At 37.4% G+C, this 487,587-nt stretch overlaps 12 protein-coding genes and 1 long non-coding RNA gene across 36 annotated transcripts; 9 read left to right on the top strand and 4 right to left on the bottom strand.

The window, feature by feature from the left end:
• Window positions 1–21,715: 21,715 nt before the first annotated feature.
• LOC309879355 (uncharacterized protein) lies at window positions 21,716–54,614 on the top strand (the record flags this gene model as incomplete). Its single annotated transcript, XM_082762956.1, has 36 exons — window positions 21,716–21,872; window positions 22,645–23,213; window positions 24,827–24,847; window positions 26,331–26,390; window positions 26,689–26,742; window positions 26,878–26,922; window positions 27,731–27,757; window positions 28,052–28,096; window positions 28,737–28,781; window positions 29,387–29,440; window positions 30,848–30,916; window positions 31,613–31,681; window positions 33,683–33,751; window positions 36,259–36,327; window positions 36,757–36,825; window positions 36,917–36,985; window positions 37,924–37,992; window positions 39,221–39,292; window positions 39,896–39,964; window positions 40,444–40,515; window positions 41,374–41,442; window positions 41,958–42,026; window positions 43,587–43,655; window positions 44,572–44,640; window positions 45,312–45,380; window positions 46,763–46,831; window positions 47,539–47,607; window positions 48,339–48,419; window positions 49,047–49,082; window positions 50,198–50,234; window positions 50,351–50,908; window positions 51,565–51,806; window positions 52,393–52,483; window positions 52,572–52,640; window positions 53,914–54,102; window positions 54,532–54,614. 36 exons carry the CDS (start codon window positions 21,716–21,718, stop codon window positions 54,540–54,542), a joined length of 3,570 nt encoding a protein of 1,189 aa, XP_082619082.1. The 3' UTR covers window positions 54,543–54,614.
• Window positions 54,615–56,057: 1,443 nt separating this feature from the next.
• Window positions 56,058–67,154, top strand: BBS5 (Bardet-Biedl syndrome 5). Its single transcript, XM_082763312.1, has 12 exons — window positions 56,058–56,174; window positions 57,147–57,229; window positions 58,126–58,191; window positions 58,952–59,001; window positions 59,747–59,874; window positions 60,742–60,877; window positions 61,879–61,974; window positions 62,489–62,551; window positions 63,362–63,496; window positions 63,614–63,697; window positions 65,420–65,443; window positions 65,554–67,154. The coding sequence occupies exons 1-12, from the start codon at window positions 56,113–56,115 to the stop codon at window positions 65,653–65,655; spliced, it is 1,029 nt and encodes a 342-aa protein (XP_082619438.1). The 5' UTR covers window positions 56,058–56,112; the 3' UTR covers window positions 65,656–67,154.
• An 807-nt stretch (window positions 67,155–67,961) lies between these two features.
• Window positions 67,962–76,104, top strand: KLHL41 (kelch like family member 41). 2 transcript variants are annotated; one of them, XM_082763310.1, is made up of 6 exons: window positions 67,965–69,152; window positions 71,005–71,162; window positions 71,255–71,362; window positions 72,804–72,989; window positions 74,106–74,252; window positions 75,091–76,104. In XM_082763310.1, the coding sequence occupies exons 1-6, from the start codon at window positions 68,043–68,045 to the stop codon at window positions 75,200–75,202; spliced, it is 1,821 nt and encodes a 606-aa protein (XP_082619436.1). In that variant the 5' UTR covers window positions 67,965–68,042; the 3' UTR covers window positions 75,203–76,104. The 2 variants fall into 2 exon arrangements, with proteins under 2 accessions (XP_082619437.1, XP_082619436.1); XM_082763311.1 differs by lacking the exons at window positions 74,106–74,252; window positions 75,091–76,104 and adding an exon at window positions 73,435–73,615 and having other exon boundaries at window positions 67,962–69,152.
• Window positions 76,105–78,004: 1,900 nt separating this feature from the next.
• On the bottom strand, window positions 78,005–98,142 carry FASTKD1 (FAST kinase domains 1). 8 transcript variants are annotated; one of them, XM_082763662.1, is made up of 17 exons: window positions 95,917–95,975; window positions 94,483–94,582; window positions 93,095–93,596; window positions 92,659–92,727; window positions 91,545–91,670; window positions 89,957–90,355; window positions 88,713–88,823; window positions 87,416–87,547; window positions 85,924–86,410; window positions 84,295–84,409; window positions 83,502–83,630; window positions 82,614–82,745; window positions 81,402–81,515; window positions 80,965–81,106; window positions 79,804–79,918; window positions 78,725–78,767; window positions 78,005–78,129 (listed from the first exon to the last, which is right to left on the bottom strand). In XM_082763662.1, the coding sequence occupies exons 3-17, from the start codon at window positions 93,427–93,429 to the stop codon at window positions 78,110–78,112; spliced, it is 2,469 nt and encodes an 822-aa protein (XP_082619788.1). In that variant the 5' UTR covers window positions 93,430–93,596; window positions 94,483–94,582; window positions 95,917–95,975; the 3' UTR covers window positions 78,005–78,109. The 8 variants fall into 8 exon arrangements, with proteins under 8 accessions (XP_082619788.1, XP_082619785.1, XP_082619786.1 ...); XM_082763659.1 differs by lacking the exons at window positions 78,005–78,129; window positions 95,917–95,975 and adding exons at window positions 97,276–97,335; window positions 98,033–98,142 and having other exon boundaries at window positions 78,670–78,767; XM_082763660.1 differs by lacking the exon at window positions 78,005–78,129 and having other exon boundaries at window positions 78,670–78,767; window positions 94,483–94,579; window positions 95,917–96,003.
• Window positions 98,143–98,371: 229 nt separating this feature from the next.
• On the top strand, window positions 98,372–125,830 carry PPIG (peptidylprolyl isomerase G). The gene is made up of 13 exons (XM_082763664.1): window positions 98,372–98,543; window positions 106,977–107,056; window positions 107,164–107,238; window positions 109,587–109,694; window positions 110,184–110,228; window positions 112,132–112,219; window positions 113,322–113,351; window positions 113,442–113,581; window positions 120,467–120,671; window positions 121,657–121,824; window positions 123,297–123,381; window positions 124,124–124,260; window positions 124,542–125,830. Exons 2-13 carry the CDS (start codon window positions 106,996–106,998, stop codon window positions 125,656–125,658), a joined length of 2,259 nt encoding a protein of 752 aa, XP_082619790.1. The 5' UTR covers window positions 98,372–98,543; window positions 106,977–106,995; the 3' UTR covers window positions 125,659–125,830.
• Window positions 125,831–131,411: 5,581 nt separating this feature from the next.
• LOC309879746 (cilia- and flagella- associated protein 210-like) lies at window positions 131,412–139,656 on the bottom strand. 4 transcript variants are annotated; one of them, XR_014317838.1, is made up of 9 exons: window positions 139,397–139,656; window positions 138,660–138,816; window positions 137,848–137,987; window positions 136,986–137,178; window positions 136,346–136,510; window positions 135,683–135,789; window positions 134,459–134,654; window positions 133,829–133,968; window positions 131,412–131,822 (listed from the first exon to the last, which is right to left on the bottom strand). XR_014317838.1 is itself a non-coding variant. In XM_082763915.1 (7 exons), exons 1-6 carry the CDS (start codon window positions 139,492–139,494, stop codon window positions 135,688–135,690), a joined length of 855 nt encoding a protein of 284 aa, XP_082620041.1. In that variant the 5' UTR covers window positions 139,495–139,655; the 3' UTR covers window positions 131,412–131,822; window positions 135,683–135,687. The 4 variants fall into 4 exon arrangements, 1 of the variants encoding a protein (XP_082620041.1); XR_014317839.1 differs by lacking the exon at window positions 133,829–133,968; XR_014317840.1 differs by lacking the exon at window positions 134,459–134,654.
• A 974-nt stretch (window positions 139,657–140,630) lies between these two features.
• Window positions 140,631–146,319, bottom strand: CFAP210 (cilia and flagella associated protein 210). Its single transcript, XM_082762940.1, has 9 exons — window positions 146,262–146,319; window positions 145,239–145,465; window positions 144,793–144,966; window positions 144,506–144,699; window positions 144,096–144,252; window positions 142,959–143,098; window positions 142,420–142,612; window positions 141,776–141,940; window positions 140,631–141,049 (listed from the first exon to the last, which is right to left on the bottom strand). The coding sequence occupies exons 1-9, from the start codon at window positions 146,308–146,310 to the stop codon at window positions 140,735–140,737; spliced, it is 1,614 nt and encodes a 537-aa protein (XP_082619066.1). The 5' UTR covers window positions 146,311–146,319; the 3' UTR covers window positions 140,631–140,734.
• Window positions 146,320–146,416: 97 nt separating this feature from the next.
• On the top strand, window positions 146,417–148,140 carry PHOSPHO2 (phosphatase, orphan 2). 2 transcript variants are annotated; one of them, XM_082762942.1, is made up of 2 exons: window positions 146,417–146,650; window positions 146,813–148,140. In XM_082762942.1, exon 2 carries the CDS (start codon window positions 146,815–146,817, stop codon window positions 147,538–147,540), a length of 726 nt encoding a protein of 241 aa, XP_082619068.1. In that variant the 5' UTR covers window positions 146,417–146,650; window positions 146,813–146,814; the 3' UTR covers window positions 147,541–148,140. The 2 variants fall into 2 exon arrangements, with proteins under 2 accessions (XP_082619068.1, XP_082619067.1); XM_082762941.1 differs by having other exon boundaries at window positions 146,417–146,713.
• Window positions 148,141–151,104: 2,964 nt separating this feature from the next.
• On the top strand, window positions 151,105–163,994 carry SSB (small RNA binding exonuclease protection factor La). 2 transcript variants are annotated; one of them, XM_082763149.1, is made up of 14 exons: window positions 151,105–151,977; window positions 153,455–153,607; window positions 154,175–154,425; window positions 158,481–158,555; window positions 159,885–159,988; window positions 160,155–160,329; window positions 160,496–160,603; window positions 160,702–160,802; window positions 161,020–161,091; window positions 161,177–161,219; window positions 161,852–161,992; window positions 162,386–162,569; window positions 162,729–162,851; window positions 163,536–163,994. In XM_082763149.1, exons 1-14 carry the CDS (start codon window positions 151,188–151,190, stop codon window positions 163,631–163,633), a joined length of 2,418 nt encoding a protein of 805 aa, XP_082619275.1. In that variant the 5' UTR covers window positions 151,105–151,187; the 3' UTR covers window positions 163,634–163,994. The 2 variants fall into 2 exon arrangements, with proteins under 2 accessions (XP_082619275.1, XP_082619276.1); XM_082763150.1 differs by lacking the exons at window positions 151,105–151,977; window positions 153,455–153,607; window positions 154,175–154,425 and adding an exon at window positions 156,320–156,450.
• Window positions 163,634–167,358, bottom strand: METTL5 (methyltransferase 5, N6-adenosine). Its single transcript, XM_082763151.1, is given in 9 exon segments — window positions 163,634–163,718; window positions 163,721–163,748; window positions 164,190–164,239; window positions 164,774–164,825; window positions 165,115–165,197; window positions 165,590–165,771; window positions 166,247–166,361; window positions 166,829–166,991; window positions 167,288–167,358. Coding segments are annotated over 8 exon segments (642 nt in total). The 5' UTR covers window positions 166,938–166,991; window positions 167,288–167,358; the 3' UTR covers window positions 163,634–163,695.
• A 1,210-nt stretch (window positions 167,359–168,568) lies between these two features.
• Window positions 168,569–272,721, top strand: UBR3 (ubiquitin protein ligase E3 component n-recognin 3). 11 transcript variants are annotated; one of them, XM_082763888.1, is made up of 40 exons: window positions 168,569–169,088; window positions 181,050–181,189; window positions 181,569–181,727; window positions 183,365–183,508; window positions 184,106–184,155; window positions 188,324–188,390; window positions 192,322–192,452; window positions 197,323–197,551; window positions 201,707–201,886; window positions 202,576–202,709; window positions 204,357–204,443; window positions 205,042–205,107; window positions 205,197–205,286; window positions 206,160–206,288; window positions 206,368–206,420; window positions 207,113–207,246; window positions 207,764–207,851; window positions 209,307–209,446; window positions 211,554–211,650; window positions 212,957–213,098; window positions 213,746–213,850; window positions 214,565–214,738; window positions 214,958–214,987; window positions 216,415–216,875; window positions 219,745–219,833; window positions 225,742–225,891; window positions 226,360–226,493; window positions 228,653–228,763; window positions 230,926–231,126; window positions 231,894–232,030; window positions 237,568–237,653; window positions 247,911–248,016; window positions 254,496–254,596; window positions 261,215–261,339; window positions 264,490–264,597; window positions 265,126–265,236; window positions 266,037–266,213; window positions 267,335–267,544; window positions 269,174–269,313; window positions 269,900–272,721. In XM_082763888.1, exons 1-40 carry the CDS (start codon window positions 168,625–168,627, stop codon window positions 270,015–270,017), a joined length of 5,598 nt encoding a protein of 1,865 aa, XP_082620014.1. In that variant the 5' UTR covers window positions 168,569–168,624; the 3' UTR covers window positions 270,018–272,721. The 11 variants fall into 11 exon arrangements, 10 of the variants coding, with proteins under 10 accessions (XP_082620014.1, XP_082620011.1, XP_082620016.1 ...); XM_082763885.1 differs by having other exon boundaries at window positions 230,926–231,138; XM_082763890.1 differs by lacking the exon at window positions 214,958–214,987 and having other exon boundaries at window positions 269,900–272,720.
• LOC309879739 lies at window positions 192,470–194,899 on the top strand. The gene is made up of 2 exons (XR_014317835.1): window positions 192,470–193,586; window positions 194,495–194,899. It is a non-coding gene; the product is annotated as an uncharacterized lncRNA (long non-coding RNA).
• A 12,039-nt stretch (window positions 272,722–284,760) lies between the features above and the next one.
• On the top strand, window positions 284,761–475,530 carry MYO3B (myosin IIIB; the record flags this gene model as incomplete). Its single annotated transcript, XM_082763227.1, has 36 exons — window positions 284,761–284,767; window positions 284,976–285,015; window positions 304,574–304,757; window positions 306,301–306,435; window positions 308,722–308,826; window positions 309,089–309,188; window positions 312,499–312,575; window positions 324,922–325,067; window positions 347,902–347,967; window positions 360,212–360,367; window positions 370,481–370,577; window positions 371,445–371,561; window positions 372,431–372,535; window positions 375,189–375,272; window positions 375,994–376,196; window positions 376,603–376,701; window positions 377,285–377,399; window positions 377,790–377,916; window positions 378,057–378,267; window positions 379,559–379,706; window positions 379,951–380,104; window positions 382,023–382,111; window positions 383,738–383,867; window positions 398,993–399,072; window positions 402,169–402,189; window positions 403,350–403,427; window positions 405,271–405,476; window positions 414,814–414,925; window positions 415,856–416,018; window positions 416,769–416,849; window positions 426,834–426,954; window positions 434,650–434,713; window positions 435,601–435,739; window positions 473,556–473,662; window positions 474,037–474,083; window positions 475,395–475,530. The coding sequence occupies 36 exons, from the start codon at window positions 284,761–284,763 to the stop codon at window positions 475,528–475,530; spliced, it is 4,050 nt and encodes a 1,349-aa protein (XP_082619353.1).
• Between the last annotated feature and the right edge of the window lie 12,057 nt (window positions 475,531–487,587).

Genomic DNA, 487,587 nt, shown 5'->3' with positions numbered 1-487,587 from the left:
GTATTTCCAATTTCATCACCAAATCCTAAGCCTTTAGCATGGCAAGCTCTTTTATTATTTTTGTTTAGTCATACTAAAGCGAGGCTTCCTGCAGCCATTTTTTTTTTTTTTTTTTTTTTTTTTTTTTGAGAGCACTGGTATGACAAGTCATACAAATATAAACTAAAAATGACTCGGTCTCTACCTGTGTAACAATCCAACAGCAGCAAGTTCATTGTTCAGATTTCATCCATCTCCACTGTTCTACAATTTAAAGTGTCATGTTAATTTAACAGAAAAGCACAAAACAGCACTTGAACTCAAGTTCCTGATATAAGCCATATCACATTTCACAATACCTAAAATAATGGCAGTTATTTTCCAGGCAGATATTTTCCAGAAAAACAAGCAAACAAAAACAACAACAAACCAATTTAACAGTAACAAAAAGATGACCTCGCTTGATGTTGTTCTCAAGCATCTAATGAGTACTTATCAGTAGAGCACAGATTTCCAGAAGACAGACATGTTGGATCAAAGGTGGATCCCTAGCCCACATGAACACAAGAAACATTAAACCCAGGAGATGTGAATCAGCCAAAACAGAACCCATAAAGTAAGGATTGCACAATGCAGGTGGCGCCATGGCAAGAAGTTTCCTCAAGGTGTCCTGGTAAGTAACATATTACAACTTCTTTTTCAACCTGGAATTATATTACTGCAACCTGGAACAAAAAGCAGTGCATGGGAACTGTGAGTCTTTTTGGTAACTGCCACTGAACAAGTGAGACTAGCAAAGACCATGACAAAATAAACTTCCCAACACCCTCATTTTTATCCCTGCAGCATTGGGCCTGTGATTGATTTTAACAATAACAGTATGGAGTTGAGGCTTCTTTATGTGAAAGGTGGAAGGAAATGGAGAAGGACTAAACAAGTCCCAATCCTCTTCTCCCCCCTTCATTTGGGACTGTCTGGTTCAGCCTCCAAGTCCCTGTGCCCCATCCTGGAAACAATTACAAAAGAAAGGCAAGTATGCTTTGTCCCTGGCTGTACCCCTAATTAGAAAAGTTCTTGGTACCTGCCTTACTGCAAGTAGACTTCTTTGGCTCTTCATCTCTGAGGAACAGAACTCTTTATTTTTGTTCAAGCTCAACTGCTCAGCACCCGGTCTGAACCCTGCAAGAAAGTAACACAGGAAATTGTACTTGAGAAGGACTAGAAGTAAAGAGGCATTTCCAAATAACTTATGCTCTAAAAACCTGTTGGGATGCTCTCAAGGGAAATAGGGTAGGATGGAGTAACTCTGAAGATCCTTTACAAGAGCAGATTGAGCTATGCTGAGAAAAATCAAGACTGGAATCCTTGTCTTCTTGATGATTTCCCTAGAGCGTTCATATGGTAGAAAATAATTACTCAGTGAATATATATCCTGCGTTTCACTGTAGTTGTGTATAAGACACAAACAATGCAAATATTATATTTTCCCACATTTAAGTGTTCTGTATGATAATACAAGGTTATACATCTCAGCACGGTATTCCATAAAGGAGAAAAATGCCTAGAAAAATTTCGTGGCTCAAAATAAAAGCCAAAGTATCATCATTTCTGAAGCCTGGACATGCTGTTTTCCTTAGGATGCTACCTCATTTGACATTCCAGCAGGTGTGGTAATCGATAAGGACAAAGTACCAAAGGAGATATTCTGACTCATTTATTGCAGAAATGTAAGTACATACAGGAAATGCAACAAAAAAGAAGGAAGGACATTTAGCACAGCGGAGAATAATACTCTAGCTCTACCTAGGCAATAGTCCTTCTATATAAGTCACTTAAAACTTCTGAAGCATTCATTTTCCGATTTGAGACACCTGGGCCTGTTTAAGAAAACTTCCAAGTGCTCATTGCTGTGAACAAAGTTCATGGGAGCTGTACTTTTAATCCGTAGTACCAAGTTTTCCAAAACTGAGTCCTGGATGTCTTAATTTAGGTACCCAAAAAATCAAAGGATTTTTTTAACCAAAATTCTTCTGTGCATTAGTTTCCTACATATAAAACTAGATGAATCTCTCAACCACTTTATAGATGAGAACTACAAAAATCCAAAAGGAAATTAGTATTCTTCTCCAAAAAAAAAATACATAGTATGGAAGGCAGGAAGAGAAAACAGTATACCATCCACCACAGCAATTTTTACAAGTAAATGCAGATGTGATATTATAAGAGATGACAGAGTGAACCTAGTAAGAGGTAAGATTACTATTTCTTAATATACCATTCAAGCTAGACTGTCCTACAAATTACTTTTATTTTCACTTCCCAGAGTTGGATCAAAAACTTAATTATCAAATAGGCAACAGTATCAACTGTGAAATGGTGTGTCAATATCTTATGTTATTGATTTTCTTTGCCATACATCCCTATTAATAGCAGATCTCAGGAGTGTTCAGGATGAAGTTCTTCTAAGGTGGAATTATCACATGTTAAGAATTGTTATGTGCTGTTTCTCCAACAGCCAGGATCAAATGCTCCACAGATCACAAGGGCAGTCCATCAAAAGCATCTGAGAAAAGGTAAATAATACTCCTTCAGATTAGTAGTATATTAATTAGAATTTCAGGCCAGAATGACAGAAAGAACACTAAGTAAAAGAGAACATGGTTTAGCAGTACAGGGGGTGCAGGTGATAGATTCTCACAGTTTTGGTGTTTATTTCAGAGAGCCAGAGATTAACCATTGCCAGTTTAATAGAAAAGCTGAAAATATAGTTTACCCCATGAATTTTGTGAACAAGTTTTGTGTTCATTGAAAAAGACAGCAATAGGCTTATGAAAATCTGAGAACAAAGTTATTTAGTGTATGACCAAAACACAGCTACCATGAAACACTCTGTGCATACCAACCACTGAGTTGTATACTTATGTACTTACAGTACAAGTATTTTTTGTTCTATTAAATGGAAAAATATGAAGAAAACAATAGCTTAAGATAATAGATACATTTTTAGCAATTCTTAGCTGATTGCAGAGGAACAATACTCAAATCACTTGCTTTGAAAATACTACCTGATTCAGCCAACCTGCAAAACCACTTTGACAAGAAGAGACCGAACTCATGAATGCATAAGGTCAAAAGGATTACAATAATTTAAAAAAACACCTCTCTCCTCCTTGGGGGACTTGTTCACAGGAACGAGATATAGGACAGTTCAGTGAACACAGACTTTGGCAAGCAAGGTAACTGGCTTGAGAAGTCCACCCTTCCCCCTTTATCCATCTTCCCTCTGAGCTTCAGCATTGCAATTCACTCTCCCTTTTGTCCCCTCAGTTATTCAGGTCCTCAAGAGAGAGGCAACTGCTGTGCCTGCCTTACAGCACAGTTCCACAGATGCAGGAGTGAGCTGCAAATGGCAGGAGACAACAGTCAAACCAATTTCACCGTTTATGCCAACATCTCATCAGACTACCTTATAATCCACAAGGAACTAGCAAACTCTGTGTCTGGAGAAGCTACAGCCACTTAAACTACCAGCAAGCAAGCATGCAATGTCATTTTTTTATAACCACTTAACAGAAGAGAGAATTGAGGTGAAAGTTGACCATCAAAACCAGCTTAATGGTGTGTTTTGTATTTTGCAAGATATCTAACTGAATTCCTCCTTCTTGGTGCTTGTTCTGGCATACTGAATTTATTATTGTATAATCCACAGTTGCAGAATTTAAGTTTTTTTCCTGATTAGGAGACAGTAAAAGATACCTCCTACTGTTTTACTGTTTTGACAACTGGGGATCCACATTATTCAGGATAAGATCTTAAATTAAAAATACTTCTCTGGTGCTTAGCTTAAGAAGTTTTGGATCTGTAACACTTGGAGTTTCTAGGGCAGCTGCACTATACCATAAGGTGAAGGGCACAGTCAAGAAATTGAATTTTCATAGAATTATTGAAACACATTCTTTACACTGTGCTTACATTTCCACTGGAACAGTAGTTTACAAGTTGGAAATAGTTTGAGGTTGAAAAAAAATGTATACCAACAGAGCTATGCAACATACCTGTGTCATATTGGTATCTTAAATGGCTTTAGAGGTAGGGAGAGGTGGATTCATTATTTATTTTTGATTTATTTATTTTTGAAGATAAACAATTGTCAACAATTGATACAACATTATTGTATATCAGAGTCACGAGCCATTACAAGCAGATAGGAGGTTAGATACCACATTCTCCTAGATATTAAAAACTTTTTGCTCCATGTGAAAGACTGCTTTAGGTTTAACTTTTCCAGAAAAACTGGAGCTGTATTACTTTCTGTCAAGACACTTTAAGAGATACTAATGAAAATGCCCTAGGTCCCCATAATCCTTTGTGGCTGATTAGGTACAGCAGAAGCATTGTTTCATTAATTTGAAGGCTATGTGCTTGAACCCTCATATTGACCTGAAAGTAATGTTTTATTCATATTGTAGTGTTGTAGTCAAAACTCCAGAAATAATTAAGAGGACAAGCCTCAAACCTTAGACCTTTGAATTATGAAGCTGGATAACCAGTTAATTATTGAACAATGAAGAAAAAAAAGCAGAGGGGTTTCATTAGTCCTGATATATTACTATTGCCACCTACCTGTGAAAAGCTGATGGGTGATCAAGTAGGTACCACCATCTATGTTTTCAATTCCCAAAATGTTCAGATTATTTCCACAGGTCACAGTTATTTTTTCTTTCTTCTGGATTGAAAAATAAATAAATAAATTGGGGACATAAGGTTAAACTGTGGCTCCATTTTACTAATAAGGGAAAGCTTCAAAGTTCAGTAGTCTCAGCTAAGATTCATCAGCAGTCAGTGACCCTGATACAGAATCCCTGAAGGCATTATTCAAATGAAACATCAGATGACTGGATCAACTGCAAGAAGAAAATATGGTATCTTTAAAGAAAAGATGACAAAAGAGTATGTATAGTTTTAGAAACTTGTTATCTAGCTGTCCTTTATGGAAGCAAGACATTGTAATCAATAGTTTTTCCAGTCAAACTTTCAGTCTCCTAAATTTTTATTCGCTTTTGTTTCTGAGGGGTCTTCAAGACTTCCTACCTATTGAGCATAATAAAAGGATTCAATCTGAAGAGCAAAGACATGTATGTGAATTGTAAAGTTCTCATTTTAAAAGCTATCATCATCCTAATGGAAACAGAAGATGATAAGGAAAGGTAAAGTAAAGACCAAGGAAGAGAAACTCTGCTGAGTCATGTTTACTTTTTCCAGCGAAATAGAGATCTCTCTCTTTATACACAGCAAAGAGACCTAGTAAAGATTTGAGACAAATATTTACATGCTCAATCAACATAGGCTTCCCATGCCATCCGCGTAATATGAGTTTGTCCTAGCTGCTCCTTTATGCACCTTATTGCCAATAATCACTGCTGATTCCATCTTGCACAGGTTTTGACCAGTCTCGTGAATCTAGTAATACAAGAGCATTAGAGAAGCTTTTTCATCTATTAAATTAATTCAGGTAAGTGAGCTTCAATAAAACTTAGACCACATATTTGAGATACATGAAACTGCTCCAAAGTTTTACTATCACCCAACTTGACCAATTATCATCAGATTACAATAATTTCAAATACTGAAATATTTACTACAATCAGCAGAGATTTCAAAAGAAATTATATAACGTGTTACTGCCAGCCTTCTTCTGTTTTTGCACCAAGGTCTTTTTTTGATGAACGAGAACATTAGAGCCAAATCTTACTTGTAGACCTACAGTACCAAGAGCCATTTACTGTTTTCTTAATGGACATCCCGCTCTTCTTAATTCTATTGCTATTCCCTCCATTATCCCAGTATGGATCACGTTCTTTTAAACTGTCATTTCCTTTTCATTCCTTCCCTATACCTTCTTGTTTTCCTAATGTCTCCTTTCAGACATGAATTTGCTTCTTTAAAGATGAGGTTAGAAAAGACAGAAAACAGTACTGCAAACAAAAAGAGTGTAGTCAATAAGTGCAGTAGTTCTTATTACTCTTAAGATAGTACAACACACTTTTTATGTAAGCTCACATATCGATCAAGTTGCAGTACAGGATAACAAAAAAAAAAAAAAAAAAAAAAAAAATCAGACTAACAACGATGAAGCTGCTGGTTTGAACTAACTTACCACAACAAAACCTCATAGAAACTGAATATGGGTTAAGGTCACCAGAGCAGATCCTGCTCCCAACAACAACTAGAGTGCATACCAGAAGGAGACGAAGGTAAAACACTACAGTCCTACAGTCTCTTTATTTTCATAGTTCCCAGTGATCCCTGGGCAACTATGTATGAGATAGAGCAGTTTGCTGACTACTTACTATATCTGTGATGTTTAAATCCCCATAAACCAGGATTAGGAAAGGGCAAAAGGTACTTTAAAGCCACCTGTCATCATCTCACATGCATCCTGAGTTTGAGACAGTGAAAGACTAGGGATCTGGAGGCAGCTTTCCATTCAAGTTTGACCTTTAGGTTTTAAACAGTATAATAATTGGGTCAAATTAGAAGAAAGCTATTCAAAGTACCATTCTCTCTGGAATTCTGCTAATGGTTAAAAATATAAGAATAAGGGCTTTCCCACGTACTAGAATACCAAATAGAAGTGTTATTTTTAGATTTAAAAAACTTGTCTCATCTGACCATTTTCCAAAGGGATACAATTGAATTTTGTGTTCTCAGACATTTCAGGAATGGAGATGAATGCTTTTCTTCCCCCTGTAACAAAAGGTAGTTTTCCATGAGTCATTTGCAAATTCAGGCAAAAGAATCTGCTACTATCCCTGTTCACATTGCACTTTTTCTAAGTACAGAGGACATAAGGATATTTCAAGCAATGCTTTACATTAAAACTTATTATCTTAGTGCCTAATCATATTTTTACACTGTTCCATCCAATTAACTCTTAATCCTCATTAGTCTTTTGGGTGCCACTATCAAATAAGCATGTAACATTACTCCCATAGTAATTTTATCACTAAAACCTGAATAATAAAAATACTGGAAATACTGGTGTCCAGTGCAGTTAAGAAGTCTAGACATTAATATGTACTTGGATTTTTATGTATGGACTTGCACAGATTCTAGACACAACATTTAAACACTATCTCCAGCTCCGGAAAACACAGTAATATATTAACTGATGTTTGCATCCTACTTACACAGAGTTGTGATAAACCCAGTCTGCTATCACAGCAATTGGTAGCTACTTAAATTCCATCTATTGCTTTCAAAATTTTAAAAGCCAATACTACATTTTAAAGAAATATTAACAGTGTCTAAAAAAAGCACATAAATATTAATAGGAAAATTAACAGGAAAATCCAAGTCAGTATGCTGGTATTTCATTCTGATTTCAAATCTCTAGTAGAAAAGTAGCCTCAGAAACACACGGTATTAGAAAAACATACACGGCCCACAGGACAATGGAGTCAGAGTCCTTCCACTCCACTCCCTGCCCCCCCACCCCTTTCCTTGCTGCCTCTCTTCTACAGCATCCCCCCACCCAGCTGTAGGGCAAGACACACTCATAAGCAGCCCTTACCATCACATCATGGCTACAGACAACCCAGGAATACAGGTATATCTTATGTAATTTTATTGAAGATACCTTAATTGGATTTGATCCATTCTGTGTTTGTGAAGAACAGAAGTAGTTAAACGCAATGTTGACTCAGCGTACAAGTTTAATTATACCAGTAAATCACACTGAAAAGAGCACAGAACTAATACGGTGTTATTTCAGGTGATTTGTGAAGAGTAGTAAGGGAAGAAAAAAAAAATCTGTATCTTCCAGCCTCTCATGCACTGTGGATACTCCCAACTGTGTTCAGTTTAAAAACATTGTAACATAGAAACTCTCATATCAGATTCATAAAAGGAATCTTTGGCCTTGGTCTCAACACCTACAGGAATACTCCCTTCGTTGCATTTTTTGATACCTTACTTGCATGTCTGCCTGTTGAAGCACAATGTAAGTTTACAGTAGGCTTTATTCAGTCCTCTGTGCAAAGCAGTTCAGTATTCTGGGGACTTCATCACACACTATCACTCTTGCAGCACCTATATAACTCACTGCATGGTCTCAGAATGGAGAGCTCAAAAAAATAAATGCAAACCATTATAAACAAATTGATTACACTAAATACTTGGTTTGGTGGCTTTACCTTACAATATTATCAAATATGCCTTTTTAATGTCATTTTTGTCCTTGTGTCTGCATTTCCTCATCTACCAGTGAAACAAGCAAAGGTCTTTGTTACTGGCACCTGTTTCTCTAAGATTAAAAAAAAAAAAAAAAAATACACTTGAAGAAGGTTAAGAGTTAAAGTTTTTGGGCAACATTAGCATTTACATTTTCACACTACCTAACTTTGCAGCTCAAATTGTTTGTCGAACTTGGGTTATTTAAACTGCCTGGCAGAATCCTTTCAGATTGTTGTTTGGAGTTGCTATTTGTTTTAAATAATTTTCCACTGGAAATTAATGACAAAGAGGAGTCAACAGAACCTTTTCTATCAACTTAACTGCAACCTCAAAAAAAGCACCTTCTCATGCACATTTGCAGAAATGAGCCCTATTTTCTTTGAATTCAACATGCATTGCGACATGCTGGCAGCTGACTCTGCTCCTTTCTCAGCAAATTTCTTCAGGTGAAAAAGCAGAGATGTTTGGAAGGAAGCCTGGTTCTTTTAATCTTATCTAAGCACTCCTGAAAGGAATTAGCTGAAGATAAGGGATATTGAGTCACATGTCTTTTCTGCCTCAGAGTTCTTAATGTGCATGGGGAATTATTCCATTTTCTACTACACCAGTTTTAAGCTACTGCAATTCCAGCATCTTTACAAGAGATATTCCTGATATGTACAAATATGACATGTACAAGGCATGGCTGTAACATTTAACTGTAAGAGGAAAATTAGGGCTACTGCCAGGGCAATGCCCAGTAAGAACAGAAAAACCATGCCTGGCCTTTGAAGTAATCTTTACTTCAGCTGCCCCTGGCTAAAAGGGTTTAAGGGGAGGAGGAGAAATTTTTCCTGATCTCTGAGGTGACATTTAACAGACCCGGGAAACAGACGTGGACTGCAAGAGTCTCCTCAGAAAGGCCTATGGCATGAATGACTAAGCAAATAAAATAGTAATGCATTCAGTACACTTAACATCTCAATCTTGGACAAAGGACTTCTTCCATCATGGCTTTATCTTCTTTTTGATAGCAACCATTATCAATGGGGCTGAGATGGACCAAATACCTGACATGGCAAAGACTATAGGAAAGAAATGCTCAATACTTAAAAGAATCTTTTATCAAAATCCTTATGAACTTTGCAAATTCCTCCTGCTTTAATTTGGCAGAGTAACTGTCCTAACTATGCAATAGAATGCTTTGTAATACATAATGATCAGAACCAGCTACTCAGGCAACTTCCCTTTTATTTAAATCCTCCCAGTAGAACTTCAAATACATATATGTGCTAAGAACTTCTACTCGAGGCCAATAAAACAGACCAGCAGCATAACAAAAGGAATACAGGGGACCTATGGCAAGAGCCACTGAACCAAGCTACTGGTTGCTTCTCAGACGCTTACAATTATGGTTGAATGAAAGAGTGATTTAGCTGGCACTTCACCCACAGTAACAGCCACATGGTCAGCAGTTTTAACTACAGCTTTAACTCCATCCGCAGCCTGTTTTCCTAGCTAAAGCTTTCACACCAATGTTCTCTGCCCAAGACATACACCAGCTACATATTTTTCTTTGTCACATCTGACTCCATGTTAAGGAGCTTCCAAAAAGAGCAAGCCAATTTCGAAACCAATACGTAAGAGGTTCTTGGGGTAACAAAGTCCAGGTTTCACTTCTTTATGCTACACCACAAACACCAGGCACTAAAAGCTTAACTGCCTGGTGCTTAGTCTAGGTCACGCTTCATGAGCATGCTGAAAAGAATAACCTTAGGTATCATGAAACTTCTCCCAGTCCCCTCCAGAACAGAAAGGAAGATCACCTCAGAACAGAACCACCTTCACAGGCACGTGGCAGTTGTCATTACATAATTTATGGAGGTGTGTTTTGAGACATTTGGGGCAGTTCTGTCCCACAGCCCTCTAGCAATAACGTGAAGCAGTCAAGTATGCTCTACAACATAATCATTTATTTCTAATACATGTATCTGTAACTGACATGTCTACATAATTAACTGCTTTAGATAGAACATAAAAGATGCAACGAAGATGCTTCAGGATTCTGCCCACAGGAAGTACTTGGACATTCTAATATTCAGCTAGCATATACCTCAAGTTATCTCAGTTCAATGTACAGCATCAAGAATATAAGAATCCAGCACTTGGAATTTTCTCAGTTTTTAGAAACATTCCTTCCCACTTATATCACCTTTGTCAGTATTACCACATCACCCTTAAGAAGCAGTTTGATCAGGATGAGAAAACTTCTTGAAAGTGTAAGCAATTAATGCAGACAATTAAAAAAGTGGGGGAAGGAGCAAACTGCTAGACTATGTTTGGATCTCCAGAAAACCAAAAAATATGACCTTGTAATTTAATTTCAGAAACTTTCCAAAATGAACAATTTTTCTTAACTAGTATTACATCTGTTTGTTTTCCCTTGAATTTCACTATACTTTTCCTGAAAGTCTTCATACTTTGAGATGATTCGGAACAGAATCTATTCTAACCATGAAAACATTATGGAGTATTTTGAATCAGCATTTTAATTTCAGCTGAATAGTAGTAGTCTAACCCCATTCACAAACAGAGATGGGCACAAAGCTCATTTACTAATTTTTGTGGTCCCCTGAAGTAATTTTATCTTCTTGTTTGTCAGGTGGATATATAAGTATAAATAAATGTAATATAGCCTTAGACATTTATTGCATACACAATATCCAAAGCTCAATTAAAAATATGTTTGGGAAGAGAGTGTAGAAATGCTATCATGAAACAAACAAACAAAAAACACTTCATTTTTTTCTGTGCAACAGAACAATAGAATCTTTTCAAGTAGTTTGTATAGGAGAAGGTTGAAAGTCCATCATTATCATAATGATAAAGTCCATCATAATGTCATCACATGACATTAACCATAAAAAAGACCAAATTCTTATATAAAGAAAAAGTGCAAGCATAGCACAGTAAATATACTAATCAGGCCAGGCCAACTCAAAAAGCCTGTATCTCATTCATTCTAGCAGGAAATGCTGTTCATAACAGATCTTACTCTGTACTGCAAGGACACTTCCAGTAGCCCACTCTCCATTACAGAATAAGTGTAAGCCCACTCTTATTTCAGACCAGCACTTGCTCAGCCCTGATTTATGACAGCATTCCTCAAGTCAGGGAGGAGGAAAGAGGAACTATTTCTGATTCTTTCTGATCCACAGGTAAAGCGCAATGCCCAAACACAGCATTCAATCTGACAACAAAGCAATAAAGCCACCTCATTATATGTTTGGATTGCTTTCTGGAACTAGAGTGGCTATAGTCACAGCACTTTTACTTGTATATGACAGATCAATTTCCTAGAGTTTTCGAAACAAGTATGTAAGTCTTGGTATTGCTCAGTCAGCCATCTCAAACCAAGCATCTGCAATCAGCACGGCCCACAACCTTTCATTCTTTCATGCTCAAGTCAAGACTGACACCCAGTGGCCATATCTTTTAACTGATTTTCTTCTCGCATAGCTAACTGATTTTTAAAACGAGAGATTCCATACTGAGATTCCATTCCAGACCTTCAACCTTTTCTTCTGTAAACCACTTGAAAATCTTCAATTGTTTTATCTACAAAGTATAAAGTAAATCAGCTGAAAACTTGTTTTCTTAAAAACATCTAAGAAGTCAAACATTAAGTGCATATGTGTAGTATTGCATAACACCATATAGGCTTAAAAAAAATCTAGAGAATCTAGTCACACCTCTCTACTTAGCATGGTAAATATATAATAATACTTGTAACAGAAAGAGAGATGTTTTGATGTTAAAGCACTGCAGTAGGTTAACTACTTCAGAAATGGACGTTTATTTTCTATCATTTCCAAGCAATCCTTTTTATAAGGATTATAAAAAAAATTGTAAACATGGTATTAGATTCATGTATTAGTGACTGATTTCACTTGATGCAGCATTAACTGACAGGTTCTAGCTATTGAATTTTGATCCAACACCAAGGCAAGTAATTTTTTTGTGGAAACAGAATATAGAACACAGGTAGCACAATCACCATACAGGGAAAAAAATGAGTTTACTTTCTACATCACTTGCTTCATCTATTTCACAATCATCAATACTGTAATAGACAAGTCTGTTTTGACTGTAGGAATATCATTCAATTTGAAGATCAGTAAGATACAGCAATTTCAGAGATACTTCTAATATAAAAAGACAACTTATTTTCCCTCAAAGACACCAGCTATTATGATTTTGTTCAAGCATGGCGTCTTGATATATATAACTACATAAAATTAAGGTTTCTGCTCATCCAATGATGATATGGCTGGGTTTTTGAAATACCAGTAGTAAGTGCCTTCCTTAGCATACACCCTATCTTTGGTAAATCCTTAGCAGCATAACCTTTCAATATGGTCAATTAAATATGGCAGAGTGATGCAAATATCACTAGGCTATTGTGAGAAGTAGTTCTCATTTCACTAACACTATTAGTAGAGTAGCAAATGCATTCTAGCCCTAAGGTAGCATGTACCAGACTAACAGAATAAGGTTCTTAACTGAAATGCAAGACAGTAGCCTCAGTCCAAAGACATGCTTTATCCAGCACAACATGACTGGTGGATTGTTTCATCAGCTAAAATACTGAGAATCATTTATTTCTGAGGCACTGTGTTTACCATCATAACCAGTAAAAACTTAAAGACTGAAAAATCTGAGACCAAAGCCTGTCAATTTTGAGTCTCTTCCACAGTATATCCATTTCAAGAATAGCAACAATGTCTTGAAACAATTTGTAATCTTATTTGGAGGAGATAATACAAATTAAATCCTCTCTCAAAACCATATATATAAAAAAAATGAGATGGTGTATCAGTGCTGCACATGGGGCAGATTACAAAATGTCAGCTACTTGATCTATTTTAGCTTTAGTAACAGGGGAATGTAGAAAGGGCACAAACAGCAGGTTACCAAGAGAAATATCTTTATAGCACAAGCCACGTGATATTATTCTGAGCTTATAGTATTAGGGCCCATGATTTATAATGCAAGATCTATCGTTGAGCTATCATTGAAAAGATGCCTTGTTCACCAGTAGCACAGGATAATATTGCAGTAGCACCTATCTGTTTGCATAATAGCTGCGGCCAAGTCTGTCAGATCATCTACTGAAACACAGACCACTTCAAAGCAAGTCTTTCAGAGTACCAGTAATTCTTGACAGAATTTTTTTCTATTGTTCCTTAAAAGGAGCAAAGAAGCACCTAATGCACAGATCTATAAAATACTAGCAATCACAGCAGACAGGAATCTACAGCTCAGTGTCCATACCACCTGCATCTGGGGCAAAACATTACTTTTGCTTTACATAAACTGAATAAGAAGCTTGCTACTACTACCAGCAGAGGTTTAACAGATCCTTTATACATAGAAGCTGTTCTTTCCTGCACTGAGCACATGTCTGTAGCCATCCGTGACTGATAAGCTACAGGAGAGGGGCTATTAGCCAGAAGCACATACACCTGGAAAGGTGCAAGGCCACGTAACTATGAGCTCATTAAAGCAGAAGTGTTCTCAAAGGTGTTTCTTTTGTCCTTCCTATTCTTGGATTAACACGCACAGCTGAAAGCTTCTTACCACTATTCCACATTCATTTAGTGATTACATGCAAACATATCCAAGATAATTTTGAACCTCCAGACCATTTTACTCAGTAGCCAAACATTCCCAATCTTCCATAAGAATACAAATGATTGATATTTTCAAGGTACCTTGTAACTGCTCTCCTACTAATCCCTAAACAGCTTTGGAAAACAGAAACATCCTACTCTCCTCTTTCAGTATTCAACAAGACCTCCCACAGCCTGAATTGGGGCAAAATTCCTCTCAGAGTGATGCTCTACATATTTGCACAAAGAATGTCTAAGAAAGTACTTAGAAAAAATGAGAAGTTTTTTTTTTTTTCCCCTACCTCTACACTTCAAAGATAAAGCAGCAGAGTTTCACTATGAGGCAAGGCAATGAGTTTTGTAAATACTGTTCAGACTACAGTTGACCTTAACTATTTATGGTTCACATCGCAAGTAGAGTATCTGAAGCCATACTAACCTTCACACATCTTAGTATCTTGTATTTCTAATCATGAAACAGAAGATGAATATAAGATTTCTTTTTCTTGCAGTTGTGTTTGCATACAACACAGATTTGGCTTAAGTACTGGTAAAATCACAATACCCCATTATTAAATTTCACTTAAACCAATGTTTTCATGTTTTTATGTATTGTTAGACAAAGAGGATATATTGTTTTACCACAAGGAAGAGCCTTACCAATATTTTCTTAAGTGTATGGTACTAACAAATTTACAACTTGCTCAATACATTTATTCAAATTCAAGAGCTTTAGCATTGATAACTGCAAACCTAACAAATATAAATTAAAAAAAAAATCTTACTGAAAATAAGAATATCTTTAACACAAACCCCATCATCATTAATATATTGGTACCTACAATAGTCCTCAGATCCAGAAACAGAGGTCTACTCAGGTTTTTGCTAGGCTAGATTCCAAAGATTACAGCATAAATACATGTAAGCTGGTAGCTGTTTAAAGAGATCTATTTGCATTTTCCAGTAGGTCTAGTCTTATTCAAAAAAAAAAAAAAAAAAAATCTTTCTTCACTTCAAAAATCATTGCTACACTTGCATACACAGTATTACAGCTCTTTTGTTAATATTTTAAAACATTTACTTACTTGTCTGCCAGCCTCCCTCAGTTTCACATTGCTGATTGTATTCCTTCACTCCTGCTGAGGATCTTATAGCCCTGTCAGTTACTTACACAACTTATCAAGTTAACTCTGCAGTAATAACCAAATCCCAACTACAAAAAGCCATTTTGTCCCCCACACAGTTTATCTCTCCTCCTAAGAACACCTTCCCCTCAGGTTACAGGGCCTTCTGCCTCCTGAGCCTGAGAGAACCTCACAGCTGAGAGGAGCCCTCACTAGATGAACCATGGGTATGCACAGGTGCTTCAGCAGTTCCAGATGTGCTTAGACTCTGCTTGGTCAGCAGCAGGCAATCAGGCTTTGATTTTAAAACTCGTTGCCACTTGGGTCTAGCTACCAGCATGGAAGTAGCAGGGTAGGCCCTAGCCTCTAGCAATCCATGGGTAGGACTGCAAATGATACTTCCCAGCATACTGATACAGGTTAACACGTAGTCTGGGGCTTCTACTGCTAGCTGGGGACCCCAACAGACAGCAGAAATGGGTCAATACCTCATGAAGGGTAACAAGGGGATGTGCAAGCAGGTAGGGCTGGTGGAGAGTGGGACCACAAAGCACACTGGTGGCTGAGAGGGCTGCTGGGCCCACAAGACTGCTGCAAGGGGTGCAGAGGGTCTGATACATATGTTTGTAAATACCTTTAAATAAAAGCCATAGGTCCAAAGATGCAAATTCTGGCATTTATGCAAGTTTAGGGTTATATTGGCAATAAGGGCAGTAAGATAAATATTTGTCTTCTTGTAACACTATAGATAATCACCTATCTGAAAGATGAAACCTATTCCCAATGCTAAAAGGATTCCAGCTTTGGAAGTGTACAGAACTTGCCTTTTTCTGCCAACTCTTTATCACTTTCATTTGCAACATACTCTATGTACAGCAACATGCTTTAACTTGCTAAGCATTTTTCCAGTGGAGTAATTATTTTTCCAATTGCCATACTATGTGTTCTCTAAATGTGGTAAGTGTGATTAAAACAGTTGCTTTTTTACTGCAACTCTATGAAAACAGAGAGTGTTCCACACCCCCCCAAAAAATGTAATTACTGCATTAAAAAAGGAATAGTGTAAAAGACTTTATTATTGCTAGCTACAGGTATCATGCTGTTGAATATAAGGCAGGTGGAAGAAAATATTTGTGCAAAGTGTATTTTAAAAGTAACAAATGCAACAGCAAATCCAGCATAATTACTTGTTTAAGTACTTTTTCATTGGTACTGACATAGAAAATCAAATATTTTAAGATTTCATTTAGTTTCCATTTTAAGAGTATTTAATATTCAGTATGTTAAAAATCTATTGATACTGTTTTATGTATATTCTTTCATTGCTTTGTTAGGCTGAATGCCACAAATTTTGAAAATAACTTGCTTACATATATGTGTATTTACTTAGTCAGGCTGTAAGGTGGAAAATATCTCTTAGAAAATTTCAAAACAATGATAACGTTAATATTACACACAGGTTATGCTCATAGTAAGCTTTTGACAATAATATACAAAGACCAAATGGGAAAGTACTGAAGACCCTCCCTCCTTTTATGCCTCATTACAATTGTACACTTCCCGGTTGCACCTCCTGAAAAACTGCAGAACAGATATATTAAAAGAAAGAAGAAATGGGGAGAGAAATTCATACCATGTAAAAGAAAAGGCCGTGTTTACCAGACTGGTCCCAAAGAGTCGTTAGAATTTGTTGTGAGCTACACAGAGAGTAACTCCTTGACATCAAAAAACATTGCTTACAGCATTTTCTATGATGAGTTTAGATGAAAACACAATACAGCCTACTTGCTCAGCTCTTTCATGCTTGATGTTCGATATTTGTACCAAAAAGCAAAGATAAATCCTGGATTCACTGGAATCAATAGTTCTGCCACTACCTTCACATATGCCAGGATTTCATAATAGGTTTTTATACAGCTCTGCCATGAAGACATAATTTTTCATAGAGAAAAAACAGCTTTTGTCACAAATATATGTCCAAATTATTTTTCTTAAACTGCAGCCACAACAGTTGGCAACTTCAACTCAATTTGTCATGACATAATGTACTCAACCCGAATGTTGAGCTGTCAAATTCACTAAAACACATTTTGCAATTAGAAGGAAAAACAGCGGCATCCATTTTATCTTTCTTCAGATACAACCTTCAGTGAAGTTAGTTTTGATTTTTTTTTCTAATTTTCTTTTTCAATTATTCTGAATATTTGAACTTTTGAACTATTTTTCTTAAAATTCATGCTTGTGATACAACTTACAGGACTGTGAACTACATTTTTTATAACCTTGATATTTAATAACAATTCAAAATATTGTAAATATTTTTATATTTTTTACAAAAATATTCACAATAAAATGTTTTGTAAATGATATCCTTTTGTTATTTTACTAGTTCAAGTCAGGTACGTTTCTGTGGTTTTTTGTTGTGTTTTTTTTTCCTCAACACAGTGGTCATGTACTTACATGTCAAATACAATGAAATAAATACTCTTGGAATTCCACTACAGCATGATACAGAGGTTAAATGGTCAAGACTATCTTGAGGCCATGAAACACTAGAAGAAGACTGTGTGAAATGTGCATATTTTTAACAGGTCACAGCAGACAAGACGTGTATTATTCACACTGAAGTGGCAAAAAGGTGGAAATACATTTCAGAAGCATGGTGTCAAGCTCTTGACAAAAAACTACTATCAGAGCAGAGGAAAAAAGGGAACATTCTGTCTGCTTAGTGTTGCTCTCAAAAAGTAGCCTTCCTGTTGGTTGAATATTCTGTTAGTGTACGGAAATACTCAGATGGTATTTTGCTAACTATGTTGGCTCATGAGTACTTCTGTCTCCAGTGCTGTTGCAGGCCTGTTGACAGCTGAAGAAGGATGAGTCAGGGCAATGTCACAATGTCACATTTTAGTGATGTGACACCATGGTAGAAGACATTAGCTAGTCTAGCTTAACAGAAATGACACAGGCTTTCTCAAAAATGTTCTGGATTTTGCTGACCAGTGGATTAATTGGTCACAGTAGAGCTAGACAAGGCTGTAAGAGCCATACCTGCTTACAGGGAGGAGGAACAGATGGAGGAGATAGAGCCAGGTAAGAAGTCTGGAAGAGTCAAGCTTGCTGCTACTTCTGTCCATTGGAAGTGACAGTGAGGACTGTTGCTGGTGCAAGAGGCCACGCTATACACATCAACTGGCATCTCTTAGCCCCAGCTCTTCATTCAGTGTCCCTTCAAAATGACCACGCAATCTCATGGAGCCCTGAAGCTGTCACCACAATGGTAATGGCAGACAAAAGTAGGCATAATATCACTTTGGTTTCCCTTCTTGATAGTGTTTAAATATACTCACTTGCGGAAAGAGTGTATCTTTCCTCATTATGTCTTTTATCGTGGCTCTAAAATTATAAGGAATTTCTTTTGATTTAATATAGCCTATTTAGCTGTTTTTAAATAGCTCTTCTATACTTCTCTATTCTTTGAAAAAATGGTTATGCTTCATTTCCCAGATTGAAATACTAAGATCAAAGAGGTGACTAGTCTTGGATTTCAAACAGTTATGGAAAAAATCCAAAGATCTGAATATGCAGCAAAAATATATGTGAGTTCAGCTTCAGTTGATGCAACTGTAAAGTAGCCTTTATATTCATTTATTTTGAGTCCTGAAAAGATTAACAATCCTAGTGCCAGCTACTGTCATTTTGCTGGAAGTTTTTGTGAGCTGAGGTAGCTAGGCCCAATTCAGTCAACTAAGTATGCAAACCTATAATGCCATCTCAAAAAAAAAAAAAAAAAAGAGGTCAAATCATGTTGGTGAATAGAAATATAATTAATTGCATGCTGAAGCATCTAATGTCTAAGTTCTTCAAGATAAAATATGTAACTTTCATCTTTCCAAAAATACTGAACTGTATGCTCATAAAATTCTAGCAATAAATTTATAACATCGAAATGACAGCATGAATGTTCCTAATCATAGCTTTTAAGACAATTATCTTATTTTGAAAATATTTTTGGTGTCATGCCATGAAAATGTCAAATTGGTAAATGTTAAACCTGTTAGAATTTGTAGTATATGATGCAAAAAAGCTTACTGTTCATTTTTGGTTCTAACAGTTATCTCACGTGCATCAATGCCCACATAGTTTACATTGGCATTATTTAAGTTTTGATAGAACATCACCACAAGAATAGCGCAGGTATTGAGAATATATAACTTCAAAAGACAAGTCAAGAAGTGTACTATATAGTAAATTACATACCTAGAATTCTGGACAGGATAATGCCATGTATCCTATACAACTAGTTATAAAATATGGAGGCCCCACTAAGCTTTTAAAGTTGCACCTGGCCAAAAATAAAAAGAAAAAAAGAAAAAGAAAAAATTGTCCTCAGGGTGAACATCATTCATAAATAAAAGGAAATATCCTGAAGCCAAGAACTTGCTACAAAACATACAAGCAGAATAGTTATTTAATTAAGAAGTTATTTGCCAGCTACGATTTAAGGTAGGAATTAGCAGTGAAAATGAAAGAATGACAATGTTTTGCTTGTGAGAGGCACACAATCCCAACCATAGTTAACATGCTTTTTCTTGCTAGAATTAGATTTTTTTTTTCTCAGTAAGATTTAAGGGCTATGTGACATTTATTATATCTATTTCAGTTAAACACCATATTATTTGTATTCCCTAAAGGGCATAAAATTGTTGTTTTAATTTCTTACTTAAACCAAAATCAAAATGTGTGAGTAGAAGCAAGGGAAATCCCCTTAGCCTCTGCTTGTGACTGTCAGAATGTCGGCTGAGCTGGTGAACTCTTAAAAAGGAAAGGAAGACTCTGGTTAGTGCTGGGTCCTCTTTGTGTGCATGAAGGTGGAAAATTATGCATCCACAAGACACACAAAAAAAGTATTTCTGTGGAGAATTACTTGTTTAGTACACTTATTTGTAACAAAAGCTTTCTGATGATATTTGAAGAATTGGGTGACAAGCTGCAATCACTGGTAGAAGTCTTCAGGATCCACAGCCACCTAGCTTAGTTTTACAGAGGACCATACTGTGTGTCACAGTCCTTGGTCTCTATTAGACTTTTTGGAAGGACAGGTGTGGCATACAAGCCTGGAGAAACTGTACAGCTTTCTAACTGGTCTGTCTTTTTGGTTTTGTCATGCTGGGTAATCTCACTCACATTTCACTTGGCCCAGCCCATGGGACATTACAAATCTTTCTATTACAGCAGTGACAGGAATCCCTCTTTATAAGGAGATTCACATAGGTCTGAAGGTGGCATGGACCACTGTGATGATGCTGAAAACACAACACCTGGTATCAAAAGCTGCTTTGCCAAAGCATGACAGATGCACAGAAGTATGGGAGGGAAAGGTGTGCGGCGGTGGTGGGAGAAAAGAGTGAATGTCAGTAGGCTAGTGGGTAGGGAAGCATGTTGGGGTGCGAACAGTCCTCGTCCATACATGTGCAGGTATGCATGAAAACCTGTATGAGGAAATGGCGGGGGGGAGGAAGAAGGAGAAGGAGGGGTGTGGGGTGTAAACCAGGGATACATATGCATAGCCTGGAGAGGTGTGGGTGGGTGCCTAGAAGGGGGAGTGAGAATTCCTGTGACTCCCCTTTCTCCTTGCCTTTACTGGCCCCTCCTTACAAATGACACCAGTTCTCACAGGAGCTTCCAACCCTACTTCTCCCTCCTTTCCTCACAGAGCACCCAGCACAGGCAGGACAGCGCTGCTGCCAGCAAGCTGAGGGCAGCATCCTGCATCTCTGCAGAGCCTCTTGGTAAGGAGCATCAAGGTAAGGACCCCTGTGTTCTCTGTGTCCATGGGCACCACAAATCCTGCCCTAACCAGAAGGAAACGAAAAGCCCTGCAGACCGAGCTGTGCTAGGGACTTTTCTTAGGTGCTCAGGTCCTGGCAGGTTTATTCTTGACACTGAGCTGCCTTTTTGCTATGTGCTGCACCGACCTGGAAGAGCTTGCAGGGAGATGTCAGTGAGGCAGCACTGACTTAGCAGCCCTGAGCAGTCTGTGAGCTCTGGGTATGCTGGAGAGCCCAGGACAAACAGCTCAGTCCCTGCAGAAGAAAGAAGTCCTGTTTATAGGTAGCTCTTAATCCTGGGCTTAGCACGCTGTGGCCCCAGGGTTGCACAGTAGTACGTTCATGTCTGGACAGCAACCTCAGACCATCACTGTTCCTCTGTAGGACAGCTGAGACCCTCAGTGGTAGAGGGTTCTTGAGTAGAGAGAATGGAAAAACTTGAGTCTGCTTCTGTTCTTCCTTCTCCTTTCTGTGCCAACCCTGGGCACAGCAAGTTCAAAAAACACCCCTGTGAAGTTCACTTGGGATTCACTCGGCATGCACAGGGGCACAGCCAAAGCTATGGTTTTTGAGAAATGCTAGTTTTATAAATGCTACTGGGCAGCACGAGAGAAAAGAACTGAAGCATGTATGTGAAATGTCTGTCTCTCAAGTGCTCTAACTATATGCACTATGCCTGAAAATCACTTCAACATGTCTCTGCTTATTATTTATGACATATTTTGGAGAAGCTCTTACCTAAAGAAAATAAAACCCAGCTCATTCTTAGGGAATATTGGAAAAAAGAGCCTATTAAGCAACTTGTCAAAGCAAAACTGAACTTTTTATTGTCTGTGTACTGCTGAACTACTACTGTATTATTATTTATGTTGTTTAGGAAACAGAAACCAAACAAATGATGTTCTTCGGACTCTGGTGGCTTTTGTGGGTACTTGAACAACATCAATTTTTAGCAGAAAATCTCAGGGAAGAAAAAAGTTATGGACTGAGAAGACCCAAACCTAAACACATTCTGTCAAATACTGTAGAAAGATATCCCAGCCCAAGTGATCAAGGTGAGTATTATCATTTTAAAATAGGTATTGTTCTTTTCCATGATTCATTTACTCAGGACTATGTGGCTAACTCGCCCTCTAGGATACTAGTTATAATCAGCCAGACTCACCTCATTGTAGGTTTTCACTTGATTTTTGCACTTCGATCTTTTTGCTCTTTTCCTCTCCCTCCCCTTTTGTGTATTTTATAAGAGGAGATTACTTGGTTTTGCTTTGTTTTGTTTTTTAATATGGCTGGTAGCATGTTATTTTAACTGTTTCTTTTGCAACTGCATTTCTATCAGAGTAATACATCAGTAGTTCAGAAAATTATTATTCTCCGACGTACACTGGTGCAGATCCTGCTCTTGGAATTTTTTATGTCACTGTATGTGAGTGTCAGGGACAGAAACCTATCTCTGTAAATCACATTCCAGTGTCTCATTCAATAAGACTTGTTTTTGTGAGTAAGATCACTCCCACCTTTCCAGTCCCAATCCTGCTACCCAGCACAAGGACAGAATGAATGCATAAACACCACTGCAACATTCCACATTCCATGACATTACCTCACCTTTAGATTCTTATTCCCTTGGGCATCTGCTCTGGAGCAAATTCCTCAGCCTCTATATGCTCTACCTTCACAAGGGTCTCACTCCTGGAATCACAGATGTTTTCTTAAATTTCCACAGCTGAACTCCTACTTTTGAAGCCTAAAATACACAGAAAGGTAAGGGTAGAAGGAGATTTAGTATGAAAACACTCCATTCACCTTCCTACCTATTTATTCTAGATGAAGACTGCATTCTGGAAATTGCTTTTTTACTGGACAGCTCCGAGAGTGCTAAGGATTATAATCACGAACAGCAGAAAAAATTTGTCCTGGAAACAGTAGACAGAATGAAAGGTCTGCAGCTTAGTTCTGGACGGACCCTTAGCTGGAGGATGGCCTTACTCCAGTACAGCAGCACTGTTCTCATAGAACAAACTTTCCGTAACTGGAAAGGTCCTGAAGCGTTCAAATCTCACATTGCTCCCATCACCTACATAGGTCATGGTACCTACACAACTTATGCTATTACTAACCTCACACAACTCTACATGACTGAAGGGACTCCAGGTAGTGTGAAACTAGCCGTGCTCTTCACCGATGGAGTCGACCATCCAAGAAACCCAGATATTTTTGCAGCTACAGCTGACGCTAAACACCAAGGAATTGTATTGTTCACAATGGGAATGACCAGAGTGGCTGAGGAGGTTAGCAACGCTGCCAAGCTCCGGCTCCTGGCCAGTATCCCAGCATCCAGGTTCGTCTTCAACCTTCAGGACAAAGGAACTGTGGAGAAAGTTCTCAAAGAAATGGTATGTACAGAGAAATATTTACAAATGGCTAGTGGAACATGTGAAAAAAACTCTTACTCCCAATATATTGAAATGCTTATGCTATTAAAGCATTATAAATTATTTTTACATACTGAAGTAGCCCACTAATAGACACTTATTAACAAAACCATTATGTCAAAGTGTAGTTTTCCTTTCTCTCCTCTTTGTTCAGGTTGTCATCCAAAATACTGAACCTGGAACTGAATTAGACTCATGGAGACCTGTTGTGAAGTTATTTTTATCATTTTTTTCTCCTCTTAAGAAAGGTATTCTAAAGCTCCTTTCTTAAAACAATTAATTTTGACATCCTAATGCTTTCTTCTGTGACAAGCAGGAATGTGACGTTGTATCAAAAAAGATGCAGCTCTTGCAGAAGTGAAAATAAATTTGTAGACCTTATATCAATTCAGATCAAATCTGAACTTGATCACAGACATGAATTTCCATGGAAAATCTACCCCATATTCAAGAGGAAATGTGTAAATTGAGCTTTAAGTTTTGCTTGGGTGCCTCTTTTCTGTGTGTAAGCTTGATTTACAAAAACCATTCCTTGCCAAGTGTGGAGAACAGTGCCATGCTCTAGCCTAGACTACTATAAATCTGGTGACACAAGCTGGGGATAAAGTCCTGATTTGACCATACATAGAGAAAATATGAATAACAACCAGGAGACTTCAGCAGTGAACCCTTGAGCTGAGGGGTCTCATACAGGCCTAGAGCTTGCATAAGATCTGGCCTTCTTGTCTGTCCTTCACTTTGATAGCCTGCCATTCTGCACTGGATTCCCTGCATATCACCTTTCCTAGCTTCTCTGCTATTACCATTGCTTTTCTGTAACACAGCAACCACCCCTCAAGTGACTAAGCACACTTTATCAAATCTTTTTTAATGACGTCTGTTTTAAATAATTGTTTTGGCATAATTGTATGTGCATAGATGTGGATTTTGGAGATTTGTATTGCATTGCCATTCCTCACCATGATTATGTCCTCTTGAGGGACTATATCTGTTGTGAAAGGCTGGAGGAACACATGACGTCTGGGTGTTTCAGCTGTACAGATTTTATAAAAAAACAACAGTTAATTGATGATGACTGTCAAAGAGAAACATGCTCTAAGTCACATCTTTTCTAAGCTACTACTGTTCACATTTTGTACACACACTGTTAGGCACAATCAGAAGAGCATCTGATGTTTTCTCAAGGGAATATGTACCATTCACTCATTCTAGGGGGCTGCTGCTATTCAGCACTTTGGAAACAGCACAGTCCCTGAGTGTGCTGTTCCCATATACCTAGCTAACTGTTGTTTCAGGTCTGTTTACCACTGTAATTGTAGCAAGCTATGGCTGGACAAGGAGTCACTGATTTGTGCAGTCAACAATCTATAATAGGAAATGAAATTATTGAAATTATTTTTTAAAATAGAGATTGTTAACATTTTTCTCATTAATTAAAACTTAATGTTATTTAATATGTTATTTGCTTAATTTAATTAACTGCTGAAAGAATTATTTTTTACATCTATCGTTCTTCCTGTAGAACTGGATTATGACATTGTTTCTAATGTTGTTTCCAATATCTGTCCTCATAGAAAGATCTGTCTGAGGAAGAGGTAAGTATTTTTTCCCATACAGCACCCCTGCTTAATATATTCCCATAGACATTTACTATTACATGGAAACATAAAATTTAAGAAAGCTGTTAGTATGGTGGGTTAGTAACATATGGACTCCAATGGAATTGTCCTCAAGTAAAACTACATGCTTTTGTATTTGCACAACAGAGCTTTAATTTGTTATCCTAAATTCATTTACTTTTTCTCTTTATTCTCAAAGCTGAGAAAGAACAACATGTGAGTATTAAGTTAACAAGAATTTGCTGATATATCTTAGAAAGTCATTCAACAGACTCCGTGGATAAGTAAACATGACATTGAGTTGAATGTGGTGCAGTTCTAGCCCTTAATGACCTTCCTATGATAAAGAGTTAAACAAAAGGAAGAAATTGGAATAAAGTTTCACACTGTACTTTTTCAGTTTTTCCACACTGTGTCACCCTGTCTGTAGGCACCAGTAGGTCTGGCTGCCACTTTGTGGTATAATAAAATTAACTTTTCTTTTAAAGATTTTAGTCCTACTTAAGTTACAGTCACATCAGGGAAAGACCATTCTGACAAGCAGCGCAAGGAAACTTTTATATATTATAAGCGTTTGCCAACTTGAAGCATTTTAATTCTCACTGTTGTGTTGATTTTTTCTCCTTCAAAATAAATCCTGAAGTAGCATGCCATTCAGTGTTACCCTTGGAAGACACATTACTAAGCACTGGGATATTCAGACAAGAATGGTGTTTAAGCCCTTCACTACCAGATGTCTCCAAACTGAGTGGATGTTTAAGAAATAATACAACCAAAAATAAAAATACCGTTCTCTATTCCTCTGCCAAAAACAACCCCAGAAGCTGTACATATTCTGTATTATATAACAGTTCAAAAAAAAATCACAGATAAAAATCATGTAACTATGTACCGCAATGATATCTGATTGGAGCACATGACCATATAGATTAAAGAAAAAGAAAAAAATAAAACAGAACTATTACAATGAACAGCATTAACTAAAAAAAAAAAAAGTATCCATCCATTACATCTTTTGTTTATAAATCAATCTGGAGATAGACTATGATTTGTCCTACATGCAGTGGAATAAAGGTAAAAAGGGTGATAGATGTTTTCTTATTCCATTGTCTTGGCTATCTCTACACAGACTACTAATCTAAACAGATCAATAATCACAAACACTAATCATACTAATAAACTGACCTTGTGAGGAGGTTGAAGATAAAGCCATTATCAAGATGACTGAAATTTCAGGAGTAGGAATAATATGGAATTTTGGCTGGAGTACAGAGGCCACATTCTTCATGAGTGGTAAACAGAAGGCTAAAAACTTTCTGTAAAACATGTAAATATAACAGGTTTCTGATCATTTCTGGTTCATTCATAATAGTTACTCAGGAATTTATAAGTAATGTTCAAGTGCTTTCTCTCTCTTTATTAAACTGTACTGATTTGGATTTACTATTTTCATTCAAAGTGTCCACAGGTTGCCATATGTAACTGTGAAAAGGGGGAAAAAGGCCTTCCTGGCCCTGCTGTAAGTAGCTGTTATTTCTCATTTTCTTTTTGTTGAATAATTGATACACTGTACAAAACAAGATTTATTTCATTGTTGGTAGTTTTTAGGAAAGTAACTGAACCCAATTTTTGTTTTGAGAAAAACTGTTGTCCATTGAGTCAGTCATGCTGTTCCCAGAAATCTAATTTCAAGGCTATGGTAAATACAGAGATGCTTTAAAAATAAATCTATAGGAAGCAACATAAATATATAGTCTATATATTGTAAAATAAAATTATGTGACTAACATATAAGAGTTTTATTTTGTTTCTTTCAGGGTAAAAAGGGTCGCACTGGGGACGACGGAGCTCCAGGCTTGAAAGGAGCAAAGGTGATGTGAGTTTTCAGATTTGGGCAAAAGATTTGGTAACTCTGTTAATATAGAAATACTAAGACAATATTCAGCTCATCCAGAAAATATTATTTTTTCCTAATTTCACTGATCTTGATGTTGGATTACCCACAGGGAGAGCCGGGTCTTAATGGAATCCCAGGGCAAGATGGAATAGAGGTAAAAAAAATTTCTTTTCCCCTTTTTCTCCAATGAGCTGTGTTGATGTTGGTCTACTTCAAGATTAAAAAAAAAAAAAAAAAAAAAAAAAAAGACACGTTTAAAAAAAAAAAAGCAAAAAGCAAAACATTTTTGTTTCAATTCTGGTTTACCAGCTAATAATTCATAATTCATTAACACTAAAAGAGCTGAAAACACTATGATTGCTTAACAAGAGGGAATAACTCCCACCTGTAAGAGTGATCTAGAAATACTCTCTAATAATACATAATACATCCAAAAATGAGATGAATGCTTTAATATAATAATCTAAGAACATTACAGAAATTGACACTCTGCCTGAATCTTCGTGGGTCTGTATCAGTTTTGTATTTGGCAAATACAGGTTCTAAAGTGTAATAGTAATGAAAAAGTTTAAAGGAATACATATAGGAGCAAGTACAGGACCACATTCTTAGTGCCTGACTGAATTCATTCACTTACTAATCGCTCTGCTTTGTTCATATTTATTCAATACATTCTTATTATTTAGTGACTTTTTTCTTGCTTTCTTATTTTAGAATGCTTCTCACTATGATGGAAATATTAATGCTAGTTGATCTGCTATTACATAATCAAAATCCCAGACAAATGGCACTTCCTAAGATTTGTACACACATATAAAAACATCTATCATGACCAGTAGAAGTAGTATTCACACATATTGCAATGTTTATCAGAGATCCCATGACTGTTCATTAGATCCTGAAATGCTGTTCATTTGGGTTATATATCCTTACAAACTGCTTTGCTTTTTTCTTTTTCCTAGGGGAAATCTGGGTATAAAGGAGAGAAGGTACCGCTTTTAGTCAAAACTGCTTGTATCAAAATTTGATTAGTATTTATTATGTATATTGCTATATTTCTCGTGAATACTAGTGAACAATGACATCTCTTTACCAAGTGCTGCACAAGCTCTAATAGAACGTTTTCCTTCACCAATGAACTTACAGCATGATTGCTATATGTCATGAAAATAATCACATTTAGGTCATGAGTTTTAATGAAAGCACCCAATGAATAAGGACGATGTGCTCTTTATACTCTGTATTCTATAAAGGAATAAATATTTATTCGTTTTCCTTTTAAGGGTGAAAGAGGTGAATGTGGAATCCCAGGGATAAAAGGAGACAGAGTAAGTAGCCACAAAATTGTTAGGCTTTCAGGAAATACAAGTAAAATACAGAAAAAAAAATATAACTCCCTGAATAACAACTATGATGATAGATTTAAGGCAAATATCAATTTTAAAGCTGAGCGAGATAACAATGTACAGTTTGAAAAAAATTAAAGCGAGCAAGGATAGCACCTTCAGTAATTTGCTCAGCTCCATCTGTATTTTAATATGGTACTTCTTAAGGCCCAAGCCTAAACCTGCTTGTAACAATGGTAAAACTCTACTTGACTTTAACAGAGACAGAAGTCTTGAAGTAGTAGTCAGAGGGAAAAAGAGATAAAAATGAAACAAAGGCTTTTTAACTCCAACACGAACCTTTAATATTTGGTGTATAATCACTGTGAATATTTTAAATGAAACAAACAGAATTTAATCCTGGACTATGAATCCTTGATAATTAACTCTGTTCATTCTTACTCTGCATTCTGATTACCACAGTCCACTTAAAGGGAGCTGGTGGTGAGCTCTTCTTGACTTTTTTTTTTTTTTTTAGTATTAAATTATCTAAATCAGATACCTTACTAAAAAGTTACACAAATGATTTTGACCAAATTTAAATATACAGAAAATTGTCTTTTTTTTTTTGCTTGCCTTTTAGGGTCCTGAAGGTCCAGTTGGCCCCAGAGGAACAAGAGGGCTCCAGGTAAATAAATAAATAAAGAAGAAATGATAAGAACAGAAAAAATAGTTCCTGGTATTCAAAGATCTGAAATTATACCAGGCCACAACTTAGAATTCTTGAGCCACTGAACTCAAGGCACCCAAAATCTATCTTCTTAAACAGCAACGTTAAAAATTTGGAGGAGCACTCTAGACAACTAAATCACTCTCATAATTTATTTAGTCTCAAATATCACAGCAAAAGCAGTTCCATAAAAAAATAAAATAACTTATTTCCCATTCAGTGTCTAACTATTCCATTTTCTCACAGAAGTACATGGGAATACTTTATTCTCTTTTCATCCCAATATTCTGGCTGAAAGCCAAGAAGCTTAGCCCATAATACATGCTTCAGTAAATCTTCACAGTAGATTGCCTTTTATTATATTGAAGTAGAGGTAGAGCCAAATTATCTCTCCCAAGGACCAGAGTAACTGAACCTACACGTGCACCAGAAAGCATAGCTTCAGTTCTGGAATGTTTGTAACTTGTATTTTCATATAGGCTATAGCAAAAGAGAGATTGTTTTCCAAACTGCCATTGTTCTGAAACCTTGAAAAATCTCATTAACTACACCTGTTTTAATAGGGTCCACAAGGACAAGCTGGAGATCAAGGGCCTGAAGGCCTGCAAGGATCAAAGGCAAGAATTGCATTATTTCTTCTCTTTCTTAATATTAAGAGGCATCTTAACACATCCTCACAACAATAATGCTTTTAATTTTATAGCCCATATCCTTTTTGTAGGGGATGCATCTGAATATGATATTGCTAGTAAATCATATACTCTTCGTATTCTAAGAAGTTCCTAAGAAAGGTATTAATTTGCTCTTTATGTTGGATTCAGGTCCAAATCAAACTGTTCCTCTCTCACAAACAGTTAAAATATGGCTGCATCACAGAATATTATTTAGCAGCAGTGTAGTATTACATTTGTTCAGTTTTCAGTGTAAAACTGTATTTCTGTAAGTGCCAAGCAGGAATTTTGTTAGGGATCTTAAATATAAAGCCCCCTCTTGGAACTACATTCTCAAGAATTCTATAGTTGAAAATTAGTAATCCCATTGTTTACTGATGCTAAGCAAAACATATCTGAAAGTCACCAGGATGAGTGCAACTCAGGACACAGTCTTGCAGCAGGCCCTCTGAAGGTGGGCCCCAGAAGTCACACAATGTTTCACTGCAAGATCCAGTCCCCTCTGTAAATGTGTTTTTTTGTTTTTGTTTTTTTTCATTTGTTTCACAAACATAGGATTTACATCTATTAAATCATTAAGATTTGCTGGGGGTACTTCTTACTTTCCCCTTTGTAAATTCTGGGTATACCAATAGCAATGACTTCATTCTGTGGTTCTGTAATAATCTGGTATCTTTGTCTTCTGTTAAGCTAGTATGATACAAATATCCCTGAATATTACACACAATTACAGGGACTGTTTTAACTTCATTAAGAGAGGTAACAGTTACACTTTGCTTCTCAGACAAACCTTAAACTGAATACTTCAGCCAAGGCTAAGGGGTTCTCCAGCTACTAAAAAGGAGTGTTTCAGGAAAAACTCGAAAATGAATGCTATTACTTGTTTTGAAATCAAATATCACATTAAGGTAATGTGATATACAAATATCACAGTAATGCAAAATATACCAGTTTTATATGCTACTTTGCTTTCTCTCTACTTTAGAAAGGACATTATCTCTTTTGATATCTCTTTTGGTATTTCCTTTTGCACCATATTTAGAGTGCCTACTGGCCAACAGTGAGTCATACAGCAGTTGGGTGGGAAAAACTCGTATCTCACATGAAGCAAATCATTCTTCCATTTTTGCCTGGTATCACTTTGTACAGGAAAATCTATGCTCTTAATAAAGGGAATTTTGAAGCACTGAAAGAGAGATGAAGTAATGTGTAAGACAATTCCAATGGTCTGAAATTCAGGATATACAAAAAATAAACTTCAAAATCTGTTCTTTTACAACAAACTGAGTTAAACTGATTTCATCAGACACCAATTTATGTGCAGAATTGTTTCTTTTTCCATTCTTTTAAAAGGGTGAAAGAGGTCTCCCGGGGCCACCAGGCTTACCTGGAGAGACTGGAATAGGACTGCCAGGCCCAAAGGTACAAGCACTTGTCATCTTCTGTATTATGCGTATTGTAGGACAAGAATAAAGACTGAGACAGCTGAGATAATACACTTCAAGGTATATGAGACTTCAAGCCCCCAGATGGTTATTTTTTTGTGGTACTGGAGATGTATTTTGTATGTTGATCAAAACTGTTTGGGAGGAAAAAAAAAAAAAGAAAAAAAAAAGAACATTTGAAGTATGTACTTTAAAGTATTTTTTTACAATAGTTTTATGGTTTATATAAGCCAAACTAAGGAGTGTATTGCGGAATAAAAATGCATATGTAGCCTTAAACAAAAATTATTCTGTGAAAAACAGGCTTCTCGGTTAGGGTGAGCATAAGGAAAAAAGAAACACTAAGATAGAAGTATGGACTTCTTGGAAAAGTACTGTAACTTACATAATGTACAACGAATATGATGAGAATAATTAATCCTTTAGATTCAACATTATTTTCTCCTAAATGCAGAAATGAGGCTGTCCCCTAATGGCTGTGAAAATGCACCAGTTCAATGTCTGTTGCTTCCTGCATGTTGCATTAGTTTGAGGTTTTGAGGTGACAGTCAGGTTTTCTCTGCCATTCCTGTATTCTCCTACATTAAATATTTCAGAGTGTCTGATGAGTTGTTATACGCTACACATATAAATATCTAAATAAAGTAATTTAAAAATACATCTTTGTTTGAAGGGTGACATTGGTTTGACAGGAAGACCAGGCCCTGTTGGCCCACCTGGAGTTGGTGAGCCAGGACTTCTGGTATGTCTGTTTTTTACTTGGTGAGGGGGAAGTGGGACTTCACCCTACTAGAAGATAGTGCTTCCCTATTAAAAGAGATATGTGTATGTTAAATGATGCTCTTTTTTTCATCCACTAGTTCTCACCATCATACATACTACATTGTCTGACTTTCAGTTCCCTTAATAAACTGAAAATGTGTCCAATTCCTTAACTTTTCTAACTATCTTAGTCTCATACTAGCTATGAAAAATTGACATCTTGTGCAAAGCCAAATAAATATTTACATAAATCTGTTCCCAATAGATTCAAATCTAAATATGATGACTTTGAAGTTGAATGCTTTTCAATATCATTAGAACATTAGTATAAGCTTTGGGAGAGAGATTCATTTCAACCACTGACGCGTTAGAAACTGTCATGAAACAGCCTACATCAAGACATTCCTGTTGTACAAATGGTACCAGATAACATAATCTGCCCATTATTGCATTTACTAAAGATAACAGAGGAAGAAATTAAAAAAAATTTGACTTCCAGAATTTATAGCAGTTTTGGACCTGAAGGCTTTTCCCTTCCTCCTTCCGATTAAAAAAAAAAATAAATAAAAATAAAAAGTCAATCTCTACGTGATAATTCAGAAAATCAGTATGCCAGTTTTATAGTCCCTTTTTTCAAAGTGTCAGACAGCACCTTTTGCTGAGCTACTTACAATACAGCAGACTCAATTGCTTAGGGACATGGTTTAGTGGGTGACATTGGTAGTAGGGTGATGGTTGGACCAGATATCTTGAAGTTCTTTTCCAACCTTGACTCTATGATTCTTGTCACCTGGATGAAAGAGCTCTGGTACAACCACAATGGGGAATGTTGTCCATTTTTTTTCAGAAGTAGCTTTTGCCCATTGACAAGGGAAAGATTTGTAACAATTATTTCAAAAGAGGTGCTTCCAAAACAAACAGAAAGATGGTTTCATCACTGAACTAACCGAACTCAAGCCTGCTTGAAAATACACTTAGAAGCAAGTTCTTGTTAAAGAGCTCACAACAACAGAGTAGTACTAATAAGACCAGTGGTGACAGTCAGTCAGACTTGTGCAGTGGTGCTTCCTTGGTCTTTTCAATAACAGCTTACAGAAAGAGCTGCTTTGTGGATGAACAGGGGATGTACATCTTTGTTAGCCATGATATCTGTATTGATATGACATGAGAAATTGATTTTTTAAAAGTTTGTGTGTGTTTTGTTTTGTTTTGTTTTAAATTTATTTGCCACAAAAAAACTTTCCTAAAAAGCTGAATGCAGTGCAGTTAGCTTTACCTAGGAAATAGACTTAGTTCTAAAGCCACATACAGAACCATTTTAAATCACACTTAGATTAAGCAGAGCTTAATCCACTGCCATTCTCTGATGTATGTGCAATCTCAAAAAATAGAGGGAAAAAAAAAAAGAAAAAAAAAGAGCAGATGCAGGAAAACATTGTGAAACAGGCTCAAAATGGAGAGGTTTTGGACCTGCATTTAATGAAAGTTTTTTGTTGTTTTACTTGCCCTTCATGCTCCTATCAGATCTGCTTTCAAAAAGAAGAAATGTGCTATTATTCTCTTCATCAATTGCCATCATAACTTTGTATAGCTAGATTTTCTTCAGTACCATTGTGCATGGTCTTTACTCTGGTTTTCCCTCTCTCTCATAATTACAGTGAAATATTAATAATGATTAGTAACTATCTGTGAACCAAACTGAAGTTTAGGGAGTGAAGATGTCAGAAGTGTAAGGAAAATCAATTTCAGCTACATAATCTGTGATTTGTAAGCAACCAGAAAAGTAATACTGGCTGCCTTGTTATTGCTGCAGGCCAGAATGCTTGTCACTGATTCACTGTGAATATCATATTACTGTATTATTTTTAACAGGTTATAGTTACACGTCAACATCCAAAGACATGCTTATAACCTATAATGACACTGATCATGCTGGCTTTGATTTGAATAATTCTGGACCATTTTAAACTTACATTAACAGGGGCCTCAAGGACCACAAGGTATTCAAGGAGAACGAGGTTCACCAGGAGAAGGGCTTCCAGGAGCAAAGGTACAGCAATCAAAGGGTTCTAAGAGCAGAGCAGTGCCATTGAATGAGTGCATGCCAAAACAAGTCCATATCAGACAAGGGAATCTCAGAAATTAGCTTGTAATTTAATAATAAAATTTGGTATCAATTAATCTACTATACTGTCAGAGAATTTAGTTGGTTTAAATACAACTTCTAGGCAGAGGTCGGCTTTTTGGCCTGTAAAGTTGATATTTAATTGTCCTGACACCCTGACACTTAATTTGCAGGATCTAAGCCTGGAAAGAATTCCAGCTGTAATTTTAAAACAGCCCCTAGCATCTGGCTTTACATAAACTATTACAAAAGTGATTCCTTAGACAAAAAAAAAAAAAAAAAAAAAAAAAAGTCTTTTTATTGTTGTTTATTTCTAAATCCTTATATATGCGTATCTTTTCTCTCATGAAAGACAGGTTTCTAAGGTTTATAATACCTCAGCTTACGCATTTTAGCAAAAGGCTGGATTCAGTTTGTGGGAAAAGGAAACTGCTGTTACTGTTTTGCAGATACAGTGGGAAGTAATGACAAGCAGTAGCTTTGCTTACAAGGATGGACTCACTAAACCTCTCCCAATAGCTCCTGTTGCTGTATGCTGAAAACCAACTCAGCATGGGCTGTCACTTTGACCTTTGGTTACAGCAACAAGTGGCACAGCTTGCACAGGAGCGAAATGGCTTTAGTGAAACAATACTGTAGATGCTGAGATTCCCTGAGAGTCTCCTAATTCCCAGTGTCTGTCCTGAGACAAATACTCTCTGTGGCCTTCTGTGTGACTTTTACCTGATTATTACTGTTTCAAATGGAACATAATTCTTAACTGTCTCCCTGGGAGTTGCACTGGATGAATAGTTATTATATAAAAAATGATCCTGAACTAGTAAGATTCACTAGACTGCACAAAAGCCTCCTAGAGGGCTTCTTGACACTCTAAGTATAGGTGGTGAATTCTTCCCTATTAGCATAGTTCTAGCAATGTTATCAGATACAGCCTCAAACCTGGAAACCAATGAGTTCCTCTCTCCCACACATCTGTGCAATAGGTCCACCCATTTTTATTCATCCACCAAGGCAATTTTGCTTGAGAAAACAATAACAAAAGTATTTCACAGATGCAGGCCCCAATTGTCCCTTTACTAAAAATCAGTTTTATAATTTTTGCTTAGCACAATACTGCAGTCAGGTGGATTTAAATTTGACTGCTGCTAGCAACGTTCTCTCTTCAAATACCTAGTATATATTTTATGATTAATTATCTAGTCTCACTTTTGATGGCTTGTATTTGTTTAGCAGATCTTATCCATGAAAATAAAAAAGAATTTGAAGAAAGTATATTTAGCAATCACTGCATTGATGCTGAAATACCAATACATGTGGGAAGAAACATGACAACTAATAAGTTCTGCACAGGAGCAATGCACAAATATGGAATAATGCATAATTAATTCAATTAACTAGTTGAAACTGTTGAGCAATTGAGATAGGCAGAATCAAAGGGGAGTTCTGTCTGCATTATTGTACCACTTGATTCTTAAAAAAAAAGCCCAACTTTTTACTGCCAAATCTGACCCGAAGCCACACATGTATAAACAAAGTCTACAGGTATCTCTAATCCTAGTTATGGCTGCCAAGTATGTCAGCTGTACAGTTTTAAATGCCTTTTTAGCAGGTGATTTGTTAATCTAAGACAAATTGTACAGTTGCTTTCTTTCAGCAGAACAGTTTTGCTAGAAGCTCACGATTCAGTAAAATGCAAACTGCAAGCAAGTGTTCTAAACTTTCAGGAGTAAGGAATGTTCTTTTTAAGAGAAAACCACATGATAGTTTTCAGTCAAAGGTAAAGTGATGGAACTGGTTAGTAGGGAGAGGAAAAGCCTGTTGAGGGCATATAACTTCATTGCCCTGGGTGATTCTGTTACAATTTGCATAAACTAGCTACCAGTCTTTGCTTGTTTTACTAACTGAAATACAAGAAAGCACAATATGCATTTTCCCCAAGACCACTGGATTGTAAATAAACATTTAGGGCAATGACATTTACAAATACACTTCTACAAACAGGACAGTTTGGCCTGGTCTTTATTCTGGCAAAACTCTTAGTGAGAGCCAGATTCTCATTACAACACTTTAACCCATGAGACAAATAAGCAGAATTCAGCCTTCAGTTACTCTCAGAACTCAGCCCTACTGACATTTAAATCAGTTATTGTTCTGTCATTGAATTGATGGGAAGCTGGACAGGACCCAATACAATCGAAGTGGGCAGAAAGATAAAAAGAAGTTTGTTCAGCATTTTCATCAGCAATTTCAAATTGCAGAGCAAGCCCATCTGTGAAGACCTCTTTGGTATCCTGGAAAGCAGAACCAGGTGCTGCTTTCTGGTTCTTCTCATTTTGGTTTTCATGATGACAGAGCAAACAGTGTCTCTAGTTACTTCAGAGAGAACAGCTGTGTGTTTATATAATTAACGCTGTATTATTTTTTTCTTGTAGGGAGACCGTGGTTTTGATGGACCAAAAGGCCCTCGTGGACTTCCAGGCATCAGTATAAAAGGTGAAAAGGTGAGCAGTAAATACACCAGGGGATTAGCAAAGTGATAATAAATCTACGTAGTAGAGGGTTGTTCACTATAAAAGGTGTAATGAGGCAAGACACCCACAAAAGACCCCACACAGTAAGGTATTTTGTAGACATTTATGCCCAAGAAATTCTATGAACTTATTTGAACATCTCTTTATATTAAGATAGGAAATTTTACAAAAATCACCTGATTCTGTGCAAAAATCAAGGTTTAGAACTGGAAAAACAGACTAGCACTTGTTTGCAATAATGGAACCAGCAGGGAACAGATGCATATATGAAAGACACAGGGTCAGATCCCCAGCTTCCTTGACTTATGAAGTGGTTAAGTCAACATGTACTAGCACAAGAGATATGCAGGATTGTTTCTGTATTTTTATACAGCTGTTTAACTGCACTTCATTTGCCAGGGTGAATTTGGTCCTCCTGGTTTACCTGGGCCAATAGGATTACCTGGAATTGGAATTCAAGGAGAGAAGGTGTGGTTTTCACTTTCCCCTCACCCCACAGTTAAATGTATAGTAACAGAATATACTTTATTTTTAACAATTAATTATATAATCTTTTCAGGGAGTGGAGGGCCCAAAAGGACCACCTGGCTCCAGAGGGCTACCAGGACAGGGACTACCTGGACCAAAGGTTAGAGAATTTTCTGAAGTACAAGTTCCTGTGCTGTTTTTACTGTTATGTTTTCTGATTAAGAAGTGGTCTGTCTCTATCCTTATGCTTCTTAAAGTGCTGAACACCAATCTAAAAAATGACTTATTGCAGGAAATTATTTTCCATTTCAAGAGCATCTTTTATTCTCAGTGCAGTTTCTTATTCCAGAAACATACATATATACCTTACAGATCGGCTGCCTTCCATGTTAATTCTGCTCCCTGTTGCCTCATTTGACTTTGTGAATTTACTGTATCTAGCAGTTAAGAATGGTCCAAGGTATGATGAAGATTACCACTGCTGAAGGAAAACTGTCACAATAATTTAGCCTTGACTGGTTAGCACAATCCAGAACTGTTAATAAAAGAAGTCAACCTTCAAGTGTTTGGAATGCAGATTTAAAGTGATTTTCTGAAAAGAGGTGTCAGATGAAGTTCTGAATGCCTGAAGGCTATTAAAGAATGGTCTAAAGGAACTAGAGGTGTAAGTGGGTCAAAGGTCCACACCAGGTAAAGTATTTTGGAGCATGAGAGATCACCTCTTACATTTGATGTGATTACAGGACACGCTTTACTACTGGTACAAAGAAAGAGAAGGGCAAGCTGTTTATGGAGGTTAGCTTTCTGTTGAAATTTTGGTGGGAAACATTCACAGAGGCATGAAATTATAGATTTACCGCATTAATCATTTCCACCAACAACTTTCCGGTGACAGCCCAAAATGTACTTAGGGACCTGGAGATTATCAATCTTTGTGATTTAAGATTGAGAGGTTTTAAGGATTTTTAGGATTGATAGGGTGAAAGACATTATACTAAAGGTAGCATCTTTATTTAATTTTTCCTTAAATATAACCAACCAAACATTTGCTTTACTATTTCTTCGTGACAAAGCTCTTGCTAATAATTTCTATTTAAGGGTGAACAAGGCTTGCCAGGAGAAACTGGAGTGCCAGGAGAAAGAGGTGCTGGAGAACCTGGTTCTAAGGTACATTGTTAATAGAGGAATTGTTCTATTTATTTATTTGAATTTGAAAAATTGTGGGTTTTGAGTGTTCTTTCTGTAGGCACTTTAAAACAGGTTTAGAGATAAACCTTAGGCTTTTAGTCTTTTTAATTTTCAACACAGACTTTCCGTAACCTCCAGAAAATGAAACATTTAATATATACCAGTTCTGTACAAAAGTAGGAATATTTATTGTGACTGAAACTTTTGATGTACCTACCCATGTTCAGATCAGTGTAGCACACACCTCACCTACAGGTTTGCCCAGACAATGATCCAAAATATTAAACACCTGTCAGAAATGGCAGTCCCCAGCATAAACTAAACTACAACCTGAGCTGTTGAAAAAAGCACAGAATGGCGGTTATTGTACTGTTCCTTCCCTCTTCACACAAAATGATATGGTGTAAACAGAGCCACAGCTACACCCTCACACATTTGTACAGTAAGCAAGCTGTGCTACTAGACAAAAGAAGCATTTGGTTGGAACACAGAGGAAGTTGTAACCAGATTATCTCAGTGCTGAAGTGACTGAGATATTAACAAGTCCCTATGTTACCAACAGCCAGATTAACATAAAATAGGAGAGTAGATGAAAATGCACTTCCATGGCAGTAGAAAGGCAAAGGTGTCTCCTGAGTTTGCTTTTTTGTTTGTTGCATAGGAATTTGGGATGGGGGTTGGAAAAGGAAATAAACTGCTTCATTACTTGATTACATTTCTCAAATTATGGTAACGCTGAGTGAATCCATTTGATCCCAAATGACCCCATTTCATCTACAACTAGGTCAGGATTTTGAACCTTATATAAATAGGCCAATGCCATTAATAGATTAACATTGATATGCACCATCAAAATGCCCATCATCAAATCACAGTCGAGTCTTCCTATTACTTTTAAAGCTACCACTTAATGAAATTATGGTATTATTATTTTTTAAGAATTAACTGGAGCATTAACAGCTAATAACGTTATTTGTCTAGATAAAATGCACAGTTAGAACAATCAGACATATTTCTTCCCTTGTTAGTAATAAATGGCAGTTGTCATTATTTTGAAAAATACAAGATTTTTGGTTCATATGCATAAGTGTTTGCTGTAAATACACATACAGTTTAGTAGCCTTTTTAAAATAAATTTCCTTGATTCAGCAAAAGAATAGTACCAAGTCCGTATTTAACAGAAAGACTTACTTTTTATTGATGTTAGGGTGAGCCAGGCCTTTCAGGACTTGCAGGTCTGCCTGGCCTTCCAGGAGAAGATGGAGCGCCTGGACAAAAGGTTGGTTCATCTCTCTGCAGCCTTCTTGCTTCCCTTCAAACATTCCTACTGTTTACCCTGTACTGATATCCAAACCTAGAAGAGAAAAGAGAAGTGGTGTTCATGGACAAGTGGAAATGTAACACATTTTTGGTGAAAAAATTCTCTTTCAAACATATGATTTTAAGGAAACCTTTTCTTCTTTTTTCAGGGGTGGTGGTGGTGGTGATCTATTATCTTGTTTACAGTTGTCGGCTTTTTTAATCCCCTAAATTCCCTTCAATTCAAAAGGAAGGTCACTACAAAGGCTACAGGCAACCCTTTGTAGCCTTATGATCATCGTATTTTCCCAGAATGAGATACCCATATATTTAAAAAATCTGTATTCAGAGTGTTCAATCATTACTTAGAAAACATGCTACTTCATGAATTCCACCTGGAGTTTTACAGTGGTTGCTTCTGAATATGGGAAGAAAATCCTGGGCCCACTGACATCAGTGGGAATTTTGCCATTGACTTTTAAAAGTCTTTGACTTTAATGAGCTTATTCAAGTGAATATAAAGTTAATTCCGCACCATGTGTATTTAGTTCTCTGAAACAGTGCTTTAATTTTTTCATTCCAGGGTGAACCAGGATTACCTGGTCTTAGAGGCCCTGAAGGTGCTCCAGGAGTTGGAATACAGGGGGAGAAGGTGAGAATGTCTTACTACAGGTGCCATTCAGAATTGTAAGGCTCCAGGAATAGCTTTGTCAAAATCTTCTTTTTTTTTAGTCTAACACAAGTAATGAAAATATACATCTCAAAAAATAGGTTAACAAGTGTTTCTAGAAGTGGTTAGCTGCACAATTTGTTCCAGCCTCAGCGTAAACCAACTTTTTAAATAATGAAGCTGATAATAGACCATCCAGGACATCTTCTTCAAAAAAAAAAAAAAAAAAAGAAAAAAAGAAAGAAACAAACAAACAAATAAAACACTCTTGTACTGGTCCTCTATACTAATTCGCTGATGGAAAAGTAATTATGGTTTCTCATGTCACTATCTTTATCCTGTAATCTTTATCCTATAAAATAAAGACACTGGAAGTTGCTGGAGTCATTGTCCAAGACATTACACCAATTACATGTTCTTAATATTTTGCTACATGTGACATGTCCTCTCCATTTCTGTAGGGAGATCAAGGTCAGAGAGGAATACGTGGATTAACAGGACCAACAGGAGTGCCTGGGCCTGCAGGAGCTAAAGTATGTTCATTATCATGTTATGTGTGTAAAACAGCCCCACAGAACTGTGCTTTGTTGTAGATCGCAGGAACAACTTGCTTCTTAAGAACTACCAAAAAAACACAAATTTCAGCTAAGGTTTCCCTTAGCAAGACACACTATGAACACTATAAACATCTAGAAGCATTTTTAAAAAACTTTACTTTCACCTGCTGTTTCCCCAGTGACTTGGAAAAAAGTTATGGGGCACTAATACTGGCATTTTATGCTGAAATATTTGGGAAGACAATATGGTGTCTAGCATATACACATGTAACAGGATTTTATTTTCCCTTACACTGATCAGACTCATTCATGGCTGATACTCTTTTAGGGATGTGGAATTTGAATTCTCACTACTCACTGAAGGTGAGAAGTTCCTCCTCCAGTTTCTTCTGAAGTCTTTTATTATTAATTCACACAATAGTATTTCCACATAAGAAGAAAAATAAAAAGAGGTAATAAAGTACACTAAAAGGACAATTTAAAAAAATCTATTCTGACAGAAAAAATAAATGTTTTCTTGTACACCTACACAGCTCGGCAGGAAGCCCTGAGTGCTGAAACAAGTCTAGAATACCCTAAGAAAAGGAATTCTAATAATATACATTTATTCAGTGACTGAGAGGAATCTCATTTCCATTGAGAAACCAGAACTATACTGTTTATCAGTTCTGCAATGGCTAGATTTCATTTAACATACAGTATCAACAAAATATTGAGACTTCTAATAGAATTTTATTGGAATATGATAAACTGGCACACAGATGTTTTCTCTGAGATATGCTCATGGTACTTGCAGAAAAATCCATTGTTTTCACTCTCCTTCCTTCACTGCAGGGAGAGCCTGGAATGCCAGGACGTCTTGGAATGCCAGGCCCTCCTGGAAGAGCTGTGCCTGGACCAAAGGTAACATCTGCACTCCAACTCCTAGTGCTTTCAAATACAGTATGAAAACAATGAAGTAGACATGCTTATTGTGTAAATAATTTCAGCCTTAGAAGGTTACCTAAAATGTCTTATTTCCTATCGACAATTACATATTGTGTGCATTCTAGTTACCATCATGACCTGGTATTATTTGCCAGCTTGAGGTGTAGTCTACCTGTGTTCAGTTCATTTCTTTGTCTTTGATATCTTTGGTATCAAAATATTTTTCTTTCGTCTGTTCTTGGTGTTTATCTTAAATGCCCGTGAAACAAATATATGTGTGTATATATATATATGTATATATAAATATAATAATATTTTATTTATTTATTTATTTATTATATTTATTTATATATTATATTTATATAAATATAAATAATATATAAAAATATTAAATTTGATATGTATCTGTTTGTGTGGCATATAATAAAAAACAGTCTATGATTGATGTTTAATGAAATAACTAACTAGGGTACATGTTTTCATCATTGCAGGGTGACATTGGGTTACCTGGTCTTGCTGGACCAATTGGAGAACCAGGTTTTGGGCTTCCTGGGGCAAAGGTAGCTCCTAAATTGATAAATTAATCACCATGGACAGTCAGTCTTCCAGACTCCATGAACCATAAGCTTCCACATGGCAGAGGACCAGGGAAAATTTGACTGTTTTTAATTTATAATGAGTGAATACGGAGAGGACACCTGATTTATGTGCTTACAGCAGCATACATGCCAAACAGTTAATTATTCTCAGCCAGGGTCCTTCTTAGGTACATGGCTTCATTCCTAGGTATGGCACAGAGTAATCTGTAGACTCCAACAAGATCTCAGGACATGGGCCAAACTGGCCATGTGAGAAGAGATTCCTTAGGCAGTGAAAGAAGAACATGAAAGAGCAGCTAACCTCTAAGGACTTCTCTCTAGCACTTCTCTCATCTTGTCTCAGTGTTAGCTAGATTCAACTTTTCTTCAGGCTTTGACCTAGTGAATTTGACAATACTCGAGTACAGCCCCTGTCCCTTGTTCTCTGACTCATCTTAAGCTGTCAAAGCTCTTTTATTTAGATCATGCTCAGCATGTTTCTGTGACTACATTCTTCACTTTTTGCTATCAATATTAGTGCGTTTGCTGTTGCTTCTCTCTTAGATAAATGTCTGCACTAAGCTGTGTAGTAAGGTAAAACTTTACAAGGTAAAACTTTCTATAGCTTAATTTTTTAAAATAATTTATGCCTTTTCTTGGCACTGTTACGCATACCCGTATTTTGTGTAGCTGGAGGGACAAACACAGACATCCATCCAGATCATCCATTCAGCTGTAATTCAGAGCAATTCACTGCACCATCCAGTGCTGCTGGCAGGGTTTAATCCTCTTAATTTTTCTGGTAAATCTGTGTATCTGAGATACTCCAGCTATCTGGATCCATGAAAGGAGCTCAATAATGCATCTCTGCTAACAAGATCCTGTTATACTCAATTGCTTTAATGAGGTTCCACAGCAGTATAGGAAAATACAATTCTGGAACAACAAAATCAGGCAGGAACCTTGTGACAGAAAACATTTTCAAACTGACCACACAAATTGCTGGTGTCCCCAGCCCTGAGTCCTTTTTCTCACCACAAAGAACAAAAAGCACGTGCAGAAGCAATACAGAACTTTCACAGTGCTCTACATGTATAGTAGTTTATCTATCTTCAGTTAGCATTATCTAAAACAGCTACTCAGTAATTCAGTTCCCATGCTAGACTTATGGCTGTCTGTCAAGATGGGCTTGTGCCCCAAAAATTGGAGCAATAATAATCATGATAAAAATAAATAAAAATATGGGGAATGCAACTGAAGCCATTCCCTCTTACATGGTGTCATAATAACAGCAGACTGAGCTCTCAAAAGAGATCCAATTAGTGACTTAAAATTGGAAGGTCCAGTATATCCTCAGAGCTATTAAATATCCCACTTTTAGCCCAGGATTAATAACCTCCAATAACCATTTACATAGTAAAATATGTGAGCAGATAGATAAAATCAACTTACTGCCTGCCAAAGAAGTTTCACTTTCATGGAGCATTTCCTGCTAGCAATTGCACTGGCAGTCATCTCATCTGTTTTTCCTGCCTTCATCAGGGTGACCGAGGCCTTCCAGGACCCCCTGGGCCCTTTGGGCCAAAAGGAGACGGTTATCCTGGTCCACCTGTAAGTTTACAGACAATTTTTTTAAGGTGAATTGGGAACAAATAGGTACACCAAAGTGATTAACTTCCACAGCTGACATGCCAAGAAAGATTTGCTTGTCTTTTATGCTCCTCAACTGTGGAAATGCATTTCAGCATGGAAGGAAAAAGAAATCTGAAGTAGTCCAAGACCGTGCAAGTCCCACACTTCTCTTGATTACGCAATGCAACACTTTCCAAGCAGGGATTTTTTTTAAAGTATCACCAACGTCTCAATCAATTCCCTCAATATCTTAATGTAAGATACTGTCTTCTGCACAGTCATCTAGAATTTTAACTCCCAAACAGGAGATCATAGCCCAGCTGAACGGCTGTGTCCATATACATGGGTGTGTGCTCTGGGCAGCACTATCTTCCAGAACCACTGAAAAAGCAACTGTGTCCAGAGTCAGAAGACCGAACAGTCCTCAGTTCTATTCAACAGGCTGCTGAGGATGTGGCAAAGAATGGGTTGATCAGCTTTACAGGCCTTTACAGAAGCCTGGACTGGTACATACGACTAATGCCTGCAAAGAGGATACAAAGAGAAAAGGCCTTCTGTTCCTCTCCCTTGCTTGCATGTGTATGGAGCACTGAAGGAGGATTACTGCCTACAGTCAGGGAGTTTGGTGATATGCTAGCTATGTATTGTGAGCAGATAGGTAAAATCAACTTATTGGGATAATCAGCTTCTTTAGCATATTGGTGATATGCAGATGCACACTGACACAACTTCTGGCTTACCAGAGTGGAATTTAAGCAGTTACAGACCTCAGTGACCCCACTAAGAGACAATGTATTCAAGATACTAGCTATATTAATAAAAATGCAGTCAACATAGCCTTAAGTTAAATTCATATTAAGTTAAATTCATATTCTGTCTGTGCGTACAATTTCAGGGCTTGCCAGGCCTTCCTGGGATTCCTGGTGAACAAGGCCCTGATGGAATTGGACTACCAGGACCTAAGGTACAGACCTTAACTTCTAGAAAAGTAAATGCATACATACACTGCATGCAGATATACTTCCTACCCATAGGTCACAGTCGGAATATCTTTTTCATACAGCTTTAACTTACTTGTCAGTATATAAAAGGTAGCTTCCATTGCAGATCTTCACGCTTCAGTTCAGAACTCAACTTGGTGCTGAATGTAGGATTACTTGAATTATACAGGCAATTGACAGATTGAGTGCAGCTATTTAAACATACCTCCTTTCTCTTAAAAGGAGAAATGTCTTTTTTCCATTCTCCTCAAACTGCTAGCTGTCTGGAGGCACTCACAGGAAAAGTATGTTAGAGCAGTGCCAATGTGCACATCAAGTATGATCCAACTCTGACAAGCAAGAAAGCAAAAAGATTTTTGTTGGCTTGGAGGAACTGTAGTTCATTTTATGATATGGGAATTGTAATTTATCTGTAACTTGCCTGACTGTACATGTCTTGGGTATGTTTAGACCATTGTTAAAACCCATTATCTTTCTCATCTTGTCTGCGGTATTCATGGTTTAGCTCTGTTTAGACTTACACTGTGCTGTTCAGCAAATCTCCTCTCTTTGTCCTGTTTAAGCACAAGAGATGCTGAGAATTCTAGAAATCAAACTTTGATATTCACTAATTTTTTAAAGTATCAATTTTCAGGGTGATCCCGGTAGTAGAGGACCAATTGGTCTCCCAGGACCCCCAGGAGAAGGCCTGCCAGGACCAAAAGTAAGCCATTTAAACAATTACATCTCCCATAATCTATTGGGAAAAAAAAAAAAGTATAGAATGTGATCATGCATACACATCTTTATGTTTTCTGTCTTCACACTTCACTAGAAATAAATAATCCAACAGATAACTAAGGAATACAGTCTTTAATTTGTAGAAAATCACAAATGTTTCCGTTAACCTGACATAAACCATGGCCTCTTCCCTATTGCAGAGGATAAATAAATGATAAGCTTGCATGAAGAAAACATGCAGCTCCTACAAAGAGTACCTCCAATTTAGTAGCAAAAATTTCTTCAGATCTAGCATTTTTCCAGACCTAGGATTAATGGACTAGTAAGCACTTAGCAGTGTCTTGCCTTTCTTCGTCTTAAAGCTGCAGGCAAACTGCTGAGCTCTTCCAGAATTCTTTTTTTTTTTTTAGTTTACTTTATGAATTAAATCAATAATAATCTAATGTAATGTATAATTATAATATACATCCTGAAAAAATGCCAGGAAATAATAAGAAGCCATTTTCCTTATGAAACCTCACAAAATGGAAAATTCTTGCTCTTACAGCTTGACTTCAGAAGTCTATTAATACAAAAAGCTGTTTCAGGATGTGAATGTGAATATAAGAGAAATGAACTGGGACAAAAGGAAGGATTTCACAACATCAGGATGTATCACCTGTACAATGTGTCTTGCTGGTCCTGGACTGTACACATTGGCCTGCAGGCTAGGTTTATGGCTAAGTGGTGGTAAAGCACCAATCCCACCTGAGCTAGGCATGAATACAGGATCCTTACAAATGAGAAAACTGAGAATTTCATGCAAGGCCACTGGATTTGCAATACAGGTACAAAATTAATATTATACTGCATGCATTCTGATTACTTCCTATGGAAAACATATGGAAATGGAACATTTTCTCTAGAGTTCTTTAAAAAATGAGCTTATAAATTAGCAACAAGAGAGTATTTGTAATGCCACATTAGTGTGTATGTTTGCAGGTCTGACGCTGTAAGCTTAGTGGTGATGAAAGATACCACATCATTTAGGAAATAATAATCCTCTCTTAAATCATAATTCAGTCCTCAGTGTCCCACCAATACAAACCATCCTTCAGTGCAACGCTCATCTCAAACAGCAAGGTGATTCATGTTCTCTGACCATAAGGTCTTGAGTGACTCCTTTGAAGTATCAACTGGATTTAAATAATCTGATAAAAGATAAAAAAAATATATATTTATCAGCCAGAGCAATTTTATCCTCACTACTTATAAAAAGATATTAATGTGGCAGAGGACTGACAGGAAATTACATGGTGGTACAACAAATTATTGTGTGATTTTATTATGAATATTGTACTTAACACATGCAGGGTTTCTCTCTAGGGAGCCATAGGACGCCCAGGGCCACCTGGCTCATTGGGACCTCCTGGTGAAGGCATTCAAGGAATTAAGGTAAGATGACTCCCTTATACTGTGTCTTCAGTATTTAACCTGTGCTGAGTTTTCAGTCTGACCATCACAGTATTAAGGAATCAACAGAGTGCACATTATTATTGCTTATATGGCAACAGAACCTGAGGTTGGACAGTGAGAAAGATAATTTAAGCACCTACAAAGTATGTTCTGTCTCTACTGCTGCAAACAAGCCCAAAGGTGTGTGGACCGTGGGAAGAGAAAGCAGGGACATCTTTTAAGAGGGAACGATAGACTCACAAAATGAACCAGAATGAAAAATATTATTTATCCTCTTCCCAGGTCTTTCATACCCACAGAGACAGCTTGAAGTAGTTATATGAATTACCACCTGTGGTAGAGAAACATTCTCCATCCTGAATCTGTGTGTAATGTTTCATTTCCCCTGTACTTTGCACTTTTATGTGAAACATGTATCAGATGAGACGGATTCAAAAGGCAAAAAGAAAGAAAAGGGAAACAAGAAGGTATAAAGTGGGACAGAAAGAGAGAACAGGACAATTAGAACAGATAATGATCATGCAGTTTTCAAATATTGTATGTTATACACATTATATAGTAGGGTAGACACACTGCTGAACACACTTGTTAAAATGCAGTTGAAACACTTCCTCTTTGAACATTTAAAAATAATGCATGATGAGTGACTATGTAGTGTTAATATCATTAACCTGGATTATCATTAGGGGGAACAAGGAATTCATGGAATGCCAGGACCACGAGGCCCTCCTGGAGAAGGGCTTTTGGGACAGAAGGTATGGTACCTAAATCACAGATAATGTCTGAGACCCAAACCAACATACTGAAAATGCTCAGTACAGTCAGCTCTCACTAAAGGCATGTGAATTCTGTGAAAAGGGAAAACACCAGCCATTCACGTGACCCTTTTAATATTTTATATTAATTTCCATGTTGCATATGTTAATATCATGTGAGGCTTATCTGCTAATGCAGCTAAAAGAAATACAGATATTGGTTTTAATATTGTTGACTTTCATTTGCCCACAGAGTTATGCAATATTTGGGGACTACATTAGTGCTAAGATAAATGTGTGTTGAAATCAGTTTTTGGATGTGATCACATCAGTTTATAAAAAATATACAAACTCCCATAGCCTAGCAAAAATCAAACCCGAAGGCACTAATTCCTTTGTTTGCTAACCTAAACACCTTTTCTGGGCCAAAAGGTTTCTCAGAATATTTCCATTACTCATTCCAAACACATTCCCCACCTTTCTTCTCAATTTCCCTATGGTTATCTTAGTTTTCTCAGACACTTACTCATGTTCATCATTCAGTATCCTATGAGACCCTTCTGTCTACATAGACTTGTTTGGGATGGTTCATTTTTCAAACTGCTTCAGCTATTATCCCCATGAAAATGCTTACCCAATAGTACAACTTCTTCACAAAATTCAAAAACTGTGAAAAATGTAACAAAAAAATGACTTACACTTTCTATCTGGTTACCTACATGGCTTCAAAGGGAGATCGAGGAGCTACAGGTGAAAAGGGGAAAAAAGGAGACAAGGGCAATGTGGGTGACCCTGGTTTAGCTGGAGAACCTGTGAGTAATTCAGTTTTATCATGTCTGTTTTCTTAACTGCTCAAAACTAAAGCTGGGTTATGCATTTTTCTTGCTGTTTAACTACTCATAATCTAAAATACTAAGAAACTGAAAATATGAAAACATATAAAAGCACAAAGAAGACATTTATATTCTGAGTACCTCAATCACAAAACACGGGTTCCTTCTTCAGGCAGTGAAAGCCAACAGGTGTGTTTTAAGAAGAAAACTGTGGTTCTATTCTATGGCAACCAAGCAACTGTAGATTGAAGCTGATGTACTGATGAAAGAAGGCAAAATGGTAACTTCTGCTGATGGAATGGCCCCCAAAAGCTGGAAAACAAAACATGGTACCCTTCTATTCTGGCATTTGCATACTGTTAAGTATACATAACCCAAAATTCAGTGACTCAGTGAGAGCCTTGAGGTCATCCACTATGCATAAAGACCTCACCACCTTTCCAGTGGTGCAGATATGGTAGGTACAAGCTAGTACAAGAACACTTTTTTCTAGCAGAAGTTCTTATTGACTACATATTATTTCAATAATGGTACTGATGAAGTAATATTCTGAATTGCAGTCTTACTAACTAATTGTAGTAGCTTAATTAATGATCACTGTTACAGGGCAAAACTGGACCAAAAGGAGACCAAGGCCTCACAGTAAGCAAATTCGTTTCTTTAAATTCCATCAGAGCAAGATTATAAACAAAACACAAGGTACGATCAATTAAAATGCAACCTACATAAATTATTATAGGAAGGGTTTTCTGACTAGGTGTAGTTCAATAATAATATAGAAAGAAACCCCTCAAAGGCTTCTGATTTTTTTTTTATCTGCCTCATGCTGATATGGAATTTAAAATTCCTGATGATTTTACTTCTCTCTCTTCTTTATGTTCTTTTGCAGTTAGTGTTAGATGAGCCAGGTGTGTACCTGCTGCAAGGAAGCTTTTTAAAACAGTAATCAAGAGTCTAAAGAGCAAAGATCTTCAAACCTGTCATGGTCTGTCATGCGTTGGGCCTTAATTATACTCCTGCTAAACATCAACTGCACAAGGCCCAAATTCAGCATGTCAGTGAGGTTTGTGGCGGGAGCTATTTGCAGTGGCAAAAGGCTGTATTTGAAAGACTGACTCAGTGCCAAATGAGTCCTACCACTTCAAAACATATAATAAATGATTGCTCTAGTAATAAAGAAAATGTTGTTTGCATGTCACTGAGCCTATCACTTCTCTGAACAGACAGCTCTGAAGGAAACAGCTGGTTTTAGTGCTGAAAGCTGGGTAATACAGTGGGCCAGGTACACTAGTGTTCACAAATCCCAATTCCATTCTGACTTGGCACTCTCACATGCCAGCTCACTAAAAGCAGAATGTTTCCTGAAGCTGCATCTACTTCTCCACTCCCTATTGTTTGTAAGAGCAAAGGAATATCCAATTTATTTAGATTCTGAAATTTGAATGGGTTTTGACTTCAAGTTTTAATGAGAACCACATCATCAAACATTCTTTACAATAATAGCAGTTAATTGTTTTACATAGAGGTGTTTCTGTTTTGTCACGTTTATGATTCTTATATGCCATACAAAATATCTCATTGTAAAATGTGGAACTTATTCCAGTTTTGGGAGGATCGGATTTGAAAGTTAAACACTAAGGTTCTTTGTGGACACAGATACTCAACAAAAACAAAATCTTTGGTAGCATCAATGCTATGCATTATTTGAAAGAGGCAAATGGTACAATATTTTTATATGTATTTTTTTTCATATCCAGAGAGAAGATATAATTAAATTAATTAAAGAGATATGTGGTAAGTTTTTTATTTCAGATTCTGTTTTTCTTTGTAAAACTTGCATTCTTCTCCTTTCCAAAAGGATACCAAGTCATTGTGATCTGTTATTTTTTACTATTATTTTTCCTTTGCAGGTTGTGGTATTAAGTGTAAGGAAATTCCTATGGAGCTTGTATTTGTGATTGACAGCTCTGAGAGTGTCGGACCAGAAAATTTTGAGATTATCAAAGACTTTGTAACTGCTTTAGTAGAAAGAGTAACTGTAGGCAGAAACGCTACCAGAATTGGCCTTGTACTATACAGTTTAGAAGTTCGGCTAGAATTTGATCTCAACAAGTACACAACTCAACAGGATGTCAAACAAGCAATTAGAAAAATGCAATACATGGGAGAAGGCACTTACACAGGAACTGCTATCCGTAAAGCAACCCAGGAAGGATTTTTAGGTGCTCGAACAGGAGTGCGAAAAGTAGCTATTGTGCTAACAGATGGGCAAGCAGACAAGAGAGAAGCAGTGAAACTAGACATTGTTGTTCGAGAGGCTCACGCAGCAAACATCGAAATGTATGCGATAGGAATTGTAAATACTTCAGATCCAACACAGGCTGAGTTTGTGCATGAATTGAATCTGATTGCTTCCGATCCAGACAGAGAACATATGTATCTCATCGATGACTTTAATACCCTGCCAGGTGCGTTCACTGAAGCTTTATTCTGCATTATATCCAATGCTTCTCAGAACAGAGGAAAAAAAATATGTTATCTTTGTGGAAATCATGTTTTGATGCTGATCAGGATTAGTTCCAAGGTGCAAAATAACAGGATCTTGGAGATAAAAATTTCCTTCTTTTAAGTCGTCATGGTGAAGTCAATGACATATCATGCCAACAGGGGATGTTGCCTACAGGCTAGGAAAGCAGTCATTTAAACTAGCTTTCTAAGCTGAGTAAGTGCTCATGCACGAGATCTGCTGGAGTGGAAACCAGTATCTAATGCTGGGGTAAATTCTAATTATTTACTTTCACTTCAATACCCCATTCTCATTGGGTTATTCATGTGAGTAAAGTAAGCAGTTACTTTCCCACTACCAACTAGTAGTTGGTACTAAGCTTAAATGAACAGCCCTAGTGAGTTCACCATATTTTGGATTATGTAGAGGACTTAAAAACTGGCAATTTTGTGATAATAAAATACAGTTTAGAGAGCCTGGAGTAATCTTCTTAGATGCATATAAATAATCCAAAGGAGTACTAGATTGTATGCGCATTATTTACATGTATAAATAATCCAAATTCAAAAATCCAATTAATTTCTGTGTATGATGGGGTTTTCTACTTCTTTTAAACAGCTCTGGAGTCCAAATTAGTCAACCAGTTCTGTGAAGATGAACATGGTACCTTAATATACAATCATAATGGAAATGGTGCAAGCCTAAGTGGACCATCTTTACATTTAGTATCTTCAAGTTCTTCGTATTACATGCTTCAGAACAACAATGTTAATGGGCAATCACTTTCAGCACAGACACCTGGAGGAGCCACTGCAGAAAGTCCTCTGGGACTTGGTGATCTTCCTCAACCATTAGTCCCGGTATGAAAATTCAGCAAGTTTAATGAGCAAAAGTTTTTGATGTATTTCTTACTCTGTTGCCTGATGCAATATACAACTTTTCCCTTACTTTTCTCCAAGACAGGTACTGTAGTAGGTCCTTTCATTTGCTCTACTTGGAGCTGGCTGTTCTGAATACATGTTCAGATATTGCAGGCAGACAGTTATCTAATGGCCACAATTTATTCCTGAACCTGTTACAAATATTATTATTGCTGTGTTTAATACAGCTATATTTGTGTCCCAGTGGGAAAAATAACCTTATTAAAGTGAAATTGCAGTAATAATTAACTTTAAAAATAGTCATTAAACTCAACTGAAACCTGCATGCTAAAGTTTCTAATAAAATTCTGAAAAAAATTAACTGGAAACAGAAACAAAAAACATGTTTAGGATTGACAGCTGTCCCGGTAAACCAATCCGCTGAGGTTAAAATCCTGATTCTTAACATTGCAGTCTGGGCAAATGGGAAGGAAAAACATTTAAAAACCTAAACAATGCAGGGCCTGTTCATTTTGAGACACTGCACAATATCTCTAAAGGAAAGAAAATCAAATGCTTATTTCAGACCAAAGTACCTCCTGTGGTAGTTCATGAAGCTTATGAAGAGGAATTAGAGGAAGAGGAACAATCATCTTTGCTAACAGTGGACACTAGAGGTATTATCAATGTTAATATCTCCAACTTCTAGTTACTTTTGGCTGATGAAAAAAAAAAAAGCCTCATGTTGTTTCTTTTTACTTGCAGCCATATCATCATTGCCACCATCAGATGAAGTGCTGACTCATTCAACTGCAGGGCTCACACCAAGGCCAGGTTATAGATCCTAACTAATTTTTCATTTTATTCTCTCTTATCACGATACTAACTTTATAAGGCTTTAAATCAGAGTCTCTCTGTTGGGCCTATCCACTCTGAAGATTTCATGAGCCCGTGCTGTGGAAAAGAAGCCATTTCAGGATTTTATTGCAGATGTAGCTGTAATTCTTCACCAGCCTGTTGGCCAGTTCTCATCTTCCCAAGTGCCAAACCTCACTGCTCATTGTATAGCAAAAGCAGACTGAGCTGATAAATGGCACCAGCACCAAAGAGAGACATAGCACTAGCTGAGGTGGGCCAGTAAGCATGAATTCTTCGACCAGAAATGGTCAGTCTGTAGAGATAGGAGGCTTCATTAAAGAGAGAGAAGATGTAGCACAATGATTTCAGAATTGGACAGATTTCTCTTTCAGAAGAGAAATAAGGAAAGAATTTGAAGCCATTTGAAGGAAAATACAGTAATTAGCTAACCGCTCAAAGGGTTCATTCTTTTCGGATGAAATATCTTAATGTATTTTGTTCATCACTTTGGGGGTTCAGATGTTTGAGTTCCAGTAAGAATGTATTATGATTAAACAACATCATAATAGACTGTATGCTTCCTGGGAACATGGGCACGACTAACCCGGAGGCTTTATATTCTAATATTTTATTTTATTTAAGTTTCCAGATACTGGATGCAAATGACACATACAGAACACTGATATCACAATATTAAACTTGAAGGGAGAATGTTTTTCTCATGGTATTATAGTGAGTGAGACTGGCAAGTCACAATTCTCTAATGTGTATCTGTAGGTTGCCACTATTTTAATGCCTCTGCTCCCACACCACAAAAAGAATTACTGTCAAAACCAAAGCAATGTACTGCAGAAAGTTGATGGTCACACTTGTGGTCTGAAAATACTTGATGCAAGTCTTTGGACGGCACTTTTGTTTTGCTCACAAGATTTGTTGCTGATTATTAGATTTTAAAATTTAGATGTCAAAATAATCAGATAAATACTGTTTGCTCATTTTGTATGTGGAGACGTAACACTATTATTTCTTAAGTTATTAGAACCATGTCAGAAAAGAGGCAGTTTAGTTAATGACCTATTAAGATGCGCTAACATCATTAGAAGTGAATCTTAAATGGTTACATAATATTAGCAGGGAAAAAAAAAAAGAAAAAAAAAACAGTTCAAAAGTTAAAAATTAGGAAAATTAGGCAGTGCAATTGATTTTTACACACTCAGCTGTGTTTGTTCCTTTTTCTTTCTTTTTTTAGAAAGCGTTCTGAACCTCCGATGCAAGTTAAGGCTGGATCAAGGGCCATGCCGTGTTTATATCATAAAATGGTATTATGATAAACAAGCCAATGCTTGTGCTCAGTTTTGGTATGGTGGCTGTCATGGAAATGCAAATCGTTTTGAGAGTGAAGAGGAATGTAGAGATGCTTGTGTATTTTCTTCTGGGGGTAAGAATTTATATCTGTCTCTACATTAATAGCTAGCAAGTTATTAATTTGCTACTTGCTATAAATCAATAAATTATTGTTCAGGTTTAGTTATGGAGTATCAAGTATGGCATGTAAAATTAAGCCCACTAATTCAAAGAATGTTAAGATTGTGAAGTCATATACTCACTAACTAGAAAAACATCTAGCTATGCATGTTGTCTGATGTGGTATAACGAAATACCAAATTTTCATCACTATCAAAAGTACTTATTTCCTTTTTACCAAGATTCAGTAACATCAGTATAGCACTTGTGATACTAATTGTCCTGCCTTCTAAATACTACCGTTATACAATCACCAACTATATTCCATTTTAATTTATCAATATGGCTTCAGGAAGCAATCTTTGGTCATTAAAAATCACATAATTTCTCTTCTTCATTACAGAAACCCAATAGTTGGTATGAATTCTACAGATTCTTCACTTTCTTTAAGGAAAAGTATTCCCACAAACCCAATTTTAGTATTTCAAGCACAAAATATCTGTCTCTAAGTGACATTCACGTTACTACTCAGAGGTTACTAGATAAACGCAGTAAATGCATCAGCTTGTACCCTACGCACTCTCCAGGTTACAAGACAAGGAGGTAGCTGAGCTATTCACCTCTCCCAACCACGTGCTTGTTAGATTTTGCCCCACGTGCTTGTTAGATTTTGCCCTTTTATCTGTAAGCTCTCCTCTGTTACCTTTAACTAGAAAGATACATGAAAAATGCAGTTACAATACTTCCACAAATTTATGAGTGACTGCACCAGTAGCTGACATCAGTAAGTTAGGTTAGTTCATGTCCAAAGTGGTTCTTGGCATGTTGTTCCTCTACTAAAAGCCCTAATTTTTAAATGCATTTTAGTATTTTATTTCTTAAAAACTCTTAACTTATGTTGAAATCTTCAAATGCAGCATAGTTTATTCTTTATTGCTTGTCACTACCGTATTGCTTTTTACATTTATGTCTGCCTTTATATAATGTATTATTACTTGTATTATGTGCTTAGAAGCTTGTTTCTAATAAAACATTTCTGTTTTTACTGCCAGGACAGTGTGTTTAATAGTACTCTTACAGAACTAGAAACTTACCTCACTCTACACTCACACTCAATCATGCTCCTGATGATGTAACAGGATTTCTGCCTCAATCTGTAACGAGACCAAACAGCACAGATTGGGCACTCCTGTGTAGGAAGCCAGAATTTTTTTCCCTGACTATTTTTCCCCTCAGCCGTGCCCTGCTCACCCCGGCCAGGTGGGGCAGTGGGTGCGAGGAGCAGGATAGGCGGGCCTTTGTGCACCTTGTCATGACTTGACGCTTGTCACAACTTGAGGGAGCTTGCTGCAACTTCCAGGCTGGCTGTGGCAGACTCAGCACAAATCGAAGGGCTGCTCTGAGAAAAAACCTGTCAACAGCCAAGTTTATTCCCCTGATTCGTGCTTTAGTTGGATTTTTTTGGGGGAGCGGGTAAGCGCTCACTGAAGAACACTGGGCTGGATACACTTTTGGAGTTACTCTGAAGCAGTAGTTTCACACACCCTAGCTTAAAACGACAAAAAGCAAACTTAGGGCTGTAACACAAAGGGGGTTTCACAGAGCCTAGGCCCCCCGGCTGCACGGGCTGTGTCTGGGGCTGGCTCCAGCAGCTCCCTTTTATCTGGCTCCAGTGCTCCCTCAGCACACGGCCGTTACCAAGCACCAGCCGCTGCGTGTCCAGCGGCCCGAGGCGCTCTGCCTTCCCGCACAGAGCGCCCACAGGCGGTTTCCTGAGGCCGGGCAGTAACATCGGGGAGCGGGGCTGGCAAACGGTCCTCGAACCCCCTCACGGCCCGTTCCCGCCCGGCCCCTCACAGCCCAGGCAGGCGGCCGAGCAGGCCCCGCCCCCGCCATCACCCATCTCGAGCGCTGCGGGAGCGCGAAGCACCGCCCCTGCTGCCGCGGCGCCGCGCCGGAGGGAGATCGACAGCCGGCAGCAGCCATGAGCGCGGTGCTGGACGTGCTGTGGGAGGACCGGGATGTCCGCTTCGACATCTCCCCGCAGTGAGTGGCGCCGCCCTGCCGCGGGGCGCGGCCCGGCAGGGGCTGAGGGCGGCCGCCGATAACGGCTCCGTGCCCGCCGGCAGCGCCGCCCGCTGTGATGGCGGCCGGGCGTCTCGTCACGTGACGCAACGCAGGCGGGAAGAGGCGGTTGCTAAGGGGGGGTGCTGAGGCGCGGCCCGGATGGGCGGCGTAAAAATATTTTAAAAGGGTGGATGGAGGGAGTTGGGCATGGGGATCGGTCCCTGTCCCGCTTCCACTTGGCCATGGGAAGTAAAAGTAGCTGTCATGGGCGTTTCGGGGTGCTGAGGGGAGGTCTCGCCCTGGAAACGCCTTTGGTTTCTGTTTGCCTGCAGGCTGCGGAGTTTGGGCTGCCACACGGTGCTATTAAAATGCAGCCCAATTACACGCTAAGTCTGATACATAATTCAGTAGTTAGGCCAATTAAATCGAACAAAATACAAATAAATGGTTCAAAATTCAGCAGAGCATTTCCCTTACCAGTGTACACCTGACGTTTCCATTGGGGCACTTGTTCTCTCTGAGTCCAGTTGCGTTCCCTCTGACCTAAAAGTACAAAAACAGGCAACAAGCTCTATCTGTCAAAATTTACATGAGCGAATGCAACTTTGCACTCTTGTCTCCCACTTTCACACACATTGTCCCTCTTTTGGGGTGCAGTTAGGTTGTCATACTTCCTATATAATTATCTATCTATTATTATGATGGTTTTAAAAATGAAGGTATTAATGAAGGTATTAGTATTTTTCATAAGCTGTGTGTGGTGATAACAATTTCAGGTATATAATGTTGATTTGTGTGTATGAACGTATGGGAATTTTCAGTAGTGTGATGCACTAAGCAAAAAAAAAAAGGAAGGGAAGAAATATAGATAGTCCTTTTTTGGAGGATAAATCTGTTTCTCGCTAGTTGTTGTTTTTGTTGTTGTTGTTTGTTTTGTTTTTTCTTTTTTAGACAAATGAAAATGAGACCTGGAGAGGTCCTTATAGACTGTTTAGAGTCTATTGAAGATACCAAAGGAAACAATGGAGACAGAGGTAACCATTTACCTAGGGAAACTGTAACGTTCCTACTACTTAACCAGCGTCTGTTTGCAGAAAATATATCTTTCCTTTTCACAGATCGTTCTCTTCTGGGAGTATTTTCAAATAGTTTATCTAGTTCATAGTTAGAGGAAGCTGATAATCTTGATTCAAAATGTGTTTAGAATTGAAAGCCTTGTAAGAATAACGTATTTATAAAAATAATTATGATCTTTTGATGTAGTCCTGTTTAATCCTTACATAGACCAATCACTGCATAAAATTTTGCATTTAAGATTGCAGGTTGTTTCATTTCTATAACATTAAAGGATTTCTCTTTTCAGGTGTATGTCATTCTCCAGTTATTTTGATAGTTTTTCCTAACCTGGTTTAAACTGAATCAGTAAGGAGTAACACCTGCATGCGCACACTCATTCACTCTCCTTACTGATTCAGAAGGTGTGTGAAGCTGCCAGCATACATGATACAGAATCTAAGAAATATGCATATGACGTAAAGAGGTTATTCATGAATTCGATTGGGATAGTTAACAGTCTTTCCTATCTCTTCTCAGAACAGTTCTGCACAATCATGTGCCTCTGCATTTTTACCATGGGCAGGTAGATGCGAATGCAGTTTATGTCTTTGGTTCTTTTTTGAGGAATGATGGTATATATTAGAGATTTTTTCATTTGTTCCCTCTTGCTGGTTTTTCTCTCCTGATGTTCGGAAAAAAAGGAGGGGGAGGCTAGCGATTGTTCTGCAGGGGTGTCCTGTGATTTTCTTCTTTCTATCAAGAGGAAGGAGTATTCTGGTTTTGCAAAACTAGAGATACATATGTACCACAGAATGGAATGTTTAAGTTAATGGCAGTTATTCAGATGAAAACTATTTATACTTTTTATTTCCAGGCAGACTGCTTGTGACAAATTTGCGGATTATTTGGCGCTCATTGTCATTGCCCAGAGTCAATCTCTGTAAGTGTCATCTCCTGTTAAATGACTGCAAATATATTTTGATTCCTTTGTGGTGGTATGCTTTACTTTCCCAATACTACAGTTTATAGTACAGAATAGTAAAGTCTTGTTCTGTTTCTATAAAGTCTGAAATAAATTGTTATGAATTAATCTATTTGTAATGTAGGAACTTTTACAATAATTCAAAGTAAAATATTAATATTCAATGTTAATTTCTTAGAAAATAAGTTGAAGAGTATTTCAGATGTATTATTTTTCTAGAAAGAAGCATCAATTTCAGTTTCTTCATACTTTGCTATACTTGTACTTCTTGTTGCCACCTGTGTATTCACATACAGTTTTTATTCTCCAGAATTACCTGCCTTTCCAAATTCCCTACTGAAAGCTCTAAATTAGCTTTTGATTTTAACTATGTGAATAGTCAGCTAGTTTACTCACACTTAACTTAATTTGCTGAAGTAGGGTTGGGAGGCACTTACTCAGTACCCAATTTATTTCCAGTGCTTAGGTCCCAATAGCCAGTCAGTAATGAAAATCTATTCCACTCATAAGCTGTGTAAACTTAGGTTCTCTAACTGCTTGCTCTTCTGCATTTGCTTTCTCATATGGCTGCACACACACAAACTATGCTACTTTTATATGTATTTACAAAATAAATAAAATTGTCTGCTAAAAAAAATCAGTATTATACTTTCTAGTTCTGTGTATTATTTTTTCTTGTTCTCAGAGCTGTTCTTTGTGTTTTTTTTTCCCCTTTTAGCTGTTGGTTACAACTGCATTATAAACATAACTACAAGAACTGCCAACTCAGTAAGTTACTTATAAAAATAAAAAGCTGCAATTCATTATTTATACTTAGTGCACTGTATAAATAATACTCTGAAAGTTTACTTGCAAGAACTGTAACAGAGTAATAATGATAGTTCAGTTTTAAAGAATGGAGAGTTTTACTTTTTTATAGGAGCATTATTTTATTCAGTTTCCTAAGGCAGTAAAACACATGTAGTCACACTGGTGATTTTTCTCTGTTCTTGAGAGGTCATGTGCTTATTGGCTTGGTCTACATTTAACGAAGACTTGTAGAGAGAATAATTTTGTGCAAGAAAGCTCTCAAATACATAGCCTGAGGTACAGGCAACACTGAAGCCGTTTGTTTGGTTAGCAGCAAAGAAGTAGCAGGGAGATGACCCATCCAGCCACATGGTAGCTGCTAGTTGGCCAAGTGGCCTGTGTATGGCCTGGCTGCTCAGCCAGTACATTGCAGGAAAAGGGATGTGACATAGAGCCAGGGTATTTGGGGAGCATGAACAGAAGGATGATGCCTCTGGATGGTAAGAGGCAAATTCAAAAATACTGTCGTGATACTGCATATGTATAGCAGGCAGACTTCATTAGTTCTGCTGCTGATGGAACTGCTAGTTCCTGGAGAAAAAAAAAGAGTGAAATCCCTGTTTAGTTGAAGACAACAGTAGATCAGTAGTAGAATCAGGATTACACCTTTGGATAGGCAAGCTGCTATATTGTCAAAATGTTAAATTTCAAATTTTTCTTGCAGAAATTACGGGGACAAACAGAAGCTCTGTATATATTGACTAAATGTAACAATACACGCTTTGAGTTCATATTTACCAATGTTGTTCCTGGAAGTCCCAGGCTCTTCACTTCAGTTATTGCTGTGCACAGGTATCCTACTTAAAATAGTGTTTGTTCATTCATGAAATTCAGTGGATCAGATATCTGGAATTACTGTGGTAGGTGGACTGCCCAGATTTAACATTCACAAAACCTTTTTGAAAGAAGAGAACACAATCTCTAGAAAGAGGGGAAAGAACACTTACAAATTCTAGTAGATAACTGTACATAATGAAAATTAATGTGTATAAATACCAGTCATTAATCAAAGCATTCATCTTGTGTGTATGAACTGTCTAAATAAATAAAAATACCAAAGAGCTGATAATCTAAGTGTACATTTTCTATTTATGCTTTCTGCCTATAATAATTTTCCCTAATTGTGGACCATGTAATGGAAATGAGTTAAATAGTGGTCAAAACTCCCACTGAAATAAAAAGCAGTGGATGTTTCCCACCTGAAAGTTAAGTCATCTGAATGAATGTGGGTATAATACATTACCATTGGTTTCTATTTAAGAGCTATGGAATACTGATGTACATATAATAAGATATTTGTGACCTAATTGATAGTGAAAAATAAATTATTCTTGATGTCTATACTACGTGTAACATAGGAGCTAGATTTATGTTTCCCAGTGGAGGCTGGGAGATGACAATCTTAAGGAACAGAAAGAAATAGCATATGCACATGTTTTAAGAGATTAAAATGTATCAAAAAAAGTTTAAAAGTAATTTCGGTAAGAACTGAAATATAAAGGTTTTAATTGATGAAAATTTAATAGTACTCTCATTTTTGTACAACATGATAATAAGAAAAGTTGAAAATATATAGCATTTCATGTTGGTGCTAAAACAAGCACTGAAAGATGATAGAAGACACTGAAATCATAACCTGGTGATTTTTTTCTTTTTCAGAGCTTATGAAACTTCTAAAATGTATCGTGATCTGAAGCTGAGAAGTGCATTGATTCAGAACAAGCAACTGAGATTATTACCACAAGAACAAATATATGATAAAATCAATGGAGTTTGGAATTTATCAAGTGACCAGGTATAGTGAAAAATGAGACTATGTTGACTACAGTAAAGTGTTTTGGCAATTAAAAAACAAAAAAAAAACCACTAGCAATTACAGTTTTGTAACCTCAGAGGTATTACCCTTAGTTCAGTTCATTAGCTGTTGCATGCAGCTGATTTCATCTATTTGCTATTCAGTACAATAAAGTTCTCGGCAACCTCAGGTCTACATGACTCAGCTAACATGCATGGAACTAGATACACAGGTCATGTAAGTAAGAGATACTTATAAGTCTAAAGCTCTGTATTATCCTGAAAGACAGTCATGCCATTTCCAAAATGCTCTGCTACATGTTTGTGTTTACTTGCAGCCTTGACTACTTAGTAAGACTATATTCTCCTTTGATTACTGGAAACTGAAAATACTTGAATGGGAATCTATGTCTTAAAATGTGGTAAAATAAATACTTTCAGGAGAAAATAGAAAACAGTTCTGTTATTACACAGGGAATTAGTTACGAGTATTTCCCAGAGCCATGAAACAAAATGGCAGCTGTTATTTTTATCTACATAGTTTTAGTCCAGAATGGAAACAAGATCCATCCTGACAAGCTAAAAAGTTCTTTCCTCTGTGTTCCCTTGGCACACATCTCTACAATTGCCTAAGTTTAACCCACATGCCATTATACTTACTCTATATGCCAATTCCAGATCTGTACAGTTAAGAACACTCTCAGACACTTCACGTACTCCCATTAGGTTTGCCATGCTGTGATTTGATCTTGCTTTGCTACAGTAATAGGAACTCCCAAGTGATTTTCACCACTTGGGTGCTGTATCCTTTAAAGACTGGATCTTGCTTCTTAGCGATCAATAGTAGCATTTCCACTGGTTTTGGTGGGAAAGGATCAGACCTTTACAGAATTAAATGTGAAGTTGTATCCTGCTAATGGTAAACAGGTATCAGTAATCATCATGTTTGGGGAAAAAAGGCTCTATATTTCAAAGTAGTTCTAACATACTTTTCTTTAATAGGGAAACTTGGGAACATTTTTTATTACTAATGTGAGAATAGTTTGGCATGCAAATATGAATGACAGCTTTAACGTCAGCATACCCTATCTACAAATTGTAAGTACCTTGAAACAGCCATTTACAAAACAAAATGGGCTAAGTTCTAGTCTACAAGTAATGCTCCCGTTTCGCACTGAATTAGTATTTTATGTCCCAAAGTCAGGGAAGAATTTGGTCTTACCAGCATTAACTGCAGGGTGGATTTTCTCTGTCCAGGTTAATTGGAGGCTTTCATGAGCATGTCAAGATGTTGAAGAATGGCTTGTATTTCTAATTTCCAAACTATTTGCTGTTGGGCTTCCTGTCAACTGCATACTATGAGACTAATGATCTGTGAACCCAATGTCCAGAAATTAACTATTATCACTTATTATAAAAAACATTTTTCCTTGTGGTTTCAGTGGTTCAGATTTGTAATGGTAAATGGGAGGGAATGCTGCTAGCCAAGCTTCCAGGAACAGTAATGGTAATTAGTACTGTGCAAAATAATAATAATTGAAAATAAACAAAACAAACTTATATCAAGTAATTCCAAAACAGTTTTTAACAGTTTTTACCTCTTTACTGTTAGCGTTCAATAAAAATAAGAGACTCCAAGTTTGGCTTGGCACTTGTGATAGAGAGTTCTCAGCAGGTAAGAAGCTTTAATAGCCTTTTTCAGCTGGTTAAATTTTTATACGTACAGTTATTTAATGCTGAAATGTGATAGTGCTGCTCTTAAGCTACTTAGTGTTCCTTCTATGTGGCCTTCAGAACACAACTTTTAAAAAACATACTCTTTACACTGCTTAAAAATCTCAGTACGTTCAGGTCAATATGGCTGCTGTGAGTTAGGAATTCTCTAAGCAAAACAATGCCAGCATGACCAGTTTAAAATAATTTAACTGTTAAAGACAGTGTTTTCTGACAGATTATCTTTGGTAACTCATTACTTCTGTACTTAAGACCGCTATTTTTAATCTTTCTCACCTGTGTATTCTTTGTTCTAAGTGACAGTGATTTTGCTTCAATTTGACCTTTATTAGAAATGCTTTTAATAGTCATTTTTAAAAAAAGTTAACTTTACATACAAACTTCTTTAATAATGATATCAAGATCCAACAGACTAAACTTTCATTAAGTAGCTGGAAATTAATCATTAGCATCACTTTGTAACTTCTCCTTCCCTTGTTTGATCTTGTTTTTCTTTGTAATAAGTTTGTTTCCCATTTATCTAATGGACTGACAGTTAAAAGCTTATTTATCCCATGGAGAAACATTGTCATTGTTTTTATTCCACCCATGGTTTAAGTGGCCGACTGAAAATAAGATACCAAAATACAGATAATGTTTTCATCATCAACCTGAAATTTGTTAAACTACAAATCCCCATTGGGGGAAAAAGTTGTTTAAATAACAAGCAACGATAGTTTCTTAATGAAGTCTTCTTTCCTCTATTACACAGAGCGGAGGATATGTACTTGGTTTTAAGATAGACCCTGTGGAGAAACTACAGGAGGCAGTGAAAGAAATTAATTCACTTCACAGAGTTTATTCAGTTAACCCAATATTTGGAGTGGATTATGAAATGGAAGAAAAGGTAGTCGATTCATTTATTTTAAAACAGATGCAATATTGTGTTAACAAGCACTAATAAAAGTACTTTCAACATGTATTGTATATATGGATTTATTTACTTCAGTGTTTTAACTTGCAGCCCCAGCCTCTTGAAGACTTAACAGTGGAGCAAGTTCAAGATGATGTGGAAATAGAATCTGATGAGCAGACAGATGCTTTTGTGGTAAGCTTATCCACAGAAAAATTAAAAAAAAAAAAAAAAAAATCTTGTTTGGTTATTCAAATATAGGCAGTGTATAGCTCCATTCTTCTATGAAAGTTAAGCTACAAATGAACTTTCTATATTTAAACCTATATTGCCTACATGCCTTTTTTATAATCATGATTACTCATGAATTTATGTTGTGTTTTTTGTGTTTTTTTTTAGCACAAACTATTACTCAAAATAAATTGTAGTCGATATTTAAAGTAGTAGTTGCAAGTTGTTTATCAACACATTGAGGTCAGGAATAGCTCAAGAACCAGCAGTACAGAATAATCAAATATATCATATTAAAAAGTCTTCCTTCTTTTGGAGCAGATTAATAGGAGGTGATGTCTATATGCTCAGTATTCATCTAAGATACAAACTTGAAAGATTTTTAGAAAGGCAACGATAATTTTGAGTCACTCTTGACGACCTTTGCACTCCTGCCAATACCAGTTTAGAAAACTGTATTCGTACCCATCTCCCTGTATTTCAGAAAAAAATATTTTTAAACGCATTATACTGTTCAGGAGCTTGATGATCTTCCTTCTGGGAATTTCTCAATTTACTTGCACGCACATCTCAGTAAGACCTGACTGATCATAATTGATTGCACAGGTACATTTTAAGATGCTAGCCTTGACACATTGCCATTTGACAAGTCTTCATAATCCATCTTTTAAATTTGGTGAATTAGCAGTACTAGCACCAATTTTCTTTCTACCTTCTTTTCTTTTGTTGTCATTTATTAAGGCAGATAAGCATTGATGACATTACCTTTTCCTTACCCCTTCTCTCTTATTCTCTGTTTCTTGCCTTTTTTTTCCCTTTTTTCCTTTTTTTTTTTTTTTTCTTCACTGTTTATTCTGTCTTCAGCATGGTTGAAGACCTTTTACTTAAAGGAGTTTTTTGTTTTACTTTTTGATAGCTTTTTTACCTGGATTAAAGCTCAGGCTCTTTCACGAGTATGATGATGTAGAGCCTGCTGATCCAGAGGCTTACAAAGCTGCTATATTTTCAGAGATTGCTCTTCCTAAGGAGTTTGAGTCTTGATTTCTCCACACAAAGAATGGGAAAGATTGTATCTTTTTCACAGACCTCTGTCCAAGAGTATAAAACTTTGGTTAACTGTGCAGTTAATCTGTGATCATTTCTTATATTGAGTATGATATTAGCTGAATTTTGGTATTACTTAACTGAATTTTGGTATTACTTACGCATTTCAAGTCACTTTTTTTGAAACTGATTAATAAATACTGCTGCACCTGAAGAAAAAAATATTAGGATTCTGTTAGCTTGTCTGCAGTTTATCATTTTACTCCCTACTAAGCACTTGTTAGTGTAGCAAATGCAATGTATAAACTTTACAGTTTTAAAGTCTTTATTATGATGAAAAGTTCAGAGATTGGTATTATTTAATGAAAACATGTTCACCAACTTTAGTAAAGCCCTTAGTAAATTAGTTCAACATAGGAATTACTTTGATCTTGTTTAAACATATATATATCTATATACTGTTTAAATATATATAAATATATATATATATAATATATATAAATATATATATTTATATATTTAAACTGGTTTGTTGAAGAAAATTTGACAAATACAATTTTTATCCCAAGGAATTGCTTGCAAACTTGTATTTAAACTATGATGTTTTTCTCGAGGTTGAGTTGCTTTTTCTTTCTTTTGCAGGCTTACTTTGCTGATGAAAACAAGGTAAGAACACCTTTTTTATGATGTTGAATTCATGTTGTTAAAAATTGGATAATTAAGTTTAAAAGTATCTTCTCTTCTATTTTATCTCATGTCTTGTGCATCCCAAAAAGCAACATGATCGGGAGCCTGTTTTTTCAGAAGAACTAGGACTTGCAATAGAGAAGCTAAAGGATGGATTCACACTCCAGGGACTCTGGGAAGTAATGACCTGATTGAGATCGTTATGTATTTGTTTCCCAACCAATGAAACATTTAGCTCTTATTGATTCTATGAGATCTATAGGTTATTGAACAATACAAGAGTAGCAGATAAAGAACAGGCAAATACTATATAATGTGTACTCAGGATATGCCAGAATGATTATTCAAAAGCTGCATACACATAAAAGCTTTCTATTTATTGCATTGTTCCTGTAAGTAGTAGAAAGAGGACCAGCATCCGCCAGAGCAAGGGATAGGAGTGTGGCCCCAGCTTCTGGTGGGAGTCCCACCCCCTGCAGGCAGACATGCTCTACAACCCCCCTGCAGTCCCACTCCACTGAACCTGAAAGTCCTTCTCCTCTACATGAATGGTGGCTGCTGTTTGTTTCAGCTGCCATTCTAACCAGCATTATATGAAAATGTCTCCCATCGTGTGTTTTAATATAGCTTCGTGATTGGCTGACTGCCATTCTTGACACCTTGGTACCCCAGGTGTACTTAAAAACTTAAAGTATTCATGTATTTTCATACAGCAATGTACTCTCCTGTAATAATTATATCTAAATCAAATTTCCATAACTTGTTTCATGTTGTGCTACATAGAAATACAATTAAATGTGCAACATTTTGTATCTAGATGTATTGGTTGTGTCACTGTAGCAGTGTTATGTTACTGACTTCTTTTTTTTTTTTTTTTTTTTGACAAAAAGCAATACCATTCCAAATACTAGTTTTCATATCTCATCATTTATGAAGAGTTCATTATGTATCATTCCAGGTACTCAATTGTAATCCAGGTATCTTCATATATTTTTTTCCTGTTTGTTTTTTTTTGTTTGTTTGTTTTATGGGATGACAAAGTACACACATAAATAGATCCTGTGTCTGAGTCATTAGACCTGTATGGTGTTATGTGTTAGAAATGAGTCATTTATTGTTTAAGGGAAGATGCAGCTGTTACGTTTTCTAGGGAGATAAGACCTCTGTACTATTTTCTGTAAGTGGAAAAAGTCAAATGAGCTGTCTATTCAGCTGTTGTTTTAGCAGCTGACTGTTATAGTAAACTAATTGTGGTGCAGATATGTTTGTAGAAAATCTTTAAAGGTATATATTTTAATGAAACACTACTTATGGTTGAAAAGCAATTAAGATTTCAATAAACTCAAGTAATGTTATACCTCTTTATAGGTCTTGCATTCCACGAGTTGTCTTTTTGTCCTGTTTCCATTATATTAAAAGCAAAAAAAAAATACTATCTGGGTAAAAAGCATTCCCTGTATGGACAAAATACAATCCTTTATCAAGGTATATTGTACAACTTTCTACAACTTTACTATACAACTTTCTCTATTACCACCTTTAATAAAAATCGGAATGTTCTTAGTCTAAATTGTGAAACCATCATATGCATAATTTTTCTAAATTCACACTTGTTAAACTGCTTGGGTCTCTTAGATTATTTTTTTAGTTTTGTTAAATAACACATCCATTAAATACTTTTCATGTGTTGTATTACGTGTTTTTTTGTTGTCCTGCTTCTTCTAGGTACTGTTTTTAGCGTTAAACACCAGTTAACACCATTTCTAAAACAGCTGAATTTAAAAAGATTGATTGTGCTTACCGATTATCTGAACCGAAGAGTGACTGCTTATTGAGGGGGTAGAGATTTAAATGATTTTTGAGAACTACTTTACCTGAATAATACATATTTTAAACATTTTTTTGTTTGTTTCCAAATAAATACAATCAAAACTATGCTAAGAAGCAGCTCAAAGTAAAGGTTGGTTTTCAATATCTGAAAAAATGCTGATGCGAGATATGTAAAAATTGTTTTTTGAGCAGAGATAGTTGATGCAGAGTTCAAGGTTTTTTAATATCTCTGTGACTGATACCTCCTTAAAAGCTGTAGCAACGAGAGGTGTATTAAGCAACTTCCTGAAAAAGTGAACGGTAATTGCAGCTGACAATTTGATTCATAATCCTTGCATTTCAGAGTATTTGATAACATGTATATTTATGATCTTGCTCATAGCTGTCTCACGGAGGGTCAGATTCTGCTGTCCTTACTCATATCAAGTAATTTCTTACATTGCAAGTAATGTCATTGATTAAATGTGGAGAATGATGGCAAAACCTGACCAAAGTAACTAAAAGCAGCAGTTGCTTCTTTCAGTCTTTGACAGCTGTGAGAGCAACTCTTTTTTTTTTTTTTTTTTTCCAAACCATCCATGCTAAATTCCGACCTGTAAGAGTATGTACCTATATTTAGCTAGTGAGATTAAGTTGCAGGGGCTTCAGGCAGGGCAAAGCACATTGGTCTGCCTTTTTTACAGACAGACCTTTGGGCAGTCAACAGCTAAAGCTTTCTGCTCCCCCCCCTTTCACGAGCATTCACAAAATGGATTCCCAAAGGGAACTCACTGAAGAACTGAGACTTTACCAATCAACCCTTCTTCAAGATGGCCTCAAGGAACTCCTGGAAGAGAAAAAGTTTATAGATTGCTCCCTAAAAGCTGGTGACAGAAGCCTGCCCTGCCACAGATTGATTCTATCAGCATGTAGCCCTTATTTTCGTGAGTATTTCTTATCTGAGCAAAATGAAGAGAAAAAGAAGGAGGTAGTTCTGGATAATGTTGACCCCAACATCCTGGATATGATTGTCAAATACCTTTATTCAGCAAGTATTGATCTTAATGATTCTAATGTGCAAGATATTTTTGCTTTAGCCAGTCGTTTTCAGATCCCTTCTGTATTCACCGTGTGCGTCTCCTATCTTCAAAAGAGGCTTGCTGTTGGTAATTGTCTGGCCATCCTTCGATTAGGTGTTCTGCTTGATTGCCCAAGACTTGCATTTTCTGCCCGTGATTTTGTCTCAGATCACTTTGTGCAGATCTGCAAAGAAGACGAATTCCTGCAGCTTGCCCCACATGAACTTATCTCAGTTATTTCACCTGACAGCTTAAATGTAGAAAAGGAAGAACTGGTATTTGAAGCGGTAATGAAATGGGTCCGAAAAGACAAGGAGAACAGAGTAAAGAACCTGGGAGAAGTTTTTGACTGTATACGTTTTCGTCTTATGCCAGAAAAATATTTCAAAGAACATGTTGAGAAGGATGATATAATTAAAAGCAACTCAGATCTTCAGAAAAAAATAAAGATTATTAAGGATGCTTTTGCTGGAAAACTGCCTGACTCTAGCAAAAATAAAGACAAGTCAAACAAAGGGGAAGTAAATGGTGATGTAGGAGATGAAGATTTACTTCCTGGCTATCTAAATGACCTTCCCAGGCATGGTATGTTTGTCAAAGACCTAATTCTTCTGGTTAATGACACTGCCGCAGTAGCTTATGATCCTCTAGAAAATGAATGCTACCTAGCAGCCCTGGCGGAACAGATTCCCAGAAATCATTCCAGTATAGTCACCAAACAAAATCAGGTCTACGTTGTTGGAGGACTGTATGTAGAAGAGGAGAACAAGGATCAGCCTTTCCAATCATATTTCTTCCAGGTATAAGCTTTATAATTATTGGTGCAGTAACAGGTGCTTGTAAGAGTCACTGAAAAGTACTTGGAGTCTATGCAAGTGAATTGTCTAGTCTCTGGTCAGTGGAGAAAAATTCCTATAGAAAGCTTTTCCTGTCTCATAAAGGTAAGTGAAACCAAGGGACCTGCATCTTCTCTTTCAAGATTAAGTCCATGGTGAGATCTCAGAAAAGATTAACTAGCACTTTATATCCAGGCACTAGCTTTCATTAAAGTCCTGTTTTTTTTTCTGTACAGGTGCCTACACTTTAGACTAAAAATATTATTGTTGAATGTCTTCTGTGAATTTAAGTTCCATGAATGTTGATTACTTAGCTTCTTTAGATACAAATTCTTTTTTTTGTATCTGAAATATTTTTATGACTGTAATAATGTCTGTATTTTAAATGTCACTTTTTTCACTAAAATTCCAAATTTGTTACATTTATGTTTGAAAACATAAATTTGAGGGCATTCCAAAATATGTTATTTATAGGTAGAAGGTTGTTCTCACAAACTGTTGGTGCCAGTAGACTAAATACAAAGTTCCAACTATGAATTCATTTTTTTTCTTGACTTTGTAAATCTGTATAAATTGTAAGTCCCATGACATATTTCAGAAAAGTAGCAGAATTACCATTTGGCACGCTTACATCATAAACTAATTCTATTGTTTTTTTAGCTATCTGGCTATATGTTCTTTGATATTTAAATGATCTTCTAATGAATCATGCAGTATGCTGCTGGCCACAGCTTGTCTTTAGGCACACTGCCCTAAGAGAGTTAAAGTAGGTCCTTTGCCAATATGAAATAAAACAGAGGGATAGGTAGTGACAGAATTTTAAAGCCTTCAGGTATCTAAAAATGCAAATATTAAGTATTTATAGCACTAAGGCTCACGGTGATTTCACACACAGTGAAAGAGCTGGTTTCAGGAATCTCTTATACCTGTGAGAGGGAAGTCAGTTTGCTAGAGAGGACAGTGTTCATGTCCCTTTGTAGGTGTAAAACATTACTCAGTGAAGTGCAGAACTTGTTACAGATATATTCTTCCAATAGAAATACCACAATGATGTCAATAATGTACATGTATGTAATTTAGAACTGAATAACCAGTCTTAGGCTACTAGAAAGGGGCCCCTGAAAAACTAAACCTCAACATTGACACTAGAAATTGCTGAAATTTTCAAAATCCTACTTCATACGTCTAAAACTATTTCCCCGAATCCTTCTTTCTCACTTGTTGTCTTTAAAACTGCTTGCTGCTGTTACTATGTATAGTTAAAATACTTTTCTGCATTACCCGTGAAGCTGTTGTTCCCTCTAAAATATCAATGTGGACCATACCAACATTCACTTACTATTGTCCCTTTCTCTACCAGTGATGCACCTGTTACTCTGTTACTATAACCTATTGACATTTTGTTTGGTAGCTAGCAGCCAAAGACAAAACCAGGCTGCCAATAGCTCAAAAATGCATGACTAATTTAGTGCCTATCAACAGTACAGATGTCATCTTCGAGACTGATACAATGAACAGGCTGTGACCCGTGATGCGTACATTTTGTCCTCTGAACGCTACCCAGATCTAGCTACAGGGGCAATCCATGGCCATGATCTACATTTTACCATTGCAATAAAATGTCTTGTCTGACAGATTTGTCAGTGGTCTGACAAATCTGGGAGATGCAGTTTACCATGCAGACCTTGACTGTGGAACACACTTCTGGAAAAAGAATTATCTGATCTATGATTAGATTTATTCTGTGGAACAGTTGTTGTTGCATGAATTTCTACTACTTGCCTTTTCTAAATCTTCTGTTGTGATGCTCTTTCAGCTGGACAGCATTGCTGGTGAGTGGGTTGCCCTTCCTCCACTGCCATCAGCCAGGTGTCTCTTTGGGCTGGGAGAGTCAGACAACAAGATCTACGTAATTGCAGGCAAAGACCTTCGCACTGAGGAGTCACTGGATTCAGTCCTGTGCTATGATCCTGTGTATGTTTACAATTTAATTATGCCCACTGAGGACATGTCAATAGCCCATTGTTAATTTAAAGAGCCTAACAGTGATATTCTTCTTGTTCCAGGGCAATAAAATGGGGTGAGATCAAAAAACTACCTATCAAAGTTTACGGCCATGCTACTATCTCAAACAATGGATTGATATATTGTCTTGGTGGAAAAACTGATGATAAGTAAGTCTTTTCGTAATTATTTAGAACATTGTTTGGTTCTTTATAGATTCTGTGTCCTCACTCAGAAAGCAGGGTATCCCTTTCTTGCATCTCTGGGTTAAGGTTGCTTACAATTTGGCAGAAGGCAACACGTTATAGTATACAGAGTATATTTTTCATTATAAGGTAAAATTATGTTTACCTTGTAGTCCCTAACAGTTGTTTTAATCACTTTACTTATTTCCAAGGCAAATTCTGAACTGAACGCACACACAGTCATCACAGTTAGTTGTGAGGATATTCTTTAGAAGTATTATTTCTTAACAGACAGAAATGCTTAGGTACCATGGAACTACTTTGTCAGATCTTCAATTTTTTTCACTTGTAAGGCCTGTTATACCTTACTGGGTATAACGTTAAGAAAAATCAAAGTTTTTGCTGCTATTGAGTGTGTGGTGGTAATTTTCCAAGCAAGTGAGTGCTTTACTAAAGCATAGTGACAAGAAGTTGCAGTGGTTATAAAGCTGCAGTACAGATTAAGTTACTGGTTCATTTGCTTTAATTAGAATAAGCTTAGCCGGGCTAAGAGTCCATGTAAAACAATAAAATTTTGAGAAATGATATGAGGCATACCTAGCATAAACTAAAATAAGCTATACCTAGCATAAACTAAAATAATTATTGTTTAAAGGAGTGTTCATGTGTTGGCTTTTGGTATGCCTTGAACTTCAACTTGGTGTTGTTCTGGAGTGAAAGTGACTTTTCCAAGCCCAAGTCTTCATGTACAGTATGAAAATCTAGGGTCTAAGCAAATCTGCCTACATTCTCTTTGAATCATTGGGAAGATGGAAAGACCTCTCTTGGTGCTTGATGGAGTTATTTTTCAATGCATTTTTTCTTCTGGAAGAGAGCAATAGTTAGCGTTTGGTCATCTTAGCTCCTCCCAGTATGAGTCTTGTTAATTTATACAGGTTCAAACTGTCTAATGCACAGCCACTGCTCCTTTTTTCTTCATGTGTTTCAGTATTAGAGCTGTAAAACAACTGAATGTATTTCATAAAGGTGCATAGATCCACGTACATGCATACTTATCTTGAACTACCAAATAAACCTATTCTGATCTTCTCCATCATTAAATTTAGTTAATTCCTGTTGACCCTAACCTTTGGTGTACATTCCGTAAGAGTCCACCTGAGCAGAACGCTCTCAGAAAGGATATTGACTTTGTCCTGTAAGGTACAGTGAAATTACTGCCCTATGGAAGCAGCATTTAACATTTGGTTTAGTTCTGTGGATGATTAGTGCTTTACAGACTTGTAAAAAGTCCATCACTAAATCAGAGAGAAGATCTTATGGAAGAGATATTACATACAAACCCACAAAACCCACCTCAACTAGGTCTCACTTGGAACAAAACAGAAGTTCATTAGAAATGATTTCAGTTTTTCTTTTTTCTCTGCAGGAAATGTACTAATAGAGTATTTGTATACAATCCAAAGAAAGGAGACTGGAGAGACCTGGCTCCAATGAAAGTGGCTCGCTCAATGTTTGGAACAGCTATCCATAAGGGCAAGATTTTCATTGCAGGTGGTGTCACTGAAGAAGGCCTGACTGAATCTGTTGAAGCTTTTGATCTGACCACAAATAAGTAAGTGCAAGCTATTTTTAAGATCAAACTATTTTTAAGCAAATATTCTATCACCTTGGCTTTTAAGATCTTGAGATAGCCACAAAAATATCTGGTGCTGATATTATTCTAACATCAGCACAGCTTTACTATGATAGCTTAAACTTTTAAGTGGTCCTCAATGTACCTTTATTTTAAAGTACTTCAATCATACGTAAACCCATTTGGCTGTGCTGCCTTCACCGTTAAGGTGGAATTGCAGCCATCACCCTCACAACAGAAACTTTAACTTAAACATATACAATCCTAAAGAGACCTACTTAAAGAATTTAACAATATAAAAAATGAATTATGCAAGAAGAAATTCTACAGTTTTGGACTCTACACATTCTATTCAAAGCAAATGAAAGTTAAGGTCATTTTGTCACCATTATGTTTAGCACATTCTTTCTCTTCCATTGTTCAGACACGCAACCTATGGTCAGAAAACATCTGCAGGTTCTTGTCTCAGTTTACTCTGTTTTGTTACTGTCAAGTCATGCGAGTGTAAGAAGAAAAGTAGCCTATTGGTTTTGATGTTGACATTGACAGGCGGTGAGATATCTCTATGTTTTATACATTCATGGGTGTGACTTGGCAGAATATTTGAAATTAAGCCAATGAGCTCTACTTTTTTTTTAATTATTATTTTTTATTCTCAAATTATTATGTCTGTGCCACTTGAAATGAAAACTTATGTTGGAAACAATAGGGAAAAAATGAGGCATTAGAGGAGACAGATATATTTGTATAAAGCATATTAGTGATGATGAGACCAGGAGACCTGTAAGACTTGGTCTCTAGAAAGAGATGTCATCAGTGTAATTCTGTGGCATTAAGACATGCATTTCTGCATGAAGTTCCTGTGTGGATGAGAAACAAACTCAGTACTGATTGATTCATTTTTTTCTTTTAGTAAACCATTTCACCAAAGTGGAATGGTTTCACTAAGAGGTCCCTTCCAACCCCTACAGTTCTGTGATTCTGTGAAAGTGGTCCACAGTCGCTGCATTTACATTGCCCAGAACTGTATTTTAAGTACATTCAGTTTAGAATATTTGACCTGTATTTGACTTAGGTTTTTCTTTTCATTTCCAGGTGGGAGGTTCTGCCTGAATTTCCCCAAGAGAGAAGTTCCATCAGTTTAGTCACCTTAAGTGGATCTTTGTATGCTATTGGAGGCTTTGCAATGATTCAGCTCGAATCTAAAGAATTTGCACCTAGCGAAGTCACTGACATATGGAAGTAAGTTTAATGTTGATCATACTTTCCTGGTGGAAAGCCCTATTAGCAGTTAGGTTTGTAGACACCGAAGGATAAAATTAATATTATGTTTAACTCTAGAAGTGAACCGTATCACAGGTTGTGAAGCACTTACGAACAGTCTGAGTCATGACATTTAGATTCTTTTTTACCATATAGCAAGGATATATGGAAAAAAATAAATTCTGTTGGCAGGTTTAGCCTTTTAAGTGTGCTGTACAAACATTCTCTGTTTTGTGACATTCTTATGCAGGAAGCATGTATACACAGAGAGGTTCATATATATGTATTATTATTAGTCAAATAAGTAATTGTTCTGAGAAATCAGAAATCTGTATCTCCTAGATTTATTTACCTAAATCACGGTAGCAGTAATGAAACATTGTGCCTCTACTGTGGCTTCAGTTGCTGAGGTGGATACAGGAGTTTTAACTGGCAGAAAGAGAGAAAGGATTACCAGAAAAAAAAAAAAAAAAGAAAAAAAAAAGAAAAACAAAAACTAAAAAACTTTATATGTAAGAATTTAAAGAAATTCAGCTGGAATGTTTAAGATGAGGAGGCTTTTATAGGAGTAATGAAATATGACACAGGGAAGCAGTGAGCTTCAGGGACCAGGAAAAGGACAACTAACATGCACAAGAACATACTTCTCTTCTAAAAGGACAAAAGCACTTCTCTGTAGCACTGTTCAGCACAAAGCTGCTACAAGCCTTTGCAATGCATGGACTATCCTTTTTTTCACTCATATATAAAAAAAAAATAAAAATGTCAAACTCAAATTTTAAGAAGCTATGTTCTGACCTTATTTTGTTAAATGCAGGTATGATGATGAAAAGAAGGAATGGATTGGCATACTCAAAGAGATTCGATATGCTACTGGAGCTTCCTGTCTGGCTACACGCTTAAATCTCTTCAAGCTATCAAAACTGTAAACAAAGTGATGGAAAATGGGATATGGCGAGGGAGTTTAGATAGGCTCTTCTGGTTTTGTTGCATGAAAATATCCCCAAATTGTTCAGAGTTTTGTAGCAGCATACTCGTTATTCTCCTAACTGTTAAACAGTTAATCTGTCTATCCAAGTCTTAAGATATATACTAGCTAATCAACAAGAGGTGAATATTTGTTAACCTTTAAAATCCTGAAGAATTAAAATTGATTAGAATAAATGAAGATTTCTAAGAGAACTCTGTTTTTCCACTCAGTGGAAAATAAAACTAGTTGCATATCCTTACACTCAGTCCAGGATAGTGACGACTTAGTCCCCAGACAATGCTCAAGAATGAATTAACTGTTAAATTAAGAATAAAATTAGCTACGTTGTACTAACTGGCTGTTTGCACAGCCTGATTTCTCTCTTTAGCAGTATATGTAAATCCTGCATTCTTCAGCCATATTTTGAGAATATTTTCATTAGAGCCTTCTAAAAATAATTAATTTACCCTGAAATTAAAACACATATTGAAAACAAAAGTATATTATGTGGCTCAAGAAATACCGACCTCAGCCAACGCTGTACTAGTAGCCAGCCGTGAGGAAAGAGAGAAAAGTTTACAAGGTTAATAGCTTTGCAGTTTCACGTATTATATTTTGGCTTCTGGTAACAGGGATTTTCCACTTTTTTATGCTTTTGTATTTATTTCTAAAGCAAGTATTTTATGGAAGGTTTCCTCAGAGATCTGAGGCCATTAACAAGCATTCATGAAAAGTCCCAGAACAACTGATCATCTGCAAGCACTTATGACATGGAGGACTTTTCCACCTAATAAAGAATTGATGTATTTTGATGTTTAAGCATTTAACTAGTAACAATTAAATTTTAAGACTCTAAAAATATCAGTGGTGCCTCTTTTAATAATCAGCTCATCATTACTATCATATTGACCGGATACCGGTTATAGCCTTTGCCCTGATCAGAGCACTCAGTTTTGCTGAAGTAGAACATGCCTGCCATTTTTAAAAAATCTCTTCAAAAGATATCTCCATTGAGTAAAGCGGATATCATAACACTCAAGCAATGTAATTTCAACTGATGTAGGAGGAAAACTGGAAATGAGGCCCACTACACCTGACTGAATGGTAATTGTAACTATTGCCTTCCTAGGAGAGAGGGGTAAACACATGGGAAAGGCACAGCCATCACAGCTCATTTCAGCATGTTACTGTACATGGGTACATAATCTGTGGGACATCTTTTCTGTTTTTCCTTTAAGTCCTCAGCTTTTCAGCTGCTCTTAAAATCTTCTCCTCGACTCCAGTTAAATCACCAGTTTAGAGCAGCCTATCTGATCTAAAACTCGCAGATTTATTTTAGAAAGAAAATGACTGCAAAGGATCAAAAGCAGCACATTTTATCAAAATACTTGTTTTATATTTTACTTCTTCTAAATGCACTTTCTGAATCCGCTGATCGCGAGTTTCAATCATCTCCCCATTGTGAATAGTACTAAATTTATCTATACATAACTCAAACATACCTGAAATGCAGGGTCCAGCCTAAGCACATGACTATCCATGACTGATCACTCCAGCTACAGCCACTTCTACCTTTTTACACTGCATAGTTGCTACTTGAAGACCACCTGTATGGAAGCAGGGTATAAGACAGCCCTCTGACTTGAAGCCCACCTTCTGAGATCCTAACATATATTGATGATTATTTTCTCAGTTTTACACAAAATAGAATATACAGATAGTCTGTATGCTGTGCCTTCAATGACATTTCCTTAAAGCACTTTTACAGAACAGACCCTTGGAGCCTTTTTCAGTTCGATCAGAAGCACCATCACCAACCACAAGCAGACAATTTACTAGTATTTTCAGTCATCCCACACATGAGGACTGCCTCAGGTGGAGAACACCTTGCAACTTATATCAATTCTGTCCCTTTTTCCTGGATTTTCATCAGCACATTGATTTGGATTGAGTCAATTAAAACATATTCCTCTCCTGCTACTGAGGTTTAAAAAAAAGTGACTGCCAGGTGCACAGTGGTCAATTCAGAAATGTAGTTGCTTACCTCTGCCAGCCTTCAAACAATGTGGTAAAAAGACTGCTTGTACAAAAAATGCAAGAAAACATACAAATATTGTGTGTGTCTGTGAAAGAGGCAGGGCACAACTTGCTGTCCTTGTGAGGTAGCAGGAAGTGTAGTCACAACAGCTGCTTCTGAAAATGGGCCCATTTGCCATAGTGTAACCAGTCTACAGTTTATTACTTTACAATGAACACTCTCCTGGCTATTCTACTTTTTTCCTTCTACGTTTCAGTATCTTATGCCACCTGACAAAACCCAGGCTCGGTGTGATCACAGGAAGCCTGATAACTGGCAGATGGTTTTGAAACACCAGAAATAAAACAGTGTTTTTCACCACCAATAACCAAGGTAGTATTTATGACTCTCTAAAGACTTTTCTTGGTCTTGATTCTTGGTTTCATTTTCAGCCTAATTTTGCTCTTTTATGCATTGCATTATTTCCAGAATATGTTTAGACAGTTTAATTTTGTTATCATTAGTGAGGGCTAGTCCAATGAACAAGGCCATAAAAATTTTCATGAATTATCCAGTCACTAGTAAGTACCTATGTCTGGAAAAAAAGCATTATTTCCTCCTGATCTTGTGTAAATATCTCAGTTATCCCTTTCAAGTTACACTGAACTGCAGTGCAGATGTTTCCAGAGTCTAGGTGGCTGCCAGATCTCTAGAACTACTTTACCTTTCAGGTATGTGAAGGTGTTCCAGAAGGCTTAAGCCGTTACTTCTTGTGCGCACACCACATCACAGGGTAGAAAAAGCAAGCAGCTGGGAGGTTCCTCACCACACAACACCCTCCCCTGACAGTCACCCATGTTCTCTCTGTTCTAGAAGATGAAAACAGAATGGCTGTAATTGCAGTCCTATTGCTGTAATAGCAGTCCTATTCTTAGTAAATCTGCATTTCAGTTTCTTGGTTTCACAGTACAGAGAATCTCTGTTTGATCTCTATTGCTCATCCTGTCACAAGCTGGAGGACAGACATAGTTTCCACTATGTCTGCTGCCTCCTCTCTTACATTCACAATACTTCCAGCTTTTTCTTTAGACAGTTTCATATCTGACCAATCTCTGTGCTATTTATTTAGGAGGCAATAACGAATTTTTATGGCAAAACTGTCACAGACCCATGTACTTGATACAGCTTCCACCAAGGGGAGATTTTAAGCATCCTTATCATATCTTTGTGGCACATTGTGACCTGCCTTTTATACTGTAACAAATTTTGGATTTGGTCTCATTATACCCAATACCCAATGGGAAGCCTTGGTCCAGCTACCTCACAGTTTTTGGAAAGTAAGTATTCCAATGTTATGAGAAGTTGAATAGAATATAAAGTGTTTGTACAAAAAATACTTTTTATTATGTCTTCGACATCACTGTGTTTCATATAGACACCTTCTCAGATACTCTAGCTGTTCACCTTTTGTAGACAAAACCATAGAATTCCATTCAAAGTGAGGAATCTGTAGAACAAAGTCACAAAAACTTAATGTTAATGTTGCCTGATACAAATCACACACCACAAACCACATACCATCTTACAGCAAAGATAAGGCTCTCTGATGCCTGTTGTTCTCCACCTTAACATATTTTATCATCTGTGTCCTAAGAGCTAGGTTTATTCTAGATACTGAAAAAAAAAAATTCTTCTTTATGCAAGTAGAGTCAGTTTGCTTTCAAAAAGCAGCAACAGTTGCAGAGATATGAAGCAGGTACCCACATAATACAGGCTATGACTACTCCATTACACCATCTCCCACTTTCCATATTTTGAAACCCAAACTGAGAGAAAAATCCCAGGTCATCATAGTTTGCAACGTTAACGCATCAACCTGGGTGGTATGTCAGCAGGCTAACATATACTGTCAGGCAATAGGAGAAAGGATGTTTGTCATGTTGACAGAAAGAAGAAAACCTTAAGCTTACACGAGGGTTCTAATTAAAGTTAGAGTAGGTAACACAGTAATTATATATACTGGAGAATCTGCATTCATGAACCTCCATTACCTAAATGTATCTATGCTTATGAGTGAGAATAAACTCTGGTCACTAGTCTTTGTAGTCACAGTACTACCACTCCACCAGACAGCCAACATCCATGACCCACATGTGAGTTGCCATAACTGATTCTGTGTGGGTCTATGAGCGTATGTTCAACTTTTTCTCATGCAAAAATCTTTGGTGTATTGAACTGAAATTTCCATTTTAACTTTTTTTCTTTACTCAGGCTACGTTGAGATTGCTAGTTTGCCTGCAGTAAGGTAAGGCTAAGACTTTTTAACTTCATCCTTGCTTCAGGTGCTTTCAGAGAAGGTGCAAGTTCTATAAAGTCTATAAACAGCTCAAAATTTCACCCCTAAATTAAAGAATGGTTCTCACCCAGTAGGTGTTTTTAACTATTAGAGGAAAACTACCTTTAAATCTGTTGTAAGGAAAATGTATCAATCTGCACTACAGGTACAATTCAATAGAAGACACAGAATATTATTGACTGCTCACCTGAATGACCCGGTACCCCAGCATTTCCAGGTGTCGTTTTTTCACTGCAGCTTCTCCTTTCAGGTGATGTGAACCTTTGATAAAAGCTTTTGAATCAAGAAGTTCCAAAGCAATTCTGCAAACAACAAAATTGTGGATTTACTTTCAGGTTCCACCTGAATACCAAGACGTGGTATTTCTAGCTCAGTTGATATTTGCAGTAAGACCATTACTAGATAAACCTAGCAATTCACAGAAAAAGAAAATTAAACAACTTCCTGGAACTAGACAAAACATTTTCCTTACATTTATCTAGCCATACTGGAACTTCACATCACTTTGAAAAAGCATTTCTTTCTTGCATCTGTTTTGTTCAAATGGCAAAACCAGCACCCAACATGTTCAAGTCTTACATTCAAAGAGGTGGGAGGAAATCAGTATTCTAATCTCATAAAATACAAAGGTCAAGAATGTACCTGAGTAATCAAAAATCTAAAATGTCAAAAATCTACCCAAGTGTACTGGGTTTGGCTGAGACAGAATTAATATTCTTCATAACATCCTCTATGTTGCCATATTTTTGACTAGTGATCAAAACAGTGTTGATAAATCTACACCCATTTTTTTGCTGTTGCTAAACAGTCCTTGCATAGCATCAAGGCCTTCTGTTTCTCACTCTGCCCCCACAGGGTGTAGGCTGGGGTTGGCAAGAGGCTGGGAGGGGGCCCACCTGGGACAGCTGACTTCAACTGGCCAAAGTGATATTCCACACCACATAACTTCATGCCCACAATAAGATGAGGAGTTTTTCCAAAGTAGTCAAAGCTTGATCTGCTGGTGGTGAGTGACTGCATTTGCAATGCTTGATTTCTGTTCCTTTTTTTTTCCCCTTCAGTTCTTAATCTATATTTATATTGACTGAATATATATTTTTTTTCTCACTTTCATCCTCCAGATTCTGTTCCCCATCCCACCTGAGGGGCAGTGAGCAAGCAAGTGGGTAGAAACTTACCTGCTGGCTGGGGCCAACCCACCACACCTAGGAAGGGTAAAGCTTTGGGAAAAGGAACAGAAAAATAAACAGCCCAGGGATTCCACCAACTATTTAGGACAAAACCATCAGAAACCTGGACTAAACTTGACCTAAGCTGGGAAGAACTCATAAGAATTCCAGGCACTAACCTCTGAGCCCCTGGTGGCAGAGCCTTTCTCTCTTCAACCTTGATGTCACATCTCCAGTGTATTCCCTCCAAAGCACCCAGAAGTATATTCTGAGCCATATAGGAAAGAGGCTTTTTATTTTTATCCAGAATGCACTCAAAATCTGTGAGAAAACACAACTCTGTTTAGGAGTCTGAAAAAAGAAACATAATTTGATCAGTATAGTGTTTACATTCAGAAAAACTAAGTGACAATCATAATTCGCAGTATCCAACGTTTGTATCTGTATTACATAACATTTTTTAAAAGTGTGTTTTGTACTAACTGCCAAAACAGCAGTTTCTTCTTTGCAGTATCTTGTGGCCTTAGAATCCACAGCCCCAGGGGCTTCCTAACTTTGGTGATAATAGTGGTATCAGCAGTCTCCATAGCAATCCTTAAAGGAGTAAAATTCTCACCTATTTCATAGTAGTATGGTGTGAGAACAGACACTCTTGTATAATGGCTCCCTCCTAAGATCTCTGCCAGCATTTTGTGAATGTGCTGTCGCAGTGGATTTATTCGGCTCCTACCTGTAATGACAAAATAAAGAATTCACATATCAAAATGCACAACAACCAACATTTTGAAATAGAATTTTGTGAAACTGCATTTTTAACAGTCAGCCCACTGAATTGAAGAAGCTTTTACACTGTTCCCTGGTGTTATTCCATCATAACTCAGAGATCATATCACCACATTTTGGGAGGAAAGTGACAGGTGCCTACTAATGTACTAGGTGCACAAATTGCAAATCCAGACTTTCCATCCTGAGTTTTCCCACTCACATTCAACAAACACTTTGGCTTCTGGTTTGAGCGGTTCTCAGGTTTCGCTTTTACTTGTTTTTAATCTTGCTTAGACCATTAAATAAGCATTTAGAGCTTATTATAGACTATATATGTACTCTATATATTATAGAGTTAGACCATTAAATAAACATTTACTGATTTTGCATCTCTTATGGGGATACCCCACTATCTGTCACTGCTCTACCTATTTCAGATTGTTTAATGCCTTGCTCCATTAAATATCTTCAGTCTCATAGGTAACGCAGACAAGTTTGCAAAGTAGATCTCTCCTTAAGAATTAATAGAGGAGATACTGGATTTACATTGGCTAGACTTTCCGAAATGGTCACTGTTCTTGAAGATCTCAGCTCCTACATCTGTGAAGCTGAACACTTAACATCTCTCAGCCTTGATGGACCTCGATTCTTCTGAGGAAGATGAAAGCAGTGAGTTTAAAAAGAAGTAGCAAAAATGCTCACCCTAAGAGATCTAAGTCAAATGTTCATCCTCCTAAGTGAAGTAGGGATCAGTGATGCATTCTGAAAACACAGCATCTCCTCTAGTAGACAATCCTGATGATCCTGTTCCTGCTTCATTCCCTATGTCATATATACCAACTCTGTGTATATAAATTGTATTTCTTAGGTATAAATATCCCCTCTTAAGTACATTAATATGCTCACACTTTTCAAGAACACACCCTTGGTGGATAATGGGAGTGTGCCTTTCTGAGCTTCTATTGTGTGCTAATGTCAGCAGGAAAGTTTTAGAACAAGTGCCTAGCAGACTGTTGAAAACAGATTATTACAAGGGCAGTTTTTCCCCTCCTAAATTTCTTACCTGTATAAAAGATGTGGTGGCAATAGTGCTCATGAAACCAAGGGATGTGAAACTCCGGGCATTCCAGACAGACTGCTCTGTTCAGTTTCATAAGGCGTGAGCGGACCCTCTGCTTTAAGGTATCAGACAGGACTAAATTAAAGTTAAAAAAAAGCTGTGAACTGAAGAGTGAAAAACCCATTACATTTTACTAGCTGGCTACCTCTGAATTATTTACTAAATAAATATCCATGCACTATATCCATGCACTGTAGTATTTATAATATTCGTGCCACAAAATTTTAAAAGCTTCTCAAAAATCCTTTAAAGAAAAACGAAAAGTAAATGTTGTTTGATATTAAGAAGAATAGCATAATAGAAAGTAGCAATTTAAACTCTCTCATCATTTAACTTTTAGTTAGGTGGTGGATGACAAAATGTCAGTAGTGCATCTATAGCAAACAATGACAGGAAACAGTCAAACAAACACTCAGTCTCTTACTAAGGGAGAAGAAACCAATGCGACTCATTTCTTACAGGTAAGAATTCCACATTATTTCTTGACCTTTGGACTCTGGCTCTTTCTTGCAATACTACTACATTCAGGTAATTTTATTCCCAATAAAATTGAATATACTGATTGCAATAAATTGACTATAAAATTTGTTTGGATTAACCCTCATCTGGCAGCAGCATCTGTAATATATATCAGTATTTTAAAACAAAGCACAGATTTTTGTTCATTCCTTCCCTTCTAGCCTTCAAATACTGACTAGATTACATAGAGGGTTTTCTCCAGTACACCAAATGATTTAAAGAATAAGTCTACTTCTGAAGTCATATATATGTCCACAATTTCATTTTATGTCAAACACTACACAACCAAATTCATCAGAGTTAGATATTTACCTTCAAGTTGAGCATCCAATTTGCTTAGGAAAGAAACATTAAATATTGTCTTTATCAGAGCTGGAGGAAAATAACCAGCCACTGCCAAAACATGACCAAGCAGCACCAAGTGGTGAGTTTCAAAACAACCTTTAAAAGCCAAACGGAAATCCATGTTAACACAACATACCATAGAAAGGACTTGCAATGTTCTCCTGCATCTCAACTCATCCAAGTTTCTGTCTTAACATATTAAATGAACACATATCCAGATGAAGGGGTGGGTACCTCTGCTAACTGCACCAAAGTGTAAGGTAACACTTGCCATTTCTTTGCAGGAGGAAACAACTCCGTCTTAAAAAGGCAACTCCACAACATTTCAGTAGCTAACAATTTTTTGCACTTCCATTAGGCTGTATTATCAAACAAAAAAGAAAAAAATTGAGTGGCCATACATTTTCCCCTACAACTTAATCACCTCTTTGTGATGAACTATAAACATGTCCTGTCCTCATCTAATGTTTCCTTGGGGAGTGCCAAAACAATTAATTCCAAGTACATTAATCAGACTTTTCATTTGTTTTACACTATGCTCAGGATACTTCGCTATTCCCTTATTAACAGCATTTTTTAAAGGATGAAATGAAGCTAGAAAACCCCATAAAACATACATTCAATCTTGCAGAATATTGGTAGTAACATACAGGCACAGTTTTTCCCGTGGCTTAAAAAAATGCCATCTTAATCCCATTCTTGTCCAGTATAAATAAAATGTCGATGTGTTACTCAGCATATGTTTTTCTAATGCACTTACTCAAGTTAGAAGTAAGATGTTGGATACAACTCTCAAAGAACTCTTCATTGCCAGGTGGATCATAGTTCAGAACAGAGAAAAGGCAGAGAATAAAATACATTTCAAAGGGATGGATCTGGGGAAGAGAGGAAAAAGACATTGTAAAGCCAGTGTAAAATATTCTAATATTGCTTTATAATAAAAAAGGTTTCATAATTCGTTCAGAACAGGAAGACTAAGACTTTTTTTTTGTGGGGGGGGGTCCTTAGCTTTTACTGGAGAAAAATGAATAAAATAATAAAATGTGAAAGTCATTAAAATTGCAACTATGGCTAAAAATCAAAATCTATTTTATGTAGATAATCCAACTGTTACTGTATGCTTAGACTTTAACCTCTTAAAAAGGTTTCCCATCCAACGCTCTTAAAGAGAGTATGCTCTCACAAGAAAAAATTGAAAATTTTCAAAAAATTGAAAAAAGACAGCAGGAAAACATAGTAATTTTGACCAAAAAGACAGGGTACTGAGGAGATCCACACAAGAAGGGGTAATGAAAAAACATACACCATCTGATGTGGCTATACTGTAAGAAGATAAAAGAAATATTTAATTATAGTGTACACCTGAATGCAAAGATGAGCTCCAAAGAGAGTTACACTGAAGAAAACGCTTAAGCTGTGGTTTGTTCTCTGAAACACATCAATTCAATGCTCAGGAGAAATCCCTAGCACTGTGCTGTTCTAGTCCACCACCTCCATCCTTCAAGAAAGATGTAGAAATAGAAAAGGTACTGGGAGTGTATGTTTCCATGTACAGCCACACTACATCGTTTATAACACGCAGCTGTGGAGAAGCTGAATGCTTCTCTTAATATAATGTACTGAAACTTTCAGATTTCATGTTTAAGGAATGGAAGGAAATGCTTTTAAACAATCATGAATAACTTAAAATAAAAAATAAAAAAATCACTATCAGTGTGCCATTTTGTAAAGGCTTAAAAAATAAGTAGATTCAAATCCAGAAAAAAGAAAGTGTAGGACAGATCCATTAACAGCTATTAGAGAGGATTATTCATAGGCCATCTTTAGCCTACAAAATCTTGGCATTTGTGGAAGACTGTTCCAGGGAAAGGATCTCAAAACCTTTATTTGTCCTTGCTACCAAACTGTTTTCACATTTGTCAAAGCCTGGATCCTAAGCTAGAATGACTTCTGGCCCAATGCAAAAATACTGTTAAAAAGCTGCAAGTATCATGGAAAATAAGAGACAGCTACAGCAATCTAAGTATCTACTTAGAAAACAGTAGCCAAGTCCAAATCTGTATTTGAAGTCTGTATTAATTGAATGAAATTACAAACTGCTTCATATAAAACTCCTGCAAGTGAGCTAAAAAGATTACTTGAGTACACTACCTAAGAACATCCCTTTTATTTTTATTTTTATTTTTATGTTTACTCAAAATCCTCACTCACTTGAAATGGTAGATTCAAGAAAAAAACAAAACAAAACACAACCTTCAGGCAAAACCTGAAAACTTCAGGTAAAACCAGCCAATGGATTTTTAGGGCTTTAAACCTGTTCCATTTACTACTAATCTGTCCTTTCTTACTGAGTAACTTACACAGTAGATGGAAAGAAAAACGGTAATACCTTGTCTGTATTTTCAACAGTTACAGATGCTATTCTGTCAAGTAATGAAGGACAGCGGTGGTTTGTCTTTATGAGAAAAAAAGACAACTGTAATAAATTTGCCCATGTTACTTGGTCTATCAAGTGCTGACACGTGGCCACAGTTTGCTCCCTGATGACCTCCTGAAACCACTCTCCATTCACATGTGTGAGTTCTTCCAACAGAAGATTTAAATTCCCAGCTTTGCGAAGCCTCTGAAATCCACAGTCATTTATTTTCTGCAGAAGCTTTACACATAGCTCTGAAGTGTTTTGCCAGTGCAACTGGTCATAGTGATTCCATTTGATAAGAGCTGTAGCAATATAATTCAAATGCTGGAGATTGCACTGAGGTAGAATTGCTGTTGCTTTGTTTACAATGATTTCTTCTACTTGAGAGGAAGGAAGCATGGCCAGAACACGAATTATTGCAGCAGTATCAGCAGGTATGACACTAGATTTTAAAAAACTGGAAGAGATGCAAAAGAAAAATAGGCCATCAGTACTGACATAGGGCAAATGTTAAAATAAATCAGTAAATTACATGCATGAAAATTCTATTCAAAAAGTCAAGAGCAGCACATTGTTTCAAGCATAAGTACAAAATGAATGACATTGTAGAAGTTCACATAGAGAATGACTACCAGCTTTTTTCATTCCAAGATTAGCTTCTTTCTTCTGATTTATTCAAAATTGAAAAAAAGAAGGTGACAGGGGGCATCTAAGCCAGTGAGGCTTCACGTGTTACTGAGAACACAAAAGTCCTTAATACGGATAGATCTGTCCTTGTTAGCCGAGTCTGTGGGTTTCTAGGGCCTGGATAATTTCTGTGACTGCCAAATTAACTCCTTAGCAGGCGTCATGGGGAGCACCAAGTTCTGAGATGCCTGAGGAACAAAGGTATCATCCACAAAAAAAACACGTTCAGCCAGGGCACTTCATTCCTAGAGGCTGAGAAGTGAAAGTGATGGTGGCAGATCTCTTTTCCCACAATTCCAGAATTTCCCATTCTATGTGGCAGCTTCATAACCACGAGAACTAGGAAGTTCTTCAATCAATAGAAGACTACTTCTGCATCATAATTTCACTTGTTCCCACCAGGACACCCTTACTATATACTTTTCATTACTTGTTCCTTCAAGTATCAGAGAAGACAGTAATGCATAGCCTTCCTGTAAAGTACCAGTAAAAATTTCCTGTTCAATGTCTTTATTTTGCAGTGGCCAATGGAGGGAAGAGAAAATCTATTTTAAAAAGATATCAAATTTACTAGCAGATACTGCTAGGTCTACAGTTGAGACAATATCAATTTCCTGTCCTTTCACGTACGTGTTCACAGAATCAAATTGTTTTGAGTTTGTTACTTCTTCATATTTCATGAAAACAATTTAACGTTTTAGCTTGTTATTTAAAATATTTAGACATCTGTGTAATACTTCAATAGGCCATTACTTTTTCAGGAATACATACTTACCCAAATAGCGATGTTTTTAGTTTGGCAAACAGCTCCTGATCGCGGCAACGCAATAACATCAAATACTGCGTTAACTTTATCAACTGTAATACATGATAGCTATCCAAGTGTTTGTGCAGAACAGAAACCATTCTGAATACAAACAGAAAAAGATGGCATGGTATTATGTTAATGCAAAAGATACTGCAAAACACAACATGCCATATGAAAAAGGGGTGTCCCACATTGCACAGTACCTAAGTGGAGGGTTGTATACACCTGTACTCCTCTCCACCTCAGTTTTGATGGTGCTCCACTTAGATGCAACAGCCTCTCTCCAGCTGAGGGCTTTAGTTATTTAATCTACTATCACAGCAAAACAGCTACTCCTCTCTAATTACTTCTGATACAGAATTTACAACCAGTTAAATTTAGATCATTGGAACGAGTGAATCAAGAATGGGAAAAAACAGAACACCACCGCCAGGTTCAACACAACTATACTCATTTAAACTGTAACTGTAGTGTCGCTACATCTATGTTGGTCTAAAACTGCCAGAGAGGTCTAGATTTGTATAGTGTGGTAATGACTTCTATTAAGACCTTTTTTAAGACAGTGAGATTCAAGGAGAAAAAGCATGAATTCACCTGGTCTTCCCATCAATACCACAGTTACATTTGTCTATTTTCTTACAAGGATCTATTTGGTTCATACAACTACGTTCAATCTGGGGTGCTCATAACCTGCTTTTAACTCTGTTCCATATCACATATCTGATGATAGTCTCATACACCTAAAACCTCAATTGCTTGCACCCTAACTGTATCAAAGATAGTACCTCTCCTATAAACCAGGTTCAATTTACAATTGCAGAAAATCTAGGCTTGGCTCTTAACAATACAACTTAGTTCAAATTAGAGCACAATAACTTTTGAAGAAACAACTCGCATCAGTAACGTGTCCCTAAGATAGGACGCGTTCTCTACAACTTCATGTATGCTCATTTCTCTCATAAAATTACAGTAATTGTTAGAGAATAAGTTTATTCAGAAAAGATATAGTAAAGAAGATAAAAGTTGTATTATATTATCTCAATAAGATTCAAATGCCCTTCTACGAAATTCCTGAACTGTCTCAACTACTTCTGGGTCAAGGTGTGATATTCTGAAGTCTGTAATAGCTAATTATATAGAGTGTATGCATTTGTATGTAAGTGACACACTCTCCACTCCCAGTGGGATATTACATAGTTTTTCATACTACATGGAAATAATTTGCCTATAGAAGAAAACCATTTAATAGTATTAAAAAAATTACTTTTTGAGTAGATGAGAATTTCTACATTTCATTTTCTGCATTGTCTTTAGTATCCCCAACACCTGATGACTGCTAAATCCTTCTGCCATGTGCGCTGCAGTCACTAGCAACCTGAAGAGGAAAAGAAAAGATTTATTCTCCTAAGCAAAATTTTTGAAAAGATGGAGCAAAGATTGTAGCAATGTTCTTTGTCTGGGAGGAAAAAGAACCAACATACTACTTTAGGAAATACAGGAAAACCAAGGGCCTTTATTTTGTGAACCCTTCTTCTGAACAGTATGGCAAAGATCTATGGCACAGATAGAGACGCAAACGTACTACATCAGGTCAGCAAGTCCAATACTTCTGAAAGTAGTACAAAAATAAGGAAGATACTCTAAAGCACTGAACAATTCACCATCAATCAGCAAACTACAGATAACAGAATCAAACATGAGTTGTTCTGAGACAAGTAAGACTAATAACTTTCTGCTTCACTTTGACCTTCAATAAGAAGTACAGAAAGATCTAGGAAAAGGTTTTGGCCACCTGTGGCAAAACCAGTACAGGCTTTCATAACTGATTGTACAGTATATCCAGAGCTCTGAATAGAAGTAAGTGCTCATGAAGAAAAGCCTGATAATATGACTAATCATAATTAACATAGCAAATTCTGCCTAAAACCGAAGACTTTGAGAGATCCATGACTACCACCACCCCCAAAGAAGATTTTGTGGTGCAAGACAAACAGGCAGAGCAAGATCTGCCACACAACACTATGCTCTAATTGCTAAATTAATGCTGGAGGGTTCCCTGCTGCCATCCCTTCATATAGAATAGGATGTACAGCAAACTGAGATAGGACAAGACTCAGACTGTTTCAGCTACTGCACATCTTAAAAGGAAAAAGCAACACATGCTAATGCATGTATTTCTCAGGGGAAAGTCAGTAAGTTTGTTAACACCATCCCCTGTGAAAGGAAATGATTCAGTTTAAGAGACAGAGCTGCAGGATGGCCTTGAATAACAGTATTCCCACTCCCCTTTGTTTATTAGATCCAGCTTTTGATGCAACTGCCACAAGACAAACTGCTATGACAGTGTTTCCAAAAAGAAATAATTCATTGCTATAAAGTTACAACTAGAAAACCTAATGCTCAGCTCATGGAGAGACTCAGAAATTCCCTGAGACACTAAATCATTTTCAATTTGTGTGTAAGATTACGTGTAAGTCATAAATAAGACAAAATTGTTAATAAACTTACCTTTCTCTCACCTTGGATCCGGCCATAGGCCCAAGAATAAAAAATAATTTTGAAAAGGTTTCAGGATCATGATAATCATCTATCGATTCAGACAGCAGCTGTTTAGCAACCAAGCGGAATTCAGCACTGTCAAAACCCAGCTGCTCATACAGTCCGAAAATAATACTAATATTGTGTAAATCAAGCTGGGAGGCACTTTTAAGGAAAATCTTATTACATTTTTCTAGCAATGGATAGTATGTCAGTTTAACATTTTGAAGAAATTGTGTTATTCTTTTGGCGTAATTGAAGTAGACCTCATCCTCTTCTCCTAAGAGCTGGTCAGCCTTCTTTAGTAATCGATCTCGAAAACTCTGTGAGATAACATCAGATATGCTGATCATCAAAACTGACAAAATCCTAAAAAGATTCAAAAGATTTTATGCTTACAGATTGAACATAGTAAGTAACACATTTCAGACTTCTTAAATAAACTAGCCAAAGAAAGGAATGTTAGTTAGAATGTTGCTGACTTCTGTGTCATGGAGAATTTTAAATCTAATGTACAAAAAATAGCTAAGCAAAAATCACTTGTCTAAATAATTTCAAAATTCTGCTTCCAGTGAATTACTGAAATGACCGTGATTTTTGAACCACCTCCGACAAAGTTGTGTATGATAAAAATGTTTGCCTAATGCACACCCCTGACTTGCCTAATTCAAATATGCAAAAAGATCTTTGATGTTCAATGAAAACTAAAGAAACCCAATCAATCCTCAAGAGACAGACTGGGGAAACTAGTCACTACCATTCCTAAAGAAAAAATCCCTTCCTAAGGGGATAACTAAAACCAAAGGTGAATCAATCCTTTAAAGAAATGCTGTCTCATTCAGTTAGATTCATAAACTGGCTGCCCATATCTGTAAAAAATAATAATAATAATAGTAAAGAAGTAAAGAAGTTGAGACTGGTGGTGGTGCTGTAAAAAGAAATAAAAAAAGAGCAGCCTAGAGAGCAGCCTTTACTAAAATGACCCAGACAGAACAGAGGCAAGAAAAAGAAGCTCAGACTCTTTTGACAAGGAAGACAGGTTTTAAGTCGTTTTAATATTAAGGTAATCCGATAAATATCTTAGTGAGAGAATTGATTCATTTAACTTGTCAAAAAACAGTCTAAAAGTGATACTGCTTTAAGATTCCATATTACTACTCACAATAATAAACTATACTAATGTCATAAAAGAGAAACTATTCATCTCATAGTAGACAGACAAGTTCTAGTGAATCACTAGCCTCTAAATTCTCAGAAAACTCCATGTAAAATTTAGAATCTGGTTAAAGAAATACCTGCTGTTTTTCCACTGTAAGTGGAACATCAGTTTTAATTCAGCACTTAGACTGGTTATAGAGAAACTCTTCACAAAGTAATTGGGAAAATAGAGTCACCTGAGCAAACCTGTCCATGAAAAGCCCAAATTGGGAAGAAAAAAAACAAACAAACAAAAAAAAAAAAACTTCAGTTAAGAAAAACGGAAAGTGTTTAACAAAGAAACCCCAGCAGTTGTGACATACTGCTTCTCATGCTACTCAATTTCACTCTTGACGCTTACCTTATATCCTCTATAGAATCCAGTTTCATGTCCACAATATGAGCTATTTTGCCAATTACGGGACTAAACTGTCTGCGCTGCTTGTATAAACACAGTGCAAATTTCGACAGAGCTGGTAAACTAAGCCTGTTAAGACATCAAAGAAAGAAAAGATTATTTGCCTTTTATTTCTAGTAAATAGCAAGGCAAAAAACTAATTCAGCAACTGTATAAAAGGTTACACTCACATTACAAAACAAAGAAATGATATTTACACATTTCCTATTTGGTCACCTACAGTGATACCTTGAACTCTGTCAAAATACCTCCGTACTTTATATGAAAACATACTGTGCACACACAGCTCTCCAAAAAATTGAAGTTCTTCAGTTTAATCAGATCAGTTTAAGAGATCTATGAAGATTACATCCTGAAGCAATAAATTCTGAAATAGCTAAAATTGATGTAAATTATTACCTAAATGTCATTTTGTGTTCATGCTACACTGAATTTATTTACTTTTCAAGATGCCCCAGGTGTTAAGCTGGGAAAGGCAATTCTGTGATGTTGGTGCCCAGACTGACACTCCTGCCATTAAGCTGAGATGAAAAAATTAAAATTACAATACTAAAAATTAGTATTACAATACTAAAAAAAAAAAAAATCACAATGGGAAAATACTGGTGTTTTAAAATAATAATTAAAAAAATATTACTAGTATTAAGATGAGCTGGTACTCATCATTACTAGTATTAAGATGAGCTCGTAGCTGGTTTCAAACTACCGTTTCGAAGTTGGACAGCAAGCACGAAGTTATCATTGTAAACATCAAAACTTGCAATTTGCTTCAGACATAAATCACAGGCAATATATTTCAAAATCCATGTTAGACATCCATTGTTGCAGTATCTGAATCTCTTCAGCATCCAAGTACCAAACTCCATCAACTCAAAGCCTCAACATTATATAAAAATAATTTCCAAAACCTTCAAAAGGCAACTGACACTTAAAATACTCACATAATGTTTGAAACATTATCTTGTAAATACTCTTTGAGAACTCTGAATAGCATTGTGTGAGGCAAACCATGCCTACACCTTACACCCTTCACAAAGCACACAATTACAGTACTTGCCTTTCTAATCTTTTCCATGCTTCTGTAACAAGCACTCCTGCTAGAGAATCATGGTCTTCAACATTGAGCCTTCAGAACGAAAACGTAACAGTTTGAAAGTTTGCTTCAGAAATTGAAAGGAAATCACGCAAGAGACATATCTTCACATTATGTATCACATCTTATGTTTCTACCACTCCCTCCAAACGTATCTAAGAACACATTATAAACATTTGTGCACTAATCATAACCCCATTTACTGGGAGTGCAAAACATATCAATCCTGCTTGGAGCTGGCAAATAGAGGCACAGAAAGTTGTCACACAGTAAGAGTACAGAAGCTCAGGCAGAACAGCGTCCCCATTTCCTCATAGTTGGAATTTGGACTCACAGCGACACTCTTTTTATTACCAGATACAGAATGTATAGATGTGGAATTCAACATAATGCTGCCTACCTCTGAATACTGTACAGGGTGTCCACTATCAACTCATTTTCCATGTGTTCTACCTTGTTTTCTGCTAACACGCAAAGAGCAAGAAACTGGGAGTGATTTCTTACATAGTCACTAGTCCTTAAGAGAAGGGGCCTCTTCTTTTGCAATTGCCACAGCACATTCAGTGCAATTCCCACGTGTTTTTCAGAAAGCCTGGCCTTGTTCCTTCCAACAAGACTGAACACTTCATCTTCATGGGTGCAGTTATTTATCTGGCTCAAAAGCAGATCACTACTCAGAGTTCGAGCTTGGTAACGTCTCAGTGCAAACAAATAAACCTTCCTCAAACAAAGCATTTTGCTAAGTCCACCAGCTATCTTTAAAGTGTCCAGAAAGGTCCTTTCATTTTTCACAGTAAAACATGTTCTTGCAAAGAACAAACTCGGGCATTTGGAAGACAGACGATTATTTTCCTTTCATCCAGTAGGGCCACTGTATTAAGAATAATTCATTTCTGAGGTACCTGGAGTAAGATAGAATTAAAGCAGTCACGTACAGTCATCATTACCAACTAAAAATCAATGTCTCTGCCTTTTAATCTTCTAAGTTAACATAAGCTTAAGAAAAACATACATCCTGAATTCTTCTCAGAGAACCTCCTAACAACGTACACCAAAACACTCAAAAGCGCTAAGAAAACCTGTCTGCGTGGTAAATTTTCAGATTTAGAAACCTACCTCTAAAACGCATGTGCTGTCATGCTAAAATTGAGAAGGCAAAGATGGGCTCTATAACGTGCCGGCAGCATGTTCCCAAACTGGGGTCTGGGAACTGAAAGGAAACAACTGTTGGTAGTAAAAGGAAGTGACCCAGCAAGAGCTCCTGAGCTGGCATCGCTGGGTGACTCCAGACCTATACCTCTGCCCAGCCCACACTAACAGCAACTGTTCCCGGCCTATGAGTCTCTCCCAGCGTTTTCTTTTCACTCTGCTCTCTCTAGTCCATGTTTTGTAAACAATGAAGACTTTGCTATTTGACTTCTAGTCACAAAGGTTCACCACATCTGTAACACAGAACGATGATCAGTCCCATCAGCTAAAATCACTGTACAAAATAAAAACAAGCTAATTCCCCAAATGACAGTGGAAACTACAGTTTTATCTAAAAAAAAAAAATTGGCAAATAGTGATTTGTTTTCTTAATATATCCCCCAATTTATATAGTGCCAACAATTACATATTCTACAAGCTACAGAATTGGTTCTGAGCTGCAGAACATAGACCAGATGTGGTAAATACTGTGGTACACCAAAAAGACCCATTAAATTCCCTTAAATCAGAGACCATGGAAAAGTCCAGAAGTCTTGCTTTAGGGGATATAACCACTACCAACAAAAATTATCAACATACCTTATTCCCATCAACAAAAACGAACGATCTTCAGCTGGAGGCATGATTCCATCAGTCTAACATTATCAAGACCAGAGCAGCAACAGGTACTAGGTCTCTACTGAGAAAGAAAAAAAAACTTCTCATATGAGATTTTAAAATGTAGATTCAGTAAGCTGAAATACAGAACGAAGATTGGTCGAGCCACTGCTAAATCACAATCTAGCAACTTTAACAAAAATCACAAGTACTAAATTGACCGCTTTTACAAGACCATTCAGCAATTTTTTTATCCCACATATTTTCCAAGCTTTTTTAAAAATACTTCCTCTGTTCCCTTTTGCTGGGTAGATGCATATATATGAAGAAAATCATACAGAGCAACCATAGCCAAAAGCAGAAACTGTTGACTGTTCCACCAACAGCTTGTAAGTAGAAGCTGCTATCAGAATTACTGAGCTACACAAACAACCTATTTTCTCCTCTTTGTAAACTAATGTGTTTCCTCTCTAATGATGTGATAGCAAAATACAGCTTGAAAACTAGCACAGTTTTAACCTTTTTGCAAGACCACATCTGGAGTCCTAGCTGTAAATGAGTATTTTTGTATTATTATTATTATCCTTTTGGAGAACTAAGACAGCATCAGAGGAATCCCTTTAAAAGAATGCTCATATATTTAAACTTGTTTTTAAGAATTTATACAATGTATTACAAAACATTAATTTTTATTAGGATATTTTTGCCATGTTTACTGTTCCTCTATTTTCATATGTCCATGTGGTTGCAAAAAAAATTACCTTATCAATTAACCTTTACTCTCCACCACACCGGCAACCTACTCAGCTATAAAGAAAAGACAAAAACTTCACACGCAGAATTTCCCCATAAGCCCAGGTAATGCATCCACTCCCCCTCTTGCGCTGCAATGGACCGTGCATCCCCTGTGCTAGTGACTGGGATCTCTGTAGAAAAAAAACTGCAGGAAGTTTTCAAGGATTTGCCTTTCTGGAAGGTATTTAGCAGATGCAAGGGATTTATCACAAGCTTTTATGTGGCTTAAGTTGTAATTAATTTTAATATCTTATAAAAAGAAACCCAAGAGGAAACATCGTATGTTTTTAAACTTAGGAATACATGGATTAAGAGTAGGAAACGATTACCCACCTAAGTAACTATCCTCTTCTATCTACCATACAAACTTAAAGCACAACAAATTATTTTAATTATTTAATAATTTAATAAAGTATCTTAAAACAGCTAAAAGCGGACGAAACTTAGTAAGTATTATCAAGACCGCATTATAAACTGGGGTAAGGCAGGAAATTCTCCGCACAGGACACGCGTACACCCTCTGCGCGCCGAGGACGACAGGCGCAGAGCGTTAAGAGGCTCAGGCATTAAGAGAACCGCTTATGCCACACGGGACGCTTTCCACCCGCCTCTGAGCGCTACCTCCCCTCCTGCGAGCCGAGCCGCGGCCACGCGTGTGGCTGGCAGAGCTCCTGGCGCGGCCTTCCTCCCTTCCTCCCCTTCCTCCTCTACCTCCCCTTCCGAGGCCGCCTCCCACTTCCCCGCCGAGCGGTGGTGACTCGGAAGCGCTTCAGAGGCGGCGGGAACGGCAGGGCGCTCCGCCGGCGGCCCGGGCCTTCCACCCTTGCCCTGTCCGGCGCTGCCTGCCCTCACCGCTGCCCTGAGAGGCCCCGGCCCGGTCCCGCCGCCCCTACCGGGCCAGGCCGTCGGCGCCCGCCGGTTGGCGGAGGGGTGGAGGCCGCCCGGGGGGCACAGCCTCGGCCGTGGGGTGCGAGGTGTGTCCTTGGTGCTGGCTTAAAGATTAAATAAGGAAACGCAGGAATCAGTGTTGTGTGCGACCTTTAAGGCATCCCGACGCCCGCAGAGCAAAATCTGACAAGTCCTTAACTCGCGTTTTCGCAAGACTTCTGCCATGCAAGCCATGGAAGGAGGCTGCTCGCTTAAAACAAGCACATCGCCTCACCTCCGTGCTGTGTGGTGCGTCTCTGCGCTGCCTTGGTGTGTGCCCCAACACAGCATCCCCATGAGCTGCCAGATGTACGGAAAAAGGGGAAAAAAATAGGCCTTCCAAAACAAATAAAAGAATATTTTTAAAGTTCCAAGGCCATATTATTATCTGTAGGTTCGTGCCTGGTGCACCCCACCAATATCAATTATTAAGGTCCCATTAACAAAACCAACTTTTATATAACATATTTGGAGGGGAGAAACACCATCTCTGTCCAGAAAAATCACACTGGGACTGAAGTTCAACAAGAGTGAAGTTCATGTGTTTGGCTTCGCTGTACTGGAATTAACATTACCTTATTTGTACATTATATTTTTCTATGCTTTACCAAAAAAAAAGTTTAAAAATATGAGTTCTAGTACACACATCTGACATGTTGTAACATGTCTGTTGTTTACATTGTATATGTATAGCTCCAGATCATCTTTCTGGACCTTCTCTATCATCATCTAAAATAACAAAAACCATCTAACAGCTAATGATGTGGTCAGTCACATCGTTCGATTTAAGGCAACGATAAAGTCATACTCATCGTGCTCATTTATTCTTCTAGCTTCTGCGGTGCAGTCTGAGATCATTATCATTCTATCTAAAATCACAACCAGTATTATTACCATGACCAACTTTTGGGTTAAGTGACTGCCTGTTTTATAGCTGGTTTGGTTTTGTCTTTTTTCTATTGTTGACTGCATTTATATCTCAAATAGTGGATGCTTATGAATATAGAAATCTCACAAAGTAGTAAAATATGCCCTATTTTGGGTAGCACATACCTTTTAAGAGAATCTCAGGCCTTGTGCAAACTAGCAAGGAACTCCAGGAATCTAATTTCCCTGTATAAAAGTAAACTTTTCAATATTTGTATGTAAGGACTTCTGCAAATTATGTGCATTTTTCAATTACAAAATGCTGAATATTTTAATTTTGACTCGTCAAGTGCATTTGGGTGAAATCAATTAGCTAATCAATTAAAAATGCAAATTAAAAATGTTAAATTGCCTTAAATTTTAAGTTGGGAAGAAAACAAGATTTACCGAAGTATGTTGTGCTGAAACAGGTATTGATTCGCTAAACAGTACTCTGATCACCAACTTTTACAGGATTTCATAACTCACAGGGGCCAGTCTCTATTTTCCTTTTTTTTTTTTTTTTTTTTTTTTTTTCTGGCAGAAATTTGGAAGGAGGAAATTAATTTTCCAACAGGAACAGAAGCCTGTTGAACATAGCACTTTCATTATTTCCTGTTATGTACAATTACCAGCTCGCTGGTCTGAGTAGTATGTGTGTGCTTCGGGGTGAGTCTGACTAAATTTTGAAGGGGCTCACAACTTTATGTTGTGTCATAAAATGTCATGTCCCTACGTCTATTACAAATTGATATAAACTTTGAATAGGACTAGAGATGCGCGATAAGATCAGGAACTTTGTTCCACATGAACTTCTGCAGGAAATTTCCCGTTTCAGCTCCTTACGAGCCCTAATGACGCGCGCCGAGCCCCCATAGCAGGCGGTGTGGGACGCCTCCTTTACCTATGTCCCGGTCACTCCGGACGCCGAGACGTGGCTGGGGAGGGGGGTTGAAGCCCAGCAGCAGCAGCAGTCCGGGGCGCTTCGGGCGGCCGAGCCCCGCTGTGCCGGCAGGGGGAGGCCCGGCCCCCCGCCACACGGGCACCCTCCCGGCCCCGCTGGGGGCGGCGGGCAGCAGGGGTGGCGGGAGCGGGCGGCGGGGCGGAGCGGCGCTGACGAGCTGGAGGGGGCGGGCGCCCCCCTTCCCCCAACCGCTTCGGCTCCTCGCGGGCGGCCCTCGCCGCCTCCCCGAGCCGAGCTGAGCCGTGCCCGGGGCCCCCCACACGTAGCCCGCGCCCCTACCGGCCCGGGGCGCCGCCGCTCCCGCCGCACCGCCCCCGGGGTCGCCCCCTCCCGCCCTTCTCCTCTCGTCTCCCTCCCGCCGCTGCCTGGCGCTGACGCAGTCCGTGCCGCACCAGCTCTAACATGGCGGCCAGGCGCTGAGCGGCGCGGGGCGACGCGGGCCGCGAGCGGGGTGAGTGCGGGAGCCGAGGGGCCATGTGGCCGGGGCGAGGGCGAGGGCCGCGGCCCCAGGCCTGGGCTGGCGGGCAGCGGGGGCTCGGGGGACGGAGGTCGCAGCGCCCAGGGGCCTCGTCACGGGGAGAGCGGAGCCTCGGCCCCTCCCCGGCCACCGCGGGGACCGTGCGGGGCCGGGCGCGGGGCGGCCGCGGCGGTCGGCGTGTGAGGGGCCCCGGCGCCTCCCGTGAGGGGGCTCGGGGGAGAGCGGCCGCCGCGGGGAGGCTGGGGGCGAACCGCGGTGTGGGGGGGGTCGGCGGGCAGGGCCCGGCGGTGGGGCCGCGAGGCCGGGCCCGGCTTCTCCGCAGGCCGACGTGCGGCCGGGCACGGCGCGGGGCCGCCTCCCCGCTGCGGGGCCTGCTCGGCGGTTTGAATGAACGCCGGGCCTCCTCCCCCTCAGCCACAGCCAGCGGCCGCCTGCCTGCCTGCCACATGGCTTCTTCCCCTCCGCAGGCCTCTCCGCGCCGAGCCGAGCCCCCGGCAGCTGCCGTGGCCGGCTGGAGGGTCCCTGCCTCTCCCGCAGGGATTTCTCAAGGCGCCTCGCGGGTTTCTGTCGGTAACGAATTTCAGGCGCGTTTGGTGCAGGGCCACGGCCAAGCTGTGCGCGTTGTGTGTGTCCGGTCATCCTCTGAGTCGTTAGCAGGCTTTGAAGGAGGGAGGCTTAAGAGGAAAAAAAAAAGCTTTAGCAGAACTCGCTGGAATTCCTGTTACGTTGCCTTACAGTTTATTCACAGGAGGTGTCTTCCATGATGGTGATTAGAAAAAAGTAATTTTTGTTGGTAGTTACTTAGTGCTCAATGATTTAAGTGCATCATATTCTACTATTTTACCGTCTGCTACCTGTCTTAAGAGGAACACGAGGCTCATTTATATGGAGTCAGTTTCCTAAGAAGAATCTGATCTGAGAAAGAATATTCAGTTTTTCATGTTTTTGTTCTATATTACCTGCAGAAGAAGTTGCTTTTGGGTAGGAGTTTTTTTTTTTTTTTTTTTTGAGTTAAATCTTTTGCCCCATTTTGTTTCACCATTCCTGCTCATTAATGCATTGGGATCCTGTATGACAAGTTTTTAGATGCTACCATGGTAAAATCGTGATTAAAATGTGACAGCTAGACATGATTTATGAAGCATTAGTCTATCTCAATTTGAAGAGTATATAATCTTGACTTACCAGTTTTGTATTATTTTAAAGATCTGAAAGAAACAGCTTTCCGTATGAAGTAAATCTGAAGGGGGCCATACAAAGAATAGTATAGTTGATAATAGTCTGAGAGTGTCCTTTGGGACTATATTTTTTACTGATACTATCCGTTTTTCTAGTCCTCCTCTGTGAAACAGAAATTGTTCTGGAGTTAGCTAGTCAGTCATCAAGAGGTTAAAAAAAAAACAGTATTTTTTTTTCCTCTTAGTCCACAGATTTTCTGAAATCCTATGAGAGTATTTGGAGTGAAGAATACGTACTGCAGTGGAGAATATTGTAGTGCAGCATGGTATCTCCAATACAGGTTTGCTCCTCTGGGCCACGTCCATTTCCATTCAATAACCATCTTCCATTTGGAAGCAGTCAGTGAGTGCCAGAGAGCAAACCTGGCCATCATTTAATGGAGTGAGGATTTGGTCAGAGGCTGGGGAGGGGAGTAGAGCTGAAGTAGTTGAGAAAAGAGGAGAAAAAGAGATCACAGAACAAGATTGGTTATGGTTGGCAAACATGGGTGGGCATTAGAACTACATGTCCTGCTGTTACACGGTCTTGCTTAATTCTGATCTTCAGTAACTGAAGAGAAGAAGGGATTCCACTTCTGAATTTTGTTTTATTGGTTCAAACAGGTGAATTACTTGGAGATTACACTATACCCTTTAAACACTTTTTCTTTTATGTTCTACAAATGGTTGTGTTGCTTTTTGTTTTTGTTTTTGTTTTTTTTTGTATTTTTGTAGTTTTAAAATACTGTGTTATTAGTTAGTGGCTGCTGTTGGACTTAATGCTGCTCCAGTTTCCAGTCCTGAGTAGTAGAATTGAAACAGACATGTTCTTTGCTGCTTCTGGGTGAGCAGTGAGCTCCAACAAAGGCACTTACTCGTGCACAGACCTGGGAAAATATATGTGCTTTTTCACAACTCCAACAGCAAAAAAACACCCAAACACCTTTTTGCATAAATCAGGTGATAGAAAACCATGACTTACTCAGTGACCAAGTTTTTTTTCTTGCTATTTGTAAGAGTGAGTAGATATTGTAACATCCTTTTCACTTCAGGTTTCTCTATATTAGGAAAATAATGAGAACTTGTTCACCTGTTTAAATAGTTTTAAGGGAATGGTACCACCTTCTCAGCTGAGTGTTCTCCCAGATGAGATGCTATAACTAAGCAGGCATTCATTGTATGCTTCAGTAAAAGACAACTAAGTTAATGTTAATTGCAAAAATTCATACTAAAAGGGACATAAATTTAACTCTACAGTGCAATAATGTAGGATTATGTACTGCATATTTAGTCAGTACCTATCTGATGCTGCTGCTTTCTTACACCTCTCTAAGAGGTTAGAAGGCTCTTGCCTCATGTCCTTGGAAGACAACGGCTGGTCTTGTGAGGTACCTCTTGATTCTTGGGGAGGGGGAAGGAGATGTTTTATAAGTAGTCCAAAAAAGACTTTGAAAGTTACTGGAGAAAGGAGTTGCAGAGGCCTGTGTACAATGCTATTTATTTTTCCTTCTAAACATTTTTGAGTTCACATGATTGCAAAGACAGCATCTCAAACCTAAAATGTGTTGAAGTGTAGTACATTTTTCTGAAATCTGCTGACAAGGTAAAAAAATCCTGTGCTGCTGGTTAGTAAAATAAAAGTGAATTATTTTTCTTAGTTGTCATTGGTGCAGTTCAGAGTTTTTTGATTGTGAAACACAGAGGAAGAGTCACTCTGTTTGGGAAAATGTTGAGGAAGTGATTGAGGATAGAGCTGGTTGGATTTTTGTTCACGCTCTCGGTATCATCCTAACAGCTAGAAGCTCTGACACAGGAATGGCACTGATAATAATATTTTGTATCCCTCATTTAGCAATCATAAAATCATTTGCAATTTAATCCACACTAAAACAAACATACAAACAACATACAAACAACATTCATAGGCTCTGGCTGCACTGTCATTTTAAGCTGATGCCAGAATCCTTTTCTTGGAAGGAGGCAGAAGTGACCATGTGATGAAGTGACCGCCTACCTGTATGAGAGCTCACAACACTGATGTACAAGCCCTGCATTCTGGTAGAGGCCCCCACTTATACTGGCTTCAAGTGACTGTGGAACAACAGCCTTAGTGAACTTGATGTATGCTTAGTGTTCACTCTGTGTATTTGCTTTCTCTAGACTCCAAGTTTTGCTTTAAAATATTTCTGAAGGTTTTGGATGGTTTTCTTTGTAACATAAACCAATATGGTTTTGTCTTCCTGCATTTGTAGATGGCCTGGAACAAAATGGTAGGAAAGTGAATTCACGCATTTCCTTGTTCCATTCATTTGGACATTAAATGAAGACCACTGCAGAAGATAACTATACATTGATGCAAAGAAACAAACACAAAGTTAAGGAGATATTGAAAGTAGGGGAGAGGAGAGTAGATTTGGACAGGTGGAATGAATTGAAGGAGGAGGACACAATAATATTTTTCTCTAAACACATTCCACCATGTGCAGGGTCTGACACAGATAGCCAGTCCCATAAACCGTTCAGCATAGTTAAAAATGAAGGATTTATTTCCCTCATAAAACTGGGAAGTACTGTGTTGCTGCTTGCCGTCAGCTTTTGTGAGATGCATGACATGCTGGTATTTTACTTGATGAGCATCTGTGCGTGCACGTCAGTCTAACCCATTTTGACTAACCCATTTCAGTGAAAAGGAGCTAGGTTATATTAAGCAGCATTATTGCTAGATCCTTGCTAGCACAAGTAATTTTGACTGAAAACAAAAACAACACAGGATGCGTATTTTAGCATATCAGCTAATATGGGTGACAATCTCTGTGGGAGGAATGCTTGAGAACAGCGTGTGACAGTTCTTTCAATTGACAAAGCTCATTCTGAAAGGTAACAGCTGTCTGCAGCTTGGCTGTGAGCTGGCCAACTTTATCCTACAAATATTTGAACAAAATAATTACGCTAATGCAGGTGTGAAGAGAGTGAACCCTGACAGCCGCAGCTGGTGATGCACTGGCTGTAGGTACAGCTGTTCCAGTGAAACTAAATTGTTGGTGTATTTTTTTTTTTTTGTTTCTGGAAATGGAATTACAGTTCAGCTTAGTGTGCATTTTGTGTTTATGGACAAACAGACCAGTTTAGGTGTGCTGAAGTTGGTTGTTCTTGGTTATTTTTGATGTTGTTTTTAATTACTCTAAGAGGCTCCTCTAGCAGGAGGTAGTTGAAAATGCTGAATGGCTTGAACATTTCACAGTAGTACTTGAGTTGTTTTATTGTCCTTTCTTACAGAGTTTTGGAAGGAAGAAGTGAGCTGACTTTTCAAGCTTGCCCTTCTGCATAGCGTATTTGCATATGTAGGTATAGCGGGTGCCTCTTGGTTGACTAAATCATGTTCCCTTCAGATTCTATCAAGTCTCATAAGTTAAGAGTATCCTACGTTTTAGTTGAAAATAAACTTAAGGAGAAAAATATGCAAGTCGTGTAAGCCCTGTTGTTGCTAGATGTGTAGTAGCATTGAGCATTACTTGCAGTTTTCTCCATTTTTATTTTTATTATTCTCAAATTGCTATTCTTCATTCTTTAACATGCATCCCCATGTGCTTGCTTTTAATGCAGGCAAATTTTAAGTAATCAGCATGTATAGGACTGTGTTTGGTATGAAATAAGACATGGGTAAAAATAATAGTTCATGGATAATTTTTAAGTTCCCCTGTAACACTTCAGGAGAAGGGCTGTCTGAAGTGCTGGCTGTACAAAGGGTATTCAAGTATGTTGGTGAGCAAATGCTCCTTTGGCTTGTAGGTAGCTAGGGTAAATGTCACTGATATCTTAGCCTGGCTTACGAAGAATGTGATAAAGTTTATCCAGTGTGGGTTTTTTGTCATCTCTCTCCTGTGTGTACATCTAGCTTTCTTCCTACCTCAGCCTTTCCAGTAAGTTTTTGTTTTCCAAATGGTTTTAAAAATGAGACAGCCCTGTGTAATTTAGAGAAGTCAATAGCTGCATACAAAAAAAGCTGTCAGTGTTTTCCCCGAGAGAGGCATTTGCAATATCTTCTCAGGAGGAGGTGTATTTACTTGGCCTGATGTTTGTTAACATAATTGCTATTATGAACCAAATGCAGCCAGTGTTCATTTTGGGGGGATGCTGTTGGAGCATTTGGGGAAAGTGTGTGGCCCTCTGGAGATCATGGGAGAAGCCGTGTTGGAAGGTGCAAGCAGCCTGGAGACAGTGTGGGCAGTAGGGGTCTGGAACATCCCAACCTTCACTTGTTCTGCTGTTCACAGTACGTAGAGAAACAGCAAACTGAGCAGGAGTTGGTAGGTGGGGATGCATGTAGAAATCTCTTGTCTGTCCTTCCCTCTTCCATCCTTTCCTTTACAGAACCTAATTACAAATTGAGGTAAAATACGTGTCAACGTGCCATAAAGGCATGTATTTTACAGGTCAGCTTTAGTTGTTACCAGTGTTATCAATCAAAAATATAGTGCATATTAAAATAGCTTGCATTTGTTTTGGCTAAAATACTGTATATAAATGTACATGCGTACCTCCTCATTTCTCAAGCAAATCACCTGTAAAGCAAGTTTGAACCCCTCCTTGCTCAAGCGCTGAAGACATACACGCTTAAAGTTCAAGTACAGTTGTCTCACTGTTGGTCCTTACATGTCTGAGATCATTTAAAACTATCAGCTTTATCATCAAACAACAAATAGGATAGCATTTCTTCTGAGAGGCATCTTAGAAGAATCCCCCTCTCGTCTCCCGGTGCAGCTGTACAGCCCCTGCTGCTGTTACCACTGTGCGAGTTGGTGGCTGGCCTGGCTGGTGCCTGTCGGAAGGGAAGGCAGTGTGTGTCTCCTCCCGCCTCTCTTATCTCTCCCTTCCCTAGCCTGTGTTGCTGCCTCCCTCCTGCTTCCCAGGAGTTCGTGCAGCTGCGTGATGGTCAGCGATCTGCTGACCCGACAGCCTCCAGCTTCTCAGTGATGTGCACTTTTTTTTTTTTCGATTTCTCTGCCTGGCTACAGAACTTGCTGTTTCTCCTCTGTCAATACAACAGTTGAGAGAGAGGAGCAAGCAGGATGAGGCAGGGTTGCTGCTGCTTTGGTTAAATCTCTGGCTTCTGTGAACTAATGCGTTTGTTACGAAGCCAAGCAGGTATGTGCATGGCTGCAGAGTCTGGCCATGATACTGTTCACACGAATGATCAATTGTTGAGTGGTATTTCATTTAAATCTGTCCTGCATTGTTCTTGTGATTTTTCACTGTGCAATCTTGGTAAAATGTTAGGAGTGATACTGAGCACAAGGAGAGGGAAAATGGGCTAACATGGTTCCAGTAGGTTTTGATTTCTTGTAGCCTCCTGATGTAGATACTCTGGGAGTGACAGATGGCAACAAATGAATTTTTGAGGCTGTTCCGTGGCACAGCTACAGAGCTCTAGAAGAGATGTGTGCAGTATGTCAATTCAATCTGAGTAGTGTTTTCTGGCAATAAAATTTCATGTAGCAGTAATTGTGGAACAGCTACATCTTTTTTTGTTGTTGTTCATGTAGGATGGTTTGGATGCTAGTTGGAGCAGCTGCTAACACTGCAGTGACAGGAATCCCAGAAATATGCCTAAGAAAAGGAATGTTTAATCCCAACATGACAACATGTTAGCGATTTGTCAAGTTTTAATCATCAAACGTTGTCTTGGACTCTTTGACCAGTCACTTTATTTGTGGCAAAAATTTTGGTTACTTCTGAAAGTGTGCATGCTTGACTGGCGAAATTATTAGGAGGACCTCAGTGAAAATCCTTTAATGGTACATCACTTCCTTCCTTCCATTCCCAATGCAGCGTACAACACCAGGAGCAGCCAGTCACCTCCATGGGCAGGAGGTCTGGCACCTTGCCTCATGTCTGTGCTTACTGCTGAGGCTTTTCTCCTCTGAAGGATGGGCAGTAAGCAGGCTGTGGGTGGTACTGGCCACAGCCATGTGTTCCACAGCCATAGCCTGTGTGAACACCTGTAGTTTGATGTTGAAGAAACCTTAGTGTTTAAAGTAGCAGAGGGTGTGAGTATTTATTGTGCAGAATCTTGTTTTTGTTGGGTGTGCATCTAGTGGTCTCAATGTGTCTGTCAGCTTTTCAGAGCTGTCTAGTTGCCTCACCTTGCATCCAGTCAGGCTTTGGAATGTGCCCAATGGGTTATTCCTGTGAGTGTTTCTTCTTACGTGGAAGAGCTGGCTGTTGGTGTGGCTGCTCCAGTTTGCAGCCCTGCTTATGGCACGGTGCTGTGGCTGCTGAGCCTGGCCTGCAGCGGTGCTGCTCGTGGCATGCGTGGCTTCATGCTACTGGCTGCTGCGGGTGCCGGAGGGGCAGCAGGCTGCCTGGGGATTTTTTGTGAACACGCAGTGAAAGCAGGTGGACGCGTGTGTCAGCAAGGACAGGAGTGAAGGGAAAGTAGGAGACCATCAGCAGGACTGCGTTCATTTGACCCTCTCACAGAGCAATGGCGCTTGAGGAAGTTGGGCACCCTGTGCTGTCTGCTTTCCTGTGCTCCAAAACATTACAAGCAGTATGTACTTTATTGAGCAGCTGTAGTTCACGGTCCAGGTGTATTAATAGAAAAATTCTTCAGGAGAATGGGCCCGACCTGAGGCTCGCACCCATGGCCAGAGGGGTGAGCAGCCTTCTCAGCCACTGACACTGAACCTGACAGACCGCAGAAATCAATCTGGTTAAACATTTTGAAACGCAGTTGTAAAAAGTTGTTTGAGTGTGCTTTCTGGTCTCAAAGCTGACTTTTTTTTTTATTTTCCTCTGATACTTATTTTACCTTGAAGATCCAAGCATTCTAGGAGTTGAAAATTTAAGTGATTACCTGGAAAGCAAGAAGACTTAAAGCTTTTTTTTATCCTCTATACAATACAATATCTTCTTGTATTTTCTCATCTGAAGTATGTTACTGAAATTTAAATTCAATACTGTTGCAACAAACCCAAATGAAATGACTCATTTGGGTCTACAAAATACAAAAATAGCCTAAAATGCATAGCGCTTCCTTAATCTTTTTAACTACTGGTTTGCTAGCTGCTTCTAAGGTTTTCTTTTATCTTCTCAGCAGTTTTTATTGTCTTCATAAAATCTTTGACATTGAATTATTCGGTTTCACTATGGGAAAAGATAAACTCAATTTTATTTTTATTATTTACAGTATTTAAATTTTTGAAGCCATGGGAGTGAAGGTCCAGAGACCTCGTTGCTTTTTTGACATAGCCATCAACAATGTACCTGGTAAGAAAATGAAAAAAAAAAAATCAATAAGATACTGTTCTTAAATATTTTATAGGAATATCATAAATGCCAGTCAACTTAATAACAAATACGGCTTTTTTTTCTAGCTGGAAGAGTGGTCTTTGAACTGTTTTCAGATGTGTGTCCAAAGACATGTGAGAATTTTCGCTGCCTTTGCACAGGTTTGTAGATTTTTTAAAATGTATTTATAGCTTCTGATGTAATACCATGTTTGACATCTATGTTACTTTTTCCTGACATTTTCTTACGTATAAACTAAATGTGAGTACTGAGTTCTTGGTATCTCTGGAGGTTTAGCAAATGGCTCATACACATCTGATGCAGAAACCAAGTGGTGGTAGTTCTTTGGCTTAGGATGTTGCAGAAGGCATGTACTAATCAACTTCAAATGATGATATAATAAGTTGACTTTCTTTTACTAGCATGGTGGTTACTGCTCATGTTGTATATCATCTAAAGGCAGCCAATAAGTCAAGCATGCAGGCTTGCTTTTCATTCTTACGATACCTGGAGATATTTGAAAGGTGTTGCTGGTATTCATTAGTATTTTTGCTTTTGCTGTAACTTATTTGTTGATGGAGAGTGGTGATAACCATTCCTAGTGAAATTCAGGTTTTTTATTGAACAAAGTACTTAGAAGATTCTCTCCAAGAAGCATTTCCAAGTAGAGTTATTTCCCAGTGCGATACCTGCTTTTGTTGAAAATGCTGACAGCTTAGCAAAACTTACACATTATCACAAGAATGATTCTGTGAATACATAAATCTGTGTTCTGTGTCTTCAGCATTTCCTGCTTTCTTTCTTTCCAGCTCTGTTGTTTGTCAGGACAAGATTTGTAGCTGTTAATACCAAATCAGTCAAGAGTACTAATATGATCTGAATCAGGTGTGGGTGCGTAATTGCATTCATATTAAGTTAGCTAGAACAGTTTGCAGTCAGCATGAATGCTGCACTATGAGTGTAGGCATTATCTGATTCAGGTGTGCTGACTCAGAATCAGGTTATCAAAATTAGGTACCAAATTTAAACCCTAGAATTACTCTTTTTAGTGAATGTGTGATTTCTTATGACCATGGCATTCTTGATGTGCTATCAAAAGATAGATTTACTGTGGAAAGGTGTTCTTTCTCACTACTGCTTTAACTTTTTGACTTGAAGTCTTTGAACAACATTTCAGGTTAGAAGCAAGTACTGATAAGAATATACTGCTTATGTTCAAAATCACATTGAGGCTGAACAACTTTTCTGCTTTACCATATTTAAGAATTGACCATATTTTACCATGTTTAAGAAAGTAGATTGACAAAGCATTTATGATATTGATCATAAGCAACTTAATTCAAAATTGTGGGGTTTTACATTTCTTTCTCTTTTTTTGGTAGTTTTGAAGAGGGTATGCTGTTGTCTTAAAACAGTGGTCAGCACCTCTGCTTTTTACTGGCAATACCTTTTTCAGGCATGTGCCAAGCCAGTGGAATATATAGCTGTACATGTCCAAGTTTCTATTGGAAGTGTTTTTTCTACTTAGATCTGTATGGAAGTACCACTCTGTTACAGGTAAATTCAGAGGCAACTGCCCTTGACAAAAACTGTCAGTTTCACGGCTCAGGAGCTTGTCTAATGGTTTGCCAAAATGGAAAGGAAGAATCCTTTTCCTTCCAGTATAGTCCTGCTCCATACTGTTACCTTGAGGTTGGTTGTGCCATTCATGGGACCATGCCATGAGCCATTCATCTTGCTAACTCAGAGACCTTATTTATTTGAAGCTAGAGGTGAAAGTGGGTAGTGTTTTAGCTGAGGCAGAGAGCCTGGTTGTGAGTCTGAAGAGCACCAGAGCTGATGCGAAGGAGGATGGCACAAGACTCTTTCAAAACTATTTCTCATTCCCCTCTACTCTTTCTTTTTCCTTATGATGTTGTTTGTTTAATTTTTATTTTTGAATATCAACTTTTATGCTGCTTCTAGTCCTGCAGTGTTGTAACTGAAGATCTGAGTTCCTTACCTGATTTTGGGCAAACATGTTTAAGTTAAACTAAACAGTTTAATTTCAGTCAGTCCACGTAGAAGAGGCCTAGAATGGATGACTCAATGAAAGCAATTTGAGTTATGTGCATAGGTTTAATGTCCTCTCAGCAGTAATAGTAATATATTGCCCCCCTTAGTTGTTTAAGCTTGTCCAGGTAGGTGGCTCAGGTGACTTTTCCATTATCCGAGTTCTTAGTTTACCTTTCTGTGAATTAATTGTAACTGTCCTGACAAAAACAGAAAAGGTGATTATGTTGTTGTATACTAGTGTCAGTATGGAGTTCTTTTTGTTATGACTGTAGAGGTAGTTTCTGTGCTTTCTTACACGTGAGTTTCTTACTGGTATTACAAGTATGTGCCTGCCTCACAAATTAATTTTTCAGAGTTTGGTAGATGATTTTGATTAAATACTTACGTAACGCTTTGTGCCTGTAGAATCTCCACAGTAAAGAGAGTCACTTTGTTTTTTCTCCCCCTCCTTTAGGTGAAAAGGGTACAGGAAAATCCACCCAAAAGCCATTGCATTACAAAAGTTGTCTGTTTCACAGGGTAGTGAAAGATTTTATGATCCAAGGAGGTGACTTCAGTGAAGGTACGATGTGAATCTTTGAAGAAAAATGTAATGCTTATGCAATGGAATGTTGCAGGAGTCCTGTGTAAGATCATTCACTTCAATTATGTGATTTAACTTTGCTTATGCTGAAAATGGGTAAAAAGCTTTACATGGAAACTTGCGTAATAAAATTACATCAATTTATACACGCTTTCTGCTCTGTAACCTCACAACTAGAGTACTAAGTATTTATGGAAAGTTGTAAATGTAAGGGTAAAATATATCTGCTGCTGAGAAATAAAGAAAAAAGGGAGGGTAGCAGAACACGTGGGAAAACTTTCTTGTTCACCAAGTTTGCTTCTGCTTAATGGGACTATGAAGATGTGTCCTAGTCTTTTTTGCATATCTTGAAGAATAATGTTACTGACTTGGATGCAGTTAAATCAGTATTTCCTGTTATGAAGCATTGCTCATGTAATGAGACTTTTTGATCACTACTTTAAGTTGTAACTCATTTCTTCTTTCAAGGAAATGGCAGAGGAGGAGAATCCATTTATGGTGGCTTTTTCGAAGGTAAGAGTTTTATCAGGCTGTTCTATTTTGGTGTTACTATAAACCATTACCTATACATCCTGTAGTTTTAATTGGTAAACCTGAATTCCATTGTTTTTTTTTTTTTTTTTAAGGTTTTGTCTGGTCTTCCAGGCCTTTGACTTAACAGTTTAGGTAATATTTCATTTTAAAATAACCTTTTTAATTACTGAAAAATGAATACCAAACACTTTCATATTTGTTAGCTTTACAATTTGGTAACTTGCTAAACATGGCAGTCTGATTCTGAACCTACTATTTGGCTTCAGCAGCAAGCTTTAAGTTGGAGAATACCTTTTCTAGTCAAAAGGAGCAAGTAGTAATGGATTCAAGTCTTCTTGCAAATCTTTATTTATAAGGAAGTATAAAGCTCTGCTTTCTTGAACAAAGGAGGAGTTAAGTATAAAGAGACCATCAGCTTTCTCACACTGCTGGTTCTATCTACTTCAGTCAGTGTTGCATAAGTACTTCTCTCTCCAATGTGCTTCTCATCCTGTTTGTCCAGAATGTACTGGAGCATCTCTGTGTTACTTGGAGCAGTTTCACATTACACCTAAACCCATGTGATGGCTAGCCGCCCTTGGCAAAGGTGGTTATACTTCTTCCCCTTCACTGACATTTTTAACGTTTGCTCTTGTCTGAACTTGTAGCAAACTATCAAAAGAATTATTCACTATTTTACTAGGGTCAATTTGCAACTGCCAAAGGGGAGGTCATACCTTGCACTGGCTGTTACTCAGATCACACTGTAAGCTGATTCAATTTGCTAAAATGCCTAAAGACTGTTAGGGCAAAAAGTTCATTAGTAAATGTATCTAAGTCAGTAGTTAGGCGAGCATCATTACCAGCAAAAATGAGTAGCTGAGGGTATGTATGGATGGGTGAGGTGGGAGAAGCAGCAAAACTTCTGCCTACCTTCTGTCAGTTGCAAGGTGTTTTTTCAGCTCAGCGACAGCATGAAACGATCCACAGGAATTTTTCCTTGTACTGGCACCCTTAGCCAACTAACTTAGTCTAGGATTAGGTAGGATTCTCAGTCCTGTGCAACACAGCAGTGGGCTCTCCATAGCACTGCCATACACAGTGTAATGTGAAACCATAGCTTTACAGATTGTGTACTTTCTTAATTTGTTAATGCTTGCTCCTGCTATTTATATCTGAAAAATATTAATCAAACTTCCTCTGAGCAGTTTGGCTCCCCCTACAGCTGTGATGCTGTTTTGTGGAGGGAGGAAGATAGAATGGTCTCTTACAGGTGTCTTAAATGAAGAATGGTGATTACTTTTCATGGTTTCATTGAGATTTAACCTGAACTGTCAAAATTATTTACTTACCAGAAGTGAGATTCACTCAAGTTCAATTTATTTTCTTAGTGACACTTTAGGTAAGTTCATTTGTGTAGGTGACCGACACAGAGAAGTATTTTGGATTTGTCATCAAAATGGGTATCCGTGTATATTAAAAAAGAACAACAACAAAAAAAAATCCTGGAGGTGACAAGGTTTATTAATAGTTAGTGCACAGCTGAAAACTTTTTTTTTTGCTTTAAAGAGGTAGTGATTGGCATGTGCAGAATAAAAAAAAGAGCAACAGCTGAAAAGAATGAGGCCTCTGTTAATCCTGGTAGGAAAAAAATCTCTTGAATAAGATCCCATTTTTTTTTGTTTTTCTCTGGATATAAGCCATTAATTCTTACATTGCATTATTGAGAATGAAAAGAACAATGTATTTGAAAAAAATACCTATTTTTAATCTAATTCTAATGCAACTTTTTACAGACGTGTCTAATAGATTTACTTAACATGGGTGAATTTGCTTAGAGCATTTATCTAAGCATATGTGGTGTATTTAAAGTAATTGAAAACACTTTTTTTTTTTTTTTTAGATGAAAGCTTTGCTGTAAAACACAACAAAGAATTTCTCCTTTCAATGGCCAACCGAGGGAAAGATACAAATGGTTCACAGTTCTTTATGTAAGTATTGTTCTGCAATGCGCATGTGGTTTACTGTTTGTAAGCTGTAAAGGTAATCCTTTTAAATATTGTACGCTACCTCCTGTGCAACCTCAATGCTTTTTTTTCACAGAGCTCATAGAAATAGCCATTTTCCTAATAAGCTGTTCAGGGAAACTGTTGTTATCACTTCTGTGTATCTAGTGCTTATTGTCTGTGCAAAAGAGTTTTTGGTAGTTTTCAGTATCTGTATTCTAGCTAAGGCAGTAACATAAACCTGTTTGCTCCCTGTAGAGCTGTATCACTTTCTTCTAATATGTGTTGTCTGGAAGGAAGCAAAACAGCTCTAGAGGTTCTCTACCTCAAAGCAGTTCAGAAATTTTCTGTCAAAAGGTAACTTCCCAATGCAGTCTCATTTACAGCTATGTCTAAAGCTTTCTATCTTAGAAGGTAACTGCAGTAGACCTTTCTTTAATTTATTTGTAGAAAACATTCTTGAAATCATGAATCTTAGTTAACATGGTAAGTTATACTTGTCACCATTAGACCTTTATTTTGGGATTTCTGGAAAATCATTACTGTATTTATCTCAACTTTTGATTTCTGCCATGGTTGACATCTGTACGCATTAGTAATCCTACTGTAGGGGAAGGCTGCTGCAAACTTCTTAATTGTCTACAGATATAAAGAGAAAGTCCTGATGTCAAATATTCTGTATATTCAGGTATTTTTTCTTCCTTTGATTGCTCTTTATTTTCTAATGAGGTTATTTTCAGTTTTGCTTCTTTGACCAGTTGCCTTTATTTTTTTAATCTGTTCTTGGTTCCTATTACTTCAATACATAAAATTCTTACATTCTCTGAGAGGATGCTGTCTACAAATTTCTGTACTTTTTCTTGTTTAGTAAAATGTGGTAAAAGATTGAATAGGTAGTTTGCATAAAACAGGAAATATCTTTAACTGTACACAAATTTACAATAATATATATTGGTTGTATTCCATGTTATTAATTCACTTAAAATAACTTTTATCTTCATATGTATGTATGCTTCAAATGTTGACTGCCTTCCACTAAAATTGACTTCTGTTTTTCTCTTGAAATCAAATCATCTGGAAACAACAGAACAACTAAACCTACACCTCACTTAGATGGGTAAGTGTCCCATATCTTCTGATGTTTATTGTTTGGGAACTACTTTAAATATAAGTACTAAGAATTCTTATTTTTGCTTAAATTCTCCAGACATCATGTTGTTTTTGGACAAGTCATCTCAGGGCAGGAAGTTGTGAGAGAAATAGAAAACCAGAAAACAGATGCATCTAGTAAACCGTATGCTGAAGTACGCATACTGAGCTGTGGAGAGCTAATTCCAAAATCCAAAGGTAAAGTTTCTGTCCATCTACATATACGTGAACCATGAGGTCATTTTGCTAATTTGCTCAAGCAGGCAAGCACTTGTTCCAAAGAAGGTGCTGTGTTAAGTGCATTGATGGCATTGATGACATTGATGACTTTATTCATTAATTGCTGCTTTTTTGAGCTTATTTCAAGTTTCAGGTAAGTCTTAAGGGCAAGCATTTATAGTAGCCTGAAATTTCCCTTAAGCAGAAATCCTTTTAAAGTTGCTATAAAGTACATTCATGAACAGGAATGTGACAGAATTTGCCTTGGCTTCTGGGAAGGGAGCTCTTGCTCTGCCATTCCAGAGCTGTATGTGGTCTTCCAGATTGGATCCTGCTTCTCTTAGCAAAGAAAGGGTCAGTCAAAGATGCTGCTTTCCTACAGAAAATCTTAGTGGAGGACACCGATGATTCATGTTTGGTTGGAACTCTGATAGAGATTGTTATGCTCTTTCAGTCATAGTGCCTTCAGTGGATAAGTACTGTGAAGGGTTGAACCAAGGATTTTGAGGCACAAGTCAAGGATAATTGTTTCTTTGGCCTAAGGAAAATGCAGGCATTCAAACTTGAGCTTCTTGGTTGTTGTTTTTTTTTTTTTTGTTGCAGTTCTCTGTTTACCTGTTGTGATGCCTAGGAGAATGACCTTGAAGTCTGAAGTGATCTTTTCAGTCCCTCAAAATTCCAAGTAAAGTTATCTTATGGCTCATGACTTCTCTACAACTTCTTAGATTAATTCACGAGTCATCCTGCATGTTACAACATAATTTTATCTCAGGACAAAATACACTAGTGCTGTTAGTGTTAGAAAATGAAGGGGTTGGTACATCAGATTATATAATATGTGTATAGTATGGATGAAGCTAATGGGGGAGATGCCTATCCTGCGTGTTTTCCTTGGTTTGCCATGCTCCATTTTAAGCCACTCGAGGAGGTTTGAAATTGAATGACTAAATTAAAGTTTTAGTTTGAATCACATAGTTGGAGGACTTAAAGCTGCTGGTTAGGGGCTTGATGTCCTCATCAAAGGACTGAGGAAAACAAAATACAAAAAAACATTTTTTTTTCCTTTAACTCTTCCTCAAAGAGAAGAGACTTCTGGGGATATCTGACTGTCTGGTCTTACTCGTTTGTCTGTGTAGTCCTACCTCTTTGCTTCAGTACTGCTAGGATGGTCTGGTGTGCCGGGGAGAGAGGTTGCTGCCAGCGCGTTGGGGAAGGCCGCTCAACTGACTGCAAGGCACAGTACTAAATACTAGGAGTGTTTGGAAAACAGCAAGTGTTACCCACCAGGGTGGGCAGACAGAGAAAACTGAGTGCAGGGAGGAATATTGGCCCTAATGGGCACTAATGCAGTGCCAACCTGATGAAGGTGCTGCCTTGTAGACCATGATGGAGATCCTGATGAGCAGAGAATTCTGCTTTTGAAAGAGAAGGGTTTTCTGTAAGATTTGCAGAGGGAAGTTCACTGCTATGATGAGAGATGATGGCATGGCTGGGATTGGTTGGTACATGTGTAACATGGAACCACTGAGCGGTGTTAGCCTGAGGTAGTGGAGTTGGAAGGAAGACTTTGTCATCACGTCAGCAGAAGGAAATTGGCCAAGCTGCTGTCCAAAGCTGAGAAGTGGAGAAGGAGAGGCCCTTTGACCTGTTAGTATAAGGAAGAGGCCAGGGAGTCCAGATGGGAGGAGCAATTTCTGGGAGCTGAGCAGCATCACAGAAAGTCATCAACAGAGAATCATCAAATGGTGAAACTGTTTGTAGCACTTGAAAACAGTAGAAAGCAAAAGAGAACTGATAATGTGAAATGTGAGGCAGTTACCAGAGTAGACTGCTTCTGGGAATTTGTTGTTTAAGACAAAGGGATAAGAAGTTTGCCAGGGATGGCAGGAGAACGTTGGTGAATTTTTGTGGGAGAGTATATAATGATAGTAAGGGAGGCTTAAACTAAAATCTTCATTGTATAGGCTTGTTAGGTAGGCAGCACAAAGGAATTGGGCAAATCTTTATAGATTTAAATTGAGCTAATAATTCTTGGGCTTGACTGGAAAGCCAAAGATGGTATTACCAGAAGGAATCACAGTAGAAGTTAAGTGTGTAGTTTGAATGTTTGGGTTGAACTTGAATAAGGATTGGATTTTAGAGTATTGGCATGAGTATCCAGATGAAGTGCTTTATGAAGGAAGCAAATCTGTGTTCATAGAGAAGAACTTGATTTGTATAGGGATGAAAAGATGATCACCTGACTAAGTTAACTTAATGGATCATATGTAAATTGAAGGATTCAAAGATCCAAGTTTAAGTACAATATTGTAGAGGCCTAGAGCAGAAGCTTTGCCTTGGGGTTAGAGAGGATGATCATGTAGAAAAGTGCAATATTTGTCTTTTCCTTGTTTTTTTTTCTCTTTTTTTCCTTTAAAATGGAAAAGTGACTTAGTAAAAATGAATGAGAGAAGACAAGCTTTTAAGGAAGAATCCCTGGCCAAGTAGTGTTATTTTTAGAAAATCTTAAAGTGTGTGGGAAATTTCTGGAAGCTGTTCTAAAAATAAAAATCCACCACAACTATAGGAACCCACTAATATTATGCCAGTGTTTAGAAAGGACATTATGAACTAGCTAAGCTACTGTCATTCTCAAGAAAACTTATGGAATGAGTAACACACCTGATTTTCTTCAAGATAAGTGGGAATTTGATACCAGTTCATGAAATTTTGTATCAGGCAAACCTGGTTATGTTTTTCTTGGTCATACCTTTGATTAACCAAAGGCATATCTAAGACTCTTTTAAAGAATAAAGAAGCTTATTTTAAAATGACATTCTGATTCAAAACCAACCAAACAAAAAGAAACCTATGGCAAATAACTGAAGCAAGATGTGCAAAACCAAAAAAAAAAAAATAAAAAAAAATTCTGAACAGCAAGGTGATTAAACACTGGAAAAAATAATCAAGGGAAAAAGGGAAATACCTGTCTTAATGTCTCGAAGTAGACATGTCCTCTTCTTGGAGAGCATGCTGTAGTCCCGCACAAGTTATTGGACTTCATATAAGGTAACTGTATTGATATTGCTGTGACTTGCAAGATGAGATCTTCTGTTCTGACTTACATGCCCGAACCTGACTGTTTCTGGCCAGGTCATTTTTTCATTTCAAGTCCATGAGCCTGATACCATGGCACTAACGAGTTGCTACATTTCAGAGCAAGCCGAGATGTGGAGATTGCTCGTTCAGCTGTGCCATGCAATACAATCATGTAATTCACAAAACCTGGCAAATACTGTACATCACAGTGAATGGAGTAGGAAGCGAGGCATCTATTTCAGATGTGACCATAAGCTGAAATCTAATCCTGAAGTTAATGAGCTGGAACAGTTGAACTGTAAATAGAAGTCTATTTCCTTCTCACTGACCTTCATGGTACAGGAGTGGTTTTGTTTATTTTGATCTTTAATTGGCCAGAACCACATTGGTTCAGTATTCAAAATAATATCTGCTGCCTGACAGAGCTAGTGAGTTGTCACTACTAAGTATATCCAAAGGCTTTTGCCCAATATTCTGTCTTTGCTGAGTGAACAGTTTTTCCCTTGTTGCCCTCTCCACCCTAACGGGATTTCCTCAATACATAAATCTGATACTGAAGCTGCTTTCTATCAGTGGAGAATCACATTGTTAGTTCTCGTAATTGCACACTAACTCACTTCCACTTGTAGTTACTATTTACCCAGTTTAAGGTAGTAATATACCTAAACTTGTTGCAATGATGCAAGTAAAAATGTGACAGGTGGCCTTTGGCACATTTAAAATGGATGCTGGAAGGCAAAAATACATGAAATAACTACATTTATCAACTTCTTATTCAGACATTTTGGAAGTTGAGCTTGGAGACACCTTATTTTTGCCTGAAGACTTACAGGAAGCAACGTAGTGCAGTATAGTGTGTGGTTTTTTTTTTTAATGGGCCAAAACCAGAAGTGTAGCGTAGATGATAAACACATAAGTGTTTGGAGACATAGAAACTAGTTAATTTCTTTAGTACTTCTTGTGTTTGTGGTGTTTTAGACCTCAAGGGAGCTTATTTTTGTTTGTCACCTGTATGACAGCAGGCTCCTTTGATTGAAATGTGTTTGGAAACAGTTTAGTTTTCTTTATAGAGATTTATTTGTTACACTCTGACCAAGTATATATGTTTAGACAATCTAAGGCTGATACAAAATGTTAACAGCAGACTTTTTATTAAATATAGTGCTTTAATAAGGATATTGAGCAGAAGTTTGAGAAAATAGACCAGGTATCTTTGTCTGGACCAATATGGCAAGTTAACAGTGTAGTAAGGGACCCATCTGTTGGGTGCAATTTTGCCAGAAGCTCTTTTCAGATGGTTTTTACATCTGATGGTAACCTCAGCTAATTTCAGTTGATAGGCTGCTTTAAATGGTTAGACAGCATACTAGTTTATACTGCACACAGAAGTGACCAGAAGAGTAGTTTAACTTACGAAGTACAGGGGTTATATTTCAGTTGGCTCTCTGGCTTTTGTTAGTCTGTCTCAAATGAGTATTGTGAATAAAAACACCATGAAGAAAGTTGCTCCGGAAATCATACAGCTATGACATGCCTGCCATGCTTATCTGAAAAGTTAATGCAATTTAGTGCAATGGGATTACGCTTCAGCTGCTGTTCCAATGTGGAGATTCAGGAACATTAGAAGGAGAAAAAGAAAATCTGTTTTAAAAAAGTATGACCGAAAAAAAGGAGGCCAAGATGCCATACTTAGTTGTTTCTGCAGAGATTTTTCTGCACTGTGTATCTAGTCCATTGTGAATTAACCCTCGGCTAACTTGCTGTTACCCAGATCTTTCATCTCAGCCAAGTCTTCCGGAAGCAAGTTCTCTGCACCACTGTGAAGAGGAAATCTTTTTGCCTTGGTATATATCACTGATATATAGAAACTTGACCAGCGTTCTGAATGAGATACCTGACAGAATAGGGTATTAGGTTCCAACAGAAGAGGTGTTGACTTCTGCAGGTGATATAATACTACTACCTGTTACTTTGCTGAAGATTTAAAAAATAAAAAAATTCTAATGGCAGAAATGTATTACAACTCCTTTAAAAAATGTTTTGAAGTACTTGTTTTCATTATTTTACAAAAAACGACTGATATGACATAAGTAGTATTAGCTATTACATCTTGTTTGGCACAAGTGGAAGTCAACAAAATAAATGGCTAGACTAAACAGTTGAATTTCTCTATCTGTAATAGAAAATATATCCTGCTCTATTGAGGGAGACACTTCTATGTTTTCTGTTATGTGGAATCTGAATAGTTTTCAGAGGCAGACAGGCTGCGTAGTCATAATGCTGTCTTTGGTGCCTGGTGTTTGCCTTTTCACTTTGCTGCTTTGCGCAGAAAGCGGTTTGGGGTTGGGGGGTTGCCTTTAACTGCTTCTGCGTTGGTGTAGGTTAGATAAAAATCTGTAAACCTTGAATTCTTTGGCTACAGTGACTTACTGTAACTTGTAAAATAGGCTAATGCTTTCGGTTAAGATTGGTGTGCTACGTTAAAAATCATTCCTGTCTCTGACCTGCAGCCTATTCTAAGGCCTTGAAAGTTGTTCTAAAATATACATTGTTTCCTTGCCAAAGAAAACAGACTGTTCAGACATTAATGGTTATTTTGGTATAGTTTTCTTCTGTTTAATGTTGAAGGTTCAGTTTCTTCTGTCTGCAGCTGTACTGTTAGTGTAGTTTGATAAGATGTCTTTGCAGTTTGCAATGGATATATAAAAAAAGACTTGATGCTAATTAGAAAACTCTATTGTAGTAGTCCATAAACAGCCAGTGTGCCCTCCTGGAATTCTGGCTAGAACTTCTGATTTTGTGGATTAAGAGTTTATGGAAATTTCTTAACACATTGGAGAATGTTCATGCCATTTAATTAATTTACCTAAAGTGTGTTGACTCAGAAGCCCAGACTTCCTGTAGTGAAGTTCTTAAAGTACTTTTTTATGTTTTTTTTTTTTTTTTTATTCAAATTATCATGACTGACATACTTGCATCGCTTTTAATAGTCTCAGATCAGTTAGAGGGTGTAAAAAGCTGTGTGTGTCCCCGTATTATTTCCTGCTGGACTATTATAAGATTGCTAGTAAATTGCTGATTTGGAGCTCCAGTTGACAAACCAAGAACTGGTGACTTGTGTAATTAAGGAATAGCCTGCTCTTTAGCTGGGTTCCTTTTCAAACCGGATGGCTTAGTAAGCAATTTCTATCTTTCTGCAGAAAAACGTGTAAAACATGCTGAGCTGGGGGATTAGAGTTGTTCTCTGAGCATCATTTCACATAGTAGTATAAGGTTGGTTATCTGAGTCTTCCCTGTGTTGGGCTGACTTTAATGGGTAATCAGTTCAGTGTATGCTGAACTAGTATCTATTTTCTGTTTTAAAATTTCCCTTGTTGGTGGTTTGAGTAGCTTTTATATCAATTCAGATTACACCTGAAGTAATTTATTTTTATAAAGAAAAGTTATAAACATTTAAATTCTTAATTATTCTTCATACATAGGTGATGTTATGTAAAACATCATCTGAAAACATATGCAGCTATACAAATTTTTGACAGTACAAATTTAGTACTTCAGATCTTCTTCGTAGGCATAAAATGATTGAAACTTTTCTACCTATTTCTAGACACATGCTGTGTTTTGCTTGGGAGAAAGGATTTTTCCAAAAACTTTGTTTGCAAGTATTGTGACGAAGTACTCTCAGACACAGTTGCAAGCAGCATAGGGAGTTACTAGATAAGTTGATTTTTCTGAGATTTATTTATAACTGTTTGATATCTAAATCTTTGTTGTTCTGACTTATAGCCAAGAAAGAAGAAAAGAAAAGACACAAGTCGTCTTCCTCATCCAGTGACTCGGAAAGTTCAACTGATTCAGAATCGTCTTCGGATTCATCATCGGATTCTGAGAGTGCTTCAGAAGAGAAATCGAAAAAACGAAAAAAGAAACACAAGAAAAATTCTAAGAAACACAAGAAGGAAAAGAAAAAGAGAAAGAAAAGCAAGAAAAGGTCGGTATTGAGATCTTTGTGTATGGTGTGTGGTGTCATTTTCTCTTGTAGCTACACAAAATTGTGTTCTGTATCTAGTGAAGTAGACAAGTTTAGTTGTGTTTTTTTTTTTTTTTCCTGATTTGATGGTAAAGGACAGTGTCTGTGCGCAAACATGCTGCAGCTTGTAAAGGAGTGAAAGAATGGACCAAGAATTTTGCGTACTTTCCAAATCCAGTTGTGGGAATGCTTGGACTGAAGTGGTGGTTGTGGTGATAGCTTTTTTACCTAAATTAATTTCTGTACAACTCAATGTACATATATCCAGTGGGACTTAGGAGAATATAGTTTTGCTTTTATTCCCGAATACTAAACAAAATACTACAGATAAACATACCACTAGTTCTGTGTAATATACTGAAAGTCTTGCCATTTCACTGGAAGATGATAAAACTCAGTCTTTTGCTTCTGCAAGTGGTATTTCTAATCTAATAGTTTGTCTTTCAACATGAGATAAAGCTGTGTCAGTCCAAGTTAGATTTTTCCAAGCTGGCAGTAAAATATAAGAAATACTCATTTAGTGCTGTCAGGCATTATTTCTGTGGGAGTAAGCCACTTTCACACAATTTTGTTGTTTTTACCAACTACTTGGAGCTACAGTAGTTTTTAGTCAGTTATATGCAAGTGTAAAATCTGAATTTGACTTCGATATATATATTTCAAGAAAGCTGTATCTAACCATAGAATACATGTATGTTCAGTGTTGCATCGTTGGAACCAGAAAAATATTGGGTAAGAATCTACTGTAGTTGCATGTTTTGGAGTAAAGATATGGGGGTGAAATGTTTCTGAAATGGTTGGTTGTTCCCCACATTTCTTATTTTATTACTGTGTACTGAATTAAGAGAATTTTTTTGAATTTTATTTAAATAGATTGAAAGGGTTTTTTTCTCATCCAGATAACTCATCTCAAGTGTAAATATTTATTTTTATACAAAATAAAAAGCTCATCCAGTGAAAGCGAAGATGAAAACCCTGAAGCACAGCCATTATCTACTGTCCGTCCTGAAGAAATTCCTCCTGTACCTGAAAACCGGTTCCTGATGAGGAAAAGTCCTCCTAAAGCAGATGAGAAAGAAAAAGAGAGGAAAAGCAGAGAGAAGGAAAGAGAAAGGTAATATACCTGCTTGATAAGACACTGACAGTCATATGGTCATATTGCTGTTTTAAGACCGAGTCCTTTCCCTGTTAAACAATTGCATATTTCTGAGCACAGGTGGATGATTTATTTTTTTTTGCAGTTGACAAGTCTTTTTGTTCCTAGAACAAAAGGTTAATGTTTGGAAATAATTTTAGTGAATGAAAAATGTAGAATGAATGATTCGAGAAAAAGCAAGTTAAATGGAGTGTAGTTTAATTTAGAATTCATTACATACAACTGTCTGATATGAATTTAAAACTTTTTTTTTTTTTTTTTTTTTTTTTAAACAAAATACCTGGAAGTCGTGAAGTGTTCTCTGGTCATGAAGTCTGAAGCATTCATGGGGAGTGTTAGAGGGGGGACAGGGAAGGGAACTACTTGATCAGTACCAGTTCGGGTTTTGTCTCGCACTTGTTTAAGAGATTTAACCTAAAGGTAGTTAAGGCGAGATTGCCTACTCCCTTTATTATAAAGACTTGATTGAAAAAAAAATTAAAAGGAGAAAGAAAGGTAAGGAGGAAATGTGACAACTAATTTTTAGGTACAGTTCTCATTGGAAATTGAGAGGGATGGCTGCTTTTGGGAGCTACCTAGAGATTATCAATATTATTTTGTCCATTAGTTACTAACCCAAAGTGGAAGTTTCATATGGAAAGCTAGTGCTGTGTAACAATTACTAAATGTGCCCTTGTGACATTTTATAGGTTCTGTGCACATCTCTTAAGCCTGTTTTATAAAACCTAAACTTGAGATGGCACAGGTGTTGTAATTATTCCATGTAGGATTTTGTGATTGTCCACTGATGTTTCTATCTGTACTAGAGAGGTTGAAATGCAATTAAATTTAAACTTTACTGCTTGGGTTTCTTCTCTTACAGTAACAGTTTAAATGGACCTCGCAAATGAACCTCAGCTGTACTCATGAAATGAACTGATAATGAAGGGTGGCTTTGTATTGTCACTACCAGAACACAACAGTGCCTTTCAGAGCTGTGTGAGGATATTCAGTTTTCACATCTGTGAATGAAACCTCGCACAGGCAATCAGTGCGTTGCAGCTTTTCTCCCATACGTGTACAGATCTTCTGTACAAAAAAAAAAAAGTTAAGCTAGCCACTCCTGAAAAAGTGCAGTATCAGTTGAAATTTATGGTGTATAATTACTTTGTCCTGGCATGTGTGGTCATCAGGCTCCAAAATGTAAAATAGTTAACAACAAATTTGAAGGAAAAGGTGGACCTTTTCTGATATTGACAGATTATTTTTTTGTTCTGTTAATGCTGCATACAAAAGCAAAAGGCATGTGGTGTGGTTGTTACTGTGCCAATAATAAAGGATAACATTTAATGTTTGTTTTCTTTTGATGGTATTTAATTTCCGAAGAAGATATGAAACTGTTTTTATCTTCTTTTCATTCAGTGTTACAAACAATATCACTTTACTTTTAGTAATCTATCGAATTCCCAGTCAACATACCAGAGAAGATTGTTGGTGACCAGATCTGGAAGGAAAATAAAAGGAAGAGGACCACGGGTAAATGTTTGCAATCCTTTCCCCAAAAGAAACAGGGTGGCAGCATGCTCTTACTGAGCCTTTTCATTAGGATGGTCAATTTGGGGGGTGGGAGGATGCACGTGTAATTTATGGTGCATTATAATTGATCTGGGGGCTAAAGCTTGAAGTAAGACAAGGAAAATTAGTTTACTGTTTGCATACTGAGTTTATTGGAAAGAAGGAGGATGCAAAACAACAAATGCTTTCATTGTGTTACTATAGTAGTTTGTGAATCAGTGAATCTAGCTCAGAAAGTGTTCTAGTGAAAACCAGAACCTGTACAATGTCACTAGAAGGAATATGGGGGAAGACTGCTCTTATTTGCAGAGGTGAGCTTAAGGGAAAAAAAAAAAAAAAAAAAAAGTGTTGTTTTGGTGTTGCTTGTCAAAGCTAAGAATTTTTGTTGTCAGAAAAGTAACTTGTATTTGTACTAATTAAAAATGGACAGAAGACTTCCACATCAGGATGTTGTACCAAAAAATTGCTGAGAAGTTACCTTAAATAGTTACGTGATCAGACATTTTGTATTCCTGCTGTAGCTGAACATCAAATATGGTTTTTTGGTGAATTACTAACTTAGAAGCGTAAACCTGATATATACATCTAAATGTAATGTTAGGTGCTGTGGAGAATCACCCACTGGGGATAAAATACTGCTTTGAATTTCACATGCAGTTGATGGCTAACTTATACCCATTTTTTTTCTTCTTTTCCTGTCAAGCGTTACCGGACGCCTTCCAGATCCAGGTCAAGAGATCGATTTCGACGCAGTGAAACTCCTCCACATTGGAGGCAAGAAATGCAAAGAGCTCAAAGAATGAGAGTGTCTAGTGGAGAAAGATGGATAAAAGGGGACAAGTAAGATTATTTCTTTTTGGACTATGTGCATTTAAATTTTTGTATATATCAAAGTAATAGGCACTTTAGCTATAGTTACTTCGAAGAAAAAAGGACACTGACGTGGTTATTCCAGTGCTTAACTGTCAGAATTCAATCATGCTAATTTGTGGTTACCATAAATATATGGGTTTTAATACAGATGGCCTGGTGTGACTTCGTTTCAGTCTCACTTCTGACTATGTTTCAGATTGGAGGGGATTCACAATATTTTTAAAATGTATTTTTTCTCTCTCTCCAAGGAGTGAAATAAATGAAATAAAGAAAGATAATCAAAAAAGCCCAGGAAGAGGAAGAGAGAGAAAAATATCAGACCACAGACAAGCTTCTGAAAGCCCAAGCAGAAGAGGGGAAAAGGAGAAGAAAAAAGATCACAAATCCAGCAGTAAAGACAGGGAGACGAGAAGGAATTCAGAAAAAGATGACAAGCATAACAAGAGCAAGACCAGGAAAAGAGGTAAATCTAGAAGCCATAGTAAAAGCAGAGAGAAATCAAGAAGTAAAGAAAGAGACTCCAAACACAGCAGACATGATGAAAAGAGAGTAAGATCAAGAAGCAAAGAGAGGGACCATGAGAAAGGTAGGGAAAAAGAAAAGCGCTATGATTCTAGAGGGAGAGAGAAAGAAAGAAGTAGGAGTAAAGAGAGAAGTAGAAGGGCAGGTTCAAGAAGTAACGACCATGACCATAGGAAGAGTAAAGACAGGGAGAAACATAAGTCAAGAAGCAGAGAGCGTGATCATGGTAGAGGAAAACATAGTTCCAGTAGTAGAACAAGGGAACGAAGCAAAAGCAGAGATAGGGGTAGGAGAGCAAGATCAAGAAGCAGAGACAGAGATCGCAGTAGAAGTAAAGACTATTCAAGGAATAGAGACAGAGAAACAAGAAGAAGAAGATCAAGAAGCAGAGAAAGGAGAGGTACGCCAGATAGATACAGAGGAAGAGAAAATAGGAGGAGGAGAGACTCAAGAAGCTCAGAGAGAGAGGAAAGTCAAAGCAGAAACAGAGAGAGGTATTCAAACAGAGAAAGTAGAAGCTCATATAAGAGGAATGATTCTGAAAGCCAAAGGAAGAGGCGTTCAAAAAGCCGTGACAGTAGCAGTCCTGAATCCAGTAAAGATAAGAAGTCTAGTAGAGATCAAGATAGAAGTCCAGACTCAAAAAAGAGACCAAGTAGCAAAGAGAGAGATTCAAAAAAATCATACTCACACAGGAGTAATGAGAAGGAAAAGACCAGATCTTCAACAGAGAAAGAAATTAACCAAAAATCAGAGAGTCAGGAAAGAGATCATGCCCCTAGTAAGGATAAAAAGTCCGATCATGAAACAAGTCCTGGAACAGATGACGACAGGCATGGATGAGTTTGTGGACTTAATGTTTCCATTGTCTCAAAGTTTTAGAGACATTTTGGGGAACGCCTTTTTATAAGATGTGGACTCCAGTTTGGTCTTTTGATAATCTAAAACCTGGATCATTTGTACTGCTAAAGTTTTAATAAACTTGAAATGAAAAAAACAAATTCTATGTGTAATACAGTGTGCTGTGTTTTAAATACTTCATTGTTTTATGTATCCTTCTTGTGTGTTGGCAGCTAGGGAAGGTACCTTCAATGCCATATTTAGTTTCTACCTGATGAACTTAGTCTGATACAAACAATGGGTGCCTGTGAGGAAGCTTTCTTCATGTGTGAAGAAAGCTGCATGTATACTATGTCATCTTAAAGCTAGGAGGTTTTTGCAAGGGGTCCATCATTCCAGTGTTGGTACATCTGTAATTCAGTAAGTACAAATCCTAAAGAAATTACTTATTTTGGGAGGAAAATGACTTTTTTTGATCACCAAGTGAGACAATTTATTTAAATCTTCACTATTAGTACTTTTCTCACTATCAACAGTAGAATTCATTCATGTTTTAAGGCAGCCATCTATGCTTGGGAGTTTTTTCTTTGCCCTAAATATTTCTGTAGAAAAATTATTTTTTGAAGTGCTCATCTACATAATTTTCTGTAACCTCCCTTTCTCTGTTCCACGCTTTCATCTTTGTTTACTGTGGAAAACTGAGTCTGGATGCTCTGACTGCCCTGCTTCAGTCACTAGTTAGTGGATGCGCAGAGATGAAACAGTGACGAGAATTCATAAGGGGTGTCTTCATCTCTTGGAAGTGGTGGTCACTGATCAGAACAAGGAACCAGCAAATCATTCCTATTTTTGTTGCTTAACAGTTAATGGGGAAACAATTGCAGCTAAGACAGTCCCTTAAATTTTTTAAACCAAGATTTGCTTTCTTCCTTAAATCCCCACATTATAAAGACTATATTGTGAATTCCTCCATGTCTTCTGCATGTGTGTCTTCCTCAAACTAATTCCCTCCCTTTTCTGCTTTCCTGTTATGCCTATAGGACCTTACTCTGTGTTTTTTTTTCTTGCCATCATACCTTCATATACAAGAGAAGGAAGTTGGTTTGTGTTGCTACAGTACTGCCCACATGTGTGATACCCAAGAGCAGCTGGTATAACTATAGTGGGCTGAAAGGGCAGATTTGGTACAAACCCCAACACTTCTTTAAGCCCTTGGAACTACTTGCACTTAAGGCTGGCAAATCTTAATTTCTAAAGTGATGGGCATTAATGTAAAGCTGTGTCCAAGCACAACAACGTTTCAGTTGATTTTACAGCAGTATTTTTGATTGTTTAGTTATAACTTGTTTTTACCGTCCTTGCCAGTATTTTTGTAATATAATAACCCACTTTATGGTTTTTGTGTGTCCACAGCAGATTAGCAGAATTGCTGAACTTGGCTTGGTATTGTGATCCAACAGTTGTTCTGAAGGAAAATAACAGATATTTCTGTTTTGAAAGCAAAAGGGAATATAGAACTGTGAGTAATGTTGAGGAACCCTTTAACAGAACGAAAAAACTAGAAGTTAATGTTACTTTTCAGTAGAAGAGCTTGTGGCACTATCAAATACGGGCTATAAACTTTTTTTCCGGTTTTTGTATGTATTCTGTATTGCAGTTCCAATTCTGTACAGAACATGCAAAAATATTTCACAAGCATTTCTTGGGTAGATGACGTGGCTGTTACTTAACAGGGCTTACATGAGTGAATGGAAGACTTGTAGTGGACCTGTTCTGTGTGTAGCAACTCTGGACTCAGTATGACTTTGGAGAAGCTCTAGCGCAATCTTGAGGGCTGTGTTAAAAAGTTACATGTAAGAGAATTGTATGGCAGGTCAAAGGCTTCCTCAGTGCATTTACACTGCAGTATGCATGCAGTGTGCTTCAGAGTCTCATTTAAAAACTGCAGTAGTATTTCATCTTTTTTTGTGGAGCTGCTACACACAAAAAGCCAACTTTATATTGCTTGAGAGGTATGTTTGCACTACTGAGACTATTCTTGCCAATACCACTGAAGGCCATATAAGTCTGTAAACAACAACCCTCAACTAACTATATCAACTCCTGCTGTAGAAAAGGGTAAAAATAAAACCAGTCAGCAATAAGGAAATCCATATGAGATAATTTACAAAACTGTAATGGTTTACAAAGTCTTGAATGTACTTAATTAAAATTTTGAAATGGAGACTATTCAGGTGTAGTTTGCAGCTGTCTGTAACTAGTTGTTTCAAAAAATGCACTTGTATATCTTCAATATGGATTAGTTTCCTCATTATAGTTCAGTAAACTACTTGTACAGATCAAGTGAGCACTAATTCTTTCATAGCAGGTTAAAATTCATCTGAGTAAGTCGCGCAAAGCTCGTTTTATTTTTAATGCAGCGTGTAAGAAGTTGGGCACTTTTAATTGCACATGGTGGGATACAGTTAAACTCCTGATGTATGCATGCCTTGTCTGTATTGTATTTGGCGAGTTGTTTTAGTGCTGATCGCTTCCATTTGCTAAAATTGAAATACAACAGTTGTGGTCTTGTAAGAGGGAGGATGTGCCAGATTTGTGCTTTTCTTTATCCAGAAAATGAGTGTGCTGGTACAAATTCAGTGGGACTAAAACACGGTCCTTTGGACAGAAAGATGTCCCCAAGCACCGCTGAGCTCTTTCCGCCTTGTGAGCATGTGGCTCTTGCTTTGCCGGAACCACTTCTTCCTTCAGTGGCAGAGTTATCCTGTTCTCAGCCTCATGCTAACTGCATTCGGTCAGCATGGAGCTCAGTGCCATCTTTGTCACAGGTTATTGGCCTTTGGCTTGGAGAACAGGGAGCGTATTTCAAAGCAATACTTACGTTTACTGGAGGTGATGAAAACAATGCTTGTGGTTATCATCTCTTGTGGGTGGTGGTGGCGCTGTATCTGGAAGGCAGTTTTTTCTGTCAGCACCCTAAAACCGACCTTTTAATGCATAATGCATTTTAATGCACTGTGAACTTTGCAAGCATATGGTTAAAGTGAATGTACTAACATGAAATAATCTCCAAGGGTTAGACACACATTCTCTGTCATACTGGCAACAGAAACTAACACTTTACTAATACTATACAGCCTATATGTATGTAAAATGCTGAAGAATATTGTATTGGTAAGAGCCTTGCAAACTTAACCAGAAACAGACCATATTTGATGGATTTTGTGGCTACTACCATCAGCTCTGAAGCACAAATTCTTGGTGGTTGGTGATAACAAGGTTGTGTAGACACTACTGCCTGTTAAAGATGTACTGCTGTCTGATAATTCTTTGGGTGGCACATCAAACTTCAGTTGATGTTTGTTTTTTTTCTTTTGGTTTTCAAAGGCTAACAGTTAAATTTTACCTCTCTGTTCTATTTGGTTGATAAAACTTTATCCTGAAACTTTTCACTTGCTGCTGAAATCCCACACTATAGACTTCTCTTGCCGTGATCTTTGTCAGATGCCTGGAAGAATTTGCTGTGTTCCACTGAACAATGTCTGATTTGTAATAGTGTTAGCCTGGCAAATGAATTTTAGATTCATGTAAACATAAAAGAAGCAGTCCTTCATCTTTCTTTCCTGGAATTGTTGATTTCTTTGTTGCTTTACTGAAGCAAATAAAGTATTTTTGGGCATAGTAGACTCATCGCTTCACTGATTGGCAAAAACGTGTATCCCTGCTTTTGGGACTTAAAATAGGAAGCCTCAAAGTAATTATACTTTATCAAAAACCCTTCTTTTAAATCATTTTTTCCCTTTTATACCTGAATAACTTCATGAGAAAAGGCTCAAGTATTTTTCAGTGGTACCCATAAGTTAATTTTTGGTCAACCCACTTGGAGTGACACAGTTGATCTTCATTTTTCTAGAGCTGATGTGAAGCAAATGTTAAGAACTCATACCTGCTGCTTTCCTTCTTTTACTGGAAATAGTAACTTTCCTTACGCAGCATTTAACCGAATTATTCAAGAAAGTGCATTATCACAATCCCTGTGAACTCTGCACTTTGCAAAATTTGAATTTGGTATAATTCTGCAGTTTCCTAGCATAAAACTTAAGCTTTCCATTTTGTTGCATGTGTACTTTTAGTGTAGTACTTATTATTACCTTTGAATTACTTACATTAGGAACATTGCTCTAACAAAACTTGTAATCCATAATAGAAGCATAAAGTAATATCCACTTAAAAAACCTATGCTATCAAAGTAAGTTTTCTTTCAGTAATCAAATGGAGAGTTTGGATAGTAAAACTATGCTAAGGTAAAGGTACATCCTTTCATAATCAAAGTAATTGTTCATGTGAAACGAGTAAGGCAGTTAACAGGAACAAGTTCAGAGGACAGATGTTAGGTAGCTTAAATACACATCTATACCTGATCAATTTTAAACATTTTTGTATTCATAAAAGCTCTAACAACATAATCAAATAGGCTAAACTGAATTAATACAGCACCCTGACTTTGATTAGAAACTTTGCAACAAGTAAACTTCCTTAAGTAAACTTCCTATTTTTGGCAGTTAGTCATTTCTGCCTGTCTTGTATATATGCCTGTAACTGTATATAAAAACATACTGTGTCACTTTAGTCAAGAACTGGTAATTAAAAGGATGGGTGGAAGGATTTGAAGGAATTGAGGCCTATTTATAATCTCTTGTAAGATCAACTCGGTAGTAACTGATTTCCTTCACCAGCTAAAAGAATTATGGTCAATTATTTAAGTAGTGATGTGCACATAGTACTTCATGAAGTATATGGAAATCTGTCCCTTGAACATTTTGTAAGCTGTAGTTCTCAGCTGGGAGAATGAACCCTTACAATTTAATCCACAAATTGTGCATTTCATTACTTTCCTGTAATATATTTTTGCATATGTTAATATAGTCAATATATCTGCAAAGTGTGCCTCTTACAGTATTACTTAGCTTCTGTACATGTATGTAACTAAGAGTATTGTTCATTTCTACTTCATGTGGTTTAACTGGTGCATTTAAATGTGCTTGAGCATTTTGAAGTGGTTTTAGTATTTTTACACTTCACAGGCTGTTGTGATTTAGCATCAGAACACTATCCAGTTGAGCCAAGATTTATACAGTCTTACTGAAGATGTGAATACTCAGGTTTTTGTTCCATGCTAAACTGGATGAGTTATAGAAAACTGCAATTCCACTACAGACTGACAAATGACAGGCTATTCACAGTCTCTAACATAAATGCAGCTGTGTAATGAAACTGATCTACTGTCTTACTATCATGTTTTTCCTACTTTCACACTTCTGATCTTGTACTTCAATACGTTCTTTTGGGAATGGGTCTGTGAGGCAGAATAGTTCTCACCAGTTACAGGAGATGTACCTGTCTGATGTTATGAAATTAAATACAGCATTAGGACAGCTGACAGACATCTTAAAACCAAGCACAGGGATGAGCTTTGATCACAAGGGCCCCTACACCAGTATCCCCTCCTAGTAACCTGGCTGTGCCAGCAGCACTGTTTAGGAAACTGCAGAAAAGCATACTCTATCTTTCTTGCATTTCCTACAGTCAATTAAGAAACTTGAGTGCTAGACAGACAATGGTCTTTCTGCAGGCACCTCCTTCCTAGAGAGGAGTAGAGATTCAGCCACTTTTAATGTAGACTTCCTGTTTTCCATTGCATTCTCCACAGTAAAATTAAGTAGAAAACTTAAGAAGAAACAGACTCAGTATTGGTATTACTGCTACTATTTTAAACAATTTACTTAATTTTATTATTTGCTCATTTTTTAAAGCCAAAATGTAAAGTTTTAATTAAGCTTTGAGGTTTAGTAACACTTAAGGAGTACAGCACATCCAACAACACAAGTGTTCAGATATATGTGTAGGTTGTTACCTCTTGACTTCCTAGAAAGTGAATCTACTGCTTTGTTTCATAACAAAAATACTGTATTTGCTGTATAGCTGTAGCTATGGTACTTGAGCTGAATATGGGCAGATCCTGGCCAACTGCATGCCTTCCACCATATTCCAGAGTTAGTTTCAGCTATTAGGCACTGATAGATTTTCTGCAGGCACGTGGGTTTTTAGAAGACTGTGGCTAGCTTCTTATTCTGTAGTGGATGCTTCTGTACTTGTCTGATGGATTTCTGAAGAAGAAAGAAACAGAGTTAAGTCCTCCTTTGTCATTAGTAATCCTTATTCAATGAAAAATTAAGTGAGGGGCTGTAATTGAAACAACAATCGTCCTACAACACTAATGGCTTCATTTTCCCCCTTTCACTGTATTAGTTGCAGGATGTGTAGTTTTTAGATCTTGGTAGCCTGATCCTGTCTCTGGTCAGCACAGTAACTATTGCTTACTTCCAGTAAATGTTGCCATGGGCGAGGCTTTACCTCTTTTAGAAGGAAAAAAAAATATATGACCAAAACAGGCCAAATCAAGTGCTACTAATTTGGAAGGGGAAAAAATTACTAACTTATCTAGTATTGAATTTAATTGGGCCTGCAGTTATGATGCATGAGGCCTTCAGTATATAAAGGAATTGTATATTTCTCTGGATAATGTATTGGAGATAAGAAACTGAGACAAAAACAACACTACCATTCTGGCTTATACAAGATAGTATCAAGCAGCTATGAACAACTACGCTTTAAGGCTGTTTTTGATCTTTTTAAAGATTGGTTTAACAGATTAAATGGTGGGTTTGAATCACATATCCCCTTAGGTATCTAGCACATATTTCCTTTGTGGGCTCTCATTCTTAATTGTGAAGGCCACAATAGACCAAACCTAAAAGCTTAGATTGTACTGATGGTGCTGCAAGAATGCCAAGGGAATGACTAGATAGATGGCACTGCCAGAACAAGGAGAATTCATCAGAGACAAGACTGCATTGCCAAGAACAAGGAGGAAAAAATGCATATTATTTATAGCTTTCTTCTACTTCAAGAGATATCAACAGGACTCCGGGGAAAAAAACATTAAAACAGGATGAGTTCTTTGGCCTAAAACCACCAGAGATATAGAAAATGGTTTCAGGAGTAACAGCCAGTCTCTGTTGGCACCTGAAAATGTCAGTCATTAATCACCCCATGGTGTCAACTCTACTCTTCAGCAGTAGAATATTTCCAGTTGTGTCCTCTTCAATCTTCCTCTGAGCTGAGCAGTAGCAGAGTGTAACATTCAAGAACTTGAATGGAACTAGTAACTCTACCCTATGGAATGGTACCTGACAGTGAAGAACTGCACTGTGAGTGAAGTCACACCAACCTAGGACGAGACATTTTTCAAAACTTCTCTTCCATTTCCTATGTCAGAATTGCATTAAATCTTTAGAGTCAATACTGCTAATAGCTATGCAGTGATCAGAGTTGTAGTACTGTTGAGAACATCATGCTTGACCCTGGAAGCTCATGTCTTCACACATAATTTGCCAGTTTATTTCCACAGAGCTGAGTGACAGATTTGGAAAAAAGGCAGTGGGATTTAAGGTATCTGGTTCAGTCCCCTGAGGAGACTTGCATTTCTAAGGTCCTAGCCTTCTTATAAGACCACTACCTATGAAATTACACATGCTATAACCCGAAGCAAGCCAGCACACCACCAGAGAGGGTAAGATATTAACCAAATTCAAGTTTAATAGTCACTTCTCAGAGCATATTCTGATTTGCTAGCTGTTAGTTAAAACTTCAGCTAATAGCCCCTACCAGTAATGACACTAGGTAGTAGAGTATCTCCTGCTTAGCAAATTCTCTCTTATCAGCTGTATTTGAACTTCCTGCATTTTGTTACCATCTTCAAATAGTGGCTGAAAAGTACCCCGGTGGTCAGCCTCCTGCCTTACATGCTACATCTTCACAGCCTTCCCAGGTGAGGACTACCACCTTTCTGGCCAGGCTGAGCCAGTGACGATGTTCCTGGCCAAAGGGGAATTTTCATGACATTATCTGATCTCCCACATCCCTGTGCTGTATCAATCACCTGATGCTACTGAGATGAGTTTGGCTCTGCTGTATTTATACTACCCTTCAACCAGCTGCAGGCTGTTCTAGATCCTTAGCTGCCTCCTCAGCAGACTGAACAAGCCCAGTTTTCTCAGTTTCATTTATTTCTTATCTCAGGCTGTTCAATAGCTTTCATGTTTCTACTTGCACAAAGAGCTGTTCTCTCAGCTTCTTCCCAGTCCTTTTTTCTTCCTTTGTGTTCTTCAACACATCAAACATAAAACTGACTTAAGTCTTCTGTATTACTCTTGCAAGAGGCTTTCCATTCTTGCTTTTCAGGAAGGAAAACTGTGAAGAACAATGAAACATTACCAAAATGTTTTGTCACTAAAAATTCTCGAACCTCAAGTTAAGTCCATGATCTAAAAACACTTCTTTGCAGTTTTACAGGGATCACCAACTAGAGTTAGTCATTTAAAGCAAGCACACAAAGCATGTATCTTTGGAAGTCAGTAGTATGTGATCAATTCATGCTGTTTTTTTCGTGCTGAATGTGATCAAATGAATCAACACTTACTCAGTGCATTTCAAAAATACACAGGATTCCTACTTCACTTTATGTATAGTGAAAGGAAGAATTGTTTCCTGGTGGCTGAGTTTGGTATTTCTGTAGATGCTCAAAGTGAAAGGGGTATAAGGCCTGTGGAAGCAGGCTGTAGATTTAGAATGCAATCTACAGAACAGGGCTTTTTTCTTTAAAAAGCTGAGCAGGAAGTGAGGCTGCAATCCACCTTGCTTCTTGCTGCTGTGGAAGTAGACTAAGACCCATTTAACTCACCAATTACACAGTGGTCAGCACATGCAAATGTTCACTTAGCGATGCATTTGGAGCATTATCAAGCTCTGCAGACTTCCAGAATAACTCTTACTGTAGTCAATGATTCTTCTTAAGGCTTCAGCTTTGCCATCCAAAAGCTTTAATAAAAGTTTGCATTGTTTGCTTGCTGGAAAGAGTTTGAAGTAATAAAAGAGCACTGGCTCAGAAAGAAGGGAAATAAATTTTTCATTAGTGAAAAAAGAAAAGAATTTAGAGAATATTTCAGAAACTAATTGCCATGCCCTCTTAAAAAATAATTTCCACTCAAGTCAATTACCCAAAGATAATTGGAAAGAACCCTGCATGACTTTTAGCTAATAGTGCAGCTGTGCTAGCATTTGTTCAGATCAGAAGAGAGTTTGAGATAGGTCTTGATTGTTCCTACTTACTGTGCTTTTGTTCACATTCTGGAGTGATCACAAACTAGATCCTTTTGGATAAAACTTCAAGATGTGCTCCTACCAGGTACTGAGCCGCAACACCAGCTGAGCACTATTCTGGGCAAGCTGCCCCAGCCATGAATGCGCGTCCAGTTCTCAGTAGCAGCATCCTCACTCCACAAACAGGGCCTGTTTGGGCCACGCTAATTGAAGTGGGTACAGAGCATCAGCTGCACCTAGCCAGGCCCTGCTGTCCAGAAATGGCTCAGCAGCCCACACCACACCAGGTCTGAGCAATGGAGACAGCACTTGGGTCTGTGCCAGCTCTGAGGAGGTCTTGGCCCTGTTCTCAGGCAGGGCTTTGAGGGCCATGCAAGCTGCAGCACTCCCACACAGTTCCAAGTATTCACTCAGCCTGAGTGAGATGAGAGCTCATATACATTTGTAAGAAGGAATGGGGATGGTGTTATACCAACCAACCTTCCCCTCATACACTTTTTATTTTAATGTATACTGTATGTAGATTTACTTCTCCACTTCTACAGGTGTCTATTTAACTGAAACTAAATTTATAAGTCACTAGCTGATATTTCACAACATCCCTACTGCATAGCTTCCATGTTCTTTCAGAATTTTCTGAAGCAGTAGTTCAGCTGAGTCCTGACTGTATCCTGTACTATCTTAGAGAGAAAAAAAGGAGAACTAAAAATCTGCTTAGAAAGCCCACATCCATATTGTTTTCCCTCCTTGGACATTTGGACAGAACAATAGAAGTTGTGTGTGTTCATGGCACTCAGTTACTTACTGTCTTTATCTCCGAAGTTTTTGCTCTTTACAAAAAGCAGCCTCTCTCTGAGCATCATAATCCAAATCCGCTTGTTTTTCCTGCTCTTTTTTTGCCTTCTTTTCTGCCTGAGAAAGAAGACAGAATAACAAAGCTTTTTGTTTTACTTTGCTTTTTAAAACACATTTTGTAACATGCATTGGGAATTCATATCACTTTCAGCCCTAGAGGACATGGAAAAATGCAAACAAATTTCCACAGAAAGTGTTACCTTATACAATACCCCTTGAGAAGAAAGGCTTTGTATGATCAGCTCCCACACTGGGACAGTGACACCACAAGGACTTGAAAAATGCGGTCACGAGCTCAGGGGAAATTCAAATGTAGAAGGGGGATCTGCATTCCTAAGTGGGGTCTCCTGAAGCCATAGCTGCTAAGGGCCGATCTCTTATTGCCTGCCCTTCCAGGTCATCCTCCCTGACCAACAAGGGTTGAGAAAGCCCAGAAGAGACTTCTGTGCCACTGCTGAGATGTGGCTGGTCCCAATGCCAACATCTGCAGAGCATACAAGATTAACAAAAACCACAGCATGCTTCCTCTCCCAGCCCCTCAGCGTCTCGTACTGTTGCTTTAGATGCATGCTACTTTCTGAAGGGGCTGACAGGGTGCAGCACTTCTATTTACCATCTGCTGGAGCTGAATCTTCTGTACTTCCATACTTGCATCACGTTGTCTTTGTTTCTTGGCTTCTTCCCCTTCCAGGTAGATGCGGTTCTTCTCCATGAATGCATGGCATTCTTTTTCATTTTCTGCTTTATCCTCTATCTCCTTCTCCAGTTTCATCTTCACCTGAATTTTACACAAGAGAGGAGGTTAGCCAAGTAGCTACCCTGCCAGTTTGGAGAGTCATGTATTGCCACCAGCCATTCTGCAGGCCAGATACAAAAGCAATGATGATGCAGCCCTGTATCAGCACTCGCTGGTAAGCACAATCATCGTAGCTGGCCAGTGTCCAAGCCCCGAGTTTCCAGCAGCACCAACAGATGCGTGCCCAGCATGAGGTGGGAGAGGGAGAGAGGACCCTAGGATGATGTCAGCAGACCTGATGCAGCATGCTGATGTCTTGCAAGAGGATCTTCCTATGTGCCACTTGCAACTTGCTTAAGGAGTTGGGTGTAAGTAAGAGGCAGCTGCTAAGTGAGAACATGCACAAGTATCCCACTAAGAATTGCTATGCTAAAACCCACAATGTATCTAAAAGGTATTTGGAAGGATAGGAGAGAAAGAGGAATAAGAATGATTTATTTATTATTATTTTTTTTACCACGGTGGCTCTGTGTTCAGCAATAGATTCAATGGCAGCCTTATTTTTTGCTTCTCTCTCTTTGGTTTTCATTTGGTATTCGTCTTCTACCTCTGCAGCTCCTCGAGCAAAACGTTCGGCTTCCATCCTCAATGTCTGATTCATCTGTCCAGCTAGTTGTTTAAAAGCTTTGTCCTGATGCTCTTGAACTAGCCTGCAGTAGAACATGAGCTACCATAACATACCAGCATATCCAATATATGCTCAGCTTATCTGAGGCACTGCCCCAACTAAAGCCAGCAATCCTGCTTCCACCCTTCTATCTTCTCTTGCCACAGAGGCCCACCCATTCAGCTCTTTGACATCCTTTTACTGACGTGGCAAGTAAGCACTCCCTATTTTTTTGGCATGCTTGCTTTTTGTTGCTATAGTGAAATGGATCACACAGGGAGGAGTCCACCTAACCCACTGTCGCTGCAGGCAAATGCTGGGAGCATTGGCTGGAAGCAGAAAGCAAAGGGTGCTTGTTGCATTGGCTCTCTCAGCTACACAAGTAAACAGTATTTCTTCTATTACTGTAAGAATATTAATACTGTTGCCTAGTTAAGTCAAACATGTTCTTTCTCAGAGAAAGATAGGCAACACACTAATACAGAGATATGCATTTCAGCATCTAGGCAACTTGAAGGCTTGAGTTTACCTACCCCCCACAGCACCAATTTCTACTAAAACATAGGGTTTCAGCTGAATTGTCTACTTTTTGTCAAGTTCTACTCACAGAAAAACTTCTTGCATCAGTTTGGATTTTGCTGATGTAAAAATTCAGAGTAACATTTGTCACAGCATTAAGTTGAATCTTAACACTGAAAATACCTCAACCTACCTACTGGTCTCTGCATCTTCTTCTCTTCTCAGATCAGCCATCATTTCTTTTCCTCTAATGTAAGCCCTAATCCGATCATCATCTTGGTCTTCTCTTTGTTTCTCTTCATCTTTAATTACTTTCTGTTCAGCTACATGCTCCTGTTTAAATAAAAAATAACTACTATTGTCACACAGAATGAGATTTTAGAAATATTGAATGGGTAAGAAAAATCTATCAGAGACTTCACGCCTAACCTATCGTAACAGTTCTTTGATTGTACTAGTGGAGAAGATACTGAACAGAAACACATGGAAGAGAATACTCAGGACCCAATTATCTCAAGCAGCTGTTGGGGGAAGGAGGTACAGAGAAGGGAAAGATAGGTGTGGTGAGTAGGTCTTCACAAGTTTTCTAAGCATCTCTAATCAGAAAGACATGGAAAAAAAAAAAAAAAGTCATGTTCACAGACTCAGACTACTCCCTCCTCCTGACCAGGAAAAATGGGCTTAAAACAGAGTAGGTACATGGAATCAAAATCCAGGTATCAAACCAAGAATACTCCCTGATGTCTACAGCAGACTTTTTCATTGTAGTCCAGTTAAAGTTCAGGTGTCACATCAGGACTTTCAAGAGGCCCTTCCCAAAAACAGACAAAAGAAAGGCCTATCCTGCAGCTCTCAACATCGGTATGCAACTTAACACTGCTACTGAAGCTACCAACAAAACCTCCTGTTGCCATCAGGCCCGTTTATCCATCACCCTAATACAATTGTTTCATTCTAGACACCTACAGTGAAGCAAGCACCGAACTCTGACTTCCTGTTACTTACGTGATGCTGCCTCTGGCGTTCAAGTTTTTCCTCCTGTTCATTTTCCCTTCCTCTCTGAATTTCCAATTGGTACAACTGGTTGAGCCTTTGTATTTCTTCCCCTTCTCTTCTGGTTTCCAGCTTGGCCAGGTCTGCCTGATGCTTGTGTTCCTGTATTCTGAAACAGGCAAGGAATGGAGTAAGTGGGCTGGGGATTCCGCGACGTGAGCAGGTCGGGATCCTGCATGTCTGCAGGTACCTGAGCACGGAACAGCCCGGTATTTTGAAGTGAAAGTAGCACATCGGACCAAAATACAACCACGAGTTTTTAAGCGGTGGCTGCAAATCCTTCCGTCACAGTTGACTTCTGGCATAAAGAAGCACTTAGAAGTTTCCCAATTAAATCAGTACTAGCAAAAGCAAACACGACCAGCAGATGGGTTTGAGTAAGCGATCCCATTTGAGTATCTCAATTGTCAGCCCCCTGCATGCACGAGTCCGGCCTTTCCCGGCTAGCAGCGAGCTGCCACCTCCGCGCAGTGCCAGCGCTAAGACAAAGCGCGGCCCTCAGCCCACGCCGGCCGCACGGATGACTTATTATGGGCTGGCAGGAGCGGCGAGCACGCGGTGTTTTGCCACAGGGAGCCCACGGCGCGGGGAGGGCCCGACGGGAGCCGCGCCCGGAGCCCCACTCCCCGCTCCCCGCCGCCCGCCCCGGGCCGGGCTCGGTCCCGTTCCCGGTGCCGGCCCCGACTCACTGCGCCAGCTGCTCCCTGGCCACGGCCCGGCGCTCCGCGTAGCGCCCGCGCTCCCTCTCCGCCTCCCGCTCGGCGGCGCCCGGCTGCTGGTGCTCCATCGGCGGCTGCCTCCGCTACCGCCCGGCCCGGCCCGTCAGGGAAGCGGCGCTGCCCGGCGAGAAGCGCCCAGAGCGCGGCGGGAGGCCGGGACTGGGGCTGAGGCGGACACGGCTCCTGGCAGGGCGGGAAGAGAAAGGAAGAGCAGGGCGGCGGCTCTGGCAGCGGCCTTATAGCGGCACCGCCCCGGCCCGGCCCGACGGCTGCTGACGGCCCCGGGCGGCCCGGCCCTGGGGAGGAGCGCTGCGGAGGGTGAGGGGATCGCTGCCCCCGGCCGGCTCCGCGCCCCCGCCCCGTCCGAAGCCTGCCTCGGTCAGAAGCCGGGCTCAGAGTCTCGAAGGCACCCACGAGGCCCGTTTTCCACAGTAAAATATTATCAGGCACCCTTTTTAGGAAACTCTCCTAACTTCTTAGTGCTTGCGGCATTCCCCGGTTTGGCCCGGAGAGCTGGGCGGCTCGGGGCGAGAAACCAGGCTGGGCGGCAAAGGCCGGCTGGATCACAGCTTGCACCACTGTCAGTCTGTTTGAAAGGCTGGCCAAACCGCGCTGTTTCTTGTTGCCACAGTATTTTTGTAGTAGCTACTTACAGCTATATTGGGGTGTATATTGCCTTTTAGATGACCTTTAAGGGCTGTGACCAAACCACGTTCATATTTTCACATAACTAATTTACAGCAAGGCATTAATGTTATGGAGGTGGTTGCAAAACACTATAAAAACTGCAGTACTGTAAGTATTCTAGCTTCTGCATGTATTTGGCTGCTCTTTCTTGTCCTGCAGGTTCTGTAAATGTTTTATTTATTTTTTCTTCTTTCATGATGGGGAATACTGAACTGGAAATAGGCTAGTGAATAGTGTGACTTTTTGCACCTGTGTAAGGAATTTGTATTGCATTAGTAGCCCATAGGGCTGAAAAACCTGGGACAGTGAATTTTTAGAAAAATCATAAAAACGTAGCAGCAATAGTGAGCCTTTGGCGGGAATGGGTTCTGTTGACCGTCAGTTCTATGTAACACACTGCTGTCTCTAGTTAAATAAGCCGACTTTCATGAAATACAAGCTAGTGACTTTTGAGAATACACTCAATTCTCTGGTATTTATTTTTTCAAATGTCTTCCAGATTCATAAGATATATTTAATATAGATCTGTTTGCAGTCTTGACTCTGCCCATAACGTTCAAAAAGGTATCTTTTTAACCACATGAAAACTATTCTGTCTTTCCTTGCTGTATAGTCTCAGTGTTATTTCATATTTTTATCTTCCTGTGCAGTAGTACAGCTACAAGCAGGTAACTGGGTCTCAGCAACATCCTGTTCGTGAAAACTAAGATTTATTCCTTTGCTTCCTCTGGAAAATGGCCCACATCCAAGTCCTGTTATATCTCTGGATGCTTTGAGGAGAGGATAGAGATTGTGTGTAGTCTTGGACTCTGATTCAATAACTTGCTTGGCATAGTTCTGAAATTCACGCTCCCTACAAAGTGCAATAAGCTGTTTCTGAGCATCGTAGTCCAAGTCTGCTTGCTTCTCCTGCTGTTTTCTTGCTTGCTTTTCTGCCTGAAGAAGAAAAGGGAATGACAGCTTGGTATTTCTTTCACAACATAAAAAGCTGTGGAGTCTTCAAGAGGGTAAATTTACAAGACATTTGAGGTAATACTAAGTAGTTGATATTTGTCAAATACCATCCCTCCCAAGTTCTGTTCCCCACTCACCACAAAAAAGAAGGGGTACATTGAATAGCTGAGTGAACATCAGCATTTGCTGCTGCTCTTTGGTAGTCTGCCCAGAAGATACAAGAGACCAGCAGCAATACATAATAACACAGGACAAGAAGTGATGTGTCATTGCAAAACAGCCTTGACATGCACAACACCCCTTGAGAAGAAAGGCTTTGTATGATCAGCTCCCACACTGGGACAGTGACACCACAAGGACTTGAAAAATGCGGTCACAAGCTCAGGGGAAATTCAAATGCAGAAGGGGGATCTGCATTCCTGAGTGGGGTCTCCTGAAGCCATAGCTGCTATGTGCAGCTTAGTGATCTTTCTCATCGCCTGCCCTTCCAGGTCATCCTCCCTGACCAACAAGGGTTGAGAAAGCCCAGAAGAGACTTCTGTGCCACTGCTGAGATGTGGCTGGTCCCAATGCCAACATCTGCAGAGCATACAAGATTAACAAAAACCACAGCATGCTTCCTCTCCCAGCCCCTCAGCGTCTCGTACTGTTGCTTTAGATGCATGCTACTTTCTGAAGGGGCTGACAGGGTGCAGCACTTCTATTTACCATCTGCTGGAGCTGAATCTTCTGTACTTCCATACTTGCATCACGTTGTCTTTGTTTCTTGGCTTCTTCCCCTTCCAGGTAGATGCGGTTCTTTTCCATTAATTCATGACGTTCTTTTACACTTTCTGCTTTATCCTCTATCTCCTTCTCCAGTTTCATCTTCACCTGAATTTTACACAAGAGAGGAGGTTAGCCAAGTAGCTACCCTGCCAGTTTGGAGAGTCATGTATTGCCACCAGCCATTCTGCAGGCCAGATACAAAAGCAATGATGATGCACTCCTGTATCAGCACTCGCTGGTAAGCACAATCATCGTAGCTGGCCAGTGTCCAAGCCCCGAGCTTCCAGCAGCACCAACAGATGCGTGCCCAGCATGAGGTGGGAGAGGGAGAGAGGACCCTAGGATGATGTCAGCAGACCTGATGCAGCATGCTGATCTCTTGCAAGAGGATCTTCCCATGTGCCACTTGCAACTTGCTTTAGGAGTTGGGTGTAAGTAAGAGGCAGCTGCTAAGTGAGAACATGCACAAGCATCCCACTAAGAATTGCTATGCTAAAACCCACAATGTATCTAAAAGGTATTTGGAAGGATAGGAGAGAAAGAGGAATAAGAATGATTTATTTATTATTATTTTTTTTTTTTACCACGGTGGCTCTGTGTTCAGCAATAGATTCAATGGCAGCCTTTGTTTTTGCTTCTTTCTCTTTGTTCTTTTTTTCTTCTTCGGCTTCTTTTTTTGCAATGTCTCTAGCAATACGATCATCTTCCATCTTCAATGCTTCACTCATTTGGGCAGCCAATTGGGTAACAATTTTGTCCTGACGTTCCTGTGTTAGTCTGCAGAAGAACATGAGGTATTGTAACATACGCACCTGGTCTACCTGAAGCATTGCTGCTTCCAAACCCAGCAGTCTTCTCTTCCTGCCACACAGCTTGCACTTCTGTAAATCTTTGTACTTTGAAGAGGGGAGAGATGACACACACACATAGACCTATAACTAATGAACCTGTGAAAGAACTTCCTTTTTGTCCTGAATTCTCCTCTTCCCTATGAGTAGAATTTAATTATACAATAACTGTGATTTTTTTTTTTTTTGGTTATATCATCAGCTTGAAGAACTTGAATGTGACAACTGTATAATACTTAAGTTTGATACATTTGATACACAAACTTTGTACCTACCTACGCATTTCAGCTTCCTTCTCTTTCATCAGCGTGGCAATCCTTTGCTTTGCTTTGAAATGAGCTCTAATCCGATCATCTTCTTCCATTTCTTTTTGTTCCTCTGCTGCCTTGATTATTTTCTGGTCAGCTACATGCTTCTGCATAGGCAAAACAGTCTTGATATAACAGGTGAAGTTCAGAAAATCTAGGCCTTTGGCTGCAACTTGAAAGAATCACTTCCTCTTCTGTTCTCTCTTCGTGTTTTTCTAAGAGAGCAGAAAGGAAGGGGATTCTTCTTCTTATGGCTCAAACATGCATGAAGGAGATGGTGGATAGGAGAAAGGAGAAGGGGAAATGAGCATTAAACAGCTGCTCCTCCAACCCATTATGCAGGTCAGCATGCAATGCAGGGAGCATTATCCCTCGCTGCCATCCAGACACGTGGGAGAGGGGGATGTAGAGAGGAATGGAACTGCGTAACCCCACCAATACTTACACAGACTGTGCTACTCCTGGCCCACCTCATCCAAAACTATCCCAGTTTGAGCTTAATCCAAATCCTAGCTGACGAGGAGTTTTCTAGAGTCCTATGTAAAAAAATTTACTGTCTTTTGCATGCTGGCCAAAAGCGTTGTGAGGCGTGTCTGGTTTGCATTTAGCAAGGTGCCTTTGAAGGTGAAGAGGGAGGGCAGCAGATCTTGACAAATTTTCTAAACATATCTAATCATAAAGGGAAAGACAAGTTAAAGAGATATTTTCATGTTCATAGACTCAGACTACTCCCTCTTCCTAACAAATGAAAATGGGCTTGAAACAGGGCAGGTACATGGTACCCAAATGCAGTTTTTAAGTCAAGTAGACTGTTCCTTAATGTCTACAGCAGACCTTTTCATCGTACACCAGTCAGAGCATCAGGTGCTGATGTTACCCCTTCAGACAAGAGAAGGGACTTCCACCCAAGGGGCCTTCTCAAGAGCAGACAGGGAAGACATGGCCTGCAACCAGCAATGTAGGGATATGACCTAACATTGGTAAAGTTGTCAGCAAACCTCCTGTTGCCAGCAGGCCCACTTAGATAGTATTAACGCTATTGCTTCACTCTGAGAAGACAAGGTAAAACAAGCATTTTGAACTCTCTGCTTTCCTGTCACTTACACGATACAGCTTCTGGCGTTCAAGTTTTTCCTCATGTTCCTTTTCCATTTTTTTCTGCATTTCCAACTCATACAGTCGACTTAATCTCTGTATTTCTTCTCCTTCTCTTTTGTCCTCTAGCCTGGCCAGATCTGCCTGACGCTTGTGCTCCTCTATTCTGAAACAAACAAACAAACAAAAAGTTAAAAAAATGGGTTAGGGACCAAGTGAAATAAATGAAGTAAAGATTCTGCTTGCCTATAAAATTTAAAAAAAAATCTGTCATTTTGAAGTGAAGTTGGGTATATTGTCAGATGTAAAGAACAGCAACATTGTGTGCAACTTTCTGTAAAACCTTACAGGATGTATTTGTGAGAAGAGAGTTTAAATACATAATTAATCACAAGTAACCCTATTTTACTACTACTTACTGTTCCAACTGATCTCTGCATATTGCCCGTCGATCCATATAACGCTGATGTGCCTTTTCTTGCTCTCTGAGAATAGCTTCTTTACGCTCACGTTCTGCTTCTTCTTCCTTCTTTTTGTTAACACTTGGCTTGAACTTTTTAAATTCAATTTGAGCATCTCTTTCCTTTAGGACCTCAGTAAGTAGCAGTGCACTCTACAAAAGAACGTTTCAATTAATTTGCATGTTCAGAGTGTTTAAAGAAATTCAATACAATTTGAATTTAAATATTTTAAGTTGTCAACAAACATGCAACCCTTTCACTCTTTCGTTCTGATAGTATAGGTAAGTTTTTGCTTGATCAATAGCTTCCTTCCGTTTTGCTGCTTGGAACTGTGCTTCTTCCAAATCAACTTTCTTTCTTTCTTCCTCTTCCTTTTCTTCACGTAATTTTTTGGCTTTAAGTTTCCTTTGTGCCTGGCCCTATAATGCAGATAAAAATTCACTTTTTTAGAAGTCACATTCAAAACTATGGAATAAAAAATGTATAAACCATTCTGACGGTGATGAATCACCGAGTGATTTTTTTTTTAATTTTGCATTTTAGGTTTAATTTGACAATTAAACCATTTATACGTAGCTTAGTTAAAATACATATTTAAAAGCAGATGTTAAACTAAGGGAATACACCTAGAAATATTGTTGTGTTTTTGCCTACATGCATCACCTAGTTGACAGATGTGTCTTGTATTTACCATAATGGTATTGGGCCAGTCTTTTACAGCCGCTTTGGAGCGTCGGTGCATTTCCTCACGTTCTTTCTTCTCAGCAAGGATGCGTGCTGCTTCTCTACTAATGCTGCCAAGATTGTCCTGCATCCTTTCCCATTCCGCTTTTGGCAATATAATTACTTGATGGAGATCTACTCCATTTGGAGTAAAACATCCAGCTAGAACACTGTTTTGTACAGAACTGTGCAATGCTAGGTAGAGGGAAGAAAAGATACTGAGGTTACTTGGAATCACAAAATCCTAATTCAAACCTGCAGCAGGATTTCAGTCCCTGCATATTATCAGTACTGAGTCGTCCTGACAGTAACTCTCCCTGTCCCAGCACCCCAGAGCTGTGATGGCCGATCTGTGCCTGTGTTCCGAGTGTGGGCAGTGTGTGTAGTTGGGCCGTGGCGCTGAGCAGCGTAACTGTGCGCATCCCTGTACCCGTGTGTGCGTGCAGGGTCGGCCTGTGGTAGCTGATGCCTCGCAGACGGTATTTGGCCATGGGGGCCAGGAAGCATTCCCGGCAGGGAACGACTGGGGAACGGCGCTGAAGGTGGTGCTGGGGGTGGGTGCGGCAGCAGCAGGGGCGCAGGCCGTGCCTCGCCGCCCTTCTCAGTGCGCGCCCTGCACCTCCTGCAACACAGCGGGCGTGGCAGGGCAGTGCCTCGAGCCGCTGGCAGGACGCGCAGTGCCTTGCGTTGGGCACACACACACACGCGGGCACTCCCACAGCCCTCAGGTCACCGCTGCGCTTCGAGCAGCGCCCTTTGTGTCCCCAGCGGCATTCCCGAGGGAAACGGCGCAGAGCTGCGCGCTGCCGGCGGGGGGTGCCCAGCCACGGGCGGCCGGGGCGTTCACCGCGGGTCGCGCTGCTGCTGCTGCTGCTGCTGCTGCTGCCGCCGACCTCAGCCCGTTTCCAGCCGCGCTGCCTGGGGGACCCCACCTCGCTCCCCCTGCCCCCGGGCAGGGCCCAGGGACGCCCCAAGGGCCCCGCGCACTCACGGGGCAGCCGCCCCCTCCCGCTGGGCCGCCCGTGCCGCGCCGCCGCCATGTCCCGGCGCTGCCGCTGTTGCCGCGCAACCCGGCGGCGGGCGGGGCTGGCGCGGGGCGCGACGGGAGCGGCGGGGCCGGGCCCGGGCCTGGGCCTGTCCCCTGCGGGCCTGGCTGCGCCAGCGCGGCGTTGAGGCGGCCCGGCCGCCCCGCTCCGCGGCGGCAGCGCTGCCTGGCGGCGGGAGCCCCGCTCGGTCGCGGTGGCGGTGGCGGCGCGGGGCCCGGCCGGTGCCGCAGCACGGCTCTGGGATGCGCCGCCGGGCCCGGAGCTGCCGCGGGCTGCCCGCCTCGGCCTCAGCTTCGCGTCCCGCAGCCGGAGCGGCCGCAGGCAGTGCCCCCAGGTTGTGTGCTTGGCTTAGCGCCCTTCCCTCGCGTCGTGTTTGTCACCTGAGCACAAGATCGGGGTAGGAGCTGAGTAGTTTCTTTTATATAAGTATTTCTCTTTTTTTTATTATTATTATTTTTTTTTTCTCTTGTTTGTTCTGTAAACCGACCCTGGGCAGCCATGAAATTCCTGCTGGTTTTTGACTTTGACCACACGATCGTAGATGAAAATAGCGACACCTGGATCGTGAAGTGTGCTCCTGGGAAGAGGCTTCCTCACGGACTGAGAAACTCCTACCAGCCTGGGCACTGGACCGAATACATGGGCAGAGTGTTTGTCTACCTGGGAGACAGCGGTGTCAAAGAGGAGGAGATGAGAAGGACTATGACAACGATCCCTTTCACTGCGGGAATGGGAGATCTTCTGCGTTTTATTGGCGAGAACAAGGAGCTTTTTGACTGCATAATTGTTTCAGATTCTAATACTGTATTTATTGACTGGATTCTAAAAGCCGCTGACTTCCATAAGGTGTTTGATGAAGTGTTTACAAACCCTGCAGCATTCAGCAGTACCGGCTATCTAACTGTGCAGAACTTTCACGCTCACCATTGTCCGAAGTGCCCTAAAAACCTTTGCAAAAGGAAAGTTTTAAAAGAATTCCTAGATAAACAGTTGGAGCGAGGAGTAAGTTATACACAAGTTGTATATATAGGTGATGGTGGGAATGACCTATGTCCGGTAATGTCTCTGAAGAAGAATGATATTGCTATGCCCAGGCATGGGTATACCTTAGAGAAAAGGATTTCTCAGCTTTCCCAAGATCACAGTCCTGTAGAGTGTTCTGTTCTGGTTTGGTCAACTGCTGTTGAAATAGCGTCTTATCTGAAGCTGCTTATAAAGGAATAATTCAGATGATAAAAGGAAACCAATATAGTTATGCCTTTTTCTTCCCAGGAGAGAAACACTACGTGTGCATAAAAGCACAAAATTAGAACTGCGATGTGCTCTGAACCCATGTTTTTTAAACACGATACAAAACTGTATGTTCAATTTTGGCAATAGTGGGAAAGTGATGTTAAAACAGCTTTCTAGCATATTACATGTTCCAAAATCAGTGGAAAAGGGGGTGAGAGGGTTGCAGGAGGAATCGTCGTTAATCTTCTCCCGACCCCGAAGGTTTACTGACTGCATGTGAGGTCTGTTCCATGTGCTCAGGGAAAGGAGTGGGATTAGTGCACAAAAGAAAGAAATAATTCTTTACTTAAAAAGAACTTAAATTCTTAACATACCAGGAGCATGGTTCTGGAACCATTGGCTTTGAATACTATTTAATCAGGGTAAATGTTTAATTTGTAAATGATTTGGTATGCCTCTAATCTTGTTTGATCTGAAGATGCATTTATATTTTTAATACACTGAATGTTTACCAAACAAAACTCCTTTTTAAGAGTTTTAATTAAAGACAATAAAAGTTACTGTCAGTGACAAAAGCAACATACAAGATTTGCATAACGTGTTCTGCTGGCCTCTGTGTTGTTAGTTAGGCACCTGTTTTTGTCAGGGCCTGGGGAGAGCGAACACAAGCCTGGGTGTCAGTCTTTGGGTACCACCGTTTACATTGTCAGTCAGACCCCTTCTCTTCTGGAGAGCAGTAAGAATGGTGCAGTGCTGTTGACAGGAGAGCCATTCTCCTATTCCCTTGACTATCACCCTGACCGTGTGCGTAGGGCTGCCGCTGGTTAGATCTTCCCTGCTGACCCCTTGGAGCCAGCCGGGTGCTGTTTCCTCAATGGGTTTCTGCTGCAGTGTGTGGGCCCACAGAACGGTGTTTATGTGCATGTGTTTGCACGGTTCTGCCCGTTCACTCTTGTCTATGTGCACCACATAGCCCTCTCATGGGCTGTAAGGGAGCATCTGTGTCCATTCTAACTTTTTAACAGAATTCACCTGCCTTTCAGTAGTTTCAGGAACCGTATGTGACCAGGGAGTCTTTCGCACTCACAGCAAGATGAGCCCTAAGACTTCGTGCTATGCATACTGAAGTATGTCTCATTAAAGTCACGCTTTTCCATGCCAAATGTTTTCTTAGTCTCCCAAAATAGGTTATAATCTGCTATTGAACTGATGTCTGTTCTCTACCTCTTCTCTAACTCTTGCAGTAGTTCAGTTGCAGATGTCCAAGTTGTAGCTCAGCAACCTGCAATTGCTGTAGCTGTTGTCTTCTGTGTTGTCTGGGCAGCGCTCTTCTCATTTTCTTATGGACACTTGATGTTGTCACTACCTTCTTTCTCTAAGTTGAAGGTTTATTAGGGGTGGTCTTCCCCATTTTGAGTGGAAATCTTGAATATTTCCTTTGAGTACTGCCTTGTACTGGGGTTTAGCCCTTCACCTATTTTAACTAATTACAGCAGGTTGCTTTAGCAGTTTGTTACCTAAGGTGTCTCAAATAATATACTTGACTTATTAGGGGCACAGCTGACAGATAGTTGATAGCTGTCTGAGGTGTTTATACTAGAGATCTTAACTTGTCTTGTGCAAGGGCACATAGATGGCATCTTGCTAACTGGTGGGCCTCAACAGTTTTGAGTCTTCTGATCTGCGGGTTGTACAAAAGTGCTAATGGCTGTAGCATTGCACAATATTGTGTGGTTACTTCTTAAAGTTGTGTATGTCCTGCATTCTGGATGTGCTGCTGTACTGGTACTGTGCCAATCTCTTCTGTGCTCCTCATAACCTACCTGCAAAACAGTTTGCCTTCTGTTTGTCCAGTTATTGTCCAGATCTCAGTTATTGCTTATTTAAAAAGCAAAGAAACAAACAAAAAAGCCCTAGCCACCTAGTATATGAATATTCTTTTTTTTTTTTTCTTCCACTTAAATTAGGTTTCCTAATATTCTTTAGCCATAGGAATCTTATTTTGTAATTTGCTATATTGCTGAATCATTAAGACATTAACCTCCATAATCAAAAAGGGATTGTTTTTATTTTTTTGTGATAGAGTATGGAAGCAGGAGATGAGAATAGATTAAGCAAAGAAAACTAATTGAAAGATTAGCTATTATGATTCAATCACTTCAAGTACAGGGTAGAGCTGATGCTATTTGCTGGACAAATTGTGTGTTAGAGACAGAAGGAGCTTTTCCATTCCAGTAGGTAAGCCATTAAGCAATTAATGAGGTCTCGTGTTATTTTTTTCTCCTCTTCTGAAGATAAAAAAGAAATCCGTTTTCTGAAGCACCACAATTACCACATTTTTCCACATTTGGGTATAAGGGAGGGGAGATGTGTACCTCCAGACTGTGAAGTCAGCTTCAGCTGGTAACACAGCCAAAAGAGAAAAGGAGAAGACAGAGGACATCCTTGAAAGGGTACATGTTCTGTACTTAGTGTTGCTGACCTAACTTGCTGGGTGGCTAAAACAGCATGCCCTCTGGTGGGGGGGGAGATGCCCAGCTTCTGGGGAAATGTGGTAACTTAGGTAAAGATATTAAGGAATGCATAATGCGAGGCTGCTGAGCATATGGGAATTTTTCTGTATGGTAACAGATCTGGTATTACACACAGGCTACTGTAAGGAGTATGTAGCTGTAATACTATGCCCTGACCTGATGTGCTAGTAGAGTGGCCAAGGGCTGAAAGAAGTTCATGCATATCCAAAGGAAGCTGATGAAATGAAAGGTGAAAAACAGCAGCAAAACGAAGCTGTTGGCTTGGGGGCATACAAACAGACTTGGGGCCCTACAAGGGAATGCTCCAGAGAAAAAATAAAAGTGGAGTAATGTAGCTGTGGGACAGGCCCTGGTGAGGCTACTGCTAATGAGGGGAGCCCTGTACAATTTTGGGGCGCCCCTGACCTCGCTCCCCTCACGCCTGAGACAGGGGCAGCCCCGGGGCGGCGGGAGGCGCTCCGGCTGTGCGCTGCGGCCGGGAGGCGCTGCCCGCGCAGCTGCCGCCGTCCCTCAGGGCGGAGGAGCCGCCTCAGCCCGCGGCGGCCTCGGGCGCCCACCTGGGCGCTGCCCGCGCGGCTCCGCCTCCCGCGGGCCCCGGCGGCCCCGGGCGTAAGGAGCGGGCGGGGCCGGGGCCGGGCGGGCGCCACAAAGCCGCCGGGCTCTGCGGCCATGGCCGTGTGCGGGCAGGGGGCGGAGGCGGAGGGGTTCGCGTACGAGTACGAGGACCCCGCGCACCCCGCGCGGCTGCTGGGGGCGTTCCGCGGCTTCTACCTGGACGGGCTGTTCACCGACATCGCGCTCCAGGGCGCCTCGGGGGTCTGCCTCCGCTGCCACAGAGCCGTCCTGGCGGCTTGCAGCGGTTACTTCAAAGCCATGTTCACGGCCGACATGAAGGAGAAGGCTAAAAGCCAGATCAGGCTTCCCGAGCTCAGCCACGCCGTGCTGGAAGCCCTCGTGAATTACGCCTACACCTCCCAGATCCAGATAACAAAGAGAAACGTCCAAAGCTTGCTGCAGGCGGCCGACCTCCTCCAATTCGCCTCGGTAAAGAAAGCCTGCGAGCAGTTTCTGGTCAGGCACTTGGACACCGACAACTGCATAGGGATGCACGCCTTTGCCGAGTACCACAGCTGCTCGGAGCTGGAGAAGGAGGCGCGCAGGATGCTGCTGTGGCAGTTTGAAGACGTGTGGAAGCAGGAGGAGTTCCTGGACATCGGCAAGGAGAAGCTCGCGTTCATCCTCTCCAGAGAGAACCTGAATGTCTGGAAGGAGGAGGCAGCCATTGAAGCGGTGGTGAAGTGGGTAGCACACAACGTGGAAGAGAGGATCGAGGACATCTACGAACTGCTGAGTTGCATCCAAATAGACCTAGATAACGTGTACTTGAGGTCAGCTTTAAGCCTACAAAAAAAATGCCGACTTAACGATAATAAAATACGGTCACTCGTATACAACGCCCTGAACCCAAGCCCCAAAGGCCTTTCCAAAAGACCTACGGCCACCATGTATGTGATTGGAGGGTATTATTGGCATCCCTTATCAGAGGTCCACGTTTGGGATCCCTTAACTGACACATGGGTCCAGGGAACAGACATGCCAGATCATACCCGGGAGAGCTATGGGGTCACGAATTTGGGACCTGACATATATGTGACAGGAGGTTATAGAACGGAGAGCATCGAAGCCCTTGATACTGTGTGGATATATAACAGTGAGAGAGACGAGTGGACTGAAGGCTGCCCCATGCTCGACGCGAGGTATTACCACTGTGCAGTTTCCCTGAGTGGCTGCATCTATGCGTTGGGTGGTTACCGGCAGGGAGCTCCGGTGCAAGAAGCTGAGTTCTATGATCCGTTAAAAAAGAAATGGGTTCCTATTGCAAACATGATCAAAGGTATGTAAGGTTTTGTGTGGTGTCTGCTTCAATGTCAGTCCTTCCACTTTTGCCACACAGAAGTGCCACTGACACGTTTAGGGGTTGATCCAAGTTCTAGTGAAGTGCATGGGAAGCATCCTGGTGGTTGTGGTGGGCTTTGGTTCAGGTCTTCACTAGCCAAACTGCTGCAAGCATCCAAACGCTGGGCTGGGCTGAGCCATGGAACACAGGATGAACGAGCAGGTGGTGGGGTGGTGGTATCTTTTTAATCTTGTCTTCCCTTCAGGAGCTCAATTTATGTTCAGCTTGGAAAGAAATTAGAAACCTACCTGGGATTAAAGTCTATTCAGCGTATCCTCAAAGAGTGAATAAAGGGATCATATTAGAAATAATTGTACAGAAGTAATCTGAATTTATACCAAAATAAGTGTCTTCACTTGAACTTTCTTGCATGCAGCTTGCTCATATTTCAGTGTATCATCTGTTCAGGTTCCTTAGTTTAATCTTTAGTGTGAGGGTTAGGAAAAGCATTCATACCTATTTTTAGCAGCCGAAATAGTGATCTACTAAAAATCTATGAATTTGGATCACAACCTCACTCAATTATATTATTTGGTTGTAAAAATTATAAATAATCACACATAATATTTTTTATAACTTAATGTAATTATTTGCAATTAGAAATAAAATCTTTTGTGAGATTTTATTGTAAGGTAATGCAACATGGTATTTTTTCAGTTTTTTTAAGGTATCTAACAGGAAAAACGCTAATCATGCTTATGCAACTGTTTCTTTAATGTTTAAATCTTTCCCACAATCACTGCTATTATTCTCTTAATTTAAATCCAGGAAAGCTGTGTTAATGCTGTGAGCAGTTACATGTTCTGTGCAGGCATTTTGTCACATTTTCTGCCTGAAGCTTTTTAGATACTTAAATCACACTAATTTGCTAGGTTTTGCCTGTTTTATCTTGCAGTTCCCTTGTTTTATTTTTGTTTTGTTCTCCTGGAGACAGAGTTAACATGGCTACATTCTATTTGTGTCCTTGTTTGTACAGCAGTGTTGTTAATAATATGAGAAAGGCTAAAAATACCCTGAGACACTGAATAATCTCAGCTCCCATTGAATTTGTTCTTTCCATGTAAGTGAGGCATAAAAAATCACTGAAACTTAGTGAAATATTGAAAGTAATTCCCTATTTCAAAACCAGCATGACCGTGTCCCTAATGACTATAAGGATTATGTGAATTTTTCTATGGCCATATTACATGCAATACCTGCTGGTTACTGCATGTTTATTTAATTGCTCATGACTTACATTGCTAAAATAAGGTGTCTTGACAGTTTATTTAATTTCACATTCACTTAAATACTTGCAAATATAATTTCATCCTAGGTTAATTAACAAGCCATTTAACTTGGGGTTATCAGTGGAAGTGCCAGCAGGTGTTGCGTGCAGTCTGAAGGTGTGTTGTGACTTTCACACTGTGTACAGGTGTTGGAAACGCCACCGCCTGTGTCCTGCATGAAGTCATCTACGTAACCGGAGGTCACTATGGCTACAGAGGAAGCTGCACCTATGATAAAATCCAGAGATACCATTCAGGTAGCAATGAGTGGAGTATAGTCACCACAAGTCCGCATCCAGGTAAACAATAATTTCTGTAATGAGCATAGAGTTTGATTTGTTTAATCCTAACTAGGAGTCTTTAAGCCCACTTAAGAGTTTCTGACCAGGTCCTAGTAAGATGAGGAAAACTTCTAGGGCAGCAAGGTTCAGAGTGGATACTTGTCCCTGTGGGGTGATCTACTATTCCTAGGCTTGGAGAAGGGAGGGAAAGGCCCCCCTCAAGTGTCTGCTGTATACTAATCACTTTATAATACTCAACTAAGGAACAGCTGTACTTTAGTAAATAACATAGTAAGCTAACTTCCCATAAAATCTGTCTATTCATAATTGTTTGGCAAAGGTCTTCTATACGAATTTTCAAAAGGCTTTCTCTACTTTCTACATTTGGTAACAATAAGTTTCTAAAGAGATTGTCACTAAATACTGGTGCTCGTCTATGTATGCCTGGCAGAAATTCCTGAGGGTGTTTACCAAGTTCAGTGAAGAAACTCAGCTGGCATCAGTGGTGCCCAATGTTTGTCGTGTAGCTGCAGTTTAAGATAACGTTATCATGCTGAGTTGAATTGTATTCCTTTCTTCCCAAAGAATATGGATTGTGTTCAATTACGTTACAAAACAAGATCTATTTTGTGGGTGGACAGACCACGATCACGGACTGCTATGACCCAGAGCAGAATGAGTGGAAGCAGATGGCTCACATGATGGAGAGAAGAATGGAGTGTGGTGCAGTGGTCATGAACGGATGCATCTATGTAACAGGAGGATATTCCTATTCAAAAGGAACATATCTGCAGAGTATTGAGAAATACAACCCTGAACTGAACAAATGGGAAGCAGTAGGTAATCTTCCCAGTGCTATGCGTTCACACGGCTGTGTCTGTGTGTATAATGTATAAACACTTGATTTTCATATTGCTGCTATAGAAAACAGCAGATGCAGTATTCCTAGTAGTACTGCTTACCTCGAGTGAAATGTCAGGTGCAGTCTCTTAGCAGACATTCATTAAAAGCTATATAGTTTATCTTCATTTTTAAACAATTCAGAAGCATAAATGTGGGAAAAATATTTCCATATATTTTCAGTTCATTCACTGTCTGACATGAAATTTTTCATATGACTTTCTTATAATACTTTGCACAGCTATACAGGAACTACTGTGAAAAACCTGTTTTCATTAGCCACCAGGTGGAACTCTAACTTGGTGCTAAGTTGAGTAAAACCAAAGTACTCTGCATTGTTGTGGACTACTGGGTTTATGATAAAATCTCTGATACACTGAATATAGCTGTAGAAATGGTTCATTGCCACTAGCTAGGTGTGTGGTATGTATAGAGCTATAGTATTAGGAGAACTAGGTTACACATCCAGAAACTGTGGGCAGTTGCATGGTGCCTCTAAATCCACCTTCAACTGCCAGAGTGAAGAAGAGCACAGGCTGGGAAAAGGGGAAGAAATGTGACCTGGTAGCCCAGGATTGCTAACAGAACGTGCACTAGTTTTCCAGAACTCTGCATGGCTTTGCAGTGGGCTTTTTGGCTGATTTGTGGTTGGTGTTTTTCTTTTTTCTTTTTTTTTTTTTTTTTTTTTTCAGAGAAAAGCCTTACTATGATAACTGTTTTTGAAATAAAATTTGATATATGTCTTCCTGAAATACAAGGAGAGAGACTGGACAGTCCAGAATCCCTCCACCCTGTTTCTTGAGCTGTGGCACTGCAGCTGCTGTGGAGCTGCATGCAGCCTGACAGAAGTGATCCAAATAAAGAATTAGGCTGGGGGAGCAGAGGGACTCTTTTAGCCCCCTTTGGTTCTTCAATCCAGCTTATAAAATGACAGCAGAGACGGCTGTTAGATGTTGGTGCAAAAGGGAGGGACAGCAGGGGGCTGTGATAAGTTGTGGTGGGAACTTCTTGCAGCAGCAGTGCCACCTGACATGAAATACTGATTTTATTGGATTTACCAGGTACCATCCAAGGAACTCTGCAAGAAGGTGAACTCATGAGTTCACAGTATTTCTTCTTAATCAAAAGCACTGTCAACATATTTTTGTTATTTCACACTGTTGTACTAATTTCTCAGTTGCATTTGGTAGTAACAGTGTTCACTCAACTCTTGAGGTTTGCTGTAAAGTTCTGTGCTGTGTGTGTAGCTCACGTTCTGATGTTTGACTGTCACTGAGTGTGGGTTGTGCCCTCGTTGGTTATCTGGCCCGCTGAGACCTGTGTGGGGATGCAGCCAAATTTGTTTAGATTCTTAAATGCAGAGAGGTCTGAGGAACCGAACCCCGTGGTGCTGTTTGGAACACACGGGCCAAGCGAGTTAGCGAAAGAGCTAATTTATTTATCCTGGAAATCTCTATGGCAGAGAACGATTTAAAAGCCAGGTGGCGATCTGAAACGCTCTTGCGAGTCGGGAGAGGCCTTCGGTTCTGTGGGGGGAGAGCAGCACCCGCACAGCACAACCCCAACCCAGAGCCATCCTCGTTTGGGGGAGATTTTGGGATGCTGGAGAGCCAGGGGAGTGCTTTCACTGGTGCTATTTTCACATTACAATTTCTACACGACCACCACAGGGCTGTCCCCGCCGCGGGCAGGGCGCACCGCGCTCCCCAGGGCCGGGGCTGTTCGTTGGCGCCTGTATTCGCGCTATTGCAGCGCCGCGCGGCCCTGAGGCGGCCGCCCCCAGCACACCGAGTGTCGGGGCTTTGCCTCACAGCCGCGGCCCCGCCCCACGCCCCGGAAGCGGCCCCCACGCGAGGGGCGGGCGGCGGCGCGGAGGCTGCTGGGCCGGGCCGGAGCGGAGCCGAGCGGAGCCGTGCGGGGCGCGCCGCCTGCGGAGCGGGGCCGGTGCGGGGCCGCCGCAGGTTTGTGCGCGGGGCCGCCGCGCGCTGGGCTGGGGCTGGGGCCGGCGGGCGGGAAGGGGCCGGAGCGGGGGCGGCGGCGGCGGCGGCGGCGGCGGGAAGCGCTTCCTGCGGCGCCCCGCGTGGAGCAGCGCTGCAGCACGCGGAGCTGTGCGCGCGCCTCCCGCCGCCTGGCGCAGCGCCGCTCCCGCCGCCCGGCTCCCTGCCCCCGGGGCGCACGGGGCCCGCCCGCCGGGGCCCTGCTCCCGCTGCTCGCGCCGCGCTGCTGCTGCTGGGGGCTGGGGGCTGGGGCCCAGGTGCCCGCGCCGAGGGGCTGGCAGAGTGTGCGCAGCGCGCGGAGCGCCCCCGTGCTAGGAGGCGGCGGCTGCCTCGGTGCATGGGGCTCAGGGCGCCGTCAGCGCCCGAACCGTGAAAAGGGCCCGAGGCTGCCATGCGGGGAGCGATGGGGCCTGCGGAGCGGTGCTGGTGTTCGGGTGGGCGCTTTCTAGCAAAACTGCTCTACTCACGAGACTCAGCCTCACTGGTTTGCTCGAGGTCTCGCGTTGCTCTAACCTTCTGCACAGTGTTTCTGCTTGCACAGGAGGATTTGCAAGACTATAGGAAGGTGGAGGAGTTGAGGCAGCAGAAGCCAGGCAGCGACAAGAATGTCTCATTTTTTCCATGGCACGTAGTAGCCCTATCGCCTTGGCTTTTAAGGGCTCCTTGGGTACCCAGCGGTAAAACAAGGGCATCCTGCGCGCTGCAGAGCGGGTTTGGGGGCAGGCTAGGAGAAGCTGGTTACCCTAGGCAGGCTGAAGGGGAGGTCGCTCCAAATGACAAAGCCAAAGCCCAGGCAGTGGCCGTGCTGCACTGATTCGCGTGTATCCATTATCTCAGATGAGCTGCATCTCCTTAGTCCTTGCCTGTAACAGAGCTGCGGGTAGTTTGGCAGCATGCAGCCACAAGGTCTTGGGTTTTATTTTAACAAAAACCTGTACGAAGAGACAGCTTGCTCCCACAAACCTGTGAACCATTCAGTGTGATGTGTGAAACAGCAAGGCCAGCTGAGGGGCGAGCAGCTGCAGCCTGCCTCAAGGCTCGGCCTGGGGCAACTGAGGAGACATCGGCCTGCTTTATTTTCTGCAGCTGGATTTGACGAGTGTGGTAGTGCCAGAAGGGAGAAAGTAGAAATCTGTGGTTCACAGTTGAACACTGAATTCAGACTGATTTCTGACAGGTTAATAAAGCTGCTTTTTTCCTCGAGAATAACTCTACTCCATCTGTCCCAAGAGCAATTAGATGAGCAGCATCTGATCTCCATTTATTTGTTGTCCAGTAAACACTTCCTTATCGATCTCCTACTGCATGTAGCAACTGTATTTGATATACAGGAACCATAAGCTTAATACTAGTTAGGAGAATAAATTGCTTTCAACTTCAAAACAGCATGTCCTCTCAAAGGTGGTTGATGCCATATTCAGGCAGAACTGCAGTGAAGGCAAATCCATAAAAGCGAGAACTGGACATCTTTAGGATGTACTAGTAAAGGCAGATGTCTTTGTTCTTTCCTCTAGTAAGTTCCTTGAACTCTCAAGGGTTAAGTACGAGGTAGAAATGTCAGAAAATTTCTAATTATACTTACTAAGAATATCAAACAATTTTTGTTACTCATGTTTTGCTTAGTGATGAGGGATTGGGTTCGACCTGACAAATGTTGGCTATAGTTGGCTCAGATTTGTTGCTGTTAGGTACTGAGGATCTGTGACTAGAAAAAGGTAAATAACAAATGCTTTAAAATGACAACATTTATTTACTTACCTCAAATGTTAGAATGACAAATGCTGGTTTAACAGCTAAGTAGTTGTTTCTTAGTTTCAGTTTCCACTTGGAATTCTGCAGTCACGTTTAGAGCTGACTCATAAGCATAAACGTGTGGCTGAAGAACTTGCCTGTTACCTTGTTTAAATGTAGTTAAATGTGGTGCTATATGAATATGTCTGTAGAAGTTGGTATTCAATACTTAGTGCCTTTGCTCTAAATTCTCTTCACCGCAGCTAATGAAAATGGCTGAAAATGGAGATGGTGAAAACATGTCTATCTTGGAAAGCAAGATCTGTCAGCAAATTGAGGTAAGTTCAATTTATAGTTTTCAATCTAGGCTCATGTAGTTTTTGGAGACTAATTGCTAAGAATTTGGCTAATGAGAAATTAACATTATAGAGTTAACTTAAATATTCAGCTCTGTTAAAAAAAAAAAACAGTCATAGACTTGTGACAGACTTTAATATGTTATAATCATTCATAGTGGTAGTCTAAGCTGGAAGTTAGGTTTGTCAAAGGTTGCTTGTAAGACTACTGCTTAAATACAAAACATTTAACTTGATAACATTTTAGGTATTACAGCAAGCGAATGTATCATTGAACAATTTATTAGTGTGTTCATTGGGGTTATTCTTTGTATGCAATTGGGGAAAAAATCCTATTTGGGAATCTGTGCTGTTGAAAATATTAGCCTGCTGCATAACTTGCTATTGTGATTTACTGCTCTGTAATTTATTGCTACAAATTACGACTAAATTTTAATGCCCTACTTTACATTCATTATTTCTTACTTGAGAGGCTTGGAGGGTTACCCTGCAATGGATAACTGAACACACCACTTAAAATAATATCCAGAACAAAACCTTCTTTCTGAAGGACAAAATTATGTGAATCTGTATGTGAATCTGTCAGCATATGAAGCCATAGTCATTATTTATGAAAATAACTGAGACTGGGGATAAATAGTTGACAGAGCTAGCCATGTGGTAATGTGAACTTGAGGTATGCTAGAGGGAGAAGTACTATTGTAAAACTTGAGCTGGCTCTTCCTAAAGCATAGTGATCCTGGTGGAAACACTTCCACTTACCCTATGGCTTCATGTATTTGACCCTTGCTAGGTGACTGCTAGCAAGCAAAAGAATCTGATGAACTTGTCTACTTTGTGCTCAGTTAAACAATTTGTCACCTGTGTGACACTGCTCTTTCCAAGCCAGGCACAATCCAAATGAGCACACGGTAAATGAACACTTAAATACGCATGTGTAAAGATACTATTCTTGCCTCGTACATCACTTAAATAAGGACTAAAATCTAAATCTGTTGGTGATAAATTTCATTGGTGACCCTGCAGATCTTTATCACCTTGAAGAATTATGTTAGATGAATACACAATGTTAGGAATGTTAACAGAGTGAGCCTCATGCCTTTCCTAAACAAATCTGCAGCCTCCTAGTTTTGCCTGATTATGATCCCATTGGATGAAGCAGGGTTTTTTAACTGTTTGCTTGTTGCAGCTAACTTTTGGAAGTGTCCTGTTAAAGCAGGAAGTAGTAATTTGAGAACTTCGTTGATCTGGTAAAAATAACAATTAGAATTTCAAGTATTTCCAAGACATTTTTTTCTTCTTTTTTTGCAGTACTATTTTGGAAATCACAATCTACCAAGAGACAAGTTCTTAAAGGAACAGATCAAATTAGATGATGGCTGGGTGCCTTTAGAAGTTATGATCAAATTCAACAGGTAAAACATAGTACAGCTAATATGGATGGAAGGGTAATTTTTAGCTACTTAAATCTGTTTGGGCCAAATGTCCCTGGTCTGCACGTAAAATTCTTGTTGGGATCTTAACAGTTGGCTTCAGCTGTGCCTGGATAGTTGTAATGACCTGTGTCTCTTTACTCAATAGGTTAAGTCGTCTGTCTAAAGATTTTGGTGTTATAGTAGAAGCACTAAGAAAATCCAAGACTGGTCTAATGGAAATAAACGAAGACAAAACAAAAATCAGGAGGTCTCCAAATAAACCCCTTCCTGAATTGAATGACCAGTACAAGGCTGCAATTAAAAACAGATCAGTATATGTTGTAAGTAAAGCTCTTCCTTTGCTCTGTGCTGTTCTGAATGACTTGGACTGAGAACCATTTAACCAAAGTAAAGCTTGAATTAACTCATACTAGATGGTCAGGTGGTTATATCTGATGAAGTGTCACAATTTGTCATATATAATTGAAGTTTTGTGCCGTCTTGCAGAAAGGCTTTCCAGTAGACGCAACTCTTGATGATATCAAAGAATGGCTTGAAGATAAGGGTCCAGTTGAAAACATTCAGATGAGGAGAACTCTGCAGAAAACGTTTAAGGTAACTTTTGGCAATGAACAATTAAGACATGGAGCAGGGATGCCTCCTGGAGAACATTCTGTTGATTACTCTGACACTGAACGTCTCTTATTTAACAGGGATCAATATTTGCGGTTTTTGATAGTGTTGAATCTGCTAAGAAGTTCACAGAAATCCCAAACCAAAAGTACAAAGACACAGAGCTGATAGTGCTTTTCAAGTAAGTCCACTTACCTGATATATGAGCCTAATAATAATGGTTGAGGGTGGATGTAAATTTCTACGCTGTTGTACAGATACCAATAGCACAAGCATTTGCAGACCAGCATCTCAACTGCTACAGATGGTCTCAGTTGCTTACTGGCTTCTCCTGTCTTATAAAGTAATTGTAATGGGATAATCTAATTGGCATTAACTTAGTTTACATTCTGTTGAAGGGAAGAGTACTGTACAAAGAAGAATGAAGAAAGGAAACAAAACAAAGTAGAGGCCAAAGCAAGAGCTAAACAGTAAGTCCTTATCAACAGAAGTGTCTGGTTTTGATCACCTGACCACATGTGAACCAACTCATAACTCATGTTAACTTCTCTACAGGGAAAAAGAAGAAAAGCTGAAAAAAGCAGCGGATGCTGAGATGGTATGGGTTTCTTAAATGTCTACATAAAAACTATTCAGTTTGTGCTTTCATGCGTTTTCATTAACGTGCTACTGCAGCTATGTGTTCCTTTCAGCTTTTACAACTAACCTACAGTAAGACTTCGTTTTGTCATTGTATTGTCTTATTTTCAAGAGACTGATTTTGTTTAAAGGAACATATCCTGGATTTGAATTGCTAGGTATGTTTACCTGTTCAGAAGTGATCCTAAATACATCAATAAAATAGATGATCATTCTTCTGTGCTAATTATTAAATCCTTACAGGATCATATCAGTAATTAGGAATTTTCAATTTCAGGTCAGCCTTCAGGAAATTGTTCTGTAAAATTTCAAGAGTGTTAATTATCTTAAGGGAAAATCCTAAATTCTACATAGATGTATCCATAGTAGGCAAAGGAAAAAGAATAAGTTCAAGGTTATGGGGCACTGTGTGAGACTTGGGTGTCAGCATAAGTAAGTTATGTAGCAAGAATGGTTGGGTTACTAATGGCGTTAAGAGGGTTGACTTCAGTTGCGAATTAGTTACTGTCATGTTTTAATATTATGATGGGGGGAGGGAAAGAATATTCAAAGCTTGACTCGTTAATAAAAATGTCTTCAACTTTTATTTAGAAATCTCTAGAAGAAAAGACAGGATGTCTTTTGAAGTTTTTTGGTGATCTAGATGATCAAACGTGCAGAGAAGATCTCCATACAGTATTTTCTGATCATGGAGAAATCAAATGGATACACTTTGTAAGAGGTGCAAAGGAGGTCAGTATAATCTTGGACTCTGAGTAAAGATCTTAGTATTAGAGTTTGAAGCTTAATAATTAAATGCATGTGCTCCTATATCAAGTAAATAATTATTTTTTTTGTTTTGTTTTGTTTAATTTGACTTGTGGAACTGCAGAATACTGAAGAGAATGCAATCATTCACTTGAATTCTTTTAAAAGCATGGGTAAAGGTTCCAGGTTCATCAGCTGATTAGTTCAAAAGTGAGACTAGGAATGTTTGTTACAACAGTCTCAGGGTTTTGTTTCAGTCTGGATTTTTCACATCATGCAAGCATAATGAACTTGGTGAGGTACCTAGCAGGATATGTTGTTCATCATTCTAGCTGAGTGTTTTCACAGTAAGATGTAAAGGCCTTCTTTCTTTTTAAGGGAATTATCCTATTTAAGGATACTGCAAAAGAAGCTCTGGAAAAAGCCAAAGAAGCACATAATGGAAATTTACAGCTTCGGAACAAGGATGTTACTTGGGAGTTGCTAGAAGGAGATGAAGAGAAAGAAGCTCTGAAAAAAATAATGGAAGAGCAGCAGGAACTGCTGAAACAGAAAACGAAAGGTCCTTCTTTCATTGAAGCATTTACAATGTCCCACGAGTGGCATTTTGTGAAAATAAGATAGTGAATACATAATAATCACTGGTTATAAAGCATTCTTTTGAGCTTGCCAATTAAAAACACAAATGATACAAAATTCCTGTTATCTTATATTCCAACAGGACGCAAACTCAAAGGAAAAGGAAGAGGGGGAAAGATACCTCAAGGCGCACAAAAAGGGAAAGTACAGTTTCAGGGCAAGAAAATAAAGTTTGAGGAAGAAGGTGAAGATGATACTAAAACAGGTATGTTAACAGGGTATAGATTCTTTATTGCACAGGGCTATTTTATGGAGAAGTTTTTGTTTACTAGGGCCAAGCTTTGGCCCTCTATTTTGTAGTATTTCTGTCCTCTGTCAGTATGTCATTACCAGTAAAATAACTTCAAGGGTCCTCTGCATGACTCGTTCCAGAGGCTGAAACTGTCCAAAATGCATAATAAAAGTATGTTGAAATAATTATTAGATGGCTGTGGCTGTACTGCAGCACTGTTCAAAGCATTCCGTATGGTAAGACCAGTTCTGGATAGTGGTACAGTTCTGGATAGTGGTACTTAGAGAAGAGGAAGAGCTACTCTTTCTGTTCATTGGATACAGAACCTGCTTGTAACAAAACCCATTCAAACCTACTCCTGTTAGACTTTTTTTTCCTTCATCTTCTTACCTGCCTTAGAACAGGTAAGAACAAATTCTTTAAAGGATTTTGGAACACCTCAAAACTTCAAAGTTGCATAATAAGTAAACCTTCTATCATAGCAATGGCTATGGATTAACTAGGACCCATTCTGGGGCATGTATGCTAAGATCAACTAAAATACTCTTATAAGTGTTCTATTTTTTCTATTTTTTTTTTTTTTCCCCAGAACATTTGTGGTAATACTGAAAGGGCTTTCCTTTACCATAAATGACTTATATGTATTCAATCTTGCAGAACCGGCAAGTCCTAAGAAGAGACCACTAGAGGAAATGGAAGAAGAAGAACCTGCACCAAAACAACTGAAAACAGAAAATGGAGATGGAGATCAGTAATACTAAAATAAAAATAACATTGTTTTTATTAGTCCATTTTAAATAAGTTTTAAAGACATGCTTCAGTTCAGGAGTTTCTTGGCAGAAATCTAATGAAATCCACTTCAATGTCAACCTGCAATGAGAAGAGAGCTTCGTGGTGTTGGGTTACAGCTTTTTTTGTTGTTGTTGTTGTTCTAAGCAGCATGCTTAATTTTAAGATACCACTCTGGAGAATTATTTTGTATTTATAGTTTTGTTTATACTGTCAGATGCTCTCAACTTCTCTGGCACCTCATTCAAATGTAAAAGGTTCCTGACTTTGTAACCTCAAAGTTATATTAAACAGCAGCTGCCAATAAATTCAGAACTTAAAACTGCTCATTACTGACCCCTCTGTTCAACCACTAAGTGTGGTAACAACAAGGGAACTTACTGCTGTCATAACAAACTTCTTTCAAATGCTATTAATCATCCAGTACACGTGACCCTAAAACTTACATTTCTTTCAATGGAATTTATTTACCTCCCTGATACAAAACAGAAATTTCTTAGTTGTTTTAGGTTTTATACTTACCGATTTCTTCTTATGGAATTTGTATGATGCTGGTAGGTCATATCGAAGTTCTATGAATAGTACAAAAAATTGTTATGCTATACTGATTATTAGTCAGTTAACTTGCACCCTCCATCCATGTTCTGTTGCCTATCTCTGTGAGCCCTTGATGGGATAACTGTTTTGATCTCTGCACTAGATTATGACTGAACATTTAAATCAACCATACCAGACAGTAAGTGGATGGCTGAGATCCAGAAAAACATCTTAAGCATTTGTGCAAACTCCTGAAAATGTCTCAAGTTATATTATTCCTATAAAGCATATAGCTGATGGTACTTAAGAATCAGGAAGATAACCGAGTAACTGCCAAAAATATTTAGGATGCTAAATTAAGTCTGGGAAGAAACTCTTCCTCTGAGCTTTATTCATTAACTGCCTACTTCTTATGTTCCAGACAGGTACTAAGATTACGTAAATAAACAAATCCTGTCATTTTCACTGACAATCACACTTAAATTTCTCTCTGGATATTGTCTGACTAGTAAGGACTTACATCTATATTAGACCCCCAAGAAAATGTTTTTTCTCTGAGTTAATCTTACCTGCTATGACTTCCATCTTCACTTCCCATTCATCTGCTTTCTTTTGAATGTGCTACAGTATTAAACAGATACAGCTACATTTAAAAGCTAGTTTTGATAGTCTTAAAAACATCTTAATGGCTGTAATAATTTAAGAAGTCTGCACCTTTGTTTTCAACTTAAAATATTAGATGTACTTATCTTGATGCATGCGAAGTCACAGCTATTCTTTGACAATAATGTTTACCCCAAATAGACATACACCATATGAACAAATCAAAGAAGCTAAAGACAATATGTGATTACTGACCAACTATATAATTGTCAGCTTAATGTTCACCATACTAAAATGAAGGACTTACCTGCCGTGTTGAAGTTTTGTGAAGGGAATATACAGCTGTTTTTGCCATTTGTAAAGCCGTTTTCAGAAAAATCATATCCATTCCTAAAAGTGTTGAAATTATTAAATTACTAAATGCAATTTTAAACTAGAGGATTTAAAGATTTGCTTCATGCTTCAGTTTTTCTGAAGCAGTAGCTATTTGAGAAAAAATACTGAATATGTGAAGGTACAGAAAGTATTTTTGCAACTTTCCCAAGTGCTTAAGTAAAACCAAAAAATAAGGGATGTGAAATAGCTAGTGTCGTTTATTTGAAACCCAGTGATTGTTTAGCTATAGCATTGAATTGGTTAATCTCTACTTATGAAACTGATTTCAGGTCAGCAAAATTTTGTTAGGTCCCCTATTGCAATAGAGAGGAGAGATGTTCCATTAGAAGTGTGTCCCTTGATACTTCTCTTCTAGTAATTGCTAAACAACTTTTGTATCTACAAACCTTTATTATGTTTGGTACCAAAAGGAGGGTTCATGATAACTGTGTCAAAAGTCTCTGACATGCTGTCAGACAAAGAACAGACATCACACTGAATGAAGTCAACATTTGTGAGCTCAAAGTCTTCAAGATTGCTGTTAAATATTTCCAGTGCTTCTGCATCAATGTCAAACCCCACACAAAATCTATTAAAAAAACCAAAAAGCCACATTAGTATTTTGCAAAATAAAACTGTTTAAATTCTATAGCAGTTTTGAAAAGGAATGGCACAAGCTTGTTTTAACTAGTAAACATAACAGGCGTACACTACAAATTCAGTACTTATAAAAATGTCAGCAGCTATGTTGCCTTTTTCAAATATCTTTTTAAAGTTTGAGATGTTTCATGTGTTCATTTAATGCTTCAGGAGAAAACAAATGTTATTGTTTTGAGGCAAGTATCCACCCCTCCCAGAAGCTGAATGGTTATTAATTATCTAAACATACTAAATGGCCTGATTATGCACCAGAATAGATGGCTAAAGTTAGTTTAGTTCAGCACTGTGTTCTAATCTTAATTTCAACTCTGCCTTATACCAGGAAAGAAAACAAACATAAAAAAAAAAACAAACAACCGCAACAACAACAACAAAAAAACATCCAGAACCTAGTATTTACTTACCCAGCTCCTAACATTGCACTTCCAATGCTGAGCATACCGCAACCACATCCTAAATCTGCAATTGTTTTGTTTTCAATATCATCGAAAGTATTGTGAATTGTGTAAAGCATACATGCTGAGGGGAGAAAAAAAAAAAACAACACAGTAATATACCCAATGGGCATCCAGTTAATCAATACAAACTATCTTCTGTTCTCAAAAAACTCTGAAACAAAGGTTTCTTGTCATGCGAAATTAAGTTTGTTCTCACTGCCTGTAATTCTCTTTTAATTTCAATGTGAAAACTAGTATTTTGTCAAGTAGTTGAACTGTAGATATTTGGTCTGCTGGAGAGATTTCACATAGATCACTGAATATATGTATCTTTTTAATCAATTTTCTCTAATTCTGGATTGTAAATTAACAGTATTCTTTTAATGAAAGTAAGTTAACATCATAGAAAAATGGATTCAAGTTTCTGGTGGATACAATTTCTCAACTATTTCTAGTGTGAAGGCTTTAAACCGCGGCAGAAACAAAAAGCACTTAAGCTTTTTATGCAGAGCCAGTAAAAGAGCCTAGCTACAACAGTGCCACCTCTACCTGCGATGTGCGGTCTCGTTGGGTACTGTTCAAGAAGCAGCTTGGGGCTTTCGAAGGTATCGACCTGTTGAAGACAGCTCTCCAGCTCTTTAAGCTTTAATTTCTTCATGTCTGTAGCTGGACTCGATGATCCCCACGCGTCCCTTCTGACTCTGCTACGATTCTAATGCAAATAACGTGTCAGCAGCTGCGATACCATCAACAAACGCCGAATGCCCTCACGGGGTCGTTCTCCGCTTTCCCTCCCCTGCACCCAGTGGCAGCTCCCAGGTGCCTCAGGCAGCCCGGCCCGGGGCCCGCTGCCGCCAGGACGCCGCGGCCCCACCGTCAGCCCCGCGCCTCCCTCACGCTGCTCCCGCCGCAGCCCGGGCGGCAACGAGCGGCTCCCGGCGCTCAGCGGCGGGGCTGCGGCAGCGCGGGGCCGAGCCCGAGCCCCCCTCAGCCCCTCCGGCCGCTCACCACAGCCCCTGCCAAGCCCCTCCGGGCGCCGTGAGCCGCCGCGGGGTCAGCACCGCCCCGTCCTGCCCCGTCCCGCCCCGGCGCCAGGCGCAGGCCCCGAGCCGCCGCCCCGCCCCGGGCAGGCGGTGCCTGGCCCAGTGCGCCCGGCTGTGGCGGCGCTGTGCTGCCCGGGGTTAGCGCGGGCTGCCCGGCACTGCGCGCGGCTGGGGGGGTGGCACGCGGCGCCGGTCAGGCACTGGGTGCTCTGTGCCCTCACGGCACGGCACGGCGGGCGTGGGGCTCTGCTGTGCCTCCTGCCCTCAGCCTGCCTTTGTCCGGGGCCCGGCTTTCGAGAGGTTCTGCCGGCAGCTGAAAGCCCCCCTGTGGAGCCTGGGGCACGTTTAGCGCCGCGTGAGCTGTGCCGGTGCGGCCCGGCAGCCACGGGGGCCAGGCGGGTGCTGGGTGCCTGAGGCACGGCGCTGCCGGTGGGTCGAGGGAAGCGAGCGTGTGCTCTGCTCTGCGGCCTCACCTCGAGCACCGTGTGTGGGTCTGGGCACCACAGCACAAACAGGACATGAGGCTGCTGGGGAGTGTCCAGAGGGGGGCTACAAAGACAGTGAAGGGCTTAGAGGGGAAGATGCATGAGGAGCGGCTGAGGGCACTTGGGCTGTTCAGCCTGGAGAAGAGGGGGTTGAGGGGAGACCTCATGACGGCCTGCAGCTGCCTCACGAGGGGGAGCGCAGGGGCAGGCGCCGATCTGTTCGCCGTAGTGCCCAGTGACAGGACCCGAGGGAATGGTGTCAGGCTGCGACAGGGGAGGTTCAGGCTGGCTGTCAGGAAGAGGTTCTTCACCGAGAGGGTGGTCGCGCACTGGAGCAGGCTCCCCAGGGCCGTGGTCACGGCACCGAGCCTGTCAGAGTTTTAGAAGCGTTTGGGCTGCTCTCAGCCGAACGGTCTGAATTGCTGGGCAGAGCTGTGTGGTGCCAGGGGCCGGGACTCCACGATCCTTGTGGGTCCCTCCCGACTCGGGACATTCCGTGGCTCTGTGAACTCGCGTCCCGGGCGGGGCGGGGCGGCCGGCGGCACGTTGCGGGGTGCCGGCGACATGCTGCGGGGGGGACGCGTTGCGGGTCGGCGGCGCTGCCCGCGCACCTGCGCGCTGCCAGTGCGGCGGGGCGGGCAGAGGAAGGGGAGGGCTCAGTGTCAGGGGAGGGGAGAGGCAGCGCCGGGAGGGCGCCGGTTCCGCGGCTATCGCGAGAGGGAGGCGCCGCTGGGAGGGGAGCGAGGGGAGGGACGCGAAGGGGGAGCCCCGGAGCCGGGAGCCCGGCGCAGCCCTAACGGCCCCGCGGTGCCCCGTCATGGCGGGGGCCGGCGCCAGCGCCAGCGGCTCGGACAAGCAGGACGAGGCGAAGCGGCTGAAGGCGGATCTGAGCGGCGAAGGCGGCGCGGCGAAGGCGGCGAAGGCGGCGGGCAAGCTGCGGGAGCTGCTGGAGCGGGTGCTGGCCCCGGCGGCGGGCCCGGGCGGCGGCGAGGCGGCGGGCGAGGCGCTGGAGTGGTGCCGCTGCCTGCTGTCGGGCGGGAAGCCCTGGGACAGCTTCGTGCAAGACGTGCGGGCCTACGACCCGGCCACGCTGTGCGGCCTGGTGTGGACGGCCAACTTCGTGGCCTACCGCTGCCGGACCTGCGGCATCTCGCCCTGCATGAGCCTGTGCGCCGAGTGCTTCCACCAGGGCGATCACGCCGGGCACGACTACAACATGTTCCGGAGCCAGGCGGGGGGCGCCTGCGACTGCGGCGACAGCAACGTCATGCGCGAGGCCGGGTGAGCGTGGCGGCCTCGGCGGGCGGGCGGGCACCTGCCGGGGGGCGGCACCTGCCCCGGCCCCGGCCCCGGCCCCGGGGGAGCCCCCCCTGCACGGAGCCTCGCCGGGGTCCCCGCCCGGGGCCCCGGGGGCGGGTGGGGCGAGGGGCTGTCAGCGGCCGGCCCGGGGCTGCGGCCCAGCGCTTCAGCCGGGCGAAGGCGCTGAAGGGAGCGGGTCGGGCTGGAGGGAGCCATTTTTGTGTGTGTGCCCAGCCTGCTGCTCGCCTCGCCTGCTGTTTGCAGGTCACCGGTTGAAATCGAGGAGCTGGGTGGGTACGGTCAGGCAGGGCTTCGTGGAGGTCAGCTGTCCTTCGTGCACTGACACTGCCGTGGGCAAGGCGCGAGCGCCTGGCTGTAAGGCGGCAATGGCTGTGGTACCTCGTCAGGGCTGCCTTTGTTCCCATTGCGCTCGATGGCAAAGGGACAGAGCAGCCAACCCGTTGGGTAGAGGTGGTGCCTAGCCAGCACACCTGACATTTCACAACTGGGTATCTTTGGCTGAGTTCATTGCACTCCTCTTTGTTTGCCAGAGAGTGAAGGGCTTCACCAGAAGGTGGTTTGGAGTACTTGAGTGGGGCTTCTCTTCTGGCCAGGTTTCTGGAATAGTCTGTCTTGATCGTTTTAGCCGTGGTCAGATGGTGTGCTCTTGGAAGAGCCATCTTCACTTTTCCTGGTAAATCTGTAGTTGTGGCAGATAGCAGAAAACTCTAGGAAAGTGTAAAAATACCAAACCTTACCTTGGTTCTTCATATTTTTAGCATTTTCACTCAATTAGTCCACTTCATTACATGTCTTAAAATTCCTTCTGTCTTTTGCATTTCTACTTAGGTGTTTCGCGAAGTCTGTTTTTTTTTTTTTCTGTTACAGTTTAAACGTTGTCTTCCTGATTCTCATTTTTTGTGTCTGGAGTTGCAATTCTGCTTTGAAGTGACTTCATGCTTTGATTCTTGTCATGATTTTTTTGTCCCCCCCTCTCTTGTTCATGTTACCATCTGCCTTCATCATTTCTTCATTCTTCCTTTTTGAAGGAATCACTTCCACTTGTAGACTCCCTCCCATTGGAGAGAGTATTTTTTCTCCTTTTCTTTTCCTTGGTCTTCAGTGACTTTAAGCATCTGCTCCTGAAGTAATTCCTTCTTTATCTGTTCTTGTTCAACTTCTGGTGTTTTTGCTTTCCTCAGTATCATTGAAGTACCAGTTCCTCTTGATCTTGAGAAGGAAGAAAAAAATTTAATGTCACTTCTTCCAGTGCTCAGTGTGGGATAGATTTAGGGCTCCTCTTAGTGGTAGGATTTTAACAGAGTGTGGCCAAATTGAACTACTTCAGGTAAATATTAAAATGAATTCTAATACTGCTCTTATCCCAGAGTTTATTGCTTCTGCCTCTTTTCCCATTTTAAACAGTTCTGTTCTCAAAGAAAGCTTGTTTAATAGAGAAGTAGAAATTGATGTTAAATTTGCAATGTAAACAGATGCAAACTCTGAGGGATTAAGAATACTCTCCCTCATTTCTCTGTTAGATTTACTCTAGTTATTACTGTTAACAGTAGAATTCAAGAGTAAGTTGTCTTTGGTATGAGCTAGGTCCCGTCAGTAGATTTAATTATTCCAGATAAAGAATTTCATAGTGTCAGTTCAGAAACAGCACTCGAGTTGAGTAAAATTTCCAGTCCCGGTTGTGCAGAGGACACTACATGACAATATGTGGGGAGCCTGCTCTCAACAGACAGTTGTACCTGCTTATCTAAAGAACAGATTTAAGCCAATACAATTAAATGAAGAAGAAACATTGTTTGCCATGTAAGACAAAGTAAGTTAAATTTAAACCAATGTAAAAACATTAACAAGTGCAAACATGTGGGCTCACATACTCACGGACACTGTTTTGCCTGTTGACTCGAATTGCTTCAATGCAGTGCGTTCAGATAAATTGATTTAACTTTGTGTATACAAATCAGTTACACAATTGCAAAGGTACTGCTTTACATGCTCCTTCAGAGGCCTTCATCGTAGATCCAGGAAATAGGAGTGTGTCTAGCCTGATGTAACCTTGCCCACTCCACCCTAGGCTTCTATTAATAGCAAGGGAATCAAATGTGGAACCTACTTACAAACTCTATCTGAGCAGGCAGATGGTAGATAAAACTTTGCATGGATATTGTAAATGAATATTTTAGTAACAATAGTTTGTTTCTCTTGGTTCTTGTTATCTGGTCTGCATGGTTAGTGTTTTTTCATTTGATGCATCTTGAAAAATACTTTTAATGAAGTCTTAGCTACTTGTCTAGTGTAAAGGAAGTCTCTCCAGTTCACCATCTGGAACATCTTTTCATTTTCTTTAGGGTGGCTAATGTAAACCTAGAGGTGGCTTGGTCTGGAATAGGGGGATATGTATGCTTTAATCTTCTGTTACTAATCAGAACTGCAATTTACTTTTTAGAGATAACTGAGTATTATTATTGTATTTTTTTGTATCTGATACACTATATCCTGGTATATAATGGTAATAGCTGCATGCTGATTTGTTTTTAGGTACCTTGTGTAATTGTTTTAGAAAAATCAGGTAGTCATGCTCTCAAACCTTGTGATTCCCATGCAAATTTCAGTGGTTTTGATGCTTAAGTTAAATGCAGTTGTTCTGGTCTACTAGAATGCAATTTAGACTTTAGAAAATATCTAAATTTGTAAATTTTAACCGTGTAGCTACTTGTCTGAGTATTAAAAGGTCTAGCTGTGACTATGTTTCTTAGAGTTTGAAATTCAATCAGGAGATGAAAATAGCTTGTAGTCCTCTTCCATATGGTGTCTAGCCATAGGTAAATGAAATTTTGCATCTCCATCAGAGGTGGTTAATAATGTTTTGAAGGAAAAATCTTCAGTTCTGAAGCATTGATGGTAGATGTGTGCTCATAGTTCAGCAGGTGAACTTGTCCATTAGGAAAAAACATGCAGTTGAACCGAGGGAAGTTCAGACTGGAATATTTTTTTGATTGGTAGATGGTCTTGTGTAGTAATGAAACTTCATAATTTATGAAACAAGCTTGAAGAAAGCAACATGGCATGTGGTTATAATAAGGTCAGTGGTCTGTTATTGATGAGTACTGCCTTACTTTCTTGAGCTCTTGTTGTGTTCCCTTTCAGCCTGTAGGCAATAACCTGATATACTAGGGAGCCTCCACACTTTGGCTATTTCATTCCCTCGTGTCCTGTTTCTGAGTATGCCTCGCTGTGTTGACTTATTTGTTGAATTAATCATGTGGGAAGCAGATGTTATAGTGCTGCATTACAGTACAAAGAGAATAACATCTCCATCAAGAGTTGCATATCCTGAGAGGCAAAAAGCCAGGTTAAGAATTTCATTAAATAGGCTTTTGCATTGATGTTTGCTGTGTATTTGCGGGTAGTTATGGCAACCGGTGGCTATATTGACATGGAGCATTGCCTTTTCGTATGGCTTATAAAAAAGGGTCTAAGAAATTATCAATTTCTACCTGTAACAGCGAGCCATTTCTTTATTAGTAGCCATGCATGAAGTCAAAAATATTCTAGTTGTAAACAAGGTGACTGATAAAGGTTTATGTTTATATGCCGTGTGTTCAACAGCAGCTTCAGGTACCCAGCTCTAAGCTTTCTTTGTCCCTGTCTCTGATGATCCTTACTTATTTTTCCATTTAGGCTTTGTGGAGATCCCATCTGATCTGCACCCTAGTTTGGATGTCTTTCTTCTTAAAATTATGTCTGTCTCGATGGCTGGTGTTTCTGTTGGGTCTGACATGGTCCTGTACAAAAAGGGTGGAGAAATCTCTTTGCCTCCTTGTGCTTCTCTTGAGCATGAGGAGTATGTTCATAGCTTCTAGCCTGCTAATTTTCTCCTGGTATAATGTAGTTTGAACCGACTCTGTGTTTTTTTCTTTTTTTTTTTTCAGTGTATTAAAATGTTTGCATCCAGGAAGTATTATTTTATAGATCGGTATTTGCTGTCCAAAATTTAACTAGTATTGATGACCTTTGCTACTTTGTCCCCATATTCTTCCTTCCCTGTTTGACATAGTTCCTTATTTTACCCACTGTCAGAGGCACTTCCTTACAGGACCTCATTTCATTACAAATGGCCTTTCTGTCCTATTTGGGAGCTACGGAAGAATATTTGCTCTCTCTTTTACTTTCTTTTGTAAAAAGTAAAGGACCTTTCTCCTATTCTGCACCTGTGAAAAAACTGTTAACAGAGTGACAATAAACAAACAAGCTTGCTGTTGAGAAATCTGTTACAGTAGTCACTGTAGGAAGTTTTCTGTTCTTGTTCAGGAGGCCAGGTCTCATCTCAGGTTGTAGCAGCTGTGATCCACTTAGTATCAGGAAAGCAGATCTGTTTCAGGCATGGTTCTGGGAAGCAGAGGTAATGGCTGTGTTACTGGCATTAAGTAGATTATGTGGTTACTTTATCGACTGTCTTGCAACAGTGAGTGACGTGTTGAGCATACCTGAGGTGTTGCTGCTCCAAGGCTGGCCCTCCCGGGGTGGCTCTGCCAGTTGTGCTCTTTCTCTGCGGGCCAGGAGGCTCCGGTTCTCCCAGCCCTCGGGCTCGCCTGGTAGTGCAGCCTCCGGGAGGGAAGAAGTGCTCCTTCTGACTCTTTTCCAAGGAGCTGTTGGAACAGATGCTTCAAAAGCAGAATGAAGCCCTACACGCTGTCAAGGAATTTAGACTCGAGCATTGTGAAACTACCTGAAAAGGTCCTCACATTTAGGATTGTTGGGCTGGTGTGTGGAGCATTCTGTAGGGTAGCCCCCAACTCCATATAGTTTCTGTGCTTTTGTTTAGGATTCCCCAGTAATATTCAGTAATTTTTGCAGAGCTTCAAGTGAGGTCTTATCCTTGGAAAGAAGGAGACTTCACATTGCTGGTGGTTATGTCCATAATGATAAAGCCACCTCACAAACTTGCCTGTCTTGATTTCTCTTACGAATGTCTCTAATGAGGACTACATCTGCCTCTAAATTAGTTACTGCAATGTTTTCCAAATGGTTGACAGCCAAGTGATAACTTTGGGTCATTGCTTTTAGAGCCATGGCCTGACTAGACGCCACGTAGTTGATATGTGCCTCAGGAAAACACACAGTTGTTTCAGAGGAGTCAGTAAGGGCCTGAAGTCACTGCCACCTTTGAGACTTGTATCAATATATGTAATTTAAACACTTAGAAGCCACAATTCTCGCTGTGTTACTTCTTGAACAAACTTGAAAAATACATGATAGTTCTACCCCTAAATTTTGCTCTTAAGACCAGTTTGGTTTGAGGAACAGAACAGTAGCCTAAAGATTGGTATTACTGGTATATACTATCCCTTGTCTGAAATTTGATTTATTTATTGTATGACTTGTCTATCGCTTTGAAATATACCTTTATGTGCTCAGTTTAAGAAGAACTGGTGTTTTGGAAGTCTGTGCAGACAGTCTTGTTTAGATTTGGGCTAACCATTGTTGACTTCCAGTTCCTTTGCTTTGATCCAGCCAACTTCTAAAGCTCCTTTTATCCTTTTCGTGAGCCTATCAGCTCTCCAGGATTCTAAGTTTGCTGCTTCAGGGGGTGGAGCATTATTTGTCTGATCTGCAAGGAGCTGTCAGGAGATCTGTTGGCAGCAAAGTTAATGTGATTTTGGGGTGTACGTTTGGGCAACACATTCCCAAGGCACTATTGTCTCTTAAATTTTCTTAATGACAATCAATATAGTTTCTTTCAGATGTTAGGACACTCTTCCTTATAACTTGCAGAATATCAGTTTTATATATATAAAAAAAAAAAAAAAGCCTGCAATGGGATTGGACAACTGCAGGTGATCTAAAAAACAGTCTCATAGGTGCCCTCCTTTATAGAGGGTTCTGGCAGTTAGCTTTGACAATAATGGTAGATGTTGTTTATGTCTGAGCAGCAGAGCCATTTGAATTTTACACTAACAAGGGCTGTATAATTAACTGTTGCCTTCATCAGGATCTCTGCTTTCTGCACAGTGCCTGCAGCGTTAATAGCTTTGGTATGAAACTCATGGGCACTTACCTGTCCAAGAAAACTGCAGATTACGTATATATGCATTTTGTTGGGGACCTGACTGAAGCAGTATCTTCCGTTGAAGTTGACAGCTTTTATTAAAATCCTGCATCTTACTCAAATCCTGAGGAAATGAAGGTTGTTTTTACGTGTGGCACTATGCAGTCACATCGAACTGTGTGAGACTAAGTATTGCGTGCCGGATGTTTGACCTGCTTAAATTTTCCCAAGAAAATTTAGTTGCTTCCTTAGTCAGAAAAATATTTTGTTGACTCTATTTTGGAAACTTCGCTTTTTGTTCTTTAAATAGAACATGTGTTTCCTTGTGCTTTAAGGTAGATAATTGATGGTACTCTGAAAGCAGCTCAGTGGGGAAACTGTATGGGAGCTAACAGTTTGGGAAGAGTGAGGTCAACAAGAGATGCATTTGATGAGGGCTCAGGACCATATAGTGCATTTGCTGGTGTTCTCGTGTCTCAGACCTACTTTTGAAGTCATCTGGGAATTCTGCTTTGTGAATGCTATGTGAGGCTAAGAACTCTGAATAATCCGAAAAAATTAGAATCCAGAATTAGAATATGCCTTGTATCTTTGTCTATTTTTAGGTCCGTATATGGAAAAAATAGAGGTAATACCTTTAGACTCCATCTCGTGAAAGACTTTGGAACACAATTTCCTCATGTTTTTTTTTTTTTTTTTTTTTTTAATGTTCATAGAGTTTGCTTTTCAGAGTTGAGTTTGAAGAGTGTTCTCTTCACTGCCTTCTTCAGTACAACAAAATTAACTGCTCATTTAAGTAGTACTGTATCTCTTCTCAACTGAAAAAAGCTGTTCTTTCTGCTGAAAATTGTGGTTAGAACTCATATTCATACATGCAAACGGCTGAATTAAGATCACACTAATGATTTTAGTATTGCCATTAACAGAGCAACTGACGCCCTTTCTACATGCAAGGGCCACACTTTGTGATCACTGTGATATCCTCTTTGCTGTTGCTTTTTCAAATGGGCATTGTGTTTGTAAGTTAGCTAGCAGTGTCTGTTACTGTATAAATACATTTAAAATAGTCTAAATTAAGGCTTTTCAATCAAGCAAGGTAAATGTAAGCTTTACTTATATGCAGTCTCAATGCTGTAATTATATCCCAGAGCATCTGCCCTTTTTAGAAAGACAATGTTTTTGCAGCAGAAGATGGTTGCTGTTTTGAATTGCTTGACTTTCTATAAAAATGCTCAAATTTAACAACTTTCAACAGTGGATTTAACAAAAATTCATTCCTTCTCATTTATACTGATTCTAGGGTCTTATGATAGAAATAGCCAAATGTACTGTTTGATAGTGGGTACTTGTCTGTTAATGAAAATCAGCATAGTTTGACCTACTACATGAGATGTTTACATCTGAGAACTAGGAGGGGATAATAGACATGCTCTTCTGCAGAGCCTCTTTGTCTGCTGTTTGTCGTAGCTGGGGAGCTTGCTGTGCTGAAGGGAGCTCAGCAGAGCACTGAGCTCTGAGGGCGCTGCTGGTGACTCACTGCCTCTCTTCCTCCTATTCTGCAAGGATCAGAATATCTTCCAAGTATCTGATCTATGGTTTCTAGCTCAGTAGCGTAGCTAAACAGCTTGTTGTGAAGGCTTACAGGCTGGGAGGAAGCCCTTTAATGGTGTTTATGGGTTTTCTCTCCTCTACATTTCACAGGCCTCCCCTGCTGATAGCAGTGTCTCTACTTTGGAGCTTTCCTGGTTAGGAGGGTTACACTGACATCTTCCTGCTGGGGTTTGCTTCTTGTCGGTGCGTCCCTTGTAGCAGAAAGGCAAACGCTTGTTTTTGTCTTTGAACTCTTCTGTTGGTTGCGGCTTTCTTTCCAAGCAGCAGCAGGCGAGTTGTCACTCCTCAGGCCTTGAAGTCAGTGCCACACAGATTCATCTTTCACCTTACTTTGCAGGTGAAAAGAACTAATTTAACTATTGAAATTGAATTACTAGGGGGAGGAATAAAAAACCCACCAACTCAACAGCCTAAATTAACAAGTAGAGTAGTTTATTTCTCTGCTTTTCTACAGTTAACTTCATGTAAATTGGCATGGAAAAGTGGGTTTACAGAAAGCGAGGCTACAATACATCAAAGTCCTTTTTCATTAAGACACATTTCTAATCCTGTTTTTGCTCTGAATTAAAATTTGCTGTAGTATGTGAATAGCAAAAGAAGAAAAAAATATAAACACTCTACCAGTATATAAAGAATGAAAAATCAGTTCATAAGAACTAAGAGACAATTGTAGCCCTTGGAAAATATTTAACATCTTGCTTTTTTTTTTTTTCTTGTAAAAACATAAGTGTAGTGTATGTAAGCATAGCATTTGCTTGTTAGTTTAACTGTTGGGACAAAATGCTTATTCTTTCTGAAGTGTTTGGGTTCTTATTTACAAAATCTATTCATTTAGTTTGAAAACTTTAAAACATTACATGACATTGAGTCACTGCAATCTATGGCATGAAATTAAAATGTGAATAATGTCCTAAATAAAAACTCAGTTTAAATATGATTTATTGTTGCTGAATTGAAGAATCAGGTACAGCCTTACTTCTGGTGCTTAGGAATTGAATTGCTCAGGAGTTAAGTTCCTGTAGTTTTTATTTGGGTCCTGTTGTTCAGAGGAGTAATTGCTACCTAGACAAGAATCCCTGGAAGTTTCTCTTAGAGTCAGGTACTTATTGTGCTACAGTATTATAAGACTTGTGTGACCATGGACAGCCTTATGATTCAATTTAAAACATATGACTTTTAAACACGGGGAGGCAGGGAACAAAACAGTGAGAGAAAAGTGAGGGTAAAAATAGTCCCTCTGTATATGCATGAACTTATGTCAAGTTTCTGGAATGCAACTGAAACTTGAGATGCTGTGGGATGTAGTGTAAGGACGGCTGTGCAAACGTTCAAAAGCTGTGAAGGTGTGGTCTGGCTGCTTCTGAAGGCACTCATCAGCTGCTCTAATAACTGGGGAAGTTTAAAAACCCTTCTTTGAAGTGGAGGAGTTGGCTTCACAGTGAGCCCTGTATCTACCTGATCTGCTGGTTGCAAGACATTATACACATTCAAATTTGAGCTGGTTCTCCTGCATTGTCGGGTTTTTCTTCTGTGTGTTCTGCTCCCCTTCAGGTGAGCAGGGGAAGGGATGATGACGACTTGGCGATTTCAGTGTGATTTTCAGTGTGAAGGAGGCAGGTCTGTGAGTGTTAGTGGATTTAAGCTGGCCCGGTGAAATGCCACTGTCGATGTGTGTGCACACACGTCTGTGTATATATATGTATTTTGAAGAGTAAGGAACTGCCTGCTAGCTTAGCTTCCTGAGCTTGCCTAAGGCATAATCTGTCGAGTGGCAGTGCTGGAAGAAGTAGGAGGGCAAGAGACAGAACTGTGGCAGGGCTGACCCAGTTCAACTTAAGCATTTGTGAAACTGCAGCTTAAAGGGGTGATTTTACCTGCAGCCACCTCTAAAACACGTTTCAGAAATTCACAGTAGAACTATTAAAGGCAGAAATAGAATGAGAGAATGAAATGAACCTGGAAGGTCTAAAGTGAAGGTTGCTCAATAGTTGATATGTTGCTTATATTAAAAATGCATGGTGTTTTTTACTATTAGGTGAATGTTAAGTGTTCCTCCACGCTGTACAAATGGGATATCAATGCAGCATAAGGAACTTCAAGAATAATATTTGTGGTCATGTGGACAAGATGGCTTGTTAAACTTTGATTTCTATTTAATTTTAAGTTACTGTGTTATTCTCTCCTTTTACTGAAGTTAGCCATGGCTTTGGTGGAAAAAAAAAATAATTTCATCTGTTTTAATAGTCTGAAGATCTTGGAAGCCCTTGTCTGGTATTTTGGTCAATATTTGTAGAAGAATGGTACGGCACCCTGTAAAGGCAGTGGAGTTTGGAGTGGAATAGAGGACCACTATTTCAGGGTTGAGAAGTACCATCCAGTGGCAGTATTGTTGTGTTCAGTGTGTGGCTGGTTGACTGGGTTGGTTTTTAGGAGTTCAGGATAAAACAGTCTCATAAGCAAACATTGTAGACAAGGGTTCAGTCTGATTTCTTCACCCTTGTTTTGTAAATAGTAATAACTGAGTGTTGGTTTTCTGGATTGATGCTTTGGGTAATTCCCTAGCTTGTGATGAGAACCAGTAAAAACATGTCTTTTGGCTGAATGTGAAATATATGGAGAGGACCAGTAAAAAATTTTAAAATACACTGCACAGTACTTCTTTCCTTGTGTGTCTTTAAGCCCGTATTATTATTACTTTTGATCTGTTCTTACAAGGGTAGTGGTGAAAAGGAAACCAAATGCCTTTAAGACTACTGTATTGCGGCCCAGATAACGTGAGACCTGTGACTTATGGCAGTTCAGATTTCTGTATGTGGGTGACAGAAGCGAAAGTGAATGGCTGTGAGTGCCATTCACTTTTGTGAATGACAAAACTGAAAGCCTTCCTTTTGTACGTTAACTCAGAACTTGTTAGTCATCACTGAGGTCTTTCTCCCAGGGACTTTTTTCCCCGGGGATGGATAGGCTGTATATACCAACAGCAAATCGTCTGGCTACTACTATCTTTGTTTACCTTTTTGTAATGAAAAGTCTCATCTGTAATGGGTAAGAGCACAGGAGAAGCTCTTAGTGTTAAATCTTGTGAAGATGCTAGCTGCACTTCAGTAAAAACAGAGAGATGAAGGTACTGTCTTCATCACTGGGTTCTTGTATCTTTTTTTTAATCCTAAACTTTTTGTTTTTCTTTTATTTCTTTCCTGTCTTGAGGGTGGTACTTGGATGGTCCTCAAGGAAAAGCTCTCTTTAGAGAGTACCAGGCTTCTTAGGGAATTTATAGCATAGCAAATATAGTGAAAGCATGAATAAACCTAGAAAATAATTTTTCATATTCACACAAAGCTGTATCTCAGTGATACTGAATCAATTTCTTTATCTTCGTGTTGAAAAACTACTAGTGAAGTCTAGTGAATCTTTTCAGTAAAACGTACTCTTAAATGATGTGTGTTTAGATGTCTTTATTCCTTTTTAGCTGCTTCTTTGACATAGGTAAATACGCCTTTCTTGTTGGTAAATGCCCTTTCTAAAAATAGATTGGGAGCAGAGAAGTATTCAGTGGCTCTTGAGTCAGGCTTATGTTAAGTCAGTGGGAAATCATTCTGTCTGCTCTAATGGGACTTGGCTCAACCTCATGTCCTCGTGTATTAGCCAAGCCTCAGCTACCACCAAACAGGAATTCTTCAGAGAAGAAATGTTTTATTTTTAAATGAAGCAATTAGTGCAGTTTTTGTAGGGTGTTTCTATCAGACTTTGATAAGTAAATCTCAGTTGGTATACATTTGAAGTAAATACTAATCCTGTGAATTCCAGTGCTTTCAAAAGTTTTTATTCATGTCAAAAGGCATTAAAAAGTCATCTTCTGAATGAGGTCCTGAAGAATCAGGCCAGTGTCTGACTGTTTCAGATAAAGAAGAGAAACTGTTTTAGATAAATATTTTTTTCAGTTAGATAACCTAGAAATTGGGAGGTATGTCTAGACGAAGAAAATCCTTGCTCTTGTAATTGTTAAATGGAAGATGTTTCTAATGTGTCTGAGATAAAACTAGATATGTTAACTTTGGGAAGGGAAATAAATTTGGCAACTCTATAATTCTTTGTATTTGGAAACAAGGTGGATTTGAACATTGTGCTTGGAATTTCAGCATACTGTTTCTACACTATCTTTAATGTAAAAGTATATGCTCTGAAAAATGGAAAAAAGTAGTGTCTTTCTTAATGTATGGTAAGTCTGCTGAACTGTGCTTGGCTAACATTTTTCTCATTTGTTGTAGGTTTTGTAAAAGACACCGGATTAAGTCAAATTCAAATGTTCCATGTGTCCCAAAAGACTTGTTGATGATGTCAGAATTGGTTCTTCCACAGTTCATCTTTAGCCTTATTCAGCACTTACGAGAGGGATATAATGAGCCTGGTATGTTTTAAATTTGCATGTCTCTAGCATATTTTACCATGCTGCACTCTTGCTTTGAGATACGAGACACAATACACAAATACATGCATGCTATCTGTAGTTTATATCACTGAATTGTGTGCATCTTTTCCTAACCATGTTGCTGCCTGGTGAGACCATCTGATTTTGTTCTCTGCTGAAGAGCTTCTTAAATACATTAGTTACTCAGCATTGTGTTGAGCTCTTCCTGAAAATGAAGTCAAGATTACACATGTGAATTTTAGAGCATTATATACATAAGCTAATTCCTTTTGTGTTAGTCATAGCTGTTTTGCCTTGTGTAGGTCTTGGCTAGTTTACATTATGTTTATACCAAAAGTTCTTGTTATGTGGCTTTCAGCTCTTGATCTACCATCAGAGAAAGACCTTCATAAAATCCTCCTGGTTTTGGAGCCTCATGTTTCCTTTCTAGAAGATTTGACCAAAATGGGAGGAGCAATGCGATCAGTTCTTACACAGGTTTTGACTAGCCAACAGTTCTACAAAGATCTTAGCTCCGGTATGTTTGTGTTATTTCTAGTAATTAAATTTCTAAATTATGAAGACTTTAAGGGTGCAAGTTTTATCACTTCAGCTCTGCATGTTTTTATCTAGTTTCTCAAGCTCCAGAAAAATGCATGTTTTTAAGGATATATTTTATTGGTGATAGAACAGGGGTGGGTTTCGGCAACAACTGGAAGCATTTCTTATTAAGACCTATACAGCAGCAGATCACTTACCTTCTGTGTCCCAGATAACAGTATAAAGAGGCATCATTTCAAATGGGTCTTTGCAATAAATCCACTCACTTTAAAGTGAAGTGAACATGGTAGCTTACTGCTGCCAAGTAAGATGCATTGTGTCTATTGGAAGTGGGACATGTGTAATATATTTTGGGATCTGATCTCACTGAGGTTACTGGAGGAGACTTGAACAGCAGAAGGTCATCATATGTACTGCACTTCTGTGAAAAGCTTTTTTTCTTAAAAATAATCAATCCTGTACAAGCAATTATTTGTTCTATCCTGTTCTAAGTGACAGTGAATCTAAAAATGTTGGGTAGTCAGTCTTAACACTCTCCCTTTTGCCCCACCCCAAACAGTATAAATTAACTCTGTCTTGTTTTCTTGTAATTAGAAGGTATCATTTTTGAGTCCTTTGCATAGGTAAGGAACAAATAGTAATTATTGTAGCTTGGCAGCAGCTAGCTGAACAAGCAATCTTTAAATCTTTGAAAGGAGAAATGCTACTGCAGGGGCAGTTGTCTTTATCCTGCCATCTTTTTTTATCGTCTTTTTTTATCCTCTTCTTTTGCTCCTGTCTGATGGTATTTGAATGGGAGAAATTTAGTGACGTTTCTTCTCTTTATGTGATGGATTTCCTGAGACAGAGATGTGGAATAGGAAGTAAGGCTTTATTATTTGGACCTCTGGAATAGAGAGTATGTGTCTGGATAGTAAAGAAGATGGTAGTAAAGTAGAACCTGCACTTCTGGCTTGGGGTGTGAAAGGTGTATATCTGAAAGGGTGCTGGCAACTTTTTCATAATTTATTTTCCTTAAAGTTTAGAGGAGCAAACTATCAGGTTTTTATCTTTCCCTTATAGAACACTTTTTCTTCAATCAATTTCTTTATGTAAATTTTATATCCAAAACATACGGTGTGACTTGCCTTCATCAGACTGTTCCGAGTCGTAATATCTTTTTGGAATAATTTTTGTTAATTGAAGCTGCCAAAACTGGAACTTGGAAAGAAAAGTTCCAACTGTCAGAATTTATATATGGAGTATTGTCATTATTGTTCCGGTCCTCTGGAAATCTTAGGTCCTTCCTCCCCCCCAGTCTTGTTTGAAATATCAAAATAAATGTGTGGGGTTTTTGTTTGTTTGTTTGTTTTTTTCTCCTGTGGTGTTAATGGTGGCAATGCTGTTAAAATGGAAATTAAGTATATCATTTAGACGAAAACACCAAATTGGAGGGTGAAAAACTGAGAGTCTTTGGTCTCTTGGATTTTGTTTTATGAGTTGAAAAACTTCTTAGAGTCTACTTCTCAAAATTGTACAGCTTATTAAAACACAGACCAAGACAGAACATAAAGTATAATATATATGAACCAGGTAGCTGTTGTACTGTAACGCTGTTTTACATATGTATTCAAGGTGTTGGAGAGAATGCATGTGCAAAGAAAAGTCATGAAAAGTACCTCATTGCTTTGAAAGGCTCCGGACTGGCATTTCCTGAGGATAAACTTACATGTGGCATGCAGGAACAAGGAGCTGGTACTAGCACATTAGCTGTTCAAGGTTTGTGTAAAAACGTATTTTAAGATAAGACTTGATTATTGTTACGTATATTAAAAATATATGTATATTTTACCTTGTTTTAAAGGCAAATCATAATGAAACTTGTGGAATTAACTGTTACTTAGTGCACCAGCAAATTACAGGATTCTGTTCTGTCAACAAAACTAAACATGTTCACTTCTTGCTGCTGAAATACCAAGCATCATTTTCCTATTGTGGAATTTGAGTAGGCAAGATGAAATTGCTCGTAGTGGAATTTTGTCATTGCAACTAAGTTAAATGACCTGTTCCTACAAAGGTGCTGTGGAATTTTTTGATCAGTGAAGGCAGTTGGAGGTTTTTTGCAATTTCTGAAAGAACATGTCTCTAACTCAGTACACTGAAGTTTTGCCATTGAACATATTTGCAAATCCCACCCAGATTTTGTATTCTGAGTATTTATTGGAAATCTGACCCCAGTTTCTCAGTCCAGTGCTGTGTATCTTTTTAGAAAGTTAATGTTTTTCCATTTCATACTGGTTAATTAAATATCATAAAATATTCTTCTTTCAGTATAAGACTTATGAAAGGAATCTCTAAATTTTCTTATTTCAAAAGGTTTAGCAGGTGCTACAGCAACATCAGGACAAGGGGATTCTTCAGATGAGGTGAGACTGTTATTAAAGAATATAACAAATTGTAACAGAATATTAAAAGGAGAAATTGCTTGCAGCCAAATTCTGCAAACCTTTACTCTTCTGTCTACTACATTCTCTCCATTCTAATAATTGGAAATAATGGAGATGTAAAGGAACAGATCTTATGCCCTAAGGACATCTTGGAAAAAATCCTTATTTCTGCTTATATTGTTTCAGTTCAATTTATATAAGTAATATAGAAGAAACTTGTCTAAGTAGTTCAAAAGTCGCTATCAAGTAAATTGGGCTTGATTAAAGCAAACTTAAAGCATGTGATGTTCAGAATGATGTTAGTAGCTTTTGGTACCTGAGAATCCAGGTGAACTGGTGATAGCAGTAGTGAGAATTTATCTGCGGAGAAATTCCCATGTGTAGACCTGACCTTATTTACCAAACATGTTGTGTGGGAGTAAAAAGGAGGGAATCTCCTATACTGAGATACAATAAACAAGTGGAACTTAATGTGGGAAGTTAAATTTTCATGGGGTTACTTTTTCAGTTTCTTCATTCCCCTTCCCCCCCCCCCAGTATTTAAATCTTAATTTCAACTAGTAAGCCTTCAGACTGATTCTTAGACATATGGTAGGGTAGTATAACTGATTTTAAATAATGTTAAGTATAACTTTTCATAGAAGTTCTGCTTATTTTGAATTCTCTGAACAGTAATTGAAGTAAAAACAATTGTCTGTGTGTATCTGAAACAGTTGTATGACGTATTTGCCTCTGTCACAGGCACAACAGCATCTGGTATGCTTTCAGCAGTGCTATTTATAATTTGGCATTTTCAAAGTATCCCTTGTTGTTTTTTCACCATCGCTTGACAAAAACAAACAAACAAAAACTTGCAAAAGACTGCTAGCAACATCACTTTTAAGGCCCAGGAATTAAAAAGGCAGTTCAAGTTAATGTTAATATGCTCAAGTAGTGTTTTTGATTAAACTTTAACTGACTTAGTATCCTTCCTGGTGTTTTACCTCTGGAAGTAATGGGAACAGCAGAGTAATCTGAAGTTGTAAGAGTCTAAAGAGAGATCAGATGTCAGCAACGCTCTGCTTTTGGGAAAGATGTCCAAGATAGAGGCAGATACAGAGATGTATATTAGGGGGAAAGAATTTTTTATCAGGGTAAGTTTTAAGGCAAATATAATTTATTTATAAATGAGGAAGGATTTACGGCAACTACACTACAGCTTGCCAGTTACAGATGCCTGCTTTCTGGAGAGTCTTTTTTCTGATCTTCAGGATGTGAATAACCATTTATTGTATGTAAATATTTTACCATATTACTGCAGATGTGATTTACCTGAATGGAAATTCCATACATGCTCACATACCTGGGATCAACATTAAAATCTTAATTATGTTATTAAGATGCTTTTATAAAAAAAAAAAAAAGCAAAAAAAAAAAAAAAAGCACAAGTTCCTGTTTTGAAACTTGCATTTAGAAATTAAAAAGGAAAAAAAGAATGAGGAAGTAAAGTTGAAGGTAAAAACAATAAGTACTAAAAATTTAAATGATCTTTAATGTGTATTTGCACTTCTGGATTTTTCCTTTCCTATTTTCAATAAAATTCCATTGACATAATATAGAAAGCAATTAAAATAATATTGAGGCTTTTTGTAGGAAACAAAACAACAAAGAGGAAATATTCTATAAATATGGTACTGGAATAGCCTACGTAGGTAAATCTCAGTAGCATCGCTGAAAGAAAGATGGCTTTTTATGCCTTTTAAAATCTTTTATAATTGTGGTCTGCTTAGCAAATGTGAATTACTGAAAAGAAACTCAAAAAGCCTAAACAAAACTATGCAGGTGGAAGGTGAAATGCATATTAGATAAATGAGAGTACTAGAGAAAAGCTTACTGGAGAGTTGCTTATTAGAGAAATAAGAAAGAGAAGTCATAAAACAATAGAACTTCTTTCTTCCCTCTGTTACTCCCGTATGTTACAAAGGCTACTTAGAGCTTCTTTTATGCTCTAATATAATCTCTTATAGGAGAGTAAAGCTGTGCTTGAATTTAGAAACGTAGCAAGAGTACTTCTGATTTTTCTTTCTCTGATATTTAAGATGAGTCTAGTGTACTTCCCTTTGAGGTGAGTTCTAAAAGTAGCATTGTTTCACCAATGAAGAGCTAGATTATTAAGGATATGAATTAAAGTAGTGCTTCCTTAGGGAATTAAATAACTTGAAAAGTTTTGCACAGTTCAGCGTCTAGCTTAATTTATACAACAGTAGATGGCTTTAAGTTAAAACTGAATTGGATGGATGAATTTATGCTGAGATGTGGTGGGTTTTTTGGTTTTATTTTTTCCCCTAAAATGGTATAGGTATATTTTGTGCTTTATTTTTAAAATGCTTTGTGTTCCAACCTGTGATATTTTGGAGACAACTTACCATTAGTTTCCTTCATTAATTTTCCCCCCTTTGTATCTTCCTTTGTACAAAAGGAGGAAAAAAAAAGACCATTTCTAAACCTTTCCTATTTAAGAGAATAACGTGTTCCAAGTAATAAAACCCAGTCCATGAACACTTTGACTACACTGATGGATAACTGTATTGGATATCTCATTTTGGCATCATTGTAGTTTAATGAACGCTAAAATGACATATTACTTAGCTATATAAAGTTGTTGATAGCAATTTTTGTTTAACGTAATAGTACAAAAATTAGACCATTTTATAAAATAGTATCTGATATTACATAAAATTTATTATTTGACATTTGGACAGAGGTGGCACACCTTAGGCATATTGTTAAATATTCTCTTATGCAAAGCAAATCTGCATATATTTCTGGTACTATTTTTGTGTAATATGTGGGTAAAAACAAGGTGTTTTTTGATTTGAATTTGAATTTTGATTCCTTGTCTTCAGGACAGGAGACATAAATTGCAGACTCTTCCAGCAGTAGTATCATAATCTCTGTCAGGTTTGATTTTTGTTTGGCACCTTTGGCCTCTCTGGTGGGGGGGGTGATCTGTGACAACATGCTGACAACTGACTGCCTGCTGAGTGCAGAAGTAGCACATGTTCACAAAGACCACAGGAGATCTAAGAGTTCAAATGTGTGTCCATCTTAAAAGTTGGCTACAGATTTTTTTAGATGGAGGTACTGAAGAGATGAGGAGAAATTCAGATCTTTCCTTAACATGATGCTTCTGGTCAATCCTTACATATAAAATATGAATAATTTTTCTCCCCAGTGAAGAATAGTTTCTTCTTATGTTCCGTGTTCTTTATCATCCCTCTTGAAATTCAGAACTGAAGTAGGACCTTTGATTAGAGAAGGTCGATATTGATTGATTACTTTTAGCCATAGATACTGGCATTAATTTTCTCTCGTTTTATTAGTACCTATAGAAATTGTTTATGTCAGAGTTTCATTGGGACTGCTATTAGAAAAGAGAAACACAATGTTTAATGTAGTCCTCTAATGTCACATTATTTTTTAAGTGTTAGATTTTGTGAAGTGGTGGTGATGTTTTTAACTTGCATTGCATTTTGGATCCTTTGCTGTTTTGTTTGCAGAGTGCATTGAGAGCTTCAGATGACAAGTGCCTGCGTAAAGTGTTTGCTTTATTCTGTAGGAAACAAGCAATTAGAATTGGTCTCTTAAAAGTGTCAAAAAGACTTTATTCTTGGAACAAAACTTTGTATTGATTAGAAAATATCCATCTGTTTGTGTTGCCAACTTCGAAGTGTTCAAGTCGAAGTGTTAGCTGATAAGTTTTTTAGGAAACAAACAAAAAGAATCCTTATTGAGTAAAGTGAAACCTTGGATGTGCAACATTTAGAAAATTTGTAGTGCTAAATTAAACATTTTTGTAGCAACCAGTTCCAGAAATCAAAGCAACCAACTGACAAAATTATTGAAATAGATGAAGTTGTCTGAACTTGCAGATGATAATGTTGCCTGTAGGGGGGAAAAAGAGCAGTTTAAAGAACTGTTTTCCCTAATGAGTTGCACTGAGTCCTTCGTTCCTGTAAACAGCAGAAGTATTTTGTGGTAAGAATATATTCAGGGCATCTCTGTTTTAGCTTGATAGTTGAACCAGGATTTTGAGAGCATGTAGTCTCTTGGCAATAAAATTCTATATATACGATTATCAACTTTTTAAACTCTTCCTCTACCCCAGGAGGACCAGGATGGTAGCCAAGGTGTGGGCAAGCGCAAGAGGGTGAAACTAAGCAGCACCACCAAAGGTATTTATGAAGTACTGATTTCAGTGTATCATATTTGCTTTGTGTCTATCTTAAAGAATTATCTAGGGATATTCATTCACTTCCCAAGCACTGGAGCTGCATGTGGCAGGCATTAAACATAATAGTCTAAAAAAGAATAGTGAGTGAAACAGTGCGACTTTGCAACTTCAATTTCTCTTGGGAGTGAGTATCACTTTCTGGGACTTTGTTTGACCAACTGTTTTGTCACTTCCATGTTGTAAGCTGGCATCTAACAATTCGTTCTGTTTTCACTGTGTGGCAGGCAGGACTGGAATACATCTTGGCAAACAGGTTTTTGGTGTATTTGTTCTTGAAAATTTTTTTCATTATGCCACTGTACAATGTGATTATGTTCTCAGCCAGTCAAGAATGGTTCTCTCTGGTTCTGGCTGGTTTTCTGTAATGTTTTTCTGATCATGCTTAAGAAAAGATATGCGGATGAAGTCTCCTTTGAAACCGTTTCATTATTTTCCTAGATTGAAACTAATCCTCTGTACAATTTCTAGTCCAAGATGAACAGCACTCTCATTGAGGTCAGTGGAAGTTCTAATTCAAGAATGAATGTAGGCTAGAGACGAGGTAGCCTTATCTCGTGTTTTTCCTTTGTGTTTTTGTGCTAAAAAGTGAAGTGTTTCAATGCTTTTTTTTTTTTTTATGAGAGTGTGAGTAGACTGTCATCAGAAGCAGAAAGAAACTGCAAGATTTGAGAAAAGAACATTTGGGTGAAAAACGATGGTGAAAGTTGAAAAAATTCCTGTAAAGGTATTGAAGTGAAGATTTGGAACTTGAATTTGAAATGCAGAAATTCCTGAAGTCAATAAACAGATATGAAAGTGTTGTGAGGGCTATAGGAAAGGAAGACTGATTATTTCTAGTGTTTTCAGCTTGAATTAAGAAGAGATTGTAAAGTTGGAAAAGCAGAGAACTAAATATTTGGGCAGGTGTGTTACTGAGAGGTGAAGCAATGATATGTGAAAGATCATGAAGGCTCTGCAGGCAGAGGTACCTTGGTTCCTGCATACTGCAGCAATACATGTTTATATAAGCAGAGATAAGAGAGACTCAGAATGAATCAGAAATGTGACAGATTAATAATGTTATGGAAAATGTGGTAGATTTGGAGAACTGCAGGAACTTTACTGACATCCCAGGAAAGCTCTCTTACTTAGACTGTTAAGTTTCCTAAAAGATAAGTGAGTCAGATAATGCAAGAAAAAGATGGTCCTTTTTCTGATGCGTAATGATTGATTATGGAAAATGGGCAGGGAGGAAGCCCATGTTTATAAGTGTCCTCCATCTGAAAAACAGTATGAGCAATGGCATTTCAGGAAAAGTGGTTCTTTAATGCAACATTTGATTTCCCCCCAGGATTGTAGTCTTCCCCCCTCTGAGTTATCCCAACATGGACTGTGCTCATGGTGTTGGTAGCTCCTAATATCAGCCCCAGAGGAGGGAGTCTGCCAGTGGGGGAAGGGTGAGTATCTGTTTTTATTAAATATTGAATAGTTTTCTGAAGTTTTCAGTATTCATATTTTATGTCCAATATGGTATAAAATAAGAGTATGAAAAGAAAATTTTAGAAAACTGAGTATTGAATAAAAACAGATTTACCTTTTCCATATAAGCACACTCCCTTTCCCATCCTAGGTCTTTAGCGGTACTGTCTTCATTGGGGGGTTATGTATATACCAGGGATGTCTTGGTACACTAAGACTTATATTCCATGAAGGTGTTTAAAACAGGATGCGGAGTCTTTTGTGGCACTGGGAAGGAATAAAAGGTTTCTTTAAAGAAAATGTGGTTTTTATCCTGAGGTGTCATTGATACAGGTGTGTGACTGAGTATTGAGAGACATTTCTATTGTTACTCTGTTTTAAAACCTGCATCCATCTGAAATATGTGAAGATTAGGACAATTTTAATCCCACAGGCACTACTTCTTTAATTTGTTGAAGAAAATTCAAGATTGTGATAAAACTATCTTTTTTTCTTTTTTTTTTCACAAGAGTGGGAGCTTTAGTCCCAGTGTTCTTGACAAATTTTCCAAGTTGGGTAACAGCATTCTGCCTACTTAAATTCTGTAGCAGGTGTAATTGGATATATATTCTTCTGTCCCTGACTGAAGCTGCTGTATAAAACAACTAATATGCGCTGTACAACTGTGGTACATGTCAGAGAAAGCTTCACATCAGTGACAGATAAAGTGTTGCCTCACTTGTCTTCATGCCCGGTGTTCTCACTCAGGGGCACTTGGAATGTACCTAAACCTGTGCTGTCTGTTCTGTGGACAGAGGACTTCAGTCTGCATGGCTACCAATCTTTCATGGGCAGTACATTCACACACGTAATTTCTTAACAAGAGACGAGGAAGAAAATGTAAACGATCATCACATGTTTGCTGCAGTAGGTGATGTGTAACACTTTACAAAATATTTTGTAAAACTTATAACGTCTTTCATGAGTCTGTGAAGGTAATTTTTTATTTCAGTGCTTGTAGAATATATTAAATAAAGTACTCTCTTCTTCGTGTGGCTTGCTAGAGTCTTGAGAAGATCCGTAAAATTTAAATGATTCACTATTTCTCACAATCTTTCGCAATTCCTGAGATGTTTTGCACTGATTGGTCACTTGACAGTGGAACTCTGATATTTGGTAATGGTAATGGTGAAAAATGAAGGTGATTGCTGTTTAACTAGTAGGCACAAAGTCATCCTGTGCAGTCCTTGAAGCTGTCATACCTCAGTGGAGTGGTGAGTCTTCAAGGCTAGAAGATGTCCAGATTGAGCATTTTTGAATCTGTGCTGATGGAAGCACTTTGTAAAGTCCCATTGGGATACATGATATTGTGTGGAGGGTTTTGTCCTCAGGTCTAGTTGATTTCTAGTTATAAAGAAATAATATTCAGGCTATAGAAAATGGTATGTTATGGGAGTGAACAATTCCTGTTGTAGTTTTAAAACATAAATAACTAATGAAGAATGATGATAATGAAGCTTTGTATTTTAGCATTTCTTTTCAATGATGTTAATTAACACTCTTGTCAAGCCATAGCTTTATGAACAGTTTATTCTAGCAGAGGTCAATGTTTGTGCAGTATTGCAGTGAACTGTATCGGGAAACGAATCTTGAAAACTTGGTTGACAAAATGGAAACATGATCTGATTCCTATGTAGGTACTCCCCAGGGATGTACAGATGAGTGCTGTCAACATGAACAAGATAGCAGAATGAGCAGCTGGGAGTTGAAAGGGGAAGGATGGGACTGTCTCGTATACCGTCTGATCAGGGCATTATGCTGGCTTTTATATTAACAAATGAAACAAAAACTGTGTGGGCGGGGAAAAGAGATCCCTCATTGACTTAAGATAGGTAATTTTCTAGGGTTATACCTACCTTGTCTTTAAAATAAAAATGGCTAATAAACTATTGCTTCTATTTAGCTTGTTTAGAGTTCTGCAAGTAGAAGTGTTAGGAGATTAAAACTTAACCATTTAACCATAAATGGTCTTTTGATGTTTTGCTGTTTTCACTTAGCTTGGTAGTGGTGAAAGTTATTAAGTGCTTCCCTTGAGTAAGTGACTACAGATTGCTGTGATTAATTAAAATTGGTGGAGCTATTGCAGTAAGGCAATAAGGTTTAATGCAATCAGCAAAGATTGGACTGTTTTTTTGTAGTAGAATTGTACTGAAAACTTCATTGACTTCTCTAGGAGGTCCTTTTTAGTCTTAAAGATTTTGCGTTATGTAGTATTGGCTATGTTCATTTTTTCCCCGTGTTTCTGAAAAAAAAAATAGTGCACTAAGAGGTTAAATTTTTGTTAGTTGTGTGTCTGATTTTGCAACTGCATTATCATTATTGATAAAAATTATGACATAATTATTACACATCCCCTCCTCCAACCTTTTATGCAGATCAATCTATCATGGATGTTTTGAAGCATAAATGTTTCCTAGAAGAATTACTGTTTTGGACGATAAAATATGAATTTCCACAGAAGATGGTGACTTTCTTACTCAACATGCTGCCAGATCAAGATTATAAGGTACTTGTCTTAGTTCATTCAAATTGAAACATCATTTTCTTATATGTTTAGAGCGTTTTATGCCTTGTACAAAGCCACATATGTTTATATGTGAATACGAAGCAGTAAAATAATGCAGATCTTTTACTTTGTTTTGAGTATTCTGTTAGTCTAGAGTGTATAGTGCTTGAAGAGAGATGTGGACAAAAGACTGATAATTTTGGAGCAGCAGTATTAATTTTCATTCTTGTCTTCTGTTCTTCCTTTCTGGCTATTAGTTCACGTTTGCAAGTACAGGATTTTGTTTGTTTGTTTTACTTAGTAAATTGGATTTTTATCAGTTGGAAGACTTGGCTCAGCACTAAGTGACTCTGTAGTGTGGTACAACTGGTAAATTATTGTGGTGACTTCATTCCTGTTGCAACTGTTGTAGTAAGCATTGATTTCTCCATGAAGGCCTTTACAGTGTGAGTATACTTGCTTCAGCTATGCCCTAGGATATTCTGGCAGCTTTCCAGCTGTTTCCTTGCAGAGCTTTGCAGTTGTCCATACCAAGTGTCTCCTGGCTTGGAGTCACGGAGACGGGATGTCATCTTCCTGTTTTAAATCTTGGTGCACAGCCAGGCTTGGTTGTTTGCTCTACATGTTCCAAGACCTAGTATACATAGCAGTCAGGCTTAACATTTTGCTCTGATCACGTCATACCTTTGAGCCATGCTAAAGTTTTGGACCTTCTCAATTCCTGCTGGGAGGCAAAGATCAAGAAATCCCAAAGTCCAGGCATGAAGATTTCTTCAAGAATGCTCCTTTGTATTGGTGCAGTGCTGCGTTTGTGTCCATTGAAACCTTGTATCGGCATAAAGGATATGAAGATAACTTGCAAGAAAGCAAAGGATAAAATGTGGATCTTAAGTTACGCTCTGTGCATGTCGAGACATTATTTTGGGATTCTAGCTTAGATCCATCTTGGTCTTGGATTCAACTAACACTTGAGAAGATGTAAGGACATTTTGACTGAATATCCCTTGCCATAAAGCTTGAATTTTTCTTGTTATTTGGAGACCCTTGTGGACCCCCAGTTCTCCTGATCCTTTGCTAGTTAGTCCTGCCTGTCTATGAAAATACCCAACTGCTAGCAGCATGTGGAGGAATCTGGTAAGTATTGATACGTTTACCTTTACGATATACCAAGTAATAACTACAACTTCTTATGATCTTAGGATCACTTTTCTGGTGGCAAGAAGCCTCAGTCTTCAATGAGTTTTTCATAATCTTCCTTTGTTGTGTACTAGGAATGGAGGCTGTGGTATATTCGTTTCCTCTAGTGGTTGCAACCTTTTATCTGGAAGCAATTTGTTTTCCAGCCACCATACTGCATGTTCAGACAAAAGGATTATTTAAATGTTCCTTTTGTTTTGTTAGCAAGTTAATATTGTGTTTGATTAAACAGCAGTTAACTCAGTTTCTACATATAAACTTAATATTAGCACGAACCCTAGTTATTTCAAATCTCTTAGAATCTATGTTTATTTTAATTGCTGTGATTGTCTGAAAGGTGTTTTTCAACAGTAAACAAGGTCAGAGCAGGAAATGCCTGTAGGGATATGAACTTTCATGTGATTTCTCAGCTTTCTGCTACTTTCTCCCATTTCATCTTTAGCACGTGTACTTTGTCTTACTTTTTTTCTGTCACTGCTGTTGTTGCAACTTGTTTGATTTTTTTTTTTCCTGAGCTAACTTAGTTTATTAAACCATCAGAGTTATTTTGCAAGGTTGGTTTTCTGATAAATTGAGTGAGCTAGCCAGACAGGTAGGCACAGGGCTGGCTATCTGTACACGTTCTGAAATTGCTGAAATCTCTAATCGCTAGCATAAAGGTAGTGCAGCTGACTGACCACCATACCCTGTACAGGAGTCAGTGAAACACCAGCAATCTCTGTTTGCACAGCTTTCTTTTTAAATAAGAAAACAAACCCCTTTTAGGGTTTGAGTATTGGGAAGAGGTGTTGAAAATGGCAGGCTAAAACACTGAGTTAACTAGCTCTATGGTCTTTGCCCTACAGGATTTGTGCCTGAGGCATCCCTTCTGGCACTTTCTGACATTTGAGGCTTTGAAGATTTACAATTGAAGAGAAAGAAAGTAAAAGAGAAACTTACTGGAGCTTCCAAGCAATTAGATGTATTTTTGTATTGTCAAGGTTTCTGCAAGAAGACAAACAAAAGAAACAGAACGGACCTTCCAGGAGAAAGAAAAGAAGTGGTTGACTATAAACAGCAAACTGGTGGAAGAGTGTAAATCATGCCAGAATGGAGCCTTGCTATAATCTGGAATAAAGAAAATAAAGAAATGGAGAAATAGAAATTGTGCGTCTTCAGGCATTCCCATACTGAAGGCTGAGGAAGTCAGAGCAATAGGACTTCACCAATTTGTGGATGTGCCGTTCTTCAAATTCTGTAGAATGGTTTTTCTTTTGGAAACTAAACTTCAGCAAAACTCTCATGTGGCAGCATGGGAGATGCAAGTTCTCTAACTGAGCCAGGGGTTTGATGTTAGGCTCCTGAAAGTACTGGGATTGTTGAATAGCAGCTAAGAGGAAAGATGAGATGAAAAAAAAAGAGCTTTGTTTTTGCTATAGGCTACAAATCTAGAGGCTGTGCAAGATGATACAGAGTCAGTCAGTGAAGGTAATTAAATATGCAAAAAGCACATCTGTCTTGGGAAGCCACTACTTGCGAATGGTTGGAAGCTGAATGACTATTTGGAAAGATGAGTTATGCCATATCTGCATTTTTACTTCATTCCATATCATCCTCTTGTCTATACAGTGTTAGCCACTCAAAGACAGGATGTTAAAGTAGTTGGACTGACTTAACACACTCTTGCTATTCTAATATATAGGCTGCAGTTTACTACAGTATTTCAGTATTGTAACCTCTGGAATTGCTTTATTTTCTTTTCTTTCAAAATTGGAAGGAGCTGTGTTTGTTGAAGTTACGAATGAACGTATGGATAAAGCTTATGCCTTTTCTTTGTTGAAGTGTATTAAGGACTATGGCATTAAGCTGTGTAGATAGTGAATCTACAGTACTTTCAGAAATTCATTATAGACGTAAGGTGTAAAAAGATTTGATGTGTGCTTATTTAAATAAATCAAGCAATTGGCTTAGCAGGACCTTTTTTGCAATCAACTTGTTTTGCAAAGCACTAAATTCAAGAAAAATGTAGTTCCTACATGATGTAACCTTAGAATCCTATTTAAATGTAATACATAGTGAAGAAATAATGTGATGGAAAATGAAAACATGAAATTGTTTTGCTAAAATGCATGTTGTATTTTAGTGTTGCTGGAGTTTAATAGTAAATAATGATCATAGCATTAATATACTAACTTAAAATACCAGATTAATAGCTTAAATGTTTTGTTGTTATAAATAATGTTTGTTTTAAATTTCATTGCCAGTGATTGCAGTTGTTTTAAATTAAGGCTTGATACAAATTATATGATAGGTTGTTCTAGGTTGAAATGCCAGAATGCTGTTGTAATAACTGAGCAAGTTAGGTAGTATATTGCAAATACATTGCTAAGTGTTTGCTGCAAGAGGCTGTAGCTAAAAATAATCACCACTGTGCTAGGTGCTGTACATAGAAGACATTTTCAAATATTATACAAGTTTCCATCATTTTGGGCTAGATAAAGCAGGGTAAGTTCGGCAATGTAGTGTTGTTCCCTGCGGTAATATCCCGTTCAGTTTTATTTATTTTACATCAGTAACTTGATCTTTATTTTTAAGGATATTTGCTGTAAGAAGCCATCCTTGTGCCCAACAGCAGTGTTATATTATCATGATAGTGCTATAATAAAAAATATAGAAGTGCAGAATCTGAGACAGGTAAAAATGAAGTAGTGATTTGTGTACAGTGTAGATAACTGCCTTAGGGTGGATTTAAAATGTCTTATTTTGTGTTTATAAAAGATGAATACTTCCAGAAGGAATAGACATGGGATATTAAACTCTGAGATGAAAATTTTCAATGCTGTGCAACTTGTACTTTTTATTCCTTTTAAGCAAAGGAAGTCCAGATGGTGTTAATTCAGAAATTGAAAGTACTGAGTGAAACATGATTTCAGAACTGGCAGATGAGCACGTGTATGTGCAGTGCAGGAGGTTGGTTTACAGTGCAAGTGAAGGCTAATGGGGCAGTCCAGAAATTGTTCCAAGACTCATACGTATCAATCGATATATTTCAATAATGATCTGATTTTGGAAAAAAACAGTTGCATAGTGGATAGCAAAGGTTGTTGATGACTCAGTTATTTAGGAGAAAGCACTTAAAAAAAAAAAAAAAAAGCTTTTAATAACAATTTATTAAAAAGAAATAGAATACTCTGACAGTAGATGAAATTCAGTGTTAAAATGTCATCCTTGACAGATGAGTGAAAACGATGATTGCAAGTGATCAAGTTACTGCCATTTTATTAGTTACCACTGATCTCATTGTTTGCAGTATGTCACTTTGGGACATTACACCCTGTTTTAGGATGTTAAAGAAAAAAAAAAGATAAATTTTAGAACATTATTACTTTCACAGGTATGCTGTGACCTTACATTTCTTGTTTCAACATTTGTGTTTGTGTTTTTTTTCTCTTTGTAGTATGTATATAATGAGAAAATTGGATTTTAGGGTTACTTAATATTGGAAGTTACCCCTCTTCATAGATGTGTCTTCTCATTTGTAGTGTTTCAGGAAAAACTAGACATGGGACCATCAGTTTTCAGTTTGCCATGGTAACTTAGTGTTTCAAGGATGTACTGATAGTACTTTTGTAAGAGAGTATTTTATAATGAAAGGAATGGTGCTTGTTAACATCATTTTTTTCATAATTTTCAGATTGCTTTTACCAAAACTTTTGTTCAGCATTATGCTTTTATTATGAAAACACTGAAGAAAAGCCATGAATCAGACACTATGTCTAACAGAATTGTGCATATCAGTGTTCAGTTGTTCAGCAATGAAGAACTTGCACGCCAAGTAACAGAAGAATGTCAGCTGTTGGATATTATGGTCACAGTTCTATTATATATGATGGAAAGTTGCCTTATTAAAAGTGAATTACAAGGTAGGTTGTTTTTTTTTCTTGTTTCCATAGATAATCAATAATTTGATTCTGTAGAAAGCTTAATATCTTTTCTTTGTAAATTCAGTGCGTGTTTTCCCTCCCATCTCCAAAACGCATAGGATATAGCAATATATGGTAGAGACAGAGTCTGAGAATTTCCTAGAAAACTTCCTAGAAATTTAGATAGTTCTCAAGAATTGTATTGATTCTTTATCCTCTGTTTTGTAGGGTTTTCTTTCTTAAGAATGTTACATAATTTAGAATAGAACACTATTTTGCAGGTGCTCCATTTGTTGGTTAAAGTGGATATACGCTATGAAGCTTGTTTGGATGAGAAATTACATATGAAAACTGAGAGTTTTATTAATTTAAACAATATTTTTGCAGTGTTTCACAAACTACTTGAAGTATTTGAAATTAGTTTTCTTTTTAACCTTCATAAGGATTGGTGGTATTACGGGAGAATGATTTATATCATTTGATCATGCTTTTAGTTGACAGAGTGGCAATTTGAATTTAAATTAGTGTATATTGTATAACTTTTAATGTGAAAACAGCAGTCTTATTTCTGTCCTCCTTGTTTTACCTGTCCTTATCTGAAGATGGTGGCACAACAAATTTTATTGACCTTTTTTATGCTCTCCTGTACCTAACAGACAGCAAACCTCCCAGTCCTCTTTATTGTAGTTTGAACTCAAAAATGCTCTAGATAGGTTGAGTGTTGCTGCTAGATAAATATCATCAACTTCTGCATGAAATTTGTTCTTTTTTGTCTGAAGTACTTTGTCTCTTAGCCCACTCTACGTATAGCTTAATATGGAATGCCTTGTACTGAAATGGGAAATTCCCCATCTATCATCTAGCCATAACATTCAGCTGGACCTCAACATGGAAAACTTTTCTGGTGCCCTACATGAATTGTTTTACAGCATGCAAAAGAAAAATGTGAATATGGACTCATTCAATGCATTGTTGAATCTTTTTTTCTTATACAGTTTGTATATGAAGTGATCTTTGCTAAACTAATGCCATATTGGTGGAATTGCATTTAAAGCTATTTTCAAAGCGTTTTCTCAATTTTACTTGTTCACTATGGGATGTTGCTAGCTTTCTGGTAATGGATCAGGATTTGCATCAGGGCAGAAAGAGGGGTAGGACTGGTTAGGCAGTATCTGGAGAAACTTCATGGTAGTTAATTATATAAGCTGGAGCTAGTAATTTAAATAACAGCAGTTATATTGGTTAGAGATTTGTGAGAAAACAGTTGTCTGTGGAGCAGCTCTCCCAAGGTGTGATGTTACCTACTTCCCCAGTACCAGTGGTTTGTCTTAGCTAAGACACCATCATGGAATAAGTCTGGGTGCTTCTTAATGTGCTCACATTTCCTGCTTGCCGCTTTGTATGTGTGGGGTCAGGCAGACTGTAAATTGCAAGAAAAAATTACTTTTTGTTTCCTCTCATTCTTACTGGCCTTCTTTTGCAGTTTTGTAGGCTAGTATCTTGTGTTTAGGGATACCTTATGATGCTGGAAATAGCAAGAGGTCTGTTACAAGTCCATGCTGGTGAGATAAATTTAAAAGAATTCTGTTTGTACAGCTAGTGGAAACAAGTAGGTCATTATAGGATCTGAATGAGACAAAGCTTACAAATCCAGCCAATAAATGGAGAAAGTATGTTGAAGAGGAGTAAGGAGAACATATACCAACAATTGAATCTGCTAAGGCATGTTTAATTTGCATTTTTCACTAATGTTAATTGTCTTTTGGAGACCTGTTAAAAGTACACAGTTAATTCAGGGCATTTGTGAATGCCAAGTGATTATGGACAACCTCTGTTACTGAAACAAAGACTTGACCTGGGAGCTGTACTGATGCCAACTTGGAACGCATTAGTAACTCTTCTTACTCCTTTCCCAGTGTGAAAGGATGAGGATAAAAGTGGGTGCAGATGGTAAAACTGTCTGCCCAGGAAGACTGATGTCTCTATGCTCTTAAAGGGTTTTCCTCCAGTACTTTTCTGCTGCTGAACTTCTAATGGAAGAATTTATACCCCAAGGAAAATGTTTTGGTAATGGCTCCTTAAAAACAAGCAATCAAAACCAAAACATTTTTTTGTTTGACTGCCCTTACATAACCCTGACTCACAGAGTACTCTGAAGAAGTGACAATGCCTTGGCCAACTTAAAATAAATTTACATTTCTATCTCCTTTAGTGGGGTGAAGAATCCAGTAACACATAGCTAGCTGTTGGTTCTTTGTGAAGTACTTGTGTGGATTCAGGCAGAGATGGTTGAGATATCCTGTTCCTGGATAGGCAATGTGAGCACATGGAAGCCAGGCAGCCCAACAGCCAGACCTGGTTCCCTTCCTTTGCAGACGCACAAGGATACAGGAGCAATTAAGTAGCGTTTGATCAATTGTGGCAGAGAAGTGCTCTGTGCAGCTTCTTAAACTTCTGGCTTCCTGTTCCTTTTGGGAACTCAAACAGATAGGAGTGAGTTGAAGAATTTTGAGCTCTGTGTTGCTGTGTAACAATAAAGTATCTGTTCATAGCTGCATACAACACAAGCAGCATATTTTTCAGGATGAAATCTGATTCATTTTTTCTAACCGTACTATGTTCTTGGGAAGTAAAATTTGTCAAGATCAAAATATGATATTATTAAGTTAGAAGACTTCTGTTGAAATAATGGAGGTAAGAACGTTTTTTTGTTGTTGTTTTTGTTTTCTTTCTTGGTACCAGTAAATCAATAAAATGAAACAACTTGGAGTAAAAGGAAAAAAGTATGTTCTTCAATAGTAAAGGAGAGGAAAAAAGTTGCTTACATATATAGCAGGGGGAACTGGTCCAGGTACACATGCTTCATTGGCCAGAGTTTGGAATCTCTTAACAGCAGTGTCTTTTTGCTTTGGCTATGCTGTACTGCTTGTGGCCCTTCTGCCTGCATGAAGGGTAACTGCAAGGGTCCTTTGGTGCATCTGAACTGGACATGAGCCATCCCCAAGGCTCACCATCAGATGCAAGATTTTAATTCTGTTGGCTTGAATTAGGATAATACCTGGCAAGGGGTGCTGGAAGGTTATATCCCGTGCATCATGAATCCAGGACCAATCCTGTTTCCTTACTGTTCTTTCTGGAGGTCCTTCTTATGAAAATCAGTCAGATTTATGTGAGAGATGTAGAACAGAAGATGTACTTCTGTGATTCAGGGGAAGAGACTTCTCCCTTCTGCCCTAATTTCTTCTCTCTTCCTTTTGGGAACTTGCTCCTGTCTTAGTCTTGAAAAACTGCATAAACCCTCTTTCTGTCCCAGATTCAAAGTAGAAATCTTTCTCCTCAGACTCAAGAGTTTGTGTAGGTTTTGGTCACCAGATTCCCATTTACGTGCTGTAAGGTAGCTTGATTACTGGAAGCATGTCAAGTTCAAAATTGGTTTCACATGCTCATAGAAGAAATTGTTTGGTCTTTTTGTGCATCTTGACAATATTTAGAAAGGCATACCTGTGGTTTTACTAATGCATCTGTTAGCCTATCGCCTGAGTATCAGCACTACTTCCACGAGGGCACAAACTGTCAGTTCTGCTTCTGTTAGAAGCCAGTTGGAAAGATTTCTTAAAACAATAAATTTGGCATGGTGTTTTCTTCAGAGAGGAGAGGAGAAGACAAAGCTTCTGTCAGGTGGCTGTTGATGAGTGAGCACAGAGGGAAGAGAAATTTGCCCACCCTGTTGCATAGAGCTAGGGACAAAGGCCAGACATGCTGGAGATCAAGTTTCTTTGCTTGGCTGGACTCTGATTTGAAGAAGGCTTTGATCTATGCTAAATGCTTCCAAACAAGCAAGTGACAGATTCTCATGTCACTGGGGTGAGGGTGAATATTAGGAGTTTTGGTGCAGCTACAGTTCAAATGACATTTTAAAGGTTATGGTCTTGTTCAAAGTATGGGCATCTCCTACTAGAGTGACACCTATGTTGATGAGTCCATAGATCCAGAAACCACCTTGAGTACCACGGTCTAAATAACACCTTTCTGCAGTGTGTGTGTGTGACCACAAGATGACAATAAATCCTAATTGTTATTTTTGTGTTATCCCGTAACTTTATTTTAAAATTGTAAAACAGAAAAGTGTATATCGTTCCCTCTTTTTTAATCTAGATGAAGAAAATAGTTTACATGTTGTGGTGAATTGTGGGGAAGCACTACTGAAGAATAATACTTACTGGCCTCTTGTTAGTGATTTTATAAACATACTTTCACACCAAAGCGTGGCAAAGAAGTTTTTGGAAGATCATGGTCTTCTGGTAACATGGATGAATTTTGTGTCATTCTTTCAAGGTATGCAACTTCTAAAATCTGTACAGATACAAGGATGTTAAGACAGCTTAATGTTCACAGTAGCAAAATCCTTATACTGTTACGTGTAAATGTTTCACTAATATTCTTTAAGTATGTTTTTCTGGAAGGGAACAATATATTCTAGGGAACAGGTAGTTTTTCTAAGAATAAAAGATCTAATGGATGAACTGACTAAAGAGCTGTTGCATCATACTTGAGTGAGATTCATGGTACCACAATTGTTAGGTTGAACCTACAGTGCAAGTCATAACTTACAATTGAAGTTTTACTGGTATAATTCTAAATTTAAATATTGAGTAAAATCACCTGATAACCTTGGATCTTTTTCTGTGTTTGCTGTGAAGATGCATGTTTTTATTATGATAGAGTATTTTATATGTAGTATACATTTATCATGAACTTTTCATTAGTAAATGTGCCTAGAAAGAGGTGCATATATATTCCATCCAGAAGTTCAGTGACTAACAAGGGTTAGGGCTGCTGTCTATGTTAAAATTGCCAGACAAGCAAGGGCTGCAGTTGCTAGCCAATCTATAGCTGTTGCTCTTTTTTGATCTACTTCTGTTCAAACTGCTTATTCCAGTAGTTTTGTATAACACTGAAAATACTGCATTCCATTTTGACCTAGTTGGATATTTTGTTTTATAACTCTGCTTATCTATTTGAAGGTATGAATTTAAATAAACGAGAATTAAATGAGCACGTGGAGTTTGAGTCACAGACGTACTATGCTGCCTTTGCTGCTGAGCTGGAAGCCTGTGCCCAGCCAATGTGGGGTCTTCTGTCACATTGCAAAGTTAGGGTAAGACTAACATTTCTGTCATTAGTCATGTTTTATTCACGACATATTTGAGTTTTCAAATCTGAAAGTCCTGTCTGTTTTGTATTTGAAAAGATTTTTCTGGCTGTCTTTGTCCAATGAATATATAATATTGTGATCGACCCATGTTCTCTATAGAATCAGTAGAGGATTCATGCTTGTACCTAATTTATTATTTCCAGAACTGGGACCACAAGTTTGGGTAAGGATTAGGGCGAACTGACTGTACATATGGAATAACGTCTAATCTGATGAAGAACTTGATAAAGATATCTGACCCATTCTGCCTCCCTTCAGTGGGAAGGGAGAGAAATAAGTTATCCCTAAAGGGATTATAATATTGATTGTGTATACATATAGAAGGTTCCTTATGATGGGGGGTGGAGTAATTGTTTTTGTATTGTTTTACTAACAACACGAGGTAAAAGGTTATGACATCTGTTCATCTCCTAACTAGAGCAAAGAGTTTTTACTATTTTCTAGACTCGAAGTTATTAAAAAAAAAAAAATGGTGAAAATGTAATCCATCTGGTTATAGGAATACTTTATATGTGCGGAAAACACACACCTTCTTATTGAGAATTTGTGGTTCTTTTTATTAAATAATAATCTAACTTCAAAGATAAGTGTTTAAGATTTGTAATGTCTATGAGACAGTAATACCTGAGTTGAACTGTGCAGTGAAAAAATGTGCATGAGCACACCATCCATCTTATTAAACAGTTTAGATTAGGCAGTTGCAAAAGCCCTTCTGTGATATAAATTATATTGATATAGTATGAATATACCAAAATGTCTGTCAAACACTGAATTACAACTGCTGTTTTTTTTTTATTTTTTTTTTTTTTTAAGCTTTGGGCCAGGGGGGCTTATTTGTTTTTGTTTAAGACCTATCACTGTTTGCGTGAGAAGGGTGTAATAGCTATCCTCAGAGTGTGAGGCAGGTCTGGAGTCTGTGTTTAGGGAGAAAGGCAGATAAACCGAGAAGTCCGTAAGAAATGAGGGTTTCTAAGTTCCTCTGATGGCAGAGCAGTTGGGTTTACATCCCTTTCCTCCTTTTGTTCTTGTGTGCCACTGCTTCACTCCTGGAGGGCAATGCGCACATCTAGACTTGAAATACATTATTTAATCTGAAAAATATTTTTGTATTAAGGCATTGTTATAAAGTTATACTTCATTATATAATCATAACAAGGCTTTCTTATTGTTAAAATCTGTGTAGTAGTGTTTTGTCCTTATGTTTCACGTGCATTATGTTAGCACAAGTCTGTAAAGACGTTGCAGTGGATGAAACTTACAGGATATTAGCAATTCGTTTAGATTGCATGGAAAGACTTTTTTGATGCTTGCATTTTGATTATTTTTGAAAAAAATACAGAAATTAAAACTGAACAAACCTGCAGGCGATAAGAACAGCTGATAATTCTGAAGGTGCCTTATTTCTCACCGTTAAAATGCTCAGCATCTAGCGTAGCATCGAAACTAACTGAATACTTACCAGTTTCTGTATGATGGGGGCATAAACAGTAATGTAAAAGTATTCTTGAAATAATCCTGTGCACTCATAATAGGAAAACAGACACTGACACAGTATTGGCTGCTATAGTACAGTGGTTTCTCTTACTGCAGGAAACACAAGAATACACAAGGAATGTTGTCAGATACTGCCTTGAAGCACTTCAGGACTGGTTTGATGCTATCAATTTTGTAGATGAGGTATGTATCAATGGATTTAAGCAAGGCACTGTAGAACTCTCGTTAAACTTCAAGGGTTTTCCAGCCATGGAGAACACTTCAAATGCTTCTCCAGCCCCAATTAAACCATTATTTGAAGTATTGATTGAAAAGGGATTGCCTTACTGAAATCATATTTCGTAGTTAATAGTTGCAGTGTGATCTAGGCTTCTGTATATCTGGAGTCTTAATGATTTAAATTTGCTGGTGCAGACTTAATCTGTGTAAGTCTTCACAGAAATGTTGCTGTATTACTTTTCTGCTGAATGTTGTGACAAGACGGAAGTTCCCTTCGATATAGTAATGGGGAGGCAGCTTTGCTACCTTAGCAAGGATACTCTTTCAGTCAATTCAGGGTGTTGTTACCTACTGGGGGCTTAGTAAGAGACTATCTGTGGGAGTCTGAATAAGGGACATTTCTGAATTCTTAGAAAAGGCAGGGGAATTAATTAATATACTAGGTTAGTGGAAAGTAAATCCACATGCAAGATACTGTTCTTGGTGATTGTGACAAAGACACATAGAGGTGTGTGTCTTTTTTCGTTTTATATGTGTTAAAATATCTATATTTTACTTTCAGCCAGCTCCGAACCAGGTTACTTTTCATTTGCCACTGCATCGTTACTTTGCAATGTTTTTAAGTAAGGTAAGCACGTGTTTTTAGTTGCACAGAAGATGGAAAATCCCTGTTGAGTGTGATTATTCAGTACAATCTGTACTTGCTTTTGTTTCTAGGCTGTCAAGTGCCAAGAACTAGATCTGGATACTATCTTGCCGGATCAGGAGATGCTGATGAAACTAATGATTCACCCGCTACAGATTCAGGTACGGGCAGGCTTCTGTCTTTGATGCAGATGTAGAGATGCACAATAAAAAATAAATAATAATAATAAAACGAACAAGCAAAAAAACCCACTTCTGTTTGATTATTTTAGCCCTGGTAACTTGAATATATTTAGAAGTATTTAATATGGGGGAATATTAATTGTAAAATATCAAAATAATGATAATTGACAATATAATAAATAGACTATACTGAGTTGGATGAACTTTTTTTCACCTTCTGTTTCCAAAATCAAATGTAGTATTAGTTAACAATGCAATTTAGAGAAGTGTGATGACAATATTCACTAGATCACTTCCAGAAAGGATATCAGGATAACCAAATTTGAATACAGGAGTTTGTTCATGGAGTCGTTATTAATGGAGTGCAAGTTGAAAAGAAAACTCAATCTGAAAATTCAATACGGATTCAAGAGTGGATGCTGCTGCTGCTGCATTATTCTTATTTATAAAATTTTATTTTATGTAAATGATACTGAGTAGTATTTGTAGTCACTACTTTTATACCTAACTTCTTTTTAACCATTGATAACACCATGTTTGGAGTCCTTTTTAAGATTTGGGGGAATGCAGTTGTTGGGGGAAGGGAAGGGAAGGGAGAGGGGGAAAAAAAATCACTGCATTGGCTTTGATCACTTTCATTGTCTGAAATAAATTCTTGTATTGAGATGTGGTATCTGTTTCATAGACTTGCACTAATTCCTTTTCATCCCTGACTCACTGTGAGAAGTAAATTATTATTCAATTATAGTATACATGTATGAGTATGTATAATAATACACTGATCTGCTAACATTGGATTATACAGTTGTATTTTCAATTTTTGTATATGTATTTTTTATTTTTCCTGAACAGGCAAGCCTTTCTGAAATTCATAGCAACATGTGGGTTAGAAATGGCCTACAAATTAAAGGACAGGCAATGACTTACGTGCAGTCTCATTTCTGCAATTCAATGATTGATCCTGACATTTATCTGCTGCAAGTAAGTTTTCTGAGAAGCTAAGCCAGTGTTTGTTTGAAAACAAACTACTAAACAAAGTTAATTCATTCTCTTTCCACAGGTCTGTGCCTCTAGGCTTGACCCAGATTATTTTATTTCATCAGTTTTTGAAAGGTAGGATTAAAAGATTGTTCTTGGTCAGTGTTTTCCTAGCTGTTGACTAATTAATGCCATGTGAAAGAAAAGGTGCATATCTGATAGTCTTCAGTGGAACAACTTTGCCTAGCCAAAACTAATACATAAATAAGGACTTCGGATAAAGAGCTATCTCACATCCTCAACTTTATACATGATTGGCTTTTGTTTTACAGTAGTGAAACCCAAGATATTTTGTTTACTTATCTTCAGAGTGTGAGGTAGTGTTTGTGCATTGTGGGTGAGTGTGGGTTTTTTGTTTGTTTGTTTGTTTGTTTGTTTTTTTCCTTTCACAAGTTCATATGTAAGCTTTCAGAATATGCTAACTGGAAGTAGAAAATAGAACTGCAATTGTAAGAGCCACAGAAAGGATGCCTGCTTTCCTGGCTATAGAATAAAGTCAGGGTTTAAAAACATTAATTGGTATTAACTCTCATATCTTCATAAATACAAAGTGTTTTCATGTGGAGTAAATAGCACATTCCACAGTTCTGTAAAAATGTGAAATTAAGCGAGTTTTCATATCTGTTTGCATATTTCTGCATTACATGCATTTTGTTTTATATTAATTTAGAGCTGATTTAGATGGTGCCTTGAGTTAATCAGTACATTTAACGTTAGTATTTTGATGTTGGAGAACAATGTTTCTGACTTTGCTCTTTGCTATGTAGATTTAAGGTGGTAGATCTGTTAACAATGGCATCACAGCATCAAAATACAGTTCTTGATTCAGAGCATGAAAGGTCCATGTTGGAAGGAGCATTAACGTTTTTGGTCCTTCTGTTAAGTCTTCGTTTACATTTAGGTAAGAACCACTGCTGTAGGGATACTTCTATGTAAATAATGTGGCTGTGCGTTTTCAAGTCTCCCAACCTTTAGTTGCTACAATAAAGCTGATTAGCCAAATATTACTGAAGAGTGTTCAATACACAGTTTCATTCTCACCAGTTACTGAGTTTTAATCCCTTATGAATTAGAAATGGACAGAATATGTGGAGAAGGAGAAAAATGGCTTTAATGAAATTAAGTGATTTTGTTGTGATTGCAAAAAAATTTGTTATTTTTTTCAGAATGACAAGCAGTTTCAGTTTGTACTTCTTTCTTCTGTTTGAGGTTGTGTCCCTTTCACAACCTTTGAGCACAGCTCCCTGTGTGCAGCCCCTTCCCATTTTTTGCCGTATTTTTATAGCACTATATTAATACTTAATGTTTGTATCAACTGTAACTTGTATTGATGACAAATGCTTACTGATTGTGTGTTTTTAAGTCATGGTGTTTTAATGTCTTTTTTTTTTTTTTTTTTTTTTTTTACTTTATTCTAGGAATGACAGATGATGAGATCCTCAGAGCAGAGATGGTAGCTCAACTCTGTATGAATGACAGGACGCACAGTTCATTATTGGATCTCATATCCTTGGAATATATTAACTAATACAGGTGAAAGAAGACAAGTACTGGAGAGTAGTGGGATTTGGGAGCTTCAACATCATGTTTTTAGCTTATGTAATTATAACAAGTTTTGTAAAGATGTGTTTGCATATAAGTATTGTCAGCAAAAGCGTTTGTTCCAGCTTTGGTCTTTTGTACAGAATATGCAAGACTTTGTAATAGTTTTAAATAGTTTTTGATATAAAATATTGAACTGGTATTTTTATTATTGTTGTTGTTGTTTTAACACTACAAAAGTCAGGTGAAAAGCAAAAAGTCTGTTTTCCAATAACATTGTAGAAAGTGTAACCAAGTGTCACGTTTATCTGTTTTTAACCTTTAATTATTGTTATTGATATCCCATTATAAAAAGAAGCCACTTATATTAGCTATTGCTTTTTATATCAAAATGCTGCTTTGAAATTAAAGTGAAATGTATCTGTTTTGGGGGAAAGTGTCTGGCCTGAACAAGAACAAACTCTAGATCTTTCTGCACAGTAATAATCCCAGAACAGTTCCGTACAAATAGACAGGTTTTACTGCTGTAAATGTACTAAGCTGCATAGGCAAATTAAATACTTAGCAGCGATTGCCCAGCGGCTTGCAATCCAGTGGTGGGCATTAGGCAAAAATACTAGGTATTATAAAGGTAGGAAAGGAGGAGTCTGAGAGTTAGAAATACAGAATATGGATTCTGAATTATTACAATAAGGTCCTAGCAACTCAGGATATATCATATGCAATTTTATCTTTGTTTATTATATTTTCAAAAACAGTTTCCATTTAAATTATTTTCATTATGTCTTCTGTGATGTTCCCAATACTGCATTTTCCCATTCTTGATTATTTTTCCTAAGAGATTCACCAAAGTATGTAAAATAAGTAAACCTGTTGTATGAGCAGTCACTTATCACTAAGCAGAAGTTCACTTATTTGCAATTGCTGCTTGTGATTTATGGTATTGTCAGAAGGCTGATTAAGTATTACTACCAAAAATGAGAAGTAGCCAGTCGCAGATGGAGAATTGCATGGCGTGTGTGGATACCAAACTGTTTACTTGCTTGTTCTGCACCTAGCTGTAAATGCAAAGTAGTCTTGGTATTAAGAGAGCATAAGTGTCCATAAATGGTGGGAAGCACAAAAACTTGTTTATATACATAGGGGGTTTGTAGTTTTGAGTTCTCACTTAATACTTACCTTTTGAGTTAGCATGTAGCAACTGGCTTGGTTTAAAAAAAAAAAAAAACAACACACTGTGTTGTAGACAAAATTGGTTCACTCTGGTAACCATAGTATCTGGAGCATACAGACCTCTTGTGGTAAACACAGAGAACTGCCCAAGTGTGGCCTCTGAAATTAGTGAAAATGTCTATGAAGTAAAATGCTGTGTACTGTAATTAAGTGTAACATTTGCTTTCCTTAACACAAGCATTACATTCCAGAAAACCCCAATCCTAAAAGTGGAATTATTCCAGGAAGCTTAAGCTTTGAATCAGTCTTGTCAGCAGTTGCTGATTTTAAAGCTCCTGTTTTTGAACCAGGAGGTTCCATGCAGCAAGGAATGTACACACCAAAAGGTATGGTAATCAGTGTGCTCTTATAATATACTCATTAGTAAGAAGCTTAAGCAGAGTTTGTTTTGTTTCTGTTTCAAACAAACAAAAATTAAAACCCCAAAACAACAACAAAGCTGACCTCTCCATTGTTATTATATTTATATATTATAATATTATAATTATACAGTTATATATTATATAATTACATATTATATGTTAATATAATACTTATATTACGTTGTTTATTGTATTTAAGAGCATTGCTAAAGCTTCTTAATGGCTTTTAGTTCTACACTTTGTAGAGTAAAAGTGAGCTTCTAGTATTAACCAGGTGTCCTTAGAAGGCATGGGAAAAGTGAAGAACTGAAGGATCATGTTGTTTGTATTTCACTGATCTTATATACTTAATAATTAATGTGATTACTGAATGTGTCTTTTTTTTTTTTTTTTTTTAGTTATAACTAGTTACACTAGCAGGGTGTCAGTGGCAAAGGCTTTCCTTTTGAACTTGCTCACATTTTTAGAATTAAAAATATCATGACACATAATTATTTTGTTTAAATATCCCAGTATGTAACATTTTTCACAGTCGATAGTGAGGGTCTAGAACAAAGTTCAAGCTAGACAAGGTACAGAATATTGTTCTATAATTCTGCAGTGCATGCAGTACAAAAATGACAAGCTTTTTCCCTGACCTGCTTTCCATCTAAATAGGATTCAACAGTGTTGATATATCAAAGGAGAGGAAGAATCTAAGAACTCAGTGTTCCATTTCCTGTCACTGAGCAGATAAGCCTCCTAGGAATCTGAAATGCTCCATGTGCTCTGGTTGTGCTTCAGTTCATAGCATAGCTGAAGATGAATTAACTCCTTCCTCCCTACGGGATGACTTGAGAACTGGCAGTGTTGGGCCTGACAATTTGAAGCCGTTTAGTTTATAGGCAGTTTTCTCTTTTGCCTGTGAAAACTTGGAAGAATGTTGTAAATGTTTACATTGTGTTAGGCCTGCTGTTGGAGCTAAATTTCTGTTATCCCTTGTTTTCCTTCTTGAGTTGAATCTTGAATTCATATTGCTGTGTCACAGGAGCTAACCGCTTCAAAATGGTTTGTAGAGTGGGACTTCTTAATTTGCCTCTAGGTTGGAAACTTTTTCTTTCCATTTACAAGTCCATAAGAAGTAGCATTTAAACAGAATGTTTTTACTAACACTCTGCTCAGACTTCTGTATTTTTGATTGCTCTGAGAAGCTACTCAGCATATTTATTTAAAGCTACAAAAGAAAATGTGAATAAGAAAGATTTAAATGCTAAAATAATGCTTGTACGCTAGTTAAAAAAACAAAAACAGGTTTGTAAATGATTGATCACACGTTTTTTGAGAAGAAACTTGGCTGTTGTCAAGAATGAACGAAAGATTATGTTAAGGTACAGTCATTTGGCTCCCCCTAATAGTTAATTATTACTTACCTGCTATCTGCTCTGCAGTCTTTATTTCCTATTTTTGAGTGTGCATGAGCTTATCAAGTTCCAACTGAAAAATAATTACAATGTTTTGTTAGATATCCTTTGAAATTAAAAGGAGTGAAGCAAGATGCATAGAGAAAAGTACAGAGAAATGTGTTTTGGGGCTGCTTTCATTTACTTAGAATTGAGTGCTTAAATATACCTCAAATTAATTTGAATTAAAAAATATATATATATAATAAAATCCTCTGTGTGTGTGTTTCAGTTGTCTTCTAATCAGGAATGTATGATTCTTTCTCCTCTGCCCCCCACATAGTAAAGTGCTATCTAACAGAAAACAGAACTAGAAGACAGTAAAGTAAAGTTGCTTAATAGAAAAGATCTATTGCCTTAATGGTTAATTTTCTGGCTTGGAACTGGGAAAAATATTTCTGATGGTGAAAGCATGATGTCTAGATAAGTAGTATTAGTTCATAAGTAGTAGTAATCATTAATCTAGAAAGTACTAAATATTGTTAGTAAGAATTCAAAAGAATATGTACTATGCTGAAAAACTGATTAGCTTTAATTATGTATTTTTCTATTACATAATTAAGAAGGAACTCTGGAATAAGTTGTAGTGTCTATAAAGAGAATTTTAACATGTGACTTATTTTAAACAACAGCTGAAGTCTGGGATAAAGAATTTGACCCTGTAATGGTAATACTCCGAACAGTTTACCGTAGAGATGTACAGTCTGCAATGGACAGATACACAGCCTTGTAAGTTGGATCAGTTTTAGAAATGTAATGTCATGTCATTTATTGCAAATTTTTTTTTTGTTTATCTTTGTTTTTTTGCTGCCTGGGAATATTAATGATGTTATCAATGTTTTCAGGCCCCACGTTTGTCCTTGAGTAAATAGCTTGTAAGTGTATAGACAGCCCATGTAGACAACCTGGAGCACAAGAGGTTCCATCTAAACATCAGAAGGCACTCCTTTGTTGTACATGTGTCAGAACTTTGGGAAAGGCTGCTCAGGGAGGCTAGGGAGTCTGCTTCCTTGGAAATCTCTAGAAGCTGCTTGGACACGTCCTTGGGCTCCTCAAGATGTCCCTGCCTGAGTGGGGGGCAGGACTGGATAACATTCAGAGATTCCTTCTGCCCATAACCGTTCTGTGCTTCTGTAACGGGTGTGTTGAAATTATGTTGAAGATGATGCATTTATTTCTGTATGTTCACGTATGACAGAAACCATGGGATAATTAAATGAGCTCTGATTTAAACACTCACGGGCACTCTTAAGTTCTAAGATGCAACAAGATTTGGTCCTTTTTCTGTCCCTTATATTCTATTCAGTACAACTTCTTACCCTTACAGATCGGGATTTCAACTAATTTAATCTGGTTCTCTTTTATTTCATAACTTGGGAAATAAAAATCAGGTTCAAAAAATTCTTAGGAAAATTTCACTGTATTTGTTCTCTGCCCTTGTGCTTATTGTATTAAGTCAAAACTCACTGTAAACATACACTGTAAGTGATTTTGAGACAGCTAGTGATGTTAAGTATCTGCATTGTGTAGCGCACTGGATTCCAGCTCAGTATTAGAAATGTGACTCCACATTGAATTTAACACTTACTTAGGTATATTTGGCTCTACCAATACTGTTATATCTATGAAGTTAGAATGTCTAGCATTTCCTGCTGTTGCCTGTAACCCAGTACTGCAGGATAGAATTTTCTATGTTTGATGTCTGACTAACACATGGATTTTAGTAATGTGAGAAGTTTTCTTGCTCTTCTATGTGCCTCTTAGAATGAAAATGGAGTTCTTAAATTCATAGCAGTAGTAAACAATGTATATAGCTTTATAAATGTCATTTCAAGCAGTGGTAATCCACGGAAAAGTAGGACTGGATTCTGTGTGTACTTCAATTTTTTGGAATGTTGTGTAGAGAAATTAAATGGCTGAGAAATGGTTGTCAGTTCTAAAGTTGGTCTGAACAAAGAGCTCTGCATGGGCCTGTAACAGTGACAGTTGTCCACATTATTGCAACATCTAACATAAGTACATTGTGTTTCAACAGTTTAAAGCAAAGTGGTAAATTTCCTGGCAACCCATGGCCTCCTTACAAGAAGAGGACGCCACTACATCCAAGTTACAAAGGTCTCATAAAGCTTTTACACTGTAAAACCTTGCACATCGTGCTTTTCACACTTCTTTACAAGGTATGGTTGTAATTCTCATTAAGTCTAATATTTTACTTCTACTTCCTAGAGCAGGAGTGCTTAGAATCATATTTTTATAGATTTTCTTTGGAACAGTCAGGTTCAAATTTATATAACTTTTATTTTTTGTTCTTAGGAGGAAATACTTTCAATTAGAGTTGTTCTTCCTCTTGCTAATTGAGCTTAAAAAAAAAACAAAAAAAAAACACAAAACAACATTAAAATGACTGAGGTGGTTAAAGTTCATATAGTGTATTAATGTTGTTTTGTCTGCCTAGTCTTTTCTTTTTAATTGATGCTCGTGTCTCACAATACAACTCTCAAAAGCGCGTGAAATAAAATTATGTATCGAAAGACAGATAAATAAAGAAATAGTTGTGTATATAGCTCAAGGCCTCGTACCTTTCTTGGTGTGGGTAACCTGGAAGGTCATGCAAAGTAAATTGGTAGGAAGTGCTTTGAGTTTATTCATATGAGAATTTTGTTTTCTTGCTTTACCTCCCAATTTAGGTTATAGATGTTTGTCATGCTTTTAGAAATTTCTGCTTTTTTCTCATAATAGAGAGAAAAAAGCAGAAATTTTTTTTTCTCATAATTGTGGGAATATCAAACATAAAACCTTTTATGATGTCTATTTTTCTGCCTAGATATTAATGGATCATCAGAATTTGTCAGAACATGTCCTCTGCATGGTTTTGTATTTGATTGAGCTGGGGTTGGAAAATTCTCCAGAGCAAGAATCAGAGGAAGAGGTAAGAAGGCTTTCTGAGGGGGGGGAGAAAGTTTTGTCTAATGAATCAATATTTAACAACAACAACAAAAAGATGTTTACTAATTTTACCATGTGCTTTAGAATAAAACATTTTTTAAAGCAGGAATCAGCTAAGCAATAAATATTAAAAAACTGTATACTCATATGAAGAGGAATTTAGTATCTTGTCTTGTGTTGAAATGGTTTCTGTACCGATAACCTGGCAACACAGATTAATTGCATCCTTACTATTCTGTAAATCAGTACTTGAAATTGATTGGAAGAAAAAAAAAAAAAAGGAATTGAATCTAAAACTCGGTTCAATTTCTAGATTTTCAGATGAAACCATTATCACTGGGCACTTTGATCAGTGATATTTTTCTAATATGACTAAGGATCTGCTGTTTTTTTTGGGCTTGACTTGTGTATAGTTTGTATTAATCTTAGATTATGCAGCTTTGTATTACCCCATGTAGTTTATTTTGTTTTTGTTTCATAGTGTTGATAACATACTATATATATATATATATATTTATCAGAGCTGTAGTCCTCAGGGTAGGTATCAGTTATTATAATTAAAAGCTAGATGGGCTTCAGTGAGGTACGCACTATTCACATCTCATGAAGAGGTTATGGTTTCTGCAGTACCATTATAAAAGCTACATAAATTATTGTGACACATAAGAGAATGTACACCTTTTTATTATTTTTTAAGGAATCTGCAGGTGGACAAGAACGTTGCCATGACAGTTGGTTTCCAGGTAGTAACTTGGTTTCTAACATGCGTCACTTCATTAATTATGTCCGTGTAAGAGTACCAGAAACTGCTCCAGAAGTGAAGAAAGAACCACCTGCAAGTACCAGTTCAGATGGTTTAGCTTCATCACAAGTAAGTATATAAAAACACTGGTCTCTTTCCTATTGCCTGTTTTTGTTTCTTTTGGAGGGTGGGGGGTGTAGGCTGTATTTCTTTTTATAAATTTCTTAGAATACTATTTTTTTTTTCAGTAATCTTTTCTAAGTATACTGATAGCAGAAATAGAAAATGTTTCACGTATCTCCTTCCAAATGATATATTTAATGATTTTTTTTGTCCTCAATCTACCAGTGTTCAAGGCGGAAGAGCCTTCAGAGAGAGGTAGATCTGTGTGCAGTTTGTTCTCCTAAGCAATTTACTAGCAACATGGCTTTAATTGTTCTAACCTTTATGTTCAGTGAAATCTTCTAATTTTCTTGAATTCCTTTTAATTTATATTGAAAGGATTCATGCTTTTTTCATATTTTTTGATTTTAACCTTAGGTAATAAACTTCTACGGAAAAAGAAGTCCTTACATTTTTAGTACATATTGTCCTTACATTTTTAATACGTATTTTCAAATTAAAACTTTCTATCAAATACAATATGTCATTGTTAGCTTACTGCTTGAGCTTTTTGTTTAGGCCTCATTTTGTCTTGTCAAGTTATCACTAACATTTAATAATATAAAGTAGTTCTAGCTTACTCAAATCTTGGTTAGTTTAACTTTTCATTGCAAGTGCATTTGAAATGAATAATGGCAATAAAAAATACATTTTTTTTTTTTTGGCAAAACCAAAAGGTTTGTAGCCAGTAGGTAATATAATCTCTCTGTAAAGGCTGCTTTTGTATACAGCACTTCTGATTATTGTACGCTGGAGGTAAAGAAAGGTGTTGTAGTGAAATGCATTAGATACTCCTTTTGCATGTTAATATTAGGAAAAATACTTTAAAACTTGAAGTAGGTATGTTAGAAGCAGTAGATGAAAACAAACAAGGTAGGTTAGGTGAAGTTCAGAATCCCATCTTTATACTGGATCTTTGAAGCATTTGGCATCTTTTGGTTGCCCACACTTCTGAGAAGTGGGTAAGATGTTAACAAGTTTTGAATCTTATGTTCAAAATACTCAGGAAACATCTCCGCTATGACTTCAGTATATGTGAGTCGCTTCAATGTTTCCTTAATTTGGGAATGCAAACAAGGGTAGCATAGAACAGAAACATCTGAATGGGCTCTGCCATTAGTGTAACTGTTCTCATGGGTGTTGGATAGCAAGCTCTGCTTGCAGATGTGGGTGTGTGAGGTTTCTGGGTCTCACTTAATAAGTTCACATAAGGTGGACAGTGCTCCTGGGGATGTGCAGGGTTCATCTGTGTGAGATTGTGTTATGTTGTGCAGCAGTGCTCAGTAGAATTATGCTAAAGAAATGGCTTAAGGATACTCTTTTAGGCATATCTATAATTTTAGTAAGAAACTACTCCTTGGGGAACAGAATTTAAGTTTAACAAGAGTAAAGCCAGTTGTTGTTTTGTTACAGACAATTTTTTTGTCTTTGTCTTTTTATGTAGCTGCATATTTCAGATTTGTATAAAAGTATGACATGGGGTTAATATTCTGATACACAAAATTTCAATATTCTCTGGAAGAGAGAAAACCTTAAAATGTTTCATACATTTTCTCCTAATTTTAAATATTTTCTATAGTTTTATAAATGTACGTTGTTTGTAATTGTATTTTGAAAGTTAAAATTTATATTTTTTTTCCAAGAATTCAGGGACAGCTCAAGTGTTCAGTTTGGTTGCAGAACGTAGAAAAAAATTTCAAGAAATCATCAATCGGAACACCAGTGAGGCAAATCAAGTGGTTCGGCCAAAAGCATCAATGAAATGGTCAGCACCTGGTGCAACTCCACAGCTAACCACAGCCATTCTGGAAGTCAAAGAAAGTATACTGTCCTTGCTGATTAAGTTGCATCACAAACTCTCAGGAAAACAGAACTCTTACTATCCTCCGTGGTTGGATGATGTGGATGTTTTAATCCACCCAGAAATTCCAAGATACTCTCATGGTGATGGAATGACAGCAGTAGAAAGAATTTTATTGAAAGCTGCTGTACAGAGCAGACTGAATAAACGTATAATTGAAGAGATTTGCAGAAAGGTGACACCTCCTGTACCACCAAAAAAGATTAGTTCTGCAGAGAAGAAAACTTTGGATAAAGAAGAAAGGTAACGTTAATAAGAAAATAACGGGGTGTTAGAAGAACAATAGATGTTCTGCATCTATTGATTGATCTGGTGCTCAGTAGTGCTAGATTTATGTACAGGAGAAGCATAGGAATCAATTAATCACGTAACTTTCCATATAGAAAAGGCTAAGGTTATTTCTTTCCCTCTAGAAAAGATGTGATATTTGAAACTAACTATTGTGTGCATTTATATTTTAAGTTAAATTCTAGGGCTAATGAATGTTGCCAGTTCTTTGTGTCTGAGTGACTATTTTCCTCCCCTCAAAACCATGAAAGAGCTGGGGACCTGTGGAATTTATTAATGGACAATGTGATAACTGAAGTGACTAATCTCATTGCTTATGTAACATAATGATACATATAATAACATCATATATAATCTCATTGCTTATTATAGTCAGGCTGTAATTTTCAATTTTTTTTTTTCCTTTTTCCAAGTCCAGTTTTGTATTAATGAAGATCAAGCAGACTGACCATTCAGTGATCACCCTTTTTGGTTACTTTGACATATAATGACAAATTTGGCATCACTCAGGCAAGGGGTTGTCACTATAGAAACCAAAATACAGAACTAGAAGAGAGCCTGAGCTGCCTGCAGTATTTTTCAATTGCAGTGTCATATCCCCATGGGCCACCATGGAAAATTACAGAGCTGTTCTGAATCTGTCAGAGTTTGTTTATGTCTTCTTATTAAAGGCCTTTATTTACAGTCACTCTGCTTTCAGCTGAGACATATATTGAGAAATTCCCAGGGAGAAATAAATAAAAACAGGTTTAATAAATGCCCTGATATGATCCTCAGAAATAATGAATCTTAAGTTTGTTGTAAATAGAAGTTATTTTGAGAAATGGTGGCAGTAAAATGTGACAGATAAAGGGACAGAGGTACTCAGATTTTTAAGGTGCCTTTAGGAAAACAAGTTCAAAGCTTTGACGTATAAACAGGGCACTTCAGGGTAACAAGTTGCATTACGTTAGCTGCTTTGAGCATGTGCAAGTCTGTTTCTGTGCCAGGACAGTGGTAATTAGGCAGTACCAGGGACTAAAGAGGACTCAGATGCCAAGTGATTGTTCTTGAATTCCTTGTCAGTAACTCTAGTTATCTCTAACTAGGAGGAAAAAAAAATGTTATTAATGCTGATGAATAGGATTTGTAGCTCTGATAGAGCTTCCCTCTGTGAAGTCCCCATCCATGGGACATGTAGGTTTCCACGAGCTCCATGTGGTGAGCAGCTGTAGTGCGAGTTTGATTTTTTTTTTTTTCTTTTTTCCCCACTTGAATTTTCCCATTTCCTCTATCTGTAACCTCTTGTCAACTGGTACTTTAGGAAGAGGCAACTTGGGTAAATATGCATACTGTAATGGGTAGATAGTGACACGTGTAAAAATATATCAAAACCAGACACTGATGAGCACAGGAATAAAGAGATTATGCAGAGATTATGTAGGATGTAAATGGTACATCCTACAGGGGATTTTAAAAACAAGGTGAAATGTTGCTATAAAATAATAGGATACCTAAGTAAAACCTTGAAGGATTGGTTTAGGATATGAAGATGAATGAAAACGAGAACAGAAATTAGTTTAATGGTCTTCTTATCTGAGACAGCAAGTATTAAAAGCCATGCCCTACTCAGGAAAAACAAACGGAAGGGGGAAAAATGATGAGATATTACTATGTATTGTTAATTTGTAACACTGCAAAGGAATAGTACAAATAGTACAAGTAAAAACTTATATGGTACCATACAGATTCAGTGGAGATAGAACTGGGAGCTGGACATCCCTTTGCAGGTTTGGATCAAGATCTTTGTGATATTGGCTTTAGAGTGAATATATGGTGAGTTGTACCATTGTGGAGAAGGGTAATTTTTCAGATGGCAGTGCGATGAAAAATAGCGGGCACACTTAAGTAGTGTCTGATAAATAACTCGCTGTTTTTACTGAACTAACAAAAGATGTGCTGTTCTGTAGTTATTGTTTGGAGCAATAAGGGAATTACAGAATAGCTGGTCATATAGCCTTGGTCACTAATACAGTTTAAGGACAGATGAGAATGCGTCTTAACTAATGCCTTCCATTTGTAAATCTAGAGCTGTGTTAAACAATGAGGAAAATATCAGTGAAGTCAGCTTGGCTCCAGAAAGATAAGGGCTTTCAAAGTGGAGGCTATCTCAAACTTAAGTCAAGGTATAAAAACTGCTGGTTGGCAGTGTCTTGGGTGGAAGTCGGGGAGAGGACGCCAGTATGAGGAGCCTTAGCTGGAAAAGAAGTTACTCATAATTTCATTTCATTTCAAACTCCATTGTTTCCCTTGGCATTAGGCTTGATATCAAGAGTGAGTGAGGTAGGCTTTATTATTATTATCTACTTGTAGAAGTTGGTTAATTTGTTTGTGAGTACTTGTTTTTGTGCAACACTTGGCATTTCATTCTGTTATTCTTCCTTTGTGTAGCAGAAAGGTAACTTTCAAGAATAAGGTCCTAGGTGGTGCTGGTGTTTTGGTTTGTTTTTAATGATACCAAGCCTTAATCTGTTAAGGATCCTTTGGAGGTATTTTAGGACAGGATTTTATTATTTCCTTCCGGACTTCAGACCTTTTGCTGGTTTGCTTTTATTTCTTTAAGTCTACTTTTAGGATAATAGATTTTTTTTTTTATTCTCGAAAATGAATCCCTTATTTAGAGAAAACTAGAATTTTTGAATGAGATTGTTTAATGTGGTAAGTGTAATCAACCTGATGGTATAAATTATTTTCTTCCATTTTACACTTCCCCCCACCTTATTTTTCCACATCCTTCCACTGTCCTTTTTTTTTTTTTTTTTTTTTTTTTTTTTTTTTTTTTCAGGCGACAGAAGGCCAGAGAAAGGCAACAGAAATTGTTGGCTGAATTTGCTTCAAGGCAGAAAAGCTTCATGGAAACTGCCATGGATGTTGGTAAGTTTTTGTGTTGCTGGTTACTGTAAATTTTTTTCATGCCAGTATTGCTGGTTTTACTCACAGTTAAAAACAAACAAAAAGACACACGCACTCTACCGCTGAACTAAAGAATTATGCAGCTTAGTCATGTTTTCTAGAGCAGATAATACTGAACATGTAATTGCTAAGGAAGGAGCTAAATGGTCTTGAAAGTACTTAAGAACAGCACATTATCTGAAGGAAATAAAATTATTTTCTTATTACACAGTAGATGTTGTGATTACATTTTGTGTTGTGTTTTTAAGTATTTACTTTTTAATTTAAAACTTTCCAAAGTTAGTCTCTCTTCAACATTGCATTTAAGATTTCACCACAGAGTGTCAAATTTTAATATGGCAAAGGTTTTGCGTTTTTAGTTAATGTACAGAATTGAGGCAAGCATAATTTTCAGATGATCTTAGTTGCTCTGAGTGGTGATACTGAAGTCTGGGTAATTTACAGGCTATATAGCAGAATCAGTTGTTTTTCCTGAGAATATGTTCTTTACAGGTTTCTATACAGAAAAATATGAATCTTGATTAGCTTACTTGTGTTTAACTGAGGAGTGAAAAATACTTTTGTGTGGATTAATTAATTGAAAACTAACACTTTTGAAAGATATGAAAAAGCAGGAATGCTTTCTTTTTTCCTCAGCTTTCCTCCTCTGTAATATGGACATGTTCTATTGGGAAAACATGAGAACGCATTTAACTGGTTTCTAGAGATAGCACTTTGAAAAATTTCATAATAGCTTCCTCCTGACTGCATAGACTGTCCATTTTTTGCTCCCTGTTATCTTCTATATATGTTCTGTGACAACTGCTTTGCTGGATGTAATTAAGTGAAAATTAAAAATAGTTGTGTCAATCAATTGGAATGGAACAGAATCCACTATTCTGTCTCTAGCTGTTTGCAGGACAAATGTATGAAGTAGAAAAACAAACCAAGTAACATCATACTAAGAACAGTAGATAGAGCTCTTGAAATACTCGAGAATGGCTAGTGAGTGAAAATGGTGTTAAGTAGTCACACAGAGACAACTCCATAGGCCTTGTAGCCTCCTAGTGTACCTGCTTCTACGTTTTTGTTTTGAGTGTTTATCTCAGTGTGAAGCTATTGTTTGTCTATCATAATGTGGAACGTCATGCAAGACATTTTGGAAACGTTGCCGCCTTTCAGGCTGAACTTGTGCAGAACAAAAATAAATCCCTCTGCTTCAAGTTAATGGTGGCCTGTAACAAATTGCAGTGATATTTGTAATGATGTGTATCTAAGTTTTATAAACATGAAATATTTTGATTCGTTCCAGGCAAGCTACAAAGCTGTTCAATCAAATATAAGTTAATGAAAAAAAAAAAAAGTAAATTGGTTAATTTGTGTATTATAAATACTAAAATATTTTGATTTCTGTTTATAGTTTTTGCTGTATCTGAAGTGCCCGATGTGATTACTTTTTTGGGGCACGCCTTTTGATGAACACGCGGTACCATCTTTTTGTTTCTTTCCTATCACAGTTGCAGCAGGACAGCATTTGTCCTTCAGGCAAATGCTCCTTAGCTAGTTTTTAAAAGAGAGTGAACAGTTCTAATGCAAGGTGACATACATTTCCTAACTCTCAATCTTCTGAACCCAGATAGAAAAATAAATTAAGTACTGATCTCCTGAGAATATATATGCTGGGTCAGGACAGAGGCTATTAGCATACTAATGGTTGCTTTGATGCTAGAGGGCCACTCTGAAACACAACGTGTACAGCAGGAAGTACATTGACTACAGTCGGAGGTTGTAAGCTATATTTATCATGTTTAGACACCTTTACATAGCCCTTTGTGTTTTGAGGTTTTGCTGAGTAGGGGAAAGAAGGGGAGTGAATCATAGCCTTAAACTAGGGAGAGTACAAAATAGAAAAGAAAAGAAAAAAAAAGGCAGCAATACATCATGTAATGGAGATTTTAGCAGACTGATCCATATTAGATAGGAGGTGGCAAATGCTGGGATTTTGTAAATTGGGGTCTTTTGCTCCTATTAGTACAAATCTAAGCCAAGAACTAAATAATAAACTTCTTTTAAAACCCATGGGTTTTAAAACCCAGTAAAGTGTTTGGCACTACTCTAGATTTCTGTCTCAGTTTAAATATTTTCATCCTGTAGTGATTTGGACTTTGTTGTTCTTAATGAGGTTCATATTTATCCAGATTTCTGAGTGAATTCCCAGGGGCAAAGAAAACTTCCAGAACATGCTTAAGGCTGTGGGGTTTGCTCTGACAGCAGACAAACCTCAGAAAATAAACTTGGTGAACTGATACCAGTATGCCATGTTGTTATTGTGTGTTTCCAAGTCACTCGTTCAGAGGCATTGATGTCATTAGGGTAAGTCTGGGTGAAACCAATTAGGTAAACTCCAATGCCCCCAAAGATTTAAAACTGTGAGCATCTTTGGTTGTTTCCCAAAGAGCGATTAACATAAAATACAGTTGCTGTCTTATATGACTGCTGGCAGGCAGGTAAAGCCAGGCTTTGGCCTAGCAGCTAGAAGCACATCGGTCCTCCTTGCTTCTGTTGCCAGTACCTACTTTCTGAATCTCCAGAGACATGTTGAGATACCTTGTTTTGTGTGACAACAGTGTTTTTGCAGAAGAGAACTGCAGACTCCTGCAAAACGTGCTTGAAAAGTTGAAGGTTAATATGTCCCCATAACCTGTATCATTTAAAAACAGCTGACAGAGGATTCCTTTTGTTCTCAATAATGCAATGTTCTAGGATGTAACACAAGTGGCTATTTTCATTGAAATACCTTCTTAGCCTTCTTATTGTTGGCATGTAGAGGTAGGTCTTGTAGCTAGTGAGCCAGGGTCTGCTGCTTCCACAGGAGCTCCACGGAGACAAAACTTTGGAAGGCAAGATGAGCAGGACTAGAATGGCAAGATTGAGAAGATCACTCCATGTGGAGTTTTCTTCATTTCCACCCCCCACACACACACTGCCACTGATCTATTTTCACCTCAGGAGTTATGCTGTCAGAAGGAAGCTAAAAACTAGTTTAAGCCAGTAATCATGGTTTGTAGTAGTCCACTCAAAAAGAACTGTCTTTTTTTTTTTTTCTTCTTTTTAGTCCATAATTTCTTGGAGGTTTTAACTCCTTTCTTATTTCTCTTACCCATGCATTTTGTGTAGGTTGACATTTTTTTTTCCATCTCTGGAGGAAATCATTTATTAGGAAGTCCTCCTTGGTGCTAGAAATCTAGCTCCTATGAAATTTTATTGTTCCCTAAAGTCACCTAGCACTAGATGTAGCTGTATCTACATCTAGTATCTATTTGTTCATTGAATTCTGAAATTAGCTTGTTTTTGATTTGTCTGCACATTGGAAATAGTGTGTCTGATCTATATACTTCTAAATTGATTGAAAGTACCTTTTAAATACTAAGATCCTTCTTTGCTTAGATTTAGAATATGGAATTCATGATGAATGAATGATACTTTATCAGTAGAATGTTAGCTGATACTAAGGACTTCTGCTGAATTGTTCAAAATGAGATTGCCGCACTCTATTCTCTTCCTATGCTTACTAAAAATAGTGAATGATTGCATATTTTGTTTCACTGACATAATTTTAGAAAACTATAAAGACAGGAGCTCTGTGGTCGTGTCATGTGTTTCTGATGTACAGGTATATGTACATCATATGTACAGTAATATGCATTACACAATTATGAGGTGATGTTAAATATGAAAAACAGCTTTAATGTAACAGGAGGAAGTAAACAATTGCCGCTAGGTTTTCTGCTTGCTTGGACTTGTGCAATAAAAAAATGCTTGCAGTTGATGCATTTTGCTTTTTATGTTCATTGTTCATCTGACTGCCACTAGATGGTGATAGATGTGTGCAGTATTAACAGCTGTAAGTCAAGGAAGATCATAGTTCATTTTCATATGACCCTCAATAACAGACTGAGAAATCAATACTGACTAAAACAGCGTAATTTTGGTTCTGCCTTGTGAGTGAGAACATTGCATGGATTCTTTCATAGCAAAGAATGACGCTGCCTTGAATCCAGCTCGTCTCTCCTCATAGCAGCAGGCTTTTCTAAGCTTGCTGTGGGTTTATGGAAAAGAGCATTCCTAAAAGCATTTCTGCATGAGGACTCTTGATACGCTTCAGGTTTTTGGGTTCTTTATCCAGCACCTTGGCCTACTTAAGGAGATAAAGGGCATATCTGAAGGTCAGGAGGTGGTGTTCTTCTTTTGATAACTCATCTTCTAGGAAAGAACAGAAGTAAAGTACCCTTATATTCTAGAGCAGGAGTTTGAGCGTATGTGTTCCTGAGCACTTAGGAGAGGATCATGTAGTCTTGTGGTTCTTCCAAAACAAAAAAGAGTTCTTAGCTTTATTTCTAGATTTATTTATTTTTTTTTTCAGCAGAGAGCATCTCAAGTGGATTTTGGCACAGTCTATTCCTGCACAGACTGCAGAAATGATTCTATATGCTGTACTTTTCTGTGCATGAAATTTCTCTTGAATTTAGCTTAAGAAATCAGTAGTGTGTGAAAACTGTTAGTAAAGAATTTTCATTTTAACTTCAGATAAAATCTAGCTTCACTTAGCATTGATTGTAACGTAACAGCCCTGTAAAATCTGCTGTAGCTGATCCTGTTTTGAGTGGGGTGGTTGGACTAGGTGATCTCTAGAGGTTCCTGCCAACCTCAGCCATTCTGTGATATTGAACCAGATGAAGAAATAACTTCAAATACGTTATCTTTTGATTAACATCCTCCCCTCACCCTGCCTCCAAAAATACTACTGCTACTTGTCATGTGAACAAAGTTGCATTAGTTGTAATTGTTTCAGCACTTTGATGTTTAGCTTTTAGCACTTCTGTCTGTGTACCTAGGAAATAATAATGTGGATGACTGGAAAAACAGATCTCAGATACTACTTTTTCATAGTTAATCTTAAATTACACACTACATTTTATATAGAATAGCAGAAGGTTGCTTTGTTAATACACCCCAAATATTTAAAGACTGTCCAAGTTTCATGTAAAAAAAAAAAAAATAAATTGTATGTTTCCTTAAAGTACATTTATGTTACAAAATGACTGCTTACATACAGCATGCTGGTTGATAAGACAGATTACTAGTAGTATTTTTTTTTTTTACCTCTGTGGAAGGCTATATGTGTGATATAGAAGAACCAAGGTGGAAAAGTGTCAAGTTTATATATATAAAATACATATATTAAAACAGGTACTTCCAGGTTAACATAAATGTTGAAACATGTACTGTTGATTCTTATACAGCTTACAGGGTATAGCCTGAAGGCATCTCAGTCTTTAAGGTGGTTTGTCTAAAAGGAGCTCACTTGACATACTCCCAATTTGGCAGTTAGACCTGATGACCAGATCTGCATGTTAGGGTTGATACTACTGCTTAATTCATTAATCTTGTCTCATCATCTTTAAAATAATTTTCTATTTCTTCAGACTTACTCAGGCAATAATTAGAAGGAAAATATTGGTTATCAGCATCTGGTTTTAGTAGAGATTCATATTCATTACCCTTCATCCCTACATATTCTGAGTTTTCAGTATAGTATCTAATGAAATAGAAGTTACTTCTTATCTTCACTCATGTTTTAAAAAGATGAAGTTTACTACAGAACACAAACTAAACATTTAATTCCACCAGAAATAGTTTTGAACATGGGAAAACACGTACTTCCTTGTATAGATGTCTTTCTTGAGGCAGCAAGGTTAGTTTCAAGTAACCTTCAATTTTTTGGTTTTAGATTAACTATAGAGAAATGATTTTGACGTGTTCTTCAGTACATCAGTGAGACTGAATTTCTTGCCCTTTGTATAATGCTGTTTTTCTTACCCTTTTTTAGAATCGCCAGATGCTGATATTGCCATGGAGGTAGCTACATCGGAACAGCATGTTTCTGAGGCAATATATGATTGTGTAATTTGTGGGCAAAGTGGTCCTTCTACAGAAGACAGACCTACAGGGCTAGTTGTACTATTACAAGCATCTTCAGGTATGAATGTGACTTGTTAGATAAGCAGTGTTTCTACAGCTTTCATTATGCATGCATAAATATTGTTGAGTTTCATGGAGCATGGAAAGAGAATGGAAGGCCTCTTTCAATGTATGGATGGTCTGCTCTGAGGCTATCTGTAGATCTAAGGATACTGGGAAATTTTAAATGTTTGGGAGAAGAGTGAACGGTTTAATTCCCCGCTATTGCAGTTTATTTTGTAAAAGTAGCACACATGCAGACTTGAAGGAAAATGGACATTAGAAAAAAAAATAAAAGAGAAAATAAAATAGCTGTGTGTATACAATTCCAGTACAAAAACACTCTTTTCAGAATTTAGTTTCTTTAGTAATTTTTTTACTGTTTAATATCAACACAACATATTGTAGTTACAAACCAGAATTTGCTGCTCGTTTTCTTAACTCTTCAGCATATTGTTTTTCTTTCTTGCTTCTTTTCTGTATACAGTGTTGGGACAATGCCGCAATAGCACTGAGCCAAAGAAACTGCCAACTACTGAGGAGGAGCAGATATACTCCAAGGATACCTGTGCAGCACTGCATGATGTGAGGCTTACAACTTTACAGCGATACTTTAAAGATGTAAGTATTTCACTTGAACAGTACTACCATTTATGAAGTGAGGTGTGTGAAAAGGTAAAGGAAATGACAAAGTAAGAGTCTTCCTCCTAGTTTCATTTCTACTTTTAGCAGCAATTCATTGTATTGCAGTAGTTACGAAGTGTTTACATTTGATAGGGTCCTTATTTTTAAATAGTGTCTAGCTTTCCCCTGGTTACATTTTTAGCACAGGCAAATAGTATATCTACAGAATGTATATTTGTTAAATATCTATGCAGATCTTGTCTAAAAGCTGGTATTTCACAAATCAGCATGACCACACAATTGAGATGTGCTTTTGCTGTCTTCAGTATTACTTTCAAAACACCAGCTTTCTTGTAGCCATTCTGTGGACCCAGTCTTACCAAGAACTGCTCACTACAAGTGACCAAGAATTACTCTTGGTTAAAAGTATTTCAGTGGCAGAGAGGAAGTAGAAAGAGTAGTTTTGACCTGTAATTGTTTTCTGAACAACCACAGAGAAAGTGAAGATGAATGGATGGGAATGAGGGGCCAGCAGAAGACTTCATCCTTTTCTGCTATATCCTGAACTCTGTACAAAATGACTGAAGTTCACATTTACTTCCATTGATACATTATTGTCTGTTTTGCAGTTCTGTTAGCTGTTCCAAGCAGAGTTTTGTGTTGCTTCATATAACTAAAAGCAATACATTACAGCTTTTCATATTTAATTTTGAGAGCCAATTCTTCTTGCTTAACAGGACTCACTCACTGTTAGACCCTTATGGAAATGCTGTCTGATATTTTCCCTGCTACGATATAAAACAGTTGTGTAAGATGATACAAATCTCTTCCCAGAAATTATTCTGGGGGAGGAGGAAATGTGTCCCATGACCCTAGATTCGTGTCTATAGATTAGTCTCAGGTGAAATACTAGCTCTTAGGCAGATTTAACCAAATAACCAGCATTTAGAAGCTTACATATTGGCTTTAAAGAGGAGAAGGGAAAAAAAATTTTAGTCGGATATGATTGCTAGCTTTCTCAGTCTGTGATCCACAGATAGTTGAAACTTGCCAAGTTTTTCTTTTTGGCATTGATGACATTAGACACTGTTTCTATGAAGCTGTCCTCAGTTAACCTAGGATTTTCTTTTTTAATATGGATATTTGCCTAAAAATAAAGTAGCATACTTTATTTGTGGGGTATTTGTATAATATCTCAGTTTCTCATGATGAGAAAGTGTCAAGTTTGTGTGTTGGTAACGTATACCCATGTTTGTTTATTGTTCCCCATTGTTAATGCACGTTACTTGCTACTGAATAGATTAAAAGTACTGACGTAATACTGTAGCTTTATTTTCACATTTGCATCCTGTAAATGGAAGACATTCCAAGTAAACTGTGAACTCAAAAGCCTGATCTCAACTGAAGTGTATTTTTTCCATTTCTATATGGTAACACTACCAACAGACTAGTCTAAAATATACTAGAATGCAATGAAAAAGCATCCTGCTTTTAAGACTTCCAGTTCTGATTCAACCATTAGTTGAATTAGCTATTTCTGATTTCAAGTTTCCAGGTCAATACTGTGCTAAAAAAAAATAATAATCTCTGCTTGAAAGAAGCTAATCCTTAAATTTCTTTTGGCATAAAAATGGAAACATCTGTTCATGTCTTGAGTGGCTTGTTCAGCTGAGCTAAGCCATAAGTTCTTTTGTTTATCTACTGTGTCCTTCCTCTAACAACAGATTTCAGGAGGCATGAGAATAATATCACTCAGAAGTGAAAATTTTAAGTTGGAAACAGAAGGAGTTAATTGTTATTTCTTGATCGTGTGTGTGTGTGTGGAATATCAAAAAGTAATGTGCTATATACAGTCTGGACAAACCAGGCCAATTTTTTTCCATAACAGTTACTTTTGCATGTTCTTAACTGAAATATGACATTTCCTGCCAGTTAGGTAATATTTTTCCCCTCTGAAGGAATAATCACTTAAATAGATCATTTTTCATCTGGATAAATTATTTCCATAATATATGTCTTTTAGATAGAATGCAAATAACAACAATTTTTCTAATCTTAAAATGAGTTTTGGTAAATACCTTGTAACCTAACCCTTATATATATATATTTATATCTTTGTTTTTCTTACTTGTTCTGGATTTTTGATTGTTTTTTAGAGTTCCTGCCTTCAAGCAGTGTCAATAGGCTGGGAAGGAGGTGTTTATGTACAAACCTGTGGTCACACTTTGCACATAGATTGTCATAAATCTTACATGGAATCTTTACGGGTAAGTAAAACTAAGATCATCATTTTACTTGGATTGTAACTGCTCTCAATAGAATCCATTGGATTTACACTGTTCAATTCAGGGAATTGAACAGTGTAAATCCAAAGATTTACACTGTAAATCTTTGGGGAAAGAAAGATTGGATACTTAAGTTTTGCATCAGTGAATAAGATATTTTTATGATGTTTCTGAAATGTAGATATTAGATCTTACTGCACTGTGACATTATCAGCAGAAATGTTTCATTTTCATTTATTCTGATATATCAGGGGAAAAAAATAAAAATCATTTTTTTCCCCTGTCATACATAGTCAGGTAATGAATTTCTTACTTTTTTTTTTTTTTTTCCTATTTCATAGATTCCTATTTTGATATTTAATTTGCGTTAGAAGTTACTGAGGAATGTATTTTACAAGCATAAATTTGGTTAATTTCAAACATGAGTTTTCATATTAGGAAAGTTAGGTTTTTATTTCCAGTTAGGTAAGATATGTTACTTATATACAAACAGTTTAAATAAATGAATTGAAATGGCTTCACTCCTGTGAATTATGCTTTTTGCATTCCCCTCACCCTTTTTTTCTTCTCCTTAGAAAATACTATAATTTGATACTATTGATATATCATAATTTGATATTATTATTACTTCCATGTATATTGTTTTAAAATAGTTTTAGTTAAACCTCAGAAGTTATTGACTGGAACAGACATTCATGTTTTTGCATGGTCTGAGAAAACTGATTTGTCTATACATTGATGCTGCTGGCCTCCTACACCTCCCCAACCTCTTTTTGCAGCCCCATTATGGATCTTCTCAGTGACACTGTAGAATGTTATCATAAGCTCAGCAGTGGTAGGAAGTAATGAGCTTAAGTGATTGTTATTTTCTGTAGCATTTAGTCTTTACACTAAATGATAACTTTTTGTTTGATATGAAATTACTTTCTCACTGAACTTTAATTCATGTGGTAATACTTCAGTTTTATTTTTTAATAACTTTGTTTCTTTTCTGAGAAAAATTATGAACAATATTCTGTAGTTGTAGTATTAGCATTATTCACACTACGAAACTTTCCCTTTGAGGAACTGGAAGTTGGGCCACCTTTATTGGATTCAATTATGAATTGTTCTTTTTCTGTTTAAATGTGAAGATACCTTCGGGGTTCATTATGTCATCAAAATAACTAAGTAAAATCTAGGCTTTCACTGTAGAAACTCACTTTACAGAATGCTAGAAAAACAACATTTTGCTTCATATAGATACTGAATTCCCTTTCCTGTTGGCTTCTCACTTAAACAGCAAATAAATTATTATTCTGTCTCATTCTATTCTTAAAGATTTCTAGATTATAATAATTTTTTAAAATTATTTATTAGTGTACAATAATTTTGACAATCTCTATCATTCCTAGTACCAAAATAATTTATACAGACTTGTGTTCATCTGGATTAAACATTGATTTTTATTTAAACACTTATTTTTATGTAGCACAATCAGAGATCAACATCCAGAAGAGTATGTATAACTTTATCAGGACTCTTGGGGCTATTCACAACACTGAAACAAGGTCATTTGCCAGTAACAGGAGTACTCTGAAGGTGGCCCCACTTCCCAAACAGATACTTCCATGTCCATTTTCAGATCCTTTGTGATAAAGAAGAAGTAATAAGTTTTTTTTGTTTTGTTTTGGTTTTTTTTTTTTGTTTTTTGTTTTTTTGTCATGCTGCCCTCCAGTGGCTACTCGATTAAGTTTCTTGGCCTGTACTTTTGAGAAGTATTGTTGAGTATTTTTAATGACTGAAAATAAAACTACCTTTTGACAAATGAGAAGTTGCTAGTAGGGGAATCTCAAACAATGGGAACTGATAAAGACAGCACATGTGAAATGTTCATAATACCACACTGAAGTGTTTTGTAGTTTGCTATGGTGATATTGTAGAGCATGAAGAGTACTTAAAATTAGAAATTTTGAGTAGTTGAATTTGAGGGTTGTAATAGTCTGTAGTGAAAAAGCTCTAGCTACTAACATGAGTGAGAACTATTTTTTCTTTACAGTTTTTAGTTTTAGACTTTTTAGTTTAGAAATCAATACACCAAAAACCAAAACACCGAAGTCTAACCTTTGGCAAATTTCAGCTACATTTTCTTTGTTTTCTTCTAGAATGACCAGGTCCTCCAGGGTTTTTCAGTCGACAAAGGAGAATTTACCTGTCCCCTCTGTAGGCAATTTGCTAACAGTGTTCTTCCTTGTTATCCTGGAAACAACATGGAAAGAAGCCTTTGGCAAAGTCATAGTAACAAGAGTATGCAAGATCTTGTACAGGAGGTGGAAGATCTTCAAGAACAGCTGGGAACTTTCCCAGTAAGCATCAGTGTAAGGCAGAAAGATCCTTGTTAATTTGCCTCTACCTTTCAGTTTTTACATTATGTTGCATTTGTGACCTCTTAGAAACTCGACAGCATGGGAAACTTCATTTCCTTTTGATAAGGAAGATAACATTTCATTGTTTAATCAAAATATTTTTAAATGTTTACAGCTTTTATTGGAGTGCCTGTTAAAGATAAGCCATAAAAAAGCTATGAAAAATTGTGATTCATACAATTTTTTGGAGTACATTTTCACTTCTTTCCATAGTAATTTACATAGAATTGAGTCATGTAATATTAAATTCATGTATCATTTCTTCACAATGTGAAAACACCAATATCCTTCTAACTGGAAGCTATTTAAAGAATATTTATTAGGAACACTTGGATATGGATTGTTTGTTGTACTTGGCATGCAGCGTAGTGGATGCTCCCGTATTGCAAAGTTTTGTAAGGTCTTTCTGAGTCATGGAATTAACTTTGTTAATATTGTTAGCCTTTCTGTCTTGATAGCGATGTTATTTTCATGTACTTGTGCAATGCAGATACATTCTAAAATAATGCAAGTTCAAGAATCTCACTGCTTGCACTATTTTGAACAAATCAGAATAACAAAACATTCTGTGAGACAGAATATTAACATTTAATGCATATTTTTCATAATTGCAAATCTGTTTTTATAAATATGGAAGCAGCACACTTTGTGATCAGCTACTACATTTCTTCACATAGAATTAAGCAATCTTTTGTCTTTGTTCATAGTCTGAAACCAATCTCAGTAAAGAAATGGAATCCGTAATGAAAGATATAAAAAGTACCACACAGAAGAAGTACACAGATTACAGCAAGAGTCCTGGATCACCTGACAATGATTTTCTGTTTATGTATTCGGTAGCCAGGTGAGAATTTTTCTTATATTGTATGATTTTGGTTTTCACTAATGGTATTACCACATAAGTTTTCCTTTTTAAATATTTTTAATTAAAATTGTGTCACATCCTCTCTAAAAAGTGCTTTCTGAGCACTTAGTATATCAAGGTTGTATTTTCTGATTTTTATATGCAGGCATATGTAAGATGGAATGACGTGCCTCTCAGTTCATTTTTAGTTTATGCAGCAGTGGAGCAAAACCTGGAGAACATCTTGTGTGCTGCTTATCTAGTTCCATTCTTTATCCTGTGTTTTGCTTTCCATATATCAAAATTTTATGTTGAATTTATTTTCTACCTTCCTTTCCCAAACCGTTAAATCTTTTCTGCCATTATGTAGCAGAATTAGTTTATTTCTATATTGTTATTTTTTAAAACCACAGAGTGTTTTTAATCTCTCCATTATATGTTAGTTTTGCTTACTTAATTGGGGGTCATGGAAGGAGTCTTTCCTGTATCAGCAGCTGGGGATCTCTTTTCATTTAACTTTTTTTTGAATTGTTAAAAGTACTAGTATTTTTTCTGTGATATGTGATTCCAGATGATTGCTGTCAGTGTCAGAGGAAGCATAGCCAAGAAAAGAAAATAGTCCCTCCTTCTGTCTCTGTAGCATTAATTTTAAGATGCTCTGAAACATAAAACGGTTTGGATTTACTATAATATACTATCATACGAGGTTTTCCCGTAAGAAGATGCTGAAATACTCATTAAGCAACTAATTTTTGAAACCCTTAATAAGTAAGCTCTGCAGGGAAGGTGGTGACTGCAGAGAAAGTACAAGCATGGAAGTGATATAGTCCAGTAACATTTTTTACGGTTTTTCCATAAACTCTGCTGAGTGTCTTTACTATGTAAGTGGTGGAAATGTTCAAGCCTAGGCTCGGCAGGGCTTTGGATAATCAAATCTGAGGCTCAGCTTTTGACAGAAGGTTGGACCATATGATCTCCAGAGTTCCCTTCCAATTTAGATTATTGTATCATTCCGTTAGCAGAACCTTTATCTGTATTCTGTAAGAGTATCTTAACAGAACCTTGATTAAGAAGAGCAATTGAATTATATACATAGCAAGAGAGAAGATTATTCTGTATTTATTTCAGTGATATATTGTATACAAGAGCAAATAATGTTGAGATTTAGGGCAATTCGGTACTTGGTCAATACAATTACTATTCTTCATAAAATACAAAGGACTCAAAATTTCTTGTATAAAACTATGATCACTTGCAACAGTAACTTTACAAGCCATTTAAGGTATAAAAATTCTGTTTCTTGAGTGTAATGATACATATGTCAACTAAGCCTATTTTAAATATAGATCTATTTTATGATTTTTGTATGAACATCATAGACCCAAGATATTTTGTTTTTCTTCCAAGAGTTAAAAACACATTAAACCAGAACGGCATTTCATTGCTTCTTGCGGTGCTGGGGTCAATTTATCATTTGCCACAAGGATTAAGATGTTTCCTGTACTCAATGTGAAATATTGTTAGATCAGACTACTGTCAGCTGTTTACCATTTATCCTTGTATGAAGGATTTCAGGTGTTGGATGCACCCTTCCATACTGTTACTGTAACTCATAAGATCACTTATGAGTATGCCTGGCAAGTCCTCTACAAAATGGTTAACTTCTCTTGTCTTTTAATTCTGCAATACCAATTTGCAGACTTCAAGTACTTGATGGTTACATAAGAACTAAAGAAATTGATTTTTTTTTAAAACCTCTGAAGACACGTCAATAAAACCTTACAGTTTGCATGTAATGGAAATAAATTTAAGTGAGCTGGTTAAAAAAAAAATAGTAATTTTCTTTGTATAATTTTTGTTTGTTTCATTTAAGTTTAAGTATCCAAACAATGGACTATCCACAATGGTACTTTCAAATCACAGAGTGAATTAACTTAATTTCTTGAAACTCTTCCTGTTATTCAGTCTTTCTTCCTTATTTCTATCCATAGTTCTTTTTGAGGTGATAGTATTTTGGTGTTCCTTACCAATCAATTCACCTTTGAGTGCTTGTAATTTCATGTATTCTGAAACATTCCATTGTCTTCGGTCAGACCATCTGCAGCTGTTAATCAATTTTTTCCTGGTATTTAATATGGCATTGGTAGTGGTCAAAGTCAGCAGTGCATGCTTAAATAAGCATTTGAATGTAATCTAATGATATTTTTATTGACCTCCATGTATTTGCAAGTGAATTAATTTAAAACACTGTATATCTTTTTATATTATAAATTGTGTTCCATTTTCAATCAGAAGCTGGCATCTTGTGCAGTCTTCCCAAAGATGCTATTTCAGAGTCCAGCTTTGAAGTAGATTTCTGCTCGTTGAACTGGGTGTGCTACTGGTTAAACAAGATGGAGGCAGTTGCAGCTGCTTATCCTTTCTGCTTCAGGAAAACAGGACCTTGCTGCCCTTTCTTCGGTTTTGGTACCCTGGACGGATGTCCTTGGTAACAGAGGAAAGAAGTTACAAGGGACTTCTCCACTAGTTAGTGGGAGAGCTAGCCTCTGTCTGCTTTCATAGCAAAAGAGGCATTCAGTGTTTTGGCATTCTGATCTGCGTGCACAGCTGGAGCAGCAGCTCCTTAGCTACCTGCTCCTTTCCCTAGCATCAGACCTTGTTAAAGGTCTTGCTACCATTCTCCTACATATCCTTCCTTGTCTTTGCTGACATTTTTGGTATTAGTATAGTGTCATTCACAAATCTTCTGTGCCTTGCTTTAATTCTAATAGTTTCTTAGTAATTCATAACTTTGACTGTCATTTGTGGTAGCTTGGAGGATGTTTCTGTATTGCATAGCAATATATCTCTTGTTTTGTTGGCTGTGTAATCTATGTCTTTGTTTTTTGGAGTCAGCTCTGTATAAACTGATAAAAGAACCATGTGTTCTTTTTCCTCCAGTCTGTCTCAATACGTGTTTTTTCACATATAAGTTGTCTTTGTCAGGTGAAGTGAATAAGATGGTAGTGTTTAACATGATTCTTCTGTCCTGTCAGAATGAGGAGGTCTGTCCAAATACATTCTCCTTCTGCAGATGGCTTTGCTTTTTTACCTTCTCATACTCTGTCCTGGTAAGAGTTCTAAGGAACTGGCAGTATCCATGCACCCTGGTATGCTCATGAAAGCCCACAAAAAGGCATGAGGTCCAGCAGTTTTTAATCAGGATTCAGTACAACTGAACAAAATCCATCTTCTCATTTTTTTTCTGTGGGTGTAGAAGATAAAGCCAGTGTTCTACAAAATTCGTTGCTCCAATGAATGGCACAAAGGTTTTGAGATAACGGAAAAAGTCACTTATATAGATTTCCTTTCTCCATCTCTTTTCTTCATGTTGAGGGAGCTGAGATAGAACAGTGGAACACAGAGTGGTCTCTGCAAGTGTACTTTGCTATCAGATGCCCCGAGTTTTTCTCCATTGAGAGAACAGACAGTGAGAGCTCTGCTTTCCTTCAGCAGAGGGTAGGCGGAACTCAAGGGTTTTTATCAGATCCCAAAGCAGAAGGGAACTTGAATAGGGAGGAGAAATGCAAGTCCTTCTGAAAAACAATTAGAGCTATACCTGGTGTGGAACAACTTTATAAGGACAAGCGTTCCAGTGTCACAGACGATACTTTCCCTTCTGTGTGCTATTCCACCAAGGCTTAGGTGTGTTTCAAAGGAGCTGTCTTAAAGGAAAAAGATAATATTTAGCTTTTCAAAAAAGCTGAACTAATAAGCTGCTGACTTTGAGAAGCTTGGGGCAATGAAGAAGTGTGGGAAAGGGAGAATTAGTATACTATTTGAGAGAGAATGTTTCTAGAAATCTTTCTCTATACATTAACTACAGTGCATCAAGAAGAGTTTTGTTTTTCTTTTTTCAGGATCCTGACTTTTGTTTTGTAAAATTGTGCATATGTCTTGGTAAAAGGGAAATTGAACATTCTGGATCTAGAATTGCTCTTAGATTTAAATCAGAAGCACTACCTGAATGTCTTAATTCTCTTGGCTTTAATAGGAGGCTGCCATTAATTTTGTTCTCCAAAGTAGTTATCAGAAGGTCTGTAGAAATAAAATATACTGGTTTCATTTATATTCCCATGATGAACTAGCGCATGCTGATCTACAGTTGCTATTTTGTCCACTAATATGAAATCCCTATCCCTGCTTCTTTGCTGGTAGATTTTTAGAAGTTCAGTGAGCACTGCAAATCGCCTGAAGAGTGGAAAATTCCCCTGTCACACAGATGCCCTTATCAGCAGCAACCAGATGGAGCTCTGAGCAGGCACATTATCAATGTTAAATTGCTTTTTTTTTGAGCAGAGACGATTAAAGCATTCCTTCAGAAATGGGTGGTATAAGCTGAAAACTTAAGGACAGTAATATTCTGAAATGTTACTATTTTAGAAGCATATGAAAGTATCTTGACAAACAATGCACATCAAAAACATTATTCTTTCAAACTGATGGAGCTGAAATTTTAAAGAAATATTCTATTTTGAATAAAATAGTCATACTGTAGTTTCTTCTTACTTACATAAATTACTGAAATATGTTAAATGCATAAAACTCTAGAATAGATTTCAATATGTATTCAGTCATGTTATATTAAATTTGTATGATTTTAGTTGAAGGACTAAGTATGTTTGGACTGAGCTTTGCAGTTTATATTAAACTAACAAAATGATGTTTCAGAATAATACAATTATTCCTTTATTTTAATTAAAGGAATGTATGTTGATTTGTTAAAACAGCCTATCAGAGAGCATAAAGTAAGTTGTTTGCTCCAGGTCTTGGGGGTAAAAGATAACACAGTACTGCAACATCCAATTCCAAAATCAAACAAAACTATCGAATATGGCCTAAGCAATTGGCACCTAAGTATCAGATTACAATAACACTAAGAAGGCAATCATCTGTGTGGTGTGTAGAGATTTAGTGACACAACTCTTGTTTCATGAGCTGCACTGAATACTAGTGTTTCATTCAGAATTAACCTCTCAGGCTTTTCTTGACTAACTTATCAATAAAGGTCATTGCTTCCATTATAACAAACTAGTTTCATACTTAATTACTTGATGGCATATCCATTGTACTATCTATTTGTTTAAAGAAAACAAAAGCACTGCCATTGAAGAGAACTCATTTTAGACTTATCTGATTGATTGAAATTTAGCCAAGCTGTACATTGTCGTCTTAGATTTGCACATAAATTCCCTTATTATCAAGGAGTTGTGTGCATACAGAAAAATGCTGCTGAATTAACCTTTATTTATTCTTCAGTCACAACTGTAGTCGCTCTCTTAATATAGTACTTACTAATCAAACACTTTTAAATCACATGTGTTAGTATCTTGGAAATGTTTGCTTTGTCCTTGGTCATATTTTGGCAGTACCTAACGCTAAAGATTAGTTTACAGCTTTCTTTCATTTAGTGTACACTGGGAGTTTATGGTGAATGTCATGTCTGCAGAAGCTTGAACAATGCTTTTCCATTCAAAACCATCATGTTTTTCATGCAGAACAAACTTGGAACTTGAGCTCGTCCATCGAGGAGGCAACTTATGTTCAGGAGGTGCAAGCACAGCTGGAAAAAGATCATGTTTAAGTAAGTTTTATTTTATGTAGTACGATATAAAGTATTAACAGACTGAATAAATATATCTATTTTTAACATTTTCTAAACATCATTTTTTCTTTTAAGAACCTTTCTTCTGCTCTGCTATAATGGATCTTGTTTTTTGTTACAATTTGAGAAATCTGAAGTCTGATTTCCATTAGTTATTCATTAGAGCAATGCATATATTGTGAGTATAATATATTTAGAAAGCAATTGTCGTAGTGTCCATGTAATGTTTTCAATACTTGCATCTTTTTGTGAGTACATCTATTAAGAATTGTAAGGGTAAAATGGAATTTGTGGACATACAGAAAGGCTTTGTTCACCTTGGCTGTTGCTATTAATAGTAAAGGAATTCTGTTTCTCTGAGTACTCTTGTAGCTCACAGTAGCAGCAGATTTGTAAGTGTGGGACCAACTCATGTCCACTATCTCTAATTTTCTTAGCTCTTTAACTGCAAAATTCAGACTTGTTTTGGTAGAAACTCAAATCCTCATTGTTCTTAAAGATTGAATACATGTCAAATAAAGTATTTATAGTTGACAGATGTGCTTTTTTTTCTTAACATAAAATCTTTTACTGCGATGTAGATTGTTAGAAATGGACACTTTCTTTTGTCAAGAAAATTTGGAAAGCCTGCCAGGATACTACTACTAATAACGCTTGTTTGAATTGAGCTTATGCTGCTGCAGCAGTAGTAGATTCAGTGCTAAAAATGTCAGAAAACTTGGGCCCATCTTTGCCTTTTTTCTACATTATCCATGGACAATGCTTTTCTCATCATTTGAGATGATGAGCCATGGAATAATCCCATCACGTGCTATGTTGCCCATGTCTGTTCTATGGTAAGAGCCTTCTGTTACTGCCAGGAAAGGTAAGTTCATTGTATTTCATTCAAGTGCTGTGATTGATTTCTGAAAAATTGTTATAAATCCTACTGCGCATTGTGTCCCTTCCACCATTGTTACACACCCTCTCCCAGACAAGTAAATTACCTGAATAACTCATGTGTTTAATGCATTCCTAGATCATTGTTGCAAATTCGAAGCATATAACAAAATCATGGCTGTACTAATAATTTCTACTTGCAATACGATTTACTTTGAGTTGTATGCTTACAATTAAGGTGGACATTTTCTTTCTGAATTTCAGCCACTTACTGCATGCATTACCTATTTCACAGGCATTTTATTTGAAAGACTATGATGAACAGTTTAGGGCAGAGAAGTCAGCTTGAAATATTTTAAAGGCTTTCCAATTTGAAGTGAAAAAACAGAATGGTATCGAACATGACAGTATACCCCTGTTTTCACATAGCCATACCAGATTTTAGTAGCCATGCAAGTTCTGTATGTCTTGATATTTTGAAGTTTAGAACTGTGTTTGTAACCTCTAAGGTCATACTTCTGTCTTCTAGTATTTCAAAGACAGGAGTTTACAGTTTCTCCGTGTAATTTTTTGTTAATGATAGAAGTGGAATAAAATATATTCCTTACAGCTTAAAACACTGAAATGTTTGGTGCCATACCAGTACGAAATTTGTTGCATGTGCCTATTTAAAATCTTAATATATACATAAATAGATAGGATAAAATAATGGGTTTATTTTTGTGGCTGTTTGTTTTGTTTGTTTTTGTTTTCCCTGAAATCACCAACTAATGTCATCATTGTTGGAAGAACATGACTTGGCAGAGAATGTTGAACCACCAGAGAGCTAGTCAGTTTCCTCAGCGTTTCTCTGTAGCTCCATTGTTTCTAATTTGAACTATAACAATTGACACCAACAAAGGAAATACCACGAAGTTTAATAAATAAATTCCACCAAGCCGAGGGCACGATAGCTGGCTGTATTTTTTTGTGTGTAAAACATTATTTAATCCTTATACTCACCACACCATCCCTTCAACATCATATTGCATAAAGTAGGACTCTGAAATACTTAAGATCTGATTTAGAAAGAACCATACCTTTAGCTGATAGCCAGTGAAAAGATAAGTCAAGATTCTTGATATATATCCCTCAAGTCTTGAGATGCATGTAGGACTTATCATTAGAGAAACTCTTTTTTTTTTGAGAATTACCAAATTGGAAATGATACATAGAGAATATATCTTCACTGGAGAATTGCATTATGGTGGATTGTAACTTTGACAAGATAAGAAAACTTAAGTCCTGTTTAAATTCATGTATCATACTTACTTAATTTCCAGCACTTCTACCGTTTTGCCAATGACTCTGTATGTATCTTTGGAAATAAACCACCGTGTCTGTTTATCAGAATAAATCACTTTCTACAAGTTTCGTTTGTTCCAGTAAAAGATAGGTGTTCCTCACATTTGAAAAATATGGAAATAGTCTTCTTAATGAAGCTTTACTTAAAGTTGTATAAACTATTGGTTTGGTATTGTCACAAAATTTAAAATATTTATGAAATACTTACATCTTCAGTGATATAGGGAAGAATGTGTGGAAATTTTATATAGTATACCTCTTACTTCTGCAAACCAAAAGGGCTTGATCAAAATCACAGTTACCTGCTAGCTTATTTTAAATTTCTTAAGCTGGTTTTTAATACCAGTGGTTGTGATAATGCAAGGAATCTTTTGATACCAGCAATGCCATTTTTATAACACCATTAGTTGCCAATGTAAAGAGTGAAGTAACAAAGGAAAGAAGAATTAGTTTTAAATCCTCATCTTCAGAATTTGTACACAGACAGAAGAACTTTTTTTTTCCCCGTGATCTGATTCAAGTATTTGAATCATTTCATACAACTTGAATAATCTTTTTTAAAATGTGATAACATTCCTTGATCGTTTCTACTTACACTTTCTGTTTTGTTTACTATAATATTTTTTCTTCCTTTCTTAAATTATTGTGTACTTCTGTTTGCTGATTGTGCTATTCATGGGAATAGTGCTTTTTCATCTATCAGTTACATTATTTAAAGGGTACATTATTTAAAGAGTTCTAGTGCATATCCTCTGATGAAGAGGTAGGGACAGCATTTAAAAATAAGGCACTTGATTTTTGCACACTTGTTAATAGAGTGATATATTTTCATATTTAGATCTAAATCAGATCTGTTGGTGTTCTTATCTGTCTTACACTCAGGAAAACTGAAGGCAGCCTTTGAAGTGTCTGGGTGAAAGACACTATGTAAATGAATGTGACATTGTTTTAAACAATGTGGAGACATAAATATCATCTATTCATTGTTCAAGTGTTCACATGCTGTTTATGTACTGTGTTAGTATTTTTTTTAATTGTTATGTAGCAAGCTAGTCGTATTTTATCTCCCAGTAAAATGGGCTCATTTTTAATGTGAGGTAATGGGGTCCTGGAACAGAGCTGTACTGTGTTTCCATTTAGTGCTAGTAATTTAGTTTTGGACAGTAATCCAAATATGACTAATGGCAGGAGAATTACTTTTCCAGATATAGAGCAGGGTTTATTTCAATAAGGCTGTTACATAATTATGATTTTCCTTCATTGCCTCTTTAATTTATTTGCATTTATAAGAAAAAAAAAAAAGTTCTTGAGACAGATGGATTGTATAATATATTTTACTCTCTTTCCATAGTCATTTTTTTTTCCAATCGATATTGCTGTTTTTTCTAGTTTTCACTTAAAATGTAATATTTTAACTTTTCACTTAAACTGTAACTTCAACTTCTTCGCCTTGTGCAGTGAGGAAGGAATGGTTTAAAAATTTCACACCCTCTCTCAAGGTGTGTACTGTTTTCTTAGTCTCATTTGTATGCATTGACATGGCTTTTGTTTTTATTTGTAAACATAACTCATTTCACATATAGCAAAAGTAACCCCAAATATAACCCATTTTTGTTTTTCTTATGAGATAATGACATGTCTTGTGATTAAGCACACTGCACTGTATTAGTCTTGTAAGAACTGTGAAGTTCAGTGATCAGATATAGTAGAAAACAGAGTATGTTGTCCCAGGTGAGCTGTTACAGTGGCAAGCGTCAGCGAAGGCAGTGGGAACAAATAGGTCAAGAGCTGTTTTAGTAAATTGAACCATGAGGGCAGCTGCTCTTGGGAAGTAAAATTAAGAATGATTAATGTAGCTGTTAGTGTCAGTGATAGAGTCTGTGTGACAGGAATGCTGAAGAAAATTTGGCTGTAAAATTGCCATTTTAAGGTTTAAAGGGGTGTGTGTGTGTGTGCACTACACAGTATGCAACCATAAAGGCAGTCTTATTTATATATTTATAAAATATGGAATAATTGTTCAGGTCTTACCTCTTTGTTTTAAAAAGTTTAAGATATGATGATTTGTTTTCTGTTTTTGTTACTCTGTATCTATAGAGCAGCTTCAAAACGCAATATTACGGCTGAACAATTGGTACTTACCATTTATGCCTGTTTCTGTTTAATTTGTATGTAAATATTTTTCATTGTGATTGCTCTAGTAACCTTGCAATAGTGAGTGAACAGTTCCATGGTATTTAAAGGTTGTCCATAATGATTATATAAATTCTATAATGAATTTATAATCTAGTTCTTTTAACTTCTAGTTCTCTTTTTGTGGATGCTTTTTTTTTTTTTTTTTTTAATCTGTTTTTTTTTTCTCTTTGTCATGAGGATAGTTGGTTTGTTTCTCCTTCAGGAAGGATTAAATACCCCATCACCATGTCCTCTCGCTCCAGCTTCCCTGTGTGGAGCACCTTATCTTCACACTCACTATAGCTAGCAGAGTCTGTGTATCAAGTGCATTAACTGGAAAAGATATTTGTTTACAAGTGGACATTATAAAGTATTTGAGACTCATGTAACCCGGCCTAGTGTCCAGCACTGTCATACCTTCAGTGGTGGTTCTAACCATTGAGAAGCCATATTGTTCCACTGATTTTTCTTTTCCTTCTTCTGTTCATTTTAAGCTTGTATTTTGCATTTGTAGATGGTTTAGTGTTGTAGTCTGTCTAGATGATGTTAGTACCAGTTTAATCATCACTCTGTTTTTGTGAGCACAGAACATTTTCTTGGCTTGAAGCATTTCCTAAGCTCTTCGTGCTGTGTTTTTTTTTTTTTTTTTTTTTTTTTTGCGTGTGTTTTTTTTTTTTGTACATATCTGCTCCCTTGGTATCAAGTTTTTCAGCCACCTTGGTTGTTGAAACAGAGGCAGACGTTACAGTATGGCCAGCACACACATATGGCTCATTCCTGAAGGAGGAAAAACCAGATGCTTTTATGAATTGCTGAGTGCAACAATCTCCTTCCTGTAATCCGCTAACGTGGATGTGATTACAAAGATTCCTACCTAGATCTGTGCGGCCGCTGAAAGAAAAAAGAATAAAATTAGTTTTCAGGAATGCTTTTTCTCTTGGTATAGTGCATTTCTGTGGGTGTTATTTCTGTGGGTGTTTGTTGGTGGTGGTAGTTTATTTCTCTGTGAGGATTTTTGTTTATTCATTTGCTTTTAAGTTAGGAGCTGACAATTTGCTGATCTTCAGTGGCATCCATTTGTGCTAACTTTGAAAAAGCAGTTTTTCTCATGAACAGATGATCCCAACTATTCCTAAAAAGTTTGGTATGTCATCATACATGGTATGTATGTCATCATACATGGTATGAGAGGTAAAAATAGATACCATTCGTAGAGGAAAAAATAATCCATTGCTGAAGTTTATTTCATACACTGGCAAGTTTAATGTAGAAAATAGTTGTTTCATCAGCAATTAAGACTTCAGATATTTGTACAGACTATTCACATGCATTAATAGGCTTTTCCTGACTTTCACATTTCTTTTTCTTTACTGATTTCAATCTCCTGGGTCAGTGATGAATAGGAAGATGCTGTCAGCAAGTCTTTGCAACTGCTGTTGATAAGTAAACTATGTAAAAGCTCTTTAAGGAGGAAAAAATTTTCAGTTTCCTTATTAAAAATCAATTCCCATCTGCTTCTGTCAAGTGTTTTTTGTTGTAATCTACACTTCTGGATAGATACAGCAGGCTTATGGGTGAAGAAGAGCATGAGGTCTTGAAAGAGTCTGGTAAGATCTTCACACAGCAGTTGAGACAAGGATGTTTTGCATTCCACTTGTGATTAACTGCTGACTTACTGCTTTGTAATCCTATGACATTCTAAATATGAATACTAATTTCTAGAATTAGAAAAGATTGGATCAAAGTAGGAAAGTGGAGATTTTCATGACATCAGTATGTTATTACATCCTTCTAAAACATGAGACTGGAGAATAAACGTCATCTAAACTTTTGCAAGCAAAATCAAGCCAGCCAATTCCTTATTTTTCTTTGTTCTTTGTCATAATTATTGCAGCACACTGTTGTACATTGTAGAAGTGGCATTAGTAACAGGTACCAATCCTGTGACTTAAATCTCACTAATTTGGGATTTGACTTAACGGTCAAGAGACAGTTTAAAAAAAAAAAAAAAAAAAGGAAAAAGAAGGCAGCAAGAAACATGTAGAAATTTGAGATCACTTTGGCAAAGACAATACCAAGATATTACTAGTGAGACCAAAACTTACAGCTGCATATAACTTCCTGAATTACTCATTTTGTCAGTTCAGCACAGCATTTTTATAAATGCTCTCATTCAGTTATCAAATCCGTATCCGGTCATCTCTCAGAGTTTAGTTTTCTTTTGTGCTGTGCAGGATTGACACGAAAAGAGCTGTGAAATCACCTTCTCTTTATAGACTCCTGCATTATTCACCCAAGGATAGCAGAAGGTTTTTAAGAGCTTTGTTAACATCTGTAAAATCAATGTGCCTTAATACTGAAAATACTGAACAATGCAACTACAGGTGCTAGTGCAGGCAGTGGGGTTATGTAGACAAAATACCAACCAACTTTGGATTTCTTATGAGAGTGGAAGCAGTAGAATGTTTCCTCTAATAGCTTTAATCCCAATGCAAAGACAGAGCAGCTCAAAGCGTAAGACACTTTTTAAAGTACTCGTTCTGATATAGTTCTTTGCTCCTCTCAACAGTGATAGCTGGGAAGTGGAGTTGGTATAGGAAGAGCTGAAAAAAAATGTACCACGAGCAGAAGTGTATGGAACAACAGATTTATTTTTCTATTTATAGAAAAGGAATTAAGAAAGGCTAATATAAATCAAAGCTAAAGCTACTGTCTAAATGCTAATCTCTATGATTCTATTAAGCATTTTACTGAAGCTTGGCAAGTATTGTGTGAAAACAAGGACCATCTAAGTAAGTTAGGAGAATGGAGACTGCTGCTTCAATGTAGGTAATATTTGAGTCACATGAACATGTTTGAAAGCCAGTAATAATCCAGGTCATTTATATAGCTTGTCTCAAATACCATGCAAGCATTAGAAGAGATGGATTATAATAAAATTATTTTTGCTATTAGCTTCTCACGATCTTCTGCAAATCAATCTGTAACTCTCATTTTGCTGTGTTTTTGTAACTACCAATCTGTAATTTGGATGCTGCAGTGCTTTTTAAAATTAATCATCTTTTACCAAAATTTGATAAGAGTATTCTTGTGAAGACTGAGGCTGTTCCTGTCTTTCCCACTTAAGAAGGTCCTTGACGTGAAGATGCTGTGAACGTGGAGGAGTTAGGGACGCCGAGGGGGTTATGGCCTTTCTTCTTGGTCTTCAGAAGACTGGGCAGGGTTGTTGTGTGGGGGCCATTGCCATGTTAATGTTTTGCTTTAATTTGCTTAAAAAAGGAAAGAAATAAAGTGTATTTTAAACCTTTTAAATAGCATAACCCCAAAAGAGAGGATGCTCTATTATTTTGCTTCCATTTTGGAATGATGTCTTCACGTGAATACACAGGCAGAGAACCTCTGCTGTTTATTTGCCCCATGGCAGATTTCTGCCAGTCTCACAATCATAAGAATGCTAGAAGTAAAAAACCCAAGCACTTTGTGCATAAAGTTGCCAGTTCTAAATTCTCAGTGCTCCAGTGATTTTCTTTACTTTTCTCAAAAACTCCATAGTAGCAGTAAATTTGTGGTACAGCTGTGGAGTTTACATCTCAGTTTAAAAGAAAGGAAGATGTTTGTGACAAAATGCATTTAAGTACTTATCATGGAAGTAAACTAGCATGAACTTAACACACACTATAAATTCTCTGTGTATTCTCACTGGACATGTCCTTGTGCCATTACTGTAATGTAAAATAGAAAATTGTTTGTGAAGAAATAGACCTGTTTCTGACAATATTTAGTCTTGCTTCGATAGTCTTTTTTCTGAGAACAGACAAATCAGAACTTACTTTTACTATCTCTGAAAGCGACACCATCATGTGACTTTTGTTGTGGTGTTCCCATTAGGGGGCAATGTTATTCCTTTGTTACCCAGGGTTTAGAAACAAGCATGGCTGTGCTACATTGACTTAGAGAATATCTTAATATTTATAAGTCAAGACATAAAATATATTTTGAAAAAGGTCAACATAATTTACTACATACTATCTAGCTTTACATTTATGTTCTATATATGTCTTGTAAAACAGTGACAGCTGCCTTCATCACCCACAAAAATACCATTTTACAAGACTGCTAACCTGAATTCTTCTGTTCAGGTTCAGTTATGTTAGAATGTGTTTTGACTCCACAAATGTTGCATACTTGGAGATTATAAATAGATTCTCTAGTGCTAGGATTTGATACTTGCCTTCTTCATTTTATATTAATAAAGTCTCAGGAAAATAGCTATCAAAAGAACAGAGGGTTAATTAATTATGTGAAGCTTTTTTTTTTTTTTGCATAGTTGCCTATTTCTGTTTGAAGCTAGGAGCAGTTCAGCTGACATTCTATTTAGTAGCGGAGAGGCAAGAGGGAAGGAGTGGATGCTTGCATGGCTCTCATTCTAAACAAAAATAAATGAAGCAGTATGGTTTTATGAAACATTGGTATATTTTCAGGCTTTTGAAGTTTGTCAGCAAAGCAGTGTTTTGCTAGAATCTCTTGCCAGGAGAAAAGATGACTTATTTTGTCCTCATTGACTGTTTTTATTCAGAAAGCAGGTGACAGCAATCAATTCCAGTGCCATCTACATCTCCAATTATTATACAAACCCCAGGAGCTAATTACAGCCCTCAGGCTCTGATAGTCAGCTGACTTCATCATGCGACTTTTTTGGCCACTGCGTACTTCTGAGTAATTGTCTATTTATGGAAAATAAATTAATAGCTGCTATTTCTACTTAAAAGAGAGGACCTGTGAGTGAATGTGTAGGTTGAGCAAGTGGGTTGTAGAGATGGGAGAGAGATTAAGAGTAGGAGGTGAAGGGATCAATTGAAAGAATAAGAGTCTTAAAGAAAGAAAGGGAAAAGGGGGGGGCAGGAAGCAAGATATTAAGGAAAGAAGTTAACATAAAAGGGGAGGAGGGGGAAAAGAAAGCAGTCTCCCAGAAAAGTGAACAGGTGAAGCAAAAAGCAAGACATACTGTGATACGAGTTTAAAAAAATAAAATAAAATAAAAGAGCAAAGCTATGGGAAATAATATCTTGAAATATGACTTCAATATAAATCTAAAGATTTATTTTGCCCAGACTTTAACTGTATAATAAACACAGAAAAACAAAGAATTGATGTCTGACATTCTTATTGTGCATACCTCTCTGAAAATGCTGTCTACGTAGATTGTGCCTGCATCTTGGCTTGTTTAAGGGAGAAAGGATTGGATCTTATCTGTACTTGTGTTGATCGCAGGAGAAATGAGAATTTTCATTTTCACTTTCTCTTCATAGAGAAATGAAAGCTGTGCATTTTAATATAGGAAATAATGGACGATGTGTTACTGCAATAATGTGTATGAATTATAAACTAAGCTTTTTTCGTTCAAAAGGGTCTAGAAATGTTTTACCAATATTTTTTCAGTCATTGTACAGATGTTTTGATTATTAACAGCAAACTTTGTCTGGAAGTTGTATAGACAAATCTCTGCCATTATGAAGACCACTACTGCTTAAGCGTTGTTATGGTGTGGTCAGAAGATCTGCTTGTTTCTCTTCTGAAAGTTATCTACAAAACAACCTAATGAAGACATAAAACCTTTTAAGAATGAAGGGCTGGAGCGTTCCTGCTACAGGGCAGCACTTTCAGAAACCTTAGGTTAATTTCAGGTATACTGAAGGCAGAAATTCTATATGAGTAAGGAATAAAAGCTTTGTGTTAGAAATATATCAGGCTCCTTTTAAAACATAAACGCTGGCAGCTTAATGTAAAATACTTTATATATTGTATATAATAATCAGCAATTTCTTTTCTAATTTTCAGATCAGCTCTTCCATGTGTTGGCCATGCACATGCGCCTCTACAGTATTGACTCTGCATACAATCCCTGGAGGAAACTAACCCAGCCAATGCAGGACAAAAATCCAGAGCAAGTATTTTAAGTTACCAAATAACAGGTTTACCTTGTTAACAAAACATCCTTACAGAGAGATTTTGAGTAGTGTTCTGTCTTAAATTCAATAATTTGTGAGGTATGCTTATAAACTTAGCATCTAAAAATTGTGTATATGTATTTGTAAAAATCTTAAATTTTCTTTTACCTGAAATTGGTCACACTGCAGTTTGGAGTTAAAGCTTAAATATACCACTCCGAAGCTTAGGCATGTGCCAATTTCATGGTATTGGGTAAGTAGATTGTTGCAATAATTTGTATGGATGCTAGACAAAATTTAAATCAAGAGTCAATTCTTAAAGCTGTTACAGAAATAACATCAGTAGGCTTGAATACTTATAAGAAGTAATTCAAGTCCAAGCTAAGAGTTTCATCACACTTCTTGTTTTAAACAAGTTATTTACCTGAGTCTGCTTTTTTAACATTAACCTTGCATACACGGCTGTACAAGGATTAACAGTATAATACATGGAGTTAGGTATTTGTGTTATACAAGAACTTGTCTCCATACTCGACTTAAAACTCTTCACTTATCGGATTCTACCTTGACAGGGAGCAGAAAAGTCATGTATTACTACTATTTTTCTTGCCTAAAACCAGATTAATATTTTTAGAACTCCTGCTTTAGCAGGTAGTTAACATCAGAAGAGGAAAACAGTGCCAATGTGTATTTTTATTTTATTTTACTTTTCCTTCTGGCACATTGAGCAACTTCTTCAGAGCTAAGGTCTTCGTTTTGTGTTTTGAAATAAAATTGAAAGGAATGTATTTTTAGTTTCTGTCCAGTTACGTATTTGTCATTGTGTTTCATAAGCACTGTGAGATTTCAAAAATTAATCTAAAATAGTGATGCTGCAATCCTAATCTGCAATTTAGGAAAAAAATATCAAAATGTTTGTGTTTTCTTTTAGTTTGAGACTTTACTGTTTGTCTTCCTGGACCCCAGCTTTTGTTTTGCTATCAGTGTTAGATTGTTGCAGTAATTAGATTAGGTTAACAGATTAAATCTATAATCTCTTGACAAAACATTAAGAATTTTGTAACTGGAAAACCTACTTTATTCAGCATGCATTCAAGCCTCTTTGCAAGTTTTTGATGTGGTTCTGGTCTGCCCTGACCTAGACTGAGCAATGGTTAATAAATTTGGAGTATGGTTGATTGAGTTATGACTAAGAATCATATTGATAAGTTGTTGGTTGTGGGACTGATCTGTGCACTTCTCATGTTGGTATTTGAGGAGCTTGCTGGCTTTGAAAGCAGCTATTAACAGAGGGGCTGCACATCTTCCAAAACACAGCAACTTTCTTCACTAACAGAGACTTGATGGAATTCACACATTGTTTTATGAAGGTTAGATTGTTGCAAGCTGAATTTAGAGTAGTCTGTGTTTTGAATCACTTAGAAGTGATTGGTACCATAGAAAATAATGGCATGATAAATAGAGGTGTTGCATGTTGGAAATGCATTTGAGTAATTCACTTGTTTTCTGTGCTGTTTTTTCAGAAGATGTCTTGATAGACTTGTAGATGATGGTTTGGCACTATCAAGTCTTAAATGGTTTAGGAAGCTATAGCTGGGAGATCATCTGTTTTGCCATGAAATAGTTACTGTTCAGATATACGGATGCAATCAAACTGGAATTTTGCTGTTCACCTCCTGAAATGTTTTACCTTCCTTAGTATGCAGGCCCCAGAATGCTTGCTGAGGAGGGATATTCATGTGTAATTGGAAACATGTTTTCAATATATAGATTAAAGCATAAGATGGATATCTGCAATTATATTGTAGAATTTTGAAGCAGTGGTTGCACTTGAAGATGGCATTCATACGTTTGGCGTGAATGATCTAATCACACTCTTCTTAGTGTCACAGAGTCTTTTGAGAGATTCAGAATAGTGTATTTTTTCCAGATACAGGAAAGAGTATATGGAGCAAGTAGAAAGTGATACACTGCTGTACACTGAAGAAGATAGAGGGTGGTGGAAAAAAAAGTACCACTGGAGATTTAAAATATGGACAGCACTGTGCCATTTTGAGGCTAACCAAGTAATATAAATCCTCAGCCTGACCAGTACATAAAACTAAGTATAGACCTGTAGAAAAAATCTCAATGAGAGGAAAAGATTTTTATGATCTGACTATATTATTGCCATTGATTCCAAACGATATGTCAGGAAAGTCACAGAAGCAACATAAATTTAAACCAAACTCATTAATTTACTCACCTCACATAAAACCCTATATTATAAAGGAGCAGCTTATGCATCAACCAAGATTTTCAACTTTTTTTAATAATAAAAGAACCTTCTAATATGCAATGTTTTTCTCTAATTTTCACTTAAAATTAATCTCAGTTGAAAGTAATTTTGCAAAGACGTTAGTTCCATCCTTATTTATTTAGGAAGATAACTTTCAAAATAATAATAAAAAAAAATCTGTGGAATAATAGTGCTCTTACATTATATTTTTACCCTTATTTAATTTTAGTTACTTTATTTTAAATACATAAATGTTTACAAACCTACCCAGATATAGAGCTCACATTTTTAGCTTGGTTTTCTACAACCCAGGTATCATTATTCATATATGTATGCCTTAGATTTCATGTGTCTGGGAGAACTGATCAAAGTAATTTGTAAAGACACACAGAATTGCTGTGCTGTACCTCCCAAAGTGTCGTCATTCACAACCCTACTTTGATGACTCTGTAGTTGAAAATGGCAGCTGAGAAGAAAGATAGGAAGGAGGGAGCTCGTGCACTAACACCAAGGTAAAGTAGAGATTAGGACATTTCTGGACAAGAAGGTACTATATGAAAAAAAGCTTAAATATTGTTGTTTGAAGGAAGAAAAGGAAAAAAAAAAAAAAAAGTGAAACCTAAATCTGAGGAACTGTGAAACTCTTGAGAAGGTGCTTGTTGGATGTTTCACACATTTGTGGTTCATTCAGTCCAGTGTAATATATTCTTGATCTCGCTGTGCTTCAGCAAATTGTTGTATTACAGACATATCTGGTTTCAGTGGTGATCGAATAAACAATTATTGTGGTGTAAGTGTGGAATAATAGCTTCTGGCAGGGGACAGAGAAGGAGAAGCTGGAGGCAATAATTACTAGACCCAGATGTGAATTTAATGGACTAATCCAAATAGCCTAAATTTCAGGAATGGTAAACATGAAATGAAAGGTTATGCTTTTTTTCATTTCCATCTCTATGATTTGATTCCTGGGTTGACAAACAATGTATGTTAGCAAAAAAAATGATTCAGTAAAGCATTAAGGGTCTTTGCAGTAGAAGCTGTTGGGAAGCGGGTGGGAACCGCATGATGACTTGAAACACTGAATTATTCTAGGTTATTTTTACTGAAGTGTTTTGTTGTTGTTTTGTTCTAAGCTAGATCGCTTCAGTGATTGCTTGTAGTGGTGTACCGAGGCAATGAACTGCAGCACAGAGATGGGATGGGATTGAGCAACTGTGTGTGTGGGGGGGAACCTCAGGAAAGTCACATTGCTATCACAAACTATCACAAAAACTGTTGTGAAATGGGAAAAATAAAACTGTTTTTCTGAAGATAGTCAGAGGGTAGGCTGGTGGGACAATAGGGTTTAGGTAAGGTTTGTGCTAGAGATGGCATATACACACATTGCTTGTGACCCTGCAACAGACTGGCATGATCTATTCAGTACCCAAAACATCAGTGTCTCAGGGCATGTTATGTCAGTTTTGACAGTAATGCCAGCTTCAAGAGTAATTGCTTTTAGCTGTTTATTCCTTCCCCTATACTGTAATACACTACCTTCAGCTGTGCTGATGTAACTTGAGCAGGCTGCATCATGTACAAAGTAAATGAATTAATCCATTTTTAGAAAGGTTATTTTTAATATGCTGGGAATGGGTGACAGAGGAGTGCTGGGGGCACAGTGGTGAAAGGGAGAATGGGAAATGCCTAATGCTAGTACTGTCAGTGAAATCCCGTGTTGTGTAACAAGAAAAACTGACCTGCTGCAAAATCTGCTCTGACACAAGAACAAATATGAAATGTGATTATATCCTAGAGTGTAGCCAGAACAAATAATGGAGTTCTACTTTCTAATTATTAACATCAGTAACTGTGTATTCCTCTGACCTTTCTGTGGGTTGAAATTTGCAGGCAATATTTCTCACCCTGCAAATACTAAAGAGAATATAAATTTGTCCTCATTGAATAAGCCTTTGTTTAGTTGTATCCTTATCCCCGTGTCACAGGTTTTCTGTTTCTGACAGTCCTAAGAAGCCTGAAGTTGAAAGCTTCCACTTGGTAAAGTTAGAAATTCAATAAATATCAGCTGGAGTTAGCGTCTAACAAAAATTTTAAGTTTATCTGGTTGAGAGAAGGGGGGAAGGAGGAGGATATAAGTAGACAAAGATGCTGCTTGTTTCCAAGTAGAACAGAATTTTGTATTCTGTGTATCCATTCCCAAAGAAGTGACTCCCATATAACCTCTATCAGGGAAGAGGATGCTGAATATAGAGGCAGGGTTGCTATGCTCTCAGCTGTTAGGCAGCTTTGATATTGGCACAGAAAGAGGTGCAGCCCAATTATGTGGGACTAGAGGAGAGGTCAGTTCCACAGAGAAAATAAAGCAATGCATCTTTATTTTGGCATGTTTGTATTTCATTGTGCCATTCAGTTCCCCACCTTTTTTTTTTTTTTTTTTTTTTTTTTTAATGGATACAGATGACAACTACAATACAATTGATTTACTTTATATTACTTCAGTCCCATATGAAATTTAACTTGCTTCAATTTTACTTGCTGCTTCTGTGGCAGAATTTTTTTGTAAAGTCATATTTATCAAGCTTTCCCATATGGATTGGGGATTATAACAGGATGGTTAATTTCCATACTCCAAACAGGTTTTACAAATTCAGTTTCAGTGTCATAACGAAAAAGTTGCTTAGGCTTTTAGCAAATGACAGAGCAGTTTTTAAGTGCTTAATAAGCTGCACTGCTTGAAGTATACTGAAGCAGCTTATCTAAAACCTTGACATTTAATGTGGCTTTACTTCTCCAATTTGTATGAAATGAATAAATTAGACAAATTATTCAGTTGTTCCTGCATGTGAAAATGAGTTCATTTATTTTTAATGTTGCTAGTCAATCACAGTATTCTGTATATAGAAGAATCTTTCCTAATTTTGACAGAACTGCTATTTGACCTAATTGTTACATGACAGTTAAATAATATTGATATTGATATGCCTGTAGGTAAATGTGATCAGGATTTAATATCTACATTTTTGTCTTAACCTTATTCAAAGTTAATTTTTCCCAGTAATTCATATATAAATTAAAAATCAAAGTTTGGAGATAATATAAGAAATTGCCCATGTTTATGTAGTGATGGTTAGTTTAAAAATCAATGCCATAGATCATAAAATAAAACTAGCTATAGTTAAAAGCAAAATTAGAGAAACTTGGTGAGATTAGCAACTTCAATGCCTGTATCACTTTGAAAAAAACATTTTTATGTTCAAACATCTACTCATTTATTTCACTGACATTTAACAGCCAGCCAGCTAGCACCAGACTATTTGGCACCAAAACTATTTGGCAACATGTGTAAGAATCCAAACAGCACTTTCTTCTGTGAGTGTTGCAGAGAGGAAAGGTGCTAATGGAAGATATATATTGCATTTTTGACTTGGCTATTTAACCTGCGACATTGTTACACCAACTAGAAAGACACTACCTCCTATCTACAAACATACTCTGCTTTTATGACTGTGGCCATAAAGTGATTTTATGACATCGAATGAATCTGAATAGTTTGAAAGTTTGCAGCGTCTCTTTATGTGCTTATTTGCTATCCTTATAACTCTGTGGGGTTCTTAATGAAGTTTGTAAAATTGGATAATCCCACCTGTGATGGCTGCTTGAATGTTCATTTCCTTACATGAGGGAAAGCAATACCTTTTCTAAGGTCTCACTGTTTACCAGTAGGAACAGTCCCGCAGTTAATGCAGTTTGAGGATTAGTTGTTGTTACAAAATATTTGTGAAATACCACAGTTTGAAAAAAAACAACAACCAACCAACAAAACAACAACAAAAAAACAATAATTAAATTACTGTGTTGCTATGCATTATATTTTGTTAGTTTAGAACTAAAGTTTTTAAAGCAAAATACTGGATGTCGATTGAGTCTGTATATACAAATAATTAGTTCAGGCAGTTTTTGACAGTTTTGGAATGCTTTAACAAGAATTAGGTACCCAAATGGTAACTTTGTTACGAGTTCTTACAATCCATTAGTAACATTAAATGGTTTTAAGATTAAGATCAATTAGTGATTTGACAGGTGTTTGGCTTCTATAAGCTCGATTACAAATGTAATGCTATTTAACATTTAACGTGTAATAAAACATGAAGAATTATATTGTAATATTAAGTAATCTTCTTTGGGTTTTCCTTCCAGGTTGATAAGTGAAGAGCTGCCAGAAGTTCCCGTACTTTACAGAGATGTCTCATCCCTTTTGCTCATCCAGATTTTAACCATGCCTCAACCATTGCACAAAGGTATGTTACAAAAATATGTATATTCAAATGTTTATTTATATGAGGGTACGTTCCTGATGATTTCCAGGATGATAAATCATAGCTTGTCTACTGTGTAGTCTAAAATAATGTTTCTGCCTTATCTACGGAAGGTGACATTGAACAGAAATTTTGGTTGTTGTTCAACAGGCTTATCTGTGTTCCCTGTCTTCTCACCTTATCAGTCAGCTTATTCAGTAAAGATACAAGAACTGAGCAAAAACTATTTAAGTTGTTTTGCTGAAGAAGTGTCCTTTGTTTGACCTTCATCACTTTTCCTAAAGGGGTGTTTCAGTATTTGGAGTTGAACCGATTGCCTAAGGGTGAAAGCTTGTAATTTAGTTTGACTTTCAGAGTTTAAATTATAGCAGTTGTGTATAATAGGAGGTCACATATGAAGATGGTAAGTGCTGTAATGCAGCAACTACAATAGAGATGGCATATAGAAAAATTTGGCATAAATATTAATTTAAGAACCATAATTTTATAGCTAAACCCAAATTTTTTAAAATGTAAATTCATTTTTCTGTAATAAAGGATTAACTGAAACTAGTAGGACAGTTTACTAGTCCTAAGTACGGTCCAGAAGATGGTAGTTCAGCCCCTCTGAGCTCTGATTATCTATAGCTTTACCTTTATTTTAAAAAGAGAACAAACAAGCATTTTACTACTTCACTGACAATGAACATCTGCTTAGGGGTCTGTTTCACAGTTTTGATACCTAATGGATTTTGTTAATTTCTGAGTAGGTAAATATGGGGACTGTTCTGTTTTTGATGTGTACGCCTAATTTACTAAGTGTAACAAGAAATTTGCTTCCACTGAAGAGGTGTTCAGTCCTTACTATTGAATGTTCAGCTCAAGCACTGTGTGTGTCTGTTGACATCGTGGGTTGTGGTTCTTTTGATTCAGTGTACATATTTATGGATTAAATATGTCCCATCAGTAATTAAAGTATGAAAATACTAGAAGTTAAAAAATAAAAAAGGGAATAGGAAGCATACTGTCCAAAACATACTTTTCTTTAACCACAATTTTAAAATAAATTTAACTTGTATTCAGAAGAACAAGAGCAAAAAATTAAAGTATAATGAGACTAACTTCTGAAAAATAAGGAGATAGAGGTGAAGTCAAAGTACAAATAAGTCTTTTGGTAGTTTATATTCAAGCATTGGAGAATAACATCTATGAAGGTTATGTTTATCGTAGGAAAGACAGCATTCAGTTAATAATAGTAAGGCATCCTGTGGAGAATTCCATAAAATACCACACATCAGTAGCACATTTTGATTGTGCTCTTGGCTTTAGTATGAGTTGCATTTGAAAGGAAAAAGGCAAGTGGCAGGAAGAAGATGAATGTAACCACTCCAAATCTACAAAGCATTAAATTGGAAATAAATTGCCATTTATCTTTCTAATTTTGGTTTCATCAAAACAGTTAGGCAGAAGGAAGAGAAAGTCTTTCATAATGCTCTGTCCTGAGGTGTAGAATGTAGTTCAGAAAAACAGGTAATAACATATTTGTTCAGAACTTTTGTAATGGGTGCATAGGTCACAGAGTTGAATGTCAATATCATTAATTCTTAGTAGAGAGCTGATGCATGAAAAGGTAAAAACGTCTTGTGCAGGGTCATGTGGCAGGCCAGTGACAGGGGTGGAAAAAAACCCATGTACATTTGACCCTGCTGCTTCCTGAATGTTTTTTGCTGTTTTGGAGTGATTGCAAGGTGCAGAACCTGTGGACTTGGCTGACACCAGTGTTCAGACAGGGTTGATGCTTGTGTGCCCTGATAGATGATTTCCAATAACAATAGACTTAAATACAGTGCAGAAGAGATGGTGTTGCAGTATGGTGCAGAACCTCCCAGTAATGGTGATTCTGTAGGTTTAGACTCAATGAAAAATTTCCTTCCTTTCAGCATCGATACTATTTTCTAATGCTACAGGTTTTGTAGTATCGTTTATTAGGTTTGTTGCTGTGTTCAGAGAAACCATATTTGCATCCTTACAGGAAACTAAAACTAAAGTTTTAGTTTAGAAATCATCTTTCTAGTCATACTCAAAATCCTTTTTGTTTATACTGTTTTTAAAACGGAAATAAACAAACGAGTGTTCTGTAAGGAAGGACCCAAACTTCATCTTTTGCCCTTTAGATACAACATGAGGAATTGTGTTAACTACCCTATTAACTTGTGAATGGGTGTTGGTATCTTTTTCAATCTGACATCGATTAAAGCGATAAAAATGCCATTACTGTTCAGCCTCTTCATTCAGAGAAGAAAATTGATCTGAATTCATCACAAAGAAAGAACACTATAAACTAAATCATTTTTTTTACAGGAGAAACTTTGTGGTGGAGGTCAGAGAATTTACAAGCATTTACCGGATCTTTTAAAGAACGGAAAGAAGAAGATAGTGTACCTCATGTGTAATCAGCAAAATGACCACTGTGTTTAAGATACTAAAACAGTTAGTAATTTTTTTTCAGATTTTGACAGTAGAACGTAGGTGTAGCTTTTATAGGCTTCACATGCTCTGCATTTTGAAATTTGTACAAGACTAAATAATGATCCACATAGGTGTTTCTGGTTCAGTTCTGTGGCAGTTGTAGTACATAAGATGGGCAGTTCACGGTGTTGTGAATTAGGACTCATCAACAGTGAATGATAGAAAATGAAGAATTTGTTTGTAAGATCTCTAGCTCCTTTCTTACAGAAGTAGGAAATTATATTCTGTATGAAGAAAGCTAATACAGAATGGAGACAGTGGCTTGGAAGTTTAAAAAAAAACAACAAATTTATGTCCTTGTAAACTGAAATCTATGCCCTTTCTGCAACACTATTTCTATATGTTGAACAAGTCACTTAATTCAAAATGGACATTCTTCATAGTCACCATTAATTGTACCTGACTTGAGACCCCTGTGGGCAGATTAGTGCTCATAGCTTCATGTGGCTTCAATTTCTGCTTTGCTTTGAAACACCACTGTATTTTTAAAAACTGGATCTGGGTGAGCATGGGGCAAGTAGGTGCAACAGAATCAGTGGTCATCTGGCCATCAGTGGCCTGGCACTGTGCTTGGTGCCATGTGTGAGGAGCATCACACAGCAGCATGGGTGCTTGCTGGAGCCCTGTTATGCAGCCTGGCAGTGCTCTAGCATGTGCTGCAGTGCTGCTGTTAAGAGATCCATGATTTGGGAGTGATAAACTCAAAAGCTGTTCTTTGAGAGTTTAGCCCAGCTAATTAATACGTTATGTAGAAAAGATTTCCTTCCTTGGCATGTAATAGCTAAGTTCAGTCCCTTTGTTTTTTTGTACCTGACTCTAATAAGGCCTGAATGCCAGAGTCTGACCTGGATGCTTTGACACATTTTTTTTTTTCTAGAAAGTTTCAATGTCATGCAGTGGAAATAGAGCAAGCAGCACTGGGGTGAACACTAACACTTTTCTTTAATGATTGGGTAAGGATCTTGACTAAATATAAAATGAATGTAATCAACTTGAGTAGTATCCAATTTCAGTGTGGAAGCTGAAATATTTATCTGTATACTGGGACTTTCACTATACCTTTCATGAATTATCTGAAGTTCAGTGCTGTTTCCCTTTGTTCTGAAGTTATTTTTTCAAATGCCTGTTCAAGTTTCAGATGAAGAATATTTTCAAGGGCTATTCATATGAAGATGCCCTTTTGAGTTCACTAAAAAAGGTCCTTCATTTTGTATTTGATTTGCTTTGTGGATTCTTTCTGTAGTCATTGCCTGACAACATGCACCATCTAATTTGCAATCACAGTTAAATGACAGATGCATATAGACACTAATAAATGCATTCATCTGCATACTTCTTGCACTAAAGCTAGTGTTAGGCTTCTAGAAGTGTTTCTTGTATAAGCTTTATATTTAAAGGGGAGTTGTTTAATGTACATAATGGGATGGAGTGCTGTGAATTAATTTGGGTCCAAAAAGTTTTGTTTAAAAAGCTTAAAAAATAGAAACATAAAAGCATTTCTCGATACTGTATAAAAATAAATACAAAAATTCTGCACTAAACTGTCTTGATTATAGTGAGCTAACCCCAGTAATAAAACTTCTAGACTGTCAGAATAATATCACATTAGTCTTTGTGTACAAACATGCAAGTCCTAACTGTATTTTAGTGCAGAATATTGCACAGTGTATCAGTTGCAACAGAAAGGACCAAAAGCTTCACAACATACAAATATACTAGTAATCCTTAGGGTTATTAAAGGGAAAAGACTTAACAAAAGCACACAGGCTCCACCAGGGGGCCATGGGAAAACACTGAGCAGCCCCAGCATGCTCCACAGAAAGGCAAGTAAAATAGCTCTTTGCAAAGAAACAGCTCTTTGTGGTAGGTGAGCACATAACGGCTCTAAGATTATGGATACCTACAGATGTCAAATATCTTGCATTTTACAAATGAGATAACATAATAGTTAAATGACAATTGGTACTACAGCTTGTGGTATTAGTGCCCCTCCCGTGAGATGTTTTTGACTGTAGAATACTTGTTTTCAAAGCCTGGGCTCTCATTACACAGCATACTGCTTCTGAGCTGCTCCTCTGATATTTTCCTAAAAACGCAGGATTAAACTTGTTTGTACAGAAGTCAGGACCTCATAGGAGGAGTAGTCCAGACCACTTCCCTTATTATATATGAGATTGTATTTTTGTCCAATTCTGTATTCTCCAAAAACTAATTCATAATCACTTAAGAATCATGATAGTAAATACAAGAACATCAATTTATTTTTAAATCTGTAGTATACAAAAACATTATATCTAATTATTAAATTCATTAGAGATTTTAAGTGGGGATAGGGATAAAGAAAAATCCTATTTAACAGAAATCAGATTTTTAAAAAGTGAAATAGTTGTAGTATGCTAAGAAACCCCATGTGAGCACTGTATAACAACCTCAGCAGAACAGATCTAGAGGATGAAATGGATTGTGGCAGATCAGTGAATGTTGACCAGTGGTCTAGTTTTGCTGCTTTAGGTGTAAAAATAATACATCATATATTCAGGATTTCTACATAAGAAAGATTTTTAAGAAAGCAGAGGTCTCAGCAGAATAAAAAATGTATGGCCTAAAGAGCTATTCAGATCTGGTGGATTCTCCTTCTGGGGTAATGGGGAGAGGAAAACCAATTATAATGCTACTTACTGTAGAATAGGTTCGGTGAAATATAGCAGTGTTCAGTGTCATGTTTAACGTAAGCTCTGTAGGAAGATAATACAAAAAAGTAATTTTCATTACATAGTTACAAATACTCTTTTACATGCTTAAATTGTGCTTATTGTATATACTTGGTGACATTAAAAAGTATTCACATCTGCATTAATTTGTAAGCATTTGTTAAATAAACAATTGTTAGTTCACAGACTTCATTATATATTCAGACTTTGTATTCATTTTAGAACTCAGTAGTGTGTTTTGATGTTAGATATAAGAATAGAGAAACAAGGCAATTCATCTCCCTTACCGCCTTTTCATTTTCATGTACGAAGCTTGTTTAAATCCTTTGGGGAGAAAAATTAGTTTAACCCAATTTTTGTGAGGTGTTTCTGTAAATAAAATTATTTTGCTTAACTTCAAAGCCTGAGTAGACTTAAAAACCCTCATTTTTGTACACATTGTTTTAGATAATATATTACTGTTATGCTTAAGGAATGGTGTAAGTAATGATAGAAACATCTTTGATCTGCCTAGATTTTTAAGAAATCAGATTATTTGAGATGGGAAGTACAGCCTGGAGTAAAAGGAGAGAAAAGGATGGTTACCATATCTTGATTTCAGAGAATGATCACATTTACCTTTTTTCCTGTCCCAATTTTAGGAAGTCTTATATTGACTACACTAGCTTCCCAGAAAAGATTTCAAAGCCTTTCTTCTGCAGCCTGTATGTAGGAGATAAGCCATTGAAATGCTATGAAAAAGTGTAAACAAAGATTTCTTAAAAGAAAGCAAGTTCTAAAATGACAGTTTATCTTTTGTTCTAGTTCTGTATTCACATGAACTTTGGTAAATAGCTACTCATTAAAGGGTGATTTGCAGCACGTCTTATATACCTGGATCCATATTGGGAAATGGAGAGAGAGAAAATGAAGTGTGTTAAATGTCCTTCTTGCATTTCTTTGGGAACTTAACTTTTCCAGTATTTGCATGAATGTAAGATGATTTAATCATAACCAACAGGTACAGGAAGATGCTTGCTTACATTTACAGGACCCAATTAGTTGCAGCTATCAGTAATCAGTAGCTTACCGTGATGCAACATTTGGACAAAACAGAATTCTGTAATATCACCAAGTCCCTAGGAAGGATTACTGCTGATCAGGATTAAGATGAACATATGGAGCAGTGGAAAATGACTTGTCCTTTACTCGTGCAGTTCACTAAGGCTGCCAAGTAATTTTTGAAAGCCAGCAAATATAGTTATCTTGTTTTGTGTGCTTTTATGCTTTTCATGTTGTTTTTGCTTTTCATTTGAGAAGCATCACTTCTTTAGCTAAAGGCTGTAATAAATACATTTGCTAAAAATAGAAATGTTTACAAATTATTTCCTTTGTTTTACAGAACACTTCACCTGCATTATAAAGGTGCTTTTCACTTTATTGTATACTCAAGCCTTGGCAGCACTTTCTGTTAAATGTAGTGCTGAAGATAGAATGGCATGGAAAGAGTCAGGAGCTCTCAAAAAGGTTGGTTAAGTTATTAAAACAGTTATGAACTTTTCCTTATCTATTTCTGGTAGAAGTGTAACAGCTGTCTCTACTTATATCTAATCTGCATATAATAATTTGCTTCTCCTTCACAGAAATCCAGTATTTTGTTTCTGCATGTGCTATTTTTGCAGGCTTTGCAAGTTTTAGGAAAAGTTTCTAGTTCCAGAACTAAATTTCAGATACGAGAATGTATCTATGCAGTATCACTCGAGTTCATTACAGTGGCATGCAGTAAAGGTAGTATTCTTTCCAGTAAAATTGAAGCCTTACTATGCTTCAATGTATTGATTTAATGCATTCCTTTACAGAACATGTAGGCAAGTAAGTTTGCCACTGGAAAAATACTCAGTCTTTTTCCTGTTTATTCATGCTATTCATGGCTAGCCATGCACATTTTTCTGAATTTGCAGTCTAGAGTGCTCTTATGAGGAAGAGGCAGAGAGGAATTCAGGAAATTTCTAAACCAGACAGGTAAATATTTCCCTATCATGTCCTTGCCTTTTGATGGCATTTGCAAGTATAGTGAAGTTGAGCTGATTGAATGCCAGTTGCTACCAAAACATACGGTTCACCTTAGCCATCCTATGCATCCCCCACTTCTTCATGCACTGGTGTTGTCATTTACTTCAGTTTTCTGCTCCATGGATTGATTCTCCAGAGGGTGAGAAGAGTGCCAGTGCAGACCAGGAGAAAGGATGGAAGCATTGGGGCCAGGAGAGGATATGGGAGCAGGAATATCCCTTTATACAACAGTTGGGTCTTAGATTATGTTGGCTGTAAAACAGAAGACACACTGAGAAACACAACCTGCTTTTCACATTTAAGTCCTCTTTGGTGTACTGGTATGTCACTACCCCCAAGGTACTAAGTACAAATTATCTGCTGACCAAACTGCTGCTATGCAGAACTTTTTTCCAGACTTGCAATAAGCATTTGAGATCACAAATGCAATACTGCATTTTGTTAGCTCTCACTTCACCCCCTTCCTTCAATACCGTGTCACATTAGAATTTCAAGAACACCTGCTTGAAAACATTGCTAATGTTGCTGGTGAGCTTTTATTACTGGGTCTTCTGGGGCTGGGGAGGGGGGAAGGTTGCATTTTTCTTTTTACTTCAATGACTCCCAAATGATAGATTTTGCGTTTTTAAATTCTTGGTAGAAGGCATAAGAATATATTAAAATGTTACCAGTTTATATTTTTTTTCATAGCCCATGGACTGCATTTTTGTTAGTAGCAGAAGTTGGGATTTATCTGAACATGCACTTAAAATGCTTAATTTGCTGTCTACAGTGAGATTTTATTGTGTGAAAGTAGACTTAAGGCATGTGGTAGGTAGGCTTGCTACCTAATAGTACTAAGTTGTTTTCTTATAGAAGCATAAAGGCATTTGCAGAACACAAAGGGTATTTGTGCTTTAGGCTTACAAATAATGATAATGTCTCAGATAATGGATTTTTGAAGTAGCTGTTTGTTTTGGTATTAAAGACAGCATTTTAGTAGAACTTCCACTAGCATACTTGTCTTTGGATATTAAGGCTGAGTGGAAAATGGTAGTCTTTTAAACAGTATGTTACGGTTAATGGATGCTGTTATCTAGTATAGTTCATCCAACCCGAACTTTATCAGTTTGAGAATTTTGACTCTTCTCCTGTGAGAAGCCCATTGGAAGCTGACAGTTTTCCAAGTGGGAGAGCAAAGAGGAGGTAAATAAGGACAGTGCTCCGTGCCACACATGCACTGTAATGAGAACATCTCTCTCTCCCTTGGAAACATCCTCCTCTTTCCTCTTGTCTGTCTTGTGTAGATCATCTGTGTACAGAGGTCCAAGTTCTGATAGCAGCTTGGCTGTATGTGTTTAAGTTGATCTCTACATTATTCTCAACCCTTCAGGGACACCTACTCTTTTTTTCTTGGCTTCCATTTCAAGTGTCTTGCAGCTTTGCAGACACTTTGAGCTTGTCCTTCCTCAGATTTGTTTCCAGTTTCTCTCCCTCCTCCTTATCCAGCATAATGCTGCCTGGACCCCGTGTGTTCAAGAGATCTTTGTGCACAGAGGGCTGGTCAGTGGTGTAATCACATAGGTCCCACTTTCTCTCTCCCAACAGTTCTGCAGCCCATCTCTTCTTTCAGCCTCCACTTTCTTGCTAGTGCCTAGAAGCAGCGTGAGCTTAGCCATAGTCCTCAAGTGAACTCTTTTGCTTTGCTTGTGACAAGGGAAGTCAGTTTTAGTTTAGAAATCCAACTCTGTTCTTCAAAGTTTCTTGAGGACCTAATGGTTTTAAATATATGGTTCAGGCTGTCTTTTTTTTTACATGCTGATAATACTGACATTTGGATCCTAGGATGACTACACAGATCATGTGTGACTTAATTTTTTTATTTTTTGGATAATGCCAAGTGAATCTTTGTTTGGTGTTCTAGACATCAAACTTGAGCTGAAGTCTTGCCTTTGTGTTGCTGCCAAGTGATCAAGCAACCAACACGGCTCAAAATACATATCCAATCGTGTTTTCCCTGGAAACAATCATGTATGACTTAGCAGTATTCCCATAATTATTTCTCTTCTTTCTGTTTCTGATGGCTTTCTATAATTGTTGCCTTTGAATGGTGTTGCACGAAGCCAAGTGGCTAGTCTTTCCACTAAATAATTTTTCCCATCTCTACTCGATACAGTTCATTCCAAACAGTGTTCCATTTTCTCATAGACTCATTTCAATTTACAATAGATGGCAAGTGTTTTGTAACTCATTCTGGTTGGTGCATTTTAGAAAATAATATTTTTTTCTTAAAATTTATTTTATTCAAAATCTGTCAAAACAGTGTCCATAAAGCAATTTTTCTTAACCTTAAACATTTTCTATACTCACACCTAAAAATGGGAAATGCACAGTAGAGTGTTTTCATATAATTCAGTTTATGACGTAAGTACTTTAAGTAGCAATTCACATTTCATTGTATGAACTAAACGTGTTCCCCTTGTGTAGAATTAGATTTTCAATTTATTTTAAACATGCATCTTTAAGTCAAAATTCATGAGCTGATTAAAAGGAAACGTACTTCATTGCTCTGCAGAAAATTTTCTCCTTTTTGTGACTTGTGTATTTTTTTCTCCTTATTTTCAGAATACATCCGGTGGAGAAAAATCTTGGGAAGTATTGCTGGGTCATGTGGTTAGTGAGCTGTCTAAGGGGAAGATATTCGAAGAAGGAGAGACTGAAGAATTAACAGTGGTATTGGCAAACCTCTTGGAAATGTATACAGTGTATCCCCCTTTCCATCTCCCATTTAATTCTTTCAGCCTAGTTATTATAATGAGTTTTCTCTGATCTTGCTAAAGATTGCAGTACGACTCTTATTTTCTGGATCAAAGCACATCCCCTTGGGACAGTTTGCTTGTGCAAATCTTTCTTCTAGTAATACCATACAGGGACAATGCTGAGAAAGTTATCGACAAATATTTCTTACAATTGTGTTTTCTAATCATGTGTACAAAATGCCTTTCAGAAACTTCAAAAACTGAACATTTAAGTAGAAAAAATATTGGGGGGGGAGGGGGAATTGAGGTGGGTGTGCAGAGAAACTTTTTTTTTCAGATTATTAGTGAAAGAATCAGCCTTTGGAACTTACGTTTGTTTGATGCACTCTGTTTAAGGTGTCCAGTTAAAACTGGAGTATAAATACAGGTTAATACTGGAGTTTCTTTCATAGGAGACAACTTATCCGGGTCAGAATATAGTAATTGCTTTCCTCCCCTCTAGGTAAATCCTGATTCTGTAGAGTGCTATCTGCAACAGTTCTGTCTACCTTTCCTCAGGATCACCAGCCTTCTTCAACACCATCTTTTTGGAGGGGATTTACCTAGCTGCCAGGTACAGACTGGAAGGTGCACACTCACATTTAAAAGCTAGAAATTTTGAAAACAAACAAAACCTTCAAAGGTTGCCTTTTTTTTTCTTCTTCTTTTTCCCATGGCATATATTTTCTCTCCTGAGTGTTTTTCTTTTTAAATCATATTTTCTAGCATTCTTCTGCATCAGTGCAGCATCTTTTTTTTTTTTTTTTTTTTTTTTTAGGTCAATTTCCCTGAAAAACAATGTGTATTTATATATATATATATATTTGTATTTATTTTATTAGGTCATACTTACCTGTTTATGAAATACCAACATAGTTTTAAAGCTTGTGCTGCATTTGCAGAGATCACATAATTTCCACACAGACTGGACTTCAGTCCTGAGTTGCTTAATGTCTGTTAATATTTGGGACGTTATTCTTAGAGACTTTGCATCAGCATACGATTATGTTTAAGCTCCATACATTTTAAGCTGATTCAAATAGAGTTTGCTGCAGATCAACTTCCCTACTTCCTTGCATCACAATTCTCATACCTGAATACCTGAAACTGATAGGAGCCATTTTGGACTTTATTGTGTGATGGTTGTTTGTTTTTATTTTCTGACCAGTTGTATTTTGAGAACCCAATTTGAGGTAATTTGAAGACATGGACTCTTTTCTGTGTGTGTGAAGATGTTCTAACACAATGATGCTAATACCTTTACTGTTGTTATTGGAATAGACGCATTTTTTATGTGAACTACATGTAGTTTAATAAACTACAGAAATTCAAAGCATAGGTATTAATTTAAAACTTCTGGTTTTGTATCAAAAGGAAGATGAAGAATTCACAGTTCTTGCAAGCTGCCTAGGTCTATTACCATCTTTTCAGTCATCTGATCAATTCACCAGTGCCTCTTGTCTCAATTGGCCAGTGCCAGCATTTGACATGATATCACAGTGGTGCTCAGAGTTGGCTTCATTTGCAGACAGACATCCAGATCAAGTAAAGGTATGTAGCAAAATTACTTTCAAAACAGTGCTAATGTAGGAACGGTTATTTATTGCTTGTTTCACTGCGTATGTCTTTTCCTTTTGGATAAGGATCTCAGAAGCTGACTCGTAAATGAGAGAGGAATTGTAATCAGAAATGTTAGTGGATATGGACATAAAAAGAAGATGCATGTCAACATTTTAAGTCCACCTCTCCTAAGTTAATGGTGTTAAAGAGCAGGCCAGATGCTTTCCTGGCTCTGCAGAGTGTGTCTGTCTCTTAATATTTCACAGGTGAAAATTATGGTGTTGCAAATGAATATTTGAATACTAAGATTAACCTCGAAATACAGTTGCTGCCAATTGATAGACGTTTGAGAGAAATTGCAGTGAAACTGTTCTTTTCATGATTGAAAAGGGACAGGTGCTATTCTTGTGAAGAAAGATCCCATCTGACCCTTATGCCCATCAATTATAAAGCCAGTAAGATAAAGTAGGTTGAAGCAAAACACAGAAGTGTCTTTAAAATAGATAAATAAATTGGACAGCATTTTCAAGAGCAGAAGAGAACAGTTAGGCCTGAAACCAGTATTTACGTAACGCCTGGTTTTCCAAAAAGTTTGGAGTGCTGATCAGTTCTTAATGACCTCAAAATGCACTGCAGTTTTGAAAATCAGGCACATGCCTTCAAGTACCAGTTGCATAGCCTAACTCCAAAACAAAGGAAGGAAGAATTTGTCTAAATTTTATCTAGGAGACAGCTTTCATAATCATTGCCAGGGTTTGGCAGTGAAGTTTCTGAGATAAATTTTTGATGCAGATAGTGACCTGCAGTCTTCCCCATAGGCCAATCTTAATCCTCTTTGCTTTAGTTATGAAGGTTTTTTTTCACTTAAAGTGTCATGTTTAGAAAACATACATGGGAAAAGGTTAGCTCTCCTTTTTTAACTGTTAGAAAAGTGACCTCAAGGAGGGTGTTCACCAAGAGTAGTCTACGGTTGTTAAGACACTTCTGAATTTCTCAAACAGAGAAGAATTGAGAGAATTTTAAATGGCATGCTTCCTTTCTTTGGTATTCTTTTCTTAGTTCTAAATAAATTAATGTGTAGAACTCATAGATTGTTCTTATCTTCCTTCTAGGCTTTGCTTATCCAGGAGCCTAAGTGGGACTTGCCACGCCTCCTTCAGTTGCCTGAGAATTATAATACCATTTTTCAGTATTATCACAGAAAGACTTGTACTGTTTGTACCAAGGTTCCTAAAGATCCTGCTGTTTGTCTAGTTTGTGGTACTTTTGTATGCTTGAAAGGACTATGCTGCAAACAACAGAGTTACTGTGAATGTGTACTGGTAAGAGAGAAAGAATTCCAGTTCTGTAATAGGTTCTTACACTGATAGATGATTTTTAACTCCATCACTTAGTCTGGATGTTTTTCTTATAAAAACATGTTTGTATAATGTTGATTGCTCATTTCTGGTAAGATGGACCTAGACTGGATTCTGAAGAGCAACTTTATTAACCTTTTTAAACCCCAAGCCCTATTCGCCTCTTTGAAAAACTCTTAGAAAGCCACTGTGGGCAATGTTGACACATGGTTTTCATTCACAACCTATTGAAATTTGTCTGCATCCAGAATGCTTATGTATCATTTTAGTTTTCCTCTGTTTTGTTGCCTTGATTTCTGTGTACATAAGAATATCAATGTATGTTTGTATTTTTTCTTTCATGGAACGTTTTCTGGTACCTGACTGTCTCCTAGTGATCTGCAGACTATAGCTAAACAAGCATCATTTTAAGGCCTTCAACTTCAAGCCTTTGCTGAAGCAGCAAATTTTTCTAGTCAGCTTATATTTAAGTTCCTTTAGGAACCTGAGTTGGACAGCATCTAGTATCACTTTCCTGTCCATGATTAAGGTTTGCTTTGAGAGCTGTTCTGCTTCCCATCATAGAATAGTTATTAGAAGACTGGAACTACATGGGCTTCACAAAACTGAGGGGAATTTCTTGGGGAGCTATTTACAAATGGGACATAAAATCAAACCCAAAGAAGTTCCATACGGATCTTGGACTTTTCCAAAATTCCTTGCGCTCACCTTTTTCTTTTTTCTACTGCTATTATAGTGGAAGAATGAGAGGTGAGCAAAATTTAAAGTGTAAACGTAAGTAACAGTTAAGGTTTTGGCTTCATGCAAACAAAGGTATAAAGAAAAATAATTAAAGATATATTTAAATAATTATGTAAGATTTTAGTCAGTGGGATTACAGCCTCCAATCGTCATAATACTATATGAAAAACAGATTTTTATTGACAAAACAAATTGATTGTAAATGCCACAATCTGTATTAACTAGTAGTGAATGACATTGAAGCAAGCAGGAATGAATTTTAAAAATTAATTATTAGTTTTGTAGAGCTGTAGACTAGATCTGTGAGTGTAGATAGAGAAAGCAAATTCATCTGCAGACACCATTGTAAAAGACGAAATGGGAATTTTTTTTTCTGAATACTTATTCTTGTCATCTGTGCAAAATACTTGCTCATGCTGTACAACAAATACAACACTGTTGAGAATATTTTTTTCTCATTTTTCTTAGGTAACTCTTAATAGGATAAAGAGCATCTTCCAATTTTTAAATCAGACAACCATTTTTGTATCACACAGAATCACAGAATTTCTAGGTTGGAAGAGACCTCAAGATCATTGAGTCCAACTTCTGACCTAACACTAACAGTCCCCTCTAAACCATATCCCTAAGCTCTACGTTGAAGTTGTAATGGCAGCACAAGACACGGACTTCTAGTTTGCTTGGAGAATTTGGGGGCAGGCTATACTTTGTCAGGCTGTTCCTTAGTAAATAACGTGTGTTAGTTTATTTCAAGGAAAACTAGTTACTATTTGGAAAATCTTTTTGTTATAAAACTGACAGTCACTAACTGAATCTTTGTACTCTTCCTTTTCTACATCCATAATATTACAGCATTCTCAAAACTGTGGAGCTGGGACAGGAATATTTCTTTTGATTAATGCATCTGTAATCATCATCATACGAGGTCATCGTTTCTGCCTTTGGGGTTCTGTTTATCTAGATGCACATGGTGAAGAAGACAGAGATCTTAGGTAATATTTTAATTACAAGTGTTTTATTGTTGCTGTTCTGTGTATTATCAACTTTATATAATGCAATATCTGCAGTAACAGATTAAAAATACCTACTTTCCTTGAGGGAAAAACTCCCATTTTCCACAAGTTAGACTGATCTTAGTTTTGGAGGCCCAAATCGTGTAATAATGAACAGAGTAATTGTGTAATCGTGAACATGTACTCGTGAACAGAATTACATGCATCAAGCGCCCACCCAGCAGAAGGATTCAATTCTAAATGTTCCAGCAGGAAACACATCTCTCCCAAATATGAAAATTGTTGTTTGGCCTTCAATCAAACAAAGCAGTTGGTTTCCAATGTAGGAAAGCTATACATACCTGAAAGAACAAGAATTGTTCTCTGAATTCTGCTATCCAAGAGGGAGAAGGGAAAGTACCAGCAGCTATTTTACTAAAAACGAAACCAACAGCCCCTTCACCAATAAAAATGTGTGCTTCCACTGGGGAAAAATATATATACAAACATCCCACGTTATTTATATTAATAATGAAACTTTTCCATTTATTTGATGTATTAACCATTGTTACTGTTTTTTTAACAGGCGTGGTAAACCTCTCTACATATGCAAGGAAAGATACAAAGTGCTTGAACAACAATGGGTGTCTCATACTTTTGATCATATCAATAAAAGATGGGGGCCACATTATAATGGCTTGTAAATCATCATCTTCACACTGTATCGCTGTTACCATGAATGAATGCATCTCGACTGACAATAGCTTTAAATGAATGGGAGTTCAGCTCTTTGGCTTGGGGTGGAGTGGGGTATGGGCATAAAAGGGAAATGGAACTTGGTCAACATGTGAAATTCTTGCATAATATGCTGCTGTTGCTATTAAATAATGATACAATTTGAAATTAAATCCTCAAAATGGTGTGAGCAATGATTGCACTCAGTAGTCCATTTTTCTTTTGTGTTTTTTTTATTAAGTCCAATATTGTTAAGAAGCACAAGTTTTACTTACAGTTGTTTAAAGGCTCCAGTGCTACCTGTCAAGTTTTAATTTTTCTCTGCGTGGAGTTGAGTTTTTAGCAATTTTTGCTGAAACTGTATATGTGTACTACATCTACTAAATATGTTGGATAAATTTTCTTTGCCTTTCTTGTGTTGGTTTGAGGTTTTTGCTTAATATGCATTTGTAATTAGACATGAATTGTAAAATGATTGTGAGACTGCATGATAACAATTGGTCTGAAAGTTGAATTTTAAAAAATATTTCACTTACCACAAGAGGTCTATCGAAATATTTCAGGCATTACTGAAAACTTATGCTTTCTCAGGAATTTCATAGATTTCTTTTCCTCCATAAAATACATGAAATAGCTGTAAATTAGGTAGCTTATTGTTCTTAATGTAATCCAGAACACACATTCTGTTTTCTCTTCCAGAGATGAGATTTTTTTCTGTATTAATTGAATAAACTGTTAGTGATAACACATACAGAAATTGCTGTATATAGAGAATTTGTATGGCACCCAACATGAAGATTCCAGTTATAAGTGTAATAACCACAAGCCTGCCTACTACAAACTAGATACGTGTTTCAGAATGATTGGTTTGGAAATGTGCAGGCTATTCTACAAATCAAACATAATTTTGTATCTTTCCTGCCACTTCAGGAGGTTCTTCCATACTGTATTTGTTCAGAGTAATCACTGTTCTTTCTGCTTGGTTTTCTAAAAAAGGAAACAAACAAACAAAGGACAAAAAGAAACAAAAACAAAAACAAAAAAAACACCAAATGAGAGGTAGTCTATGTGAACACCCAATGCATGTGCAGCGTCACTGCAAGAATGCCAAACTAGTTCATGTTTAGAGGTCTAAAAAAAATAAATAAATATCATGGGAACAGGCATGAATGGGCTAAACCCCACGCTGTGTAAGTAGGCAGGAAAGATCACAGCTAAAATAATGGTTTGTAATATATCGCCACTGATGTTTTCACAGGTGTTGGACATACATCGGCTATTTCAGTACTACCTAGCACTTTTGGTAGTTTTGACTTTCATAGCTTGTGTGTAAAATAAAATTTATATGTGTAAAATAAAAACACCTTATGATAAAACCACATATACACTGAAAACAGTTCCCCAGTGGAAGTCATTATCTAGTGAAAAGTATATAGGGGAAGTAAAATGACTGTATAGCAATCAAAGAGAATGGACAGAAGGAAAAGTGAGTAAATACAATAAGTTTTTCTGGATACCTGCAATTCAAAAACCCCCACAATAATGGATGCTGTTTTTTATACAGACATATAAATATATATATATATATTTCAAAAGTATTACAGTACTTCCTGTAAGATTAGAATTACTCTTTCACCAACTAAGCAGTTATGTCTTTTCCAAAATATTACTTTTTTGATACTGTATCATAAGTTCTGCCTGTAATATTTTTGCATTGCTCATTATGAATATCAGGCCATTTTGTAAGTGTGGTTGAAGAACAAAAAGATTCTTTACATCTCCAGCATAACATTATTACAGGGCTAATGAACTTGAGTAATCTGTAGTTTGAAGCTCCAATGTTATATTTACAAGAGATAACGTATCCAGAATTTGATTACTGTGTTCTATTTGAAATGGAACGTTCTCTGGTTGTGCATATGGATGTGAAGTAAAGCTATTAGCCTTAACTTTAACATTTGGGTATTTCATAGTGTTTATTTTAGTACTGGTGAATTAGTCACCAGTCAATTTAAAAACACAAAAAAATTACTTTGTTTAAAATTGTACTTGAATATCCTTGCATGCTGCTAAACAAGAATTTTGATTTCCCCCATTACTTTTTTTTATCCTACTTTATTAAGCTAACCTTGAAAAATAACAGGTCCAAACTAGAGTGGCGTGTGTGTATTACTCAAATGTTCTGGTGTGATATCCTGTATGAATGATCATTTAAGTACAGTACATTACTGTAGAATCTAAGTCCATCTTTAAAATGCATCAGAGGACTACAAAACTAGGGATACAGTAATCGACATTGTAAGATATGTTAATAAAAGTCTACTGTCAATCTGTGTGTTGGTGAATTTTTTTCTATCCACCCGTCATCCAAAATACAATCATTACTGAATTCCACACAATAGCCAGGCAGTTTTTTAAATGTCAAAAGTTTAACCATGCAAAGTACTTTCCATAAAGAAAATTGGTATTTTTTTCTTTATTACTTCACATAGTTGTGAATGTTTGATTAACAATTTGGATTAATTTATATTGCTCATAACTACACCACTTACAGTTGTACTTACTTTTATGCCTGCTATTACAGTGTTGCTGCTGCAAAGTGCTAACATTAAAATGCTGAGAAACTGTCCTGGGAAAACAATGCTTGATCTTCTGTCAAATCTGCTTCTGGAATAACTATTACTGCAAAATTTTGAATGGATATATTTGTTTATTAAACCTTTTCTTTTGACCTTTCAGATGCTTGGTGAAGCAGTCTTGTTACTACCTTTGCATAAATAGCATTGGTTTTTAGTGGTGGCTTGAAGTTTTCAGTGAATATTTTCATCACCTCTGCAATAGGAATCTTGAATAACTCACAGTATTGCACAAACAAATTACGTTTTTCCTTCAAAAAGTGATTGTTTTGCTCCAGTATCCAAAAATTGCTGTTTTTTTCTTTTGGAATTTTTACTTTTGGAATCCTGTGAGCTCAGTCTGTGCTGTGTGTATACAGCTGCCAGAGGAGACAGTAAATTACTGTGCAGATCTGTATATGATCTGGTCGTAATTTTCATCTAAACCAGATTCTACAGTCCTGCTTTGGAGTCTATTTTCAAAGGTGAGGCTAATGATGAATGGAGGCTGTCTGAACATTAACCTCAATAAGAATGAAGTGATGCTGTGTGCAGAGTAGGAAAACCACAGGAACAGGCTGACCCTATGTATGGAGGTTCACAGCTCTCTATTAAATCAACTCCCAGGAATGACGCAGTGCATGCAATACAAGGAAGCTGGCTGCATAACGGTTCTCTGTTACATGGATTATTCACTGCAGTAAGTGAGATCTGTACTGTTGGTTTGAAAACCCATGCTACATGAATGCCTTCTGGCAGGGTATAGTGCTCTGAGCACCCACTCATGTTTTCCTGGATGGGCGGTTGTTTGCCTGAGCAAGTGCTGTTATGCTGACGAGAGCTCCAACTTCTGCAAGTCCAGCTTTGGGACTTGCTGCTTCTGCCAGTATACCATCCTGTCACTGCAGCTGTAATCTTGCTAGGATGTACTAGCTATTAGTTTCTGCAGATGAATGCGGTTAAGTAGGAAAAGTGTATTCTCAGTGAAGTCAAAGACTTCATGAATTATTAGTTGCATAAACAGACACAATGTTTGAGTAACTAAAGATTCCTTTTAATTAAGGTTTTAGATTCCCCTTAATACTCTATCATTTGTACTTTCTCATCATTAAGAACATTCAGGAGATTTAATGTGGCATGCTTCAAATGCTGTGTTTCTTTTAAATATTATTCAGAAAACACAATTGAATCTTGTTAAATAAATGACAGCTTTTAAAGCTAATCTTACTACCCAAACCCACAAGTTTTGCAATGTATGCATATGCACAGTACAGGAAAATGTGATGTGGAAAAAAATGTTTGAAAAGCATTTTAAATTTAGCTTTGAGTCCCACTTAGAATATTTCAAAATGAGCCTCTATAAAAATACCATAATTTGAAAAGCCATTTCCTGTAATTCTGTTATTTGATGTAGAACAGGCCGGTCTCTTAATTTGTGAAAACAGGAGCTGGTTCCATGGAAACCCCTCACATCATAGAGTAGTTTACTACCCAATAAGCAATTTATTATTCCTTTTGCCTTTATCCGTAGTATGTACCACGTGGGTGGTAGACATTTCCACTTCCATTGAGTAGGGAAACAAATGTTTTAAGGACTGGAGGTAAAGTACTATTTTTTTTTTCCCCTTCATTACTTAGCATCATGGAGCAGGAATTTTCTAGGAGAAAAATTTCACCATAGAGTTGAGTTCCCTTAGTCAATTACTTATGCTGCTTATAACGTATGTATATTTTAGCTATCTGAATTGCTTACAGCTCTTCTTGTCTAATACATTTCTCATCACATGATTTCTTTCAACTTTTGCTAAGCTACTCACAAATAAAGTAGATAATGAACCTTTGTCTATTTTTCAGGTGTCAAGGAATGTTTTTTGCACCTGACCTCCCATCAACAAAGGATTGTAAATACACATGTAGGATTTGAGTGAGCAATGGTCCTTTCATGCTTTGTTCTATTTCCATGCTTTTTTTTTGTTTTCATGGTTTATTGCCTCCAATCTCAAATGTTGCCCCTTCCCACAGAGATATTTTGGCAGTAATCAATATCACCAGGAAGTTAAAATTGGTTTGTTTCCCACAGCCAAACATGACGCTAGACATACTTATATCTCTTCAACACCTCTACATTTTTTTCTGCCAGAATCTATTACAAGAAACAAACATTCTGAGAGTCAAAGATGCTTATTATGTTTCATGAGTCTGATACTGTATTTGTACAAGTGATACTTTACAGCACGATAGATGTCATTCAAATAACCTTCAGCCACTTAGCTACTCAGAAATAGCTTATACTTTCATTTTGTCCTTTTTATCCCTTATCAGATTACTTTTTTTAGTCAAATGCCTGATAATAGCAACACTTCATAATAAAAATAAACCGTTCACCTTATACAAAGAAAAGAGTATTAAAAAAAAAAGTAAATGGGCCCTATTAGTCTCAGTCAGTGAAATATCTATCACTGTTTAAATTGTGGGCAGAATTAGTGAATATTACTCGTATGATACAATTTTACAAGTCTCATCAGTCTGAAGAAGTAAGAAATCCAAAACAATCTCAAGCTCAGTTATTTCAGTATGAGTGTATTTCCAAGGATGCTGCATATCTGTTGTATCTAGTCCTCAAAAAAGCATGTCAAAAGATATATTACATTGGTGAATACAACAACGTGGTTCCCCTGGCAACAATAAATAGGAAAAGCTAAACCCATTCAAATGATTTACCTTTGTAAGCATGTGGCAGCATCGATGGATGTTGAACACTAAGGGAACTCATTAGAAAGACATGGTGCTCTAAGAAGAAATGAGGCCAATAAAGAACTAGATTTCTCTTACCCACCATTGCTATTGATTTGAGCCATATGCTGCATAATTATTTGGAATTTGCATAGATTATTTTAAACATGAAATACTGTCTGATTTTATTTTTTCTTTATTCAGCTTTTTTTCTGTACTACAGAAAAAAAAAGTCTAGGCTTTGGCTAAGTGGGCTGAGAACTCACAGCTTTGTTTTCTTTCAGGGGCCCCAACTGCTGCAGCCTGGACCCTGGGACTGGAGATAGGCTCTTGGACTCTCCCAGGGAGCTATTAGAAACGATAGGACACCACAGTCTCTGCATAGTTCATTTTTTTGTCCTTTTTGCTCTCAGAAATATAGGAATCCTACTCTTAGGCAGAGACAAAGATAAGGAAAAGAAAGTAGCAAGCATGATGGGGGAATGTTTCCACGTGAACAACGTAGGATGTGATCTGGAAAAGGAGGCAAGAACTGATGGAGGCAGTGCTTATCCCAAGTTCTCCCCATGAGCAAAGCTGAAGGCTGATGGTAAGATAGACATGTGCAGAACTAGCTGAGCCACAGAGTTTGTTTCTTTTCTCCAAGACGGTGGCAATCCTTGAACAAGGATGCATTTGTATTTATTTAAAAGCTGAGAAAGGAAAACTGAAGCAGCACCCACGTGACCTGGTAGGACAAGACAGTATCACGCAATATGCATTGACTCAGACACTTACAATTCAGAGTGCTCTATCCAAACTTGCATAGCCAGCATTCAAACTGTCTCAAGGTTTTCATGGAAATAGTAAAGGTTTCAGCAGTGTCCTCAAAATCTTCAGCAACCGTTTCTCCTCTTCAAGCAAACCTGTTTAATATTATTATTACTTTAACATCTCCTTCATCAGTGTTTATGATGTGTGTAGGTTAATGCAACCAAGCATTCTGTTTATAATTGCAAGTCCATCTCTGGCCAAAGAAATATGCATACAGAGATGAACAAGTATTTAAAAACCATGAAGGTCTGACTTCTAAGGGAAATAACTCTAGTGAATAACGCTTGTGTATATCCACTTAAAGATTATATACAACCTATCAGGGCATCTCCATTTCTTAATTACTGAAAGAGTAGGTTTCATTACAATACATTTTATGATTAAAGTATTTCCATTTATAACCTGTTGGTTACATGACTGAGTACCAGTCAGTAATGTATGGCAATTTAACTGTTAACAAATTTGTTAAGAAATTCACACATGCATGGAAAAAAAATACTGAAAAATGTGCAGCAACTGAACACATCCATAGAATATACTTGGAAAAGCTCATCAGTTAAATACAGCATTACTTCTTACTGTGAAAAAAATGTTCCATATCCATTCAATTCTATAATATTTTATAACATTTCATTTAATAATAGATTTTGGCTTTTTAGCATCTAACCATGGCCACACAAAATAAGAAATTAAAAGAAATTATTTGATTTTTAAATACGGTCTAAAGAAGGACTAGGAATAACACAATCTCCTGCTGCGCTTGCACTAGACCCATAGTATAATGGGTCAATCATCACTGCGCATGTAATCAGAACCATGACAACAATTAAGAGTTGTTCTTTTCTACTGAAGATCTGCAAGCAAAAAAAACCACCAATGGCTGCACTTAAATAGGGCTAGTTTTAGTTCAGCTATGGGATAAACTACATTCATGGAAGCTAGTTTAGGACTGACAACTCTATTTATTACTGCAAACAATAACAATAATAATCTGCTGACAAAGGCAATAAGAAGTGCAGGTACCAGTAAAGAACGACTAAATATAAACCTATTTATCCTGTATAACATTACAAAAATTGAAGGATTATGTGTTCTGAAATTTGTTCTTGCTGAAATGGGCTTGTTAGAATTAATATAACATTTTGTTTGGTTTTGATTTGAACTTGTATCTCTATTTGCCTTTTCAAATTCCTTATTAATTTATTTGTGAAATTCATGGATGACTCTACTGACAAGTTGTGAATTCCAGTTTTACTGGAATGAAGCTACTGCAATGAAAATTGCTGCACTGTGGAAGACCATTGTCTGTTGGGAAATCTACCACATGACATGAAGTCTGCAAGCACACCACTCATGTAGCTCCAGTACAGTGTAGTTACCCATTGTGACTGTACCCTCACTGTAAACAGGTATGTTGAACAGTCTGGTAGTGTTTGGAAACATTCTAGCTGGCATGCAAGTAGCTAGTGAAAATATCATCACCAGAACAAAGCAAGCTGGTAAATTCTAGAGATGGAAAAGGGGAAAAAGAAAAAAAAAAAAAAAAAAAGATTAAGATTAGGATGACTATGGATGAGCTTTTGTAACAGAGCTCATAAAGGTCTAGATTTTATCAGCCAGAAGACTGATAATCAGGGAAGTTTCTGTAGTTCAAAACCAACACATAAACTGTGAGAGAAATCTAGGAATACCCAGAACTCCTGAATTTTGTAATTCTTGAGAATCCTAAAGAAAGACGTAAAGATTATTACATGTAGATGTTATCTTTGCTTGAATATAGCTTGATTCTTACGCAAGACAATAAAGAGCAATGATGTTTTAGAACTTACTGCACAGCTGAAAGGGATGTTTTTGAATGTTATAACTTCTGTAGACTTAGGGCATGTAGGATAAGGGCATTTGGATCCCCCTTAGACAAGCCTCCTGGCTGTCTGAGAGGGTCAGCTTGACTAGATGCGTGAGCTGTCTGTTACTTGTTATTATACCATTTATATAATTTATACTACAGGAGTTTTGCAACTGTGGACAGAGAAAATAATGGCTTGTGATGAAGGTTTTTGCGTACACCAGTGTACAAGAATTCAACAAAACAACAGTAATATGAAAAGGAGCATTGCTCAGCAAAGCCTCTTGAAGACTGTCACATCACCTCAGTTTCATTCTAATGCTGCCATGGGCTAAATTCAGAGAAAATGCTGATAACCTATGTTCCTATCTGAATCAAGGTTTGCCTTCGGTTACTTTCAGTTTTGCTAAAGGATTATTTTGTATTAGCTTACTAGGATGCAAGAAAAATGTGTGTGGATAGGATTACAAAGCTCAGAACCTTCTAATCAAGAGAAAGGATTTTAAAAAAAAGTATTGTCAGAATGATGACAATTCACTGTTAGAAACTATTGGTCTGTTAAATCAAAATTGGTGCAGCAATTGAGAAAGGGAGTGCAGGAAGAACCTCTTATTTTTTTATTTTTTTTTAAATTAAAAATATGACTTACAGACTCCTTGTTAGTCCAAGGAAATAGAGATGAGAGCCAATACAGCGCTTTCACATTTACAGTTATATTGGATGCTGGAGTGAGCCAGACCTGACTGAAGTTGACGAATACAGTAGTTGCTCTTTATTCATAACAGAATAATTAGAATGATAGGAATTGTCACCCAAAACACAGACCCTGGAAACGCAGAGCTGAACTGCATGTTTTTGACTATGAAAATAGGTCTGCTCAGTTTATGGATCTCTAAGCATGTGAGACAGATTAAAAAAAACACCCTGTGGAAGAAGCAGAGGGTGGTTGCAATCAGCTGGCAAAATGCTTATGCTGAGATTGGTAGGGGAAGGCGAGCAAGGAGCCCTGGGGTCATGCTGGCTTGAAAAAAAGTACTGGCACACTGAAAGCAATTGAACAGCCTCCTGTTTGTTTGGTTTTTCAAACAAGGAAAAGTGTATCAGCGTACCTATCCGAATTTCTGCTGATCAGGCAACCAGAAATAATCTGAAAAAATGACCATGGCTAAGCCCCAGTACAGCTATGCATAATGGGCTCAAAGATAAGAGGAAAGCTTTATAAGGCATTTCTTTCACCGGAACAACTTCCCAAAGCGCAGAGGGACCTGTGCTCTCTGTTTTGTTTTGGGTAGTGCAGCAGACACAGAGAATACCACGGTGTTTAGTAAGTGTCACTGAAAGAAATGCAAAACTATACATTTATACGCATTTCTTGCTCTAACTACTTCTTTAAGACCTCACTAAACATCGCTTTTCTCTTACGGTGTTTAATCGACCTTTCCTGAGAGCCCCCTGGCCCTTACCGCGCTCCGCAGCCATTACCGCTCTCAGGTAATTTCCCGCCCAAAACCGCGGGGCCTCAGCGCAGCCCCGGCTGCGGCCAGAGGCGGGAACGCTCTTCCCGCCTCGGAGCGGGGCGGCCCCGGCTGCGCCTCGCAGCACCACGACTCCCCTCACCTGTGTGAGGCGAGGCGAGGCGGGGGGATGCGAAGCTCCGCTCCTGCCAGCTCCTCAGCCCCGCGGGGCCAGGGATGGGGTGGTGGGAGCGGGAATCGCGCCTCAGCGGAGCCGGGCTTCGAAATGGCGGCCGCCGTGTGCCCCGCAGTGCGCTGGCGCTGCGAGCCAGGCTGGGGCTGTGGGCTCTGAGGTAACCCTGAGGGGGCTGCGCCGCCACGGCTCGGCCCTGCCGCCGGCATCTTGTTTTTACCCCGGTGCCCTCAGAAGGCCGCGGCTCTGCGGCGGTTGCGCAGGTAGCTTGCCCCTGCAGCTGTCAGTTTTCCAAAATGTATATGAAAGCAATACTCGAATACAAAAGCCCTCTGTGGTTTCTACAATCTGAGAAGTAAGTGTGACAGGAGTCAGGCACATCAGGGCAAAGCCATGAACAACTGAAGAAACGTACACGTTCCCTAAGTACCAAGGCAGGCCCGACTTGCTCTAGAGCACTTCTGTGAGTGACCTGCTACATACTAATGAACTGTGATATGGTTTGCAAGTAGTACAATATTTGTTTTGTTCCTTTAAACTGATACATGTGTATTTTTCTTCCTCCCTGGTATGTAGACAGGTAATTATTTAAGAAAAGGTAACATCTTCAGGCAATACTACACGCAAACTGAGAACCTATAAAATGTCTTTTTAGTTACTTCTCTAAACATTCCGTTCTGTATAAATACAAAATAGTTTTTAGTTTTAATATTTAAAAGCTAATTATTCACTTCATTCTTCCCTTCAAAATCTCCATTCTAAAATTCCAATTTCATTGCATATTGAAAACCAAGGATCAGTATTTTGTTTTGAGATACTTTGAAATAATTAAGTTAAAAGCTATTCCTGTATGAAGATGTTTAATACTGGTTAAGCGTTAGCAAACCAGATGTAGTTACTGAGGTTTTTCTGGCAAAAACAGTGAATTGGTTATATCTTAACTAGCTGTTGAGTCTTGTGGAATGTATTCTGAAAATACGTCAAACCTATTTTTTTTTTTTAGACCCTAGAATTAAAGTCCACCTCAGAATTAAAGTCCACTTAATTCCTGATGTATGATTTCACACTAATGTATTATTTTTTCTGACGTCATATCCTTACATCCTGTAGTGTTTATTCAAGTCAATATAGGCTATTGGCAGTATAGCATATTAACTAAAAATAGAAGAGTTCACCCAAGTTCTGTTCCAACAATAAAAATGTGACTAGCACAAAGCAGACCAAGTTTGCTCCCAGGCTAATATTTTCATATGGTTGTCTGCCTAGAAGCAAGGTGATTACAGGTTACAGGTACAAGCCAGGTCAGACTCTTTTGAAATTAAAGGTCAGTTTAAGAGCAAATGGATCAGTGCAGAAACAGGGAAAATATGAACTTTTTCACACTCTTGCGTTGATGCTTGCTGCACATGGTGCTCCGTGCTTAAGCGCCTATAGGAATATTATCTGCAGTGATACACTGTTGTGCACTGGAGAGCGAGGACAGCTGTATGATTCCTTCCTCAGACCTGTGTGCTGTCCTGTTGATGTATGTGCACAGTAAGTGATTTTTCCAGTATTGTCCAAAGAAGAAACATACCTGTATTCTTGGCTTTATAACTACAGGGATGAGAGATTTAGTGGAAGCACAGTAGCTGTTCAGTTGCTTTAAGAGCTGCCAGGACCAATTTTGCAGTGTTTTTGCCAAATGCATTCAGAATAAAAAGTTCAGTGGACAAAGACAATGATTCTTGCTGTGCTAATGGCTGGAGCAGCTCACTAACAAAGGACTCCTGAGTGCAAGCTTGTCCTGAGAAAGAGAAACGTTCTGTATTGCAGAAAAACAGAGCCTTTACCAGCCTTCTGCCACAGAGGAAGTGAAGGAGAAGAGAATAACGAACAGTGTTTGTAGACTGTGCAGTGAGTGCTATGAGGGTCATCAAAGAATGTTTATCTTCAGGAAAGTGTTTTGAAATACTGAAAATTATGGTATTTTTTTGCTTTTGTTCTGTTTAAGAAAAATCGTCCAGTGATTATTTTTTTTTCTAGCCATAGTTTTAAACTGTCATTTGAACAGCACTTAGCGTGATACTGTGTGTTTGTAGCTGTAGCTTCTCTTCTGTGTGTTTGTAGCTCTAGCTTCTTTTCTGTTAGTTCTTACAACCTTACTTTTTCTTCATTTCTAGAGGTAAATTCCTGTGATCTAATCCAAGCAGATACAAGAGAGAGAAAGTGTGATGAGGGGAGAGCCTAAGGATTAGCAAGATAAAAGAAGGGAGAAAAAAACCTCATACAGACCCCCAAGCAAACTGGACAGGTGAGTAGTTTTTAGTAGTAGGGCATGTATAATAAAAACATCTTGGAATAAGGGAAGAGTTAAAGCTGCACATGACCTTTTGCGTCTTTCATTGCTCCTCCTGTTCTTATAGACACTACTTCATTGGTCAGATTACGAGGAGAAAGTGTAAAGCTGTGGAAAATGTCTTGTTTTTTGCCAGTTTAGCATGATGGCTTTATGGTTGATGACAATTAAAGTAACTGAAATCAATTTTCTTTTCCTCTGTCCTGTGCTGGTTGTAAAATATTGACTGTGGAGGGAGGTGAGTGGTACATTGGTGAATGTGCTCAGCATACCAGAGGTAATGGCATAATTACAAGTATCAGTTCAGGCAGCTGTTTGTCTAACATTCTGCAAGGAGGGTGTATTTTTTGGCTGAGCATGGACCTTTCTCACTGTACACACAGTTTCTGTGGTTCACAAGAAAATTCCATCTCCGTCTGTCTTCTACTCACACCACTACTACTGCAGGAACTATTATGGATCATTTACCCCTCAAATTCACACAGTAATGCTTACATTAAGTCCATCAATTTTTGTGGTAAGCAACCTGGAACACTTAAAAGGGATGTAATTTCCAGGGACTCGGAGTTCTTAGTTGAAAGCTTCAACAATATATTAAGCTGTTAATTTTGCTGAAAAAATCTGTTTGTTTTTAATCTGCAGTGAATTATTATGCCCACATTGTGTGTAATAACTGAAGACTATGTATTCTGTAAAACAGATAGTACCTGTATGAATAAATATACACTTCCTATCTTTTATTTAGCAGGGTTTTACTCATAGGAAGCAGAACTGGTTATTCAGCTTACGTGTGTCTGAATGTGAGAGGCAGCCATTTGACTGACATTCAAGCCTGGGATTCAATTTGTCTCTTGGGTGTTCGTACATGTGTGCTGATGCTGCTTTCCAGTCTTGCTTTTATTTATTTATATTTTTTTTTCCATAGGCGGCACTTCTAGGTCTGAATTTTACTAGTTATTCCTAGTTATATATACCTGTTATACTTGTTATATAAAAAAAAAATTCCTCATCATATCCCAGTTTTAGTTTCTCCTTCTTATCTTCTACATGTACTTTTCTCCTGCTGATTACACTCCTGCTTTGTTTATCATATAATTCAATCTTACAGATCCTTACAGTTTGTTCCCATTATATCAAGTGTCTCTTACTGTGTCTGTGAAGCTCTACATATTTCCACCATTCCTATTTTACTTTCTTTGTCTCAGTTTCATGTTTCTCCCCTTCAGTACTTTGTCTTATTACCCACAATTGCTTTTTTCCTTTTTCTCTGAAGTCTGTGAGTTTTCTCTGAAGTCTGCGAGACTGTTAGTGTTAGGTCAGAGGTTGGACTCGATGATTTTGAGGTCTCTTCCAACCTAGAAATTCTGTGATTCTGTGAGTTGTACAGACTTCCTAAAGTCACTGCAATATGTTACTTACTGTTTCCTCTCAAATAAAAACTTTTTATGTCCTATCTACCAAATGTGTAAGAAATGCACTTTGCCTTATTCTTGATTCTATTTTTGTTCTTGTGCTTTGGGTACCCAGAGTAGACTTTTTGGAAATAATACTTGACCAGGTGATAAAACAAGCTTGTGCAGAAGCGAACCCAGAGCACGGTATAAGATAGAGCAGCGATTTTCAATAGGGGGAAGATACTTAAATAGAGAAAGCAAGTTGAGGCTCTCAGTCCCAGTTGCACAGAGGCACTGAGTTGCTTCCCTCATATAGACAGAGTTTCAGGTATGGCCATTTCCTCAGAGTTGCCCATCTCCTGGCTGCACATACTGGTCCTGTGTTCTCATTGCTGTGAGTTTCAGTCTGAATGTCCAACTTCCATGTTAATGTTCACAAGCCCTGTGTCTCATGCCCCTAGAATTAGGAACCTGAGTTTCTGAATAGATAAGGTCACTTCCTGAAAGCTGTGCTGATCATTAGAGTGTGCTGCACAGCACTGCAAGTATTAATAAGAATTCTGCAGAACATAATACAGAAGAACTAGAAAATTCTCTTGAGAGAAGAAATTGATGTCAATTTTTTCTTTCATCCTGGCAAGGCTTCTTATGTTGGTTGCTACTTTCTAATTGCTATCAGCAGTATCAAAAGACACAAAGTTATGTTAGAGAACTTTCAGCCTTTGCCCAGAAATCATTGATTTCATTCCAGCTGTGCCATATTCAAAGTTAATTGGATGACCCAATTTTAAACCAGAAATACTGTATGAACTTAGAGACTGTATCGGTGCAATTATCAGCTGCTTGAAGAGCACATCTATGGTCTTAGGTACAAAAAAGCTGGAGGCCAAAACACAGCGTTGGAAGCACATTAGCTGCTAATGACTGAAGAGAGGCGACTAGGGGAATGGGAACGTATACAACAGCCATATAATAAAAGTCAGCCATTTCCATTATAGTCAAATTCCACTTTGTAAGAGATTACTATGAAAATGATTTAGAGAACTGTGTTCATTGTTAACCCTGCACTGCAGTAAAGCATCGTGCTGCTTCTTTCCATGTGCCGCCGTATATTTGAAATAGATCAACTGAATGAGCATTCAGGAAACTCTCTTAAGTTCCCTTTACAAAGTAAATCAGGCTATAAGTTTTGGATTTCTGTTTCATTCATCATGTGCTTGAGAACTCCTCATGTTCTTGTTAATAATTCAGCCTTCAACTGTTCTAGGTTTATTGCTCAGAGGGACAGCACCTTTTGCAGAGTCCAGCATATGGCCACCAGGAGCTATGTCAGGTAAGGATGCAAACTTTAATTTTTCACCTTATTCTCTTTTATTGTTAATAGCTTTGTAACAGAACCGTACTGCATGCAATCAGGCTCCTGTATATCAACAGCTGTTTGCTGGGGTAGCCTGTTACTTTGAAATAGCTGGAGAAATGCCAAAGATCTCAAGTGTCTTGAAAGCTGTCAAGCTTTTACTTTTTCTTGTTTGTTGTTACAGCGTCTGAGAACTCAGCAAGTCCTGAAGCAAACTGGATTAGGTAAGAAAGAATTTTTGAACTTAATCTCCTATGGCATCTTTGTGAAAAACAAATGTATTGTGTTGTTCTGTCTCCCTTCCCACAAAATAGATAAGTCCTATGTGATACTACTAATAGATAAGTCCTATGACATACTAATGTGTCATAATTATATTCCAGATGGGCAGCTAGTATCTATGAGGTTTTGCTCTGCTTGCAGCTGTATTTCTTAACCTTTATTTATTGATTGATTTATTTCTCAAGCAATGAAACTAAAACTATCAAGCTAGGCAAAATATCTGACTCCCAGGTTCATTGTAACACCAAGTCCATAGTGAGAGGACTAATACATTGCTCACTGAAAACATGTATTCAAAATAACATTGGTTACTGACTCTGCTTTGCATCTCAGTGCGGCCTTCATGCACTTAAGGCAGCACAACTGTATTTGACTCGGGTTGCATTAGAAGTGTTAATCCCATTCTGTAACATTCCTGAAGGGTAGAACTGCCCTTGTGATTGTGGTCTTCTTGTTCAGCTACTTCTCTTTCTACTCCTGTTCAGAAACTACTTGCTAAGCAGAGACTTTTGAACTGTATGGTACATGGCATGATGAAATACAGGTCTCTGTGGCTGGAAAAAATCTTAGTTGTATTTCTGAGGGAAGTCTTCAGCCTCATCTTGGAGAGAAACTACAGTGTTTAATTTCTGCAGGCTTTACCTGTTAGTTTTCTTCAAAGGAATGATTGTTATAAATCATACCTTAACAGCTGCTAGTCTTGAGTTAGGAGTTTGTAGTGTTGATGTTTTTGATGATGGGTAGTGCCTACAGTATTGGAAACGGAATAAGCTTTTGCAACCTTAATGCTATAAGGAAGAACGGACTGTGAAGAATGCAGCCTGTACTGCTTTCATTATACCTCCTGCCTGGAGAATCGACTCATAGCATGTTTTTTTCCTGTTTTAGTTCTTTGCTTAAAAAAAAAAAAAAAAAAAGAAAAAAAGGTAGCTTACTCCCCCATCAGGATTCATGGCTACATCAGTGTCAACCTATTGTGAAAAGAAACTCACAGGTTGAATAATATTTATTTTTAAAGAAAAATCAGTTTACTGAGAATATTAATGCTGAAGGCATCACAGGTTCCAACTAAGGATTTGCATATATAAGTGTTAAGTTAAAGATCTTGCATGCTTATATGCATGTTGGTAGTGACAAGAGTAGCTCTTTCTGAGACATTGTGGTAATGGAGCTAATAACAAAACAGTTGGTGCTGTCGCACTAAGGTGATCCTCACTCTTGCAAGACAAAATATACTTAGATTAGCACAAAACATTAGCAAAATATAGTTAGATTTTTGCAGGGGTAGGCACTTATCCATGTATATAAAAGATCTGATTCCTGTTAGCCAGCAGATGCCTCTGTCTTTGACAGAGCTGTCTTTGCAAGATTTGTAAATCAGTAAATCAGCAGAATGCACATTGATATGCACTATATGCCATGGTTCCCTCTGCAAAATGCTGTGTGACCTGCAAATGTATAAACACTCTGGGGGCTAGGTGGAAGATCTTGGAGTGATGAAATGATACCTTTGGGTAAGACTGCCCTAACACCTATGGATTGCTGTAGTACCATGTGAAGCCCTTACTTTGTCCTTGACACAGTTCCAGCTCTGTCATGGAAGCTGCTAGCTGTTAAGTTGTGCCTTGTCTGTGCTGCCTTCCCAGCTTTTCCCCATTCTTGCCATTGGACTCAGGTGTGGAAGTCTCAAAGAGTCCACTAACTGTAGTCTCCTTGCACCATGTGTGTTATTTTCTGCAGTGGACTGTCAGGAGACAGAAGGTTTTTGTGGAGCAGTTCCTTAGGAGGGCTCAGGATCCCTAACAAACAGCACCCTGTGAAGGCCTTGGTAAAGGCTTTGTAATGTCGCGTTGTCAGGGAGGTGTCCTGCAAAGGGTCCTCCTCCTTAGGGTTATAAAGACCTGAGGGTCAGTCCACAGAACACACCAAGACTCTTGCTGGTAGAAGATGGTTTGCCTTCAAATGCTCAGCAGCTTACCCCAGGTTCTGTTGTCTCATCAAAACATTTGCTTTAAAATTGACTTTGAGGAGATTAGCCAGCAAAACCTGGAGGTATAGGGTGAGATATGTCGTTTTATAGGTTTCTGATCTCTAATTATATCAGCTAAGTAGTCTAGATACTGCCTATGTAACCGTCATCTAGTTACTTCACTTGTCATAGAGAAATCCTGTCATCTTTGTATCATGTCCAAACAACCTGTCACTGACCTATTTGTTATTTGTTTGCAAAAGCTGTTCTGAAAGGAAAAGAAAAAAATTAAAAGCCCCAACTTCTGTTATTCAAAGTATGTGATATTTCTGTTGCTAACATTTTTCTTCTGTGTATGGAATAAACTCAGACTGGTTGTGTTAACTAGACCAGGAGAACTAAAAAGCTTAGAATGGGATGGCAGTTTTCTTGTCTCCTTGTACATTTTTCACACTGTGTTTTAAACTTCCTGGAGGACTGCATGATAGATGCAATTAATTCCACCTCATTTGTAAGAAGAGGGCATGTTTGGTGCACATCTTGTTGTCTTCACTTATTCTCCCACCGTTTCTGTCAATAGTTACATGGGTGATCTTTATACTTTATGTGCAGCCTGTGAAGTGGATATAAAGACCTGTCAGACTACCTTTTCTAATACATTTTCTTCCGAGGAAACAAACCTAACATAAATGTCACCTGCAGTATGAGCAACTGTAGCAGATGAAGCTTTGAATTAATGGCTCTGAGAAGCAAGCCAGGGGAGATTATGAAAAGAGATAAATACAGTAGGTATACTACAAGATTCAAAACATTTTCTGTGATTAAAAAGGACTTCAAGAAAGAAGAGTGTATCTTCAAAAAGTTACAGAGTATTTTAAAAGAACCCATCTTTAGATTGTTGTGCTCTTGGAAACCTGTTCAAAAATTATTTGTATTACATTTACAGCAGAAAATTCCTCCATTCATTTAATTGATTTTTTTTTTTTTTTAGCTGTGTGGGTCTTTCTTTTGAAAAAAAAATACTTTGAATATACTACTTTAAATTTGCTTGCAAAAGGTACATAGAATGATGCTCCATGTTTCATGGCAAGATCCTTGTCTTCATGAAAAATGATCATAAAACTAAACTGTCTGCTGTGTGGAAGATCATGTATATTGTGATCAGATGTAGAGGAAGGACCAGTGTTAGTGTCAAAGAAGTGACTAAGTTTAGCAACTGATAATAAATAGAAAGGTTAATGCAGCTCCCCTGCTGGTGTTCCTGTCATAGGTCCAGGGAACTGAGGCAATTTATGCTAGCAGAAGGTTTGGAGGGTCTGCAGAAACATCTAATAATAAACTAAAGGAGATGAGCAGTGAATCGTGTAAATAGGGTAAGTTGCTTTTCACTAGTGGTAGTTTGGACTCTTTCTAGTTTCAACAGTGAAGGACTATCACGACTGACAGTAATCATATATATGTCATAACACAGAGAAACTGGCTGCCTTAATAGCTTGATAAAAGGCATTTATGGTGGCATATGATTGCAGCCGAGAGCCTCACTGAATTCAACAGCACTGTTGAGACAACATGCTTAGTTTCACACCCCCTCATAGCAGCTAAATAGCCACTGTGAAATGAACACCTTCCTTTGCCCAGTTGTTGAAAGGCATTTGGAACAAAGAATTAGTCTACCCTCTGTGCAGGAAGACGACAGGCTGAAAGACTGGGCATGCATGTAAAACGAATGCTAAGAATACAGTTCAGAGTACTTGTTAAATCAGATAATGCCCTTAAAGTTATAAACAATTGTGGCAGAATTGTGTCCCTCCCCACCCCACCCTGCTGTTGTCATAAATTATGATGATGCTTCCACATGTGAAAGTCAGAGTTTCCAGGGGCGTGTCTTTTGCAAACTGATGAACTCCACAACAATCAAAATGGGAAAAACAGTGTTTTAGCCTTCAGTGCTAAATGTTCAATGAGGCTGCAATGCTGCTGCTTCCTCAAAGCACTGTTCTTGGTCCAGAAATCTTAAGGCTTCCTCAGATTTGCCTTCCCATGCTGCAGTCATTCCTCCTGATTATTGGCAAGGTGCTCCTGAAGTGGGAAGTAATGGAGTGGTTCTAGCTGCCAAATATGAGTCAGTTCCAATTTTCAGAGTTCTCTGGAGAACGTTAGTCATAGCTTCTATTTGATTGGCAGTAGGAGCTCTCTCTGTTGTCTGATTGTCCTGTACTTACTGCTGATAACCTGTGCATATACAAACTCAGGCATTTCGGTAGTTTCTGTTCAACTCTTATTTGCATTTTACTGCAAGTTGACTGAAAGAAAATAAAGGAATATTAATCTTTTGGGAAGAAAGAACTACAAACAGCTCCTCAGGGAGCACTGACAGAAGCTCTGATGGCATACACATAAGGCAGGAGACTGGAAGTATAATCTTAAACCACGGGGAACTGGAAACCCTCTGGGACTGAGAACCAGCCATCAGCACTGCTCAGTGAAGCAACATGGAGGCTGTAAATGAGGTGTTTGAAAGTCAGGAATCTGGTAGTAGAGTGAGAGCTGCTGAAGCGGCTGAAGAACAATCCAGCAATCAGCACTATAGCTCTGTGAAGGCTCAGTAAATGATTTTTTACATGATGGGGCTCTGGAGGAGGTCCTTGCTGTAGTCGCTCTTAGAGAGTGAAAGAATTCAGTGCATGAATGTTTTCTAGATCTATAAAATCATACTTTTCTTCTGAAACAGGTTTGTTTCTGGTCTGCCCCGCTGTTCCGCCACCCCACCCCCCAAGCATGCTCGTACAGTAACTGGGAATTTCGCTTGTCTCTTTTTTCTCATTATCCAGTTGGTCTCCATGCTTGCAATCTTTCATAAGAAGGACTATGTTGGTTATTCTCCCCAGTTACCCATGTGCTCTTCATGCTGTTGAAATGAGATGGAAAGACGGTTTTTGTCTGAGCTCAAAACTTACATTTTTGCATGAATGTGTTTTGGTCATATTTCAGGTTCATTTTCCAACCTGTATATCTTCTACAAACATAGAAAATTACCAGAGGAAAGATATTCTTTAAAAATACAAAATTTAAAATGATCATTTGTAGGCAGTTTTTATCATTTTGTGTATTTAGTTTCATGCCTTTAGGACTACTAGGAGTGGTAGTTTTACTGTATAACATCTTGCTTCTGTTTTGGTATAAATATGAGTGTACAGATCTTATAAAATTTTGTGACTTTCAATAGTCAGTGAATTTGAGGGAATATATGAATGGTTCTGATACTAAGTAGGTTAGTGTCATGTGAATTCCAGTTAGGAATGTTAATCCAATATTTACTATGATTTTTTCCTCTAAGAACTCAGCTTTTTTGTCCTGCTTTCCTGTCTGCTTTTCTGTTCTGAATGCAGCCAGTTACAGATACATACTCTGTCCTAAAACAAGTAATTAAGTAAGGGGTAGTAGTATGGGAAAGCTACATCCAGTGATTCTTCTGTCTGTACATCAGTATCTGTATATCAGTAAAAACTGTCTGGAGTGCAGCCTCAAAGTAACATGAATATCTGCCAAAAGAAATTGTGAGGATTAATGCTACTGGGACTATTTCTTGTAAGGATACCATGAACATTGTACATAGATCTGTGGTCTAACCTGGACGTTATTCAGATTTCTCTGAGCCTTAACAATGGCCCATCTGAAGAGATGCAGAAAATGGAAGTGTGATGTTTTAATGATGAAAACTTCTGTAAACTTTGGATAGTGCAAATACATAAACCTTATTTGTGTACCTGAAATACGGAGTCATCTTTCTCAGAAAGTTTTAACTTATGTCCTCTACTGTGTTGTACAGGAAAGGGAAATTAATACGAGTGTTTCAGGAAGCATCTTAATCCAACGTTCAAAATTAAGTGGAGGAAAGGTCTTTGTCAGTTCTGTATTGCACAAAAGAGAAAAGGCTATATTCCTACTTATTAAAGTCCCGATGACAAATGGGTATGAATATTTCATCAGCCAGAGGACGTAGTCTTACACTTCCATGAACTTAAGAGACTTAAAGAATCAGAATCATTTTATAATTTGTGACAAAGACTAATTTTGTTGAATAATAAATTCTAAGTCATGAGAATTTTGGAAGAACTTTTTATTTAATTGGAGGAAGAAAAAAATAAAGTTTGAAAGTTATTTTTGGGGCAGGTGATTTTTTAAAGCAGGTTCTGAAACAGGGTTCAGCTTTACAGTTTGAGGTTTTGCATAGTTAAATCTTAGTTGTCTGAATAACTACTTAGTTAAGGAAGAGCAATGTATCCTTATGTCCTCAAATGATTGTATACTCTATGCATGTACATGTATGCATTAAAAAAAATAGGTTTGTTTACCTCAAAATATGTATCTTGTATATTAAACACCACATCCTTTTGAATGTGCATGTTATATGTAACGAGTATCTAGTGTAAGATATGACCATTAAAGTTTAGTCTAAAAGTCTGTGAATTCTTAAATTTATCATTTATTACAGGCAGTGCTGTAGCATGCATATCTTCATCAGTCTTTCTTTAAGCAAGTAAAAATAGAGACCATGAAAAAATTGTCTGGCTGGGGGTTAGCCAACCGTCCAATGACTGCCAGACAAGTCCGTAGCAGCAAGGCAGGCTTAGGGTTTGGCCAGGAGACCAAGTCTGTGGGTTAGGGACTGGGTGTTAATGACTGGGGTACGTAGCTGTCATTTAGCTCTAGTAGGGACCAAGGACAATGGGCTCTTGTTAAATGCAGCTCCTGACTGAAGCAGGCACATTGCAGACTTTCACAAAATGATGTAATCCATTGTGCTTCTCACGTATCTTTTGATGTGCTGAGCAGTATTCTGTGCTGGTTCTTACACTCGATATGCAGTTTTGCCTGCTGATCTTGCTCAAGTCTGAGCTTACTTGTCTCTCTGCTGCAGGTCTCTTTTCTTGGTATGTTTTGGATTCCTTTGCTGTGTCAGAGTTCAACCCACTCAAGATAAGATTAATTCTGGCGTGGATGACTTCACCTCCTGACAAAATCTAATTGCCTTGTCAAGGAGTAATTCTGGATTTTGCAGTACTTTCCTTTTGAATAATTATGATAAGATCTTTTATCAGGAACTTATATAACTCCCAAACTTGCATGATTGTATCTTCATCATTTGACAGACATGGATTTTCATTATTTTCTTTGTACACATAGAGAGAATTTTCAATGGCTGTAATTTTTACATGGAGTGCCTCATTCCTTCTGTTTTTGTAACACTGCACTGTATATCCTTTCTACATCTGAATTAGCAGAAAATTGTAAATTAGAAAAAACTGCATCAGAAAAAAACTGCTATCGCCTAGCTGTTTTTCTTTACTTTTCACTGGCATCCTGTAGTTGAAGGTACAGAATGAACCATGGTTTACAGCTCCTCAATTTTCCTCCTCATTTTTGTGTTCCCAGAGCCCAGGAGTTGAGTGAATCATTACTGAAATCACAGTAGGTCTGAGATCCTTTTTCCCTGAAGATAAGACACATGAATTTGCAGTTTTAAAATCAACAGTCTTTGTAAAGCTCTTTTAATGATCTCTTTCAGCAGTGACAAGAGGAAAGAAGTAGTTGTAATTTGTACAATTTTCTACTATTCCCAGTAGTGCCTCTGCTTCCAGACTCATGACAGCAGTGTTTTCCCCCATGTTGTGGACTGAACTAGACAAGGGATCTGTAGCCCTGCCTTGGATCTGCTTTGTTACAACATCCCTCAAAAATAGGATTGTATGCTGAACCAGTAACTCCAGCAACATTTGTTGTTAAATACACAATTAAACGAGACAAACACCCTGATTAGTGTGTCTCCTTGAAGTATGGTTGTTAATTTATAAGATAACAAATATAAAAAAATGTAAATGTATACAGAGTCTTGTTTCTGAGATTTAGCAGCTACTGTCATGCTTCGCAAGGGGCTGACAGCTTGTGAAAAGTTCAGTCAGATGTGAGTAATCACCAAAGTAGGTTAAGGGGCAGGTGAAACTGTTCACATCAGCCTCTCCAGAAGGTGGCAAGCAGTAGTTTGATGGAAGGAACAAATTACTCCCTTCTTAGATGAATAAGTAGTGGTTTGTGTTTTAGGGGAGGGGAAAAAGAGGAGTTACCCCAGAGACAGGGATGGATTGTAAAGCAAAAATGATTGCTGAAGTAGGATTCTCTTCTGTGAGGGTATATAAGCTGAAAAAGACCTGTGAAATTATTAGATGTGAGAAACCTGTAAGGCTGATTTAAGTCTAGATGGGCATAGACTTGTGTCTTTTAATATTTGTTCTCTTGTGACTTTGTAAACCTTGGTGAACTGCATTGTCTACTGTGGCTATAGTAAATAAATCCTGTTATTAGCAGCTTATATTGACCTGGTTTGAGTGAGGGATGATATCAATACAGCCGGCTAACTCCGAGGAATTTGTGCCTGTAGGCTCTTGCAATCTGTAGGTGGTAGTGAACTACTCTCAGGCAGCTAGCAGCCCAAAACATTTCTTAGTGGTTGTGAAGGATAATGAAGTTGCAGAGGCAAATGCACAAACCAATAACTCAATGTCTAAAATGAAGAGATATTTCTATTTCTGAAGAGGAAACCTCTCTGGAATGGTAGTGAGAAACCCAAGGATTGCAAAAAGAGTGTAAGGGTAGAGAATGTTATTCCCAATTTTACAAACTGGGAAATTAGAGATAGGGAAAAGTGGAATAATATTTCTAGGGTACAGACAACATCGTTCTGTCCTGATATGTTAACCTGTTCCTATGCTCTGCCTTCAAAATAATTTTTTCCAGCTTCTGTAATTGCGTCTCATATGGTAGTTGGCTTCACTAATGTAAAGGTTAAGCATAACATTAGGTCAGCATTCCTCTGAGATAACATCCCATTTTTAGAAGGAGTTCAGTTTTCATTAGTGAATTAACTGGTCATATAAATATTTATGACTATCTCAGATGTCCGATAACAATAGGAAATGAATAATTCATTGTAGAAAATTACCTTTGTACAATTGATACAACAAGGATATCAGTCAGATATGGCAATTTCCAAAAAGCAGCACAAAATACTGTTTTTGCTGGAACACCCCCACGGGATTATCTTTTTGATGCAACCGTTGGTGTTCTAGACTATTCAACAAACCTTCTAATGTGTGAATAGTAGTGGTGTGAGGAAAGTGCTTTTACAGAAATGTGTATATAATGTGAGCATATTGACAGTTTGGACAATTTAGGGAATCTCCATGCAGTATATGATTTCAGTTTGATGTTGGGAAGTTTGTGTCTAAGTTTCTCAGGCTACAAGCATGATTTGGATGGGGGTGTATTTGCATTGTCTGATCTACTTTTGCTTCTGTGGATTGTTTGAAATAAACCTTACGCCTGCCAAAAGCTAATAAAGAAGAAAATTCTGATGAATGAATGGCTTTAAATGTGTTGAATAATCCATGTGACAAGTCAGATATGAAGCCTTAAGCTTAAACTGGGAGGCAGACTTCAGTGGGAGGTTTTGGTTACACAGTGGGGTTGAAGAGGAACTGTCTAAGGATGAAGGCTGAGAGATTAAGGGACAAAGATTATTACCAGCTGTTTTAAAGGAAAATCAGCCTTTCTGTTAACAAAAGGGTGCTTGCTACTGAGATCGGGAGGAGTGACTTATAAAAGATCCATGGTGTTTCAGAGTGAATGGTACAAGTTTGAAAGAAGATGTTGAGGACTCCTGAGTATAGTGGGTTAAGGTGAAAGAATTTGCACTATCAGAAAGTGGAGACAGGGAATTTTTATGACAAGGTGTTTATTGTTTTAACTGTGCACTTATGCTCCATGTAATAGCTAAATTAAAGTGGTCTTCAGAAACCCTGTTAAGTCTGCATATTGAAGTGTTCCACATTGTAAGTATACATACCCTTATTGCAGAGCGCTGCAAGAGGATGTCAGGGCACCAGGAAAGAGCTGCCAGCGTACCTGTGCAGCTAGCGGAGCTGGTCCACAGGTCGCATTTCTGTGACAGGAGCAGACAGTGAAGCCAATATGCACACGCGCTGAGCCTCAAGGGACACTTATAAATGTACCAGTCCATGGGATTGTCTGTCTGCAGTGACCTGGGGACAGGCAATGAGGATTCTGTGTGGACATTCCAGCAGACTATCAAGTGTAATGTTGCTGTAATCTTCAGAGAGATGCTGGCAATGTCTGTGTAGGTGGTACCTTCCAATATATCTCTGAGTCAGGTACTAATTTGTCCAAATAGAGAACCTGAAGCTTGTATAAATATGGCTTGTGTGGTAAGGACATCAGTTACAGTCAAAAGTATCTTATGAGTTCTTCCAACTCATTGAATTGTACTTGAAATGTAAATACTTTATAATGCTATCTAGTAACGGGAGCATCCTACAGTAAGATCCTTACAACACATTGCTCTGTATCTTTCTTGACTGGATGGTGTCAATTGCTGTTTTGTTTATCGTGCTTTTACTCTCTTTCAAGCTTTGCTCTTTTAGTAGATACTCTTAGATTCAACAGAAGGTAGGAACTGGGGTTGTTTGCAGTGGGTATTCTCATTGTGGAAGACGACCTATTGCTCTGTGACGTAGAACATAATGTCTGTAGGTCATAGTTTTGTTAAAAATGTGATGCAAACATAGTGCTGCATCCTGTGCATATTGAGCATACAGTCTCATTTACTTCTATGGTGAAAGTCTCAACTGACTTCCCAGTTCAGCGCTGCTTGTGGTGACCTAGGGGTATATTATCTATCTTCTGTGTTTGTTGAATGGTGTCACAAAATAGTTTTCAAGTTCTGAAAGTCTACAGTATTGAACACAGAGCTGTACCCTAAACTGAACAGTATGTAAAATATAACTGAATAGCTGATACTGAACTGCTAAAGGCTGTTTTTTCCAGGTGATAGTTGTTGTACCCAGTGCATAGTAAACCATCCTTATGAGCCACATTTTATCTTTGTAACTCTCCTAACCTTCTTCAGGAGTGTTTGCAGCAGTCCAGGAGTTGAACTCAGAAAAGAGGCCACTTTGTTTCTTTGTTTTGTGTTGTGTTTAAATTCTGTTCTGAAAGTTCATGGAGTTTATTTTATTTTATTTTATTTTTTATTACTAAATTGTTCTCTCTTCAAGATCACAGCTTTTGCAGGTGTTAATCTCCGCCAAATCCCCTGAATCAGTAGGGATTGGAATTGATTAGTGCTTCTCAGTGTGTAATACCTGGCAGGAGCAAGCTCTGAGAGTTTTTGCTCATGCTCATGTTGGCATCTGTTGTTTCTCCCAAGGTGCTTGTCCCCTTTCCCTCAATGGATGGCTGAGTACTTTGGTAATGTGCTTTTGTATTAGTGGAGATTAGGCCCATATGTAAATTGTGGTAGATATTCAGGCATCTTCCCTTGTACAATAAAGACAAATCAGGTCTTTCTTACTGGTGACCATGTATCAGAATGTATAATAAAGTGCACCCAGATCTAAATTCCTCTTTGCAATCACAAAGTGCAATTTCTTATCAGGTTAGTATCTGGGAGAATTATGGTGTTGCAGCAGTGTTGTTTGTTATGCAGATCAGAGTATACAAATACAGAAGTCATGGAAATGAGAAGAGATCCATCAGTTATTATGTTACAGTGTGGAAAGCTATTTTCACTTTCCTTTCCAAAGCTAGCTTCCCATCAGAGTTTGCTGACATATGAATTTTTCTGCTTGCCTAAAATATTAACAAATAGTAATGTCTTTCTTTGGGGTTCAGGCCAGCAAAAAAACAAAGTTGTCTTTGTTTCTTGCTGTAGATTAAGGCAATATTAAATATTGTATATAGGTATAACAACTCAGAGCAGCTTGTATGCATATCGCTATCTGTCCTTCTCTTTTATGTATCTGTACCCTAAAATCTTTAACTGATTTTCAAGTTCAATAATTAACTGTGAACAGCAGCAGACACTGACATTGTCCTGCAATTTTTGTAAGACTTTTCTTCTGGAAACATGTTGAACAAATTGCTTGTGGATTTGCTTTGGTCTTTGTTACTGAATTCAACTTAGATGGTTATCGGCCCAGATAGTATAACCCGAATAATACATTTATAATTTATTAAACTTAATTCTTTAAAGGTTCTTTTGATAACTGCTCCATAAAGATAGCTGCTGAAGGAAGTTTAAAATTAATAGATTCTATCTCATATGCCTATTATTATTTTTGAAGCCTGTTAGAGAAGAGAAATTATGCAAATTGGTGTCACGGTAGGCTACTGCACACATGCTGGTAATGCATAACAACTAGCTTACTGATGAAAATACTTCATCTTAAGCAAGAGTCATTGTTAGCACTGAGAACTGCTCTTTGTATCACAGTTAACAGCTTATTATTATTTTTCTTATGGATATAGGAGAGTGTTCTGTAAAATCCTCATTAGAATAAAACTGCTGTAAAAGTGATACTGGAGCACTATGGTGATGAATTATGATTGATTACATTATACAATTAAAGTATATTGTGAAACAGTAGGAATATCCCTTCAAAAAAACTGAGCAGTTCTGTTGCTCACTCTCTGTGAATGACCGAGTGGCTTTAATTCTTCAGCTTCAGCATGTAAAAGACTTGATAAATAGATCAGGCTCAGGATCAATTAGTGTCACACTGATCTTTAGCATTAACGAAGTGAAGCTGCTAGGATTCAACCAGTTTATCTGTACCCTCTGTGACAGCAACTTAAGCTAACACACAGTGTATTGTCTAGTACGGGACATGGGAAGTAGCATGCAGAACACATGGTTCTGCGCAGCACTGGCAGATACAGGTGCTCCCTGGAAGGAACCTTTTTTAATTCTGAAGAACTCCAATATCCTTAGCAGGAGAAAAATCTGATAAAAGCTGGTTTCAGAAAGTAGGTCGCTAATGTAAGTTTGCAGTTGTTTTCTTTCAGTTCTCCTACATCTGTTTTAGATTATTATTTTTTTGGTCATCTGTACACAAAGCATCTCAGGCTTTTGTGGTTAGACTGAAGTGAGAAGGCTGGTTTTGGTCTAAGGGTCATTGTTCTGTTCATTGCCCTTCATCCTTCCATTTTAACGCTAACACATGTGTTTTGTTTGCCCTCTTAAATTGCTGCCAGAGAAGGTGGAGAAAACCTTCTTAGGTATTGATTTTTCACACATGGGGACAGTAGCCGGTAGTCACTTGATTTGCCACCTGCAGTTTATAACTGAATGGGCTCATGGGATTATAAACTTCATTTTAATGCTGAGTTCCTAGCCTGAGGTGAAATTGATATGTTAGCTGTTAGTCATTTGTAACTGCTTAGTATATTTTGTTTGTTGGAATTCTGGTTAGATGGCTAATATAAATAGTATTTTTGCAATAGAAATGCAACTGATCAGAACTTCCTGTTTGAGTTGGTAAATGGCTTTCAGAAATTTGGATCTGATCCTGGATAATAATTCCTGCTTAATATTTTGTGGGTCTTTCTGTTTATTGTTGTATTTATAATGTAATAGTTACTGATTTTATCATGGTAACTGGCTAGGTAGACCATCTTATTTAACATTTGATGATCGGAGTTGTAGACATGGAACTGATTAATTTAGCAGTCAGACAAATGAAACGTGTTGTAATTCCTCATGAATGATCAGTAGGTTTATTTTCAGGGGTACTGAAACCTTCAGTAGAAGATTTTATATACCAGCAGCATGGTTCCCTTTACCTTACTGGATAAGACAGCTCTTCAAAAATACCTTGTTTATCCTGTGCAGGAGGTGATTTTTTTTTTTTTTTTTTTTTTTTTTTTTTTTTTTTTTGCAGTAATAGGAGTGTTAGCAAAGCATTCGGTCTTTCACCAATTAATACAATTTTTTTCTGTTGGTTACATTATATATATATTTTTAAATACAAAGTACCTTCCAGAAACCCTGGCAGTGTCATTTGCCATTAATAATACATCTTGCTAATTTTCAGAGTTTTCACTTTTGTTCTATCAGTGAAGATGAGATGGAAGAGAATCAAAGCCCCACAAAATTTTCAGAGATACTGGAGATCATTGTTATTAAAAAATTGTAGTGGCTTCAGTTCACCCTCATCTTTAAGACTTTCCTACTCTAGAGAACCTCTATGATATCTTGTTCCATCCTTGATTATGTAGCTGATTGAGGCAGCATTTAATTAAACTTAAAGTGCGCAGCCCCATTCTGTACATGCAGCTCTCTTTAAGGCTGCTGCCACATCGTTTGCATGTTCCTTTCAGCAAGAAAGAGGATTCAGGTCAAGGCAACTGGTATGGCCGTTACAGGCAGTAGCCTATAATGAACATGAAGCCATGGGTCCAGGCTAAGAAAGAAGCATCAGAATGAATTTCTGGGAAGTAGAACATGATTTTTGAGGGAAATGCTGATAGTGTTTACTTGAAGCTTGTAGAAGTTTTCTCAAGAGCATTGTGGTGCTTACTTGGGAGTAGCAAGATGAGGTGACAGATAGTTCTAGAGTAAAGTAAGTGACCCAGCAACAGAATCAGCAACATCTCCTGATCTGGCATGGGCCACCAAGAAAAACTGAAAATGCATACCAAGTAGTTATTACTGTTATTCTATCTGCAGAATTATATTATTATATTTTGCATTATATTTGCAGAAGAGCTGGTCAGGGGCCAAGCTGTACTTTATCCTTGCCTACCTGCACCCTGGATCTGTTCACTTACGAAAATGGCTAATTCAGAGGATGTATTTTTCTCCCCAGAGTAGTTGTCTTTTCTGTTTGATCTATATTATTGATACAGAGATGATCAAGCATTCCTGTAAAAAGATTAATGCTTTACCCATAAACATAATTTGCAGTAAGAATTTACTTTAAAAATTACAGTGCAACAGATAATGATGCAATGATCTGAGTGAAAACATGGCACTGAATTGTCTGGATTAGGCACCTACTTTTTTTCTGATATGCGTTTTCCGGGATCTTCCAGGAGAGTTTTGTTTTAGACTCAAGCATTTGATCCAACAAATTGAATTAAGCTTATAATCTTACACAGGATACAATTAAAAAAGCTGTTAATCTTCTATTTCAAGTATTGCAGAAATGTCAGATTTATTGTACTGACTTAGCAGGCTGGCACATATCTTTACTAGATGGATAGTAAATGCCCATTTACCCACATGATGATGCATTTGGGCTTTTTTTTTTTTTTTTTTTTAATGGAATGGAATATTCATCATGGAGAATTTAGGTATGTGTTGTACTACAAGGATCCCTAAGTGGAAGCAGATAACACAGCTGGGCATTAACCAAGTTTTCTCTATTTCTGGACCCATATAACTGAATGAAGAAGTGACATTTAGGTTTTTCTGCCATGATGTCGGTTTGTGTTTGGTGTGCATTTTTTTATGGTTAAACTCAAGAATATGATTTATGTTTCATGCTATGATGGACTGAAAGCATAACAACAAGCTCAGCAAGGACAAGACAAGGAAGCAAGTATTCACAACACTGTCCTCAGAAGTACCTTTGGACACAGTCCGCTCTCTATCCTGGTCCTGTGGCTGATCTTGCAACTCTAAAAGTTTAGGTTATCCAATGCATCCATGAAAAGAATGCAGAAGGAAAGAAAGTAACAAAGATATTCCTTAATATATTTTAGAACTGTTTGTAGTGAAAGAAAATGTATGTGAGTACAGTTCATAAGAGGTTTAAAAAGTTTTAGTTGGAGCATGTGAAAAGGGAGAAGAACATGTTTCCCAGTTACTTCCCCTATGTCTCCATTTTGAACACCCACGGAGTCTGTTTCATGATTTCTGTATTCAACAGAGGCTTGTTCTGTGGACTGAATTTAGTAGGAGTGTTTTCAGGGACCTACCTTTCATCTATAAATAATAGCAGTTGTGTTGCTGATTGTCCTATCTTTTTTCTCCTGTTGGCCTAGTGAAACAACGTGATCAATTGAAGTATGGTCCTTTTTGTTCATACGTTGTATAGCATCAATAACAGCTTTTGAACATACTTCTATCTTTTTCCGTCTGCTTCCGTCACTGACCTTCATTCCCTAGAGAAAAGCGCACAGGACATTCTCCAATGCCCTTTTCTGTGACCACTTGAGAACAGTTACAGGATGGTGTGTTCATAGATTCATTTGTTTGCTTGTTTCAGGATATTGACATCTTCTTTGTTTTAACCTAGCCAGTGAGGAACAGCAGGAGGAGACTAGCAGAGGAAGCTGTTCTGACTATTGATTTTCTTATGCCTTTCAGTGGTTCATTAATTCCCCTAACAATTGCTTCTCAGGTAGCTGGCCTGGTGTGACCATCAGTAGCCAGCAGAATAGGGGCTGTCATGGCTGGCTGAAGCCATAGCTGATTATGTCAACTTTGCCTTCTGAATTCTTCTGTCTGTGGGTTATTCGTCTGTGGGTTATTCGTAAGCAATATTGAGCTCCTTACAAATAGTGAAATACGTCTGAGTACAGCGTTCTCATTCTTCCACCGTTTGTGTAGATGCTATAAGAGTATTAGCTAGCTGTTTCACAAGAGGTGCAGAGGGATTCAACAAACAGAATGCTGAGAAATTAGTAGTGTGCAAGAATTGTTCATATGGAAACAGGATGTTTGATTGTTTCACTAGTATTGACTGGAAGTGCTATTATGTCCCTTCCAGCTATGTCAGAATTCAAAACTGTCTAGTGCTGTATACCACCACTGTATAAGCACCAGGCTGGAGTGAGGCTGTTACTAATTTCAAAACCTCTGTGGATATCTCTTTTTACAGTGAACTAGAAAAAGGGTGCCTGTTGGAAGGCAATAGGCAAATAACTGTTGTATGAAAGTTCAGTAAGGCAGTACTGAAAACAGAACTGTAATTCTGAAGCCATTCTTGGCACTGTTTTCCTTGCTTATGAGTCCCTCTTGTCCCTCTTGATTTCTGTGAAAGATAGCTGTGAAATAATAAATGTTCCAAAAAAAATTGTTGATTTTATTCCAGAAGTAGTTACATCATATAAAATATCTGTGTAGTTATAATGTGTAGGTTCTTTTTTCTTTTCACAATATAGTTTGAGCTTTGTGAATCAACAGCGAGGATCATAGTAGGACTAGCAAAATACCATGTAATTTTCCAGATGGTTATTTTTGGGACCGTTTAAAGCCATTGAAGAAAACTGTGCTCCACAAGGAGCAAAATAACGTGGGAACTGTTTATAACCTTATTTCTTTTACGTTATCTTTTCTGAGAATCATCTTAGTTGGAAAAGACCTTCAAGATCAAGTCCAACCATCAACCTGACTTACTGAGGCTTATCACTAAACCATGTGCCATGTCCACGCTTTTATTATCAGACAATATGTGTAGTCTGCTTGTCTTACCATTAAGTGGTAATAAGACACAGTTATTGACTCTAATGCCATTCTCACAGGGATATTTTCTTTAAATAGACATAAAAGTTATTTATGATTTTTCCATCAGAAAAAGTTAGTTTGTTGTATGTGGTCTAACTCGGTTTGTTCCAACTGCTGAAGGTTTTCAGAGAGTCCTGGTGTTACAGAGAAACCCATGAAATCTGCTTTCTTGGTGGAGGATGCTTCATTTCATGGACAGCGGAGAGAAACCTTGTCAGTAGCTGAACTATGTTAATAATTTTTGTTTTGCTCTTGTCTATCTTGGTAAGCTCTTACAGGATTTATTTTGAAATTAGTGTGTTATCTCTCCTATTTACCAAAATAAATAAATAAAATAAATCAGTCGTGCTATTTGCCCCTGTTTTATCCAGAGAGCAGCTTGTCTGTACTCCATCAAGTTGCTTTTACTTTTGCTCTGCTTTATTCTACAGTATGCAAACCAGGGTTTGGTGGAGTGCAGTAGGCATCTAGTCATTCCTCAAATAGCTTGTGTGTGTGCAGCCACAAATAGCTTTGTGTAAGATGTTCCCCAGCCAATAGAGTTAATTGCCGAAGTGTAATTTTTCAGCATCTGGTGTGGGCTATTTTGCTTGCCCACTTGGAACAGATTTAACCACTGAGAAGTTTTCTCCATCTGGTGGCAGAAATCATGAAATTCTTGTAATCCGTAGGTCTCTGATAGGCTGAGGCTCTCTCTGGGGAGGCCATTGGTAAGATTTTCACAGCTAGAAGCCACCATAGTATATCGCTCAAAGCCCAGAACAGGTGTGAGGCCTGATGTGAAAGGAGAAAGTTCTTCCTAAAGACATTTCAGCTTTAGCATTTTAGCATTAAGGTCTTCTTGGATGTTTGTTTTACATTGGTACGAAGAGTGCCATGTATCATTTTCTGGACATTCTGAGTGATGGGCTAGTGGTTACAGTGACAGTGAAATACCAGCATTTTGTTTTTATTTATTTATTTATTTTTGTGGGTTGCATCAAAACAGTTTGCAGTCATCTTTTATGTCTTTGCATATGAACGACTGTAGTATTTCTCCCAAAGCATTAAAATGACATGTTCTTATGTGTTTGGTTTTTGTTTGTTTCTCTAACCTGATATGCAACTGTTCCCACATATGTTTGCATTCTTCTTCCCCCCTCCCCAAGCAAACCTTGCTCTTAAGGCTGTCTTAACAGGAACTACATCTCTGTGGCTGTTGTTTTCAGTGCACGTAGTCCAGTCTGTTCACTGATTTTGGTGAATTCTTTCAATTGACCTGCTTCTCTGTTGAGATGCTGACTGTATGTATTCAAAATACAGTTCTTTATTTGCTGCATGATGTATTGGATCCAAGCAGTGAGAAACTGTCCTAATAACTTACATTATTGACCCTCAATGGATTAATGACATTGACCATCAACTCTAGCTTTTATTTCACTCGTCTTTTTTTTTTTTTTGTCAAGAAACCAAATGTTTTGTGTCATGTTTTGTGCCTTCTGTATAGTAAATTACTTTAATAAAATGTAAATGCTTTTCCTTGGCATCTAAAGGAATTTTAAAAGTTTAATTCTTCTGGAAAAGGAACAAAGCAGGCAAATGGACACATGCTTCCATTTTTGAATACCGCTATACAGATCTGCACTGCATGTGAACTTGATTGCAGGTTCTTCTTTTCTCTATCATGAACAGAAAGCACATTTGTTTCTTTAATCAGATTGAACAGTTGCTGCTTTGCTCTTTTTTAACTTCTCAGTTTCCCTACTCAGGCTCACATTTCTTTCTGACTAAATTTCACATGCCAGATAGTTGTTATTGATGCTGCAAATGTTGTAGAGGTAAATGAGAGAGTAGATTTTTAAAAGTTATTTTAAGCAGGTTTGCAGATATCAGATATTAGAAAGGAAATGGCTCAAACCTTAAAATTCAGGTGTGTGTCTGAAGTCATTTGGAACGAGGTGCTAGTTGATCCATCTCAAAAAATCAAGAGAGAAATGGTCCTCAGTGTTTTCTTTGCATTTCTCTATTTATTGATTTTTATCTTTCTGCCTGGTTTTCATTTGTCATTCCATCTGCATTTCTTCTCAAGTTAGGACAGCATTTTGTTTCTTTATCATAACACTGCTGCTTTAGTACAGAAGTGCTTAGGGCTTTCCACTGTATTTGTGTTTGCTTTTTTTTCCAGGAAGCCATTATATGGATTATTTCAATATAACTCCAATATGATTGGACTAGAATCATTAGCTGATCCCTCAGATACTTGGGAAATTATAGAGACTATTGGGAAAGGCACTTATGGTAAAGTCTATAAGGTTGCCAATAAGAAAGATGGAAGTCTGGCAGCAGTAAAGATACTGGATCCTATTAGTGTAAGTAAAAACATTAACCGTAACTTCATTGTTAATTTTAAAGAATTTTTAAACAGATGTGAAATGTAGCTCAAATGTGTGAGATACGTGAAAGCATCCTGGAGAGAATGTTTTCACAGAATGCATTGGTGGAAAGAAATGGTTTTGAACCAGCATCTCAAAGGTACAGCTGACAATTTCATCATCTTGCATATTATTTGAAGATGACATTTGCCTAGTTTAATTTATACATCTATATTATTCTTCTGGTACAAATTTTGATACCTGTACTTGGAGCACGCACATGCTAAGAAGGCAGAAAGACATTAATCCCTTTTAGGGGCCTGTTACAGCAGGGGAAATAAAAAATGCCGTTAATCTTAAATGTTCTTACTTTATGTGCTCCCTAAAATAACTACTTTTTCCATTGCAGAAGGACTGTGAACTTTAGGATATTTTATAGTAATCTTCTCTAAGTAGATAACACTGCTAAGCAATTGTTAAGGTAAAAACAGAAGAGCAGCACAGGATGGATTCTTGGAGGTAGCTCTGTACCAGCTTCAGTTGTAGTGGGAGTTAAATGCCTAACCTCCCTTGAGAACCAAAGCCCTAGTTTTCAGTGAAAGATTTAATTGGCAGTGGTACAGGTTGGATTGAGATGGAGTATGTTCATAATAGGCTAATATATTTACTAAGAAAAGTTGAATTTCTGTCATTTGTCACTTCAGAAATTATCTTGGTTTTCTCCTGTATAAATCTGAGAAAGGTACTAAATAAGCTTATACCCTTTTTAGGAAAAATAGTTAAAAAAGAAACATGTAAATGCATGATATATTTTTTTAATACATGCAGTCTCTGCAGAAAGAAATTTACTGCTTAGGTGCTGTTCTGAATTGCAGCTTGTGTGCTGATATTAAACAGTATTTTGTAATTGTCACAGAATTGTTTCATTAACAAATATTTAGTAACATTTCCTTATTTAACAAATTTTGATTTTTCACTCTTCAATGGTTTCTGGTGTATGTCTGTCTTTTCCTCTTAAGAATGTCTTTATTTTTATTGTGTTCCACTTTGAGATTTTGTGAAATTGTTCTCTGTGTGGCCCCATCTATGGTTCTGTTTGGACCACAGAAAAAAGAATGAATCAAAGCTCCATGTTTACATGTAGCCTGCACCTTAAAAAATATGCATGTTTGAAAACAAGTTAAAAACTAATACACATGCAAATGTATTACTTAGACAGCCAAGCATAGTTCAGTTTATTTTTTTTATTTATTTTCTGGTTATGTATATTATGTATTAAAAGAATCCTTGAAGAAGAACCACTTACTTTACACAGATTTCATGTTTTTGTATGTAAAAACAAAAGTGTCATGATTTGATGTGGATTAAATTTACAATTTCATGTGAGTATTTTCAGCTGCATTAAAATAAATAAAAATGCATAAAAATAAATAAAATTTTATTTAAAATTACAAACTGATTAAAAAATGGTTCTTATAATTTTGTTTTGTTTTGAACAGGCTTATAGTGTTTATATGTTTTGTATTTTTTTTCTACTTAGGATGTAGATGAAGAAATTGAAGCAGAATATAATATCTTACAGTTTCTTCCTAATCATCCTAACGTTGTTAGATTTTATGGGATGTTTTACAAAGCAGATCAGTATGTGGGAGGACAGCTCTGGCTAGTACTTGAGGTAAAAACATTTTGATAATATTACATCTTAACTAGCAAATGTTGGTGGGCCTCTGTTCTGTATTGCTAGAAGAGTCACTGACTTTCATGATTCACTGATAGGGGCTATTTATCAAAAAAAGGGTGATAGATGATGTGTCGTAGTCCTCTGTTGGAAATCACACAAACTTTATTTAATAGAAAACGTCCTTGCATTTTATTTCTATTCTAGAAGCTACATTTTTCCTCCAAACCCAACAAATCTTGTTGATAAGAATGGTTCACCTAAAAACAGCTTATTTTTTTCATGTTGGGGAAAATATTGGATAAAACATTTCTCTAATTTTTTGAGAGGTTATGCTCTCAAAGGGAATGCAAAATGTTATGAGGAGTAACATGGAGGATGCTTAACAAACATGCTTCCTATTGCACAAGTGAAGAAAGAAAATGTAATGGAAAAAAATGATATTACAGAACTTTAGAGGTTGGTTGTTCGAGAAACTAGCAACAGAAATGCTTATTATTATCTCTTCTTCAGTTGCAGTCAGTATTCTTGCAATGAAAAGTGGAAACTAACACTTCGTAGTCTTGTTGCCAGTTAAGTGACTGCCAAAGATCGTTGCAAGATGAGCACTTGTAAATGTTTTCTAGGCTTAATAGATACAGAGCTTTGCATAGACTGATGAGTAGAGCTAGCAGGCCACTCAAAAATTTTACTCAGTTATAACTAGACTGAAGAAAGTTAACATTTGCTTTTTAAGTACAGATCATTTTAGAAATTCTACTGCCTAGTCTTGAATGATAACTGGAAGCAGAATGGAGAAGCTTTACTTCCACTTAACAAATGTAGAATGTCATCAATATATCTACCTTCTATATACTGCAGAATTATGTTGTTTGAATGAACTGTTTGAATCTTTCATATTTAATTTCAGTGACAACTGAAAAAGAATCTTTAGTATTTTTGTTTTGTTATTGTTTTTGTTTTTAACTGTATATATACTGGCTCTGTGTTGAGTTTGGGCTTGGTTTCCCATGTGTTTTCTTTTTTATCTCTGGAGTAGCATGTTGGACAGATATATCATACATGGTATTCCATATAACAAATTTTGTACAGCAAAATTTCAAAGTTTTCTGTGTAACAAAATTGAATGTAGAATGTGGGAGAGTTAGTTCTCTGTACAGAATTTATCAATTAGTATGTTAATGTCATGCGGTTTTTGTTGCACGTTTTCCAAAATTTAAAAGACAGTTGACATTAAAAAAATATTTGTTTTCCTTATATGGATAAGTTTACCAGACGAGGCAAACCATTTAATCTCTTGGAATTTACATGCAAATTTATGTATGTGTAACAGTGACTTTTTATATTATACATTAACACTTTTTTAATTAAAACGAAATACACATAATATTCACTTTGATTCATCTTTGATGAAATATATTTGTTAAATGTGCAACTTAAAAATTCTCTAATAAAAATGTTGTAGTTTTTTTTTTTTTTCCCCTTTAGGAATAGATTTGGCATATTTACTCATTACAAACAGGATCTTACTTTGATAATAGCCTAAGATGAGAAGTAGACACCTTAAACAGAGGAATAGCTACTAGAAGGGCATGGACAGTGAAGTAATGGTGTGGGTGAAAAAATACAAAGATTCTAATTTTACTTTTTCTCCTCCTCTTTTGCTGTATGGCTGTCCATTACTAGTGAAATGCTTGCAAGAAACAGCTTTCCTGGATCAAAATGCTTTATATCAGTTGCTGGCAGCACATGCCATCAAGTTTGGAGTATAAAGATATGGTTTCTGTCTACTTTATACTGCCTGCCAGCAGGAGCATTGATGGAGTGAAAGTTTAAAATGACTGCAATTTGTTGCCTCACGGTTATCAAGAGCATCCGTCTTTTCTGTCTGACATTTTCTTTGCACAAAAACATTTTTTTCAGAAATACAACACACAAATCTGAAAATACTAAGTAATTTAAATTGGGCTTGAATCCTCTTTTAACATCAAAATACAGTCCTGTTAATAATATTTTGATTTATAATTACATTTTATAAGTTCCACTTCATAAAATTTCACTTCCCTTTCCCCACCTAAGTCGCTGTGATTTATTATTATTATCGTTAATGAATTATATTCTAAGGTATGGAGGACAACCTAAATAACTGCAAGATAAAAATCTAGTTGCTCCCAGACTTTTACTGTAGTGTGGTTTTGGTAGGTGTTCGCAGCCTAACCAAGCATGTTGAGTAACTGGGAACTTGTCTTGCTTTTTTTCCCTGTGCAACTCCCCCCTTCACAGCTGTGCAATGGAGGTTCTGTCACAGAGCTTGTCAAAGGTCTGCTGAAGTGTGGCCAACGATTGGATGAAGCTATAATCTCATACATTTTATATGGTGCTCTCTTGGTAAGTATGTTCATTGGGCTTGTAATGACAGCAGAGGGTGCAATTTACTCATCTCATACATACATTTTCCATTTATAAAGTATGGTAATGTTGACAATATTATGTGGGCCATTATAGCAGCAGGGGTTGTATTGAGCATGTAATCTGGTGGACAGATGTTTCTATAGACTATGTGCAGATTGTCTTCATTACATTCCCTAATAGTAGGGTAATTGTTTTTAAATAAGGGAGTAAACTTATTTCTGTTACTGCTGGCATATAGGGCCTTCAGCATTTGCACAATAACCGGATCATTCATCGTGATGTCAAAGGGAACAACATTCTTCTGACAACAGAAGGTGGAGTCAAGCTCGTTGACTTTGGTAATGACCACTTCCCATTTGTTTTCTTGATACATGCAGTTTAGCCAAAGGCGTCTGTTTACTTTCCGCTGGGAAGGCAGAATGCTATAATGAGAGACTTTTTCAGGAGGATGCTCGAGATTATTTTGAGGAGGAAAAATGGAAAAGCAACCTGATACAGCAAGAATAAAAATTCTAGCAAAAAATCAGTGATAGACTTCTAGCTTAAAAGCATAAACATAATAATTTAATAATTAAAAGTAGCTTTGAAGGTGTCATTTTATTTACAAAGCTTTTTTTCATTTCACAAAGTATGTCAGTTTCAGGGTAATTCTCCTAATTTAAATTTAAATATTGAATCTTTTGCATATGAAAAGAAACCATTCTTCTCTCTGAAATGACTTTTGCTAGCCTCTAGCATTTTATTCCCTCTGAGCAGAAGGTAAAATGGTCCCATGGGTCCAAAACCCAGTATCCATTTAATTTGTGATTACTGCTGTTTGTTAGATATTAGCATGGCAGTCTGGAAACATCGTAAGAACAAGAAGAGAAGGGAGAGAGAAGGAGAGAGAAATTGACTGGCAATAAAATTTAACTTGGTTCAGCATTTTACTTCCTATGAATACGCACTCAGAGAAATAAGGGGATGCTTTAGTCCGTCGGATATGTATGCAATGGAATGATCAATTTTGTTAGTGGGTAACAGAAACAGGTTATTAGTAATATGTGATTTATTAGCAAAACCATATAATACATAAGGTAATTATCATTGAGAATAGTACTGTGTGAATAACAGATGTATGCTTAGCAGAGCATGAAGGAAAATGAGAATACCAACCTTTCTGGCATCTTCTTGGTCTCTCGCTTTCTATGTTTTTTTTTTGTGTACGTGTGTTTCTGTGACATTTAAATTTAAACAATAATACTAGTGAATTACAACAAATACAACTACCTCAAGAAAAATATATGACCAAACACTCAAGTGTTCCTAATATTTAACCATTAGGAAATACCGAGATGCAACATATCTGTGTGCTTCCTGTCTGAAGTATCATGCACCAAACTTTCATGAAGTTGCTTTTTTCCTCTCTAGCCCACTGCCTTAGTCACAGAAGGGACTCTGGGAACGAATTAGTACTGAGTCACAGGCAAAATTGTAGAACTGTGTGTCTCACTTGTTGCAGAAAGTGGAAGATACATTGTGAAAAATGCAGGGTTCAGAAAGAGAACGGTCTTGCAGTTCAGACATCTGAATGGCTTCAAATTGGAGACTATTCCTGCTTCTGCCAGAGTTTCTCTTGTTATCAAGTCATTTGCATCAAACTTTTTAGAAATGGCCACTCTGTTTCTCATTTTCGTAGTACCCAGTCCTTTTCCTTCCTTGCAGAAGAGCTAAATGTTCTTGAACTGCAGCTGAGATCCATTACAGCTATACTTAAGGCATGTGGAGTGCCTGAAAACTGAAAGGTCTCAGATTAAGTACAGAAAAACAGTGGATGCATTTTATATTTTTAGGTTAATCCCTGGAACTAATAATCCTTCCTCATTTTGCAGGAATGTTAAGGAGATTTACTATTTGATAAGGAGTGAAGGAAAGCTGTCAAAAAGAAAAGGAAATAATAATTCTGAATTTCCCATTGGATGGGCATACTACATAAGGAACTAGAATTCAAATTGATGGGGATAAAAGGAAGTATTCAGTGACTACCTCAGTGAGCTCTGTCCATTCTGTCGACAGAATGAGACAGTCTTGAAGGGGGGGAGGAGAGATCTCATACTCAAGGCAGTACATAAGGATATTAGCACATAGAGAGGATTGCACAAATATCCTTAACTGAGAATAAAGGCAATTCTTTGCCTTTATTGCATGACTTTACGACTTGTTTTTTTCAACATGATACATATTTCTTTCTTCAGCTGCTGTCAACAGCATGATACTTGAATAAATATTCACCATAGTGTAAGCTGACCCGAAATATCTGCAACTAATCATTCATTCATGCTCATGTTCGTTCTCTCTTTCCCACTGTATTCCTCTTACTTTGTGTCTCTGCTCTTTGGTATTCTGCACTGTTTTGGAATGACCATAGATACAGCTCCAAGTTAGGCTAGCTGAAGAAAGATCAGAGTTAAATGCAGTCTTTTTGTAGGCACTCACCATTAGCTGTTTCACAGTGATACTCAGTAAATCACTGACGGCTTGCAATCACACTGATATGAAAAATAAATACAGAATTTAAAGCCAGGTCGGATGGGGCTTTGAGTAACCTGGTCTAGTGATACGTGTCCCTGACCATGGCCAGGGGCGTTGGAATTAAATGATCTTTAAGGTCCCTTCGAACCAAAACCATTCTATGATTCTAGTTGAATCTTGGAGCCAGCAATCTATTTAACTTACAAATGACAATTTTGAGTCTCATTTATTGGAATCAGGCACAAGTCTGTCATATGTGTCTACCTGTTTCTCTTCTTGGGTAATACCACAGAAGCTGTTTTTTCTTTTTCTTTTTTTTAAATCCATATTAACTTGAAATATTTTTAAGTCAATATTGCTTTTGTGTCAGCTTATTGGAATGCTCCTGAATTCTATAATTCAATTATAAATTGACCAGAGCATAGAAAAAGACTTGCTGTGAAAGTTCATTCTAATTTGTTTAGTGGTGGTTGATTTTGCTCTAGTTCCTTCCTTCCTTTTTTCAGCTGTGCTTCACTAGTCCGGCCCCAGTCAGCAAAGCAGTGAAGCACAAGCTTTGTTTTAAGCACGTGCTTAACTTCTTAGTACAAGCTACAATGTGATCTTGAGCTTCCATGATTTTCTCCACAGAGAAAGATTTAAGCAAGTGCATAAATGTTTTGTTGAGCAGGAGCTTCAGCAAATACTCCAGTGAGCAAGTTTCCTGCCAGCAGTATTCAGGGAATAAATTTCAGCTAGACTTGGGCAATATTTCTGGAACAGAAGTTTTAAATTCTGTTTGCAATTTGAAGTGTTCTAGTTTATATTCATGAAAACAGCAGATTACATGTCTGTGATATTTAGGTGCCAATTAATTTTTTGAATTTGAATGAAAGTGCTTCAAACTGAGAGTCATTCACAAAGAATCTCTCAGCAATTCTGAAATAAAATAGCAAGCTGTGGTCTGTCTGGGACAAGCTATGAATATGGGAAAAAAGGAAATTAATCAAAGAATTCAGTACAAATGCTGCACCTACTTTGGCCAGGCATTCTGCAGCTGTACTCTCAGGCTCAAAGTTTGTTTCACAGGTACTTGAAGTAAACTGATTACAATGAGGTAATGAATTTGAAGCCAAGATTGGATGTGTTTTATTGCAGGTGTTTCAGCCCAGCTCACCAGCACACGGCTGCGTAGAAACACTTCGGTGGGAACACCCTTTTGGATGGCACCTGAGGTAGGCAAATGTTTTCTTAATCCTGTTTGGGTTGTCTTCTTTCATTGCAATGCATAATTTTTTTTTTTTTTTTTTTTTTTTTCCACACAGCATGCGAAAGAAGTATCTCTTCTTGTTACCTTAGGTTGTGTTTCTACTTTCCTCTATATCTATGGCCCCTATTCAGTAAGATGAATGTCCTGTTAGAATATACAAAATTGATTTCTTTAACAGTAATAATGTTCAACAATTTCTTCTATGTCATGTTTCCATAAAGTACAGGGGGTCTCCATGTAAATTTTATGATTTCACAATCAAATACACTCAATGTAATTCTATAGAAATTCTTTTTAGGTGAAAAGTTCCAATATGAGAGATGAAGGGAACACTTCATAAAATTATCAGGTATATAGTAGATAGGGATCTACATCTTACAGCTTGGGGATGGGGGAAACCGAAATCTGCAAATCTGCAGTCTCTTGCGGACCAATCCTCTCCTGGGCTAATGCTTCTGACACTGCTCTGGCCCGGCATCGTCTTACACAGTGTGAATATTTGTGTGCATGTGTTCATGGTTTGTTACCTATGGTTGGATTTCTGTTCTGAGAAAATGCATGCAGTTTTTCTACAGTTGGCTAATTGATCCGTTTTGTTGATCCATTTGCTTAGTTATGAAGGTAGGTACTCTGAGTGTGGGAGAGGGAGATTAAAAAAAATAGTAGTTGTTATGCTATTCGTGTGTGCTTTCAGGAGCCAAAACTTGCATCACTCATCCTAATCTATTACTATATTGGCCTAAGCAGCACTGATATTTAAAGGAAAGGTTAAATTAATGAGGATTTAATGTCTGCTAAACTGAAGTATGCACACTGAACAGTAGTAGTAGATAAGAATGATATCTGTTAATAATTTTTGACTTGTCTTTCTTTTGAAGATCTTAATGCATTTTCAAACATCTAGTTCTCCTTCTCCATTAGGGTATTATGTCCTGCTGGTCTTATAGCAGGGGCGAGTGTGTTTTGGTGTGCTTGTCTATACATCTAATTACAGGGTGGGAGAAGGAGATTCCACCTTCCTGTCCTGCTAGAGGACACTGAAAAAACCCTGATTCAGCTGTGTGTTGTTTAAGCTTAAATTAATTGTGTTCTTTAAGATTAATCACAGACTGTCATGTGAAGTAGTTGGGCCAAAAAAAATGTAATGAATAAAGTATTTGAATAAGCTACAACATGGCAAATTTCAACGTAATCATATGTGTGTTGATGTCATGGAATCAGTCATAGTATGAAGGTAAATACTAAACCAGAATTAAATGTTTACTAGGAAAGAACAACAACTTTCACGTATAGTCCATGTAATAGTTTCATGTAATCTGTACTACTGCTCACAGGTTTTTCAAATGCTATGGTAGAAGGGAAGTAGGTAATTGAAAATGTAAAACAGGCATCTAGGAAGTTTTGCATGTTGTGTTTAAAGAAATTATTTCCCACCACTGAACAGTTACAAGTGTCAATGCAGTGGGAGAGATGTCAGGGTGAAAGAGCAATGGTTGCACATTATAGTAAAATTTGAGCAAGTTTTACTCGTAGATTTAAAAAGCAGCCAGTACTAGACAATAAATTTTATGTTTTCTGATTGTTTATTTGTTTTTACAAGATTTACTTCAGGAACAGAGTAACACAGACAATAGTTACAGCTGGTTGACTTTGTGAGGTGGTACAAAGACTCTGTATGTTTGTGAGTACCAAAACCTAAAGTTCAGATTTCTTTCACTGACTGGGAATATGCACAGTGGGACCCATGGACTGGCATAGATTAAAAACAGAGAAAAATAATCTGTGGCGGTCCTAGCCAATGGCCTTAGACTATATTTTTTTATATAATTTTCTCCAGGCATAACCCTTTATCTCATGAAGCTCGAGAAAGTTAAAACACACTTTTAAAAAAAAAAAGTACCTTATGTAATTTCAGTAAATTTGGGGTTAAATGGTTATCCAACTAATTAAAGATTTTAAGATATAAAGTCGTTAATCTTTGTCTACCGCTCCGTAAGAAATACATTTTTTTATATGATACAGTTTATGAAATTAAAAAAAAAAAAAAAAGGGGGGATGAAAAGGGAGTGGTCTGATTTTTTTGTATGCTCTTAAACGTAAATAACAGTAGTAGCTTCATTTACGTTGAAGGCCATTAAACTTAATTGAATTTGGGATGAAATTTGCATGTTACAAGTGCACGCGGGTCTATTTCTGTACATCAAACAGTTTAAAGTGTTGTGTAAATGTTTGTTTGTTTTAAAATACTTTATACTTTTTATACATCCCTTTCTCTTGCTAAGGAAGGCTGATTACAGCTGAGCAGAGAAAAAAAGCTGCTGTAACGGATCCAAAATTGATCTTGTACAGTCTCACAAAGAATGGTTGATATTTTACCATCTCCATAACAACCAGTTTACGTCACAAAGGAGACACAAGATACCTTAGAAACCACTGTGCAAGCATTATTTATGGAATCACCTTCACTGAAGACATTCTGAAACCTTTAAAAAATACTCCTCATATTATGAAATATTTTATTGAACTCAGATTATTAGAAGGTTTTTTTTTCAGTACTGTCTTGCATCAGTAATTGCAATCAAAGGCAGTAATCATACCAAAAGTATTTTTCATCCTGCTTGCAAGTATTTATTCTTAACATAAGGTAAAAACCTGCAGGAATAAGCAGAGACTTTGAGATAGATTTGATCAGAAAATATGACATGCTTATAACCAATGTATGTTATGTGCATAGCACATCAAAATTGGAACAGGGCTAGCTTTAAATCCTTCCTGTTTACTGGAAAGATTTATCAAAATCGCTAACCCAGTGCCATAAAGCATAGTCACATTTGCATGCCAATGCAAGCCACACTGAGCACGTTTCATAGGTGCGCCAATCTGCAAAACAGCTGCAGGATGCTCAGATGCCTGTTACGCTGTTGTTGAAATAGCTTTTAAATGACCAGTTGTTGTAACACGTGCTCAAGTCATACAGGTGCTTTCTTAGTGTTTGTATGAATCACCTATTTCAACTGTTGGGTGAAGTGCAGTTTACCTTACTTCTAGGGAGACCTTTCTGGTATTTTAAAAATAAGTGCAGCCACATTTTTATGCATAATATGAAGGCTTAGAACTGGGGGGGAAGGGAAAAAAAAAAAAAAAGCTGAAAAACTCTGCCTGGGTAGCAGCTTTTTAGGAACAATGGTTTCTAGGTGAAATTGTACTAAGATTGGTAAAAACTAGAAAAGCACTCAAGAGTCACAAAAGTCTTGCTGCTTAAAGGTTTTGACATAGGATAGAATCTATGTCAAATCCAAAAATACCTTTAAAGGACAGGAAAGAAATGTTAGTAATCAGCAAAATAAAAAGCGTGAAGACTAGGATTTATTTATTTTTTTAATTGGACTTTCACTGTTATGTAAAACACAGGAGACCCAGTCAATGCGTAAGTCCATCATGGGACCTCATCTCACGTAAGGGTGAGAAAGATAAACTTGATCTGAAGGGAAAATAGAGAGGGAAGATGAAAAAGCCTGCCTTGAAAGGAGACTACAGGACCATTGTAGAGAAATGACCCTTGTGAAGTGAAGCTGTGGTAAACCACGGGAAAATATTCAGATATGAATGAATGACTTAATATAAGCAGGAAACAACTATGCTGGAAACAACAACTACTAGATAAGCTTGGATAAGGAGTAGTCTGTATAACAAGGAAAACCGTCATGTTTTAAGATCAGGTGTGCAAAATGCGTCAAAGAGATTATACAATGTGGTACCTGCAGTAGCAAAAGATCAGAAGAAAATAGCAGTGGCTGAGGCATAAGGTGGCCTGTTCAGCTCAGTGTTCTTGCTGGTCAGCATGAAAAGCAGCAGCTTAACCGTTGTGAGTGACTGGGACATCTTAGAGGGCTCTTTTATTTTTATTTATTTATTTATTTATTTTCCTCCTTCTGATGACTAAGGCTTGAATGGCAGTAACAGGACAGATCAAAAAGATTTGTCCTTGAGTATTTGTTTTGAGCAGAGCACAGGATTAACCAAAAAGTTGCTGAAAATGCAGAGGTAGAGAAACTAGGCAGTGTGGAAGCAAGTGATGAACTTGGCAAGGATAGAGAAGCTTTTAAGTAGACTCGCAGAAAATCAATCATTGCTGTTTAACCTAATTAGTATTGTCTCACACTTACATAGACATGTAGAAATTGGAACACTGAGTACAGACAAGGCAAAAAAAAAAAAAAGATAAATAAGGCAGAATTGTTTAAGTACTGTAATTATTTAAAGCTCCGTATTGCCAAACACCTGAGGTTAACTGAAAGCTGCTGCTATTATGCTGGAATAATTTGTGTTGAATGCTAGTAGGAGGAACCAGATTTGAAATTTCTGAACAGAACTGCCTTTACATCCCTAGTTCCAAATCTCAGTGTGTCTTGTGTTCAACCTTCATTGCAGAACTGGACAAAACCAAGTCAGAATTAAATTGCAAATTTTCTTTTTCACAAGTAATTGAAATATCACAAAAGAAAACCATACTTGCTTCTGATGTCCCAGTTCATGTTTTGATTTCTAAATGCTATCATGATCCGGCCATTTAGATCCTTGAAACTAAACTTGACTTTTGAAACAAATACAGTTAGAATCTGTACCTTTTCTTTGGCGCAAGTCTAGTTTTGGAAACAGAAATAGAAGAATATCATTGAAGACAGAACTGAAGAGATGCTGAAGGCAATTTAAAAACACAAAGAATACAGCGTTATATATTGATAACTGCTATAAAATGACAATGGTACATACATATTTATTGTTTGAAAAACTGAATATAAAATGTAGTCGATCCTTTAAAGAATTACATTTTGAAATATGACACGCAACAGTAGGAAAGAGATCCAACGTTGTTAGAGGTATCATATGAGTTCCATAATAATGGGTTCATCAGAGGTAAAATTTTGGCTATATTTTGCTATTGATTTCTGAAGGATTACAGATGTCACACTATTATTTAAAACTGTGCCAATTCTGTACTATGGGTATTTGTTACTGTCCTGAGAAAACGAAGTAATGACTGGCCAGACTGCCGGAGAAACAACAGATTATTTTCCTTTTCCCTCCTGAATTGACTCATATTTCTGGGGATAAAACTGAGTTCATCTGAGCATCAGAATAAATATCTGGAGTGTCAGAACAATAGGTGTCTAGCTTAATTTTTTTTTTCCCCAGTGTTCCATTGTGTTTTTTTTTTCATCTTCAAATCTGTTCATATGTGTGTGAAATAAGTCTAATACTGAAACAATGAATAATATTTGCATTCAATATGAAACTGTTTCTGCATGATCTAAAGAAAAGGTAACCAAACCAGTATGAAAAATAAATAGCACCAAAAGGACATCTGTAGTAATACAGAACAATATATAAAGAGAAAAATCTCATTTGTGAATACTCACAGCAGCTTTTCTATTGAAGTCAGTATTCATTAAGTAAGGGCTATATTCAGGCTTTAGAATCTGGACCAAAACCAGCTTTCTTTTGGATGCTGTAGATTAGACCTAATTTCTCTTACTTACCTCTTATTTAAGTTTCTATTGTAGGAAACATGGAAAAAAAAAAAACAAAACATTGAAAAAAAAAAAAAAACCACAACACAAAAAACAGCACATAAACATTTAATAATAAATACATCTTGTGTAGTTAAATACTGAGTTGGAAAAATAATGTAGAAAAGATAATGTCATCACAAACCTGGACTTATCTTTTTAATTAACTCTAAATAAAGTACACTGATACATTCCTCTGAAACTATTGAATATATTCTCATTTTGCCATACTCCAGTCTATCTTAGTTGACAGCTCTTTGCTTACCTCATAGGACTCAAGGTCACCATCCTGTTAATAGCTCTAGGTCTCTGCTGTATTTCCTTATTAGCTAAAACTAGCTCTTCTGATATGCACATTTTCACTATGCCTTTAAATGCCAACTAACCGTGGCATTTTTGTAAACGCGGATTTATAATGAACTGGAGGAATTCACACCATAGATAGCATAAATAGATTTCAAGAAAATATAGGATATATCTACACTTTTCTGCCTGAAAGACATTTAAAAACAGTTCTACAGTGAAACAGTATGTGCATGTTATGATAAAGAACATAAGGAACAATGTATTTTCTCTGATTTTAATAAGGAAAATGTTGAAAATATTTCCTCTTAACATCTTCCCAAAATGTTTAACAACTATTCTCTTGCAGCTTTTAAGATGTTACTGAATTAACTGTAACTGCTTTTCTTTTTAACTTTGTGAGTTACAATAAGTAATGTAAGATAGACAATATTAAAAAATGTGCGCTCAAAATAGTAATAAAAAAAAAAATCACCAATCAGTTTCAGGGAGAAACTTGACAGATAGGCATAGAGAAAATTTCAGTTGCTTCTACAGAATTTTGTGTTTATCTAGCATAAGGATTAATTGTAAAATTCTTGAAAATTCCATGGATTTAATGGGGAAAAAATAAACGTTTTATATGAATGATGTTTGCTACATTGTGATTTGAACATTGCTTATTGATATCATTACTGTATTTATGGTAGTATGCTAGGTGTAGGGTGTAAAGGAATTTTCTACTTGATATATGTTCTGAAATAACATCCCTGCTTTCTGGAGGTTAAAGCAGTGGGACAGTGTTAGAAATTATTTTTAGGAACATTAGATATTTTATTGGAATTCAGCACTGGCTTTGAGTTTGGTCTTGTGGCATGTGGTAAGTGGTATAGGCATGCCAGAGAGAAACTGCTACACCTTAAGTGTGAGAAAGCAGGGAAGAAAAAATGGTGGAAACCAGTGGAGCAAGACTGGATGGAGGAAAGGAGGGACACAAAAGTGAAATCTTTATAGCAGGTCAGTGACAGAGTATGGGGTAGAGTTAGATCTCTAAATGGCCACATATAACTGAAATGCCTGTGACTCTAATGTGCCACCTTCTGAGACTTGACTGGCATGAAATAAACAAAGTCATATTTTTGGGAACACAGATTTTATAGGAAGCAAGTAAATAAATGTTAGTTTTTTTCTTGGTTATTTTTACCCCTTTCTTAATTTTCATGGTATAAAACAAAACAGTTGTGTGCTCAAAAGTTGATCTTTTTTTCTTTTTTCAACTGTATCAGTTGGTTTAATAAGAGGTACTCCAATTCCCTATAGATGTAGCCTTCTGGCAGGGCAGTCTAATGGTCTTAGGACTATTTGGCTTGGGTGAGGTAAAAAATAAAAATTATTTATTCACAGCTGTTAAAAAAACATAATTGTTTATATATAATTTTCAATGGATCAACATTAATTTAAATAATTACTAATGCAAAATATTTAAATATTAATTGCTTTTTATTTTGGTAGCACTTTAAACAATATACTTTTTCTGATAGAAATTTGAATGACAGTCATAAATAAGGAACTGAAATACAAATAAGAAGATGTGGAATATGGAAACAATTTCAGCTACAAATTTGCTGTTGTTTTAATAGGTTAAATGTGCTTGAGGGGTGGATAGGGGAAATACAAATCATGTATATTTATATAGACAAATCTACATATATTATACCATAAATACATAGATATGAACTTTGGTCTGGATAATTCAATATCTCCAGTGCTGCTAAATGCTATGGTGAAAGAGTTGTGATGTGGTTTTGAGAACGTAGGATTTATAACGGTATTCAATTTTATATTTACCATCTAGATAAATTAAGTTGGATTACATAATGTCAGGTGGACAGCAGAAATTCAGTTGGTTTGTTTTGATTTTCATACTTAGCAGTTTTGTTCTCCTTGCAGCAAGGGTAAGTATTTGGTACCACGTTTATTTTTTCATATGCAGTGCTCTGCTTTCAGCGTTGTGCTCACACACCTCATAAGCTGCTTAGTTAGCTACGGCAGCTGAAAACAGCACTGCCTTTCTTCAGGAGCATCAACATTTTAACTGCAGAGCTGCTTCTGCTGGTGGGTCACCAGAGCTAATTGTGTAGCAGTTGTCTCTAGGTAGCAGATCTGTACTGTTATTATCAGTCTACTGTAATGTGTGTGCTTGCAGCTATACTTTGTACGTGCATTGACTGTGCAGAAGCAAAATGGAAGTAAGTTCACTTCTAATAATTCCAGGTAAGCTTTGAAAGGTTTAATGTATTTTGCTTCAGCTGAACATATGTGAATATGAACATCTGTAGTATAGCTTACTTTCTGCCCATAAGCAGTATGTCCAGTATACAAATAACAGCTAGTTCTCTGTATTATCTGTTTTGCCTCTTTTACATCCACCCCATGATCTGCTTGTGCACCTGCTGAAGTTCAAAAAAATCTTTGCAATGATTTCAAAACAAGTAGAATTATATTCTTCAGAAAAAGGAAAATCTTCTTGTCAGAGAGTGAATTGTAGTGTATTTCTGTAGACGTTATAAATTGCACAGAATGCCTGATCACCAGCTTCTCAAAATGCCCTCCAGTTTGTGTGACTGATTCATTTATGTGCTGTTTTTGGCAGACCAGTGATTGGCTCCCCACTTCACTCTGACTTTGACCCTCAACACAAACGGTGTTGACAACTACCATCCCATTGTCTGTTTCTCTGTGTGATGTTAAGGTGTTTTTCATCCTAACGCTGTATAGCTGGGTGTGAAACCATGATGAAATTACAACTAGTACAAAAGGTGACAGTCTGTCTCCTTAGCAACCTGGGCTGCTGTGTGCACGTAACCAGTCTGTGCCAAAGTGCAGGACTTGGTGCTTATTCCCATGGCATTCACTGGCAAATCCTGAGATTAACTGCATCATCCCCTACTGCTTGGGGAAGCAAACTGCCTTTTCCTTTTTGCTTGTACCAGCAAGGGAGGATTTTGCTGGATATAAAATAGGTACAGATGTGATGAAGTCTTTGCACAAGGTAGAGAAAGGAAGTAGCGTGTTCTTCAGTTTCAGATCATTTCTTCCGGGCTGTCTGCCTTCACACCCCGCTGGGCAGAGCAGGAATCAGCAGAGCCTTGGAAGCTGAGAGGCAGTTTGAGCTCTGACTGAAAAGGACAGATGGTCCCAAAAAATAAGTCTCTTTGAGTTCCCTGTAGAGACAGGAACATAATTAAGGATAAGTCAATGGTATTTTTCCTTTTTTATTTGTCTTTCAGAGATTTTTGCTCTGCAGGGAGTTCCAGTGGTTTTAAAGGCAAGACAGAACTGGGGCATTCCCAAGGGCTTAGCTTGTAAACTCTGACTGAGAGAACTGTTTCTTATTTAGACTTTGTTTTGAGGTAGTGTTGTCCACTATCCAACATATAAAGCGAACTCTCCATTTAGACCTTTCATCAAGGAAAAAAGTTGTAAAATCAGACTCTTGTTTTGAAAATAAAAATTAGTACCATTGGTGCTTCTATAAGTGGCGCATAAGATGGTAAGATTCTAATAATAAGTTCTGCAGAAATGTAAAACTTATTTCAAACCAAAGTGATTGTTAAAGCCATATACATGCTGCGTGTGCAGTGTCAGAAAAACAGTTCATTTTGTACATTTTCTGTAAGGCTGGTCTCGCTATAGCCATGCTAACTGTCTACAAGGTACTTGCTAGCAAAGTCCCTTGGCTGGAGTTTTGGAAACAAAGACAATGTAAATTAAGGGGAATATTTTTCTAAAACAATCATTTCAGGCTCTGTTACTAGAACAGATGAGAATCTGACAGTGTTTAGTGCCAGTATTTTTGCAGTAGTGTCATTTTACCACCATGTGCTCTATTTACTGAAGGTGTGGCTGTTAGTGGTGGAGCACAGGGCATCCAGAGATGCTTTATTCATTCTTCTCCCTTTGTTTGATATGTAATATATTATGAAGCTGAGAGAAACTCAAAGACTTTTTTCTTCTTTAACCAACAGTGCCAGTATACCTTCTCTTCATCATCCATCGCAAATGCAAAGCCCTTTGTTTTCATTTTGTTTTGGTGTAGCTTGTTAAACCTTCTAAGACTAAGATACAAGCCAATGGCAAAACTTGCTATGTACTTAGAAGTGATTTAGTGTGCTTATAGAGTAAAGAGTGGTGGTGTCTTTGAATGCAGGAGAGCTCAGCTATGTTCCTGGCACTGCTGCTGATGTCCATTGTGACCTTGAGCAGATGCTTCTGTTCCTTCCCTTGAAAACAAAAATATATTCATCTGCCTCATAAAGTTTGAGAACAAATAGCCAAGTATTTGCAAAGGACTCAGCACAATTATGAGAACCAGGCAACTTCTGAGATAATCACTGCGAGGAGATGGGCTCTAATGGTTTTTCAAACAAGCAGATAAGTATTATTCATATATTAAAAAAGGAAGTGCATTTCATTAGTCACGTAGGGATAAACCATTTTCAGCTTTCTATGAGTCATGACCTTGGAATCAGACTTGCATGACTTTTTTTTTTTTTTTTTTTTTTTTTTTTTTTTTTTTTTTTTTTAAGTGTCCATGGGTATACAGATGCTTTGGGAACTGTATAAAGAAACAAACAATCAAGAAACACAAGTATCCCTTGCAACCTCTGGGCAAAACTGCATTGAAGGAAATTGCAGCCAATGCCAAGAGTGGCCTCTCTAGAACAAGTTATTTCAATATTGCTGATGGATCTCAACACTGACTTTCTTACAAGATTCTACAACAAATTTCATTTCTTTTCCTTCTCTTTAAGGCATGGTATAAGGAAATGAAATTATCATGTAAGCCTCTGAAATGAGACTGGTGGTTTAAAGCTGACTTATTGAGTTGCATAGCATCTGCCTATTGCACTGCAAAACTCGTTTTTTTTTTCAAGAGATGAGGAATCTCTGGGATGAAATTGAGGTTATAATGAACTCTCTGAGGAACTAAGAAATACTTCAGAGCTTTCACTCAAGACATTCTGTTGATGAGAAGAGAATTAATTAGTGACTGACTGCCCCCCCCCCCCCAAAAAAAAAAAAAAAAAATCATATGCATTGCTATGCATTGCTGTAGTATTTTAAATAGTATGTGCAACACCCCTGATTTCTGCTAAAGTAAGTGATGGAGTCATGAGTTCCAGAGCAAAAGATGGGCAGGCCCTGTGGGCCTGTGGAACAGAACCTGGAGCTCCCCTGTTAGGGGAGTTTATGGAGAAAGTATTTGAGAGCTTGGTTTGTAATCAGGATCTTCTGCAGGAAAGGTTTTCTTAGAGCAGGCTCTGTGTGACTGTCTGCCAGCAGCTACCTGGGATGCTGACTTGCAGGTTTTACTCTGCAAAGCTGCAAAGCACTATCCTAAACTGAAGCCCTAGCACAGAAATTGGAAGTAACACAAGTGTAAAACAAACTAACAAAACCCTCTTACAGGAACACAAATACATCCACCCTGGGACATACTATCAGAAGTTTCTGGTTATCTCAAGTACAAATTAGCAACAATATTTAAAACTTTAAGGAAAAATCACAGAAGTAGATATTAGCAATATGCAGGGATCCAACATTTTCATAGCAGTTCATATAATTGGTTAAATTTGAGAAGGTGAACTTGAGACAGAATTCCAAATCATGATAGAATGAAAGGCAATGAAGCTGTGATTTTTTGCTCGAGTCTGTTGCAAAGATAAAGGCTAAACTTGAATTTGAATCTCATGTTCAAATGCAGAATTGTTTCCAGGTTCTATCTAATGGTTAGCTTCTGGTTACAATGAAAGCAATTGGTTAACTGGTAGTCTGCATTAGGTTTGTGATACAAAATTCTGGTGATGTCCAAGGAGAGATTCCTGTTATTTCAGTTTGTCTTAGACAAGGTACATGATGTGTTAATTAAGATTTTTTATTTTTTTAACTACTCAGTCCTAGTAGGGACAAACAAACAAACCAAAATTGGCAGGAATGATTGATGGAAAATTCTTATCTAAAAAACAGCTGTGCAAATCAGTCTATCCTCATGAATAGTCATAGAAGTTAGTAAGAATAACATCAATAGTATTCTCTGCTATTGCATTGGTTTCTGTAGGAAGTGTTTTCAAAACCAGAATTTAGTACAGCATATTTCTTTGTATCAGTATCTGAAGCATTCCACAGATCTTCCCGTATTAAGATAAATAAATGGAAAAACACACACACACACACACAAAACAAACCAAAACAAACAAACAAAAAAAAAACAACTAAGAAGTTCTAATTTACTGTTACATTTTGTGGGATTTTTCCCAGCTGGGATATGCAGGCAAAGATATGCATTTGAAATCTAATTAGGATTTTAGACGTGACTCGGTGGAGTTATGTGTCATACTAGGATGGCCTGAAATGTGCATTAGGTTAATGCATTGTTTTCTTTTTTTTTGCTGATAGGTCATTGCTTGTGAACAGCAGTATGACTATTCATATGATGCTCGATGTGACGTATGGTCCTTGGGAATAACAGCTATTGAGCTGGGGGATGGAGACCCTCCTTTATTTGACATGCATCCGGTGAAAACCCTTTTTAAAATTCCAAGGTATGACACTAGATGGCTCTCTTCGCTCACTAGTTTGTTCAAAAGCAACCTAGTCAGGTGAAAGGAATATTTGGTAAACATCTTTGCTTCAAATCCTAAGAATCTCTTATAAGGTAACACATTAAAAATGTGTAATGTCAAGACTTTTTTTTTCAGCCTGACTTCTACATGAATTTAGACTGGTTTATGGTTAGACCACCTTGAAATGATGTATAATAACATTTGTTATACTCTCATTTTAGTAAGTAAAATCATATAATATCTACGTACCTTTCTTCAAATGTATTTTTCTTAGCTACTATCGATTTTTTTTTTTTCCCAAAAGAGGAAGAAGCCAACATTTGAAACTGTTGAATAATGTTTTTCAATGTTATTCTTGTAGAGTCTTAGGCTGCTTTTACTGTGGAAGAAAAACACGCAATTTTGACCATACTATGAAACAGTCTGTTGATTGCAGCAAACACTAGTCATCATTTATTTTTTCATTTACCCAAGAATGTTAAGATTTGACAATCTGGATCCTCACACATGGATATGAAAAGGAGATAGAAATTGCTTCCGTGTGTGGTCATGTAAATTAACTGCATTACTTCATGATGACTGTTTTTGCTTTCATTTTGTTCTCATTTCATTGATGCTTCCTGAATAAGTTGATTAACAGTGTAAAATAGGGTTTAATGACAGAACAGTTGTATTAATAGGAGAAATATATCAAGAATTTGTCTGCCACTGGTTACAGACTGGCATGTACTTGTCTTTTTTTTGCTTATAAAGAAAGAATTGCCACTGACTGATAACAGTTTAAAACCTTCAGCTATATGAGAGTTTGACCTTTTGTTATCTGCTCAGTTATCACAGGCTTTTAAAATTTCTTCTGATTGCAATTTGCATTTCTGATTAAGTCTATTTATATGCAGATGCAGTTGTGCTAGGTTCTGCATCATATAGTTATCTCCTTCTCCCCAGCCCAGACATGAACTGCCAACACTCTTTCCAAAATTGTTCATACTGAAGCAGCAGTTCATCTTGTGTCCTTTGCACAAGTGCAAAACAGATCCTGGCAATTAGGACAGTGAGGTAGGCTTCAGATTAATAAAGCGATATCTATAAATTTTATCAGTGCTCAAAACAGCTTGAGAGGACAGAAGTCATGTCAATGGTATAAAGCAACAGCAAACAATAGGGTGATACATAGAATAAGACATATGGGGGCTTTGATTTCTGTCTATAGTTTCTCTCCCTATTTGCTGTTGCATCTCCATATAACTCAGCAAAACCAATATGAATTATCTGTTTTGATGAAATAAATAATGGGTACATTTACTTAATAGAATGGTAGAAGTCTTTTATGCTTATAAGTCAAGGGATTTCCTTCTGCTCTGTGTTTTATAAGCTATAGCTATGCTCTGCTACTGGTAACTGCATTCAAATTAGATAAAGTGGACCAGTGCTGAGTGGCATAAGGGCCTGGGGTATGGGAAACAGAGCTTCTGTCCCGGTTCTTGTTTGAAGTCAATTCTGAGAGAGAGAGAGAGTAAATACTGAGAGAGAAAGTGCATTCCCCTCTGTCATGGTTTAACCCAGCAGGCAACTAAGCACCATGCAGCCATTTGCTCACTTCTCCCCAGTGGGAGAGAATTTGGGGGAAAAAAGTAAAACTTGTGGGTTGAGATAAAGACAGATTAATAGGACACAAAAGGTAGGGGAAAACAACATCAATAATAATAATAATAGAATATACAAAAAAAAGTGATTCACAATGCAGTTGCTCAGCCTGTCCCTGAGCCTGTACCCCCCATCCAGCCAACCCCACCAGTGCTGTTGTTCAGCAGGATGCCACATGGTGTGGGATGTCCCTTTGGTCAGTCTGGGTCACCTGTCCTGGCTGTGTCCCTTCCCAGCTTCCTGTGCACCCCCAGGGCAGCACTGTTCAACAACAACAACAAAAACATCAGCACGTTATCAAACTTATTTTCATCTTAAATCCAAAACATGGCACCATACCAGCTACTAGGAAGAAAATTAACTGTATCCCAGCTGAAACGAGGACACCCTTTTATACTAGTTTGATAGTTTAGAATTAATCTGCTATATTGCAGTTGACTTTCCAAGACAGTTCAATCCCAAATCCTCAAAGTTCAGAGATCTGGCATCTTTACACTTTTTGTTTTCATGATAATTAATGTCACGATTGTAAATGCAAATGTTAAGACAGTTGGTCATTTCAGGCAGTTAGTATCCCAGGATGGGTTTCTCATCTCTGAATTTATTCAATGCAATTTCTTAAGTACAATAACGTGTAGTAGCAAGAATGTCTATAGTTTAGCTATTTTTTATTGGAAGAAATCCCTGCTTTTATTTTTGCGTGCCACTTGCTAACTCTGTTTGATAAACCTTGGCTGCCTTATAAGAGGATAGGGTTTAAACCTCCACCAGAAGTTTAAATCAAGCCATAATTCTGCACATCTGGTGAGATGAAGGAAGGGCTCACTCATGTGACTACTGTCAGTGCATGATGGTGACAGCAGCACTCAGCTGAAACCTGGAGTTTACTGCACCTCAGGGGTATAGTGAGAATGGAGAACTTGTTCAGCTAGGCTTAGCTTTCAACTGGGAAGTCACCATTAGCAGTTTCTGAAGTTGTGTTAGAACAGCTATTTGTCGTTCAAGCCACGTTACTATTGGAGTTCAGTGGAGCTGAAGGGGCATATTAAGGTGCACATTTCTAATTCTGAGATCCTATCACTTCTGTGTCAGGATATAGTCTTATGTAACTCCAGCTTTGTGTATGAGCCCATACTCTACTGTTTGACAGAGACATGTAATATAATTTGTTAATAACCACTCCTCTTTCAGCTGTGGTTTCTTGGGGTTTGATGTGAAATTGGCAAATCAGGTTTCAGCTATTGTTCAATTACTAATGTACTAAATTCACTAAAACAACACGGCACCACATCATGTTATAGCGATGGTGTAACTTTGGAACCTTACAGTCAAGCTTCATTTTGTCTGAAAGCATAAAAACATACTAAGAATAATGAGCAATAAATGTCGTGTGTTATTGACTTCCTGCATATATCTGATTTCTCTGTGTTTTCTCCCGTTATAATTTTTGATGATAGGATTGTTTTGACCTTAGTTTCAAGAAGAAGGGGTGAAATTGACATTCACAGTATATGACACTTGGACATCACTCAGGCAGAGTTATCTGAAATTGTTTCCTTGTTCCCTTACATTCTTGACTACTATAGATCTGTACTTTTCTATTTATACTACTTTCAGTGTGCTAAACTGGTTTGATTTTTATGCTGCTGATTTCTTTATGTTAGCAGAAAACTTTTCAATACTTCACAACTTTTATTACCAAGGAGTGAATAATATGTTTTCATGAATGTACCTTAAAATGTTAGTTGCTAAATAATGATAGTTAATAGATAATAAACTAGATAATAAAATCTGTATGTGTGTTTCCACAGAATTCCTCCATTCCCAAGTAGGAAACTAAAGTAGTTAAGTTTCTGTTGGTTTAGTTATTGGATTTTTTTCTGGACAGCCAGTAGGTGCGCTGCTAGCCTTGGCTTTGAGTATCAGCTTGGTGAGTTATGGACCTAGGTGTTAGTCTTAAATGAATTGCAATGAGATCTGTGCAGTTTACTTTGACTTTATAAGGTTTGAATCAACCAATGAATTAATTATTTTGTACTGTGTCTCAGCAATTACATACCCCCAAAATCTCTGGAGACACTTTCTGTCCTTCTGTGTTGACCTCAACTTGTGCAAGCAGATGATACACAATTAGGCTTTTATGTTTTTTTCTATGCTATTTTAAGCAAGAAAATGGGAAAAGATAACAGTAGTCAAACATGATATGCTTTTTGGATTCTCTAAATAAGAAGCAAATAAGGTACTAAATTCAGTTGGTACTAGTTACAAAGCATAAATGTTCTTCGAGTAGGTAACAAATTACAGTTTTCTATTCTTTCTATACAGCAGTTAGAACGATAGTAGGGAAGGTCAGAGTGACATTGCTTTAGAAAATGCAATATTCAGCAAAGCATAGTTAAATTTCAATCCACAGGAAACTCTGTGGAGGAATTAAATCTTTATTCCAAAACTTCAGATTTCTGTTTAGTTTATCACCTCCAACTAGCACAGGTCCACGTCTCAATTCTGTAGCTTGAGCCAGGAATGTACAAAGCACCGGTTTTAATAGACTAGAGGTCTGCAAAGGAGCATGTCTGCATGTATATCATAGGACCCCTGCACATGTTTGGGCATTGGTGCAAGGGGAGGCCCCTTATGCCCATTTAAATCTAGAATTATCTTTATATTTCTATTTCAAATACTTTACGTTCACCTCTTCAGAGGACATTAGTGAAAAACAACATATCTAGTTGCTATAAACATTCTCTCTATCCTATTCTAGTTATGTATCTCATGGAAAGACTGTTTAAATCAGGATTTTCTTATAGTTTGCTGTACAAGATAGTGTCTACATGTATAAGGAAACAACAGGGCTTGTAGTGTCAGCCCTGTGAGCTGACAAATGAGACTGGCAGCTGGTCCAGAAGAGAAGTAACATGGAAAATTCTGAACTGGCACCAACATACCTGATTTCTGCATTCTTTGTCAGTGCTCTAAGGTTCTTAGCTCTGTATTTTCATAACTATTTGGTAGTTTTAACATCTCTGTCCTTATAGCATTGCTGAAGGACGTTGATTCAGATGCTTTTGTCTCTGATCTGGATCCTGTCTGCTGAAAGTGCTTCTTTTGACTGAAGATAGTTCTTAACAGGACATTTTAGATAACGAGGCCTCAGTCATGTCTGTCTGTCTCCTACATCTCCTCAACATGAGCAGCAACTGTCTTGTCAGAATAGGACTTAGCTTTTCTTATTTGCAGTTCTCTTCTCCCATCTTGTTCAGGGTAAGGGTTTTATTATGAAGATTCTAGTAGAAGGCCCATAAATGCTTCTGATAGATAAATAGCAGTAGTTGACAGGCTGCAAACAGATGTGTTACTTCCTGTTCTCCATTTTTAGTGTATTTTAAACTGTAACTACTAACTGCCTCCAGTATGATGTGGATGACATATGCTCACTGATGACCTGACAATAATGATCCTTGTCCTGAAGAAGGGGCATCACATGCGCTGTTTCTCACACTTAGTATTCCATCTTGCAGCTACCAGAAATCTGTTTGAGCAGAACAATGTAAAGCTTTCTTTTCATTGAGTCCAGCAAAAGAAAACATGATTAGAGATTGAATTTATCTCGAAAAGAACTGAATTTCAGAGGGCAAGTGAACACAGAATTTACTGAGTGTCTGAAGTCAGGCATGAAAAATAGGTGACTCCAATGTGCTGCACTCTTCTGAAAACCTGACCATTGTTTCATAGTAGGAGATGCTGGATGCTGAACATTTATGAAAATACTGCTTTTTTTTTTTTTTTTTTTTAAAAAAAAAAAAAAAAGATATGAAACATTAACTTTGTATTGGCAAGAGCTGTTGGCCAGATGCTTAAGCATTTTTCAGTGGTTAACCTCTTTTCTTGTCCTACAGAGAATATCTGATAGCAAAGATGGAGAGAAGAAGAAAATGTCAGTTAAATTTTAAGTGAGATATTTCATTAGACACTAGCCTTCTGGACCTAATCTTTGTATTTACTTTGTGGATTTGGAAGAGAAGGGGATGTGTGTTCATGGATTAATGGAAATTTTTAAAACCTTTCTCATTCATGAACACTTTACTATATGAATGTGCACTGTTTTGGAAACAGTTTTGATACTACATACTCAAGTCTTATTCTTAAAAATGGTAGTAAGAAAGGAAACATTATCTTAGAGAAAATGTTATTGTTCTGTTTTACAATGATGTGAACATTGTCCCTCATCAAAACGAATTCTTGGAACTAAATCATAAATCTCCTGAAAAGGGACCTCCAGTGCCTACAGATAGAGATAAATCATACTGGGAAGACACTGAACCATGAAACGATTCTGTTAACATGTCATCTGTCTAGGAATATATTTTCAAATCTTCAACAGAAGGGTCTAAATTATGAATGGAAGGGGGCCTAACAAAGTTGGTAGTTTGGGAGTTGATACTTTTAACCTCTTCCATCTGCTGCCACTACTTAGGTGTGTCTGTTTTGGCAAAATAATACAAAGTAAAAGATTGTCAAGTGCTATTAGACCTCAGCTTTTTGAAGTAAAATAGATGCATAAGTTCTTCAAACAACGTTGTGAGAAGTGTTGCATCGTATCAGTGTTATCTCTTAAGGTAGCAGTGATTTGAAGTTTTGAAAAGAAAATTTATGTCTATGAAAAACAACATGGCAAAGAGGAGATAAGCAATGTACATTGTAGTCTGGAAAGGGTATATATACCAGTGGAAAGTGAGGATTTTAGACCCTGTTGCACAGATCCTTTGTTTCAGGATCTGTCTCTTTAATCATCCTGTTTATCCTGTTACCCTGTTTACCACAGGGATATGGTAAATTTAGAGCAAATTTCTAGGCTCACTGGCAGCTGCCATTAACAGAAACTGAATTAATTTTTCCTCTCATCTGTCAAGTATTGCTCTTCTGAAAGCTGGAGAAGGCACCCGTCTCCCTTCTCTTGTAGGTGAGATTGAGGTTCCTTCCCTCTGGATGGCAGCACAACTCCCTGGTGTATCAGTTGCTTCTCCTAGGTTTGTATTGTAAGCAAAGTTGCTGAGGGTGTACTCTGCCCCATCAATCTGATCACTAGTAAAGATGCTGAACAGGACTGGACTCAATATTCACCCCTGGGGTACGCCACACTACTGATGTCCAACTAGACTTTGAATCATCGATCGCCACCCTTGGGCTTGGTCATTTAGACAGTTTTTGGTCCAACTCACTGTCTGCTCATCTAGGCCATCTGTTATCAGCTTTTCTGTCAGTTTCTTGTGAAAAACTGTTAAAAGCCTTACTGAGTCAAGGCAGGACTATATCAACTGTTCTCCCTTCATCTGTCCTTTACTGCATAATTGTAGGGGCTCTTGGCACAGCTTTTTTGAAGCTTTATAATGCCTCTTTGGTTTTTCCTTGGTGAACAGAGTCTGAGGAGAGTTGGAAGTTGTTTGTCTCTGTAGGTACCCCTACCCATTGAGCATAAATGTTCAATCATATGGTGGTAAGGAAAGGGAAAATTGAAGCCAGGGGTTTTCCTTTGCAGAAACCAGGTCCATATTCAGATAAGCCAAGGAGCAAGATGGGTGAATGTCCTGGTATTTTGTTCGTATAATCTGACAAAACATGTATTAATTCCATGGGGAAAGAGTGCTAAGAGGACAAGATGTTTAAATGTTACTGTTATCACATTGCCTCACAGTTTACAACATTACCAAAATGTGCTTGATTAGGGACTCTGTCCATCTAAAGATGTATAGAAGTTATATGTTACTGAGTCATTTCCAGCAAGTACATAAACTGGTAAAAGTCAAGTGTGTCCTAGAGTTTCAATATCAGACATGAACAGACTTTTCCCAGGGTTGAACTGAGTAATGAGTGGTTGGTAGTAGTATTTTTCTTACATCATCTGTGTCTAAAAAGCAGAGAGAACGGTTTGTGTCTAAGAACATATCAAATATGTATTGATAACTAGTCTTTAAGTCTGGCAATACATCTAAAAACGGACGTATATGCAGTTAGCAGATATATCACAGTAAAACTGTTCCTCATTACCTTATACCATTTTAATATATTTGAGAAAGTGGCAAAATATTATAAACATTTTCTGTATACTGCATGAGATAGTGGAGATTAAGTCCTGGAGTTAAATCATCTTGGTGCAATTTCCTTCCTGTATTTCTCTAGCTAGTTAGTTATCACATAAACAGTTATACAGTTGCATATGTTATCTTACTGATTTTGTCTTTCTATTCCATTTCATAAATTGTTTGCAAGTAGACTTTGATTTTGCAGTTACATTCTTTCCTCAGATGTATTCACAGACTAATTTCAGCAAGTAATTTGCGCTCTGTGGCTTGTTGTTGAATAGCCTGTTATAAACATTTACTATTTCAGCTGTTAGGAAGGACTTTGCCTACATAGTGGTTGCCATTTTGTGATTGGTTAAGTCTCTCTTCCAGCTGGCTTTCTGGTCAAGACAGACAATTACAAGTAGAAGGGCATTGTTTTATATTTATATTCTCCACTGCTTATTTAAAACAGGCTGTTTCAGCAAACATTCCTGCCAGTATATCTGTTGCTAGAACATGCAAGGAATTTACAGACACAAGAGCTAAAATGTGTGCAGCTGAAATGAATTCATTGAGAAGCTCAAATGAATAATCGTGAAAATAAACATGCCCAGCTTTTAGCCATTTTCTGAGCAAACAAGAAAAGAATCATCTCGTATTCTGTTTTATTCTCAGTACTGCACTCTTAACCCTCTCAGAGCTCTAGGTAGAAGCTGACATGCCTAGCAGATGGTTTTAGTGACTCCATATGCCATTCATTTCATGCATTAAATGCACGTAAACTGTTTTAGTCAACCAGTTTCTGAAGTAAATTACTACTTTTCAAAATCCATTGCATAAGTAATAGCAGACAGCTAAGATACAGTAAGTGCCATTTTGTTTTGCTCTAGTGGAAAATTTCATGCTGACGAGGTCAAGCCCTTCAGTCTGAGAGCAGTCAAGTGATGAAAGGCGCATCCAGCACAAGGAGAGGTGGTAGATGGACATCCACTAACTGTTGTCTCCTTCAGGAGTAGTGAGGATTTTAAACGTTTTAAATGTAGCTTAGATTTATGGAGTTGAGCTAGCTACAAAATCTTGTTTTAATTATGTAAATGAAAAATAGATTGTTTTTAGTGTGTTTTCAAAACTTCTCATGTCTTGACAATTTACATGGAAGCCCAGTAGTTAACAACATTGTCTGTAGTTGTCCTGTAGTTGTGAGGGCAAGAAAATAATCCTCAATACAGCAATTACTAATTTTAAGGAGGTTCTTGCTATGGTGCATGGTAAAATAGCGGTTGTAATGGAGAAGGTGTAGAATGGCTGAATATTTTTTTAGTACAGGGAAGTACTTGTGCTCTGCATTTGAAATGAGTTTGAAGACAGAGTGGGAAAATCAGTCAGTTATAAATAGTTAACAGCCAATTTTCCACTATTCAGCCAAGAGAACAGCTTCCTTCTAGGTAGATAATTCACATGTAATATTGCTTTGCAGTAAGACATTTTCTGTTCAGATATTTCTGTATGATTGATTAATATACTATGTTATGGAAATAGATTCTTAGGCTAAAAATAATTGAGATAATCTCAGACTCAAATTGCTCAGTAAAGAACTAGGTAGCTACACTTTCAACATATAAATCTACATCATTACTAGAGGTTGCTGAGAGGCTGCTGATGCCTTATTAGATAGGGTTTAGATAGATTACCTGCAGCACTAAACAATTTACTGAGAACAGAAAATGGGCTTTCAATACAGTCTAGAAATGAAACATCACAATTATTTGAGATCCTCCGTAACCTTGGAAACAATTGGGAGCAGTGACATCAGCAACAATTATGTGCAATTTTTGTCTTTAGTTTATCACCAAGGTAACCAGAGCAGGTTTCCCTGCTTGAAATTTTAAGAATGTCTTGGTTCATGCTCAAGTGAGCATGCATGAAGCAAGCTGTTTAGAATCTGTTAAAATTGCATTATGGTTCCCTTTCAAAATCGTCCATCAGGATTTAAATTGTGTAAACCCAACTCATCTTTCCCCCTCACCCCACCCAGCCCCCTTTGGAACAGCTGCAGGTAAATGCAGCCTTCATTACTGTGTTAAATTCGTTGAATACTGGAAAGGACGAAAACGCTGAATTCCTGTTGCTGGCAACAAATAGCAAGTATTGCAATTGTACGTAGAGGCTACAAATTGCCCTATGTTGTTTTTGAGGATGGTACTCACCCACAGTTGAGGACAGATGATGTTCCCACATCTAACTTGCTCAGGAAAGCTCTGCATTCAAGTCTAGGTTCCTAAGAGACCTGCAGACAGCACCGCCTGAGGAATATATTGGATGAGTGGTTCCCTTAGATTCCCAGGCCGTGAGGCATCCTTCTTCAGCCTGCTTCACATTGTGGTTGTGCCAGTCAGCAGTGGCCTAGCACGATATCCATCTTCATGCTTGCTCCGGAGAGGTGTTTTCTTTTTTTTCCTGCAGTGGGCCTTGGGGAAAGTGACATTTGAATTAAAACCTTGTTGTATAGGGGAAAAAGATATATTCCCATTCATAATTGCTATGAGACAGGTGCCATAATGCTGGCAGGGAGGATATTCAGGCCTCAGTATCTCTCATCTGTGTGTAGTTCAGTTTTAGAGAGAAACATTTTACTAGTAAGTTGTGATAATCTTTATCATTGAGTCATGGAGGTAAAAGGGCAAGCTGCGAAGAAGTTGTCTTCTAGTTTTCAGTTTAACACTGGAACACAGTCTCAGGTTAAAGCCACATCAAATGGCAATTTAGGAATGTATGTGTAGATTTAAGTTGCATATTCTACCTGTGATGTGTCTGTCAAACATTTTGTGTTTTTTTTTGTTTGTTTGTTTGTTTGTTTTTTTTGCATACATGTTTACCCATAGGTTGCTGCACACAAAGCACAGTTATGTTCTGGAGAGTTATTGTGCTTTAAGCTTCTCGTTTTGCTGGGATGGTTGTTTTTGCTTGTTGCTGCTTTGCAGGCAACCTGCCATGCTTGTGTCTTTGCGATCAAGTTAGAACTTGATTTTTCAAGGAGGGTAATATGGATCTGATTGTGTTTTGAGGGCAATCCTGAAGAAATGAAACAAGATTTCAAACCATTAGCCCTGGGAGTTTCCAAACCATACCTCATAGCCTATGGTTAATGTTGGAGTTCAATAGCTCACATCACTTATAATGAATCAAAAAAAAAAAATTAAATTTTTGCTTGAAAAAAGATAATCTGCTCACATACTTTGGTACTGCAGAGGGAATAAGACACCTCACACATTTCACAGTACCAAAGGCTTTCATGGGATGTAATTGAAAAATGGATGCCTTTCTCAGAAATAGAATATTGATGTTCATATTTGTAAAGGAATTAATTCACTGACTGATAGAAGCAGAAGAAAATGGAAGCCAATCTTTTTAGATAGTAGTCATAGACTAGCAAGATTGTATTTATCTTTAGGATTGCAAGGAATGTGAAATTGTTATTTTTTTATTTTTCTAATAATAAGTCCCTAAATACCAATGTGCTTTGGCCTCTAAAGTCTTTTCCAAAAATACGGAATAACAAATAATCACACTATTTGCAAACATGCTTGGTGAAATGGAGCTGTGCCTTGCAATATATTGATTCACTTGTTACAGTTTTCAGTTTGATTAATGTTAAAATTCCATGCAGTATATTTAATCATTATTCATGATTAGTGCAGTAATAATGCACTGGGCATATCTACACATTTACTATTAACAATTAATGTCTTATATTTCTTTCCTATCATAGGTGCAATCATATGGTAGAACTCATAAAAATTTTGAAGAAATATTTATTGGAGTAGACACTTGTTATAAATCTTGATAACTAGGATATTCAGGGAGTTAATAATGATTTCCATAGGTTTATTTTATGATAATGAAAGGCCATTTAGATTATAGCTGTGTTGCAGCTTCTCTCAAGAATCTGGTCAGGAGATGCAAGTTTTCACCACTGTTGCAAGGACAAGAAAAACTCTCAGGCAAGAGATGAACTACTGCATCCTGTGCAGGGAGACCACTTTTTACATATGAAATGTAGTCAGACTAAATGACTGTTGGATTCCAGGTCTACAAACATTACACTAGTACTATGTGAAGAAATAGCAGGCAGGGAAAGGAGAATGAGGAGAAGAGGAGGAAAAAAGTGACAGATAATGATATGGTGAATTGGTCTGTAAGTCTGGTCCTGTGACAGCACCAGTACTTACACGGAGCTATTTGACTGATAGTGAATGCCCTTTGTGAAGGCCTGACTGAATAAAGTGCTGAGCAACCTGAACTGAGCTCAGAGCTGCTTGTGCTTTAAGCAAGAGGTTGAACTAGAGACGTCCAGAGGTCTTCCAGCCTGCCTTAGTCTGTGCTATGGTAAAAAGATTCTTGTCATACATGCAGGTATATAAGTGGAAATGTGAGTAGTATACAGTTAGAAGATAAATACTTCACTTCTTTATCGAGTCTGAATGAGACAATCATTGGACTAATTATTCTGGTCGTTAGTAACCAAAATAAAATAGCACTGAGGGCATGCAAAAGATAAAAGAAAAAAAAAAAAAGGAAATAAAATTAGCTGAGAAGACAGGAAAAGAAGCTGGTGGAACTGACCAAAACCAAGTGAATTTTCCAGGAAAATTGTGATTATTTTTAATGAGAACTACTTCTGTTATACTGAAAAAGTGTGTCAGTATTTTTATAACATATCCAAGAGAAAGTTAGAAGCAATTTGAGCATAGCTCTGGTTTTCTCTAGGATAGAGGTATTTAAGGTTGGCGCTTTAATCTGCTTGGCAAGTGAATGATGAAAATCAATGACTGAAAGCTGTATTTAGAAAAAAATAAACACAAAATACATCACTTTATTTATGGGAGCAGTATTTTAGCAGGCATGCATACCCTGATGAACAAAATAAGTCAAGTATGAGATGGTGGTGCTGGTCTGTTCTGGGCTTGGAACTGGGAGTCTGTGTATGTACAGCTGCTTAAAACAGGATCGGAAGTGTTGGTGATGCATGTATGAGAGAACTGATAATTTTGGGGCTTGCCTGATGAAACCTTTTTTGAAAGGAGGACACGGTGTTGTCTTCTGCAGTATGATTGTAGGAGAAGAAAGTCTTAGACTGTGGCTAGAAAGTCAGACACACAGCAAAGGGGAGAACAAGATTGGTCTGAGAGCAGAGGGGAGCTTGGTTGAAAGCAAGTATTGTGGTTTTGGTAAGGGAGTGCTTAAGTTTTTGTTTTTGTTTTTCCTGTGCAGATGGTGCTTTTGTAACCTTGTGAGGGCAGAAGCATCTCTCCTCTTGAGAGAGTGTGTCAGTGTTTCGGTGTTCAGCAGCACAGTCTCTAAGAATATTAGGAAAAAATAGTTGTAACAACTTTCACCTTTCTACCTGGCTGACTAAAATGGTTTGATTTTATGCAGTTTAGTTTGGTTAAATTAGCTAAAATGCTGCTTCTAGGTTTCTTCATTCACAATATAAGTTAATCAGATTCTCTTCTACCAGACTATTCACATAATAGACCAAGCGCTGGGTGAGAATGTGCTGAATTACAAGAAGATAGCTTTATTGGGCAAGTTGATGAACCATGATCTGCTGCTAGCATGCAAATGTGTCAGACTTCTTCAGGCAGCATCTGCTTGAACTGTCTAGGGAAACCAAAAGAACACAAAACATCCTATGCTGGAACAGAAACAGAGATCTGACTTGGTGAAAGTGTAATTTTCTTCTCTGTTTAGTCATGATACGTGTGTTGTTTTTTTTTTTTTTTTTTTTTTATTTGAATGCTCGTGTCATGACAACATATGTAATCGCCTCTTAGTTCCTCATAATCAATTACTGAGAGGACATTTAGGAAAGAAGCAAGGTTTGTGTTCTATATTGTTTCCTCTATTTTTATTATTATAAAAATATTTTACTTCTCAGCTCATTTATTTTAAGGTTTGCTTTAAAACAAACAAACAAACAATTTATCTCCCCTCACTGGATTCTTGCATTGGCTATTTAAGCCTTGTAGAACCTATGATGACTTTTTAAAAGACTCTCAGATACAGTTAGTGCTCACTCAAATCAAATATGCAGTAATACTCTTTGTGAGACCTCTCTTTGAAGCATATCTAACTTCAGTTTCAGGATCTCAATAAATCTGTCAGAACTCTGCACTCCAGAAAAAACTGGGGAAAACATGACTATGCATAGTTTAATTGTTGTTAGGTGTCTAAAAGGACACAAATGCTTTTTTTTCCACATATTTATTGAGGTGTTTGATTGTATAAGAGTGTTTGATTGTAGATCACAGCTGACTTTATTTGGAACATAAGTACCTGATGTTTTTTAACATTTTAAAGATAAAACCATGCTGTAATTCGGATTCTTGTTCAGTATGTTAATATTTACTATAGAAAAAGACACCTGAAACACATTTTTGTATCCAAAACAATTACTGCTATTGCATTCTGCACATTGTTTACACCTTTTTTTTTTTTTTTTTTTTTTTTACTGATGTTCACAGAAGATTAAATCCTTTCCCAGTTAAAGTTGGTGGCAAAAATCTAACAATTTTTAGGGCACACAAATTTCACCTGAATTTTTTCTTCCACAGTTTGAACAATGTGCTTGTCTCATACCCATTTATTTATTTTAAAGTATTCCTCCTGTCCATTCTTTCACCACCAGTTGCTTTGGGGTTTTTACCCATTCCCAGGATATTGCAGTCTATCATGTGGTAGTTTGCATTCTGTAGTAGTCACGAAAGTAACAGTCTTCAAAGCATTTATTTTTAAAAGGTCTGTATTGTATTTTTGTTTCCTAGATTACATCCTTGGCTATTTTCTTGTTTCATCTCCCTGTGTCAGATGCCAATGTTCTCTTAACCCACGCAGAATGATTTATGTCAGCTCTTTTCTGTCTTCCAACAATGTTTCATCACTGTGCTGCTTTAAATGTTTTGGTCTCTTCAGAGTGTTTAGTGATGGTGCTTGTGTTTTTTCCTAATTTTTTTTTTTGAGAGAGACTACTCTTTGCATTTGGAGATCTTGGTTTGCTTGTCACCTGCGTTTATTAGTTTTCACTTCAGTTATAATCTACCAGGATTCCTGAGTCATACAACGTTTTATAAGGGAGACCAAAATTCAAATGTTTTGAGAGCGAGCTTATTGGAAAGAATAGGTCAGGAAACTAATTCCAATCCACATACAGTCCTTATGCTCAGAAGGTGTGTTATCTTGTAAGAGAATTCAATTTAAAAGAAATAAAAAAGGTATTCTTACAGGTCTTGTACAATTCTTTATGCTTCAGTACTTAGTGAATTTCTTACAAGGGCCATGATAAAGATTCCAATGGCTCATTGGAAATGTGCCACCATTAACTAATGTATTCCATCTATAAGTATTCATTTCTGAACCAGACTGGTAAGGGTATCAGAATAATAGCAGTTCTTAAAATGGTATGAGCCAGACTAAACTGAAAGCACTGAGTAAGGTGTGAGTCATAAAAAGCATGAATAAAGAACAATCCTTGTTTCCTGTTGAAAATGCAGAGTGTAGGTGCTTGTTCTCATCAACCATAATGACTGAATTCAGTACTAGCCGTATCAAGCATATAGTAATAAGCTTCTTTTATGAGGTTATTGTTGCTTTTGTTCATATTTCCATAGAGACTCAACTAAGAAAAGGTTCATTTCTCTCTCAGAAATGAAGGGATAAGAAAGTGTCTTCCTCTTTGAAAATAAAAGCCAAATTAATCAGATAAAGAAATACAAGTAAAGAAGTACAGGTAGCAAAAAGTTTTGTCCAGTGTACCACAGAAGTTTACTGGCAGAGGTGGTTGGAACAGAAAATTTTATATTCTGATTCCTCGTTCAGTACCTGAATGAAGCTGCCTTCTTGGGATGAAAATTAATATTCTGGTTAGTATTTTTTGGCTTCTGGAATCACAGAGTGAAATTACCCTCGTTGAGGATGATCTTGCTTCTCTTTTTGTAACGGTATCCCAAGTTCTGACCGTTTCTTGCTTTTTCCACTTGCATTTTCATGTTAACTATATCTCAGTCATCTCTTATTAACTGCTTGTCTGAAATTATCAAAGACCTTTTATTTACGTTAGTCATATAAGTTCATTTTCCTCCACTTAAGATAAACAATTTGCAGCATCTCAGTTAGCCTTCTTCTTGTTGAGCCAAATTTTAGCTTTCCAAGAGTGGACCTGCTCCACTGGGCAGGGACCTCAGGCTGGTGGCCTACTCAGGCCTCATAAGCTAGCTGCTGTACAGTGGGGATTTGAAACAAGTACAATTGAGGACTTGCCCTTAGAAATTTACCTATGAGAGTTTCACTTTAAGATGCTTTATTTTCTAAGACAACTCTACAAATATGCAGTGTAATTGCAGTATCCTACTGTTCCAGCTACAGAATTTTAGTGTCTAGACAACACGATATGCATTTCAGCCAGGCACAGAAATATTATAGTCCCATCTTTATTTCTTTCACAACTCTCAGTTCTCTTGCTTTGCAAATTGACAGAGGCATGGTTTTAATAGAAAAGCAAAATACTGTATTGCAGTTAAGATGCAATTATAAATAAAAATCTCTATTGTTGCTTCCTCAGTTTCAATTGCTGTTAATTTGCTGGTGCCTCTTTAACTCTCTGAAACTTCTGTGAATAAATGAGGTGACAAAGCATAATTATAATTATGCTGTCTGTTTTAAAGCTTGACCACTGGAATGCAAAACTGTGTGAGTTCACCTCCATCAAAAAGTATTTCTGAAATAAAATACATGTTTCTGTCTCAGTGAAACCAGAAACTGAAACTGGAAACTGAAGAGTAAATGACAAGAATAAATGATGCCTTGTCAAGTCCTGAAAAAGGCTAATGAAACCTTGCAGCTGCCAAATCTGACTGAAACCAGTGGCCTGTGAATTGCAGTGTTCAAGGGAAAAAGTCAAAGATAATCCAGATGTTCCCAAGCAGAACACTTCACAATACTTTTTCATTCATTTTCTTTGTCTGTATAAAGTTAAAAAAATAAATAAATAAATAAAAAGGAAAGAAAAGGAGATTTTTTAAAAATGCATTTTCTGAAGGCGGTTATTTGACATTCAAAATAATTTGATGTGCTTAGCACATTATTTATTTCCACACTCATTACTTTAAAGGTGACTTTTATATTTACCTTTTTGAACACAGGATTGTTCCTGTGAAGGAGGTTTCTTAGGACATCTCTTTATATTCTCTTTATATTCTTCCTGAAGTGCTTTTCTTTTGGCAATGCATAAAATGAATCTTGAAAATCAAAAGGAGGTTTGTGCATAATTCTGGAACTGACTATCTTTTACCATTTATTTTTGCTCATTATTATGCTGGCTGATGAAATATTCTAAGCTGGAGACCTGTGAATAAATCTTCATTAAAATGTGTTTTAAAGAGGTAGTTGATATTTTTTTTCACTTATGGTTTTATATTTGTTTTACAGCTGGACCTGTAGTTCATTGTTAATCCACTGGTTTGCTTACTTAGCAGCATCAAAATAAACAGTCACGTAAAATCACAACCAAAAGAGGGCTAGTGTGGATTTATACATCGCAAAATGCAGAGCCATCATTCTTTTCTAAGAAAGAATGTAAGCAGATGTTCAATTTGCATTTTACTGGATCAGGACCCTTTATTAAAAAAAAAAAAAGTTTTAAAAGTGGATTGCTAACTTAGACCCTTTCTAGTAATTAGGATCCTCCAGTCTCTTATCCGTATTTGTCAATTTAACATTAAACTCAATATACATTTGTTTTACAGACTTTAGCACTATGTACAGCCTATGAAACAAAGAGTACATCCATTCCAGTGAAGGGGGAAATACCAGATAACTCTGTAAATAAAAGACAGCAAAATACTTGGGCAAGGAGAACTTTTTTTTTTTTTCTTTTCTTTCAGCAATGAGGCAGGAGTGTCTTGAATTCTGCTCTCTCTTAACTGTTTCCTGGGTAGGTTTTGACTACATTCCCATAGCAGGTTTTGCTCTTGGTTTAAAGCAGCATATCCTTGCTCTCCTTGTTAGAATTAAGGCACTTCCACATCATTTCAGTAGATACACCTTTAATATTCTAGCAGATAAGAATTGAAGTTGTACTTTAACAGTTTAGTACTAGATATTTATATGAGTAGAACAGTCCTTTCAGGGAAAAGGAAAGTGGAGTGGAAAAGGAGAAACTAGTCCAAAGCAGAAGTGAATCATTTCCAAGTGAGGAGGTGGCTGGAGGGTGAATTTGGCAGGAGCATACCTTTTCTCTGTTCCCCTCCCCACCCCATCCGCTTTTGAACAAGTAATTTCAAAGGCCTGCCTCCAAATACATGGGAGGATTTTGTGCTGATTCTTCACTCCTGCTTGGAAACTGCAGTTTCTATCTTAGTCTTACAGAGCTGAAGGCAGTACCTTGCTTCCTACTGAGTGAACTTTGGTGAAATATAATACTGAAAGTAAATCAAACTTGAGTAGGCTTTAGTAGGAGGCAGATGAATGGGGGAGTGTTTAGGATATGAATTATTCAGTTAGATCAATGGAAACCTCTTACTGATTTGAATGGGCCACAAACCAGGAAATCCTCTGAGTCTGGTTGAGAATCCTTTTGGTATTTTCAGTAAGTTACCCAATGTGGGGATGCTTTGCAGAATAGGACTTGAAACTATGAGAATTTGTCAGGTACTAAGTAATGTCAAATGTTAACTTACTTAAATACAAACCATTTGTTTTATGTAACCTTTTGTAGGAAGATCTCATTATATATGGTTAACTTTCTACTGTTTCTATGTCTTTTTCTCTTAGCTTTTGGAAATAGGGACAAATGGTTCAATTTCAAGTAAAATCTGCCTACCTGTAAACCTAGGCAACTGTCAACAGAACTATTGTCTCTGGTTGCTATATTTCAGTATGCCTAAAAAATAAATAAATTGAAACATGCATGTATGGGGCTGTGACTGCCAGGGTGTGTTCACGGTGACAGGTGTTGGAGGTTCATCTGCTAATTCCTCATTAGAAACAACGTGGTAGGCTGATGATACAATCTGGTCATTGGAGGCCCTATCTTGGTTTGGCTTATGTGGCTAAATTTACTGAAGTAATTTAAAAAATAGTAAATGTATTTTCAATTTTAATTATGTTTTTTGATAGATGTATTTTAAGATGAAAATATTTATTTTCCTTTTCCCAATAAAAATCTATTATCTGTGTTCTGTAATTAGGCTCACAGCTTACTGTAAAGGATGAATGGTGTTCACTGAACTGCATCATTGGCCTTATTGTGGTAAAATGACAGATTTTGTTTCACCAGCTGTGACTTTGGAGGCAGGCTGAATGATGGGGAACACATAAAGCTCGACAGATTAAACTATTTCTAGCACATAACTGTACATGTATCATTGAGAATTCAGCAGCAGTTCTTGTTTGATAAGCTTACTAATGTCGTTGTGTTCTAAGGAACACTGTGCTTCTGCATGAGGTCTCTTATACAGGCTGAATCCTGCAGTCCTTACTGAAGCAAAACTCTTTCTGAGACACAGGATCACTATGACCATGGAAGACACTGAATATGAGAGTATGTGACCAGCTCCTCACAAGAGCAATACATCTGCCTAAGGAAATAGAGCATGCAGTTCTATGACTAATTATGAATTACAGAAAGAAAGAATAAAAGACACAATGTTGGGAAATAAATGGTTGATTACTCATCTTGCTTCAAACGAGAACATTTTCAAAAGGCAAGCCCAATTACACTCACTTTTTTCCAATAAGGTATCTATTTCTCCTAATTTTCATCTCTTGTAGTAGAAAATAAGACTATTGTCCTTCAGCTTGTTGTATATGTGGCAAGGGTGATTGAGAGGTTGCATGCAGTGTTCTGATTTTATATGAAGATGGTAGAGTAAATTATGGTAGCAAGTTAACAAGAGGTATAGCTTTCAGTTTTTCTGTGAATGTGTTCTGAGTACTGTAGAAGCTGCCAGATGTTGCTGAAATTCAGTGATGTCAGCTGATGCAAGGATACAAAAGCCATAGAACTCGATGTGCTGTATTTAATATAATCTGGAGTTGCAAATGGCCTTCGTTGGAAATTTGATAAGCCAAAGTGGTGAGGCAAGTGTTGTGTTTCTCTGTAGTTTAGCACCTGATAATGTATGGGTTGTCTTACCTTTTATCTTTAAAGCGGAATGAATTGCAGGTGTTTTAACAGATTATTAATTTCAAACTGCAAAGGACTTAGTATTCTCACAAAACAAACAAACAAAACAACTTTAATTCTTGGTAGTGAGTTGCCCTTCCATATCTGGCATCTTGTGTTAGACTAGAAGTTGGGTTTAAGTGATATCAGCTCTGGAGGTGCCATGGAAGCGATGGATTTTTCTGCCATCATCATGAAGCACACTTTGTGTTGTGTTAGGTAAAGAGATGCTGGGGAAGCTTAACTGACCCTCTTATGCCCCTTCCTGGAAATTCTTTGTGGGCATAATGGCAGAAGAGGGTGAGCCTATTTTGTACCTTGCGTTTAGGTAATACCTTTCACCTGAGGGCACCAATGTGCTTTATAGATGTTAAAAGAGTTAAGCTTCTGGATCCATTTAGCCCAATTTTATAGATGGGGTACTCGAAGCATCAGTTTAGTGATTTGAGAACAAAGGACTACTAATTCTGTGATCTTACTACAAACAAATTAAGAACAATGTATCATATTCTATCAACAACACAAAAGTTATCAAGCTCAAGAGAAAATCTTTAGAATTACAGATTCCTTGGTTGTGTATTTGTGTCCACAGTTCACAATTTGGCACGTAGCATACTCAGCCACCTTTGAGAGAGTATTCAGTAGCTACCAGCAAGTGCTTAGTAGCTTAGTTATTTGTTGGACAAAGCATGTTCTGTGTGGTTAAAACATGACTTACTTCATTAATCATTAACCTGCCAATGACTAAATGTATTTCCTGAATGACATCTGTTCTGCTCATCTGTTCTATGATGAAATCCCACCTGTTTCCATCATAACACCTGCAACTAATGTAAGTACCCATGTGTCTTTTTTTTCCTCCTTGAAGAAGATACTTGTAAGATTAATAGTGCCTCCAAACAATATGCTTTTTGTAAGCACCGTAGTTAGCACCATGGAAGGTCTTTAAGAACAGTTTGAAGGGGAAAGATGAATCTACATATTTCGTGAACAGTAACTGAGCTTCTATAAAAATGAATTATTTTGCAGTGAAATTCAAAATGTTGGTATCATTCTAAAAAGAAATGCATTGTACTTTTAGGCAGTACAATAAAAAGTTGTTCTTACCAGAACTCAAGTTGTCAGATAGAGTGCTATTCCTGCAAAATAAAGATAGCATAAATAGCATAACTGGTGCAATCCCCAGCCATGAGTCTATTAAAGCTCTTTCCAGAGGTCATGCATGTAGGTTGTGTGGACTGATAACCATTTTCATTATAGAGAAAGAGGTTTTTAAAGATTACCTTTCTTCAATATAAGGTTTTTGTCTTGGAGTATCTCTTGAAATCCTTTGCTGTTTTTTTTTTTTTTTTTTACGCTCATAGACAGCCACGCATTCTGTGATGTGTATGAGTATATGAACCTGGTAAATGGAAGAGAGCACTGAAACATTATTGTAATTGAAAATAACCAATCATATCTTTTTTCTAATAATAAAATTGATAAGTGATGCACATCTTAAGTATTCTGGATTTTTTCACTTCATGAAGAAAATTGTGTTCCCTGAGTCTTCTATAAGAAAAGAGAAGAGTAATAACATATTCATCCTGGAAAACATGACAGCCTGCAGTGAAATTAGATGACTGCATTTGTTTTGAGTAGATACAGATGAACAAAAATGATCCATCTACAACAAAGCCACGTGGTCTTTTCCTTTTTTATTTTCCTTTTAGTGTTTTGTTTGAGAGTAATTGTTAAATGGAACTACTCTGAATCAACGTGTGAAAAATTCAAGACCGCTATGCAGATCAACTCTAATTTATATTGTGTTTATGTTTTTTACCTTTTTGTTCTGTGAGATGTTTCCAAACAGCATGTTGCTGTCAAATGTGGCCCTGGTATAAATGAGGCAATTCATTATATAACCCAGACTATTAGTGAATGTTTCTGTTGCTGAATAAGTCATATGTGATTTTTTTTGCCAATTCAGCAATACGTGATCCTTTGTATTGAGCTGCCAAATGCAGCGAAGGACAAATTATTAAAATTTTATAAAATAAAAGTTTAATCTTAAGAAGTTAAATGGACTTCAATACTTAATAAATCTTAAGCTGCTGAAAAAAACTTTGAAAGGTGATAGTGCAATATGCAGTTTATGAATACTTCTTGCTGTAGGTTTGTCCATTGAAATTTGGTCCACTTAACTTGACTGATAAGCCTTGCTCTGCATGTTCATGTAATTTAACTGTAACGGTCAGAAAGGAAAATAATAATACATCGAGTAACATGGAACCTATCAGAGTTTAAGGTAATTTCTGTGGAAGACAGTATGTAATATAAAAATACTGTCTGCTAAATGTCATTTTAAATAGTAACATCCATTTTTAATAGAGTTTACAGCATGGAGAGACTATCTCCTGAGTCATTCAACCTGAATACAGGTTGAAATCTGGACTGAACATCCTACAGCTTGTTGACAACTTGGTGGTTCTTATTTTGATTATATCCATACTTAAAAAGTCATGGTTAGAGTCAGTGATCAGGGGTAAAGGGCTAAAAGGGTGTGATGGCTAGGTTAATCTTCCAGTCTCAGTTGATCTTTTCTGAGTCAGTCTGAATTAAAAGGGAAATGCTGGAAAGCACACTGTGAGCTCTACTGACTGCCAACTTCAAAGGTATTGACATAAAAGGAGAAGGACATGAAAAGAGGAAAACTGTCAATGAAAAAGCAGCAGCAAGAAAAAACCAACTTGCCTCTGAAGGACATATAGACCACTTGGGCGTTACTTTCTTGACCATCATTTTATCCCTAGTAGAACCAGTATCATCTTTGATAACTATTTGTGAGAAAATTCTGGTAAACATTACTATTTTAACCCCCCAAACTTTTTTTTTTTTTTTTTTTCAGAAATCCTCCTCCTACTTTGCTACATCCTGAAAAATGGTGCAGAGGATTCAATCATTTCATTTCACAGTGAGTTTTATTTTCTTAAAAACAAACAAACAAACAAAATAAACTAAAACTAGTTTGTTCAGCAAGGCCTGCATGTGTCAAATCTGAAAGCAGAATTTATTTTATGAAGCTGTTACTTTTGCAGGTTTTTAACTTCAGTTTTCTTTTCATAGATTCTAAACTGTTCTTCAGTTTTTGAGAGCTAAAAAGCACAGTTTGATCTTCTCATGTAATTTGTTTCCCAGCTTCTTAACTCTGTAGTTGATTTGCTTCTTGACTTTTTATTAAACCTGGGGCATGTTTATAATACATGTATGCCTGATTGCCTTGATGGTTTTGGGGTGGACTTCTGTGTCAAAGAGAAAACGGACTAGTGAAAATGACTGCCAGTCCATTTAAAATAAGAATATGAAGACCAGATGCACAGTAGTTGTCTTTTTCCACCTTAAAAATGCTCGGCAGTTTGTATACTCAATATGTAAATGAACATGAGTTGTACCAACAGTGTAACATGTTACCTGGATGCTACATTGAACTAAAATATGCTCATTTTGCCTTTTTCTTTTTTACAATGAAACTAAGAAATTGTACTTTACTAGCTGTTAGCATTATATTCATAAATCTTAGAGCAACTTCTACAAGGGATTTTGGGGCTTTGTTTGTGACTGAATTTCATTGTGACCGAATACAGCTTAAACTGTGTAACATGGGGGATGATATTATCGAACTCTGGAAGTTCACACTGTTCAGATAACCAAATACTTTGAACACTGCCGGCCACTATTGAATTTTTAAGATGGGTTTGGAAACCTGTACGTTTCCACATTTAATCTGTCCTATCTCAATGTATGTATAGTTTCTTGTGGAGGATTACAATACCCATACCTGGTAAGTTTTTCAGTCAGTTATGCAGTAGTGTCTTCCCATTTTAGCAGAAATTAAAATAGAAAGATTAATGTGAATACAAATAAAAAATATTCTTATTTACTATGCTGATATTTAAATCAGGCAGCAAGGTGAAACAAACTTTAATAGCATATGATGGAAGGCCATTACTATCATTACTGCAATATGACTCAGGATCTCTTAAAGAGCAGGTAGTAGAAGTACATCCTTTTAGAGCAGTTTGACCTGAGTTCTGTTTCTCCACAATGCCTGTCCTTTTCTACTCAGCAGTAAACATTGTAATCTGTGGTGGAATCAGTGGTTAACTACAAAAGTCACTGTGTGGTGGATGAATTCCCCTCTATTATAGAGAAACATTCTTTGTACAGTATATATGGACAGTACCCTGTATTTTGGGGAACTCTAGTGCAAGGAGGTTATGTTCCACTTATGCTTTAGAGAGTCAGTGCACCAGCTAAGTATGAAGATTATATTCCTTTCTTGGAAACATTGTGCCTCTGCACTGGAATCCAGATTTTTCTTTCTTAGGGTCTTCCTTTTTAGAAGTCTCTGCTGAGCTTGAGAACAGTACAAAAAATGAAGTTTATCATTTGTTCAGTCCTTCAGTTCGGCATGCATTGTTCTTATCAGAAATCAGTACTTTAGTACTTTATAGCTATACTCGTTTTAATCTCGTCCTTTGGGTTTTTGATACCTTCATATTGTATATTTTTAATCAGATTGATTTTTAATTACTTTAGCTTAATTACTGCCTCTCACCAGCAACATCTGCAGGTTTGCAGATCCTGCTTTTAATTTTTACAGTAATGCACACAATGAAGTAAGGAAGCATACTTGCAGTCAATCTCTTAATGTGAATAAATGCAACAATTGTAATAAATTTACTGTTTATATAGAGACCTGTGAGAGAACACTGAAAGGGAATTCTCCATGACATTGCTTCATTCTTGTGCATGTCTTTAAGGTTGTTATGAAGCGGAGGTTACAAAATATCTTTATGGGGGCTTGGACTTACACTAGTGAATTTTCTAGGGAAAAAACAACACACACACATTGAATCATACAACTGCAAACCTTTTAGCCATTACTGATAATTGGCTCATTTATGTGCATTAGTTATGTATTTGATGATGCCTGCCTTTGTGACAGCTTAGTTATGATAAATTAAAAGCAGCAATTGTATAAATTCTATACTGCCTTTTATCCATATGTTAAGACCTTGCTTGATGTTTCTGTCTCCCTTGTGATGAGTGGTTAGCTTTAGAATAATTTTATTATCTATCTCCTTCCTGATGGCTAACATCATTTGCATAACAAGCTTATCTGGTTCAAGCTGTGGGCCAGACCTGTGTACTGGAAAAATACAAGCATTCGTCTGTAGCTAAGCACACTTCTGACTTCAGTTCTGTTGACACAATAATTTCATCTATGTCAAGATTGCCAAACCTGGTCATTGTAGCCTTTTCCCCCCATTGTAATGCCTTGAAATATCAGAATGCTTTTCACTGTTTCAAGAGGCATTTTTGTTTTAAATGTTCTTTCACGTTATAGTGATTTGCAACATGCCTGAGGTGGAAGTTTCAATATATTTTTGTGGGCGACTCTTTAAATTGTTAAAATAATATATTACTTTTTTTCTAAAGTAAAGTCTGTATTTTTGGCTTGAATTCTACTGCTTCGAGACAGATAATATTGCAACAGCATGTTTGTGTCAGATACATATTTACAAAGTCTTAATGGAGAACAGGCCAAGGAGGTTCATAGCTTGGTGAATTTATTTTTCTATTTCCAGTATTTTTGACTTTGACTTGAGATAAAGACTGTAATATGTTGTCCTCAAGGGTTTTCACAATGATACAGCTAATCAAGCTAGATATTTTGTTTTACAAAAATCGAGAAGACCCAACTTCAGCCAAGCCAGTCTTTGGCAGCAGTCTAATTTTGTATTTGGTATCTACTGAGATACATGCAGCACATAATTACTTTTAAATAGGTCAGTAAAGTTTTTAGGTATGCCTCTTTATCTGTGCTACTGTAATTGTCCATGAAGAGCTATGCTGCTCTGCTCATAATGTGAGAAAGAATTAATTCTCTGTTTATTTTTAACTACATATCAATAGGGATTATCATTCCTATAAGACCATGTAAACAACCACATCAGTTGTTGGAGGATTGGCTCCTAAAAATGGTAGACTTTTACCTGTGTTCATTTCTGTGTTCAAATAAATACCAGCCTTGATGAGTTCACTGTTTGCCTATGAATGTTTGTGAACCTAATGTTTTGATTGCTACAGCACAGATGTTATTGCTCTCTCAAGATAAAAATTTGTCTAACACATTTTAGACATACAGTACTTTAGAATTCATTCATAAAGTAATGTAGACTATGTTAAAATTAATTAAAAAAAAAACACAACAAAAACAAACAAACAAACAAAAACATAACACACACACTAAAATTAGCTTATATGCCGCAAATAATTTTTTTGGCAGTTTAAGTCTTGACTGATCTCTAGGGATAGATCTCTTGGAGCAGAAGGATACAATAGCCTTTATTTACATTACATCACCAAATGGTAATCTTAATTAAAATGGGCAATGGTATCTCCAGGGACAGACATTCTGCTTTTAAATTTATTTAACCAATGACTAGCTATTATGGTTCTTTAAATTAATTATCCTTTGGTGAACTGGAAGAATGTAAAGAATTAAGAAATTCAGATAGGAAACTCAAAATATGGACTTCCAGAATTTATGGTCACATTTGTCATCAGAACATAACATTTATTTCAGCAATGACATTGCAAATACCATACCAATTTAATTTTCAGTCTCAATAAACTTATTTTTTTGCATTCATTTTTAAGCAGCTTCAAAAGCTGAATTTCATATTGTTGAGACTACATCAGAGTAATTCAATTATTAGATCATACAGATTATATGGGTTGTATAACTTCTCTGAATGCATATCAACTTTTTTTTTTTCACAATCCAAACAGTTTAATGACATTCTGTTCATATTACTTAAAGACCATTCCACTGTTTCTGTAACTGAGTACATGATATGCAGTTGACATAACTCACTGATTTCATAGTCTAGAAAGACCAAGGGGTTTGTAAATGACATAAAGATGCAGATTGTGATGTGTAAGGTTACCAACAAATCTGTAACTTTTTCCATTTTATTCATGGCTGTAGAGTTTGAGAATCCATCAAGAGATGAAATGCTAAATTGTAATACCTGGCAAAAGACCTCCAACACTTTTGAGTATTGTGCGAGACACTTTTATACGGATGAATAGGCATATATGATGGATATAATTATCTCCAGCTTTCTAATGAGCAGTTTTAGTAAAAAGCTGCAATTTTGCAGAGGTGAGAAACTCATGTAAGTTTGAAGCCCTGACCCTGTAACATATCATGCTAAATTATAGAAATGTCATAGTATCAGGATGCTTCACTCAGTAAGTAGCCTGTTGAGTTCCTTAACATTAGAGATGAATAGTCATTCTTCTCTTTGGTTTGTGGGTTCATTGGTTTGCTATTCCCAATTTTAAACACCAACAGTTTACTTCCTAAGGATATTGTAGTAAGAAAGTTAAGTATCTATGCTGGAGTGGCAAGTCTAGTTGAGGAGCATTAGCGATTTTAGGAATAGTATGCTGCATGTAAGATAATAGTATAAAAGACAACATGTGAAACAGTTGCCTGATGAGGCAGTTTCCTTACTCTGTTCTTTGAGCTCGTGTTGTAATTGAGTGCCAGAATCCCACTTGTGTTTTTATAGATTAGCAACATCTCAGAGAATCTGCATTTAGTCTAATCCACCAGCCTTCTGTCTTGTATTTCTGCAAGGACTGTGCTCACATCCAGTATCATCTTGCCACAATCTCTAAGCTTCTGTCCACTCTTTGGTAGAAGCTGGATTTCCAGTCACTCTTGTGTTGCAATTGGTCTATGATCCTGGAAAAAACAATGTTGTCCTTTCTTTTTGCCTCTGATTGATACTTTCTACCATACTCCTTTCTGAAGTTGCTTAACACCATTAGCCCATATTTAAACCTGAACTGTTCCAGTTTTACTTCTTGACAGATTCCAGTGAGGAAGCAAAGTGGAATATGTCTGTGCTGAATTTGTGGTAGTTTGTTTTAGGGGAAGATTTAAGGCCCCTTCCAGCTAAATTATTCTAGTTGTCAAAGAAAGGGTTTAATGTACATGTATGTTCTAGATGATCCAGGTTTGTTTGCAATGCATTTGTGATGACATGAAAGGCAGAAGAATGGAAATAAAAGCAGTAAAATTTTGACTCGGGAAAAAAAAAAAGCACAATTTCTGACTGACAATAGTACCTTTGCATTGGACTGATTAAGCATCAGTAGCATAATGACGCCTCCTTCCTGTCAGCCAGACTTGCAGCATTGAGATATGAGTTTAATCCCAGGTTTCACAACTGGAGAAAAAGTTGTCTTGCTCAAAGTCACCCAATAATCAACATCAGAGCTGGGAATGGAGCAGTCCAACATACTGCTAGGTAGATGAAGGCAAGCTTCAGGGAGCACAGATGTGTTCTCTTGTGGGCTGTGGCATACAGGACAGGTCAGGCACATGGTGATGGGAAGAAAGTTGTTGTTGCCTGTGGACTTTCAAGTAGTAGAACTAACCTGGTCTCATCTGCCCAGGTGTTCGTTAGCTTGTATGGAGATGTCAGAGTGTGGCTGTATTTGGAGTTTCACAGCAGAGGGCATTAAGTGGTCTGTTTAATGGTGTGTGAGAGACTGCCCAACTGCTCCGTTATTGGCATAGTGGATCTACAATTGCCCTTTTAGTGTCTCTCCCTTTTTTTTTCTAGGAAAGAGTGCACTAAAAAGCTAAAGGAAGGAAAAGATCTCTGATCTTTTCTTCCTTCCAGCTATGACGTAAGATGTAGAAGAAATACGCTGTCAGCGTCTGAGTATGCTTTCCATATCTCCTACCTTTTCTTTGCTTCAGCTGCCTCAAATCAGCTTCATGCTGTCACTACAGAGGGTTATAAGACCTAAGGGAGAATGCTTAATTCAACTGCAAAGCATATTGTTTATAGTAAAAAGCTTCAGTTATAAAAGGTTCTAAAAGCTTTTGTGCTCTATGTGCCTCAAGGACAGGACAAAGAAATAGAGCAGACCCACTCCTGGTAAAAGGATAAGAAAAAAAAAGTGATTTCACTGTGCAATATGCATTTGCATGTACAAAATGCATTTGATTGGTTTTGAGATGCTTGCTAGAATTAGCGGTGGAATTTCTGGTGCCTCTGGTAAAATTCTGAGGGTTTCAACAAGAGCAAAGTCTGACCAAGAGCTGAGGGGTGTCACTCCACAGTTCCCCTTGTTTGTTCTCTAAGCCACCTGTATGAACCAGAGCAAACTACTGTGTCTACGCAACCCAAAGGAGGGTGGGAAACCTGTTGTGATATTTGAACCTGTAGAAAAGGGAAAGCTATTTGCTACACTTTATTTTACAATTTCAGAGTGAGTGAACCTTTCTTAGGTTTCAAGTGTATCTTCTAAATTACACTATGTGGTGCCTGATGTTAAAAGTGAAACATAAAGAAGATTTATTTAGAAAACAAGTGCTGGTGACATTTCAGTGTGAGAGTATTTCTCTCATTGTTAGGTAAGGTTAGTTATTTATGGCATTTGCTACCAAAAGGCAGATCAATAAAGATATAAATGTGTTCTGAGCATCAGAATTTATATTATGCATGTGATAATTGACTACTTTGTCATAAATTCAGTCTTTCATTCTGATATCTGATTGTAGCAGAAGGAACAGTAAAATACTTGTTATTTATCATGGTACACTGGTTCAAGACAGGAGACCTATTTAACCTATCTTCAGTGGCAGCATTCCCTTTTTCCAAAGGGGCAGCTATATATAGTTCTGAAGATAAGGTTATTTGTATCCTGTATGTCCCATTGAATTAGGAATGAAAACAGAAATGCTGTTGGCAGAGCTGTCGCAGCTTTTTACTTCATTTTTGCAAATGAGTGACCCGCAGCACTGGGGGAGGGTCAGGCCTGGGGTTGGGAAGCAGGGAGGCTTTGGGGAAGCAGGCAGGTCCCTGCAGCATTACAGATGTCATTCATGAGATCACTTTTCTCCTCCACGTCTCTCCTGCATGTGTCTGATCACCATGTGCCACAGCCACATGTGGCGCAGAGGTAGCAGGAACCATCAGAGTGCTGGATAGGAACAGGGTATTTTAGCCAGTTAAAAGCAATCTTAGAGATTATTTTTCCTTTCTTGATCTTTTACTGTTCCGTTAAAAGTATTGACTTTTGTTCAGGGTATTACTGACTTGATCAGAAAAGTTCTTATGAGTGCAATAAAGATTAAAAAAAAAAAAAAAGATGCAGAGGTTTTGGTTTATTTTTCCTAGAAAGGATTAAGAGTGCCGAAAGAGACTAGTTTGGGGTATAATGCACCATCATATCAATGAATGGATGCTACAATTTCTCTAAATGCTCATCCTTATGAAACTAAATAATTTAGGGCATTAGAGTTCATGACAAATACAAAATTTGATAAATGGTGCTGGGGAATGGTGTTTGTCAGGTACACAGGTAACAACATGCTTCACCAGAGCAATGTGCCATTGGTTAACATCCCCATAACTGCGGGTAGAGGCCCTAAAGTGCTCGGCATCATTGTTCAGATATAAAATGATGTTTATGTCTATGCATTTTCTCTACGAGGATGACTATAGACAACAGATAGCAAAAACAAGCATATTAATAAAGCCCAAGGAATAAAATGACCTATGCAAATTGGGAGATTCATCTAACCATTTGTTGCACAGATTGGGAGTTTCTCTCTCTCTTGCCCAGAGGCTGTGGATTCCTCAAGTCTAATATAGAATCTGATACACAGTCATAATTTTTTCCAAATGACCTGATCACTGTCTGTGCACGTAGATGATATACAGTGACTAGATTCCTGGTTGGATCTTTGGTTTATGAGACAAAACAAGTTCCAATGCCCTGCTAGCAATTGGGAAATCATCTGAAAATGCAACATTTTTAAAAAATAAAAATTAAAGAAAAAATGTACTAGAGAGAAATGATAATGTAACTAATCTGTAGGAGTTGTAGCTGCTTGCTTTATGTTTAAAGAAAGTACTTATGGGGAAAGAAATCATTATTTAATGAAGAAGTATTTCTGGAAAAACAAAAAAGAAAAGAAAAAAAAGAAAATGCTTCTGCTCTGCTTAGTTTTGCCTGCAATATTGAAGGACATCAGTAACTGTTTTCTGTTTCTGAACACACAGGAGATTTAGACCACCACTGCAGTTCTTAGGAAATCTATTTCTCTCCATTTATTGATTACTAAGTATTAGCTCATGAATGCTGATAAAATAGCTCTCCTTTCAGTCATCTGATCTGCCACTTGCAAAATGGCAGTTTACATTGGTGATATACAGCAATTCCAACAATGTTATCGGCCAACTGCAAGCAGCCACTGAATTTTTACAGGCTGCCTCAGACAGGCCTGTGTGTACAGGAGGCTGCTCTTATCCTTTGCTAATAAATGCTTCATCTTTGCCTGTAATTGTGGCAGAATGGAAGTGGTGCTTAGGAGCCTGGCTGTGAGATTGCAGCAAATGGCTGCAACCTATGTTTAATGTAGTGACACTAATGAATTCTGAGAATTAATTTTCAGCCAAGAAAGCATGATGGAAGATAGTAGAATTTCAAATTAAGTAATGGATTGACTTTCAACAAGGCCAACATGTACAGTGTTTGTTTCTTTTCCAATCTCTGCATACTTACTCTCAGAGTTATTTTAGATCCAAAAAATTGCAGACCAAGTATGATCATATTTTCATTGTACCTTATGAGAAACTCATCTTGTAGTAAATTTTCTAGTCAATTTGCTGTGTGGGAGGCAGTCTCATCACTTAAGGTGTTTTTTTTTTGTTTTGTTTTGTTTTGTTTTTTTTTTGTATAATTTCTATGAGTCAAACAAATTGGATTAAATTGCAGGTGCACCACATTTGTTAGTTTGGTATGTAATTGTATGGTTGATGTTTGACAGTTCCTAAGCTAACTGTCCAAATTGGTTTTAAATGAATGCTCAGATGAGCATCTGAAGATAGTTTGGTTTTCTCCTTTCCCAGAAGCAAATCCTACAGTGACATGATTTCTTAATATTTACTTGCGCATGCACAATGCTCACTTTGATTTCTGTTGGCCACACTAAGTAGGAATACTTTCTGGTGTATTCTAGGAATAAAAGTATTCTAGGAATACTTTTTACCTTATAAAAGCTGCTTTGTTACTGTACTCTTCCTCTTAAATGTTAATGTCACGAGATTTCAAAGGTATATATTCTTGATTTTTTTTCTGTACTTGATGTGGACTATATTTCCTGACTAAATGTACTAATCAATTATGGCAACTGTGGACACAGGCACAGTAGAAAGCACTGTAATAATGCTCACCTCCCTTCAGGCCCTAACGTTGTAAATGCATTGATGTTTTCTATAGTGTCAATGCTGCTTCCAGTGTAGATACCTTACTCAACTTTGCACTGATACTGGCTGCCTGACACCTTTTTCACTAGTGGTGGCCCAAGACTTGTTAGCTGTTAGTTACTAGTTCTTTGCTTTGTTGTGACATCTTGCTGCCCATCTGAGAGTATGTTCAGTAAGCTGTCTGAACTTGGAATGGAGACTTGGATCACAGAATTGCAATTGTGTCTTGCGTGTTACTAGCTTAGTTAGTTGTCTTATGAATTCATGAGGCTTCACTTTTGTTTCAAGTGAAATCCTAAATGACCAGAGATCGCAAAAATATCCTACTGTGTATGAAATGAAATGCTGCAATGTAGATGAAACTATATATAAACTTAAGAAGTTGCAAAGCAGAAGAGCAACTTGCATGCAATGTGACTAGTCAGCAGGAGAACAACAGAAACAAAGGTAATCCTCAGGTAGTTTTCAAGACCCTCTCTCTGACAGAACTGACCTATGCTCATTCAAACACATGCAAGACCCAAACAGCTAGTGTTTCAGGCACATAATGGAGGAGCTAAGAACTTCTTTCTCTAAAGTGTTTCCCTTCTCATCTTGTCAGACTTCCTCAATAAATGCAGTATCCTGGACATCTGGATGATTCATGTAGGAACCATCTGTATGGAAAGAAATTCTCTTGCAACTTCTGGATCTTGTCCATAGGGTATCTTTGGGGGTGCATTGGTCCTGAGCTCAGAGCAAAATTTGTTGTAATAAATGTGTACCACAGGGTAGAAGTTTTTATGCTCTCAAGGTGTTCTGTGTGGAAATGTGTAAGAGATTCCATTTAAACTCAACTTTCAACTGTCTAAAAAGTAACTGCTGCCACATATTCACTGTAACGTTCCAGATGTATTCAAATGAAACAGGAGCATTTATATATTAATAGTGTAGTATCAACAAAAAGAATTTGTAGTTACTGTTAGAATGGTAAAAATCACGAGTGCGTGAGCTTTTCAGAATGACATACGCACTTCAGACACTTGTCATCAATCTACGATTTTTCTATGGTTTTGTATTTTTTTCCATTGCCTGTCTTGATTAATGGTATCTTTCTTTTCAAATGCTTTTTTCCTTTTTCTCAGGAAACACATAAATTTAACCAGGATTGGCACGGACCGTATTGTCTGTGTGGGTGTATTGACTTTTAAAGACCATGGATGACAGCAAGAAAAGTATGTGTGAGGGCTGGGGGGGACATGAACCTGTTAAAGTCTAATGATAGATCTCTCTTCATGGGAGGACAGGAGTGGTATTTATAGCCTTGCACTCAGAGGGATGGAGATAAAGCACGTTCTGTTAGTTTAGTCTTCTGTTGGGAGGCTTCAGTTCTAACCAACTGCAAAACTCACCAAAACGGTTAAACTGACAGCAGATTTTACAGACTGTCTTTTCTGGACTACATGTAGCAAGAAGAGGCTGAGAAAATGGTTTTCAGGAACCTGAAGTATTAAAGTTATGTCCAAAGACATTGCAGGATCATTTTAAGACCAGACTTTAGGCTTCAGTAAAGTGTTTGAGGTGAGGCTAAACTTTATTTGTTTTATCAAGTTTATCAGTTTTATCAAGTGCTTGATAATATTTGAAATCAGTTAATGTGTATGATATTTTATATATATATATTTTAAAGTTTTGTATTGATACTGCTAGAATATCTGTTATTCTAACAGGAATTAAGGTTTCAATGAATTTTTGGGTAAAAAGATAATCTTTATTTGTGATATTTGGCCCTGATAAGGAAATACTTTATATGTGTCAGTTAATAGCAGCAAATATGAAATGTAATCATGAAGTATATAACATGAACACATCTCATCAAATAACCTCATCTTGGGCTATGATTCACTAAAATATTAGTTGCTGGGAGGGAGATGTATGTTGAATTGCAGCTTTTCTCCCATGCTTGATTATTATCATTGTTTGCATTTGAGCAAAAGAAATAGAATACTTTAATGTAAAGAGGAATTAGAGGTTACTTTAAAGCAATCTGATCCTGTTAGATCATTCTTCTGTTTGAACAGTATTATTTCAGCTTTATTGTACAGAAGAGAATTTTACTTTAGTCACGGCGTCCTCAATTTCAAATCTTGATTATATAAATTAACATGACACTTCATGCTAATCTAATAGGATGCACCTCTTTACTCATTACTTGATAACCTGTTTCCACCACAGAGAGAACTTTGGTACCCTGGCTAGCATTTAAATCTGACTCATTCATTTATTTTCCAGGCTGAAATAAATGGGTTTACAGATTTTTCTATGATTCTTATGCTAACACCATCGTGGTATAGAAGCTCTATCTGAAACATTAATTTTAAACACAGAACAAAGCTTTACAGCAGATTGTTCTGACTGGTGTTGTATTGCAAGTTTCAGTTGTGGTTTTTATTAGGCAATGTCCCGCAGTCTTTATTCTAACTGTCATTGGAGAATAGGTAGAAAATTGAAGTGAATGAAATATTGTCTATTTATCTTAGGTGATGTTTAGTATAAATTAACTGTACAGTACTAATAAGATACAATGACTTTTTTTCATAGTAAGCTAGTTACTTTATTTTTTTTTTTTTTTTAAAGATTGAAATAAGGTAAAATTCATAACCTTTATACTAGTTGTAGGGTGAATGCACTTTGTTAAGTATTTTATGTCAGATTTATTCCAATATATAGGAGAAGTCTGTTTGCATACTAAGGAACTCAAATTTGTGGAAAAGGAAACTACTATACTATAACAACCACACACTAAGCTAGCTCAAATCACACTGTAATGAAATAACATCATTGCATAAGACTGCTATTTCTCTGTCACAGGTGTCTTATCAAGGATTTTGAAAAGCGTCCTTCAGTCACCCACCTTTTGGAGCACCCGTTTATTAAACAAGTACATGGTAAAGATATGTCTCTGCAAAAACAGCTGGCTGAACTCATCCAGGAACAGCAGCAGCTAGGCTCCGTGGCCAAAACAAGGTACTGTACAACACACATGCAGCAGCTATCCTTCCTCCCACTAATCCTGGAAGCAAAATTTGAAACTTTAAATGCCCAGATATTTACTGTTTCAAATGATCATGTGAATGTATTGACTAGCAATGTTATTAGCAGTAAGTGCTGTATGCCATGTGAATGCAAGAAACATACTTTCCCACTGATAGCTTTTAAAGCTACTTTGGTCAGTCATGATACAAACTCTCCTTAGCCTTTTTTCCACTGAACTCTAATTTTATGTGTATTTGCTTTTGGCTTAATCTCAGAGATGGTAGAATTTCCAGAATGCTCTGGTCTGAGGAAATACCTGTTCGCATGATGAAAGACGTATTTTGGTAGCAGAAATACAACAGTGAACAATGAAGTGACTACTAGAAAAGGTTAAGAATGGAACACTTTAAAGTGTCCTTTTTGATTAGATGCTATTAGTAAGTAGGTTATTCAGTACTTAAAATAATTGTTTTGCCTTTGGTTTAGTAATAACTGCTATTTTTCATTCAGCCTGCTAATTAATTTAAATATGTGCTTAAAAAGCAATGAATGTTCATCAGCAACAGTGAGTTTTTTGTCTTGTTTTACTTTTTACTTTTGAGGTTTACTAAATGTCTTAGTTTATTTGCTGTCCAGAGGGTGGCAGAATTTCACTGTTTCAAAAAAGAATTAAATGCAAATGAGCACACCTTTCCAAGCTCAGCAATCATTCTGTAATATGAAATTTGTCTAGCATGAGATAAGCCTTGGCCCGTTATTATAAACAAACACCTACTAATGTTGATGAAGAAAATTAAATGTCATGATTCATAAGTCATAAACATGTATATGCTTATATGCCATTAGATTCTGTAGCTTAAATGCTGAAAGCACAAACAAAAATGTACAAGTTAAAATAAAGGAATAGCTATAAGTACAGTTTCAAGGTGAAGCTGACTTCTAGCTTGTTCTCCCTGCACTCTCCCCACTGGAAATGCATACCAGAAACTGCTCACTGTGAGAGAGAGAGCTATGCCAGTGTTACACTACAGGTTTCTGCTGTATCTTTCCTCCTGAGTGGATCTCCCTCATGTAACTCCTCACAGATAGACTACTACAACTGTGGGTTGGATGGCACAAAAGATAATGGCATTTTCCCAGCTTTTGACCAAATAGAAGATACACAGAATGGAATGATTCTTATGCTAAGAGGAGCTCTGAAATGGATTCCTCATGGTTTTCCAGCAAATCCCTTTGGTATCTGTCTCCATAATGTGGGATGAGAAGGAATCAAGACCAAGCCAGTATTTATTTTCCCAAGTCTGTTCATAAACTAATAATATAGCTTGCAGACCACTTGCTCTTTCACATCACTGAGTTCACCTTTCCCAGTTCTTGGTATAGTTTCACTTCTACTCGTGAAGCCCTGCTCTCTGCATACTCATTGTCATTTTGCTTTTAGCCATGCCTCTGAACTAGAGGGCATCTGCCACTGCCAGTGAATGCTAAGAGGGGAGACAAGGTTAGGCTACTGGAGAAACAGTCATCTTTTACCTTCACTTTGAAGCCAATATACTGTACAACCACTATTAAAGAATCATAGAATCACATCTTTTAGGTTGTAAGGGACCTCTGGAGGTTATCTGGTCCAACTCCCTTGCTCAGGCAGGGACACCCAAAGAAGGCTGCTCAGCACCATGCCTGGATGGCTTTTGAATATCTCGAGGGAGACTCCACAGCCTCTCTGGACAGCCTGTATCAGTGTCTGGCCATCCTCACAGTAAAGTGTTTCCTGGATGGGTCCTCCTGTTTTTTAGTTTGTGCCCATTGCCTCTTACCCTGTCCCTGGGCACCACTGAAAAGAGGTTGGCTCCATCTTCTCTGCACCCTGCTCTCAGGTATTTGCATACATTAGTAAGGCCCCTCTTGAGACTTTTCTGAACTGTCCCAGTTCTCTCAGCATTTCCGAATAGGAGAAGAGACAGAATGTGTTTCTGATTTCTTTTTTTTTTTTTTTGATCACTGCAGCCTTTTACTACAGTACTACTCCTAGCTTCTTGCTTGTTCTTTGAAGCACTGACCCACTTTGATCAGGGCTGAGAGCATGCTCAGTGAGAACAAAAATTCAGTGAGCTTTACCATTGAAATATACAACATATTGTTCAGAATGAAGAGGCACTGATTTTTCCAAATGTTTGTAAGCTGATCAAATTGGGAAAAAATTAGTAGCACTGCAAAAGCATATCCATGCAAAACACCAAGTCTGTGTGCCAAAAAGTGGGGTCTTAGCTGCTTTGTAGAAAGAATCTCAAAACATTTCCAAAGGTTTACTTGTATTCTAAGGAATGCCTTAATAAATAAAAAATAAATTGACAATATTACAGTTTTGAAGACTAGGAGCATCTGAAAACAGTGTCTAATATTAAGAAGCGCTGGGCTTCCATAATGCTGACTGCTTTAATGATGAACATTTCTGTTGTAAAGCCCTACATTCAGTTGCTTATAACTAGCCAGGACTGAAAATGGCAGTTTTATATTCTGAAAGTAGGAAAGTTCTAAATTTTAAATAGGTACTTACTCTCAGTCAGTTAATGTTGGACTATAAACATAAGCTTATTACAAGAGAACCAACCAGCATCTAATTATAATTTATACCCAGAGGTATAGACACAGTCTGATAACAGTAAAGAGCTTGGCTCTGTAGTAGGGAGATTTAACCCTAGGAAAAATGGTAGCAGTGAAAAGCCTTGAAAAATTGTCTAATGTGTTTATAAAATAACTATAAATATATAACTATACATAATATATACATAATATAAACTCACAGAAAAAAAATGTCACTTGCATTATTTATCTGCCAATGTAGTTGATCTGGTTAGGCTCAGGAAGGGGAAGTAGTTCATGGCAGGTGCAAAAGGGACTGACCTGTTTAGCTAGATCGGTGTGATCCATCTTTTCTAATGGCACTCCTACCTGTGAGAAAAGGTTTGAGTAGACAGGGAATATAATCACTTTTCCCTTGCCAGGTGATGTGCATGTTCGGGCTGTTTAAGTGGCAGTTACTTTTGTGGCATTTCCCCCACTGAATGCAAGGGTGTGTTTGCAGGTAACAGTGTGTAACTGGGTCTAAGCTAAGCATGCAGTCAATTTTCTAGCTTTGACAGATTTACTCTCGATTTACATTAATGAAAGTATAATCAGATGCATTTCAATTCACAACATAGCTTTCTGTTACTTTGAGAATGTTACAGTGCTATTAGAGACAAATAACCTATACAAGACAACTTAAATGTCCTTATTTTTCTTTTTTAAAAAACTGTATTTAAATAATATATGCATACAGGGCTAAGCAAGTACCTGAACGCAAGATCTAGATCATGCAGTGCAAGGGGGTATGAAGGTATTTCTAAGCCACTTTTCCAGCTTCCAAGTTCCCATACAAGCCTGAAACTGCTCCAAGTCAGATTAACTCACCTATGCACAGAATGTAACAGCAGTCAGAGCACTGGCATGACACTTCAGTCACACCCATTTGTTCTCGGAGCTTTGAGTGACATTCTGCTTGCCAGGAACTTTGGGGATATACTAGCTGCATCACGGCTCTCTGTTGGTCTCATTTGAATCTCTCTCAGCACAGGCTTGTTCACTTTGGCCCAGAATATCCTTTATGGGTGTAATTTATGTCCAGGAGGCAATTCAACCTGCTCTGAGGAAACCGTTATCAACACTGTGGATTTATTTCCCATTGCTTTATGTTACTGTGGCCAAGGATCTGTCCTGAAATACATTAGTGACTTTAACTCAAAGCCTGGCTTCACAAATGGGCTCAGCTCATTGTCAAGTCCCAGTTTCCTCACCCATATTCTTGCTGTGTTAACTGTGGGGCTTGTCTGACCTGCCAGGGAGCTGACTGAGTTCAGAGAACTAGCAGAGACAGCCAGCCTGGCAAAGCCAAATTAAATCAGGACTGCTTTTCTCCTGGGTTATTGACTGTATCTGACTCACCAAGGGGTTGAAGACTAGGTGGAGCTGGTGCAAGAGAGGAAGGGAAGCCACAGATGTCAGAAAACGGAACCAGATCGTTTTCTTTGGCAAAGAGATTTTAAATCACAGCTCAACTTTCTCATCAAAGTATGTCCCGAGGGTATAATGGAGATATGGAGAGCTGATACAGCAGTTCACTGCTACTAAAAAGGAAAGAACTGGTTTCTTTCTCCCATTCTACCACAGCTTCCAGGAACAAGCTCATGATGCTGTTTTTATTTCAGCTCCAATGGTTATCAAAACCTCCTGAACTGGAGCTTCTGAAGTAGAAGAAAAAACTAAGAAAACTAAGCCAGCAGAAAGATACAGATTATTTTTTTACTGTGTTAGAAACTGCAGAGAGGGGGTTCCTCAGCTGATATAGCTGAAGTAAAGGAGGGATTATCTCAAGTGACCAAAAGTAAGGGATGATACAGGTAGAAAGAAGCAAGCTCACCTTCTGAGAGGATCATCTGGTCTGACCTTTGCAGCCACAGCCTGAAACTCCTCCGTAATTTTTCTTTCAATTCTTCAATTATAAACTTTGAGCTCAGTATAGTTAGACTTAAGCTCAGCACAGCTTGTCTTCCATCTGAACTAAAGGAGCTCTTTGCTGGGTTTGCTGAGAAGAGCCTACTAACAGACATTTGTTGCTATCATCAGTTTGTTTCTGACAAAGATATTGTTTTGGCATGTCCTTTTGCCATGAGGTAACCTCCTAGAGAGAGCTTTACACTCGATTTCCTTTATGTGAGAAATTAATAACTAAAACAAAAAGGTTTGTGCTAGTAAAAGTTAACACTTTTTAAATGCAAAAAATAAAAACAATACCCCCACAAAAAAAACCACCCACACACAACATTAACACTTGCTCCTGCTCTTTTTTTTTTTTTTTTTTTTTTTTTTTTAATGAAAAGGATGCTCTTTGAGACATTTCCACCAGCTTTAGGTACTTTTCCCTACATTATTTTTATGCATGAGATGCAGATATCTCATATCCCTATGAAAATAGGTGGGGTGTTGCCAGTTGCACAAAACCTAGCACTGATACCCTTTTTTCCACACATGTAATGAGGAAGAAAGCAGGGAAGAGTCTTTACAGAATACATTCAAAAAGTTTTGCCTTGGTGCTGTTCTCACAAACCATTTTTCAAAATCTTAGAAACTATTCTTATTGGAAACTGTTACATGGAGGTCTGAGAAAAAGGTAAAAGGAGCTTTGGAGATCTGTTGTAGGATTTCTTATCTTAAAAGGTGATAAAGCAATGGACATTATTTCTAGTATAGGTATGAGCTATGTTTCATTTGTATGTCTATGTATTCTTTAGGGAGAGCTAACCTAGAGCAGCTTACAAAATGCAGTAGGTAACTTCGTAACAGTTTTAAGGTAATCATAATAGCTAAAAATCTCAACTGCCATCTACTTTTGTTTTGTTATCCCTGTCTATGAAATGTCATAGAGCTGAAGCTCAGCAAAGAAATAGTCTGTTATATTTCCTCAAGTGATTAACTCCTGGCGTAAAATTCTTAGAATTGATTCTATGTTGAAATTCAATTTTGATTAAGTATCAAATGCTTTTGGTTATATGGGTCAAAGCGGCTGTTTCCAAATTATCAGCAGCTTTGAAGAGGTGAACTCCAGGCATGGTTTATTCTTATCTTGGATGTTTTCCTACAGTCTTGGTATTTTATGTTCCTCTATGAATAGGCTTCTTTATAGGAATCAACAGGAAATGATATAGTAATCTCTGTTTTCAGTTTTTAAAAGAATGAAAGAACTTAAGCATTTGGGTAGATAACTGCTGTGGTTTATTATTGTTATTATTATTATTATATACTTTTTTAACGAGTTTAGTGTAGACAGCAAAGAGTTCACTGTTCTGGATCATGCTGGGTCAGTGTGCCACTGTAATGGGGAACAGACAGTTGAGAAACCTTGGATTTTCAGGGAGAAAAATGTAACCTTATCATCAAGATGAACCAAACCTGAAGAAGCTTGTAAAAAGGAAAGTAAAAAAAAGAATAGAAAAAAAAAAGGAAAAAAAAAGGCAAACGTAATAGTTTGAGAAGGGCAGGTAGGTTCTGGGTGCTTTCTCCAATATTAGGATGAGGCTATGGTGGCTTGGCAGCTTTCCCCCCTCCTGTCAGCCAGCTGGATTACAGCAGCAGTCCATCCAAGGAAGTAATTCTTACAACCAGATATGTAGCTTCTCTGCCAGCTCACATTTAGGCTTGAAAGCAATTAACTGCAAGGAACTTGATTGCATTCAGTCAGTAATTTCCTTTGGACTCGGAATAACAGAAACAGAAATAGTTCTCTGATTGTAAAATGCTGCACACACAGGATTTAATGTGGGTTAAATGCAATACTTCTAGCCTTCATCTGTACACATATCAGGTGACTGTTAAAAAATAGTTAAAAAGTACTGGAAAAAAAATTACAAAGCAATTGGGGCCCCAAAAGGCAATCAATCCTTGGTCTGATTACAGTATACGTATTTTTACTGCAGGTTACACAGATGTTTGTTAGAGCTACACCTTTTATATTGTTGTAATTAAGGCTTTGTCAGTGTTTCTATTATGACCTTGCTTCAACAATTTATTCCAGGCTGAAACTTGATGTACAGGAGCAAAATTTGCTCTTTGCAATGCACAGGGAATAGGTTGTGCTTCTCTGTGTGACAACAGCACATTCACTGCTATTTTTTTGTTCTCTCATTGTGTTGAGTGTTTTTCTTGTAATCTCTATTTGGGCACAAATCATTTTAAAGTTGGCAATAACTTAAAGGAGAACTAGCACAGAAACAAGCTTTCCTGTGTGAGTCCTAGAAGAACACTAAACAAATACTTAACTGCATGAAGAGGCCAAAGTAAAGGCACTGTTATAAAAGAATGCTGGGGGTAGAGGAGGGAGAGCTTGGAGAAAGGGGACTTTCCAAAGAACAAAAAAACTCATGATCTGTGCTGCTTTAATCCTCAGGCTGGACCTGCCAGCAAGGTGATTTTTCAATCTAGAAGTATCTGTGGTCAATTTAGCTTTTCCTTCCCCATCATCAGCTTGATTGCAGGGTCATATTAGCATATAGCTATTTACAGTGCACTTCTATTACTGTGGCTGACATCTAGTGCAAGAGAAGTGCTGCTTGCCACTTGCTCCTCCTTCAAAATCCGAAAAAAACTCTCTCCAGCTATCTTTGTGTGATAAAAAGGTGAAGTGAAAATGTTTGGGAGAACAGAGCCTTTTTCAAGAGAGAATGCTCATCACTAGAATTCTGGAATAAATCTAATACTGCTCTTCAGGCTTTATAAGGTTAGGTACCTTAAGTGACTAGCCTTATTATGCCACTTTGTAATGAAGAGACTACATCCTACAGCATATGAATCAGAACATTCCTGGAACCTTGAGGCAAATAAGCTAACACCGTCAATTTTCCTTTTGCTTAGAATTTGCACTTGGCAAGGGGGTTGGACCTAGATGATCTTTATGGTCCCTTCCAACCCAAACCATTCTGTGAATCTAACAGTAATTGAAAAAAGGCTGGTAATTGCACTGTTGAAGGAAAAAAAAATTACAATTATTCCTCCAAGTAAGAGTGTTTCCTTCTGGTTTTTAAGAAATGTTTTGAAAATACTTTAAAAGCAGGGTGTACTTCTGATGTAAAATTGTAGAAATAATAGACGCTTACTGTATGTATTCTTTCTTCCCACTCTGTCAACATATCAGCAGGATTTAGGGTCAGTAGAAAACTGATGAGGCCAGCAGGAGATTTGAAGCTAATGTGATGTTATGCTCCTAATATCCTCTTCCTAATCATGTACTTAGGAAAATGAGTTAAGCACAAGGAAATATATGCACAAAGGTTATCTGGCTTACATATTTGACTAAGAGTAGTTTGCTTAATTATTTATTTACATAGAGTTAAAACAAAACAAAACACTTTTCCAATAACGCAGTTGAGTCATTTATCACTTAAGGAGAACAAACAGTGGGAGTTTAATACACAATCAGATAACAGATTAGTTTGCAAAGCCATTCTGCAATTAGAGATGCTTAGGTTTAGATGTGCCCTCTTTCCTCCTCCTCCCTGCACCTCTGGTATATAAATCCATACTTGCATCTTGTTGCAATTTAATATTGTGGTTATGATGGCTTAAGCCAGGAAAAGATATCCTCACAGTTTAGTTATATTAGTTATAATGTCTAGCCATTGCTTTGTTAGTCACATCTCCATGAAGTCCAGAAACTGTTAAAATACTTGCTTTATTTGTGGGCTGATAACTGCTCCCATCTCTAAATGGTTTAAATTATTTATAACAACATTTTTCTCAGCTGTGAAGTAAGAGGTTGAATTTTGTTTTGAAATTGAAACAACAATTAGAAAAACAGTAGTTCATTATACCACTTACATGCATTTGTATTCCCTTGAGGATCTGGCTTGTCAGCAAAGTGTAATGTTCATAAATGTAGTAAGCACCTAACAAAAATCTAAAAATGGAAGGTTTAATTGAATAGAACTTTGAACAAATTGACACTGTCTCCATGCTGCTCACTGGAAATAATAACCACTGGAAGAATTTCTCTTTCACAGTTTGTGTGTTCTTCTTTCATTTCTTCATACGTACATCAAGGAAACAACCATTTCTGTTTGGGGACGTAGGATGGAAAATATAAGCGGGACTGTCATCAAAACCTGCTGTGGTCCCTGTATTTTATATCCTAGCTGACAAAACAGATTGCACAGTTTTATTTAATTACAATTCAAATAAAGCATTACAGAGTAGTTTTCTAGAACTCATAGAGTTGCCAAAAGTAAACAAGAAAAATGAATAAAAATTGACATAAAAAATGAAGATCTTTAAATGTAGTTCACAATTATCAATACTTAACACTTTTCTCTTTGTTAGACACTTTCCAAGCAATAATTCTTCTGTACACAATAGCTCTTGGGTATGAAAATAGTCTCTTTACTGAATGAAATCTTAATCAGTTCATGTGTAAGTGCTCATAAAGAGACAAAAAGCAAGAGCCTCTGCTTATTTTTTCAAACAGGATTCCATGACTATAGGAATTTAGGATTAAAGAAAAAAGACCTGCTACATCTTTACCTTAACCTTCAACGTTATAGATAAAGAGTATTTCCTGTCATGTTACACTATCATTCTGTTATTGCTTGATACAATATTGAGCATTGTTTCTGGATGTATGAGCATGTGATTTATACTTTCTACGTGGCAACCAATGCAGAAACAATCTGTCAGGGACTGTCATTGAGGATCAATGCTAAATGTTACTCAGCAGGATGCAGACTGTATCTCGGTGGGTGTCCTCCTACTATGCTTTGATTATGTTTGTTGTAAAGAAAAGTGCTTACAGCACTCGTATTTCACCCCCTCTGTGGAAGACATATTATACTGTCTTGATTTGTCCCTCTTTCAAAAAGATGTGCTGTTTAAAAACATATACACAGCATTTTCAAAGATTCCTTCAGCATAATCTGATTATAAAGGGGTTATGTGACTGTTTGTCTTTGCTGCTTATTGTGTGGCTTAAATCTCTGAGGACAAGCTGACTGAACATCCATACAATTTAGAGTCTGATGGCAGCTGTGGTTCAGAAATGTTCTGGACCAGATCTAGGGTCATCTGAGGAGGTGCTTTGTCATACAACAAGGTAATAGGAGGATTTTATACTACTTATTACTTCTTGTAACTTCATTAGATGATAATACTGTAGACTAGGTACGTGGGGTGGGGAAGATTTAATTAATCAGAATGGTACTTTTTTTAACTTATGTCAAGAAGGGAAAAGATATTTTAAAAATACTTTTCAGTATTAGTGGGGAGTAGTAAACCTACAGAGAAATCTTTTCTGTGAGCATTAATAAATATATCTTGTGAGAAAGAAAACAGAGATACTACACTGCACAGCAAACTGATGTGTTGCTTTTATGAAAGGGTATTTCGAGTTAACAATAAGTATTTCAGAGAGCGTGCCTAATATTTCTGCATGGCCAAAACACTCACCCATGATTTCCATTGCCTCTGTATTTGCTGTATTTTATCAAGTTTTGTAACTGTGGTGCTTTACTAACAAACTTCCAGGCATGAACGAATACATACTAGAAGACCTTACCATGTGGATGGGGCTGACAAGTACTCTCTGGATGACGATCTGGTAAATCTAGAAGTTCTAGATGAGGTACTGTACTGTCTGAGCAGCAGTTTCTGACAACCGTGCTTCACATTTCCCTGTTTCTTTTAACAGAATGAGAGGATATTTTTGCAAGGTTTTGTCTCAGCATGGAAAAGGAATTGTCTTGTGACTGATCTGCTATCATCATTAATATTCTGTTTATTAATGACATAAAAGCAGTAGCAGTGAATCCTTTTATGGTGAAGAATTTAAATATGAGTGATGATAGTTTAAAATATTTTGCAAGTGTCCTAAAATGGGAAATTTAGTCATGAAGATTTTGATTTAAGTGAGTTTTCTAAAACTGATGAATTATATGGAGTAACACGTCTAAGACTTCTGCATAAAAAGTGGTGAAATAACATCAGCTGCATATTTTATTATAACACCTATGTGCAGACTATCTGCATTTTTTTCCTGAGGATCCTTAACCTGCATGCCAGTGAGAAGATGACATAATAATAATACTAAATCGTGTTAGCATTCTGCTTAAAGCAGTCTCTTACTACCAGTTCAAATCTAATCCTTGAAAAACTATTATCCTTGTTTCACAGTCAAATAAAAAATTAAATGGAAACATACTGTGAAGTGCAGAAAATCTGCATGGCCATTTTGTTTTCAGGAAGTTTACTTCTTGGGCTGATACAGCAAAGTGCATGCTTATCTGGCAATAGGGTATGCCATTTAACTTAGTTTTATGATATTAGTGAGAAATTTGAAAATATTTGTTTGGTTTTGTGATGTCAGAGTTTAAGAAATAATTAATAACATGTATAATAAGTACTTTTTAATCAGTGTTCTCAGTATATTTACAAAAATTATCTTGACTGGAAAAATATTGCTTAACAATCAAACTTTCTGTAATCTTCTCAGGATACCATTATCCATCAGCTGCAGAAACGCTATGCTGACTTACAAATTTATACTTATGTGGGAGACATTTTAATAGCCTTAAACCCCTTCCAGAATCTCAGCATTTACTCTCCACAGGTAAGAGAGACTCCAAGATGTGGACAGTACTTACTTTGCATTTTTTATTAACACCACTGGCTAAAGTACTTAAATGATGATGGGAGCACAGACTAACCCCAGCCTTTTCTTCCTTCAGAGATGTATGGCTATTTATTTATTTATTTACCCCCCCCCCCCCTTTCAGTTTGATGTAGTTTGATTTTGATGCTTTTCCCATGGTGACACAACTTTCACAGGAGGCCTGAATATTGCCCCAGCCACTGCTGTTCTTGTCTGGCATTTAGTACTTTCTTCCAGGAAACAGAAGATGGTTATATGAACCACCTCATGCTGAGGCTGTTGCTTTCCAAACAGTTGCTCTCACTATTGAGTTATTACATGTCCTGTACCGTCAGCTGCAGCTTAAAAGAAACAAGTGAATCAAATGCTGTAAAGATAGAGGCAGCTTAATTCCTTATGAATATGAAGAGAGGTGGAGCCGTAAATCCTACTGGCTGTGGGTGCCTAAATTAGGGCTGCAGGCAGAGGGACCAGATTCGAGATTTACTCTGCAGTTTCACTCTTTGCAGTTTCTGTGGTTCACCTTGGGTATTTCCCTGCTTGAATGCTTGTATTTGTATTTCTTGTGATACAGTTCTCTTGACTATCTTGTGAAGGCAACTTTGGAATGTATTTTAGGTGTTGTAATTTGTGTTCTGGAAGGTGGTCAGTGCCAAGAATTACCACTCCTCTGCTGGGTGGTTCAGTGTGAATTTCATGGTAGAACAGACAACTGCCTTCTGTTTAGTAGGCAGAAGATAGTCATTACCTTCCTTATCAATTCTTAATTTTACAATTAATTTGTACATTTTAATTAGGTATTCTGACTTGTGGTTTTTTTTTCTTAGTTCTCCAAGCTTTATCATGGTGTGAAGCGTTCATCCAATCCCCCCCACATATTTGCCTCTGCAGATGCTGCCTACCAAAGTATGGTTACGTTCAGCAAAGATCAGGTAAGAATCTTCATGTTGTACTTTCAGATTATTTCTTTAAGCCATTTATTCCTGTATGAGGCAAAACAGAGCAGAAATCTAGTCAGGTTGGGACAGTGGCATAAAAGAGAGCACAAAGCTGAATAGGTCAAATAGAAGGGTTACCTGACCATTATAGTTTCCCAGACACCCATGAACTTCTGGCAGTTGACACCAACTACAGGCTATTGCAGTACAATTTGATCCTAACCTGTCTTGCACTAGGTATTGTAATTATTTACACTTGTGTAAAATAGGGGGGTCTCAGTGCTGTAGCAGGTTAACAGAGTTTTAACTGCTCTTCCATTGCAGAAAGACAGTAGCAAGTAATGGATAATCATTTATTTTTACTGCAAGTCACAAAAAACACAAACCGTCAAGTCATTGTTTAGTAAACTATATTAAGGATAGGTCTAATATGAATGTAATGAGGACACAAGTCTAGCAATGATTTTAATGAGAATGAAATACTGTGCTGTAGAAGTTAGATTCCTTTTTATTGCGTTCTTAAAACTGTAATTTTGCACTATTTGAATATGATGTGTTGTATGTACATATATATTGGGGTCTAATAATTATTTACATATATTATTATCTAGAGAAAAATAGTTTTGTTGTCAGTCCATCAGGCTAACTTTATAGATTTTTAATTTTATATGTCCTTCCTATCTCTTCAAGAAGTAATTTGCATTTATGCAGAGGCAGCAAATTATTTGCAGACATCTGGCTATGCCTGCTGGCATGTATAGTTTGCTATTTTCTGTTTGTAAAAGACGACAGGAGTATGTTTATCTCCATTAACTGGTGATGTTATGCTGGCTCTTCTTTCTAGGGTGTGCTAGATGCACAATGTAACTAGATCAAAAATGTACTTACTCTGCTTGTTTATCCATTCAGCTTTCCCTTGCATTTTCCTTTGAAGCCTGAAAATTGACTCAAAGTCTAACATTTCTGGTGAAGCTAAAGTCAAATATGGCCAGTATGAGTTCTGCAAGAACTCATGGTCTTTGTGTAAGCTGTTGTACATTACTCCTCTAGTAAAGTAGATTAAGACTGTTCTAGGTATCAAAACACTCTGAGTCCATCACTAGGTTGTCTATTTCCAAGAAATGCAAAAATACCTGACAAGAATTAAGGAAAGGAACTGTAAATGTCATATCACTAACATTATTTAGAGTCAACATCCACACCTTCTGTCAGACACCACAAGATGTCTGATTCCTAAGAAAACTTCACAGCAATATCTATCATAGAGCACAGAGTCTAGCAGTACCTAACATACCCACTAATTATTCCATGTACTTTATATATATATTTATATACTTTATATAACTTACCTCCCCATTGGTATGCATTGCTTTTTATGGAACAACAAAGGTTGCTCTTGCAAGGTTATTTCACAGTGAGAATGGTAAATAAAAAAGAGCTGGAATGACTCCATATATTCCAGGCTGGGGAGAATGGATAATCTTTCTCTTGGTCAAAAAAGAGTGTCAGAAATGTTGTCTGGAGAACTGCTGTCTCTTTCAAACCCTTTCACAAAGCTCGGTTCTGTATCAAGTATCATTGCATCAAGTATTTTAGGACGTCATCTCTTTTCCCAGCAAAGAATCTTGCATGAGTCAGTGTATGGTGCAAGGAAGTCTCATGTGTTTGCATAGAAATTTACAAGTCTATGCAACTGCTTGGCATTAACATTTATCCTATGTCAGTTCACACTGTACTCTAAGTAAACTAATATTTGCACTGGTGATCTGTAGGGCACATGAAAAATTGGAAAATAATAAATAGCATTAGAATTCATGCTTGCTGTGACCTGGAGTGTTCACACTTCAGCTCTGAACTGACATTCCAGGTGTACTGGCCTTCCATTTCATTCATGAAACATACCAGCAGAAAGCAGATTGAGTAATTCAGATGCTTCCAGCTAATCCTCGAGTTTGTAAGCCTTTGGAGAACCTATAAAATACCATGTTACATACAGACTGCCAACTCAGGAATAACATGGGTATGTTCTCTCAGACTCACCCAATGAACAGATGCATATTTTTCTGAACTGTTTAGATGTCAGTCTGTTGTTTTAGCCTGAATATCAGCATCACTTACAGGATAATCTCTCTACACAGCAGCAAACCTTAACATAATTTTTAAAGCCAGGAGCAGACTTTTGGTGAGTATATTAAGTACAGCTGTACCCTGTTTTTCATGTTAATTCAAATGAACTCAATGAAGTGAGCTCAGATGCACTGTTGAATTATGTTACATCAACTAGCTGTGGCAATCTTCAGAGTTTTGAATATTTGCAACAAGCTGCCTGTGTGCACAGCGTATGTTAGCTTGTAGACATGGTCACTCATTTGTCTTAGTGCTTAGAATATCACTCACTCCTTTGCATATATGCACATTCCTGTCAGGTATTGCAAGATGCATTTCAGTGATCTAAGGAATTAAGAAATGATTACACTCAGCCTCTACTGATCTTTCCTTTCTGAAAGAAGTTGAGTGGGTTGACCCCTAAGGTATTTTGCAGTTTTGGTACTAAAAGTTAAATAATAAACAGGAGCAATAACAGCTGAAAACCCATTTATTGACCACGTGGTGAGCTGTGCACTTACTGTTTTGTTTGTGTGTTCAGTGCATTATCATCAGTGGGGAAAGTGGTGCTGGAAAGACAGAAAGTGCCCATCTGATCGTCCAACATTTGACCTTCTTGGGAAAGGTATTTCTAGCCAATCATGTAAAACTATGAACAAATTCTCCCCACCCCCTGAAATTTTCTTTTTATTTGATGTTTAATACTTAAAACTGTTCATGTGAATTTTCCCACTCAAGTCAGGGACAGAGTAATCAAGCATTTGTGAGCACTGAATCAAGGTGTTAGAGTACAACCTGTGCCAAGCCACTCAATACTTTTAAAGGGAAAGCAACAAATTCCAAATGTTCAGTGCTTATACTTATCTACTGTGTTTATGACATTGTTCATGTATACAATAAAGAATGACAGATCTTGCTTTGAATCTGATCTTAGAAGCTCTTACACGTTTAAATGCAATGAGTAATTATTCTAATGCAAATCAATGGGAAAATAAGTGTGTAAGGTTAACCATAAGTATATGTATTAGTATGATTTCAATCTTAGCTAATATTCTTCTTGTTCAGTTTTTGATGGTTTGGGGGCTTTAACTAAGTTTCATGAAGCTTTGGAGGCAGAACAATTGCAGAGAAGAAAGAATACATGTATTTATATATATATATTTTGTTTTACAAATAGGACATTTCTTTTTCAGTTTATGGCCCTATTGTATAATTAGGTTAGCAGGGTATCAAACTCCATGAGAAGTTACGATAACAGGATGCTATGCTTCTGAGGCAGGAATTGGATTGTGGGTAAGCAATATATTCTTTTAATGGCCCTTCTGGTCTGTATCTGTTCTGTGAAGGCCAATAACCGCGCTTTGCGTGAGAAAATTCTTCAGGTGAATCCTCTGGTTGAAGCATTTGGGAATGCCTGTACTGCCATCAATGACAACTCAAGTCGCTTCGGAAAATATCTGGAAATGATGTTTACGCCCACAGGAGCTGTAATGGGGGCAAAGATTTCTGAGTATCTACTTGAAAAATCAAGGGTCATAAAACAGGCTGTGTAAGTGTACAAATCATCTGTCCTTTCATGTTTATGAAATGTTTGCATTCTGTTTAATTCTGCAAAAGCCCTTATTTTAAATGCTTTCAGTAGTGTCTTCTACTGAAGTGCTAGTCTTTTATACAGTACTGTAATGAAAAGAATAGTAAGGTTCTTTTGGATTGGAAGCCAGACCCGTTCCATTCTTTGGAGAAATATTGTGATTGGCTGGGTGTTCTGTGTTTCACAGTTGAAATAATTGTTGTCAGGCTTTCACTGTTATTGACACTGATCCTATACCATTAAAACAAGTGTGATATTTGCTACCTACTCTATTAGCTCACAATAAGGATTTCCACTTTTCCTTGTACAAGATACTGCGAGTATAAACATCTGTGCTTTATATAAATACTTTTTTTGTTTCCAGGGGAGAGAAAAATTTCCATATATTTTATTATATTTATGCTGGCCTTTATCATCAGAAGAAACTTTCTGAATATAGACTTCCTGAAAAAAAGCCTCCTAGGTAACTTGTTTTAACTATTCATTGCAATTAGCTATTTATCAGCTCTTGCTTTCAGTATGATGCCTTAAAATCTCTCTTAATCTTTCAACATCCCTTAAGGATCTTTTTTAATCATCCCAAGCAAAGAAAAGGATGGACAATAAAGAATTACATTATTTGTATGAGAACTTGAATCATTTAAAGAGAAGGAAGGAACAATCTTATTATTGTGTAAATATTCTGTACTACTTTCAGATCAGGACAGTCACCTCATGCTTTCTTGTAATACTTCAGAGAACCCCAAATGCATTTTGGAATTGTGTTTTTTGATTGACATCTGTACTTGGAGAGCATCTGATCTGTATTGGGTGAGGGTGTGTGTGTATAAAATGTTAGTAACGCTATGAACAGATATTAACAAAGTATAAGCAAAAGTTAATTAATTACTTTTAATTAAAAAATTAAAACTTAGTACCAAAATATTTAATCGGAAGATATTTCAATGAATATTCTTCCCATTTGCTGATGCAGTTACATTAAAGTCATGGAAGTTTGTACTGGCGTATCTGCTAGTTTGGTGCTTTCTTTCTCCTATTCTACTTAGATATATTGATAATGAAACTGGAAGAGTAATGCATGATATTGTTACTAAGGATTCCTATGGAAGACAATTTGAAGCAATTCAGCATTGCTTTAGAATTATAGGATTCACTGATGAGGTAAGAGATACAGTTTCTAAACCATTATTGACCTTCTTTCTAAAAACGTCTCCAGCATCGCCTGTGTTCAGGCTGCCATTTGATCATGTGAATACACACCTGTGCCACAGAATCTCTCTTATGATAGAAATGAATTATGAAAGCAAAACCACACACCCAGAAGCTGGGACCAGCCTGAGGTCTCATTCTGTAATCAGGCAAGTCCATTCACAGTTCTGCATCACACTTGTCCGTGTCAATAGGAGCTTACTTGAACAACCAATAGGAGCCTACAGAACAGTGTACAAGCTTTAATAGCCATTCCAGTGTTCTCCTTTTTCTTTCATAGAGTAAATTTAGTGTACGTATCTAAAATGATTCCTTTAAAAGTGCTTTTTGTCATTTTTACAGGAAGTGTACTCAGTGTACAGAATTCTGACTGGAATCCTAAATACTGGAAATATTGAGTTTGCTGCCATTTCTTCACAACACCAAACAGATAAAAGTGAAGTTCCCAACCCAGAAGCCTTAGATAATGGTAAGCACGTTTTAACATTGTCAATTCTACAAATGCAATTTGACTATATCTGTGAGAATCTGTAACTTGTGGTAACAGGCAATGCTAGTGATTTCCACTGCATAATCACAGTTAAATATCTTTTCTTCACTGTCTTTCAGCTGCTGCACTGCTAAGTATTGGGTCAGAAGAGCTTCAAGAGGCCCTAACATCCCACTGTGTTGTAACACGTGGGGAAACTATTATTCGAACAAACACTGTGGACAAAGCAGCTGATGTGCGAGATGCCATGTCTAAAGCACTTTATGGCCGGCTCTTCAGCTGGATCGTAAATCGCATTAATACGCTGCTTCAGCCAGATAAAAATATATGGCAAGTTACACATCGGTGAATCATTTGTATTTACTGTGCAGTAGTCTTTGATGGGTTCATCCATTTGTATATTTTTGATTTTGCGGGAGGGGTGCTGTGTTTATTTTGGCTAAGTCTTCAAAATGGCTTTCATGCTGTGATACTGAATTCTGTTTCCGGGACATTAACCCCAACATTTTCAAAGAGCTGAGTGGAATTTAGCTACTGAAGTCAACGGAAATCAGATGGCGAAAATAACGTAAAATTCTTTAAGAAGATGCTTCTTATGTAGTGAACATTAGGTCATACCAAAAGCCAGTAAATAGTTGGAGTGCACTGAAAACTTCAGTACGCTTTGACAGTCATTCCAGTACTTCTGCCAGTATGCGTTAGTAATAAATACAGATCTCAGATTATTATTATGCTGCTACTTGAGTTGTAATTGACAATTTTGAATCGTTTGAAATTACAGAAACATTCACATTTTTTTAATTGCCAAGAGCTGGTCCAGCTGCTTTGCTCTTTTCAAGAAGCTGTAGAGATTTCTAGATATAAGAGAATGCCTTAGGTGATGTCGAAGTGCTCCTACTTGCTGCAAGACTCCTCCTTCCCTCCTGGGACAAGGCATGGAGGGAACAAGTACTCTAGTAGGACATGTGGAATAAATATTGCAAACATAACTTGAAGATGATGCTAGTTATGAATTCTACCACAGAATAATATTAATGCAATGCTGTGCTTTGGCACCACATTAATATGTTCTGCATTTTTCTTGTCTTGGAGATAACTTGGAGATTCCTACTTGGTATTTTATTATATCAGAAATAGCAGAAATATCATCAACCACACTTGCAGTTCCAGTGTGACTGTAGTATGAGAATACATAAGCTAACACCCTTAACAATCCTTCTGTAACAGCAGGAGACTTGGTAGAAATTACCTTGCTCACTGAGTATAGCAAAAACATTATACTAGAGCTTGATGCTTTTGTCTATGTGGAGGAGCTAGCAATAGGTTTTATTGGGGATCTGCTTATTGAAACCACTTGTTTTAATACGTCTTGAAAGAGTTTTTCTCCTGCTTTTCACCTGTGATTCTCCAGCTTCCTTCATGGGAATTTGTACAAGGCAAGTGTAAAACCAAGCCATTAATGATGCTGAACAAATGCATAACTTCTGATAAGTTAAAACACAATTTTTCTCCGCTATTTTTGCAGCAGATTGAATTGATCATGCAATCTTAGTTACCATGTTTATTTTGATTTTAACTGGGTGTTGCCCATGCTGAATTTTGTTTGTATTTTCACATGCAGCAATGCTGAAAATGGGATGAATGTTGGGATACTAGATATATTTGGATTTGAGAACTTCGCAAGAAATTCCTTTGAACAGCTGTGCATAAATATTGCTAATGAGCAGATCCAGTTTTATTTCAATCAACATATATTTGCACTTGAGCAAGTAAGTTCAACTCTTATGAAGTCTAGTTGAATCAGCCATTTTGACCCATAGATCATATTCAGGAGTACATTATAAACTATAAAATGGTTATGGGGTTTAAATATAAGTCACGGCCAAATCCTTCAACGTAGTTATTGTTTTGTTAATAATGTTGGGGCCCACAGAGTGTTGCTGTGCCTCATTAACGTCCCAACAATGTTGCTTTTACTTGTTCAATATAAAAACTGTGCTGGTAACTTTGCAGATGGAATATCAGAGTGAGGGAATCGATGCTGCTGCAGTGGAGTATGAGGATAACCGTCCGCTTCTAGATATGTTTCTCCAGAAACCCATGGGTCTCCTTTCTCTACTAGATGAAGAAAGTCGATTTCCTCAGGCAACAGACCTAACGTTAGTTGGTATGAGCAAACAAAAATCCTGGGAAACAACATATATTTTGTGAGCATGGATTGACATCTTTACTTTAGTTTTACTAGCCTAGTTGTCCTACTGAGACTGTGCCATTTTGCTTGATGTTTTAACTATGTTTTTCATTGTGCTTCATCATTCACGATGCATGTTTTTTGTATTGCAAAAGTTATCTTACGTATCCGGTGTCAGGGGCTTATCGTCTTTCAGTGTTTTAAGGAAATAACCTGTGTGTTGTCCCTGTATGGGAGGTACATCAAGAAGCATTCATCCTCATTATAAAAGGAAGGCTGCAACATAGCAGATTCTTGTGCACTAGGACCACCCTGGGACTCAGCATTAATACTGAGAGTAAAGTTAAGATCTCCCAGGATCCTAGGCCCATGTTTATCCAATTAGAAAATACTGCTTCACTCCAGATTATCTCATCATAAATAGAAAGTGTGTGTTATTTCTGGTGTGCCATCTGGCACAATGTTACCTTTCCTTCATGCATATTTTATGTATGTCTTAACAAATCTTGGCGCCAACTTTAAAACGTGCAGTGCATGCCATGTTTAAAACTGTTGTCATGCTTTTATTTACTAGAGCTACATTTTTCCCTGTGATATGTAACAGAGAGTTCCAGTTCAATGTAATGTACAGCAGGGATTCAAACTCAGTCACAGAAAAACAGCTGCCTGGTAAATTACATGATATATGCACAAGATTTTTCACTTCTGGGCTGCAATTTGAAATGAGGTCAAAGACAGACTGAATGCTATGGTTTCATTCCAGTCCTTATTTGTGTACTAAAGCTGTGAGCCTCCCTGTTGGTCCTGTAAAACAGTTAATATTGAACTTGTACTTTGACAGTGGCATTTTCTCTCGTCTAGAACTTACTAATATCTTGAGAACACAGAAGAGCAGAATCCCTGAAGGAGATAGCAACTGAGATATTTTGCCCTTTCCAGATGTACCAAGCAATCATTAATTTTCCCCCACTCTGCATCCAACCCTTCCCTCCCTGCTAAATTCTAAACTTAATTCTTTTAGCTTTAAATTGAAGGATTTTCAAGCTTGGTTACACATTAACAGAAAAAAAAAAAAAAAAAAGCCTAAGAAAAATACTAGTGGATTCTAACATTAGAAAAAAATAATTATATTGTCTGACCTACACAACATGATGGAGAATTTTATTAATTGATTCTTCCCTCGGGTCTCTAGTTGCAAGTGCAGATAAAGAAATACAATAGCAAGTTTCACAGTATCAGCACTAATTTCATTACAAAATATTGAAAAGAGTATGAAACATCACAGAGCAAAGAAGACACCGCATAGCAAGTGGTGTTTCTTTTTCTGTCAGCTGTTCAGAAGTGTGTCACAGGAAACAGAAAGCCCTTTGGATAGAAGCATCTTTTCCCGTAGATGTCCAAAGGCAAATGGGAGATGGCCTGAAAACATTGACATATACTTAAAACATGATACACAAAGCTAAATGGATGGGGAAAGGAAGATGGGGAAAATAAAAATAACAGGCATTTAGGCAGGCCAGATATGTGCACAGCTTTGAAATAAATGCACCCCAAACCTTAATGTACATACATACATATATAGAAAGCAAATTCACAGCAAAATATAACAAGTTTTCACACCTTCTCATTAGCCCCTATTATTTAATAGTTTTCCATGCACAAAACTATGCATTAATGTAGGAATTTGAAAGACATTCTAGTTTTGATTGAGTTGTTGTATTCAAAAGTAATAGCTTGGAAGAAAGCACGAAGAAGATGGCACACAGCTGTTACTGGGCAATCTGATAATGCATGTGTATATAGCACTATAGCAGCAAGCAGTCCTTAATTAGGATGGTGATTTTACTTAGCCACTGTTATTCATTTTTATCAATGTCACTTCTCAAATGTTTAGATAAATTTGAGGATAACTTACGATGCAAATACTTCTGGAGACCAAAAGGAGTGGAACTGTCATTTGGTATTCAGCACTATGCTGGGAAGGTAGGGCCATGTGACTTTTTATTTAGTGGTGGGGTCATTATCTGTTTTATCCAAAGTAACTGCTTTTTTTTTTTCTTCCCTCATATAACAATGAGAAAGTTTACAGATAAGATGATAAAGTTAGAAAACCTAAAATCTGTAATAAAATTTTTGTGTGAAGTAGTCCATTTTAGAACCTATCCTTAGGATTTCTTCAGAAATTTGGTAGACATTAACTGCCTTTTATTCTGAAAGAAATCTGGCACCAGAAGCAACATCACTACAATATTTTTAAAGGAGCAACACTGTCGGGCTACTACAGGCTACAGAGTTGTTAACATCATGTGAATGCCATGGTAATTGTGTGTATGACTGTAGGTAACGTGTATGTGTAAAGGCAGCATGTAACAATATCTCCCATAGTACTTAAATCCCATATTGAAAGCATTGGAAAGACTGACTGGAGCAATTCTTGCTAGGACACACAACTGTACTCCACAGCACCTAACCTGTTTTGTTCTCAGCAATCCATGTGTTATTTTATATAGGGATTAAAGGTCCATTTTTTTCATATAACATGAGCTTTACTTGTGATTTCAGTTGCAAATTTTCATTCATAAACAAAAAGTCAAAATGAAATAGCCATGTATTTTTTATAGTTACCAATAAAGTCTCTTCTTCAGAGTCAAAAATTTTATGATATGCTCTAGTAAACTTAGTCCAGCTTTCTGGCCTCGTAGGAATAAATGCAAAACTTCACACAGGTTTATTAAATTCTTCATACCCAAATGACCACGTCATAAAACCACTACTGAGTAGTTCTCCATTGTAGGAGAGCATTTCAATTTCTTTGTATTTAACTAGTGGACTCCAGTGGAATTAGGCTAGTAAGGAATGTTGCTAGTAATAATAAAACTAGTGTAAATATTAGTGCAGTTTTTTTTTTTTTTTTTTTTTTTAAAAAAAAAAGGATAAGCAAAATTAAAGAATTCATGTATGATTACAAATAGCCAGGCATTAATTTCTATAAAATACAATTTAAATCATTTTTAAAAGGCAATTTTGCCTACTGAAGCATTGGAGAGTAAAGAATCAAAACTGATATGCCCTAGCACAGTGAAAGAAAGGTCCTAGATGAAAGTTTTCCTACTATCATTTTAGAAGCAGTGAGAAGCCTATTTAATGCACCTTGATACTGACCTGCATCTGAATTTTACTCCTGTTCCTCCAAGAGATCTAGTTACAGAACAGTTTGTTGCAGACAACATATAGATGGTGACTACCTGAGAACCATTTATTTCACATGTAAACTGTCAACTTAAGCTTTAATGAGTTCTCTATTATATTACTTCATGCATACCATACTTTGATGTGGCAAACCTTAATATAATGCATAATGTGAGTAAAGCTATTTAACCAAATTTGATCTGCAATAACATCATGAATATAGGTGTTTTTTTAGGCCGTTCACGTTTTGAAGACATTGCTGTAGCTGTACACTTCTAAATCTTTTGTGGATAACTCATTGGCTTGTCAGAGCCAAACTAACTGGTCTACAAGGTCATCTTGACTGTTCACACTTTAAATAACATGGTAGTTTTAGGGCAACCCTTTCTGGTGACTTGTCTGACTCTGTTTCCATGCTAGGTATTGTATGATGCCTGTGCATTTCTTGAGAAGAACAGAGACACTCTTCCTGCTGACATAGTGGTGGTGTTGCGAACTTCAGAGAACAAACTTCTTCAGCAGCTCTTCTCTAGTCCATTAACAAAAACAGGTATTTTCTGCAACAGCTTTGCTGACATTGCAATCTTTTCAGCTACTTCCTCCTTTGAAAATCTAGTTATTTCTAGATAAAACTCTGCCATTCTTTTTCAGCTCTGCTGTATAAAGTTCCCAGATACCAAATTATGATACTAGTTTATTTATTTATTTATTACATATGTGGGTATTAATTCAGGCATGTATTCCAGAGGAAGGGAAATTATCTGGTACGCAAGGCCAGAACTCATTTTCAGAGCAGTATGAGAATGTGGGAATTTTCTTGATTGATAGGTTCTTGTGCAACATGTCTTAGAGTTTCTAAATCATGTAGCATAGACAGTTTGTTTGGAGGTAATACACACCTGTTTAGATTCATCAATGCAATACATAAAGAAGTTTCTAACAAATTATAAAGTACAGTTACTAATCTGCTAGGATTAGTTAATTCACTTTAGTTAAAGCTTGTTGGCCCTGACTTACACAAAAGTGCACAGATCTATGGGTAAATAAAACTGATGGCTAAATAAAATAGCTAAATAAAATTGATTAGTCCATGGATTTATGCCAGAATACCAGTAATCCAGTACGACAGCTGGAATGATAGTTCTGCAGTATGCATGCCAAGAAGCCAAGAAACATTCACATTAAAAATGTCACTCGATGCTTTCCACATTTTTCAAGTTCGTTTTTCATCATGGATAATAAATAGATGTAGTAATAAGGAATAATCCAAATGCAATGTCTTGTTTTAGATTGCAAAATCATTTTTGTCTGATATAACATAAGCAAGTCTGATATAACATAAGAGTATCAAAAATACTCTTAGCAGAAATATATGCATTAGGTAGTGCTATATAGGCTTGCTGTACATAGGTTGTAGATGCAGTTTTGTGCCCGTGCAGCAGCTTTGCATAGGATTTCTGGAAACGTCATAGCCAATTACAGCTTCTGGTATTGCCTTCAACCTCTCCTGAGACTTTTATGTAGAAAAGGAACATTTGGAGGAACTCAGATATTAGAGCCTTCTTTGCACGTATGTAACTGATAGCAAAATATCCATTTATATTCTACATAGGATGGATTCCTTTTAAATTATCTCTGCTCTTTTCCTGTAATTAGAAGGCTCTGGATTACCTCCTTTCAAATTACAAATTTAGAGTTCCCTTAGAGGTGGGAATCCAATGAGGAATTTGCTTCTCCTTTCAGCTACGACAAGTTTAGTTGGAGGGGGATATAGTTTGAGATGGAGTAGGATTATTTATTGCCTAAGTGGGAAACAAAGAATCTTTGTGTATATTTCTTCTGACATTTGAGTCATTGTTGGACTGGTAAAAATAGTTTTTCTACTCATGCTAGATCGATCAAGCAAAGCAAAAAAGAAAGCTCGCATCTGTTCAACTGTGCTTCCACACCCCTCTTTACCAGCCATTTTATACCTTGGAGCTATTGTCAGAATAAAACAGACTAGATGCTTTCTCCCAGTTACAACACACTGTCACAGTTTTTGTAAATATTATACATTTGATTTTATTGGTATTTTTAAATTTGATGATGAACAAGACAGCCACATGAACACTGATGCTTTCATGCAAACTTAGCCGCCTCTGGCTTTTTAGAGGTATTTTCAGTGGCAGTAACACAAAACTGAGTATTTTGCCTAAGATGCATGAAAGATTCAATATGAAGATGCTTTTCATTGCAGCAATGTATGTTTACCCTGTTGGTGTAGTTCCACTTTTTTTTTTTCCTCTCTTACATTCCTTCCTTGTTTCCTATTTAAATGAATTGGATGGTTTCTGTTATAAAACATCTACCTTTCCATAAAGTTCAAACAAGTTGGGTGTTTGTATTTCTGTCAAGTCAGTACAGGACATCCTGTTAAAAATTATTATGCATATGCTCCTGTGCATGGTGTTATAAGAATAGCTTAAAACCCTTATGTCATTTCTATTTTTTGAAAGTCTTTGTGTTTTTTTTCTATTTTTTCCAGCTGTCTAATATAATTGGCACCCACATCCTGTGCTGGGGCTGGTGTTCTAAAATCAGATTGTTGCCAGGTTTAGTTTTGGCAGCTTGCAAGATAAATGAAAGGTTTGGCTGAATTCAGAAGGTATTGGCAATGCTGCTTCATCTCTGCTTAGTAAAGGAGGATAATGCTATACTCTTAACTTTCTACAAAGAAGCTTTTGTAAAGAAAAGAATAGTGACTGTGTAAATGTCCCATCACACCCTGGCCTTGCCTCTTAGCCCTCTTCCCTCCACTTGACATGTACTTCATTCCTAAAGCAAACCAGAAAAAATACAGTTTAAGATTCATAATCTTGATACAATTTTCTCCAGCTTTTCTGTAGATTACTGACTGATGCGAAAGTTAATAATTTACATGGAAGCCACATTGCATCTCTCCAGGTAACCCTGACTTGAAATGAGCCTTCTGCCAGTATCTCTGGTGTTTTGTTTGAAGATGAGTGACAGCACATTCTCACATCTGCTTACAACTAGCTCTGGAATTTGCAGCGTACATGTTTTTTGCCAAGCAGCTATCTCCGTTATGCATAAGAGTCACTAGGTGGTGCTATCCCAGAAGCAAGAAACTTATAATGGGTCTGAAAATTACTGAAATGTAGTTATTAAATACCAGTAAGAACAAAAAGATGCCTTTCCCACCCTGAGAAGGTCTTCCGTTTGAAGTATATTTATATAAGTGACATGTCTTCCACTGTCAAAAACTGAGCAGCAGCAAGAAAATAAATATTAAAAAGACTAAATTCCTTTACTAATTTAAGATCGTGCTAATCCCTTTAATTTATCAAATATACTTATCCCCTCTTAACAAATGCTTCTGTTTCATAGTAGCGGACTGTGTAGTTTAAAGAACCAGAAATTAACAGCAGGATATTAAGTGCACATTTGTAATAGTGATTTATGGTTAAAAGAGCACACAATTAGTGATATAAGACACCAGAACTTAAAGCAAACATTCTGGGACTAATTTTGTAGAGTGTGCAGCTTGTTTTTTCTTCCTTCAGTGGAAACTCAGGTACATTCAGCATGTTTTGGAATCTGTTTGTACTTTCTAGGGATCTTTAACCTCAAAGCTGAATGAACATACTCTGATTTAACCTACTGATTCTCTCAATTGTTTCCATATATGTCACTTTTTCTACAGGTGCAGCTTCTTTGTGATGAGGATTTTGTGCATTCTAAAACTAAAATAGAATTTACTCCAAATACAAGAGAGAAATAGAGCATTTTAAGAAAGCTAACCACTACTCCAGTTGAATATGCACTTTTCCATTCATGCATTCTTGTTTGTTTATCACAGTCATAGCTAAAGCATCAGAGTGAAAAGGAATCATGCAATCTAGAAAGAGAAGACTTGTAATAGAAGTCAATTTAACTGAAAAGATTTGGGAGAGCCTTGGTACATTCACTAGTGGTAGCAATGAGGAGTCAGACCATTTGACTTCAGTCCTGATACTCAAAAATTTTTGCAGTATCACATTTAAATGCTGATACCATTAGACTGCTTGGACTAAAAAGCTTTTTTTTTTTATTTTTTTTTTTATTTTTTTTTTTTATTTTTCTCTTTGCTGAGACTGTAGCTCCCTCTTCCATTTTTCCTCTCATACCTTATTTACCCCAACTGACCTGATTGTACTGAGGAGATAGGAAGGTGTGCAAGAGGGTTTTCATTTTATCAGAAAAGCTGCAGTACAATTCTCTACTCTAGAAACAGTATGATTCTCTACTCTTGAAACACAGTCTCTGCAGACTTTTTCCTGATTCACAGACCCTTAGAGCTTTTGTCATGGTGTTTCTGTTCTGCCTTAGATCCTTGCTGGGGAGAGTTGCTAGCTGGAAGGAGGAAAGGAAAAATACTCCAGCCTACCCATTCCCAGAGCAGGAACCCAAGAGAAATGTCCATGTCCCAGTTGAGAGGGATATGTGGGATCTGGGCTTGGCTGCACAGAATAAATACAGAGCTGAGCACCAGTACTGCTATAGCAACATCATATCTAATAATTTTAGTAGCATTGGGTATTGCTCACATATTCAGAGTGCTATGGTGGTTTTGTATCACCCATGGTTAATAAGCTCATTGCTCATACACCCTAGATATTTGAGCATAATTTGTCAGAGAAAACTGGGGTGAAAATTTTCACAGCCTTCACTGAAGAGTTAGGATATTTAAACAAGGAAGAATTTTCACCCAACATATGAGGAAAATATATTTTTTCAAAAACAAATTAATTATAATTAGTCTGCTTAAAGGTCATTTTCCCTCCTCAGCATTGATTTTACTCCACTTTCTTCGTACCTTTATATTTCCGGCCCTACTTAGAGCCCTCAGATAAAAATTAATTATAAACACTGTATGTCTCATTAAAAACAAACAAACAAAAAACAACAGACCACATGCTGAGAAAGAATGTGAAAATAGATGTTTTAGGTTTTTGTTATGCACACTAAAGCATACAAGAAGTAGGGCCTTCTGCAAAATCACATCAAAGAATTACTTTTCACCATTGCTTAGCAATTTCTCAAGGTGATGAGTACTATTTAGTATTAATTTATTTGTAACTTTGTTAGCAACTGATACTTCATGAAGAGTCAGAACCTGGGGAAAACAAATGGCTTTTCTTGCGTTTCAGCCCCATGAACAGATTCTACTGGGCACAAAGTGAAATCTTGGCCAATTAAATCTGACGTGCTTTGCCAGTGTTTTCAGTGAAATCATGACATAACCTGTCATGTCATTACTGTGCGCTCCTACTGAGCACAAGCACTTCATCCAGTGATAAATAGCTGCAGCTTTCTTGGCTTGGTGTGTGTCAGAGTCACTGAAATATAGCATGTTTCCATTTGGGCTTAGCGGATTTTTTCTTTTAATTCCACACATCACAATAGAGCAAAAGACTTGAATACATCTTAATTTCACTAATTTATCCTGTGATAAATTCTTATTATAATGGCACTTTTGTGTTAGTATTTTCACCTCCAAGAGATAACTGCAGGCACTCTAAGGCAAATGAATCAGAAACAAAGCCATTGTAATTATAATCTCTCTGCTTATAGATGAATCAGAATTTATATTTTGTAAGAATTTGGGTCAGGTTAATGGAAGCTGTGTATTTTCACTCAGAACACAGAGGCTTTCCTACTTCTGACTGGTCCATATGTTAAAAGCATATAAAAGTTAATCGTTTTTGCTTTGCTGCCAGTGTGTTGTGTGCAAAGAGAGGCTTTAAACCACAGCTGTGCAATGTAACAATTGTGAACTTTACTGGGTTGCAGATGTGGGACATCAGTAAACTAAATTAAATGTAGCTTAACTGTGTTTGAGGTAGAGTTTGATTACATTTTTTTAGTTTTTCAGTTGATCATTTTACAGTTCAGTATTTCTTTTTCTTCACATCCTAAGGTTTTTTTTTCATAGACAAGTATAGTACACAGATACTCACAAGATGTGCTAGCACTAGGATCCGAACAAAACATACCCGAAGATAGCCCTAAAAATAAAACTCCTCTAGAAAGAGAACCATCTATCAGATCAAAGTTAGCAGGACTGAGACCTTGGGCTTTATGAAAGGTATAACAATTATTTACTGTTGAGAATAGCTCTATATGAGTAGAGTGTCAGTGAATCACTGGAATTCCATGTGGAAGTAAGCACAACAGCTGGGAAGGCCAAGTTAGATTAATTGTGCTTATGTTTGGTAAAGGACGATGCCCAAGCAGAAGTCTAAAATTTTTAATGTGACTTCACTGATAATATTGTATTGAAAATGGGCAACAGACAGCAGGCATAGTATAGATCCTTGTCTTGAAATGCTTGCAAATTGAACCCCCCAAAAAAGTACAAGTGGCAAGGTTTAAGAACAGATCTTGATGAGTTTACTGATCTGATTCGTAATAGGACATCCCCTGTAGAACAAATCTTGAGAATAATTTTTCTTCACCTTTCTTTTGGAAGAGAAAAGACATCTTCTAAATTTTCACGTTTCTAACCTAACTTCTCAATTCTATAATGGACGTTATCTCACACTAATAAACAACAATTAATTTTAACACTTCATTGTATGCTAACTAAATCCAAAACATGTTGATATTGAGGCGGCAGTGGATGTATTGCTTTTAATATTAAAGACTGTGGAATCTCACTCTGCAGCATACACAGAATTTAAATAGAGAAATATTCAGAGAATATTGTATGGTAGTTATGTTAACGAGTAGTTTACTAGGCAGTTTCTAAAGGCACTGTGTGCTATAAAGGCACTGCATCAGAGATGCTTGGTACATCATTGGAGGCATTCAGTAGTTCCCAAGATCAGACCTTGGAGGGGCAATTATTCTTAAATTTTGCAGTGATTTTGTAAAGCAGATAAATTTGTTAAATATTCAGATAACATGGCTGGTTTGAATATCTATAATGGTTAGGGATTTTTTTGGGTGTATCCTTTACAAAGTACATGCTTATATTTCCCAGTCTTTCAAAATAATTGAATTAGAGGTTACTGTGTCTAAGAGATGAGTGTATTTGGTGGAAAAGAAACATCTAAGTGTGTGCAGGATCTTGTCATTTTTTTTGAGTATTTCATAGTCTGAGTCTTACTATGATTATGTACTTTGTTTTAATACTATAAATTTTCTTACCTCCTTCAGCCTACAATAAACTGTAAAGGTCAGTATTCTGATCTGATTTGGCTTGATGTAAGACAGCTTGTAACAGAACTGCCTGAATAGCAGGTCAGTGTGTGCATCAAAGACAGAAAACGTGTTTGTGGGTGTTTGTATGAGTGGGTATTTGTTTTATAGTGTGGAGATAAAAATGTAAATCAGAATAATGTTTTGAATTTCCACAAAAATATCTGACTTTGTGCTATTTGTGGTAATACATAGAAGTGCTGAGATCCAGAGGAATGAACATTCCATTGAGAAGCCTTTGAGACTTGATTAAATGAGTAGTCAGCACCATTAATGCCTAGATTTCAAACATGGGGAGGTCTGGGACTTCCATAAAGCTCTGCAACCATGTTTTATCCTAAATTAGACTTCTAAAAGACAGCTGTTCTCTTGAAGAGTAAAAGCCTGTTTTTGACACCATTTTTTATCTTGTCTAGCTTGGGGTTTTAGCCACTGAGAAGACTAATAGTCATAGTGAGGCCAGAGAAAGCTTTCCTCCATTTTATTCCATGTGCCTGAATTTTAACTGCTGAATTCATTGGGCTAACTTCAATGACATTATTAGGATCTAAATCAGACTCTTTGTATGTACTGAGCAGTTTCAGTAGCAGGTTCTAAGTGATCAAATATATACCATGGAATGTTTTGTAACGTTGCATGGGAAATGAACATACTATGGAAATGCAAACGGTGGGCTAGAAATCATGGTTCTTGACTTCTCCTTTTCTTCTCCTTGTTTTCCTGATTATTCAGTGTTCTTGTAGATTTTTTTTCTGGCCTCAGGTTCAACTGAGTACTGTGAAGCTTAATTGGTATGTGAGTACAGTTGTTCTGAGATAGCCAGAGGCAAGATGCTGGAGGTAATCTACCAGAACACTTGCTAGTGGTTTGTGTTAGTGAGATAAAATACTAAGGTAACCACATTCTTTATAATCAAATTTCACTTTTCTAGTCAAAGCATATAATTTTTTTTTGAAAAAAAAGAATCTTAACATAATGTACAAAAGAAAGGCTGTCACATACATAAAATAATGAGTGAGGCCAGGTCTAAATCGCCATGTGTTAGTAACCATAAATTCAACAGACTCTTCCAGATGCCACTGGAAGACTCTGTGCCACTGGAAGAGTCTTGTCTGTGAATGGAGGTCATTACAGTAAAGATGGTTTTGGTGGGTTTTGTTTGTTTGTTGTTTTTGTTTTGGTTTGGTTTTGCTAATGCTGAAAATTAATGGAGCATTTTTCAAAGTTAAGGTTTTCACAGAAAATACATCTTCGTTGTTTCTTCCTAATCTAGTTGTGGGTGTGGTTGCAGGAACTAGGGCAATGTACGGAGGCAATGGTCAGTGTCCTGTTGGTGGTGAGGTGCTTTGCTACACCATTCTGAACTGTCTGCTCTTCCTCAGAGATTTCAAGGTTTGTTGTCCCAAGCAGATCACATACAACAGCATCAAATCTTACACTACCAAAGATGTGGGTGGAAGTTACTAAGGACCGTATCTGAAAGAAATGGCCTATGTCTCCTGACAATGCATAAATGATTAAAAAAAGAGTCACTTTGTTCTCCAGTGCTGCAGACAGCATGTCAGCCCCCACCCAGTTAGTCAGGTCTCCAACTAGTCAAGCTGCAGACCTGACTAAAAATGCTGGGCATCAGAGAGTTGGAAACTCCAACATTGTTTACACCATGACTTCTAATTTTTCCAAACAGTTTCTCATTTTTTCAGTTTTGTCTAGCTGCAGCTTCATACAGGCAGCTCTCAGCTGTACTGTGTGAATCACTCCATTAATCCTGTGTTTGGACAGAAGTGGCTAACATTTATCCACAAGACTGTGGCCAGGTAGAGAATATGTGTAGCATGTAATCCACTCCCTCTTTGCCACCATCTTTTCTAGAACCATGTGATCTTTTCTGATCCTGTACCTGGAAACATGTTTATCACATGATCAGACTATAGCATGCGTGCTTTGCCTGCCAGCTGTAAATGTGGTTATTTCATGGGACTGTGATGTTCTCAGAATGGCATAAGGTTTGCTCGCATGTCACATGATCACATATGTGCCTGTGATATTTCAGAAAATGACTGCATTTTAGTGAACACACTTCCAGTTGGGTAGATGGCTGCCTATCTCTGATTCAATTCATCTGGAAGATCAGGCATGTTGCTTAAGGTAGCCGTTAATACTCAAGGCTGTGTTTTAAAAACACCTTGGACACCGTCAGTAATAAATTATATACCATAATTTGTGCTTTCTTAGTCATTACTAGGTCAGGGTAAGAGCTAGTAATGACTAAGACCTAGACCACTAAGACCTGTCTTACTGTGATCGTACATTTACATATCTTGGAATACAGCAGGCAGTCTGACCTTCATTTCATCTCAGCTGCTGTCAGGAGTGTCTTTATTCTCTTGCATTCTACAAGGAGCCTACTAACCTACAGTGTTAAAACAATATTTAAACAAGGCAGGAATCCTGCTTACAAGCAGAGTTATTTGTTGCTGTAAACATCATGCTGTTTGTTTGCCAGTGAATGCCTTGCTAGCATGGAAAGCGACCACTGAAGTGTCTGTGATGTATTCAATAGCGAGTGTAGTACAGCACCCAATTTACATTCAGTTTCTCCTCTCCTGGTATAGCAATGTAAAGCTTTTAAGTAACTGTAAATATGATCTATGTATACTTCATGCTAGCAATAAGACCAAAGAAAACCTCTGTGGAAGTCAAATTAGTGATCAGAAATTGTTAGTTCACTATAGCATAGAATTCTCGTTTCAAATGATGTGGGTCAAAAGATTGCATCTTTTTTGTTCCTGAGGCAATTATAATTAGGGTATCCCCAGGCAGGGCTCACCATTTCCAAGTTTTCATGGCTATCAGATTCTGTTTTGTAATATGAATTGTATTTTGGAAATACATAAATATTTCTTATTTATTATTTACTTATTCTGAATAGGAAAGTGTTTCTCTTTTCAGAATAAGAAGCAGTGGAAGTGCGTATATATTGATAGTTATATTCGACAGATAGTATTTTTATAAATACATTCTTGTGTAAAATATGTAGTATATGAGAAAATTGGATTCTTAGCTTTTTATTGCACGAGATTAGCTTAAATGGCTCCTGTGACTCAAAAGAATAGTTTTGATAGTGAGTGTCCAGATTCAAATTAGTACCCAATAAAAAATTACATGTAGTCATTTATAGGCAAGCTAAGAAAAGCTTAGTCTTACAGTAGCAGAAGATGAAAATGCATTATGAAGATAAGCAGTCGACTTCCTTAGGCTAGATAAAATGTACCGAAAGGAAAGACAGAGAAGAATATGTGTGTGTGAAAGACATTGTCTGACTCTGTACCTCTTCTGGAGTGCAAGTGCTTAGCTGTGATTAGAAGTAGTGTCAATGAAATATGAATGCATTGTAGCATTTCTGACCATATTATACTGTATCTACATGGTATTTCAAGTAACCCCTCTTTATCTGAACCAGAAGCATGAAAGAAATTAATAAAATATATGAGGATAAGGAAGGAGCTTGTAGCATGCCCTCTCTGTAATAGTAATATCCCTGGTACAGCTTGTACAGTAAGGTGACATTGTCATTAGGCTCTTTCTCTGTAAGTCATTTGCACTTCACAACTGAAAGTTATATCAAAGCATAATGTAATTCTTACCTGGCATGCTTTTACTTTAGGAAGGAGGAGTGATCTATGGCATACATAACCAAAATGTCATTATAAATGCAGTGCTAATATTACTAATATTTGCTTGATACTACTTTAGAGCCCATTACCTAAGAATAATGAAGTACTGACAAATTTATGCAACCTCCAGCTAGAGTGAACCTTTCCTAATTAGTGTGGAAAGTCAACGGCTGGACAAATCATTAATTCAACCAGATTCCACAGTAAGTGCCAGTGATGCAAGAGAAAAGCCAAGAATGCTGACTAGGCCTTTCTGAAATCTAGAGAGCGGTACCAAAGTCCAACGTGAAAAAAGACAACCTATTTCTTCTTTCTGTGCTATGTAAATACTTGAAATATTTTCAGAACTTCTTCTGTTTGGGTTTGCATAGTGGAAGAGATAGGGTACTTTAACACCACTGTCTTTCCTACCTTGCTGGAACAAGGTATGAGTGAAAAATGTATTTGCAGAGTTGGATTTTCTATACAGTTTCAAGACAAAATTTTTGCTGAGCATTGCCACAGTGAGTTTAGCAGTGATTGAATAGACTTCTGTGCTGTTACTTCTTTCTGTTGGTAACTCTCAGTGCATTTCACAAACTTTAATGACTGAAAATTCACAAAGCATTAATGATATTCTTAACATTATTAAATAGAGAGAAATGGGAGAAACATTGGGGCTTGTCTGACTCCCCCACTGACATAAAGCAATCCCAGAGACCTTAGCCTCTGATCCTGCAAGCTCATAGGTAGGAACGTTCATCTTTCAAATGAGCAGTCCTGTTGAACGGAAAAGGAAATGCCTGTGAATAAAATTAAACATGTACATGTTTAAAAGATCCATCCTAATTCTAACAGTTAACTTCTCTCCCCTCCCTCATAAACACCTTTTCAAAAAAAAAAAAAGAAACAAAAATGGAGGTGTCTAAATTGTTGACCATATAATGTGTGTGATGTGTGTGAAGCTAGAATTCTGAAAGGCATAATGCAGTCTTAACCTTTAACCAGTTTAACCTTTCAAGGAACCCATGGCAGTTTCAACTGGCTGTGATATTATCTAAAAACATTTGTTCTTCAAATATTGACGTTCTTCACAAAGTGGAATAACATTTTATTATTTCTGGTGTGTAAAGTAGTAAATGACCTTGTAAATGAAAATTGAATGCAGGGACAGGTACTCCAAATGTTTACTGACTATGAACATCATCCTGACTCTAGGTGAAATGTTACTTTTTATGTAGACTCATTTTTAAGCCACATTTGTCCTGTTATTAGTTTTAATGGCTCAGGCATGTTACAGATAGTAATTTTCCTGAACATGAACTACTTAAAATAACTAATTCATGAACTTTTACTGAAGCATCATTTTGTGTTTGATCTGGAAAGGAAAACCCTAGTAACATTTTTTCTGTGGATTTCAACTGGTGCTGCAATTCAGTAATTAACAGATTGTATAGGAGTTCACTTGACATATGTAATAAGAATTGATTAGAATCCATAAGGAAATATTTGTCTTATTCTTAGCTAATTCTTTACCTTTGCCAATAAGAAAAATGGAATTATGAGTGTAAAAGAGACAGCAAATCATTGTTTATGAATGAGTTTTGCTTTTCCCAGTAGCAGTTTGCAGTTGTGCTAGGTAAACAGTTATGTGTTTTGACCATACTGTATTCAGACAATAACATGTATACTGGCATAGAATCTCGGAAATGCATGGGATATTGAATATAACTACCAGGTAATACAATATTGTTGGAGCAACTAACTTAGGGAGCAACTAGCAGTTTCACACACACTGAAAAAAATGCAAATAAATCAGTCCTGGAGGTGAATGAGCACTGGCTTGACTGTACTTACTACAAGACTGCCAGATGGGATTCAGCATTTGTTTCAGACATCGCGTATAGATCTCACACTTTACGTATATGGCACCCTATTGCTCTGAAATGAACAGCCTAATTGGCAAATATCAAGCTGAAATCTCCTATAAAAGCATGTTCATGTCAGAACACTAGGGGAAGTCTTCTGAGTAATGCTAAGAAAACCAGGAAATCTCTGTTTTGAAAAAGCTTCTTCCTGGGAGCAAGTAACGGGAAAGATAGCCGGCCAAAGCTGATGCTCAGATGAAAGTAATACTAGAACTCTCTGCAAAATGCAGCAATTGACTAGGTCAATTCAAAACTCTCCTAGCAGATTACAAACATTTAAAATGTAATCAGGATTTCTGTTTTCAGTACAATGAAAACAGACAGCAATATGGCCAGCTGAAGAAAATAAATAAATAAATAAATAAAAATGTAAAGAACAAAGAATGTACCTGCTGTTTTTTTGTTGCTGTCACCCATTCTGCCTATAAATACAAAACTTTATCTTCTGAACATCAATTACAGTACTGAAAATAATAGCATATTTTATATAAGTATATTTGAAGAAATTTTGAAAAATACTGCAGTCAAACTGGAATTAGTCAACTACCACAGGACTTGCAGAAATTGGGAATATGACCTAAAAATGTAGTTTCAGCCTACTCCCGAGAAAAAATGAACTTAATTAACAAATTCATGATATGTAGAGTGTTCTTTTTTTTTTTTTTCAAGTAGGAACTGACCACTTGTTAGTTTCATTTTAGTAAGTGAAGTCATGAAAGACTTCTGATTAATTAATAATAATAATAATTAATAATAAAACATGTTGTCAAATCAGAAATTTGAAGTGTAGTTTTAGTTTTGCATGAGAAGTTCAGGGAGAGCTCAGGGATATTAGGTATTAACCTAGTGCCAGCTGTGAGTATGGCAAACCTTGAACAACTATATTATCATTCTATATTTAGTTTGGTTATTACAACTTTGTAACTTTTTATAAAATGCTGCAAAATTGTAGTAATCTTAAACAATCTGAATCATATTTGCTTCTTCCAGCTCTGCTGTTTTACCCCATATAGTGTCATTAGTTCTCCAGTGCAAGGCTTTCAAGCATAAAGAAGACTCAGATTGCTAACCTGAAGCATAGCCAAAACAACCTTTCCAGATTTTCTACTTTAGCCAAAAAAAGGGCTCAAATCAGCAACTTCTTACATAGAAAAATATCAAAATTACAGCTAAGAGAAAAATATATTTGCCAACTACATGCTCATTAAAACCCTAGTTTTAATCTTAGACAGATGTATATGCCATATATGTATATACATACATATATATGTGACTTTCAAAATACAAATACGTGTAAGTATGCATGTATGTATACAGACACAAGATTTTCAAAACAGACTTGCAGTTTTCATAAACATTAACACTATAGCCTAAAGCAGTTTCCAAAATCATGGGCGTACTTTCTGTGTGACAATCTTAATGGCAGCATCTTAAAAGGGAAATACTTTTGAAAATGAATACAGAATGTTTGAATTGCTCTAAAAAATGTCATCGCAGTTTCTCACTGTTGGTCCCCAGACTATTTCAGGAGCTTGGTATTTTCAGTGTTCACAGAGAAGAGCAAAAGTTCCCTTCAGTGGTACGCTGACGCTGTTTGCTCAGCTTCTGTATGGAAGAACTACCAGCGATTAAGTGTTCTTGGTTTTTGTTTCTCCCATCCTGCCTCCTTACTAGTTATGTAATACATAGTTTATCAAAACTCTGAAGACTGCTTAGAGTTACTGTCTTTCTGTAAAGCAAATAGCTAAACACTGGAGTTGATGCAAACAAGGCACTTAGCATCTGAAAGAAGTGTTAACACTTTATTTACATTTAAATTAAAATGGACACTTATTTATGTGTTCTGGTTCTGAAAGGTGTGTGGTACATCTGCAGAGGCCTATTGTTTATTCATGCTGTAAATCCTTTGAAATGTGTTAAAATGCTTCCCACTCATTATAAAAATCCTGCCACCCATGGATTAGGGCTTTGATGTCACCAATCCTGCTTCAAAGGGTTCTTTCAATGCTATTAATCACAGTTTAGCCTCTGAAGATATAGCCAGAGAAAACATTTGGACATCTTGTGCTAGACTTGCTAAAACTTTGAAATATACAGAGTGTCGTGCATATGCACAGGCCCATATCACTTCCTCTCTCTTCTCTGAGCCTTTATTTTGAAAAGCTGTTTTATGATGACTTTGGCTTTCTGCAAGTACAGCAGAAAAAGTTTAGGACACGTCATACTGTACAATTAAAAACAAAGCAAAAAAAAAAAAAAAAAGCACTCATCTTTCAGTTTACACCACAGAATGTTTTTTGCCTGAGGAATTGAGTCAGTCTTTAAAAACCCCAAGGGACAATAAGATTGGGGATTAAGTAGGCCCATATGTCAAAAGGTCAAGAAAAGATACCGTCTTATCATTTTCTCATCTCTTTCATTAGTTTGTGAGCTTAAGATGATGTCTAAACACTTCAGGATCCACATGATTTCATAGAAACAAGATTGTTTCTGCTGTCTTTTTCTCCTTTAAATCTCTGAATGAGTCACAGAGAAATTGATTACTAGTGATTGAGCTGTATGCCTTTGTGCTGTCGTTGTTTTCATCAGCTCAGTAGCTAAGGTCAGTGACATGCCACCTTATCACTGACTTTTTCCTCCCTTTTAAATCAACACTGCTCTCTCTGTCATGCTCATGCTGAATGCTCTGCAAGGCACAGTTAGTAATGAGCTGGGTGGGGAAGAAGTGTAGTGGGGCCTGATATATTTACTACTGTTGTGCAAGTTTATTTTTCACCGTATGAATTTTTCCCCGCTAAGCTTCCTGAACAGTTTTTGCAGTGTTTCTGTCTTTTTTTTTTAAACAGGTAACTTGGCACAGGCAAGAGCCAGAGTGACAGCAGCATCTAGGTCTTTGCCTTCACAGCTTAGCGCTGGGCGTATCAAGGTTAGTAGTGGTCCTTTTGAAGAGACGTAATTGCATATGAAATGGTACAGTGAGATTACGGTTCAAATGCTTAGCTGATGTAGGTATATAGAGGAGATCTTACCAAGTTAGAGTCTATCTTAAAATCAGAAAACATACCTTAGTTGGGAGCACAGTTTCTGGTTTTGGTGAGAACCTTACTGTAGAATCCAGTGAAGAATCACTTTACTACTGGTTAATCTTAAAAATTCTGGAGTAAAATCTCAGTTAACATTGATGTCAGTAGCACTATTCCTCTTGATTTCGGTGGGTTCAAGGTTTTTCTCTGACAATTTTTAGCCTAGAAAAAGATTCAGTTAGGTAGAATTTTATTAGTGCATTTAACCATATGAAAGGCAAAATGGCAAAATGATCTATTCCTCTTCAGATCAACCTAAAAATCAAAAACCAAGGGACATATGTAACTGCTAAATAACCAGAAAAGAACCACTCAGCAAAACCACTATTCCTAATAGAGTTAAATGAATGACTGTGAAATTTAAATGCCGTTGGATTTTGCCGTAAGAGTATGTGGCATAATTGCAAAAGGATGGGATGATTTTATGGCAGTTAATAGTATTACCAACTGAGCTCACTTAATATGTGAGGAAAACTGTTGTGCCTCAAGTTGATAGCATCTGCACTTCCTCCCCACTTTCAGGGAGTTAAAGTTTGCTTAGTCAGTTGTTTGTTGGTTTTGTTTATTTGCTTGTTTTACAAAACAAACAAAAATTTTAAAATGTGATAACATCAACTGTTCAAAAGTCTACAGCATTTTATGTTTAGGGTTTTCTATTTCTTTTTTTTTTTTTTTTTCCATTTTCTATTATCATAAGTAGCTCATGCTCAAATATAGATGCAGTAATTCATGTGAGTCACCCATACGTCTATATCCTTCACTATACCTGTAAACACAGACTTGAATTTCAGAGATTTATTTCCTTTCTGGTATAAACGCTTTCAGTGTTGAAGGACAGATTATGGTCTGTCCAATTTTCTTGTATTATACAAAAATTGTCTTCCACATCCAGCTTATATCAGCAGAACCTTTGTAAGCATGCATTTTATTGCTACAGCTGGAATGGAATAGAGCAGCTCACTTTTAGAGCTTTAATAAACATATTCAGTTATACTAAGTAGTGTTTAAATGTTGTTTTTTTTTCACCCTTCACTTTTTTAAAGAAGGATTTAAAAGACATGCATAAGAACTACAGTGCTATTCAGAAAATGTTAATTAATACAGTTTTTAGCTGAAAAAAATACAAGTTTTATGAAATTATAACTTCAGGAACAATATTTTAAATTACTATTTTACACTTTATAAAACAAATCCAAAAGTGCCATAATTTTGTTTGGAAGTTTGGATTTTTTTACTTATGATTTAATTTATGAGCTTTTTTTTGCTTAATGTATTTATCAGTTTTATACTATTTCATACCATGCCAACATCAGATGTAGCCAATATGTGAAAACAATAATTTCCAGTGACCTCATAAGGTGACATGATATCATAAATCATTCTTGTAATACTGTTTCAAAACTATTAGAAGCAATTCTTTTTAGTGATGGAACAGTTTGTCTTTTCTAGGTCAGCTGTTTTCCATTTCAGCTGTAATCACATAAATGTATATACGTCACGACTACTGTCACGTAAAAATGTGACAAAACTGTTGGACTATTCTTCATTTTAGCTTAAAAAGAGCAGCTAGTGATTTAAAACACAAGATTATATCATGACATTCTTATTATGTTCTATCATTTTTGACAAGACAGTTATGATAAAGCCAGTTGCCTGTTATACACGTGATTATTGCCGTACCATAAAGCCACATAACTTCATATACTCACAATGTTATAAATTAACTAGAGATAAAACTTCTAAAATTCTTAGAGCAAAATCTGCCCAGCTTCAATGTTCTATCAAAGAAAATCCACCTTCAGATGTTTCTAGTCAAGAAGATTTTGAAATTTGTCCTGGTCCTTACAGATTTCACAGGTCTGACTTTACAACCCCAAAGAAAAAGTAATCTCGTGATACTGGTTGTAGCCTGTTTTTCTGAGAAAAGTCATATTACATCCTCCTTTGTAAATGTTTCTGACCATCTGTTTTTCTGTGTGCCCACTCCCTTCCCCCTGCAAAACCAAACAAAACCAAAATAAAACCCTTTTGAACCCAGCAGACTGTAGTAAACCATATTTGACAGAGTATCAGTCTTAAAGATCATAAGATTCTACCAGTTTGGTGACAATAAGTAGCTGTGAAAGGGAGATGCTCATGTTATCATACTGCCCAAACGGTAGAGCATTAGCTCACCCTTTATTGGACAGCAGATATTCCAAACATGACTAAGAGATCACAAGTGCTGAAACTCCAATGAAAATATCATTAGGAGTCTACGCTTTTCTAGACAGCAAAGAATCCAATTTAGATGCTCAAATTCATGGGCACTTGGGCTTCACTACAGTGAAACACATTGAAAACTATGTGTTTGCTGCTGGTGTTCTTTGTGATTAAATTGTCTGTCTTCTAACAGTAAATGTTACCATTTATTCTGAACTTACTGTCAGTTTTCACTGCTTTGTCTTCTACCTGACCTTTACCAGAGATTTAGATATCAATGCGCAGAAAGCAGTCGTCTTGCTAAGATAATTTTGAAACACTCCCATATCCTTCCCCATGGACACGTCTGTTGTTCTGACTTAGGTCATTAATGTTTACTTTGTCACATGACCTCTTAAGATGTTTGATGTTGTCTGTGCTGATAAGGCTTTTTTACTGGCATACATTACCGTGTTTTCTGTTACCCTTAAAACTGAAATCAAACTGCATCTTTTTTTCTCCCATGTATTAGTTTGAGATGTGTACTAGTGCATGTACACCACTTTGGGCTAAAACATCACAGATTACAAAACCATACTGAAATTTTTATGGTTGCCCTTATGGAAATCTGTTTCCCTTTGTACCATCACTAATTTGAATCTTGTCTTTTTTCTCTTTTGATTTCTTCCCCAACACAAAATCCATTTTCTTGATCTATCACTACTTAGTGCTTAATTTCCTTTATATTTTGCATGCAGTCTCCTAAATATCTCCTGAAGGTAAGACACACAGCTACTTTATTGAAAACTGTAATCTTTCAGCAATTACTTTTAGTGTTCAGAAGAGTGGTCTTAAGTCAGTCAGTTTTGGAAATGATCATATGGAGCAAAGTCCAGGAAATGTAGCACAGGTGCTGACAACAGCATTATCTGGTTTATACAAATGCCACCTGGTCAGAGCAGATGGTAAACTACCACAATGCAAGTGAATGCTAAAATGTTGTTAATGCTCCGTGCAAACAGAATGCTGGTTGATTTTCTTTAATTTTGTTGAGCTGTAATACAGCAACACAATCTGCTTGTGACTGGTAACCATGGTTATATTCATTCATAAATTCTGGTTTCATTTTGATAAGAACAGCTGTACTGACAATATAACTAAAATATACAAGGAGCAATATGTTTGCTGTCCATGTATTCCCTCTAAAAATAACTCCTGTCATCTCTACAGAAATGCTGAAAAAGTGGTATTTGAAGGCAGTTCAGCCGGGTGAGACTGCTGAAATTCTTGGCATCAAAATGATAATTTAAAGTAATTAGTGGTAAATACAACACCAGATACGAAAAGACATACATTCTGCGGTTACCTACTCTGTTTGTCACGTCTTATTTGACAAGTACGTTTTTCCACATGTAAGCAAAATGAGGCAGCTTTTTGATAATTTACTTCCAGGTCATTACAAAACTAGTAACTCTTACATAGAAAATAAGACCCAATGAAGTTCACTGCAGTGATAAGAAGATTAAGGAAGGCTTTTTAGAAATCAGTTCATAAGGCATTGCATCTTGACGGCTGCTTCGTTGCTAGGCTGCTTGGCCTAGCAATATCCTATCGTGACAAAAGTGTGAAATCACCCCCTAACCAGAAGAGCCTGTCCGTCTAGGAAGACTTAGTAAATAAATGCATTGGCAGTGGTCTAACATGTAGGAAGACAAACATGAAATATGGTTTCTTGCTTTGTGAATGAGTTTGGGACGCCAAGCTGTTTGGAAAAGAGCGATTGCTGCTAGGGCCATAGAATTCTCAGCCCTGAATACTCTGAAGCATTCACATCTAAAAGAATGACCATAAGAAATATCGTACCTAGCTCTCTTGGGTAAGGTGTGGTGGGTTTGCAGTATTTCTGGAACACCTCTAACATCTGAGTTTTGTTTTCCAGGTTGACACAATGGAGGTTATGCGACACCCTGAGGAAACAACTAACATGAAGCGACAAACTATGGCTTCTTATTTTAGGGTACAAAAGTTAAATTTTAGACAAATAATTTGTTGATAAGAACAGCAGATATCTTGGAAATGTTTGTGGGGTTGTGAGATCAGACAGAAAAATAAGAGAATATTTTTCTTCTATTGTGAGGCCTTTGTCACCTGTAAATTCTCTTTTACTCCTTTTCTTTTTCTTTTCTCATACTGGTTCTTTTCTGGTGTCACCAGAGTATACTGGTAATAGGATCTAGAATCTAGAATATTTCTATCTAAAATGCTGAAGGTCTAGGAAAGGTCTTTTTATGAACAGAAGACTGCAAATAGCTGCCATTACTAAGGCTTTCAACTCAGGCATACCTACTTTTAAAGGCTAGGATTTCTCATTTATAATAATGAAAACAATCCATCTTTTGCAAGCACTGTTATAAATCAGACAGATTGTTAAACTTTAGCAGCAATCCAGTGTGTTCAAATCAAACAGGTAAGGAGAAGGCAGTGAAACTGTTGGAACAGGCAGATGAGGAGTCAGGAACCCCACATGCCAGTTGAAGTCTGTTGGTTGATAATATTTTCTTGCAGTCATTACAGACAGAAAAATTTTGAGTAGTTGGTCATTGAGCTGCAATAACACCATGCGTAATGGGAGAAGCACACAGTGCCGCGTGTGCCAGTGTGAGTCAAAGCTTCATGCCATGTATGAATACCAGTTTTCTTTTTCATGCAAAGTAATATAAAGAAAGGTGCAGGGGCAGCTGATATATACTGAGGTGTTGACCCAGTGTGGAGGATAGAATGACAAGTATCCAGACTTGGGAACCTAGAGGTATCATTACAGAATGACAGAATGCCAGGTTGGAAGTGACCTCTGGAGGTCATCTGGACCAAGCCCCCTGCTCAAGAAGGATCACCATTGTGTCTAGTATAGCATGAGTGTTCTCTTGCAAAGACCTACATGTCAGCTGTGTGGGGACTATAAAAAAAAATTAAAACATACTGAGTCTGAAAATACACCATAATCTGAATGCAGCCTGCAGCCAGGTGACCACACCCAGATTCAGTCAGCTTGGAATTGTATGTAACTTCAAGATTGAGTGTATTTGCGGCAAATACTGATCAAACAATAGGATAACAAGGTGAGGATGGAGCAGAAGCACCAATATTTTCATTTTAGTGTAAAATGCAATAGACTAAATTGTTTTTTATATTCAGGTTGGATAGGGCAAAAAGTAGTCAGCCCACATTTCAGCTGGAAGATTTAGGTTAGCTGTGTGAGCTTAACATTATGAATAGTTACAATAATGTGCCACTTCAGTAGTTTACCCAGGGAGGTTATACAGTCTGTATCAGCGATTCTGAAAAACAGATTAGACAGAGATGTGTCTGAAGTGATACTGATATATCCAGTATTCTCTGTCGGAAAAGGATTGAGCTGATGACTTTTTACGATCCCTTTCGCGATGATTTTCTGTGATTTTTTTATCATTGTTTGTTTCACAATAAAGCTTGTTCTCCTGTTGGGGATATTTGTTTGATCTAATGTGCCTAGGGTAGAATTATAATTAGGACACTTGTTACTTAAAAAGTGTAATATGGGCCTTGTTAAACTACAGAAATGTAATATAAGGAGTGATGAAGAGAAAGGGGTAAGAAATGAAAACTAGAATCGTAATTTGTTTTTAACAGTTGAACACTTTTAATAGGTTCTGGTTTTAGACAAAAACTTAAAAATTAATAAAAATTTAATAATTAACATTAATGTTACAAATTGGCATATAATCAATCATTCTATACTGTTTACAAATATATATTTCCTGCTTATATAGTTGCATTGCAATTTTTTGCTAAGTCTGTATATCCTTGTTTTTCCTCACTAGTATTCCCTGATGGATCTTTTATCCAAAATGGTTGTTGGACAACCTCACTTTATCCGCTGCATTAAACCTAATGATGATCGAGAAGCACTAACATTTTCTCACGAGAGAGTTCTACTGCAGCTACGATATACTGGAATTCTGGAAACTGTCAAAATACGTCAAAAAGGATATTCTCATCGCATCCTTTTTGAAGAGTTTGTGAAAAGGTAAGACTTCGATAACATGGCTCTTGTTTTAAAACTCCATTCAGTAAAATATATTCTAAGTTTAAGTATGAAAGGTTCTACAAACACTGGTTTGTACGTGTGGCCTGATTCTCTAATGACAGCAGTGACTATCAGAGATAAAGACTACATGAGAGATCGAGAGCTCTAATGGAGAAAAGTCAGTGTGAGACCAGCAGTGAGCACTTAGTATTCAGTAGCAAGACTGTCTCCATGATTCCTTCAGTGTGAAAATGTTCATCATGCTCAGACAATTAAAGGATTTGGAAGGTCAGTGAGCTTCAGCCATCATATGAATAAGATTCACATGTTTCAGAATGAACTGATATAAAAATTTTGTTTAAAAAAAAAAACCTGTCTGATGAGAGTGTTAATTTCAAGCTTGAAAATGTTAGTTATATATATATAAAAAAAAAAAAGCCTAGTAATATTAGCAGAGAAATTTTCATCAATATTGATTTTAGATATAACATGGTGTAAAAAATTGTTTAAAATATTTTTGTGAATAAGTTATCAAATTTGATTTGTTACATCCTTTAGTGCATAGAAGAGACATACTAGAAAAATCTAAGTCATGATTTCAAATCTGTGTCATGCTGGGGTAGTTCCTATGGAGGCTCATTATGTAAAAATATTTACCATTCCATGTCCCTTTTCTCTTTTATACCTTTTTTTATCCCTTTTCACCTCACTTCTTTCCCACAACTTTTCCCCAGTTCTTTGTTATCTCAGGACGTGTGTAAATTCAAATGAAAAAGCAACTTGTTCTCAGGATCAAGAATAGTAAGTGGAAAGGTCAAGAGCTTGTGTCTGTATATTGACATAAGCCTAGTAACGACAAGATTTAATGTAGTGTTGTAACTGGAAAAAACAAACAAACAAACAAAAAAACATATTCATGTGCAAGAAAGATCTCTGACTTCAGAATATTCCTCATAACAGCTTCCTCATAGTCACGTATATTGGAGTTATGAATTACAACCAGATCTCTGTGGACCTGAACCCTTGTCATGGCTACTGTGTACTAGCTTTAATACTGAAAGAATCTGTGTGTCAAGAAGTTTAAAATCTGATTCAGGAAATAAGGTTTATAGTCTCATTATGGTTTCCTCTAGAGCTAAAATACACTTTTTTGTTTGTAGTATTTACTGCTTACCAGTCTGTAATGCTGATAATAATGGAATAATAGTGCCTTTAAGTAGTCAACCCCTCAACAGTAGGAACAAATGGCTAAATTAAACCATTAGTGATATCTCCTGTACAAGAAATTGCTTATTCAGACAACACAGAGTTAATGAATCTACTGAAAACAAAGCATTCACATGATGCTAGAGGGAAGTAGCTGATTACGTTTTTGAGAAAGAAGAGACAGTTTCACAGGCCTTTCTAAAAACCCAGGGACTGAGTAAATTCATGTGTGTAAATCAGTCATTGTGTATCTGTGGTCCTTACACTGAGAAATGTTGAAGAATAAACTTTAATCAATTCATTTTGAAAAATCAAGAAACTTTCTGATTTGAATGTACTAGTATGCTAAATTAATATATAACAGGAATACACAACAGATTCATATCTGAGGAAGGATAACTAATGTGTTCATTTGTCTATCAAAGCAATTTAATTCTCAGATATGATTTCTTTCCACCTTCCATTTGTGTATTACATGACTAATTTTAGTAAGGTCACACCATTTGAAAGCAGTTTTAAGAAAAAATAATTTTTGTGATCACTAACATATCTTTGCAACGTCCCAAAGAGGCTGAAAGGGGAATTATTAACCTGAAATTTTATCCAATTTACACATAAGTGAACAAAGATTAACTCCACTGAAATTAGTGTAAATTGAGAGGAAATTAGGCCTTCTCTTATCAGAAGAATTTTCTCATTTAAAAATGAACTGAATTTGAGGACAACCTTGAAAAGAAATGGTAATAAAAGCAGCATCAACTGTAGCTTTCCATTCCTGCAGATAAAGGCTAATTGTGTTTAACTTCATGTTGGATACTCCCCAACTTTTTAGTTCAACCTGGTGCAATTCTTTCAGGAAAGAAAGTCAATACAATGGAAGTGGATAGAGATCTAGCAATTTGACCACCAGCATAGATGGCTTTCTGACTGAGTTCAGAATATAACCAAGGGGTGGGAGGCATTATTCTTGCTGCTTTTTTCAGTAAATGCTTTATTTTTAAACAAATTCTGTTCCGTTATACTCTAGAAAAAAAAATGATGAGCACTGCTTAAAAAAGGTAGAATGGGAAACATTTTTCTTCCACTTAGAGCCATGACTAGTCAAGTGTTTTTAGGAAGTAAGTAGTTGAATACATAAAAATGTTTGAGAAAGCAGGTCAAATGCTAAACAGATTGGCACTTCTTTGTTCATAATCAAAAAGACATTAGGCAAGTATGAACAAGAGTTTCAAAATGTCAGTAAATCTGAGAATATCAAAGATTTTCTAAGCGAGCAAGTTAATTGGTATTTTGATCCTTTTGAGTAACTTAACAACAAAATGGATGAGCCAGCACTTTTTCTCCCTTGATGTTATTAAACAAATAGGTGTGCTTCTTATCTGCTGGTTCAATAATGCTGTTTTGTAAACTCTTAGCAGGAAATACGAGGACAAAACAATCAAAGGCAGTCAACAGTACCATTCAGTGTTTATCAGGTGGGAGGTAAACAAAAGATAAAGCTCCAAAATGTTACTCTTTACTGTCTTCTGTTTTCATGTAGAACAGATAATTTCACAGTGTTGCAAACCTGGAAGTTAGTGTACTGGGTTAAAAAACAGGTGTTGAGGACAGGACTTGGTTGTAACTCATTCATGCAAAGGTATTTTAGCCAAGGGTACAATCATCTGTTTTATGTATATAAACAAATATATTATTTTACTTCAAGTAGGAAAATGTAACCTGCACCCCCTGTAAACACTGCGGACTTATCAAGTCTTAGGCAATGCACTGGCCTCATCTCACACCCCATACCATCATGTGTCTGTCTTACATGTTTGCTGTGAAAGCACCATGTCCTCTCTGTCAGGATGGAATCCCAGGTTTCAGGCACAGGTTATTAATCTGATCAGGCAGCCAGCTGTGCCTGGCTTGCAGGGGCACGTAGGGACCATGCACTGCACAGCAGCTAAGGGAAGTGTGCATTTTAGTGGGGACCTGAATTGAAAGTCCCACTAGATGAGACACTCCTTGCTATATATCCCAGTGCCCAGGCCCCTGGAATTTCACATGATGTGATGTAATGTGCCAGTGTGTGTTTGCTACCTATCCCCCAGCTGTATACAGTCTTTGTAATGCAGCATGTACTCTATCATGGGTTGAAAGATAACAGACTTGAGAATCTAGTGGTGCTAAGTGATGTCAGGCATCAAGTGTCTCATAAGCACACAGGAATGTGTTGGGAAGTTTTGTACAAGTTTCATACAAGGATTATATTTTTTCTTTCTTTGTACTTCTCTGCCAGCTTACATTCTGCATTAAAGTTATTTGTACAGCATTAGGATACAGGGTGTGCTTTTCCTATGAGTGCCACCTTCTCTTTAATAGCCATATGATGTCATACACTCGTGACAATACCTGTGATATTACTGTAACAACGATCCCAGTAAGGTTGGTTCTGCTTTTTTCAATCTCACAGTGCAAATTTGAATAAGGTCACTGTTGGTATACCTGGTACCAATACAGTCTCTAAAGCCTCTGTGTTACATTTCTCCTGACATTTCTTCTGTCTTGTTTATTAAAAATTAGGTAAGCGCTGAATTAAATTAGTAGTGAACAGATTTGCTAAAGAGAAAATAAATCCTCACTCTTTAAATGGTACATTCTTAATGAAAACTTTTTAACGCTGCATCTACTCTGTACCAAAGTCCTCCAGTGATTTTTGGAGAAAAAACTTGAAACCCACCCCGTAATTTGATCTTACTATAATCCATGGAGGTGTTTGTTATTTCTTTTAGTGGTTTTTAGATTTCACCAGATATGTATACTATTTCTGCGCACCTTACATATGATTAATTACTGTGTCTTCCACATCTGCTTTCTAGACTCTTGTCATCCACAGAGCACTGGTAAGCAGTTGCAGGGTAGAGAAAATTCAAAACCTCTGGGAGATAAATGTTTGACAATCCCTTACAATTTATATATGCAGAGTGGACTACATTATGCTTTTCTGGGAGTATTTCTTTGGTTCTGTGATTTACAGCATGTGCTAGGTATTTTTTACTAAAGAGTACTATAGATGTTTTTGTCATTTTTCAGTTACATGTTTTGATTTATACTCTCAATACAGAGTCGAATGTAATTAATTTTATAAATTCTACTGTGAAGGTTTTTGAAAGAGGTAAGATACAACCAATAAAAATTAGGAATTTATGAAAGTTATTTAAAGGCTCTTTCAGTGCTCAAAAACATAGTGGTTATTATTATTATTATTATTATTTTAACTTCCCAACTCTAGGGCTGAGAAGAAACGAATGTCCTTTAGAACATTCAGAATACCCCTTGCGAGGCTGAGGGGGTTCTTGTTAGGATTAGGGTTTTTTCCCTTCTCAAGCTTTTCACATATCATTCCATTTTCCCCGTCAGACCAGCATATTTTAATACAGATTCTTTTTAAAGAGAAAAATGGTTAATCATCACTTTACTGAGTTAATTGTGTAGAGCTTGTGCAGACTTTAAGTCTGGAATGCAAAGGGAACTTTAGTAAGAGATGTTGTTATAGTAGTTAATGGTGCTGTTTGAATGCTCTTCAGTGATTGTTTCCACAGTTCACCATTAAGAGTTGGAGAGGAGATAAATTGAACTGTTTGTTTGCAATCAGTTTATCTAAGCTAAAACCACCAACACTAAAATGTCTTGACCATAATCTGATAGTTAACACATAGCATTATTCTGAAGTTTTCCATGTCTAAGCATATTTTGATGTCTTCAACCTTAACTCTGCATGTCCTAGCTTTGCAATTGTTCATCTGGGGATAAATTCAACTTTTAAAAAACTTTCTTTTATTAAGTACAATTAATCCCACTCTAATGTATGTTTTGCACAAGAATATTATTAACGTCCATGCAGGATAGTTTGTAGAGCATTATAAGAACCACTGGTTAAGAAATAGAAAATTTCAGAGTTTCATCGGCTGAGAAATCAGTTCTTCTGAGGGGAAAATACTTCTCTCTTACTGCTATTGGGAATGTGATTAGTGAAATGTTTTTAGGAAACGTAGTTGAATATTTCATTTTTAGAGAATTTTCAAGCAGGATGGATAACTCAAAAAATAATGTGTTTTTGCACAAATATGTCACTTCAGGATTTATCGTCTTTATTTCAAAACAAGTGAAACCATATAGTTCTTAAAATAGTAGTACCGGTTACATGGAAACATTACAGTTTCTTAATTATGACTAGAGTAATTTTTTTCTATAATCACTGAGATACTCTTACTGTTAGTGTGAGTAACCATGTGCATCAAAAGAAGAAAATCCTACCAACTTTATCCTTTGCTCATGTTCACCAGTATGTCTCCTATCTCATGCAAAGTTGTTTGTAAGAGTCTTTATGGCTATTACTATATTTAAATGTAGCAAAACAGTGCTAAGATCCCATTTAGATGGTACTTTAAACACTGGGCACAGAATTACTTCAACCTGCAGCCCGTTTAGCAAGCTGCCTCGGGAGTAAGACTATCATTTCATCTCTATATTAAGTTTTTCTTTCAGCCTTGCATTTATTTCCAAAACAGGGTGTAAAATTTTTTCTTCATCTTGAATTCAAAATACTTCAAGGTAGATTTCACAGTGTATGTCCTTCAAGAGTATTTTTGTGCATTTAGGACATAATATGAATGTCTGAATATAAATCTAGTGTCAGTTACGATTAAATTACCTGTATTTGTCTGGAAATACTAGATTGCACATTACTCCTTTGTTAAGACCTTCTGTGTTGATGTAACACCACATGAAGGACTAGAAACTTTATTTATTTTTTATTTTTTTGAATAGACATAAAAACATGGGCTTAACCTAAAAGATCACTACAGTGTTCTGGACCACGGTATTTTCTATTGGAAGAACAAAAGCAAATATGGAAATAAAAAAGTAGAATTGTGAAACTTTCATCCCATGTGGAAGTGAATAATATTTATAGCCTTACCTTTCTACAGTTAAGGATCTGATTTCTTCTGTTGGTGAAATGATGTAAACAGAGGTCACTCTCTGTAATCTCAGTACAGTGGATTTACATAAGTATGACAGAAATGTAATTAGGCCACTAAATAAAAATGAACACAGTTGTAGTTGCACTCAGAGGTTTGGGTGCACGCACAGACATTTTCACTACCATTTCACCATGTATAATATTTTAAAACTTTCACCAGATACGTTAAGGTAAAACATTTTACCTTCCTCCAAAATATTGAATATGGTCTATTGCCATACAGAGATCTTAGATTCGGGAGAATAGTTGGTTGACCCTATATGGCATGTGGTATGTTGTGATACAGTTAATATATACAGTGAGCACATAAGGTCAAGTTACATGTACGTTTGTAGTTGGTGATTTAATCACGAAAACAGACAATGTGTAGAAAACAAAGCATTTGCTTATCATTGATAAAACAGTAAGATTTAAAAATTACGGGGTTTTCCTTGACTATTTTATTGAATCAGTGCTATACAAAAATTGTTCAATGGTGTTAAACTACAATATGTCTTAAAATATGTATGAACAAGCAGAAACCTGATATGAGCATTGATGTGAATCATCCTTCCTTCTAAGAAAGGAAAGGAACTGTTTAAGTTCCGCATATGTATAAATGACAAGGCTATCTGAACTAGCTTTTGAATCAAAAAGCAATTCACAATCGGCACAACTTCCCTGACGTACCTGCCAAGTATGTGCTGAAATTGCACACTATTGCAATTTGTTTGGGGCATGTGTATTTTAAATCAGAGTTTTATTAGTGTAACTTGGAATGTTTGTGTTGTGAAAACAGGCATCTATAAATTGAGTAAGAAAGTAGAAGAAATATGCTTTTTTTCTTTTAAATCCACCACATTTCTCTATACCTGCTAAATGCCATGACTGTTAGTATTTTGAAGGACTTGGGTAAAGAATTTGCAATATCATCTTATTGAGAAAATTACTGCATTAAAAACCTTGACTTGGTAATACATAATCTCCTATCATTATTCAGAGTGGGCAATGTTTCCACTTGGTGAATATCTATGTCTCTGGTCCAGGACTGATTCCAGTGCTTCTTCCTTCAGACATCATTTTGTTCCCCTTTGATCTTTATTGACTTTTAGTGGTTCTTTTTTCTTTCTTGTGACAACTGGAGCTAATCTCTAGAGATTAACTGGAGCTAATATTTGAAAATCATATTCTCCTGATAAAAAAAAAAAAAAGTCTTGCCTTAAAAGTCGATTTCCATTCTTTATAATTGCTTCTCCGTATTTTCTTCAGTATGAGGTAGGATTTTTTCTCGCCTCTATGTGGCTGCAGAGGAATCTGTCTCTGAGGTTCACTGGTCAGATTCTTCTCTTTATGGAACAGATGATGGTTCTTCCCCATGCTAATAATTAGAATAACAGTTTGCTGAACCTGTCAATTCCTTTCAGACACAAAGTAAATAGAGAAGTTTCTGCAGAAGTGTAACTAAATAAAGACCAAGAAGACACATGGTGGTTCATAAATGAGAGATGAGGTGGCAGTTGCTACCATTTAATTGTGTACTTGTGGCAAAATAACCTTAAATTTTTAACCTAACTGCCCATGGTCTTGCTGTTACGTAGCAATTGTCTGCAATAGTTACTTAAATACTAAAAAACATCCTTCATGAATACATGGTGGCTTTACGGGCAGGGCTTGTTGCAGTCATTCCTCATGTCTGTTCAGTTCAAACATGTTTACATCCCTTTTTCATTAACTATTTGCACCATAATTTTATTTCACATAATTGTTAGGGGCTGTTCATTTCATGTGAACAAGGGAACATGAACAAAACAAAAGTCAATGTTGTTTACCATGGACCTGAACTGAAGGCCACTAAAGTTCATTGTAATCATTCCATTAATTGTTTGTCCCAATCAAACAGAAAAAAGACACGATGCCTAATGACTTGCATAACCACAGAAATCCTTCTGCATATTAAAAATTACTACATTCATATGAAGAGGAGTTCACTTTTTTTTCCTTAAAATAGCTGCTAGTTTTGTTTAACCATCAGCGTTGATAAAAATCCTAGTTGATACGGTAGCAATGCCAGTTGTTTTAATTATGCATAAACATGACCTCTTCTGGAGGTATGAAACACAGGTGAGTATTCAGGCAGTCTGAGCACCCTGCATTCCGTAAATTAAGATTGATATGAGAGTTGTTTATTTTTTCGCACACAGTAGCAGCCTCTCAGCATCAATATTCAGTCATTATCACTAATATAGACTGTGTACTACCCACCCTACCGGCACTAGCCTTTTCTCTTCACAGACTGAATATCTGCAGTCGTTCTATTAGTCATACTGAAAATGGAAATTACCTAGCTGCCATTGATGGAGGTGATCTTGTTACAAGCTCAAGAATCCTCAAACTTCTTAGGTGGATAACCTCTGTTTCCAAAAGTATGCCAAGGCCACTTACATTTCTTTGTGAAAAATGACCAATGCAAGTAACTAACATACTGAAAGATTCTATTGATGGGATACCCTTTTTTGGTATTTCTCATAAAAAACGGACCTCAGGTCATGAATCTTTGGTGTCTTCCTCCTTCTTGGGTATTAGTATTTGACTTTTTCTCCCACTAAGAAATCTATAAAGGTCCACTGAATACCAGGTAGTACCTGCTTGTTCAGCAGAACTTGCAGTTTTGCAAGTGTTGCTTGCATATGGAACTGTGCAGAAGTATGCCACTCTGTAGATGGTGTGCTTATTTTACACACGTTATGTAAAATGTTTTATTTTGCCATCCTTTTCTTTACTCTGATTTCAATTACTTTTCATTTTCTCTGTTGTTCTTTCACTCATCTGAAAAATTCAGAGCAACCTTGGATATTTCCTGTGTTGCACTGGTTTGTGAAAGACCTTTATAGATACCCCAGATGGGGATCTCTACAATGCAGCAGATTCTTGTCACCACCGTAGAAACACGTATTTCCCTTTGTCATGTATATTTTCAAATATAAGTCCAGGACAGCTGATTTATGAAAAGAATACTGAGTATAAGTAATTTGCCCCATGAGTTCTGGAGATACAGCTTTGTGCTAGAGAAGAACAGTGTAAGTATGTGTTTATTGTTGAGTCTTTCTTTGTCATTTGGCTTTGCAGGTATTACTACCTTGCTTTCAAGGCACATGAGACTCCCCTTGGTAGCAGAGAAAACTGTCTAGCCATTTTGGAGAAATCTAAACTAGAAAACTGGATTCTTGGGAAAACCAAGGTAGAACGTGCTAACATTTTATCAACAATAGTGTCCTTTTAGCGCAAAACATGTCTAATAGTGGTTTGCCAAGTACTGCATAAATGAAGAGAAGAGCAAAGAATTTGTTCCATTAAGTTAGCCTCCCAGGTTACAGTGGTGCCCTCCCAAGCTAGCTGAGTTCATGCTACAAGAGGAAAGGTGCGCTGGGTACCTCCCCAAAGTGCGCTCTGCACGTGGCTGCCTTGGTAAGGACAGCACATCTGTCAGTGCCTGCTGTGGTAGTGTCCCCCTGAAGTTCCTCCTGCTATTAATCATGGCATGACTGAAACTTCATGCTCCGGCCCATCCTGTGGGCCTGGTTAGTACATTATCTGTGGAGTTTCAGGTGAGATTTTCTGGCTCTTTGATAAAAGAGCCTTTGATCATGGTTTAAAATGTGGTGGCTGACTTCTGTGAAAATAAAGTTATGTTGTATCCTGAGTTGTTTTATGGTGCACAAAGGAAAAACAAGGAGAGATTTCCTGCTTAAGACCCAGATAAAGTGTGTATAACTACTCATAGGATTTGCCTTCTGAAGTGGAATATTGTTAGACAATTTTGTCTAAAAACAAAGATACTACAGGATTTATCCTTCCACTATCAAGAAAGGCTGTATTTCAAAATTGTGGGTATATGAAAACATCCCTGTGACCAATTTACATTGTAAAGGGGTAAATACATTGTTGTTTTTGCAATGGGGTAATTATAAGCAGTTCAGTAACAAAGTTCCACAAACACACTGAGAGCAAATATTTAATTCACAAGATTGCTCTATCAGGAACTGGCATTTCACAAGTTTTCCCAGCAACAGTGCCCTAAAATAGGCTGACCTAAGATTAATGAAAAAGCAAAATACAATAGGTTATGCTACTACCTGTATCTAATATTGAATTTGTTGTTCCATTTCAGGTTTTTCTAAAGTATTACCACATAGAACAGTTAAATTTGTTCCTGCGAGAAGTTATAGGGAGAGTGGTGGTCATGCAAGCCTATATCAAGGGATGGCTGGGAGCAAGGAGGTACAAGAAAGTCAAAGAGAAAAGAGAAAATAGTGCTGTTACCATACAGTCAGGTAAATGTTCACATTCCCTATTTCATTGAGTATGTTGGCATTTCAAGCTGTTAAATTGTATGCACATTATTTATTCATATGTAATAGTTTATTATGAAATCAAAATAACCAGGGTTACATTTCTCTCCAGCTAATTGATGCAAATATTACTGATTTACTTCTAAGGTGTCATCTTAGCATTCAGTAATGTCTTAATTTAAATATCCTAGTATTTTGGATGTGATACCTGTGCACAAATGGAAAATATTGTTAGGTGTGTCTACACTAGCATGCAGCATATAGATGAAATGCAGTATCTTGGCCCCCTCTCTCTTTTCCCTCTCTCCTTCCTCATGTGTACCAGACTTACAGATAACATAAGTCATGGGGTGTGCATAAAAAACTGATTTCCAGTAATCTAGCAGGCTTCCTTATATTGAATCTGGGGAGCTGTGTGAGAAGGAGAGTTCTTGTGCTGACTGATGATGCACAATTATCATGGACCTTTGCCTTTTGGATTAGGACATCAGTGAGCACATGGTGACGATTAAAATTTGGACGAGTGAAGTGGTGTTTGAAGTTGCAAGGATGTGAATACTGCAGTCATGAACCCAGAGTTCAACATGTGGGTGGGTGGGGAAGAGGTACTGGGAGTGGGGGCTGGAGTGGTTGTGGCAGAAGGGATGAAAGTTTCAGCACATCTCTGACTGTAGACTCTGTAGCACTTCCTTAAATAAATGTAATTTCCAGCACATGGTTTTGTATTTTTAGCCTGGAGAGGATATGAAGCTCGCAGGAAGTACAAGGAAATAAGGAACAGAAGAACTGATGCTGCTATACATATTCAAGCAGGTAATTAAAACATTATTTCAGTTGCCAACACCTATTTTGCTGTGGGTGATTTCATGTGTCAGTGTTTATAGGCAAGAGAAATACACACAACCCAAACAAAAGCTGTCAAAAACATTATTTCTGATCATTTGTTCTTCTGTATCAAATGACGTAGGTGACAGTTAGGATACTTCGGGATTTTTCTGAGTACCTTTCTGCAATCAAAATGTACAAATTAAAAGCTGTTGAGTTAATTTTCTAAGATTCTTCTTAGCACAATCAGTATGATTCAAGCATGTGTAGAGCTGGTATAAAGCACTGGATTTTTTTGACTGAAAGTGTGGATTGGAAGCACTGGACCTGCATTTCTCTGTCTTTGTATCAAACTCTGGTCCTGGCAGGTTGCCAAGTTTCCCTTTCAACTGCTTGCTGAGTTTGCCAGCTTTGGCCAGTCTTTGACTCTTTTCCAGACTCCTATGCAGCCATATCAATATGAATTTGAATAACTTTAAAGAGATTATTGGAGGAACAGGCCCATAGGGCTGTGTAGGTCTCTAGTAGAGAGCAGGGTACCATATGGCACAGAAATCAGAGAACCAGTGCTGTGAACTCAATGGTGTTTTCACATGCTGCCAGTGTGAAGCAGCCTCCATATGATGCAGTGTAATACACCTTCCTTGTCCAACCCCAGGTGAAAGACTGTAGCTGATCAGAAAAGAGTTGTAGCAAATGTGTTTCCAAATAAACCAAGGCACCACCTTTATTCTACCAGCTGCCTCTGCTATAATTCCTTAAGCTGTCACCTCTCTACTCTATATCATATAGCCTGAAGTCAGTCTGAAAAGTAAGAGTTATAAATATTCTTTTACTTTATTCTGTTGTCAAGCCATTTCCAGTAAATCCAACTTTTTTTTTCTTTTACCTAAATTTTCTACTCTGAAAATAAGTATCAGTGTGACTTTCAGCAGACAGTAGAATACCCATCTAGTTACAGAAAGGAACAGATTAACATTAGGATAAAGTAGTAATTTACAGCTTTGTGTGCATACAGTTATGTATAATCGTAAACTATAGCTCTAGGGTCAAATGCAGAGTATTCTATTCAATGGAGAACTGTTACGGAGAAATGTTAAGGAGAAATGTTTTCTTCCTATTACAGCAAGCACTGAGGGACTGCATAAGCATTCTTTCCCCTTCATCCTCTCCTTTGTGTTGTCATTTATTGTATTCATGATACCACAGAGACCAGATCTTAAAATACCACATGCAACTGTTTTTTGGAGTATTTGCAACATTTACACTTGGCCATACCTGAGCTATGATTTCCTGACTTTTATGATAGCCTTTTGCTATAGAAAGGAAAGTGAAACAGTTGACCCTTCACTTTCCCGCTATTAGCAGTATTTAAGATGAGAGTTAACTCAGATTCCCTTGGCAGCTGCTGTGTAGCAGTATCACTTGGAAGCTGTAGGGGACATTCTGCCTTAGAGTTTTATCCAGCCAGATTTCTTAGGCATGTAGGAGATTCATGCTTATTACTAACTCTTTAGAGAAAGCAAATGATCTATTCTGCTGTTTGCACACATGGAAGAGATTCAGAGCTGTGTTTCTTCCTGTCATCTCTGAGACATTGTGTTGAACACGGCAGAGGCAGTGGGAGGGTATGCACACCCTTGCATTTGGACAGTTCTGTCCTTTTCAGCCCTCTGGACCTAACGCTGGAGGAATGCTGTTAGCACTCTTCCCGCCACCACACACACTGTTCCTTTGTAACCTGGCACTTGACAGTTTCAGTGACCAGTCTGGGTGAATGAGCATTAGGACTATAGGGTTAAGAGTGACACAGCGTACCTCTGTTTGTATTAATTACACTGGCTGCTCCTCCTAGCTTTGGCACTGCACTCAATGAGGTACAATAACAATAATCCTCAACACATTTCTGTCTGCCTTTGGAAACCTCTATCTAGGACCTCTTTTTTGAAATTTCTTCTTGTGCACATTTGTTCTTCTCTATATGCTAATCATTTTGTGTTTAAAATCAAAGCTCATGCTTGCTAATGGTGGCTGTCTTCCAGGTTTTAAAATACAATGGTAATCTTTCTCTTGTTTATGTTACACTGCTCTAGTGCCTTGTGACATGGAGACAATAGCAAGTCCAAATCTCTCCCTTCCCTGCACATCTTATAATGTAAATGTATATTTCAAGGCAGCTTTTCAATGTGGTCACCTTTGCTTTTTTTTTTTTTTTTTTTTTTTAAATGAGCACTTTTGGGCAATGAGATTTATTGTTTGCATTTGTCATCCAGACATTAGCAAAACCGTATAATTAAAATATATGTACTTCCCTCTCCTTTCCCCACCCCCATCTTCAAGCGGGCCTTGAAATTTAGGAAGCATTTGGCTTACATGTTTCTACAGAACAGCGCATATTGAAATTTGTTTTCCTTTCATCTCTTTCCCAATAAAAGCAGCCGCTCGGCTTATCCCTTTAGCTTCCTCAGAACTTCCTTTCAGAATTCCCGATCTATTACAGCACATTCACATACCAGAAACAAGATGCCTTTTCATGCTGTCAACCTTTTTCATCTGAAATGTAAATTAATTCTTGCTGGTACGCTTTGACAGAGATCAAAGTAGGGGTATTAACCTTATTGGGCCTTCTCTTCATCAGAATCAGTTCCAAAGACTGCAAGGGTAGTGTTAGGAGGCCAGTCTTCACTGTTATCTATGGCCCTCCTCCAGGCAGTCCTCTGTCTACAAGTCAGCATTTCAAAGGCGCTGATTTCTTTTGTAAATGACCTTATCATTACTTTAAACTGTGTGAAAAATGATTTGCCTGAATAATTCTTGCAGGATTATCCTGCTCATTTTAATTGTGGGGGGACTTCATTCAGATTCCAGGATATTGTTTAAGTGGTTTTGACAGCAAGTGATCATAGCCTGATATAAAGGAGGAACACAGCTCCTGATTGGAAACCTCTTGACTTGTTCAGATTGTTCATTTCTTGCAAGTCAGTCTTTGAGGTAAGCTGCATTTGCATTTTAAAAATAAACAGATGCCTTTCAAATACATGAGCTGGTGGTCTGGAGATCTCTGTGGGCCCAGCAGTTCGCTATCCATTGATGAAATGTTGGAAGAAAAAACAAACTTACCAAAAAAAAAAAAAACAACCCTCACAATATACATGAGGTTATATTTCCTAAGTGTATAATATTACACAAAAAAGTCATTATTTCAGAGGAGAGAAAACACCCTTACTAGGACATAAAATATTTGTGAATTTAAATGAGGTGGGGAAGAAAAAGCTGCCCTACTTCAGCATATCTACCTTACAAGTTCTCAGAATGCACAGATCTTATTAGATGCATGGCTAAAATGGTGCACAGGGTACATAAGACCTTTCCCACTCCTTCCTGTCATGCTTTTCCAAACTGTGAAGTTTAGAAGATGCCAATTTTTTTAACTTAGAGAGGAATTGTGAAGAATGATTTTGTGTAGTATTTGCATTAGCAATACTTTGTACTTCTGTATAAGTATTTATTTGTAATTGGGATTTGTATTGTTTTGATTTTCATCTACATAAAAAGAAAAAGATTTTGTTAAAATAAATTATTTTTTAAAACTATGTTGCCAGATTCACAGCTGGTTCAAATCAGTGTATATCCACTGAATCATCTGACTGAAATGTTGCTCCACTGATTTGCCTCACATGGGAGTCTCATTTAACATTTCTTTGTATTAGAATAATACGTTAATTAGAATAAAAACAACGACAACAACAAAAAAAGAAACACCAAACAACAACAACAACAAACAGATAATAGAATTATAAAAGTACATTATCTAGTTATGATAGCATGTATTTCTATGCGGAGTGACTGTTGTCCTGAAAGACTTAAGGAAGGATTTTAATCTGTTTATTTCATTTGTGAGCTGACATTGCCAAAATGCCAAATGAGTGGTGCATGCGATTCACTTAGATCTGAGGTGACATCACTGAATTCATTTTAATTAGGCCCACTTTAGCCATCTGGAATATACTGTGCAACTCTGGTCAGGACTGAGTTTAACTATGCTTCCAGAGGTGAAAGGCAAATGACTAATCCATTGAGCCACCATCTCCTCCTCCAACACGTGCTCACACACTCACCATATGTCACATTGTATTGGAAAATTCTTTATCAAGAGCTAAAGATTTGGGTGCTTTTTTTTTTTAATCTTTTCTTTCTCTCTCTCCCCCATCCCCCTTAAAAAATGTTATAGATGTTCAGAAAGAAACCAGATGAAGTATCCCTTTGCATTGCTTCCTTTATGCAACTTCTGCTGTGCAGCGTTGTTTGCATAGATCTTATGTGAGCTTCTGGCAAAATTTACTCCATTACAAGAAAAAAAAAAAAGAGAGAGGGCTTCCGAATGACTGTAATACACTATTTCATATCTATAATAAATGTTAGTTTTTAATAAAAGTGTTACCTTTGGGTTTTTCATCAGCAAAGTTTAATGTTGACTTCAATAGCAGAAAAGGAGGTATTTCTTGAACAGTTTTTTTTTTCTGTCAATATGTACGTGTGTCTGCATGTATTCAGCTAATACTGTTGTAAAGATCTATGAACTGTGTAAAACATTCCAAAAATTTCTAAGATCTATGAACTGCTCAGCTCTGGTGAGGCCGCACCTCGAGTACTGTGTTCAGTTTTGGGCCCCTCGCTACAAGAAGGACATGGAGGTGCTTGAGCGGGTGCAGAGAAGGGCGACGAAGCTGGTGAGGGGCCTGGAGAACAAGTCCTACGAGGAGCGGCTGAGGGAGCTGGGCTTGTTCAGCCTGGAGAAGAGGAGGCTCAGGGGCGACCTTATCGCTCTCTACAGGTACCTCAAGGGAGGCTGTAGCGAGGTGGGGGTTGGCCTGTTCTCCCACATGCCTGGTGACAGGACGAGGGGGAATGGGCTTAAGTTGAGCCAGGGGAGTTTTAGGTTAGATGTTAGGAAGAACTTCTTCACTGAAAGGGTTGTGAGGCACTGGAACAGGCTGCCCAGGGAAGTGGTGGAGTCACCATCCCTGGAAGTCTTCAAAAGACGTTTAGATGTAGAGCTTAGGGAAATGGTTTAGTGGGGACTGTTAGCGTTAGGTTGGAGGTTGGACTCGATGACCTTGAGGTCTCTTCCAACCTAGGAAATTCTGTGATTCTGTGAAAATGTTCCAAAAATTTCTAAGCACTTCATAAATATATCTAAAAATACATCTATTTTTAATTGTTCCTGAAAATAACAAGCACTAAGTAACAGATCCAATTTTACTGTTTTATGTCATCCATTTTCTTCCTTTCTAATAACATTCTCAGTTTAAGAACCACTGAAGAAATGTATGTGTTTGTCTTACTGGTAGCTGAACTGACTGATTGTATTACCTTGATTTCACATACAGGTCAAACCAGAAGGGTTTGTGCAAGCTGCACAGCTTTGGTTATCTTTACTTCTCCATCTCCTTGTGTATACTAGCTTAGGACATCCAGTCATTCTTTACTTCTAGAATATACCCCTCTCTGAGATAGGCTCTGTGTGGATATATGCATTTCTTTTTAGTTCTCTCTCCTGTTACTGAGATTGAGAGGAGACCATTCTTACAGGATTTCGTGCCCTTGATAAAATCAGGAAGGGGACAAGAGGCCTTGGAAAACCTATTCCTTTCCCTTGCTGATATTTACAAACAGCTTCAGAGTCATCTGCACTTCATTTTTTTTGGCCAAGTCTCAAGACAGAACTTTTTAGTGTAATGCAGAGTAATTAAAACTCATATGTCCAAGTGATGATGTACAGTAGTGACACCAGCTTTGATGGTGGCCTTGGCGAGTCTTCCTCTTCTTGGTACCCTGATTGCTAACACTTGTATGTGAGAACTTGTGACTGGCTTTCTTGTAATGCTTCCACCAAAGAACATAAGATGTGAGGTTTTTTGTTGTTGTTGTTGTTGTTGTTGTTGTTTGTTTTTGTTTTTGTTTTGTTTTTGTTTTTTGTTTTGTTTTGTTTTTGTTTTTTTTCTCCCTGCTACTAAAAATGCATCATCCAAGATCCATCCAGCGTGATAGGTGAAAGAGGGGAAGCATTCATGGAACTCTCTTTTACTGTTCAGTAAAATTAATTTGGCATGAAGTGAAGAATCTGATTCATGGACTCCAAATCCTCTCAGATGTTGGTAGTTAAGCTGCTGAATGCTCTTTTATCTAGGCAAATTAAGAAAGTCATATGCTGTTTGTAGCAAATGAACTTCTGATTACAAACTATGATGACACCTTCCATTCAGCAAACCTGAGCTTTCAGTTCCAAAGTTTTTCTTACACATTATCTCAGGTAATAATATAGCTTAAAAATGTGTCTGTGTAGAAAATGCCTATTTAACATGATTTCTTACAACTGAAAATGAATCCCTCTACTATTTTAAAATACTGCTTCATCTCTTTTCTTCGTAATTCTTGCATAGACCTTATTGTTTAGCTTTGATCTTTCTACATTGTGCTTCACCGTTAAGTCTGTAAGAATATATTTCCTATGGGAATCACAGGGAAAATGCCTGGACTTTTGCTATCTGGAATTGTGTAACTTTGCATGTAATGTATATGCCTTAGTACTTAGATCTTAGAATAAAGGTTTTTAACTGCAGAACACTAAACTTCAGACTTCCAGAGGTAAATATGTTCTTGGTTTACTACCCGCTGAAGCTGATAGAAAACTTCATGTGAGAACTGGTCGGTAGAAAAAGTAAAAATGCATGTCCTAAGTTGTGGCACATAAACTCTTTAACACTGAATGACTAATTAGAATGCTAAAATTTAGCTCCATTCCTCTGTTACTTTGAGTTTAGATCCTGTCATCATTGGCTATGTAAAGATTAGGGTTAAAGATACAGTTGCTGTAAAGTTTGGAATATAGAATGCATAAGGTGAAAATGAGGTGACAGCTGGTAATCATTCTTCTTCAATGATGCAGTGATTGTTCATGGAGCACTAGCAACATGAGTCTGCTAATTTCACACTCTTTGAGCCAAGTGCTTAGTGTCAAAACCAGCACCAGTCAGTAATGCAAATTGCTGTGATGGAGCAGCTTCCCAGCCTCTCAGACTCCCCCAGTAGAATTCTCTGCATATGAATTTACTTTGAAACGTTATAGATCCAGTTAATAAATGCTGAAAAGATGCAGTCCTACGTATTCTTGATGAACTTTTTGAGGGAGAGATGTTTGTTTATTCTGCTACTTCAGTTATCCCATGAGTCGAAGGGAAAGTAGGAAAAATACAGCCATTTACCTGTATGATTCAAGGTACTCTAGAAGAACATTAGAAACCAGCTTGTGGAAAGGTTAAGTTGAAGAGGAGTTGGTACTGAAAATATTTATGGAAACAAAAGTCAGAATAAAAATTACATTTACAAAATGAGATAAAGCAGTTTATATGCAGTGAATGAAGGAAAAGCCAAAATGGATTTCACTGTCATTAATAAGTTTCTGGTGGGGGAAAAAAAAAAAAAAAAAAAAAAAAAAAAAAAAAAAAAAAACACAACATGGCAGGTATTGGGGTTGATTTTATATACACACACAAAACATCTAAAAGTTAAGAAATTACTAGGAAGAAAACTGAAGTTTATCTTACTAGTTCATTTATTTCGGTGCTTCTTTATCTTTCCAGTAGTCCACAGACTGACTGCTACTCAGCATGTTTCAGCTGCAGAGAGATGGCTGCTGGCCAGTTGTCTTTGCTGCCAACATCAGAGTAGGCTCCTTGTCTGGTCAGTGGGGGATAGTTAAGGATTGGAAGCCTGATCACATGGGGCAAGTGAGTGCTTGGCTCATCTCTGCCAGATAGGCAGACTTTTCCAGTCTGATTATTAAGGGCGGAAAGTTCCTCAGCCTCGTGATACCTGAGCTCTGTATTCAGTACAACACCTCAGCAGGCCTGGCTTCTGTTGTGTCTTCTGTAAAGTGCATGGTTATTTATTTTAGTAACCTCTCATTAAAAGGCAATTTTTGCTGCTTCTCATCCTGGAAACATCAGTAGCAGTGAAAAGCTTAGATTGTTATGGTGCATTTTATACTATAGCTTGAACCATTCAGATGGTTTTATTTTCTTATATTGCACAAGTAAGTGAAACAATGCAGGTTTTTGTGGAGGTAGTGGCTGGGAAGAAGGCTGTTAACACTATCCAGGAATTAAAATAGAAAAGAGGGGATCAGTTACAGCCTTTCCTAAAGGAAAGAGCAGATGTGATCAGGGTAGCTTTATTTTTTTTCCTCCATTACCTTTTTATTATGAAAAAAAAAAAAAAAGGCTAAATTTATGAGTCATTAAATGAAAGGAAAAGAAGAACAGTTATCCCTTAATTTGGTAATAAGCATGAGATTCCAAATTCTACTTTTTTTTTTTCTCAGTTACGTAAGTAATGGTTCTGTTTTCATAAAATAACAGGCACGAGATACAGGAAAAACTTCATCTTCTGTCGTCTTCTCTGTTCTCAATTTATTCTTTATTATAGTCTCTATTCTACCTCTTGCTTTCCCTGTGTAATCTAGATTGTTATCTTGATGCTGATCCTACATGAGGTGGTCCTGCACTCTATTTCTGTGTCTATCCCGCATCCCGCTGTAATATTTAACCCTAGATTCTAGACACTCCAATAATAAGGATGGTTTAGTGGGGACTGTTAGCGTTAGGTCAGAGGTTGGACTCGATGATCTTGAGGTCTCTTCCAACCTAGTAATTCTGTGATTCTGTGATCTATTGCTCTTCTTTTGGTAATTGTTCCACAAACTGACCCTGTGTTTTTGCATGCATTTAGTGTGCTTAAAAGTTTTTCCTGGACTTTTTCCCCTCCTCAAAATCATCATATTTCCTAACTTTATTTCCAATTTTCCTTTACATATTGTTTCACAGTTTCTAAGTTGCAGTCATGCTGTGCTAATAAGCAGCTCCTCTCCTTCCCAACTGTCAGCCTTCTTGTACTGCAACTTCTTGTTGTATTGCAATTTCTCTTAAACTATGGCATTGATGCCGCATTTAGTTTCTGTTTTTCAGCCCTTTCTTCCCTTTCATCAGGATAGTTCTACTTAAAATAATGGTTAATATGAACCCTAAAATAATTAAAATTTTAAAATTTACAGTTTTAATTGTACATTGCAATGCTTTTTAAAGTCTTTTGTCATAAGTACAGCATATACCACTACTTCTGGTTCATGCTGGAGGTTTACTACTAACTACTCACAGATGTCAAGAATTCCAGTGAATTCACATTAGATAAAGCTAATGATGTAATTAAATTATTTAGGTACCCAAACCCAGAGACACTCCATGGAAATAAAGAGTGTAGATATCTTCAAAATGTTATTCATTGCCCTTTTCTTTGTCATTTCATTTCACTGCATGCTTGCTACTTCGTTTAGTATTTCTAGTATTCTTAATTAATGGTATAAAGTCCAATCTATGTAGATATTTTCCCCCCAGAATCATTTGTATGAGAGGCATTTCAAATATTTTGTAATGGTTATGGTTCACTGAGAAGTAGAAGTTGTTATAATTTCTTCTAGTTTTAACTGAATGCATCTCCCTCTGGCTCCCCACCCCTCTACAATAAAAGTGGATGAAACTTTTCATTCTGTAAAATTCCAAGCAGCTCAAATCATAGGAGTGGTGATTAGAGAAGGTGTTTTGAGAATTATTTTCTACTGCATGTTTAAATACATTCCTATTTAAATTAGGCATGTTCTCCTTCCAGTACCCCTATTCCTTCCCGGGGCTGTGCCAAATGGTTACTATAATAGTGAGAGCAAAGCCCTGTATAATTTCAAACTGTTGCAAATACTGCAAACACTGAAGCACCCCTGTGAGGTGCTGAGTGCTCTTTCTGCCCACTGGTTCAGTAAAAGTTGAAGGCATTCAGCTCTGAACTGTATGTAGAGCCAGGTGCCAGTCTGTGTTCCAAGCTCTGCAGAGTTTTCCTCTGATGCATAACTATGTTTTTCAGCTTTCAGGGGATATATTGTTCGTAAAAACTACTCAAGACTGAGAAACAGCACTGGCTGTGCAGCAGATCCTCAGCATACGAGCAGCTGCTCTACCTCTGATTTTGGCTGTGAAGAGCACTGGTGAGTTGAATCCTTTGTTGTCTGGTATCTACAGAAATCATTTTCCACACAATAAAATCTGAAAGGAGCAGGCATGCCATCATGATTCAGCTGGCACTTGGGGAACTTGCCATTTTCTGAAGATGAGCACCTGTAGGTTAATCAGCCCCCCTACCAGCTTAGTTATCTCAGTGTTCTCCAAGAAAGTGAAGTTAGATTTATTTGCAGTTTGTCCTGGGTTGCTGTCCTGTTTCTATGGAGTTCTCAGAAGTACACAGAATACCTCTGACTGCAGACAGACTTGTAAGTGCTCAGCATTTCAGAACTAATTGCAGCACATTCCTAAATTCTCAGGAATTGAAAGGTACCTTTTTGCGTCTGTAAACCTTCTTGCAGACCTGCAGTGAGATAGGGAAAAGAGCTGTAAAAAGCAGTTGGCCGAGTCACTGGCAGAAAGCCTAAGCTTAACCATGGTGCCTTCCTCTTTGTAGAGGAAGGATATTTTAACTCTTCTTACCAAGGGAGTCACTCCAGACAAATGTTGCCCTGCTCCTTCTTGGGTAGAAGAGGGAACTGCTAAATCTTTAGCTCTTGTCAAAGTCTCTCTCTCCAACAGTGGTCTAGGGAAGATGGTTGCATTTGTTGGTGAAATCCCTTTGATTAGCAGGTTTCAGTGACTAAGAGTTATGAGATCTCTCCTTCTGTGGGATAGGCATCAGGAAATCTCAGTGCTTCTTCTAGTTCTTTTTTCTGTTATTTTATATCATTTCTATACAGCATAAAAAGGCAGGTTCTGTTACACGTCTTCCAAGTTCTCTGAGGAAATCAGTAACTTATATTACAGTAGACTGTAATTATTCCATTGAGAAAGTTTTATTGTTTTATTTTGTTTTCTAAATTACCACTAACTTCTCTGAAATGGTATTTCTGCTTTCTTTTTGTATTTTCAGAACATTGAGTTATGTTAACTTCCATGTGAACTTTGGTTGATTTAGATTGAATAATGTCTGCTAAATGCTTTGGTGCATTAAATGATTTTGTTCAGGTGTAACCACCTGCATCCTTCCAGGTTAATAATGTTCCAGAGTTTCTCTCCCTTGCAGTAGTGTGATTTCAGTTAAAAAATAAAAAATAAATAAATGTTCAGGCAGGTGGACAAGGACAAAAAAAATACATAAGTACAGTTTTTTGGTAATGTTATTCAGTGAAAAGAATGAGTATGCTGCGATTTACTGTTGTGGCTTTGTCCTTGGGTTTCCTCACTGCTTACTGGAATAATGAGTTTTGTAATTCCAATTTTCTTTCATGTGTGCAGCTGCCTCTCTCTGTTAAGTACTTAAGAGAGGTGATCTTGTGATCTCCTTAGAACTACTGATGATTATTACATCAATACATCAATATTGATTACATAAATATTTGTTCTGCAACCTGCAATAACGGTATAAAGCAAGAGCTAATAATATATTACCAGTTCTTTTGGGCACCCCAAATTCCTATTATTTACAATGTAGTTAAACATTTTGTCTTTTTAGTATTCTAGTTTTCACACAAACTTGTTTGAAGGCAGACGACCTCTTTAAACTTCTATTTCATCTGTTTTGTATGCAGTTAGCCAGGAATGGTTTTCTTCCCTTTCTACATTAGACTGTTTCTGGGATTCCTCATTGCATTCCAGACGAATGTATTTTTCTGGATTAGCTAAATTTTGATTAAGTGTACATCCCTTGAGGCAAGTGAACTTTTTATAGTCAGTAGCTGTTGAGGTGAATTTGGGCTCTATGAAGATACAGACTTCTAAAGGTATTCAGTCAGTGAACTTATATTGAAATCAATGTCTAAATACCCTTAAATATTTAGCTTGAAGGTGACCATGTAAAATACATTGGCCATTCAGTTCGTGCACTCGCTTCTGATTGCTGTACATAATCAGACAGGTAATAAAACCTTCTTTTGCCTGGAATTGCTTAACTGCCACTACTGCTGATAGATCTAAGTTTAAAACCCAACAAATTTTGCAGTTCGTTTCCCTAATCCTGTAAATTTATCTGTGATGGCCTCAGGTTCCAGTGATTTCAGTGAGACTTGAAACTGCTGAGCATTTCACAGGTGATGTTCAGAATCCTAGGACTAAACCTTATAACTTACTTCCCATAAAAAGACTCGCTTCTACAGGTAGCTGTTAGGGGCTGTTGTGTTTTAAGCGTATGGCTGTTCAGTCCTACAAGAAACTTGTAGGAAACAGGAAGGCTGATGAATAATAGCACAGATGTTTAACACAGTAGCTTGTAATCTTTCCCTAGAGAAGGCAGCCTCACTGTGGCTTCACATACCATTGAATTGAAATGTATAATAATAAAATATTCTTTTGCATTTCTTTTCCTGTAAGGAGTTTTGGAAAGTGAAGAATAAGCTGTAAAGTACTCAGGATCAGAAAGAAAACTTACATACAGATTTCTTCTGTTTTATGCACAGGAATATAGCAATACATCTAAACATACAACAAACAACCTGCTTCAAAGGTCTGATTATTGTAATGTATATTAAAGTATGAACAAAAATACATGGGCATGACAGTTTAGGTATTTGGAAAGTTAAAGGCAGAGTGTTTATCAGTGATTCTCTGTTCTTCAGAAAGTATGTATCAGTTAAGTTCCAGAATCAACCTATTTCTGACTGGTGGCCTGACTGATGAAGTAGAGTCTGATTACTGAATTTGTATCACTACCAAGTTAGTGATGGTTATAAGATTTTAGGAGGACTGGATTAGAATTAGAAGCAGTTTCATGGGCTATAATGAATGTCAAACTGAATGTTAGTCAGTGATGGCATGCTGCTCCAATAGTAGTAGCAATTAGAATACATACTACATCACCTGTGCATCAGAACATTTTCTCACCACTTTCAAGATCTCAGTTAATGCTGTATATTAGACTCTGTACTTCAAGAAAATGAGGACATCCCTTGGCAACACAAATGATCCCAGCTGCATAAAATATTGTCTAAAAGGGGAGATTATAAGGGAGATGGAAGACTAAGGGTACATGTGGTAACATTTCTCTAGTCATGAGAAGCTGATGTAAAGAGGAATGGAACAAATTGTTCTCCACTGAGATTCAGGTGAGCTTGCATTGCAGTGAAGGAGAGCTAAGTTAAAACTAAAAAATTCTCGTTAATGGTAAGATGAGTTAAGCCTTGTGTAGGTTACCTGGAAAGTTTTGACATCCCCATCACTGTAGCTTTTAAAAAAATAAGTTTAGACAAGCTTATAAAAAAAAAATAAAAAGAAAAAGAAAAACAAAGTGTATCTGCTTTTTCTCTGAAAATGGATTTGTTTTATATGACTTTCCAAAATTCTTTTTATTATTCCTAAACACACTGTGACTTCCTGAAATGTAACATCTCTGTGCCAATGGGTTTGTAATTACAAGCCAACCACCACTTTTATAGCATCTTAACACTAGCAGCTATTGCTGCATCAGTGTAAGAAATAAGTATACAAATTGTTCTAGAGGAGTTCTCCTTGACTTGGAACAGCATTGTTGCCATGCCTTGAAAATGAACATCAGGTGGGGGAGAGAAACCCTCAGATGAATGCCATCAGGTCCTGGTGATTTAAAGCTTATGTCTTCTTCACATTTCTCCATAATTTCCTGCTTGGATAATTTCAGTTTCTGTCAAGACTGCACTGTGATTTCTTGTAGAAGTCATCTCTTGAATAGGAATTTTAATTTTGTTCCACAGCAAAAGCCGATATAAAAGCATTCTGCTTTCCTTTAATTGCTTCACTTTCCTACTTGTAATCACAGCAAACATTGAGGTGATTGCTTGTGATGGAAATAATTCAGAGAAACCCATTGCACTTGATTCTGCTGACTTATCAGCTTCTAACTACTGGGCAGTTCAAAACTTTGAATAGTTACTCGTGACTTATAAAGGTGTAAGTGGAAATAGAATTTGGGCAGAATTTTTTAGTGTAATTTTTTTTTTTTTCTCCCTCCTCATCCCTCTAGAAATTTGCATCTGTTTGGGAATATGTTATTCCTGCAAAATAAGCTTTATTCTTTTAGTGGAATATCTGGGAGTATTTGTAACATTTTCAAAAGCATTTAAATGAGAAAAGTCCAAATTGCATTGACTTCTGAGTAGAGTTATACTTGCAATGGTCAGAGTGACACCAAAAACACGTCTATCTTTTTCAGTGTAAATTAGTCTGCTCTAGTGTTTTATGCAGCTATGATTTGACTACTTTCAAAGGACAGTGTCACTATACACTATACAGATGTGTAGACAGACCCTAGGAATCAGTGTTTCTCCTTTTGTCAACGTGTCTTGCTAATTCAGTGATTTATATAGTCTGTACATGAAGACTGAGGTGTTAGAGCTAAGTAGCTGAACATTCAGCAGCAAATTTCTGTTTTGCCTGACTGAAACCAGGTATGTGAACCTAGATCTCTTGTGTTCTTTCCAGGTAAGCTCACTGAATCTCATCTCCATGACCTAAACCCTGTTTTCCTGCACATGTGGAAAGTAAAACTTTTTGGAAATGATAGAAAAAGCAGTTTTGTCAAAGATACCCGTACCTCAAAATCAACCTCAGATTCCACATTTGAAAACGTTAGCCCCCATCACTGATTGGCTCGTGAGCTAGCTGCTGCTGAGCTGCCTCCCTGTTTATGTTTCGTTTTCGTAGGCATATAATACCAGACAGATTGTCACAAGAGCTCAGAGCCAGATCTCAAGGTGCTCAGCATCTGCAGATGATGTCATGTTTTCAGAAGCATTCCCTGTCAGTTTGACATCTGAAATGATGCCTGTCTTGCAGTAGTTGCCTGTCTTTTAGTAGTGTTGCTTCATTTCCTTTTGGGTGTTTTGTTTTGTTGGGGACAATTTCCCACCAGCTCAAGCCCAGGACTGTTCCTCACGTGTACATGACTTATGGTAATGAATTCCTGATTAATGGTAAAATGTTTTAGAAAATCATTAGCAATGAATTAGCATTCCTGAGCACCCCTGAAGGTTCTCTGTTCTGGAATTTGTCACGCAGAAACGTAGAGTTACCTGTCAAGTTTTCTGTTTGTTTGTTTGAGTAAAAGCTAGTAAGCATCAAATGCAAACTTCTATCAGCAACAACAGATTTTGTAGGAGGATGGAATTTATTGTGCCATATGCTGCCTAACTTACAATTGTTCTAGTCAGAAACATGGTGCCATTGGATTCTGACAGAGAATCAAGGTCCTAAGGGCTTCAGAATTCCAGAGGCTGGTTTTTGTTAGCTTAAGGAGTACAGAAGGCAGGTTGCTGACCTGTACCTTCATGCTTTAAGCATTTGGACAACGTTCTAGCCCTGACAAAGTGTTGGCAAAACCATACTAAATTCTAGATTCTTTATAGAACGTATAGATTAGTTCAAGCTGCAGATTTAGATCCAGATCCAAAACACTCAAAATCTGAATATTAAATTTAGATCATGATTCATTCCTTTTTGGCATGGTGGTCCATTTACAACATAGTGATCCAACAGCAGATTTTCATTTAGACATCCTCTGTAGCAGTATTTGAGGATTATTCATGATTTTTATTTCATACTAGGTTTATTTTCTGCATTGGCGGGGGGAGCGAGGGTTTATGAATCATCTCAGCAAATGCTTGAGTAATTTTAGGCAAGTTGTCTAAGTAATCCTGTTATATAGTTATCTAAACAATATATATACAAGAGAAATATCAAAAAAGAACTTTATGGACAATGTGGTACATGCTGAAATGCAAGGTTGAATGTAATCCTAGACATCTCTTGTACTTTCCTTTTTACGGGAAAGTTTTTACAGAAGTATCTTTTGATACTTCTGGTATCTTTTTGATTCTACAGAATATCTACTACTACAGAATATCTTTTTTACAGAAGTATCTCAGAACAAAATTAGAAAGCTTTTTTTAAACAGATTCCTCAATCTTCTTTAGGAAAACACCATAAAATATAAATTAAGTTCGGACATTATGTTTCTCTTTGCTTTCTTAGTGTCAAAGAATAAAGGGGAAGAAAAATCCCCCAAACCTAACAAGCAAATCCAAACTTCATTCATAAAATTCCAGAAAAGTTGGTTGCTTACTGTGCTCATGAATGCTTCCTTTTGTTTCCACACCCCAAGATAGCTTATTGATGACAATGATACTGTCTTTATTATTGTGATCAGTTTTTAGCAAATCAAGTCAGCCCCTTGAGCTTTCCCAACACCTTCAGATAAAGTTAACCTAAGAGCTTAAACTCTATTGTAATATAAGGCTTGAAATATTTTAGCAAACTGGATACCCTAGAAAAAATATATCATCTAATACATATGCATGGTGATATACAGTTGTCAAATCCAATAGGTAACAGTCTGGAATGTTCCAAGACCTTCAGTAATGTCATTTTAATTGAAAGTATTTTTTTAAAGCTACATTTTAAAGGTAAAATGCACATGTGGCCAGACATTTTTACAGATTTCAATATGTTCTATTGTAACATGAGTCATTTATATTTAATGTAGCCAACTGAAACACAACTAGTGACAAAAATGAAATTTGAAGTAACACACATATTTTTTGTTACTCATTAAAGCAGATTTTGTCCTTTATGTTTTCCCCTACCACTGTGCCTGAAAGGGCTGAAATGTGTTCAGTTTTAATAACTGAATAAGTTAAACCGAAAAAGCTTTCTGCCTTAAACAGCCTTTTCCCGTCTATGAAAAAAAGCTATGGTATATGTCATAAGCTGAAATCTATGACTGAAGCTTACATTTCTGATGTTTTTATCTGTAAGTAGAAGTACAACTGCTATTAATTGTATTTTCAGAAAGATTGTGAGGGAGGTGGTAAATAATGATTAAATGACTGAGGCATGTTTTGACAAACAGAAAATCTTGCTTTTAAGCCCAGTTATAGGACCGTGAGCATATAAAATACTCTTTATGAACCTCAGCTGTTTGTTTTTTTTTTAATCTGGCAAATGGAATTGGTAGCATCTTTTGTTTGGGTTTGCATAGGTAAAGATTCTGGAGCAAGCCTTTCTGGGTGGACTTCAGTATTGAAGAGATTCTGTGACTACAAAGGCCTAACAAGGATCAGAGCCTGCAGAAGCATTTTATGACACTTTGGTTAGCTTTAATGAGAGCAGGAGTTGGCCTCTAATATTTGTATGGTGACAAAACACGTAATGGTAAAATAATAAAAATGCAGACAAAGTTCATCTAAGAACTCTTACTCCTTGCTCTGTGCTTAATCCAAATGTCTATAGATCACAAAGCCATGTATCTGTCCTCTTCCTCCTGTGTCACATTTTCTGAGTGCCCAAGTTTGATTTTTTCTGTGAAAACAGCTTTTCACAGCCTCTGGAGGAAAAAAATGTTTAATGTAAAATCTTGTCAAATTAATTTTAATAAATTATTCCAATTTCATAGAATTCTCATAAACTCATTTTACACGTATGCACATATCCACAATTTTTTAATGTCAAATAGATTGCTCGTAGCCAGTTACTGTGTTTAATAACATGCACTTCCTTACAGAAGGAAATGGGACTGGTCTGTGTTTTCTCTGAATTGATCATATGTGCATATTTAGAAATTAGGGATGGGGGAAAAAGGAAAAGCATCAAAAATGTGTGTGCCAGTAAGCCTTTTACAAGAGTGAAGAAATTACAATATTTAAACTACATATTTTATTTTTCTTTGTTTTTAGGCAGCAAACCAAAAACCAGTCTTCTCCTGTGGTGCCTGATTTTCTTGACAAACAAACAAAAAAGGTACTACTAAGTTTGTATTCTAAACCAACATTGCATTGTAACTTCAAATTCCTGAGTCCACAGTTCTGCAGTGTGTTCATGGCTGCTTGGCATAGCCAGCTGAACATGAAACCGTTAGTGATGTTTTGAAGTCTTTGAGACAAAAGCCTGCTTGCTAAGAACTTTAGTTCTGTAGAAAGACAGGGAGGTACAGCGAATAAGAGAATCAAAAGGCTGGAAATTTGCTGCTGAGAATAAATGCTAGCTGCTCCCTGAGGTGATTTGTCTGTGCACTTCACTTTCTACAGATGTTAGAGCCTCTTTTTTAGTAAGGACCTGAGGTTCTTTGGTAGCACTTTGATATCCTGCTCGAATTCAATATGTGAAATGGAGGAGTCGCTCTGTGACTTGGAGCACAGCATAGTCTTTGAAGTCTGATCCAATTTTTGCTGCTTACCATTTGATGTTGAAAGGATGAAATGGAGAAAATGTACAGTTTTTGCCAGTAACTCTGCTGAGCATATGTAAGATTAAAAAAACAAAATCCCTTGGATGATGTACTTAGAAATGTTAAGCAGATTAATACCTTCCTATAGCTTTTTTTTTCTAAAGATACAAATTAACTATGAGAGGAAATCAGCATACAGTGCATGCTATGATTTACCTGCATGAGGAGAGGTGATAAATAAGTTAAATGGTAAAAAGTAAACAAATGTTTGTGACATGGATGCTAAGTCAGTGCTGCTGAAAGCCACAAGAATTTTGTGTAACCTTAAGCTAGCATTAGTCATTTATTGGAGCTGTAAAAAATATGAAGTTGCTCTCTGTGATATCACAACTATAAGTTATCATGGCAAAGTGAAATCAATTCATTTCTTGAATGCCTAAAACAGCTTTCTTTATTCCAGAAGGATTTGAATGAGATTTCTGCTTCTCCGTTTATTGTAAAAAAATCATTCAAAATGAATGACTCACAGTCAATTAGCCAATCCCAGTCAGTTGCAGACCATCAGTTGTCACGTCCCTTGAGATCCCCTAAAAAAGGAGGTAAGAAAAATACCAGTGTAACCATGATTTTTTGTTTACTATCTGTAAAATACGTGTTGTCAGCATGTGAATTGCTTTATGTATTCATGAGGTCTTTTAACAATCCCTTGGAAGGCAGGAAACATAAAGGAACTAACTAACTTCTACATGTTTTCAAACTGGAAATATAAAAAAGCCCTTAAATACCTGTATTACAGAGGCAGAAGTATAGAGATTTTTAAAAGACAGTTTCTACTAAAAATGTGGTTAATAATCTTGAAATACCTTTTTAATGAAATGAAATTGGCTTTTGAGAGCTTCAGCTTTCCTTTGCCTTCCAGCCTCAAAAGTGGAAGACAGTAATGAAATCTCTTATGTTTGGCAGAATGAAAGACAACTTGTTTGTTTACACTCACAATGATTCAGTCAGCAACACAGGAACATCTGCAATTATTCTAAAATCTGTGCAATGTGGTTTCTATTTTATTTGCTGACACGTTATTTTTGCCATGGTCAGCATCAGTTTAAAAACTTTAAATATTATGACATTTTTTTTTGAGTTTTAGCTGATATGACTTTTATTCCAAGAAATCAATACCTATCAAAATATTCTTCTATGTCACTGTCGTCATTTAGTGCTTGCAAAATCCCTGAATTTAATACTGTATCACAGAATACAGTCCACAATTTAAGATGAAGTAGATTGATAAGTGATACCTCTATCTATTGTCAACATATAAATGATAATACATGAACTTCCAGGTTATTATTAAAAATGAATTGTTCATAATCTTGTGTCATATGTAAGCATTTCTATTTATATATTTAATGAGACACCTTTCATCTTGTTAGTCTACAAATATTTATCTGAATACTTGGGACCTAATCCTGCAAATTAATGTGTTTAGGTTTTACAGAGTTCAGTTAAACAATTTACAAAATGAAGTTAAGAAGACAGATATATGTATGGAGACCCTTCTGTTATAGGAAATAATGTAAATTCAACGTTGTTAGTCTTATACACAGGAATAATGTTTTCCACACTAAAAACAGAGTTGCACATAAACACAGCACTTTGAGAAATACATTATACTCTCTTCACTCATTTCATTCTGTAGGGGTTTTTGAATCCATAGTGTGGGACTTCAGGGGATGTGTGCATTACTATCTTAAATTATTGCATGTTAAACAATAAACCTGTCAAACAAAATATCTTCATTGCAGCAAACCTCTTGAGAAAGGCAGTCAAGGCCCAAATCTGTCATCCTTACTCTCAATGGGCATTGTATATTATCCTGCAACTAGTCTTCTTGAAATCAGTGACATTGTATCTGAAGTAAAGCAATTAGAGTAAAATTGGCAGAATTACACCCTTAGCAAGCATCTCATTCACAGCCATTGCCAGTAATTCAGAGAGACTTCAGAAAATGTGAAGTGGTAGAAGAATACAAGTTGAAAAAAAGAGATAAAGACAACATTCTTCTGAACAATTTAAGAAACATGTACATGTAAAAGACTAAGCATTAAAGAATTTCTCAGTTAAGCATTAAGAAATTCAGATAGGTGATCCTATAAACCAGCTTCCATGAATGACTGTTAAGGAGGGAAACCTGCTGAAGAATACCAACTTCTTTTTAAAATCACAGTTTGCATTCAGAAATTCAGATGCCCTACTCAATCTGTATTCAGTCTTTGTGCATGAGGTATACTTTTAAGCACAGAATATTTTTAGACCTGTTGTGAAAATGAAGTGAAATAGGAAATTTCAAACATTCCTTTTGGAATAAGAACATGTATACAATACATGGATTTTATAACATGGGACTCTACTACATAAGCTGTATTTCACAAAGCAAAAAGCTGTCCACTAGGTGGTCCAAAGAATGAGGAGACTGTTAGTTTTCATAATGAAACCTTACTCTGCAATGTTACACATTCATCTTGAATTCTTCTTAAGCTTCACTGCAGTCAGAACCATTCTGTCATTGTGCTGGTAGCGTTATGGACCTGGAGCACAGAGACAAACAGAAAAAAAGACTGTGATAGGGTTCTGCACTGGTCTGTGATGCAGTTCTGAAGCAGTGTTGATGTTTGCTGAAGAAGGGAGTCTTTGTATCTAGGCTTAAGCACAAAGTGGAGGATAGGCAGCTCACTTGTCTTAAGGCCTCATTAGGGTGAAGCTCTAGTGCAATTGAAGGGAAACAGAAAACAAAAGAGAGAAAATACTTTTTACAAGTTGACACATTTCTGTATTTATGGATGTATTTATTAAGTAGACTAATGCAGGACCTGGCTCTGCTCTGCGCAGAAATTCCCCTTGGCTCTGCTAGGATGCTGGGGAAGTGCTAGTAGCAAAGCCAAGGAGTCTATTCAGTGTCTTTGATGTGACACACTCTGCCTGTTGTTATCCTTTTTTGTTAGGATGGAAAGGGGAGTCCAGTCAATGCTAACAACTCTGAAATGCAACATTCTAGTCACAAAAAGGTTGTAGAAGAAGAATTAAAACAATACAGACATAATCTCCAGAGGCCAAGTAGCAATATTCTCTTAGAATAAGTAGTGAGAATGTTTGAAATAGTTAATGAGAAACAAGTGCTTCATAAGGAGCTGACCAGTGTAACTTTGACTCAAAAGTAAATACAACTGGTATTTTCCTAAATGAAAATGCAACAGGTTCATAAAAAGCTAACACTACCTCCACATTGACCAGAGGATGACATAACTCTTAACGCTAACACAGACATTCTAAACAAGTGAGAACATAAAAGTCTCTGGCCATGTTCACTTGTGGGAGAACAGGATATGTCTGCTGATTACGTTTAAATTGTGTTTTGCACACTTTTATCTGCAATGTTGAAAGTTTGAGAGGCAGAGAAGTTTGCCAGGGTTCTGAGATGTTCTGAATTATGCAATCTGCAGCATCCCCAGCCCCATTCTGAAGCTGAGGTAGTGAAACTTGCACTGTAGTTGTAAAAGTCAGAATATGTAATATGCCCTTTGATTTTATATTCCTTAATCTTTCATACTTTCAAAACTATTGGAAATTAAGAGCTAGCATGTTTATTTTTAATTTTGCTCTTTTTTTTTTTTTTTTTTTTTTTCCTCCTTTTCTGGTAAAGCAATCATCAAATGCAGTTTAGTGAATGTAGCTGAGTTGGGTTTGAAGAAACGTGAAGATAATCACTGTTTCTTGCACTGGTGGAGGACAAGTATACAAGTATATAATCAAATGTGCTAAGTTATTGCTTGACAGGGAAGAAGGCTGCTGCCCACCTTAGACAGTACAAGAAATTAATTTAATTTAATTTCTTAAACAGACAAGTTTAGTAAGGAGTATTGTGTGCATGGGGGATTACTCCCCCAAAGTTTATTCTGTTGTTGTCATCACAGAGGTGATACTTACAGGTTCATCATCCTAAACAGGAAATTCATTATCTGTTCATTACTTGCTAGAGCTTAATTTCAGTTTTAAACAAGTGATCAGCTTTCATTCTTTCAGGACCATAGTCTTGCTGAAACTTAGTCCATGAAACATTTTCAGAAAATATCTCCCTATTCCATCTTGTTTTTCTGAATTGTTTTGCTTTGTATTGTCTCTTTAAAGAAGATGAAGAGACAAATATTTCTGGGGAGCCAGAAGGGTTCTGTGTAATAGCCAAATGTGTTGTGTTGTGTTGTCTTTGAAAGTCCTTTGTTGCTTTCCTTAATTTAAAATAAGTTGTCTAAATTAAAAATGCATCTACTTCTCTTTGTGTGGAAATACAAACCTTGATTTTTTCTGATAACTGACAGATCTGCCAGAGAGAAAATGCAATCCTTATTTATTGGGCACGATCAGATTTCCAAAGCAAGTAGAATCAGACTACTTGATCATGCAAATTCTTTTTCTGAAAGCACAAAAATTCTTCTGAGCAGAGTCCAAGGGATAAGGACACATGTCACCTCAGAATTGTTTGAAATGAATGAATGAATGTGACCATATGCGACATTTTGTAAGTCATTTTATAGACCAAAAACAAGATTGTGAAAACAGCAGTGCAAGGAAGAGGTGATTTTAAGAGTAATAACAAGATTACCTGCAGTGTTGGTCTCAAACAAGTAATGAGCCCTTCCACAGTACTTCTGCTCACAGGTAGGACACCAGTCCTAATGTTTTAAATTAAATTAAAATTAAAATTGTATTGTTTTAAATTGGGAAATAATTTAGCCTTAACTAAGATATTGTTAGCTATTCCAGTTAGCATACATTTATTGTTTTAATTGTGCCAGCTATTTCTGATTAACAGAGGAGTTCATGCTGTGGTTAACCAAAGCTGTCCTTGTCTCTACCATGTGGTACCAAGTCCTAACTCATACTTGGTAACATGTTTTAAAAGCATAAGCAAAACAACACCAGCAGTTGCTATAGCTGGTTACACTTTTGCAGTAATTTTAAGAGGCACTGGTGCAATTGTTTCAGGAAATCCACTTAATCAACAAAATAAATTTCATAGAATTTACCTGCATTCTTAAGATAGTCAGGTAAATGCTTTCCTGAATCAGTGTTCATGAGATCTTAAACATGAAGAAACTAATTAAAAACATGTTTAAGCGTTTTGCAAATATCTTGCTTAACATTACTAGTCAATTGATTTCAGATACTTTCTATTGTCATTTTTTTAACATTCTGTAAAGTAATGTTAAAGATCTGAATATAAATTTAAAGAGATATCTCAGAAGGTGAATGAAAATATATTTCCTTGGAAAGCCTTTAGAACTTGTTTGTACTGAGAAAAAAGACGTGCATCTCATTATGGCATATTTGCATATTGTTGAAGTTGTATTTACTGGAAATTGTATGTAATAATATTCACTAACATATAAACAATGATTCAGATATTCCATATTTTGCCTTTGCAGCAAAACAGTGTTAATATGCAAGCTATACCAATTATAGATACGTGTGCGTTGTCTTTTATAGCTGTAGCAATACAAAGCTCAAAATGAATTACAGAATCACATCCAATTCAAGTGAATATACTCAGGTTACTGGTCTTTGCTTCAGAGTAGAATTTTCTTTGAGTCAGACTTTGTTACTGTAAATACTCTTTAAGCTGCCTCAGTCTCAGCCCTAGCATACAGTCTTGATTTGATGTCTTTCACTTGCACGTGAAATGTGCTTAAATATAGGGAATTTATCCTATTCTACATAGTAATTTAATGTTGTAGTGTAATTTCAACTGTAATCTCCTGTAATTCCTATTTGTGCTTTGTTTTAAAAAAGGTAACAGCAATGGCAAAGCAATAGTCATTAGTAATTTGGTAGTGGGGGCACTTTTAATGCTTTGATTCATAGACAGACAATATTCCAGCCTGACTAGAATAGGTATTGTGATAAAGATCAGGCAATATTTCACACAAGAAGTGGTATCAAGACCTGGATGTCTTGCAACTAAGGAAGCCACTTTGTGCAACTGAGAGATCAGCCCAAGGCATTCAGCCGTTTTTCTCTGTGTAACAGCTTCCTATTTGATTTCCTTACGGCCAACCTTCGTATCTACATGAAAACCAAAACCACTGTTCCGTAGTATAGTGTGAAACGTTGCCTAGACTTTCAGCTAGTTGTCATTGGCAAATGGTAAGATACTGGCACATAGATGTCATTAATTTCAGAATGCTAGATTTTAAGTGAAAGAATTTATAATCTATTTAGAATTATTTTGGGTCATACAATCAGGAGTTTCATTTCATCATTTTTAAGCCCCCCACTGAGACTAATTTTACACTGAAGGAATGTAAATCATGAAAAACTTGACTGTAGTCAGTACTATCATAAAAGTGAGTGGAATTGGGTCTCTTGGTTATAATAAACATGAAAAATTCCCTGCATATTTGGGATTTAGTGTTTTGGGGGATTATGAAGAGCATGGGACAGTCTGAACGTTACAAGAATCACTGAAGAAGCCAAAGTAGCATCATATCACAGAATCACAGAATTTCTAGGTTGGAAGAGACCTCAAGATCATCGAGTCCAACCTCTGACCTAACGCTAACAGTCCCCACTAAACCATATCCCTAAGTTCTACATCTAAACATCTTTTAAAGACTTCCAGGGATGGTGATCATGTAGTATGATCTGATGTCACTGAGCTTGCTGTAGCTATGTATGAGGACTATGAGATCTCCATAGTATTCTCCTACCATATACCACACTATAGCTGAGGAATTACTATTAGTCGTGTTGCAGCTGAAGCCTCAGGCAGAAAAGTTGCTAAAGAGGTATGTTGTATAATGAATTTCCATTGAAAGGATCTTGCCACAGTAGTGTCTTGCTGCTTCTGAGCCAAAATCTGACTGGCATGAGCCAGACAAAAAGTAGCTTCTTTTTCTTTTTTCCCCTTAAAGATCGAGTATCGGCAGTTTACTGACCTCTTCAACAGTAAGATATATGCCGGGCTTTGGATGTAGTAAACAGCAATCACATTTGCAAGTCATTCATTTTGCCTTTAAAAAGGGCATAAGCAAAAGTCATATGAAAGAAAGGATATTTTTAGGATGTCTCTTGAGAAAATAGGCTTGAAAATAAAGCTGTCTCAAAAAATCATTATTGTTTCTATCATTATTAGAAATTATAAAAACCCTTCCAGAGTAGTGAGGCTGCAGTCTTTGCAGATAGATTTTGTTGGTGCAAGTAAGGCTATTATTGTGCACTGCACTGCTTATGGTGGAACCCTGCAGGAGGCCCCATGAGGGAACATCACCTGCCCATCCCATGGAAAGCCTGAGTTTCGTCTTTCTGCATTTCTACTGTGTAGGAGTCAGTTAGCTTCATTGGCCATTGGTGTGAGAATCACCGTACCTCTGTTGTAGTATTTCAGTCTCTCAATATGTAGTTCAAGTGTGGATTCAGAAAATCTGGTTCCAAAACTTAAATTTAGTCAGTTGAACTTCTCTCTGTCATATGCAAAGTTTTCAGCTATGACTTGCACTGATGACGTTTGTATTCTGGACTCACAGATGCTTTGTTAAACCTTTTTCTACTCATGATTTGCAGACTGCATTCTGCTGAAGTAACAGCACAACAAGTCTGAAAATAAATTGTGCTGTTCCTAAGTTTCTCTTTGCTCCTGCTTCTTAATTGTTGTTCTTTTTTTTTTTTTTTTTTCCTCCAGTAGACAAAGACACAAACAGTGACAAGTGATAAACACAAGCCTTGATTTGTTAAACACATGTTAGCTCTGTGTTTAGCCCTAGGCAGTGAATTTCATTATAGACTGGTTTACTTCTGGATTGGTTATTGTGATTGCTTCTGATGCAAAAAGATTTGACCTGCAGCCATGACTGATTAGTATCAAAGGTGAGCAATAAAATAAGATGCAAGTAAAATGCAGAAATAAACTGCACATATAAAAAGTTCTCCAGAGACCACTGGTCTCACTGTTAGTTCTATAATATGTTGAAATTCACAGAATCACAAAATTTCTAGGTTGGAAGAGACCTCAAGATCATCGAGTCCAACCTCTAACCTAACACTAACAGTCCCCACTAAACCATATCCCTAAGCTCTACATCTAAACGTCTTTTAAAGGCTTCCAGGGAAAACTTTCAGTTCACTTGCAATAAAAAGAGAACACGTATGTCTCTCATTGAAAAATATGAAAATAGTAAGGAATATGATATATTTAATAAAATTAAATAGTATACAAAATAATATTGTGCCACAAAAACAGATTTTAGTAATGGATCAGTTTCTTCCTTTAACACATGATGTCTAGCACTGTCTTTCTTACACAAGCTACAGTTCACCTGCTGTATGGGATAGTATGGGAAACCTGTGAAAGCCCCATAAATTTATTTCTGATTTTTTTTTTTTAATTTCAAAATCTTACATACTTTGCATATGTTCGTATTTTTTTCGGCATTCTAGTCTGGGTAATTGTCCTAGTGGATGGAAATCCAAACCATAGTATACAGTTAGTATGGTTGATAGGTGTAAATGAGTAAAATAATACCTCTGACACGTAAAGGATAGATGAGATAAAATATTTGCAACAACTTGTGTGAATATCTGGAGATATGAGTTATTCGCAGATACTGTTTGATCAATAGGTATTGTGTTCAATAAATCATTAACTGGTGATGAAATATTTGGGTGGAAAGAAATTATCTTGCATCACTTGTTTATTGTGACTCAGCTCTGCTCCTGACAGTGATTGCGTTCCTTTGTTCTCCATCATTAAAGTGTTCCACATTTTAGTTCTCTCGCGTATGACCTCAGTTGATTTAATGGTTAAGTTGAATATAGCAATAGCAAATACTACCTTGTAGCAGTAATTACTAGCTTGTAGAGCTCATTTCTGTCCCCCAGGCAAGGATAATCTTTCTTAAGGATCTTTCTTGCATATAGAGAGAATTACTGAGAGCCAGTTGTACTCGTGCATTGGCTGACATTGGCAGTACACCAGAAATAGAAAGCCACACTCCCACCTTTCCTGCTTGTAACACCTTTCCCCTAAGGGAAGATAAGAACACCAAAATCACAGGAAGAATTGCTATTGCTGCCAATATGGGAAGGAGGAGCTGCTTTTCTACATGGGCTCAGGCAGGAAACAAATGTATCTTTGTTATAACATATATGGAAAGAGCAGTTTGATGAATTCTAGTATTTCTCTTTCTCAAAATGTCTTAGTACCAATTCTTTGTCTCTAAGGTTTGTCCTGCCTGTTAGAAATCAGACTATTTTGTGTAGAAGTGCAAGCATAAGCAATAAACAGCATGAGAAGGGCCCTATATAATTACTAAGTATTGCCTCTTGCTTGTCGTATTAGTCTGGGCTAAGTCTGAAGGGGAGGATGGAGAGGAAAGTCAAATGGCTGAACAGCATCAGGAGTACCAATGAAAGACTTGTCCCATCTGACACACACTTTTGTTAGGAATCAAACAGAATACATGTGATTGCCTAGAATTAAAGTTGGAGAACTATACAAGTTCTCCACCTTCAACTGCAGCTAGTTTTCTCTATAGGCTATGAAGTAAGTCTTCAGGTCTTTGGCTGTGTCTTTGTGGGTGTGCTGTTGTTGGGACTCCCTCTCACCGGTGTGCTTGTTTTTGCCTTGTGCACACACACAAATCACATTCAGAATGAGGAAAAAACTATTGCATTGTTCCAGCCTCCTTCTGTCGTACTGGGGTTTGCAAACACCAAAAATGCCCTCCAGCAAAGTGGTGCAATTGTTTTTTCTATATTCTTTTAATGCTGTTCTTTATTGCATATTCTTAGTTATGATAAAGAGCATGACTATCAAATGAATAACAGTAAGCTTGTGGGTTTTGAAAGGCTTATTTGAAAAAAAAAAAAAAAGTTTGCTGCAGCTCTGCAAAAAAAACTGTGAACTAATTTGAGTACCAGCCTATGAGTGTTGTATTAAAATTTCAAAACAAGCAGCTACTATAGCTAAAAATAGGTAAAAGATATCTGTGTAACAAAAAATTTTGAGCTGTTGATTTCTTTTCAGAAACAGCTGAATATATATAAAGTTCAGATCCGCATCCAGTGTCCCAAAGGGGTACAGATACAAGATTCCAGTTTGAGCCCACCCCTCATATTTTGCTTATCAAACTTAGAGATAAAGTGATATCAATTCCTTTCATCTGTTGTTGTCCATATGCTTCCAAGTATTTTTTTCATTCATAGGAAACTGAAAAATTGGAAGTACTAATGTTTTTAACCTCCTCATAAGGGTCTGCCCCTTGCAATGATATTCAGAACAGCTGTTGGGTAGAGTTTATAGCAAACAGACAGTTTTCTGTTGTCTGTATCAAGGGTCACTCTTTGCCTTTTTGATCATTCATTTACGGCTTGAAAAGAGTGAATTTCTCACCTTCGTATCAGGAGTTTAACTACTTTAGAAAAATGGAATTTCACATGAGTAGTCAGTAGATATTTTCATTTGCAAGCTGTAATCTATTATGAAACCTTCACTGGTGACAGTGGTCAACACAGGGAGACAAAGCAGAGATGTCTCACAGCACTGAAGATGAAGTGGGATTTTTATTACCACATTTCAGCATCATAAGCAAATTGTAGCTTTAAGATTTTTAATTTTTTGTGATTTTTTTTTTTTTAAGATTGCCTACATGGTAGTGCCATACAGAACAAGCCAGTCATGACACACATTGAGGAAAAACACTTAAATTCACAAAACTCCCTCTCCTCATCACATCCACAAAATAAACACAGTCAGAAAAGCTTGAGAGCATTTGAAAGGAGTACATTACTTTGTTGGTGTAGGAAAGGTATGCTTCATGCTGTCCCTTGAAAGGCAAAAAAATTTTGAAGGATAATCAATACTTATTAAACTATTTCCTATGCATTAGTGCCCATATTAATGCATCATTATTTGTAACATAGTTATTCTTTATGCTTATGAATTGTGTGTCTCTAAAAGACTGGATCAATAACTAGTCCAAAATCTTTGAAAATAAAGAACAGATTAGATGAAATAAGGGAAATTTTCCCTTGTGGAATACAACCATTCATTCAGTGACCATTTTTCATTTCTTATTTATGAATTTTGAAGGCTATCCAAAACACCTGAAAAAACAGAGGACAAATATGTCCATACATAATACCACATCAAGAAAAGAGACAAGATAAAGCATGAGACTCCAAATAGCAGAGTCAGTTAAGCAATTCACTCAGCTTTAGAATAATATTCCAAAAGTTACCTGAGAAAGGAGAAACTGAGATTACCCCCACTGGACTGTAAATGTATGACATTTACAGTCATACATTCTGTGTTTCACTGTCCCCTCTAGTGCAATCATATAGCTATAATGCCTTCTACTTTTGGCAGTCATATGTCATTAAAAATTGTAATGATCTCTGCAGGATCTAAATAAATCACTATTAAACTGTTAATGCATGCTGGGTCAAATTATGACATAATTTTCTTCATGGATTACAGGAGGGGTCATTGCGAGCACAAGTTAAACAGTTTGGTTGTTTGGTTTTAAATGAGTCAAGCTTAGCTTTGGGGCAGTTTTCGTCTTTGAAAAAAAAACCCTTCAGTCCTTTTCTTCTCTTTTATTTCCTTACATAAGGGTGGTTTTTTTTCAGCTGTTTACACCTGTCTTTTTATTCAAGGTTGGACCTAAGTGAGACATTAACATTTTGTAATTTAGGGTTGTTGAGAGTCCGACTTGAATTTGTTAACCTAGGACTGTTTCTGCACCTTATCTGCCTTTCCAAATGTACTGGAATTTTGGCCAGAGTTCTGAGTCAAGTTCATGCTGCTCTAGAGCTTCTTGTGGTGGTTAGTTATTTCTTCCAGAAGGCTGTGACTGTGCAGGGTCATCTGAAGCAGAGCAAGATATGCCATGGTTTTTGGACATGCTTCTTTAAGAAGAACAGCTTTCAGCTGAATTGGTAGTGGCTTCAGAGAATTAGGGCATGATTTACTCTTCAAGTTGGCAGACAATTTAAGATCAGTATTTAAGGACAGTCTTTATCAGTGTGTCATCAAGATCCAAGCCATTGCAAGCATAGTGGTTTTATCCCTTCTTGCTGAAAGAAAGCGTCCCTCAGTTTTATCTCTGGTTATAGCCTGTAACTAACCAAGTAATAATATAATAAGACTTTGGAAGAAGACATTGTGTTCTCATTTGTGCCCTGGTAAAAAATAAAATAAGTGTTAGATGTCATGCATATTCCCTTGATATTGTCAAACAAATACGCCAAATAAATCTGTCAGGAATAAGAACACTATTGGCTGTCTTTGGATTTGCAGTTCCTTTCACTGCAGTTAGAAAAATTAGTTCCTGCCTCACACATGTTCCCTACAGCCCCGTGAAGGTGTGCAAATGCTCATGTTCTTGCTCTTCAAGGAGACAGAACACACCCAGAACAGCAAACATGCTTAAAGTGATGTGTGGGGGTAAAACTGAGCCAAAGGAGGTTGGGAAAGGTTCTCTAGCATGGAAGTACTGAATTTCTCCTGAAGGGTATAGATAAGTAAATTTGTTTTGACTGGAGAAGCATAAACATTATGGGGTACGGCTTCAGTAGAACTTCTGGCCAGCTTATTAAGAGTTTCCAAAAAGTCTTTTTCTGGGGCAAAATAGAACTACATTTTCCAAAGCATTCAGTGACACCCTAAATGGCCATGCATTCCTGGGGAGATTTTCAAAATTTGCCTTGGGAACCTGCCTACTAAGTTAGATGCTAAAGAGGTAGCTGAGTTCTTCTGAAAATTCTGACTGGTACCTATGATGGACAGAAGAGCTGAATCTGCCTGTAAAAGCAGCCACGTCTACCTTTCCATGTGCAAGCTAACTGGAGCATTGCAGGCGCTGGGCTGGTGTGTACCAAATGCCTCCTGTAACCTCTAGAAAGGGTGTAGCAGGGAAGGATGTGCCTGTGCCTGCAGAGGTTTCCCAACTTCAGTATCAGTGGCTGAAACTAGGGAAAATGAGAGGATATAGGTGAAAAGGGATTTATTTTTTTTTTGTGTGCATCCTGCAGCCTTTCACCCTAGTGGCTTTTTTTTTTTCAGGTTTGTACTGCCCTGCCTTAGTGTGCTTCCTATCCTGGGACAAGTAGGAGCAAAGACACAGAGATGGCTTTGCATGCAGCAAACAGGCCTTCTGTGCTAGGGGTGTTCTCTGAAGGGGCCTCAGGGCAACTGTAAATTAGGCCTATTATACTTGACTTCATCATGCATCCTCATGCTACACCACGAATAAGCATGGCTGGTCTATAAATCTAGCCCATTGTATCTGGTTTACATTAGTTAAACTAATGCTTGGGTTTTTGTTTGGCTTTGTTCATACCAACATCAGAACATTGAGTAAGAACAACAAATCAGAAACAAAAAAACAAAGATTTAAAAATACTGCTCCCACAGATTGGAGCCCCAAGTGTGTTTTATAAAAACAATTTGAATAAATGTTGCTGGATTTTTGACCAGATTCTTTCCCCTGAAGGACCTTTTGAAACAAAAACAAACTGAGCAAAACAAGTTTTCGTGGGATGGGCCTATGCCTGTTTTCATGTAAATGGATGACAAAGCTCAGAGCAGGAAGGCAGCAGTGTGCTGGAAGCTGGTGAACATTGTGTTCTGCATGTTCCCAGCTGACTTGCCAAGAGTGATCTAGAACTGAAACAAGGCCCTCTTTTTACTGGGACACAGGAATAGAAGTCATCGTTAATCTAAAACAGTTGAACTGTTTTAAACAATAGACTTTGGTCATTTGATATCCTGATTGTGCCACATTCTCATGAGAATGTGTGGCCTATGGTGCCGGGTCAGGAAGGTGAGATGTTCTGAGAACTGTCCTTTCTCTCATGTTGCCCATGAAAGTAGTCTGTACTCTGCCAGAGTACCCTCTATCTGTTTCCATGTGGGTACGTAACATCACAGATGAGATGAGGAAGTGGTTGGCCTCAGCTCTTACCAGAACTGACCAGCCACGGGTGTCTGGAATAAATTATAGCCCACCAAGCTGTTCAGCATGACTACTACCATGACACAAAGCCTACGGAGTTCAGCTGGCACTTGCAAAAGCGCTTGCGAAGCTGTTTGAAATAGGAAAGTCCAAGATTATTTTCATGTGGATGTGCCATGTGTCATGGGGAGGCAGACAGGAGGTTTCCAGATCCTAGTGATGAAAAAAATGGAAGGTAAGGCAAAGTTTTACTTGTAATAGCTGCATGAACTTATTTTAATGGGGTCGCTTCCATAAGGTACTCTGATGCAGTTTCTGTAAGTGCTATGTCATTGAACTGAGTAAGTCTCACGACTGGAGCAGAGGTGTAAATGAACTTGAGTCTTGCTGTGGAGCAATGTGTTTAAGTTACAGGAAGGAATATTGTGTATAAAGCGATACGGATTATTAAAAGTATTGCTTGTCAGGCTTTTTATTTAGCCTCAAATTTGAAAGCTATTCCTTTATTTCTAAATCTTCACATTTGCATCCCTTTGATATAAAATGCTTGTGAACTAACTAGAGAACAGAGCTGTGAGTTCAGTAGCCAAGAGATCCTTGATTTCTTAACACTGAGTTTCACAGGCTTGTTTGCAGCATCTCCTCCTTCTGAATATAACAAACGCTGCGGTTACAGGCAGAGGTTGATGATGAAGGAAGGGCCCAATCCTTTAGCGTGTAGTAGTGGTTACTCATATGTCTTGTTTAATGTCCATAGCACTCATTGCCTAAATAAGACCATTCAATGTGAAAATGATGAAAATGTGGATTTTAAATGACTGCTTAGAATTTGAAGTTTAAAGTATTAATCAGAACGGTATAGACTACTGCATGGCTGGGAACAAACTTTTCTATGTGATATTGCATGGTCAAGACAAAAATATTACATTACTTGTGTTGTGAAACAGTAATGTGCAATAATTGTGACAGAAGTGCACAAAGCATTAAAGATGCAATAACTAAGTGCTGCAGTGTCCAATGACACTACAGTGTCACTGAGATGCTTAAAAGGGAAATTTAAATTACTTGTAAAATGTTGTGTTACCTAGCTATCCTAAAGACAATTATAGATGTACAATTGCTATTTAGATAAGAAATGCCCTAGTAATGATGTCTTCGTAAAAAATTGCGAGGGAAAAAAAATTTATCTGCATAGGAATTTCAGGATAACATTTGCAGTACTTATCAGATTTCTGGAAGTTTAGGGGCACTGATGTGTTTTCTTTTTGGTATGTATGTATGGCTACAACTTGCAGATTTCTGTGAAACAAATGTGGTTTTTGCTGTAGTCTTATGCAAGAGGGCATCTACAGGAAAAGCCTACTTTACTTCAGCAGAGTTAGCAGTCTCTTCACTGGAGAAACTACCATGCACAGAACCCACCAGCTAGGCTGTGTCTGCAGTTAGTAGGCTTTGAAAATATAGCTGTTCTGCTGATGTATGCCAGCAAACCTCCTTGCTGGAAAGGCTTCTCATCACAGTGAAGCAGTCCTTAAAGCAGTTTGCCAGATGGAATAAATTGTTCTGGTAAAAAATAGCAATATTTTCTAGCTGAGGACTTTTATCAATCCAGGTGATGGTAAGAAATAAAGTCATTGATAGAATTTACTGATGTAGACTATGTCTTAAACTAAATCGTCATTCAAATTAAGGGCCAAATCTTGATTTCTTTGTGTCAGGAAACTTTCACTGCCTCCTCTGGAAGCAAGCTGTGGACCTTCTGCTTGGTGTGCACCCAGGCAAGTCATGGTCTAGGCACTGCCACTGTGCCATAGGATTAACAAGCTCAGGCTCTAGTTTTTGTTTGGTATTAACTTTTCCAAACATGGCCTCATGATCAAATTTAAGGCTTTCCCTTTGGTCTTGGATGACATTTGGATAAACACCAATTTTTAGTCCTTTAGGCTCCTAAAATAACCAAAATAAAAGCAAGGTGCTAGAAATACATCAGGCTGTCAAGCTTCTGGCCTGTATTCAGAGTTTAGTCAAGACAATGGAGAAGGTCCCGTGGACTCAGTGCATTTTAGATGAGATCAGAAAAAATAAAAAGAAGGAAAAAAAAGAGACTAATGGACCCAGCACTGCCCATTTTCCCTGAGAATGCCTTTCCTGATACTGAAGAGCAATGATTGTTGGTTGTTTGTTTGTTTATTGTTTGTTGTTGTTTTTAAAATCAGAAGATATTTCTTAATGGTTTCAGATATTCCAAAGCTCAAAGGTTGGGGATGGATACCCCATGCAGGCAGTGCACAAGTGCTCTGGGGAACAGGATGTGGATGTATCTACGTACTATCCTCCCTCCACCTTCCAGTCAGAGCATAGAAGGAGACAGCCTGTTTTCAGATATGTTTTCTCTTAATTTCTTCTGAAAACTCTCTGACATATGCTTCAGCAATATAATGTAAACAGAGATTCAGCAAGCCTTGCTATAGATTTGTTATTGTATATTGTAGGAAGACCAAAAGTAAAATGACTAGGATAAGCTTCTGTTTTCAGACTAGGGCATTCATAAATATTATTCCACTGATGCGTGGAGTAGTATTTTTGAACCAGTAAATGCAAATGCTTCCCATGCCATCGGAGATTCCATAGAGATGTGAACAGAGATGTGAGTTCCATGTATTCTCTTTACCTGTTCTTTATATTGCTGAGTCCCATACATTTCTCCTCTCTGCTTTATTCAGATAAACTGAAATACGTGACCATGCAAAACTACTCATGAGCAATGTTCTAGCATGTTGGAAAAATAGTTGAATTCAGATAACAGTATCTTCCATAAAAACGAAACCAAATTGTATTTTTAATGTCTGAGATTAAAGGTAAGGTTTTTTTTAAAAAGTATTGTATTCTTTTAAAGCATTTTATCTGGAATTAGATCAATCTGTGAAAACATCCTTCTCCTTCTAGAAATTAAGTTTGTTGATCCATTTTAAGTACATATTCTCTAATGGTCTTTGACACTTTTAATGTTGTTTTTAGATACATCTGAAAGTAAAGGGCTGCAGTTCATTTGGTCATTACATTATTTGTCTAGATTGATCAGTTTAATATCTGATTTTTCAAGATTTCCTCACAATTCTGGAATTTTAGCAATGCAGATATTTTTTATTGCCCAAGGCAATAATAGATGTGGTGTGCAAACACTGCTTTAAAGAGGCTGTCTGTTTGCTGATTTCCATATTTTAAAAGTATTAAGATCAAAAGTAATGAGAATTTAATCCATATGGCATGTAGAAGATAAATAGGAATATTAATACTCTATCAAATACTAATTAAAGGAAACACCAGTCTTATTTTAAAAATCTTGCATGCAGATGAAAAAGAAGTCATTGCAAAGTTAAGATCTGATTCTTAACAAAATTAAGAATTAACAGTTTTCAATCACAGATTCCAAATGGAAAACTGAGTTCTTATGGTAGATTGAGTTCTGGTTTCATACATGTAGTACTTTGCAGTACTAGTGCAGTATCGCTTTCTGTCAGGGCATCTAATATCACTCTAAAACTGTAAACTACCACCAGCTTTTAAGATGGCAAATCCCTTTATCCAAGAAACTGAAATACAGATGGTTTTCAACTTGTAAGTATGTGTGCCCGTAACAGTGCTAGGCCCTAAAATAGATGTATTCATGGGAACCTTGCTGGATTTTAATAAATTGTCATACACAGAGTGCAAGAAGTGAAGAAAAAGAAAAAAAAAAAAAAGTCATCTGCTTCATAGAAAATTTCTTTGGACAAGAGTAGTGAAGATGAATCATAAGTTTGTTGTGTCTTTGGGCTAGAGTACATTTCTGTAATTCTCTGTTAAGGAATTTATATGTTAAAGTACCTCGGGATGCATGTTACTCATAAGGTAGCAAGCACTCTCAAGCTGCCTCCAGATGAACTGGAACTAGAAGCTGTAATGCAGTGTGATCCTAACACTCCATGCAGATGAATTAGCCCTAACAAGAAATTTGATGTGCATTTAGTGCATCATGATTTCTAAGTCTGTAGACTGGTTTTCCTCCAAGTTATTGTTATAAATATTCAAGGATAGGGGATACAGTTTTGGCAGAGGAGGAGTGAGTTTGCAGTGTAGAGATACCTTTGAAAGGTGAGAAAAATGAACAGGGAAAGCTTAAAACAAGTCTTGCTAGTACTACAGGATCTTACAAGAGATTAATCTGCATTGTTTGCTATAGCAGGCTGATAAAGACTGAATGTTACGGAAAGAATTGTTTTTCTCATTTTTGCCTTGAAAGGTGCATATATACCAAAGCTGTCTTGAAATACAGCTGAGCTGGTCAGAGCTAGGAAGAAAGTCTAAGATGTTGTTTCTTGCTCACTGTCCTGTGAACTATTCAAACCCTAATTTTTCAAGTAGGTCCATGTCTTTCTATAGTAAATAACAGCAATTAGTCATCATGACAGAGCAAATCTTGTCCTCTCTACGTTGAGAAAACAGACTGTGATCAGTGGACCATCTTCCAGATTTAAGGTGGTAGTGATTCCACTGTAGAAGGCAGTAGGATAATGTGAAGATTGAATAAAGCATCTGCTGTTTTTGGATCAGAGTGGTCAAGACAAGGTTGTTTTTTAGTGAATCAACAAATGACAGCTCTTCTGCAACCTACCATCCATTTTTAAAGTGTTAGTCCATTCTAGAGTAAATGGTGCAGTGATACATCTAACAGGTATCAGTCATTCCACACATGCATGGAGCTAAGTTATCCAGAAACTGCCCTCTTAATGCAAGAGGAAATTAAGTAGACAAAAAGGGCAGTCACTAAAGAAAGAATGTGAAGGAGATTGATATAAAACATTCCCAGCTGCATGTAAAGACAACTTAGTCAATCAGCCAGATGATAAGTGATATGGACCTTATAGGTCTATAAGGGATGTAGACCTATCTGCTTCTTGTCCTCTTCCAGGAAATATGAGGTAGGTGCAGTAATTGTACACTGTGCTGCTTTGCAGTCAATCTAAGGGTATTTTCAGACAAGTACCAGCCTCAGGCCATCTAGAAGATGAGCTTTGTCATGGGTGAGTTGATCCTTCTTTTTCCCAATCATTATTCAGATTATTTGACAAGAATCTGTTGGCTCTGTGCTTTCTGTGAGGAAGGACATCCTTTGGAAGGATGTAATTGTGTTCACCAAAGTCTTCTGGTGAATGAACTGCAGAGTGGCTGCTGGGACTTATATTCAGGCATGTTTGTTTCCATTCCCTTTCCTGCAGAATAACCCAGGTAGTGTTAAATAGTTCTGTGTATTTTGTAAAAGACCTTTTAAATATTAAATAGAGTTTCATTTTCCATCTGGAAAATTAAAACATAGAAGCATTTCATCAGATCCTTCATCCAGTCTTGAAGCAATTTTGAAATGTTAACTGAAAAAATCTATCTGCCTTCAAGCATTTTTACATCAAACATTCCATGAAAATATTTTCCTCAAACTCTTAAGTATTTCTAAATATTAAATGAGAAGAGAGATGACTTTTCCAAGCACTAGTGATGGTCTAGTGAGAGTGTCAAGTTCACATTTGTTTTGTTTTTTCTTCTTAAAAAAATAAATAAATAAATAGTAGTGTTAATGTCTCCCCCACCGGGGGGGGAGACTGGCAGGCGTCACTCTTATCATCAACATGGGCTGACACACTACTCATGCTGATTCATGTTCTGATAGAGGTGTCATGCACACCAAATAAACAGAGATAGTGCCTGACCCTAAGTGTTTTGACCTGCAAAGACAAGAACCAAAGAGACAGGGGCAAATAACTATCAGAATGAGTAGTTCTGAAGATAAAAATACAGGACTTAATGTTCCTTCCCTCCCCATACCATTCAGTTCTCAGCCACATCTTGGTTTAGCTTTCAAAAGGTGTCTAGTAGCCAAGGAGAAGCCTCCATTGCCCTTTTCAGAACCAGGGCAGGGCAAGTGGTAACTGGTTGTTTTAATTTGGAAGAGGGATAATAATTTCTCCTCTTCAGGATAGGAGAATTTCCCAAAGAATCTTTTCATTCATGTAGCATAGCATGTATAGTACCTGTGTAGGTATGTTTACAATGTACTGTTGGCTCTATCTCAAGTATTAAAACTCAGCATTAAGGTAAGCTTAGGGCCTTCTAGGAACTTATTTGGCAGAAGTTTATTCTGGGAGTTTATAGTTGTTCTGGACCTAAACTTTCTCTGCATCCTTCCTTGTATTTTTTAGTTTTTGTCCATATAGCCTTTGTCCCTGTCCTTCAGGTGGAGAAACTGAGTCAAATACTTCTTAATCTGCATATGGGCTCAAAAGGTCTTAGCTGTTTTTAGTGGGGGAATCAGAGATCTAAATCCCCCATCATATCCATCTCCAGGACTGTTTCATAACTGCCTTACAGAAGAAAAATAAAAAAAGCTAATGGAATTCTCCTACCTAGAGTTGAACCCAAATGAGTAGAGCTAGTTTTAGAAGATGCTCCTTATAGAGTAGAAACTAATTCCATAGGAATTTGCTTGTAAGGTAAGGTGCTCACTCTCCCAACAGCTTCAACTCTGTCTGAAGAGCCATCTTAATGTAGTAAAAAATCCTTCTCAAAGCCTGGGTTATGCAGTACCTCATGTTTAGAGGTCTTCTCGCTAGGCTCCCATATTTGCTGTAGATCAGCTTTCTTGGTACACCATTCTTGAGCTGAGCCAGTTGGGCAGCTAAAGTACCAAAGTAGAACCTCAGAGTCAGCTCAGATAATACCCAGGACAAAACTCATTCAAAACAGTGTCATGAGCATGCCTTATTGGCACTGACATGCAGCTTTCTGTATAAGATTTTAAAGCAACTCCAGCTAATCTATTGTACCACCTTGATTCAGAAAGCTGAGCACATCCTCTGCACTGGGGAGCACTTTACAGGGGAAGCATTCATGATGCACATGAGCATGTGCATCAGCAATTATAAATACCCACAAAAGGGTGAAAAGAATTTGAGTGGTGCTTCAATCAGTGGGTAAGATGGCAATTGCAGAGAAGCTGCTTCACAGCCATGTGTCTTGTCTGTATGCGTATAGAGGTCAAATTTTATTCTCTCCTTTAGTCCTCATAGGCAAATCCCAGCTACTTGGAATTTGTTCAGGAAAAGGGTGAATTTTACCCTGAAGGAATTAGGAAGCATTATAGATTCAGCATATGGGACCATATGTCATTGTATTGTTTCCAAATGTTTCTTTTTGAGCTTTTTCCCTCCATTGCGGACAGCTCATTTCACCACCCATTGTCTAGAGAAGAAGGGAGTTTCTTATTCCCATTTCTTTCTTTAAGCCACTATTAAAGCTGTATCAATTTCGTAATACTGTTTGTCAACATTATTTCATCCTTTGTTTTAAACATGCACACCATAAGTGTGGTTTGAGGCAAGTGCTTTGAATATGTTGTTCAGGCACTGTCAAAGTCAGTGTCAGGGACAGAGAATACAAGCAGAGATGGTCCTAAACCATCCCTAACCGAAAATAGTCCACTTGGTTATAAGCCTGTTCACAATCAAACCAAGCGTTTTGCTTGAGCCTTACTAGAAGGAAGCCAGCAAGGATGTTTGCACATGGGTCTAATTAAACTGAAGTTGGAGATGAACAGAATTTGCCCCCTCTTTGCAGTACAGATCAATATCCCCTTGTAATATAACTTGAGCAGCTCTGTATCTCCCTCTTCTGCTGTGATTTTTCTGCCCGAACCCTGGAGGAGAGCTGTGGTGTCCAGTAACATCTGTTCTAAATCATGTTTTGGAAAAAAATGTAAATACAGAAAACTTGAGGTTGGGCCCAGACAAAGCGCTGGGCTAGCTCCCAAGGCCCCTCTGCATCTGGGATTGTTTGATGTCAGGCAGGCCTTCCACAATCAGAGCCATCAGTGATGGTGGCAAGAAGAGACCCTTCAGATGGGGCTTTCCACAGATCTGTTAAAAGACATTTTAAGTATTAAAGCCTTTTGCTGAGCTCCCTATCTAAAAAAATCTGTGGCTAGCTGGATGCTGGCCTCTTTTCCTCATGGCTCCTCTGAAAGCAGGGTATAGTGGGCTGAGGGGTACAAAGGCTTCATTCACACTGCCTGAGAGTGGAGATGCACGGAGGGATGCATTGAGGTAGATGGCTCCAGACACAGCCAGTCACGCAGCCATCAATTTTTTCATAAGTAGTTTTCATTTGTGTGTAATTCCAGCAGTGTCAGACTCTGTCTGCTCCAGGCACAGGCCTGTATAGTTACTCAAATTGTAATCTAATACAATTTGCCAGATTTAACTCACTCAAAGTTTCATTGAGCAATGACACCTTCATGTAGCACTAGTTGAGTGCAACATTGCAGAAGTAAGTGCTAAAGGCGACATTCGCAAAGGATTTGAACTGCCTGAAAGATTCTGCTGAAATATTCACAGCTGACTTCAGCAGGCCTTAGACACACTGCTACATCAGAAAATTAATCTGGACACAGAATAGCTAGCTCTTCGGTCTCGGTAAGCTCAACAGAGCTGCCTTTTTGTTTTCCTCTAGAGCCGAAGATGTTTTGGCACAGTTCTCAGCACCATTGTTTCTCTAAGACCAATAACCATGAAAATCAAGCTCTGTTGGAAAGGCAACTGGGAAGCAGAGACATCTTAACTAGAAACCAGTTTTAAAATGTGGAGTTGGCATTCATTTTACATTTTTATCAAGTATGTATTTACCAATTAGTCGGCAGCCGGAGCCAGTGGATTTAATGAACTTCATGTGATTTATGCATAGCTTTTATTAATTGTGCCAATAGGGATAAACACTGGATACAAATAGATGCAGATGTCTCACTTCTTTCTCCTTTAAATAATAGTGTTTCTTGTCATTTAACTGCTTTATTTTTAACTACTTTATGTGTTGGAAAATGATGATTTCTTACCTTCCATGCTACTGTCCTTCTGAAGGTAAGTTACAAAACTTTGACCAATCCGTAGTTTTACTGGCCTGGGCTATGCCGAAGGCAGATGTAGAAGTTTGGAGAAGAAAGCATTTTTCTTTCTCGCCTTTCTCCCATTGGTGGAATGTACACTAAATTGTAAGTAGGCCACAGAAACAGAGAGCATGTGAATGACTTAAGATTGTGGTAATTTGAGCAGTCAGAGGAAAAGCAGGCCAGCACCTGGCTTTCAATCTCCGTTTCAATGAATATTTAAGTACTTTATGCAAAGTGGGACACTTTCAACAAATGAGGCTGAGAAAAACCTACCTAAGAATATTTTCTAGCCCAGCAGTTAGGTTACTCTCCTGAGAAGCCTGATGTTTGGGTTCAAGTCCCTGTACCAAATCTGTTAAAGGAGGTGTTTGAAGCTGCATCTTTCACAACCTAAGAACATGGCCTAATCACTGAGTTTTTAGATATCAGGGGTGGCAGCACTACCTCCTCTGTTTTGGGAAGGGAGTCCCCTTGTGACAAAATCAGAATGTTTTGTTTTTGAGATGCCAGAATGAATTGTTTCAACATCTCTGAAGTTTTTTCATGTAATTTCAGCTGAAACTGTTAGCTAATATGACCTGAATTCACAAAAAAAGTTTCTGTTGCTCTAAAATTCCAGTATTAGCAAAGAAATAAATGAATAAGAAAGAAGCCTGACTAACTTCTAACTCGGGTGCAGTTACAGTTGTCCGGCCACAGCACTTGCTGAAGAGTTTTGACTGGAATGCTTCTCTTCTACAGAGGTAGAAATCCCTCCCCTTTCAAAATAAGGAGAGCTGTGATCTCAAGTACGCAGAACTGAAAGGAGATTTAAATTATCCTGATGTGACATGCTAATGGCCAAGAAGCAGGAACACCTTGCAGAAATCTTTAATCATTTTCACCCATTAAACTTAATTTGGAGGTTATACTACTAAGCATTAGGCTATTTTTAAAGATAAAACTGCTTATGCTTGTTGCCAAGTCTAGTGAGATCGTTTTATTGACTTTGTACTCTACTGTAATAGTTTCTCATGTTCAAATGCCAGTAATTTAGAAGAGACTTTTGGATACCATTTAAAAAACCACTTGTGGTGTCACTAACTGACTTCTTGTTGAGTATGGACAATAATTACATTTTTCTTATGGATACCAAGTTAAATTGCCATAGTTTGGGTCTTTAGTAAATGTTAGAAATACGGCTGGATGCCATCTTAGTTACACTTGGCAGCAACAGAGCACTTCTTATCCCCAGGCTGCCGTAAGCTATACCCAGTGAATGAGAACTGTTACGCTGTCTGAAAGGTGAAAACCAGCATCACATGCTGCAACACGCAGCTCAGCATGTCATGTAGTGTTACTATACAGGTCTCTCTTTAAACATGAGTAACTCCAAACAAAAATACCCAACGTTCTTTAAAAGTAGAAGAAAAATCCAGTTGCAGGCAGGATTACTGTTTTGGTCCCTATGGTTTTACATGAAGTACAAGATTTTGCTCTTCTTCAGTTAAGTGATTCGTGACAGCACATAAAACATTTACTTCTCACTATTTTCTGCATTCACAAATCAAACTTGAAAAGGTAACTAGGTGTGCTCTTTCACCTCATTGTTCCCCTTGATCCCTCTCCTACCACAGTGTTCATCACAAGGATGAACTCTGATGGGCTCAGTCTCCTTTCTGTGGGCCCAGATTCACAGCTAGTGATGAGGACTCATGTCTTCCTTGCGTAGTGGCACAGGCTGCAACTGTTTCTTGCGTAAAATGAGCAATAAATCATGCAGCTCTTCATAAGGTAACTAACTCACTATCCTTCACCTGTGGGTGTTGAGCTCCAGTGACAGAAGTAACGATGAAGTTTAAAATATCATCGTTAGACATCTGAATTTAACACTTCAGCAGAGATGACTGGGAAATTCATTCCTCTCAAGGCTGATGTTGCAAGTTCTCTATATGAACAGACAGATATCGTAGTCCTGTATATCAGCAGGAGTGAGATAAATAGAAAGGACAGGTGTGGTGAGGACGTTAGTCCTTTGCTGGCACTGTCAAGTGGTAAGTGGTACAGGCTCCTTCTCTCTGTGCAGCCTGCCTGCTTGGAGCCTACCTTGGGGTCCCAAGGCTAAATATGACAGGAGAAGCACCTCTTTGACCAGCTGGCTATCTCTGCATAAACTGTCCAAGTGAAATCCTAACAGCAGAGATACAGAATGAAAAAAAAAAAAAAAAAAAAAAAAAGCTAAAAAAAAAAAAAAAAGCATAAGTGTAACCTCTACTATATATTGTAGCAATAAAAAGAAAGATACATGATTCTGTATAAATAATCCAGCCCTTTTTGTATTATGGATTCTTCTGAACAAAATGGTGACATATAATGAACATAATGTTGACAGAACAATAATCCGTTTCAAACAAATGTGTGTTATTGGTTGATAGTAGTAAAAATATGTCTTTAAATAATAACTTTTATTTTAAAGACAATTGGTCCTATCATTATGCATTATGCATAATGCATTGACTTCATGTAGATTGCTGGCATAAGTGACTGCAGTAAAAACTGAAAATCTTGTTTTGCAGTACGTGGTGTTATAGACAGTTTTATTCTAGAAAATTGCATCTTCAGAGAACAAAAAAATGTCTTTGGCACCTCATATTTTTGTGGCTGCTTTTTGAAGTTACAAATAATGCAAAATCACCTAATCAAAAATGAAATGCGTGACGAGAGGGAGATAATTTCCTGCCATTCTACCTTGTGAAAGCAAACAATGAACTATAACTTACAGTCCACAAGTCATATTTCTTTGCTTTTCGCTATATTGCGATTTTTTTTTTTTTAAATTATAATTTTGTAGGGGTTCTTTGAAGTGATTTGTGTGTTGTACCTTGTTGGAAAACATAAATTTTGCTGATTATCTTCAGTTTGCCTCTGTCCATCCACCAGCTTCATATTCATTTAATTTAGACAATGCCGATCAGCTACATGTGGAAATGATACTTCCCATGAAACCAAAAGTTATTCTTGTGCTTATTTTATTGAAGAATATAATATAAGGAATTTTCATCAGAGATTAGCCTAAATACTCCTACATGTTTTTGAGCATTTGTAGAAAGCGAATGACTAAATTATCACTGAGTTTAAACTGCTTCATGAGTTAATTCAAGTATTGTGTTGGTAGAAAGAGTGCTGGAATTTTTAAATTTATTATATCTTCTACAAATGAAAAGGAATTCTTATGTCTCTCTGCCCCTAACTTTTTACTTCATAGGGCTTTTTAATAATCAAAATAATTAAGACAGCCCTTTCTAAAGGGGTCAGTTTAAAATTCTATTATAGAGTTCCATTTTAATCATATTTCTCTATATTATTATTATCAGTGTGATTTTGTGGTACTTTCCATTTTTTCCCTTGTATTCATATGCTTCTTACTGGGGCTCACTTCAGAGGAACTGATTCTAGTGGTGGACATGTGCATCAGTGTTAGCATTTTCAGGACACGAGCCTTTCTGCTGGGGACAGGATATTGTCATTATTGTTGTAGCATTACTTCAACAGCAGACTTCAATGAACCTGTTCAAAGAGTTAAAGCAGATTTTTAGGTTTTGTCTCCATGGGAAAGTTAATATAAAATAAGCCATACTATAAGCATGTGGTATATTGACACTGTGCATGCCAGTACTTTGCAAAGCTGCTCAAGCTAGTTGTGAATCAGACCCTGGAGGCAGTATAGCTGGATGAGTGCAGTGCTGTGCGTAAGCTAATTAGTCCTACTGAGAAGCAGGATATGTTATAGAAGAAAGTATGGTCGTACTGCTCAGGTACAAATGACAGACAAATGAGAAGTGGCATTGCACAGCCACAGGTACGTTTGCAATGTGCTAGTTTATTCATGTTGCAGCTCTTTGTGGTCCTTTGTAGGCCATTCATACAAGGCATTATTGCGCCGTAACTAGTAAAGTGTTAATTCAAACTTTGCTTGCTAAAGTATGAGCAAACCCAAGTACAGGGTCAGGACACAAACAGAATTTGATGTTACTGTATATCGAGCTATTCATTAGGGATATATTACTCTATTACTAGCCAAGAATGTAGTACAGAATTATAAGAAAGGGACTGAAAAAAAATCAAGTAGTTAGGGGATGGAAAACATACCCAAATTTACTTCCCAAATAAATTCCTGAAATCACTTGGTCTGTATTTTCTGGGGTGACAAAAAACTATGTGTATCTGTACTGAGACACCATGAAGGAGCCTTTTTTTCTAGAATGGGTAAGCTGTAACATTTTAAAAAGCCACCTTTCTAGTACTTCAGTTTGAACCCTAAAATCACCATTCACTTTGGTAAAGAAGGGTTTATTATGCTCGGAGAAGTAAAATGTCACCAAAGTCACCAGAACTAGACATATATTTATGAGAAAAATCAAAACTCCAACTAATTCTGTAGAATTTACCAATTTAAAATAAGCGATAATCAAGTACAAAGGCTGTGTTCAGAGGGGAATATATTACAGTGAGCTGACATACTACAGCAAGCTGTGCCCTGTCAAGAAATGTAATTTCAGAACAAAACATATTGTCACATAAGCAAGTCACTGTACTATCAGAAAGTCAACTCGCTCTGTTTGTATATGCACACGTGTATGTCTTCCTCTGCTCCTATGAGCTGAAGTTTTTTGCCAAAGTTTCTTTTAAATGCTTTCAGGTAGCACTGGATGAAAAGTGCAGACACGTTGTGTTCACTCCCCTCTCTTACTGCAGATGGTGTGGCTGAGTATCATGAAATATACGGCCTTAAATTGCTTTAGCGGAATTGAACATCCCAGTGTTGAAACTCTGCATAGAGCTCCCTCAGTATTCTTTAAACCTCTTTTCTGTTTTCTGAAAGCGCTTTCATATTACTGGAAGCTCCCACCTGCCTTTTCTGGGTACAAGTTAATGAACTACACCTCATTGCTTCAAAGTCTTGACATAATGACTTCTTGTTTTTAAATGTGTCTAGCATTCTACCATAGCATAGATTCATAGCTTAAGTTACCAGTAAATGGTTACTGATTTAGATTTGGAAGGAGAAAAAATCCTAGGTGCTGTTTCACATAGTACACAGATGTCTTTAAAGCCTGAAGGGTGGTGGTTGTTGTTCACACAGAATCACAGAATTTCTAGGTTGGAAGAGACCTCAAGATCATCGAGTCCAACCTCTGACCTAACACTAACAGTCCCCACTAAACCATTGTTTGTTTTGTTTTGTTTTCTCAAGTCCTACTTACTTTCTAACTTTGTTATTGACTGAATAGGTAGATCATAGTTCTTCAGTTTCTCTTTCAGAATGCTTCCTAGGAATTTACGGGCCTGAGTTTGATTTATAGTTCACTTGTGAGCCATCACTAATCGTAGGTCTAATGTTAGGAATCCCTGTAGCAATTAAAACCCCCTTAAAGGAATAGATCGCTGTAACACATAGGTCAGCGGCATTAGTTCCCTTTATCCAGCCAATGCCTTCTTCACTTCCAGCATTTACAAATGTCAGACCAAGTCCCTGTAGCAACACTAGAAAGCAGATACCTAACTGGTGGTATTTTTGCTTTCAGTCAAGCTTTCTTTAATACTTCCTTTAAAAGTTACTGCTGCCAACTACCTTGAATTCAGGAAAAAAAAAAAAAAAAAAAAAAAACTTTCTTAATGAAGAAATCTACTGAGAGTTTTATCTTGGTCTTCTACCATTTATTCTTTGAAATATATGCTGAATCTGCTACACTCAAATTTGAGATACTAGTTGTATCAATATGGACCCATGGTTTCAAGCCTTCAGATATGCAAATTGTGTTTCTGTAACGAACAAAACCTTAGAGACCATGCTGTTGTGGTTCCACAGAGCCTTTATTGCGCCTCATCATTATGCTAAATTAATACAAATTTCCTGTGTGTCCAGAATTCAAAGTCAATCAAGTGGCTTAATCTCTGAGGATATGGGATAAAAATGCTATTATTTCAGTTTGGAAGAAGGTGAGGAATTACCTTTAAAAGCATCTAGACTATATGCTAGGACGGCAACTCTGAAACACATGCCCACTATGAGCAAAATTTTAACAGAGTTATGAACTTACAGATTGCCTCCTGCCCTACTTTTGATTGCAGAGACCAGCTCCCTATATTTGTGTGATGCATTTTTGGCAGCTTCAGCAATTGGCCTTGTAGAGAAGCAGTATTAGAAAGGTATTTGTGATTTGTTACTAGTCTCTAATGTACTGAATGTTTTGACTTTTTATTTTTAAAAGTTAATCACAGTGTTTACTTTTTATGTTGGATTCATCTTTTTCCCCATATGCTTTGCTTTTCTTAGCTGGAATCCACAAGATGAACCAGTGCCAAGTGTCCAGTGAGTTTTCTGAGGCATATTAGCACACGATAGCTCTTGAGAGATCCATAATATGCAGTTTAAAAACTTGTGCATTAGCAAGTCCAACCGTATTTTATAGAATATCTCTGAAATTGATGATCCTATCATGATATTTTAACATTTCCAAAGCTATTTAATCAATCAGAATGACTAAATCATCATCCTAATTCTTATTTGAAATAATAGCCATTGTCGTATTATACAAAAATATTTCCATTGTTGATGCTATATTTCTGAGGATATTTATAAGGATCTTTTGTTACTGAGCAATTTTGAAAATCTCTCATACCTCCTGAGGTATGAGAAATACCTGAGGTTCTTTCCATTCCTATTTTCTTAACTTCACTAAATAAATAAACTGCACCAACAGACTGAGTCTCAACTATGATACAATGCTGATGGGAAAAGCTTGTACCATAGCAGCCCTTTGGGGGCACAGTGCCTGTGTAGGTTTCCTGGTGTCTGTCCTTCAAAACTAGTACCTCGTACTAGCACTTATAGAAAGGGAAAATAAGCATATCCAGAGAATTCAAGAATGCCTGGCTTTCTTTTGTATTTCTCTTTGTGTGGGATTTCTACTTCTGCCTTCTAGAAGCTCAGGCTAATCTGGTGCAGTGCAATAGAAAAAGCATGCATCGTACTACATTCCTGCCATGAGCGGTTAAAGTTAACTTTGAAATCATCTTTGCATTGAAGACTCTGGTATGGATCTCATGAGGTGTTACCTCAACCTCAGGTTCAGGTGTCTCTTGGGGATTTGGACTGCGTGGATTTATTTTGAGTGGGTTTCTTTCCTGGTTGTTTGAATGCTAGCAGCATCACAAATAAAAACCTAACAGAGTATTTCCAATCTAATCCAAGTATGTTTAGCCTAATTTTCTCTCTGACAATAACCAAGAGCAAAAGCGTGGAATATAGTACAAAAGTAGGACAAGCAGAGAGATTTGCCCAGCCTAGCATGGTTTGTGGCTCAGGGATTTCCCGATCTAGAAATGATCTCTTTGTATTTAATTGTTTTCAGTAGGTTTTTCCCCTGTGAATTTCTTCAGTTACTCATATTGGTTTACAACATCACTCAGAGAGCAAGAGAGGCATCACTTACTTCACATGGTAAAGTGAGATAGCTATTTCTTATCACCTGGTGGTTACTGGATCAAGCAGCACTGCTAAAACCATGAAATATGCTGTGATATGTAGTAATTCCAGCATACCTGAAATGTCCTGTTTTTCATCAGTAACTGTCTCTTCAGAAAAGAACTAACTGAAAAGCAGCTCCTACAACTGCCTTGTGTCTTCTTTAAGGAGAAGAAAAATAATCATCAGTTAACTTTTCTTCATTGTCCAGAACTAGCTTGTGTCATTCAGGATGGTTTGGCATGTTTTGTTTTGTTTTGTTTTGTTTTTTCCTAAAGTTAAAGTTGTGTCTGTTTAAACCTCTTTGGCTTTGACTGGTTAGTTGACCAGTTGCCTCACCTCTGGAACCCACCATTGGATGTTATTACATGCTGGGCATATGAGAGATTGTGTATATTCAATGAGTATAGGAGGATGTCTCCAGGACCAAACTTGTAGAAGCACGCTGTTTGCTGACACGTTTGAATCTCATCCGTGTTAGTCACTGGCAGTTAGTTCTTCAGCATGCTTTGTTTAATCTCTGCCTTTTCCCTCAATAGTTAAGTCACTCACAATAGAAACTGAAAGAACTGACAAATAGTGAAGGATCAGAATTGTGTCAGAAGGGGAAAAAACAACAAAAGCCAAGATTCTAACTATTTATGGATCTTGTTTCCCAACAAAGTGTATCTAAAAGACATTGTTTCAGGGTTCAGAGACAGCTAAATGATTGATTTCACATAAAATATTTGTTGTTCTAATTACAGTATCATCTGGGTCTTTGGCAACAAACAGATGCAAAAACAGCCTTTACATACCATCTTGAAGAACTTATGATTTGCTTAGTGTGCTTTATGATCTAAAGCATATGTCTTTGCATAGAACTGCAGTATCCAAAACGAAGCCGTAAGTAATGAATCACTGGGTAGAAGAAAATGCATTGCTCCTGTTATGAGTTCTTTCAATGTGTGTATTCAAATGGTTCTGTTTAGGGTTATAAACAAAAGGCTATGCTCACAGTTTTAGCAGTGTGTTACAGATTCTGGGATGCACATGACATCAAAGAGGCTACACTAATTTCCCTAGCAGTCTATGGCTCTTGGCACTATGAACACACTCCATCTGAATAAACAGAATTCTAGTTCACCACAGTTGTGTGGGGGATCTGAGGTGATCATGAAGCTTGATTTTTTTTATTTTAAATCTTTCTGTCATAGGACTTTTTACCCCTCCAGATTCTGTTTTCAGTGAATCTGGTAACTACATTTGGAGCTATCAACTTATACTGCAAAGCACTTGACACTGAAAATAATTAAATCTAGCTTATTATTCTTACCTACTGAACCCAAGTAAGAGCTTTGAGTGCATGGGAATTGCACGATTTGCTAAGAATTAATCTCTCTTTATAAGCATTTTAATGTATGTATACATATATATATGTAAATTATTAAACTCTTTTCCCTTAGAAACACTTGAGTGAAGTTCTAGTAAGATATTTTGTGAGTAAGCAAGGGCTGAGGCCTTCTAAGTCATCAAAGAATATCTGATTTGTTCTTTCCATGCTTGCTTGTCACTAGCGGCATGAAGAACCCCAGCCCCTGTAAATATTCTTGGACACTCTTCTGTAGCGGAAGAGTAAGGGAATTTGGTGGCAAGAATGGTTCCCAGTCATACCAAATCTCACTATACCAACAGAATGGATGCCTTATGGAACATACTGAAGTTACTGCTGGGTAAGCACGAAGTATCCTGGAGAGAATTACAATTGTTAATACCATTAAATATGCCAATATGTCTCCAGGCTCCTGATGTTCTTAGATTAATCAAATCTTCTGATGCCAGAACTTAGTTAGGTTCTACTGCTGCACCATTAATGGCTATTTCCTTTTCTTCTATTCCATAGTTGCTCAGTATCTTACTCGATTGTTTTATTTTCCACCTTTTTCCTGTCTGTTTCTTCTTGCTGTAGTGTTCTCTTTCCCCTTTCACTGACCTCAGAAGGAAAACCACAAAGATATCAGAGACATAGTTGCTTAAATCACCAAGTAGTCCTACTTTTTATTCTCTCCTACCCCATATTGTTGTCTGTCGGGTTTCTCCTGTATTGAGATTAAAGTCTGCCAGAGGCAGTGCTTATTTTCCATGAGCCTCCAGCATCTTTTTGGTGTGGGAACTACCGTAATATTTAATATAGCGTATATTTAATACTTATAGTGTACAGCATAGACCTGATAACTGCGTTAGTCCCAAGAGTGAAGCTACGAGATAATTCTACAGCGCTTGGTCTGGGAAGACTGTTGCAGCCGTTATCCTGCCCTTGTTTCTGACACACTTGTAACAGGTAGCATTTAACAGGCAGAGTACAAATACCCTGTGATGTGGGTCTGGTGTCTCCTAGTGCGTGCTTATACTACAGTCAGGCTGGCTGCAGTTCAGTACAGGGGTGTGCAAGAAAGTGCTACATTGGCTGGTTTTAGTATGGCAGGCAGGCAGGTGCAGGAGGAGCTCAGTGGGGGCTAACTGCCTGAGTATTCACTCTGCTTCCTGGGCAAGTTTTTCATTTTCCTCCCCTGTTGCACTTATGGTATGATGCAAATTTGTGGAAGTGGTGGAGAATCATGGGGATGAGAAAAGGAAGAAAACGTGTTTGTATGAATGCTCATGGCCAGACAGCAGTATGTGCCCTTTATAAATCTCTCTTCTTTAAAAATCAAGCTGAAGTAATTAAGATCACAAAGCCCAGTTCACTTACAGCATTTTTTACTGCATAAATGACGTTCAGTCACTCCCATTTAACACTGATATGAGGGGAGCCAGAATCACTAGCCCCTCGAGTCCTCTGCTTGAATAGACTTGTATGGCACAGAAGAAAATATAACTGTTCCTTGAAATCAGCATGCTGCACATAATTACCCACTTAGCATCCAGTCCAGGAGGAGGATGCATATTATAATTGTCTGTGAGGTCATTTCTGTATTTGCCCAAGACTTCAAGAGAAAAAGTGAAGTTAACTTGCTGCCTTAAAAAATGATTCAAAACTGGAAAAGCTTGAAAACATCAAAATACATATAAATTATCAAAGGAGAACAAAGACAAGTTTTTTCCACAAAAGTCTTCTCCCCAGGCTATAACAATGCTTTACATAGGCATGATCAATATATCCAGGCTTGAGAACCAAAGTCTTTTGGAATAAATTAGACTGGCAGGAAAAGAAACAAACAAAGAACAAATTAACATGATTTTAAACATTGCTTAAATTTTCATGAATGTAGACCTTGAGATGTTATGATGAGATCCCATGAGCCTGTGCTAGTATTTGCTTATAATTAAGGGTTGCACTTTCATGTTTCATCTGATATTATAGATTGGAAATCAGACACATGCTTACTATTTTTCTTGGTCATACTGATTTATCTACTTTATTTGCTTTTGCTTACTCTTTTAATAAGAAGTATGGCCCCATTACTTTTCCTTTACCAGGCTGCCCTTTCTCCTCATAAAATGTATCTTCCTGCATCTGAGTAATTAGAGAAGGACTGCCTTTTCTGTAATGTTATGTTTGTATTCACCTGTAACAGAAAGATAAAAGACTAATCCCTTCCAAAGTTGCTTTGGATAAATGGCTTCAGAAGGAAAATGAGTACTCAGCTCCACTCTTCAATATGTGTGGTAGTGGATGGAGGCCCTTCACCAAGGGAGTCAGCAATGCAGCCTGCTTTGTATTACTGATGTGTTGGCAAAGATCCCTTCAGTGCATTCCTTGCTAAAAGTAAGACGTCATCCAGTTTAGTGCCCTCCCTGTGCTGCACCAACCTTAAATCAGTCTGACTCACATCAGTGGATTTTACAAGTTCCAAATGCAGTTGTAGCTGCCTCATCACCATTGTCTCTGCAAAATGTACCATATAGGAAAAATTAGCAGTGTTTGGCAAAGTTATCAGCATCGAGGGGGTTTTGGAATAAGAACTTAATCATGAATAGTTGAAGAAGATCCCAGCATGATTGTGGAGAACACAATCTGGTGATTTGCATTTCCTCTGAAAAGCATGCCCAGTGTCGGTCTACAAGTTTTCAATACCAAGATGAGCAGGACAGACAGGACAACTAACATGAGATTTTTCTCTGAGTCATGCCCCTCATGGGAATTCATTAGAAAGAAACATTTTTTCAGATGCTGTTTTGTAAGTACTGGTCAGGGCCCAAATACTAGGTGAAAAAGTCTTTGTGTCATTGCTAAAGAACATTTTGAAGACTTTTGTTAAATCTTACTGTTCATCAGCTTGTGCAGCTCTGGAAAAAAAAAAAAAAAAAAAAAAAAAAAAAAAAGCTGTTTGTTGAAAGGATGTATTTTTAAACAGAAAAGTCATGTAAATAAGATATGGCATAAAAAATGTGATAATCATCTCCAAATCAAGAGATGTCATGGAAAAAGGTGAAAAGCCCTCCACTGTCATTGTGTTTAATGCTTCAAAACTCCTCTTATCCTTCTTCTGAAACAACAAAATAGGACACTTTTTAAATTGCTCACTGTAAGGTGGATTTTCTAGATCTCAAATTGTTCTCAAAACATTCTGCAGTTTACAGCCCCCTCTTTAAAATAATTCTGCACCCAACAATAAAATGGTTTCCTTGTTTCTGCTGAGTAGCCTTCTGCTTTGCACCCAGTCTGCTTCATATCCTGAATATCCATGATGATTCCCAAGTAATTTTCTCATTATACAATCCCCATTCTGAAAAATGTAACTCAAATGTTTGATTTTACATTTAGTTGAAAACATGCGTCTTTGTAATCTGTCTGAGTACTGCAAGGTCCTGATATATTGACTTGGGCTCTTATGTACCAGAAAAACAAGAAGAATAACCAGTAGTCATAACAGAGAAGTAAATAGAAACCCAATCCATTTGTTTACTCACAAATACTTTGTACTCTCACAGATTTACCCATCTGCCAGTTTCTAATTCCTTTCTCTGTGAGCAACATCAATTTTATGGTAGCTTTAGGGAAACATCCACAAGAGCCTGCTCACCCATTTGTGTCTGCCTCTCTGGGTTCAAGTGAGGAAAGGAGGAGGATACCCAGAGCTTCAGTCTACCCTATGCTGGCTGGATCAGCTGATGTAATGCACTGGGCAGAAAGAATTTTACCTACTCTGTTTTATTTCTTCACTGCAGTAAAAGATTTATCAATAAAGAAGCTATAACATTAGGAATTTCTGCTTTCCTGGAAGAAAAGTTTTCTTTCAGACAAAGGGAGGCAAATATTTTACTTCAAAACTGGTGCGAAAGGACAGCCTGAAGGAAGTGCCTGTGTGCACTCTCTTATCTGGTCTCTAAATTTGTAGCAAGCCCAGGAGTGTGGGCATGCCAGAGGCTCTTGGCACAATTCAGGTGCAACACAAACAACACCCTGTTAATGATAGTGATGCTGCTGCTATTAGTATGAAAATAAGTGACTTTTTTCCTATTGGAGGCCTAAAGTTTGTCATCAAAGCTAAATATTTTAGAACACCATTTAAACTGCCTGTTCAACTGCTGAGTGTTGAGCACATGTTAATACAGTTTTCTCCAGATATGGTAGTTTATGATAAATGTTACCAGATTTTGTACTGTTCGTGTAGTATGCTACTAAACACTAAGACAAATGGGCCCACTGAATGGGTATTTCCTTTGGACACAAGCTGCAGACCACCCATGTAATACACAGAAATAATTAAGCGCCAGGATAAAAAGCTAGAACAAAATATTAGTGTCTCAGAATCCTAATGAATAAAAGACATTATAAAAATGAAGACTATGCACATAGATGTTTTGAAAAATAACATCAGGCCACAACAACATTTTGGGTAAAAGGAAGAAAGAGTACCTCATCATGTTATAGTGCTGTTTGAAAACTTCTAAATACTTGTGTGCTGTATACTTACTTTTGGCAAACTGCGAGGGCCTGAGTCTTTATTCATACTGGCCTCTTGGTAGACTGAAAAAAAAACAAAACACAACTTTTGGAGCGTTATTCATGAATTACATTACTGTAAAAATAAACTGATACGGCCTTGCAACTGAAGACATCGCTTGCAAAAATTGCTGTCTTGATGAGACAGAAAGCTCTAAGATCAGTCTGAATAACTTTCAAAGCATGCATATATAGAATATACTGTAGTAACAGCAGGTCTTTAGCAAAATTTTCAGAAATTTCAGAGAGAAGAAAATTTCACCTATATCGTATCTAAATATTACAGAAAAATACGTTCCAAAGGCACAGGCGGTATTTGGGCATCTAATTTCCCCAGACTCTCATGCAGTATTTTCCGGAACAGCTTCTGCCTTGTCTGGATTTATACAATACAGGTATGTAGCAAAGGTTCAGGCTCAGCTGCCAATCTCTTGAGCAAAAATATAAAGGTCTCCTGAATTTGAGAAGTATAAAGCATTGAAGATTTGGGCATCATATTTAGCAGCAACGCAAGAATATTAGTTAAAGCTTATTTTGTATTACTAGAAAAATTTAACTTTTCTCTATAAAATAGATTTTAATTTTAGCTCTCCAGTCAGTATCCTGATGGCCATTTAACCTGTCATCCCTCCCAGGTGTTGTGAGGGAAGATGATGGTTGGCACAAAACAAGTGCTCCCCTCCATACAGGCACTGCAGTCCCTCACTGCAAAAAAACTACGTTGCAGATTTCACTGTGCAGAAAGTACAGTGAAAGAGGGAAAATCTCCTAGAACTGTCGGTCATTTGGCTGAAAAAGCCCAAGTTCAAGCATGTCCTCTACCTCACTGAGTAATTGCAGAAAAAGACAATAGTTACAGACTGTGAACCTGTGTGTATGATAACCCGCCTTTTTAACGTTACCTGTTTGTTAAGGCCAGATCTTAAAAATGAATTTGTTAGATTAGAGTCCTGCACCCACACAAGCCATATTGACTTCAGTTTTGAAGTGTGTAAAGGAACTCATGTGCTACTTGATCTTTGTGCTGTCCCTTTGGATCAGAGCAAGTTTCCCATGCAGTATGGAGTGCAAATGTGGTAAGATTTATATTTTTCCTTTGGTGCCACAAAAAATTCTTTTTGTTCATACTGTCATTTTTAACAGGGAAATGTCAGAAAAGTCAAAGACATTGGGAATATTATTGGAAAAATTAATGACCTTTCCTTACCCACCATACTGTCTTTTAGTAAATAGTGCTTCTGTTTTATCCTGAAAGTAGTTGTTCTGATAATCCACAGGATGTGCCACAGAAAATGCCTGGTAAAACAAAGTACAGCACACCATAATGTCTTTCTTCTTTAACATGAAAAAAAAAAAAAAAAAAAAAGACAAAATAAAAAGGCTGTTACTTCTTTTCAGAATCTTCCCCTTCTGAAATATTTCCTTCATCTTTAAACTCTGCTTTCCAGATGACTCCAAGCAACTCTTACTCTACAGTGCATCACGAATTATATTAAGAAAGCGTAATCCCAAACCAGTCTGATTTCTCTGATTAAACAGAAAGCCATGTCAAAAAGTAGTCTTTTTATATAATAAAAATGGTGATAATAGAGTAAGTCTCATCAGTCAAAGGGCTGTATTGCTGTCTATGATAGAAAAACATTTTTGCTGCTGCTGAATGATATATCCCTAGCTGGTCACAATATACCTAATTTCCTGCTCAGATAACAGAAGATGCTAAGATAAAGAGTGAAAGGAATAAGAAGCTGTGTGATACAGATATATGGAAGAATTAAAAAATGTTATAAAAGTAAAAGTGAAGTTATGCCTAAAAACTTGTGTTTGAACTAAGTTTCAAAACAGAAAACAAAGATCCCAAGTTTCTGTGTGCTTGCTTTGAATAGGACTTGCTAATAAATCCAGGACCAAATAGGACAGAAGAAAGGACTGTTTACAGACTAAAATACGCTGAGATGTTCACAGCACCTGGCACAGCTTAAAACTAAATTGTCTTATCTTACTGTAGGTTCAGAAAACTGTCTTGAACAGAAGCTGAGAACACCTCGTCGACGATGTCAGCAGCCCAAAATGCTGAATAGCCCTGAGGACAACATGTACTATAACCAGTTAAATGTGAGTTCAAAGTGGCAATAAAGCTGTTTTACTGGCTTTGTTTCCAGTTAATAATTCTGTTATTAATACCTGTTTCAGCCCCTCCAGCCCCACCCCCACGTTCTTCTGCTCTCGTCTTGAACATGTGCTTATGCTCTTTATCTGTTGCTTTCATGTCAGGATGTCTGCCTTCACGGTGAATAATTGATGTGGTTTATCAAAGACGAGCAAGATGCATGCTTCATCAGGCTCACTTGAGCCCTTTGATCAAAAAAATTATGCTGTGACTTCTGATATTATCAGCATCTGCTTGCATTCAACACAAAATCACTTTGAATTAAAAATTAACGACTTGCTGCTTTGCTTTGACTGTGTGTTCTTGGCCCTCTCCACAGGGAACTCTAGAATATCAAGGGAGCAAGAGGAAGCCAAGAAAACTTGGGTAAATATCTATCTTCTTAGTTCTAAGCAACTGTAAACAGAAGAAGTCCTTTGTGATATTACAGAATATGCAAAACTTTCTAGAGAGGTTTCTAAAAATAAACAATTAACATATCTCTGTGCATTGACATTGGACATTTTCTACAGAAGCAAATGTAAAACTTGTGTGTACTGCTGTCTGCAGACACTAGAACTGATTCTAACAAAATATGTTCCCCAGCTTTCTCTGAGTACTACTATGACTACAAAAGAAAACCTTTATGTTTTTAAATGTATTTGGTACTAGTGAATGGTCCCAGATGAAAGGTGTTGAAACTGAAGTCCTCTAACCTATAATACGGACAGAAGCCCTACCAGCTTTGCAACACCACGCTCACAGTGGTATGCCTTCCTGGGGGAGCATATTTTAAGAGCTGACAGACATGCCACCCAGCCCAAGAGGGAGTTGCTGCTTCTCCATTGGACCGAGCCAGTTTTTCATTGTCACGTGAACAGTTACCTCCTGGCAATAGGTAGAAATCACTGAAAACAATTCATAAAAGCCAAGCTGGCCACTATAGAGTTCTGAAAACATTTCGCTGACTGGTCACATGAACCAGAGAGAACCGGTGTATGCTGGGTCTTCAAAAAGCATCTACTCCAAAAGTTTACAAGAATTTTCTGTATCATTTTCTCATTTTTAAATTGGTCTTCTGAATATGAGCGTATGAATAGGAGGGTCAAGGTTAAAGCCCAAAATGTTACATGACTGAGCAAAATTTGATTTATTTGATTTCTCTCCCCTAGACTAAAAAGTCTGTTTTCCTGTTTAGGGAACAAAATCACTAACATGGGACTGCAGTGCTATTCAAACATCACAGGAAAATGAAGGCCCCTTGATGTCAGTAGGGCTTTACCCCAAAACTGGTGATGTGATCTTTGGTTCATATGCACAGCAAACTGTCAGCTGAAATACATTACCAAAATCATACCATATATATGGAACATATATAGGCAAAAAAGCTACATTGCTCAAATGAAACGGCCATCGGAGGCAAACAGTTGGTCTGTCATTCTGTACACATAGAAGAAGGACTACATTGCCTTTCACTGATCCTTAGAACCATTCAGAATATAATCATAAGAAAGTAGTAGCGAAGTAAACGGCACATGTAAAAACTACATCTTTCTGATCAAATCATCTCAGACTTTTTTTTTCTTTTTTTTTTTTTTAGCAGTGTTCATTCTCACATCCACAGAGAAGTTTCAATTTCTGAAGATATTGACAGAATTCATTTTTTAACTTAATAAATGTTGTTTGTTTTCTTTCAAGCCAAATCAAAGTGCTTGATGGAGAGGATGAGTATTACAAATCACTGTCAGCTATTGAATCAATCCCTGAAGATGACAGCTGTCTCAGTTCCACATCTCCTTCTTCTCCAAGGGGAGTGTCTTTTGCTCAAAGCTGAGCTTCACTCACTTTTTTGACTAATACTGGTAAGAGTATTTTCATGCTGGTAATCTCTTCTAATTAACTTTGTGCATGATTATATAATATATTTAAAAATACAATTTCAGTTAGCAACTTCGTTTCACTAATTTATACATGGTTTTGCAGATATTAAATTGTATTTCCATAAATAATTCCAGTAAAGGGGAACAACACTACCTGTACACGTTGCTGTTGTTAATCAACATGTTTTTTTAGCAGCAAGGTTACTTTGTGCAGTTCCAGCCCCTTCTTCCCTGCTCCCCCCAGCTGCTGTTTCCACCCTGTGCCATCCCTTCTGTTGTGCTGGCACAACTGCTGTGTGGAAAATAAGATCAAGGAACTGATCTGGATTAAAAGAATGCTGTACTAAAAACCATCTTTTGGGGTCATAGTGAAAATGTTCAATATTTCATTAGATTGATATTAAAGCACTGTATTTTGTAATTTTCTGTGCATTGTATGACTTTTAACACTATAAAAATGAACAGAGTAAAATCATTTAAAATAAAAAGTGTGTCTTAATTTACCTCGTAAATATTTTTCATATGAAATATTACTTTACCATAAGTTTTACTTGAAAAATATTTCAAATGTAAGAAGCAAAACAATTTTAAAGCTAACATTAGTTGATAGCAAAGACTGCTTTATATAGCCTTTGTGACTGAAACCATCGTTGGGACTGGATATTCTTGTTATCCATGCAAGTATCTCATTTCTTTCTTAACCTGGGCTTAATCCCTGGGCTTCAGTGATTCCTACTGCCTTCTTGTATGTAACACACAAAAACGTTATCTGTAAATTTTTCTACTCACTTTTCACTTTCTTTCCAAATCCTTAGTGAAACAATATGTAACTTTCTATGGAACACTGAGACACTTTGCTGGTACCTTTTTCTGTGACAAAAAAATGACTGCTTCATCTTAATCTTTACTTTTAGTTTCTGACCCACAGTTTTGATCTGTGATAATTCTTTGTTTCTTTTCCATACAATCTCGTGTCAAAAACTTTTGGAAATAAAGTCTTTGTATGTATACCACCTTATAACTTTGCTCAAAATGTTTTTTGATTTTGTTTTGATAAACAATGTTGACTAAATGTGACCGTGTTTCATATTGGTTTAATTATGACACTTATTTTTATCTCCCCTCCAATGGATTTACCCTGATCCATGCTAACAAGCCTTCCTCCTTGTGGAGGTACAGTCCACGCTTGTTCTACAAGTTAAAGAATTTCTTGCTATCCAAATCCACTGACCTCATCTTTTCAGACACAGGACAAAGAAAGATGTCATTGGAAACAAGAGGCAAATTTAGTCAGAGCATCCCTAAGCCAGAAAAGGGTTTGAAAGTAGAAAAAGGAACAACATAGATAAGTCAGCAAAAGCTTTGTCTCTACTAATAAACACAGAAATGTTCTATTGTTCCAAGAGGAACAATCCTTCATTCGTTCTTCACTCAAAATGTAACAAAAGGTTGAAACTAAAAGTTAAAATCCTTCAAAAGATTGAAGTCCTTCAGTTCACTCTTCATTCTCCTCTGCTGTGCATCTGGGTGTGGGTTTTAGAGTCTTTAAAATTTAAGGACTCCTTAAACAATTGAGAATTTGTGAGTAGCTGCTGATGAATTAATGATATTAGAAGATGCAATACAAATATGAATGGCAATTTACACGTATGCATGCATGCAGATCAGTATCTTTACTTTTGGTGAAAATATAGCAAGAAAGAGTTATGATACTTCATAAAAAATAATGTGCAACTTTTCTTTCCTACATAATGCATAAATTCTCCGGGTCTATTAATCTGCAACATATCTGGATGGAAAATGACATTATTTTGAAAAGATTCAAATGACTTACTATTATTCTTATACTGGCATAGATCATAGGGAGCTCTAGCAATACTGATACATTGTGGTTCCATCCCTCCTTTTTGCAAACTATTTGGGAAAATATATTTTTATTGTTTGTGCAATGCATATCCTTATTGTGCATGGTTAGAGTTTATCAATTGTTTCAGTTAAATGGTAGTGAGGCTTCCAGTTAGGTAATACATCACTTGTCCAAAAACCAGAAGCTTACCTTACATTGAATACATTATGCTGAGTAGTTGTATTAATTTCATAAAGAAGCAATGGGAAGTGAAAAATAATATATAATTCAGTGAAGCACTTAAACCAAAACCTAAGTCCCACTGAAATCAATGAGTGATTAAGTGCTTTGCTGAATGGGGCCTGAGTTAACAAGAGCAGCTTCAGAACATTAAATAGTAAGCACAAGCTAAATGCAAATACTCCCTAGGTACATCCCTTAGGTCCTTCTTTTTCTTCTTCCTGATTGTTAAGATTGTACCAATCTCAGTCATCAGAAATGGACTTCAGAGAGATTTTGTGTCATATTTTAAGCACTCTTTGATCACCCAGAAAGGGTAAAATTTAATGTTTTCCTTGTCACGTGAAGTGCCACTATCTGCATCTGCTATAATTTTTGAATTGGTTTGATGTCACTAATGTTTTTATACTGAAGTTGCTATCTGAAAACAACTGTGGAGTTGCACGTTTAATTCTTGTTGCTTCTTGGGCAAGAATTGTGCATCAGGACAGTCTGTCCATTGTTTTCTTCCATAGCTTACCTCCCTTTCTTCATTTGCTTCTTGATCAATTCAGTTTATGCTCACTAGGCCTGTGAGGTGGCCTTTTCTCATTCTTATTGTAGCACACATATCTCTTTAGATTAAAGGCTGTATCCTCATCTTGCTGTAGATCTGTGCAGTTGCATTAAAAATGGCAAAAGATTGATAGATGTGTTTGTTTGGGTTGATGAGTGCATGAATGGGAAGGTGGCTCAAGTGTTTTGAAGTGCTTCTTTCAAAATTCTGGCTTGCATTACAACTGTGTTGCTGAAGAGATAATTTCTTTAAGAACCGTCCTGAGCATCAAATCCTATAAGAATGGGGGAGTAACAACATGCTTAAAGTGTGGAGATGTTGTATCCAGTGTACCGAGAAGCCATCATCTCCTGCTGGCTGCCTGCCTGAGTTCTTCCTTTGTGTGACAGGGGAAGAAAGCATGCTTGCTGTCTGCTAGTCTGTGGCTGCTCTTACTGGAGGCACCATTGTCTGGCCACCAGTGTTGAATGATGGTTACAGCAATGATTGTATCTGGGTTCAGGAGACAATATTTGTCCCATAAAAGCAGGATTGTTTTATTTTGTAATACAGCCTGCTCAATAGCCTCTATAAGAACTGAGACCAAAGAGCTGCTACTTAGCATAGCAGCTTCTTTGCTCCAGCATTAAGGACTGGCTCTGTTTGGGAATTCAGTGGGAGCTGGATGGCACTGCTAGCTGTGCATGAATGTACCACGCAGAGCATGCTTAGGAAAGAGGAAGGGAGAGAGCCTCTGACTGAGGAGCAGAGGATGAACGGCAGTTTTTGTTTGCATAAAGTGATAAAAAGCCTTGCACTGTCTGTGAATGCAGTATAGAGGTGTGCTACTGGTGACTAGTTGGCAGAATACATTTTCACAGTTAAAGGTGAAAAAAAAAAAAAAAAAGAAAAAAAAAAGAGTTTTAAAAAGATAGTTCTGAAAATATATGAGATCAGATCTAAGGACAAACGCATGACGTGTCATAAGAAAGAGTGAAAAGGAGTGCAGGAGACATGACAATCTGGTGTTCATGGTCAGTGGGAGTATATCAACATGAATTGTTTAGATTTTATCATTTGGTTTTGATACCATTTAAGTATTGTTCTCTTTTATTTCATTTCACATATGTTATCCTGAAATATTAATGTATTTTGCTTAGTAGTTCATAACACCCTGTTCTTAATATTTTATAAAAGTAAAGAGTTTAAATCCTGTTATAAAAAAGAACATTTTTAGGCTGTGTGCGCAATATAATTAACGCTTTTCAGCAGATAGGAGAGAAAAGAGTGAAGCTCAACAAGGGATTTCAGATTTTTTCTGCAGACTTTAATGGCACTAGAAACCAGTTCTTGCTGAGGACAATTTCAGCCTTTCAGTTATGGTAGCATGAAAACTTCTCTCTCTGCCATCCGTAAATTGGGCAGGGAGCTTTTGAAGATTAGCCCCTTTCATTTGGTAATTTTAAACTTGCTTCTCACTTAAACATTTACATCACTTCGGTAACATAAAGGAAGCTTAGAATAGGAGTAAATTGCAGCCGTCTTAAATTTGCCCCCACTGTGACCTCTCTTAACCTATACACCTTAAGAGTGGTGGAAAGGGCTTTTGTGCACTGAAGATCTTCTAAGTAGTCCCCGTCATGCTGTCCAAGGAGTTGTTACTTACAAGTTTATAAAATATAACTCTATACAATGTAAAACTGAAGACTTTGTTAGGTTCAGTCTGACCAAAAGCTCATTTTCCTTTTTCTGGCAATGATCAGAACCAAATTTTTCAGTGGTAGGTACAGAAAATAACCAACCCTGGACATTTACAAAGCCACCTTCCAAAAAGGAAAATTTCTTCCTAATACTGCACAAATACTGATTATCTTGTGCCATTTAGTGTAGTTGCTAATATAAGCATCATACTTTTATAAATATATACTTATATGTATTTTGCTGTATTTTGTATAATTGTGAATATTTACACTTCCAAGCAATTGTATCACTGTATTTTAATTCCACTAAATTTCTAACTTCTGATACATTTTAGTGGTAAGAGCTATACATGGCACATCCATATACAAAACATAACATGGATTTTTTGTTTCAGTTTAAAAGAAAATGAATGTATTTAAACATGGTCCTTTCTAATTGAATTGGACAGCTTCCAACATGTTGTCAGAGTATAAAAAGAAGCTACCAATTCACTTTCCTTATACTACTTTCTACATACCTCCAGTGCACTTTTCAATCCATATAAATAGTTGCAGACTATAAAGATCTGTAAGGAATCTCATAGTGTTGCTGTTTTCTATATGTAGATATCTTCAATTTTTGCAATACTTTATTGAACAGTAGTCTTGACTGGATAATCTCTAACCCTCATTGGTATAACCAACATCCTTTATAATGAAGGAATATTTTTTATTTATATCTTATATCATCATGAAAAACAGACGTGGTTTTAAATATAGATGATATTAAAAATTAAAAATATATTAAAAATAGAAGATATGTAGTGGTTTTAGGTCTAGTTGTCTTATTCAATATTGAACTCAATAAACAGTAGGAAAACAACGTGAGTTTCATATTCGTAATTATGTGGTTGTCTCTGATAGTGCAGTACATGTATGCCTAATTCCTGCAGTATTAATATACAATGGTCTCATTTTAGAATTCATTGATCTTTGCTTGATTTTAGGTGTATAAGGACAGATGATCAAATCTCATATTTTAGAACTTAGATCCATCACTGTAAGTAGAATTTCTTGATGAGTTTCTTTTTTAGTGAAAATGAGGAAATACGTAATTTGGTAAAAAGATTTATGATATCCTGGAGAGGGAGTAAGGAGGCAGTTTTGTAGTAGAAGTAAATGACTATGGGTCAAGATATTTGGTTAGTACTAGAAGCTATTTTGTACCAAATTTAAAGTGGTGTAAAATGAGATTTAAGCCCCAATCTTAAAACTAACCCTTAATATATATATATATATATATATATATATATATATATATTCAAATGCTTCATTCCCTTATAAGAACTGAACTGAATTGGTTTTTTATAGCAATGAGATGAGTTACCAATGAGATAAATAACTGCAGTCAGTCATATCCTTATTTCTCCTTCCTATTTTTTTTTCTCAAAACAGAGAATTTTGGGAAGTAACCAAACTTTGGCATTATGTAGTATATTCAGGTTAACCAAATACATAAGAGTGCATATGATTAACAGTAAGGCCATAAGGCACAAAAGTGTTATCCTCTATTGGAAACAGCTAAGTAGTTTTACTACTGTTATATGCACAAGACATGGTGTGTAATAAGCTTATCTATTCTGCTTTTACCTCTGACAACAAAATATTAAAAATGTCAATTTTATTGTTAGCATTAGAAATACATTTTGTTAGTATGCCTTTTCTTTAAGACTGTTTACCCCGGGAGGAGTTGTAGCAGAGTGCTTCGTTAACAGAAAACAAAATCCTGCTTGACCAGAGAGCAGGATTCCCAGCATGATGGAACTAGCACAGGATGCTACGAAAACCCAAGGCCTGGGAGCAGTCCTCTAGGCCAGAGCTAGAGGTTACAGAAGTTGGTGAGAGAGAGACTTTGTGTCTCCTTCGTGATGGGCACTGGAACTGGTAAGGGAGGAGGCCAACAATGCAAAATAACAGCACACCGTGTCTTCAAACACAGGCTGATGCCATGATTCATCTTAATGGATTTCTCAGGAATTATTGGAAATTATTTTATTAGATGTATAAATCCAGAATCAGTCAGAACAGTAAATATATTCATTGTGTTACAGGGCAGTGTTTATTGTAGTACTTCTGTGCTGTGATGTTAGAGGACATAGGAACAGATAAGAGAAAAACACATCTTAGAGTTATGATTCCAGAAACCAGATTACATATTATTGATCAAGCCAGTAATCGATTAAATTCCTGGCTTTTGCTTAGCAAGCCTATTGTGTTGTTTTTTGTTTGTTTTTGTTTTTTTGTTTTCTTTTTTTGTTTTTAAGTTGCAGAGAGAGATTATTTTGCAACAATTTAAATATCATTTTATAAGATCATTGGCAAATGGAAATGGCAAGTAGGTGGAGCAACATATTTGCATTCTTCTGCAAAAGGCCAAAGCATCAATTTCTGACCCATCTCCAGTGAAAATTAGACTTGAAACTCTCATCTTGATCTTTCAGTGAAGCTAATACAGCCACAACATAGGCTGGAGGCAGTTCACTGGGCTGGAGTACAGTGCTGGGAGGGAGGGAGGCATGAGTGTCCCAAAATTATCATGATACTGACTATAGCAAGTCTCTGATGAAGGCCTGTTTAAAACTGCAGCAGCAGAGCTGGGACATTATGATGTGAGATGTGCTGGTGGGGATGGCTGTGGCCAGGAAGAAAGTAACAAGGTCTTGTGATTCTGATGGAAATGACCCATGGAAAGCTCAGAGCTGGAGAATGGCATTGTTTTATGTCTGGGAGGTGACAGTATGGATTTGCTACATTGGAGCCCTTAGCAAGGGGAGAGGAATGTAGAAGTGTTTTCACAAAATTGTCTGACAGTTTATTCAATACTTTTTGTTCTTACTTCTAGTTCCTGTTAACAAGCTACAAATTCTCCAGATGCATTAACTGTGTTAGATTATCCATAGGCTTCTCTGACAGAACAGCTTGTACTGAGATCACAAAATCCTTGAAACAGAAACTTTTGATTTTGCAAGTTCTACCAAAACAGGAATGATCACTGCTCAGCACTGCCATAAGAAACATAATTACAGATAATCTACTAATTTGGAAAAATTGACAATAATCTAAGATCCCCAAGTCCCATACACATTTCTAGGACAGCTGAATACTGTAGGTGAAACAAGAGAGGCAGCTAAATCTGTCAATCCATACAGCTGAAACTTGGGACAAGACAGTGTATTAAGTACACTGTCCCTAGTTTGTCTTTGTGCTTCAAGATGCAAGTAAGCTATAAAAGAAAAATAACGAATCTAACCACAGTTCTTTGTATTCTTCATATGTAGGATTAGTGTGATGGAAGTTTACGTCTAAATTCAAGGTAAGTCCTGTATTTAATGCAGGCAGAGACAATTTATTTAATAAAATAGATCTGTTAAAACTAACGTTTTGAAGGAAAAATAAAATGAAAGGCTTCATAAAACTGTATCTTTTGATAATTTGTGTTACAATCTCCAGCATTTTGAACTCAATGCAGATTTACAGCTGAATTCCGATTGGAAATTGGTATTGATTGATTATGTTGCTCATTTAACATTCCAGCATGCGGCAACAATAATGCAACAGACTGTGATAAAATGGGATGCGATCTAACAGGACATGACCGATGGGATGAGTACAAAATGCTGGGTCTGCTGGTAGTGCTGTGCAGTAGTTCAGGTTGGCATCTTCTGTGCTTTGATTGTTCATTTCATTTTGCTGTCATCCTACTGAGTTGAACATTTTAAAAGACACAGCGTTTTTCCATCTGTAAGTCATGGAAAGACAGATGGATATGGAAAAACTCCACCTACAGTGCCTTGACTGAATGCCATTGCCCACTTAGTGGTAAAAAAATCCCTTCTGGAAAATTAAAATGCCCTTAAATATATTATATTGTGAAAAGCTCTTTAATATAGGAAATTACTGATCTCTTACAATTGAATTTATTTTTTTAATCAGTACAAGTAAAACCAACTGGTTCTTATCAACAGAGCTGCTATATTATAAACACCACTTCTGTTACACTGAAGTTAATCCCCAGTCCTGTTACAAGAAACTCATCCTTATTAAAGTAACATTAAGAGCTTCTTTTTATTGATCTGCTCCTTTCACTTAATGATAGGAACTTACTGATGTTTTAATAATAACCTTGCAAGCTTTATCTCATTTTACTTCAATGTGTGTTACAGAAAGATGCTATGGAAACTAACTTAGCATAAACATTTTGCAGATGTCTTTAAAGGTTAGGGAAAAAAATAAGATTTAGTTGCACTGCATGTTAACAAAGATGGCTGAAAAACTAGAAGATAAAAGAGAGCCTCGAGTATGAACATCAAAGAATTGTTAATGACAAGAAATACCATTAGGGTTAGCATCCCTTTTGTTTCAGCCCCCTCACACCTGCAGTGTGTTGCAGATTCTGTCTTTGTTGGCACGTCTGAATTACTTCCATTAGCATTTATAGAAAAGTGTCTGCAAAACAACAGAAACGTACCCCTGGTTTCTTCTGTTGCTCCAAAAAGTCAGATATTAGGTTCTCTGTGGGTTTCCTTCAAGGTACAGTATCTTATTGTAAAGGAGACTATAGACCCAGGATTCCGTTGATTGCAAATGAGCTAGGTTGAAAGGAGAGGGCAGCTTTTGTTAGTGCTAGAGAACTAATATAAGCAACTACAAGAAGCGCACATAAGAAGCTCAGACATTAGCAATAGCAAAATCAGAGCGTGAAATTCAGATTAGCCCTCCACAGGCTGTGAGAGGGAGGGGGTATTGGAAGACTTGGCATGGCTAAAGGTGTAACCTGTTTCATTTGGCCCCTGAAAATTTTTAACAGATGGTGGGACCAGCTGTCTTTTTCAGCCATTTAATAAACTCTTCGGTGGTAACAGTTTGGGAAGTGGGGGGTTTTGAGTTTTAGGCCAGAGGAAAAAATAAAGAAATCTGTCCCAATTGTCTTTGCCAAATAGTGAAGTCTGGAAACATTATGAAAAGTTAAAGTGAAAAATCTAATTGATTGTACTGTCCTGATTATCCATTTCAACAGAAGAGGAAAAAAGAACTGTCTGTGCCCAAGTGGACCAGTGCATGAAAAAACGCCTATTATGTTGTTATCTTTATCTGTCATTTTAATTTCAGCTCTTGCAAAGGAGGCACATAATGAGAAATTTTAAATGAGCTGTAGAATGAGAAACTGTCTTACTTTTTGAGACATGATACCACGTCAAAGTAACAGCCAGAGTGATGTCTTGTATAAAAAAATAAACCCAAATGTATGTTGAAGGTAAGATAAAGTTCGCACTGTCTGCCCAGGTGAATACAGCAAGCAGTGAACTTATTCTGACTTGCATAACACAGTGATATAAAATGAAAATAAACTGCCATTTTAGAAGCATATAACATTCAGGCTCTAATAACCTTAGTAACATGTGGGGGGTTGCTTATTATGAGCGTTTACAAAAAAATACACTGCAGCTCTGTTTCTTCAGTTAAATTAATTTTTTTTTAAATTATAATTTCCAACACAACACTTAAATAAATGGCAACTCTCAATTATATGAGATGTTTTATTTAAAAAGCATGTCTAGTGTCTTTGAACAGAACAGTTCTTTTTGCACATTTACATGCTACCCAGCTGAGCAGCCAACCCTTCCATTTGACAAGGGCTTTGTTCTGCCTACAGGCCTATTATAAGCCCTAGATTGTTTGCCCTTAATAAATTGCAACAATAAGACAGAAACCTCTTTCAAGTTAAGAGAAATAAAACACGTTGCCTACATAGCAAAGCATATGAAGTTTAATAATGACAACAGAAACATATCTACTAAATCTCATTTGCTTTGCTCCCAGATCACTGCGGTTAAGATAGCCCAGAAATGTTAGCTCTTTCCATACATTGAACAAAAGATTAAAGAAAACAACAGGAGGACAAAACAGCCCTAGCTACAGTTTTGTTGGTTTTTGATTTTTATTTTTTTTTTCTTCATGATATAAAATCATACTGGGTGCTATGTAAGGAGACTAGTGGGAGCTAAGCCTGAAAAAAAAAAAAAAAAAGCGAACATGATTAAATGTAGAGCAGAAAAATGTTTTTAACTGAAATGAAACATGATTTCCTACTAGTGAGAGGGAGAAAAAGAGTGGGAATTATTCAAATTAAAGAATTCATACTACTCTCCAGTATGCTGGTGTTTGTCTGCTTGTGTATGCCTTTCGGGCTCTCCACTGAATCACAAAGCCCTACCAATTTTGCTTTTATAGCAGCTAATGGACATTCTTCTGTGGCTCAAGTGTTGTTTGGGAACTTGTGATCTTAAACAAAATTGTTAAGCTCTGTTTATGGGGCCCCATTTGTAACATTCAGCTGACAGCTGTGTTGTTTGTGTTTGCTATAGATTGTTAGAAACAGCCACCTTTGTTGAACTTAGATCTTCTGCATATTTTTTTCACTTAAGCTGGAAATTCCCAATGATTTTTAGAGTGCATCTGAAAATTATGAAGAAAATAGGAGGCAAAGTGCAAAAGGGACAGACATCTTGGACTCCTTTTGCAACAGAAATTCTGAAGAAGGTGAGTGTACCCATGATTAGCTATAAGTAAATTAAAAATCTCTATTAGAAACTTGGTAGTAACTCCATACGATGTTTTCAGAAAGAAATTCCAGTCACTGGTTCATTTATAGTTTACATTTTTAAAATGATTTTTTTAATTTGCAAATGGAAGTCCTGAGGATATAAATATTTCTTTGCTTTGATAATAAGAAAAATACACTTAGTACTTGGAAATGTTGCTGACCAGCTAAAAGTACAGTGATAGAAACTTTCAAAGGAAATGTAGTGTTTATGACAGGTATTGATTTGACTGTGTTAAAGGCTACTTTTCCTTCTTTTAAGGTATTTTTGAGCTATAGACAGCTCTTTGAGCACTATTAGATATTTTCCTGGGAATACTCAGTATTCCAGATACCCCTATACTTTCATTCTCTTGAGCTACAACATGCAGGAAACATCATAGTCATCCTGCTTTCACAGGAAGAGGGAAATGAAGATCAAGGTGGTCAGGATGTTTCTCTCTCATGTCTTCTTTTGTGTCAAAAAGAATTAGAGGTGGATTCTTCATTGTCTCTGCCACAGCACAGTGACAAGGTGCTGGTTTCAGTGCTTCTTCCAACTGCTTCACAGACCTAAACAGAGAACACATAATTTGTTATTTCTGAGGGCAAAGCCCTCATGTTTCACCCTGATGCTTCCTACAGTGCTAACCTCTGTTGTATCCAATTTCTGGGTGACACTTGGAAGAATTTTAAAGGATGGACATGAACAGAGAAATATTAATGATTTCTTATGAAGGGAAAAAATAACAGGCTCAGTAACAATGAAGTAGAAAACTACAGTGTGAGAGACTTAGAAGAAAAGAGAGGAAAGTATCTGAGAGAAGGAAGAAAAAAATAAAAGGAACCATGAGATTTCAAAGAGGAGGCAACCTTGAGTAAATTTTGAAGATTATCCTTATTATGGGCTATGATAAAGCCTCAAAAGATCTTTCAGAGCCTCTTAAAATGCATTAAATACCTATGGTAGAACGCTTTGGGGTGCGTTGCAGCTTCTTGAGAAGGCTGGTGGTATAATTACTGTGAATCCACATAAGTGGCTTTGAATGCAAAATGACAAATGGACCAGTA

The sequence above is a fragment of the Aythya marila genome (assembly GCF_965140915.1).
Source record: "Aythya marila genome assembly, chromosome: 6".
Classification (NCBI taxonomy): domain Eukaryota; kingdom Metazoa; phylum Chordata; class Aves; order Anseriformes; family Anatidae; genus Aythya; species Aythya marila.
This window is presented reverse-complemented; position numbering and strand designations above follow the sequence as displayed.

Coding starts and splice junctions, on each gene's coding strand:
- BBS5 (XM_082763312.1), top strand. CDS start 56,113: ATGAGCGCGGTGCTGGACGTGCTGTGGGAGGACCGGGATGTCCGCTTC. Junction 56,175..57,146: donor CGCTTCGACATCTCCCCGCA/GTGAGTGGCGCC, acceptor TTTCTTTTTTAG/ACAAATGAAAATGAGACCTG. Junction 58,192..58,951: donor ATTGCCCAGAGTCAATCTCT/GTAAGTGTCATC, acceptor TTCCCCTTTTAG/CTGTTGGTTACAACTGCATT.
- KLHL41 (XM_082763310.1), top strand. CDS start 68,043: ATGGATTCCCAAAGGGAACTCACTGAAGAACTGAGACTTTACCAATCA. Junction 69,153..71,004: donor TCCAATCATATTTCTTCCAG/GTATAAGCTTTA, acceptor ATGCTCTTTCAG/CTGGACAGCATTGCTGGTGA. Junction 74,253..75,090: donor GAAGTCACTGACATATGGAA/GTAAGTTTAATG, acceptor TGTTAAATGCAG/GTATGATGATGAAAAGAAGG.
- FASTKD1 (XM_082763659.1), bottom strand. CDS start 93,429: ATGCTTTGTTTGAGGAAGGTTTATTTGTTTGCACTGAGACGTTACCAA. Junction 86,411..87,415: donor CTAAAAACATCGCTATTTGG/GTAAGTATGTAT, acceptor CATCTCTTCCAG/TTTTTTAAAATCTAGTGTCA. Junction 81,107..81,401: donor ACCATACTACTATGAAATAG/GTGAGAATTTTA, acceptor GTTTTCTCACAG/ATTTTGAGTGCATTCTGGAT.
- PPIG (XM_082763664.1), top strand. CDS start 106,996: ATGGGAGTGAAGGTCCAGAGACCTCGTTGCTTTTTTGACATAGCCATC. Junction 113,582..120,466: donor GCTAATTCCAAAATCCAAAG/GTAAAGTTTCTG, acceptor TCTGACTTATAG/CCAAGAAAGAAGAAAAGAAA. Junction 123,382..124,123: donor TAAAAGGAAGAGGACCACGG/GTAAATGTTTGC, acceptor TTTCCTGTCAAG/CGTTACCGGACGCCTTCCAG.
- LOC309879746 (XM_082763915.1), bottom strand. CDS start 139,494: ATGGAGCACCAGCAGCCGGGCGCCGCCGAGCGGGAGGCGGAGAGGGAG. Junction 138,817..139,396: donor GCCAGGGAGCAGCTGGCGCA/GTGAGTCGGGGC, acceptor TGCCTGTTTCAG/AATACAGGAACACAAGCATC. Junction 137,179..137,847: donor GAAGATGCAGAGACCAGTAG/GTAGGTTGAGGT, acceptor GTTCTACTGCAG/GCTAGTTCAAGAGCATCAGG.
- CFAP210 (XM_082762940.1), bottom strand. CDS start 146,310: ATGGCGGCGGCGCGGCACGGGCGGCCCAGCGGGAGGGGGCGGCTGCCC. Junction 144,700..144,792: donor AAAGAGTGAAAGGGTTGCAT/GTTTGTTGACAA, acceptor GTTCTTTTGTAG/AGTGCACTGCTACTTACTGA. Junction 142,613..142,958: donor AAGGAAGCTGAAATGCGTAG/GTAGGTACAAAG, acceptor GTTCTTCTGCAG/ACTAACACAGGAACGTCAGG.
- PHOSPHO2 (XM_082762942.1), top strand. CDS start 146,815: ATGAAATTCCTGCTGGTTTTTGACTTTGACCACACGATCGTAGATGAA.
- SSB (XM_082763149.1), top strand. CDS start 151,188: ATGCACGCCTTTGCCGAGTACCACAGCTGCTCGGAGCTGGAGAAGGAG. Junction 158,556..159,884: donor AGATCTGTCAGCAAATTGAG/GTAAGTTCAATT, acceptor CTTTTTTTGCAG/TACTATTTTGGAAATCACAA. Junction 162,570..162,728: donor GCTGAAACAGAAAACGAAAG/GTCCTTCTTTCA, acceptor ATATTCCAACAG/GACGCAAACTCAAAGGAAAA.
- UBR3 (XM_082763885.1), top strand. CDS start 168,625: ATGGCGGGGGCCGGCGCCAGCGCCAGCGGCTCGGACAAGCAGGACGAG. Junction 205,287..206,159: donor TTCACCCGCTACAGATTCAG/GTACGGGCAGGC, acceptor TTTCCTGAACAG/GCAAGCCTTTCTGAAATTCA. Junction 211,651..212,956: donor ATGGACAGATACACAGCCTT/GTAAGTTGGATC, acceptor GTGTTTCAACAG/TTTAAAGCAAAGTGGTAAAT.